Here is a 475,499-nt window from a genome sequence, read left to right on the forward strand (position 1 = left end):
GGCTGTGGCCCCTCCATGGAAATTACATACAATCCCTGGCCCACAACGACACATACACTTAATCTAGTAAGATCACCCACAAATATTGCAGGAAATTGGCATATCTGTCACAATGATTTCTTTCCTTCTCCCAGTGTCATCTCTGGAGATACCAAAGTAACTCTCCTATTTTCCCCAGCTTTACATGACTACCTTTGAGACCCCACATTGCCCCCCAGAGACTGGGCAGGATTACCCAGAAGAATGGTTCATCATACAGGGAGATGGTCTAGTGGTCTGAACAAGAGGAGGACCCCAGCAACCCTTTAGTACTAATAATGGCTCAGATATTGGCCTAGCTGCTAGGATTTAAGGGTCCCAGTTGGACTCCCAGATCTTTGGCCACTGAGATTTGAGATGGTAAAACAGATTCCATGCCATCAACGTGCATGGAACAAGGGGAACCTCAGTGTTGCCCAGGCAAGGAGCTGACAATCTAATCAGACAAACAAACCAGTTCAAGCAAACAATGAACTTTGGGGAGCTGAAGGAGGAAGCAGCACTGGTTGGTGCAGAGGGTCTTTTACATTGATACAAACACCACTTGGAGTTAACCAAAAATGGGAAGTTTGATACAAGTGTTATAGAGAGAGGAGGATGCAAGATGCACTGGGGCAGGAATGGAGTTGCTGACATAAAGGTGCACTTTGCAGGTACTCCAATGATAGTAGTGGCTGTGAGGGTAGGGCAGAGCAACAAGCATGTGTCAGTTGGAGCCAGTTCATGGGAGCTTGTTGAACCGGTATTCCATGTTGCCAACTTCTTATTGCTGTTATCACAACTCTTGTAATATTTGGTATTTTCTTAAAAGTTCTGCATCTTGTAGGCAAGTGAATGTGAGAATCCCGGATCTCATTTGGCGGGGAAAAAGTAAATATCTAACCCTCATGGTGGTAAAGAAAAGCCTGAAAATGTGACCCAAGTGCACTGTAAAGGCTCAGAAGCCAGAAGGTGAATAAAAAGAACCAACCTTAAAAATCGTGAAGGGGGGGGGCGGTTTAAAGTCAATCTTATGGCTTTTCGGGGCCTGACTCAGGATCTCTGAACACTTTACTCTTAAGGGCATTCCTGCACCAAAAAAAATTAAAATTCTGCGCACAATATTTTAAAATTCTGAAAATTTTATTTGTCAAATAAGTATGGAGGCTCCAGCATGGCACTGGGGAGCACAGGCCACTGGTTGCACAGAAGTAGGAGATCACTCTGAAGCTCCCCCTCGAGACATGGCTCAGTAGTGAGGCTGCACCCAACCCTGACACAGCGTAAGGACCGAGCCTGCCTCAAAAACACCCCAGGACCCTGCCCCTCTCTGCCAGGTGCACCTGGTGTGGGCAGGCAGACTCAGCCCAGTAGGATCCAAGTGTGGAAGGGCTTAGTGTGGGGGGATACAGGTGTGGGGCAATCTGGGTGCGAGAGGTGATCTGGATCCACAGGGGCTTGTTGGTGGGGTTCTGGGTGCAACGGTAATGGGACTCTGCAGAGGGGTCCAGGTGAAGGTAGTTGGGACTCAGCAGGGCAGGGTCTGGGAGTGGGGGGCATACAGCTTGGCAGGGAGGTCTGGGTGTAGGAGGTTCAGTGGGGAGGTCCAGATGCTGGGAGTGTGGGACTCAGTGCAGAGGGGATCCAGGTGCAGCTGGTTGGGGCTCGGTGGAATGGGGATCCAGGTGGCTCGCTGGAGTGGTCTTGGTGCAGAGGAAGTGGGGCTCATCAGGGGGGTTCTGGATGTGTGTGTGGGGGTGAGGCTTGGCAGGAGGGTCTGGATATGAGGGGGTCTGGATGCACAGGGGTTGGGTAGATGGGGGAGTAACTCCCCATACAGTGATCCCTCCCCCTGCAGCTGAGGAGTGATGGGTGGGGAGTTTGCAGAGCTTCCTGCAGCTTGGGGAGAAATCTGGGGGTGGGTCTGACCTGCCCCCAGATGCCATGCAGAGGAAGAGGAAGTCCTGTCCTCCCCAGCCCAGCCGGGACTAGCAGCTGAGCCCAGCACAGGATAGGAGCCACCAGCTGGGTCTTCCCTAGTCTCACCCCCTGCCCCACAGTGATTTACCTCTCTGCCGGCTGCCCTAGGCACCCAAAACATACTGCTGGGGAGGGTCTCATGACTGCTCTTGTGGCTTCCCTTTGCTTCCCTGTCAGAAAGCCATTTTTCTGCGAGGAAGCAAAGATATCCGCAGGGGACATGAATTCTGCGCATGCACAGTGGTGCAGAACTCCCCCAGGAGTAACACTTGGGGTAGACAATACTGAGTACTTTTCCCCGGAGGGCTGCCATGTTGTGGGCCAGAATGAGCTGTCATTTTTTTAAAAGATTTAAATTCTCCAGCCCTTATAATTGCAAACGAAACCTTCAAAATGTGAAATGAATGTAAACCAATACAGTGATTGCTGCCCAAATCTGAAGGCAGCCTGAAGAAACAGCTCAGAGAGGCATGATATGACATGTTATCACAATTGATGTTAACACTGAAGCCTAATGGCAACTATGTAAATGTTAACAGTCTTAACTATTCTCTGGTTGATCAAAGCACGTAGGAAAGAAGCAGGGCTCCCATATTATCAAAATCTGCACAATGTACTATGAATGGTATTTCATTTTGATGTCATGAGCATAGAGCTTGCGCTATCAGCAAAGATTGGGAAAGTATCATCACTTTTCCCCCACCTCCATCTGACCCCTGCTAACAAGAGATGATAACAGAATTGTAAGTAAGAATTGTTGGGAGAACCTTGCAGAGGAGAGCAAGAAGTTGATGTTGCTGTAGAAGAGGAAATGAAGCCAGTGGAGGGATTTGAAGAGGGGAAAGAGGTAGTTAGAGCATCAGACTAAGTAGACTATTTTCTCAGCAGCATTTTGGATAGACTGAAAGCTGGGGGAGCAGAGAGAAAGAGAAGCAAAAGAAAAGGAGGTTACAATAGTCAAAGCAAGAGATGATCAGGTCCTGGATATGATCTGGGGCAGTGAGAACGAAAGGGGGCTGGAATTTGGAGACGTTGTAGGAGAAAGACAGGAGAGACACGGCGACACTGCTGATTGCTTTGCCGAAGCTTGTTTAGGATCTGGGGCACAATCCCCAGGACCTTAGGAAGGGGTCATTTCAGGGAGGATCCTTTCTGAAGATGTGGCCATTTCCTTCCCAGGCTGATAAATACAGATTCATCAGTTGCCCTTTGTGGAAGAAGCATTCTAAGCAATAGCAATGAGGCCACGATTGTAATGGGAAGCCAGGTGACTTGCCCATAATCTCACCATAGTCACACAGAGCAGTTTTATGGGCATAGACTGGCCACAAATAAATTGAGGCTGGAAATTAGAAGGAAATTTTGAACTATCAGAGGAGTGAGATTCTGGAATAACCTCCCAATCGGAGTTGTGGGGGCAACAGAGTACTTTTAAGATGGGGCTTGATAAATTTGTGAACAGGATCATGAGAAAGTTTACCTGCAAAAGCAGAGGGCTGGACTTGATGACCTAGGAGGCCACTTCCAGTCCTATGTTCTGCACACACAGACAAAACAAAATTAAAACAGCCAAGTTACTGATGTCTCTGAATAAGCCAAGGAGCACAATCAGCACCGTCTCTTACATGTGTGCCAACTGACACGAAGGGCAGTGTTCAGGACAATCCTAGTGGAAAACCACCATGACAGTTGACACTAATTAGCCCCCTCGGTGGAAGGCTCAGCAGAGAGAGAGAACACTGCCTGAATGGGGTCTGGAGAATTAATTCCCATCTCTCCCCTAGCGGTGGTCCCTCCAGGCTAAGACAGAAGCTCAAAGGGGCAGTTTCTTTTGCCACAGAGGAGCTGGAACTAGAGGTGCTGCAGCACCCCCTGGCTTGAAGTGGTTTCCCATCATATATAGGATTTACCGCTTGGTTCAATGGCTCTCAGCACCCACACTATACAAATTGTTCCAGTGCCCTGCCACTACTCCTGCTATAGCAGAAACAGAACACCAGCCTCCAACACTGCTACTTTGGCACCTTTAACCAGCACTACTACTTCGTTTTAATTAAAAAGCAAACACTTTTTCTTCGGCAACAGCTTATCTCTACCAAGTCCCCAGCTTAGAAAGATATGAATTTGCAGGGGGGTTGGAAGTGGGAGATGGGGAGAGCTCAAGGGTAGAGAATATTTGAAACCCAGAGATGACACATGCTCATGCAATTGCCAGCAGTGAGGTCGCAGGAGGAGTTTCACATGGCACTGGTCTCACCTGCTTACAAATCAGCCTGTCCCTTGCAGCTATTCCACTGTCAGAGGAGTTCCTTGCTGCCACGGCACTGGGGGTGCTGTCAGCACACAGAGGATCTGCAGGGGATTTTTAAAATCAAAAACCAAAAAGCTTATTGCTTGTTCAAATCTTTAGTGAGCCTTCAAGCATGTCAAACCACCAAGGGAACCATCAAAGAGGTCAGTGCACTCCGCAGGCTTCCACGGCCTTTGTGCCTACTGTGATGTCACCCAACCCCCTTGGCTTCATTTCTATTGTCTTAGAGCTCAGCCCTGCTGTAAAATCCTCTCCGGTCTCTGCAGTGTATCAACCGCGGCAGGGCAGAGGTTCTGGGTGAGAGTAGATCCCTCATAGACACTAGTTTATACCATAGTTAGGCAAGGGGAATTTCCAGTCAGTCTCACTGGCCTGTATCAGGCAGGCAGATGGACACTGCACAGCAGGCATGTTTTGTGCTTCAGACAAAAGTAATCTAATAGTAATCCATTCCTTTAGACTAACAATAATATTTTCAGCCCCTTCAACCCAAGCATCTCAAATTGCTTTATAAACACTAACAATCCCTCTTGTGAAGATTCATCCATGTTTACCAGAACGGGAAACTGAGGCACAAAAGTGATTTGCTCATAGTCACACAGTAAAAACTATGGAAGAACTAGGAATAACCCCAGTAAATCCTGACTTCCAGTCCTGTGCTGAGATCACCAAACCATCCTTTCTCCCCATTGCGGGCCTGGATCTGGCTGGCCTAGGGACTGACTCCACTTTGCCCATTATGCTGTGATACTTTTAGTTTTCATCTTCGTTGTGGCACCTTCCAAGTAATTTAAACAATCCCCCTCCAGACTATTTCTCGTTTCAAATTCAACATCTGCAGGTTCTCATGAATAATGCAGTTCTGATCAAACTTCTCCAGGCTCTCAGCTCACCTTAGTGCTGGATTCCTGGGCTAGGTTCACCCCCTTTCTTCCCCCCAGCTCCCTGGTCTCTCTGTTATAGCTGAACACTGTGACAGCTTCCCTCCCTTTCCCCCACATCCTCAGGTGGTGAGAGAGCGTATGAAATGTTCCTAGACTCATCCCTGCTCCCCCCTCAGGCCCCTATGTGGCACGGCTCAGTAGTAAGTCCAATCACAAATCCAGTTGCATAACAAGAAGGGAAAGAGATGTAGCGGGGAATAATCTTGCATGTAAATGGTAAAGGCAACAGCTGCAGTGTTCTCTGCCTGCCATCGTGCCTGTGGGGAGACACAGGGCAGCGATGATGACATTGAAGATTTGAGCCACAGCAGGAGATTAAAATCAGAGCAAAAAAGAAAAGTGTCTGTAGACGTTCTTTTGCTGCTGAATATCCAGGGATTCTTCCTATGTCTCACAGGGCTCCAATGAGAAGAGAAGTTTATATAAACAAACAGCTGAGAACAATCCAAGGATGACAGCACATGACCCAGCCAGAGACTCCAAAGGGGACTGTGTGTAAAGCTGTTAGTTTCTTCAGGCACTGGGAAGGCAGCTGTCTGTCAAGTTCAGTATTATCTCTAGACTCCAGACACACAGCAAACCTTAGCTACATCATTATTCACCTCATACCTCAGTCCTATGCGCTATCACAGTTATAATCAATGATCTCTGCCCCTACTATCAGAGCATGGCCTTTGAGAAAGTAACTACAACCACCACTTTTTAAGCTTCCCCACCTAGAATCAGAAGCAATCCCAACTCCCTGGGATTCCAGCTGCTTACATTAGAGCTCAATTTGGCACTTCATTTCTTTCATCACCCACTGGCCCATCCCAATTATTTCTCACTCAGCAAAAGCTTAAGGAAAATTTTCTTTTCTCATGCACTTCCCAAAGGAGCCTCCTCAGTAGTTTCCCTTCTATCTTTTACCCATTTCAGAAGCACTGATCCAACCTTTCTTTGAAATGCTCATATAAATGCTTTTTCTAATCCAAGTTCTGTCTCTATCCTCATCCTTTCTTCTTATTGCTGCCAAGGCATCTCCCTCAATCACCCAACATACTTCAATTGCATTTAAGGAGACTGGCTTTGCTCCACCTATCAAACAGATCTTATGTGTCTGACAGCATCCATTCCTCTACTGTAGAGCTATGTCAATATGGCATCCCCTTTGCTTCAGTGATAGGCTATTTGTTTTCTGAATTCAACCTTGATTATTACTTCTAGGAACAGGATTGCCCCTTCACTGTACGGGTGCTTTTTCACTTTGCCTGGTTCAGCCACCGCAGTTCCTGGCTCCAACAAGAACTACATACTGCTACTTCATGGGAAGAGACGTCCCCAGACTCTAGAAACAAAAGACAGAAGAGTTCAATACATATTTATGTTCTGCTTTTGGAAAGAAGCAGGATGATGCACTCTTATCACAGGAGTATGATGAAGTACAGTTCATTAGTAACTAAGAAAAATATTAAACAGCATCTGCGAGGGATAAACATTTCTAAATTAGCAGGCCCAGATAACTTGCACCCAAGAGTCCTAGAAGAGTTGGCTGAGGAGATCTTTGTTCACCTTACATTAATTTTTAATAAATCTTGGCATACTGGGGAAATTCCAGAGGATTGGAAGAGTGTCAATGTGCTAATATTCAAAAAGAGCAAACAGGATGACCTGGGTAGTTATAGGCTGGTTGGCCTGATATCAGTCCTGCACAAAACAATGGAATAGTTGATATGAGATTCAATTAATAAAGAATTAAAAGGATCAGAATATAATTAATGCTCGCCAACGTGGTTTATGGAAAATAGTGTGACAGATATGGCAATTTCCTGGACAAATCTTACTGAATTATTTTAAGTATCTTAGGAATTTATTGTTTTAAAAATGTATAATTGTGGCTTTGTAAATAACTTCTTTAAGGGAGAAACAGGACTAAAGTAAATCCTGGGAAGTGTTAAGAGCTTCAACAGACTCTTTTAAAACAAAGGGCCAAACAAGATTGAACTTTTAGTTGAATGCATTTTCTAAGAAATACTTGGAAGGAGAGGAATTCAAATTACCCACCTCCAGACGCATCCTTTTGAAGCTATGCCTCGACGAGAGCAAACACCAAAACTGGATAAAAGAGTAACTCGGATTCATGGCTATGCTTGTTCTGAGCCAAAGTAGCTATGAACTTGTAGCTACAAGAAAAAAAAAATCCCTTTGAGGGATTTGAAGGTCTGTTCACCTGCCAGAACCCTTGTTGGAGTTTGGGTGACCTCTGGTAAGCTTGTTAGCAAGTGTGTTTATTGTTTTGAATATTTTCTCTGTAGTGCTTTCATCTTAAGAATAAATGTGCTTGCTCAGAAAGCACTGTATGGTAACTGAACTGTGGCAATTATGCTGTTTATAGTCTGAAGAGAAAAGCAAAACAGGCCTGCTGAGGCAGTTGGATTTACTGGGGATTTCATAGTGTAGTGTTAAGGAAAAGTTAGCACATGTGACTCCATTTTGGTTTGGGGCCCACCATTGTTTAAATGCCAGCACATCATACACCAGGAGGAGTAATCCTTAGATACTGAATCCCTGTGAAAATCCTCCTCCTTGTCTCCAGCCTGCCTTGATTCCCAGTATCTGGTTTTTGTCAGTCTCTAACTCCCTGTCTCTTGGCCTTGATGTGAGGCCTCCCATCCTGATAATAAAAGTTACTGATGCATGGCTTTAGGACCATGCTGTGTAATTAACATACTGGTATAGCATGAGGAATGCACCAAGCAGGGATAGGTGGTAGATAAGAAAAGGGTTTGTTTATTGGCTAAGGTTTCCGATGCACGAGGGCAACATGCTTTGCTAAAAGGTATATAACCTTTGTATAATTTGCATTCAGGGTCCCCTCCTGGCTAGCAGGGGGGCACCACGCTCGAGCGTAATAAACTTAGTGTCTTTTGGGAACTCTGCAGTTGTGGACTTTATTTCTGTGCCTCAGCCTAGATTCAAACTGTGCGTGACCTATCAGGTGTAATTCGTAGCACTTGTGTGCGTGTCCTACCAGGTGTAATTCGTAACAGTAGGCAGGGAACTGTGTAGTCAGATCACGAGAGAGAGAGAGAGAGAGAGAGAGAGAGATGCATGGGAGGAGACTCAAAGAGCTTGGCTTGTTTAGCCTAACCAAAAGAAGGCTGAGGTGAGATATGATTGCTCTCTATAAATACATCAGAATGATAAATACCTGGGAAGGAAAGGAGTTATTTAAGTTAAGCACCAATATGTACACAAGAACAAACGGATATAAACTGTCCATCAACAAGTTTAGCCTTGAAATTAGAAGAAGGTTTCTTACCACCAGAGGAGTGAAATTCTGGAACAGCCTTCCAAGGGAAGCAGTGGGGGCAAAAAACCTAACTGGCTTCAAGACTGAGCTTGATAAATTTATGGAGGGGATGGTATGATGAGACTGCCTACAATGGCATTTAGCCTATCTGCAACTGCTAGCAGCAAATATCTCCAACTGTTGGAGATGGGACATTACCCAGGGAGGGCTCTGAGTTACTATGGAGAATTATTTCCCAGGTGTCTGTCTGGTGGATCTTGCCCACATGCTCAGGGTCTAACTGATCGCCATATTTGGGGTCAGGAAGGAATTTTCCTCTGGGTCAGATTGGCAAAGACCCTGGGGGTTTTCGCCTTCCTCTGCAACATGGGGCACAGATCACTTGCAGTTTTAAACTAGTGTAAATGGTGGATTCTCTGTAACTTGAAGTCTTTAAACCATGATTTGAGGACTTCAGTAATTTAGCCAGAGGTTGGGGTCTATTACAGGAGCGGATGGGTGAGGATCTGTGTCGTGCAATGTGCAGGAAGTCAAACTAGATGGTCCCTTCTGACCTTTAAGTCTGTCTCCGCCCAAGAGAGGTGACGTTTGGGGAGCCAGAAGCCTAAGAATGGATGCCCTTGATGGACCACAAGGGGGAAATACAGGTTCAGTTGCCATGAACTGTGATGCATAGGTTTTTTCAAACAAACCTGATTTCATTTTTTTGATATGATCACAAATTTGATTGATAAAGATAACTACATAGATGTAATAAACTTATACTTTTGTAAGGCTTTTGATTTAGTACCAGGCTATATTCTGATGAAAAAATTACCACTACATAAAATCAATAAGATTAAATGGATTAAGAACTGACAGATCTTGTTAAGTAATTGTCAATGGGCGCGGAGGTTTCAGTGGGGTTCTAGGCCTGATGCAATTCAATATTTTTATCAATGATCTGTAAGTAAATATAAAATCAGTGCTGATAAACTTCGTGAATGACATCAAAATTGATGGAGTGGTAAATAATGAGGAGGACAGGGCAGTCATTTAGAGGGATCTGGATATCTTGGTAGACTGGACCCACTCAAACAAAATGTGTTTGAATACAGCCAAAGGTAAAGTCACACATCTAGGAATAAAGAATGCAGGGTGTACCTACAGAATGGGGGAAATGTATTCTGAAAAGCAGTGACTCTGAAAAGGACTTAGGGGGTCATAGTAGACAGACAACTGTTGCTATTGCTGTGGCAAAAAGGGCAACATGATCCTTGGATGTATAACAAGGGAGTTGTCAGCAATCCCTTGGAGTTCAAGGATGATTGTCTTCCCACAAAAAGGGAGTAGTGTGTGTAGGAGCAGGGAGGTGATTTTATTTTTGTATATGGCTGTAAGAGACTGGGGCCTGTCTACAGTGCCCTCTTTCAGCTGGACCCTGGCTTGCTCTTGCTGAGCCAGCGCCCTCCCTGGGGGAATTGTGCCTGGAACCTTTCCACAGAGTCCAGGGAATGTAGTTTCCATCAGGGTCAGTTGTTGTGGTTTTCATTTTTCTTTCAAAGTCTCCTCAGCAAACAAGATCAAAACTTCCCCAAGTTGGTCTCTCACCCCCCATAAATTCCTGGTTTACCTCAGAGCCTTTTTATAATAGGACTTCCCACAGTCTCTCTTCTGTCCATTTTTGTTTCTGCGAGTAGTTCCTTCCAGAGTAGCTCCATCTTCTGGCAGGTATTGGAGCGCCCCCTCTCCATTTCCTGCTCCTTCTTTTATGAAAATCAGCCAGTTAAGCTGCAGGTCTTCTCCCAGGTGCATTGGGCAGGGCTAATCAGCCAGCCAGCTGCTGACCTCTGACCTCAGTCGAATGGTATCCCTTACCTTCACAATGGCATTGGTGACACCAATACTGGAATACTGCATACAGTTCTGGTGTCCACATTTTTCAACATCCTTTTAAAAATGTGAAGAGGGTGCAAAAAAGAGCCACACATACACAAAATGATTTGAGAGCTGGACAAAATGCCTTACAGCGAGAAACATCTGTTTTGCTTATCAAAAAGACGACGGAGAGGTGACTTGATGACAGTGTATATGTACCTTTCATGGGGAGGAAATACTAGGTACTACAGAGCTCTTTAATCTAGCATGGAAAAGCAAAACAGGAACCAAGGGCTAGAAGCTGAAGTCAGGCAAATTCAAACTGGAAATAAGGCACACATTTTCAATAGTGAGGTTGATTAACCGTGGAACAAACTACCCAGGGAAGTGGTGGATTTTCCATCTCTTGAGGTCTTCAAATCAAGATGTCACTCTTGATTATATGCTTTAGCCAAACACAAGTTACTGGGTTCAATACAGGGATAACTGGCTGAAATGTAATGGCCTGTGCTATACAGGAGATCAGAGTAGATGATCTAATGATGCCTTCTGGCCTTAAAAATGTATATGAATCCACCACTTCTATCTCCCTCCTCACCCCCCAAAATGCAGGCATCATCTCTGTCCTCCACTCAAATTTCATATACCTACTTACTGCCAAAATAGCAGCTGTTTGACTTGTCCAACTATTTTTTGCCTCCCACATTTCACAAGCCTGTAAACCTCCCTCTTGCCCCTCCCCATATTGCCAACATCAGTCACCCTCTGAAGGAAATCCTCCAACGTTATTATTCTTAGTATTACTGGAGTCCATTGTACTAAGTACTGTAGAGATGCCTCCTCTTTCTCTCATTCTCACAACTCTAATTCCCCAAATCTTCCCGACTTCAGCCATTTATCTCATTTGTATCCAGGAAACACATCAGCCACTTCCAACCGCTAAAGCCTTTGGTCCTCTCTTAAGCTTTGGAATCCCTTAATAAATCTCCTTCCTAGTCTTCGATATTATACCACATATAAAAAGAATACAGTGAACCTGAGCCTCACATTCAGTTTAGAAATAAGAATGATTAAAATATTCTTTATCTGGCCCACCCAATTCCTAAAGCTCAGTCATTTGAATGCACAGTCCGAAAGAAAAATTAGATCAGGCTAGATATTTCAATATGAAACCATTAAGAATTTCTCTTTTCATTACACTCAAACTTTGCCAGACATCGGTATTGCTATAATGGATCACATCAGGCCAGTATTGGATCCTCCAGAGAAAGGTGTAAGAACACTGCAGTAGGCAGATGTGGGATAATCCACACCCCATATTACATCTAGATCTAATCTCCAGTAGTTAGCCATTGGCTTAAACCTGAGTCTATGAGTTTGGCGCTCATGAAAATGAGAATTCAACACAGACCCAGGGCTACAAAAGGCTGTTTGACTTGTACAACTGTTTGGACTAGGGGCTAGGCTAGGCAAACTTCTTCCACACAGATCTGCTATTGCACTTCAGGCCGGCCAGGTAACACAGGACAGCTACAGCAGGCTCTTCATGTCTGGAAGACCTTTTGTATTCTACTTTTAAACATTTTACATGTTGATCTACATCTATCTATCTGCAGGTGTGCGCACACACACACTTTATATATGTTAGTTTGCTTTTTACATTTCCCTCTTCTCTCTGTTACCCAGCAAAAAGTTCCCCAACTCTTTCTGGAGGTTGGCTACTCGTATACACAAAAACTAACAGTCCCTGATCTTAGTAAATTCCAGAGAGACATCCAGTTTATCCTTCAGGTACACTACTGCTGTTTTGTTCTATCACAGAGGTGGGCAAACTTTTTGGCCCGAGGGCCACTTCGGGGTTGCAAAACTGTATGGAGGGCCAGGTAGGGAAGGCTGTGCCTCCCCAAACAGCCTGGCCCCCCGCCCCCTATCCACACCCTCCCACTTCCCGCCCCCAACTGTCCCCCTCAGAACCCCCGACCCATCCAACCCCCTCGCTCCTTGTCCCCTAACCGCCCCCCCGCCCCGGAACCCCACTGGCAGCGTGGTGAGCTGAGGCTGCGGGGGAGGGGGACAGCAGGGGAGGGGCCAGGGGCTAGCCTCCCCGGCCAGGAGCTCAGGGGCCAGGCAGGACGGTCCCGCAGGCCAGATGTGGCCCGTGGGCCGTAGTTTGCCCACCTCTGTTCTATCATGTCAGTTGGAAGTCCACTCTACCTGGTCACTAGTCCCTTTGTAAAATAAGCTCTCCTTCAATTTCTCTTACACGTGTTCTCTCTGCTTACCCCACAATTCCTAGTTGTGGTCTATTGCACACCCTCAACTAGATCCTCAAGTTTGGTTTTAATATAACACTTGATACACTAAATCACTGAAACAACCACCAACACCCACTCAATTAAGGAATTGGGTTAACAGAAAAGTCACATGATAGATTTACCTTTAGGTGCTATAGGAACACTAACATTTTGATACATCTGCCTCTCCCATACTATTTATTGACTTGTTACTACATGCTGTCCCCTTTATTAGGAGCTTTCTTCAAGTAAAATGATGCAGCTTGGATACCTCTTTAAACATGCAGTAACTTGCACTTTATGAAGTGATAGCACAACATTCATGGACATCTGTAATGTACTACTGATGTAAGCTTTTAAATCTTTTTACTACTACTACTACATGTGAGACAGGCATTATGCTGCTATTCCAGTCTTGGAGGCTCCAGTCCTGATCTGCATCTCCTGCTACTGTAGTCTAGGGCTGTAAGGTCCACCAGGTCTCAAACTCAGGCCCACAGAGCTGCCAGACAGTAGATACCTCCATGCTGCCACCCAGCAGCAGATATGACCAGCCTCCACTCCACAACCCATGACTCGCTGTGGACACACCATGGAAAGTCCTGCCTCAAGGGCTCTGACAGGCAGCAGCCTCATGGCTCTTGATTATATAAACCCAAGTGGCATTCCAGGAAGCATCCATGCAACAGCATGGATCTCCAGGAGCTGCTATGACCATTTCTGCTCCTTGCTTTTGAACTTCTGGCTTTGACCTCGCCTCAGTTTGATTCTTACTTACCTCCTCACCCAAACCCTGAACCCTGACTTGGACTCCAATCATCGGTATCGATCCTGACCTGGAACTTGACTATGAACTCCTCCACTTCGCTCTGCCTCAGGTTTGACCCTATTCTAACCCTTTGCCCTGACTGCCCATGTCAGGATCCTGACATGGGCCTGTCCCATAGCAGGGGCCTGCATTTATAATGAATTTTGTATTGGTTTTTGTAATGTGGACCAATACCCACTAGGAACAAGGTTTAATCATTGGGCATATCTGACTCCCTGCTTGCACAGATCATGTGCCTGAACTTTGCCCAGCTGAGGGACTCATAGGTAACCAATCAGGAGTCTGAAGGCTACACCAAATTGGCATAACAAAGCATATTACACATATTACAACTGGTCTCATCTTTTATATGAAGGTATGGTCTGTGAAGACTACCAGTGTTAGCAAGCAATGCTTCATCTTCATCCAAATGGCGCTTCTTCACTTCCATGGGCACTGTACTTACACATATTCACCATTTAGACTGAGGTGAAGAAATGCCTGCGGGACTTGTAGCCCTTCTGTATTAAAATTGAGGGTGGCCTTAGGTTGTACTGCAGAACACATAGAATCATAGAATATCAGGGTTGGAAGGGACCTCAGGAGGTCATCTACTCCAACCCCCTGCTCAAAGCAGGACCAATCCCCAATTTTTTCCTCAGATCCCTAAATAGCCCCCTCAAGGATTGAACTCACAACCCTGGGTTTAGCAGGCCAATGCTCAAACCACTGAGCTATCCCTCCCCCCAGCATGGCACCACTGAAACTGATCTAGCCCCTATTTTGTAAAACTCATTTAAACTTCATGCCACAGCTTTATATCTGTGTAAAGGGGGGACATAAAAATACAAAAGTGAAAAGAACAAGACGTTTGAAAGAAGGAGTTATTTATTACAAAACCAAAGTCCAAATTCTACCTCTGATTTTCTGTGAATTCCTTTACAAAATCCATTTTTAGTTCAAGGGAAGTTCTCTCCCATCCTTTTACACTGCATTTAGTATACCACGCTGCTTTGCAATTGAAGAGAATTAGGAGCCAGCAGTCAAATAATACATGTATAGAGACATACACAAAAACAACCAAAATACATTAATATTAGCAGCATTAGTAAAGTTAATAATGCGGAAGGATAGGGTCACAAAAGAAGCCCATCATCACTTTACCTCCAAACTTCTATTCAGTTCTGGGTATATTTTCCAGGATAGAGCCTAGATCTCTCCCTTAATATGACAGGGTAAACCTGCCTGCCTAACTTTTAGGAGTCTACATAAATAAAATAGCAATGGCGCCTTCAGTACTAATATCCCCCCTTAGCTCCCTCCCAAATAGTATGTGCAACAGTCAGTAGCCCTTGACCCCCAAACACAGAGTATGAAGTGTATTTCAGAAAGTAACACAGGGACAGCCATATGGCTTGGCTTACTGCCATGGAGACAGATCCAGTTCGGTCCTGGTTTCTTGCTTTTCAAGGCTGCTTAAAGGGGCTGGGCATGCTGCGGACATAGCATCATCTCCTATCTTTCCCCCCTCAAGGAGAAAGCACCTTATGATGCTCTAACACTCCTCAGCTCCCTCCCCACCATGACATACACCTGACCAGTTAGGAAGGGTCATTTGCTCTGAAGGGGGAAGTCCCATCCAGGTGCCCCAGCTGATGATACAGGGCAACCATGGAAGGATGCTCAGGGTCCAGCAGGAACATAAGAGAAAAGAAGGGGTATTCTAGTGGTGCATAGCACACAGCTCATGTACCCACTGCTGGTTATTGCTTCCAGAGACCAAGTCACATGGGCATGACCCTTGGAAGGGAAGCCACCAGGTCTGCCAACATTTGAGAGTTATGAATAGGAACATTTTGGAAGAAAATACAGGCACACCTTTCAGCTCCACTGAAAAACACTGGATGAGACCCCCAGAGGCACAAACAAGAGGGACAGTCGGCAGGAGTCCCACCCTTTGAACTCTCTCTGCTGATGCAGTTAAAGAAGTCAGTTATTATAGCTTTCTATTACAAGGCCTTTGCCATGAGTGCATTTGCCAGGCATTCTGTTCCTTGAGGACATGGCAGCTCAGCCCAACTCTAGTCCAGGCTCTTCTGGAAACTGGATGCACATCCAAAGAGCTCAGTTATTAGTGGACCAGCCTAGAAAGGAGTACAGGACTCTGGGAGGGGGGAAGGGCAGAAGGGGATATAAAAAGCTGGATCATATTAATTTGTTCTGAGCGTCAGTAAAACAAACCATTCAATGAAAACTTCAAAAGAAATTATCTGCAGATAAGACTGATGCTGGCTTTCCCGCTAGCGGATCTGGGGATAGGTGCATCACATAGTGATGGTGAACTGCAGACATGTTTATTTGTGAGTCTTCCATGGCTGCCCCAGCAAAGGCACTTTCAGGACCACAACTCTGTCCCAGAGACATACGCTCCTAGCTCTGTGGAATTAATTCAGTCATTGCTACTGGAATGGGCATGCATGCCCCTGCAGTGATTGCCAACAGAACCTCCGTTCAGGTGAATGGAATGCCTAAAATAAGTTGGATATGCTGAACTCAAGCCCTTCTTTGTATCCTCCAAAGATTGGAGAAGTGAAAACAGTTTTACAGTATAAATCTGAGGAAAGAGCAGGAATGGGAATTTTGAAGCCTGCAGATGTTTACATTTTGGCTCCACAGATTGAGTTTGATGACCTCCCCAACAATAATGGATGGCTGCCTGGGAAACCTCATAGGGAGCAGCTGCTCCAGACAGCAGCATCTTCTGGCCTGTGAAAGCACCGCTAGCTGTTTCCACATGACTGGGGAAGGGGACAAATGACTTGTCCTCAAGATGAACCAGCACTCATTCCACAGTCAGGAATGCCAGACTGAACTGAACTAGTGTTTATCAAGACCTAGAACCCAAGCAGAAAGTCTACAGATGATCTTGTGGAGACCTCTGACTAAACAGAGGCAATGTAAAGCGATAGCTCCCTCCTCAAGACAAGGGTCAGTTTCACTGCACCCACTGCTTCAAACCTGCACAGCTCTGGAAAGTGTGTCCTAGCTTAAATGCTGCTGCAGTGCCGGTAGAAGCAGCACAAATTAATAGATTTTGTAGGTCTCACAAACACACTGTTGTTTTGTTCTCGGTAATGGCCTGGTGAATTTTTCAAGAAACAGATATTTGGGGTCAGATCCTCAGCTGGGGTAAGACAGCATAGTTCTGCTGAAGACAAGGGAACAACATCAATTTGCACCAGCTGAGGACTTGGCTCTTAGAATTCAGAGGATGAACCCCCCTCAGGCTGTACCCATTTTAAAAAGCTAGCTATTAATGTCCGAGTGCAGTCCTTTTAATACCCTAACTCAAGAGTCTGGTCATGGGCTGTTCATTATTGTGGGACAACTAGATTTTTTTTTTTGGTGCGTCCCCACATGCGGACAGTGGGATACACAGGGGCCAAGAAGTGGGTTAGCTCTTCTGCCAGTCAGAAACTTCCAGTGAGAGGCATCCAAACTCCCAGCACCAAAGACAAGCAGCCTCTTGTTTGTACTGAAACTGAAGTTGACCTGGGCACAAAAAGCTGGAAGGGAGAGTGAGTCAGGTAGTGTTTTCAGCTAGCCAACTCAAGCTCCCCACAAATCTGAAGCGGACCTATTAGTGCAGAAGAGGAGACAGGAACAATGACCAAGGAGAGGCCCAGCTTTCTCATGTTACTCCTGAAGTTCTTACTGCTCCACTTCCTCAGCAATAGAGGTTGTTAAATCAACATTTTGACTTAGCTAAAAGGTCCTATGATAGCAAAGATGTGTGAACCACCTTTGGGACCATCCTACATAGGTACCTACTGATTTCTTACTTCTCAGTAGCAAGGGGCTGGTTTGCTGCCGTTCATGTCTATATCACTACTGGGTCTTCAGTGTTTGGGGGTATTTTGCACCTCAATCCACCCCTTACATGAGCCCCTGGCACTTCCTCCCATTGGCAGTGGGACTTCTGCAGGAAAAATCTACTCTCATGACATCACAGTATTAAGCTGATGTTCTTACTGGCAACAGAAGATACCCAATAACATTATTAAAAATAAGGCAGTGTAATGCCTGCCTGTCATATTACCACCTGTTTATAATCCGTTGCTGTTTTTCCACTTTTCAAACTAAACAGGATTTGGTGATGTTTTCAATCCTCTCCCTCATCCTTCTTTCCTACATATCGTCTGTGAGCAGCCTTGACTAAGCCAGGGGGGAGCACTTCCTACCACAGTAAATAGAAAAAGATCATCAAACCCAGCAGTTAATTACAGTAATGACCCCCCACCACGGACTGTCAGCAGGGGATTAACTCAAAATCTTTAGCATCAAAAGCAAAGGCCAAAACCACTTGAGCTAGTACCAGTAGTAGGCTCCTATCTTATATGTGGACTGGCCTCTGGAGGCGGATATGACATACTGAGCCAGCATGTTACAATAGCAAGCAGCTGCCTAACTGAACATTCCTACATTTCCCCTATTAAAGTGACAGCAGGTCTGAACTGAGCCTCAGCCCAGCATACAGCACAGCCATCCAGCCTGGTCTGGGGATGTTAGCACAATCTCTATACCAACAGCCTTTCATGTTCCAGATAACCCATTAGAATCCACGGAGAGTGGAGAGGGAGTATAGCAGAACTCATCTATAAACTCAGACACACTCACCTGTTACTGATACTCACCCAATACATATTCAGGAGCAGGACTGAGAGGCAAAGCAGGGAATCTGAAATGAAGGGCTTGATCTCCTTGATACATATGAAAAATTGCCTCGCAAACCTTGCTCCCTCAAAGGACACACACAGCTGGGACTCAAGACAGTTTGTTTTGGATGCTACAGGGCAGTAGTAGTGAACTGAGGGGAAAGAAGTGGAACAAAAGGAACAAAGGAATAGATACCTCATTAAAAAGCTTCCCCACACCTGTTCAAGGACCAGGTCCCTTCCCATCCACCCCCACTGCCTGTGAAAGGATGGATTCAGCATAAGAGAGCTCTCTTCACCAGACAAGCAAAGAGTTTTTGTTCTGGTTTCTCTCCCTCCCTCCACTCCCCGCTTCTCATTTGCCTGGCAGTTTATCATAGTAACAAGAAGCGCAGTTTCCTGTTAGAAAAAAACTGCCTTCAGCAGAGGAATATTAGTGGTTAAATACCCCAGAACTAGCAGCAGGCTTTGCAGAGTCCAGTGACCGCTAAGCCTTAGCATCCTCACACAAAGCAGTTATTGGCAGTAGAACTGCTGGTATCAAAGGATGAATGACAGCTGTCAACAAGGGTTCCCTATCAGTGCATCCCCAAAGAGGCTGGCCCTTACATCAAAGAACCCAAGACAAGCAATAAAAGAAACCTGCTGCTCCCACTGCAATTATCTTTGGAGCGTCTTAGCATCTTCTAACAGAATTGCAAGACTGATGAACTGGAACTGTCTGGCTCTGAGCTGTCATGAGGTTTGCCAGTTAGCTACACAGTGATTATTATAAGTGGTTACAGGTGGCCTGAAAGCAAGGGGATATGCAAGTATAAACAATCTCCACTTCTTCTGTTTGCAAAGGGCCTGGGAGACAGGCAAGGCACGATGGCTTATGGAGGTTTGAAGCCACTGAGAGACTTTCAGTTCGGCCAGGTATTAGAAACACAGCATCAGATCAGTGAAATGCAAATGGCTAGGACAGGGCGGTCCCCAGACATTCTCCAAAATATATATAAAACATCACCAATAAAAGTTATTAAATATGAAAAGATCCTTAATGTCTCAGGACACTGTGCTTTCTACAGTCAGTTCTTTCCTGCAATCAAGTGATTTTCATATGAGCAGAGACAAAAAGACAGACGTGTGCAACTTCACCCTCCAACAGATATAAACACATACATCCTCCAAATCACACCAGTGTGGCAAAGCATGACTGTAAAGAATTCTAAGACACATTGCTCGGAGGACCCAAGTCTTCTTTCTGAGCAGTAGCTGGCCTCAGAAATGGAATCTACTGGACCTATAGCTGGAGTCTTACTCAGAGGGTCTTTCTTCTGGTCACCCTCTGCCAAGACTCAGACTGTGCAAATCGGTGATGAGACAATGGGCTGCTATGGGGAGCAGATTCCCCAGAGTTCTCCAGAGTGGTGCTTCACAGCCATTTGCCTCAAAGTGCCCATGAATCAGTTTAACACTTCATTGTTCTTGTGTTTCTTATTCCCTTGTTCAGGCTCCTGCCGGCTCTAGAACTCCCACGATTCCAGCCACCTGAGCCCTGCCATTGGGCTGTTGGGATCTGAAGCCATAGGTCCCACCATCCCATAGGACAGAGGATGGAAGAGGTAGAAGCTGTGGAGAGGATCAACACACCTGTCAAGGTCTGATTAACCGCTCAGTACCAAGGTCACAGAAACAGCTGAGTCATGTGGATGACCTATGGGAGTTTCCATTTGGGCTGCTCTAGATTCCATTTGGGGCCCACTCCCTCCTGCTCAACAACATTAATACAGCCAGGTTCATGGCCTTATCATGGGTGGGATGGGATTGGGAAGCCTATAAACATGTTTAATCAATACATTTTTAAAGTATAGCATAGACTGATGATGGTCTGGCACCATGTGGGGTGGGGATCAGAGTCTGTATCTGCTGAGCGGTGGGGAAAAAGGAAGCCAGTCCAGCTGACAGCATTTGTACCAACTGAGCTCCGGGGTTAAACAAAGAGACTCCCTGTAATGAAAAGGTTTCTGCAAACTCATTACCAGGAGATAGACAAAAGCTGTCAAAGCTGAATCTGGTTCATATGAAGGGTTCAGGGCTGAGTTTGTTGCTATCCGAGAGTTTAGCAGAGGACAAAAAGGGGAAAGGAGCTGGGTGAGTGAAAAGTTAAAACCAACACGTGTCAAGGAGCCAACGCTTCCACTGATACAACCGATGTTGTTTTACATACAGAAGCAGCTCAGCTTCTGGCTCTCTCTCACCTGTACACAATGAGCAGCATCAGTGCCAGTGTCCCATATGTATACACCCTCCTCCCCACGGAGCAGGACAGGCGCCCAGCACAGAACTTCAGCAATGTGTCCCATGTAATTCCTAGGAGAAGAAAATAAAATTAATAACTAGAGGCACCATGCTGGAAGCCAGGAGACAGATGCAGGCTATATTTGATACACTCAGTCATAAACGAATGCTGATAAAGCTCTATATGAACAAAGGATCAATTCTGTTTTTAAAGTCTGATCTCTTATTGACCCTTAGCAGAAGAAATGAAGCTTTCTATCTCTAGAAATTTGGTTTTCCCAACATTCCCACTGGAATAAAATACTTTAGATTAGTCCTGACAGCTAGAGGTATCAGACCGCAAAATTACATAATTCCAATTACCATCTTGCTTCTTCTGCCCCCTCTATTTCAAGTGCAACATGATTTTAGTAGCTGAAGGCTCATGTACTACCAGGGTCAGAGATTAATGCTTTATACCATTTGAGAACAGGGACTTCCAGTTTACAGAGCCATAAAGCTTTATTTCTTAGTGGTCTGAAGACAGAGACTGCTAAAAATCATGTTGGAATTGAAATGGATTATTTTAATGTATCATTTGTATTACAGTAGTGTCTAGAGGTCCCAGCTGAGATCAAGGCCCCATTACAAAGCACTATACAAAAACACAGTAAGAGCCAGTCCAAATCCTGAAGAACTCTAACCAGACAAGATACAGAAAGGGACCTAACAGAGTCAAGGGGAGGTAAAATGACTCACCCAAGTCACATAGCAAGAAAGTGGCAAAGCATGGAAAAGAAGCCAGGTCTCCTAAATCCCGGTTCAATACCCTATCCGTTAGCACCGCAGCCTCTCGGAGGTCAAATCAAGATGGTAATCCAAATGACACAATTGTATAGGGTTCGATGTCTTAAGCAGCTAGGGTTAAAAACACTTTTGAACCAGTATACATGTCCAAGCACTAGCCCTGAACCAGAGATCCGAAAGAAAAAACTTGATTTCTTAGTTATGTCACTTTAAAAATACCCCTTCCAACTGAGCTCCCCTACTATTCCCCTCTACCTTCAGGGTCTCTGCTTTGCAGTATTTACCTGTCAACATGCTAGAGAAAAGCATGGCGGGAAAATAATGATGAAAGTAGAGGACTCTGCCCATCATGAAGAAAGGGAGGTAATGGAGGAGCCAGCCCAGCATGATCTTCCCTCCACTATGTAGCAAGACTTCGGAGAGCTCTGAAACACAAACACACACTTCAGTAGATGAAACTTCACAACCCTGGCTACCCTTTCAAACCTCAGCACCAAGGAGGCTGAGTATGAATAGCAGTAAGACTGGTAGGAACAGGTTTAGCAGGTCTACGTTCCAAGTGTAGGCCTGGGATCTCATCAAACCCAGCACCCCTCCCCATATTAAACCAGCCTTGGATGAAACTCAGGGAGATCAGCACTAAAATTGACAAAAAAGAATGATTTGCTGCAGATAAAGCATCCCCACCTCTGGAATGTCCCTAACAAGAGTGTTAACCACCACGGTTGTAAAGTAGAGACATCCGGGCGCTGGGAAGTTTTAGGGAGGATACAGAGAGAGACTTAACAAATGGTATAAGATAAGTTTTGATCAGTAAATTTATGCTGACCACCTGCACAAACAGAGAAGGTCACAAATAAGTTACAATTTGGACATGAAAGATAAAATGTAAAAAACGCAGGCAGGAAGGAGGACACATATGTGCCAGTGTGTAATTGGTTACAATTTTTGTTACTTGGGGGTGTGGGATAATGTGATAGGAAATAGCTAGTTTTACCTATATAATGTACGTGAAAATCGATACTCTTTGGGAATCAACTATGGACTGCAGTACAACAAGAAACTGCAAGACATTGTACCCTCTGCATGACTGTGACATGCAGAGACATCGCTGGCAACCCCCAGACAAGTGGATCCTGACTGGCCATCGGGTAAAATTTGTCTATATATCTGGAGTGGTGAGCATAATAGATTTGCTTGGTATGTGTATTCTCTGTGTGTTGCTAATAAATAGATGTTTAGAGCACAGCAGGGTAAGGCTCTTTCACTGGGAAAAGGTCCTGCAGACTCGTAGAGCTCTTGGCCCTGTGGGTAAAGGCAGGTACTTAACCTGACCAGGTTTCTCCCTCAGCCGCATGGGTAAGAGTAGGTTACTTATGCCCCGAACCCTTGGAAGGGAAAGGGTGGGAGTGCCTAAATTGACTGGGTGACACCTTGAGCCCTCAGGAGGGTACAGGCAGGGTGCCCCAGATTGTGCAGGTAACACAAGGTTACCCACAATATCCCACCTGTATTATTCATGCAGAAAATGTATCACACAGAAATACCTACCAATAGAGTCTTCCTCAATGAATAAAGAAAAGGAGTACTTGTGGCACCTTAGAAACTAACCAATTTATTTGAGCATAAGCTTTCGTGAGCTACAGCTCACTTCATCGGATGCATACTGGGATTTGATTTCTAGGATTCTCTCTGGAGTAGCTTGACAGCCATCCCTGATCCTCACTGTCAGCCCTTTCCCTGGAAAGGAATGTGGTCTAGTATTTAGAACCAGGGGAACAGGGCAGGAGACCTGGATCCTATTTCCAGCTCAGTCAATAACTCACTGTAGGTATGTCTACACTGCGATAAAAAATGTGAAGTACCAAGTCTCTGAGCCCGGGCCAGCTGACTTGGGCTTGCAGGGCTCAGGCTGCAGGACTAAAAATTGTAATGTAGACATTTGGGCTCAGGCTGGATCTTGGGCTCTGAGACCCACCCCACTCACAGGGTGTCAGAGCCTGGGCTCCAGTACTTTTAAATTGCAATTTTTTAACCCCTGAACTGATCTATGCCAGCCACAGCCATGCCACGGGTCTTTCATCACAGTGCAGATGTAACCTCAGTGACCTTAGCTAAAATCACTTCACCTTTCTGTACCTCATTTCCTACCCAATTATCTGTAAAATTGGGTAAACACTGATCTATGTCAGAGGGATGTTGTGAGACTGGATTCCTTAGGGTTTGTGAAGTGCTTTGTAACCTGTGGATGGAAGAGGCTAAGGAAGGAGAAAGGGCTGTTAATATCCTCCTCCTAGTACCCTCTCTCTGTCAGCTCCCTAATGGGCACTAGCTAGCATTTCTCCTTTCAACACAGATGTGTAATATTAATACAGCACATATCACACAGCCATGAACCAGAGAGTGATCCAATTGATCCATCCCTCTTGGGGCCAATGTAGGATTGCTCCCTACAGGATTTTCGCTAGAGCATTGTCCAGTCCAGTTTTACATGACTCGAGGAATGGGGCTTCCTGCATTTTTCCTGGGAAGACTGTTCCATAGTTTTGTATCTCTCAGTGTCAGGATGATTTTCCTGATATTTAGCCTAAATTTACCTGGTTTTTAATTTCATCCCACTCCTCTTAGTTACAACCCCTTGGACTAATATGAACAATTCTTAAAAACAGACTTTAAATCAAGGCTGATGTTTTTCTAAAAGATATGCTTGAATTCAACTGAAATGTGTTGGGCTAGATGAGATATCCGAGTTAAATCTATACCCTGTGTTATGCAGGAGGTCAGAAAAGATTTTCATAATGGCCCTTTACAGCCTGAAAAAACTGTTAATTCCTCTCCCCTTCCCTGGCATTTACATCCTTCCAGGTATAAGATTTAGCATTTCTATAGCATTATACATTTTAAATAGTTGTACTCATTGCTGTCATGTTCCTCTTGAACACATTTTGTTCAACTTCTGTGTGGTCTGATGTTCCACAGCAGAGAGAGAATGAGCTTTCATAGAATCATAGAATCATAGAATATCAGGGTTGGAAGGGACCCCAGAAGGTCATCTAGTCCAACCCCCTGCTCAAAGCAGGACCAAGTCCCAGTTAAATCATCCCAGCCAGGGCTTTGTCAAGCCTGACCTTAAAAACCTCTAAGGAAGGAGATTCTACCACCTCCCTAGGTAACGCATTCCAGTGTTTCACCACCCTCTTAGTGAAAAAGTTTTTCCTAATATCCAATCTAAACCTCCCCCATTGCAACTTGAGACCATTACTCCTCGTTCTGTCATCTGCTACCATTGAGAACAGTCTAGAGCCATCCTCTTTGGAACCCCCTTTCAGGTAGTTGAAAGCAGCTATCAAATCCCCCCTCAGTCTTCTCTTCTGCAGACTAAACAATCCCAGCTCCCTCAGCCTCTCCTCATAAGTCATGTGCTCTAGACCCCTAATCATTTTTGTTGCCCTTCGCTGGACTCTTTCCAATTTATCCACATCCTTCTTGTAGTGTGGAGCCCAAAACTGGACACAGTACTCCAGATGAGGCCTCACCAGTGTCGAATAGAGGGGAACGATCACGTCCCTCGATCTGCTCGCTATGCCCCTACTTATACATCCCAAAATGCCATTGGCCTTCTTGGCAACAAGGGCACACTGCTGACTCATATCCAGCTTCTCGTCTACTGTCACCCCTAGGTCCTTTTCCGCAGAACTGCTGCCTAGCCATTCGGTCCCTAGTCTGTAGCGGTGCATTGGATTCTTCCATCCTAAGTGCAGGACCCTGCACTTATCCTTATTGAACCTCATCAGATTTCTTTTGGCCCAATCCTCCAATTTGTCTAGGTCCTTCTGTATCCTATCCCTCCCCTCCAGCGTATCTACCACTCCTCCCAGTTTAGTATCATCCGCAAATTTGCTGAGAGTGCAATCCACACCATCCTCCAGATCATTTATGAAGATATTGAACAAAACGGGCCCCAGGACCGACCCCTGGGGCACTCCACTTGACACCGGCTGCCAACTAGACATGGAGCCATTGATCACTACCCGTTGAGCCCGACAATCTAGCCAGCTTTCTACCCACCTTATAGTGCATTCATCCAGCCCATACTTCCTTAACTTCCTGCAACAGGAAACCAGGATGACAAACTATCACAACAGTGAAGCCTACAAATGCAGTAGGGTAGGAGAGCTGGACTTACCTTTGAGTTCAGCTGTCAGCTGAACTCCCCTCTTCATGGCCACAACAGCGCAAGTTACCATTAGGAGGTACAATCCAATAGTGACCAGATTCAGCCACCAGACCACCTGTGTGGGAAAGAGCACAGGAGGAGATGGAAGTAGCAGAGAGTGCATAAGACATGATGGAAAGCTAACTGTAACCACAGAAGAGAAGGGGAAGAAAGCAGCTAGAGAAGAGGAAGGGCAGGGAGCCACTGTCTCTGGGAAAGCCAGGAGAAAACTAAATATTTGCTAAAGGCAGAAGTCACTTGTTTTGCAAAAATCCCCCACTTACCGGGTTCCCCAGCAAATAAACTCGATAATCTGTTTCGTTGACTCCAGAGAAACGCAGGCCCTGAGGAGGGACAGGGACAGGGTATCAGAGGAAATTAAAATGGGTTTGTGTCTACTGAGCCCACATCAACCTTCAAACTCACTGAGGCTCCCACAGAGAGTCAGCAGTGAGAAAGGTGAGAAGTTCCATCTCGTGCCAACAAAAGGGTTATTTCAACAGCGGCTGAAGTGTAGTCCATGCATTTTAATAAAGAGATGCAGTCCCACAGCTCTGCAGTTTGCCCTCTGCCATACCCCTATCAAAAGCACTTACAATCACACAGGAAGGTGGATTTGTTAGCATACCTGGTAGTTGATGGGCCAGTGCCAAGGCTTGGATGTGACTTCATTCTCCTTTGGTTTGAGACCACTGTTTCCCTATAGGAGGTTGAGAAGAAAATTACAGTCAATAGGCAGTTGTGCTGCAAGTCCTGCATGGCAGCTCTCTGTCTAGGAAGGGCTTCTGAGGCATAGGAAGAATAATCCTGTTTCTGATATGTTCAAATGTGTGCATAAGCAAACGCCCTAGGAAGGTTAAGCCTTTTCAGGAGCACCTAGATTTGAACGTCAGGCTTTGCTACTCCTCCTACAAGCCCATTACTTTGCAGGAGATGAGCTCCTGAAAATCCCCACAACTATTTCACTTTATTGCAAGTCACATCCCTTTGCAATTACAAAGGCCTTACTCTGTTCTCTCATTACACCAGCATGCAGTGATGGAAAAAAATTTCCTGGGGACTGCTTCATACACCAGTAAGATACAGAGATGCCAGGCTGACCCACAAATCAGAATCAGAGACCAAGCTTAGGTCCCCATTCCACATACACTGCTTTGTATCTGGGAGTATTATCTGTATTATCTCCCCTTAATTGCACCAATTGTACACACACTGCAAAGACAACAACTCTGCTCTAAGGCTGTTAAACAACAAGAAGTAAGCCCACCATCTTCAGAGCACAGGTAAAGTATATTGGTTTGAATCTGAGACCTTCCCACTAAAATCCAGATATAAACCCAGCATTAGGCTCTATATCATCTAGAGAGAGAAGGGGCTGAGGAAGGAGCTTTACAGTAACTGCCAGCACTAAACCTGGCCCAAGATTTACATGAAGCAGTGACCTGTGAAGCAGCTAACACCTGACAGTAAATAAAGGATTAGATTTGGAGTCTGCATCCTCTAAAAGTATGCAAGCAACTTTCCATGCCTGATTATTTGTACCAGCAAAATGGCTAGCTGGTTATCTAATGCCCTAATCTGCATGCACACATCCAAGTGTACAGAACCTCAGAAATGAAAACCTGGACATGGAATATAAGAGGCCGTGATCTGAAAATTTGGTCCAAAGCATTGAATCGGTTTTCAAACAATTCTCCTTTCACAGTTTCTATAAAAAAGTACACACAGAAAGCTACAGTAAGAATAGTACACAGTCAAGCACGCAAAATTTAGGCAATGCCAGAATTAAGGTTGCCTATGCAACCTTAATTCAGCCCTCTTATGCATATGCATTACAATAATGTCTTTAATTACATGATCCCATATTTTTTTCACAGGACTTCTGTCACTGAGGCTGGCCACTAGGGGGAGTGGAGTCACACATTTTGCCAGTGGGTTCACAGCTATTGCTGGCAGCAGAGGAATGCTGAGACTCAGAAATCCTGGGTTCCAATGCAGGGTCTGAGGGGAGTGGAATCTAGTGATTAAGGACCATTCTGTACCTGCTCCTGCCAAGCCTAACCCCTTCTGCCTCTGGCCCCTCCTGTCTGTCCTCATCCCTGGCTCTCCACTGCCTTCCTTGACCCATTCCATTCCCCCTGCTCCGCCTCCCCTCAGTTCCGTGTCTCATTACCTCACCCCACAGTTCACAGTTGCTCATCCCAGTTCCTACCATCCCATTGCTGTTCATCCCAGTCTTCCTGCTACTCTCTGAACCCCTGTCTCAGTCTCTCTCCCCACAAACCCCCACAGGTCTGGATCCTCACCCATCTGCAGATCAGTCAGGTTATTTTCTCCTCCCTGTTGCCTGGGTCAGCTGGGCACCAGCACATGAGAAAGAGTCTACCTCCTCTCAGTACTGATACCTAGTGCCACAGCAGCCCCTGGCAACCCGGAGGAGCAACTGCATGGAAAGTCCTGCTCAGGCCCTACCCCCCCATGATGTGATTTTCATGGGGACAGCAACAGACATATCCTGGACACCAGGACAACAAACCCCCTACTAAATTTCAAGTCACTGCTCCAAATGATGGAGACAATATTTGCCTCTCAATTAACTGGCTTTAAGGGGGTTTTTTTGTTGTGTTTTTTGCAAAATGGGGAAAAAAATATTTTTTTTCCCCTCGAACTTCTGAGAAATGGCTGAATTACTTTTGCTGAAATCTTTCAGTAAAATTCAACCTAAGGCAGGCAGCTGGCATGGAAAATTTCAGCCAAAACAGTTAAAGTTTGCCAACTGAAAAAAGTCTTATAATAGAAAGTGTCACTTAACTATAGGAGTTTTTCCCTCTGCCACCTGATACTTTGTGTACATAGATTTGTGCATGAACATATACACATGTGCTCCCCCAGTGAATGTTGGTCATCCTCAATGCCTTTTGCTAGATGGAGTGTCAATCAAAGAGCATGATCTTGTCACCCTCTAGAAGCTGCATCCTAGAGCAGGGGTGGGCAAACTTTCTGGCCCAAGGCCCACATCAGGATGTGAAACTGTATGGAGGGCCGGGTAGGGAAGGCTGTGCCTCCCCAAACAGCCTGGCCCCCGCCCCCTAGCCGCCCCCTCCCACTTCCCGCCCCCTGACTGCCCCCCTCTGAACCCCCGACACATCCAACGCCCCCCCGCTCCTTGTCCCCTGACCGCCCCCTCCCGGCACCCCCAGCCCCAAACCGTGCCCCCGAGGACCTCACCCCCTATCCAACCCCCCCCCCCGCTCCCGTCACCTGACAGGACCCCCAGGATCCCATCCAACCCCCCCTGCTCCATCTCCGAACTGCCCCGACCCCTATCCACACCCCCGCCCTGTGACAGGCCCCCTGGGACTCCCACGCCCTAGCCAACACCCCCGTTCCCCGTCCCCTGACCTACCCCCCCCCCCCCCAGAACCTCCGTCCCGTCCAACCACCCCCTGCTCCCTGTCCCCTGATTGCCCCCCGGGACGCCCTGCCCCTTATCCACCCCCCCGCCGCCCCCTTACCATGCTGCTCAAAGCGGCAGGAGTTCGCAGCCCCGTGGCTCGGACGGAGCCAGCCACGCTGCCCAAGCAGCAGCATAACTGCGGAGGAGGGGGGACAGCAGGGGAAGGCCTGGGGGCTAGCCTCCCCAGCCAGGAGCTCAAGGGCCGGGCAGGACAGTCCTGCAGGACGGATGTGGCCCGTGGGCCGTAGTTTGCCCACCTCTGTCCTAGAGGATACCTATAGCTTAAAATTACTACACAAATGTGAATGTTTCCCAGGTTACTACGAAGACCAAGTATTCTCTAGTTTTTTCTTCCCCAATTCTCTATTGCTGAGAACATGTGTGGAAGAAGCCAGATCTTAGTTATTTAAGAACTCAGCTACTCCTATAGGTTTTCCTTCACTCTGAAATAAGAGTCCTCATTTCAAGACAAGAAAATTATTTCCATGGAAACAGTTATGTTGATATTTCCCTATCTAAAACAATATTATAACTGGTTGCCATGGAAATTATTAGTATTAATAATGTTACTGAGCATTCCTAGAGCCCCTTTCATTTCAAAAGAGCTTTGCAAATACCACATTAGCCTCAGAGTCTTTTGTAAGGTCAGTATCATCCCCATTTTACAGATGGAGAAACTAAGGCACAGAAAGGAGAATAAACAAGGTCATACAAAACAGTCTCAGATGAGAAGACTACAAGAGCAGTCAAACTGAAGAAAAACAAATCTGCTTTTTTGCAAACATCCTCGGTGACAAAGAATGAGGGAAGAGGAAAGCAGAAAACAGAACATGGATGAGATTTTTTAAACAGTGGGTTTTTGTCTTTTTAAATTTTTCCATCAGATGTTCAAGTATCTCCAAGTGTTTATCCACTTACTTTTATGGCCTCCATAACTGCACTGAGTGCCTCACAAGCATTAATGAGCTTATCTTTACAATTGTCCCATGAGGTAGAGAAGTATTAATATCCCTGTCTTACAGAAGGGAACATAAGGCACAGAGAGATTAAATGACTTGCCCAAGGTCACACAAAGTGTATGGAACAGCCAGAAACCGAATCTAGATCTTCCAAGTACCATTTTAGAACTTCAACCATAAGGACATCCTTCTTCTCTAAGTATAAATCCTTGTAACATATGCCAATATATATATTCTGTCCTATCTTGACGGCTGCTATTCCCTGGACATCACAATACAGAATATTTCTTTTTAGCTCAAGAGTTAAAAAAACAAACATACACATGACAATCTAGAAATAAAGCGACCCTACCCGGATCATAACCATATGGGACTCCAGCAGAATCTCTGGGAAGGAGGGTTTCAGAACATCCAGACTGATATTGGGCACTATGGAAAAGAAAACAAGTGAATTAGAAGCCTGTACATGCTACCTTCCTTTAATACATACACACACGATAAACTCTCTCCTCCTGTATCAAATCTGTGAGTAACCTTCTTCTGGTACCTCCTTGGTTCTCACTGCATTTCATTCATATTCTAAACACAGCCTCTTGCAGTCAAGAAAGTATCCCCAAGTGAATTTCACAACTGATCTACTCATTGATTTCCCACTGTACTTTCAGAAGCGCGAGAAACAGATAAAACTCCCTGAAATAAACAGTCTTTGTGTTTAAGCAGAAATAAGAGCCTCACTGTTCATAGACTATTCTTTATCCACAGATCAGCCATGAATGGGAAAATGCAAAATGCATGACAAAGTAGAAGACTCCGGACCAAATGAACAGCTCAGAATTTATTTCTCTTGGGTTGAATATAGTACTTCTGAAAGGCTGCAAAATGTTAGCAGGTTTTAACGAGGCCAGAATCCAGCAAGTTGTGTGATAAAAATCAGGACGTTGAGTAACGCGCAAACCAAGCAGGCAGTGAATAAGGCTGTGACACAGGAGTCTAACTTTTGGATTGTGCTGGAGGGGCTGTGTGTCACAACTGGCATTCTCAACTCTATTCTTACCCCATGTCACAATTCTAGCAACCTCATTATTGGAATGTGCCTGGAAAAAAGAATGAGGCAAGTGTGGAATAGGGCAGTGAAGATCCTACACTTCTGAAAAATCATCTAAAAATTTCTACTGTACACTTGCATTCAGAATAGTTCCTTCAATTAAAAAGCTGGTAAGGGGGGGCTCAAAATAAGTCTCATAGTGAAACATCAGTTACAACTTTAACTATCAAGTTGTGACCAGCTCTTCTATAATACTTCACACTTCTGCAGCTCCTGAGGATCTCCAAGTGGTTTATAAACATCATATCTCTCAATCCCACCATCCCCCCATTTTACAATACAGAAACTGAGGCAGAATGACTGGCCCAAGATCATGCAATAGGTCAGTACCAGAGCTGGGAACAGAACCCAGGGATCCCAAACATTGAGTGCCTTGCTCTGACCTCCTGATAACCTCACTCTCTCCCCTTGAAACAAACAAGCCAACCTGCATATTGTCCAAGAGATTTCATCACTTACGCTTGGGATTGATGTGATCTTCAACATTCCAAAGGGCATTGGGAGTCTCCTTCACATATGGAGTGCAGGTGACTTCCACCTGTTCCCAGCCCCTGAGGAACAGCAGGACAGTCAGTCACCTACCTCCCGAAGGAGAGCCACTATTTACAATTCACAAAAAGAAAAGGAGTACTTGTGGCACCTTAAAGACTAACAAATATATCTGAGCATAAGCTTTCGCATTCAAATTGACATTCCTCCCCCAAGTTTAGCTACCAATTAGCACCAATTGCAGCATCCAACCTAACAGATTCATTTCTGTGTACCCAGAAGTCCTGCCTTATCAGAGTATAAACAGAAACTGGACTGGATTTGAGGCTTGTCTAAGGTCATAAGACTGCTGTATATATGAAGATCAACACTTCCATGTTGGGGTTCCTCAAATTAGGTACCGAAATCCATATTTAGGTACATAAATATGTGGCTTGATTTTCAGAGGAGCTGAGTATGTGGAGCTCCCATCAACTTCAAGTCAACTTTTAGATTCTCCCCAGGAAAAGCAGTCACCATTACCTTAAAAGTCACTTCATACCTAGAGCAACTCCATTACAGAAACAAAGGAATGGCCATAGTGGATGAGACCAATCGTTCATTTAGTCAATTATACTGTCTCCAAAATGGCCAGTACTAGAGGCTCAGAAAGAAAAATACAACACCCTTAAGTGGGAAACTACAGAACAACCTCCATATAGGTAGGGTGACCATATTTCCCTATGCTGAATACGGGACACCTGGTAAAATTACTTGTATTCAAGCAAGTTCAACAGCAATAAATCGTATAGCTGTTCAAATTAACATCAAGTTGACCGAGCCCGTTAAAAAGAAATACTGCGTAGTTGGATTCTTTTTATTTACCTTCTTATCTTTAAGGCTTTAGGATGACACACACACCCCTACCCCCACACACACATAGGGAGGGGTAACACACATACACTGCCCTCCAGGCTTGACTGGGCCCCCAGGACAGACCCGCCTCTCCTGGTACCTGGCACTGTGTCTTCCCGAGGCAACACGTGGGAGGGCATGCAGGATCACATGCGCCCCCTCCCCAGATTTCTGCCAGGGTTCACACCAGAATGTGGCCAGCAGCAGTCTTTCAGCACTGTGCAGGAGGAAAGGGACGGCAGCTGCTTCCAGCCACAGGGGAGGAAGAAACGGGGAAGGGGTGACCTGGCCTGTGTCTTTGCAGAGCTCATCTCTTCCCCCACCCCTACTGCTCCCGTGTGGCTGGAACCAGCTTGTCCCTTCCTGCCCACACAGTGTCAAAAGGCAGCTAACACCTCCAGGCTGCTGCTGGCAACCGACATAACCCAGCCACCTCCTGTCCCCTGGCTACAGTGCAGGCAGGAAGGGGTTAAGCCCTAAGGATACATTGTGCATCAGGGCCCAGGGAACCTGACTGCAGGGACTTCAGTGAATATGGCTAGAGAGGTGGCTCAGCAGACGAGGGTGCCTAGGGGGTGGAGCAGCCCCACGTTCTCTGGGAGCAGGACCCGAGGTTGGGGGGCAGGCAAAGAGGGTGCTACGCCCCTGCCCTGGGGGCTGCTGTGGAGCCTGCAGGGTCGGGGCATGAACAGGCTGAAAATCACTTCCTCCCCCAACTCCAGAGCTTAGCTGAGGGGAGGAGAGGCTGCCCTGTGCCAGTGCTGTGCGGGACTTTGGCACATGCAGGGCTTGGCTCCTCCTGGCCAGTGCCCCAAGGCCAGAGGATCTTGGGCTTTCCAGGGGTGCCGGCCAAGCTAGAGTCAGTGTGGGAAAGGAAGGAGTCTGCTGGCCAGGCTGTTGATAAGCTGAGCACTCCAACCAGGGGCTGGGAGAGATATTGAAGAGCGGCGGGGCAGGGGAGGGGAAAAATCAGGGAGAGGACAGCAGAGGGGAAGCACGTAAAGGGCCAGTGGGTGAGCAGCGGAGGTGACATGTAACCGGCTGCCTGCCCACACTCACCAACCACCGCAGCTCGCAGCACACAGCCAGCACCAGCCAGAAACGGGATGGGGAGTGGGGCCCTGCTGGCCAAGAGCAGGCATGCAGCAGGGGCTGCGCTGAAGGACCAGCATGGGGAGCAGCCAGCCCTGCACGTTGCATCTCTGCCCTGCCACCAGCCTTGCACACCCACCCTCATCATCGGCCCCTTGACCCTCCCACCACTCGCCGCTGGTGAGCAAGCGGCTGGCAAGCAGGGATCCGGCCAGCAGCAGGACCCACCAGGACTGATGGCGGGGAGGCAGAAAATATATGACAATTTGCCCGTTTTAAGAAAAAGTTGGGACACCTGTAGGAGGGCTTAAATACTAGACTGTCCCTTTAAAAACGCGACATCTGGTCACCCTACCTCTAGGAGAAGTTTCTTCCTATCCTCACTCTGTTAGCAGGTGGCTTAATTCCTGAAGCATGAGCTTTACATCCCTTGCAATTTAAAAAAAATCATAACTTAATTGCTGATGTTCTCATAATCCGTACAAATGTCTAATCTTTTTGCTATACAGTTGGCTTTAATGTTGTCTTAATGTTGTATTTTTACTATGCAGTTGCAGTTGGCTTTAATGTTGTGACAATCAGCTCCACAGGCTAAGTTTGTGTTGTGTAAAAAAATATTTCCTTTTTATTTGAACACTGATGCCAGAGGCAATCAGTCCATTCTGAGACAATGAGTTCAAACTCTGAGATCCTTTTTTTAAATCAGCCTTATTCCACGTTACCTCCCAGGAGACTGGGCCTACAAGAACAGTCTTGATAACTGTAATGCCTCAGGCTACTCAATCACTGACCATCAGTGAGAGCACTATCAGCGTGCATAGGCTTTTACAGAGATCTGGAACAAATGAAAAACTTTCCTCTTCCAGAGCCACTTGTTGCATCTGCTCTCATACTCCAGATCTGTGCTCACACATAGGAGAGAAGGGTGTGGGACACTATTGTGGTCCAGGTCTTCCCATTAAAAAATGAACAGGAACCAATATAAATATAACAGCAAGGGACTGTATGGTTCAGAGGATTGTGGAATGGGATATGGAGCCTTTAACCTCTAGGTCACTGGTAGCTCCTACATCTAAATGAGCTGGTGACGTAAGAGTCGCAGTTTCCAACCGTCTATGTTGCAACCATCCTCAGCACAACTGTCTCCCATGCTCACAATTTTTTTGCAAAGGCCAAGGATTGACTTGCTTATGGAAAATGATCTCATCACTCACGCCTAACGCAAGCCCCCCTTGAACAGGACTGAAGCACACCCCCATGCTGATATCTGGGATGGACCTCTTGGTAAAGGACTTTATTCTCTAGAAGTGCCATTTGCTAGCCCCTTCACTGTAGTGGATTTTATAACCCTCATCCAAGATTTCACTCTGATTTTCTACCTTTCAGATGCCCTTTTCGTTTTAAGAAGAGAAGGAAAAATATAAAGATGTGTATTCCCTGGTCCAAATTAAAAACTGCCACTGAACAAGGGGATCTGGTGTCAATTGTGTAAGAAAAGGAACATCAGCTGCTAGCATGAGACTGTTGGCAGGAAGAATCACAAGCTAGGCTCAGAGATTATTTACCATTTTGGCAGCGTCTTCCCAGAGGACCCAAGTATGCATCCTGTGGCCAGATGGGTCAGTCGGATCTGACTCCGTAGGACTTTAATGCGTTTCCCAGCCTTCCTGCCCACAACCTCAATCCGCCAAAAATCGTTGGCATCTCCTGTTCCATTCTACCGTTCAAACACACCACCAAAAAAAACCAAAAGCACATGTCACTGGAGAACAAGACACAGAAAACAGGAGCTTCTGAAACTTTACAGTGTTGACAAAACTGAGTGGATCAGACCCAGCTTAGCCTCCTGAGTGTTAACAATAAGGATTCCCCAGCAGGAAGAGAATTTTATAGACACCAGCAATGCATGATGTATCCATGCTTACTATCTACCTATGTATTTTCCTCACCAATCCCAAAATTCTTTGCTTCAACTTCATATGTGGCTCTCAAGATACGAAGTTACATTTTAAAAGGATTTTAAACTGGATGGTTTGGGTGGGTAGCATAGTGCGTTTATTGAGTAGTCTCTTGCCTCTGGGCATTTAAAACTCAAAGCAGATTTCACTTACAAACGTCAGAGCACTGCTCAGTTTACACCCTAGAAGCCATCTGTCTATACCACAAGGCTATGTACAGAAAATAATTGTCAGTGCAGCTTTAAAGTTAGAATTTAAAGAGTCTGGTGCTGCCAAAGCTAGGGTTGTGGTGATAATTTAAAGCTATTTCTTTGTTTGTGCACATTTTGGAAAGATCTTAATTATGTCCTATTCTAATTCTTAATTCTTACACACTGACATACATCATGTATTAACCTGTGTAATGAGCTCCAACTTCCATTATAACCTCCCGTGTACTTTAGAATCATAGAACATCAGGGTTGGAAGGGACCTCAGGAGGTCATCTAGTCCAACCCCCTGCTCAAGCAGGACCGATCCCCAACTAAATCATCCCAGCCAGGGCTTTGTCAAGCCTGACCTTAAAAACTTCTAAGGAAGGAGATTCCACCACCTCCCTAGGTAACGCATTCCAGTGTTTCACCACCCTCCTAGTGAAAAAGTTTTTCCTAATATCCAACCTAAATCTCCCCCACTGCAACTTGAGACCACTACTCCTTGTTCTGTCATCTGCTACGACTGAGAACAGTCTAGAGCCATCCTCTTTGGAACCCCCTTTCAGGTAGTTGAAAGCAGCTATCAAATCCCCCCTCATTCTTCTCTTCCGCAGACTAAACATCCCCAGTTCCCTCAGCCTCTCCTCATAACTCATGTGTTCCAGTCCCCTAATCATTTTTCCACATTCTTCTTGTAGTGTGGGGCCCAAAACTGTACACAGTACTCCAGATGAGGCCTCACCAGTGTCGAATAGAGGGGAACGATCACGTCCCTCGATCTGCTGGCAATGCCCCTACTTATACATCCCAAAATGCCATTGGCCTTCTTGGCATTTCATGTATTGTAAGTATTCTCATGCATAAGAAACTGGCTAAGAGACAAAAAACTAAAAGTAGGAGTAAATCTTTTGTCTTGGGATGAACCTCCCTCAAGCAGAAGGAAGTATTATTCTTACTATTCACTTACTATTCCGTATCCAGTGACCTGAAAGTGCTTCCTTGTCATGGGAGCCTCATGCTGGTGACTGTGAAGATTTCTAGAAGTCCTGAAATTAAATTACAAGTAAAACACAGTTTTCAATTTTACATTGAGATTGGTTTGTGTGAAGAGCTTTCATTTTGGTCACCAACAAAGATTTATTTATACAGATTCCACAGCACTTTACAGGCATTACAAATTTATTTCTGAACCATATATACAGGAATCACTTCACAGGCCACATTCAAGCACCTCTGGAAGTGTTCAAAAGTGTACTGACCATACACACTACAGTTTAGGACATAGAAATGAATAGTTCAAATGATACTGGGAGGCAGAATTTTAAGAAGAATACAATTACCCAGGGCATTAGGGCTAACATCCCTGTTCTTGCAAAACATGCCATGAGGTCTTGACCACTCTTGATAGTTAGTTTTATTTTCCATGCAAAAGACTGCACCCTCTAGCAGCACAAAATCTCCTAGCACCATGCTGAACCATTAGGCTAGGACTCAACAGAAAAAGTATCACTTGCTGCATCATTTGTGCAGCACCTAGCTTTTTCTCGGTTCTTCCATCCCAAGTCCAGCCCTCCTCTGCATGTGAGAGTTGACAAGATCCAGTGTTGCCAACTCGTGGTTTTATCACAACTCTCATATATTTGGTGTTTTTCTTAAAGCCCCAGCTGCTGGAATCATGTTATTATTTAAGAATCTCAGCTTTCCCTTACAAAAAGTAAGTTTCTAGCTCTCATGGTTGCAGAGAAAAGTTTGAAAACATGGACCCTCAACAAGGTTCAAAAGCCAAAAGGCAAAAAAAAGCACCCAACATTTACTATTTTTTAAATCTCATGATTTTGGGGGGTCTGATTAAGGCTTTTTGAATGCTTGGGGACGGCAATACTGAAGGTCACAGAGTAATATAGCACAATTTGCAGGTCAATAGAAGTCCTGTATATGTAAATAAATGAATGCATAGAGAGGACAAACTTCTTTGTTGTGCAGTGAAAGGAGGGGAAATGCAGATTTAAAACCAGCACACCAGGGTTCCCTGCCATTCATTGAAGAGGGAGACCTCAAGACAAGCCTGCATATCATTTTAAACAGTTTCACGGCTGTAGTCTCAGTGTCTGACTGGAACTTCAGCAGGGACATGCCAGGTACGCAAGGCAATAATGAGGGTACTTTTTGCCCCATATTCCTGGTATGTTAGGCAAAAGTTAAGTACTTATCTTGCTTGACAAACTGGAAGGGCGGGAAAGGTCTGGGCACAAACAATAGAATTAATGGTCTGAAATTCCTGTCTTGCTGTGGAATAGCCCTTAACTTTGCATACCATGCAGCTGGACAGATTGCTCAGGAGCTACAGATGGTTCTCTCAAAAAGAAAAATACTTCATTGTGATGAAGCTGTTTAGAGGTCTCTCATCTCAAGAAAAGACAGTGGCTCAGAGATCGCATTCAAAATATGGGACAGTACAGAGGGAAACTCCACAAACCCCATGCTGGGAATAGAGATATGGAGAAAAGTCTACAGCAGAGGCTCTCAGCCAGGGGTCCAGGGCTCCCTGGGGGGCTGCAAGCAGGTTTCAGGGGGTCCTCCAAAATAAACCAGAGAGCAAGGCCAGCGTTAGACTCGCTGGGGCCCAGGACAGAAAGCTAAAGCCCAAGCCCCGCTGTGCGGGGCTGAAGCCGAAGCCTAAGCCCCACAGTGCAGGGCTGAAGCCGAAGCCCGAGGAACTTAGCTTTGCGGGACCCCTGTGGCTTAGGACCCCCGGGCAACTTCCCTGACTGTTACCCCCTAATGCCATCCCTGGCTTTTAATCTACTGGATATGCAGAAAAACAGTTGTTGTGGCACAGGTGGGCCAGGGAGTTTTTATAGCATGTTGCAGGGGAGGGTGTTTCACAAAGAAAAAGGTTGAGAACCCCTGGTCTATAGCACCAAAGAACTTGTTGAAGGTCTGTGCTAGCCTAATTCTAGTCATTGGCATGTCAGATCTCACACCACCATCCCCATTTACCAATCCTATGGGAAATGCTAATTCTGTTCAACTCCCAGAAAACATGGATTGGGAGATACAACCTCTTATATTTTTCTATGATTTCTTAAACACCTTACTCTTTGTGCTCCAGCCGGATAACATCTCCATGCCTCACAAACTCCACAGAATGGGAAGGATCTAAATGATCTGCTGGCAGAAAAACAGATAATAGCACCAGGTTTAGAAAAGGTATCCATACACTTAGAGACGGTTTCAGAATGCTGATCCCAAGCCAAACAGAGGATGCTCTTAGCAAACTCATTTCATTGGACCACAGACGTGGTGCAACCCCTAGAATCAGTCTAAGGACCAGTCTCAACTGTTATCCCTGGAACCATATAATGGCAGCTTCCAGACAGCAGATACAGCCCTAAAATAAAGAGATTGGCTGCCCCTGGGTACACCAGAAAGGCTGAGAGAACAACACTCAACGTTCAGCACATATATACTTTAAATATATACCAAGGGTTGTTTTTTTTAGCAGCAGCCAATCAACTTTAATCTTCTTAAGCACTGCTAGTGCAGGAAGGAAACCCTAGATACCAAGCGTGCTTCACATATAGTTTCTGTGTTCTAAGATGTGGTCTGCATAGACAACAGGTTCCCAACGTGCAATATTCCATTTTTACCAAAGCAGCCTTCTACTCAAATCAATAGAATATTGCATGCTGGGATCCGCAGGCTCTGTGGGTCACACATATGAATTAAAGAAAATGGTAACTGCAATCTGCCCCATTCTATACCTATAAATTGCAGTCCTTGGTCATCTGGCACATTACTAATGCAGCCATCAGTCGAGCAAAGTTAGGACATCTCACCTGTATAGTCTAGGAGGAATATGAAGATGTGATTGATAATCTCCCTCACCCCCCAAAATCCTTTACTATTTGGGAAGAGATCCCAAGAATATAGTAGTAAAAAACCAGAAGTATCAGTTAGACAGTCCACTTTGCTAGAGTTCTGTTTACCTGTGTTGGAATCATGTTTCTTTATAACCCACAGGTTATTCAAGTCCTTGTGTAAATAGGCAGTGACCTGGAAACACAATAATAAACCATTTCATTTCACCAACAAGCCAGGATCTAGCCAAAGTCCAAGATCCATCCATCAGCAGGGCAAAAATACCAAGTGCATCCAGTGCTGATACAATAAAATTAAATACAGGATAACTTTGTGATGTTGTCCCTGAATTAGAAAGTCCTGGCTATTGGACATTGCTTAACCCAGACACATCCCTCACTTGTTTAATGGAGTTATGTGTTACCAATGTGTGTCATGTCACCTGTAGCTGCAACATCTCTGTCTGCCTTTCCCCTACTGCTCTGCAAGTGCTGTGCATCCCTGGTAATAACTTCTAAATGATATCATAGAAGCATAAAAATGTAGGACTGGAAGGGACCTCAAGAAGTCATCAAGCCCAGCAGCCTGCGCTGAGGCAGGACCACGTAAACCTAGACCATCCCCGACAGGTGTCCTTGCCATCCCTGACAGGTGGCCAACTTGTTCTTTAAAACCTCCAATGATGGGGATTCCACAACCTCCTTTGGAAGCCTATTCCAGTGCTTAACTACCTTTACAGTTAGAAAGTTTTTCCTAATATCTAACTTAAATTTCCCTTGTTGCAGATGAAGGTAGGACAAGAAGTAATGGTCTTAATGACCTATCTATATGGTTCTCTCTTTTCTCTCAGTCCTAGTTCAGAGGCTCTTTCCACAACAAGATCTTCTGTTCTGCAAACACAAACTTCCTGATATTCCTCAGCTGATATCAGAAATCCTGGGCCTGACATCTTGATCACTTCCACAGCAACAAACTGCAAATATCACCAAAGGATGGTTAGAATCGCTGATTGGGAATAAGCAACAGGTGCAGACATTGAGATCCTATTTCTAAAGTAATTGTTCTGAGTGAGAGAGAATGGAGGAAAATGAAGCAAATAGCTGTCTATCCTCAACATCTTTCATTTGAGGATCTCAAAGCACTTTACAGACACTAATGCATGCATTGCAAAGCACATCTTCTTAGGAAATCTGCTGAGGAAGCAGATTTTGCTGGGGTGATGCTTAAAGAAAGTCAGAATTTGCAATATTTTTGTGCTGCCTCATTCACTAGTACTATATGTTATGGGGTTGCTGATTCTTTCTTTGGTTTATTATAATTTTAATTATTTATCAGAGGTGTCCACAGAGTTCAGACTGGTGCCTCTTACTACTTTTAGTTTATAAATATAAAGAAATATAAATCTAATCTAATGAACAAACCCTCACAAACTCCCCAGTCATTTTCATCATTATCCTCAAAACAGAGATAAGGAAATTGAGACACAAGAGGAGGAAGTTACTTTCCAAGATCACAGAGGAGGTCAGTGGCAGAGCTGGGAACAGAAAGCAGAAGTCCTGACTTCCATTCCTCTGCTCTTACTCTTAACAATGCCCCCTTCAAGATCAAGAAGTGAATTTGCTTTAAACATAAAGATTTTCACTCTTTTCCATGAGGTGGCAGCTGCTCTCTCTTTTCATGTTGTTTTGGCATGCAAGAAAACCTCCTTATTTTAATGCATCCTTAGTATCGCAGGCCACCCATCCTGGTGTAAGAGTGGTATGAATTCAGGCACCTGTACTGCTAAGATTTCCAAACAAGGGCAAAGCTCAGCACCCTATCCCCACCCCCTCATGTGGTGCTCAGAGGCCAGCATAGAATATAAGTACTTATGTGGTCTCTATCACCATGATGTCTCAATGCTCAGAGCAGTAGGTCTTTAGGAATGTCATGCTAAATCTCAAGAGGGGAACTGTAAAGAGTTGCACCTTCCCAAGCAGAGTGATAAAAGACCATGACAGCGGGAAAGAGCAGCTGCTTTTATTAGAGGATATAAACCTTCAGGAAGCTCCAAAGTCAGCAGAGCGTGCTGGCTGCAGTGAGAGATAGTGGTAGAGTGATGCACTGACCTGCTGCTGACGAGCCCCCACGCCTTCAGGGTACAGGTGCCAGTGCGAATGAAGGTACCCCCCTGCCATCCGAAGGTTCTTCATTGTGATCACAGAACCATAGGCCAGGTCTGAAAGGGGAGACAACAGGTCTTAAGGAGCTCTCCTGTAAAACGTCATCTCACAGTCAAGCTATAGTGCGGTGACTCAAGGTACAAACGCCTCTCTTTCTTTTGAGGCGAGCCTATTTTCCTTCTCATGCATAATTATAGTCAGCTCACTATCCCCTTACCCACCATCATCCACCACAATCTACTAAAAAGACAAAACTAGACTGAGGCACAACATTTGCATTTCAAAAAAAAGTGGAAGAGAGGGAGGATTTTCCAAACCTAACACAAATAAAGTGTTGTTTTTATTTTTAAAAAATTAAATCACAACAATTAGAGTATTTGGGTTTGTTTGTTTTTCTTCTTTACAGGGACATGGTCAATAAGAGAACCAGTCAATTTAAAAAAAAAAAGTTTTAATAGCTTCTGCAGTGACCTTCTGATAATTTTTGTGGCTCTAGATCCATATCTTACCATTTTTAAAAATGTTCTCTCACTTGTTGAGAAGGCCTCAAACAATAAAAGAGGAGAAACTGACTGACTATGCTGGAGTCACAGTGAAATTGAGTATATACATACTGCTGTCAAATATACAAAGTAACACTGAGAAAACAGAAAAGGAAATTTTCTTTCTAATCTTTAATTTCCATGAATCTTTGATATAACTCTTATTACAAGAGTAGGCAAAAAAATAAGAAATAAAGAAATAAATAAAATGCAGGCAATAGTTTAAATCCTTAGCGTCACTTACAGCCGCTCTGTGCCCATCAACAATACAAAGGGGCAGTAAGGCAATTAACCAGCTACCAGGCAGCATCAAATTCGCTTAGTGGCTCTTCACCACCTTCCCTTATATTCTCTAGTACAGGAGGCCTGGCTGAGAAAAAGAGGGTATGGCCAGAACACCACTGCAGTCTGGTGATCTTCAACTGCCAGATCAACCTTTTGGAGCAGTGGACAGTTGAGCAAAAGTTAAAGCATTCTTAAAGCTGCTCTAAATTGCTCTGGGGACTCAATGGCCCCTAGCTGGCTTCAGGATCCGGAAACCACAAAAGAGGCATACAGCCATCTTTGTCCCCTAAGCCCAGTCCGGCACTGAACACAGCACAACTGGACCAGAGGATCTGGCACTAAGTATGAGTTTTAAGTTGATGGAGTCTCTTTAATGTATGCCTTTCCCTTGCAGGGATGGAAATCCAAGCACATTACATTGTCTTAATAACTACAAAAAAGGTAAAACCGACAAGTCAAAAGTCTTATTTCACTGTCCCTGGCAGAGTGAAGGACAAAAAGTAAAGCAAAAACAGACATGGCAAAAAATAGACTCAAGCTTTAGCATTATTTCAGTTTTGTAATGGCACGTGTTATTGAAAACACACAGAAGAAAGTATTAATAGGGCACTGCAGCCTGGCACGCACAAACGCATCCTCAGCATGCATGTTACAGCACTCAGGCTTTTTAATATTGGGGTCTGTAATTGCAGGTCATATGCTTGCTCCTAGTCATGTGCCTTACAGGAAATCACATATAAAGGTTTCGTGCCTCTTGGAGGGGGGCAAGCAGGAGAGACTTAGGAGTAGGGAAGGATCCTGAAGGGGGCTTTCCCAAGTATCCAAGGTCTACTAAAGAGGAAGGATGTGTCCTCCCCATTCCCAGCTGTAAAAAGTGGTCCCTATGTGATCCAAAGAGCGCCTCAATGCCAACTAGCAGGGGGCCCACCAAACTGTAACTCATATGAGGCCTGACACACTCACTACCCCCAAAACACTGTTGTCATAATATTACTCCTGGGGGAATTCTGCACTAAAAATAAATAAAAATTCTGTGTGCAATATTTTAAAATGCTGCAAATTTTATTTGTCAATAAATAACTGTGGACGCTCCAGCACTGCAGTGTGGAGCACAGGTCACTGGCTGCACGGAGGTGAGAGATCACCCTGCAGCCCCCCTTCCCTCCCCGTGACAGGGACTCAGCGGTGAGGCTGCACCTGACCCTGATATAGCACAAGTGGTGGGCCTGTTCCAGAAATACCCCAGGGCCCTGACCCTCCGTGCCAGGCACACCAGGTGTGGGCAGGCAGGCTCAGCCCAGAAGGATCCTAGCGTGGAGAGGCTTAGTGTGATGGGGTCCAGGTACTGGGTGAGAGGATTCTATGGGTATGTCTACACTACAGAATAAGGTCGAATTTATAGAAGTCGTTTTTTTAGAAATCGGTTTTATATATTCGAGTGTGTGTGTCCCCACAGAAAATGCTCTAACTGCATTAAGTGCATTAACTCGGCGGAGTGCTTCCACAGTACCGAGGCTAGAGTCGACTTCCAGAGCGTTGCACTGTGGATAGCTATCCCACAGTTCCCGCAGTCTCCGCTGCCCATTGGAATTCTGGGTTGAGATCCCAATGCCTGATGGGGCTAAAACATTGTCGCAGGTGGTTCTGGATACATATCGTCAGGCCCCCCTTCCCTCCCTCCCTCCGTGAAAGCAAGGGCAGACAATCGTTTCGCGCCTTTTTTCCTGAGTTACCTGTGCAGACGCCATACCATGGCAAGCATGGAGCCCACTCAGGTAACCGTCACCGTATGTCTCCTGGGTGCTGGCAGACGCAGTACGGCATTGCTACACAGTAGCAGCAACCCATTGCCTTCTGGCAGCAGACGGTACAATACGACTGGTAGCCGTCCTCGTCGTGTCCGAGGTGCTCCTGGCCACGTCGGCTGGGAGGGCCTGGGCAGACATGGGCGCAGGGACTAAATTTGGAGTGACTTGACCAGGTCATTCTCTTTAGTCCTGCAGTCAGTCCTATTGAACCGTCTTATGGTGAGCAGGCAGGCAATACGGATTGCTAGCAGTCGTACTGTACCATCTTCTGCCGGGCAGGCAAGAGATGAGGATGGCTAGCAGTCGTACTGTACCATCTTGTGCCGAGCAGCCATGAGATGTGGATGGCATGCAGTCCTTCTGCACCGTCTGCTGCCAGCCAAAGATGTAAAAGATAGATGGAGTGGATCAAAACAAGAAATAGACCAGATTTGTTTTGTACTCATTTGCTTCCCCCCCTCCCCTGTCCAGGGGACTCATTCCTCAAGTCACACTGCAGTCACTCACAGAGAAGGTGCAGCGAGGTAAATCTAGCCATGTCTCCTTGTTCCAATAAGAACAATAACTTAGGTGCACCATTTCTTATTGGAACCCTCCGTGAAGTCCTACCTGAAATACTCCTTGATGTAAAGCCACCCCCTTTGTTGATTTTAGCTCCCTGAAGCCAACCCTGTAAGCCGTGTTGTCAGTCACCCCTCCCTGCGTCAGAGCAACGGCAAACAATTGTGCATCTGAGTTGAGAGTGCTGTCCAGAGCGGTCAAAATGGAGCACTCTGGGATAGCTCCCGGAGGCCAATACTGTCGAATTGTGTCCACAGTACCCCAAATTCGAGCCGGCAAGGCCGATTTAAGCGCTAATCCACTTGTCAGGGGTGGAGTAAGGAAATCGAATTTAAGAGCCCTTTAAGTCGAAATAAAGGGCTTCATCGTGTGGACGGGTGCAGGTTTACATCGATTTAATGCTGCTAAATTCGACCTAAAGTCCTAGTGTAGACCAGGGCTATGTGGGACAATCTGGGTGCGGGAGGCTCAATGGGGGATCTGGATGCACTGGGGCTCTCTGGGAGGTTCCGGGTGCAGGGGCAAAGGGACTCTGCAGAGGGCTCCAGGTGAAGGTGGTTGGGGGTCAGCGGGGGAGGAGGGAGGGTTGGGTGCTCAGCTGTAGGGGTCTGGGTACTAGGGGAGTGGGGCATGGTGGGATGGGGGTCCAGGAGCAGCTGGTTGGGATTCAGTAGGATAGAGGTCCAGGTGCAGGGGGATTGGGGCTCATTGGGGTGGGGGTTCGATGGGCCTGCTTAACGGGAGCGCCCACCTGCTGCTGCTGCAGCCGCCAAGGGGATGCTGCATGCCAGGCACCCGCTTTCCCCTCACTTTCCCCATCCCATCCCCCTTTCCCACTGCCTCTTCCCCATTCCCTCCCTCTTCCTTCCCGCACTGTCCTCTGCCCCATCCCCCTCCCCTCACTCCCACATTCCCCTTCCTTTCCCACTGTCTCTTCTCCCAAGCCCAGCACACATAGAAGGTGAGGACAACCGGCATTAGGACCCAGGAGATGGTGTCCAGCTGCAAAGTCAGCAAGCCAGAGGGGCACCCTCTCTCACCTAGACAGCTCTGCTTCCATAGAAATTGGGGAATCAAGGGGGGGAGGGGAGCAATGGCACCACACCTATGTTTGTTTGGAGGACAATGTCCCTCTGCCCCTCCAAACTATGCCCAAGGGCATCCCCAACCCTGCCCCCTATACAATGATTTATCTCTCCGCCAGCTCTTTTAGGCGCTGGAAATGACTCACCTGCACTTCTGGGAAGGGGCATGTCACTGCTCTTGCAGTTTCCCTTTGCTTCCCTGTCATTTTCTGCGGGAAGCAAAGAAATCTGCGGGGGACATGAATTCTGCACATGCACAATGGCGCAGAATTCACCCAGAAGTAATATGTGTCTAAGAAGTGTCATGTAAGGTATCACAAGTAAACCGGTGAAATGCTGGTCATGAATATCATTGCACGATGCATGTATGGGTTGTGTACAAAGAATTAGGTATGTGTGCCAGAAACATACTCTTAAAATGTATTTTGGGGGCAGTGCATAAATCAAGCCTGCCCTAGACAAAGGAATATGGATTCTCCTGTCTGACTGGCTTGATTACAGGAGAAGACAATGGAAGTACATTTACATATAAGGTAAACAAAGCAACCAAGCTAACAAGCAGGGGAAGAAAGAGCTTTGTAAGCACACGCGGATAGAGTCTGCACCCCCAGCAAATCTTCCTGGGCTGGACTATGGGCACATGACAGTATGTACCAAGCCTTTGTGGTTCCCTGCAGGAGCCCCCTTGGCCTACTACACTGCACCCTAGGAAAGGAGCAGTGAAGGTAGGTCCCCCAGGCATGCCTAGAGAGGCTGTATGGAAGCAGCCAATCTGAGACCAGCAGGCTCAGATAAAATGAGCTTCAGAACCTAAGCAGATCAGCTCCTGGCTCAGACCAAAGGGGCAAGAAAGGGTGCTCCCCTCTGTCCAAAGGAGCTCAGCTGGCTGCATTTGCTTAAGATGGGAAAGAGAAGGGCTGAGAACTTTAACCCTGAGGTAAGAGGTTTTTTTTAAATGAAATTAAATTTTAAATTAGAGGGGCCAGGTAGGAAGAGGCCCAGGGAAGTAGCAGCAATGAATTGAAATAAGCAGTACATGGCTGCTGTTTATAGGGTCCCTGGGTTGGAAGCTGGAGTAGTGGGCAGGCCATGGTTCCCCCACGGACAAAGTGGTGTAAACCCCGAGAAGAGGACAAGGCTTGTTTGGAAGCCCAAGCGAAGGGCTGAATTTAAAGGACAGAGAACTGAGGTTGAAGACACTGGTGAGAGCAGATAGACAGTCTTGGTTGGATTTTTGTTACCTAGAAGGGGTTAATTAGGATTGTGTGACCTGGCCAGAGAGCCAAGCTACTGGAGACCTGCCAAGCAAGGTTGACAGCCCACAGGGGGTGCCAGGAGTGGGAAAAGGTCTGCAGTACTGCACCTAGTAGCAGGAAGCACTCAACAGATGAGTGCCCCCTGCTACAGGGTAATATAAGGGAACAAAAAAGACATTTTAGTTATAAATCACTTAAACTAAAAAGGCCAGAGCTCTTGGAATCTATGAAAGTTGGATCCTTCATCCATGTGGGCTGAAGTCCCTGGGAACTGATTATAGGTGAGAAATTGCCTGAGACCAAGACTGTAATCTGTTAAACTTTAGGCACTAGAAAGTGTGTTTTATTTTGTTTTGTTTGTAACTATACCGGTCTCTTTTTCTCTTGCTTAGTATTACCTAAATCTCTATTCTTTATTATTACATTTATTCTTGTTCTATAACAAAGCCATCTCAGTTATGCATATTAAAGTGAAGTGTGACTCATCAGTTAACCCAACAGGCTGATGAGTACACGGTCTCTTTGGAGGCACTGAACTTCATTTCTGTGAATATCACAGCAAGAGAGACTGGACACTGCAGGGAGACATCTGGGGAACTCGTGAAGAGGGATTAATTGATTGTCACTTGCAAGGCAAGATTTAGACTGGCAGAGCCTCGAAGCGTCTGCTGGTGATGCAGATAAACAGGTATGGCAGGGAGCTGACACACAGCCTAATCTCTAACAAAGCTCACTCTTGCTGGTGAATCTGCTGACCAGCTAACAACTTCTTTTGGTTTTTTAAAGACATAGTTATGTGCCAGGGTTAGTCTAAGAAATTTACTTCCCCAAGGAACTGGACACTTACGCTCTGGAACGGAGACATTGTGAAGATTGTTCCCAATCAGTCGGGACTGAAAGGCAGAGCTGAAAAAACCATCCCCGGGCCCACTAGGAGAGAGCAAAGAATGTACAGACCATGAGACTGTGGAAACAAGTATGCAGAACTGAAATATGCATTACCAAATCATTTTAAAGAAGGAAACAGATAAGACAATTAGCCTGCCTCAGAACGCCGGCAAAAGAGAACTTCAGCTCCTGTAGGTGTCTACCTCTCACAATGGGCTCTGACAAATACACTCTCACAGGCGATTTTCAACAGCTTCAAGGTTTTGAGAGGGTTTCTATGGCCATCAAAAGTTAATCCTTTTAATTCTGTATGAAGAACAGGAAGTTTTCTTTGAAAGTACCACATTCCTCGAATCATGGTCTCACCTTGGGCAAGTCACATCCCCTCTATTGCTCCTATAGACCCACTCCTGCTGTGATACTTGTGGTGAGACTACCTGACTTATACCCACGTCTGAGGAGTAAACAGAATTCATAGATCTTACTGATTTTTAAATAGCTATTACCATCATATGGCCAATCACCACCTTGACAACCTTACTAATCTGTCGCACCCATTCTCAATGCACAGAATCAATCTTTTCTTTGGAGACACCTACCATATTATGAGTAGAGCTGGTCAGAACATTTCTGGTGAAATGAAATTTCACCAAAATAAGCTATTTCATCAAAACCTGTGTGTTTTGTGGAGACGTACCAGTTTCCGCAAATTTTTTTTGTCAGGGAGGTTTTTGGATCCAGAACCTGGGTGCGTGGGGGTGGAGAATACTTTGATTAGAGTACTAGAGAACTACGTTTGAAGTCCCTTTTTGGACGTGATTTGGCATGATCTGGGATGAAAAATCTGCCCTGAATCAGGCAGAGCAGGGACTTGAACCTGGGTCTCCTACATCCCAAGCCAGGACCCTAAACACCAGGCTATAGAGCAGGAGTGGCCAAACCATGGCTCGTGAGCTGCACGCAGCTCTTTTACAATTAAAGTGTGGCTTGCGAAGCTCCCTATACTCTCCCCCCCTCCCACCCCATTCTTCGCCTACCAGACTTGGGGCGGGAGGAGCTCAGGGCTTCTGCCCAGCAGGGAGGAGAGGCTCAGGGTTTCAGCAAGAGCAGGGTTGAAGCCTCAAGCCCCAGCAGGAAGCCCCAGCAGGCACCTCCAGCAGGGCTGGAACCCCAAGACTCCTCTTCCTGCAGGGCTGAAGCCCTGAGCCCTGGCAGGCATGTCCCGGCTCTTGAGCGTCTGAAGATTGTCGTATGCAGCTTGGCAGCTCAGTAAGTTTGGCCACCCCTGCTATAGAGCGAGACTGGCTTCTCAAACCACACAACTTCTGTTCGTGTGAAAACATTTGAAATGTTTTGTTTTTCATTCAATGCAGAATGAAAACAAATTTCAAAACCTTGAAAGTAGCCACCACGAAACAGAAAAGTTATCTTCCAGTCAGCTCTCATTGTGGGTACTACTGAAACCAATTGAACAAATAAGAGGAAAACAAAGGCATCTGAGCCCTGTATCACAATCTGATTAGGGCCAGAATGGAAGGAGGGTGATTAAGATACTAGGCTGGGACTCAGAGGAGGGTTCTAATCCCACCTCCCGCGCTGACTTGCTGCGTGACCTTAAGTCAGTCAGTTCCCCTCACTTTCCCCATCTGTATAAAGGGGATAATTATGCCAAATAATGCAGAGGAGAGGGAGCTGTGCGACTTAATTAACATCTGCAAAACATTTTAAGATACTTAGACGGAAGGAGCCAGAGTTACTATTACAGTCTCCACTTAAATAGCTACTAAGTCTCTGTACAAATAAATATATTAAGCTGATTAATTACATCTATTTAGATCTACTTACACTGGGCAGGGAACCATGTTTAAGCACAGTTTCTGAACTCTGTGCCGGCTGAACCAACTACTACTAACATGATTTGGCTGGCTAGCGTGCACAGAGCCATCCTTGTAAGAACTATGTTTGGGCAGGAATCTAGGCTAAGATATGTCTTGTAAATGTGCTTCTGATTCTGAAACTTTAAAATTACTAAAGGCAGAATAAACAGTGACTCTCAATTCAAAGGTAAGGGGAGGTGATTTTCTTCTGTGCTGAGGGAGAAAGTAAGGAGGAAAGCTTGAGAAATACCTTTTATTTAACACTGCAAAGTGAACAGCAAACTGAGCTGTATAGAGTGCGAGTGGCAGCAGGATGAGGCAGAATACACGAGCCATCAAGTGTTTCCCCAGTGTGACCTGCAGACAGAATCCAAATCAAACAGAGCAGCAGCAGAAACCCTTTTGATTGCGACTGCCAGGAGTGCCCCTGGGAGACTATTCATACAAACCACCATGGCACACAAGACCAACTAGTTCCTTAGCAAGCTGCATGACTTCTCCAAAAAGGCTGAGGGAAAGGTGGAAGCCAAGCCACACTCTCCCAATGTGCTTCCCGAAGAGTTGGCCTCATTTGAAAATAAGGGAAAAAATAGTTTTTGTTTTGAGAAATACTCAGCACCCACTTCTGCAACTGAAGCCAATGGGAGCTGCCCAAGATCAACACCTTTGAAAGTCAGGCCCCTATTGCTTATATAATTTATTGGGGTAGCACAGGACTTGAAAATAAATGAAGCGTGGGAAGAAGTTTGTGGAGTAGGAACTGTGGCTATGGGGCGAAGGGAGAAAATTAAAGCATGGGGGAGGACCAATTTATCAGAGTCTTGGGGGAAATCCTGAGGCTTTCTCAGATGTGGGTCTAAAAATGGCTTCTTGATTACCCAAATTTGCTAAGAATTTGGATTTATAGAGGTTAAGGCTGCCGAAATCAGGTTTAATCGGTGTCTATCTATTTCATCTATCTTAGGTTTTTGTAAGTACTTATCACTTAGCTATTAAGATAAGCAACTCCCATCTCCTAACACCAAGGCAAATTATTTTTAAACTAATAGGGAAAACACTGACTATGTTTTGTTGTGGTCCAGATCCTGCACCCACTGAAGTCAATGGAGTATTACTCCTGGGGGAACTCTGCACCACTGTGCAAAGCAGAATTTGTGCAGAATTAATGTTCTGTACAGAATTTCATGTTTCCCCTGCAGAACTGGGGCTGGAGAGCGGCTGGCCACTCAAGGGCTGCTGTCTCTGCAGAGCCCAGCTCTCCAGCTCACAGTTAGTGGAGCACCCAGCCCGGCAGAGATGGAAGCTCTGTATGCTCTGGAGGCCCAGCTTGATCCTCATCAACCCAGGGACAGAAGAGGACCCAGGAGACCGAGCTCTGGCAAAGAGTGAGGAAGGACAGGGCCGCACCACGTCATCTGGCAGGACAGTAAAGAAGCTGGGGGGGAGTAAAGGCTCTGGGGTGATAGGGTGTCTGGGATGGGAGTACCCTATAGCTAGGCTCTAAGGGGACGGGGGGTGCGGGTGTCTGGGCTGGGGGGGGTACCCCACAGCTGAAGTCTGGGGATTAGGGAGTGCAGGTGTCTGGGCTCCAGGTTGCCCCATGGCTGGAGTCTGGTGGGAAGGGAGTGTGGGTGTCTGGGGGTGCCCCATGGCTGGACTCAGAGGGGAGCAGGGTACCGCTGTCTGGGCTCTAGGAGGATGCCCACAGTGTCTCCTCCAGCACCCCCCAACTGGAACTGGGTTGTCGTAGGTGTTTGTTTAACTCTCTAAAAAAAGATTCCCCCAGGAGTAAAGTGTCTGTATTGTTGACATACTTGTTCCCGGGTATTTTGAAATAAATTACCCAAACAATTGAAACTGGAATGATTATATTGTGTTATTTTGACAAATCAAATATTCAGAATTTTGCAGAATTTTAAAATATTGTGTGCAGAATTATTAATTTTTTGGTGCAGAATTCTCCCAGGAGTAGAAGATGCAGTTGGCTCAGTACTTCTGAAAACATCCAGCCCAAAGCATCAGTTGAGCACCCAAAAATCACTGCCACTTTTGAAAATTTTGGCTTAAATTACATAACCAAAGCCACAGTGTCGATCAATGTCTGAGCTGGGATTAAAATTCAGGAATCTAGTCCCCAATCCCATGCTCAGATCAGCACAAAACACTTCTCTTTTTGTTACAGTAACTATTTTTACTATTCTCAATACAAATACAAATAAAAAGAAGAAAAATATGATATCACTAAAGAGCACTGAACAAAACAGAGCAGTAGGCCAAGATGAGGTGCAGGTTCTAGAAATCAATTTTTTTTCCAAATAAATGACATGTAAACAAACCAAACTAGTTCCATAGGCAATATGGAGAAAAGTTATTCATGCTTTTAGGCTTTTACGTTACTAGTTCTTTTTCAGAGTAACTGACGAAGGGTTGTCAAATAGTTAATTATTCAGCAAGTCTCTCTCTTCTGGAGTTCGTAAATTTCTTTATATATTTTAACACTCAGGGGTTCTCTTTTGCTGCCAACAGCACAAATGAAATCACTTTGCAGCTGTCTGTGGCAGAAACCTTAGAGATGATGGATTTGTTCCATTTCAGATACAATTAACTAACTCTATTCTCAAGAAATGCTTCTCTGGAGCTGGAATGCTGCATCATTGCAGCTCATATTGATTCGCATTACTCAGGGAACACAAACCACAAGGCAGGGAGGAAAAAAACAATGTTTATGAAATATGAAAAGGACACCAGTAAGTGGAAGAAATATAATTTTCAACCTTCAAAATAGGCTGGGACAAAAGAAGAATTTAACACTTTTTTTTTTTTTAAAGATTGAATAGTCTCTCTCTCTACTGGCTGCAAGATCTTAAATGGGATATTGAAGACATCTCTGAGGTAACAAACATCAGATTTCACAGCCCCCAAATAATTTTTTTTAAGCCAGAGCACCCAACCTTTCCTCTTTCAACAACTGCATTGGCAAGTTACCCAGAGCCTAAGAGCTGCTGCGCTGCATTTGTGAAAATGGACAAGGGTACAGCTACCTTCATCTTCAACACAACAGTGTACCCTGTAGAGACTGCAAGTCACATAGTATACACTACAAGTAAGTCACTGGATCCCAGTGAAGCTTTACATACCCTCGCAGTTTGTGCAGGCTGTATCCTTGTATTGCAAATTAAGACAGCATCAACTTCCTCCATCGCATGCATATTAGGTGCAGCAAATGAGGAACATCTAGTGCAGGCGTAGCCAATAGGCAGACCAGGGGCCAAATCTGGACCGCCAGATGCTTTTGAACGGAACTTGACATCTTTTTTTTAAACTTATCATTATTGTTATTATTTTTTATTATTATTTTCTCTGGAGTCTGGACCTTGACCATACTTTGACCAAGAAATATGAACCTTAACAAAAAATAATTGACTACCCCAATCTAGCAGGAAGCACTTCTCTTTAGAAGGCCACACTGTAGAATTCCAGATGATAGCTAACTATGGTCTATTGTCTCGCCATCCTTGATATGCATTTAATCTACAATGAAACCTAATGCACACAACCCAAAAGGCAAGAGATCTCTCCAATGAACAATGGCGACCCCTTCAGTGTGCTTTGGGTGCATTATATCCTGCTGACATGTTTTTCTAAAAAACACAGGAGACGACAGGTTTTTCATTATACCTCTCAATTCCAGTCACCATCTGGCTCCAATATCTATCAGCTGTCTTCTGCAGACAAACTGATAGTAAGCTGTTTTCATGGATATCAAAAGCAGGGAAGTTAACAAGGGGGAAAACACTAAATATAAAGAAAAATTCTGGACACTCACCAGTGACAGGCTGAGGTCCCCCAGCAACTCCCAAAGATCATAAACTGTGTTCAGTCCAACCAAGAGGACAACAAAGAGGCCAACAAACTTCACCCCTATCGCTCCAGCAAGGTTGACCCCAGTCAGACTCAGCCAGAACCACCAGGGGGCAGAAAACGGCCTACACAACAGACAGAGCAGTTTAACGATGGCTACAAGCGCAAGCAGCACCAATTGAAACAAACAGGAAATCATCTGCTCAGAGCAGGCGCTGGGCAACTGCAAAACCTGTTAACACTGCTTCCTGTTCTATTTCTCAGGGGTCTTTCACTGGAAGTGGGGAAATAAAATTGACATATTTTTCATTAATTTTGGAAAGGTGCAAGAGCGCCCTTGTTTTGATGTTTGTAAAGGGCCTCTATTGAAACCTGGCCAACCCTATATCTCTTCAGGAGGGCTTCAGGAGGGGAATAGAACCACAGCCTACAAGCTGACCTAATGGGTTTGGAGACAGTCCATATACAAGAAGCCAGGATCTGAGAGGAGTGCTACAACTCTTGCTCCATGTCATGGCAAGGATGGAAGAGTCAAAGGGCTGTGACATGGGAGGGGAACAGATATTGGCTATGCTCCTCCTTGTGTCTTCCATAGGGCTATATCAGAAAACTACTGGTGTAGACTATCTTCCTATCCACAGCACAAGTGGTAACTACAGCAAAAGAAATAAGACTAAAACCAAACAATAGGGAAAAGATGAGTGGAGGTGAGTGGAAGTCTATTAGCCCCTCTCCCACTGACTCACTACATCTGGGTATCCACATTTTGCTCAATCAAAAGTCACATCAGCACTAGCCAGAAGCCAGAGGGCCACTCCTAATTTATATTAAATGGAGCTGTTTGCTGCTGCCCCAATCTTGAACAAAGAGACAACCAATGAAAACTACAGATCATAGCACAGAATACTGCATCTTGAGCTGATCAGATGGAGCACAGTACACTAGGAGTTTGTAGTTTACAGGTTACATGCTCCGTGTTGTAAATGAGGATGGCTGCAGGCAGCATTGCATGACTTTAGATGGGCCACACTAGCCATGTCTGCTGTAATCAGTCACACTGAGACTTGCACAGTCAATTCTACAGCACATTTCACACAATGTTACAGACCACAAATGGGTAAAGCTTACTTAGTTATCACATCATCGGATTTTGGTTCCATTGTGGGGAAGATGCCCTATGTGGCTCCACCTTACATAAACTCTTCAGGATCCCCAAACGCTCTGTAAGCAGGATCATGCTTCTTGGACATGCATAGAGTAACTAGCCTGGAGCACATTCCTGCTTCATTCAGAAATCTCATGTAAACACTTTCAAAATGATAGGATACCAACCCTTGAAGCCCAACAAATTACACTATTTTATAAATATTCATGGGCTCATCGTTATGAAAAAGTAGCGCTCCCCTGGCCTGGAAACAAAGGAATTGGGCCCTAGAAATTGGGGCAAGAGGACATATAAAAGTCTTACCATTAAGGGCAAAGCGGATGGTAAAATGGTACTATTCTACTGCTCTGACCACATCATGCCCTCCACTGGCTTCCTTTGTTGTCACAGGAAGTTCAAGTTTCTTGTCTTTACCTTCAAGGCTCTTGCATAGTTCCATACCATTAATATCTCGGTGAATGCTTCCTCTCACACTAGCTTTCATACCCTATTCTCTACTCAATCCTCTCTCCCAAGTACTTCCTATGTCTCTCCCAGCCCTAACCCCTTTCCACACAGCCATGCGAAGAAGAGGATCGTGTTGCCAGGAGGGCTTCATCTCCCTCAATCGTGGACTGCTGTTCTGAGAAGAACTGCTGAGAAGAAATTCGGTCCACCTGTCAAGGAAGGGGAAGAGTATCTTTGGATACAGACTGGCAAATCTAGTGAGGTGGGCTTTAAACTAGGTTCAACAGGGACAGGATATAAAAGTCTACAAGTAAGTCCAGAATATAGAGACCTGGGAGAAGGGTCAGAATCTGGAAGAAACATGGGAAGTCATAGCAGGGACAAAGGAGAGAAAAGAGGGACAAAATAGAGGGGAAATATAATGAACATCTTAGATGTCTGTATACTAATGCAAGGTATGGAGAATGAACAGGAAAACCTAGAAGTACTAAGGAATAATCAATTACAACAGAATTGGCATCACAGAGACTTGGTAGGAAAATTCATATGACTGGAATAATAGTATAGAAGGGTACTGCTTGCTCAGGATAGGCAGGGGGAAAAGGGAGATGTTGCCTTGTATATCAAAGATGTATACACATGCACTGAGCTTGAGATAGAAGTGGGATGCAGACCTGTTGGAAGTCTCTGAATAAGGATAAAAGGGTAAAAAACAACAGTGATGTCATGGTAGGGGGTCTACTATAGACCACCTCTCCAGTAAGAAGAGATGGATGAGGCTTGTTTTAAACAACTAACAAAATCATCCAAAGCATAGGACTTGGTGGTGATGTGAGACTTCAATTATACAGAAATCTGCTGGGAAAATAATACAGTAGGACACAGATTATCCAACAAGTTCTTGAAATGCATTGGAGACAACTTTTTATTACATAAGGTGGAGAAAGCAACTAGGAAAGAGGCTGCTCTAGATTTGATTCTGACAAACAGAGAATCTGAGAAGGTAGAAGGCAGCTTGTATGAAAGTGATCATGAAATGACAGAGTTCGTGATTCTAAGGAATGGTAGGAGGGGAAATAGCAGAATAAAGACAATGGACTTCAAGAAGGCAGATTTAAGCAAACTGAGATAGTTACATACTATAGGAAGCAAGTCTAAGGGGAAAAAAGATTTCAGTAGAGTTGGCAGTCTTTTAAAGAGACACTATTAAGGGCACAAGAGCAAACTATCCCAATGTGTAGGAAAAATGGGAAATATGATAAGAGACCACCTTGCCTTACCCAGGAGATCTTCAACAACCTAAAACTCAAAAAAGAATCATACAAAAAGTGGAAACTAGGTCAGATTACAAAAGATGAATAAAAAAAAACAACACAAGAATGCAGGGACAAAATTAGAAAGGCCAAGGCACAAAATGAGGTTAAACTAGCTAGGGAGAGAAAGGGCAGCAAGAAAACATTTTACAAATACATTAGAAGCAAGAGGAAAACCAAGGACAGCATAAGCCCTTTACTCAATGAGGAGGGAAAGACTAATAGAAAACACAGCTATGGCTGAAGTGTTAAATGCCCTTTTTGTTTCAGTTTTCATCAGTTTAGCAGTGATCAGATGACTAACACAGTGAACATCAGGGTAAACAGGGTAGGATCTGAGGCTAATATAGGGAAAGAACAAGTTAAGAATTACTTAGACAAGTTAGATGTCTTCAAGTTGTCAGGGCATGGTGAAATGCATCCTAGAATGCTTAAAGAATGGGCTGAAGAGATCTGTCAGCCTTTGGCAATTATCTTTGAGAACACGTGAAGGATGGGAGAGATCCCAGAGGACTGGAAAAGGGCAAATATAGTACCTATTTATAAAAAGGGAAATAAGGATAACCTAGGGATTTATAGACCAGTCATCTTAACTTCAGTACTGGAAAGATAATGGAACACATAATCAATCAGTTTGTAAGCACTTAGAAGGTAAGGCAATAATTAACAGTCAGCATGGATCTGCTGAGAACAAATCCTGACAAATCACCTAACATCCTTCTTCAACAGGATAACAAACATTGTGGATGGGGGGGATGTAGTACTTGCAATATATCTTGACTTTAGTAAGTTTTCTGATACTGTCTCACATGACCTTCTCATAAGCAAACTAGGAAAATATAGCCTAGACCATTCTACTATAAGATGGATGAACAACTGGTTGGAAAACCATATCCAGAGTAGTTATCAAATGGGTAACAGTCAAGCTCACTGGGAATATCAAGTGGGGATCCGCAGGGATCGGTCCTGGATCTGGTTCGATTCAATAACTTCATAAATGATTTGGATAATGGCATAGAGAGCACACTGATAAAATCTGACAATGATACTCAGCCGGGAGAGGTTGCAAGTGCTTTGAAGGAAAGGATTAGAATTCAAAATGATTTTGACAAATTGGAGAAATGTTCTGAAAGAAATAGGATGAAATTCAGGAAGGCCAAATGCAAAGTATTACACGCAGGAAGTAATAACTGCACAAATACAAAATGGGAAATGACTGCCTAGGAAGCAGTACTGCAAAAAACATTCTGGGTGGGGTATAGTGGATCACAAACTAAATATGAGTCAACAATGCAATACTGTTGTAAAAAAAGCGAACATCATTCTTGGATGTATTAGCAGGAGTGTGGTAAGCAAGACACTAGAAGTAATTCTTCCATTCTATGCAGCACTCACAAGGCCCTCATCTGGGCACAACACTTCAGGAAAGATGTGGACAAACCGGAAAAAGTCCAGAGGAGAGCAATAAAAACAATAAAAGATTTAGAAAACATGACCCATGAGGAAAGATTAAAAAAATTTGGTTTGTTTAGCCTGGAGAAGAGAAGACGGGGGGACATGATAACAATCTTCAAGTACATAAAGAATGTCATAAGGAGGGTGATAAAGTATTCTCCTTATTCACCAAGAACAGGACAAAAAGTAATGGACAAAAAGTATAGTTTAAATAGCAGCAAGGGAGATTTAGGTTGGACTTCAGGAAAAAATTCTTAATTGTAAAGGTAGTTAAGCACTGGAACAAATTGCCTAGGGAGGTTATAGATTCTCCATCATTGGAGGTGTGTAAGAACAGGTTAGACAAACACCTGTCAGGGATGGTCAATATTACTTAGTCCTGTATCAGTGAAGGCGATTGGACTAGATGACCTATCAAGGTCCCTCCCCATCCTACACATCTATGACTCTCAGAAAGCCCCCATGTTCACAATAGTCTCTTCCTGCTTCTTCCAGGAGTCAAATGCCCTCCCTCTTCTCCTTCCATCCCCCCCAAACCTTCTAGAGTAGCCTCCTCTTAGTTACCACCCAGTCCCACTATCATATTGTCTCCCTGTACATGCATGAAGGCTCATATACCTATGGCATAATAAAAAGTTATCACCATCTTACCTATCTGCACAGGAGTTATACTTGACCATACTCAGCACAGCTCCCATAAGAAAGAACATCAGAATGGGATCAAGCAGGATGTACTGGGACAGAGTAATGCAGCCTGTATCTGGAAAATAAGACACACTATACTAAGAGCTGTCTCAGTTTCAAAGCAATCCTACAGCAGTGTCTGTAGTAAGCCAGTTTCCTCACATCTTAGTCAAGAGACAGCATGGGCAACGTTGGGACTAGAAACAGGTCAGCATGTCTCAACTCTTACCGTAGTAAGAAACTTTGAAATGTTATTTTCAGATGGCACAACAGCACAGCTCTGAATTGCCATGCAGCAAACACAGATTACGTTCTCAGTTCCTCATTCTTTGAACAAATGGGAGCTGGGAATGACACAGTAAGCAGTCATTTTCTCACTAAGTCAGCAGTGAACTCATGCACCAGCATGGTGCCAGGAGATGCTGTGGCATTGAAAAGGCTATTTTTCAGATTATACAAAAAAAAAAAAAAAAAAAAGAAAGAAAAGAAAAGAAAAAGCAGCAGCTTTGACTAGGGGACATTAAAAACCCTGTGATGCTTTTTGAGAGTCTGTGTGTTTAATGGCCCATCCCTAACTCAAGTAATTCTATTCTGCCTATCTAAACCCTTCTCTATAATTTTCAATTACACACAGAACCTTTATCAATTTACTACCCTGAAGTCTTATTTAGCATTGCTGTGCACTATTAAACAGCTGCTATATCCCATACCAGAGGTGGCTGTATTTCAGTAGTGGGCAAAATTATCTCTATCTACACATCTTTCATGCGGTTTTTAAAATTCTTGCATTTACATGTATTTTAATAGCATAGCAATGAGTACCACAAAAATACCTATAAACTAAATCAGATTATAAAATGCTTTGGGAGCCTTATGAATAAAAAGCACTATACAGACTGCAATTATTCAGCTCTCAGAAGGGAGGCAGTGTCTATCCTTTCTCATCAGTGACTTCTTCTTTGGCAGGTAATGAGACCAGAGAGAAAAATCTCTGCACAGTTAATCTGCCCTGAGGCTGGCCTCCATTACTGACCCTCCTTCATCCACATGCCAAACAGATAAGATTTCCCATGAGGATGCTAGAAATGCTTACCAAAAATCAGGATGGAGGCTGCAAGTAATGCTGCAGACAGTGACTTGGACAGCTCCAGCACTGTGAGGTAGGAGAAGGGAACTAGGCACGAGCCTAGAAATGCACAGAACTGCAGGAAAAGAATGGAAACAGAGGAGTATGACAATCTCTTCACAAGATGAATGTGTATACAGATCCCACATACCCTCCTTCCTTCCATCCTCAAACACATTCTAACAATGGATGCTCCTGCAAGTAACTACAACTGGCTGGTGGTGCCCAAGTCTGTCTCACTGAGGATCCTCAGGCAGAGGCCAAACTAATGAAAACTTAGTTTGAAGAATTTCAGTTGTTTATGCAGCATGTCTACACATGTATGTAACAAGGATTTGTTTCTTTTTTCTTTCCAGACCATATAATTGTCAAATTGGACCACATAATTGTTTTTTTCCAGACCATATAAGTCATTTCCAGAAACATCTTTCAATTAGCTTCATCAAACCGCCTTAACATCACCTTAACATCCAACAGGTTATTTCAGAGGCCTGCTTGCCATAAAAGACAGAGCCACACAAAGAAGAATGTTAGTGTCTGCTCCAGTTTCAAAAATCCCAGTACCAGCTCATCTGGGTGGATGAGGTAGGGATGAAAGAATTTAGTATATGTCATAAAAATCCAGCCTCTTCAAAATCTGAAGGGAAGTAACAGCCTATACTGAAGGAGCCAAGGAGAGGAAGGGAAACACCCATCTTCTCCAGAGGATAGTTCTGCTTTCCTTCATTGATTTGTGAGTGGATGGTTAAGCACTGGCTTGTGCATTCTTACCCCTCTCATTCCTATGTAGTTATGATGCTCATATCTGTCCCCTGGCTTTTGGAAAGGAAATGTGCCATCATATCCACTCAGGTACCCAGCAAGTCCTATCAGCATCTGGGGAGGAAAAGGGGCAAACTGGTCAGGGAAACAATCTCACAGTCAGTGGAATCCACTCCAGCTGCAGGAAAGATGCTCACAGCATCCCACATCCAACCATCAAAAATATCCAGTTACTACTGAGACACTTTGTCAAACATGAAAAAGGAGTTTGCGTACAAGGTTCATACTGCAACTATACAAACAGATCTGCTGGATTTGTAAAATTCACTCACCTCCTTACCACTGGCAAGTGGGAAACTCTCCCAGGTGAGTATGGGGACATAAGCCAACAAATTTCTAAGATTTAATTTAAAAAAAAAAAGTGTAGTACTTATGGCAGCAGAGAAAACCCTCCAAATAGGACCCAAATGTAGCCACAGAAGCAAAATTTTCCTGAACTTGCAGACAACTCCAGGGACTTTGTTGCTGCTGGTAGCTTTATCAAGTTGCAATAGAGTGAAATTAACAAGATGCTGGTCCCTTTCACTGAAGCTATTCAGCAGCCTGCAGGAAAAAAGTGAAACTGACAAGAATCGCATTTTCAGAAAGGACCCAAATGTTGGTAGAGCTGCATCTTATCTGGCTATAGTCCATCCCGATTATGTGCATTGCTGTCATGGGCACCACTGAGGACTCCCTGAAATGTGTTATTGCCTTTAATAAAGTGTTTGACTACAGTGCAGTAACAAACCTATTCTCTTATACCAGATACCCACACAGTTGCAATCCTCCTCAACCAACACAAAAGTTTCTTCTTAAGGGACATTTTATAAACAAGGTGATAGACTTGGATATGTTCAACTGGTTTAGAGATCTGATTGCCTCAGAATCTGCTGTTTTCAAATGTTATTTTGAGAAAACAGTATTGTTCACTGGTTTACAGAACACTTAGTTCACATTCCTGCTAGCATGAACTGCTTAGCCCCCTGGATCTATAACTTCCCACAAAGAGGCCCCTTCATTTCCCCTAGAAGAACTTATGCATGTTTTATGATCAACCATTCTCTCCTTTTCAGCCAGACCTTTTCAACATTCAGCATTAATCACACTCTTTACTTTCCCATATTTTGAGTATTTTCCATGGAAAAGAAAAGACAGAGTGCGGCCTCAAAAGGGGGCCACATGTCATAGCCTCCCAGCTCATTGACAAATAGATGACAACAGTAGCGAGGAAGGGGCATCCAGAAAACTCTGGTGCTCATCCCACACTTTGACCAGAAGAATGGACTAGGCTTTAGTTGGACTATTCCAATGACCAGGGGGATTCCACTGGCTCCTAAAATGTACGTAAGAACTGATGAGAGCTGTTCACCTTCCCCAGAGGTGGGTGGACGTCAAAGAAGAAGGTCCGGTTAATGTAGTAACTTCCCATCTTCCCAAAATGAGTTTCATCCCAACTAAAAAAAGAAAAGATAGATGTACTCAGGAGCTGGAAATAATCAAACATCCATAGAGGTCTATTTTGCTAATGACTAGCTTTTGCCACTTTTAGACTGGACAAGTGCATAATATTCTACGTGGGGTTACATGTTAAATCCATTAGGAAGCTGGAGCTAATGGAAAATGGGTTAGCCTCCTTATTCATCAGGATATCTCTCCATGAATAAACCAGTGCTCCAGAACCTACACTGGCTGCCTTTTGGCTGCCAAGTCCAATTTAAAGGTGTTAGTTTTGTCCCCTAAGCCCTAATGGCCTGGGAGCTGCTTACCTAAGATACACCTCTCTCCCTGTACCATACTGAGGGTTAAATTGGAGCCTGCTCAGTATATAATAGAGAACATTTTTGGCAGGGCACTCACCACATAGACTCTTGACATTGAAATTCTACCCCATCCCCCTTCTGAAATAGTCCAAATCAGTTGCCCTTCCTGGCATACTAAAAAAAATAAAATAAAAAAATATATATACTCATAAAACTGGGTGACTGGGCAACAAAACGGCAGATGAAATTCAATGTTGATAAATGCAAAGTAATGCACATTTGAAAACATAATTCCCACTATACAAATAAAATGATGGGGTCAAAATTAGCTGTTACCATTCAAGAAAGAGATCTTGGAGTCGTGGATAGTTCTCTGAAAAAATCCACTCACTGTGCAGTGGCAGTCAAAAAAGCAAACAGAATGTTGGGAATCAGTAAGAAAGGGATAATAAGACAGAAACTATCATATTGTCTCTATATAAATCCATGGTATGCTCACATCTTGAATACTGTGTGCAGATGTGGTCGCCCCATCTCAAAAAAGATATATTAGAATTGGAAAAGGGCAACAAAAAAAGGGGAGGGGTGGCGCAACAAAAATTATAAGGGGTATGGAACTGCTTCCATATGAGGAGAGATTAATAAGACTGGGACTTTTCAGCTTGGAGAAGAGATGACTAAAGGGGGATATGACAGAGGTCTATAAAATCATGATGGGTGTGGAGAAAGTAAATAAGGAAGTGTTATTTATTCCTTCTCATAACACATGATCTAGGGGTCAGCAAATGAAATTAATAGACAGCAGGTTTAAAACAAACAAAAAAGGAAGTATTTTTCACACAACGCACAGTTGACCTGTGGAACTCCTTGCGAGAGGATGTTGTGAAAGCCAAGACTATAACGGTTCAAAAAAGAACTAAATAAATTCATGGAGGATAGGTCCATCAATGGCTATTGCCAGGATGGGCAGAGATGGCCCTAGTTTGTTTTCCAGAAGCTGGGAATAGGCGACAAGAGATGGATCACTTGATGATTACCTGTTCTGTTCATTCCCTCTGGGGCACGTCGCATTGGCCATTGTTGGAAAACAGGATACTGGGCTAGCTGAACCTATGACAATTCTTATGTAAAGCCTGTAAGAGCAGGCATATGGGGAGGGATGAGGTGACTGGGAACAGTAATTTTGAAGGGAAATGGGAAGGGTGAGAAATTTTGATTTATAATATATTTGTTGACTAGTGATTAGCATATGCATGAAAATGTGCTGCCTCAGTTTCTCCATCTGTAAAATGGGGATAATGATCCCCATTTGTAATGTGCTTTAAGATCTACTGATTAAAAGCACTATATAAGAGCTAGGTATTATAAATTTTAGTTTTTATTAATAGGAAAAGTATCTAGAGTCCAAGAGAGTTATTCTTTTATGTTTTTGTCTTTACATCAAAATAATAAACTATCTAAACAGTTAATCACCAGGAACATGGCCTAGCTTCATGTTCATACAGCACTTTGGCCTTGTCTACACTAGCGCAATTTACCGTGTTATGTAATATTTATTCCCCGTCGACTGAAGTGCACTTGGCATCCACACTCACAAGTGCTTCAGTCAGTCTCCACAGGGACTAAACAGAATGATGGAGAATGGCTCTTTCCAGACAATTATTCCAGAGCCAGTGTGGACAGGAGAGCCTTCAAAAGCCTCCCACTATAGGAGATGGTAGGAGCCTCCTTTCCCAGCTCCTCACTACAGCTGCCTCATTCACCAAGCTTACTATAATTTGCTGGCTAAATTTCCTCTCTGCCACGCCCCCCTTGTCTTGACCCCTTCAGCTATACCCCCCACACCAGCATCCCCAGGGCCGGATTTCCAATTAGGCACAGAAGACACGTGCCTAGGGGGGCTGGCATTCCAGGAGCACCTAAAAGTAAAGAGTGGGTTAAACGTTTATTTGTTTTACGGAAAACACAAAGTTCATCTGTAGGCTGAGGGAGTGCTGAAGATGCAGCGCCTAGGGACATTTAAGGTGTAAATCCGACCCTGAGCATCCCGAACCTGGAAGTGTCCCTGCTGCCCATAACCTCCACGTTATCCCTCCCCACCCCCCCGGGCTCACATCCTCAGTCAGCGAAGCAATGGGGCTTGACCATCTGCCAGCTGCGGGATGTTGAACCGCTACGTGACGACTGTCAGCGGGGCGAGCTGGGCCCCTTATATGCCCTGTCCCACTCCAAGGGTCCAACCAGCCACGGGCAGGCGCCTGTCGCTGCCCGCGGATCGCTGCCGTGCTTAGGCGCAATGGGGGCGGTAGAGAAAGCAGCCCCAGCCCCAGCCGGGCCGCGAGCGCCTCACCAAACCCCCATTGCCACGTGGCTAGCGCCAGCGAAACCCAGCACTCGGACCCTCCCGCAAAGAAGCCCCGCCCCCTCCCCCGCGGCCTGACCGCCAGCCCCACCCCCGTTGCCATAGCGTCGCGGCCCCTCACCAGACGTGCGGCGGCTCCGACAGGCGGTGGAAGCGGGAGGCGAAGCTGAGGAGGGTGACGAAGGCCAGCGGGGCCCAGACCCCGACTGGAGCTTCCAGGGGAGCCCAGGCCCGCGGAGGGGGAGAGGGACGGCTCGGCTCGCCCGCCGGCCTGCGGGGTCGCCGCTGCCGGAGCCCCCCGCAGCGCGGGCCCGACTCGGGCTGGCAGCACCCCGCCGCCAGCGTCATCCGCGCCCCGACACGAGGGAGGCGCCGGCGGCCGCGCACAGCATCAAGGGAAAGGGAGTCCGGGCCGCAGGGCATGGCGGGAAGCGGAGTTTGGTTCCCTCGCCGGGCATGGTGGGAGATGTAGTTCCTGGCGCCGGAGGCCGAAGCGTCACCGCGGCTCAGGTGGCAGGTTCAAGCGAGAGCCGGGTCGGAAATGCCACACAGCGGGCCCTGCGCAGCGTGAAAGGAAACGGCGGGGACCCGTCACCTCCCCGCGCGCCCAGCCGGCACCCCGAGATTGCCCTGCCCGATCCCCCCGTTCACCGACAGACACCTCTAGGCATCCCAAGACTGCCCTACGTGCCCACCTCCCCCATTCACTGACAGACCCCCACAGACATCCCATGACTGCCCTGCCCACCCTCCCATTCAGACACCCCGAGACTGCCCTGCCTGCCTCCCCTTCACTGACAGACATCCCGTGACTGCCCTGCCCAGCCCTCCCCATTCACTGTCTCTAAGGTGCCACAAGTACTCCTTTTCTTTTTGCGAATACAGACTAACACGGCTGTTACTATGAAACCTGATAGACACCCTGTGACTGAACTGCCCTCCCCCCCCATTCAAAAATAGACAAACCATGACTGCCCTGCCTCTCCACTTCCCATTCACTGACAGACCCCCAGACACCCCAACACTGCCCTGCCCCCTTCACTGACAGACACCCTGTGACGGCCACTCCCCATTCACTGACAGAACCCCACAGACACCCCGTGACTGCCCTGCCTGCCAGTCACCCCCACATTCACTGACAGACTCCCACATCCAGTGACTGCCCATCAGTGACTCCCCCCCACACCCATTAACTGACAGACTCCCCCACACACACCCAATGACTGCCCTGCCCCTCACCGCGCATACCCACTGCCCCCATTTGCTGACAGACCACCCAATGACTCCCCTGACCACCCACTGTGCACACCCACTGCCTCCCATTCACTGACAGACCACACATACACACACACAGTGACTGCGCTGTCTACAAACAGCCACAGCTCATGTACATCATGCCCACACCTACTGCCCGCCCCCATTCACTGACAGACCCCACCCACCACACACATCTCGTGTGCACACAGTGTGCGCACATCCATTGCCCATCCCCATTCACTGACAGACACACCCAGTGACTGCCCTGTCACTGCTCACACACACATCTGCTGGGCACACACAGCACTTGCAATATTTGTCATGCCTATACAATGGTGCTTAATTGATCAGATTCACTTTTATTGCTAGCCAGGTTCACTTTCTTGGTTCTTTACCTGTATGCTGCACTCTCTGCATTGCAATTACTTTGGGGGGGGGATGTTTAAATTCAAATTCTTCACTGAAATTTTAGAAAATAATATTAAAACATTTCAGTTAATATGAGGATTTAAAAAATCTTTTCCTCCTTACAAAAATCTAAACTTTGGGCATAAACTAGCCAATCAAGATGCTTTAAGACCTGGAAAAGCAGCTAGAACTACTACTCCCAGAATCCCAGCAACTGGCAGCATGGCTGGGGCCTCATGTGAATGAGACTGGCAGCAGTAACAGACCTATAGAGAGCACGTGAAGGAGGCTGTGTCAGCCAGTGCAATGTTAGCATCTGTGTGACTTCTGTTCATTCAGAGGCGGAGAGACAGAACAGAGCGAGACAGAACAGAGCGGTGCTGAAAGTGCAAGATGAGTGCTGCCTTAGTGAAGGTATTTACTGCTACAGGGCCCAGAGACAGAAAGCAGAATTGGGGCTTTTTCTTTCACTCTGGCTGCACAAAGAGAAGCTCTTACTTCTCCTACAGATAATGCAGCTTCAGCTGGAGGATCTTAAGGTTAATTCAGAAGCATCTGAAGTGCAGACTGTGCTTTTTCAAATAGGGATATAGCTACCCTCAACCCCACATGTTTTATGGAAGATGGGTTGAAATTGTGGCCCCTTGATCAGATGTAAGTAATCCGGGGATTCAGTTTAAACCCTGAGTCCTGCAATATCCCACACAAAGGCAGACCCCTATGCCTGTACAGAGCCACACTGACTGCACTTGGGCTTTGCCCAGGTAGAACAACTTGAAGGATCGAGACCTAAGTTAGTATCTGGTGCCTCCACATAGACATCTCCAGGAAAGAAATAAACTGCTTAGTATAAGGACAGCTGCAGAACGCAGAAAATTTTGTAAGTGATCAGATCGGCTTTCAACATCTAACAAGAGGCATCCCCCCAGATGGCATGTGTGTTTGTGGGGAGGGCAAGGAATTTGGATCAGAGTTTAAACAGCATGTGCAGCAAATGAAATAGAACCATCATAAATTACGATATATGGTATATTTGGTATATTTTCTTCTCCCACAACCTATAGTAGTGGAACCCTCTGCACATGTATTGGGTGGTTAAGAGCGGAGTGATTTTGGGTTATGATCTGATAAATGATAATTAACAAAACACAGGTGGAGAGTTTCAGATGGTTTCTAACCCTTGGGCATACCTCACAGGACCACTTTTTCCGTCTCTAGTCCTATGTTATCCATTGTTGTCTGGGCTGCTGTCTTGAGGCAGGTAATGCACACAGGGCTGTTATAATGTTGCGCTCAGAATCAACAGATGGCCAGGATGCAAAGAGCCTGGTTGGGCTGATACAGCCTGAGACATATAGGTATCAGTGAGAGCCTGGGAAGAAGTGACACTTGGAGGGAAACAGGGTTACAGGGACACGCTGCCCATGGTGCTCCATGTTGAGCCAAGAAGTTCCCACTGAGCCTCAAGAAGTATTGCTGCATAATTGAACCTATATGCTGTGTGGGCTGTATGCCCCTATTAAAGATGTAAGCTACTGCAATATGATCCATTTTAAGCCATGTAGGATGTAGCCTTCAACTGCCCCCAGCTGTCAATGTGATCCTCAGCTGAGCAAAGTTTGGGGGGAAGAGTCAGGTTATTAGCCAGTGAAATGAGCTCCGAGGTATACGTGTCACCAGGAACACTCCTTCCAGCTGATGCTCTCTAAGCACTTTAAAGCCATCAGTGCATTAAGCCTCACAGCCTCCTAGTTAAGTAAGAGTTCTCATCCCCCATTTCACACATAGAGGTTATGTCCTGGGTCATGTACTGCAACACCACAAGCAGAGCCAAGCATAGAACACAGGAGTCCTGACTCCGTCAGCTGCTCTGTTCTTTATCCATACTACTCCCAACCTCCTCACTAAAGAATGAGATGTGAATAGAAACAACAGTCAATGGTTCTTCTCAGTGAAGGAGTTTAGGACTCTTCGTGAGGAGAGAATAATATGATTGGGACTTTTCAGCTTGGAAAAGAGATGACTAAGGGGGGATATGATAGAGGTCTATAAAATCATGACTGGTGTGGAGAAAGTAAATAAGGAAGAACTAGGGACAAATGAAATTAATAGGGAGCAGATTTAAAATAAGCAAGAGGAAGTATTTCTTCACATAATTCACAGTCAACCTGTGGAACTCTTTGCCAGAGGATGTTGTGAAGGCCAAGACTGTAACAGGGTTCAAAAAAGAACTAGATACATTCATGGAGGATAGGTCCATCAATGGCTATTAGTCAGGATGGACAGGGATGGTGTCCCTAGCCTCTGTTTGCCAGAAGCTGGGGATGGATCAGTGGATAATTACCTGTTTTGTTTATTACCTCTGGGGCACCTAGCATTGGCTACTGTTGGAAGACAGGATACTGGGCTAGATGGACTTTTGGTTTGACCCAGTATGGCCGTTCTAATGTTCTTAGGGTCATGAATCTTCTTTGGAATCTGATCGCACTTCTGCACACCCAGCATGTGACTGGGAGGACTTACTGCCCCGGATCTTCTCTTCACCGCCCCTTTTTGGGCCTTTTCACATCTCTGGAAGGCAGTGTTAACTTGAGCTGCCACTGGCTCAAGTGCCAAAGGGTCCCAAGTTGTAAAGTAAATGTGATGCTTTCCCCTCATCCCCAGGGGCCTTGAAACTAAAGAGCAAGGTCATCAGCATGACACAATTTACATGCACGACACTCAGTTAGCAAATGATCAGGCATACTGCAGAAACAGAGAGAGAGAGAGAGCAAGCAGGAAAATGACAGGTTTCAGAGTAACAGCCGTGTTAGTCTGTATTCGTAAAAAGAAAAGGAGTACTTGTGGCACCTTAGAGACTAACCAGTTTATTTGAGCATGAGCTTTCATGAGCTACAGCTCACTTCATCGGATGCCACAAGTACTCCTTTTCTTTTTAAGCAGGAAAATGTCTTCCTTGACTGGGAGGTTACAGCCAGGGAACAGAGAAGCAAAGGGAAGATATTGCCAACTCCAAGTGTTCAAAAATTCTGAGCAGGATCCCAAAGAAAGATGAACAAAATTAATACATTTTGGATGCTTTTTCTTTGCCTTCTGGTTTTTGATTCCTTAGAGTTTGTGGTTTCCAGTTTTGATCTGCAATCGTGACAGCTAGAAAGTTACTATTTTTTTAAATGAAAGCTGAGATTTTCACATAATCTTATGACTCCAGGAGCTGAGGCTTTGTGAAAATCACCAAACAGCATGAATGTCACAGGAAAATCCCAAGAGCTGGCAACATTGCAGCATTCCTTCCTTCCCTGCCCTCCTACCAGCCATTCCTCTGGTGAACTTTGGCTGGGATAATTCAGTCAAACATTTACATTCTGTAAACAGTTTAAATTAATCTAATATTTAGCTGTGAAAATGATTTAGTGCTTAGATACAGGACTGGAACTCAGGACTCCTGGATTTTAGTTCTGGTTCTTCCATTGTCACACGAGTCAATGGACAAATCACTTTCTCTCTCTGGTAGTGTTCCCTTCTGTAAAATGGGGATATCATGACACTGCATTTTTTGGGGGGGGGAAAGAAGGGGTGGCATGTGAGAGTTAATTTATTAACATTTTTGAAGTGCTTTGGGGTCCTCCAAAGGCAGGAGCTAGAAGTTTGTTATTCGTTAATAAGAAATACAAACAAACCGTGTGTACAGAGGAGGAACCTTTGTTACATGTTATACACAGTGTATTCCCAGTTTTACACAAAGACAGTCCCTGCTTGGAGGAGCTGGCATCTTTGTGATAACAGAAACTCTGTTTTTAGAACCTGCTCTCCTTTTATTATCCCACCGAGTTGTATTTCTGCACTGGCAGCTTCCAGCAACCCAAAAGTCTCTCTAAATATTTTATCCATCGTGACAAAAGTCAGATATCACAGTGATGGGCTCAATATAGCAACCTAAAGAGAATTATAGGTGTGGCTAGTACAGGGTATTTACTCACAACAGAACTGAATCCTGCCAGCTTCTGTTGCTGAAACTTCTGAACACAGGAAGCTATTAAGAATTTGGATTCTGGCACTTTTCTCATTGGCTGTAGGGACTGAGCCTTCCCCCACACCAGCTGAGTGAAAAGAAAAGGCAGGGTCATGTGGCTTTCACTCTTTGGAGTGAACTGCACACACAGACCATGGATTCCTCTGGAAAGGTGAGATCCAACGGGTTTAAAGCAGCTGTGGGAGCTTCCTTGGTTCCATAGTTAAACTGGAGATTAGCTTCCCTGCACTCAGTACTTGCTTGGATGAGTAACTTCTGTTCCATATTGGAAACATGCATGTCGGTGAATGGCTCAAAGGGCTGGCTCATGCCACTGAGGTTTCAAATGGAGCTTCTCATTGTACACAAAAGGGAATTTTACTTTAAAAATCAATGTCATGATAAAGAAGCCCACATCTGAAAGTGACAAAGATGTTTTGAAGGGCCCAAACTCACCTGACTTGTAATGTTGAAATGTAATGTTGAAATGCATCAAACTTGGTCAAATTTTCAAAGGGGCAGAGGAAAAATGCTTCCCTCTAGCTGAGAAACTGCTACCATTACCATCATGTAATCCACTCTCCTCTCTCTCCCCTCAGCCAGTTCTTTATAGTTATTTCCGAAGTTCCTGCTCCTGGAGAGTGAGAATTGGTAAGATCTGGTGTTTACTACTTCTTTGCTCTGGCACTGTCAACACACCACCTTTCTTGAACACTAATTCCCTTCACTAACCAAACTAATCAGTGACCCACTGAGTGAGAGAGAGAGAGATCAGCAGACGTGCAACTGAAAAGACAGTGACGGTTTCCTCCACTTCTCCAGCGGGAGGAGAGAGCAAACACCAGAATCAATTTGCATTTGGCGAAGGGGAAGGCTAGTAGGGGATCAAGAGAATAACCATTTCATGTACCCAGTTGAAACTCCAGTGACCATGGACAGACAAGATACTTACTGGAGCTGAAGGAATATTGGTGTGTGTTTGTTACAAACTTTTAACCATCTGCCCACCTTTAGTAGTATAAGGGGGGATCTCTGCTGTCCTTTCTTCTCAGCTCTGGACTCTCAGTAGTGGGCTCTGGATGGCTCCCCCTGCCCTCAATAGTTCCTTTTTTATTTTCAGACACTCTCTGGAGCTAGTTAGAGGGACATATTTCCTTCATAAAGCTAATGTAATCCAGATACCCACATCTCCCACATTCTTTAAAGAGGCCTCGTGTTCTGTGCTTGCAGTGATACCGCCTCAAAGTGTGTGATCTTATCTGATCCTGCAAGTTAAGCAGGGTGGGGCCTGCTCATCACTTGGATGGGGACAAGTTAAAACAAGGTTTTGCCAGAAGTTACATGGGTGACACAGGGCAGTCTCCCTTGTGAGCTACCACTGACCCTACACCCCAAGGTACTGTAATGCAGGGCATAATGGGGGTTATTCAATAGGATGTTAGTACTGACCTCTGTGCCCCAGCAAAGTACTAGGGGGCACTGCATGACAGAGCCACTGTCTTACATAGCAGCTCTAAAACAACCAATCTGAAGGGAAAGGGGTTTCTTGTTTTGTTTTTAAATACTCTTCAATTGAGATTTTAAAACTTTATGAGCCCATTTTCCTTGGAACCTAGCTTTTTAGCTCTCTCTGCCTCTCAATCTATATGTTGTGTTCCCTCTAGCACTGGCTCTGAAGGGAATCGCCTATGATCAGGAACCAGTGAACCTCCTGAAGGATGGAGGACAGCAGGTAAGAGGGCAGCTACAGTCAGCCTCTCCCTAAGCTGGCACACAGGCTAAGCCTAGGCATCACTAGAAATTTGGCAGCCCAGGATTATCAGAGGGCAAAGGAAATGGGATATATGTTGCCTGCTGTAAAAAGAGCTGTCCAATAGCTCACTTCAGACTTTTTTCCATAGCTAACTGTAGCCTCTGACCTCTTCAGCATCCCCAACTCCCTTAAGTATAGGCTGAGATCAAGAAAATGTCCTGAAACTCACATGTATCAGGCCATAGAGTTGTCTCTCCATGGGAAGGGGCATTAGCACTATTGCTTGGGGGACTTAAAACTAGAACTGGACAGCATGCTAGGGAAGCTCACCGTCCTGCCTTAGCTTCCAGGAGGGAGGACGAGAGAGAGAGAGATTGCATGAGACCTAATAGTTTCCTTCCGTCTCTAATGTCTCTGACTGACATTATCCAGGAGGCTGCAGGGAGGCTCTCTGCCTTCAATCGGCATGGGGGAACCAAGCTCATCAAGTGCTGCGATTTCCAAGTATAGTCCTGGGTTGTGGATGGGTGGCACCAGAAAATGGAGGCATTTGTCCCAGAGATGCCTGAACCACACTGTAGGGAGTGACTGCCTGGAGCACAGGTAGCCCTGTAGCACCACTGAGGCAGAAATCTGCATATGACAACATGGCCAAGCCAAGAATAAGGATAGTGCAATTGCACTGCTGCGGGGGATCAGGGATGGATCTTGCCTTGTCACTTGGGTCAGTGGATAATGTGGGGGTAATGCACCTGGAGTGACCCCTAGGCCCCAACAGGAGTGCCTCCTGGTGCCCAAAGGAGAGTCATAATGTACCAGGACCATTAGGCCTGAAGCAAAGGAAGGAGCCAAGGAGAAAACATAGTGGAGAAGCCTCAGGGTTTCAGCAGTATCAGAGAGAGCAAGACTGCAAATCCATTTGCAAGCAGGGGAATTGGGAGACAGGGTAGCTCCCACCAAACAGTCGGACATGGAGAGATAATATACAGAGCTGTGAGACCCTTGAGGCTTTCCCTTTCAGAGAGGAATACTTGGCTCTTCTTGGCTACAGTATCGTAATCCCAGTGTCTTCTCTCCAGTTTTCTACTGAATTCCAGGTAGTAAATCCAATGCAGCAGGTCCCAGCCTTGAAAATCGATGGCATCACCTTGTCTCAGTCGGTGAGTAGCCCAGCCAGCTCTGCCCATTAATCATTTACTGTGTCCTGCTGCCCAGAGGGAGGACTTTGCCCCCACAGAGTGCCTGGTCTCTGGGTTAGAGAGCACAGAGTATCATTCTGTGATGAGGAAAATGGTCCCGGCTGGGAAGCGTATACCAACCAGCGCCTGCAGGGAGACTGCCAGGGGAAGTTGTCTTCCTCTTCAGATGAGAGATTACTCTGTATCAGGCACAAAGGCACCTGATATTAGTGATCACAGCTCAGCTGCTGTCTCAGAATCCCACCTTTTACTGGGTAATTTGTCTTTCCGTAGCTTCTGCCAGGGAGAGAGATCACTTGTGAGATGAGCCAGGAGGGCTCCAGGTTCCTCAGGGAGTTTTTCCACATCACAAAAGCACACTATTTGGCATGGTGGTAACCTCTGATCAGAAGAGGCCAGACCTCAGACAGGAAATCTGTCTTTAACTCCTGCTCCTTTGCTATGCAATGGGGCTGGCCTCTCCTCCCCAGCCCTCCAGTATCTTACCCATGTCTCCTTGCAGCTGGCCATAATTCAGTACCTGGAAGAGACCCGGCCTAACCCCAGGCTGCTGCCTCAAGATCTGAAGAAGAGAGCCCAAGCCCGCATGATTTCGGATCACATTGTTTCTGGCATTCAGCCCCTGCAGGTACTGTCCTGTCACAAACAGGCGGATGGGACTTCCAGATTGGGTTTGCAGCTGTCTGTGACTCTCAAAGATTGTGACAGTATCATTCTGTTGAAACTGTTGATGGGAAATAGAGTGGCAGATCTCACACAGACATTGGCATAGGATCGAATCCAGGCTCAGCATGGTTAGCAGCATCTACCTGTTTTGCTGATTGAAAACAGCAAGGCACGTCCTGCAAAGACCACATGCTCTGACCCTGAGAAACGTCCATGGTTCCCAGGGCTTCTATTCAAGAAGAGCTGAATTTACAAGCAGCGCAGCAGGTTCCAGTTGCAGGGGTTAATGCCTCTTGGCAGGGGGCAGAGAGAGCTCCAGGCAAAGAAGTGTGATGTTTTGTAAGAAGGGCAATTCTGAGAAAGAACTGGGATGTGTGGGCCTGTGATTCAGAGACTGAAACCTCGAGTGACCCAAAGGGCTGAGTTTGGGACTGGGGATTAGGGACTGACACCGTATAAGTCCAGCTGACCCTGTTTTGTGTATGGCCTGTGGCACGGTTCAGCCTGCTGGATCAAGCTAATTTGGGGACTCTTTGGCCTCCTCAGAACCTGAGTTTCCTGAAACAAGTGGGAGGGGAGAAGAAGCTGGAATGGGCTCAAGGCTCTATCGCACGTGGTTTCCAAGGTACGTCTGCATTGAATTAATCAGCACATCTGCAAATAGCACAAAGCACTTGATGAGCAGTCTGTTGGGCGATCTGGTCCAAAGTCCTGCTTTCTACTGCACAGGAACAGAACAATAAACCATCTAGTCTGGTATCATCTGCTGCCATGCTGGAGCAGACCAAGGGCCCATCTAACCCAGAATCTCACATCCGGCAGTGGTTAAATATCTGATGCTCCAGAGGAAGCTCAGTGCTGCATCTGGAAGCAGGGAGGAGGGGATTCCTTCCTGACTCCTGTAGCAGTCCGCTCACACCTTGACACACAAGGACTGACAACACTTAACCTTTTATCCCAGCTGTCACAGCAGATGCCTTTTACATTTATATAAACCAGAGATCAGCAAGTCCCCTAGCGAGCTGGGCCGTTTTGTTTACCAACCGTGTCCGCAGCTCCCACTGGTTGCAATTCGCCGCTCCAGGCCAATGTGGGCTGTGGGAAGTGGTGGCCAACACATCCCTCGGCCCGCACCACTTCCCACAGCCCCCATTGGCCTGCAGTTGCGAACTGCAACCAGTGGGAGCTGCAATCAGCTGAACCTGCGGACGTGGCAGGTAAACCGGCCCGGCCCACCAGGGGGCTTACCCTGGCAGGCCGCATGCCAAAGTTTGCCGATCCTTGATATAAACTGTACGACCCTTTACTTTAAATGGTACTAAGCTTGTTGCCTCAATATCCATGGCAGAGTGTCCCACGGGTTAATTCTAGTAGGCATAAAATACCATTTCTATTTCCTCTTCAATAGGTTGCGTTTAATTTCACTGTGGGCCTCCTTGTCCCAGTGCCCTGGGATAGGGCTATAGGAGTCTGACTGGCCCTCCCTGCTTCACTCAGTTTATACCCCTGTATCCTGAACCTTCCTGTTCTTCTTCTTTCCAGTTCTGCTCTTTAGTCTCTGTGTGGGGAAGCCCCTCTCCCTGCCACTAACAGCGGAGGCAAGGGGCAGAGGGGAAGAATAGGAAGCCTATTTTGTCCTTTTGAAACCATCTTGGGTCCAAAATGGCTGAGTCCAAAGCACCCTCCTTCCTCAGCTCCAGTGAGAGTCTCCTTCCCTGTAAGTGCTGCCCTGGGTTGCTTTCTTCTAGCCCAACTCGGGGTACTTTGGTGCACAACACTCAATCCAAAAGGCTGCTGGCAATCTAGCTCTTCAGCACACCCCTTTAAGCTGCTGAAAGTGGGAGTTGCTGATTCCTGACCCAGTGTACTGTCTCTTTCTGCAGCTCTGGAGCAGATCCTGCAGCACACAGCTGGGCGCTATTGCATTGGGGATGAGGTAAGGAGATCAGACAGAGCACAGCTTGCAGAAGGCAAGGACAGCCTAGCATTTATCTGGGACTGGGTTAAAACATCTCCCACACAGTGGTGGAGGTCAAAGGCTTTGGGCATAGAGGCTGTGGAGTCCCAGCACAACCACACCCTGTGCTTGAGGTATATGCAGACAGAGCATTCCCTAGGCCTCATCATAGAAAGCAGGGCTGCATGCATCCTACTCAACCCCTTGCCTGCTCTCCTTCCCGAGCTCCTCCTCCTTTGGGGAGTAGCCATGTCATTGCATTTCACACAGGAGGAGGACAGCTCTCCATTTCCCAGCTCTGTGGGGATGGCAAAAAACCATGGGCTATAAGAGACATTTGCTTGGCCCTGTCCATATGCTATCTATCTGATTAGATAAGATAATGGGAATTGGCTGGAGATTGGGGAATAGGATACAGTGTCTTTCATCTCATGGGCCTCGGATCCAAACTAGTCTATCAATAGAAACACAGCTGTTTTCATTCACCAGCAGGTTAATGGCCCCCTGCATGAAATGACTTGTTGACACCTCAGTCCTGTCACTGGTGGGTAGGCATCTGCAGCACAAACCAGCCAACTCAGTGGCCATCTTGCTAAAGTCTAAGGACTAAAATCCCTTTGAGGTGGCCACACCTGGTCCAAGCAGTGGCTGTGGTGATGCCCATTGACACAGGACTCAGTCTCCAGCCCTGCCACGTCAGCACCAAGTTATCACTAACATTTTAAAGAAAACCAAACAGCCTAACCAGTACAGCTCATTTTGCTACCATTTCCAGCCAGAGCAGAAAGTATGAGAGACTTCAGCTGGCTGCCCAATCCCTTAGCTTAACGTCCTAGTCCTGCAGTTGCTTCACCCCACTAACCCATGGGAGGAAGCTTGGTTTGGTAGCTAAGGCACTGGACTGGGACCTGATAAGTCTTCAGCTACGTTAAGGGCATAATAAAGAAGCTGTTCTTAATGTCCACTGAAGGTAGGATGAGAAGTAATGGGCTTAAACTGCAGCAAGGGAGATTTAGGTTAGATATAAGGGGAAAATTTCAAACTATAAGGGTAGTTAAGCTCTGGAATAGGCTTCCAAGGGAGGCTGGGGAATCCCCATCACTGGAGTTTTTAAGAACAGGCTAGACAAACACCTGTTAGGGATAGTTAAGTTCACTTGTTCCTGCCTCAGTACAGGGGGATGGACTTGATGACCCCTCGACTCCGTTCTAGTCCTATATTTCTATGAAGAAATCTGGGTAAATTCCTTGCTCTGCCACAGTGTCATTAAATGACCCTGGGCAAATCACTACTCTCTCTATGCCTCAGTTCTCCATCTCTAAAATGGAAATAGTAGTACTTTTCCCCCCACTCTTTGTCTGTCCTACTTAGTTTGTAAGCTCTATAGTGCAGGGACTGTCTGTTAAACTGTGTGTGTACACATACAGACAAGCACAATGGGTCCTTGGTCTTGGTTGGTTCCTCTTGGAGCTATTGCAATGCAAATAATAAGTGAGGTTCACTTATCACGCATCCAACTCTCCATCCCCAACTGGCTGTCTCCTCCCTCTTTGGAGGGGCACCTGGATTTGTTTGCACAGTGGCAGAGTTGCTCTAGGAATCTCATGGTGCAGGGCTGAACTAATGAATTGGTCCCCATGGTGCATAATCATGCAGCTCTCCTGGGGCCAATGGTAAGCAGCTGCAAGTGATTCCCAGGGTTCCATTCTGCATTGTTCCCATGCCCAGCAACTGAGCCAGCTTGCAGAGAGAGAGACCTTCTGTGCAGCCCTGGAGCTCCCAATTCGACCCTTTTGTGCTGCATGGAAGCTGGTAAAAGAATAATTGCCCTCCCTCCAATGTGGAAGGAGCAAACAAGCTTAGTTTCAACATGGCAACACCCATCCCAGTAGAAAGTGGGCTGAGAGCCTACAAGCCCCCAAAAGGCATCAGAAAGTAACAATTTATGGTCACTACTGTTCCAGATAGCCCTGGGGCAGCTGCCCTAGAGGTGAAATGCTTTGTATCCCACCCCCACCCCCGAGCCAGTCAGGCCCCTCCTCTTTCATTTTGTGTAACACCTGGTGCCAGTGGAAAGTAAACACTGAACATTAACATGTACAATCATTTTCATCTGTCAGCAGGTCACCTCTCCTGCACTGGCATGGATTGGGTTTGGGGTAGCTGTAGTTTGCAATTGAAACAACCACCCACTGTTGATTTCAGGCCCTGAAAGGAGCTGGACTGGGAGGCAGCCTCCTGCTCTTCATAGGGCCCACTCTAGCATCAGAACTGTACAGAACAGGGTGAGTGCTGAGAAGGGCCTTTTGGGAAAAAAACGGGCCTGCCAAGCTGTAGCTCCAGCCAGTGCACTAAAGGGCAGTAGGGTGGGTTTTGAATTGCTTTGACCAGTTTTCTTTGCTCCATTGCAGGTTTCCATAGCTGACTTGTGCTTGGTCCCTCAGGTTTACAATGCTGAGAGGTAAATGACGGCTGGTCAGCTCCATTAGACCCCATTTCTTGCACCAGAGGCCCAGTTGATGGCCAAGCCTGACCTCTCTCCTGTTGATGCTCAGGCCAATTGGGATAGCGCTCCCCACCCCTCAGCTTACATCGCCATCAGGGTATTCTTCTCACCATGATTTTTTCATTTCCTAACCCCTGTATCTTTTGAGGGCTCACAAAAATGAGGAGCTGGGATTTCTTCTTAAGACAACCCAGAGCAAGACTGGCAGCTGCCCTCACATGAGCTTAGACAGGCCAGATTCTGTGTCCCTACCTATGCAGAAAGCATAGGAAACACAGCCTCTTAGGGCTAGTAGAAGCCCTTATTGAAAGGGCCTCTTGCAGCCAGAACTGCAGTGTTGCACACTGTAGGAGAGAGAAGATACTTGGATACCATAATGACTGGCAACCTTATTTAAAAAAAAAAAAAAGGGGGGGGGCGGGGGGAAGAGGCTGTAACACCAGTGGGGGCATCCACTCTAGAAAAAAAAGGTATGTTTCTTGCCACATGCTAGCCAACACAATGTAACACACAGGAGGTAAAATCCTAGTGAAGACAAGACTGCTTTCACACATTAGCAGGCCAAGGTAGATCCTAGGGATGAGCTTAGCTAACACATGATCAGAACACACCTTTTTTCCTGGTGCAGACTAGGCCCCACTCTGCCAGATGATTCTCCCCTGCTTGACTTTTCTGGAGCTGTGTGCTGATCATGTTGCCCTGGGTCCGTGGAGCAGGGATTCTGTAGAACTCCCCCTTAGTGCTTGCTGCTGGACTGTCTAGCTGGGAGTATCTGACTGCATCTCTCTTCCCTTTGTAGATTTAAAGTGGACCTGGCTCCATACCCCACGATAACCAGAATCAATAAAGCCCTTCTGGAGCTAGAGGCATTCCAAGTGAGCCACCCATGCCGGCAGCCCGATACCCCCGCAGGGCTGCGAGCCTAAGGCCTTCCTACAAGCGGGCTCTGTTCCTCTCTAAAGCATGAGGGCAGGGGTGGCAGAGAAATGGATCACACCCTGCTGGAAAAGGAAAGCCACACTCAAGTGCCCAGCAGGCACCCATAGCACTGATGCATCCTTGCCAGCTGCATAGGAGAAAGAGAGCGAGCACCACTGCCCCTTTACTCTGAAAGTAGCTATGCGTGGCCCATTGCAGACCTGAGTACGGTAGGGAAAGATGATGCTTACCCCAATCAATGTTTAACTACCTTCAGTCTCACCATGCAGCAGATTAAAGGAGAAACATCAATAGCTATCTTGAGCGCTGCATTTGTGTGGCTTTGGACCCAGGAATGGGCTTGCTGAAGATATCTTAACTCTTTTATTGTGGAGGGTGAGGGCAATACCCTTTAACAGGAAATGTTCATAGCAAGATTGAGTTGTACCTATGGGACAAGGCCAGCTTGAGGATGCCTCACTTTCACCAGCCATGGAAGAATATCAAAGAACCACTCAGCGCATAGAGTAAAACTAGGCCATTAACACACTAGGCCTGATTGTCCTAGCACCACACCACAATTACAGTAACCCCATTGACTTCAGTAAATACCAATTTACATGGGTGTAAGTGCAAGGAAGATCAGGCCCGCCCTCTCGTCCTGCAAACATAATGAGCGCTAGACCCAAACCCTGGGTCTCTCTGCTCTTGAAGGGAACAACTGACAGCTACACTACACCATGCCTGCCATGCCAGCATGAAGGAGATTAGTTGTCCCAGGCTTCTGGGTGATCTATATGTCTTCCCTTCACCAAGCAGCAACCTGGGAGAACTAGTCTCCCTCACTGCTGGCATAGCAGCCAGCTCTCCCCTTAGCCAAAGATGACAACGTTCTCTTCCCCATCCCCAGATGGCATGCCACTTACACCCAGACATCACACAGCATCAGACACTTTTCAGCCACTTGTAGAAAGCCAGTCACTCACTTTCTAGCAATACTGTCCCCCTTCCTTCCCAAGGGGAGATTTCTGGGTGGTAAATTCTCATTCATTCCAAGCCAGAAGAACCCCATTCCTGGATGGCAGAGAGGAACTGCCAAGTTGCAGCTGAGATCGAGCCAGCTTTGGTGGGTGACTCACATCCCCACTTTACAACCCTCTCTTCAGAGGCTGCAGCAACCCCCTCTTCTCACCCAGCTAAGAGTGAATATATGGGGTCACCTTCATTTCTATGCCAATAGCCATCTGCCCAACAGAAGTTGGGATTTGGGGCAGAGAAGAGAAGTGATATACGGCAAGAGAGGAAAGCAAGAGACTAGTTCTGCCCAAGGCCTTGGAGAAAATTCCTTTAACAAGGACACTGCAGATTTAGTTCAGGCTTCACATAGTAATTAGGTGTCAAAGCATAGGCACCAAGCAAGTGTGAGGCTGGAGATTTGTGCCGTCCTCAGGCTGCATGTCGATGGGCCCGCAGATTTCAGGGATACATTCCAAATGTGGGGCAGATTTCACCTACATGCAGAGAGACTTTGTTCACCTCTTTGCTTTGATTCATTTATTGCCACCCGCTGTCTATCCATGTGTCTCTATTTACCATGACAGAACCCTGCTGTCCTGGGCTGGGTCTCCTCTAGGTCCAGCTGGATTTTGCTTGTGCTATTGTAGAAGGTCCCAGCGCAGTCTGAGCCACCAAAAACCAGCACAGTGCACAGGCTGCACTTGCCCTGGCTCTCCTTGTCCACATCTGTCAGGTGAGCAGCTGTGAGATTGAGCAGCGTGTGGCCAGCCCGGGGCACCAAGGAGAGGTGACTGTGTGTCACTGTGCTCCATGCAAAAGTGTCTGCAACAGAAAGGAACGATCGCTGCTGGCAAACCTATCCTCTGCACCAGGGATGAAACAAACAGACAGATGGACACAAGGCTGCCAGAAATACCAGCAAGTGCCTTGTCACCGCAGCACAGCAGCCACCTTCAGCAATTCTTTGTCAGTCAGCAGCTCTGAGGAGGGGATGGGGAGTTACTCACCAAGGTGAAAGGTGAATACATCCTGCAGGGCTCCCTTGGCATTGCAGCCCCCACTGATCAGGACCTTCTGGTCAGACACTGGCATTGCAGCATGGAAGCTAGAATCAGAGCAAAGCATAACAATAACCAGAGCAAAACATGCAGGGGACCCACCTTCCCCACCCTCCCTCCTCTCTTCCCCCAGACACCACCTAGGGGGACTCTATTTACCTAGGAGAGGAAGCCTGGGATAGTGGTTCATGCCACAGATGGGAGTCAGGACTCCAGAGTTCTAGTCCCAGGTCTGCCCCTGAACTGTTGCATAACCCTGGGCAACTCACTTCCCTGTCTGTGCCTCAGATGCTGACTCACCTCTGCAGGTGCCGAGAGGCTTAATGTGTGTCTGAGAAGCACCAGAGAACCTCAAAAGGTGCTAATGAAGGGCAGGGGGTTTTATGTTTGCAAGTACCCAAGGGCCTCCCTTCAGGAACCGAGCATTCTCCTTATAAGGGTTTCTCCCTTCCTTTGGCTCTGCTGCTGCCCAAGCACCAAGGAGGATGAGTTGTGCTGGGTGATAGCCCTGCAAGTATGCAGGAAGCACAGTTCCAGCCACAAAGCAAGATGCGGGGGAGGGGAGGGGAGGGGAGGGGGGAGAAGAGGCCTCTTGATCCTGCAACAGGATTTTACCAGCGCGAAGAAGGCTGTCCTGAAAGACATGGGACCGGCACATACTCCATGTAACCTGAAGCACGGGAAAAAGCAGGAGACACTTGAAATGCATGGCAATCCTAGCAGCTCTGCCCAGCCCCACTGCAAGACAAACACCTCTGTGCTGACTGTGGGGAGCATAGGGTTTGCTGCATCAAATCAGAGCAGCAACTGGTTTAATCTGCTATCCAGCTTCTTGCAATCACCAGTACCTAATGTTTCTTACCCCGTCTTGGGCCAAGCCATCTCCTACCCACCCAATCAGGGCCTTCCCTACATCCACAGCTTCCCATCCCCCTTACTCTAGTCCAGACACCTCAGAGCCATGCTGTCCTCCTCCCATATCATATAAGGGCCCTCATTCACCCACTGTCCCCAATCTTGTTTCCTAAGGCAAGCAGCCCTTGGATTCGCAACCCAACTGCCAAGTATAGTCTGACAGGAAGGCAATGTCCCATTCTCACCCAGATCCAGGATGTGCACATCATTCAGATACAAAGGGGTCCTCTGACCCCCAAAGATCACGAGCTTGTTCCTCAGCAAAGTGGCTGAATGGCTGGGGAGAGAGGGGGGTGAGTGAGCAAGGCAGCCTCGGGAACCTCTTGGAATTGAGGGTTCAGTCTCTTTTCACAAAAGCAGGCTTCCAGGAGAGCCATTAACTTGGCTACACTCTTGTGGGCTGGGGCAGCTTGAGTTTACACATGGCCATTCCCCACTTCTGTGCTCCCCACAGCCATGAGAGCCTAATACCAGAGCACCACCTGCTGGTGCACAACCCATCAACATGGGACAGTCCCCCAGGAAAGGGCGGGGAGCTGCTTCGCATGGGACATTTAAAACTAGAACTGGACCAGCCCTGGGGATGTGACTGTGGGGGACAATCATGCCCTGCCCTCCAGGTGTGGCGATTAACTAGATGGGACCTCCTGGTGCTTCCCTCCCTCTGTCTTTGAGGGCTGAAATGAAGGTCTCACCCGAGCCGAGGTAAGGGCTTCTCTCCCTCCACAATGGGCTGGTACCAAATCTTGTACTCAGGGTTGAAGACATAGAGTGAGTTGCTGCAGGCCCTGGACTCCAGGGATGCCATCTTGGGGAAAGTCCCTCCAAAGATAAAAAGCTCCTTGCGGTAGATGGTGGCGCTGTGGTAGGCCAGTGTCGGCACCTTCCCCCTGGCCTGAGGAAGAAAGTTCCCAGTCATGTTTCATGTGTGAAAATGAAGTACACAGGTTGTCATGGGTCAGCTCCCTGCTGGTCATGGGCATAGTGAGTCCTGGTGCCACTCTACCTGCTCCATGACCAGAACTCTAAGATGCAGGTGGACAATATCTGCTCAGTTTATGTCCCACCTTTTTCTGACCTGAACGGGGCATCACCCCACTGATCCCAATTGCTTCTGAACACAAACAGGAAGAGGAGGTCATTCTGGAAACATTTCTGCCCCAATCACTGCTAATCCCACCCATGCCATTCTCTCTCAGCCCTTTGGCTTTCCTTGTGCTTTAGTGCTGCCCAGAAAGGGAAGGGAGGAAGGTGCATGGGGTCACCAGCTGGAAAAGTTTCTCTACAGGAAACAAAGGGGGAAGGGAAAAAGCATAAGATGAGGGCCTCTGAACCAAGAAAGCCAGCTCATTATCTTGGTGCCCAGACCAGGTTTTCACTAGCCCCCCACAAATGGGGGACCATTTCCCCTGCAATTTGTGCGCTGTTCTCCCATGTAGCTTGGCTCAGATACAACATCCAGTGTCAATCCATTCTGCCTTCAGCCTCACTCACGCTGGATGCACTATCTGGTTTCCAGGGAGCTTCAAGCTTTTTAACCTAGTTTTCCTGGCTGGGTCTGACTTGGCTCACCCCAAGGGACAAAGCAAGGTGGGGGATTAGAACCCAGAACAGCCCACTTCCCCTTTGCCCTTTTGAAGGCTCCCATCAATGACCCTAACCACATCCCTTCCACTGACCATGAAATGGGAACCAACACACAGTGCCTGACAGTGGGCCTGGGGCCAAAGAGCGAGCACAAGAGCAAGGACATGGGCACGTTGCTCTTGGGTTCCCAGCTGGTCCCCCAACAGAAACACACTTCTCCCCCCCACCATGCTTTGTCTCTTTCCTGCAGAAGGTCCGCTACTCACAGCCACGAGAAGCCACTTCCAGGTGGCTGTGTCCAGGATGTAGATGGTGCTGTAGGGCTTGCCCTCCTTCATGCCCCCAAAGACATAGATCCGTTTGGTGTCCAGGTCGTAGGTGGCGGTGTGACCACGTGAGCAGGGCGGCACAGAATCCAGTGGTGGCAGATCCACGGGGAACCAGAAATCATTGTCTGTCGGAGTAACGCCATTTTAGTGAGGGGGCAGAGACCCTCCCTTCACTCCCCACACCTCAAAAGCCCTATCAGCCTTTTGGTCAGGACCCTGCTCACTTCACTCCCCCCCCCCTTGACTCAGTGCCAGAGGGAAGGGCTTACAGCACTGTTTCTGGGCTTGGAGGTGGAGGGCGTGGGGGCAGCATATAGCTGGGGAATAGCAGGGCAGAAAAGAAGATCAGTGTGTGTGTGGAAAGCGGCAGGACCCTGGATTCACCCCACAAACCCCTCAGACACTGCAAAGTGTGCCTCAGCTTCTGCTCCTTGAAAGCCACCCATCTCCCTGTCCCTGCTTCCACTGACACTCCCAGTCCTAACAGCCAACAGCAGGAGCAGTTCACACATGCAGGACTGCAGGTTCAGGCTGCGGCCCATGGCACTGAGCTCAGCACTGGGTGGCACCAATGGATGGCCCCCAGCCTCAGCAGCATGCAGCCTTCTGCTGAGTGGAGGGACGAAGAGGGGGAAATGGCGCTATCAGAAAGGAGCAGGGAGGAGGAAAGTCAGCAAAGAACATGTAACAACAATAAAACAGAGAACAAGGAGGAAGATGAGCAAGAGAGAAAATGGAGAAATAGCTGCCCATGTCAGGATGAGCTGAGGTGCCAAGGGGACACCCTCCCACACTCTCATCCCAGTGGAGGGAGCCAGAGGCTTTCAGCCTATCCATGCAGAATAATGCAGCCCTCCCTGTGCAGGGTTCCACACAGAATGGCATTGGCATGGGTGGAATGCTTCATCAGCCTGGATCAGAGCAGACCAAATCCACTCAGCTCCTGCTTCTCCTAGAGATGCCTTCCGCCCTTAGGGACCCCTGCCTTCTCCTGCCCAGCCCCAAACTTCTCACCAATCTCTAGTTTCCAGAGAGCATCCTTGCAAGGCTGTTGATTGGCTCCCTCTCCACCAATCAAAATGGCTGTTTCTGAGTCACTGAGGCACATGGCGTGACACCATCGTGGGCTTGGACAGACTGGAGAAGGAGAGATCAAACCGAACTGTGTCACTGGACCAGATAAGGGGGCCTCAGGGTCTCATCGCTTCCAGGGAGAAAGCAAAGTGAGGAGGCAGGGGCCTGGACTCTCATGGGAGGGTGGTAGCCTGAGGCCCTGAACCCCCAAGGACAGATGGCAGGGCAAGAAGCACTACACACCTACACCCAAGTGGTCTAGAGGCCAGGACCCTTTGGGCATGGGGATTTTCTTGTTAGCTTTAGGGAGTAATCATGGGGTTTCCCCTCCACATTCTCAGTAACACAGGAGCCAGCAGTGGGGAGTCTGGCTAGCTGCAGGATCATGCTCCCTGCACTTCATGACAAGCAGGTGGGGGGCATTTTGATCCCTTTGAGCAGCCATGCCAGAAAGGATCCTCAGCTGTGGACAGGCCCAGTTCTTTTCTCCTACATTTAAGAGTATTGGGAGAGTCTGGTGACTAGGGGACTGCCAGCTCCTAGGGCATGTGGGGGGTGAGAGGCCAGGGTTCCCTCCAGCTAGTTCTTTAGGATAGCTCCTTTCCCTGTTCCATTTCCTTCTCCTTTCCCTTCCAAGGTTCCTCCCTCATCAACAGGCCCCCATACTAACTGATGGGGAAGCTGGAAAAAGTTTGGTCAGTCTATGTATCATTTTACCCACCCGCCCCCACTTAGTGAAACCCACCAAGCACACAGTGGGGCAGCTCAGATTTCAGGGAGGCCGCAATGGGCATTGGAGATTCTTCCTATCCCTCTCACAATGCCCGGGGTGTATAATTCGGGGCGACCCCATGAGGGCAGGCAGAGTACGCATAGCCTGCTCACAGTTCCGGATGCTTAGGGATTTAAGGGAACAAGCATGAATGTTCACTCTAAGGCCTACGACATTAAACAAATGATATCCCCAAGTGGCTTAGAAGCCGCCCAGAGTCTGAGCACCAGGTTCTCACCTTGCAGTTCCTTCACCTCCAAGTCTGCAGAGAGAAAACACAGACAGGTGATGGTCCCCTGAAAGCAGCAGCGGGGAGTCACCTCCCTGGAGGGGCTCAATCCTGTGATATGGTGCAAGTGCCTCTTCCCCCTACCCTGGCACACAGCCATGGAAACAACACTTCTGAACATGGAGATCCATGGGAGTGGATATGGTGCCTCTCACAGTTAGCACACTGTTCCAATCCAGCCACATATCAGGGTGACAGGCTGACTCACAGGGAGTGAAGAGTCACCACCAGCTCATTTCACCTGCCTGCGCAAACCTCAAGGTTCAGGGGCTTGGGTCTCAAACAGCATAGGAGAGTAGGTGAGGTCAGTGCTGGTGAAAGGTGCAAGAGAGCGAGCCCTGGAGAGAGAGGGCATCTGTATCCCCAGAACAGGTACAAGTAAAGCAGGGCTCCTCTCTGCCACTGTGCTTCACCCACTTCCTGGGGGGAACCCTCTATGGTGAGACAGGAGCTCAGGCTCCATGACTCTGTCTCTGCTCAAACTGCCAACAAGGGGAACCATTGTGACAGTGCTTTGGGGATGGGGATACTTGTTTCACAAGGAATGGGACCAAGACCCAACAACTCATTTCATACAATGAATAGCCTTCAAAGGCTTACAGCTTTTGGTCACAAGCTGGGGCTGAATTGGAACCAATGCTCTTAAGGAGAAAGGTTCTGTTTCTAATTCCCCGGTCCCTGTGAGCCAGCCAACTCCCAGCAGACTGTTACATACAAAAGAAGCTCAATGCAAGAACATTTTTAAAAATACTCTTCTGGCACGCTCTGCATTTGGCATCAATTAATGACGTGTCCGATACGGACTAAGAGATATAGTACTGGTAAGGGGTCCTGGACTAGAGCTCACGAGACCGGAGATCTCAGCTCAGCTCTGTCACTGATCTACTGTATAACAGTGGGTAATGCTCTCTGTGCCTCAGTTTCCTCAGCTATAAATGGGGAGAATTACATTTATCTTCATTTGAAAGTGCTTTGACACCTACAGATGAAGAACTAAGTGATACTATTACATGGTGCAGTGCAGTGCAGTGACATCAGGATACTCCAGCTTCCATTTCTGACCAAATAGGCTTAGGTGGCACACTCAAGCCATTTGTTCAAGGACAGAACTGGAAAGAGATTCTCAGGGTTCTGAGAGGAACACAGGGGACCCTCTTGGCTGGGGTTAGGAACTAACTGGGCAACTGTCCCCAGAGGCAGCACACACAGGTCTGGGAGTCAAGCAGGCAAGATCCAGAATAGATACCCTAATGTCTGCATCTCACTCCGCATTTACGGAATCAGAGTTACCTTCAGCATCCTGCTCCCCTTCACATGCCCTGGGCTCAAACAAGACTTTCCTAGGCTTCTTTAGCTGGATAGGTCTAGGCTTGCAGATTTTCCTCCTGGCCTCCTTGGGTGCCTTCTGGCCAGTGGGTGACTCTGGGGCAAAGGGCATCAACAGGTTTTTTGGCGGTGGAGATAAATCCTTACTTCTGGTCCTTTGTGCTCTGGCAGTTGCCTCCAAACTCTGACGTTTAACCTGTCCAACAGAAGTCACAGCAGAATCAGCTGCCTGAGGCTTCTGGGAGAAAAAGTAAGCCCGTTCTATATCTCACTTGGCTCTTTAGATCAGCCTCATCCATGGCTGCAGATGACAAAAGGACAGGTGAGCCAGAACCCCCATAGTTGGCCCACTACTGTGGTGGAGGTTAATTTTAGAGAGGGAACCAAGCTGATCTAGCCACCAGCTGTTCCTCCTGCTGCATGCCCAGCCAGCAGCGCTGGAGAGAGATTCTTCGGATTGCCAACTGAAGAGTGGCACAGCAAGAACGGGGGCATTATTGGAAGGTGGGAGAGCGGCACAGTGACAAGCTGAAGCATTTACCTGTCGACACCAGGTGCATTTGACTCAAGTGAGGAACATTACAATTCATTGATCTTTCTAGCACAGACCAGACCTTAGCTTCACTAACCTGTTCAGCCAGGGCCCGGCTAGGAGAGTGATGCCAATGGCTTCACCTGCAAATACAGTTCACTGGCTCCGAGTGGCTATGAGCAAGGGAGAGGGTGGGAAGGAACAGTTGAGATGTCCAACGTGCACATACCTCAGTGGTATCGTCCAAGACCTGGATGGGGGACATGGTATCTTCCGGGAGGACTGGTGACTGGGTGGGCTCCGGTGCCAGAAACGGGCGAGTGGGGGTGCTGTTGTAGATGCCCTTGAGCAGCTAAGGGACAGACAGGGACCGCAGAGAAGCATAAGAACAACATTCTCATCCTGCCCCCATGTTTCACACACACCAGGGGCCTAGTCTCACTCACTCACAGAGTGAGTGAAAAGCTAAATTACAAGAGAGATCAACTGCAGGCCAGAAGCCCTGGTGTCCAGCTCTTAAAGATTCCTAGGCCAGAAGGGCCCACTGTGATCACCTAGTCTGACCTCCGGTATAACACAGGCCATAAAACTTCCCCAAAATAATTCCCAGAGCAGATCTTTTAGAATAAACATCCAATCTTCATAATAAAATGGTCAGTGATGGAGAATCCACCATGACCCTTGGTAAACTGTTCCAATGTTAATTACCCTGATTGTCAAAAATGTACACCTTATTTCTGGTCTGAATTTGTCTAACTTCAATTTCCAGCCATTGGATTGTAGGATACCTTTCTCCGCTAGATTGAAAAGCCCATTATTAAATGTTTGTTCCCAAAGTAGATACTTATAGCCTGTAATCAAGTTACTCCCTTAACCTTCTCTTTGTTAAGCTAAATAGATTGAGTTCCTTGAGTCTATCACTATAATGTACGTTTTTTAATCCTTTACCCATTCTCATGGCGGAACCTTCTCCAACGTATCACCATCCTGCTTGAATTGTGGACAGCAGAGCTGGACACAGTATTTCAGCAGTGGCTGCACTAGTGCCAAATACAGAGATAAAATAATCTCTTCTCCTTGCTGAGATTCCCTCATTTATGCATCCCAGGATTGCACTGGTTCTTTTGGACATAGCATCACACTGGGAGCTCATGTTCAGCTGATTATCCACCATGACCCCCAAAATCTTTTCCAGAATCACTGCTTCCCAAACTAGAGTCTCCCATCTTGTAAGTATGGCCTGTGTTCTTTGTTGCTAGATGTATACATTTCCATTTAGCTGTATTAAAACAGTGTTTGCTTGCACCCAATTTCCCAAATAATCCAGATTGCTTTGAAACAGTGACCTGTCCTCTTCATTATTTACCACTTCCCCAGTTTTTGTGTCATCTGCAAACTATCAGTGCTGATTTTATGTTTTCTTCTAGGTCATTGATAACAATGTTAAATAACATAGAACCAAGCACTGAGTCCTGTGGGACCCCGCTGGAAATACACCTGCTAGACGATGACTCCCAATTTACAATCACATTTTGAGACCTAGCAGTTAGCCAGTTTTTGGAACTTGGACTGGTGGTGATGAAGGCGTTTCTCACCCCAGAGGTATTTATCGTAGTGGATGCTCATGCACGTGGACTGCTTCTTTGCTTCTCTTTCTTGCCCATGGGGCTAGGCAATTGTCTAGGGGGAACGGTCACAGAGCTATTGCTGGGAATTAAGTAGAGCACCCAGTGCTGTGATAGCTACAAACAATGTAACAGCCCCAAGGAAGTGAAACAAGGCAGGAATCCTCAGTACCTGGAACCGATACAGGTACTGGCTCTGAAAGGTTGCAAATATGAACATGCCAGGTCCCTAGGTCACCATCCCCAACCTTGACAGCCATGCCATAGGCCTCAGAATCTGCAGGACTATGAGTGGAAAGCTACATGGATGCTCTGATGGACACACAGATAAAGAGCATGAACTCAGACAATGGATTGGAGCCTTATTCAGGAGTGCTACAATCAGGAACTTTCCAGCCTCTCATCAATAATAATACCTAGCTTTACAAAGCTTTTCATCCATAGACCTCAAAGTGCTTTACAAAGGAGGTCAATAGCAAGAAGGAGAGGATCTATCTCAGGGGCACTTGATCCAGTGATTTCAACACATGGGCAACCAACTGCCTGGATACCAAGAACTGGGGGCAGAATGGAATTGAAACTTCCTTTACCTACTAGTATCTGTGGCATTTAAAAGTCAAAGGTGCACTGGCAGACCTGTGCATAGAACATAGGTCTGGAACAGCAGGGCTTTGGGTCAGGCATGAGGTGCATTAGCAGATTTGTGGGAAGAGACCAAGCACCGGAATGGCAGTGGGTGTTGCTGGCCATAACCAGCACCCACAATAGGAAGAGCAGGATATGTAGGGAACTGCTTTCTTACCTGCCCATTGACAGTCAGGAGAAGTTTAACAGGGTTGCCACAATCCTTCTGTTTCAACGAAGCCATCAGAACATCCACCCTCCAGTCACCTTCCCATACAAGGGACCTGTGCAAGGACCATGGAATCTCAACTCACAATGGACTCTGCCCACGGGAGACATCCTGCTCCTCTACCAGTGCTAATGTTCCCTAGAATTCAGTGCCCCCAGCCCGCTAAGCACTCAGCCCTGGCAGGGAGCTTTCCCCCCACCTTCTGTTCCTTCCAGATCCCTTGGCTGTAAAGGAAGGGTCCCAGTGTCAGGGAGAGGCTCAGGGACACAAAAGGGACATGGAAGACAGGACACTCTTGAGGCAATAAGGAATAATGGAAGTTTTGAGAAGGAAAAAAAAAAAAATCATATGGCGGCGAATGAACCAGCGAGCCATTCGGATTCTTTTTCACCCTCGTAACACTATGGGGGCAAAGGGCTGACCTGGGGGGAATTGGCATGCCAATATGGGGGGGAAAAAGGTGAGCTGGGGAGCCCTTCCAAATTCTCTCCCACCCATCTTAAGTTCCTAACTTGAGTTCTATTGGATGGTCAGAAAAACCTATGCAGTTCTATTGTACAGGCCTTTTCCATAGGAGCCCACACACTTCTTATGTTCAGTTTGGGGCGTGTTTTTGACAATCACCATGCTCTCCGGCCCACAATCTGGCCCTATCTGCCAGAGAGGGTTGATCACAGCAGACAAAAGAATTGGTTACAATTTTTGAGAGGGGAAAGATGGCCAAAAAATAAAAACTTGTCAGGTCCTCCCTGCCTAAGTGTCAGCTCTGCCGGCAAAAATGTTCAACCCTCTCTGTGGTAGCACAGAGCTGGGTGCTTTCTGCTGGCAGCAGCCATGCTACATCTGTACTCCCCACTGCTACAACAGTTGCTGTAAAGGGAGCTTCGTGCCTGTATCTCCCATGGGTCCTGTACCATGTCAGACCCGTTCACCCCAAAGCTGGCCACCACAAGGGAGAAGAGGGGACCAAGCAGCTGCGGCACTGACAGACTGAGTGTGCTACAGCGCAGTTTCCCACTGCGGCTGGCCTGCTAGTGCTCAGCCCTAGCCCAGAGTTTTGAGACCTGGAGCCCTATTCCCACTACTCCCCATATAAGTTAGCAGGGACACACTCCCTCCACATCCTCTATTCCCTTGTTAGCTGAGGAAGACCTGCCCCCCATACCAAACGAAACATCGGCCAGTAGTTAGCTCAGATTTACCTCAAATAAGAAAGAGGACCTAGTCCCCAGCCATCCACCGGCAGGGATCCACTCCCCACGTGACAAAGCACCTCTCAGCCAGGGACCACAGGGTCCCACCTCTCACTTCCATCACCGGTACAAGGAACAATCACAACAACCTCCTGGAAGGGCTGGGATGGGGTAGCATGGGTTGACAGAGGGATGGGGTGGAAGGGCTGACAGAGTTGGGAGGTGATGGGAAGAGACTGATATTATATACCCAGGAAATCTCACTTCTGTCAGCCCCCGATGTGGAGCATTTTTAAGGAGCCCCCTGTTAAACCATTGGCAGCATATCAGTGCCTATCCAAGCCCCAACATTTACCTCACATCAGACCCCAATTTGCCAATACTTTGTGGCTTGACATCTGGATTCACCAGCACCTCCACAGTGATGCTTGTGTTTTGGGAATAACAATTCCAGTCACCCAAGCCAAAGACTACAAGTTGTTTTGGCAACGGCAGAGGCAGCTGAATCTGGTAACACATCTGGCTGGATTTGCTTGAAGAGACGACAAAAAAAAAAAAAAAAAAAAAAAAAAAAAGTGTAGCAGAAATACAGGAAGCCCAAATGTAAACAAGGAGAGGCCTAGGCAGATGTCCATGTGAGGAGAGACTGAAAGGATTAAGACTATTTAGTTTAGAGAGGAGATGAATAAATGGGGATGTGATTAACCTACAGAAAATAATAAATGGGCTAAAGAGGGCAAATCAGATGCTTCTATTACCCTTTCTCATCATAATATAAGAGAAAAGGGGTATTCAATCAATTTAAAAATGGATGGGCAGCTGGTGTACACAGACTACTGCCGATCATGCTGATCGGTATCATTTCACTGGGTCCTTGTACTCCCCTGTCTACATCCAGCTGTTGTCTCGTCTTACGCCATGTCTACACTACCATTTATGTTGGCAAAATTTATGTCGCTCAGTGGTATGAAGTAAGGCTACCATACCACCGTCCGGCCAACAGCCACCACTCTCCGGTTACCCAGCTCTGAATGTGTGCAGGAAGGTTTTTTTCCCTAAAGCTTTCCCCCCACCCCCCATCCAGAATACATTCCACACACCCCAGTTTGAGAACCTCTGGTGTAAGGCTATGTCTACATTAGATACCTTATAGTGACACAGCTGTACCGATGCAGCTGCACTGCTGTAGGATCTCTCATGTAGCAGCTCTATGCTGATGGGAGAGAGCTCTCCCGTTAATTAAACCACCCCTGCGAGCGCCGAAAGCTCTGGTGGTGGGAGAAGCTCTCCCAGCAACACAGCGCTGTGCACACTAGCGCTTATGCTGGAGTAATTTACGTCGCTGGGGGGGGGGTGGAATATTCACACCCCTGGGCGTCATAAGTGGTAGTGTAGACATAGCTTTACTGTTCTGTGTTTGTACAGCACCTTGCACAGTGGTGTATACAAATAAACAACAATAACAACTAAATTAAATTGAAAGGCAACACATTTCAAACTGATTAAATATGTACAAGTTCCTTAGAGAAGGGACCACGCTGGGTCCCTAATCCTGACTAGGACCTCTGGACACGGCAGCCGCACAAATAAACGGTGGCCCTCAGTACCAGATCACTGACATACCTGTCACCTGCAAGGGCCCCACAACCCAGGGAGACAGCAGGTCTCTAATCAGACACACCAAAGTATTACAGCGCCAGCTGCGCTGGGCTGAGTGCAGCCCAGCAATGGGCGTAGGAAGTCCTGCGTCAAAGGCCGGGTACTAGGGAGCTGCGTTTAGTTTACACCCCGTTGCTTGACACAGCCTCGAGCTAAGGGCTGGCGGGGCCGGGGGCGTCGGTCCAGCGGGCTTCACGCGCCGGGGCCGCAGGTAAGGACTCGGGGGCAGCGGCACAGCCGCGGGATGGCTCTAGCAGTAGCGTCGCTCGCAGGCGAAGCGGGGAATTGCCGGAGCTGGGGGCCCTGACCTGTGCGGGCTGGACGCCCGCGGAGCCCAGGCCGGGATCCCCCCGCTCCGCGCAGGCCGAGCCTCCGGGAAAGCCCCAGGCCCACGTGGAACTCGAGAGAGCCAGAGATGGGGCCGGGCCTACAATAGTGACCCGTTCAGCTCGTCCCCGGGTCTCACCTGCTGAGCTGCCGGGGCGGCTCCTGGAGCGACCAGAGCACGTAGAAGTGGAGGCTGGTGCTTGGAGCCGGAGCCACACTCCGGGGCGCCTCGGCCGGTGCAGCCCACTGCCCAAGGCCCCCGGGAGCCCAGCTCCATCGGCGGTGCGGGGACCGCCTGCTGCCTGAAGCCGAGAGGCTGGGGCTGGAAAGCAGCATGGCCAGCGGAGCAGGTAGAGGAAGCTGGGGCTTTATACTCAGCTCGGAGAGGAAGGGGCACAGGAGAGCCCCACCTGGCGGCCCCCGATACTGGAGCTGACAGGAACCGGGGGTACCCCCATAACTGGGTGGGGGTGGGGAACAAATCCCTTCACCCAGGCCTTGTTTTTTTCCTCTCTTCCTATATTCATTCTTGTAGATGGGCCTGACCCCAATCCGCCCCCCCTCCACAGCTCCCCAAACATAACCCCACCCACCACTCCCCAGCTGTGAAGAGGGCACACCAGTTGGTCCTGTCATTAGGCTGGACGTCAGCCATCAAACCCAGTTGAGCCCACACCCCTGTGCAAAGTGGTCCTGGCAGTGACAGAGATGGCAGCAAGCAAGTCCAGCCCCAGTTGCAGCAGAGATTGGCCAGTTCCCACTGGTGATTAGAGCACTGCAGAAGTCAGTGCTTTTTAGATCTGGGGGCTTAGTGCACAGCAGGATCTAGTTCTAGCAGGGCTTGAGCCCTTTGTCTGTGAGCTGGGTTGGAGGGGTACCAGAAGAGGATTATGGCTGACACCCAGTCAAAGGTAGCAGGTTTCCAAGTGTAGACCACAGTTTTACCCGTGCAATGCATGTGGCTCCTGGGGCAAAGACAAGTCAGAACAACAGAGGACCTTAGCAGTAAAATCAGCAGAAGCCAATAAACTAAGAGCCTGAGTTCAGACAAATATTCAGACTAATGAAAGAGAGAAGGATCCTCACAGCCCAGCACAAGGTGTTCCAGATCCATCACTTTCCAGGCAGAAGAGAGAGAGAGAATGTGAGAATGACTCTAGTTCAGTGGTTAGGGCACCCATCTCCTCCTCCAGCTGTTGTGTGTAGAGCAAGGGAGCTGCTGAACTCATTCCTACAAGAAACACCTAAGCTGTCTGAATCCAGGCAGCTCCATTGGTTGATTGCTAAACAGAGCTAGGTACCTAATTCTGAGAGGGAACAAGTTTAGGACACATGCATTGGGTTGGCATCTCCCATTGGCTAGTTTAGGCAGATTCTCACTTAGTATGCTGGCTTTTGTGGCTTGCATTCTTAGGCACCCTTCTCTCCCCATTCATTGTATAGGGAGCATTAGTGCTTAATTCAGACTTTGAATCACAGTATTGTTCCAATGATTTTCTAAAAGCTGGTGCTGTGATGCTCAGCATTGCAATGGCTATGTCCCTTCCTGGCTCCCACTCTGTGTGTCCAAGAGTTATGGTCAGGAAAGTGTTTGTGGTACAGTCAGTGTAAGAGAGCCACACAGCTGAGCAATTAACTCGTGGTAAATTTCACACCTACTTCTGTTAAAAAGTTGTCCACAAGCTGGTTTTCCTCCTCTACTATTTCAAATTATTAAAGAACAGGGACAGAATTATGAGGGTGCAGATAGGTCACTGTAGATGTTCAGTGGGTAGTCTGGCCCAGAGCACATGGCCTTTTTTCTCTTCCATGACTGGATAAGCACAACTCTTAGAGTTGGTTTCCAGCGCGAATAAATTCAGAGTGTGCTTTGTACAAATATCTTTTAAATTTACCACTACCCTGTATACTTTTGCCCATCCATTCATTCACAACAATACTCAGAGCAAACAGAAAGGTAAAAATACAAACTGGAACCAAGTGGACATTGTGAAAGAAGCCCTCACATTTGCACTAGTCACTCCACTCTGAACTCCCTAAAAGCACCCAATGCTGCATAAATGGTGAAGGGTACATAAGGTCACAGACAGGTAGTGTAGGTGTGTTTGTGCTTTTATTTTATCTAGCAGCTTTTCTTTACAAACAGCCTGCTCCTTGGGGATATTTAAATACAGTCTTCAGATTGGCCTAGTGCATCTCCTTACACCCCCCTACCTACAGAGGTAGGGGAGGAAAACATGGTTTCTGGGCAATTTAATCAGTCTCTCGCAGTCGGCAAACAACACTCTCTCCCTCCAACAATTCTCAAGGTGATGAAATGGAGACTGTCCATTAGCCCTCTCCTCTCCTGCTAGGGGTTACAGTACAGATACTATAACCCGGGGGGGGGGGGGGGGGGGGGGGGAGAGAGGAGAGGAGGCAGCTCTGCCTGCTCTAACTTGTGGAACAGGGGGTTTGATTAATTTTTTAAAAGCCTCTGTACTCCTGCCCTCTGACTCCAGCTCTGCAAGCATCCTCTGCTGCTAAAAATCACATTCATTTGAAGGGCAAGAAAATTCCAACAAGGCGTTGACACCATCTGGACAAAAATATGTTGCCTCTAGCCTTGCTCCACCACCTATATTAGGCTTTGTAGATATTTTGATTCCCCAGCATCACATATAAACCAGCTTTATTTGCAACTCAAGGAACAGAGTGTTATGCTGGACCAAACGTAGGCAAGAGTCTCCACGTTGCATGGTTTTGGCAAGCCGCTTACCAGTCTGTTGGAGATCAGAGGAATGGAGTCATGCTGGAGAGGGAACTATATTGCAATCTCCATTGTATTAAGGGGGGGGGGGGGGAGAACTACTAAACTTAAGCACAAGGGTTCAGAGTCTAATTCACCCATACTCCTTCAAAGTTGAGGAATATCCTGCCTGCACCAGGTTGTAAGAAGTCACTGTCAAAGGAGGAAAGACACCTGACTACAAGACCTCTCACAGCAACATCTTAAAACAGAACGATGAACTTCTTAAAGAAGCATCTGACCAGTGCCCAATGCCAGAGGAGCTCCAGCATTGGGAGCTTCCCAATAGCAGCTGGCATAAGAAGGGGCACTAAGACAAGTAAGGAGAACATGCCTAGTTGCCAACTGCTGAAGTCCAGCACTGCTGCAAAGTTCACTGTGAATATTCCTCTCTGCTTTGCAATTCAAAAACAAGTTCAGCTCAGATTTTTTTGTTGAAAGCCTGAAGTCTGAGTTTTAGCTCTGAAGCACCCACTCACCTTAACAGAAGACAAAAGTCATGGTTGCATAGTGAAAAGTTTATTTAAAGAGTTTGGAACTCAAACAATACATGTCACAAAACAGCCACACCATACTGAAGATGAACACGCTAACTCAGCTGTAGAAGGAAATGCAAGCACACTAGAAATAGACTTTCTTTGGGCCATAGAGCAAAACATTCAGTGCCACATTTTGGTAAAGTATCCTTTTGATGTTTAAAAACAATCCCTTGGAAGGACAAAGAGCAGCAGTTTGGTGCAAAGAACTTGACTCAGTTTGAAACTACAGTACATTAAAAAACATTTCACATCACACAGATGAGGACTGACAAAAAGACCACAGATCAAGAAAATAAACCTTTAAGGTGTGTCCAGATACAAGACATTCCCCATTGAAAGGCTACTGAGGGGCATGTTGCAGAGGTGGGGACTGGCCTTTCCATCTTGTAGACTGCTGTCATGAGGGTACCTTAGAGGCCTCTGGGAGGCTGCCTTCAACCACTGAAAGTTTTCAAAAGTAACTAAAATTCAAAGTGGTCACTTGGCGATGCCTCTATAGCTCCTGGCATGATGGCTGGCATCTAACATCTCAGTCTGTATCACAAAATATCAGGGTTGGAAGGGACCTCAGGAGATCATCTAGTCCAACCCCCTGCTCAAAGCAGAACCAATCCCCGTTTTTTGCCCCAGATCAACTTAACAGCCCCCTCAAGGATTGAACTCACAACCCTGGGTTTAGCAGGCCAATGCTCAAACCACTGGTCTCACTTTTACCCATCATCCATTCTAGCCAGTCACAAATCAGATTCTTATTCCATATGAATTACAGAGTCTTAAACTGTCAGACAGGAGAGGAGTACACATTTCTTCAGCTGACACTTCCAAGAGTCACAGGTAAATAGGAGACCGGAATATATGGAATTGTCATACTGGATCAGACCTTCTCACATGGTATCCTGTCTCCAGCAGCAGCCCACACCAGATACTTCAGAGGAAGGTGCAAGAAACGCCATAGTTGGTAAACAAGGGGATAGTCTGTCCCTTCAGGCAGTCTCCTCGCAACTCCTGATAGTAACAGATTGATTTGAGCCCTGAAGCGTGTGGTGTTTGACCTCTTCTAGAACTTCATTTTAATTTAGTATTTACTGCAATAACCCTGGACATTCTTGTAATCCATAAGTGTCCCATCACTCTTTGAATCTTGCTAAATTCTTGTCAAGGAGGCGAATTCTGAATTTACCATGGTACAATTTCAATGACTGTCCCTATTTGATCTGCATGCCGTCTTAATATGGATATGCCTAGCAATGCACTGTCCATTACAGCATGTAGCCATGGTTCTACCAAATATGGGAAAGGAGAACAAGTCATCTAAAATTTAGAGATTTTTGCAGCTTTGATACTACATCTAGTTCCACAGTACACAGCAGCATATAACAACTCCAACTCTGGATTCATACACTCCACTAGAGTGTGGCCACAAGATCTGCTACTTTTGTGTTCGGTTAGCATTGTCACAAGTCCTTCTCATTGTAACTGCCTTGGCATCCACCCATCTACAACTCCCTCAAGAAAAAATAGCACTTAAGCATTCCACTATGCATGCTCAGTAGTAACAAAGACACCTTTTGAAGGCAATGGCCCTGTGGTGCCAGAGAGCTCAGGCTTTCAGTTGTAATCCTCACCTCCTTGGTGAGAAGGTCTCAGTTAAAGCAGTTTTAATTTGCCAGGAACAGACTGACATATATTGCATGTAGTTGCAATCTTTGGGGACCATATTGTTTTAAGTTTCTGTATCACTGTGGGCCAGGGATTGTACGAAACTTCAGGTGGGAGGGTCATCACAGCCCCCTGAGGAACGAAAAATAGTGGGGGTGATTAAGATGAATCACTTAGGTTGTAAACACCTGTAGAAAGATACCACCCCCAAGAAGGCTTGCACACTTACTGGTTCAAACTAGGAGACAAACAGACAAAGAAAGTGCTTTTGATATAAAACAGCTAGGTTTAAACTGACTCAGGCCTCCTTTCTGATCCTGCAAACAGACAGGATCTTATATCTGAGGGAAGCCCCAATCCTTGCAGAAGGTTGGAAAGACTTTCGCCTAATAGCACCCCCTTTGACTGATCAGGGTAACCTCTGATAAGCTTTTAGCATGTGTATAGGAATTTATTGTTTTTAATAGGTTTTCTCTGTAATGCTTTTACCTTAATAAAGGTGCTTGCTTAGAAAGAGCTGTGTGATAACTTGTAACTGCTGGCAATACACTGTTCAGAGCCCTCAGAGAGAAAGCAACACACAGCCACTGGCTGTTAGGTAGACTGGTTTGGGGGGATACCACAGTGTAAGGCAAGGACATGTGCAGCTTTAAAACCCCCAGTGAAAAGGGAGTGGGACAAAGGTCCTTGCCCAGAGACAAGTGACAGCTGGAGACCTGATTGGGCCCTCCTGGAGCAGACCACAGTGGGATGTGTGGATACAGGTGCAGTTACTCTGAAACTATGACAGACTATAGGGGATCACCAGCCTAACTTCCAGGTGTGCTATTTGGAAGGTAGGTAGAGAAGTGAGGGGGAGGAAACCCTTGCAATTAAGGGTCTGAGGAAAGTAAATGATAAAGTCTATGGCTCTGGTTTCACTCCCTCTTGTTTCAAGGCACCACATGATAAATGCTTAGGGAGTGGCTTTTGGGGGGGAGGAGAGGAGAAAAAGAAGAAAAAAATTAAACTGGGATGCAAGTGAACTAGAATAGAGATCTCTCCCAAAACCCCACCCTGCAAGGATATCTAATGAGCTCCTTCCGGCTCCAGAGTCACCAAGGCACAGCCACTGGACATGTAACATGGCTCCCCACTTATCTCCTACCCAAGTCCAGCCACGATTTGTTTCTGTACACAAAACACAGTTTGTTTCTTTCAGTCACAAAAGCCACACACAGGAGGAAGACACACACTGTTTGCCACATATAAAAATTTTTTCTCTGGTGAGGTTTTAGTTTTTTTTCTAGTCACAAACTATAGGAGAGGAAAACACACAAAAGCATCACTCCATGGAAACAAGTTAGGAACTTTCCTTGAAGTGAACATTTTTAGGTTACTAATGTCCTTGCAAAACTAGAATCTATTTCAGAATTCACTTTTCATCTCAGACTCAGGAGTCAGAGTTCCCAGTGTTTGCAGTTAGAATGGAGGTCTCCCCAGCACTGCTTCAGCTACAGGTACCAGGGCTGGATACAAGCCTAGTAGGTATTGTGGGCAGAGGTACCAAGGAAGCTGTAGCTTAACGAGGAGTGAGACAAGGAGAGGAAATTATTCCTTTGATCTGACTGGGACTTAAGATGCCATACACTAAATGGAAATAACTGCTGAAAACCACTGGCTATACAGCATCCTTTCCTTGCTAACTGAATATGCCTTCTGCTAGAGACTTGATTAAAGTATCTTAACAAGACTAAAGGCTGAGTTACTGACTTGACTAAGAACAATTAGGAACAACTGCAAACCATTCATAAGAACATAAGAATGGCCATACTGGATCAGACCAAAGGTCCATCCAGCCCAGTATCCTGTCTACTGACAGTGGCCAATGCCAGGTGCCCCAGAGGGAGTGAACCTAACAGGTAATGATCAAGTGATCTCTCTCCTGCCATCCATCTCCACCCTCTGACAAACAGAAGCTAGGGACACCATTCCTTACCCATCCTGGCTAATAGCCATTAACGGACTTAACTGGATACATTCATGGAGGTTCTCTTTTAAACTCTGTTATAGTCCTAGCCTTCACAACCTCCTCAGGCAAGGAGTTCCACAGGTTGACTGTGCCCTGAGTGAAGAAGAACTTTCTTTTGTTTGTTTTAAGCCTACTGCCCATTAATTTCATTGGTGGCCCCTAGTTCTTATATTATGGGAACAAGTAAATAACATTTCCTTATTCACTTTCTCCACACCACTCATGATTTTATATACCTCTATCATATCCCCCCTTAGTCTCCTCTTTTCCAAGCTGAAAAGTCCTAACCTCTTTAATCTCTCCTCATACAGGACCCGTTCCAAACCCCTAATCATTTTAGTTGCCTTTTTCTGAACCTTTTCTAATGCCAGTATATCTTTTTTGAGATGAGGGGACCACATCTGTATGCAGTATTCAAGATGTGGGCATACCATGGATTTATATAAGGGCAATAGGAATAATTAAAAAAGGGATAGAGAATATCTTAACATCTCATTTGCTTTTTTGACTGCCGTTGCACACAGTGTGGACATCATTCCAAAGATAAGTGGTTCTCAGTCAGTCACCCATATATTTTCATTCAGTACCTGGGTGACAAGGTCACCAATATGTTCACATTTCTTTGGTCTTTCGTTTCCAAGTTAAGTGTGACTTATTCTGGAAGCTGTGAAGCTTTCATTATTGTAGATTAAATATTCTCCACTTACAGCTGTTTAGTACTTATGGGAAATACAAGCTACTCTAGTGAAATATCAACAATGAAGGAAGATGTGTCAAGGCCCTTTTACTCCAGTCAGCAGCAAACATGGCTATAGACACAATGAGGTAATAAGACTGGCACATATACCAGCGTGGGACTGCACATCATATACAAGGACCATTTGTCTTTAATCAAGGAGTCAAGAAAGGGGCAAATCTGATGAAGTGGACTGAGCCTCAGAAGAAAGATCTGTGTCTATTTCAGAGGGGCAGGACTGAACACTGGGATTCCCATCTACTGTACAGTCCACCTTAGCTAAGGACTATTTGGAGCAGCTGCCAATTACCTAGAAAGGAACCAGTCTCTGATTGGCTAAAGGGGAACAATTTATCCTGGAGACAGTTCTAGAACACCGGCCCTGAGTAGAACTCTCCACATGAGAATCCATGACATCAGCAGTCTCTAGAATAGCTGGTATATATATACACAGGTCAAGCGTGTCTTCCTTATTTACTAAGTCCTATTTCAGACAGCGGCTGGTGGCCTAGACAGTGCATACCTCTCCTCTTCCAGATGCATGCAGGACCCTCCAAAATATGTAGCAAGAGGCCAAATGCATAGCAGTCACTGATGCATTACACAGCAGGGTGGGGGAACACGGAGATTTACAGTCAGAAGCAGAATATTTAAGGGGTGGGGCAGGGCCCTGCTCCACATCTGGTGTTTAGGAAGTTGAGAGCCAAAGTAAAAAAGAGGGGTTCCTTGATCAGGCTCTGGGGGAGAGGTTGTGGAAGGAAGCAACTGGAGAGGGAGGTACCTGCCCTGGCACTTCAAGAGGGCTTGGGGAGGAAGCAGGCATCCATGCCCAGGCTGTTAGGGGGTCAGGGAGAAAGGAGCCCATGCCCAGGCTGCTTAGAGGGGAAGGGAGGGCCCCACCCTTAAAAAAATCCTGCTTCTCTTCTTCCTTGCAGGGCCCCTCCACTGATGCTACCTGGAATTAGGCAGCTACTTTACCTTCCAGCTCCTCTTGGGCTGGGCCACTCCGCTCTTCACTCCCCTCTCCCTTCCTGGGAAGAGAAAAAGAGCTGCAGCTGCTCCCTCCTTGTTTCTGTGCCCCTTAAAGGAGGAGCAGCCCTGCTCCTCATCCCTTACTTTTTAGAACAGCAGTTGTGCTCCCTGCCTCCTTCCTCTCCTGAAAAACAAAAACACATGTTGGTGCCTGAGCCTATGCTGCCTTGTCCTCCCCACCCACTACCGCAGAAGCAGCAGACTGGCATGGGCTGCTCAATGGTACACCTCCCTCTGCTCTTACCTCCCTGACCTACCTATTGCTCCTGAGTGCTTAAGTAGGCAGAGCAGATAAAAAAAAGGGCCTATATCAAGAGGTATGGAATCACCAGGGAATTATTGGGCTTCTTAGGAGAGTGAAGTCTTTGGCTTTATACACCCCCACACTAACCCCATCTGCAGCGAGGGCTAGATCTGCACAGAAGGGCAATATCTGGAGGGTGTCAGACTGGAACTTCACCAGAATCATCATGCACAAAGTCACTCAGTAACTCCAAACAGAGGCACCTCAGAGCAAATTCAGCAGCTACCTTGAAGGGAAATGGTTCTTGAATAAAATCAAATAAATACTCATTTTGAATCTTGAAGAGTTACAAATAAATACCCTTTAAAACCCATCTGTTGACAGATTAATGTGATCCTTGCTTATTCCTGGCAAGGGCTGAGCAGAGGCTGACCACTATTGCCACTACTAACCCCTGAGGTGGGCCAGGAGCTGCATTCCTCAATGCGTTAGTGAGTCCCTGAAGTTATTCCTAACTAACTCCAGGTGGGTATATAAGGGAAAGGCTGATCCCATATTTTTCAGATTCAAAGTGTGTTGACCTGGGACGTTAACAGTTTTACATTAACACAAGAGGCCGCAGCTCAATTTTCCCCACAGGTAAGAGAAACTTTTGTTGGTGACAGGAATTTTACACATCCCCACAGTCAGGATGATCTGTATCCACCTCCCGATCCACACCTGCTTTCTCTTTTCTATGGAGATCTTCCTACTGATTACCTCTGCAAAGATCCAAAATAAAGGTTTCACATGATTGGGTCTGGCACTTGTGACATGACTACACCACCATGAATGGGGTCAGATGATGCAGGCTGCAACTCAGGTAGTTGGAGGGATGAATCCCCACACAGAGATTAATGGAGGTTTGGCTAGTGTGTAAAGTACAGCAATGCAGACAGGATGCAGCTGGAGAGTGGCTGTGGTACAGGTGGCTTTGCCTGCTAGCAGAGCATGGTTGGCAATTACCCACTGGTGATCCATTTAAATAAAAGGGTATTTCAGCTTCAGTTCATACAAGTGCAATAGAAAGAAACTGCTGCCATCTGAATCTACCCTCTGACAATTTACTGGCTGTAATGAAAAGTCCCAGCCTGATGACTTCACAGAGCAAGCTTCCTGAAATTTAGAGCGAGAGGAGTTGCCTTTGGATAACTGAGCAGCCACAGCTACCCTTTACTGTGAGTAAGCTGGGAGGGAATGGGGGAAAACCTGTTCTTATCCACAGGAGAGCAGAGAGCCAGGCCTCTCACTCAGCCATAGGGCAGTGCCAGTTAGGGGGTGCCAGACCTGGATGGCAGCCTATTTTGCTCAGTGTTACCTGCCTGCTGTCCCCACTCCCTCCCCTCCTTCAGCTGGTGTAATAGACATGAAAGAAGAGAGTCTTGTTGCGTAGGAGGGAGTAGGAGTTGTCAAATTTGAGCAGGTAGATGCCCTCGCCCGGGTAGTCATGGCTGCCTGCCTGCACATCCCGGTGACTGTCCCTTCGGTACACGGGCATGATCTCCCGATAACGGTTTCGTAGAGAGCTTTTAGAGCCCCTCTCCACATCTCCAACTGGGGTGAGTCCTGAGTGGGAGAGAGGAGACAAGCAGAATCAGACAAACCAACAGGGGGAAATGATCAATAAGGCATGGTTACAGGACAGGGACGTGAGATCTAGCTAACGAAGACTGGCTGAGATACCCACCCTGTCCAATGCACAACCCAAAGTCTCTCCACATAGGAGACCTGCTTTGAGAGGGGGCACTCTTTGGGACTGATACACTGGGGAATAGTTTGAATTCTCCTCACCACTTCCCTCCTTTTCCTCTTCACCCAGTAGACACCTTTAAACAGCAGGGTCTCCTCAAGGTGGCCCAATGCCAGAGAGAAATTGATTGTGGGTAGAGGAATGCAATGGAGAGTTTCACCTCTGGCCTTGGTGGTCTCTCAGTCTTCCCTTCTACTTCTCCGAGAGGAATTCTTCTCAGTGGGGCTTAATTTCAGTCATCACTGGTCCGGAGATGGGACCTGCATTGGTCCTGAGACTCCCTAAACCTTCTAGGCTACGGATACTCCAAGTACATGGGCAGCATGCCCTCTGGGTGCAATCAACAAGAGCTACTGATAAGCAATTGCATCGGCATCGCAATCTGTTAGGCTGATGATCAAAGAGTTAAGTCAGAGTCTCATACTGTACTCTGATCCTGTTACAAGTTAGAAACTGATCATGCAACAGAAAACAGAGTGGGAGCAAGTGTTCAATGTTCAATATGCAAGGATATGCGGTGTTATTGGTGGAGCATACACCTGGGATCGGGAAGAAGAGCAGCCATTAGGAAGGGTCTTCTCATCGTGACCTAGCTTGGAACTCCAAAAAGGTTGCAGTCAGCATGTAGGCTGACTAGCCAAAGTGGTGAGGAATTACAGTACGTGATTTGGAGGTACTTGGGTACCATGGTGATGAACACAATATTAATTTATCTTGTAAAGTTTTGCACTGACCTTCAATCTCATCTTCTTCCTCTTCATCTTCCTCATCACTTGATTCGCTGACCTGCACAGTAATGGCAGTACTGGTGACAGGAGTCCAGTCAAAGTAGACCCCAAAGCCAATGTCATAATCATCCGTAGCAAACTCCCAGCAAACACGCTTCCCATCTGGGTGTGTTGGCACCCGGACTGTCACTACTTCACCCCGTTTCACCACCAACTGAGTATTCTTCTCCTTTCCCATTTTGGCTTTAAATTCCCTTATCTTGCAAGTGGTCCAAGTGGAGGGTGGAGCCAGAGGAGGAGGCTGAGCTGAAAAATACAAGACAAGCCACTCATCACTGGTCAGAAGGCAACCAGAGAGAGTTCTGCTAACAAGATGGCTATTCTGGACAAAGCTCTTGAACTCCAATCTTTACCTTCCATCTCCTCTCAAGGCGAGGACAAGTGCCTTCCATTAGCACTGCCCTCAGAACTGGACATACTACTCTCTCGGTTTTCCCTTCCAACCTTCTTCCCTCCCTCCAGAACTTGCAAAGCCATTCCTGTGAATTATCTGATTATCTAGAGACAGAGTCAGACTGCGAAAGTTAGGTACAGGCCTAACTGAAAATTCCATCCCATCAAGTGCATTGCACAATACCCCAACACCTCAGCTCCACTTATGGCTTAACTCTGCTGCTTCCACACAGACACCCAATAGTAGCAGGCAGAGTTACTGGGCAGCACAGCATTATGACATAGCCTAAGTAACCAGATAGAAACCAACTAGCATCATGCATGCATGCAGAAACTGCCTCCTCAGCTGATCCAAAGCCTATGTAATTCAATCCAACATTCATAAGAATGGAGAAGTGGAAGGGGCTCCCATGGCTTATTCTTCACACCCAGATGCATAACTTCATGACTCATGCGGCTTATCTATGAGCCCTCCGAATTTCCCATTGATTTAGCTCCACCAGTGGAAGTGCCAATGTAGATAAGGTACTGGTGTTTTCCCCACTATGTACAGACTTGCTCTGAACAGGGTTATAAACGATGACACCTCACTGACACTAAAAGTTCTACCCTTGCTACCACGGAGGGGAAATTCTAAGAAAAACTCTGTAGACCACCCTGAAGGAGTAACTCCACATGCATCCAAATGCCAACCATGGAGCACACCACACATTATCCTCCCTCACTAGTCTGGTCTTTTTTAAACAGATGAGGCTAGGTCAGGGGGATACTATCTTGGGCTTATGATGGCAAGAGACATCTTGAGTTCTGAAAGGGCAGCAGAGAGAAAAGATAACAGCAGCAGTCCTGATCCTATCACCAGTCCCCTTTCTAGTTCAAAGGTTTCCACAAACATCCAAGTATCCCCTAAACACCTTGGATAGTCAGCCATTGCACAATTTATTTTAGATCTATTCTCTTTCAAGCTAGGATCTATTACCAATCTCACAGGTCATTTGTCTGTAGCCCTTCCTCCTGCTCAGTCTTCATGAGCGGAGGGGAGAGAGAGAGGGAGAAGGAGAGACCACGCGAGAACGAACACAGTATCTTGCAGTAACATGCCCTCCTCTGCTCTGTCTGTTCCTAGTTTTCTCTATGGCCTATTTGATAGCTCACCCACCAATTCACCTGCCCCGACACACAGCAGGATCCAGTCTATTCTAAATGCAAACATGGGATTCCCATTAAATGCTGTATTGAGTAACACTCAGGCATTGACAGGAGAAAGGACCTCACTAAGTTCCTTGCTCTCAGCTTCTTATTCACAGATCTTCTCACCCGTCTGTGAGCTAAGATTTATAAAGGGGAGGAGGGTTTGTTTTTAAACCGCTTTATTTAGGGCTTGTCTTCACTACCAGGGTAGGTAGACCTAAGTTACGCTACTCCAGCTATGTGAATAAAATAGCTGGAGTCAATGTAGTTTAGGCTGACTTACCGCGGTGTCTTCACTGCACCGCGCCAACAGTACCTTACTCTTCTCGGGGAGCTGGAGTACCAGGGTCAGAGAGTGCTCTGTCAATTTAGTGGGTCTTCACTAGACCCACTAAATCAATCCCTGCTGCATCGATTGCAGCAGCATAGATCCTAGCGAAGACCAACCCTTAGAAATGTTTCAGCAGATGCACACTCTAAAGCAGAGGTGGGCAAACTTTCTGGCCTGAGGGCCACACATTGGGTTTCTGAAATTGTATGGAGGGCTGGTTAGGGGAGGCTGTGCCTCCCCAAACAGCCAGGTGTGACCCGGCCCCCCGCCCCCTATCCGACCCCTCCTGTTTCTCACCCCAACAGCCCCCCCAGGACTCCTGCCCCATCCAACCCCCCTTGTTCCCTGTCCCCTGACAGCCCCCCCAGAACCCCTGCCCCATCCACTCCTCCCTATCCCCTGACTGCCCCCAAACCCCCCCACCCCTGACTGCCACCACCCCAAACCCCCTCTGCTCCCTGCCCCCTTACCGCGCTGCCTGGAGCACCGGTGGCTGGAGGCGCTACAGCCATACCGCCCAGAGCACCAGGACAGACAGCCATGCCGCCCAGCTGGAGCCAGCCACGCCACCGCACAGCACAGAGCACTGGGTCAGGCCACGGCTCTGCAGCTGTGCGGCCTGGCAAGAGCTCACAGCCCTGCTGCCCAGAGCATTGCGCCAGAGGCACAGTGAGCAGAGTCTGTGTGGGAGGGGGAACAGCAGGGGAAGGGCTGGGGGCTAGATCCCAGGCCAGGAGCTCAGGGGCCGGGCAGGAGGGTCCCACAGACCGGAAGTGGCCTGTGGACCATATAGTCTGCCCACCTCGGCTCTAAAGAGATGGGTAGTTGAGGAGGGGGTATAAGATGGTCCCACATGGGAGGTTAGGTACTCAATGGCAATGAGTGCAGAGCTCTGGAGAAGGAAAATAATATTAAGTGATGTGACATGTCCAAAAGCTACTTAAAGCAGTGACTTGTCCAGGGCCACCGAGCAAATCAATGGCAAAATCGCCCAGGAGTCCTGAATAGGAGTCCCCTACTCTAGCCACCAGACCACTCCCAGTGATACAGAGCTGGTAACGTCTAGTAGACTGCCTATGCCCACCCTATTGAAGGAGAGCATCCACAGTTCCAATCCTGCTGCCAGATGAGATCTGTGTGTACAGGCCTCATTCCTATCCAAAGGAAATATTACCATCGCAGTCCTCACCTTTTCTCTGCTCACCAAGGAGGTCTGCAGTCTCCAGCTCTGCAGAGAGGACATCCACTGCACCTGTGTGTTCTGACTGTATCATGACTATATCCCCTGGTCCTTGTGGGGCACGGTACTTGGTCATCCGCACTACGGCCTCCTGTGCAGGGCACATAAGCAAGTTCCTCAGTGGCTCTGGGGGCCTCCAGTTGGATTTTAAATGGTTTGTCAGGGATCGAGGGAGAAGAAGGAGCCATATTCATGAATTCACATCAATTTCCCATTGGGTTTCTGCTATAAGTATAAAATATTTACTAAGTAATTGGCTGGCTCAGAGGACAGTTTCTGTGCATGGTCTTCTCTGCCTCCAAAATTGTGAAACTCTTGAGTCAAATGCTGCACTGTGCTAGCGACCTCTGGTCTCCCAAGGAAGCATCATCTCCACAGACAGATAAGTCTAGCTATTTGCACTTCCTCAAAGTTTGGGGGCTATCATTGCTTTATTTGGTAAAAGATTTCAGATCTACCCAGATGCCCTCTCAAGTGCTGAAGCTGCTCCAGTTCTAGGAACCAGCCTCTTCAGTTTTCCCTGTACTTAGACTGCAATCACAATTAAACAGATGCCTACTATGAACTTGTTAAAACTGTTGCCCAGATTAACACAGTGCTGCCAATTCCCCCTTCTCACATAGGCAGATACAGAGCTTACAGACCAAGAGTATTATTACACAATGTCTCTCCAAAGCTGTATTTGAAATTACCAGGAGCTGTTTGTTCCCTGAAAGAACTAAAACACTGCTTCTTCATCACCACCACCCCCAAAAAAATTGACTATATTAGTTTATTTAAAATTCACAGGAACTTCCTGAAGCCCTACACAAAAGCCAGTAGCCAAGAACAGTCTTGAAGCCTTAGGAATGGTGGAAACTGAAAGGGAGCAAAGACCGGTCCAATACACTGTGGGCAAGAGACACATTCTGAGTTTTAAAGGTTAGATTATCACTCTTAACTCCCTCATTGTGCAGAAACAGCCGTAACTAAATGCTCAGAGCCCCAGTTCCCCATGTACAGGCTCAGCAGCAGATGGGAAAAGCACTGCAGCATCTTGGTCTCTCCTTTCAGAAATAAAAGTGGCAAGTCACCTACCTCCCTGGGGGGCTGGATCTGGTCAGCCAGCTTCTCTCCTTGTCCAACCACTTCCTGGTCCTCTGATGTACCATCACTTTTTCTAGAATCGTCTGCAGCATGCACATTCACAGGTGATCCAATCTGCGGCCTCTCAGAGAAAGATAGCACATCAATTCAAGATGCTTGAAGAACATGAGACACTGAGCCAGGTGGGCCAAGGACAGGTGATGAACCACCCCACTCAGGGGCTGGAATGCAAATAAACTAAGGGAACTAGGCTTCCTAGAGCCAGCATTCACTGCATTAAAACAAGAAGCTCTCTCTCAACCAAGGTCCACTCTCAGCCCCAGACAGCTGTCCTCTTTAGCTCATCCAAGCCAGAGTGAGCAACTTTCCCGAGCTCACTCCCCATTTATAGTCCCTTAGGTAGCAGTAATTCACTCCAACTGAGCCCAGGCACACTCCTTTCATAGAAGGGCTACTTCGCTAACATTGCACTGACGGCAGGGATCAGTGGTAGCATCTCAGAGAGAAGTAACTCTCTCCCTGCTAGGCACTGGATGGCCTCTATATACCCCTCACACAGGCCATCTATATCAGAGACAAGACTTCAAACAGATCACGTTTTGAGAACACCGTAACTCTGCTACTGATAATCAACAAGTGTTAATATGGTTGCATCCCTGCTCCTCCTGTACAGAATGCTGAATCTGGCAAGCCATAAGCCATGCCAAGGTAACAAACTAACAATCACAAATGCAGGATTAGGACCTCTCCACAAGAGGAGATAATGGGAGGAGGGAGGGAGATCTTTTAGTCAAACCTAGAAAGCTGCAACAGCAGCAAGAGAAACAAAACAGCAAAGCAATAGCCTCCTGCATGCATATTGCCTATTCATCCCTACATCCTGAAATTCCCCTCTAAATTACTATGTCATCGCAGCACCCCTGCCCATCCCTGAAAAAAGTCAATTATGCCAACTGAGATTAAATAATCCTAGCTACTAATCCAGGATGGGGTCAAAGAACCACCCTTAATCTTAGGCACTAAATGTAGCTTTCATGAAAAGAAACTTCAAGTCTAGTAGGAATAGAAACAGTCTCTTTTAAAAGACATAAAACCTTTGCCTGCAGCAATGGAAATCCAAAGCCAGCCACCTTGGTTTACCATATGAGAAACAGATCAGCACCAGGCTAGCTCCATGTAAAGCACCAACGGTAGAAAGCAAGTGAAGTTTTCAGTTTTAGGAATATGAAGTGCTTTGACTAATGCTGGGACAGATTGTTCCAAGCTACGTTGGAAGTGTCTAATAAAAACAGAATAGTCCAGATGCTTTCTGTACTGTTTCTGTAAATAAAGAGAAGGCTGGAAAAGACAGACATGACTGTCCTTTCCGAAGCTGAACTCCCTTGAGGATGCGACCTTGGACCCTAAAACAGAAAGAACCAAAAACTAACTAAATTCTCTTAATCTCATTTTTGTTGGTAGAAAGGGAATGTCTCACCACCAGTTTCTACTAAAAGAGTGGTTCACATGAGCCGATTGTCAGGATACAGAGATAACCCTACTAGGTTGCCGAGCAAAAAAGTTTAAAAAAGGGACCCTTTAAATATATTTTTGTTACAAAACATAACTATTTATAGCCATGCTTCTGGAAGCCTGAATCAGAAATCTTCCACTATGTTTTCTTTTCAAAAGAACAGGTGGGTGGCACAGACCTAGCTGGAGTTCAATCTCATTCTAGCACACACGAATGCTACATAACCTGGTAGGTGGGTCCAACAGGTCAGGTTCAGTGTTCCCCACAAGGCTAAGCCCTGGCTGGGATGATTTAGTTGGGGATTGGTCCTGCTTTGAGCAGGGGGTTGGACTAGATGACCTCCTGAGGTCCCTTCCAACCCTGATATTCTATGATTCTAAGGTGCTGGGGCTGACTTTGAATTTTTTGAAAAAAACAGCACTGAAGGCTTTGGATTTTGTGGAGAGGGTGAAAAGAGTTGCAGAAAATTTGTAATCAGATTTAAGAGAAGAAAGTAAGTCAGCTCCCCCTTCAAGCCTCTTTCATATTGCCCACTACCCTCTTCCCTTAAAAAAAACAAACAAAAAAAAAAACACACCACACACTCCTCAGACCTTAAACAGATTTATCAGGAAACATTCACATGGGTTTAAAACATAGGTTGGCATTTTACTTAATGCCCAACTAGTTTCTCTGAAGAAAATTAAATTCCATAATTACCTAGAATATACGATAAAATCAGATTAAAGCAAAAGTCTGTTTGGAGCCAACTGGGCTGCTGTACAGTCTCTCTGGATGAAACTGTAATTATGAAGGCAGCAGGAATCTCAGTCTCTCCTGTGCTGCAGATTTCATTAGCAAAGCCAGGATTACTTCAAATTGTGTTTTTTGTGAGGGATTTTTAAAACGGAGGACACTAATAACTGGTGAGACCCAAATTTTGATCTATTTAACTCATCTGTTTCTGAGAGCTTTTTATGAGTGTGTTGGGGGGGGTAGGGGAGAGTGTTATTTTTGGAGGGAGGAAAGGGAAGGTTAAAACAAAACCTGCAACGGTTTTAGAGAAAAGCTGAATGTGTGCAACTCTAATGTTCACAAGCACCCCAACAAAAGCCAGGATGCATGCACCCAAATGCTCACCAGCAATCCTTCAATAATAAACCAAACAACTGATATTCAGAGTATAAAATGTACTGAAAAAGCAGCAGCAAAAAAGTAGGTTTCCAATCCAGCTTCCCTGGGGATTAGATACAGAGAGAATATTTTTTAATTAAAAATATCCTTCAGCCAGAGCTCAGACAATTTCCTGTTGGAAGTTAGTTAGCTCTGTGATCCAAAAAGCCTGAGGTGAGTCATGGGTTACATTTTACAAGCATTTTATAAGCATTAAATTACAAGCATTTTACAAGCATTACATTTTATAAGCATTAAAATAACCCAAAGTCAAGAGGAATAGCTCTTCCAATATAGTCTACAGTGTACGGAACCTGAAAACAGAAAGTTGAAGTCTCCGATGCCCTGGAGAGGAACAGCTGCCAGACACCACTGATAGAGAAGAGGTGGGGGAGAGACCGATTATCCTTCATTTCCCTGACGTTGAGGAACATTTAATGTGGGTCATCACACAAAGATCTTTTCCTACCTGCACTGTGAGGCCTCGGACTCTGATGAGGTGACTGTCTGGGATGCAGATGCTGGTTTGGGTGTTGAATCTTCATCCTCTAGCAATGGGTGGAAGATGGAGAGAAGATTAAACAGCTTTTAACCTTTGAGAATGTGCAGGCAATAAAGCAAAACTCTAGTTATCCAGAGTCACCAAGGTCATGCAGCCTTGGTGCTTAAAGCTGGGCCTGGCAACCTTCTGTATTATATGTTGTCCCTCCCCCGCAGAGAGAAAGGGTTTTTAATGCTTTCAGTGGCCCTAAGTGGAAGGGAAAAGATAACACAGTTTCTGACACAAGACATAGGGATCAATCAAAACAAGCTTCTGTTCAGATGTAGGCTCTAGGTTTGCCCCTAGTCTCCAGAACAAGCTCTGTCCCCACATGACTCCAGTGCATGCTCTACAGCAGAGGTGGGAAAACAACGTCACGTGGGCCGCATTCAGCCCGTGGGACCGTCCTGCTCGGCCCTTGAGCTTCTGGCCAGGGAGGCTAGCCCCCGGCCCCTCCCCTGCTGTCCTCCCTTCCCTGCAGCCTCAGCTCGCCATGCTGCCAGCACTCTGGGCGGTGGGGCTGCAAGCTCCTGCCGGGCAGCACAGCTGCGTGGCTGGCTCCAGCCAGGCAGCGCAGCTGCCAGTCCTGCTGATCTGAGCGGCATGGTAAGGGGGCAGGGAGTCCCAGGGGGCAGCAAGGGCCAGGGAGTGGTTGGATAGGCACGGGAGTCCTGGGGGGCCTGTCAGGGGGCAGAGATGTGGATACGTCAGGGCAGTCAGGGGACAGGGAGCGGGGGGGGTTGAACAGGGGGTGGGGTCCCAGGGGGGGCAGTCAGGGGACAAGGAGCAGGGAGGGTTGGATGGGTCAGGGGTTCTGACAGGGGCAGTCAGGGGTCAGGCTGTTGGGGAGGCACATCCTTCCCTACCTGGCCCTCCATACAGTTTCGGAACCCTGATGTGGCCCTCAGGCCAAAAAGTTTGCCCACCCCTGCTCTACAGTCTTGCTGTCTGCTTCCATTACCCATAGAAGATAGTTAATTGGGCATGGACAGGCTCCCAATTACACAGATTTTTAAAGTTCCACATTACAGTAGGAATTCTCTTTTACTTGGTTTTCATAGAGGGAATTTGGTGCTGGTGAAAGACAGCAGATTAATAGCCCCATACATTAAAGGCCTCTGATCCACAGAACAGGAACAGTTCAAGCAGCATACCCCATCGCCAGCGTTCTGCAACCTGACCTATAGGGACTGGTTTTAAAGATGAGAAACTCTAGGCAGAAGAGAGGGATGGGCTTTAGACAAGAACGAACAAGGGGACTAATTAGTACCAGGGTAGTGAGGTATTTGTTTTGTTGCTTTAAAGAAAAGCATTTTTCCACCAAGAAATGAATTGAAACCCGCTGTCCCAAGCGTATATTTTGTTTGGGTATAGGATCCAAATAAATATTCATCTTTATGCTCATTAATGATCTGTTCTCTGATCATTTAGAAAAAAAAGCAAGATGTTAAGAACCTTTTATTGGAAGGTACACTCATTAAAGTATATTATATTTGAGACATGAATAAGCCCCAAAATCTGAGGAGTGGTAGGACTTGTGTAACAGGGAGAAGTAATTCTGTTCACTCCAACTTTATAAATAGAGCAATAGACAAGGCTGATTTTTGAACTTATTGCTCATGCGTTCCTATTCTGGCCCCCTAAGAGTCTCCAAGGGAGAGTACCTAAAACAGTCTTTCTAGGCATTGTAGTTCCTTTTAACAGCCTAGATCTCAGTCGCTACAGAATACAGCAGGAAACAATACTTCATGCCCCTCCCCCTGAAACAGATTAGAGGGAACCTAGCAGATCTTTTATATCTGTCATTCTCATGATTCAACAACTGTTGAAGTTACTGCACAGCTAGAACTTCTCTTCTACCTGGTAACCAACATGAGAACATTTTACTGCCAAATGCTGGAGAAAATATGGCCTGAAAAAGTAACAACTAGCAAGACTGCATGTCATATGACTCAATTTGGCAGTGATGGACAAGTTAAATCAGGCAAGCTCCATGCTCCTGATTCTGGTTGTGGGGAGAAATTTTTCATCTGGTGATCTGACACGGAATTACAAAATGCTTCACACAGTTATGCTCTAAAGAGCTAAGGAAGCTTTTAAAGGGGACGTTAAAGGAGAAGTAAACAAGGGAGAGTGCTAGATTGGGGAGACTAGGGAAGAGAACATGCCTGAAGTTCTGGAGAACTAGAGGGAGGTCATAAATATTACTGGGTTTAGATACTGTAGCAAACACCTTATGCAGAAATGCCTATAACAAAATAAAGAGAGACAAGGATGAGGTAATATAATTTTATTGGACCCACTTCTTGTGTTGAAAGAAACAAGTTTTTGAGCTTACACAGTGCTCTTCTAAAGGTCTGAAGAAGAGCTCTGTGTAAGCGCAAAAGCTTGTCTCTTTCCCCAATAGAAGTCAGTCCAATAAAAGATAAGACCTCACCCACCTTGTCTCTCTCATATCCTGGGACCAACATGGCTAAAACACCATTGCATAACACAAAATAAAGAAGTTGAGACCAAGACAGCAGATAGGAAGGTGGCGGTGGGAAGAGAATGTTCCTCCTACACATACAGTAATAAGCCACCCACTCGACAGAGTCAGCGAGAAAACAAATATCCCAAGGTTTGCTCTCAAGGATGCCATAGACATTCTCTACATGTGCTTCAAAGGAGAAATAAATTCTAGACTCACAGGCCCTTCAAACTGAGGCCCAGCATCCTATCCTCTTGAGGTGACACATGGGATGTGGTCACCAGCTAACACCCAACTCCACAGTTGCTTATGTATGACAATGGCAGGTGCCTTTGATTTCACATCAGGTATTAAACATTTTGCATGTCTACAGTGAATTTTAGAGGATACCACTGTGCCAATCAAACATTTAATAAATCTCATAAACCCTGGGGGAAAGGTCAGGATTACTAGCCACATTTTTGAGATGAAAAAAGTGAGGCAAAGAGGGGAACTGGCTTACTCAAGGTTATGCAGTAAATCAGTGGCAAAAATGTAATTAGAACCCAGGAATCTCAAGTCTTAACCCTACACTAAACAGTGCCGCTTTTTAAAAAAAACAAACAAACTTAATTGGTTCCCTATAACGAGCTGTATTGCTGTGTTAGTCTAAAGATTGTAGTGGAATCTTTACTGGTGCCTGGAGACCAAAGTGCTAGGAACTTAAGCAAATCAAAGTTATTATTATCTCCTTTACATGAGGCAATGCTTACACCATAGTACATTTCTCTAAATATAAAGCAGCTGGTACACTAGGGAACAGAGAAACAACCCAGTACCCTTAGGGATAGAGGCTGTTGGAAACCAACTACTCAAAAACAACTGTATCAATCAAGAGGCAAGTTGGACTTGGTCTATTCTTAACAGTTATGTCGGTATTGGTACATCAGTGAGGGGTGTGGAAAAACCCCCAACACGTATGCCAACAAAAACCCCAGTATAGTTTCAGCTATGATGGAAAAAAGCTTCTATGGAGATAGACAATGTGGTTCGGGGAGATGTGTTCCTACACTGACAGAAAGGCTTCTTCCATAGGCTGTGTCTGCACTAGTGGACCATGTCAGCATAGGATCTGTAGTGTAGACATATCCTAGGGGGCTGTGCTGACATAGCTATACCATCACAGGCTAGGCTACACAGTGTAGACTTACCCTTAGACCTCAGAAGAGGTCAGCAGCAGCTTTCTTAACGTCTTCCCAAGACCTCAGCCAAATCGGCTCTCAAGATGGGTACTGAAAACAGTGTGCTATGCTAGGAGGCTGGAAGTAGCAGCCGCAGAAAGCTCCGATTTTGCAGCAATAGCTTAACTGGAGTAAAAGCAGACTATCTTGTTACTGGCTGTAACTCTCCTAAGTCCCCTTGGGAAGCTCCCACTCCCAGCCCACTCTCCCTATTGCTGCTCCTTGTGGTGTACCAGGCACTGTACTCCCTCGGCTGCCTGGCAAGGTCCCCCCTAGGCGAGGGGGAGAGCAGGCGAGATGGAGGGAGGGAAGGAACCCCGTCAAGCCGCGGTGCTCTCGCGGGGAGGCGCCGCCACACCCCGCGCACACGAGTCCCAGCTGCACAGCGAAGGCTACGCACACAGCTCAGCTGCTGTCCCCCAGCCGCGGCCTGCAGCCCTGCCCCACAGCAGCTCCTCCAGCCCCCGAGCGCGGCGGCCAGCACACCCGAGGGACCGGAGCGGGAAGAGCCCGCGCCGCGGGGTCCGTGGGCGGGTCACGCGTCCCGGAGCCCCCCCGCCCCCGGTACCTGGAGTCTCAGACGGTGAGCGGCGGCCCTGCGCGTCCCCCTCTGACACGGAGCAGCCGCGGCCCCTCGGCTCCCCAGCCGCGGGGGGCTCGAAGGAGGAGCCGGCGGCAGCCACCAGCACCTCCGACATGGGCAGCCGACGGGCGAGGACGAGGCGGCGGAAAGATCCGAAGCTGTCAGCAGCGGGCAGAGGCGGAAACGGCGGGAAGAGCCGAGCCTGGGGCGGAAAGAGCCGAGGGCTGACCGCCTGGCGCCTATCGCCCGCCCCCCGGCCTGGGCCTTCCCTCGGGCAGTTCCGCGGCGCGAGGGCAGCGGCGGGAGCGGGCTGCTCGGCACGGCGGCGCTTCGCTCACACAGGGGGGCTGGGCCCGGCGCGGGAGGAAATAGCTGCCTGACGCCCGGAAGTGGCGGTCTCCGTGGAGACTGTTCCGACGCGTTGCTATGGCTCCATGGCGGGGCGTAGCCGCCCAGGATGGAGCAGGTCCCGGAGGAGGAGGGGTCCGGGGGGCCAGGGCCTGAGCCCGGATCCGAGCCCGAAGAGTCCGAGTCCCAGCCTGGCCCGGCCTGCCTCGCCTGGAGCTCCGTGGAGGTGGCTGAGTGGGTTCGGCAGCTGGGCTTCCCCCAGTACGAGGTGAGGGGCAGGGGCAAGGAGGGCGGGGCCGTGAGCTAGGTGAGGGGGGCGCTGCGCGGCCAGCTGCAGGCTCGGAGCGGGGCGAGCTCGGACTGTTACTAACCCCGCTCGCGGTGCCATCGCTGAGCTCCCTCTAGGCCCGAGCTGGAGAGCAATTCCCGCTTCCCTTGCTCCGCCTTGCGGCCTGGCAGCGCCCCTGAACCTGGCATCAAGAGCACCCAGGATCTCTGCGTTCTTGGAAAACTCAGGGCAAGTTTCTAGCCCTGGTGGTGGCGGAGAAGAGCTAGGAAGAGTGAGGCCAGCGTCCCCCAAAGGCTCAGAAACCAGAAGGGGGGAAAGCCCTTATTTTTAAAGATCTCATTGCTTTTAAGCCAGTCTCCTGATTGGGCAGCGGGGCGCTGACTAATGTTGGTTTTTGAATGCTTGGGGTTGGCAGTACTGCTCACTGCTGTATAGTGTTTCCATCTGATTTTCCTGCCAGGAGTGCTTTACAACTAACTGCATCACTGGCCGCACACTCATCCATGTTAACTGCTCAAACCTGCCACAGATGGGCATAACAGACTTTGACCACATGAAGGTGAGTGCCACACACAGAGTTGCCTTCCTCCATCAGGAGTGTTTATGATTTCCCATCCCATCTCCTACATGTTCATGTTTGTTCTCTGACTACATCAAGTAAGATGTAACACTGCTCCGTCTCTGTTAATGATAATAGCAGGATCTAAACACTCATGCTCAATAGGACAACTAGAACCTGCCCAAGTCCTGATGCTTGGATGGATGTTGTACACAGAATGCAAAAATATTTTCCTCCGAACGATGGGGCACACTGTTCTGGCTGCAGTAAGAATCTTCCTGAAGCTTCATGTAAAACTCAAGATGAACCCTGACCCCAAATCTTTTATGAAGTTCAGAAAAGTTGTATTTTAAAATAAAATTATTTCCATGCCTTTATGCCCATCTGGTTTCCATATAGGACCTGAGGCAGAAGGGCCACAAAGGAGAAAGAAAGCCTGCTGTGGCAGTGCTTCCTGTGTGTGCACAAGTAGGAAACAACAGAAATCTTGCCCAAACACTTGTTTGTTTGACAATTACAACCCAGCTTTGGAGACACAGTGATTCTTGACTGCGTTACACTGGTTTTGTGTGGTGTAATTTTTCTGAAGTCAATGGAAGCTCACTAGTGTAAAAGTGATGTAAGAATGGAGAAGCAGGGTCAGGAAGTTTGGATCTGCACCTGCATTTCTGGGTGCTCAGTCCAACCTCTCCAGTATTTTGCCCACCTTTGTCCTACCACTTAATGAAGAGATGTGTATATAGGGGGGAAATGGTCTACAAAATCCTAATTTTTAAAATCAACAAACTAGTCTTCACTAATTAAAACTGTACAAAAATCCCCATCTAAAGGATCCCAAAATCAGCTAATAAGGAAGGACTTTTTACTTGCTACATTGGGGATGGACAGAGGCCTCACCTTCTTATGCAGCCTCACAGGAAATGTTCCATGGTTCAAGGTTCCATGTTCCCTCCCAAATGGTCAGAGCCTTTCTACAGGGTTCTGAGCTTATATGGAGGATGTTGGCACAGCCCAACGCTAGGAATGTGTACTGATAATACTCAAAAGAGAACTTTGAGAGCTTTGAATGAAAGGCATCAGAGAACTGCAAATTGATGTTAAAGATTTTTGCCCTCCCTAATGAGATACTCTTTGTGACAAATACTACAGAAGAATATTCAAACACTGCTGTATTAATGTTATATGTATCTTTATGGGCTTGCTAGTGATTGTAATCCTGGCTAAATGGGTCAGACAAGGAATGCTTCCTGCAGGAACTAAACTCTCTGGCCGGGGAGGGGGTGAAATTAATTCAACTCCACAATACTGGAACAAGTCTTTTGAAGTTTCACACTCTCCTCGCCATGCCCTCCTCCCCACAATAACAGATTGGTTTGACCTGGTTCAAAAGGCCTAAAACAACAAAGGACTTGAAACTGTATAAAATATAAACTCTGGCCCAAAGAGAGGGTCACTCACATGCTATCCAAGAATTGACAGGCATGTTGACTATGTCCAAGAGAGACAGGCCCTGCTGTGAACCTGAAGTGGAAGTGGAAGGTGGGTGACCACCTGCTAAGCCAGGCATACATATAAGCTGTTTGTTGTTGACTTTTTCTGAAACACTTTTTTTCTGAATAAATGGTACATTGTTTTATGAAAGCTGGCTGGTCACTGAATAACCCTGTCATTGCTCCTGAGAGAGCAGAACTGCAGGTGCTGAACTGAAGTAAGACCGACTGAGATGATCATAATGAAGTGCAGGAGTCTGCAGCCTAAGACCCCGTCTGGAGGGAGCAAATCATGGGATTTCACCCCAGGAAAGGTGATTCCTAGAGACCTAAGACTGATGCGGAGCGCCTCTGAGGAGGCCACAAGGGGTTCAGATGTACAGTTAAATCAGAAACTCTGATACTACTATCCCCATTTCACAGCTTTGAAACAGGGTTGTGAGAGAGGAAAGAAGTTGCCCAGAGTCATGTTGCAAGTCTGAGGTATCCTGTCTCTATCTTGTGCTTTAACCATCAGGCTCTTCTTTCCTCACTTTCAGTCCATGGCTGAGAAACTAATATTGACTTAAATAATAACATTCAAGTGCTCCAGCAGGGGAAATGCAGTAAAAAGCTAACCTGGTAAAACGTTAGCTATAATTGAATGTGACTATGTTTTCTGTATGCCCAACCAAAATACATTGCCTAAGCCAGCAGAGCCCTTAACAGAATAAGGGGAAGTTTTTCTAAGACACACATAGAATCATACAAGTGGAAGGGACCTCAAGTGGTTATCTAGTAGTCCAGTCCCCTGCACTCATGGCAGGATTAAGTATTATCTAGACCATCCCTACACCCAGAACCGGACACACTGCTCCAGTTGAGGCCTAATCAGTGTGGAGTAGGGCAGAAGAATTACTTCTTGTGGCTTTCTTATAACACTCCTGCTAATGCAGCCCAGAATGATGTTTGCTTTTTTTGCAACAGTGTTACACTGTTGACTCATATTTAGCTTGTGATCCACTATGACCCCCAGATCCCTTTCGGCAGTACTCCTTCCTAGGCAGTAATTTCTGATTTCGTATGTGTGCAACTGATTGTTCCTTCCTCAGTGGAGTACTTTGCATTTGTCCTTATTGAATTTCATCCTATTTATTTCAGACCATTGCTCCAGTTTGTCAAGATCATTTTGAATTTTAATCCTGTCCCCTAAAGTACTTGCAACCCCTCCCAGCTTGGTATAATCCACAAACTTTATAAGTGTAACCTCTATGCCGTTATGTAAATCATTGATGAAGATATTGAATAGAACTGGACCCATAACTGACCCTTGCAGGACCCCACTTTACATGCCCCTCTAGCTTGACTTGTGATTCACTGATAACTACTCTCTGGGAATGGTTTTCCAACCAGTTATGCACCCACCTTACTGTATCTCCATCTAGGTTGTATTTCCCTAGTTTGTTTATGAGAAGGTCATGCGAGCCAGTAACAAAAGCCTTACTAAAGTCAAGAGATACCACATCTACCGCTTCCCTCTATTCACAAGGCTTGTTACCCTGTCAAAGAAAGCTATTAGGTTAGTTTGACACGATTTGTTCTTGGCAAATCCATGCTAACTATCATTAACACCTTATTATCTTCTCAGTGTTTGCAACTTGATTGCTAAGTCACCCTATTCCCATTACTTATATAAAGCTGAGTCCCTAGCTCTCTTCCTTTTCAGGGGTTTTAACTGAGGTTTTTACATAATCAAGTGAACAGAAAACAGGACAGCGAGCCTGGATCTTGTGAGTTCTGGCTCTGCCACTGACTCTGTGTAACCTTGAACAAGTTCCTTAACCCAGATTTTTCAAAAGTGGGTATTTAAACATAGACATTCAATTCCATATTGTTAGGCACATAAGTGATCTGAGTGCCACATGTGCTTATTGTGAGCTGCAGCTGTTTAAATCATTCAGCACCTCTGAAAATCACATAACTGATTTAGATGCCTAACTTTAAACACCTGAGTTGGAAAATTTGGGCTACAACCTCCCTTTACATCAGTTACCCACCTGAAAAATCCTTTCCCAATCTCGTAGCGAGGCTGTGGAGGTTGTTTGAAAAGGACTTTAAATCCACTAGGCATACTTATTCTTTGACTGCATGTGTATGTTGCCTTCTTTGTCACATAAAGAGCTGGCTGGCTGCATCCTCGTGAGCTAGAGGGTACTGAACTTCAAATGAGCCACAGGCTGCTTTTGCGGAGCCATAACAATTTTGTTTCAAATCTTCATTATTTATGGTTGCCTCCATCACAGGGCACGACCTGGAAATTCAAAGAGTTTGCAGCTCACAAGCAACAAGAGATAAAATCTTTATGCACCGTGGCAGGAATTTGAACATTGTGTTCTTTACGCTGTAAAGCACCAAGCATTTGGGCCAATCTTAACTCTTGACTGGCTAAACAGTTCTAACCCTTTAGTTAGAATGTACAGTCAGAGCAAAATGAACTTGGGGTAATATTTTTAAAAGCACCTATGTGAGTTAGGAACTTATGTCCCATAGCTTGTGAGTGGAATTTAGGCATTTTTGAGAACCCCACCCTTAGCCATTATCTTCCTGGTTTCCTTTGTTATTACTGAAGGCACACAGATTCAGCTCTTAGCTATACTGTTACAAATTGAAAAGACTCCACTGACTACAAAGGAGTGATGCTGAGAGCAGAATTAGAGATGAGAGCAGAATCTGGCCCATGGGCGTTTTTCCAATGAGAGTCGTCTCTGAACCCAATGCAATTTCTGATTGATGCTGCAATGAGGCCATAATCCTATATATATATATATGACACTCAGGCACCAGAGCAAGCCTGTATATAATTGTAACCAAAACCCAGCTACTTGCTAGAAGTGATTACGAAGGCTCCAGTTGAGCAGTATGACCTTACAGTTTACAAGGAGTGGAATGTCAGTGGAGAAGTCCTGGTGTAGAGATTGTATGAGGGCTGGGAGTTTCTCTGGGTTGCTGCTGGTTTTGTTCTAGTTGTATAGTTATTTTAAATCATATGAAAGGCACCCAGAGTAGCAGGTAGAAGACCCTAATAGCCTCCCACTTGAAACTGCACTATGGGATGTGGTTTAGCAAATAGTAAAACTGATTAGAAACACAAAGGTGAATTGATCAAGGTTTTAAAAGACAAGATTTATATTCTGAAAAGTGACTATATTAAAAATTATAGTCAGGCTTCTTCCACTGATGGCTTCAGGCCAAGCTATCTCAGATTACAAGTCAGAAAATGATTTTTCTAGTGAGCAGTGCCACTGCTGATCCAACTGGGCCTTTCTGCCTCTTATAGTCTCATCAGTAATAAAAATTCTACAAACACAATTTAGCAGACAATGTTGATGATGCTGTAGTAGGCAGAGAAGAAAGAATCTCGCTCACTCACCCATAGCTGTGTTTGCTCTGCAAGTGCTAATAGGAGTCAAAAAAACAAAACAAATCCGTTTGAGGTAATAAAGGTAGCAGCTGTGACTCCCAACACACAGTAATTCCCTGGACAAATCAGAATGTGCTGTTTTTACATGATCTTTTTTCTAATCATAACTGCACATTGGACTCATCTTGCCAGATCACGCTCTAGCTCCTACGTTATGGAAAGGAAAACATTCTGAAAGGAGAAACTGCAGGAGTTCTTTTCTGTGCAGCTCTACACTACAGAGCTCTATCGATGTAGCCACCACACTAAGAATAGGCTCCCTTATGTTTCCTCTTGCATTTCAGGAGATTTCATGGCATGTGCGAGAGCTGCTGGGGATTGAGGAGCCTCTCTGGAGCAGAAGCATTGCCCTCCCATACAGGGACAACGTGGGCTTGTTTTTAGAGCACAAAGCCCCAACTGGTGCAAAAGCTGATGCCCTCACCTTCTCTCAGTTTGTCCAAGAAGCAGGATTAGAGCCATATGCTACAATTTCACAGCAGTCTGGGCTTTTTACAAAGGTGGAAGCAGACGCCCTCACCTTCTTTGTTCAAGAAGCTACAATTCCATCCTCTCCGGATTAAAGAAAGGTGCATCGATACTCTGATTTGTTTAGTGCTGACAGTATGCTCAGCCATGTACAGTTCCTCCCTTGAACACGTTTGCCATTTAAACTTCTATTCCTAAAGACACCCCTATGGGATATTGCCAAGCACCGAATTCCTTAGTGCAGTTACATTATCCTATACTGAAAGGTTCCCTTTCTCCCCATTGCAGGAGCTCTTTGTGGCTCAGTCATGTCTGAACTGCTGCTACTTCACATGTTATCACCAAGACCAGAGATCAATCTTAATCACCTTTCATTGACACCCGCTTTCCTCGAACCCAGGTGATAGATTATAAGGTTTTTCCCCAAACTCTAGTCTTTGCCCTTACAGATCCAGCTGACCTCGTTCACTACTCCACACACAGAAATAAGTTTAAAGAGTTAAGTGATGTATGTAATAATTGCCTTATGATATAGTGCCTTATGTTGTAAAGGATCTCAGGGTGCTTTACAAACTATATAATGCAGAAAGAAAAGGAGTACTTGTGGCACCTTAGAGACTAACAAATTTATTTGAGCATAAGCTTTCGTGATGCATCCGATGAAGTGAGCTGTAGCTCACGAAAGCTTATGCTCAAATAAATTTGTTAGTCTCTAAGGTGCCACAAGTACTCCTTTTCTTTTTGCGAATACAGACTAACACGGCTGCTACTCTGAAACCTATATAATGCAGAAATCCCTTTCCTCATCACAGAAATAGTTACTTTTGAGATAGAATAGATATTTTTATTAATTGAACAACAGGTTAGATTAGGACAGGAAGTGTAGAACAACATTTTATCCAACTGAAACTGAAGAAAGAATTTAAAGAGGAAGCACTGAATTGCCCTAGATGGAATTTGGCCAAGACTCCATGGCTAAGACCCTTGTTCTTGAGAGAAGAATCATGCAATCTTTTACATGGTTAGGGTTTTGGTTTTACATCTCATCCTACACTTTTAGGTCTCATCAGCATTTTCAGCAGCAAGGCATCTCCTGGCACTATGATTAAGTGGTGGTTCAATCCTGACTGAAAGGCAACAATACTTCCTACCGAATCATCACTACCATTTTCTGCAGCAGCAGCAGGGATTTCCTTGATCCCCAGTCCAAATACCAAACAGGCACAATCCTCTTTAGTGTGTGAGATCTTGTTAGTTCAAAACCCAATGTGGTGGGACTGCAGCCACTGTAAGGCTGCTCTCCTGCTTACCTGTCAAAAATGCTACAGAAAACAAATGTGTCCAACAGTTTGAATTGAGGTCTTAGGACAAAATGCCATTTTAATAAGTGAGCTTGGATTGAAATAAAGCAGTTCTCTGGCAGAGTGCTAACTTGCCAGGCAAGCAGGTTTAATAGAAAACCAAAACAAACTCTTGGAAATAAATAAAAACATGCACTGATTAGCGGAATCTGCAGTGTTACTCTAAACATTTAAAAGAGCAAGCAGCGCAAATTCCCACTTTTTCCCCACCTCACTCTGGGACAGATAGTCATCACTGTTAGGTTCCAGGACTGTTCAGTAACAGCCATGCTTGTTGGCTCACTGTGTCCAGTACTTTGTTGAACGGTGACCCTTTCCAGAGAGAGAACTCAGAGCTAACACATGTAAAAGTCAGAGACCCCAAAGATTTTAGCGGTAGCCAACTCACATTCTGTGAGGATGTTACCAAGTGGTCACAAGTTAGGAGAGATTGCAGATGCATACAAGTTGGGAAGCTTGCCTGTACTTGAGAATTATGAATCAGGAACGCTATTCACTTTCACTGTTTAATTTGCCCACTACTTTGCAGTTTGCTTGTGCTGTGGGTGATAGTCAGGTAAAGGTTTACATGCCATTCCAGCTTTATCCTTTCCACTGCAGGATAAAGTCCTCACTGTACATTCCTCCACCACACATAACCATATGGATCCTGCAATGGGAACTGGTAGGAAAAGGGTCTTAATCTCTGTCACAGTTCTCTTCAGAATTAAACCTTAGCAAAGCAGTTCCATCCCAGGAAGTTTGGAATCACACTGTGGTTATACTGTATGAAGCTTCAGAATCAGTGTTAGGAACATCCCCTGGGTCTTCTGTCCAAGTCACATCAATAGCAGTTGTGGGTGGACATTGACTCATGACCCAGCACCATACGGGGATCTGCTGTGGCAGGAAGAGAAGAAATTCTGCTGGCCATCCCTCCACTCTTTGCAAGCAAAACTCCAAAGGAGGTACAGTAAAACAAAGTAAGATGGTTCTGGAGAAGCACACTCCTTGCTAGAAGCTGACTGAAGGGAGACTCCTTCATTTGTACAGTTGTCAGGTCAAACCAGGGGAAGGTGCTGGGAAGAGAAAACAGGGTGTATTATTTATGGGCAACAGCTATCGGTTCCATACCTGTGATTTAACAAGATGGCTTTCTTTGGTCTTAAGTCCCCTGTCTTAGCCCATTGAGAAAGCTATGTGATTCAGAACCTTGAGTTCTTTGGACAAAGCCAGAACCACCCACAATGAGCAAAACTCACTCTGGTATTAATGGGATGATCTTGAACAAACTGGACTTAATGGGCCTACTGCACCCAGTAGTATACCCATAAACAAACACATCCATCAGACCAGCCCCAAAGCAAGAGTGTCGGTGCCTTGCCATTGGATCTTCTTCCACTATCCATAAGAACCGTCCGCTTCAGGATGATCCTCCAGCTATCTCTATACATGTTTGTACTATGCCCATCACACTGCACTACAACTAATCAAACAACTAATCAAACAATAATGCAGAAAACAGAATTAGTGGGGAGGGATGGTTCAAGAATTGGTAATGAGTTCTCTAGTACTCAGTTCAAATCAAGCCTTCATTGGGTAGTGACCAAAAGCATTATCACATGTGACCCAGGGATCTCTTGGTGCCCAGTGACAGAGGGTACAGGGGGAACACACAAGGTTTTACACGGGTTCCTTGGAGTGGATGACTGCATAATATGCCAGAAGGGTTCACCGAAGGGTGGCATATGAGGTCTCTACCACGAGCCGGTAGCCCACTGGGCAACATAATCATTGTGAAATGTATGTACAGATAATATTTAAGGAGTTATGTATCTATACTGAAAATTATGTTCTTCAGGTTTGGGAGTTAAGGCAGGTTCCCAGGTGGTGAGAAACCTCTGACATGTTCCTTCCAGGCAGGAGATAATAAATGTTTATCTCTCTGTCTGGCCACACTGAGCCAGCTGCCGCATGAGAGAGAGAGAGAGAGAAAAAAAAAACCTATAGGAAAAAAACAATGAGCAAGAGGGTGTCCTGTTTGTGAATGAAGACAAAGCATCAGACTGGTATATCTTGTGGGGGCAAAGAGACACACAGGTTTCTTCACGTAGAAGGCAAGCTAACAGTGTTTTTGTCTTATGAAAAGGGTGGGGGCGGGGCGGGGTATCACAGCCAGCCTGGCTGTAAAGCACTGTGAGAAGGATTTTGGGGTAAGCAACATTCTACAAGACATGAGAATATCTTGCTAATTATCTCTAGGCTCTAGAATCCATGTTATAATTTTATTTTATATGTAATCATTTGTTTTCAATATTTCTACTTGCTATTACTCGAATCTCTATGTTTTGTTAAATAAAGTGAGATTTGTTTATAATGAAATCAAGTATAAGTGGTGTGTGTTAAGCAGACGCATGATCTAAGGTGGAACTGATAAGCTGTTTCTTTGGAAGCAGCCAATCTGTGAATACTGTAAGTGTGGAACAGGGGCTGGATACTCCAGGGAAACACTCGGAGGGCTCGAGGGCTAGAGCGTGCCAATCACTAACCTGCAGAGTGACAGTGGGGTCTGCAAGGCCTAGAGGGAAGTATTTGTGTTGCCCATGGAGTAGGAGGACTGGCCTATGGCTTCCTCACACTGACTAAGAGCAGGTAGTAAAGAGGTGCCTCAGAACTGTGGGTACCACTGGGAAATGGCACACCATCCAACTGCTGTTCAGTGCCCTGTATGAAATGTGCTGGGATCTCAGATTGGTTCTTAATGGACAGATCTTCGGACTTATGGCTTCTGACACCAGATGTTAGATAAGTGATGTAGCCACTCTATCATGGCAACATGATCTGGAGACATCAAGCAGATCCATCCACCATCAAGATGATAAAGAGGGCTGCCCGTAACCAGATGGTCCCCTGTTTGTTCTGGACAGGTGACCACATAAGAAAAATCACCCGACAAATTAGCCCCATTTTTGGCAGTCTCTGCAGAGAGATCAAGCACTGAGTGGGCCCTGGAGACTGAACTTCCCCTCTTCCTCCTAGCACTTGTCCCTCAAAGGCACATTGGGAATGGGAAGGAAACTAGCTTTGCCATTGCACTGGCTCTGGGAGGATAAAAAACAGTTCTCAGACTCTGGGACTGTTCATTTAGCAACTTCCACCAACACTAAATTTAACTTAAATGTTTTAAACAAAAAAACAAAACAGGTGCAAATCTGGTGGGAGCAGGCCAGAAGCGCCACAAGATTAAAGCCATCCAAGGTGGCAGCGGTAAAGCTTTCTGGTATAGCATTGTCTGAGGATTACAAAGCACTTTACAAATAAATAAAGCCTCACACCCTCCTCCCCCCATGAACTAGGTGAGGATTAACCTCATTTTACAGATGGGAAACTGAGACAGAGAAAGGAAGTGACATCCCAAGGTCATACAGGAAGTCTGTGACAGACTGAAAAAATGGACCTAAGTCTCCTGACACCCCATTCTCTTCTCTAACTCCGAGTCTGGCTGCTTGAAAAGGATAAAGGAACATTGTTCATCATTTTCATCCAAAACCCAACAATAAATGTATGGTGGCACTGGCGGGCTGTAGACATGAGGGACCACACAGGGAGGGACAATATTCTCCAGACTGCTAGTCAAGGTGGTGGTTCTTTAACAAGAAGAGGGGGAAACATTAAAACCAAAAGTTTTGCTGAGGATTGGGAATGAAACAGGAAAAGGAGTGGGAGTGCAAGGCCAGCAGCAGGAGCTACTAGACAGAACAGAAATTATGTACCTATCTTGGGGGATCTTAGGAATTACAGACAAATGAACCACACTTCAGTACCAGGTAAACTGGTTTAAATGACAGTCAAAAAGAGATCTATAAAAGACCTAGATTAACATGATATGTTAGGACTAACCAGCACAACTTCTGTAACGAAAAATCATGCCTTTCTAAAGTTCTTTGAATGTATCAACAAAACAATAGATATGGAGGAATCAGGGAACCAGGGCTTTGGAGCGGAGCCCGGAGCTGGAGCGCGGAGCAGCTCTGGAGCAGCGGAGCTGCAGGTTTTTGCCTGGAGCTGGAGTGGAGCTCCAAAGCCCTACAGCTAACAATTCATTTGAGCTTCCAAAACCCTTCAATGACGTTGCTGTAAATTAGAATCCTAGGGTAAAATTCGGTCATAGATCAGAGAGTGGGGAAGAGACCAGAAACAGAGTACTAATATATGATCAATTTTCACCGTGCAAAAAATAGGGTGCCCCAAAGTTTCCATGCTAGAGCCAGTGCTTAGTAGATTTATCAGTGATCTATAAGAGGAACAAACAGCAAGCTGGCAACATTTGCAAATGGCATGAAATTATTTTGGTTAGTCAACATTAGAAATGACAGTCAGTAATTTCAGGGGGACCTTGCAAAACTAAGTGAACAGTAATATCATGACAGAGGAAATCCAGTGTTGACAAATGCAAGATAATGCACATGGGAAAGAGTAATATGAACTACTCAAAGTCGCTGGGTTCTAAATTACCTGTAACCACTTAGGAAAAACATTTCTGCTCTGAATGAATGCAGTGGCCAGAGAGCAAACAATGTTAGTTTGCATAAATAATGGAATGGAAAATAACGTTGACAATATTTAATGCCAGGTTTATAATGACACTGCACAAATCAATGATACGTCCTCACCCAGAATACTCTGTTCAGTTCTGGTCTCCCCATCTCAAGCAGAAAATATAGAAGAAATAGAAGGGGTTTCAAAGATAAGCAATGAAAGACTGAAAATCTTGGAAAGATTTCTGTGTAAAGAGAGATTGATAATATGGGGACTGTCTAGTTTAGCCACAAGAGCAATGAGAAGGGACATGATAGAGGTATATAAAATATTGAACCATCCAGAGATGGTGAATCATGTCCTCTCACATAAGAGCAAAATGACATTTGATGAAATTGAAAGGCCACAAATTTCAAATCAATAAAATAATTTTTTTTATATGTTGCATACTTAACCTGTAGGCTCACTGCCACAAGATAGCATTGATGCCAAGAGGGTCATAGGATTCAAAACAGGATTGGACATTTAGATGGCTAAGAACAGCCACAGTTACACATTACATGTTTTTTCCCCTCTCTCTCTTTAATTTAATTTATTTAAAGGAAGGGATATAAGCCTGCCTGCTTCAGAGCAGAACCCAAGCACTGAATGAGAGGTTAGAAAGAAACTTTCCCTATGGACAGATTAGTCTCAATTTTTTACTATGAGTTTTCTTGAACCTTCTCTCAGGCATTTGGTATTAGCCACTGTCAAAGACAGGATAGTGGACTAGAAGGCCCACCAGTCTGGGTCGTCCAGTATGGACATTTCTGTGTTCTGTTGTTTCACACCAAGTTGTACAACTGGAATATCCTACATATCCTCACTGAGTAAATTCTTATCTCTAAAAACTGGAGTAGAGGGGCTCAGAGTGAGATACTGAAGTATTCAGTGGATGGATTTCAGGCTGCTTAACAACTACCAGTATATTGGACTTTGGGTTGTCCATCCCTTATCACACACGGTAACATTTTCAAAAGCGCTGAAGTCCCATTTTCAAAAATGACTTAGGAACTTGGAAGCCAAGTCTCATTAAAATCAATGAGACTTTGGCGCTTTTGAAAATTGACCCAGCACTCACTGGTACATGACACGAAGTCAGGAGGGTGTGTACCATATTCTTCCTCTGTAATAGGAAGACTCCTAGCTTTCAAATCCTGGGATGTGGCCAAAGTTCAGGGAGGATGGCCAAGTAGAAACATCTGAAGTTTGGCACTTTACTTACTCCTCTTGAGTCAGGGAGGAGACAAAAGTTTGGTTGACAAAGTTCCCACACACAAACCGTGGGCAGGAGGTCTTCTGCTCTGCACAGATGGGGCAGTGCTCGGGGAAACATATGTCATTCAGTAACTTCAGTGTGCGCTGGTGGGGCAGGCGCCGCCACATGCAGCTGTTCAGGGCTGCATAGAAAATGGCCTCCAACCACTTGCCAGTCACAGCAATTCTCTCTGCACAACAATCAGAGAACAAACCTTGTCAGTTATCACTACACATACTGACGTGAAGGAAACAGTAGAGATTTTTTTTTTTAATGTCTCGTCCTCTCTTGTTCCCTATCAAGAAGGGTCAACATGGCAACAACGCACAATGTGCTTATTTACAGGCCAGGGAGGAGAGGCTCAAATCCAGTAAGTAATAATAATATACTAGCTTATACCCATCTAGCATGTAAAGCACGTTGAGCTGAAATAAGCTGTGTATAAAGGTACCACTCACCCACCGCAGCTGTCCCTGTGGTGGAAAACGACAGCTAACAGTTTAGGACAGGAAGTTAAGAGGAATACCATATCCAGGTGAAACCATGGAAGAGATGGGAGAATCTAGGGGTGGCAAGGCAATTCCCAAGTTGGAATTTAGTCAGGGTTGACACCAAAATACTGACTTGGTCTTGATCTACACTCCGTCAGAAGGCCTCCTAGCTCCTGTTCATGGCTTTCCCATCTGAGAGTGCCAAGGCTCCTGCTCGCTCACCAAAGGAAACGATGGCTCTCGGAAGAGTCAGAAAAGAGTTCCAGAGGCATATACATGGAGAGAGGTCTTCTCTACAGTAATTGTCCTGACTGTAACAGTGGGGCACTGAAGCACTTGCAAACTCTAACAAAATCAGACAAGTCAGAGATGGAAAAGATTTTTGGGGGTCACTTACTCCATCCTCCTGCCCATACAGGATTGGCCCCCACTAGATATTAATTCTGTGTTTTGTCCAGTCTAGTTTTATCTAGCCAGTGACAGCCCTGCCAGCATTTTTATTAGGAGGTTTTTCTTCCATATTCTGCATTTCCAAACCATTATTCTCATTCAGTGCTGCTCAGGTGAGATAGAAACTGAGTAGCTATTGCTCTATACCCAGCCCTGTTCATGAATCTTGCTGGGGCTAGGACAGGCTTAGAATAGTGTGAATGTCAAGCAAAGACATTGTTTCTAATTCCACAGGAAAACACCTGCAAAGTGAGGAGAAATACATTCACCTTTGGGACCACAGGGACAGGTAGCCTGTATAACAATAGGGTCTTGGAGTGCAGCTGTGATTGTCCCATTTGTCCCCCACATGTTCCTTAAGTTTCTGCTAGTGCACTGGTATTGTGGCCTCAGGATGGCACTGTAGGAAAGGAGCTGCTTCAACCTGAAAGCAAAGTCATTCAAATAACTCAGAGAGGTATCCAGTGCCCAGAGAGTGGCACACCAAAGGAGAATAAAAGTACATTTCTATAATACCATTTATTCCAAACTCTGTTTACAGCATCACTGAAATGCTGCCACCTCTGGGGTGCAAAGAAAGCAAACACTGGACAACATGAGGGGATAAGAGTAAATGTTATAGCCAGACACAAGGCAAAACTCTGCTCTTACAGTAAGTTCCAGGGATGGTCAATGCCCACACAGCAGACGGAACTTTAAATGTTTAAGATCCTGTCTGAAAGAACCACATGCAGTAAAGTGCAGGGCACCAAATACACTAGTCAGAGGAGGCTGAGTCAATGCTGCTAGGATTCTAATCTGAGCATGTTAGAGCTGAGACATTTCACAGAACAGCTGGGACTTTAGCAGTTTTGTTTTGTTTTGTTTTGTTTTTTTGAAGGAAGGGAAGGAGTGAGTCTGTGCTACATCCTGGTCCAATATTGATAGAACTTCCACCGACTAGGATTTGGCCCTTAATCCCTCCCTACTTTGATAAAGTAACTTCTATATCCTGCAGAATAACAGAAGCCCAAGAGAAGGACGGGGTGGCTCTGGAGGCCAGTAATAGGACATTAGCTTTTCACTGCTAGGGTCCTGGTTTAAATCCAGCCCACCTCAGTAGTTACTGAAGGGTGTTTATTCCCATGAAATGGCTGTTCAGTAGCCTGCGTAAAATGAGATTGCAGGTCTCAGCACTGTTCCTAGTAGATATCTACAGCACAAAGGGCCTTGTTACATTTGTCCCCTTGTTAGCCTCTCAGCAGAGCAGCCAAGAACTGAATGGGCCACAGAGACTGAACCTCTCCCAATATCGCCACCCCAAACATTCAAAAATCCTAGGTCAGCCCCCGCAAATAATGAAGTTAACTTAAAAATCATGAATTTGTTTTATATAATACTTCACACTGCCTACGTTTTATTTCTGGCCTCCTGGGTTTTGAGCCCTTAGCGTGCACTCAGGCCATGTTTCAAGCTTTTCTCCTCAACCATGAGAGCTAGAAACTTACGTTTTTAAAAAATAAACACTGAAATTCTCATGTATTCATGTGATTCCCGAGACTGGGGCTTTAAGAAAACCACCAGTTATTGTGAGACTTGTGATAAAATCATGAGAGCTGGCAACACTGCTGCCACCATGCCAGGTCAGGCACGTTGGCAGTGCTGGCACTGTACTTGCCTGATGTGTGGACAAATCAGGGGATTTAGTCTGCTGGGCTATCACACCAGCACTGGTGCAATCAATACTACCTGGGCAGCGGGACAGCAGTGACCAGACTGTACACGATGCAGGGTTCCCGGAGTGCAGAATGAATTCCTGAGCAGATTTGCTGTAGATGAGATGGGAGGCAACAAAGAAACACAATGTCTGCCCAGGCCACAAGCTGGCCATTGTCATAAAAACATTCGACTCCCAGCTGCTGGAACTCTGCTAGGGAAGACAAACAGAAAAGGCAATCATCACCCCAGCTCCAAGAGGCCAGGAGCAGCAGCCAGATAGTCTGCAACATCCACACTTGTGTAGGGTCATCGTGGTGTTTGCTCTCAGGCACACCTTGGTAAGGTGTGAGAAGCATGCGTTACCTCATCTCATAATGGGTTAATCCAGGTCCTCTCACCAGGTGGCCCTTAAGAGCTTTATTGGCAGCTACCCATTATCATTATTGATGCACAGCCCATGGTAGCCAGGTAACAGAGAAATGAGCCTCTCTGCTGGGAATAAATAGTCAGAAAATGTGGTTGTCTGGCACCATGTCATGAATATTGATTAAAACTTTAACTGAAGCAGCCAACCCTCAGGATCTGGGTGATTTTCAAGACCTATAAAAAGCCATTTAATAACTCCCCCTCCCTCTCTGCCCCTTGAGAGGATTTTATTGTTGTAAGCGTCTCCCTATAGGAAAGTTATCCTCTGTTCATCTTGGTTTATGTAACAGCTTCATGTGGCATTGGACATTTTGCATGCAATTACGATCTATAACGTAGCACAAGCACCAATCCACCCCTTTTCACTTTGTATTTTTAACATTTTGGAGTAAAGAGAGAAAGAAGCATCTTGTGCTACTGACCCTACAGTGATAGGCCAAGGAGAGTCCATGGCAGTAACGGCTTTTCAGATCAATGTGGATATTGATTTGGAGAGGTATTTAATCCATCAAGTGAATATTTAATGTGTAGGCATTGGTGTTGCAGCCACTGAGCAATGATGTGAAAAATTGCCAGGGAGAATTTAGAATAGGGCAGCAAAACCAGTGAAGAGGCTGATGGGACTGAGTCATGAGGAAAGATTAAAGGAGAAAAATATATCACTTTTCCAAATGATGGCTAACGTGGGGGATACAATAACTCTCTATAAATATTTGAAGGCTGTAAGTCCCAAGGAGGAGATGACTTGTTTAGGGTGCTCTAAGGAGGTATGATTGGAATAATGGAGTGAAATTAAAAAAAGGAAGGAAAATATAGAATTATCAATATTTCCTAATGCTGAAATCTAACAGCCTGTGGAATAGACTTTGAAAGGAAAAGGGTAAAAACTCCATTGATTGGGTCTAGGGCTGGTCAAGACGTGTACATCACAATGGTTTTTGATGGAAAATTGGATTGTCAGATAAACAAAAGTTTTCCACAAAAAGTGTCTGCTTTCTGCTGAAAATGTTGAGCTTTCATTTTTTGACAAAGTCAAAAGTTTTCTGTGGAAAAAAAATTCGGACCAACTCGAGTTGGGACACTGAAAGTGAGACAGCCAAAGCAGGAGAAAACACACTATGAGTCTTGCAGTGGCAGGGGTGCTTGGATTAGATATGCTAGGTCTTTACCCATTTGAATTCCCATGATTCACTAGCTCTTACACAAAGTCTCTGGCCTCCTGGTGGAGATGTGGATATTCTGAGACGAAATGCCACTCAGCTCCAGTAGTGCCCTGGCCAGCTGCTTCCCAATGTGGCCTCCACCAATAATTCCAACCTTCAGGCCTTCACTGCCCATAGATTCCTTGGAGGAAATCAGTGAAACCTTCCCCCTCTCTTTCTGCCTGAGAAATGACACACAGAGCTGACATCACTCCACCAGAAACTACAATGTATCCATTACCCTGAAACTAGGCCCTACACTGTTCTCCTTAGGAAGGAGCCACTGACCAGATTTTCCTGAAAGGAGAGAAGACTTGTCCCATATTTTAAAGAGTCAGTGCTATGTTTTCATTCTCATTTCTAAAACATAAAAGCTAGCAGCAGCCAGCCCAAGCTCCAGCTACGACTTTCCAAGATCTAAAATTCACAATGATCAACATCTATAGTCGCCTTAGATCCGCTGCTAGGTACCCACATCACCATAATCCAATCCTGCCCCACTTCTTAATCATGCCATATAACAAAAACCCCATCCATCCCTTACCATGTCCTCTCTTCAAATACCCATGAAGAAAAGGGGAGTTTTGCAGCATGGACAGAAAGGTAACAGATTTCTAGTACGAATGGAAGTGGATTCCAGACCTGAGAGGCCCTCAAAGACACCCTGCCAGTTCCTTCTCTTCTTTATCAAGGGGCTACAACTCAAGTCCTGGTGACCACAATTGCAGTAATATGGCATGGGGAGAGGGGTGCCCCTTAGGTAATATGAGCACAAACCATTTAAGGCTCTAAAGGGCAAAACCAACACCTTGAATTCCATATAACAAAAACCCCATCCATCCCTTACCATGTCCTCTCTTCAAATACCCATGAAGAAAAGGGGAGTTTTGCAGCATGGACAGAAAGGTAACAGATTTCTAGTACGAATGGAAGTGGATTCCAGACCTGAGAGGCCCTCAAAGACACCCTGCCAGTTCCTTCTCTTCTTTATCAAGGGGCTACAACTCAAGTCCTGGTGACCACAATTGCAGTAATATGGCATGGGGAGAGGGGTGCCCCTTAGGTAATATGAGCACAAACCATTTAAGGCTCTAAAGGGCAAAACCAACACCTTGAATTCCACCCACTAGCCCACTGGCAGCTAATGCAGCTCACAGAGCACGGGAGCTATTATTCCCAGCGCAAAACTCCCCATAACATTCTGAATTAACCGCAGCTTCTGAATGGTCTCATGGTGTAGCTCCAAGTGATCTAATCCTGAGATGATAGAGACACAGATGGACTTAATAAGATCCACATCCCAAAGGAATGGTCACACTCACCTTACCCAGCACAGATGGGGAAACTCACAGGCTCAGGGGACTGGGAATGAGATAGGGAGTCTCCCACCTCCAGGGCACCCAGACAGATAGTAACCAATACACATCATTGCATGCTGAGGACTGTTCCATGACCTACGTTGAATCAGTCGGGGGCCTTGTTCTAGTGAGAAGGGCATCCACATCATAAAATATACCACCACATCTGGCACTAACTGGCTTCTTGTTGACAATCTTAGCCAAAGACCAAATGGGTCACTGAGGCTGAACTCTTCTCTCACTCCTCTGATTTCCACCAGGGGAGAACTGAGGTCTGTTGGTAAGGGGAAGTTTGCCAGTAGCTGCCCTTTTTCTCGGGATAAATAGAGGCCTTCAGTCTCCAAGCCTGTCAAGCCAGCTCCTTTCTTCAATATTGAGAAACATCAAAGGAAAGGATGCCTATTTCAGCCTTACCTGAGGGCATGGAGCAGCTTGCAGAAGAAGACAGCATGGGCACATGCATTCACTATCAGCCCCTTGCAGCGGCTTCTCAAACACAGCAAGGGCTGTTTGCGTTCTTCCACCGCACGCTCAGACTGAAAGGACTTCAAATTCACCATGATATCTGACATTGTGGCCCTGCATGAGAACCTTCAGCAATGAGCAGCAGTTAGAAGAGTGGCCCAGCATCCATCAGTTTGGCATTGCAGCCAATCCCCAGCTCCTCCCACAGAGCAGGGGTAGCCAGTATACACCTAGTTCTACTTCAACAACATGACAAACATTACCAGTAGTAAGGAGGAGCAGAAAGATCTCAGCATGTGATGCAGCAGAGCCTCTGAGATCGAACATTGCATGCTGGGATTATTGTTTCCATGGAGCTGCAATCTAATTCATTCTATGAAGCGTAGCTGTGGCTGGCAACAACTGACAAGTTGCCGACACAGCACTTGGAAGGGCGCAGTATGGGCTGCTCTGCTCCTGAGCTACAGGTAAGATGAAAACTAGAGCCAAGGTGAGCAACTCCAGTTTCCAAGTATTATGTTTTTCATTCATCACCAGTCTGAGTTTTGTCAGCATTGTGTGCCCCACCTTCCTCTCCTCCCTCCCCCCAAGCCTCTCAGGGAATGTGCGTCTCTCTTCCTTCCTTCTGTATCCCTCCCCTCAGCATGAGAAGCTGAACAGCTTCTAGGTCTCAGAATAGAGCCTGGTATTTTCGTTGCTTGGGGTCAGAGCCTCACCAGAGCCACCCGTGGTTTCCACAGGAATAGCATGCAGTCTCACTGCAGAGCACATCATAGTGCAAACACAGGACACTAAGCTTGGGCCCTCTGGTTGTTCCCAATTTTAGACAAAGTTCTGAGCACCCTTGACTTCAAGTGAAATGAAAGTGCTCAGCATCTTCCAGGTTCGGACCCACATTGGGAAGTCACCATTTCAGTTAATTTGACAACAGTGGGGCTTCTTTAGACACTGGGTAAACAGCTTCTTCAAGCCAGGCAACAGTCAGGCCTGTTTCAGTGAAGTGGATAGCTTATTGCACCATTTGGCCTAACCCAAGGCTGACCCGCTCTTCTCATCAAGAAGGGCTGGAGTCAGTCATCGCTTGAGCGGCCAGTATGGGGGGCTGCTGAGCAACATAAGGCACTTCCTCCTCTCCTCCCAAGGGCTGGGAACGGTTAACTGTGACCACCTGAAACTGATCTCGAAAACAGCCCTGACTAAACAAAGATAATATAGCAGGGAAAGGGTGTTCCTAAGGCTTTCTCCAGCACTTCCTATTCAGTGCCCAGTTACCCAGTGAGTAAAGGAGGCTGAATATGGCCAAAGATGCCCTCTGTCCGCAGCAGGCCTGTAGCGCCAAGCCAGACCCCAAGACTCTCTAGTTATAAGCAAACCGCTTTGTTTATAACATCACAAAAAGACAAAGAGCCTGATCCTGCAGCCATTACTCCCCCAAGTAGCTCTATTGACTCCAGTGGTGTGAGTAAGGAACACTCAGGTGGAGGTGGCCTGCCTGAAGATCTAACACACACAAACCCCCTGCAGTTTCTACTGTCTGAATTTTGTACCTAGTCCTGCCCCAGCTGAAGTGCTGATGACAAAACCCCCTTCGTCAAGCAGTATAATGCTCCTTGCTTGAGAAAAAAACCTCAGCAGCCTCCTGGATCTCCCACCTGGTGAGACCTTTTACCCATTGCCTCCCTGCTGGACTCCTTTTCCACAGGCTTCAGGTTCTCAACAGCAGGTCACCTCCTATTCTGGAATCCAGGCAACTCAATCCAAACAAGTGAAGTTGTCATGGCAATTGCTTAGTTACCAAATGTCCTGGTGAGAACCTTGCTGTTTGCGTAAAAGCCACCAGAGCCCAGTCCTTTGTTCTTGAGCTAGGAGATTGTGCTCAGCTTCCTGGCTGAGAGCTAAGGAAATTCATCTGCCTCTAGGTTGTTGGTTGCTACTTGTTAATGTCCTGGTGACTACATTTCCCATGGTCTTCTCAGATTCCCCATTGATATAGGGCAGCGGTTCTCAACTGGAGCTCCACAGCTGTGTGCTAAAGGCTGCCCAGCCTGGGCAGCAGGGTCCAGGTTCCCAGCTGCCTGGCCACCCAGCCCCGCAGGGTCAGGTTCCAGGGTTGGGGCTGCCCACCCGGCCCCGGAGGGTCAGGGGTCCGGGGCTGCCAGCCAGCCCCGGGCCCCATTCCTGGTCCCACTCTGTGGAGGGGTCTTGGGTGGGAGGCACTGGGCATACGAGTCTGGGGCAGTTCAAGGGGGGGCATGCTGTGGTTCTCAACCTGCGGCCCAAGCAAGACACACTGTGGGCCGCATATGCAGCCCACAATGATAAACAGGTTGAGAATCACTGAGATAGGGTCAGCCTGGGCCTGTCCCTTTTAACGGCCCATCCTGGCTCAGACAGCTAGGCAACATTCATACCTATGTCTCTTAGGGTATGTCTGCACTTATGCTACCCCGGCGCACTATAGACACTATCTATGCCAACAGGAGGCGTTCTGGTATCAGCACAGTTAACCCACCTCCCTGAGAGGTGGCAGCTAGGCCCTAGTCTACACTACCTAACTCCTAGGGTAGACATAGCTACCGTCTCTCAGGGTGGGGAAGGCTGTCCCATCGGTGTAGGTAGCATCTTCACGAAGCGGTGTAGGGCGCAGCGCTGTAAATGTAGACAAGCCCTAGATCAACAAAGAATTCTTCCATCAATCTAGCGCTGTCTATGTTGGGGGTTAGGTTGGTATGGGTACGTCTCTCAGGGGTGTGACTTTTTCACTCCCCTGACCAACGTAGCTACGGCAATGTCAGTTCCTAGTGTAGACCAACCCTTTGCCTGCTCTGAGAGCAAACAGTTCTTTTCCACCCACTAGGTAACAATGCAGCACATAGAGGAAACAGACCTACATAGGCGTCAGAAAAATATTCCCAAAAATTCCCACTTCATCATACACTCAATGTAGGGTTGTTACAGCGGATCAGGGAGACTGGCATGTGGCCGCTGTTAGCTCCAACAGATAAATAACCACCATTTTTGTGTGGCATTTGCAAGGCTGTGTGCTCCACAGCATCACTCGCTGTTAGATGTGCCCCCGCTGAGAACAGCAAGGATGTGAGATGCCAAGGTTGCCACCCTGGATAAGCTTCTCCTTCAAGGCAAAACCAGTCACGTTTCTTGTGGCCCTGGGATACTCGGAGGTGCATCTCATGTGCCCACTTCTCAAAAGATGGGGCAACCTCTCATGATCAGGACACAGGGGGACAGTAAAGCACTAGGGAAGGAAGTAAATAGGAGCCACAAGGAGAGGCAGACACGCAGCTTTATTTACGGAACAGAAAGTGAGGTCTGACACCACAAAACTGGCAGGGAACCCCAGGGGAGAGTCACATTTTTAAGGGATGTAACAAAAACTTTCCCATTGTAAAGGCCAGGGAGAAGAGACTGTTCCAAGGGGCTCTGTGGGGCCAGCATCTTCAGCACTTGCTGGGAGGGAATTTCACCTCATTCTCTAACCAACCCAATGAGGGAGTGGATGAGCTCCAGGCAGAACTCCCAGCTTCCCTTTGGGTGAAGGGGCAGGTCTTGAGATGCAGGGCTTTGCAGTGGGGATATGCAATCTGCAGAAGTTTGGCTGAAAGCTTCTTTTCTGAATCAGAGACAAACAGGAAGGTTGGAGTTTTAAGTGGCAAGAAATCTTTCCCTACCCATCATGCTCGTAGAGGCAGGGAGAACGCAGTCCAGTCTGCGGTTCCTGCGTCTTCTCTTCTGACACGGCCATCATTGCCCCAGCCTTAGCAGCTGGTATGGCAAGGGAGCGGGTCACCTCTAACCTTAGGAGAGATCTTTTGTGGGTAATTGTCTTGTTCCTCTCACCTGAATGAGCCCGGATCCTGCACAAATCTGAAGTAGCCGCTGCTTTGCCTGGCTTTACTTCCATCTGAACGCTGAAGCCATGCCCACCTCATGGCCTAGCCAGTTACAGAGCATTGACTCCAGTTCATCAGTGTCTTGTCCCACTAGCCAGATAGTGGGGTTTGCCTTATATCAGCCTGGATGCCTCTCTGTCCCAGGAGCCACTGGCACTGACTGGCAATATCAGACAAACCACACCAAGACGGGAAACAGAACTTGCTCTATTGGCACTGAGGCTGGCTCCATAGTTTCCTCTCTCAATGGCATGGCAATGGCAAATTGGGCTGCTTCTGAGGTGGGCAGACACCTCAATTCTTCCATCGGATTTGCTGAAAGAGAAGAACAACAGGACATGGCTAGTATTAGTGCTGATCGCAGCTCAGATCCCTCAGGAATATGCCCAGGGGGTATCTGCCCCACTGCACCGGAGAACACTCTCAGGGAATTCAGCCCACGCTCGAGTGATGTTGCAGCAAATGACAAGGTGGGCGGGTTTATAAACTGATGTGCCTGGAAAGCTTTGAGGTTTAAGTCAATGAAAACAGTCGGATGTTCCCCTGCAGCATGGGGAATCCAAATCCAGCAGCTCTGGGCTAGCGCCAGGGATGAGCAACAAAAAACAACTAAAGTCAGGAAGTGCAAACTGACCATGCTAGTGTCACTGCCCCAAGCTGAGTCAATTGTAGGGAGCAGACAAGCAGCAATAAAGGCAAGTGCTAAAGATCATCACCACAATATATGGATCCACACAATGCCCTAGGAGGTGGGTCAGGATTACTTGCATGGTATAGATGGAGAAGCTAAGGCATGAAGGAAAGGGACAAGGCCATGCAGCAAGCCAGGATTCTGAGTCAGACATTCCTGACTTGCAGTCCCCTGTCAGACTATGACTCACTATAAGCTTTTAATACAATTGGGCCTAATAGGAGAAGTAAAACAGAACACCAAACCCAGAGGTAAAAAACCCTTTGATCTCAGGAGGCCCCAAAACAGTCACCTAGCAGGTTGTGTCCAGAATAGACCATCAAAAAGGAGCCCAGCCCCACATTAAAGCACCACTTGTTATTGCTCGTCACATGCTAAGACTGTAAGCTCTCTGGGGCAGGGACTGTCTTTCACACCCATGACACTAGTCCTAGCACAATGCCTTGAGCCTCTTTTCGCTATCGCAAAAACAGAAATCAACTCTTCGGTGTGGGGACTCGGCACTGAGCAGTTGCTATTTCTCCCTTTCCCAGCACCAGCTCTTCTCCTCCAGAGACTCTGCACAGATCCCCTTTTCCTGTGTTTAACTGGAACCTCCACCTGGACTAGCATCTTCCCAGCAGGGAGAGAGATGAGGATGTGGGGACACAGGGCAGAAACCCCAATGCCACACACCAAACAAACCCACTCCTGTCTCTGATTAGTGTCTGCAGGAGAGAGCACCACAGGGCTAGCTCGGGGTGTATGTGGGCGAGGAGTCATTCTTTACCAAGTTGCTGAGGATACTGTCTATCTTGTCCTCTTCCGCAGAGCCCCGCTCCACCTTACACCTGTATGCCATCAGCTGGTGCCGATCCTTCAGGTCTCTGTACGTCTAGTTAAACAGCAAAACCAGAGTTAAGGGAAGCAACCTTCTTTATTGGGCAGCACCCCTCTGTTCAGTTGAGGAATAACCCTCCAATCTCCCCAAAACCTTGGCCACATGCTGATTTCCGCAAAGACTCATCGCTGTGCAGCAGGATCCATCACAGGCAGCCAGTCCTTATGGGATGCCCCAATGGAAGGTTGGGCCCTCACCTCAAACCTTTGGGAAAGGCCCCCTCCAGGAAGGAGAGGCTCAAGGAGTTGGTGCACCAACTTTTCACTCCTGATGATGGAAGCTCACGTCCTGCTATAGAGCAAATTCCAAGCCTCATGCCACTCCCACGCTGACAACTGTCTCTGAATTGTGCCATTCGGCACAATTGCATCTCTACACCAGAGGAGCTCAGGCGGGAAAAGCAGGGGGTGCTGCAGGCTGGGATTGTGAGGCCCCAGCAAAGCTCCTGGAGGTGGGGGTAGAGGGAGTGTGAGCGGGGCTCACCTGGCTTTAGCTGGTTCTGGGAGAGGCCAGGGAACACAGGGAAAGTAAATCCAGAGGTAAATGAGATGGGTACATGACAACAAGGCAAGGGAGATGTGGGAGAGCCTGCCCCCAGCCAGGTGTGTCTGTGGTGGGGGCGGGGTGGGGGGATGTAGACCTCCCGCTTTGTACAGCAGGGACTCACATCAATAACAACATCATGGCACTTATATTTCATGGCAAGGTTCAACCTTGTCTCAACGTCTTCCACGAGGCGCACGTACTCCTGCAGCACCTGGATGGGAAGGCAGGAGGCATCAGCAGAGCTCACTTCCCCCTAGCCACCCCTTCTCCCCCAAAACACCCCTGCTCCAGTCAACTAGCCTCTTACAGAAGGTCACCACACAGTCTGTCCCCCTCTGCAAGCAGAAGATAGTGCATGGATGGGACAGCCTCACAGATGAGCCTGCTTAGGAGGCTCCAGAGGTAATGAACCTAGCCCCTCCTCAAGGGCCCTGCCAACCCACGGGGCAATTCCTACGCTATCCCAACTCAAGGGAATCAGTTGAACACTTGCCCAAATGAAGCATTTAGAAACCTAATGTAGGAAAGAAGCCATTGATGGCCTGGATCATTTAGAGGGGCTTTGCCATCCACGATCTTATCCCTCAGACACCTCAGAGCCTGCTGCTGTCCATCTCCCTTAGCTGAGGTAACTACCTTCCCTGTGAAGTAAGTGTGGCCTGGCACCAGCAACTTCCACACAAAGCCAGTCTGCATGTACTGCTTTGACAGAGCCAATCCCATCCTCCCCACGGTCTTATAGCACTATGACTTAGAACATAAGAAAGGCCATACTGGGTCAGACCAAAGGTCCATCAAGCCCAGTATCCCGTCCTCTGACAGTGGCCAATGGCAGGTGCCCCAAAGGGAATGAACAGACAGGTTATCATCAAGTGATCCATGCCCTGTCACCCAATCCCAGCTTCTGGCAAACAGCTGCATCTATCTCCCTTGGGTTCTCACCCCTATGATGTTCCTTCCAGGCACATGTACGTAACTAAGGGACTCAGCTGGCCCAAACAAAGAGGAACTTCACATGGGGAAGTCCTTCACCACCCACATCTATGGAAGCCAGGCAACAACCACATGGGGTCAGTGCCCCTCTCTGGGCTGTAAGCAAATTCACTTGTTGGATCAGGAAGAAATAAACAGCCCCCCCGCCACACTGTAAGGTATAGGTAATGGCCACTGCTGGCGGCATGTTAGCAAGCTAGGTGACCTAGTGGTCTGAGTGAGTGCAACAGGATTGTAGACCGAATGGCCCAAAGGTCTGATCCAGTGTGGCAGAATAGCAGACTGGATGGTGTGTTCTGACAGGGCAGTTCCTTTGCTCACCTGCACGGGGGCACTGTTCCGCTGCAAGATCTCCACCACTCGATGGAAGCCAATGGGAGCTCTCTTCTTGGTGTAACCCAGCCAGTTCTGAAACCACAGCCCAAACTCAGCACTCATCTTTTCGAAAGGGACGTCCCATGCAAAATTCCCAGAGGGTGGGGAACTGAGGGACAGGGCTGTTAGTAGATTTCGGTGCGGGGCAGAAGAGCCGCTGGGATTGCTCCTCCTCCTCCCTACCCTCTCCATACCCTCCAGAGGGCAGTGGTAATCTGCCTCTGGCTGAGGATGCTGCTCTTTCCTGCCAGACCCTAGTTCCACGATCAGCCGCGTCCCATGTCTGGAGGCTGAGTTCACAACGCATGTGAATCCCCTGCAGCTGAGCCTCAAGGCAGCCTCCTTCTCTGGCTGAGCTGGTAGGAGCTGTACTAAGTCCGTCTCTTTAGACAGGGGAACCTGCTCTCTGAGCAACTCAATCTGAACCCCACAGCATGGATGGGCCAGGCCCAGAGCTAACAAGCAATGCTTCTCCAAATAAACCCCAGAGCGGGCCAGACAAGTCACAGTGCTGGAGCAGGACCCGTGGGATACTTCAGCCCAGAGCAGCTCAGGCCAGACAAGAGACAGACAGCTCACCGCCCTCTAACCAGATGGACATAGCCAGGAAACAGCAAGTGTTTGGACCCACCCCCCAGAAAGGTTTTGCCACTCACCTTGGTGGTGAGCAGGGCATCCACATCATGCCAGGCTCGCAGCTTGGCACGGGCAGCCAGGGCTGTCAGCACATACTGTTTGTCTGGGATCTGCAAGGCAGAGACACTGAATGCTGAGGATGAGAGCACAGAGTGGGGTGAGGGAGCAGGCAGCACCAACTGCTCAGCAGGAACCAAGCCAGCTGCTGGGAGGGGAGGGATAGTGCGATCCAAGCCTGAGCCCGGCAGCACAGTAGTACATGTAGAGTCACACAAAGGAACTGCAACTCCTACTGAGGCAGGGTTAACACGGCTCAGGCCCCCAGCATGGCCCACCCCATTCCACACTTACTCCAGGGAGAGTGCCATGCTGCTGGAAGGTACGGAGGGGGCTCCCAACAGGGCTGGTGCAGCAGGCTGAGGCTGGCAATGGACTGGCAGTGAGGAGCGCCCGTTTTCCCCTTCCAAGCCATAAGAAGCAAGATAGGACCACCCGTAGGCCGAACACCAAAGCCAGCTAAGGGTGAGGGGAGCTCACCCCAGTTAAGGGAACAGCCTCACAGAGCTTGGGGTTCAAATCCAGGGGCAAGGGTTCCTGTAACCTGGATCCCAGCGGCTCCTCACACCCCAAGTTCCCCACAGAACTTCCCGCAGGCTCTTGCAGCCAAGCTTCCTCCCTTGTCCCCCAGGAGGGTCCGGCTTCCAGCCCAGCCCAAAGCAAAGGTCTCCACAGAGCTTGCCCCTTATCTAACAGCTGGATCTAATCCCACTCCCCTTCTGTCTGGGGAGAAACCCTTTCTCTGCCGAGCCGGCAACCCCTACTTCTGATAGAACTCAGCCTCTCAATTTCCTTCCTCCCAGGCACCCCAGCTCTGTTGCCTGCCTGTTTATTGATGCTGTCACAGAAACCCACCTCCCACCAAGAATGAGACACCAATCTGATTTCACTCCCTACCTTAAAGGTTTTCTTCAGGTTGGTTGGACTGCTGAATGTCCCCTGGAGAGAGATAGTAATGCTCAGCCTTTTCAGATCTTGGCTTCCCCCGCCCCTTATGGTATGTTTACACTGCAGAGGGGAGCGAGTCTCCCAGCCCAGGCAGGCAGACTCACGCTAGCAAGGCTCAAGCTAGTGCACTAAAAACAGCAACATGGATGTTCCAGCTCAGGCTTTGAAGCCTAGGGGGTCAAGTGGGCTTTGGAGCCCGAACTTCCGCCCAAGCCAGAACATCCATAGTGCTATTTTCAGTGGACTAGTTTGAGCTCAGCTAGAGTAAGTCTGTCTACCCAGGTTGGGAGACTCACTCCCAGCTGCAATGTAGACCACCCTGACAGACCCAGAACTCCTGCTTGCCAGGGCTCCGTACATTACCAAGGCTGCTAATGCTAGATTGGGAAATGGAGGTTCCAAAGGAAGCAACTCTCCCATCTCCTCCTCTGCTATCTGGGGCTGGGTCTCCCATGCCTCTAGTCTAGGGCGCTCACACACACTTCAAAGACCACTGTCCCACATTTGGGCCTGAAAAGGTTAATAACCACGTTAACCCCTTGGACACTGGATCCAGCAGCTGCCTCTGAAACAGTGCAAGGTAGCTGCTTTCCCTGAGGTGCCAACTCTTCTGTGATGGCTGCCGTACCAGGCAAAATGCCCCTCTCTAATGCCGTCCCCACACTTCTTATGGCCCCCTCAAGTGCCAGAACTCCATAAAATGTGGGGACCATTCTAGAACGTATGGGGAACTCTCTCTGGAGATTGTGTAAGGGGTGTGGGGGAGGATCTTTGTAGATGGAGGGGAATAGTTTCATCCTTTCTTTACCAGTGTGCCAACTGTATTAGCTGAGCGGTTGGCTGAGTGGCACTGGACTGGGACTCAGGAGATATGAGTTCTAGTTCTGGCTACCCACTGGTCTGCTGGTGGACATTGTGTGAGTCACTGCACCTCTCCATACCTCATTTTTCCATCTGTAAAACAGGGGTAGTGACTCTAAACTCCCTTGATCTATGGATGGGAAGTGCGAGGAAGAGCTGGGCACTATCATTATTTAGTGACCCATACCAAGGATCTCGGCACAGAATTCCAGCCCCCTGCCTACCCCGCTATTGCCCCCACCTCGGCCTCTGTGTAGTGGTAGAAGCAGGAGTAGAATAGCGTGGTCACCAGTGGCATGTTGAGGATCGAGGCCTTTCGTGGGTATTTCCGAAATATCTCAGACTGCCCAGAGGCCTCCAGATGCCGGTCGTTTGCCTAGAGAAGTAGGATGAGAGAGACTGCATGGAAACCAGGCCAGCCACACTTTGCTCATCCAGTTCACAGAGGATGAGGGTTGTCTGGTCCAGTTTCCATGGGACAGCCCTGATTTCAACAGGACCATCTGTGACATTGATAGACCAGGTGCCAGCTCTTGCCAAGGCTGTAGGTGTCAGCTGAGTGCTGACAAATTCATAGGTGGAAACCAGACCAGCTCACCTGTATGTTAGCATTGCTCAATATAGGTGTTCGATTTGTAAGGATGTGCTTAGTATTTAGACTCTATAAAATGCTTGTAAGTTGCTGCACGCATTAATCTTATTCGTAACTTCTGAACTCCATCCTATAAGGTAGTGTGTAAGTTTTGCTTTATAACTGTAAAAATGTCTACTCTGAACTTGTGAACCCAGGCAGGAGAACTGTTTCCCCCACCCATCAAGAAGGACTATCAAAACTAAGTGCACTACTGTGAAACATCACTATACAAAGACTGGGTTGATGGTCCTCTTACACCCATAAGGTGCTACATGCAAGAAAGCCCAACCCATCAACTTGAATTTTGGAAGAAGGAAATAAAAGACAGCTGATATGAAAATTCTTCAGACTCTCTGCTGTTTGGACTCTCACAGGGCTGGAGCTAGGAAACAAAAGCAGAGATCCCCAGGGTCAACCTGGGTTAATCGTAGAAGACATTCAGTGCTGACAGATTACTATATCTCTGTCACCTTTTGGAATCACAGACCAATTCATTTGTGTATATGTTGCCTGCTTTAACCTGTAAATAACTTTCATTTCTTTTTTTTAGTTAATAAATCCTTAGTTAGTTTATTGTCAGATTGGCTACAAGCGTTGCCTTTTGTGTGAGATCTGGCGTCAGTGACTAATCTCTTGGGACTGGGAGCAATCTGAATCTTTTGTGATCTTTGATGTAAGGGACCATTTATCATTTCATGCAGCTTGCCTGGGTGGCAAGATAGACTGGAGTGTCCAAGGAGACTGTCTGTAACTCCATGTAAGACTGTTACATTGCTGCAGGAGTTCACATTTGTTACTGGGTGAGTGAAATCTCATTACAGAACATAAAACCAGTGTCTCCCCTGAGGCTGGGATTCACGGTTGTGAGCCACCGGACAGTGTGACACTATCTTAATGTGCTGCACAGCTCTGAAGCGAATGCCCTGCATGTAACCATCAGCACATGATGATATCCGACTCTCAGTGGGACAGCTTGGTGCAGTTGCCTATCAGCAAAGCTTGGATATGGAGTCACATTAGATCCAAGAGGTCACAAGCTAGTCAGCTACAGCATCTAGAAACTTCTTATTCCTCCCAGATAGGGAACCTTGGCATTAGAACAGGCCGGTCTGCGCCAGGGGCAGATGGAGAGCTCTGAGACACACTCCCTCTATGGCCAAAGGAGGCCCTTACCTCAATGATGATCTGTCTCTCCAGGAGCGTATAATGGTCTTGAACATGAACGGCATCTTCAGATGAAAATGGTAACCTAGCGGGCAGCAAAGAGATGAGGACAGCCACTATCAGCATCTCTTCCCAGCACACAAGGCCTGGAGGGGCTCTCTCTTCCCTATTTTACCTTACCTGTGTATTCCCGGGGGATGAACTCCCCATGTTCTTGCTCCCTATATTCATGATGACTCAGAATGGCATCCCTCTTTGGCCTCACCCACCCAAATGCTCTGGGAGTGGCAGTGAGTTCTCAAGCTTTCAGCTTCCCAGATCACTGCCTGCTCTCTCTGATGGAGGCCATCTACAAAGAGAGCCCAATCAGAGGGGGAAATCTTCGGGACTTCAAGGAGCGGTAGGTGAGAGAAGGAAGCTCAGAACAGTGCTAGTGATACCCACCAGAGACTAACATTTCACCTTGGCACCCCAGGTCTCATCCCCACCCACGGGGTAAGAGATCAGAAACTCCCCAAGGTGTCTCTGCCCTCTGGTCAGCAGAAGATATTTTGGAGTACTGATCACCACAGGCTGTTCATAATCACTATGTTGTTCCTCAAACCCCCGCTCAGTGATGAAAGAGAGACCACTGTCCCTTTAATCCTATGCATCACAAAACTCTATTGCAGGGGTAGTCAATAGGAGGACCAAGGGCCAAAACCGGACCACCAGACGCTTTTGAATGACCCAAAAAATTTTATTTACTTTTTTTAATTATTTAATTTTCTCTGGAGTCTGGACCTTGACTATACCTTGACCAAGAAATCTGGACCTTGACAAAAAGTAGACTACCATTCTTCTACTGGTTCCAGCAGGCTGCACTTCTTATTCCACCCTCCAGGAGGCACTCACACCCCACCAGTCCCCCACCTTCCCTGCTCACCTGATGCAGCCTTTAAGAAATTCTCTTCGTTTCTCTGCATCCTGGATGCTCAAGTGCTCCCGGTACCGAGAAAGCTGGAGGGGGCAGAAAGAAAACAGGAGCTGTTCAAAAGGGAATGGGCTCAGGAGATCTTGAATGTCACCTTCCAACAAAAGATGAACTGAAGCCCTGCCCACTGACTACACCATGCCTAAAGGCTAGCCACTCCCAGTCCCCAGGCTCTTGTCACAACAGCGTCCTTTGTTGGAGGGTGGGATGTCCGAGGGGTCTCTGAGGGGTCTCCCCCACCTTGTAAAAGCTATACAGGAGAAGTTCCTGTCACGGTTGGGAATACTCACGGCAACCTCCTCGGTCCTGTCCAGGAACCTGCAAAGGGAAACAAAGCATTAGCCCTGCTCAGCACCCTCCACTCTGGGTCCAACCACAGGCAGTGTGCTAAGCCCAGCCTTGATGCTGGGTGGGGAGCCTCACCTGAGCAGGTCCAGGAGCAGCGTCTGCTCCCCTGTCTCTTTCAGGAAATGGATTAGATGGCGCAGGGCCACCTGTCGCACCTCCAGCTCTTGGAACAGGATTTCTAAGTGGGGATTAACAGACAGCATGTCAGCACTGAGGAGCCATGAGAAGGTGTGAGCTGGCCAGCGTGGGCTGTTTCAGTATGGAGGGTGCTGCTAACTTCTGGAAGAAAACTAAAGGATTCTGCAAACCCACCTCTCCAGAACTTAGTCCAACCTCTAGTGACCAGGGGTTAGGAAAGGAACCCAATTCCACCTGTTTAATGGCCGAGCACTCTGTGGTGCATGGTCATATCCCACACAGGTTCATTCTCATTCATCCCCACCCCAACCTCTGCCATCTCCTAACAGAGTTCCAGGTGCTCACACAGTCTCTCTGGGTCTTCACAGCCAGCACCAACCCTGTCCCATTATGCTCACTGGATCCAAGGTGCATCTCTCTCAAGGAGACACCTGGCTCAGTTAAGAAGCACCTAAAAAGAGTGATCCCAGCCCTTTTCTCCCTTTAACTTGCAGCAGGTGAGAGAATCTGGCCACGCTCCCCTTAACTGAGAAACATTATCCTGCACAAACGCCACTGGCCCTAGACACTTCCCAGCCACATTTACCTCTCTTCAGCGTCCTCTTCAAGAATATTAGGATCTGCAAGCAGAAGAGACATCCCTCAGATGAGCAGATGAACCCCCACTAGCATCTGGATAGGCAGAGACATCAGGGGAGGCCCACTCATCCACAGACATCTCAGCTCCAGCCTTCAAGCAAGGCTTGATCAGTGTTTTGTATTGAGCAATGCTAGTGTCTTCCGTACTGCATAGGCCAAACACAGGCCTGGGGGAGCTTGTGAGCTGACACACACTGGTTTGGGGAGAAGGTCTGCTGGCTTTTCTATAGCTTAGATAAGAGAGGCTTCAATACTTAAACTATGGCATTTCCGTCACGTCCCTCCTGAAGGACCCTAAAGAGCTTTCCTAGCAGCATACTTACAGGGACCACCTCACCCACCTCGCTGGAGTAGGAGGGATCACACCACCCAGCACATGGCTCATTTGCTGCACAATGCTCTAAGGCTAAGAGTCTGGGACAAACCTCTCCCCTTATGAGCAGCTCCCTGGAATATTCAGTGCAATGTGCAGCAGATGGGACCTAAACTTTCCACATCTCACCCCAAAGTCCTTAACACAGGCAGTGACAGGGAACCTGATCCATCGGGCACAGGAAGTGGAAAAGAAGCTGATTGCTGGGGATTCCAACCAGAGGTTCCAGAGAAGCACGTGATTTTCAACCAAAGACTGAGAACATGGAGTTTCCCAGACCTCAGACTTGGCCCTTTTTGGTAACACACAGATTTTAATTCAAAGCACCAGCAGCATTCAGGGGCTAAACAGCTGTGCAGATACACGGACCCCTTATGAAACCATCCTCGCCACCACCAACCCAACCCTATACTGCAGAGGAGGACTCACAGCTGTAATGACATTCCCATCATGCACCGCGACAGCTTCATCCAGGAGCACCAGCTTCTCCTGCAGGGAACGGAACCTCTCCAGTGAGCAAATCTGGGACATCATTGGAGACAAGGAAACACTGCATCAGTCAGGTGCCTGGAATCCAACCAAGATACAGGGATCTAACCCTCTCTCTAATCTTGAATGATTCAGCAACATGAATCACTCCTCTTCAGAACATTTCTCATTCCTTCTGAGCCCAGGGCTGTGAGAGAGTCTCCCACTGAAGGGGTTTTGCAGGATCAGGCTCTCTAACTATACAGCCTGGGGGCAGCATGGTGCCTGCGCTGCTCCCCAAAACACCCTGCAAACCACCAGAACTCATCAGAGCAGAAGGGCCCTGGTATCTGGGTTCCTCTGAAGCTGATCAGCAGACTGGAACTGGAAGACTCTGCCTCTTCCTTGGCTCCCTTTAGCCCAGAGCTGATCTTCCCCCACCACTCCTTAGCCTTGGAGCTACCCTTTCCCACAGTGGAGATGGAAGCAAAGCCCTTCACCAACTGCTAAGAAGGGAAAGTTACAACCTTAGCGAAGGGGTAGCAGCAGTCGAGTGGTTACTTCTGCACACATCACCTTCTCCTCCACAGGACTCATCTGCTCACCGCCAGCCCTGAGCAGCTGGGACCAAGGTCCCAACTCCACTGCACCAAGGACGACTCCCATTTTCCCTGCTCCCTACCTCTGATTGCCACCAACTATGAAGAGAGCCAGAGCCCTGAAGTTGACCCCACGGGTCGTTTGTCATAACGCCAGCTCCAGAAGGGTCAGCGGCACTGCAGATGACCTCATGCCATGGGAGAAGCCTCCAGGGTCTAACAGAGACAAAGGCTCTAGCAGTGGCCCAATGATTGCCACCTGTCACTATTCCGGACTCTAGCAGTATCTCAGTGCTTCCTTTCTGCTTTTGCTCCTTCTATTTGGCAAAACCATAGGTGGGCACAGAGCTTTGGACAGTTGTGCCCACTATGGCCATGCAACCAATTAACGGAGCTGCCCAGTTCCCCTGCCCAGTCCCACAATACAGAGATGGAAGCAGGAGGCAGCCTGGGAGCACCAATGTGACACACTATATCTTGGGGGAGTGCCCTGTAACCCCCATATTCCTAATTTATATATAATTGTGATACTGCATACAAAGCATGCCATGTGAGGTATCAGGGGAAACATTACGATCTGCCAAAAGCCATTGTTCTATCTAAATATGTATACCTCAGGGGAGCGCCCTGTAACCCCCATACCTAAATATGTATACCTTGGGGGAGTATCCTGTAACCCCCATATTCCTCATTTATATATAATTGTGATATTGCATATAAAGTAAAAATTATCATCAATGCGTATGAAATTATAAGAATTGTGTTGTATAGTTTTCACTAAAATATGCCATGTGTTTGAGAAGCTCCCAGATAATAGCTCTCCAGAGACAATGACAAGGGAGGTAACCAACACCTGGATGAGTGCTGAACAGACATCACCAGCCACTGTCTAGCAGAGGAGTTACAATTCAATGACTCACTCACAGGAGACACACCAGAGTACTGCTTCACCTTGTGACTCAGTAATGCCCACCAGACATGCCTGGACTTGTGTTCTCCAAGCACATGGACAAAGGGTATAAAACAGAACACAGTGGCCCCAGGCTTGGCCTTTTCTCCTTTCCCCACCTATGCTGCAAGCAACAAGGACACTCAGAAGACTGAAGACTCCAACAGAGGAGACTGGCCCAGGTTTCAAGGGTGAAACCTGTGTACTATGAACTGCAAGATAGAATGGGGTGAGAAAAACTGCTTAGTCTAGATGTTGCCCAATAATAGGGTTGAGAGTTTAGACTGTGTGCTTGTATTTTATTTTATTTTGGTAACTAACTCTGACTTTTTGCCTATCATTTATAATCTATCTTTTGTAGTCAATAAACTTGCTTTACTGTTTATCTTTACCAGTGAGTTTGCCTGAAGCATTTGGTGAATCTGCTTAGGTTTACAAAGGCTGGTGTATATCCATTTTCCATTGATGAAGTGGTGAATCAATTAATAAACTTGCAGTGCTCGTCTTGAGCAGTGCAAGACGGTATAGTCCTGACGTACAAGGCTGGGAGCTTGAGGGGATTGGCCTGGTGCCTTTCTCTGTGTGATTCATGAGTAGCTCTGGGAACATTCATGCAATCTAGCTGGGTGTAGGGTAGCACATGCAGTTGTGATGATAGTGCCTGGACGGGTTTTCTGCTCATCACTAGCAAAGCAGAGAGAGAGCCCAGGCTGGAGAGTTAAGGGGGCACAGCGGTCCCATGGTCCCAGGCTGCACCTCGGGAATCCCGTAACAACCAAGGCTCCCCTCTTGCAAGCAAATGGAAAAGGAATATCCTTACCTTGCCCCTCTGCATTCGTCTGACTGTATCCTTGGGACTCCAGTCGCTGCTGTAATCCTGCAACAGAAGACATAAGCTCATCAACTTCCCGAGATGCTGAGGGGCCAAGCTATCCCAGTGTTTGCTGTGCAGCTCCTCCCACTCAAAGCTGGGACTGATGAAATAACTTGTCACACAGTTCACAGCAGCTAGAAGGGTTTCCCAGTAGGCTTTGCAACTAACAAGAGTAGTAAAGTTCTGATGTGACTGAACTGGCCTGGGGAAGGAGGTTCCAGAATCTTGTCACTTTCCTGGAACCTTTGTTGGGGGGAGTCAGGTTGATCTGGTCACTGGCTGGTACCACTGGTGCCAGCGCAATCCAAGAGACTCTGAAGTTCAGTACCCAGAATGCCATCAGGCTACTATTTACGTGCAAACTTTTACTGCTGGTTGAAAGGGGCCAATCACACCTGCAGAGACAGAAGTCTCTTGTTTATCCACACGATAGCTACAGCCCAGGTACTGTGCGGGAAAGCTTGCTCTCGCACTACCCTGACTCGCCTGACCCCTAACCTCATAGAGCTCCCTCAAAAGCCCACCGCAGGGTTCAGTCTCAGTGGCCCATTCAGTCCTTAACTCCTCTGCTGAAACTACCTAGGAGGGTGACAGCTGGAGTGGTTTTGGGGATGAGGACACATTCCCACAGAGCCTCAGGTGGCAATGACTTTTGCTCAGCCCCACCTACAGCAGACTGGATAGAGCCAGAGGCCGAAAGGAGAACAGGGTGTCTATTTATTGCCTTGGACAAAGACTATCACTGCATCCACATGGGAGGTGCATCTTAGAATGGGCTCCCACGCCAGGAACCTTAAACCCCAAATGTTTCCCCCCCACACAATTTGAGAGACGGTGAATTGGCAGGGAAAGGATTCAGTTACATCTTCCCATTCCCATTCTCCCCTCAGGCAGGCTTCTTCAGGTGAGCCTTCCCTGGCAGCACAGGGAACCCAAAGCCAACAGCCTCGGGCTAGTGCCTGGGGACGGGCAAAGGAAAGGGACTCAAATGAGGAGGTGAAAGGGACAGGGCTAGTGTCACTGCCCCATCCTGAATAAGAGGCAGGGAGTGAACAATGGGCAGCAGTGCGGAAAAGTACATGGGATTTTAAAATTCACTGATGTCTCATCAAATCATACAGGCCAGAGAAGGAAGTGCCTTTTAGGTTCCACCCCGCCCCTCCCTCTAAGATGCCAATGCAGGACTGGGCCCTGATGTATGGTTCTAGGGCCTTGCACAGTCTATGGTAAATGTCCCAAGAATCAGAGCTTCCACTGAGACAGCTCCTCTGCCTGATCCAGATCACTGTCCAGAAGTTGGTCCTGGAAGTCAGAAGAAACTATCCCTACCTTCATTTCATCCCATAGCTATTATTTCCCCCTTTATTATGCTAGATTATTCCTCCTCCACCTACTTAATGACCTCTGTGGGGGGCAGTGACAGAGAAGGAAAGGACACTTTCCATACAAAAAGAACAGGAGTACTTGTGGCCCCTCAGAGACTAACAAATGTATTTGAGCATAAGCTTTCATGGGTTACAGCCCACTTCATCGGATGCATAGAATGGAACATATAGTAAGAAGATATATATACACACACACATACAGAGAACATGAAAAGGTGGAAGTAGCCATACCAACTGTAAGAGGCTAATTAATTAAGATGAGCTATTATCAGCAGGAGAAAAAAACTTTTGTAGTGATAATCAGGATGGCCCATTTAGACAGTTGACAAGAAGGTGTGAGGATACTTAACTTAGGGAAATAGATTCAATTTGTGTAATGACCCAGCCACTCCCAGTCTCTATTCAAACCCACGTTAATGGTATCTAGTTTGCATATTAATTCAAGCTTAGCAGTTTCTCGTTGGAGTCTGTTTTTGAAGCTTTTCTGTTGCAAAATTGCCACCTTTAAGTCTGTTACTGAGTGGCCAGAGAGGTTGAAGTGTTCTCCTATTGGTTTTTGAATGTTATGATTCCTGATGTCAGATTTGTGTCTATTTTTTTGCATAGAGTCTGTCTGGTTTGGCCAACGTACATGGCAGAGGGGCACTGCTGGCACATGATGGCATATATAACATTGGTAGATGTGCAGGTGAACGAGCCCCTGATGCCGTGGCTAATGTGATTAGGTCCTATGATGGAGTCACTTGAATGGACAGAGTTGGCATTGGGCTTTGTTGCAAGGATAGTTAGTGGCTCTGTTGCGTGGTGTGTGGTTTCTGGAGAGTATTTGCTTCAGGTTGGGGGGCTGTCTGTAAGCTAGACTGGTCTGTCTCCCAAGATCTGTGAGGGTGAGGGATCGTTTTTCAGGATAGGTTGTAGATCTTTGATGATGCGCTGGAGAGGTTTTAGTTGGGGGCTGAAGGTGACAGCTAGTGGCGTTCTGTTATTTTCTTTGTTGGGCCTGTCCTGTAATAGGTAACTTCTGGGTACTCTTCTGGCTCTGTCAATCTGTTTCTTCACTTCAGCAGGTGGGTACTGTAATTGTAAGAACGCTTGATAGAGATCTTGTAGGTGTTTGTCTCTGTCTGAGGGGTTGGAGCAAATGTGGTTGTATTGTAGAGCTTGGCTGTAGACAATGCATCGTGTGGTGTGTCCTGGATGGAAGCTGGAGGTATGTAGGTAAGTATAGCGGTCAGTTGGTTTCCGGTATAGGTTGGTGTTTATGTGACCATTGCTTATTAGCACATTAGTGTCCACGAAATGGACCGCTTGTGTGGATTGGTCTAGGCTGAGGTTGATGGTGGGATGAAAATTGTTGAAATCATGGGGGAATTCCTCAAGGGCTTCTTTTCCAGGGGTCCAGATTATGAAGATGTCATCAATGTAGTGCAAGTAGAGTAGGGCATTAGGGGATGAGAGCTAAGGAAGCGTTGTTCTAAGTCAGCCATAAAAATGTTGGCATACTATGGGGCCATGCAGGTACCCATAGCAGTACCGCTGACTTGAAGGTATATATTGTCCCCAAATGTGAAATAGTTATGGGTGAGGACAAAGTCACAAAGGTCAGCCATCAGGTTTGCCATGGCATTATCGGGGATACTGTTCCTGATAGCTTGTAGTCCATCTTTGTGTGGAATGTTGGTGTAGAGGGCTTCTACAACCATAGTGGCCAGGATGGTGTTTATCTCAGCAGCATCCCTTAAGGAAGGGTGTGTGTAAAGAAAAGCAGCATATTCAGGAGGAGAACAGCACCACCATGGGGCAGGGAGTTATTCCTGTGTGAGGTGTCCTGAGGCTCAGAGTAGCACTCTTGATTGGGAATTAAAAGGCGGTCAGAAGGTCAGGGAAAGCGTGGGACCCTTACTGAATGGGGGAGGCAACATAGTGACAGATGATGTGGAAAAAGGTGAAGTACTCAATGCTTTTTTCGCCTCGGTCTTCACAGACAAGGTCAGCTCCCAGACTGCTGCACTGGACAACACAGTATGGGGAGGAGGTGAACAGCCCTCAGTGGTGAAAGAACAGGTTAAGGACTATTTAGAAAAGCTGGATGTGCACAAGTCCATGGGTCCAGATCTAATGCATCCAAGGGTGCTGAGGGAGTTGGCTGATGTGATTGCAGAGCCATTGGCCATTATCTTTGAAAATTCGTGGCAATTGGGGGAGGTCCCAGACGATTGGAAAAAGGCAAATATAGTGCCCATATTTTAAAAAGGGAAGAAAGAGAACCTGGTCAGCCTCACTTCAGTCCCTGGCAAAATCATGGAGCAGGTCCTCAAGGAATCCATTTTGAAGCACTTGAAGGAGAGGAAGGTGATCAGGAACAGTCAACATGGATTCACCAAGGGCAAGTCATGACTGACCAACCTGATTGCCTTCTATGATGAGATAACTGGTTCTGTGGATATGGGGAAAGCGGTGGATGTAATATATCTTGACTTTAGCAAAGCTTTTGATACGGTCTCCCACAGTATTCTTGCCAGCAAGTTAAAAAAGTATGGATTGGATGAATGGACTATAAGGTGGATAGAAAGCTGGCTAGATTGTCGGGCTCAACAGGTAGCGATCAATGGCTCAATGTCTAGTTGGTAGCCGGTATCAAGCGGAGTGCCCCAGGGGCTCGGTCCTGGGGCTAGTTTTGTTCAACATCTTTATCAATGATCTGGATGATGAGATTAATTGCACCCTCAGCAAGTTCGCAGACGACACTAAGCTGTGGGGGAGAGGTAGATAAGCTGGAGGGTAGGGATAGGGTCCAGAGTGACCTAGACAAATTGGAGGATTGGGCCAAAAGAAATCTGATGAGATTCAACAAGGACATGTGCAGAGTCCTGCACTTAGGACAGAAGAATCCCATACACTGCTACAGGCTGGGGACCGACTGGCTAACTGGCAGTTCTGCAGAAAAGGACCTGGGGATTACAGTGGACGAGAAGCTGGATATGAGTCAGCAGTTTGCCCTCGTTGCCAAGAAGTCCAACGGCATATTGGACTATATTAGTAGGAGCATTGCCAGCAGATTGAGGGAAGTGATTATTCCCCTCTATTTGGCACTAGTGAGGCCACACCTGGAGTACTGCGTCCAGTTTCGGTCCCCGAACTACAGAAGGGATGTGGACAAATTGGAGAGAGTCCAGCGGAGCGCAATGAAAATTATTAGGGGGCTGGGGCACATGACTTACGAGGTGAGGCTGAGTGAGTGAGGGGAGATTTGATAGCAGCCTTCAACTACCTGAAGGGGGGTTCCGAAGAGGATGGCGCTCTAGGCTGTTTTCAGTGGTGGCAGATGACAGAACAAGAAGCAATGGTCTTAAGTTGCAGTGGGGGAGGTCTAGGTTGGACATTAGGAAACACTATTTCACTAGGAGGGTGGTGAAGCACTGGAATAGGTTACATAGGGAGGTGGTGGAATCTCCATCCTTAGAGGTTTTTAAGGCCCGGCTAGACAAAGCCTTGGCTGGGATGATTTAGTTGGGGATTGGTCCTGCTTTGAGCAGGGGATTGGACTAGATGAGCTCCTGAGGTCTCTTCCAACCCTAATATTCTATGATTCTAGTTCCAGTCTCACAGCAGGAATAAAGCCATTGCCAATGCTGCGGCTGCACCGTTGGTGGGGAAGCGGCTTTGAGGCAAAGCATTAACAAATGTTTCCTTCTACCCATCTCTGCAGGGCTCCTCAGTAAGAAGAGGGAGAACTCCTGTGTCTCCACCAACACGCTCACTTTTAGTGGAAGAAGATGTGATGTCTGAGACTCTGCATGAGTTATTGCTGAAGGGATTCCTGCAGGTTGGAACTGTACATCTCACCTTCATGCTCCCAGTTCCTAGATTGCCCTCTGCTAGCTAAAAAGGGGACTGGTCACTCACCCCTTCCACCCCATGTGACCTTTGCAGTCCATTGCTCTAACACCGGGATAGTGAATGTGAGCCACCCACCTTGTATTCCGCCTTTGGTCTGCGCAGCTCTGGAGCATAGCTTTTAACGCCTGTGTCAGAGAGAGCTGTGAAGGGGAAGGCAACACACTGAGTAGTAGCGCATCTGAGATCCTGATTCACATCAACCTTCCTATATTTCCCCAGATCTAAGCTTCCTCCCTAGCATAGGTTCCTTTGTTAAAAGAACAGACTGAGTAGTAAACCCTGGGCCAGCCCCATGGACTGAGAGGAGCCCATATGTCCATGGACTGGGCACAGAACTGCAGTGAACCAGAATGTGAGAAAGTCTGGCTAGAGGTCCCTTGCAAACCACAGGAGGCTCTATACAGGCAGGTTATTTTCTAGCAAAGAGGCAGCATATTTAGCGATTAGACTGTGGGAATGAGTCAGGAGATACTAGTCTATTTCTGATCCTTATACTGATTTGCTGGGGGACTTTGGGCAAGTCTGTGCCTCAGTTTCCTCATCTGTAACACGGGGAAAATATAGTGACCCAACTTTCCAAAGGGCTTTGAACTCATGTGAAAATCCCCTACATAAGTGTCAAGTGTTATCCCCCTTTCCCCCACCCTGCTTAGAAAGGAATAAAAACCGCTCTCTTACCATCTGAAAGGGACTGAAAACTCCCAAATTTGTTTCTTCCTAAAAGAATCAAACAGGCAACAGTGAGAGATTTTCAACTGGCTTTCCCCAGGCAGCACCTCTCACCGAAGGAACACAGAACTACACTCCAAGTGGGCATCCCAGACTAACTCTATTAGACAGGGCCAGCCTATTGGAAACAAATGGGGGAGGGGGGGGAGGAGGGGAGTGTCGGGTCTCAGGCCATTTCCTACTGGACATCTGTCCACATCACACAACAAAACTGGCACTAACTTACCCCTTGCTGCCAGAGGGGCCAGGGCTGAGAGGGTTATGGAGCTTGAACTCCTTACCCCTGGAGGGGTCCACTACAGATCACTGAGCCACTCTGGGGGTACAGTGTTGTGAGAGGAGGGAGAAGGCACTGGCATCTGTACCTACACTGTGATTATACAGAAGTCTTCAGTCTCCAGGGCTAAGATTTCAGCACCTTTCACCAGCACTAAATCAGTTAATGTATAAGAACGGGGGCAGTCAAAAAACATGACACATGGTTAGAGGACATTCAGAGGAAATTCAGCTGTAGAATCAGACTTGTTTCCAGGCTAGAGAGACAACAGCGCTGAGCCACATGACTCTCCCTCAGCCAGCTGGACTATGTCTGGCAATGCCAAGGTGAAGTAACTAGCTCCATCCCCACATGCAACAGTAGAAGCCATCTCAGCTCCAGGAGAAGGGTATTTGCCTGCTGCCTCTGGGGCAGAAAGGACCAAGCGCAGCCCACCTGGGCCAAACACAGTCCCAAATAGCCTTTCATCTAAAGTACAGATGGGTGACTGCTGGAGACTACAGCTCCTAGCATGCCATGCTCCACCTTGGTCCAAGCAGCTTTGTTACTCGACAGCGCATAGCACGCTGGAAGATATAGTCTACGTGGCCTGCCCCTCTATACTGAAAGAGACCTCAGCCAATCCCCCAGAGATGATGCATAACATGACCCCGCTTCTCCTCCTCCCCCACGTCACCTCTGCTCTCCCCACTTTATAAAAAGCAGACGTGGTCACTGACACCTGTCAAGTGCCTGATGCAGCCTGTGGCTGGGCAGAGATGGGGCACTTCCTGGTCTGGGATATGCACAAAGTAACTGGATTCCCCTCTGGCACTCTTGTGGGAAGGTCCATCTGCCCCAGCCAAGTAGGGACTTTACCTTTGAAGAAACTGCTGATGGAGTAAGAGGAGGCTTGCTTGGGGAAGGCTGCATGGGAAGAAGAGCCCTTCTGTAGGCCTGAGTCTCTCCCTTCAGGAGCATTAGAGCTGCTGGAGGCTGTCTCTTTGATGGACCAGGAAATACCTATGAAGAGAGAACAATCCTTGTAACTCACCAAAAAAACATAAAACCAGTCTTTAATGAAAAATTCTAGAGTGGAAGACGCATGTTAACTCGTGTCCTCATCACTTTTCGTTTTGGAACATTCTGCACATTCTGCCTCTGTATTTACCTCCCTGTATCAACTGGATACAGTACTCAGCACATAGCTTCCTACACTTGAACTTGTGTAGTGCTGAAGTTTAAGCAGCTGCCCCGTTCCTCCTCAGAAATGGCTGCATTTCAGTGGTGTTGTATGGGTACAGCTTGTATAAATACTACAGATCACTTATGTGACACAGTACATTTAAATGGTGCTATATGAGGTGTGCCACATTCTCTGCTCCAAAGAGCTTACAATGGAAGATACAAAACTAGATACTGGATCCTTTGGTTTCTCTGGACTGGAAAAATGTAAGACATTCCCTTCCAGGCACTACAGCACTGAGATAACTTTGATGCCTGCAGACGACAGGCAGGTATTGTGACACACCCCAGATGGGGGCGATAACGTGCTCAGCTCTGCTCCCTGTTGCTCTAGGCACAGCAGGGAGTCTCTCTCTCTCCACACAGCTGTACCCTAGCCCCACCACACACACAAGCTTTTGAACAACTGGCATAGCAGAAGAAGAGTGAGCCAGACTGTGATAGTGGGTGGTTGGGTAAAGAGGCTGACTGGGAAGGTGAACAGGAGACACAAGCAAGAAGAGCAGCTGTGGTGCAAGACAAGAAGCGCTGGCTCCATGCAAAGGATTGCTGCAGCACGGTGGGAGCACTGCAACCCTTTGATCTCTCAGGTAATAAGAACACGGTAGGGGGATCCATGCACAACATTTAAGTTCACTGGGTTGGTCCAAACCTGAGGACATGGCTATATCTAAGCTTCTTCTTAACAGGAAACTGCTCTGACACCACCCACCCTGTAGAGCTCCCACCTCTGCCCATAGCTTGACAGGGACTGAACTGTTACTGTGGTGACCTTTAGGGTATATGGACCTAGCTTCCACACAATGCTGCCTCACACCATCCCTTTCTGTTCTCAGAAGAATGAAATCTCTTCTTTCCCAGGCATGTTGCTGGCCAGCCCTGCCAGCCCCTTTATCTAAGATGCCACAGCACCTAGCATTGTAGGTTTGGGTAGTTTTTAAATTATTACACTTTATTATTACACTTCAATGGTCTGCGCAGTGCCACAAATGTAGCCTGGTGGATGGGGGAACACAGGGAACAGATTATAATAAAGTTATCAATATTAACTAGGGTTGTGCATTTTAGTGGTCCAAAAAACTGGTCAATTGACCAATCAAATATTGGTCAAATAATGTCAAAAATGGCCAAACATTTTAAAGCACTAATTTATTAGAACAGTAACAAAACAGTCAAACTTTATGGTCTTCAACAGGTTTAGCCTTAAATAGATAATTATGCCAAATTACAAAAAACAAGTTACTTAACTGAGTAATTTTAATTCAGAAAAATGCAAAAACACAATCCAATGAAATTCTAAGAAATGAAAGAATGGGACCATGATACAATCAAAAAGGTAGGTTGCCACCCACATCAGGGCATTTTTGGTGGAAATTTGACCATAGTCAAATAATAGTCAACTGACATTATCTGATCAGTCAATTGACCGGCTTGCCATGCCTGATATTAACTATCCAAGAAGGAGACTCCCAGCATTAAGGAATCTGACAACCTCAAAATACTGTAGGATTATCCTCAGGACTCCAACAAGCAACTTTTACCTGCACTTTGATCTCTGCTATTCCCTATAACAATCCAGGAGTCATGACCCCCAAAAGGATGTGGACAGCAGCTGTCAGAGGGTCATAACCCAGCTGCCATTCAGTCTCCAACTGTCCACCTGAAATGGATTGGTTCAACTGCTTGCAACTGAAACTTGTACCTCAAGCACCTCATCAGCCCATCAATCATCATGCTGAACCTTGTAGCATCTCTGACAAAGTCCTGCAGAAACTGGCATAAAAGATTCTGGGAGAAACAGGTTTCAAGTGTGGGAGAGCGTAATAGGTTGTCAAACATACTTTTGGTGGTTCCTTCACCTAAGGTTAGTGGATGCCAGATATGGATAAAATCTATGCTGGCCTGTGCTGGATATTGGGAAAGGGAGAGTGGAACTCCCTCCACTTGTATAAATGGAAAGAGTACACTGGGGACCTCATCTCATTCTCCTTCTAATGGGCACAGGCAGATACAAGTTTACATGAAAGAATGGGAAGTGGGAGGATTAGACTCCAAGATCCCCGTATTCCTGGGGAAGGGATCTGACTTTGGAGTAAGAAAAGTAGCTGCACAGCTCAAGTCCAGACAGGAATGTTTTCATATGCTTTCCCTCCCCAACATAACTTTCAGATACCCCCGCACTTACTGCCCACTGGCTCTCCACTCCAGCTGAACTTCTCAAGGTCATCGTCATCATCTACGATGTCTCGAAGGCTGTTCACTGCCCGCTTGGACTCCTTTAGCTGTGGACAAACATAAGGCTAGCATGAAGATCATCTCTGTTCCACTCAGATAGCCTGAGGCTTTCCTGGACCCACTCCCATCCAAACAAACTTTTTGCACATGCCTTCAGTGCTTTGCACGTGCCTTTTCCAGCCCCCACACAGCTGAAAGACCAGTGGAAGATGTTCCACACTTCTGCACAAGGCAATTGGCCAACAATCAGCCCCTTTTCACCAGTATATGGAACTTGAGGACTATGAACATCTGAGCGGTCAGTTATAAATACCTCAAACTAGTGCAGGTGGGGATCACTGGAAAGGTAATTTACCCTCAATTTATTATGAGCTCTCAGATTTGCCCTACAGGCCTGATGTCAAGAGACCTTAAGGATCTCCACACAGACAATCAAAAGATAAGACAAATATTTCTTGTTTTTTTATCTCTTATTTGCCCAGCAAAACTAAGTCAGTGAAAAGAACTCATTAAAAGGTTAATTCTGAAATTTTCAATTAATTTAGTGCCAAGCACAGATGCCTGAAGCCCTCTGTTTATTCTCAGGGACTCAAGGGCGAGAGAGAATTCAGTGTCCCTGATCAAGTTTGAAGCATCTCTGCTAAAATGGCCATGAAGGGGACCAAATCTCCTACGAGTCTACTCGCACAACAACGGACAGAAATCTACTAGGAAATGAACTGAGGTCCAACAACTCCCTCAATTATTTTTAAAAAGAAAAATATACCGTATTTTTTGGTGTTTTCTACTTATTTCCCCTCCCAGAAACATTACACAGATCCTCCAAGATTTACAGAGAAAGTGAGGAAGAAGGTAGGACCCAACATTTATGCCCTTCAGACTCCCTGTTCCTTCTCATGGGTCTAGCACAGCTTCTTTCAAGCGGGGGGGAGAGAGGGGAAGCAATTTAACTGTATGCACGGGAACCCTTAAACAGCTGGATTTCTCCATTCTCCCATTTTCTGGAAGAAAGAGGTGAGTCTCTAGGGAAGGGGTAGGCAACCTGCGGCACGCGAGCTGATTTTCAGTGGCACTCACACTGTCCGGGTCCTGGGGGCTCTGCATTTTAATTTAATTTTAAACAAAGCTTCTTAAACATTTTAAAAACCTTATTTGCTTTACATACAACAATAGTTTAGTCATATATTATAAACTTATAGAAAGAGACCTTCTAAAAATGTTAAAATGTATTACTGGCACGCAAAACCTTAAATTAGTGTGAATAAACGAAGACTCGGCACACCACTTCTGAAAGGCTGCCGACCCCTTCTCTAGGGTTTTATCAACCCATGCAGCCTGAAGACTATACCTGGGAGAGCTCATCATCGTCATCATCAAATGTGAAGGCTTTACACTTGGAGCTGTGCCAGTACTCCTCCTCGTCAACTTTCATCCTGTTCATCTGGAAAAGCAGCCAAAGAGAAACACAGGTGCTAAGCGGCAGGAAAATCTCTCCAGGCTGGATCAGAACCAGCACTTCAGGGCCTAGGCCCTCAAGGGAGGGCCTTTGGGTCACCCCACTTGAGGGCTGTAGGGGACTGCAGCGCCTGACCAGGCAAAGAGGGGTGGACCCACAGGGCCGGCCAGAGGATTAGGGAATGGTGGGAAACGAGGCTGTGGCGGACCAGATCAGATCAGCCCATGGCCCGGCAGCTCAATAACCCGCCTGGCACGAGGGGACCGGCTGCGCAGATGCCGGGGCCCGGGCTCGGCCGGGCTCTCTCGGCCCTGCAAGGCCGGGGCAGCGGCACCAGCGAGCCCCCCAGGGCCGCCGCAGGGCGAGGCCCCGAGCTGCTGCGTCGTGACTGGGAGCGCCAGGGCCAAGCAGGCCCCGCCCCCCGGCTCAGAGGGACGGGGCTCGGGGCAGGGGCCGCCGCCAGGACACAGGTGCTCACCGCCCCTCCAGCCAGCCGGACTGCCCTGAGAGCGCCTCCTCCCGGGGCGGGGGGTAGCTCCGCGCAAAGCACCATGGGACGTGTAGTTTCCGCCTTCCCGTCTCATCCGCGCCGCCCTCTGGCTTCTTCCCGGGGCCTCCGTCCGCGGAGGTTTGGACTACGAGTCCCAAGAGGCCTCGCGAGGAACGGGGTGGGCGTTCACATCCCGCCACGCATCGGCGGCGGAGCTGAAATGATTCCGCCATAACTGGCGGAAGCCGCAGAGCTGTGAGGCCCGGCGGGCGCTTGGGGCGGGGGACGCTGTGTCGGTAGCGACACGGCCAGACGCGGAGGGAGGGAAACCGCTCCGCGCGCCCCGCCCGAGCCGGAACCTAGGTGTCGGGGCCCCGCCCCGGCCGGACTGTGTCGGGGGACCGGAAGGACTGCGTGCCGGCGGCGGAAGCCGGGAGGCAGCGGCCGGCGGTTCTAGTAGGTTCCATAGGCGGGCGGCGCGGAGGAGCCGGGCTCGGCGGCGGCGGCGCGTCCGGAGGCTCCGATGGCCAAGTGGGGGGAGGGCGACCCGCGCTGGATCGTGGAGCAGCGGGCGGACGCCACCAATGTCAACAACTGGCACTGGTGAGCGGCGGGCGCGGGGGCCTGGCTCCATCGGGCCAGCGAGGCCGGGCGCAGGAGGCCGCTCCGTGCTCGGCAGCGATCGCTGCCTGAGGACGAGCTGACGGGCCGGCCCGTGCCGGGAGAGGCGCAGGCGGGGGAGGCCGCTCCCGAGCGTGGGGACCCTGCCTGGGGGCAGCACCGCACCTGCCCCGCCGCGTGCACGGCACTGGCGGGCACCAGAGGCCCCCGCTCAGGGGCGCCCAGTGCCTCGTTGGGGGGCCACGACAAGGGTCGTCACTGAGCGCGGCCTGACCCGTCGGTCACGGGGCGTGAGCATCTTGCCCCGAGCCCTTTTCCTCCTGCCGCCTCCCTGATGGCGGGAGAGTCGGGTTGGGCGGCCAGGTGGGAGAAGGGAAGGGACTGGATCCCCGCAGCAGCAGGCTCAGTGAAGGGAGCCTGGGATGATGCGTGGGACAGGGCATCAGAGACCGGTCTTGATGTAGGGAGGGGAACGTGGAAAGAGATTGGGTGGGGCGCAAAAGCAAAATTTTCCAGAGTGCTCTTACACCACTTTAATCTTTACAGGACTGAACGGGATGCTTCTAATTGGTCTACAGAGAAGCTGAAAGTTCTGCTTCTGGCGGTGAGAGTGGAGAATGCGGAGGGGGCCTGTGAAGTGACAGAAGTGAGTAAACTGGATGGAGAAGCATCCATCAACAACCGCAAAGGGAAGCTGATATTTTTCTACGAGTGGAATATCAAGCTGTCATGGACAGGTAAGTCAGAGTCTCTGTTTTCTCTCAGGGCAAGGGTCTAGCACAGGGTTATGGACAGTGTTTTCCAAGGCTTTCCCAAAAGTGGGTCAGCGGGGTTTTGAGAGGAAAGTCACTTTTCTGAGAAATGCTATGAGGTTGCCCCTCTGCAGCAGTCAGAGCAAGGAAAGCTGAACCGAACAAGCCTTTTTAATCAGAGTATAATTGCTCTCTACAGGCACCTCAAAGTCGGGAGTGAAGTATAAGGGGCATGTGGAGATTCCCAACCTCTCGGATGAAAATGATGTTGATGAAGTTGAGGTAAGCACAGTTATGGCTAATACTGCTGACTGTGCCACTTCATTACCAAAGGGTCTCACAGCACTAAATATTCCCATCTTAAGTCTCTAAAGCAGCCCTATAAGGATGTAGCCCATCATTGTTCTTTGGTAGATCACCTAGGTTTATCCTCCACCTCTACCAGATAAGCAGCATATGTTTTAACTTAAAGAGATCTGGTTTTCAATGCTGATTTTTGTCAAAAGTGGAGCCATAGCAGCTATAGACAGTTGAATAGGTACGGAAATTATTGTGAACTGGTAGCACATGAGGCAACGAGTTATAACAAAGTTATTAAAGCTTCTTCATAGCTTCCTCTGGAAATGCTTTCCAGGCTGAAGCATTAGTTATAATGCTAAATCCCGTCTTAAAAAGACCATGTGAGTGCGATTTTGTTTACCAGGCCCTTGTCTGTTTTGCTTAGGTCTCCATCAGCCTTGCCAAAGATGAGCCTGACACCAACTTAGTGGTCTTGATGAAGCAAGAGGGCACGAAAAAGATCAGGAATGCAATGAGCACTTACATCAGCATGCTCAAAACAGGTACATAACCGTGAGGGAGAAACCCCCCTGCAGCTGCTAAATAGCGACTGGGGAGAGTTGCTTCCACCTCAGAGTTCTTCAGTGGGAGAAGCAGGAAGCTACAGCAATAGTTACCTTTTCATTGCTGCACTGGAATCAGATGATCCGGAGCAGGAGGCTTCTTTGAAGTCTTTGCAGTAAACTGATCTCCAAGCTTTCTAGCTTAGCTTAGTAACTGTATCCACTTGTACCTCCATTAGCCTGGGGGGATAAACAGACTGGGTGTTCCATGGCACCCTGTAAAGCTAAGCGTATCCATAACTGAGTTGAAGCCCAGCTGTTGAGAAGATTATGATGACAGTACAATTGTTCATATGTAGGTGAAGGAGGAGAGAGACTCTGAGGCAACAGTGACTGACATTACTGTGGTATGGTGGAGTCAGGCTTTCTCTTCTTTCAACTTGTCAAAGAAATATGTGGTGTCTCCTTTTCTATATATAATTGTCATTGAGTCCTCTGGGGCACTAGCTGTGTGTCACGTGTTCCTCTTTTCCAGGATACTAACAATACATAGAAACTGTATCTAGCTCTTGCTGGATTTGTGGTGAACTGACAACTTGAGATTTTTGCAGCAGTTGTTTTTATGTAAACCAATAATCTTTTTTGACCACCTGAACACACTTCTTATAAACAGAATTCAAATCTCCCTGAAATGGGTAGCCGTGCACGCTCAAGGGGTTTGTTGCACTCTTCTCCCAGTTCACATTAGGCACTCAAGTTCTGTTCAGTATAACCTTTCCAGTCATGACCTTAACCCAGGGTCAGGCTTTTCCAGCCTTGTGTGTCCTACAGCATGTTGAGCAGCTAAAACATTGACCTGATCTTTGCTAGGTTCATTGCATATTTCTGTCTTTCCAGAGTTCACCCAAGGCATGATTTTACCTACAGTAAATGGGGAACAAACAGAGCCAGCTCCGCAGCTGGCAGCTAAGGCAGAAGACCACAAGGTAAAATAAAGCATCCCATAGATGTTCTTGAAGTCCTGGAGAAAGGAGCAGCATGTTAGGTGCATCTGATGTGTGTGATAGGTCAGGCTGCCTACTTAGACTCTACAGTATCTTCAGCAATGGATGCAGTCTGTGATTGCTGGCCTGGGTATTTGAATTTGCAATGTGGCATGTTCTGTAACTCAAATCTAGTATAGTCAGTAACAAGGCTGAGTGTTAAAACTTCTTGTTACTCCATGAAGCATGGTAGCTCCTAAACAAATTTTTCCAAGATGCTTATTCCTGTCCTTTAAGTGTGTGATCAACTGCGTTTATTTGAGGGTTCTGGGAAATAAGATGTTTCTAAAGTTCTGTGTATGCACTAAGGATACAATTCAACATTGAGTTTCTTAATGTTTCCTTAGACCACTGCTAGTACTGTCACTGCAGCACCTCAGTCTAACCCCATAGGCATCAAGATTCCCACCTGTAAGATCAGTTTGAAGGACATTTTCTTAACATCTCCGGAGGAGCTCTACAGAATTTTCACTACACAGGAGGTAAATTAGCATGGTCGGGGAGGTGGGCCCAGAGGAGCTGGGAGTAGTACACTTCTGCATTAGAACAGCTTAGACTCAAGCTGCTCAGGAGTGATTTGGCAGCAGATGCCACCTCTGGGGAATAGAGATCTTCCTACCCACAAACCATTTGGTATTGACTCTCTTGCCAGCTCAGGAGTAGAGGAGGCAGTGTCCTGGCCTCCTGAAAGTAATCCTCAAGCACATGGTCTGTTTCTCTCTATGCTCGGGGGGGGGGGGGGGGGGGGGGGGGGGGGCAGGCCAGGGGTGAGGGGAATGGCATACTAAACAAGGGACTGTACTATATGGTCTAACTGTCTCTGAACAACTTTCCTAGGCTGGCTGCTGTAGATGAGTTAAACCACAGGAACTGCCAATCTACGAGTGTTCGCTCTCCCTGCATGGTTTACAAGGCTGTTAATGCCAGCCTACCTCCAGTCCTCTCTCTGCAGGAAGCAGCCCTAGCGGTGGCATTGCCTATGGCAATAAGCGTGTGGGGTCTCTGTAGGCCCCAGTACCCAGTTCTGTTTCTGGAGAATCACATTCCGCTTCCTGAGAGCCAGGCTTTAATTGGGGATCATCAGATCACATGAGAATGTCTTGGAGTAATGTAAAATGCACTTAGGAGAAACCGATAGAAAGAGCATAATGAGAGTTAGGGGGCCCTCTATAGAACTGGCATGTTCCCCATCCTGTGAGAAGCAGGTAAAAGACTTTGTTAATGGGGTGCTGGCATTACATGCCTCAGGGCTCAAATCCTGCTTTCCTGGCTCTGAGGGAGCTTTTCCTGGGTCCACATCCCCATGGAGCTCTTCAGAAATGGGCTAGAAAGCGGAGACACTGCTCCGTCCCCATCCTCAAAATGCAGACCCTAAGCTTTCAGCCAAGCGCTTGTTCCAGAGAGCCCAGTGCTCTTGTGCTGGGGTGGGAGACATTCAGCAGCAGCAGCAACTCCCCTGCCAGCAGGTTTCAGAGCAGCTGGCGCAGGTTATGAGGAGAAGGTTGTGATGCTTCCAGTCACATGAGTCCTGCAATGAGGAGAAGGTTGTGATGCTTCCAGTCACAAGGCCTGTCTCTCTACAGATGGTCCAGGCTTTCACCCATGCGCCGGCAATCATAGAGGCTGATAAAGGAGGGAAGTTCCACTTGCTAGATGGCAGTGTCAGCGGCAAGTTCATTGATCTAGTGAGTACCAGCTGGTGCAGCTGTATCTTGTTCAGAAGGAGCCTTGGTGGCCAAGTCACACCTTCCCTGCAGTCTTTTATCCCCCTGCTCTGTACCTCATCTCTAGAGCCCTGCGTGGATACAAAAATTTGGATCCACATCCGATCCGTAAAGATGGTAAACAATACAACCGCATCCACAGATGCAGATATCCATGGATTTGCAGGGCTCTACTCACCTCCTTAACTATCTTCCTGATTGAAACGCCTTCCCTTGTGACTGCCATTCTCCTACAGTCACCCTTGTTGATGAAGGTCTTCTTCATTTCTGGGAGCTGGGAGATCTGGCTTCTATTCCTGGCTCTGTGTGACTTTGGGCAAGTTTGAGTCCAAGGTCAAGTCATTCTACCTTTGTCTCTCCTCCCACTCATTGTCTGTCTGTCTTGTCTGTGTAATTTGCAAGCTCTTTGTGGCAGGGACTCTGTCTCATTATATTAGTACAGCTCCCACATAATGGGTCTCAGATCTTAGGGCCTCGTTATAGTAACACCTAATATATAAATATATAGAGCATTCAGAACTCGATCCCCATAAGGATTGTATATGGTGGGGAGAATACTTTGAATCAGTGTTACGGTAGCAATAGTGTCTCTTCTCCCCTCAGTGCTTCAGCCTAACGGGGCCCAGCGTTCGCATAACAGGATATAGGGACTCTAAGAGTCCCTCTCCCTCTAGTTTTGTTTTCTGTGAGTCTCTGAAGTGAGTCTGATGCTTTGGGTCATGCTCAGTTCTGAGCATTGTCTAACGGCTGCCTATTTATTGCTTTCTCTTTACCTAGGTCCCCGAGAAGCAGATTGTTATGAAGTGGAGATTTAAATCTTGGCCATCTGGTAGGTAGCCTGAAGAACCAGACTACAGAGTTCCAGCCCTTGTCTGTTACTGAATGAATCCTGCCATGGCTGCACATTGGCTGGTTTGACTGGGGGGGGGGGGGGTCCTCTAGGTTGCACTAATATCTGCTTGGTGATCGTAACACCCCACAGTAACCCCAGGCCTCTCCCAGTTGAGTGAGTCTGGATGCTGTGTTGCTTCCTGGGCAGATGGACGGACTGGGAACACTGCAGCAGCACCATGCTCTGCCTCAAGGCTGTCTGCTGCAACCTCTTTGGCAGTCTTGCAAGCAGAGTTGAGGGGGACACTCCCTCCTCCTGGAAGGAAAGCAAGTGTTGTACAAGACATGAGGGAAGGGGTTGTGCACCAGGGGAAGGTTTTGGGAGGGATTCTGTGCCCTCTGGTGATGGGACAGGTGTGCTGCTCTTACCAGCAGTGTTGGGTGAGGATGTGGCTGTGCTGTCCAGGGTTTGTGCCTTATTGCACGGTGCTGATGTGAAGATTTTCCTTCGGCTCTTCTAGGGCACTTTGCAACTGTTACCTTGAACTTCACTGATAAAGGCGGCGAGACAGAAGTGCGCTTGGAGGGGAAGGGCATCCCTTCCAGTGAGGAGGAGAGAACAAAGCAAGGGTGGCAGCGCTACTACTTTGAGGGCATTAAACAGACGTTTGGCTACGGTGCCCGCTTGTTTTAACATCGGCTGCCGGGGAGAGTCTCTGTCCGAAGATTCTGCTGTGTGGACTGATTGCTTCTCGTCTGTCCCTTTTTTTGGTGCCGCTGCTGAAGAGCAGGATGAGGAAGGCCACTGAGCAGCACTGCTTGTAGCCCCTTACTGCTCTGTGCATGTCTCCTGCCACAGGGAGTCAATGAGGGGTTCTCTTACATGTACATACTTTTATTGCTAAATAAACGTAACTTAAAAAAAACAAAGGGAGGTTTTTTCAATTGAGTGTGAGATCAGAGGATGTATCTGGAAAGGTGCTGCTCATGGAGATGAGCACCAGCCTCAGCACAAGTTACTTGTTTGTGCTTTAGCAAAGGGGATCAACCTCACAGCAAGTGTACAGCATTAGCTCAAGGCAGCAAGTTTCAGAGAGTCCAGTGATCCCCTCGGCCTGCTACTGGTAAACAGCAATGGACCAAATGCCAGGGAGAGAATGTTTAAAAACCCTCCTGTTTCCTCTTCAGGAAGCCCCTCCCTGCACACAGTCCCAGGCTAGTCTCACCAACTCACTAGGCTGGCCTGCTTCGTGAGAATGGACATCACTTACTGTCCAAGAAAATCAGTAACTCTCCAGCTCTTCCAAACCACAGCTAGGAAAACTTCCCCCTCAAAGAGAGGACAGGGAATGGGCATGGAGCCTAGGCCAAAGCAAACTGCTGGCTCTAGCACTGGTGGTTGGGGAGCAGTGAGGTAGGGCCTGTTCCCAAGGGGATACTATGAAGGGGCAATGCCCCAGGCTGAACCCCGCTAGTTCTAGGGGTGGGGAAGAGAGAGTACTGCCTGTGGGTTTTAACTCTGGCATCAGTCAGGAAACTGAAGGCCTCTTTTTGCCTCAGAACAGGGTGAGCTTCTCCCATATGCCATCTACTGCCAACACTACTCCCCCTCCAGTGACCTGGAGGGAACGGAGAGCCCTGCTCCATCCCTCCTGAGCTCTGGCAGAGACATAACTGCTGGCCCCATGCACAGAGTCATGCAGTATTACAGAGGAGGGTAGGAGGTGACCTTTTATCCTGTTGGAGGCTGTTTGTGCTTCTGCGTTAGTCTGTACCGTGACCTACCCCCTTTAGGTCTCCTTTCCACACTAACTAGTGTCTTCCTCTGATCATTTCTGTTAATCCCTTTGTCTTTGGCATGCAAGCACAAAATTCAAGGGGAGATTGTGCCACTGATCCCTTTGTGCAGCCTTGTCTGTCTTTTTCAAAAACAGCATGCATAAATGGGTGATTTTTGTTTTCCAGAACAGCACTGCTGATAATAAACTGCAATAGGCTGACACTAGCAGATCCCTCCAACAGTGATGGGAAAACTCACAGGCGAGAACCTGTGATGGGAGGAAAGTGATGGTGCTCCAGCAATCAGCAAGTTGATTCAGTCTGAACGTATCCTCGCTAGGGGTGTGCTAGCTATGCACCTAGCTGACCACGGGGTGGCAGCACTGGCCCCCAGTAAAGTAGGATTTGATCATAACAGCTGGATGTGGAGCACCACAAGGCAGGCTGCTCTAATCACCTGCCACTGCAGGGTTAGGAAGTGGGGGAGAAGAGAACAGCAGCTTGAGTGGAATTTTAATTGCTCTCTTCTTCACAAACCCCAGTTTGATTTGGGAATCCTGCTACTGCCATAACAGAATGGCCCATAGACAACTCCTGTGGGACAGGCAGCCCACAAGCACAAAGACCATGGAAGCACAGTGTCTTGCTCAGAGGCTGCTTAGGAGAACTAAGTTAGTGCAGAGCTGCAAAGTTTCCTGCCTGGGCACAGTCTGATTGACTGCACTCAGCAAAGCAACACAATTGTTCATTTAAAACACTGGAACATTGCCACAGCTGGAGCAGTGCAGGTGCCAGTGATGAACCCGAGGCCTGCCAAGGGATATGAAAGGAGCCTAAATCACTGAATGAATTATTGCTGTGAATGGCATCAGGTCAAATCTGCATCCTTCCATTTGCAGATGCTGTCATTCTCTGTGGGGCTTTTCCCCAGCATACTAGATCATATTAAACCTTACCACAACAAAAGAGTCAGTGTAACCCCAATGCTCAAAAACAGCCCATGGGGCAGACCCTCAGTCTGCATACAGAAAACCAAGGACATTTTTGGACAATGATTTGACATAAATCAACATGAGGGATTAAAAGGTGCCTAAGACTCTTATTTCAGCTCAGCATAGGAGGGTTGGGATATTTTAGAGATGGCTTGCCGTTAATTATGGAAAAGCCCAGTGGCCTGGCTGGTCCTGGGCCAAGTCTTACATCTTATCTTTCTATGTGGATGTTTGTTATTGCCATCCTCTGTGATACCTCCTGGGATGCAGCCCATGCTCCTTAGGGGCACAATGAAGGCCGATTGCTCTTCCTGAGGCTTGCATAGCCCTCAAGTTTATTTCCTTTCAGTGATTAAAGCCCCTCTTGGGAAGCCACAGAAGCCACCATCCCACAAAGGCCAGGGGCCTTCCCCCAAATACCCTTGAAAAATTGTAAGCTCAGTGCCCCAGTTCTGGAATGCTGTTTAGGTGGGGTGAATGCTGTCACAGTTGCTTTAAGCAATTCAGAGATGGCACATTGGAGACTAGCCTAAAGGAAAATTAAGGGGGTTTCTCCACCCTGAATTTTTTATCTTGGCAGGCTTACCCACTCCAGGTCGAGCTAGCAGGGTTTAGGATACAGCCCTCAGAACTAGCCCCAAGCATGCTCATTTAACTCCATTCAGTGCTGTACTCACCACCCTTTCAGAGCGATGAGGGACATGGTTGTTCTGCAGAGGCTAGGGGCTCTCACCTCCCCGTGGGTCTCAGTTCTGGCTCCACGGATGTAGGCTCAGGCATGTCACTCCGAGGAAGGAGAGCCTGGAGAGGCTCTAGCCATGCATTCTCCACCTTGGTAGGCAACAGCGATGCCCTTCCCTGAGGAAAACACTCCTCACCCCCAGCCCGCCACACGTACCCCAGCTTGCTGCACCTCACAGCACTAGCAGTGGGGGTAGGTGAGAGCCTAGCCCCCCTGCTGATGGATGGGGTCAGACTGCAGCCTCTGCCTGTGGGGAGTGAGAGCATGCAGCTCCCCCTGGGGCAGCTGAGTGCTAGGCTGAGGCCTGGGTTTGGGGGTGGGGGGGGGGAGGCAGGAGGGACAGCAGGTTCTTAGTGCATGGTGGGGTGGGCGAATGTCGCTCTTGGCGCCCTCCCAGACCAGTACTAGCTCTTCAAACCCAGGCTGGGTGCCCGCGGGGAGCGGCAGAAATCCACTCAGTGCAGCAGCAACTCAGCGCCCCCTCCTGGTGCGTGTGTCGGCATCTCGCCTTGCCGCACAGTGCGGGGACACACAGGCAGGCAGTTCAGCTGCTGCTGCAATGCTGGGCATGCCCACAGCGGGGACACCTGCCCAAGTGAGCAGCACCCAGCTCAGGGCCAGCCTCAGTGAGGCTGGAGCAAGCTGTGCCGGCATGAGCACTTTGGGGTAGGCTTGAGAAGCAGCTCCCACCTCCACACAACCCTATTCCCCCACATGTAACCAGTTCCTCTCAAGAGTGCCTGCATTCTAGGGATGCCTGGGCTGATGATGGGGCGGGGGGGGGGGGGGGGGCTTGAACCTCTGCGCCACACTCCAAGCTCAACTCATTCACTCCATGTGCCAAACTGGGGGATCTGAAGGACTCTCCCGCCAGGGAAATGCAGCTCAGCTGCTTGTTCCTTTCACCTGGCTCAGTGACATTTTCAAGGCTCCTGGCAAGGAAAAGGGCTTGAGCCTTTGGGGGCGGGGGGGTTCCCCAGTGGCAGCTCCTTTAGCAGAGGGCTCACTTAAGCCGCCTTCCAGCTCCTCTGGGCTCTCTGCCTGCAGTGAAGTAACAGCTGAGAATGTGGGGGGAGGGAAGAAGCCCCCAGCAGCCTGTCACTGCCGTCCCCAGGCGGCTTGTGGAAGGAAACCCATCTCCCCACGTTGGTGAAGTTTAAAGCCACGTGGTGCAGGGCGACTTGCCTGAGAATTGGCAGCTGAAGCTTTTGCAGGGCAGTGGAGGCAGCCCTGAGCTCCTGCCACTTGCCCCACTGACCGTGCTGCCTCCTATAACTCCCAGCACCTGCTGTCTCGGCCTCTCTGCCACAGAGCCTCACACATCCCTGCTGGGCTGGGCATGCCCAGGCCTGGGAACGAGGGGATGCCGTGCAGCTGCGCATGGCTCCTACACCTGGCTGCGGCAGTGCTGACATACCCAGGCTGGTCTCAGAGCAACAGCACTACAGTTAGTTCAGGGCACCGCCGTGCAGTTACTGGTGTGGGTGGGGAGAAGGTGCTTGTGCCCGTGGTTGGTGTTGGGAGTGGGGTTCCTCAAATGGCTGCAGGGGCAAGAGAAGACACGGGGTCTAGCCAGAAGGGGCCCATTGGAGCAGAAAGACCTTTATCCCTGAGGCTCCGTTCACACAGCTGTTCATCCAGATGAGCTGCAGCTGCATTTACCGCAGAGCCCGGCTACGGCTGAAGATAGGAACAAGCACCTGGCACTGGCCACTGTTGACGACAGGACACTGGGCTAGGAGGACTATTGGTCTGACCCAGCGTGCCCGTTCTTATGAGGCTGACTATGAGCCGTCAATGTGATGTGACTCTGAAAAAGGCTAATGCAAGTCTAGGATGCATGAGGTGAGGCACTTCCAGTAGAGACAGGGAAATGTTAGTACCATTATCCAGGCACTGGCGAGACCTCATCTGTAATGCTGTGTGCAGTGCTGGTCTCCCATGTTTAAGAAAAATGAATTCAAATCAGAAGAGATTCGGAGAAGGGCTACTCGCTAATACGAGGAATGGAAAACCTACCTTATGAGAAGAGACAAAGAGTTTGGCTTGTTTAGCCTAAGCTAAAGAAGGCTGAGGGGAGATATGATTGCTCTCTATAAATACATCAGAGGGATATAAATACATTCAGATGGAATACCAGGGAGGGAGAGGAGTTATTTAAATTAAGCACCAATGTGGACACAAGAACAAATGGCTATAAACTGGCCATCAACAAGTTTAGGCTCAAAATTGGGAGAAGGTTTCTAACCATCGGAGGAGTGAAGTTGTGGAACAGTCTTCCAAGGGGAGCAGTGGGGGCAAAACACCTAACTGGCTTCAAGACTGAGCTTGATAAGTTTATGGAGGGGATGGTATGACAGGACTGCTTACGATGGCATGTGGCCTATAGGCGACTGCCAACAGCAAAAATCCCCAGTGGCTGGAGATGGGACACTAGATGGAGAGGGGGTCTGAGTTACTACAGAGAATTCTTTCCCAGGTATCTGCCTGGTGGGTCTTGCTCACATGCTCAGGGTCTAACTGATCGCCATATTTGGGGTTTAGAAGGAATTTTCCTCTGGGTCAGATTGGCAGAGACCCTGGAGGGGTTTTGCCTTCCTCTGTAGCATGGGACATGTATCATTTGCAGGTTTAAACTAATGTAAATGGTGGATTCTCTGTAACTTGAAGTCTTCAAACCATGATTTGAGGACTTCAGTAACTCATCCAGAGGTTAAGGGTCTATTACAGGAGTAGGTGGGTGAGGTTCTGTGGCCTGCAATGTGCAGGAGGTCAGAATAGATTATCACAATGGTCTCTTCTGACAAAGTCTATGAGGCTGTGGTTAGCTGCCATGAGATCCTGCAAACACATTTACGTGAGGGGAAATGGAGCATCTCCGCTCTAGGTCACTGGTTTGAACCCAGCCCGGGGCGCCCATGCCTGCTGGCCCCTATGGAAAACAAGCTGGGAGGGTTCTCACACACAATCCCACTCCCATCAAAACCGCTACTCCCTGCAGCAAGGCCAGGGGCTGTATGCACGCTGGAGCCCAGGGGGTCCCTTCAGGGCAGAGCTGGGCCACACTGACAGAGCTGGGAGTGCGGCCCTCACTGTATCTGTTCCTATAGCCACTGGCTAATTTAAAACAAACATGAATTATTGCTTCTGGCCCTGCAAGTCTGAGGTGAGGCCCTGCAGCAGGAGAGGGGCAGCTGCCAGAGCTGTACCTGCCCTGGGGAGGGAGCTCGGGCTGCTCAGCCTGTCGTCAGCCGCTTCACCAGCAGCCTATTACTTAAAAAAAAAAAAAATTCCCAGCAGCTGTATCTTGCTTTGTAGCTTCACTCAGAGCCTTGAAATCCGATGCTGGTTCCCGGCCCCTGGCTGGCGTCCCTGGGCTGCTCCCGCTGGCGAGGGCTGAGCATTTTTACCTGGAGCGGAACTGCGTGGCTGAGTGCCTCTCGCTGACAGATTTGCTTTGGATGTGCCACCAGCCAACGGCTGTCCTGGCTCTGCCACTGAGCTGTGCGGGGGCCGTTGTGAGGCCGGGATTCCCGCTGCTGTGTTACAGCGCGGCGAGAAAAGAATAGCTGAAATGCTTTCAGGGGCCTGGAACAGAGCAGGGCATGGGGCCCAACCAGCCGGGCTCTCTGCACACAGTTCCAAGGGGCAGCTGTCTGCTGCTCTGTGGGGGTGGGAGGGAGAGAGAGAGTCTACTTCCTGCTGCAGCCATGGAGCTGGCAGGCCAGTGGTGCACGTTTCCCTCCAGGCACTGGGCCCAAAGCATGGCCTGCAGGCCTGTTGGGCAGGGTTACACAGCGTGACCTCTGATGACAGTCCCCCACAGCTGCAGCTCAGCTCCCTGAGGAGCCGATGGCCCTGGGGAAGTGAGAGCTTGCTGAAAGGGGGCCAGATGGATGGCAGGGCTGGGAAGAAAGGAGAGAGCGTGAGCAGAGGAGGGCAGTGAGGAACTGAATGTTGCAAGGGACAGGGTGGGGCTACACTAGGCACTCAAACCAAGTCACTGGCTCCCCATACCCCAGCATCAGCAACACTGTGCCCAACAAGCCTGCTGCTAGAAGGTCATGGATGATGTAACCCTTACATGTAAAGATCCACTGCTGGATGAGAACCCCACCACTACCATCCCCGGGGGAGTTGCCATGACCTGCCAAGTGAAAACATGGGGGTCTCTGATGGCCAAGAAGGAATTGCCCCTGAATTTGGTCTGGAACCAGCAAATTTTGGCCTAATCTCTAACCCACCCCCTCCCCCCCCAGGTGCAACACTAGGCTTAAGGAACTTGCTGATCATCTTTCACCCTTTGTCCCTTCAACGCTCGGGGGCCAGGCCTTCTGGTTCACTCAACTTTGTGCACTTGGCCACACTTTTCTGGCCTATTGTCCTTTCCCTTTTGTTGACAGAGCGTTTGGGTCATTGGGCTCCCCTAGGTTTTATTTCTTGTTTTCTTGTTCTTGGGGTGGGAGCTGTGGGAATAATTAGTGGGGTCCTGCTGCTGTAAATACACGTGTATGAAAACACACTCCTTCACTGGCCTCTTTGTTCCACTAGCCCTCCTTGGCCCCATGGCAGATTCCCACACAAAGTTTTCCTCTGAAAACTTCACTGACCCAGACCTGTAGAACTGCCCCCTGCCCACTCCCCACCCATTTTGAAGGGTGACGGAAAGAGCAAGCTGCGCTGGCATGAGCACTTTGGGGTAGGCTTGAGAAGCACATGCAAGCACATGCTGCGACCATTGTGCCCATCAAATTCTGGGCACGGCAGCCTGTGCAAATCAAGATCCTTACACATGTGAATGAATGGGCAAATCCAGCCCCAGATACGAGTGATGAGGAGCCCAGAGTGAAATGGTAAAGCGGAGATCCATGAACCCCTGGAAAGCAGGGTAAATTGGGATGGGACAAATCAACCAAGCCCTACACCTTGAGGGAGAATGGTCGTGTGGTTAAGGTAATGGACTGGAACTCAGACCTGAGTCAATTTTCTGCTCTGCCACAGCCTTGCTATGTGACTGTAGGTAAATCATTTATTTAATCTCTCTGTGCTTCCATTCTCCAGCCGTAAAATGGGGATAAGAGTACTCCCTGCCTCCCACCCTCCGTCTATCTAGACTGTACACTTCCTGGGGCAGCGGCTCTCCTACTGCACCTCGCACAAGTAGGCCCTGAACTTGGTCGGGGCCACTAGACATGACCCTAAATCATAAACAGTGTTAACTCCTGGCTGCCACACTGCAGTGAGAGTAATTTCTCTCCAAGGCTCTTTTTCTGCACAGCTGGGATCCAGCCCCCTGCTCTGGGATCCATGTACTTCATGTTGCAGGCAAACAGCAGGGCGCTCAGAACTACGCCGCATCATGTATGGACAGAGGCCGCCTGTTGCTCCTCAGGCTGGGGTCAGCTGTGGCGCCAAGCAGATGTGGAGTGGAGCCACGTGTTGGAAAACCCAATAAACCTTGACAGATGTGCAGCCAGCAAAAAGAAAGGGGGGGGGGGGGGAACAGCTGGAAATAGCTAGGCTTTGGAAACGGTCAGAACGGATGCTTATTAACAACAATAAAAAGTGTTGCGACTGCTGGAAGGCTTGGCAAATCCTCTGGCTTCACTGGGTTTCGGCTGTGGCGGCTGCATCCAGAACAGTCTTTTCAAAGGTATCAGAGTAGCAGCCGTGTTAGTCTGCATTCGCAAAAAGAAAAGGAGTACTAGTTCTAAGACTCCATTCCTCTTCTGTCCCCGGCAAAAGCATCAAAGGTAGTTTCCCAGTTAGGGGTGGAGCTCTCCATGTTCAACACCTGCTCCAAGCAACTCCCGGTAATGCTCTCAGCCCTGGTCTACACTTTGGGGTTAGGTCGAATTTAGCCGCGTTAGGTCGATTTAAAAATGACTGCGTCCACACAACCAACCCCGTTCCGTTGACACAAAGGGCTCTTAAAAACGACTTCTGTAGTTCTCCTCGGCGAGGGGCGTAGCGCTAAAATCGACCTTGCTGGGTCGAATTTTGGGTAGTGCAGATGCAAGTCGACGGTATTGGCCTCCGGGAACTATCCCAGATTGCTCCAATGTGACCACTGTGGACCGCACTTTGAACTCCGATGCACTAGCCAGGTACACAGGAAAAGCCCCGGGAACTTTTGAATTTCATTTTCTGTTTGGTCAGCGTGGCAAGCTTAGCAGCACAGGTGACCATGCAGTACCCCCAGAATCGTAGAGCATAGAAAGTTTCTAGGCTCCCCCTATCATCTCCGTCCCTGAGGTTATCACAGATTAGAAGGCAAAAAAAACGCACTCGCGATATCATTTTCTGACATGCAGTCCTCCCGCACTGATAGGGCACAGCTTTAATGCATGGAGGATTCAGTGGCAGAGGCCAGGAAAGCATTAAGTGAGCACGAAGAGCAGAGGTAGGACCGATACTGAGGCTAATGGGGGAGCAAACGGACACGATGAAGCATCAGTTGGAGCTGCAGGAAAGCCAACAAGAGCACAGACCCCCCGCTGCATCCACTGTATAACCGCCTGCCCTCCTCCCCATGTTCCATAACCTCCTCACCCAGACGCCCAAGAACGCAGCGGGGGGGAGGCTCCGGGCACCCAGCCACTCCAATCCAGAGAATGGCCCAAGCAACAGAAGGCTGTCATTCAAACAGTCTGATTTTTAGTGTGGCTACAATAAGCAATGTGGCCTTGTCCTTCCCTCCTTCCCGACCCCACCCAGGCTACCTTGTCCATTATCTCATTTTTTTAAATTAATAAAGAAAGAACGCATGGTTTCAAAACAATAGTTACTTTATTTCGAAGGGGGGAGGTTGGTTGGCTTACAGGGAATTAAAATCAACAAAGGGGGTGGGTTTGCATCAAGGAGAAACACACACACAACTGTCACACTGAAGCCTGGCCAGTCATGAAACTGGTTTTCAAAGACTCTCTGATGCACAGCGCACCTTGCTGTGCTCTTCTAATCGCCCTGGTGTCTGGCTGCTCAAAATCGGCCACCAGGCGATTTGCCTTAACCTCCCACCCCACCATAAACGTCTCCCCCTTACTCTCACAGATATTATGGAGCACACAGCAAGCAGCAATAACAATGGGAATGTTGGTTGCGCTGAGGTCTGACCAGCAGCACCAGTGAGCTTTTAAATGTCCAAAGGCACATGCTACCACCATTCTTCGCTTGCTCAGCCTATAGTTGAACTGCTCCTTACTACTGTCCAGGCTTCATGAGCCATGGGAGCAAGGGGTAGGCTGGGGTAGGTGCGATTACACGGTACTGCTGGCTGGGAGAACAGCCTGAGGCAGAAGCCTCCAACTTGCAGGAGAGCAATGTTGCAGCGGAAGTGGTGGAGCTGTACACCTTGCCCTGGACGTTGCTAGGAGCCAGGCAGGGAAGACATTCCCAGAACCCCCAGCCAAGCTACATGTCCAATGAGAACGGCTACCAGTCCTACTGCACCATCTGCTGTAGAGTTGCAGGAGAGCAGAGTTGCAGTGGAGCCGTACACCACGGACGAGGATAGCCAGCAGTCCTACTGCACCGTCTGCTGCGAAGGCACCCGGGAGGACCAGAACAGATCCCCCGAGCTCGTCGCTGGGGAGCAGGAGAGCAGAGTTGCAGCGGAAGTGGTGGAGCCGTACACCATGGACGAGGACAGCTAGCAGTCCTACTGCACCGTCTGCTGCGATGGCACCCAGGAGCTGCTGCTGTGTAGCAACGCCAGCTACTGCAGGTACTTCTGTGTGGAATACTTGGAGGTCCTGGCAGGGCAAAGTACCCCGGCCAAGGCAAAAGAGCAAGAGCCCTGGAGCTGTTACATGTGTCAACCACAGAAGTGCTACGGGGTGTTACAGCACCGACCAAACTGGAATGTACGGCTGCAAGACTTCTTCACCAGCAACAAAGGACAGGAATATGATGCACCTAAAATCTAAAAAGGCCCACACATTTCCCAGAGTCAGTACCCTTGATAACAGAACGCCAATGATTGCATTGGCTACTTGGATCACAGCAGCCCCCACAGGAGACTTGCCCACAACAGCAGCGGTGACGGTGAGCAGAGCGGGCTCCATGCTTGCCATGGTATGGTGTCTGCATGGGTAACTCAGGAAAAAAGGCGTGAAACGATTGTTTGGCGTTGCTTTCACGGACGGAGGGGCGACTGACGAAATGTACCCCAAACCACCCACGACAATGTTTTTGCCCCATCAGGCATTGGGAGCTTAACCCAGAATGCCAATGAGTGGCGGAGACTGCGGGAACTGTGGGATAGCTACCCACAGTGCACCGCTCCATAAGTTGATGCTAGCCACAGTAGTGAGGATGCACTCTGCCGACTTAATGCACTTAGTGTGGACATACGCAATTGACTGTATAAAATGTAATTCTAAAAATCGACTTCTATAAAATCAACCTAATTTGGTAGTGTAGACATACCCTCAAACACCACCAGGCTAGGTACAGTATAGAAGCATCCACAGCCATGACCTTGGAAGGTGAAGTTCAGAGATCTCACTGCTACATCATTTCCAAGCCTTCTCATAAACTGACCCTGATGGTCCCCTCTTAGGGGGGATAGTTCCTCCATAGTGGGGGCCTGGATGACCTCTCTTTCTGACAGCAGGCTGTGGCTTCCGAGATCTCGTGTACCACTTTGTTAATGGTAATGATACTGGGAGAGCATCTTTTATCCAAAGCACTTTCCAGATGGCACACAACAGTCAAGTCACCCACCTCCACCCCAGCACGTTCAGCCCCAGCCTGGGATGGCAGCAGCACGTGTCGTTCTTGTTGTTAGTTGTATTACAGCAGAGCCAGGAACAGAATCTAGGTCGTCTTACCCCCAGTCTGGTGCCCTATCTACTGGGCCACACTGACTCTGCTCACTCCATGTTCTCTACCCAGCTCTCCTAGGAGGGATGAGAAGGGGAAATGGGAGATTTCTGAGGGACACCCTCCAAAAACCAGTTCCAAAATCCAGTTTTAAAACCAGAGAGGGTATTCTCAATTAAGCCAGGATCCAGGTCAGCACAAGTGAGGCTGCAGTCTCATGCTCAGGAGCCCAAAGAGATCAAATCCCTTTACACTCCTGGGCTTTCCACCATCAAAGACCAAGCTAACAGGCTTGCCTTGTAATAACAATAAATTTTATTGGTAAGAGACGTCTGGCACTATTGCTTCTCTTTCGGTAAAGCCTCTGCTCTCAGTTCAGATACACAACACAGCTCCACAGTGCAGCCCCATCCACCAGCATTACTTTCCCATTTCTTAAGCGACTGCGACCACCACAAACAATAAATACTGTACAAGGGAACCAAACATTACCATGCTAGGGATGGACGAACCAGCTCAAATGAAAACCTGCCTTGATCCTTCCTCCCCTGCCCCTCCCAACACAAGCCTTTGAGTTTTGAAAATTCCAGTCGTATTTAGAAAGCAACTAAAGGCATCCTGGTTTCCACACCCTCTCTTCTCTCCCATTTCTGCTGGGCACAGGAGTGCCAAAAATGCCACAGGAAAGGCTGCTGTGGGCTTCCTCCAGGAGACGGTGAGCACCTGGAATTTGCAGCCTACAAGGTTCACAGCAGCATCTGAACCATGTGGTTGTGTCTCGGCTCTGAGCTATTTGAGGTTCGCCCATCCCTATCAAACACAAACAATAGAGTGAGAAGAAAGTCAGCAAATGTGTCTGGCTCCTTACAATCCGGCTGTGAACAGGGACCCAAACTATGCAGCACTCAACACCATTTCTGTTTAAAATGTAACTAACCCACTCAGCAATATACAACTTAACACAACTGAACAATATCAGTAACAACACATACATTTTAAATAAAGTGCTTTATTGCAAGTCAGAATGCAGGAGAATCCCCCTTTATGCAATTTGGTAGGAGTAAAAGAAATATATATATATTATATATATAAACAATATAATTAAGGGAGGTGGAGACAAAGAACTCTAATAATTGTGGCTCAACAATCTGTTTATTAGGATATAAAAATAAACCTTTGTCCAAACATCTGCTCTTCCTAGCGTAGCTCAATAAAGCTTCCTGGGTGGGTAAGGTGCTTGCGTGAGGAGCAGCACTGCTTCTTGCCCCTCGTATTTCTATTCTTGTCTATGTTTCCTGAAGTCCTCAACCAGGGAGGCAGAATAGCAACTCAGCATCCCAGGAGGTTTCAACAGCAATCCCTTCCTGTGAAAGTTCCCACCAGCCCCCTGATAGGAAATGTGTGTGTTACAGGAATCATTTCTGGGATTATGCAGGTTGATAAATTCAGACTAACCATGAGTAAGGATGTTATTAACATGCAACGGACCTTACTATAAGGAGGTCACTTATTCAGTGGCATCTTAGCCTAGGGAAGAAGCTGGAGAACATCCCGAAGCCCTCATCTCAGAAGGGATGTATGCGAAGACCCTGCCTAGGAGGATGTGTACCTTTTTGAAAGGTAGCAAGGTTTAAAAGGACATGTTTTTAAGAAGCAGATAGACTGTGTACTGATGCTAAAAAGATTCCTCCCATTACATTAGATCAAGAGTCCTCTGAAGTGGGCCAATGGCATTTGACGTGCAAGAGGCAATAAGAAGAGAGACTGGTGAATGACAAGGGATAATGTACTTTTCCTTTCACCAATGACTGACAGCCTCACCCGCCCATTCATCTGCTTCACACACAAATGTCTCCAAGTCTTCTTCCATGCTGCCCCTTACACATAGAATGCTGTCCCAGAACTGATCCACTGACCACTGCCCTCACCTCCTTACGACCCACTTCTGTCACAAAGTCGATAAGAGACCAGCCAACAAGCGATGGTTTAAAGGACAGGGAGAATATAGCTGGCCCTTCGTTTATCTACCGTTAATGTCTTTTTGTCTCTAGCTCTCACCCCACCTTTCATATGTCACTTGTCAGCGTAGCCTGTAAGTTCTCTGAGGCAGGTCTGGATATAGGTCTGCAGTTTGCTCATCACAATGGGGCTCCCATGCTAATTGTGGTCTGTGCATATCAAGGAACTATAATTATTAAACAATAATAATCCAATATGTGGCAGCTTGGCAAATCCACTGGTTTGTGTTTCACTAGTGACAGCGTCCCACGTGGTGACTGATGACCTGAACACAATGGTCCAGAAGTGAAAGGTTCAACGATTACAAGAAGGGTCAGAGAGAGAGAGCTGACAGACTGGGTGCTCCCTGACCCTGGAGAAAGATACTGGGACAATGAGAGAAACAATGCACAGTGATCAGCTATACAGACCTTCTGCTAATGAAGGGTTTTATCCTGACTGATCGATATTCTGCAGCAAAGTCTGATTAACCAGCTGTGCTTGTTGGAATCTTAGAGTGGCCATGATCCTATTCTTTGTCAGATTCCCTTGATTTTCTCTTTATTTCCTCTGCCAGATAAATGTTGTTTTATTCAGAATGATCTGAACTGCTGCCTGTTGGGTTAAGCTGCTGGGTGCCCAGAAATAAAGACCCCGAGGGAGGCAGCAGAAGAGACATTTGAGTCTTGGCTCTTGGTCAAAACCATGGGAATGTTGGGTGCTGGAAGCTACCATAGGCCAACATGGACCTGGGGAGAGCTGGAAAACCAGGGCAAGGCACCAAGCCATGTGAGTAGGCATTCTGGAGACACCCAAGATAACCACTAGGATGGCACCCATGCAATGGGGGTCAATGAGAGCAGCAGACTATGAGCTAAAGAAACAATTATTCTGTGCATTTCCTCCTACTTTGTATCCATTTTGCATTAGTCAAATCCCAGTTCTCCCTGGCCTGCAGTCAGCTGAGTTTGGACAAGCCAGCTCTGCCTCCTTACACTTCTGTCTTGCTGTCAGATTGCCACCATTGTAAATGACACCACTCTGGATGTAGGGCAAGTAATTACCCTGCACTCCTACTGGGTAGACTCTCTGTGACAGCTTTAGGGTCAGGAAAACAGAGTTCCTTCAATTCTCGGCAGTGGGGAATATGTTGGACGGAGAAAATAAAGTACTGAGCATTTGGAGGTCTTTCCTCCCCAGCTACTTGGGTCAGATTTGGGGATTAAACCACTTGACACGGTTCCTTTGTCATAGGAGATGAACGTCTCACCTTGTCCCTGATGTTACCTTGTCCAATTTGTGTCTGTGTATTTTTTTATAGTTTTAAGGAGGTGGGTGGCACAGCTCTTGGGACCTACCAGCGTATGGTTCACCCCACTATACTCACTCCTAGAGTAGATCCTGGGCAGGAATGGATTGAAACAGGACTCACGAGCCCTACGGCTCATGGACAGAGGGTGCCTAGGCAGAGCAGTGAGCCTGAAGCAGAGGGACAGAGCATATATGAGCCATACTTGCTGGTTCCCTAATGAGGTGGGGTTGGGCAGAAGATATCATTTGGGAAGGAGGTGACATTTCTGCCCCCCAGTGGTGAGTGGTTTATTCCCATCACCTATTTGGACCCCAAACCCCTCGTAAGATGCTGGGCCTGGGGCTCTCCCGAGGAATGACATTTGCCATTTCCCTGGGGGGCCACTAGATGTTGCTATTGCTATTACCCAGCACACCATGCACTTGTCAGCCAGCAGTGGGCAAGGCACAAGAACCTTAAGGGGATGGGTCATACCGCAGCTCCCTCAAATAATCCACAGGAACTGGCCACAGGATGGGCTTCAGCCACAAGAGAACATCCCCAGCAGCAGAGAGGTCCATGAGAGGCTTGTGGGCCCTGGTCGGCGAGTTCTTAATCGAGGTGACAGGAGGGTGAAGCATGCACCTTTGGCTGGGTCCTATGTTGCTTCTCGCCCCAGTAGGATGGGAACCTTGGATTGGAATCAATGACCATACCCCAAGAGCCTGGAAATGAAAACATGCTGAGGGCAAGGGCGGGGAGTGACTATCCAGGACACCAGCGTCTCCCACTCAGCAGCTGCTGCTCTTCCAGACATTCTCCACTCCCTATTGCTACTAGAAGAAAGGGATAAAGCTCGGGAGATGGCTGGGCAGGCAGGAACGCAGGGGAATGGACTAGTAGATAACTGGGGACAATGGGGAGAGAGGGAGAGAGGACCTGGCCCTGAAGGTGCCCAGAGAGAAACAGAGCGGATGCCAATCTGCTCTTTCTAACCAGATGCCAAGTTGCAGGGAGTGGCCTAGTTCATCACACTCGCTCTCCCCCAGCGCAGGGTGGGGCGGGGACAATGGAGATACACTGGCTAAGGCTGCAGCCTCTCCAGGGGAAAAACCCAGCAATGGTGCAAGCATCCACATGCAGGAGTCTAGCTCCCATCTCCACATGGTCTTACAGTGTCAAAACCAGTGGTCAGCCCCAGGGGCAAAAGCCCTGGTCACAGCTGGTCACCCTGGCAGGGTCTGGGCTTGCAGAGAGATCCCTCTGACTTGGGTGCTTTCTGCACATCGTTGTGAAGACACAAACAGCAGGACTGCCTCCCACACTCTGCAGAGCTGGGGAAGAGAGTGGGTGGGTACCATCTGATGGAAAGACACTCCTCAACACTGCAACGCACCAGGAGAGCTGACCTGCCAGGGAGATCCAGGTGTCTGTATAGGCTGCTGATGCGACTTCTACCAATCCCCCCATCCCATTCCCTTTGAAGTGAGGACAAGGTGTTAAACACAGATATTGGATCATTTCCTTTTCCTTCCCCTCTGGGTGGAGACCAGATCTTGTTTGTCCCTATTTGCCCCTGGCCCTGGCAGCAGGTGTACCTTATTATTCTCAATAGCTCTGTGAAGAGGGCATGTTTTCACATAGCTCCCAGCACCAGCATCACTACCCCATTCCCCAGCCACAAGAGCCAAGGGAACACCACGTGGGCCTTTCCCAGTCTTTTTCTTTCCAAGTCTGGACTGTAAGATCCAGGGGAGACCTCACCCTGTACTCCTCACGAGGAGCCCTCTCCTGGGAGGATCCATCCCCAGGTTTTAGAGGAGACCCAGGACCTGCTAAGGCAGGCGTTTATACAGTTGCCTGATCGGATGTCTCTGATAAAGCTGCTAACTCTTTGCCTTAACAGCAAGTTTTGATTGGTGTATTAAACTCCACCAGCCCAGCTGCAACACGAAGCAAACAGAAGCCAAGAATGTTTTACCATAAACCCCTGAGCTCCTTGTGAGACTGCAATTAACACTTCATAGAAAAGTAACAGGAGCTGTGCCCTTTCCCTTTATGCACCCCCACCCTCAGAGGCCGCTGCTTTCCATTGCCTCTAGCTGTCACCCGCATGGATCCTGTGCTATCCACAGAGAAGTAGCTGGAGTGAGAACAGCACCCCTGGGACCAATCAGGCAGCAAGGATCACCTGGGCCCCTTGGAAAATGGAAAGGAACTGGGATGCCACTGTGAAAAGATAGATTTAAAACCAATCCCTGTGGTTGGCACCGACAGGGAGCTTGCGTGTAAGGCCAAGCGCTCTGCCTCTCCCCCGGACTGCTTTGTTTCCAAGGGAGTGACAAGCAGGGGACGACTCCAGAGCCTCTGTGGCCTGCGGGCCCTCACTGCAGTGGAGAGAGAGACAGGCCCTCTGGTGCTCCTGGAGTGTTACGTGGTAGACCTGCCACATCCTGCTCCCCCATCACTCAGCCAAGCTCTGCTAGTACTCCTTGGCCTCCTGTAGCTGGGAGAGGTACTCCTCCTCAGTGGGGTTATCAGCGCACTGCTGCCCATTGTTGGGGGGCCGAACAGCATGGTACCGGCTCCAGTCCCCCTTGCACAGAATCCAAGGCAGCATGTCCACCTTGTAGTGCAGCTCCGGGGAGAACTCCGTGCTGATGAGGTTGGGGGCGCCAGCCCCCTTGCCCCGGGTGATGAGCTTTGTGTGCTCGTCGTAGCAGCAGTGCTGGGCGGCCAGCGTGGTGCTGTCCAAGGAGAGCATGGAGCGCAGGCAGAAGCGGGCCGTGGGCTTGTAGATGTCCAACCGCTCCTTGGGCCCACTGGCATCCCGCCAGCGGAAGTTCTTGCCCTGGCCCTCGTCCCGCAGATTCACAGCGCTGTAAACAGCCTCCAATGGGTAGGAGCAGGGGCAGCTGGGCAAATCCGTCAGCACCTTGCTCAGATACTTGGTGAGGAAGTCGCTCCTGCAGTTCAGCCACTTCTCACAGCTGTCCACATCTGGAGAAGAGAAACAAGGGCCGGGGGGAGTATAAGTAACCTCCCCACCCAGTGGGTACCTCTCTGAGGTCCAGCCACAGCCCTGGGAATGGAGTTACACCACAACAGCTGGGCTAACAATCACCATAGCCTCCATGGAGGAGCTGGTACCGGGGGAGGAGATTGCCAGCGACAACAACCCCTGTGCTTGAGGGCAACAGCTGATCAAGAGATGGGGATCAGAAAAGAATCTCTCTCCATGGGATACTGTTGCACAGCAAGGTGCTTAATGTGGGCTCTGCATAATCTCTAAGCATCCAGCACCAGCCACTGTTGGAGACAGGCTACCAGAGCAGCTGGGCCATTGATCTGTTTCAGGAAGGCACATGGCAGAGTGAAATCATCAACAGGAACATGATGCAATCATGGGTCGTGTCCACACCGCTACAGTCAGTGCAGATGGGACCTTACCCATGCCTATAATCTTTGTTAAAGCTTCACACTGTCTCAAAGTTCAACATGTCTCAGGGACTTGGGTTAGGTTCTGTCTTCACTGCATAATGGAACCAGACTGTAACCAGGCTGTGAGACCACTGTGCTGTAACTGGGCTTCCCAACATGAGTGTAGCTGTAGCATGGACAAGGGCCATAGACTCATATGACTGTGAAAGCACCTAGGTGTGTGGAGCATTAAATCTCAATCTTGCTTCAGGGTGGGACTTCCACTGGGGCATTTCTACCCTTCCCATTATGAAGCCACCCTTGAATGGAATGCCTAGCCCATGCCAGCACCCTCTATCAGAACAGCATGCCTGGCACATGCTAATGCCTAGGTCCCTACGTGGAGAGGGCTGACAACATTTCATGCCTGTGTGGATATTTCAGTGAAGTCCACCAAAACCTGGACCCCTTGGCAGAACACTCCCATCCAGGTAGCAGCATCTCCTCCTTGGGGTGCTGCACCATGAAATCCCTTAGGAGCTGCCAGGGCCCTAATGTACAGAGGAGAAATGTGCTGACCTGAGCTGAACATCTCTGTGGTGTTCTCACCCTCAAACGGCGTCTCATCAGTGGTGAAGACCATCTCCCCATCTGCTCCTTCGGAGATAAAACATACAAGCAAATAGCCAAGATGAACCTCGCAGAGGTAATGAATCCCTTTCCAGGGATGGGCCAGCGGTCCTGGCTGGGCTTGGGCATCAGACCCTTGTATTTCTGCCTGCCCCCTCCCTACCTTCATGGTGGCCTACCCCTATGCACAGAAGACCAACGGGATGGTACTGCAAAGAGGATAACACTAAGGGAGTGTAAGATCGCTGGTTGTGATGGATCCTGATGGTTGGAACCAGGGCTCACTAAACTTCCAATGAGGATTTCAGGCTTCATATGTAACAGAGTTTTGAAGGTAGGCAGCAGATCTATGATCCATGGGCTACTTACGGCTGATTATGGAATGACAAGCCACGCCCTCTCTTCATGATGGAAAGAACCAGCCATTTTTACTGGCTCAGATCAAAAAATTGAAAACTATTACCCCTTCAAGCACTAGGCAGTATCCAAACAGAGGACAAGAGAAGCTGAGAGTTTTAAGGGTTTAGGAGGCAGGCCAAGGACCACAGAGGGATTTGGCCTATGGGTTTCTTTTCTGGGGTGAGTCCCACCTAGATCCCTTCATCATGTTAGAAAGGGATAAAGTTCTCCCTGCCCTGTGGAGATGGAAAATTCCTCAAGTGACCCTCCTACCCCGAGCCGGGAATCCATACCTCCCCCCTAGCAGAAACAGGATCTTGCTGTGGGAAGGCCCCACTGGGCACATGAGTTTGAGAAATGGCCCCCTAAGGCATTAGGGGAGGCAGAGAAGTGGCTCTGTCTGGAGCATGAGGTGTACAATAGGAGGGGAGAGGCTCACCAGGGCAGCGATACAGGTCGCAGGTTCTCGACTCGGTGGCTGTGCAGGCATAGCCACAGGACCGGGTTCTTTTCTGGTTGCCGCTACCACAGGTCACGCTGCAGGGGGACCAAGAGCTCCACTCCTCTTCATCTTCATAGTCTGGGGACAGCAAGAGAAGGACAAAGCATGAAAGTCCTTGTGCAAAGCCCAGATGGGAATGAAGCCTGGAGCTGCTCTGGACTACCCTGCTGGCTTCCTTCTACCTACATCACCCTGCTCCTAGCTCCCCCAGTTCTGCCCTCCTGAGCTGGTCTCTAAAGGGGAGCTGGTTAGAGCTCAGGAGAGCACTTGAACAGATTCACAGATTTTTAAAGTTGAAGTCATCTAGTTTGATCTCCTGTATATCAGCAGCCACAGAACTTCACCCGGCTATCCCTGCACTGAGCCCAATAAGAAACATAAGAGCGGCCATACTGGGTCAGACCAAAGGTCCATCTAGCCCAGTATCCTGTCTTCCAACCGTGACCAATGCCAGGTGCCCCCGAGGGAAAGAACAGAACAGGAAATCATCCAGTGATCCACCCCCAATGCCCATTTCCAGCTTCTGGCAAACAGGGTAGGGACACCATCCCTGCCCAACCTGGCGAATAGCCATTGATGGACCTATCCTCCAGGAATTTATCTAGTTCTTTTTTGAACCCTGTTGTAATCTTGGCTTTGGCCAAGCACAATAGTTTGTGCTTGGCCACAGCATATTTTTCAGAGAGGCATCCAGTCTTGATCTGAAGATACCAAAAAATGGAGAATCCATCACTTCCCTGCGTAGTTTGTTCCAGGGGTAATCACCCCCACTGTTAAAAATGTGTTCCTTGTTTCTACATGGAATTTATCTAGTTTCAACTTCCAGTCATCAGTTCATGTGATGTCTTTCTCTGCTAGACTGAAGAGCTCTTAAGGACCTTGTATTTCCTCCTTGTGAAGAGACTTCTACCCTGTAATCAAGTCACTTCAATCTTCTTTTTGATGAGCTAACCTGATCGAGCTCTTTAATCACTCACTACAAGGCATTTTCTGCAGCCCTCAAATCACTTTTGTGACACTCTTCTACACCCTCTCCAATTTATCAATATCCTTTTTAAAAATCTGGACACCAGAACTGAATGCAGTATTGGTCTCACCAATGCTGTACACAGAAGCAAAATCACCTCCCCACTCCTACACACTGCTGCTGTTTATACAGTCCAGGGTCGCGTTAGTCCTCTTCACTGGGAGCTTGCACACTATGACCCATCAATCCACTTCAGAGTCAATCCTTTCCAGGATACAGTCCCCCATTCTGTAGGTACACCCTGCATTCCTTGATCCTAGATGTATGACTTTGAATTTGGCTGTATTAAAAGGCATTTTGTTTGAATGGGCCCAGCCGACCAGGCAATCCAGATCTCTCTGTGTAACTGCCGAGTCCTCATCATTAATTACCACTCTGCCAATCTTTGTGTCACCCGCAAAGTACATCAGCAGTGATTTTATATTTCCTTCCAGACCATTGATGAAAATGTTGAATAGCATTGCGTGTAGAACCGATCCCTGCAGAACCACTGGAAACACCTCCATTCAGTGATGATTTCCCATTGGCCCAATGTGAGAGGGTGAGAGCACATGCATATGGTAAGTACCTTGAGGAACTGCTCACAGCACAGCAGTGAGCTCTGGAGAGGCACATCTGATTCCTCTCAGTGCCCCACTTGGCTAGTTCTGGAGGGAGCTGCGTCCAGTCCTCACCACTGTGACACGGGGAGTGGGGGAGAAGTGGAAACACCAGGGGACCCTGAACCTTCCCTGAAGTGCCCCCTTCTTCCCCTTTTCTAATTGCTCAGGCTTTTTCATGGATGCCACTCCTGACAAACCCAGGTCGGGGCAGCAGCAGGTGGCTGCACCTGCCCTTGCTGGCACCCTTCTCAGGCTGTGCTTCCTGGGAACAGAATTCAGGCGTCCCGACTCCCAGTCTTAGCCACTAGACCAGTTGTTCCCAAACTTTTGTACTGGTGACCCCTTTCTCTTAGCAAGCCTCTGAGTGCGACCCCCCTTATATTTAACACCATTATAAATGCTGGAGGCAATGCAGGGTTTGGGGTGGAGGCTGACAGCTCGCGATCCCCCATGTAATAACCTCGTGTCCTCCTCAGGGGTCCCAGCCCTCAGTTTGAGAACCCCTGCACTAGACCATTCTCCTTCCCAGAGCCAGGAACAGAACCAGAGCCCTAATTCCCACCTTGGCACGCTCTCTCTCAGAGCTGAGAACAGAACCCTGGAGTCGTGGCGCCCAGTCTTCTTGCGCTAACCATTACACCAGGGTTCAAATTCATTCAGTGGGAAGGGATGCATTCCATGCTTATTGATGGTCCATGGGCTGGATATACATTTAGGACTGCACAGTCCCCTATCCACAACCACCTCCCACTGATGGTAGTGGAGGTTTGCACAGGATCAAGGTTAGAATACAGCCTTGCTGTCGTAACTCATCTTTCAGGTCATTTATTATTTGTTCACTACCTTAACGCCACATCCAGTCTTGCTCACTTCATTCCCACCCCCGCCCCATTCTGTCAGAGCCATCAGCCATAAGATAGTTAATGCTGACACCGAACAGTCATAGAGTCACAACCGTTAAGTCCAGAAGGGGCCTCTAGTCTGACCTCCTGCGCAACGCAGGCCAGAGAACCTTGCCCCCTCATTTCTGCATGGAGCCCATAACTGCTGTTTGAGCTACAGCATATCTTCTGGAAAGGCGGCCAATCTTCATTTAAAGCCTTCAAGTGCCGGAGAACCCACCACATCCCTAGGTAAGTTGTTCCAATGGCTACTTACCTGTATGATTAAAAATCTGTATCTTATTTCTAGTCTGAATATACGTACTCATTAGGCTTTAGCATTAGCAATCCAATCAGCTGGGAATTCAGTTCACACCTCTGAGTTATTTATCTAGGCTGTCTGCAGACTCAGGCAGACTTCACTGTTTTGGTTCCATTTGGAAAGTTTCCTTCGCAACCATAGGGGCTAGAAACTTCCTTTTTTTTTTTTTTTTTAAACACAAAAGCTGAGATTTATGCAAATCCATCAAGCTGCCATCTGTCTGACATCCCTGCACTGGAACAGGCTGCCCTGTGGATGCACCCAATGCCTTTAATAGGAATCCAGCCCCTCGTGGGCAGGGAGGTGGTCACTGCAGAATTCGGGGGCATCTGCTGAGGGGCAGGGGATGACTCACCATAATTATATTTTTCCTTGAAGATCCAGTTCTTCTGACTCGGCCACCTCTGGTCCCAGTCGCCTCCCACTCCGCTCAGCACTGTCTCCTCCTCTTCCTCATATTCTGCTGTATAATCTTCCTCCTCCTCCTCCTCTCTGTCCAAGCTGTCATCCTCGTCCTCCTCCTCTTCCTCAGTGGGATCTGTATACTCCCAGAAGAGGGGCCAGAAGAGGTCCTTGTGGGACAACCACTCAGAGGAGGTCAGGGACCAGTCATTGCTGGTCTCCTTCAGCAAATCCATCTCTATCTCAGCCTGGGGATCATCCACCACCTCGATGGTTACCTGGGAAGCCAGACACAAGGCAAGGCGATAAGGGAGGGACCAGCACTGAAGCCAGGGCTCCTGCCTGACTCAGTTGCCGGGGACTCCCTTAAAGGGCAACAAAGGATTTTCCTGTTGGTCCAATAGCTCCCTACTCAGGATCTAGACATTCCAACTAGTTTCCTGCTTTGGCCGGGTTGTGCTATGCTGTAGGATACAGTGCCGGGCCCTGCTAGACTCCTCCCACAGCTGATGGCGCCAATGTGTCATTAAAAAAACCTGACATCCCAGAGTCTGGAGGCAGCGAGAGGCACACTGCATAAAACAAGAACAACCCAGGAGACCAGGGGAGGTGCAGGTTTGGTAAACAGTTTGTGAAGCACACCGAGGTACCGGAGACAGGCAGGGGTCAAGCAACATAATCCTCCAGGAATAGAAACAGCCCCCGCACACTGAGAGAGGAGGCAGTTTAGTAATGGGATGGGTACTACGAAGTAAGATCTCCCTGGAGGTTAGCTAGGCCCTTGCTCTGGGAATGGAAAGTAGCAGGACCAGCATTGTGGTGATTGGGTGGGCTGAAACTCCAGCCACACTCCTAGAGAGGCCAAGATTATTTTCTGGCTTGAATCACTAGAGCAGTGAGTTTGGTGGATCTCAACCTAGTTGCAAGCAGACATTCCTCCACAGTACAAAACTCAGCCTGGCACAGCTGGTAGGAGGGACCCAGGACTCGAATAGCAGGGGTTGCTGCAAGAAACAATTGAGGTACATTGGCAGAGGTGTGTGTGGGTAGGCCAGGGCTAGACTAGCAGGGGGTGTTGCAGGTCAGTCAGGAGACATGTTTTGGGGGTGCCTAGCCCAGCCAGGCAGGGTTGGGGAAAATCTCTCCTGACTGCAGAGGGCCAGTGCATAGGCTAGAACTCTTAGAAATGCAGTGCTTGTATCCCCTTAGGAAACAGTCCATGAACCCATCCTTGCTGTAAAGGGAGGAGTTCTAAAAAAGAAGCGAGAGGGGACAGGAGTACAGAGAATCCTGACCGAGCTGATCTGGAATTTACATGCCAGCATCTCCTGTCCTAAATGGGTGTGGCTTATATGTGCCTGAGGATTATTTGCCAAAATATATGGTATCAGCCTTGCAGAGTCTAGGAAATGGGGCCCCCACACAAAAGGTTTCCAATTAGGAGATCAAACAAGGCCAGAGAGAAAACATCTGGTTAATTGACCCCACCCTGCAGTTTGCTGTGGCACTCCCCAGGCCTGGGTCCAGTTCCAGTCCCAGCTGAGGCAGCAATCAGGCCCTTTAGGGATGAAGAGGAAATGGAGATCAGAGCAATTCTGGATACTGGAGGTATTACCCCTCTGCCCAATGAAGTCCCCACAGGGCCCCCAGTCCTGCAGCACATCGAGGGAGTGTTCCTGATCAGATCCTTCCCCAGTGGATTTTGTGCCAGCTCTGTACAGGCAGGGGGAGGGTTAGGAGACTTTGTCAATAGGCTCCCCACAATACAAGGTAAACCATGGTAGTAGTTTGCTTCCCATTGCTCCTATGTGCTGGGAGTTTATTTTGGCCTCTCTTCCCCAAGACTCTGGGAAAAATGTATCACCCCAGCCCCTTATATTGCATGGTTTCAGTAAATTGGTGACTTGGATTGGGCAAACTGGGCCAGGCAACATAAGAACCGACCCAAATGGAACCTTTGTTCAGTTTCAGCCTGGAGTCAGGTCCCTTCTCTCATCCATTCCAGACCCACCCACCTCTCCACTCAGATTCCTTCCCACCCGTAAGGATGGGGAGCTATAGCAGATCTCAGTGCCTCCCTGCTGGAGCTTGGGTGTAACAGTCACTGAAAATCTGCCACTGCTTCCCCATTAGTTTGGCCTGAAATGTACAGTGAGCCCATGAGCACGAGCTTCTTAGAGCGAGGGAGTTCCTGCCAGATGTGGCGATATGCGCCAGGAAGTGCCACACCACTCCCCCCTGGCCTCTGCAAGGCACTTTACCCTAAAAACTGTTGGCGACAGAGCAAGCTGTGGTGGAATCAAGAGCACTGGCGATAATCCAGGCTGAGACCAGCTGTCTGGGATGGTGTATAGATAATGAAATCAATCCTGTCATGGTGCAGAGGAAGGGGTTTGGGGTCCCTTCTGGTCCCTCCCGCACGGCAGATGGACGGGGCCCTCGGCCCAATCAGGTCGTCCCCCGGCCGCTCAAGTGCTTCTACGCTTGCATAATCCAGCCACATTGTTTTTTTGCTCCTGCCCAAAGTGCCCTTGTCCAGCCAGTGACAGAGACTTGTGCTCCTACCTGTATGTTTGGGTTCTGGGCACTCAGGTCAACGTTGGCCAACCCTGGCAGGTTCTGTAAATCCAGCACAAAGGGTGTGCTCTCCTCCTTGATAGCGCCACCAGGCCAGAGTGGCACTGGCTGGTTCCTCGCAGCCCGCTGGGATGACCATCGGCGTTTGTGCCGGCGAGGTGCAGCCTGGCCGCTTCGCCTCAGGCTCCGAACCTTGTTGGACTGTGGCATTTCCTCTTCCTGCGTCAAACGGGTGTCAGATGAAGTGGAGACCTGGCAATGAAAGAGGCAGCAATGACAGTTCCAACCCCACTCTGACCATCTCCACAGCTACCATTCAGGACTCACTCCACTACATCCTCACACCAGGGACAGAGCAGGAGAGCAGACACCATGGAGGGGAGCAGCTGCCTGCAAATGCCAAGGAACAGGTCCCCAAAACACGCCTACTAAGAACCAGCGCAAGGCTGATCGACCCACTCTCTCCCTATTCCTCCAAGTGTGGTCTGAGATAGCAAACAGGCCATACAAGCAAAGAGCATATTGACTGCTACACTAGATCTGGCCACCAGCGTATCTATTCCACTCCCCTCACACACACCCCCGCAGCACCTAATCGGAGCAATTGCCCATCTAGTCCAATATCCTTGCCACTCTGGAGCAGAGGAATGACTCTGTATGATGTCTGGCATTTCCCTGTTTTCTGCCACATCAGAAACCAATCCAGTATTTGCACCTCTCTGCTATAACACTGTCCCATCTAATCTGGCATTTTGATTTCCCTGCCCATACCAGACCAGTTTGCTAGTCCACCTTGGTTGGTATCCTCACTTCTGACAATGTCAGAGACCAAATTCTTTGGAGGAAGGACAAAAATCTATAATTCACTTGCCTAGCTGGTCAATATTTTACATGGAGGAAAAATTCCAAACCCCCCCCCCCCACCGTGATCAGCCGCTGCAAACAATTTTCACCCTGAGGCACGAGTTTTGATAACTTCTAGCTGGAAAATGATAAATGCAAGGATTATTAATGGTCACAAAGTCACCCAGCCCAACACTCATATGTGGTGAATTAAACTGAGGTGAAACTTTCCCAAGATAACCTGGCCATGTAAAAACTATTTACTAGTATCAGAGAAAACAATTTATTTGAAGTTGGTCCAGTAAAAGATATTACCTCACTCACTTTGTCTCTAGGAACCTCTTGAACAAATCTTCTACTAAAGGTCAATCGGAAAAGAAACTGCTAAAGATGAATGGCTGCATTTTACATTGTAGGAAACAGATAATGGATGGTTAAAGCCCCCCCTGTATAGCAGACTATGAAGCAACATAACTTACTTGTAAATGGTACCCGTGACTCAAGCTGTGTGTTAACTGACCTGCTCTCACTCTGCAGACATTTGTATCTATTCTGAGGCACACTGTGTTCACCTCTTCATTCCCACTCTGGTCTGGGAGCTGCAGCAAGAAACAGCTTTGTGCCGATGCCATCTCCAAGGAAGCCTGATTCTCAAGAGGCTTCCAGATCAGGATGGGTTAAGGGTGGATTTGGAAAGAAGCAGGATTAACTCCTCCAAATTAAACCACTTGAACCAGGTTCCCCCGTCACTAACCTCTCTGATCGACACACACTGGGATTAAAGGGTGCAAGTCAAAGGGGCTGCAAGCTTCAGTGCATCAGAGAAATCGGAGATGGGAACAACCTGTCAAGCTCTCTGCACCCCAGTCCTCACTCAACCAATGCAGGCTTCCCTAAAGAAGGTTCTCCAGGGGTCTAGGATTTAACTTTCCAAACTATGTGCCTTCCACCCTGCCTGATTCCCCAGCTTAGTGCATCTCACAGGTAGCAAATATTTCCTGATGCCCAGCCTAAATTCCCCTTTGTTCCTAGCTCTCTTCCCTGGCACCACCAAACCCTCCTTCCCCTCCATGAGCCCAGACTGTAGCTGCAGGAAAACGAAGAGTGAGAAGCTCCCCTCCCCACCAGGGAGACAGAACGGCACTTTTACCTGCAATTAGGGCCAGATGGTTTGGGGAGGGACTCCCCTTCCTTTCATCCTGATCACTGGAGCACTTCAAAGAGAGCTGGAGCCAGGCCAGGTTCACATGAGCGCACATACAGCGTGTCAGCCAGGCCTGTTCCCGCACATCAAAGGCCTGCTGCCTGTCTCCCCCTCCCCCAGAGAAAGGAAGGGAGCAGCGGGGACACTGCGGGTCCCTTTGCTGTTTATCAGAGTGAAGCTGGCTGTGGCAAAGAGACTGCGACAGCTTTGTCCAGATGGGCCCCTGTGTACAGGTTTGAGGGAGGTTCTGGGTGAATATTCCACGTGTGGGGAGAGTCGCTGCTCTGTCCTGGAGGAATGATCAGGGAGGATGGATATTAGGCCCAGAACTTTGTTTGAATTGATCCAGCTCTGATCCCACTGCCCTAGACAAGCAATGGCTCCAATTTAAGACATCCATGGCCCCAGGGTTTTGTTTGGGGTCTGTCCGTCCCTCTGATTTGATATCCCATTGTGGGAAAGGCAGGACAGGGGTTTTCTATATTCGCCAGGCAGATGTGGCAACTCAGTTAACTCTCCCACAACGTCAGCTAGGGCTGTGCAGCAGCAGGGCATGGTGGGTCCTACTGCCAAGGTGGGGTTAACACTCTGAGGTTTGGGTTCAAAACATAAAGAACAATCAGTTCCAACCACTTTGGAGAACCTCAAAGCCCAGCCCATGGATTGCCTCTCTTCTCCAGCCCCCAGCCCCAGACAGCTTTCACCCGCAAAACTGTGGCCCCTGCAATGCTGCTACCCCCAGCCCCTACCAAATGCAACAAGCCAGCCCCTGGATCACCACCACCACCACCCACTCCAGGAGTTAGTTGAGAGCAGGCACCACAAGGAGATGCTGTATAGATTTCACAAGATTCACCACACACCCTTGAGCTGAAACAGCTCAGAGGAAAGGCCAAGTCCAACCAGACACAAAGTGCCATTGGTATTTCCAAGGTTCCTCCACAATGCGGCTCACTGTGGAATTCAAGCCCTTCTGTTTCTGGATCGTGACTTGCATCATGCTAAGCCATTTCGACCCTAGGCTTCCCTACTAGGTGGCTCAAGACACTGGGAATAAGTCATTACTAATCCACCACAGCGTCTGAGTGCATTTCACTCCTAGGCTGCTGACTGGTCAGTGAATGTCTTCACCCTTTGAGGGCTATTTGCTACCTGCAATATCCTAGTCCAGCTCTTAGTGAGAAAAGCATCCACATCATAAAGGTCAGCATCACAGTTAGCCCTTCTCAGCAGAGAGGCTGAGGATGAATAGGCCACAGGCCATGAACTCTTATCCTACGAGGATTCCTCCGGGGCAGGTTGAGGCACCAACAGAGGGTAATGTGACGGAAAATGAACCTGTTTCATGGATAAAGAGACCCTTGGCACTAGGTCTGTCAATAGGACATCTTTCACTAGCACTACATTTTCACCAAACTGTACATTAAACCTTGTATTACAGTAACACACAGCACCGCAAGAAAGTCACGTCAATAAAATACTGGTGATACACAGCCCTTTTATAGGGCTTTTCAACTGTAGGCCTCAAAGTGCTTAACAAAGGCACGTAGGCATCATCATCCCCACTTTACACATGTGGAAACTGAGGCACAATGCAGGGAAGTGTCCGTCACACAAGAAGTCACAGTGACAGAGCCTGGAGAAACCCAGCTCTCCTGACTCCCACTCTTCTGCCCTATCACTGGCCAACACTGCCTGGTTCAGATTTTACACCCTTACCAGCTCAGGAAATTCAGATTCTGGTTCCCACAGGGGTAACATAATTCTGCTGAAGGAGACCTGGAAAGAGCTGATGGGCTGAGAGATTGCCAGATTTAAGAAACCCCTCACCCATTTACCAAGCATAAAGTCCTCTGGAATCACTAGGGTCTAGTGGGATGGTCTATCAGATGGCCCAAATCCTACACTCCTGGGTGCACTTCAATCAGAAGCTGATGCACTGAACATGCTCACTGTTTGATTTCAAACATTCAGTAACTCTAGTTCAAAACCAGTTCCCTTTGCTATTCTACCAGCATCCCATGCCTCAATGCCAAACCACAACACACTCCTAGCATCCTTAATCTCAAATGAGGAACTAGACAGGGGCACCCCCTACTCCGTCCCTATCTTGCACACAGTGGCCATTGAGCTCCTGGCAATACCAACATGCCCAGACCCTAGTAGTTTAAGGACTGAAGTAGGCCCTCAGACATAATTTTTGAATTTGCCAGTCACTTATTAATATTCACCAAATTGCCCAGCACATCTCCCCAACAATTCAGTGATCTTCTCAAACAGTTGTGGGGGTGAGTGGGTGTCTCTTTGAAATCAAAAAAGGTTTGTATATATCAGAAGCAATCCCTACTGGCCAAGTTTCAGCACAGTATCCCATGCAAAGGCAGAGGTGACAAATAACGGTTGATAGTGTGCGGGGAGGGTGGGGGGGGGGAAGGGGGGCGGCTGATTTTGAACACTGTGAGCTGGGTAGATGACATGTCAAAAGACGAGTCCTCTAATGAAGGATTTATTGATGCCAAGGATATCATGTGAAATTTTAGCTTTCAAATGAACTAGTTGAACTGTCGTAGATCAAGAATTGGTCTCCATCCCCCATTCTTCCTGGGGATCAGGAAGAGGAATCCCTTCCCTTGAGGTTGAGATGGAACCCTTTCTATTGCTCCCCTGAGGAGAAGGGAGTTCACCTCTTGTTGTAGAATCTCCTCGTGAGAGTGGTCCCTTAAAAGGAACTGAGAAGGGTGTTTGTGAATAGGAGATACCAGAAACTCGATCAGATAACCATCATGAATAATCTCTAATACCCATTTATCTGTAGGTAAGGCCCTCCAGTGTGTCTGCAAATTTAATAAGGTGGCCTCCAAATATTAGGAGAGGGGAATGAAATGGCATCAGTAAGGGGATGTGGGTCTCAGCAGTCCCATCAAAAGAAACTCTTCGCTTGGGGGGTTAGAGTATGATGTGGTGGTGGATGTTGCAGAGGCTGGGTTCCTGGGTCTATAAAACGCTGTCTCATGCATGGTGGCTCCTGAGGACAGTGGTGGTAAAATGGCTGAAAAGGCGATCTTGCCCTATACCCCTTTGTCTCATGTTTTCTCTTAGGGGCAGGGCTGTAAAAGCCCAGAGAGCAAAGCATTGACCTTTAGTCTTTAAGGGAGCGGAGAGACTCCACTATCTTCTCATAAAAGAGGTTGATAGTATCAAAGGGCAGATTTAGGATGGTACTCCACAACTGTCTAGGGAAACCTGAGAATTGCAACCATGAGTTCTTCCTCATAACTATGGCTGTAGCCATCCCCCTAGAAACAGAATCTGCTGCTTCCAGTGTGGTTTGGGGGGGAATTTTGGCCACCAGCCTGCTTTCATCCACTAAGCCCTGGAAGCAGGCCCTATCATCCTCAGGGAGCTTGTCCTTGAATTCCAAAAAAATATTATAGTTGGTAAAATCATATTTGGCCCAAAGGACCTGGAAATTTGAGATCCTGAACAGGAGGGAGGTGGAAGAGAAGACTTTTCTTCCTAGTAGGTTGAGTCACTTATGTCCCTTATTAGAGGGAGTAGACTTTGGATGCTGTTGCTTGGACTGATCCGTAGCCACCTGCATCACCAAAGAGTTAGGCACTGGGTGAGACAAATCTCCCCCCCCCCCCCCCCCCAAGACGGAACAAAGTAGCATTTCTCAGGCCTCATTGGGGTGGGTGGACAAGAAGCAGGGATGTGCCAAACCACCTTTGCTGCGTGCACAATGGCCTCATTGATGTGGAGGGCCAGTTGGCTGGGACTGGAAGGCTGCAGAATGTCCAGTAAACTATGCTGAGGCTCCTAGACATCCTCCAGCGGAAACCGTAGGTCCACTGCCACACTGTGCATGAACCTCTGGTATTGTTTAAACTCGTCTGGTGGAGACAAAGAAGATGGAGTACCCGCCTCATCTGGTGAAAGAAAACAAGATCGCTCCCGGAACCGTTGGAACAGTCGGATCTGGCTCACCTTCCCCTTCTGAATATTCTGACAGTGCCGGTTTTGTGTAATGGGCAATGGCAAAAAGGCCTCCTGCATTGATCCCAGATGTCTCTGATAGAGCTCACAGGGTTCCCAAGATTGCCAGTAGGATGGATCAAATGACGGAGAAGAACCCCATGCCATCGGCTACCGCCTGTCCCTTGGCCAATCATCTCTGGTCAGGGGACAGAACCCTGATCACTTGGGGCTCATGCTCCCTCTGTCTGACACCACAGAGGCTCTGACTCCTCCAACAAGAAAGCCAGAAGCCTGATCTCCGGAAGAACCAATGGTACCTATGGTTGCACTTCCAGTCTGGCAGAGAGGATGGGGACTCTGCCTCGCAAGAACAGTCTCTTCCTCTGATATATCCACATCCCAGAATAGAGACAGTTGAGGTAGGAGGGGTGAATGTGGGCAGGGAAGATGTCCTCTGGGGAGCCATAGGTTTTCAGAATGCCCTGGGTTACCGGAAGAGTCCATTGGCAGAGCCATTGGAAACAGAGTTTCTCTGGTCACTGTGGCAGTCAGCTTCCTCTGGGGCCGTGTTACTTCCGGGTACCACATCGGCTCTAAAAGTAGATGGGAGTGCCAGGAGCCATTTATCCCAGGTCTTTACCATAGTCACTGATGTCCATACCCTTGCACGCCTTCTTCTCCTGTTGAAAAGATTTACTCAGACCTAAATCCTTTGTGCCCATGCATGCCAGCTCCCTCACTTTGATGGGGTCAGGAAGTGATCCTTTCTCTTCAGGAACTTGTCCTTATGTCTAGGAAAATGCCCCTTATTCTCATGTGAAGCCTTCTCTTTAGGCTTAACAGTCTTAGCCTCCATTCCCAAGCTAATGCCTGCTTGTTGAGACTGATGTACGAGGGGTTCCCCTGCCTGGATTTGAGTAGGGTTTCATTGCCTTCTCCACAAGATGTTTTCTGAGACTCATGAGCCTGGGGAGGAAAAGGGCAGCAGATACTGCACTTGCCAGAATTATGAACCTCATCCAGGCAGTAGGCAGAGTTGATATTTGTCGCTCACTGAAAAGGAGTGAGGGCAGAAAATACAGTTCTTGAATCCTGGGATTCTGGGCATAATCCCAGGGGGAAAAGGTCCCTGGGTGGATGTAACAGGGTGCAACTCAACATTGTGGCGCCTCCTGCTGGCCGCCTTGGGAATTAGCTCTATGACCTCTTCTGGTGGTGTTTCACCTGCCAACACCTCTGGTCCTGGACCCATGTCGCACCAAGGATCATGGGGTCCTCTTCAGGACACATCCCTCTGGCTGTGCCACACTCTATGTTCCCCCATTCTGGAGGAATGTACCACAGTCCGACAGCCCAGTCACTTACTCAGTGGCGAGTATGGGGGGAATTGGGGCCCACTCACTTCTCTGGGTCCTGGCCCAGGGACCCTGCAGATGGCAGCCATGTGCTGCATCCCCTCAAACCTCTCAGTCTACTTTCCTGGGCCACTTCCCTGCAGCCCCAGCACCACCTCCTCCCTTATCTCAGGGCCTCAGCATGCCAGCAGTCAGCTGGGACCTCGCTCTCACTCCCCTGATCCTGCCCTGCACTGCTCTGTCCAAATTGCTAGTGGTGTTCTTCCTGCAAGGCAGGCAGTCCTCCCTTCTCCAGCTCCAGGGAGCAACTGAACCTGCTCTGCCCTGCAGCTCTTCTTATGTGGGCCAGCCCAGCTCTGACTGGCTGCTCCTCACAGTTCCTCTCTAATTGGATGCCTCCTGAGCAGCCTCCCTAGGACTCTATTAACCCTTTTATAGGCCAGGATAGGATGGGGAAGAAAAAGGGAAAACCACTATCCAACTATGCTGTGTAGAATAGACTATGCTATAAAAATACTAAAAACTACTAAAGCTGCTCAGAACTAACTATATACAATGTCTTACAGCAATGATGCCGTAATAGCTGAGCAGAGGACACTGAAGATTCCAACTCAGATCATGTGGTGCTAAGAAGGAATTGGTCAGGCGTTGGCCTGCACCACCTTTTATGCCCTTGGTGTGGTGCACGAGGCGAGCATTTGTGGGCCAGTGGACACTGCTTACAAAAAATTCCCAGACTCAGGAACACAGTGTGCATGTGTACCCCATGTGTGGAACACCTACAGGGACCATCACTTGAAGAAGAACCTGAAGACATCAGTAAGTCAGTCCTTCCCACTGTGCCCCAGCACAAGAGACAGCAACACAAGGTGCCTCACTACCACCCAAAATAAAGTGACTTTCCACTTCAATTTATAAGTAGTTATTGGAGAGAGTTTTGAATATTGTCAATGTCTTGCGGTTTTATAAATCTGAACTAAAAAAAGTGATGACCGCAATTCTCTTTGGTGACTCTCACGCTAACTATACATGTTAAGTTGCATTCCACATAATCATTAGCAGTATATTTCCTACAGACCTGCATAGGCCTGTCTGGTATATATCAGTTACTAGTATTGTTTTTAAAAAGTTTTGGTTGTTTAATTACTTCTGATAAAGTTATTTTTGTTTGTTTAAAAAAGGTTTTGAAATTTTAAATAAAAAAAAAAAAGAAAAAACCCAAGAAGGAAACAAAAAAAACTTTATTCCTTCAGCCTACTCACTGAAGATTCTATAAACGCTTCTTTCTAGTCATTTTTCTCAAGCTCTCTCTACTGTTCTCAAGTATGTATTGCATCTAACTCACCTCTGCTGTGAACAATTAACATTTCATACAACACATGTCAAGCAACTGCAAACAAACCCATGCATGAATTATTGAAGGGGAAAAAAGAGGGGTCTTTGCTATTTTTTTAAGCAGAATACTTTTTTTTTCACCTACATGCACCTCATTAAAAAACAACTGTATGGATTTTGATCAATGTTCCAAATACGTTTCCCTTTGAACTGAAACCAAGCACGAGAAATTTTCAGCCCAAGAGGAACATTTTTTGAGAAAGTTATAAAACTGCTGAACACAGAGGTTTTAGAACCAGACTCGGTGTGATTCCTTTACAGAACAGATCCTGAACAATTCCCACTGCCCGTGAGTGGCGGAAAAGGGTGGGGTGCAATCTGTTTCACAACATTCTTAAGATTCTTAAAATACAAGAAAACCCCCAAATAACTTTAACAGCATTTTAGCCAACAAGAATAACATTTTATTCATAGATTCCAAGGCCAGAAGGGACCATTGTGGTCATCTGGTCTGACCTCCTGTATAACACAGGCCAAAGAACTTCCCCAAAATAATTCCTAGAGCATCTTTCAGAAAAACATCCAATCTTGATTGTTTTCAGAGTAACAGCCGTGTTAGTCTGTGTTCGCAAAAAGAAAAGGAGTACTTGTGGCACCTTAGAGACTAACAAATAGACAAATAAATTGGTTAGTCTCTAAGGTGCCACAAGTACTCCTAATCTTGATTGTAAAATTCCCAGCGATGGAGAATCCACCATGACCCTTGGTAAATTGTTCCAATGATTAATTAGCCTCACTGTTTAAAAAGGACGTCTTATTTCCAATCTGAATTTGTTTAGTTTCAACTTCCAGCCACCGGATCACGTTATACCTTTCTCTGTTAGACTGAAGAGCCCATTATCAAATATTTGTTCCTCATGTAGATACTTAGACTGTATTCAAGTCACCCCTTAACTTTCTCTTTGTTTAGCTAAATACAGTTATAGACTCAAGGAGCTCAAGCTATGGCATGTTTTTCTAGTCCTTTAATCATTATAAGGGCTCTTCTCTAAACCCTCTCACATTTATTAATATCCTTCTTGAATTGTGGACACCTAAACTGGACACAGCATCCCAGCAGCAGTCATACCAGTGCCAAGTACAGAAGTAAAATAACTTCTCCACTTGTTTATATTGGTCTAGTTCTTCCATCAAAAGATGTAGTGTGGTTGTGACCATTGAATTTCTCAGCAAAATACTGTCTCCCACTGAACAGAATTATTCTGTAATAGAAAAGGAATGTTTGGACTGTACAACAACTCAGATCCTACCTGTTTAATTGAGGCATTCAGGGTGTTAACAGACTATTCATTTCACCATTAGTATGGCTCCATAGAACAAAAGGAACCTGCTTCATGTTGCTATGCTGGAGCATAGCTTTGCAGGAATTTACAAAAATTAAACATATTGAGGGGCTGGAGAACAAAATAGCTGATGTCCTATCCACAAAATAGGGAGCAAAGTTGAAGCTTATGTCATGTCCAATTGCCAAAAGTCCAGCATCGGACCCACAACAGAGGTGTGACAATCAGGGTATGGCACCCTAAGGGGAGAACAGAAGGTTTAAACCCCCAAAATGAGCAGTTAAACCAAATGATTGCATATGGTATTATTGTACTATAAAAGTATATTGAGTAAGGTCTTTTATGAAAGCTTGTAATGTTCTGAACTTGATGGTCATTATGAAATATATACAGACAGTGTTTATGAATCTATGTGTTTATAGATAGAGAAACCTATGCTCATATTCTGTGGTGAAATTTTAGCTACACCTCACATCAGGGAGGTGAGCAGTCAAGTGGGAGAGGTACCTCCCAAGCTAGGTGTTTACAGGAAACCAGCTTCAGGCAACCATCTATTGTCCAGCTCAAGAAAGGTTAATGGTGGACCATTAAAGTTAATGGAAAAACATTGAGACAACTGGGCATTTCCCCACTTTGAATATCTATATTGACTGAAGAAAAAAACTGCAAAATGGAAGGGGTTTGAAGTGAAATCCATCCAGAAACTGAGGGATAGCCTCCAAGTGGAAAGCTGTCTGTGAACGCAAAATCCCCCCTCTAGCTAAGGGTGCAATGGGAAACTGTTCAAAGGCAATAGGTAATTTGTATTAGAAAAGGGATTTTGTTTAATATGGAAATGGAAAGCCTGTGGGTGCATTTTATGTTTATGATTATCTGTGCAACTTGTATGTGTTTGCTTTCCCTTACTATTTCATCTTCGACTCCAGGATTTTTCTATTAAATAAATTGTATGTTTATTTTTAGCCCAAGCAGGTCTCTGGAGTGAAAACTGTGTGGAGTGGGGCACCACAGTGGACTGATAACTGGGAACTGGTTTCACGCTCTCGGCAGTGACAAACCGGAAGGGAACAGTCCAAATGTCTGGTAATTAAGAACTCGGGGAAGATGGATTTGGGGAGACTCAGGACTGGAAGTGCTGTTGGGGTCACCCAGCAAGGAGAAAGTAGGCTGGTGAGAGCCAGGGTGAGACCTTGTGCTTGCAAGCAAGATACTGGTGTCAGGGATCTGAACTGTAGCCACTTAGCACCAATGCACCCTGAAGTTACAGGGCAGACCCCATTGACCCTCTGGGTGATCCCCAAGAGGTCACAGTGGTACCAAGTCAAATGCCTTACAAAAATCTAAGTATATTACATCAACACTATTGCCATTATCAAACTTGTGATCTCATTCAAAAAAGATATCAAGTTAGTTTGACAGGATCTACTTTCCACAAACGCATATTGATTGGCATTAATTATATTATCCTCCTTTAATTCTTTATTAACTGAGTCCCGTATCAACCACTCTATTATTTTGCCTGGGATTGATGCCACACTGACAGGACTAGAATTACCAAAATTATCCCATTTATTGGAACAACATTAGTTTTCCTCTAGTCTTCTGGACCTTCCCGAGTCCCCCATGAGTTATTGAAAATTAACTTTAGTGGTCCAGTTAGCTCATCAGCCAGTTCTTTTAAAACTCTTGGATGTATGTTATCTGGACCTGCTGATTTTAAAATGTCTAAATTCAGTAGCTGCAGTTCAAAATCCTTCTGAGATACTAATGGAATGGAAAGGGCGTTATCATCATATATTATGGCTACATCACCTGTTTTTTTCCCAAATACAGAACAGAAACATTTATTGAACACTTTTGCCTTTTCTGCATTATTATTGATAATTCTACCATTTCTATCTAATAATGGATCAATACCATTATTAGGATTCTTTTTGTTCCTATTATACTTAAAAAATCCTTCTTACTGTCTTTAATTCTACTGGCTATAGATTTCTCCTTGTGACCCTTTGCTTCCCTTGTCAATTTTCTACAATTCTTAGTTTCTGATTTACATTCATTACTATCAATATTTTATTCCTTCCTTCACTTTCCCTCTAAACTAGGTCAGTTTTTTAACCAGTACAGCCTTCTGCCTCAATTTTTGGGCATCTAGTAAATGTTCATGTAACTCACACCCACTCAGTGTAGCACTTTGTCCCCCTCTAGTGGTAGCTGGGCCACAAATAGAGGTTGATGGCCTTGCTACAGCTTTGGCTAACTGACCTGGGTCTTTAGACCAGGCTATAGACGATCATGCTTTAAGGTCCAGAGGCCCCAGGATCCATGCTGCTGCTGACCCTTTGAGGGATAAGGTGTTCCATTCATCGGAAAAGTCAGCTGTGTACCAATTTTACTTGTGACGGTCACCTGGCCATTCTCATCATCTACTTCGCAGATTGTTCAAATCTCCACTGAAATTATTATTTCTAGACACACAAAAGCATAGCAGGTATTGTGACATTTAACTCCGTATTCTTTATGAAAATATACTTATGATATGAATATGACATAACTGAGATGTACTTTATGCAAGATGGGTCTTGTAAGATATCATTGGAAAGGTTATAATTTACTGAATGTGATTATCCAATTTGTATGCCCATACCATTTCTGTATCTCAAGTTAGGAATATTGACTATGTGTCTGTATTTCAACTATGCTACTTTGGGTGACGCCCACTGCAAAACAACTTCAGGTACAACAATGGAAAAGCCAGACAGGGTTGATGACCCATCAGCGAGGACAATGGACTGTGAAAAGGCTTGACCTTCCTGCAGATGCTCCATGCTGCCACTGACTCATGGACGCTATGATAGTACAGAGTCAGGTGGTCTTGTCACCTGATACTAAACATTACCTGGGACTCCTTGTAACCGTCCACTGGAAGGGAAGGGGGGTGTCAAGTCTGGGAAACAAAGGATTCCCGCCTTATGTAAAGCCTATTTAAGGGTGGGGAGGAAGGCAAATGGGGCTCCTTCTCTCCCTGGCCTGTCTGCCCAAGAAGAAAGACTGCTAAAGCCACCTGAAGGGAAGGCGGGCAGGAGTCCAGTCTGAAAAGAAATATAACTGGAACTCTGAACCACAGAAACTTTGCAACCTGCCTAAAATAACATTTAGGGTGAGAATTTACATTTTGTAACCTGTTTCTTAAGTATATTAAGCTTAGGTGCATACTTTGTTTTATTTGCTCAGTAATCTGCTTTGTTCTGTCAGTTATCTCTTATATTCACTTAAAAAAACATATTTCTTGTTTATAATATAACTCAGTTTATGTAATTTCTAACTGGGGATGGGGACAAGAAGTTATGCATATTTCCATCTCCATTGAGGGAGGTGGCGAATTTAATAAAAGGTCTGGGTTTGTACCCCTTAAAGGGAGTGGACACCAGAGTGTTGGGGCGATTCCCTAAGGCTGAATCTTTCCAGAGCGGATCTCTGTCTCTCTGTGCAGCTGGGTGTGGCCCTGCCTGTGCGCTTGGCTGGAAGAGGCTGGGGAGCCTAGCCCAGCAAGGCCAGGTAAAGGGGACCCAGGCTGACTCAGTGGCATCCTGGCACATCAGGTGACACCCCAAAGGGCCCAAACCCGTCACAGTTATGTCATGGAAAAATGTGACAACAATGTTCCTGCCCCTTAAAGCTTGCAAATGAAATTTAATTAAACTAAATTTAATGGGCAGTTATTGCCAGAGCCGCTTTGCTACATCATTAGAATTAGCATCTTTTGAATTGTAAAGGGAGCCAGTTTAATCTGGAGTCATCAGCAAGACAATAAATACAGAGCCCATCTTTATTGTAACCGCTTTAGGGTAGGGCCCATGTGTTTGTAAAGAGGCCTGCACAATGGAGCCCCGATTCTGATTGGGGCCCTTGGGAGCTACTGTAATGTGTTTAAAAAAATAATGTTATTTTTAAAGTGATTTTTCAGAGGAGAATCTGGTATTAACCATGTAGGTGTAAATTCTCCAGCAGGCCCATGCAAACATGTGCATGCACCCAGCTTAGCTGTACAAATGCCCTGCTGCCCTGCACATCGGGGGGAGGGAGGGAGATGCGCATACCTACATTAGGTGCACACACTTTTGGACACACCACTTTGAAAATGTGGGCTCTGAAGTTTTGCTCCTGTGATTCTCTAAGAGAAACTTACAAAAGATATACAGGGGAAGGGGGGCATATTTTGTGGAAATTAAAACTATTTGCAATAGTTTTTGATATAAAACAACATAGGCAAAGAGTAAGAAGAGTTGACGGGAGCCTCAGGGATCTGATGGCAGAAGCTTCCCCATTCTAGCTATTATAAAGTCATCCAAACCCTATTATGTGGGCATGTATTGCATAGTTTCAGAGATCAGTTGTACACATATTATTTTCTCATGGTTTCTTTCCTCTGAACAGGGCAGTGTGAGCACAGGACTGGACGCCAACGCTGTGACCCTGGTCAAGTTATATCTGCTCTCCAGGCCTCAGCTGCCCTATCTATACAATGAAGTGGGGATCCTGCCTTTCTTCACAGTTACATTGTGAGGATATCGTTAAAGGTGAACTTTGAAGTAAAATTTAAAGAAATGTGTTGTATGCCCTCTAGATCTCCTCTGTGATGGATTTACTCCTGAGGGCATTCTGTACCAAAAAATTAAAAATTCTGTGCACAATATTTTAAAATTCTGCAAAGTTTATTTATCGAATAAATGTGGAGGCTCCAGAATGGCATTGGGGAGCACAGGCTACTGGCTGCACAGAGGTGGGAGATCACTGTGTAGCTCCCCCCCTCCTGGGACATGAACTCAGCGGTGAGGCTGCACCCAACCCTGACACAGCGCAAGGACTGGGCCTGCCCCAGAAACACCCCAAGGCCCTGCCATTCCATGCCAGGTGCACCCAGTGCGGGCAGGCAGACTCAGCAAGGCAGGATCCAAGTGTGGAGGGGCTTAGTGTGGGGGGATACAGGTGTGGGTTGAGAGGGTTCTGTGTGGGGCAATCTGGGTGCAGGAGGCTCAGTGAGGGATCTGGATGCATAGGGACTTGTTGGGGGGTTCTGGGTGCAATGATAATGGGACTCTGCAGGGAGGTCCAGGTGAAGGTGTTTGGGGCTCAGCGGGGCAGGGTCTGGGGAGGATAGAGCTTGCCAGAGGGGTCTGGGAGGCTCGACAGGGGGGCCAGATGCTGGGGGAGTGGGGCTTAGTGAGGTGGGGCTCCAGATGCATGTGGCTTGTTGGGGAAGTGCAGGAGGAGTGGGGCTCATTGGGGGGGTTCTGGGTATGAGGGGGTCAGGATGGACAGGGGTTGGGAGAATAAGGAAGCAGCTCTCTGTTCAGTGATCCCTCCCCCTGCAGCTGAGGAGCGATGGGTGCAAGAAGCATGGAGGGAGGGGCAGGGAGAGTTTGTAGAACTTCCTACAGTCAGGGGAGAAATCTGGGGGTGGGTCTGACACAACCCTGGATGCCGTGCAGTGGAAGAGGAAGTCTCATGCTCCCCAGCCCAGTCGGGACTAGCAGCTGAGCCTGCTGCAGGGTAGAAACCACCAGCCACGTCTTCCCAGTCCCACCTCCTGCCCCACAGTGATTTACCTCTCTGTCGGCTGCCCTGGGCACCCAAAACATACTGCTGGGGTGGGGTCACATGACCACCCTTTGCTTCCCTATCAGAAAGACATTTTTCTGCGGGGAAGCAAAGAAATCTGTGGGGAACATAAATTTTGCACATGTGCAGTGGCACAGAATTCCCCCAGGAGTAAATGGATGAAAGCACAAAGCCTCAAACTAGAAACACCAGATGATTTTTCTCCTTACAAAGAAACCATGAAGGGCACAAGCTTCTCATTTCCTCTTTGCTTTGCAGCTCACCTGCAAGGATTGCAAAATGCTCTGAGGATGAAACACATTCATTGCCAGTATTTCACCTGCTGGGTTGGCTGGGGCATGTTTCAACAGCATCCTCATAGGAACCACTGATTAATAATAATTATTCTTTGTATTGCAGTAGTGCTGAGGAGCCCCAGTCATAGACCATGATCCCATTGCGCTAGGTGCTGTATAAACACAAAACGAAAAGACAGTGCCTGCCCCAAAGAACTTACTGCCTGTAGCCTCAAATTTCATTTAAATAACAGGTCTCACAAAATTCCCAGGACCAGCTAGTTAGGAACTGAGGGACTTTGTGCTCTGATGGTTTACGCATGACACGCTTGGGACGTCAGAGCCAAGAAACAGAACATTCCTTGAGCGTGAGAAGAAATTTAATATTCCACCCCCCCTCCCCCCCGCCAGCTTTTACTGGTGGGGCCCTTAGAACAAAAGTGTACAAGGGGGTTGAAGTTGTGTGTCACATGCTAGTTTAGCTTGGTTGGGGGTACTCGGTGAGTGACTGCAGGGACGGAGCAAAGCAGCACAGGGAAGCTCTTATTCAAGATCAGTCTTTGCAGAGTAATGGCGCAGCCCAAGCACTGCTGGGAGTTAGCCTGGGGCTGGAGCTCAGTTTGAAGAGCAGGCAGCTTTAGCTCTGCTAAAACCACCATATTAACCCTGCCCCCCCGTGCGCACCTGGGATGACTTCCACCACAGAGTGCAGCCAGCACCGACCTGTTCCAGAAACAATTTGCAGTTTGCTCCCAAGTCCTCCACCTAAAGCAGTGCTCAAGAGAGTAGATGAGGCACAAGAACCCCTTTGTTTACATGAAGGACCTACATTAAGTAACACTTTTTCTGGTAATTTTTCGGTGGTGGATTCACTGTTTACAATAGAAATACCAGGATTTATTCCAGAGTCTGCCCTGTCAAAGACCTTGGCGCAAAAAACAGCCACAACTTCCCCACCATAAGGAGTGGGGCCAGCACAGCCCCCAAAGCAGGCAGCGCATGGTTCGGGTAGCTGAGGAGTATGGCGAGTCCATGCATTGTCCGAATAGCCTCCACTGGAGGAGCCTATGGAGTCCCAGACCTGGGGAGCCCCAGTACAAGTGCCTGCCCTCCCTTATGGCAAATCCCTTCATGTGTAGGTGACCAGGCTGTCAAAAGGAGGTGAATCCTTCCTCGGGGCAATGAGTGACTTGGCCAAAGTGACACAGAATCAGGATTACAGTTAAGAACAGAACTCAGGTCACTTGACTCCCCATCCCCTGCTCCAACCAGGAGCTCACCTTCCCTAAGAAGGATCACATTACACATGCAATTTATTTTTGACTAAGGACCTGAGGAAGCCCCTTTAACCTAATCCTGGAGCTCCTGTAACTCTTTCCAGAACAGATCAGTTACTCAGATACTATGCTGATGTTATAAGAGCCTGGATATAACAGACCAACAGAAGCTAACAGCAATCTACAGGATTGTGTGGCTTACTATTATCTTTTAACACTTGCAGTCCTAGGTTTATCAAGACACCCTGGATAACATGGCATCATCCTCTCCTCTTAATATAATTTCATCTGCCTTGAAATGGGAGCTACAGGTATTGGGATCAGTGGATTCATCTTATTTCACATTTATTTTCACATTCACAAAGCCTTTCATCCCAAAGTACTTCCCAAAGCCTGTACGCATAACACCTTTGACATGCAGCTGCATCTGGGATGGAGGACAACAGCCAGCACAAAGCAACACTGCACAAAATTAGGTGAGGAGAGGAATTTTGGCTATGGAGACCAAAGCCAACTCACTTCTCACACCAAATGTGCCCTGGAATCTTTAATATCCAAGAAAAGCCAGACAGGAGTGGATTTTTAAAATCTCTCTCTGAACTGATCTAGCGCTCATCAGCAAAGTCTCCAAGTGCCTCACAATCATTAGCAGGTTTTACTTTCACAACACCCAGTAAGGTAGGGAAGCATTCGTCCCATTTTAGAGATGGGAAAGTCAGGCCCAGGGTAGATCAGATGGCTTGTGCAAGGTCACATAGGAAATCTGTGGTTGAGTCAGGAACTGAACATGGATCTCCGGAGTCCAAATCCAGTGACTTACTCAACCAGCCTAGGATCCCATCCAAAAGTTTCAGTGAAGCGTTCTAATGGTGGCTTCCACCCTAGTGTGACTCCCAATAAAGATCCCTCCGCTTCCCACATACACACAGCACAAAGCAGAGCAAGGGGGGCTATTTCTTCGGCAGCTGAAGCACAAAACTGTCTCAAGAGGCTTCTTCAGAGTTACTGACCCTTTTTGTCCTGACACCGATAGGTTTTGCATAAATGTCACGGTTCAAGGGAAAATCCATTGGAAACTGGAATCTGACAAGACAGCTGGTGCCCACTGCAGGCAGCCCCACACCACAAAGAAGCAGATACTATTCTGCTGCTGTAGTTTTACTGCCCTCATGCTACTAGGACAGAACAACGCTCAGAGTATGCACCAGAGTACGCAGTACATGCTGCATGGACCCAGATCTAGATCAGAGACAGAGACAGTCGGACACACAGACAGGCAAATTCTAGTGTTTGGGCACATGTTTTCTGTTAACATAGTTGAGCTGTAATACACATAAGCTCTTAATGCATGGGACTGAGTTGCTATTAACTTGTTCCAGCTATAAAACCCATGTGCTTTAGTAACCATTAACTTGTTCCAGTTAATGATATACATTTGTTAGCTTGCACATGGTACCCCACCAATGGCTCCAGCTGTTGCTTCCGTAGCTTTTCAGCTTATGTAAAGCTGTGAAAGAAAGAAAAGAAGCCAAACAAGAGCCCTCATCCCCCACACGCCCCATCCGAATAACACTGGATAGTTCATGGCTCCCACCAAGGTGTCTGGATGGATTTTTTAGACTTGAAATCAAGGAGAGCAGATCAAAGACAAGCTCCCTGGCTCCCCTAATCTGTGGCAATGTGTTGCAATGGGAATCAGGAGGGGATGGCACACCAGGCAATAAAATGTAAGGCATGTCTATTTCCCTGCCCCGAAGGGATGGCTTTGGATGCACTGGGGGAAACCGGCAGTGGGGCCAAGCCGCAGATTCATCCCTCAGTAGCAGCAATGAGTGATGTAACCCCAGCCACCCGAGAGCTGGCAGCAAACATCACGAGCTACAAACCACAGACACTTCCCAGCGGGATCAAAACCCACAACAAGCAGAGAGCTGGGAACTCAGCTCTGGCTGGAAACCCAGCCTGCTCCTCCCCTGCTTACACACTCTGGCCTTCTGGAGCCAGGTTCGGGGGCTGCTGAGAGGATGCAGCAGGAGGTGGAGCACAAGGCCAAGGGATTAGGCTGCCCATGGAGCCATCACTCTAGTAGCTGTGGATCTGACACCTCTTGTGGGGAAACTGAAAACAAATAAAAACAGTTGCTATGTAAATTCATCATTAAGCACTTTAAATCAAAAGTGTTTCAGGAAACCGATTGCTTGAGCTGGCTCCATTCACAGCAATTACGCACCCTGGATAGGGAAGGCTCCAAGGGCACCTAGCATCTCCCTGCCTTGCACTGGGGAGTGGAACTGCCACCAGGGCACCTGATCCCTTCACCACTTGGGCCTATTTAATTCCAGTAAAATCACCCCCCGCAGCTGGATGGCTCAGCTGCACCTTCCCAGCAATGGGCACTCCCCCTCCCAGCCCCTTGACAGCTCATCCTACTCCCCTGTGGCTGGAAGCAGCTGGTCCCTTCCTGCCCACACAGTGTCAAAAGATAGCTAACACCTCCAGGCTGCTGCTGGCCACCGACACAACCCAGCCGCCTCCTGTCCCCCGGCTACAGCATGGGCAGAAAGGGGTTAAGCCCTAAGGACACATTGTGCACCAGGGCCCAGGGACCCCGGCCAGAGAGGTGGCTCATCAGGGGAGAGTGCCTAGGGGACAGAGTACCCCCTGGGCAGGAGGGTCTTGGGCTTTTCCGGGGCACTGGCCCAGCCAGAGGCAGTGAGGGAAGGAAGGAACCTGCCAGCCAGGCTGTTGGTGAGAGGAGAGCTCCGACCAGCGGCTGGTTCTCTGCACAGGGCTGGAAGCGGGACGTGCCCCAGCAGGGGGGATATGGAGGAGATATGGCTGAGGGTGGGGGGGCTGACGGTGCAAAGCAGGGAGAGGACAGCAAGAGGGGAAGCACATAAAGGGCCGATGGGTGGGCAGTAGAGGTGACATGTAACTGGCTGTCGCCTGCCCGCACTCACCAGGCACCGCAGCGTGCAGACAGCGCTGGCTGGAAACAGGCCTGGGGGGTAGGGCCCTGCTGGCAAAGAGCCAGCATGTAGTAGGGGCTGCGCTGATGGACCACCAGGGGGAGCAGCCGGCCCCGCACGCTGCAGCTTTGCCCCACCACCAGCCTTGCATCCTCACCCCCATTGTCGGCCACTGAACCCCCCCACTCACTGCTGGTGGGCTGGCGAGCAGGGATCCAGCCAGCAGCAGGACCCACCAGGACTGATGGGGAGGGGAGACAGAAAATATGGGACAATCTGCTTGTTTTTAAGAAAAAGTCAGGACACCTGCAGGAAGGCTTAAATACGGGACATCTGGTCACCCTAGGCATGCCCCCTATGCTGGGCCTTGACAGCAGACCTGTGGCTGTCATGAGCAGTGCCTGTGCCATGGGGATTCTCCCCTGGCCAAAGACAGGGCTTCTATATAGGGTTGCCAACAGTCTAATCACACAAACCCAAACACCATTTCCCCTTCCCCTGCCCCGCCCTTTCCCCAAGGCCCCTCCCCTGCTCCAAGGTCCTGCCCCACTCACTCCATCCCCCCTCCCTCGTTGCTCGCTTTCCCCCACCCTCACTCACTTTCACCGGGCTGAGGCAGAGGGTTGGGGTGCAGGAGGGGGTGCGGGCTCTGTGCGGGGGCCAAGGGGTTCAGAGTGTGGGAGAGGGTGTGGGGTACAAGCTCTGGGAGGAAGTTTGGATGCTGGAGGGATCTCAGGGCTGGGGCAGGGGGTTGGGGTGCAGGAGGGAGTGTGGGGTCTGGGAGGGGGTCTCAGGGCTGGGCAGGGGGTTAGGGCCAAGGGGTTCGGAGTGTGGGAGGGGGCTCTGGGCTGAGCCTGGGGCAGGGGGTTGGGGTGTAAGAGGGGGTGTGGGGTACAAGCTCTGGGAGGAAGATTGGGTGATGGAGGGGTCTCAGGACTTGGGCAGGGGGTTGCAGTGCAGGAGGGGGTGTGGGCTCCAGTAGGGGGGTCTCAGGGCTGGGCAGGGGATTGGGGTGCAGGAGGGGGTAAGGGGTGTGGGTTCTGGGAGGGAGTTTGGGTGCAGGAGGGGCTCTGGGGTGGGGCAGGGTGCAGGAGGGGATGTGAGGTTCAGGCACTGGGAGGGAGTTTGGGTGCAGGATGGGGCTCAGGGCTGGGATTGGAGTGCAGGAGGGGGCGAGGGATGCAGGCTCCGGCCCGGCGGTGCTTACCTCGGGTGGCTCCTGGTCGGTGGCACAGTGGGGCTAAGGCAAGCGCCCTGCCTGCATTGGTCCCGCGCACTTCAGTAGTCTCCGGGAGATAGAGCCCGATTGCGAGAGACTCCGAGCAAAACCGGTAGGGTTGGCAACCCTAGAACTTCTATAACCCCTGTATATCTGCACAGTACTGTGCAGTGGCCACAGAGGGAGAATAAACCTTCCCTCAGATTCTAGTCTATTCTGTTTAAAACACATTTAATTTGTTCATAGGCTATTCGATGACATTCTTCCCCAGTGTCTGACTGCCTCACAAAAAGGAATTCATTTATCTTCACCAGCCACTTCACAGATGGGAAGCTGAGGTTCGGGGGGGTCAAGTGACTTGCCCAAGATCCCCCAGGAAATATGTGACAGAGTCAGGAATAGAAGCCAAATCCCCTGATTCCCTAATTCCAGCTCTGCCACTACCTCCCCTGTCACCTTTCCTCTCTGAGCCTTATTGGTTAAATGGAGATAGTGATATTGAGCCACTTTGCAGAGGCTTGTGGAGAGGCTAAATTACTGTTTCCAAAGGCATAAACAACAAAAACACCACCCCTCACAGAAAGCCTTTTCTTTGATGGTTTTAACATTGGCATTTAAATTACATCCAAGGTGTGCTGGATGCTTCACAGCCCAAAGCCCTGTTTTGGAGTACCTGGCCCCATACACAGGCAAACAGCCACTTGGGAATTCCCTCTGATCCTGGGGGCTTCCCCAGGCTGGCTAGTGCTGGCAGAGCAGACCGCAGCCTCTGGTACAGGGGTTTGCCAGGAATTACAACAGGGTGTGGCTGGAATGCACTATGCTAGTCTGGGCAGCTGTATATTAGAGCAGTCCCCTAGGGGCTGCTTTAATTTATGCCAGAGACTGGAACACACAGACTCCAGGGGAGCCAGCATGCTCCTTCCATTCACCACCTCGCCCCCCTGCTGCTGGAGCCAGCTCAGGACCAGAGGACTGGGGTGTCATGAGAAACTTCAGATTTTGATTTTAGACTCTTGCGTACTGGCTCTTTTGGTACATTTTCAAACAATGTGCTGAAGTAATTTCTGTTCATAGCCAGTTTTGCAAAAACCCTTTCAAAATAGCAACACTCACATGTTAGGCCTTGTAACTCCATCTAGCCCTCAAAACGCTATTTACAGGTGTGAAGAAAACTAAGAGGAGGGGAGAGTGCAAAGGGGCATTTACAGAGAGGTCACTGGGGTGACTGATGTTGTCCATTTCCCCCATAACACCCACTGCCTTCCCACTCTGGAGGAGTTTCTCTTTATAACAGTGTAATAGTATAGGACAGGATCATCTGGGGGTTCTGGCCTGCAGTGGCCTCTCTCTCTGACATTTTGCTAGTTAGCGTATTATCATTTTCTGAATGTAGAGGAACCTAGAAAAGGAAGTGCAAGGTTCCCCAGTGCCCATCGCACACTCATGCTTGTTACCAGGAGCCCCACTCGCTGCTGCAGAGGAAGGCAAAACCCTCCCAAGAACCCCATGCAATCATCTGATGAAGAACAACTGCAAATAACATGCCCCCCACACCCTAGTTCCAGCAGTGCCGTGCATCCAGTGCCTCATTTGTGCCAGGGCTGAGCCCTGGCACTTCTAGGTTTGGCAGTTCATAGCCTCGGCACCTCTGTCATTACAAATTAAGCACTGAGTGCATCCCCACATCACAGTCCACCCAGGAATCCCCTGGGACACCCCACAATTACTCATCCTGGGAGAGACTGTTGGTTGCCTCCTCCCCTGAGGAAGGAGCCAACTTAGCTATGTAATGCAGCCACAGCCTCTCTGGGAAGAGGAAGGGTGTTGGGGGTGGGGGAGGGAGAGCAGATGTGGGCTTAAGACATCTGTACAAAATCTCATCTCACTGAAGACATTGCATAGCGCTCTGCACCTGGTGTCCTCTGGGTTATTAGCGAGGAGGCTGCCTGCGCCCTGGGAACATGCAGCTAAAAATAGAGAGGAGGATCTTAGCAACATATTAAAGGGAAACCAAGCAGGGAGAAGCTGACCTTGGGCTCCACCACAATGGGGGAGAGCTGGGTAATGACTGGACATTTGATGAAAAGGGAAAGGCAAGACTGTGGGGTAATTTAATCATGGGGGTGATCAGGAATTACTGAAATACTCCTTTCTCTCCACAGTGCAGCCTTCTGTCCCTCCCGCCCCCCCGCCCTTTCTCCCCCCACACTCACACATTTGTACAGGCTAGCTGGCTGCTCCACGAACATTTGCACTTTACTCAAAGCTCCCTGCCAGGCTTCAACACAACCAGCTAAGTGTTAAACGTCTACACTGCCTTGTCTACACCAGAGTTCTAGAACGAGTTAAACCTGTCTAGGCTAGGTGTGAACATATGACAGCTAATACATGCTAGCTATCACGTTTGAAAAATTTAGGATAGACAGGGTGTAGACTTCTGACGTATGCCATACTGGTCAACCTAAAGCAGGGATCGGCAAACTTTGGCATGTGGCCCGCCCTGGCAGGCCAGGCCGGTTTGTTTACCTGCCGCGTCTGCAGGTTCGGCCAATCACAGCTCCCACTGGCCACAGTTCGCCGCTCCAGGCCAATGGGGGCTGCGGGAAGCAGCGCGGGCCAAGGGATGTGTTGGCCACCACTTCCCACAGCTCCCATTGGCCTGGAGCGGCGAACCACAGTCAGTGGGAGCTGCGATCAGCCGAGGATGCAGCAGGTAAACTGGCAGGCCGCATGCCAAAGGTTGCCGATCCCTGACCTAAAGCCTAGGCTCCCCCTATGTAGCATATGCTAAAGCCTGGTGTATACTAGACTTTCAAATGTGTGCATTAGCATACGAATACGTGCTAAATCAGATCTTAAATCCTAGCCTGGATCAGGCCTTAGGTATGTCTACACTGCCATCAGAGGTGTGATTGTAGCTTGTGCAGCCATAACCGAGCTAGCCTTGATCTAACTAGCATGGCTAAAAATAGCAGTCAAGACCCAACAGCATGGAGCCTGGTGCAGGCTAGGAACACAAGTATGTCCCACAGTTCCAGGCAGGTCTGTACAGCCCATGCTGAGTCCATACTACCGCAACTTCACTGCTATTTTTAGCTTCCCTAGCTAGATTAACACTAGCACGGGTCCACGCTGCAATTACGCCTCTGATTGCAGTGCTGACATGCCCTTAGCTAGAATGTGTCAGCTAACACCTTGTAACCCCGGTCAAGACAAACCCACAGATCACAGCTCCCTTCCTCTTCCCAACACACACTGACTCCATCCAGCCTTTCTGTTGTCCACTTGCTGTCTCAGTGCAGGGGGAGTCCGCCAATAAGCAAGAGGAAATGTACAACATTTTGTTTACTTTGAAGCTTTATTCTTCCCCTGGAGACTAAATAAAACAACCAATAGCCCAGGAAATATTGCTTCCCTTCACACCATGAGCCACCTGGGACATGGAGGCACATAGACCACCACATCTCTGGTCTCCTAGCCCCAGAAGTCAAAAACATCCTCTCAGCTTCTCAGTAAAGCCCAGGAAGTTACTAGACACGTGGAGCAGGCAAGAACTGAAGAACGGGGAAAAAGTCACTAAAACAGGTTCTGACAGCTGGTCCTTTGAGGGTATCCTGTAATCCAGTGAGGGTTTTTTTCCCTGTGAAAATTTTCAACAAAACCCAAAAGGTTTTCATCAAAAACTGAAAAATTGTCAGTTTTTTAAAGAAAAAAGTTGGGGAAATCTTTTTTTTCCACCTTTGTTTAAAAGGCATTCCCCAACATTTTCAATTAAGAGAGAAAAGTTTGGGTGAAAATGTCTGTTGTGCCAATGAGCCACTGTTCACCAAAAAAATATTGGAGGAAAACTTCCCAACTAGCTCTAGTAACCAAACACATCCCACATGTTAAATGCAACAGCCTTATTTCACACTGCACCAACGACAACCCTGCTGTACAACCACTACCAGCCCCACATCTCAAGACCAGCCATGGAGTCTGCTCCCAGCAGGCACCGGTGCGACTTTGGCAGTACATGGGTCTCTCTCTAACTGTTTTTAGTGATAGTGAAGGATACCAGTTGACTCCACTGCAGACAGAAGACCTCTAATCCCCAGAAATAATCCAGCCTGGGCAGCAGCAGGGCAGGGTTTCCATGCTGTAACACACACACATGCCACTCTGATCTGCTTTGGAAAGCCTGTAGTTTGAGGGGAGGTCAGTCTCCATAGGCCAGCCTTTGGTGAATTATGGGGAATGCTGGCAAGATAGACACCCCTCCATTAGGAACCAAACAGAGGTATGCCCCCACCTCCAACTCATTCTACAATGGCTTTGTGCCATTGCTGACCTGGAGCTGGATTTGAACCAGCAAACTAGAAGTGCAGAGAGTCATTGCTAAAGGGTCCATAAGCACCTAGCTCATGAGAATGGCTCCTCCCTGCAGAGCAATTCATGCCGAAGCCATTCCCTATACATGTGCCTTTTACAGGCACCCCTTTAATTTCTGCAACAAAAACTCAAAAGACCTATTTGTGCCGCAAAATGGGAAGAAGCCTCCTGATCCAGTAACTTCCCTGCAGCGGGCTCCTCATTGTTTCTGCTCCTGCCTCAGCCCCAGGGCGGAAGGGTTTTCACTTTGTTGGCTAAGATAATTTGGCACTTCTCAAAAGGAAATTTGCTACAAAGGGTAAAGTACCTTCCTGTGCACAAAGAGCCCCTTTCAGAGAGGAACGATGCTTCAGTGCACGTTTTATACCCACAAATCCGACCCCGGACAAGGACAAAGCCGGAGATAAGAACGCTTAATTGCTGAAGAAATGAAAAGGTAAAAAGCACATCCGCAAGCAAAATGACTCTGCCACTGACAGCCTGCAGCAGCTGTGGGGAGCTCACTGCACACATGGCCTGCTCGGATCCTGCATCACGTGTCCTTGGGTTCTCTCCCCCTGGGTTACCATGGAAGACAGAGGAGCTGTTCCTTTGTCACCCCTGCAAGTCCCAACCTGAAGCCATCCTCCTCCGTCTGTGGCAGCGCTGTTAGCTGCTCCTGAGAGAGTCAGTAAGAGAGAGGACTGGGAATCATCAGTAGGAGCAGATGGGTTCTGAGGAAAGTAAGATTCGGTTTTTATGCAACCATCCCTGGTCACAAGAAAGAGGGAAGAACAAAGCACGTAGGGCTATTCAGAGCAAAAGTGATTCTAAAAGGAACGTTTTCCAGAAGGCACCAGCAGCTTCACTGCAGAGATGATGTTGGGGAGCCCAGTTGGGTCCCATCTGGTCCATCCTTCCAGAGATCAATGAGGGATTGTTCCTTACACTATGTTCTCCAGGGCTTGCTCCGATCCCTGTTTAAATGTTCCAAGCGATGGGGCTTCTGCTATTTCCACTTTTCCTGAAACTTGGGAAATTTTCCCTCATGCTCAGCCTATATTTTCTTTTGCTGCTTTTAATTCCTTTATACCTTGTTATACCACTTTGGAGCACCCTCAATAATCCCTTGCTCGTCAGACCTCCCAGGGAACTATAGCGAGGTGCCATTTAACGATACAAATTAGACTCTTTGAATTCATCCTCACAACTCAATCACTCCACCTATTTGCTCACAGCCTGGATTGACTAAATCACAGATTTTAATCATGATTTAAATTAGCAAGCAGGAAACCTTGATTTAAATTTTTGTTTTTAATCCTGCTTCACATGTGAACCTTTTAGTTATTTTTCTAAAGAAAAGCTATATAATAAAAATGACCCTAATATATATTTATTCAGAGTCTTAATTTTTGCTTTATTATTGCGGTAGAAAATGGTAAATGCTGCATTTCTTATTTACGAGATCATCCTTTTTTGCTCATGATTTGTGTCAAGCTGTATTTGCATGGAAATTGCAATTCAATTAAAAATGCATAAAATGGCATTTTAAAATGGTTTATTATTATCAGTTAAATAAAATAACCTTAAATGTGCTGGGTACATAGGAAAAAAAGTTGATCAAAACACATTTTGCATTTAAAACTATCTGATTTATTAAACAAAGGATGTTCTAACTGGCGTTAGGGAATTGACAGATTGTTTCTAGTCACCAGGGGCCAGATTTTCAAAAGGTATTTAGGAACCTCATGGGATTTCAATGGGAGTTAGGTGCGTAAATTCCTTAAAAACCCCATGAGGACGAGGCACCTATCAGCATCTTTAGGCATCTAAATACACCTTTGAAAATCTGGCCCGATATCCTTCAGGGTTTTAGCATCAATAGATCTCATATTCTCCCAGCTGGATTTTATTAATCGATTGGAAGAGCAAGACAAGCTTTTCTGGTTTTTCAACTCCCAGTTGGTTTCTTAACTTTGAATGAACCAGCCCAAATTAAATAAATATTCTCTCTCCCTCTGCTTGCTAAACTGAAACCAAAAGGACGAAGGCCAAAGCTTTTCTGCACAACAGAAACTAAAAGTACTTACATTGGGAAAAATGTAAAAACCAGCATTCACTCCACTGGAAACCCTGAAAATAGCACAGATGCTTACATGACATTGTCACGTACTTATAAAGCTTGAGTTGACCTCACAAGTTAACAACGTTTTCTGACTGATTCTGTATATTCTCAAAGAAGCATCACCCTTCAACTCATTGCAATTTGAGCAGGGCTCATTGATGAAGCATATTTTATTTATTTCAAAGAGTTTACTACTATTAAAGTAAGTTTATGCCTTAACATAGGTTATCAAGTTTCAGAGTAGCAGCCGTGTTAGTCTGTATCCGCAAAAAGGAGTACTTGTAAAAAGAAAAGGAGTGCTTGTGGCACCTTAGAGACTAACACATTTATTTATACTCCTTTTCTTTTTGCGAATACAGACTAACACGGCTGCTACTCTGAAAGGAGGACTTGTGGCACCTTAGAGACTAACACATTTAATTGAGCATAAGCTTTTGTGGGCTATAGCCCACTTCATCGGATGCATAGAATGGAACACATAGTAAGAAGATATATATATATACACATACAGATAAGTTGGAAGTTTCCATACAAACTGTGAGAGGCTAATTAGTTAAGATGAGCTATTATCTGCAGGAGAAAAAAACTTTTGTAGTGATAATCAGGGTGGCCCATTTAGACAGTTGACAAGGTGTGAGGATACTTAACTTAGGGAAATAGATTCAATATGTGTAATGACCCAGCCCCTCCCAGTCTCTATTCAAACCCAAGTTAATGGTATCTAGTTTGCATATTAATTCAAGCTCAGCAGTTTCTCATTGGAGTCTGTTTCTGAAGCTTTTCTGTTGCAAAATTGCCACCCTTAAATCTTTTACTGACATCAGGAATCATAACATTCAAAAACCGGTAGGAGAACACTTCAACCTCTCTGGCCACTCAGTAAAAGATTTAAGGATGGCAATTTTGCAACAGAAAAGCTTCAAAAACAGACTCCAGCAAGAAACTGCTGAGCTTGAATTAATATGCAAACTAGATACCATTAACTTGGGTTTATCCTCACGCCTTCTTGTCAACTGTCTAAATGGGCCATCCCGATCATCACTACAAAAGTTTTTTTCTCCTGCAGATAAAAGCTCATCTTAACTAATTAGCCTCTCACAGTTTGTATGGAAACTTCCAACTTATCTGTATGTATATATCTCTCTATATATCTATCTATATATATCTATCTATCTTCTTACTATATGTTCCATTCTATGCATCTGATGAAGTGGGCTGTAGCCCACGAAAGCTTATGCTCAAATGAATTTGTTAGTCTCAAATACTCCTGTTCTTTTTGCAGATACAGACTAACACGGCTGCTACGCTGAACCTGTCATTATGCAAGGCACTGAATTTAGCCGTATGGAATGGAAATCCCTCAACTTCATGAAAAAACTCGTACAGATACAGACAGACCTCATCTTCCTTTCCAAATGCAAACAGATTGACATCATACCAAAAGGACTAAAGGTTAATTGAAAATAGGTTTTTCCAAAAAGAACAACGTATTCAACTAAAAAATATCAGATTTTTTATCCACCTTGCTTGATCATTTCTGTTGTTCTTTGTACCTCTGCCCTCTCCTCCAATCTATCCACATCTCTAGGGCATTACCCAAAGTAACCAGTATTCCAGATGTGGTCACACTGGTGCCATCGAGATAGGGACTGTCAGCCCTGTGACATGAACCAACTGTGTATACAACCCAAAAATCACACTGGTATTTTTGCTACCCTGTTGCTTTACAAGCTGATAAACGCAATGTGCTATCCCCTCTCATCTGCAGAAATCTCCCAGCATTACCCGCTTTCTACATCTCTCCCCCCATATTCAGTGGGTTCCAAGAATAACGATACACATCCAATTTAATATTATTTCCTAAGTGTCAACAACCTTCTCTCTGCCGCACAAAACACAAATGAAGAAAGTCTCTGCCCCAAAGACCTTACAGTCTACAAGGCACACACAGACATGATGAGAAGCACTGATAGACCCCAAGGAAGATTGTTTCTCCATCTTGTCTCCTGCCTATGCATCTAACTCCCAAGCCCTTCTGGAAAATTTGATATAAAACTTCAGTAGAACCCAGAGTTCTCAAGCTGAGACCTGTTGTGCTAAGCACTATACAAACACATATGGAGGCATGGTCTCTGGGCATTCATGCAAACTCCCTAATTCAGAATCATTCACAAATTTGTGCTGATTTATTCCTCCCCCTTTGCTAGCTGATTAGTAATAATGGGCCTAACACAGATTTCTGGAGTTCTCCACTGGACACCGCCCTCAACTTCATACATTGCCATTTTATCATTATCCTCTGATTACAGCCTACAAGTTTGCCTTTTCAGTTAAGATTCCACAAAGTACCATATCCAGTGCTTTACTAGATACCACTGCCTTTTTGCAAGAGTTTGGGTGTTAACCACAGTCTCCCGGCTGAACAGCAGCTGAGGTAATTACATTATGCCTGCCTAGAATTCCAACTCTTGTGTTGCTGCGTGCTGTTACACAGCCCTGGTCTACACTAGGAGTGGAGGTCGAATTTAGCAGCGTTAAATCAATTTCACCCTGCACCCGTCCACACAACGAAGCCCTTTTTTTCAACTTAAAGGGCTCTTAAAATTGATTTCCTACTCCACCCCCGACAAGGGGATTAGCGCTGAAATCGGCCTTGCTGGGTCAAATTTGGGGTACTGTGGACACAATTAGATGGTATTGGCCTCCATGAGCTATCCCAGACTGCTCCATTGTGACAGCTCTGGACAGCACTCTCAACTCAGATACACTGGACAGGTAGACAAGAAAAAGCCCGCCAACTTTTGAATTTCAATTTCCTGTTTGGCCAGCGTGGCAAGCTGCAGGTGACCATGCAGAGCTCATCAGCAGAGGTGACCATGCAGAGCTCATCAGCAGAGGTGACCCTCATGGAGTCCCAGAATCGCAAAAGAGCTCCAGCATGGACCAAATGGGAGGTACGGGATCCGATTGCTGTATGGGGAGAGGAATCCGTGCTATCAGAACTACGTTCCAGTTTTCGAAATGCCAAAACCTTTGTCAAAATCTCCCAGGGCATGAAGGACAGAGGCCATAACAGGGACCCGAAGCAGTGCCGCGTGAAACTTAAGGAGCTGATTCAAGCCTACCAGAAAACCAGAGAGGCGAACGGCCGCTCCGGGTCAGAGCCCAAAACATGCCACTTCTATGATGAGCTGCATGCCATTTTAGGGGGTTCAGCCACCACTACCCCAGCCGTGTTGTTTAACTCCTTCAATGGAGATGGAGGCAACATGGAAGCAGGTTTTGGGGATGAGGAAGATGATGATGATGAGGTTGTAGATAGCTCACAGCAAGCAAGTGGAGAAACCAGTTTTCCTGACAGCCAGGAACTGTTTCTCACCCTGGACCTGGAGCCAGTACCCCACGAACCCACCCAAGGCTGCCTCCTGGACCCGCCAGGTGGAGAAGGGACCTCTGGTGAGTGTACCTTTTAAAATACTATACATGGTTTAAAAGCAAGCATGTTTAATGATTAATTTGCCCTGGCATTCGCGGCTCTCCTGGAAGTATTCCCTAAGCCTTTGCAAAAGGTTTCTGGGGAGGGCAGCCTTATTCCATCCATCATGGTAGGACACTTTACCACTCCAGACCAGTAGCACATACTTGGGAATCATTGTAGAACAAAGCATTGCAGTGTATGTTTGCTGGCGTTCAAACAACATCCATTCTTTATCTCTCTGTGTTATCCTCAGGAGAGTGATATCATTCATGGTCACCTGGTTGAAATAGGGTGCTTTTCTTAAGGGGACATTCAGAGGTGCCCGTTCCTGCTGGGCTGTTTGCCTGTGGCTGAACAGAAATGTTCCCCGCTGTTATCCACGGGGAGGGTGGAGGGGCTAGCCACATGCTGGGGGGAGGCAAAATGCGACCTTGGAACAAAAGCACATGTGCTGTGTATGTAATGTTAACAGCAAGGTTTACCATGAAAGAGTGTACCCATTGTTCTAGAAAATGTGTCTTTTTAAATACCACTGTCTCTTTTTTTTTTCTCCACCAGCTGCATGTGTTTCAAGGATCACAGGATCTTCTCCTTTCCAGAGACTAGCGAAGATCAGAAGGCGAAAAAAACGCACTCGCGATGAAATGTTCTCTGAGTTCATGCTGTCCTCCCACACTGACAGAGCACAGACGAATGTGTGGAGGCAGACAATGTCAGAGTGCAGGAAAGCACAAAATGACCGGGAGGAGAGGTGGCGGGCTGAAGAGAGGGCTGAAGCTGAAAGGTGGTGGCAGCGTGATGAGAGGAGGCAGGACTCAATGCTGAGGCTGCTGGACGATCAAACTAATATGCTCCAGCGTATGGCTGAGCTGCAGGAAAGGCAGCAGGAGCATAGACCGCCGCTTCAGCCCCTGTGTAAGCAACCGCCCTCCTCCCCAAGTTCCATAGCCTCCTCACCCAGACGCCCAAGAACGCGGTGGGGAGGCCTCCAGCCACCCAGCCACTTCACCCCAGAGGATTGCCCAAGCAACAGAAGGCTGGCATTCAATAAGTTTTAAACTTTTAAAGTGCTGTGTGGCCTTGTCCTTCCCTCCTCCACCACCCCTCCTGGGCTACCTTGGTAGTTATCCACCTATTTGTGTGATGAATGAATAAAGAATGCATGAATGTGAAGCAACAATGACTTTATTGCCTCTGCAATGCGGTGATTGAAGGGAGAAGGGGAGGGTGGTTAGCTTACAGGGAAGTAGAGTGAATCAAGGGGTGGGGGGTTTCATCAAGGAGAAACAAACAGAACTTTCACACCATAGCCTGGCCAGTCATGAAACTGGTTTTCAAAGCTTCTCTGATGTGCACCGCACCCTCCTGTGCTCTTCTAACCGCCCTGGTGTCTGGCTGTGCGTAACCAGCAGCCAGGCGATTTGCCTCAACCTCCCACCCCGCCATGAACGTCTCCCCCTTACTCTCACAGATATTGTGGAGCGCACAGCAAGCAGTAACAACAGTGGGAATATTGGTTTTGCTGAGGTCTAACCAAGTCAGTAAACTGCGCCAGCGTGCTTTTAAACGTCCAAATGCACATTCTACCATCATTCTGCACTTGCTCAGCCTGTAGTTGAACAGCTCCTGACTACTCTCCAGACTGCCTGTGTATGGCTTCATGAACCATGGCATTAAGGGGTAGGCTGGGTCCCCAAGGATAACTATAGGTATTTCAACATCCCCTATGGTTATTTTCTGGTCTGGGAATAAAGTCCCTTCCTACAGCTTTTGAAACAGACCAGAGTTCCTGAAGATACAAGTGTCATGTACCTTTCCCGGCCATCCCACGTTGATGTTGGTGAAATGTCCCTTGTGATCCACCAGAGCTTGCAGCACTGCTGAAAAGTACCCCTTGCGGTTTATGTACTCGACGGCTTGGTGCTCCGGTGCCAAGATAGGGATATGGGTTCCGTCTATGGCTCCACCACAGTTAGGGAATCCCATTGCAGCAAAGCCAACCACTATGACCAGCACATTTCCCAGGATAACTACCCTTAATATCAGCAGATCTTTGATTACGTTGGCTACTTGCATCACAGGAGCCCCCACAGTAGATTTGCCCACTCCAAATTGATTCCCGACTGACCGGTAGCTGTCTGGGATTGCAAGCTTCCACAGGGCTATCGCCACTCGCTTCTCAACTGTGAGGGCTGCTCTCATCTTGGTATTCTCGCGCCTCAGGGCAGGGGAAAGCAAGTCACAAAGTTCCATGAAAGTGCCCTTACGCATGTGAAAGTTTCGCAGCCACTGGGAATCGTCCCAGACCTGCAACACTACGCGGTCCCACCAGTCTGTGCTTGTTTCCCGGGCCCAGAATCAGCATTCCACCGCATGAGCCTGCTCCATTAGCACCATGATGCCCACATTGCCAGGGCCCGTGCTTTGAGAGAAGTCTGGGTCCATGTCCTCATCACTCTCGTCACCACGCTGACATCAGCTACTCGCCCGGTTTCGCTTTGCCAGGTTCTGGTGCTGCATATACTGCTGGATAATGCATGTGGTATTTAATGTACTCCTAATTGCCAAAGCGATCTGAGTGGGCTCCGTGCTTGCCGTGGTATGGCGTCAGCACAGAAAAAAGGCACGGAACGATTGTCTGCCGTTGCCCTGATGGAGGGAGGGGCGACTGATGACATGGCTTACAGGGTTGGCTTACAGGGAATTACAATCAACAAAGGGGGTAGCTTTGCAAGAAACTGAATGGCCCCCTCAAGGATAGAGCTCAAAACCTCAAGGATAGAACTCAAAACTGGGTTTAGCAGGCCATTGATTTCACAGAGGGAAGGAGGGAGGGAGGAGAAAATGAATACAAAACAAATCTGGTCTATTTCTTGTTTTGAGCCACTTCATCTACCTTTATACATCTTGCTGGTAGCAGACTGTGCAGTACGACCACCAACCATCGTCATGTCCTGGGTGCTCGGCAGAAGACGGTGCAGTATGACTGGCCATCGTCTTCTGCTAGATGCAGATTAAAAGACAGTGCACTGCCTGTAGGACTCAATCGCCATGAGACAAAACTTAAAAGGGAAATGACCTGGCTGAGTCACTCCCATGTTTGCCCAGGTGCCCCGACCTCATCGAGGTCGGTTAAAAGAGCACCCAGGACTACGTCAACGACAGCTACCAGTCATACTGCACTGTCTGCTGCCAAAAGGCAATAAGCTGCTGCTGTGTAGCAATGCAGTACCGAGTCTGCCAGCACCCAGGAGACATACGGTGACGGTGAGCTGAGCGGGCTCCATGCTTGCCGTGGTATGGCGTCTGCACAGGTAACTCAAGAAAATAGGCGCAAAACGATTGTCTGCCCTTGCTTTCACGGAAGGAGGGAGAGAAGGGGGGCCTGACGATATGTACCCAGAACCACCCGCGACAATGTTTTAGCTCCATCAGGCACTGGGATTTCTACCCAGAATTCAAATGGGTGGCGGAGACTGCAGGAACTGTGGGATAGCTACCCACAGTGCAATGCTCCGGAAGTAGACGGTTGCCTCGGTACTGTGGACACACTCCACCGTCTACATGCACCTAGAGCATTTGTGTGGGGACACACACAATCGACTGTATAAAAACACTTTCTACAAAACTGACTTCTATAAATTCGACCTAATTTCATAGTGTAGACATACCCACAGCCATGTTCCACCAAGAGGTGGCTGCATTTCTGTAGTGAGCAAACTGATACAGGTATATATGTTTGCAGATTTCCCAGGAAAGGCACAATATAAATGTAAGATTATTGTCTAGATATAACATTTTGAGCAATCCCCCTTCATCTACTCATTTGTAATTCAATCCAAAAAAAGTTATCAAATCCATTTGGCATGATTTAGGCCAAGATCAAACCAAGCTCTCTGGTGCTTGTGGTTCAATTATCTTCCACTGGCTTTCAGATTCACTCTCAACATTTATCCCATTATTTTACTAAGGAGTGAAGTTCAGTTGATCAGACAGAAATAGCCAGAATCACTCTTTTTAGCCTATCGGTGCCACGTTTTAATAACAACAATAAGGTACATCCCCATTTCTCTGTAACATTTCAAAAAGAGCTGCCAGTCATTCGGTAAACTCATCAGCCAACCCCTCCGACTTGCTGGGATTAAAGTCTGTCCATCAAGCTTCTTATACTGATGCCTATCACTGATGAATATCTGGGCTGCTACTACCCAGACCTACTAATTCATATACAGTCAGTTTTTCCACATCTTCCTTTTACTACCTGTGTTTTATCAGTAGCTTTGGTCACAAGGTGAATTTTTTTTCCTTATTGTCTAACCCCCTTTTCATTTTCCTGCTAAGAGACCCATTTAAAAGGCAGTTGTTTGGTTCAGCCATATGCAAGTCACTGTTTCCCCTCCTTGTTTGCGAAAGGGCCTTTTTTCTCTAGGATTGCTATAGATTTGCTCCCATTCCACTGATTTCTCCCCCACTCAGACACATAGTGGGTTTCCATGCATTTTGATCCCATGTCCTATAAGCCCACTAGTGACGGCAGTCTTGAAGCCAGAGGGGCAGAGTCAAGGTTTCCTTCCATGATCTTAGCTGTTCTAAATCCTTTGCAAGACAACACACAGGTCCTGCCCAAGAACAGGCAAAATACAGCCCCTGGCCACGCCCACCTTTTACAGAGAGCATGGGTGGAGGTAGCCTCCCACTTCAATGGGTACACTAGAGGGAGGGTATGGGGGGTGTCAGGGCTCAGGCCTGTTAGGTTGCTGCCCTCTCTGTGGGGGTAGGTGGATTCTGCCCTGCCTGAGGCTGGGGGAGCCACTCCTGGTCCCACCTCTCCTTGAGTTCCAGCCCTGCTACCAGTGGGAGCAGTATCCCTGACCCTGACCCTCCCTGTGGGCTCTGCCTGACAGGTTGCCTCAGGCCTGGTGTGATAATGCCAGCAGTAGCAACAGGTGTGATCTGGGTCCAGTCAGGGTGGACAAGTTGCTCCTCACGCTATTGATGGCAGGTGTCAAACCTGAGTGGTGCTGTGACCCTGTGTGTCAGGTTGCAACGTCACTCACTCAGATCTGTCATCATGAAGGGGCAGCCTGGGTGAAACCCGAAATCCAGGCCCTTGTGCCCACAGAAATCATTGCATATTGGTTAATCTGGGCCAGATTTCTGTGGGTGCAGTTGAACCCATGAACCCACGCTAAAGTCTACCCTGCTTGAGGGGTGCAGCATATGGAAATGCAGATGCCAGCATGTCATACTCCCTCCTATGCAAGCACAGGACATTTGGATCAAGGAGGAGCATGACATTCTGGAACCTGCAGCCGCCATGGTCTCCACCTCCAGGAGCAAGGTCGCTGCAATCTGCTGCATTTAATGCCAATGTGGTGAAACATTTGTGCTCCTGACAAGTTGCAAACCCTGCCCTGATTCAGGCTATACTTTGACTCACATCTCCTGTGGCAGATATTGTCCTTTGGAGGCAACAGACCTTCCTGCACATTGAATTATTAAACTTAGCCTCAGTCTTGAGGTGTCTGAAATCACATTCCCTGCTCCCATCCCAGGGAAGGCTGAGATCTCCGGTGATCAGACACTTTGGGGTGGTGGGGAAAGGGCTTTGCCCTTTCTGGCAAGCCAAGGAGGAAACTAAAAACCTGTGTCTCTCTCAAGTGGCTCCTGTTACCCATTATGTCATTCAGAGCTCTCAGTAGGACAAGGTGTGGACGGGCTACATGGACACATTTTGGATAAAATGTAATGTAATTACATATTACCTTGGACATGACCAACTCCAAGGGACTCCTCACAGTCTTAGCAGGAAGGGCCCTCACCTCTATACAAGGGTGTGCTGTCCCCTTCCACATACGCAGAGATGCTGGAGAAGAGCTCCCCAGGGAAGGAGGCATTGCCATATGCTGAGACTTTAAAAACCCAGCTGCAGCTGGTTAAGAAAAACCATGCACCTAGAACAAAACGGGACCCCACAGGGTCCTACCTCTCCCAGCCACTCCTGGGGCAGATAGTGGATTTTCTAGAGCTCTGTCCAGGTGACTTTGAGGGGCTTCCACCACATGTGCCTGCTCTTTAGAAGCCCTGCATGTGCCATGTTGGGGGCAGGTCATTTGACCACCCCCCAGGTTAGGCTCCTGTTCTGTTCTCCCACATCTACGCCCCCCCCCAACAATACCCAGAGAAAGAACTACCACCGGGCCCCACTTCTGCTCTCAAACAGAGCAGGGAGCAGCAGCCAGTTGCCTTACCTCCATCAGCTTGTGACTCCGCTCCCTGGGGCTGCTGGCGCGTTGTTTCCTCAGGGGAAGCCCTCTCACCACCGCCAGAAGAGTTGTCAGGAAGACGAAGCCTAGGATAAGCACAACTTTCCCTCTGATCCCAGACATCTCTTCCTCCGCCCTCCCCCTAACCCACCTCTCCACGCACAGACAAGGCAAGCAGCCAGGCACCCCCCCCACCCCGAATCCAGCCTGCTAATGTTACAAAATCAGTCCCTGAAGGAGTAGGAGAGGGAGGATCAAAAAGTGCAGATGAAAACTGCAATCCTCTTTCCAGCCTTCTGCTCCTGTATTGTTGTGTCCCCGGCAGGGCCCAGAGCCGCTCAGAGTGTGGGAGAGAGATTATTGACAGTCCCCTGAGCCCTGGCTTCCCGGGGACTCTCCTCTGGCGGGGGTTGGCCCTCTGATCTCTCTTGCAGTTTGCTGATCACGTTTGCATTTAGCTGCCCTTCCTGGGCTCCGGTGCCTGGGCCACTGATGCTGAAGGATAACTCTGAAAAGATTTGCAGGGGGAAAGAAGAAAGGAAGAACCGAGGGAGAGGGCTTCACCTCCCCCACCCCCTTTTCTAATCCTTTTTGCACTCTGATTTCTTTTCCTCCTCTTCTCTGCCCCCCCACCCCACCCCCCCCCGAGTCACTTGGGCTGGTGATTTTCCTCAGGCGGTTCCAGAGCCCGGTGCTCGTTTATCCCAAGGCAGAGGCTCCCCCCCTTTTTTTCCCCTTTAGCTGGGAAAATGCTCCTTTTGCATCAGGACAAATAAAGTCCCTCCTCGCAGATCAAAGGGGCGCAGCATCAGACGGCTCCACGCGCTCCGGCCCCCCCAGCCCCAAACTGGAGGCGGCGGCTGCTGACAATACAAAACTTTCCTCTGTTTCCCTCCAAATGTTTCCACCTCTTGGGCTCAGCCAGTCGCTTCTCTCCTCCCGGATGCTGCATGTCCCAGGCTACCTCTGCTGCAAACCTCTCCCCTCTGGTCCCTTGCCGGGCTCCCGCTTGCCTCTCACGGTGGGGTGGGCTGGGCTCGCTCCCCCGGCTTTGCAACCGAGGATGAGCCGCTCTTTGTTCTGCAAACTCTTTGATCTTCTCCCCTTCGCGAAGCTTTCCCCAGCCGGCCGAGGTTTCGCCTCCTCGAGGCTGCGCTCGCGGCAGGCTCCTTTTTGCTTCCCCTCCGTGGCAGGGGCTTCCCCTTTGCAGCTCCCTCCGTGAGGACCCTCGTCGTCAGAGCTGGGATCCCGGCGCTCTGGCTCTTCCCATTCCCGTTCCCTCCTTGCGCCAAGTGCCCCTGGCTTCCCCGACCGAGTCCCTCCAATGTAATCCCCCGGCTGCCGGCCTCTCCCCTCCGGACCCTGCGAGCGCCGCTCGGCCTTTGGCTTTGCCCCTCTCTCGGGCTTTGCAGCGCGCGTGCAAGTCCCCCCGTGGCTCGCGGCATCGGGGCTGCCTGCGCGGCTCCGCTCTCCGGCGACTCTGCAACCAGCCCCCAGCTGCTCTGACGTTGGAGAAGGAGGGTCCCCACATGCACACTGCATGAATGAATGAATGAATGGACGGAATGACGTGAATGAATCAATCCATGAATCCCAGGCCCTAGCCGGAACAGGGCAGGGCAGAGGGAGGGAGAAATCCTAGGCAAGGGTTAAAAATATGGTCAGACACAACCGAGGTCTCCAGCCCTCTGAGCTCAGCATCTTCCCCTGGCAGCTCCTAGCAGGCAGAGCTTCTATGGCAGAGCTGGGGCTGCCGCTGGACAGACTTACAACCCCAGCTCCTTTATTGGCGGGAGCTGAACTTGGCTTTTCATTCCATTGCCATGGTCCATGTGAGGGCATCCTCTCTGTGCACGACACAAGGGCATGGGAGGTGAAGATTAGCAAATCAGCCTGGCTGCAAGGAGAGATTTGAACTCATCCTCAGGACTCAGCCTATCTAAACAAGGCTTGCTTGCCAAGGTGCTTTAAGGAGTGCCACATGGATCTGTTCTAAGCAGAGATGGATGGCAGCCACACAGGGATTAAAACACCAGCAGCTACCCAAAGCCCCATCTACACCAGTGTTCCTACTATACATGTCATTGTGCCTTTTGTTATTTATATTAAGATAGTGCCAAAGAGGCCCCCAACCATGGTATAAATAACAGTGAAGGACAGTCCCTACGCAAAAAAGCAGACAGTCTAACTAAACAGACCAAGGCAGGCTGGTGGGGGCAGCAGGCAGAGAAAGGTGACAGCAGAATAGTACCAGTCTCCTGCCTCCCAGTTCAGGGCCCTGTCCATTAGCCCTCTCCTGATATTTTTTTGGGGAAAAAAGCCAATGTAGCCACCCTCTGTGATGGAAGCATGCAGGAGGGAGGCCAAGTGGTAAAGGGGGCAGATTCATAGAATATCAGGGTTGGAAGGGACCGCAGGAGGTCATCTAGTCCAAGCCCCTGTTCAAAGCAGGACCAATCCCCAACTAAATCATCCCAGACAGGGTTTTGTCAAGCTTGACCTTAAAAATATCTAAGGAAGGAGATTCCACCACCTCCCTAGGTAACGCATTCCAGTGTTTCACCACCCTCCTAGTGAAAAAGTTTTTCCTAATATCCAACCTAAACCTCCTCCACTGCAACTTGAGACCATTACTCCTTGTTCTGCAATCAGCTACCACTGAGAACAGTCTAGATCCATCCTCTTTGGAACCCCCTTTCAGGTAGTTGAAAGCAGCTATCAAATCCCCCCTCATTCTTCTCTTCTGTAGACTAAACATCCCCAGTTCCCTCAGCCTCTCCTCATAAGTCATGTGTTCCAGTCCCCTAATCATTTTTGTTGCCCTCCGCTGGACTCTTTCCAATTTTTCCACATCCTTCTTGTAGTGTGGGGCCCAAAACTGGACACAGTACTCCAGAGGAGGCCTCACCAATGTTGAATAGAGGGGAACAATCACGTCCGTCGGTCTGCTGGCAATATCTCTACTTATACATCCCAAAATGCCATTGGCCTTCTTGGCAACAAGGGCACACTGTTGACTCATATCCAGCTTCTCGTCCACTGTAACCCCTAGGTTCTTTTCTGCAGTACTGCTGCCGAGCCATTCGGTCCCTAGTCTGTAGCGGTGCATGGGATTCTTCCGTCCTAAGTGCAGGACTCTGCACTTGTCCTTGTTGAACCTCATCAGATTTTTTTTGGCCCAGTCCTCTAATTTGTCTAGGTCCCTCTGTATCCTATCCCTACCCTCCAGCGTATCTACCACTCCTCCCAGTTTAGTGTAATCTGCAAACTTGCTGAGGGTGCAATCCACACCATCCTCCAGATCATTTATGAAGGTATTGAACAAAACCGGCCCGAGGACCGACCCTTGGGGCACTCCACTTGATACTGGCTGCCAACTAGACATGGAGCCATTGATCACTACCCGTTGAGCCAGACAATCTAGCCAACTTTCTATCCACCTTATAGTCCATTCATCCAGCCCATACTTCTTTAACTTGCTGACAAGAATACTGTGGGAGACCATGTCAAAAGCTTTGCTAAAGTCAAGGAACAACACGTCAACCGCTTTCCCCTCATCCACAGAGCCAGTTATCTCATCATAGAAGGCAATTAGATTAGTCAGGCATGACTTGCCCTTGGTGAATCCATGCTGATTATTCCTGATCACTTTCCTCTCCCAAGTGCTTCAGAATTGATTCCTTGAGGACCTGCTACATGATTTTTCCAGGGACTGAGGTGAGGCTGACTGGCCTGTAGTTCCCAGGATCATCCTCCTTCCCTTTTTTAAAGATGAGCACTACATTAGCCTTTTTCCAGTCGTCCAAGACTTCCCCCGATCGCCATGAGTTTTCAAAGATAATGGCCAATGGCTCTGCAATCACATCTGCCAACTCCTTTAGCACTCTCGGATGCAGCGCATCCGGCCCCATGGACTTGTGCTCGTCCAGCTTTTCTAAATAGTCCCGAACCACTTCTTTCTCCACAGAGGGCTGGTCACCTCCTCCCCATGCTGTGCTGCCCAGTGCAGCAGTCTGGGAGCTGACCTTGTTTGTGAAGACAGAGGCAAAAAAAAGCATTGAGTACATTAGCTTTTTCCACATCCTGTCACTAGGTTGATTCAATGAAAACCTAGTAAGACATCTTTGTAACGCAAGTGTTGCAAAAGCTAGAGCTCTGAGCCCACTGAGCTACTGAGTGTACATGGTAGTGAGAGAGCCTCCCTCCACCCAGGCAGATTATTGGCAGAGTGGTTGACCATCCCTACCTGCAAGGGTCTCAGGAAGATGGATGTTCCGCAGAATTTTAAGGCAGCTGTATCTCATTTCTGGACCTAACTAATGCTGCCCCACTGCATCATCCAAGGATAGGAGACTATTCAGGGGAGGTTTTTAATTTTTAGTGTAGAAATAGCCAAGCCAGCATTAACATCATAGACTCAAGGTGTGGTATATTCAATAGTTCAGTAATTCACTGCCAATAATTCATTGATACAGCGGTGCACACATGGGTGGCACTTAAGCAGCCAGAATAAAATGTGCTCCCTGCCTGAAAGACCTTAGACCTCAGAACTCTCTTCAAAATATTGTCCTTTTCTGTTTGGATTTTCCTCTCCATCCATGTTATCTTAACCGTTTTTTCTTCCATTTGTAACTGCCCCTTTATAATCTCTTGTGCCTCAATTTCTCCAAACCCCCTCTAAAGTGCTCTCCTGGATAGAAGCTGGATCATAATGTTACCTGCACAAAATTCTGTTACTCACACACTCCAGGGGCACCCATCTTTACCCAGTTCCTAGGGCTTAAGGCGTAACGCTCTTAATTTAGGCACCCACTCTTACCCTTCCATGGGCTCAGGGCATAACCTTACACTCTGCGGGTTTGTGCGGTCTTTTACCAATGAAAGAGCCTCACATAGTAATATCCTATTTAACCTTTATTAACAGTCACCAAAACAGAATGCATATGCTAAGCGTACCATGCTCACCACTCCCAATAAAGTGGATTAACTTTTCTTGATGGCCAGTCAGATCAGGTCATCTGGGAGACTCCAGTTTCTGCACAGTGTGGTTGGCAGTGTGTTGTGGTCTAGCAGCTCTGATCATGGGGTTGTGTTCTGGAGTTGGTTCGCAAGAATTTTCTTTTGGACCCCAGTTTATATAATGAAACTTGAGTCCTGCTTAGCTGTACCTTAACCAATCATTTTACTAAAATATTACTAAACAATTTTCTAACCAATCCTAACATACTGTAAAACAATCCTTTAACCCATCCTACCCCATCACCATCGATTTACACCTAACAAAATTTGTTATGCAACAGGCAGAAACAATCAAAGAACCATACAGAGACCATACAGATAAACAATAGAGCATTGGGGACAAAACAACAGAAGTATAGATTTTACAGTCACAACTGTTGATAAGTGGTTTCTTGCCAGACAGAATGCTATCAAACCAAGTTTTCTTTAACCATCTTAAAATCTGTTCCTTTATCTGGTGATGGTGGGTGCTATTAGGACAGGATCACCTTCTTAACAGTCTGATATTACATTGTTTTAATGTAATTTAGATGGAATGTGAGGATGTGACTTTCTGTTTCTTGTCACATGGCTGCTTCTCTCCTAATATGGCTGCAGAGAAAGGCTCAGACCTTTCAGCAGGTCATGCTCACCTGCCAATGCTCTGATCCAATTAGTGGAACAGTTTGTTTTTCCAAAGAGCATCAGCTCGAGATGCATTGCCAGCTGATCCTGACCCCATTGCTACCAGGGCTTCTCCCAAGTGAGAGCCTGCATCATCATCAATAGTACCTCTCCCATACAATGTCAGTGTTGAGACTTACCATAGAGCCCCAGGAGAGAAATACATGCAGAACACCATCCAGCTCCAGTTGTGCCTGGGTCCGCCCCCGTCCCCCAATCTGTGTTCCCGTGACCTCTTCTTCCTTTCTGAAATTCGTGTCCTTGTCTCTATGGACCCTCATGCATGTGTGTGGGGCAGGGGTCTCTGGAATAACAGAGGGCCTATTGGATTGTTTAGGCCCAAACATCCAAGGACCTGACTATGGACCCACTGGGCCAGGGTGGATTAAGGTTTCCTGAGACCTCATCTGGGCCACAGCAAGTGGAGAGCCCCTCCCCAACCCCTTCCACCTGCAGCCCCACCCACACCCCCACCCCTTTCTGCCCCTTTCCCAAGGGCCCGCCCCTGTTCTACCTAGGGTCCGCCCATTCTACCACCCCCTTTCTTCCCCTCCCCCCTGCAACCCAAAGACTGGAGCAGCTCTGTCCCCGTGCCAGGGCCCCGGGGCAACAGCAGGGAGTGAAAGCTCCTCCAGTTCCAGGGCCGCAACGGGGGTCAGGGTGCTGCGGCATCCCCTGCCACTCCCCACACTTCTGCAGGGCACCAGGGTCAGGGCGCTGGGCCTTCTCCTGCCCCTCCTGGCATTTCTGCCGGAGAGCGGGTTGGGTGTGGGGGCTTGCCCTGCTGCCCCACGGCTTCTGGTGGGGACAGGGGCCACCGTGAGGGGCTTCCCCTGTCCTGCAGCTTTGCTGGGGACAGGGTTAGGGGCATGGGAGGCTTCCCCTGTCCTGCCCACCTGCCGCTGCTGCTGGGGAGCAGGTTGGGGGGAACTGGGGCTTCCCCTGCCCCGCCCGGCACTGCTGCCAAGACTCCAGGGTTCTGCTGCCCAGTGGCAGATTCTTTCCAGGGCCCCTGGGCACGAGCCCTGTTGGCTCAGGGGCTAATTCACCACTGCACTGGCCTTTATAAAGGGTGACAAACATCTGAGGAACCAGAGTCCTATCCAGCCACTCAGAGGAAAATGCAAGAATTGGGGGAAAAATAAACACTGAGAAGTATTCATTATCATAGCATATCCGAAAGGGACGTAGCATCCTTGCAGATCAAGCACAGAAATGTTTGGGTTTCCTTCGGACAACAGAAATCCATTTTCCAAATGAGAAAATGCTAACAGTAAGTCCCAATCCTGCCTCATTTGCATGCTCAAATCAGTATTCAGTCACCTATAGGCCAGTTTGAGCACCTGTGCTGGAATACCAGACCCAGGCTGTTCTCAATTTCAAAGACTTGACATCTCTGATTTACAGATGGCTGAATTTAGATCTGAAATGAGCCATGTATTTCCAGGCAGAGATGCGAGTTAAGCCCCAAAGCTGGAACAGACTAAGACCCCCTCCTGGAGGCTTCACTGGCATTAGGACAGGGACGAGACCAGAGCTATGGGGCAACTCCACAACTCCTTCTAAAGCAGAAGGCTAAAGCAGCCCATTACATCCTGCATAACACAGGCCCATAGAATTTTACCCAGCAATTCCGACAGCGAGCCCAACAGCTGGTGCTTCTTGACCCACTTACAGGGCAGAAATCTTGTCAACATTTGTAAAAAGCAAAACACACTCCCCAGGCCTTTTCCGAATTCTTTATTAGGTAGAACAGATTATATTTGAACAATTTTTTTCCAAGCAGTTGTTTTTCTCCAGTGTTTTTAACATGCATTGTTACCCTTTTTATAGTCAATGGACCATCTGCTTCTCTTCTCCCTCCCTGCCCACACAGTACCCAGCTTCATGTTCATCCTCAACAGTGTAAAAAAAAGTAAATATCTGGCACAAAATATTCTGGGGAAGCCCATTAAAAAGGTCATTTAAAATGTTTCATATCTACAAAAGATCCAATATATATGTACATTATAGCAATGCAGAGGTAAAGGAATACTGTGCAATGTAAGACTTCAAAAGCTTTGACTGGGTGGTGATTCAACCCTAGGGCTATGGAAATATGGGCCACCATTAGCTTTGGGGCAGCTAGCCTAAAGCCTCAGGCTCCATGCTAGTTATTTTGCTCTCTCGCAGACCTTTATTAGCCCCCTTCTGGAGTGACATTGAAAAACTGGAAATGCCTTTGGCTTAATACACCCTGTTAAGGGACTGCAGAAACACTGGCTGAACAGGGTGAGATTTGGCAAACAGTGGGCGCATACAGTGTCTGTATGGTTTACAACACACTTCATTTGGTCAGCGATATTTTTATCTGCATCAACCCCTGGCCCAATCCTGCTGCTCCATTGACACACATGCCTGTCTACAGGCGAAGAAATAATTAAGTTGCTAGATGCCACAACTTCCTGCATGCTAAAACCTCTCTCTCCCAGCCTCCCCCTAATCCTTCCTCTCTTCCAGCAGCCCCAGGGGCAGATCACCAAACCTTGCCAAGCAGTAGCATGGATGCAGAGCTGTAATGACTGCACTTGACTCTTGTGTACAGATGCCTCTTCTGCTTATTAAACAAACCTTGCTGATAGGCAGGGCTGAACACAAAGCAAACCCAACCCTCCCACCCCCAAGAAACAACATTCTCTATTGGTTAATTATGAGCCCAGAATATCTGCGGGTTAAGATCCATGGTATTCTTTAGAGTCAGTTTATTAATTCTTCATATAAAAAAGAATCAGTTTAAGGCCTTTTAATAGTACGCACTGTACAGTCCAGTCATCCCTCCTCCCCCACCCAACTCTTTTTTGGGACACAGACGGAACAGTAGAGCTCCAAGCTCAGTACAAAGCACATTAACATGAGATAAACCCCAAAGTACTTCCCCCAGGCAGACATTTCCCATGAGTGCAAGCCCCACACACAAAACCTTCGGACAGGAAAACAGCTTGAAAGACTGGGAACCTTTGCAGGAGTACAAGTCACCACAATTACACTGAGTTTAAAAAGTGGTTTCAAGTTAAATGGACTACACCTGACTGCTTCTCTCACCTGATGGTGGTCCACTTCAGTTCCAGCTCTAGTCCTGGGACAGCCAACGTTACACCTGACAGTCACGTTAGCGATTTACCGGTACCCTGAGGCTGAACTTATGTTAAAATGGAACAGTCTGCAGCTGCCTCACTCTTCAATACACAGGTGCAACTGATGGAGACTGTAGGTTCCAGCATTCAACGTTCTCAAAAGCTGAGCATAACTATAGTGGTTAAGATGGAGCACTGCGTTCTGCGACACGTCTCCACAGGCCGTACTGTCTGCAGAGAGAGAAAGGTGGCCACGGTAGCAGTTTAGAACTCTGCAGGACACCCTCTTATGTGTGATCAGACTCCCCATGTCTCTTCTCCCACCCTCTCCTTTGCTTCATTTGAACGATCTGTTAACTAACCTCACTAATAGACAGTAGGAGTCCTAGACTGGAAATACCTGGAGGCCAAAAAAAAAACAACCTCTCCTCTTGCCCCGTTTACGCAACAAGCCAAACACTTTTCCAAAGGGGGAAGGGAGTTAAAGGTGGCCAGCAGATGGGAGGGAGCATTTTCATTTATATGGAGCTTCAGGAGGTCTGGAGCAGGCAAGGCTCAGACCCTTCAACCCAGTGGAAGCTGCACTCCTACTTTCAGGATCACTGCTCTAAAGCATGTGGAAAAGCCTTCCATACAGCAGAGAGGAGAAAGCGATGGTAATACTAAAACCTTTTCTTTGTTCACTGTCCACTGTTGGATCAGGAAGCCAGATTTCCCTCGCATGAATGGCACTGGGCTGCATTAGTTTCACTGGAACACTTCCCGTGCCTGCTTTCAGCAGGCAGGTGCAATTATGACAGAGGGTGAGGGGTATTTCTGTTCTCTAGGTGTGTAAGAGGAAAATGCTGCAATTCCCTTCTGAAAGATTCTACCTATTCCTGATAACTGACTGCAACAGGCAATAAGGGAGGGTGCAGAAAGTGCTTTTACCCCCACAAGGAATTGGACCAGCTCACGCCTGGGAGCTCTGGATTAGAGCAAAGTGTTCTTTACCAGTAACCGCAGGGGCCCAGAGTGGGAAAAAAACCTCTCAAGTTGCTCCTCAGAAGTAAAAAGACGTGCACATCAGAGATAGAGAAATCAAACCGTGTTAAAAAAATAGCGTGCACGCTGAGACTTTGTACAAATGCTTGTCCCCTACGGTACAAACCAAATCCTGGATATTTTGATACCAAAAACATAAGCCGCCCCGTCTCTCCCACAGGAACTAAAAGAAATAGGATGGTGACTACAGATCATGAGAACTTCAGGTGCCTCCTTAACTCTAGAAAAAGATCTCCCAGTAGGGGAAGGCCAGTCCCCAGCAGGATGCAAGGACCACATCCTTCACTAGTGCACAGTGGCCTCCCTTTACTAAAGCTGAGTGTAAGACTGGAAATCCCTTTAGGTTTAATAAAACAGACATCAGCACTAGCACTGTGTGTTTTAAAGTCCTCTCCAGCTCAGGAAGTAAGCTTTCTTCTCTCTTCCTTAACTCTGTTCTCCAGAGATGCTGTCGCACGACAAGGGTCAAAATTCAGTGAAGGAACAGGACAGAGAGAAACCCCCTGCACAAGGCCAGCCTTAATTCTGTCTTGAAGCTATGCATCTCTTTATATAAAAGCAGGGAAAAAAACAGAATAATTTTCAATTAAAGCTGCTCATAAAAGTTGGCAGGGCCTGAGGTCTGCATCCTAAGCAGCCTCTCTCCTTCTCATTTCACTCTAAGAGTGTCTTTCATTTACTACTTTGGCAAGGACAAAAAGGGCATGAATTTTACTTCTCGTGAAAGCTTTGCAACTGTCCCCCCGCCTCCGGGTACACTGCCATCCCGTTTCCAAATGAAGGCAAGCATAGTCTGATGCAGCAGGGACCTGCTCTTTCATTTCTGGGGATGAAATTTTCAATGGACCTTGAAAGATTTCCCTAGCTTTTAAAACACGACTACCTGAACACAATGTGTCAAATCTTAAGCTCTTAACATGTTTTTAGAAGCAATTTATCTAGTTATCAGACTTTGGCCAAACACATCCTCCTGAAGTAACATGGGCCTCCTGAACCAGAAAAAAAAAAATCCCACTTCCCATACAGGATGCAGCACAGACCCCAGGGCGATCCAAGACTGAAATTTAATCAAGTGGTTTCACAATGTTAGCTGGACAGAGTGTGATTGAGCCAAGTCTTAGGAATGGATACAGTATTTAATATGCTGGTGTACCATGATGTAATGGCATTATCGCCACAGGTCATCCCAAACAACTGTCATAGAACCCAACTGCATATTAACTATTTTGAGACTTTTTTTTTTAAAAAACAGCAAACCTGTGTTAGAAATACTTTAAGGAGTTTAATAAAGTAATGTAATAGTATTTTTCATTACCCTCTGTCTACAAAGCCAGACTGCCTTAGCATCGAGAGACCAAATGCACAGGAAGAGGGAAAGAAATTAGGACTTACATTTTTAGAACCTAAAATAGGTTTTCTGGGAGTCAGCACCTCACAATTGTAAAGGTTCAATAGCTTGATCACATGGGGGAGGATACAAGTGCACTGTACAGCCCTGAGAAGCCGCAAAAATCCCAGGTCCCCACTGACCTACAGCCTTTATTTCTGGCTCTGGTAGCTTGTATGAAATCAGTCCTTAAAGGTATCACTTGACCAGGCCTGGCGCTTTGATCCGGAATTCTTGGGATGATCTTATCCAGGTTCCTGACACATTGAGCAGAGGGGAAAAAAAAACAGCAGCTATTTTTATGATAGGACCTTTTAAAAAGCAGCAGCTATCTGAGCTACTCATTGGTTTGGAATGTTACAAGCAGTCCTGGCTGAGAAGACTTAATGGGCAGAGTGCAGGTGAAGAGGGTCAAAGGGGCAAAATAAACTCAGATCATTCCAGGACTTTGCAGTTTATTCCATGACTGAAGAAATAAAGGAAACTATTCTATGTGTATCATGACCACATGTGAGGTGTGGACATACTGTATGGATAGATGATCAATTCCAGCAAACAAAACATCTCCAGTGGATTTGATATACTGGAAGACTTATCTGTGGCTATTTCAATTCATAATTTCAACTTACATTTTTAAAAACTTCTGATTTTATACTACTGCACTTCAAATCAACAAAAATGATTGCTTTTAGACTTGAGACAATTTGCTTCTGAGGGTTAGTTATACAGCATGGGGCAAGATGCATAAGTCTATGTCTACACTACAGACTTGACAGCAGCCCAGCTGCACCGCTCTAAGGTCTCCCGTGTAGCCGCTCTATGCCTACAGGAGAGAGCTCTCCCGTGAGTATAATTAAAACCACCCCCCACGAGCCGTGTGTTCTTTCCACACCCCTGACCGACAAAAGTGCTAGTGTAGACATAGCCTAGGTTATAAAATGGGGTTTCTATAAAACAGAAGGTGATACTGCTTTAACCCACCAGGTAGTATCTGCAGATCTGCTTGGCTTTAGTGATCAAAGAGTGCCACTTCTGTCAGTGGCACAGAATGAACGTTACAGAACTACAATCACACTTAAAAAGTTATCTTTTGCTCTGCTGCACCAGACAGATGGACTTGATCCACACTGTGCTTCCATCTGAAAATTGAGAATCTCATTCTAAAGGTCACTGCCACCTGCAAAGAGCATCATGACCAGACCAAGTTTAAGAGTGACCCCCACACCAAATTGTAGATTTTGGCTTTGCAGTCTCATTCAGTGCTTTGTTGAAGACACTAATCTTTGCAAAACCAATTTCACAAAATATACTGAGAGTCTCAGACAACCAAATCTGAACACGCTACATTGGAGTTAACTGCATGCTGTGTACTAAGATTTCTTTTGCAGAACTGCCCCAAATAAATGTAGCTGCTCATTATACCCTTCTTACCACGCAATTCCGGTTCTGATAGCAAATGGGAGCTTTCTCCAGTAGAAGAGAAAGGTTTGGGGGTTTTAGTTATAATTCTGAGTATATATATTTTTTTTATAACCTGTCAATCATCTGATCATCTTTTAACAGACCTGGACAGCTCTTAAGCTTGAGCAAAGCAAAGTTGCTTGTACATGAGGAAGTGAGCCACAATACATTCATTTTCGGAAATGGAGGCCTGACTATGCCATGAGTTAGAGCTATGAGGAAAGTAACAGTGGCAAGATCTTTCCTACTCAGAAAAGCTCCAGTCATAGCTCTCCATCACGCCCTCCCCCCGCCCCCATAATGAGACAATACTTGGCATCAAACCAGGAATCAATCTGGTAGCCAGATTGGGGGAAAAAGGGTGAAGTCCAGGGAGGTCTCTTGCTTGTGGCTGGTGGAACTAGCCAACATTTTGGAACAATGTTTCTGTCAGTGACATGTCAGCAACATGTTTATTATTTAAAAAAAGACAACTCAAGTTTTAAACGTAAGTAAATGCAAAAGGAAAAAGCTTTGGTTGATTATCCGTCTTGTTAAATAGATTAAACAAGTTATCAACAGTTTCTCTAGGAGATCTCCATTGAGCAAACTGGCCAGCCCATCACTCCCTGGCAAAGTTAGACGCCTAGTAGTGAAATTGGAAGTGCTACCACAACAGAGCCGTGCTGCAGACATGACATTTCAGCTGGCACTCCTGAGACTAGTAGTGTACGTGGGGCATCTGTGCCAACTAGGGTCACTGTGATTTCACGGTGACAAATAAATAATTAAAAAAGCAACAAGAAAAAAAAATAGAGCCAAGCATCTCTCTAGGGCCCTACCCTGAAGACACAAGAATCAAAGCTGTTTTACTATTTACAAATTGCCATTTAGAGATGATGTGGCTACTTCAGTATTGTGAAAAAAATGTCCTTTTTATGCTAAGCAGTCAGAAGTGTGTGGTTCAAGGACTGCGTGGCCTCTGTGCCACAGAGTCTCTCGTGGGAGTGCCCCAAGGCATGTGGAGGGAGTTCAGTCTTCTGTTTCTTCATACGTAGTCTCATCAAATGGCCGGTCCAAGAGAGGCACCAACCGGTGACGAGAATACTTCAGTTGCAAGAGGTCCCCAATTTCATCTAATTCCTTTAAAACCTGGGAGAGGGGAGAGACCACGACATATCAGCAGAGAGAATCAGGACATGAAACCCCTAATAGTACAGCTACCTCTGCATCTCTGACATACACTAAGTGCATAGACTACGTTGAAAGCAACCCTATAACTGAGCAAGGTTTTGCTATGCTGCCCCTTGTCACAAATTAAAGACAATACTAAGCTTCTCCCTAATCATTTTATTGTGGTTTTAGTGTAAAGCTGACAATTGACTGTCCCTAGAGTATGAAATATTATGTTTATGCACAGAACAGGTGTGAAAGACAGCAGCATGGCAAGCAAGCTTCCCCAGTACTTCCGTGGCTCACACCGTGTGCCTTAATGCAAACCCCGAAAGGGCTATCCCAAAAGGCAATTCTCAGTCTCCACATCCTCATACTGTACCTCATTACAAGGTATATCCACTCCATTTAGACCCATATACACCATAGTCACAAATACACAATTGTACTCAGTTTAGCACTGTAAACTGACATCAGATATACAAACTAAGTGGCAGAAAACTTTACACAAACACCTTACATATTTATTTAGTACTAGCACTGCACTTTCAAAAGTATAAAGTTTCTTACAGGCGCTAAGCTTATCGTCATCAGCTTGTATTGCAAGCTGTATCGTGCTGGTCTGTCACATATTTGGATCTTAGGATGAGCAGCTCACTCTCATTTTACGGAAACTTCTAACACAGGAAGCCCACTGCAATGGTGTTTCTTTTGCAATGGACACTTTACTACAAACTGGACTAAGATCATTTCACACAGGCCATCAAACAGCTATGATTTTTGGTCACCACTGACTGGAGTGAATTTTTTAGCATCACATGCAACCCTACCTTAGAGTCATCAAAATAGACCCTCCCTAAGAAGAGAATCTATTATACTGAAGACTTTCCCTCATGATTCTAGTCACTAGTGTCATGTGCACTATACAACACCACCAGGCCTTGGTCTATATTTTAAGTTGCACCAGTTTACATAAACGAGGCAAATTAGCAAAGGACAGCTTTTTCCCAGGTGACATGGACAGAATCAGGATAAGTGATGAAGACATGTTGCTGGCCAATCAAGCCAATGGTTCAAAAGACTTTGAATTAAAGGTAAAAATGTCAGTCGGGGGAGGGAGAATCAAAATCACTCTCAAATTTTAGAATTGGATGAAGATTTTTTTTTTTTTTGGTTCAAAGACTTAACATGGCATAACAATGTGCAACTCTGCAGCAAAGAATCTTTACAATACTAACTGAAACGGACAGCACCTGGGGTCTAAAGACTAAATCATCAAAGCACATCTATGTTAACTTGCTCATGCATCCAAACATGACAACCTTTGCATAGCAGACATAATGGCTCAGCGGAATAGATAATGGGTCTGCTGCTATGACAGATTGAAGCTCTCAAGTAAAAATAGATATTTACTTCAGGCTTTACATTCAATAAAATATTTTTATTTGTGCAGCATAACAGGAGTGCGTGGTTCATTAGAAGAATCTGATTCTTTATTAGCCACATGCCCCAGATCATGCCTCTGCCACTGAAAGATGGCAAAGTGGACCTCACCTTAAATATTCCTGGGAAAGCCACGCTAATCTAACAGCAAGAGTCAAGGCTGGGTGTGGAATCTTACATTAATTGGGCCATTTGGAATGCATGAATGGAGGAACTTGAACGGTTCCCAAACAAACAGCTAGGCGCTCAGGTTGTGGGCTCATCATTGGAAGGGCAAGTTCCCCCACAGATTTGCAATACTGTCTCAGATCGCACCTATGCCCTCAAAGTAACACAATGCCACCAGCTCGTGAGTAATGTAATTTTTGGCCCCAGGAAGAGCTCCTGCCTTCACATGATTTTGGGGAAGAAGTGTGTGCATGCATGCCCACCTAACTCTCACTCATGTTGCTACACTGCCTTTCAGAAGAAACATGACAAATGAGGCACTTATGTCACCCACACTAACTGGGGCTCAGTGTTACCCACTGGTGGTCAGACCACATATAGAGGTTTATGCCTCTGCTACTGCTTTCATGCTTCGAGACCTGGTGCTCGAAGGCACAGGCTCCTGCTTTTTACATCAAGAGGTCTATGCCCAATCTCCAAACAACCCAAGCTGGAGTGCTGTTACATTTGGCTATGCTCTGTAACCCCTAGACCATAATCTACTTCCAGAGCAGGAACAGAACCCAGGAATCCTGATGCCCAATGTTCCATTACTGTCTCACATACAGTTGTGTAATCCTGTATGGGCTGGTCCACAGAGAGGTCTGTGTAGAGGATCTGTAGATTCAAGCTCTGTTAGTGCCCCATGAGGCGGTGAAAAATACACAAGTATAAATATTAAGTGTATGGACACTAGAATAGTTACTGGAATTGTTTTATATTAAAAAAATATTTAGAAGTGAATTTGCATGTTGTGCTAATGTTTTACTGATGCATTCTTATTTTGATTTGGTTATTTATATTATCAAAACGCACATGAGCCCCAGTCATGGACCCCATTGTGCTAGGTGCTGTACAAACAGAACAAAAAGACAGTCCATGTCCCAAAGACCCTACAACAAAACCTAGCAGACTGAGATGGGCAAGTTAACAATGAGACAAAAATGGGAGCTATCCCTTTAAGAGCACAGCGGCAGATTTTGCTGGTGTCCTGAACAGACAACACTGCTTGTGTAAGCTCCAAAGTGATCAAAACTTGATTTAACAAACATATCTTTCCAGGAAGCAAGCCTCATCCTCCAAGATGTAATATTAGTGTTATGGGGGACTGAACACCTTAGGGCATTGGAAATGAACTACCTAGCTTTTCACCTGCAGGCCCCTATTGAACCCTGGCCAGCCCAGCAGGGACTGAAGTTGTTCCCATCTAATGGATGTTTGATGGCCCCTATATGAGAGGAGTTTGATGAGTCCAAATTCCAGATCTCATATCACAAACTCACTATCATGCTTTGCATTAGACCGATCTCTTTGGGGGAGGGACTGCCTTTCTACACGTTTTTACATTGCCTTGCACAATGGGGCCCCGATCTCAGTTGGGTCCTCTACCAAGGACTTCTGCAGCCGGAGCCAAAGTCACCTTAATGTAGTTTTGCAAGAGTAAGCAATGCTATTTGCTCATCCCCTAGTACGTATGAGACAATTAGTTCAAAAGTTAGAAGAAACTTTAAAAGACAAGGTTTTTTGGTTTAAGTCATGATTTCTGGGCCAAGCTCATGATTTCTGAACTTCTGGGGTTAGTATTATTGTACATAATGGTGCTTGAAGCTTAAGCTTGTTTATATAGATATACTCAACCGTTCCATGAGAGATCCACTAATTCCATACGTAGGATGAATATTCTAATTGTGAGATGGTCTAGTCCAAATCTCCTGTTCTTGAGAATGGTGTTAGCAGGAAGGGTTAATGTATTTCTACAAGATTTACCTTCCTGGATCAATATTTCAAGTTTTTGTTTCTTTAAACAATGGCCCCTCATGCTTGTTATATCTGGCAGCAAGAGACTATCCGCTCCAAAATTTGGGGGAATGACAAGCCTGGAAGAAGCTGGACTTCAGTATAATAGTGGGCATGTTTTACCAGAGCTTTAACGAAAGGCCCCATATGGAAACAATTTAAGGTTGAATTTCTGTTGAAAGAACTGTTAACTGTTATTCTTGAACTCAGATTTAGGATTTTATTAATTTTAAACAAAAAGAATCATGTCACTAGCAAAGACTACAAAGGAAACAGCACTGGTGAACTCTGACTTCAGGAAAGTGTAATATATTTTTCATCACTGAAAAGAAAGCACCAGCCCACAGGGATGCAGGTTAGGAGGGACTTTGCTCTAATCCAGAGCCAAATATTTTCAGGCAAGGAAATCTTATTTACATAAAACAATTACAAATTGTAACAGAGAACTGCTGCCCATTGTGTGGGTTTATTTAATAAGAAAAGGGAAGCATTACAAATATCATCATTTATAAGTAAAGCCTCCCTCCTCCAAGCTTCCAACATTAGGTGAAATTTGTTTAGGAAAGCGTCCGGATAATAGAACTGGTAGCTCCAGGCATATAAGTGTAGACTTTACCCAATTTCCCTCTCCAGCCTCAGCTCTGACAAGCCACCTGCTAGCCCTCCCCAATTCTATCACAGATTCAATATTTCTTTGGTATTTTTGCAATCAGTTAGAGAGGGATCAGATCCGGCGGCCAGTGCCTAACCTCTGATGGCTGTTTGCTACCAAACTCCCCCTCTACATCAGAAAAGACACAATAAGACTAATGGTATGTCTATACTACCCGCTGGATCAGCGGGCAGAGATCGATCCAGCGGGGGTTGATTTATCGCGTCTAATCTAGACACGATAAATTGACCCGAGCGCTCTCTCGTTGACTTCTGTACTCCAGCGCTGCGAGAGGCGCAGATAGAGTCGACGGGGGAGCGGCAACAGTCAACTCACCATAGTGAAGACGCTGCAGTGAGTAGGTCTAAGTACGTCTACTTCAGCTATGTTATTCACGTAGCTGAAGTTGCGTAACTTAGATTGATCCCCCTCAGTTTAGACCAGGCCTTAATAATTTCCTCTAAATTGAAGCACCTGGTTATTTTTGGAGAAGTTCTATATAAAGCGTTATTACTATTATTGGCTACATTAATAGTTAAAAATAAACATGAGAAAAAATAAGATTTGAAATATTCTCTGGGCAGTTGGAATGCTACTAGTGAACAGGATGGTAGAAGAAAGGTACGCTTACAACAGAGGAGCATGGTTTTGTTTTGAATGGAAAGGGTACAGTACTATTTATTCATTTATAATAGCATCATAAGCATACTTGAGAAAACAAATAGATGGACACCTCATCCCAAAGTGCTTACTCTAAATTAAGACAGCAGGAGGAGACAACAGACAGTGTAGAATTGAGAGACAGAGTAAGGGCTTGTCTACACTTGAAACGCTTCAGTACAGACACTACCTATGCTGACAGGAGATGTTCTTCTGTCGACTTACAATGGTTTTCAACTTGGTCTGCAGACTGTCTAAGATTTCTAAAGGGGTCCGCACCACCACTGGAAAATTTGTAGGGGTCCACAAATGAAAAAAGGTTGAAAATCACTGGCCTAGGTAATCCATCTCCTTGAGAGGTGGTAGATAGGTCAATGGAAGAATTCTTCTGTTGACGAGGGTTAGGTAGGCTTAACTATGATACTTCGGGATGTGGATTTTTCCACACCTTTAAGTGACGTAGCTATGCCAACGTAAGTTCCCAGTGTAGACCAGCTGTAAGGGCTTGTCTGCACTTACAGGGGATCGACTGCAGATCGCTCTCCCGTCAACACTGAGTAGTGTGGACCCCGCAGTAAGTAGATCTAAGCTACGTCAATTTGAGTTATGCTATTCACTTTACTCAAATTGCATAGCTTAGATCGAATTTCCCCTATAGTGTAGACAAGGCCTAAGAGACTGTGGTCACTTGCGTGACTTGTATGCATGTCATCCTGTTTGCCTAGTTGATTAAATAATTGTAAGGGGATGAGTCTGATCAGTGAGGCATAGTGCAGTAAATCCTTTACTGAATAAGTAACTGTGGTGAGGAAAGATGATAACTGAATCTAAGCTTGCTATAAAATTCCACATGCATTTATGTATTGTGTGTACACATACATGACTTATACCATTCTGTTTTATTGGTTTCCTAGCAAAGACAAAAACCAAACAAGTGGAATTCTCAGCTGCTGATCTAAAGGTGCTGTGGTGGTAGTGTGAGGAGGTTGGCTCTTGGTTTTTGACAACACATTGGAAACTGTCAGCTCACATGCCAACTCCTGTCTATTACACTATATAGAACTGTTACTACCTACTCGTATTTGGACACTTCTGAGACAACGCAGTTGGCTGTATTCCACTCAATACAGTTACGGGGTAAATGCTAGTGACCTAACTAAGCTGTCTAAACCGTGTGTGTTTAAATATTCTCCTGTTTTCTGACTCTACAGGACTCTAGCCACAGAGATGTGATCTCGAGTGCCTTGCCCACCAGTTCCCCTTCTCTCCCAAAGAAAATAGGAGATAGTGCTTAGGAGGAGCTCCCAAAAGAGTTTCCTGGGAAAAGAGTAACTCCAGCAGCACAGCGCCTCCTAGAGCCATTCTGAGGTACTGGGTTCAGTACAAAGGGAAAAGCATCACTTGAGTTATCACTTTATGAAGCTCCTAGAAAGCTTTAATGGAACCACACCATGAAGCAGGGAGTCTGCAGAACATGGGGAGCTATGACATGGTCTTAGACTGGGTTACATACAGTGTGCCTGTCCTTCAAAGACAACAAGCTTAAACAACTATCTGTTGAAATGAATTTAGTCACCAGAATAGGTGCAACGGAGCAGTCCTCCATCACCTGCCAATGTGCAGGTGACTGCGTTCTGAGGACATCTGAGGACAGTGTTCAATTCTTAACCTCTGAGGCTTTAGCAAGGGTGACAGTTCCAACTCCAGTTACTCTTCAGGGAATTCTGCAAATTTTATTTGTCAATAAATAAATGTGAAGGCTCCAGCATGGCAGTGGGGAGCATAGGCATGAAGGTGGGAGATCACCCTGCAGCCCCCCCCGGGAAACAGACTCAGCAGTGAGGCTGCACCAGACCCTGACACTGCACAAGGGCTGGGCCTACCCCAGAAACACCCCGAGGCCCTGCCCCTCTGTGCCAGGTACAGCCTGGCAAGCTCCAAGTGTGGAGGGATCCAGGTGTGGTGTGAGGGATTTCTGTGTCGGGCAATCTGGGTGCGGGTGGCTCAGAGTGAGTGTAAATCTGGATGCCTCACAGGGGGTGGGGGGTGTTCCAGGTGCAGGGGCAATGGGACTCTGCAGGGTGGGGTGGGGGAGGAGGAGTGTCAAGGTGAAGGTGGTTGGAGTTGGGGGGGGGGGGGGTCAGTGTGGAGTATGGGGTTTGGCAGGGGGGTCCGGGTGCTGGAGGCTCGGCAGGGGGGTCCAGGTGCTGGAAAAGTGGGGCTTAGTGGGGTGTGGATTTGGGTACAGCTAGTTGGAGCTCAGTGAGGTGGGGATCCAGGTGTGGGGGGGCTCGTTGGGATGGTGCAGGGGTCAGCGCGGGGGTCCAGGTGCAGCAGAGGTGGGGCTCCACAAGAGGCAGGAGGCCCCTGGGTGCAGGGGGGGTCCAGATGCAGGGGGTGAGGCTCAGCAGGGTTGGGGTTCGGGCAGGAGGGGCTTGGTGGGAGGATCTGGATGCATGGGGGTTGGGAGGATGTGGTAGCAGCTCCTAATACAGTGACCCCTTCCCCCACAGTTGAGGAACGATGGGGGCAGGGAACAGGGGGGGGGGGGGAGGGAGAGCTTCCTGCAGCTGAGGGAGGTTTTTGCGGAGTGGATCTGACCCAGCTTCAGCTGCTGCTTGCAGGGGAAGAGCAAGTCCTGTCCTCCCCCATCCTCATCCCATCTGGGACTAGTAGCTAAGCCTGGTGCAGGGTAGGAGCCACAGGCCGGGGTGTCCCCAGCCCTGTCCCCCTGCAGTGATTTACCTCTTCACCAGCTGCTCCAGGCACCTGAAATGATGTGCCCACACTGCTGGGGAAGGGTGCATGACCGCTCTTGAGGCTTTCGTTTCACTTCCCTGTCAGAAAATAATTTTTCTGCATGGAAACAAAGAAGAAGTCTCCTGGGGGACATGGATTCGGTGTGCGCACAGTGGTGTAGAATTCCCTCCAGGAATATCTAGTGGTATGTAATGTTCTGATGTCAATAACACTGCACTCCTGGGCTCCTGGGTCCCGATTAGCTAGTCCGTCTTTTCCAGCTCTAACTTCCAAGTCTAAGGCTAGAAGGAAATATCTCTTGCCCTTGTGTTCTTAACTATCCATAACACACAAATTACCACCTTTTAAGAGTGGAAGGGGAGTTCTCTCAAGAAAAGTGATGGACAGAGTGTTAGCTGGCTCATTTAAAAACGTACTGAGGAAAGCCCTAGAATACGTACCATAGACAAACACGTACTGTCCAGAGGGAAATCTTTTTCATCTCTAGTTTCTATGATGCTATGAATACTTGTTTGGCTTGGGTGCTGAACACAGAACCAGCTTGCAAAAACCAACAGCCAAATGCCATCTCTGTTTAGAGAAGGTACAGACATAGATGAGAGGAAGACAAGATCAGACACTTACAGTATCAAGCATCTCTTTGGTATGAGCTGCAGACACACAGAATCTGGCTCTGGATTCGATGATTGGGGTGGCAGGGAAACCCACAACCACGACACCTATGTTTCGCTTCAGCATCTCGCGCCCAAATGCACTGCAAGAGAAAGCAATGAGGAATGTTGAGAGTGATACTGAAGAAGCAGAGACAGAGCAGCAGCATAAAGGTCTCAGTACACTAAACCACACAGGCCTTTGGTGAAGCGTGCCTGACAGGCTGCAGTTCTGACTTTCCACTGCCTTCTCTGAGGTAGAATGCCTGCTCACAAAGGCTTCTTTTGTTCAGTCCAGAGGTGGTCTTCCCAGAAAGGTTTCACTGTATTAAGTTCTAACAAAGCTGAAAGATTATATTTGGCAGGAGCTGGTCTTTTAGTGGGCTGCTTCTAAATGGATTTGTAACCTAAGCTTGAAAATCTTTCTGATGGAAAACAAGGACTTACGCTCCAGAGTCTGACTATAAGAGGAATTCCCCCCTGCTGCCTATCCCTGAAGCAGAAGCCTCTGCAGTTTCAAAAAAGGATTGTTTTCACCAATGTAATGCAATTAAGGTACACTGTGGCATCTGCTCAAAAGTGCTCATAAGAACCTAGCAATTGCCATTCTTGACTAGGTAGCAGACTAGATGAACAATTGACAGTATGCCAGACAGTGGCAAGAACTAGATTCTTCAGAGGAAGGTGTAAGAATCTCCATAATGGACAGACAGGGAATACCTTCCCAGAAGGAAAATTCATTCCTAATCCTTGTCAGATAGTGGCTGTCTTATACCCCAGAGGCATGAGGGTTTATAATCCTAATGTAACTGTGAAAGTTTCCACAATCTATATAAAAAATCTAACCCTTCTTTGTACTATACTAAGCTCTTGGCCTCGACTCACAAAGAGTTTCATGGACTTATGCACTGTGTAAAATATACTTCCTTTTAAGTGGTTTCAAATTTGCTGCCCTTCAATTTCATGGAATTCCCCTTTGTTCTTGAATTAGGAGAATGGGGATGTTCCTATTTACCCATTCACCTTCTCTGTACCATTTGTTATTCTGTGTACATCTCTGATAGCCTCTTATTCATATCCTCTCTAATGTAAACATTCCCAGCACAAGGCACCAAAAAAAGTATGACCTAGACAGCTGTAAATAGAGGGACTATCCGTCTGAGACCAAAACCACTTCAGAACCTGGTACCTCCCCCATGTGGTTCTGTGACCATCACATCACGCCCAGGAGTGGCTTCCATTTCTACCAGATCTCACCTCATCTCTTAGCTGCATGTCCCCCTTAGTCCCATATCTGAATCCCAAGAGCAACACAAAACCAATTCTTGCCTACAGTTTGGAGTTTACTCCTCTCCCTTTTGCTCATAGGCCAAAAAACACCTCTAAACGTCATTCTCTCAAATGCTTCTTTCCAAGTATAAACCAAGACGAAGAGAGCTTCCTGAGCACTTGTAGAATATGGCAGTATTCTACATGCAGTAGGCACAGAGACCAGGAAAAAAAGCCAGCTTCCTAACAAGTCTGGGTCAAGTGGATGGATGGGGAATTTTCTCCACTGAACCTACCCAATTTTTGCTGGCATGTACAGCATCAAAGGCACAACCGGGGAATCTTCGTTTCCATAGATAATAAAGCCCATCTCCTTCAGCCGCCTCCTGAAATACCTGGTGTTCTCTGCCAACTGCTGCACACATTCCTTGCCTGGAAAAAAAATGAAGGAAAAACCATGAGCAAAATGACCACCATAGATCACATGTACCACATAACTGTAGTTAGTCTTGTGCCATCTCTATTATGAACATATTTGGACCAGCTTTGTATATAAAAGTGTAACTAAACTGCAAAGTTATTTAAAATTTGAACTGCAACCAGCAATTGTTTGCAGTATCTCCTTCCTCAGAGTTCCCTTTAACACGGCCAAGATTACTCTATTTTCTGGCTACACTGCTGCAGAATGGACAACAGATGACCCTTTCATGAGCTGCAAGAGTTTAAATGATTCCTTAATTCTTCCATAATAATTAGGTTTGTACTGAGATTGTCTGGAACATGGGTAATCACACGCTCCTATAAAAGATTCATGCCAGTAGACCATGGCTCACTGGCAAATCCACAACAACAAAGCAGAGTTAGTGAATTTGTGAAAGAGAATTCAGTAAAGAAACTGATCAACTGAGACAATATTGCTACCCTTTGCCAATATGCTGAAGTCAAAGTGGCACAAGATAAAAAGACAGCTATAAGGTAAGCACGCAAAACCAAAATTTAGCTTGTTTAAGGTTTTATTTTCTGAACACACCATTACAGCAGAACAAACTGAAAGTTCAACCTCTGACTTGAAATGCAGGGTTGCAGATGGACTGAGATTTGAAAATCCAAAGCCATGCTTACAGAGGAATACTTTCAAGCTTCTGTCAGATGTATCCATAACATGAGCAAGTTCAGCTCCTGAAACCTGACACAAGGCTTTTGAAGATAGCTTCAGATATTTTTTTCTCCATTCTTGCTGCACATTATGAGCATGCTGTTACATTACTCCAACTCCTATACACTGCAGTTCCATCTGCACATATCCTGGTCTCTCAAACAGACTCGTATGTGTGCCTACACATTGAAATGATCAGACCTTTTACTCCAAAGCTCCATACCCCTCCCCCCTTCCCACATATCACAAGTCTCCCACACAAAAAAATACATCAAATTTCTCTGCTACACAAATCCTTTGAAAGGATCACTGTCTTCAGAATGCCACGGTCTAAATAATACCCCATATTTTATACTGATAGTATGCAGTCTTAAGTGACTTTATGATATCTTTCTGGTTCCTTAAATGTTCTCTACCAACAATCCCAAATGAGGGTTTCAATTTAAAATTAGAATTATATTCCTAGAGACCCCTTCCAAAAAAAGTCACAGTCAGGGCAACTGCCCTCTCCCCAATAGTTAGAGCTATACCAAATTCTTGGTCCACTTTGGTCAATATCATGGTCATAGGATTTAAAAAAAAAAATAAATTTCATGATTTCAGCTATTTAAATCTGAAATTTCACAGTGTTGTAATTATAGGGGTCCTGACGCAAAAAGGAGTTGTGGGGGAGGGGGAGGTCGCAAGGTTATTGTAAGGTTATTGTAGGGGGGGTCACGGTACTGCTACCCTGAGTTCTGCGCTGCCTTGGGAGCTGGGCAGCTGGAGGGTGGCAGCTGCCGGCCAGGAGCCCAGCTCTGAAGGCAGAGCCAACGGCAGCAGCAGCGCACCAGTAAGGACGGCATGGTATGGTATTGCCACCCTTCCTTCTGCACTGCTGGTGGTGGGGTGCCGCGTTCAGAGTGGGGTGCCTGGCCAACAGCCGCCGCTCTCCAGCTCCCCAGCTCTGATGGCAGCCCAGAAGTCAGGGTGGCAATACCGCAACCCCCCTAAAATAACCTTGTGACTCCCCTGCAACTCCCTTTTGGGTCAGGACCCCCAATTTGAGAAATGCTGGTTTCTCTTGTGAGATCTGTTTAGTATCGGGTAAAAGCACACAAAAGACCAGATTTCACGGTCCGTGATGCGTTTTCGCATGGCCACGAATCTGGTAGGGGCCTACCCATAGTATACTGGTCAGACTTCTTACTAAAGATTTTCCTGCGAGAGAGTATAATAAAAGATCATGATGGCAGAGTTCTTATTGAAAGTGATATCAAATGCAGATAGAGGGATTACTGTGCCAATATGTATGCCTCAGAACCACTTACAACACAGGACAATAGGAACGAGCTGGAGCCGTCAACCCTATGAGAGGCAGTGGTGCCAGCTATTATGGAAATGAAGCCTGGGAAAGCACCATGGCTAGATAACGTACCAGCACAATTGCTGAAAGGTAATTGGTGATCATGGTATTGAACTCATGTGGAAAATTTGCTTTAATGTATGGATGACTGGAAACTGGCCAGATGACTGGACAAAAGGAATCTTTCTGCCCTTACCAAAGGAAGTTACTGTAGGCTGTTCTATTCCCTTCAGCACCATCTCCCTGATATCGCACGTGAGTGAAATGCTGCTCTACATAATTCAGGATCACAAAGTGAAGGATAGAGCCACCACCAACACAACAAGCTGGTTTCAGAGAGGGACAAGGCCTATGTAATAAAATAGCAAATATCAGTTATAACACTGAAAGATGCAGGAAGCATAACAACTCACTGATAACATGTCTCATTGACTACTCCAAAGCATTTGATACCGTCTGACATGACGGTCTCTGGAGGCTACTGGCAGACAGGTGGATTTGAAAGCATCTCATTGAAGTCATCACCAGTTGCATTGGTCAACAACAGACCATGGTACAAACAACACTGAGCAACAGCAAGTCGTTTTTCATTGGGTAGGCTGTGAGACAAGGGTGTATTTCTGTCCCCAAGCCTCTTCAATACATACAGATAATTTATTATGAGAAGCCCTGGAAGGTTTTGATAAAGTGGAAGGAGCTCAGATTTCCATTGGTGGACACTTCTTAAAACTAACCTCAGATATGCTGATACAACACTCTTGCTGCAACTGCTGATGCAATGCAACAAATGCTGGGAGTCTGTAAAAACAGCTAGCGAGGAATATGAACTATTTCTGAATGTAGGGAATATGAAATGCACATTCGTTGACACAATCAATAAAAGGATGCAAGCGGACATCACAATTAACACAATCAAGCTGTAGAGACAGTAGATGAATTTAGTTATCTGGGCTCACACACATCCAGCCAAGAAGGCTGCTTCAAAGAAATCCGAGCACTAGGGATGACTCCCACAGCCATGGCCTCCCTTATGAAACTGTGGGAAAATTGTGGCATCTTGAAATGTATGAAGGTTAGATTGGAGAAAAGCTTAAATTTCTTTTCCATAGCAACTTATGGATGTGAATCCTGGGAAACTAATGCTGCTAACAAGAAGAAAACCAAAGCATTTGAGATGTGGTGTTTGAAGACTCTTGTGTATCTCCTGGATAGAAAAGATGAATATGTTTTATAAAAATATAAAATTATTGGACAGGAGTGGACCCCTGCTCTCAGAAATCAACAAGCCCAGACTTACGTACCCTGGTTACATCAGGCACAGAGGTGGAATAACCTGAGAAAGTTATAATGGAAGGAATGGTGCTCGGTCATCATTATAGGGGACAACCAGTGCGATGGATAGATAGTGTGCGGCAGATCACTGGGAGGTTAGCTACTGAGTGTACAAAGGTAATGACAGATTGAGAAGGCTTCTGAAAATTCTGCTGTCACCAGTATTCAGATAAGAATAAATGGACTTTACAATCCTATATATTTTTCCTTTATTCACCACCATGTGTAGCAGAACAATGTGTCTATGGGGAATGTTATTTACAACAGTTATGTTATTAGTAAAAAGAACAGGAATACTTGTGGCACCTTAAGAGACTAACAAATTTATTTGATCATAAGCTTTCGTGAGCTACAGCTCACTTCATCTTCATCGGATGCATTCAGTGGAAATTCCACTGAATGCATCCGATGAAGTGAGCTGTAGCTCACGAAATTTGTTAGTCTCTAAGGTGCCACAAGTACTCCTTTTCTTTTTGTGACTACAGACTAACACGGCTGCTACTCTGAAACCTGTCATTATGTTGTTAGTAGTATTCAGAACAGCATTCTGGTAAACATTAGCACACCGCCTGCCCATGAGAATAGGGCAAAAAGGTTCAACAGAGGGACACACACTACGTTTGTTCAGGTACCAAGGTTGCCAAGCCTCCAGGATTGCCCTGGAGTCTTCAGGAATTAAAAATTAATTTTTAATGAAAGATTACATCATGTGATGAAACCTCCAGGAATACGTCCAACCAAAAATGGCAACCCTAGCATGTACCTGCCCTCTACCATATCTTGGTAGGTCCAATTTTTCCCCAACCAGCCACGACGGTGTCTTAAAGCTTACATGACAGTTCGTCCATACCAAGCCACTGGAGCCCAGAGCTTACAGTCTCCAGGTATAGCTTGGAAACATGAAGGCAAACTCTCACTCACATATGTATCTGGCTTCAACCGCTCCTTACAAGTAACCATATATACAACCAAATCTGTGCTGAGGCATTTGCTGCGTAAGGTACAGCCAGTGCATGCAGAAAATATGTCTGTATAGGCTGTCTAGACTAAACATCAGTCTATTTGACAGCAACATGTAAGGATGCCTATTTGAAATTAAAGTACTAACAATTATAGAGTATAATATATAGTTAAATTTGCCTACAGGAAGTTTCACACACTCTCACCAACAAGACGGTTGCCATGGTTTTGGAGGACAAGTTGATGTTTTAATTTGTTTCGCATGAGAAGACACCAAGGCAGTGATAAGACTGGGATAGTAAGATTTACTATGGTCTACCCTGTATAACTTACAGATCACTGTCTTTCAGAGTTCTTGGAGAAGTGATGCCATATCTTTGTCTCTACTGAGTGCAAATTTCATCTGCTGAAACAGCAAGTGTAGCAGTAGTATCCACCACATACCACATTGAGGGGGCTGACTGGCTGGGCTCTGCTTACTTTTCTAGTAAGCAGTGTTCTGTAGTAGATGGAAGAGGAGACATCCAAGGGGCGCATCTCATGCCAGGAAGAGAAAAAATTTCCGTTTGATGTGACTTGGAGTGACATGGGTTAATACCGTATGTAGTTCAAAGCCAAAAATAGGCCAAATACTCCATCCACAATTACACAATCAAAAACCAAATATAAAAATAAAGGGTGAAACATCAGTGTGTTTTACATCCCAACTCCTCCTTCAATGAAAGGCTAGCTTCAGAGTTTTTAAACTACAATCACCACCACCAGCTAAGGACAATGTCTTCACCTCCCTTCCCCAATAACATTTTTTTTCAAAACACTCTCTCCAGAATTTGCGCTGTGTAAGTGTATAACTCCCTCCACCCTTTCCCACTCATCTCCTGTAGAACAGGGACATAACTTCACACTCTGAGCCTATCATGTAATTAGCTCTCAAGTCCAATCAGATCCCCTAAACGCAGAATCTCTCTAAGCTTTCTCTAGCCTGAACACTAGTAACTTGATTTCAGTTAATGCTGACTGCACAGTAAGGTCTGAATGAGCAGATCTACAACAACAGTGGAAGATTAGTGTTCCTGACGGAGGGTGAGAGCTAAACCACATATTTCTAATACCACTGTATGCAATAAAAGTTAGGGTTCTCCAGGGACAGTTTGAAAGAGCAAATTATGGTGAACAGGAGGGCTATGCTGGGACCTTCTCAGAGAAAGCTGCAGTGGTCCCTATCCCTATATAATATCGCACAGCCACACACCTTTTGGCAAAATTTTTAGAATGTATACTAAAAAACCCCTCAAACAAATATCCACTTTCACTACTATGAATAAGAAGCAAGATAACTTATGCCCACATCACCTCTCTAATCATTGGAGGCCTCATGGGCTAAAGCTTAACCTGAAATCTCAGTCCTAATTTACAGTCCATAGCTGCTTTGCTATTTTCTTCTCTGGACTCTTTCAAGGCTCTCATGATGCTAAAAGTTAATGCTTATACTATGCTTTCAAGCTTCAAAGCATTTTATTGATACCCAGTAGTCTCTTCCCACCACTGCTGTGGAGCAATTCTTTGCCGTTTTATAGATTGGGGTGGCCAACCTGTGGCTCCGGAGCCACATGCGGCTCTTTAGAAGTTAATATGTGGCTCCTAGTATAGGTACCGACTCCGAGGCTGGAGCTACAGGTGCCTACTTTCCAATGTGCCGGGGGGGGGGGGGTGCTCACTGCTCAACCCCTGCCCCTGCCACAGGCCCTGCCCCCACTCCACCCCTTCCCCTCCCCTCCCCTGAGCCTGCCATGCCCTGGCTCCCTCCCGCCCCCAGCCTCCTGCATACCACAAAACAGCTGATTGGGAGATGCGGGGAGGTGCTGATTGGCAGGGCTGCCAATGGGAAGGAGACGCTGGGAACGGGGGAGGGGGAGCTGATGGGGGGCTGTTGACTTATTACTGTGGCTCTTTGGCTATGTACATTGGTAAATTCTGGTTCCTTCTCAGGCTCAGGTTGGCCACCCATTATAGATGAAGAAAATGGAGGAACAGTGAGGTTAAATGTCTAATCCAAGATTAGTCATCAGCCAAACAAGGATTAAAACTCTGGAGCTTCTGTTCCCCTAGTCCTTTTACATCCAAAGTTCCATGTAGTTTTTACCTCCCCCAGCATAAGATATTTGGTATCCTGGCTCTATCTTAAAATACCGCATTGCTTTCAAGGGCAATGGAGGTACACTACTGGAGTACTATGTACAAGGTTAAGAGAAAACACACCCAACTCTGGCTTTGTCAACAGTAAATGCTGGTTTAACTACATTGGCATTAGCAACATTGGGAGCACCAGTGGTTGGGCTGCCAGCTGCTACCACCATTTTAAGCATGGAGTCCTTTAACCATGCTCTGAGCAGATGTAAATTAACATAGTGCTGACGACTGGCAGCAGTCAGCACATTTCTCGGCGCTAGTGCTCCCAGTGCTGCTAACCTCAGTGAAACCAAACCAGCATAAACAACTGTACAGGCAGGGCCCTAGATCCGATGTCTACACTGCAATGTAAGCTCAGCATTCAAATTCAGGCTCAAGCCTAACTGCGCTTCTGTCTACACACAAATCGTGCTAAGCCAGGGCTCAGATCTAGGGTCCCACGAGTGGGGGGTCTGAGCCTAAGTCAAGCTGGGCCCCAAGATCCAAGTCCTATTATTTTGCAGAGTAGAGACAGCCTGGACTCATGCTCTCAGTCTACCAAAAGTATCCTACAATCCCATGGGTCGACTTTCTTTGTCCTCTGGACACTCAAGTTTTCCCACACTGCACTTGAACACAAGGCTAGGGTGCCCATGTTTTGGGTGGGTGCTAGGGAATCTGAGATATGGGTGGTGAGACTAGGGCCAACATAATGTAGTGTAGATGCTAGATCTGCAGGTTGGGACCTAGGGTTCAACAATTCCTAACCTGACGTTACAAAGGAGTGTAGATGCTCAAGCCCTAGGTTAACAAACCCAGGGCCTGCTAACTCAAATTCTACTCCCCCTGGGTTTCTGCTGCAGTGCAGACATATCCAGTGTTATCCTACTATGTACATAACAGTCAGACTTGCCTCTCTAGTCTGACCATAAGTTGTGGAGCTCAGACTTCTGTCTGTATCTGCTCAACTACAGGTCTAGGAAGATGCTGGGATGGCAGCAACTTTCCAGCAGCTGTAATTCTTGGCAAAGGTTAACTTCATTTTTCAGACAGCTCAAATCAGAGCTGCTGAGACACTGCCCTGCCAATTGTCTGCACACACAGAGGAGCTGTGTAGCAGTTATGTTAACATCCTTTAATCTGGTGAACTGGAATGCAGTGACTTTCAGGGGGCAATGTAACTGAATTCTTTAAAGGACTAGAAAAGAAAACTAGGAGCCCCTTATCAGGGCATCTGATATGAAACTACATGGGGATGGTAAATGGATTAAATTAGCTACTGACAGATCTACTTTGGGATTCAAGTCACAACCAGCTTGTCTCTTTGGTGTCCTAAAGTTAACAACTAACTCCTCTTTTGCCTCTGTTACCTTTTACAACCCATTTCACTCACAAAAAAATTCCTTCACAATTCAGTGACACTACCCCTTGATACTAACAATCTGAATATTATCATGTAGTGTAAAGTTCACATCTATCTTCAAAGGGCTAGGCAGCCAAGGTATCATATAAGTAAAGGTCACATGCCATTTAAAGGGCATGTTCCCTTTATATCCAGCCTTCAACTCTTACAGAGCTGGGGTGGTATTGGTTTTGTGGATCCGGCAGAGATAAGAAATAAGAACAAGGCTGTAAGAGAATGAAAATAAATGCATGTTTGGAAAGCTAAGATGTGCTAAGTGTGTCTAGATAGCAGTTAGATGGGAAAACACCCATGTCCTTGATTGTAACAACCTTTCATGAGCTCTGGATGACAAGGTATATCACTTTAAATCGCCACCACTCTGGTTGACAGACGCCACATGATACCTTTAGTGCAGAAGTGATACTCAAGCATGAAGTAGCACCTCTCCTACCCCAGGCTACCACCATGATAACAGCAGCTTCAGTGGCTGAGCAGTTAAGAGCCTCTCTCAAATCCATTCTTTATGGAACTGTCAGTATAAGGTGGCTTCTATCAACCCTACAGGAACATTTCAGGCCTGGGAATACCAGATAAGTGTTCTGACATTTATAAGCACTGTGGTGAGCAACCTAACTCTATACATTGTGCACCGGACCTGCTCTTGCTTTAGGCCTGCACAGCTTTGCACTTGTACTAGAGTGCTACTAGGTGCCATAGATGAAATGATGGTAGGGATGAGGGTAAGACATTTTTTGTTCCAATGCACCTCTTCCAGTAATTGATGCTTATTATTTCACTTTTAATGCTAATTTTACAAACTTCTATTTAAGCCTCAAAAGATGACTTGTACGGGGGGCAGGGGGAAGAATGGTCTTTTTACTCTATTTTTAAGACATATAAAGACACAGATGATGGCTGGATAAGAAGGATCATGTAAACAAATAGGAAGCAGCAACCTTGAAACAGTGAGCTAAACACCCCTCTGAAATCCTGAGCAGCTCAAAGCCTTCCCACGAGAATCCATTTCATATCCTGAATACACCGTCTGAAGCAGCATGAGAAATGATACATCTCTAGCACTGCTGGTACACAGTAAATCAGCCTTATTTGGTTGTCAGTTTCTCCTGGGCTGAGAAATAAGGATATGTCACAGAATAACTTTCAAGTACCCATCTACCCCTCAGAAGCTCTCATGCCTAAAGTTAAGGACAAATGAAGGATGCACAGAGATGGACAGCACTAAACAGGTGGGGAGTCTAAGATTCCACAGTGATCATGATGGGTGAATGATGGGGTTGATCAATGAAACGGGTATACAAAAGAGCTTCCATCTATTTAGCTGTCATTGTGCTTCAAAACACCAAAGCTCTTGCTTAAACTAATAGTCCAAATTTTGTGTGTAGCATTGCCAGGAGCCTAAGGCTCTGGCTACACTATAAAGATAAGATGACCTATGTTAGGTCGACTTACAGCCACCGCATTCATTACTGCAGTGGCAGATGTCCCCACTACCCTCCTTCTGTTGGTGGTGCGCGTCCTCATGAGGAGCACTTCCACCCACTGAAGAGGGGCAGTGTGGGGGAGTGAGAGCCAGGGCTCTCAGATACACGCAGCTCCCTACTGGGAGCTCAGCTACCCCCATCCCCGGCTTCTTGCTTCCACACTCCCAGCTGGAAACAGCCTTCTGGGGTTTCTCACCTCCAAAGTCCAGGTGGCTGCCATGCTCCAGGTGGGGAGCAAGGACTCCTGAGGGTAGCAGGCCTCCCAGCGGGGAGCATGGGCAGCAGCCCAAGCTGGGAGCCTAAGTGGTAGCTCGGCTTGGAAGCAGAGACTGGGCAGCAGTCCAGGAGCTGGCTTTCTCGTTAATTTCATAGCTCCACTGGAGCTGTGAAATTGAGAAGAATGACAGCCAATAGCCCATGTAAGGAACACAGTGTCTACACACACTGTGTTGCCCTAACTACACCGACATAAGCCCTATGCCTCTTGCTGAGGTAGTTTTATGTCATCACAGCAGGGGAGTTACATTGGCGGGAGGAGCATTGTAGAGTGTATACCTCTAGTTTTGTTGACAAAACTGTATAGCGTAGACAAGGCCTACGACAACCACCTCCTCCATTTGCCACAAAATGTTTTTTAAGTAAATCCTTCCAGTCCAGGATGGGCATATTGTTAGAGCAGGATGTTGATTCTAAGACTAGCACAGACAGCACTCCAGGTTCTTTTGCAACTGACAAGGGAAAAAGCAGACACTTTTCAATGAAGTCAGGAGTCTGAGTTTTACTTCTTCCCATTCTATTATAAAAAGTCGTCCCTATAAATCTAAAGAATCAGATTTTATTGCAGAAGGCTCTCTCTGCTACAAAGGGTCTCATTTGGAATGTCCCAACCAGCTGCTATAATGGCTGATGAACTAGCTCTGAGGGGGTGTTATCACACACATGACCTTTAGTTCAATCCAGACATATTTGTTTTTGCCTCCTGCACTTTCAGGGCTGTTACTGGGGAATAATCACAAATTCTGCCCTTCTAAACAATGCGACACTTCATCATCCAGGCTTCTGGAGGAATCAGAGGCATGTTGTGTTGTATACAAACAGATCATTGACAAATGCTGCACTCAGGGAGGGTGGTAAACCAACTCTAGCTGGGCAAAGGAACACGGGCACAGTTTTATTTTCATGCTACACTAGTGACCATTTCTGCCTGGATCTAAATGAAAGACTTTCTGTGCAACACAAATACCCCTAAGATCCTTTACATTTTTGGTTAATTCTTCAAAAGATTTCAAAGCAGCATTTATCTTTATTAAAATCCCTTGCACAGTACAGACAGAACTGTGTGTTGGGGTTGCAGTAGAGATCATGTGAATAAACAGATATTAGTGAAAGGGAAAACATTTTTCTATGAGGTATTTGTTAAACAAATTCCTATTTTAGCTAGGAATGATGATGAAGTTGCTCCTTACCTTGATTATCCATTAAAATGCTCCTGTCCTGGGCCTTTCCCTCATCTCTCCTCTCAATGCACCCATTTGGATGACTAACCCTGAAATTCTTAGCTCTTTTTAAAAAAAAGAGTTGTGTCATCATAACTTATGTCATTTGTGTTTTGCACTTCTGTATGAACAATGAAGCTGGACTGGTGAGTTTCACGCTCATTCCCAAGTGCTAGTTTAATATTCTTCTCTTTTTTGTTTGTTTTGGTTTTTAACACTGCCAGGGAATTTTTAAACCGTTTAAAACCTAGTGAAAATTCATAGACATGGCGACTGCTATTCATAGTAGGCAAAATCATTCCATTCACATGATCTATATCGGATACCTAAAAATACTACCTGTGTCCCTCTAAGAATAGCGGCTGCCCACCATAACTTCATAGCTGGAAGTAAGGGCATAACAACCCTACCATTAAGTTTTGAGATAGACATCGTAGTTTTAAAATTTGTTAGCAGGGATTTTTAATGGAAATCTTTGAGAAGTTGCGAAGCAGCACAATAGTCCACCTCATAAAAGGAATAGCTGCCCCTGATAGGACTCATCTAAAAATGTTGGTGCCTGTTGGTAAGAAGCCATTTTGGCTAGAAAAATCCACTGCAGCAGACTAAAGACTGTTTTTTCCTGTAACTCTGTAGAGGAAGTTGGGGAGATCAGAGCAAAGATTTAATTTAATGTTACATCGATAATGTACCTCACTCTGAGATCTGAGCATCCTGGGAATTCTCTTCAATTCACTCCGTTCTCTTTCAATCTAAAGGGTAATTCCTATTCCACACTTCGTTTCTAAGGCCAGATCTACACTACAGACTTCTGCCAGCACAGCGATGTCACTTCTGGGTGCAATCCCTGACCAATGTAGCTGTGTCAGCAAAATCTGCTAGCGTAAAGCTACCCTTTTGCCAATATAGTTTATTCTGCTTGGGGGTGGAGGGGCTGGAATAAGCTATGTTGGCTTATGTGCAGTTTTGCCAGATCACTTTGCCAGTATAATATACCCGTATAGCTATACCAGCAAAGCAACCCTAGTGTAGACATGGCTTAAGGCTTTGTCTACATGGGGAAGCTGCTTCTGTATTACTTGCAATGTTAATTTAAGCCAGTATAGTTATAATAGTATAACCTGCGAGAACACTCATTCTGGCAAGTGAGTCTTTTTTGGTTTAATTTATGTCAGACTGCCAGGTAATTCTCTGTTGCACAAGTCCTAGTCTAAAGAGGATTCCTGGCTGAGCACTTTGGCCCCACATAAGACTGCTGAAAGCACATGACGTGCAGATTTTACGGTTAAAGATATTGGTGCAAAGTAATTAGGAAAGCATGGCTGTCTAGGTCTCTCCTTTCTACTAAGCTCAAGGTGATCTGAGAGCTCCTAATGTCACCAAAAGAGTTTGGAGGACTCTTTGCAGACCATAACATTTCAAGCTATCTTTTCCAGAAGGTGGAGATAAAACGCTGCTTTTCTGTTAGTTTGGGTCAGCGTGGTTCCGTTGTCTGACTTCAACCTCCACAATGCTGCCATTAATAAAATAAAATAGGAAAAAACAGTGTGTGATGATCTGTACTTGATTTTCTAGTTACTTCAAAAGTCTATCTTTGGACATTTAGAAGTGTTCTCTTTCTATTTCAGAAACTAAACTGGCAACAAAATCTTGGTTGTATAAATCAATCTCCACAAACTTTTTCTCCAAGTCTGACTGATGCTGTAATATAGCCAAGCATGTAAGCTTTTCCACATAAAATACTGTATTTCTTTTTCTTTTCTTTTCTTTTTTTTTTTTTTTTTGCAAAGGTTTAAACCACCATTCTGTTTAATATTTCTAATATGGTATCTTTTTGGTTGGGTGTGCCTGTAAGAGAAAGTGCGCACTTTGCTCTGGAAAGAAACACCTTAAGACCTAAAAAGGGACCCCAGTATTCCTCTGCTAACAGTAAAGTCTCCACTGAACTTTTAGAGATTTGATGATCTCCTGAAGGTTTCCTACAAAACTGTCTGCAATGTTAATAGAATAATTAGTCACTTTATGGACAAGCTCTGCTAGTTTATAGCACTTAACTACTTCATCTTTCCAAAAAGATCTCACTAGCTAATTCCTTCACCTTTTAATTAGATAAAAGGATGACAGGCCAGTTTTCAGTGCCAATGTAAAGTTTCTTCATATAGGATACAGCAAATTCTCTCTTCCATGCCCCTCACCCACAGAACGGGAGCCAGCCATAACTTCTACTCTACAGTTATTCAAGGCAGTTTTAGGCTGGCTAAGACGTAGCACGTCTGAGTATGATAAGGATATCTGACTGCAAATAAAAGCTATGGTCACTAAAAATTAGACAAGATAGCTTTTATTCAAGGGCAGCTTCAAATAACTGTTAATTGAGGCTAAACTTAGTGGAAGCATTTTAATGCTCTGAAATTGAACCCTCAGGATTCAGTTTCAGAGCCACTTCTATTCAACGTAATAGGAGCCATTTTAATACAAATATAAAATTGTTAAACATAGAAAGGTCTGGAACACTGAACAGCAAAATCCCACTTTGAAAATATTGGTATGTGAGTGCTAAGTATTGTTCTATAGTATTTCCCCCCTGTTTAGAACAATATCTATTTCTAGATGAATGTTAAGTCATAAGGAGTGGGGAGAAGATTGTTATATCCATGTAAAAAGGACTCTTAAGAACATGGGCAGATAGACCAGAGAAAGAGGTGTGAGTCAAGATTTTAAATTAGTGAACATTGTGGAGATTTAGGGGAAACTGCAACCAGAAACTTACCACCTCTACAAAGACCCAGCATGGAAAGAATGATCAGTATTACCTCAGCAGCATGTCTGCTAACATAAGGAACCATCTTTTCAGTGCCACACAGCTATACAAAAGATTTCTCCCTTGTTTCAAGAAGTCAGATTCCAAAGTATTTAGCATCCCATGTTTTTTGGGATTGAGTCTTTAGAGCCAGTTACACAAGTTGGAAAGAGAGAGTGGTTACTTACTTCTTAGAGATGATGTAGCCAATGAGGATCCGAGTGTAGGTGCCCCTGCACTCATACAGGAGCACAAAGTGGCACAGGACACATCCACAGCCCCAACAGTCACTGCTAGTCAAAAAAAAAATCTGGTCTCTAAGCACAAGGATGGGGATCCATACAGACACATACTTAAAGGTAATTTTAGATGGTACGTACATTTGCCACCTCCATAGCCAGACTCAAGACAGTGGGCAAAATGGAAGAAATCCAAGAGTGGTCCACACGGATGCTGCTGCTAAAGGAATGCACACGTTTATGTGCTAATGCACAGCAGCAAGGTCATTTCTTAGAGAAATCTGTTTTGAGTTTTTCAAACTTCAACCAGTTTAAGTGATTTATATCATCTCACAAAAAAGGTTTGGGTTCATTTTAAAAGAAAAGTTCCAAGCCATTCCAACTGAGACTAGGTATATTGTAAAAGAATTAAAAGGTCCAGGCATTCTGAAGGTCTGAAACCAACATACAGTGTTAGTCTTTATTACTTATGGATTCTACGCGCTGAGGACAAGGAGACTCATTAAGCACCAAATCTGTATTCATACTTAAACAGGTCTTAATATTTAAAAGTGAACATTTTACATCCTCAATTTTAGAAGCTGCCTGTCTGCAGATTTCCATTCTGGATCTGGAGAACTGCATTTATGACAGGCCATAATATAATCTGGGATGCTATGAATACATAGGTGTGTGTATTTATAAACACACAGATTAAATGCTGCATTCCAAGAATCTCCCATCAGAAAGAATCAATTCCCATGTGCGCACACATGCTCCAAGAGGTTCTGTCAAAACAAAGGAAACCTAAAAATGTAATTTATTAGAGTTAAAACTGCTCCTTAATGTTCAACGCCAAGTTCTTTTGATTCTTCCAGCTATTTAACTGCCTCATCCAAAAAATCTACTGCTTAAGCAAATTAGTCAGGATAAGGAAGCAACTAGCTGGAATTAACAGCTTCCCGAGCTGTCTGTTTAGAACAGACCTGGAAAGTTATCTGAACATTTGTGATTTTTCATAGTAGCAGTTTGAGGCCTGCGGAAAATTTGCTGGTGATCTGTGGAGAACTGGCAAGGGCATAAGGTGCTGCTTCGTCCTCCTTGTTTCTAGTTGCTTCTACAGGCCTTCAGGAGGAGAAACCAGCATAGCTACTTCCACTCGGGGCCACTGCTACATAAGAAGTGGAAACTAGAACCATGCTCAGGAACCGGAGTCAGCAGCAGGACTAAAGCCGCCAGCCAACATCAGCAGGAGAGGAATATCCAGGGCAGAAGGGCAGCCGTAGGAACTGGGACAGTAAAGGTGGTGAGGACTAGGCACTCTCCTCACCTGCACACGACTCCATTTCTTCAGCTAGAACACAGTGCAAATCAATGTTTGATTTGTGGCTAAACTGGCTTCTAAACTTGGCTGGCTTGTATTGACTGAATCAAACTGTTATAACCATTCTTTAGCCCTGGTCTCTACTTGTTTTTAAACCTGGTTATGATGGTTTGACTCTGCCCACACTTTGCCATAACCTAAGCCACACCATGCTAGGACCCTGTTCAACCACAAGAGGAATTAACCATTTTTGAACCGCTGGTTTGGTTACAAAGCCTGGCCCTATGTTAATTTACTCTCTTTGCAGTGTACAAGATACACGTGGACAGTCCCTGCGTCAGAGCTCATAGTCCAGAAGACACACAGCAAATGACGGGGCACTGGGAAACCAAGAGGAATGTGCTCCTTACACACATGCACAAAGCGGGTTGAGAGAGCAATCGACTGAAGAGAGTGGGTGTTTGTAGGCCATTTGGAAGAAGTGTAAGCAATGATTTAATTCAGGAGGGGGACCTGGCTCACTGGCAATGCAGAGTAACTCTGAACCCTCCTGAACCCTTTTCAGCTGCAATGCCTATATCCTGCAAATAGTTTTTAAAAGCTACTAGAATTTAACAAAATCAATATTCAAAAAACTGCTCTAGGCTGAGCCCGTGGTTTCCAAGCTGAAGAATGAAGAGAGCTTTTACAGCCAAATTCATGTTATAAACCCCTTGAAAATATGGGTTTCAAACAGAACTTCTGATAGGCTCAGCGACAACAATGCTACTGGGTGCCATGATAATTAAACCACAAAAAACTAAATTAAAGTAGGATTAACCTATAGATCAATAACATTTAACTGTCTGGGTGGCTGAAAGATTTTTAGCTGCCAAAATCCAGCATTTTACTAAACTCTTACATAAGCCCATCACGCAAAAGCAAAGCTGCAAATACATAAATATAAAGCTTGGAAATTACATTTTGAAAAGCGTCTTCTTAAGTAATGGTGATATTTAGCACGTGCCATTAGTCATTAAAATGAGATTACAAATTTTGCACTTTTTGCCCAGCCTCAAAATGGCATTTGTGTTCAAACGGATATCTAACAAAGAAACATCCGAAAGTGGACACTCAGGGATAGTAAGGCAGTACGGGGAAATGTTTCCAGCTGTAATGCTCTTCACTGTTCTATCATGAAGGAGACCAGGGTTCAAGCACTTAGCTGTGTCTGTACTGAACTATTTAGGGCTGCCAATTATTGCTAACACCAGTGAAGGAGTTGTTATGGAGCTAGTAGTAGCGTATACCAGCTGATGGCATTTTTAACCACCCTGTCTAACTCTGCTCACAATAGGACTAGATAAGACCCTGGCTAAAGCACCAGTGCCCAGTCTATACAAGTGCTCCCACCAGTGGTAGTGGTAGCGGGGAAGAAAAAAGAGTCCAGTGCGGTCAAGGCTACAAACCTTCCCTCCCTCAGACAGGGAAAGGGAAAGAACTTTGCATCTCTTGTCCTGGCTATGTTACAGAACTCAACTGGTTCTATCTGGATCAGCTGTACTGAACTAGTATAAGCACAGACGATTCAATTAATCCACACGGGGACTGTGGAACTGGTTTAAACTTTTGCCCAGTGCTCCCACTAGTGCTATTCTAATCTAAATCTAAAAATTCTAAATCTAATCTAAATCAGTTGCAATGCCTGATGGATGCATGTCCCCAGTTCCTGGACGAGTTTCCAAGAAGCTGTACATTCTGGAAGATTTCACAGGGCCTTTGGTGCAACTGTGGAACAGTAGTGGGAAGACTAGTTGAACCATTTCAACAAGTCTGCATCCACACAGGGACTAAGCCATTCAGGCAGAAACTTTTAGGACAAAACAAGTATTTAGCCCCGGGAGGGTTTGAGAGAATCTACACAGAAAGGCTAACAATGCTGTTAAGCCAGTTGGAGTACTCACATGCAGAGGCAGAGTGCGTAACAAAAACATGCTAGAATAACCCACTGGTGAGCATATGCTGTATTTCCCCCGATCTACAGAGGATGAGTGTGTTACAGCCCCCCAGCAACAGAGCCTAGCTCTTTAGCTCAAGCTGTAAAGGCTGATGCATTCAGCTCTGGAGGTTTCCAGTTCATTTCATGGTATTGACTAAGATGGTGGCCATCACAAAAGAGGTTACAATGGTTCTCGTTGTAGGATATTCTCTAACACAGATGATGCCTCGATGACAGTAGCCTTTCCATACAGTTTAGTCAAGACCAAACTAAAGGTTAAATATGAATGAAAATATAATAGTAAAGCCAATTCTAGGTCATGATAATTTGTTACACTGACTATCTCAGGTTAGAAAAAAAATTCTTCCCCCCCATGCTCTTTGGAACTCAGAATTTTCTGTGGACTCAGTTCAACCCTGCTTTAAGTCAGATGTATGTAAATCTCAACAATTGGATATAATTTTAAGGAATAGAAAAGGGAAAAATAGAAACAGAAGAAATTCACACAGATAGCCATGATCCTAATACTAGAGGCATAAAAACCTATTTTGAGTATTTTGAATGAACTTGGTTGTGTTCCCCATGGACAGATTAGAAGTAAACACAATGCCATACAGAAGACAAAATTAAGAAAATTGAAGTTGCATAGTTAAGCACTCAAAAGTGAGAAATATCAGTGTTAAGGATGCACAACCTTAACTCTGCCTTGTGTGCGCACACTTCCTTACAAGACAATCTAATTATAGGATCACATTCTATTGCTCAAATACAATATACAGCAGATCCTTCTGCACAATGTAGCACTTCATAATAATTTTGTTAATTCTTAAACTCACTAATTTAATTGCCCTAATGGTCCAATCTCCACTTTTTTCCTCTAGATATTTCAATAGTTTTGTCAGCATGTATGCCATTCTAGTTCCTTTTCAGCCAGCAGCTCAGTTCTCTAAGTGCAGTTCAAGGGATGAGAGAGTTAAACAACAACCGGCAAACATAGATGGCCTACATATGCCAGTACAGTTTCACTATAACTGTCGTACACTTATTCTTTATTATGTGGTTTCCTGTGTGCTTTTCATATAAATTAATGACTTGTGGATTAGCAGACACCGCAGTCAACAATACTAGTAGAAGCTAGAGTACATTTAAGGTTGTGGAAAACATTAAGTTGATATTGCAAACTTTTTATTTTCTCTTTCTTTCTTTCTTTCAAGTCACCTTTCATTTTCCTCATTTGGCAGCAAGACTAGGTTAACTTCCTAAATGCCTAGACTCAAACTGTACCTATTTATCAGCTAGGGTACCTGTGTCCTTAATAAATGTATTGATTCCTTTCAGATCCATTTTACCTTAACTTTTAATTAAAGCATTCTAGATTGCAGGATTTACGGAGATTGTCCCCAGTCCTTCCAGAAGTATTTGCATGCTTGAACCTGAAGTATATTTATTTCTCTCAACTGCCAGAGGATAGTAAATTAACTTCAAATCTATGCTGTATGTTGGTTGGAGAGGGATATTATTGCATAAGTTAGAAAACCAGTCACCCGCCTGGAGAGTGGTTTGTTCCTTTAACTTCCAGTATATGGAGGTGCTTCCATTAAGCACGCTGCATGCATATCATTAACTGTTCAACTCAAGCAACATAACAGTAAAAAGATTCCCAATTCAATCCGATACTTTTTATAGCGAAGAGCTTGTAGAGTTAATAACCCTCTTATTTAAGGCTCCACCATCACATCAGAGGGCGCTGATAAAACAGAGAATCCTCTCTCCACCTATAGAACATAGTGTCCCCTAAAGAAGGGTAGTGCATTGGGAAAACTATCAGGTTAAAGCGGCAAAGAGTCCTGTGGCACCTTATAGACTAACAGACGTATTAGAGCATGAGCTTTCGTGGGTGAATACCCACTTTGTCATATTCACCCACGAAAGCTCATGCTCCAGTACGTCTGTTAGTCTATAAGGTGCCACAGGACTCTTTGCTGCTTTTATAGATCCAGACTAACATGGCTACCCCTCTGAAACTATCACGATAGTTTAACTACTGTGGCTTAATCATTAAAGAAGGGTGATGATCAGGACTCCTGGATTATTTTCACAACTCTTCCACTGACTTGTTGGGCACTACCTAACCTATCTGTGAAACAGATCTTACACTTACTGTGGCTACAAGGTGTATTGTGAGACTTACTGATGCTAAGCAATTGCTTATTGCTTTTCTCCCTGGCTGGTGAGAAAATGGATGGTGTTGGTTAAGGCTCACTGTACAACTCTGGGGACTGTGTAATTTATTAATTTCAGTCATTTACGTTCTTGCTGTTTGAGTTGACTGGCAGAATCGATGGGTATGTTCATTTTAGTGTATTTTTTTAAATTTTCCCCAAGGGCACCCGGAGTATTGGCAGGATGCTGTCATTACACTGTTTCAATCTAAATTAAAAATAAACAAACTCAAATTGTAAAGTACTTTGAGATGCTCAGATGAAAGATGCTATGAGTTTGCCAAGTATTACTTTTTCAGCTTTCAGAATTTCCCACTTATTTAGCTGGACAATATGTTACCCACTTTATCCTTTATCAAGGATAATCTCCCAAACAGTTATCTAAAACTGTTATTTACTGGATAAGGAAACGGAAAGCAGCCAAGTGGCCTGTATCATCACACAGTTTCTCTGCACTGTGCTCTGTCAACTGAGAGTAGAATTTCGAGGTTTAAGTTAGTTATTTTTTAGGATTGTTTGCTCATTGAAACATCTTGCACACAAGATGTGATGTGTATGGCCCAAGCTGCTGAGATGTTTTGCCCACATGAAAAGTTAAGAAACAGCTGCCAAACCCCAAAACAATATACATCCACTTCCACTGTGTGCCCTGGCAGCCAAAGAAAGAGTGAGTCAAACTTGCCTGGGGAACTGTTCTCATTATACATAAAATGATCTGCTGAATTTTAGTAACAACTCAACACAGTGTCAGAATTATTTTAACCTGTGGCCAATCCCCAGATGTACATCCAAACTGCCAACCCACAGAAATAACAAGCAGAGCCAAGCCAAGTTCAAAGTCATTTCTCTTTATACTTGAGATCTATAAACTAAATTGTATGTTATTCATACCACACTGTGCAAAAGTAACACACAGTATGGTCTCCAGTTCCAAAAACACAACTGGTGAGGACTAGGGGAAGTGAGGGAGTCTATGGTTTCATGTGAAAGTGAGTTACACACACACCCCCTTCCCCCCCGGATGGTTTGGCCAGCTAACTGAGCAGTATTTTCCTCCTTCAGTGGGTGCACCAATCCCAGATAGTCATACAAGGGGACACACTAGACTTAGTAGGGATAACTGGTCGCTTTCCAGAGTCTCACTGCTAAATAGAAAAAAATTTCCATCGGTAAAAATATGCAAGTGTCAGATGTGGAAAAATAGCTTTTGAAACCTGGAGGGAAACCCTGCACAACAAGAAGAGGCTTTAGAACAAAGTTCTGAAATCAGAAAAATCAGGAAGTGGAATTCAGCCAATACTGTAAACAAATCAGATGCTACAATCACCAGAATGCAGTTATTGAGTCTTGTGTTCAGTACAGTCTCACTCACAGGCTAGTCTACTTCAAAGACTTAGAGGCACAAAGCAACTTGAAAGCTAGCCATTTTAGAACTGAGTTACAAGTAGCTTTACATATTACACGTGCCCTCATAAGTCTCCTGCCAATTTCTGTAGTTTTACAGTCATTGTCCCTAAATTTGATATTTTTTCCTCTTCCTTCTTACTCTGAAACACACACACAAACAAGGGACAGTGAAAAACTGAGGGCACAGAGAAGTGCTGACAAGCGCACAAAGCAAACACACTGAAAAAAGAATGACTTAATCTTGTCTGGTTCTAGGAACCTGTGGTGTGTCTTATACTAACAGAGGGTGAAACATTTTCAGGCAGTTTAGGTTGAATTGCTGTAGGAGTGGGCCCTAAATTGGTAAGAACAAAATACAATAAACCCAAACAAAACACCAGCCCTTACACCTGAAATAAACAAGATTAATTGATAGCTACGTAGTGTCTTCCTGAACCATCCTTTAAGTAGATCATGGGAAATAAACCTGCGATGCAAGCTGGTTACTCGTGAATCCCATGCATCACTCCTCTTTATATGAAGATTTCATTTAGAGCTATTCCGCATAGCTGTAAAAGGAGACAAACAGCTATTACCCTGTGAACACAAGGATAGGTAACCATGTGGATATCAAAGAGAATATACAATCAGGACATAAATGCCTTTATTAGTCATCCATTGCTATCAGAAAGCTGCCACCTTGCCAGGGCTAGATGATTTATCACAACCAAATGGAGCACTGTCAATAAGGGGGCAACTATCATTCCAAGACAGAATAACTACCTTCTCCTTTGAACTGGAAACAATGTTTCCAATAAACGGCTAGAGCTGCCTCATGCAGCTTCCTATGTGTCAGGCTCCTACTGTGTAGACAGATACAGGTCCCCCAGTGCTCTCCAGAGTGAAGGAGAGCATTTGTTAAGAGATAGCCATGGTCTCTTGTAAAGGGAACAGACAATGGATGTGTGGTTTCAGGAATAAAAGTGCTGGGAATCTAGAAATCCTGACACATCCCTAATGGAGATAATTGAGACAGTTAAGAATATGAAAGTGGGGAAAGACCATGGGGCAGATGGCTTCCCTTCTGAATTCTACAGACATTTCGTTGACCATCTGTCTGGCAAGATTGTTAAAATGTTTATAAGGGCACCCTTCCCAGTACGTGAGGGAAGCCTTAACATCAATTATTCTTAAACCACAGAGATGCCCCACTATGTTCCAATTATCGGCCAATTTCACTTAATAGTGATGTCAAAATATTGACACATGTTCTGGTGAGGAGACTGGAGAAGGTTTTGGGTTCTATCATGCATGCAAATCAAGACTGGTTTATCAAAAGCCAACAGGGCAACTTATTGATTTTCTAGCAGTGAAATATGATAACCCCGTACCACAAGCCATATTAACTTTAAATGCAGAAAAGGCTTTTGATAGAGTGGGCTGGAGGTACATGTTTTATATCCTACAAAAATCTGGATTTGGACATGTATTTAAATTCCTGGATCCAACTGTTATATTCTCACCCAAATGCTCACATCACAACCAGCAATGTGACCTCAGATACTTTCAGACTCTTCTTGGACTACTAGGCAAGGGTGGCGGCTGTCCATTACTTTTTGATTTGGCTCTTGAACCCCTGGCAACAGATATATGGACTTGTGTAGATACCAGAGGCAAACAACTTCGAGTATAAATTGATGTTTAGAGTATCCATGGAGTATAAATTGATGTTTATGCAGACAAAGCCCTTTTGTATATAACCAACCAGAAGTCACTATTCCAGCCCTCCTATCACAATTTCAAGAATTCAGAGCAATATCTGGCTAGAAAATAAATTGGGAAAAATCTGAACTGTTGGAAATCTCCCGGTTGTCATGTATCAGGGATTTTTCTCAATGGAATTTCCACCGACAAACTGATACAACTAAGTAGTATCTAGGTATAAAAGTGGCAAGAAATATTAAACTACTGAAGATAAATTTAGATCCTGTATTCTCCCAAATAACTAATGATACAAATAGGTGGCATCCTCTCTCCCTGAGCCTGTGGGGAAGGTTAATACAATAAAAATGAAAAGGAGTACTTGTGGCACCTTAGAGACTAAACAGTTTATTTGAGCATGAGCTTTCGTGAGCTACAGCTCACTTCATCGGATGCATAGCATATCGTGGAAACTGCAGAAGACATTATATACACACAGAGACCATGAAACAAAACTTCCTCCCACCCCTCTCTCCTGCTGGTAACAGCTTATCTAAAGTGATCATCAAGTAGGGCCATTTCCAGCACAAATCCAGGTTCTCTCACCCTTCCCCCCCCCCCGCCCACACACACATACAAACTCACTCTCCTGCTGGTAATAGCCCATCCCTCTTTGAAACCTCTCTTTATAATGCGCATGATAATCAAGGTGGGTCATTTCCAGCACTAATCCAGGTTTTCTCACCCCCCCCCCAACACACCCCCCTCCAAAAACCACACACACAAACTCACTCTCCTGCTGGCAATAGCTCATCTTACAATGTGCACAGCAATCAAGGTGGGCCATTTCCAGCATAAATCCAAGTTTAACCAGAACGTCTTGGGGGGGGGGGGGGGGGTTTGTAGGAAAAAAACAAGGGGAGATAGGCTACCTTGCATAATGACTTAGCCACTCCCAGTCTCTATTCAGGCCCAAATTAATAGTATCCAATTTGCAAATGAATTCCAATTCAGCAGTTTCTCGCTGGAGTCTGGATTTGAAGTTTTTTTGCTTTAAGATACCTGACAATAAAAATGAATATTCTGCCTAGGGTTCCTTTATATTCTCAGCAGTCCACCTCCATATAACCCTCCATCTTATTTTAGGAAATCTAACAGTCTTTCTGTGGGGCCCTGGTCAACACCCATGATGATCCCTTAAACTCCAGCTCCTTATAGCCAAAGGGGGCTCTGGGCTCCCAGACCTACAAAGTTACTATTACGCTTTTATCACATCAGGAATATGAAATTGGTTCCAGCATATTAACATCCTTAAATCCACGTCGATGGAAACTGAACTGGTATTAATGAATCCAATTCCCCCAGGGTCTGTGCAGTTACTATTTGTCCAATGGAGAAAAATATGGTGCCTACAGTGGTTTCTGTTCAAAGATCTGGGCTATCTTAGCTAAGTACCCCCACTTTCATACTCATCTTCATGCAACAGCACCTATATGGGATAACCCACACTTGCAAACTGGGGAAAATCCCCCTATAATTTTGAAGAACTGGCTGAGCAAGAGCATCATAGGGATTTCCCAGTTAGTCAATGGTGAGGGCTTTGTCTCTTTTCTAACACTAAAGCAAAGAGCTGGGTGTCCTTACAACTAAAATATTTGATAATGTACTATATCAGTATGGTCCAGATGCCCTGGAACTGCCAGAGGCCCAAGAGCTACTGGGAAGCTTAGAAATGGTTCTTAAACTCCCCAGGCCCATGTCCAATATGTATGGTTTATTTATGAAGAGGATCTCCATTGGTTTGGATGTCTTTATGAAAGTGTGGGAAGTGGAGTTATTGCAGCCCTTACGAAAAAAACAATGGCAGAGTATAATATAAAATGTTAAACACGCTTTTCTAGATCTCAGGCTATGCCTGATACACCAAAAGATTCTATTCAAATTGGACACCACACAGGTTGTACAAGATGGGCGCCATGTCCTCTGTTGTTTGTTGGCACTGCAATAAAACAGAAACCTTGATGCATATGCTATGGGACTGTTCAACAGCCAGCAGCTATGGAAAGAGGTGGACAAAAGAGTGGAACAGTGTTTGACTTCAGCAACTAAATCTCAGCTGAAAATTATATCCTAGGTAATGTACCTACTATGCTGAGTTTAACTCTAGCGCAGAGACTTTGGTTCTTGAGAGTCATAACGATTACCCAGCATATGATTTTACAAAAATGGAGTATGCTGTGGTAACTGGAACGGTCTTGAGTTCGCAGTGAAAGAAAAAAATAGTTCAACACAGAGAGCAAATATATGGATTCAAAGAAATGTGGACCCCGTTTCTTGATACATTTGGATAAAGAATGCTGAGATTACTCAAATAATGCCAGACTTCCATTCCACCTAACCAATTACCAATTTATTGGTATTTTATTTATTCCATTCCACCTAACCACTAACCAATTTATTTGAGCATAAGCTTTCGTGAGCTACAGCTCACTTCATCGGATGCATCCGATGAAGTGAGCTGTAGCTCACGAAAGCTTATGCTCAAATAAACTGGTTAGTCTCTAAGGTGCCACAAGTACTCCTTTTCTACTTACATCTGTGTAACACTGTCAAACTGCAAGATGAGATAATACAAAATCAGACAAGTTGTAAAGTTCTATAACTGCAGAATTTTATTCGGGATCCTGTGAAAGGTGCAGTACTTGGTAACTTATATAAGCTATGTTATTTATCTTTATCTTTTCATAAAGAAATCAATAATAATAATAAATACAATTAACCACAAAAATAATACTAGGAGAATCTGTTCTTTAAAGCTGTCTCTACACTAACCTTTTTTAACGAAAAATTTCACACTGAAGGTGGTTCTAGTGTAGCAAAAGCTCCAGAAAGCTACTGGAATTTAACCACGCCATCTACATCAGTTCAGAGGAGTTCTACACGACACTGTGGTAATTCATTTTGCCTGGGTCTCAGTTACTGCATCTGGAAAATGGGAGTAATTATATTTGTTCTTAGTAGGAGTGGGTGTAAGGCTTCTCTAAGTAAGGGTTGTGAAGTGCAGGGAATTAAGGCCAGCAGGTGGAAGAGGTATGAGCAGAACTGCATGCCTCCTAGCTATGATTCCTCCTCGTGAAAGGGGCATTAGCCTGACATTCCTCTGACACATCTGGAAATGAATCTTAGCTAGGATGGAATAATTCAGGGAAGCAGAGCTTGCAGTATAGTTAAGGAAATTTTGTAAGCATGCATCGTGCAGCCAACTAGTACTTTCACTCCGAATGGTGCTAAAATCAGGGCCAATTGTACTGCACGTACTACATAGTTTTCAGAGATTCATAGCTTGGTCAAATCAAAAGCATTCAAAGGTGTTTCTCAGGAAGGGCTATTTCCAGGACAAATTTTTAACACTCAGCTCCCATTCATTTCAGAACTAAGACTGTTTACAAAAAAGGTTCCAAAATTTTGTGAAGTGGTAAACTACGCCCCATCCGGCCCACCCCGGGTCACTTTTGCTCAAGCTTTCCAACATAGCTCACCCTTGGGCAAAGATCAAGCCTGGATTTCAAGGTGAACATTTCTGAAAGTTATACATAACTGAAAACGGGGTTAGAATAGAAACACTTGTGCAGTCAACTATAGGTGGAGTAATGCACGGAATCAACTGCAACTGCTTGTTAGGGATGGCTTACCGCAGCTCACTGTGGAGTGACTCTCTACCCAGAATAAAGAGGTATAGTTTCTATGCATGGAGTATTTGACAGACATGATACTCAAGGGCAATTTAAAGCTGTACATTTAAATTAATTTGAATTAAGAGGGTGTAAGAATAAAAAAAAGTTACCTGAAAAGTATGTGATCTACTTGTAGTGTAACAGAGAAATTAAAAACTGTAATTTGTTGAGATTTGTGAATAAAATAATATTTCTGCTCGCTGTCTCCAATTTGCCTTCTCGCAATACCTCCCTGGCCACCCACACAGCAAGCCTATGAGAAGACTGTACCCTAATGAAGGAGGGCAAGAGATAAAGCAGAGGCTCTATCAATTACATTGCTCTCTAGTGCAATACACCTGCATGAACGCACGAAAGGAAAATGCACCTAGTGACAAATAAATAGTTATTTCCTTCCTGGCCTACCATTAAACGGATTACAGTATCCAGATTAGAGACCAGTGGAAGATCTGTCATGGGCATGTCCGGGTGACAAGGTAAACTAAACACTATATTGAAGCCAGCAAAGTCATAAGAGTCTATTCAGGACTGACAAACACATCCCTGATATCACTTGCCCTCGTGCAAAGAAAGCGATCCCTTGCAGAACCACGACCAGGCAATTCCAGGTAAGAACCACCAATTCTACAGTCTGCAAAATGGCACAACTGAGCCAATCTGCTATGGGCATACAACACTTCAGGTCAGAATCAAAACCTGTTGCATATACAGTGCCATCCTGTTGTTTTGAGAAAGCTATTCCTGCTCTATCTGAAGCAAGCAATAAATGATCCATTTAAACCAGAAATTCATTTCAATTTACATCATATGACTATGCTAATGACAATGTCTGGGTAACTTTACTGTAGATCTTAACATGGCTCATCCTTGTGTGCTTTCATTCAGGTTTCAAATAACCCTCAACTTTGTACAACCAATTAATTAATACCAATTAATACCAGCTCAAAAAGCGATAAAAATACAATTTGTACCCTTTTGCAATACTAGCGATTCGGTACCCAAGGTTTGGGTCTCATTAAATGGATCAAGTTAAACCGAGTTAACTAAATGAAGGCACTAACTGTATTCATTTTGCCATGCTTTATACATGGAAACTTCAAACAGTCAGAGAGGTGCACAAAATGGCTCCTTTAAAAACATGCATCATGATGTTGGAAAGCATTTCATGTAAAAACCAAATCAATGAAATTAGCCAAAATATCCCTTGAAATCCCCTTTTTGTTTAAATTACAGCTACCAATGCCGAGCAACGTGTGACCCTCCCCTATAGCAGACTGGACTATTTGTAATTTAATATGGGAACATCTCAGCTGTCATAACATCATGATGATTGCTAAAAGAATCTGGCATTCGAGACATGCCACGTATTTATCGCTAGAGATTGTGCATTGTTGCTTCCCCTTTTATGTTGAGTTCAACAGTTGATGCTCTGTTCATAAACATAATCCTCCCCACCCCCACACGTGCTCTCAAACTACATGATAGATTCTTGGCACTTCGAGACTAGCAGCTTTTTAACATTTTCTCAGATCACCTCCTTGCTCTACCAAAGGGCCATATTTCCTCACAAACCCACAGTTAAAGAGACATGGGCAACCTATTCTAGCCCGAAGTCTAATTTAGCTGAAAATGTGCAGTTTGATCGAGGGTGCCTACCATGTGCTCAAGTCCTCTAGAAAAAAAAAAATGTTTAAAGCCATTTTTTGTGGTTTGACCCAAGATATTCTGCATGTGCTGGTTCAGTTCTTCTACAGCCTTTTAAGCTGCACTTTACTACAGAAAGGGTAAGAAAAGACAGCAGTTACCACGCATGCTCCTGGATTCTCTTAATGCGAATGCACCAAGTGGTACTGACTGCTTGGCAAGTCACTACCTCTATGCCTCAGTTTCCCATTCCTACAATGGGGATACAACACAATACCTTTAGTTTCTTGGGAGACATCCCACAAACCTTCTAACAGTAAGGGGAGACAATTTGCAGACTACACGTAGGCTTTGAAGTCGACTTCGTGCAGACTGTGAAGTCTGCTGGGCTAGCTCCTCCAAGTTATTGACAGCTAACTTCCGCTAGGCCTGCCTCCTCAACAGGTTTGCTTCTGCAGTCCAGAAGCTCTGCTGGACTGATCCTTCCATCAAATCCTGGGGAATATATCTGTCAAGGTGCACAGTTCTGACTAAACACTAACCTTGAAGGTTTAATGTTTGCAAAGTACTTTGCACTTTTTTAGCAAAGAATCTGACAAAATATAGCTATTTTAGCTTCTGTAATAAAAATACTTTCAGAATGAATTAGTCTGTCATAGAACATTTTCAAGCTTCCAAGAGAGAATTACAAACAGATGGATTTAGGAAAGTTGATAGTTGTTATTCCCTTTAAAAAGCCACATCAGAATTCTCACTCAGACGAAAACAGGCTTCCAATGTGGGCCAAAAAGTGCATAATCTAAAATAAATTGGTCACATCCTTGTTCACTCTCATTGATCAACTGCTTTCAAGATACAGACTGCCAAGCGGTAGATCTAATCCTGCATAGATAACCCAAGAATTAAACAAGGGAGAACTGGGAGTACAGTAATAGATTGATGCACACTGTAGAAAAGAAGTCCATGCATCCACAAAAAGTGCCAAAACCTTGCAATCTGTTCCGAGAGGTCAGACATCAGCATTAATATGGAAGAGCATGCTGAGGACATGAGTACATTAGGCAATCCAGTCTGTATCAATAATTCCTTTTGAAGACCCAGTCCACAGTGATTTAGTTGGGGACAGGTCCTGCTTTGAGTAGGGGGGTTGGACTAGATGACCTCCTGAGGTCCCTTCCAACCCTGATATTCTATGATTCACACCATTTGTGCCACAGTACCACCTACAGTTCTCTACCTGGTCAGAGACCCACTCAACTAGATAGTATACAAAGTGACAGTCCCTGCCTGAAATGGACAAAACCATACCAGTATGGTATGTGTTCACAAATTGCTCTTTGGGTGAATGTCCATGGCCAAGCATACTCAGCCAGAAAACATGGTAGACTTTGACAACATCTCAGTTTTATTAAAGGACTGAGGCCTGGTCTAAAACACAGGAAACGACCCATTGTCACCCACATACAGCCATCATTCTCCCTCAGCTGGAATTGAAAACAATGTCCTGTCTGATGTCAGTTAAGGCTAGTCAAAAATTTCCCATCAGAACAACTGACAGAAAATTGTGTTTTCATTTAAAAAAAATTTTTCAGCTGCACCACAACCAAGGACTCCTACGATGCAATACCATCTCCCCTTTCCCAGAGGGAAGAGCACGGTGCATCATGGGAAATGTAGCCCTTCCAACCAGAGAGCTGGGCTTATGGGGAATGAGGTATCTGAACAACAACTCTCAGGAAACATCACAGTAGCGTTACCAAATTGAATGGTTTTGGTTTTTCAGCTGAGATTTCCATGATTGAATTTTTGTTGGGGGGAAAAAATTGAAGTTTTCTGAAGAAAAGACAATTTTTGTCCCACTCTCTTGCTAGTGAAGACAGGACCTAAACAGTTTTCTGCACCATTAAAGGAAGCATGATCAAGGTCTACACTAGCAGTTAAACTTTTTTCCACTATTGGTTGAGGGACCTGCAGTGGACACCCATTATCAGCAACAAATAGTTTCCTGCAACAGATGGGCCCAGAGTCTTGTATCACTCCTGAAGTACAATTTATATGAACAGTAAACCTTTTTTTAAAAAAAAGTGATTAACTGCTTAGCTGGTACTGAATATTCTTGTCATATGGCTAGAATACTACTGTACTGAACCCACGTGTCTATTTTTGCAGTAATTTGTATTGCAAAGTTGAATGTAAAAAGCCACTGGCTTGACTGGGTCATTAAACTTAAATCTACTTTTAAAGATTTAATTCTGGAACAGAGAAATTAAGTTATGTGCTGCCCATGTTCCTCTCATTGCCTATTACTTTACACTGCATTTGCAGGTAGGATTCGTAGAAGGGCACTGGCAGTATTTACTTATCAGTGAGTTGCATATTATCGCAAGTGCCTAGTCACAGAGATGGCACATTCATCAGCTCATTACACAGGAGGCTGTAAACAACTGGGTTGACAGCAAATCTCATGCTGTGCTAAGAGGAGGTGCAGAAGGAGGAAGCACTGGCCAGACTATTCTTTTAACTAGTCCTGGGTGCCTCCTGAATATATATCAGTAATAGACAAATGAAAAAGAAAAGGAGTACTTGTGGCACCTTAGAGACTAACCAATTTATTTGAGCATAAGCTTTCGTGAGCTACAGCTCACTTCATCGGATGCAAATGAAAAAGAGTTAAGCCCAGGTCTCCAAGCCTAAATGTTGCAGGTTGGTGGGGATGCGAGCAAGACAAAGGGGAAAAGCTATCTAAAATCCTGCCAAATCCATACTGAAGCTTTAATCTGTTTTGCATTAAAATGAGATACTTCAGAGACTGAAAGCTAAATAGACATCTTTAGAAAAATAAAATCTTAAATGCAGTGTTCTCTCGCAAAATGTAGATGTGATAAGCAGAGAGGAAATAATAGGAAACTGGCTCTCCTTAAGCCTTTGTATACATATAAACAGGCTGGTGTGTCTTTGTGGCTGACTTTTGCTAAAGTCACAGGGAGCAGGAACATCAGGAACACATACAAACATCACATTTCTTTATAAACCAAAGAATTTGTAGGCTTCAGCAAAACGTGTTATAAAAGGGATGTTTATAATGGGCTTGGATGGAGACAGTTCAGTAGCTTTTGTGACATAGGAGCAGTGAGTGTGAACTATATTTACCATCTGCCTTGTGCAGGCCCAATTTTCCTACACTGGAGGCCAATGTCAAAGCAAACTACTTGGATTTCAAATTGCGAAACATCAAAGCAAGGCCATGGTGCTTGCTTATATTACAAACAGATGACTGGGGAGATAAAAATCTTTTCTTCATTCTTAAATCAGACAGTACTGGGAGTAACTTATTGGTCTATTGGTTTCACCAGTAGGCATGGCTAACAAACATGGCTGTTGCTACACACATACAAAAGCTGACAGAATGGCTTCTGGCGAGAAGTATGGCAGCATCAACTGCGGCAAGATTCTTAACAATGATCAGAAATAGTTCTGGAGAGATGCTGAGAGCAGCGAGTACAAACTGACGGACAAGAAACAGGGATGAAGAAGCCTTCAGTTTGTTTTTAAAAGGAGGTGGAAAGTGGCAAATAAGGCTGTAGGGAAGGAATGGGAGTAGAATTCAAGATGCGTTTGCTCCTTGTAGCAGGAGTGAGAGCAGCTGCTGAAGACGCTGTAGAACAATAAGACTGTTGGGTTATTGTTTTGGATGAATGGGAAAAGAAGAGAATTAAAGCCAAAACACAAGATCTGGAAGCTTACACTGAAGTATCCAAACCGAGCTGCCCACAGGTTCCTGACTGGGAACAGATTCAGTGCATATTGTTTTGATATTTTTTGTACACAGATGATTTGGATCAAGATGTGAAACAAAAGCACATGAATTCACCCAGTTAAGTAATTTTGAGATGAGACAAATGGCTATTTAATTAAAGATGGTGAACTGCATAACGAGAATTTTTCTTGTAGGAAAAAGTATGTTCCCTAAAAAAGAAGGTAAACAGAGCTCGCTGTTTCTTCCTTTCCCCGAGGGAATGAACCCTATGTTCTGTTTATGCATTGCACTAACACACACAGAACTTTGCTCAAACAGATGACATCTGTTCAAAAGTGATACCGCAGGAAATGCATCCCAATAGCCTGCTTCAGACGAGAACAAGGGTATACTGGTTGAAACTATAGTAAAGAACAGAATTATCAGATACATAAATGAATATGATATATTGGGGAAGAGCCAACACTGCTTTTGTAAAGAAAAACCATGCCTCACCAATATATTAGAATTCTTTGAATGGTGTCAAACATGTGAACAAGTGTGATCCAGTTGATATAGTGTACCTGGACTTTCAGAAAGGTTTTGACAAGGTTCCTACCAAAGGCTGTTAAGCAAAGTAAGCAGTCATGGGATGAGAGGGAAGATCCTCTCATGGATCAGTAACTGCTTAAAAAACAGGAAATGACGTGTAGGAATAAACTGTCAGTTTTCACAGTAGAAAAAGGTAAATTAGCAGGGTCCCTCAAGGATCTGTACTGAGACCAGTACAGTTCAACATTCATAAATGCTCTGGAAAAAGGAGTAAACAGTGAGATGGCAAAGTTTGCAGATGATATAAAATTACTCAAGACAGTTAAGTGCAAAGCAGACTGCAAAGAGTTACAAACTGGGTGACTGGGCAACAAAATGGCAGATGAAATTCAAGGTTGATAAATGCAAATTAATGCACATTGGAAAACAATCCCAACAATATATACAAAATGATGGGGTCTAAATTAGCTGTTACCACTCAAGACAGATCTTGGAGTCATTGTGGATAGTTCTCTGAAAACATCTGCTCAATGTGCAGTGGTAATTAAAAAAGTTTACAGTATGTTAGCAACCACTAGGAAAGGGATAGATAAGACAAAATTTAATGTCGTATGCCCATACCTTGAATACCGTGTGCTGGTCTAGTCACTGATACAGTTAGCTCTGTGTTCCTGGGGAACCAGGGCGCAGTATCCAGCCTGTCTGACTCATGAAAGACCCTCCACCCACCCCCTGGCAGCCTCTGCTTGAACCAAAGCCGATTAGAGAAAAGACTTGCAGAGAGCAGTGAAGGGCGGTGGGAAACACACCTAGACCCCTCCTGACAAGGGTGACAAGATTAAGGTAACTCCAAGCCTCATCTGCATCAAAGATGGGACAGGTAGGCATCTCCATTAACATACAGAATGGAGAACAGAGATTCCAAGGCATGAACCGCACTGAACTCTGGGACCAGAAAAGCAAGGAAGCACTGCATCCTGGGGGATCTCTGCTCTAGATGTTAATGAACCTACGCCTGCACACAGCCAGCTCAGCAGTTATCAGACCAATTCTAGTAATAAATCCTTGATCGATATCCAAAATACTGAAGCAGCCTAATTGCATTGTGAGCTCCCTGGAAGGAACACCGCCCATAGCCAAGAGTGATCAGCTCCTAATGTCTAGTCTAAAGAAAACCCTTGAGTCATCAGTTTACCCATAAACAAATTTAGTGTTCTCCCTTGAACCATTGTTGTTTCTCTACAAAACCCCCTATCTATGTTCAAGTAAGCCCTCGTCTACACTAGGACTTTAGGTCGAATTTAGTAGCATTAAATCAATGTAAACCTGCACCCGTCCACACGATGAAGCCCTTTATTTCGACTTAAAGTGCTCTTAAAATCGATTTCCTTACTCCACCCCTGACAAGTGGATTAGCGCTTAAATCGGCCTTGCCGGGGCGAATTTGGGGTACTGTGGACACAATTCGACAGTATTGGCCTCCGGGAGCTATCCCAGAGTGCTCCATTGTGACCGCTCTGGACAGCACTCTCAACTCAGATGCACTGGCCAGGCAGACAGGAAAAGAACCGCGAACTTTTGAATCTCATTTCCTGTTTGGCCAGCGTGGCAAGCTGCAGGTGACCATGCAGAGCTCATCAGCAGAGGTGACCATGATGGAGTCTCAGAATCGCAAAAGAGCTCCAGCATGGACTGAACGGGAGGTACGGGATCTGATCGCTGTATGGGGAGAGGAATCCGTGCTATCAGAACTCCGTTCCAGTTTTCGAAATGCCAAAACCTTTGTCAAAATCTCCCAGGGCATGAAGGACAGAGGCCATAACTGGGACCCGAAGCAGTGCCGCGTGAAACTGAAGGAGCTGAGGCAAGCCTACCAGAAAACCAGAGAGGCGAACGGCCGCTCCGGGTCAGAGCCCCAAACATGCCGCTTCTATGATGACCTGCATGCCATTTTAGGGGGTTCAGCCACCACTACCCCAGCCGTGTTGTCTGACTCCTTCAATGGAGATGGAGGCAACATGGAAGCAGGTTTTGGGGATGAGGAAGATGATGATGATGAAGTTGTAGATAGCTCACAGCAAGCAAGCACAGAAACCGGTTTTCCCGACAGCCAGGAACTGTTTCTCACCCTGGACCTGGAGCCAGTACCCCCCGAACCCACCCAAGGCTGCCTCCTGGACCCAGCAGGCGGAGAAGGGACCTCCGGTGAGTGTACCTTTTAAAATACTATACATGGTTTAAAAGCAAGCATGTTTAATGATTAATTTGCCCTGGCATTTGCGGCTCTCCTGGATGTACTCCCAAAGCCTTTGCAGAAGGTTTCTGGGGAGGGCAGACTTATTGCGTCCTTCATGGTAGGACACTTTACCACTCCAGGCCAGTAACACGTACTCGGGAATCATTGTACAACAAAGCATTGCAGTGTATGTTTGCTGGCGTTCAAACAACATCCGTTCTTTATCTCTCTGTGTTATCCTCAGGAGAGTGAGATCTAATCCATGGTCACCTGGTTGAAATAGGGTGCTTTTCTTCAGGGGACACTCAGAGGAGCCCATTCCTGCTGGGCTGTTTGCCTGCGGCTGAACAGAAATGTTCCCCGCTGTTAGCCACAGGGAGGGGGGAGGGTTGAGGGGGTAGCCACGTGGTGGGGGGAGGCAAAATGCGACCTTGTAACGAAAGCACATGTGCTATGTATGTAATGTTAACAGCAAGGTTTACCCTGAAAGAGTGTAGCCAGTGTTTTATAAAATGTGTCTATTTAAATACCGCTGTCCCTTTTTTTTTCCTCCACCAGCTGCATGTGTTTCAATGATCACAGGATCTTCTCCTTCCCAGAGGCTAGTGAAGATTAGAAAGAAAAAAAACGCACTCGAGATGAAATGTTCTCCGAGCTCATGCTGTCCTCCCACACTGACAGAGCACAGACGAATGCGTGGAGGCAAATAATGTCAGAGTGCAGGAAAGCACAAAATGACCGGGAGGAGAGGTGGCGGGCTGAAGAGAGGGCTGAAGCTCGAATGTGGCGGCAGCGTGATGAGAGGAGGCAGGATTCAATGCTGAGGCTGCTGGAGGACCAAACCAGTATGCTCTAGTGTATGATTGAGCTGCAGCAAAGGCAGCTGGAGCACAGACTGCCACTACAGCCCCTGTGTAACCAACCGCCCTCCTCCCCAAGTTCCATAGCCTCCACACCCAGACGCCCAAGAACGCGGTGGGGGGGCCACCGGCCAACCAGCCACTCCGCCACAGAGGATTGCCCAAAAAACAGAAGGCTGGCATTCAATAAATTTTAAAGTTGTAAACTTTTAAAGTGCTGTGTGGCATTTTCCTTCCCTCCTCCACCACCCCTCCTGGGTACCTTGGTAGTCATCCCCCTATTTGTGTGATGAATGAATAAAGAATGCATGAATGTGAAGCAACAATGACTTTATTGCCTCTGCAAGCGGTGATCGAAGGAAGGAGGAGAGGGTGGTTAGCTTACAGGGAACTAGAGTGAACCAAGGGGCGGGGGGTTTCATCAAGGAGAAACAAACAGAACTTTCACACCGTAGCCTGGCCAGTCAAGAAACTGGTTTTCAAAGCCTCTCTGATGCGTACCGCGCCCTCCTGTGCTCTTCTAACCGCCCTGGTGTCTGGCTGCGCGTAACCAGCAGCCAGGCGATTTGCCTCAACCTCCCACCCCGCCATGAACGTCTCCCCCTTACTCTCACAGATATTGTGGAGCACACAGCAAGCAGTAATAACAGTGGGAATATTGGTTTCGCTGAGGTCTAAGCGAGTCAGTAAACTGCGCCAGCGCGCCTTTAAACGTCCAAATGCACATTCTATCACCATTCTGCACTTGCTCAGCCTGTAGTTGAACACCTCCTGACTACTGTCCAGGCTGCCTGTGTACGGCTTCATCAGCCATGGCATTAAGGGGTAGGCTGGGTCCCCAAGGATAACTATAGGCATTTCAACATCCCCAACAGTTATTTTCTGGTCTGGGAATAAAGTCCCTTCTTGCAGCTTTTGAAACAGACCAGAGTTCCTGAAGATGCAAGCGTCATGTACCTTTCCCGGCCATCCCACGTTGATGATGGTGAAACGTCCCTTGTGATCCACCAGAGCTTGCAGCACTATTGAAAAGTACCCCTTGCGGTTTATGTACTCGCCGGCTTGGTGCTCCGGTGCCAAGATAGGGATATGGGTTCCGTCTATGGCCCCACCACAGTTAGGGAATCCCATTGCAGCAAAGCCATCCACTATGACCTGCACATTTCCCAGGGTCACTACACTTGATATCAGCAGATCTTTGATTGCGTGGGCTACTTGCATCAGAGCAGCCCCAACAGTAGATTTGCCCACTCCAAATTGATTCCCAACTGACCGGTAGCTGTCTGGCATTGCAAGCTTCCACAGGGCTATCGCCACTCGCTTCTCAACTGTGAGGGCTGCTCTCATCTTGGTATTCATGCGCTTCAGGGCAGGGGAAAGCAAGTCACAAAGTTCCATGAAAGTGCCCTTACGCATGCGAAAGTTTTGCAGCCACTGGGAATCGTCCCAGACCTGCAACACTATGCAGTCCCACCAGTCTGTGCTTGTTTCCCGAGCCCAGAATCGGCGTTCCACAGCATGAACCTGCCCCATTAGCACCATGATGCATGCATTGGCAGGGCCCATGCTTTCAGAGAAATCTGTGTCCATGTCCTGATCACTCATGTGACCGCGCTGACGTCACCTCCTCGCCCGGTATCGCTTTGCCAGGTTCTGGTGCTGCATATACTGCTGGATAATGCGTGTGGTGTTTAATGTGCTCCTAATTGCCAAAGTGAGCTGAGCGGCCTCCATGCTTGCCTTGGTATGGCGTCCGCACAGAAAAAAGGCGCGGAATGATTGTCTGCCGTTGCTCTGACGGAGGGAGGGGCGACTGACGACATGGCTTACAGGGTTGGCTTCAGGGAGCTAAAATCAACAAAGGGGGTGGCTTTACATCAAGGAGTATTTCAGGCAGGACTTCACGGAGGGTTCCAATAAGAAATGGTGCACCTAAGTTATTGTTCTTATTGGAACAAGGAGGTTAGCCTGGCCTCTGATTGATACATGGCTAGATTTACTTCGCTGCACCTTCTCTGTGAGTGACTGCAGTGTGACCTAGAGAAATGAGTCCCCTAGATGGGGGAGGAGGCAAATGAGTACAAAACAAATCTGGTCTATTTCTTGTTTTGATCCACTCTATCTATCTTTTACATCTTTGGCTGGCAGCAGATGGTGCAGAAGGACTGCATGCCATCCACATCTCATGGCTGCTCGGCAGAAGACGGTACAATAGGACTGCTAGCAATCCATATTGCCTGCCTGCTCACCATAAGACGGTTCAATAGGACTGACTGCAGGACTAAAGAGAATGACCTGGTCAAGTCACTAAAAATTTAGTCCCTGCGCCCATGTCTGCCCAGGCGCTCCCAGCCGACGCGGCCAGGAGCACCTTGGACATGACTATGACGGCTACCAGTCGTATTGTACCGTCTGCTGCCACAAGGCAATGGGTTGCTGCTACTGTGTAGCAATGCAGTACCGCGTCTGCCAGCACCCAGGAGACATATGGTGACGGTTACCTGAGCGGGCTCCATGCTTGCGGTGGTATGGCGTCCGCACAGGTAACTCAGGAAAAAAGGCGCGAAACGATTGTCTGCCCTTGCTTTCACGGAGGGAGGGAGGGAAGGGGGGACTGACGATATGTACCCAGAACCACCCGCGACAATGTTTTAGCCCCATCAGGCATTGGGATCTCAACCCAGAATTCCAATGGGCAGCAGAGACTGCGGGAACTGTGGGATAGCTACCCACAGCGCAACGCTCCGGAAGTCGACTCTAGCCTCGGTACTGTGGAAGCACTCCGCCGAGTTAATGCACTTAATGCACTTCTGTGGGGACACACACACTCGAATATATAAAACTGATTTCTAAAAAACCGACTTCTATAAATTCGACCTTATTCCGTAGTGTAGACATACCCTAAGTGTTCTGACGCATGGATCCAACTCTGCATCAGTTCCACTGGGATTTCATCTTCTTCTGACTGATCATGCTGGGGGCTCTGCCAGTCTCCAGCACTCAGGACCCTGAGCTACCACCATCACCTGGGAACCCCGACCAGTTCAAGCTTCTTGGATTGGTGAGATCCCAGCTCTAGCTCTCTCTCTCTCTCTGTGTTTTCTTTTCTACCTCAGGCAGGTACAGTTTTCTATATCTGACTTTTGTAACCTTTAAAAATGTAACTTATGTTTGTTTACGCTCTCCTTGTGTAGTTATCACTATTACTCAATAAATAACTTATGGTTAAGCTGATTGCTTCTCTCTCTCTCTCTGAACTTTACTCTGTGTTTTTAGCTTCCCCATTTACTCTGCAGCAACACTTCTCTTACCTAAGCTAAAGATCCCTATAGTGCCCAAAAACACTGTGGGGTTTGCTCATCAAGTGGGTTACTACCAGTTCAACAGTAATGTGAAACTGGGGATAGGGACGTGCTGAACCTGTTACATACGAGGATGGTAGCTTGAAAGTGCTGCTCGACCCAGTCTGCTGAGTCATGGGGCACATAAGGGTGGCAGCCTGGAACTGCTGCTCGACCCAGTCTGCTGAGTCATGGGGCACATAAGGGTGGCAGCCTGGAACTGCTGTTCGACCAGCCTGCTCAGGATTACTCTATTCCAGTGCGGTACCTGTGGCACATAAGGGTGGCAGCTTGAAAGTGCTGCTTGGCCCAGCCTATTGAACCAGGGACATTATAAGGGGTCAGCTTGAAAGCGTTGATTGACCTGGTCCACTCAGACTTGAGGGGGTGTGGGGGGGTCTCAGAGTTCTGGAGGAACCCAGGCAGTGATGAGCTGTCAAAATCTTAACAACCGCTTCCCTCCTCAACCCATGAGGGGGTCATGGCCCCCACTCAGGATCCCTGCCCCATCCACCGCCTCCCCTGTCCCTTGACTTCCCCTAGAACCAGGCAGGAGGGTCTGGTGGGTCACCATCGTGGGTGCCCACCCCGCCCCTAAGAGCCAGAGGGACCTGCTGGGGGGCGAGGTGGGGAGTCCCAGTGTTGCTTACCTGGGGCAGCTCCCAGGAAGCATCCAGCAGGTCCCTCTGGCTCCTGGGGGGGCAGGGGGAGGGGGGGGTTGGCGGCGTAGCTAGGCGGGAGCAGCTGCTCCCCCCCACTGATCACATCAAAAGTGGTGCCTCAGGCACGGACTCCGTGGGTCCTCCGGGGCTGGAGCACCCACGGGGAAGATTTCCCGCCCCGCGCCCGGCCCCAGCTCACCTCTGCTCCACCTCCTCCCCTGAACGCACCGCCCTGCTCTGCTTCTCCGCCCCCGCCCCGCTTCCCACGAATCAGCTGTTCGCGCGGAAAGCCTGGGAGGGCTGAGAAGCAGGCGGCAGCTTCGCACTCAGGCCCAGGGAGGCGGAGATGACAACCGGTTCTAAAAGGGCTTCTAAATTTAACAACCAGTTTCAGCGAACCGGTGCGAACCGGCTCCAGCTCATCACTGAACCTAGGTCCTGCAGGATAGCTCCATTGGGAGGGGACTTGCAGAAGGGAGGAGTAGAGCTCCATATGGAAACACAAGTGACACCAGCAGTACATTGATAGAATTACAGAACCCCCTCACCCCCGAAGAGTAAGCCTAATAAATGAACATACCCCAAAGTGACGGGAAAAACTGGTAACATCACCCCATCTCAAAAAGAAATTTAAGAATAGGAAAAAGTACAGAGAAGGGCAACAAAAATTAGAGGTATGGAACAGCTGCCACACGAGGAGAGATTAAAAAGGCTGGGACTGTTCAGCTTGGAAAAGAGATGCCTGAGGGGCAATACGACAGAGGTCTATAAAATCATGAATGGTGTGGAGATAGTAAGTAAGGAAGTGCCATTTACACCCTCATATAACACACAAACCAGGAGGGTCTCAATGAAATCAATAGGTAGCAGGTTTAAAACAAACAAAGGAAGTACTTCTTCACAAAAAGCAGAGTCAACCTGTGGAACTCATTGCCAGGGGATGTTGTGAAGGCCAAAACCATAACTAGGTTAAAAAAAAAATTAGATAAGTTCAAGGAAGATAGGTTCCATCAATGTCTATTAACTGAGATGGTCAGGGATGCAACCCCATGCTTTGAGTGTCCTAAACCTCTGACTACCAGAAGCTGGGACTGGATGACAGGATGGATCACTCAATCGCCTTGTTCTGTTTGCTTCCTCTGAAGTATCTGGCATCAGCCATTGTCAGAAGACAGAATACTGTGCTAGATGGACCACTGATCCGACCCAGTATGGCCGTTCTTATGTTATCTTCTTGAAGGCAGACAACTCACAAAGAAGTCTATTAGCAACTGGATCAGAGTGGGCAGTGGGAGGAAAAAAAGGACACGAAGAACTGCTGTGCTAACTGATTTTATTTGTGGGGCAGGAGAGCTGGATTTTCTTCAAGGATACTAGGGAAACAGTGACTGTTAAGGCTAACTGTTCTGCTAGGCATATACCAATGTAAGACAATATACCTTTTAAAAGATTAAAGGATCAGGACCTGGATAAGGAATGTGTGTTTAGAAAATGGACACAGCAAAGGCCTTCAGGAGGCCACATGGCGGAAAGAATACAGAAACTCTAAAAGAATCTCTGCCAGCCATCTAAGAGCAGCTGGATGTATTGGATAAAATAACTAGCAGTGAAAAAGTTAATTTCCTGATCAACTTTTTATGCTTCAATTGCAACTGTAACACTAGGGGAAAAAAACCAAGAAAGTTAAAAGGTAAAAGACCTGATGGTTTGAAAGTATGGAACTAAGATAAATGTACATCCATCATCCTTGCAATATTACATTCTCCAACAGAAACAGACAGGGTTATTGGAATGTCTAATATTAATTACCATCTAAGACATAGTTAACAAGGAACATTGTATTTCAGTTTGAGTTATAGAAACTGTAAAAGACAACACTAGTTTTGACAAAGAACATATATACAGTAACTAACTGTTTTAAACTACATAAACAATACCCTTCAAGGTCTATGACACACAATACCTTACACTACAAAACACTACACTTGCATCATTCATAATTTTATAACAGTTGACTTTCTATACCACAACTACACAAAACATAACACGAAACAAAGTAAGGGGTCAAAGTTAAGGTTATGACTGGAATATTTAATGCTGATTTTCATACAATTATAGCTAATGCTTGTGCAAGAGAATGTATAAACAGCAAGTGTATTCACATCTTTATGTACGTTATTTCCGTATTTTTTAAGGTTAGGGTTTTGACTTTTAACTGGAATTTTTTTAATGCTTAGGTTACTTACTGTAGCAGCCTTAACTTTATTAACCAAGTTTTTTGACTGGGAATTTCCTTCATATTTCTAGAGAAGGTATAATCTGAGCATAAATTAGGCTCCTGTATGATTGGCAAGATCTCCAGACACCTGTTAATGTTGAGCTGCAGCACATAAAACCGTTTATGAGTTCAAGTTCTCCCCCTCCCTCTAGGTTCTCAGCCACGGTTTTGTCTACACTCCCTCTCAGCAGGCCCCGTCCAAGTGATGGTCCTAGTCTGCAAAAGGATGGAGCGTGGTAGCTCATCAGCTCCGGTCCTTGTGAGCTATGGAACAAGCACCAGAAACTTGATTTCAGGTGCTGATTTTAAAAAAACTTGAATGTTTAACTAAATTCAAAAATTCATATGCTTGTTTTGTTAAAATATTATATGTTTGCTATTGAATAAAAAAAATCCAGAATACCTACAGTTGTTGTTTTAGTTAAATAAAACAGATTAGACGTCTGCCTGGTGATGTTCTCTTAATACAGCATGGTAAGAAAATCCTCCAAATATTAATGATTAACCTGTTGAATTGGAGATAGTTCACCTCCCAATGACTTCATAAATATCTGCTTCAATTACCTTTGGTAAATGAAATAACCAATCATTCATTTTCTGATATAGCTGTAAAACTAATCTGAAAAGTTTTCAAAATAAATCACTTTAAAAATGCATAGTGTGTACCTTCTAAAAATGAAACTACATCTGTCTGAGTTGTGAAGAATATGTATTAAGGTTATAACAACCAACAAAAATGCACTTTTATGTAGAAATCCATGGTTAAATTGAGTATTCCTGACTAATGATTTAAATCAATTTGATTTAAATCAAATCCATCCTGCTTAAAATACCCTGATCATAAGGGATGGAGAAGCCTAGAGCGGGTGCCCTTGCGGGACCATAAAGGCGGAATACAAGTGCAGTTGCTGTGAACTGTGACACAATGCATACTGTTTGACAGCAGTCAGTGGGTTAACTCCATGTTGCTGCCTTACAAATTGCTTATATTGACACACATTCCTGAAGCAGAGGATATCGTTTGAGTGCCTTGAGGTTCAGTGGGAGAGGTACACCAGTCAGATGGTAACACAGCCTGAGTTATCCATTTTGAAATTCTTCGTTATGAGACTTGACCTTTATAACACCTGGCCATGGCTAGAAATAGACTAGCATCAGTCTGAATGGCCTAGTCCTGCCGGAGTAATAAAGTCAAGCCCTGGGTACATAATTTCTACAGCTGCAGAGGATGGCTTTGGGAAGAAAACAAACAGGATGACTGATTTAGATAAAGTGCTAGATCATCTGAGGAAGAAACTTCAGGTGAGGTTTCAGCACTGCCATGTTCCTATGGAATATCATGTAGGGAGGTTCCCTGGAGTTTGCTCACTGATCTAGATCAGTGGTTTTCAACCTTTTTTCATTTGTGGACCCCTAAAAAATTTCAAATGGAGGTGCGGACCCCTTTGGAAATCTTAGAGTCTGCAGACCTCTGGAGGTCCGCAGACCACAGGTTGAAAACCACTGATCTAGATAAAGTGATAGCCACTAGGAGGAAGTCGTTAGAGTGAAGTGACGCAAGGAGCATTCTGAAAGTCCAAAATGGAGGCTCCATGACCCTCTGGAGGATTATGAGGTTCCAGGCAGGGGTGAAAGTTTTTTTGACTGGTGTTAAGTATGCGATAGCCTTTTGAAAAACTTCACTACTAGGGTGAGAAAAGACTGAACATGACTGAAAAGACTGAACAAGCTGAGATTGCAGCAAGACTGCACATGGGACAATGTTAAAGGTTGGAACTTTTTGCTCCAGAGGGGGTTTGAGAGCAGGATCGTTGCTGGACACCATCCTCCTGCAGGGGAACAGAAGCTTGCTCTATGTCTTTCCACTGATTCCCAGGATCAAGAGAGCCATGATGATTCTCATAGTTCCAAGGCCAAGGCAGTTCTGACTGACAGACCTATTACAGATGGTCATTCAGCTGCTGATCCATTTCTCAGACACCTGGACCTGATCTCACAGATACTCCATTGAGAGCCAAAGTGTCTACACCAGACATGTGGCTGCTGGCTTGTTGTGTACCACGGACAGGGATGGCTCCTTACAGGTCCAGGAAATCCTGGTACAGAGCAGGAAGATGTGTACCATGAAAACGTATTCTACAGAGGTTCTCTATCTGGGCAGCCATGTACAGTCTGGACCGTATCCAGGCCTTGATACCACAGACTACTTACTGCACTTAAAACAGACCACATTTAATTCATCTACAGTGGGATCCACACCGGCATACTCTAAGCAGTATAAATATTTTCTTTGCGCCCACAAGGGTTCAAATAATCTTATGTACCAGTCTTTAAAAGCTGATGAGATTGAAGACATGCTAGTGTTAGGCACTGTCTCAGTCAGACCTCTGAACACTTTCTCCTGGCATATTTGACTACAGGCATTACCGTCTTGGTAGAACACCACAGGGGAGACATAGTTCAGAAACTTCTGTAATACTCAACATTATTTCTTGTGCTCAAGATCAATTCCTTACCTATAGTGCCTGGGATTGGTGGACCCCTTTGCCTCAGATTTTTCCAAAGAAATCAAGGCCTTGGCTACACTTAAAGTTGGCAGCATATGTAGGTTGCTTAGCGGTGTGAAAAAAAAATAATCACACCCCAACCAACAGATCTATGTTGACAAAAGCCCTAGTGTAGATGCTGTTATACCAGCAAGACTTAACTTGCCAGCATAATTTAGGCCTTGGTCTGCACTTAAAAATTAGATCAACCTAGCTATGTCAGGGCTGTGAAAAAGTTCACATCCTGAATGCTATAGTTAGGTTGATCTAAGCCCCACTGTAGACACAGCTAAGTCAACAGAAGAATTTTTCTGTCAACTTAGCTACCGCCTCGGAGGGGTGGATTAACTACATCAACAAAAAAACCCAATTCCATCAATTTAGGAGTGTCTACACTATCGTGCCATAGCTGCGGTGCTTGTAATGTAGACATAGCCTTATTTCTTTCGGGGAGCTGGGATAAACTATGATGGCAAAAGCACTTTTGCTTGCATAAGCTACATCCCCACTAGGAGGATTAGCCAGTATAGCTATACCACCAAACCCCTTTTAGTCAGACAGTTAGTATAACAAATAGGAATGAGTCGGTAAGGGCAAGTGAAACAGCCATAGCTGGTTTCAGAATCACTATTTTAACTTTGTGTTCTACAGGCACTGCCTTTATGTTCGTTAAAAAAAAAAAAAAAAAAAAAGTTGGCAAGGTGAGAAAACTGCTTGGTTCTGTTAATGTAGGTTTCCGGTGAGGATGGCACTGATGCACAATCTCTCATACTAAATATCACTACAGCTTTAAAAGACAGAAAAAGCAGCTGCTGTGCATGCTTAAAAAAAAGCTCTGTGCTTCCCCCAAGCACACGCACGATTAAAGGAACAGTGTTTTCTTTAAAAAAAATTCTTTACACATTCAGGTACCAGTCATGAGACATTTTCAGCTTTGTCCACACTGGGGAGTTTCACAAAGGTGTAGCTGTACCAATGTAAAGAGTGACTTGCACTAGGGTGGTTTACACTGGTGCCTGTCACTGTTTACATTAGTTTTGTCAGAACAAGTACAAAAATCTTAATGCAAAGGTTGGTATTTGGTCACCCAGATCTGGCTCTCCTTGTTTCCAGCTGCCAAGGGCAACTAGAACTACTATTCAGATTGTAAGCACTCTGAGGCCGGGAGCACCCTTTGCTGTGTGTCCACACCACTTAGGAAAGTATTTACTAGTATTGCAATAGTGCCTAATACTATTTTTGAGTGTAAACAACTGCTATAGTTGCCACAGGGATCCTGTTTGATGGAGAAAGATCATGTCCATGAGAATACTCATGCCCCACCTCCAATCGACCGATCATGCCAACCTTTATCTCCCACTTGTTAAATTGTCTCATTGTTTCCTTGTACTTCCCCATATCTCTGTAACCATCTGTTGCCTCTCTTATACTTTGATTGTAAACATTTTGGGGCAGGAACTTTCCTTTTGTTCTGCATTTGTACAGCACCTAGCACAACGGGGTCCTGGTGCACAACAGATTCCCAGCCTCTGCGATAATATAAATAAGATTAAATGAGAAGTTTGAGGCGCTCTGATCTAGTAACTCCTACTCCAGTGCTTAAGCTAAGAGCTCCCAAGTTCCACACTACCCCACCTTGGCCTAGAACCTCTCTTCTCTGCCATCTCATCTGCTAGCAGCCAGCCATTCCTGTTCAAATGCTTCACCTCACAAACCCCAAAAGAAACCAGTATAAAAAAAAAATTGGAGATAGCAAGACGTGTGCTGTTTCACAACAGGAATATTACCTCCCTCTCAATCTGAGGATTAGTGTTCTAGAAGCACTCTGTGGATAGAGTGTGCTATACACGTGCTATTTATTGAGAGAAAAAAAAAAGGATCTAGTAATTTTATTTGATCTCTAACTAAATTGATGAAGACATACAAATAAGCCATTTAAACAAAACGAGTTTAAGATTCAGATTTCCTAGCGGCTGTCCCTGTATGACAATTCAACTTTTGTAGCTATGTAGACTTAAGACAACATAGAAATAGCAGGAGTTGCTATGCTCTAGGAACAAGGCGAGTGTACACACAGGTCTCACCTGAAACCTGAAGTGGTGCATGAGAAAGTTTTTAACAGCTGCTGCACATACCACATTGTTGATTAAAAGTCCAAAAGGCAAAGAAAACATACTGGAGAGTGATGACACCCCAACCCAATAAACACAGCATCAAAGAAGAGATAACACAAAGTTCTGTCAGCATTTGTAAATAAACATTCCTCACAGGACCAAAACCAGAAAGACGCCCCTACCCAGGTTAAAACAGTTTTCCTGGAGTCTGACCGTGTGCTCCGTGGGAGGGAGGGAGGGAGATAGGGATGCAGCAGCTCGCTGGATTTAAAAGACCCCCTGCTGGAGGCACAAACACAGTGAGCGATGTTTATAGCTGTCAGTCTCCTGGGGAGAAGCAGGAAACTCTTTATGACCCCCAAAGTATTTGTTTCTCCATCAGTTCCCCAGCCATGCTTGGGATTCTCAAGGGCCACAACAAAAAATGTTTCACTTTGCTGTAATTAGTTTTGACTGGTCCCTGGGTTCCTAAGGTGATAACTTAACACCTAATTAACAAGTCTATTATTAGGGGAAATTCAAATGAGCTGAGTTTAATGCTAATTGAATGTTTTCAAATTCAGCCTGCACAAGGACTTTTTATTTCCCCTTCAACTGCAATAGCAGCCACTGCTTCCGTTTGATCTATATAGAGATTGCCCAAGTCTTGATGTTGCAGACAAGGTAGAAATAGCAGATTACAAACATGGGGCTGGAAGCCACTTACATTCAGTGCCAAGAATTGCTTTTGGGGCTGCTCCTTAGGTTGTACTTTGCATTATTACACCAGTGTGTGCACATGTAGGGTTCACCTCTGCTAAAAAAAAATTGCTCTTTTTTTTAAATTAAAGAGACAGTTATCTTGTAAAACCTAATGGAGACCAGGCACAGGGTAGTTTTATCTGCTGCATTTGGGCTGCTTACTGACAACCACTCCCTTCACTCCTGTTAGCCCTGTGAAGACACCGCTGGATTCTACTCTGCCTGCGCATCATCAGCATCAGCCAAATTCCAAATGCACGATCTATACTGCTGGCTCTTATGCAAGAGGCAGAATGGACTCAGCTGGATTCTCAGATGCCAGAGTGAATTTGTAGCATCGACAAAAAAGCCAGCTTTTGACTCAAACTGAGCCAACTGGCTCTGCAAAAGTCACAGAGGGTAAATATTTATTAATTTATTAGATTATCATCACAGATAACAAAAGAGCACCCATTCAATACGCTGGTAGCCCTTGACAATAACACACACCCTAAACCGACCCATCAAATCCCCAGATCAATTTGAAGAACCCAGACACAGCATAAACAAGAATGAATCAGTCCCACACAATCCCCAGTCCCATGAGACTATGATCCCTCCCTAGTCCCATATCATCACAGTCCATCCCTATTCAATCCCCATCTCATTGTGGCTGAGTGGGAGGATCTTTAAGGGTCCATCCTTCTGGATGGCACTACTGCTGCCGTAGTCAAGCCAGGACCCCAGAGTTAATGCGTATCCCAAATCCCTCTCCTCACCTTTAGTACAGAACTCACCATGTTATTTTCAACGCTGACCTAGTCTTTGAAAAGAAAGCATTTACTATTTCTGAGCACAGGAAAGAGCAACAGCCATCAAATCTAGAGAGGGCATCACCAAGTCAGGCAGATGCATCAGAGTTAGGAACTACTCAAGCATGCCCACTGGTAGGAAACCAAATCCTGAAGTGACCCATCTTAACCATTTTTCTTCTTGACCCTCCACTCTCACTTAACTAAGTAAAAGAAAAACATCAGCAGTTAAAGAGCAACAGTCAGAGCTTTTGCAAAGATTTAAAAAATTTAACTGTTAAAAGTTTCTGGGATTTTTTGGAGGGGCAGGGTGTGTGTCTGGGATTTCCATTTCCAGTAATATTTTGTATTTATAAATGACAAGTATTTGGGCAGACTTGCTTCATGGCCATTTAATACACAATCTCAGTTTGTAAACTAGCTCTCTTGCTAATGGAAATTCTCGCTGGTTTCCCCTATACTTTGATTCTATCACCATTCAGTTGAGATCTGTTTGTAAAGCTCTTCACTGCAGAATCACAAGATCCAGGAATCGCCTCCTCAGTCATCCAGCTTAGCATCATTACTACACAGGACCCTTCAATACACCATTACAATGAATATCTTTTTGTATCCTGTATTTGCAATTTTAAAAAGGACAGAACCTCAATTTCCTCCTGCAAAGCCTTTTCTATTTCTTAAATATCCTTGAGAAGATGTTTTCCCTTAATATCTACCTTAGACTTCTCCTCCCATAGCCTCATTTCACTGCTCTTTGCTTTGCTAGGTTCTTTAGCTGTGAATGACTGCCTAGATGGTAACCATAGTTTCAGCAGACTTGAATTTAAAAAGGCTCAGTGAATTATTTCATATATTGGAGCCTCATATTATCTGGAAAAACAAAGATTCACGCATTGTTCAGCCCCAAAGATTCTAAAAAAAAAAAATAAAAAAAAAAAAATCACAATTTGTACCAGACTTCATTGAAAGGGACCATTTCACCTTACGCAGAAAGGCAGTCTCTTCCAAGTTGTGAATTCAGACATTCTATGCTAATGACACTGAACGTTATTACTCCTCTGTTCTAGAATACTAACATTCAATGGAGACTGCAAGAGCAGTGGAAGAAGGTAGCACACACAGTTATCCTGCAGGAATCTTGCCTGGATTAGCCTCCTTACTCTTGCAAAGATGCCACCGGATGCTTAATGGCCACGGGTCCATTTTATTTCTAATCTGAAGGACACTTCTGGCAGCACAATGCCCTCTAGCACAGGCACTGGAATACTTACTGACTCAGGGTGAAGAGCATCCCTAGCACCACACTACAGCACTAGGGTCAGTAATGAAGGAAGAGCACTCCTAAAGAGTTATCCACACCATTTTCTACAGTACAGGATGAATGCATCCGATGAAGTGAGCTGTAGCTCATGAAAGCTTACGCTCAAATAAATGTGTTAGTCTCTAAGGTGCCACAAGTAGTCCTTTTCTTTTTGCGAATATAGACTAACACGGCTACTACTCTGAAACCTACAGTACCTAGGTTTTCCTTGAAGCTGCCACATCCAATTAGCGAGCATTCACAACACTTCTGAGCACCAAGATCAGACACTATCAGAGTCCACATGAAAGCTAACTGATTAACATGAGCAAACTGAGAATCCTTAATCTACATGTAAAATGTTTTTTTGGTGGGATAAAGCAGCATGCTGCAGCTGGACAATTTTTACTAGAGGAAACTATCACACAACCAACCCTCCAATCACTTTCAAAATCTCCCCCCCTGGATTTCACAACTACTTGTTCCACCCTACCTCCATTCACTCCTGTAAGGCTGGCCTCCTTCCAGCTCTCTGAAGTTAGCAATTCTTTCATTTGTGCAGCAACAACTTGTCAGCCATGCAAAGTTTGCCACCCTAGGCACATTGTCTGCTCTCCCATTCCTACCATGGTGATAAAGGATGACAAAAGTTAGAGGTTTATACCCAAAGGTTATTGCCCTGGACAAGCAGAATTTTAACTCCCCTCCCCTGTAGCCATTCAGCTGCTTCCTCTATTTCCTATCCTAAGGCTTGCCTTCTCTAGCCTCAGATCAACTCTCTCTAGAAAGCATTTTGTCATCTTACATAACCAGGATGCTCCTTAAAAATACGGGGAAGTTCATGTTTTATAGAAACTAAAGTTGAAATACAAAAATGTTTAATTTCCTTTATCTGAAGTCTTCAAAACCATGCAGAAAGACACCGTGAGACAGATGTCCCTTTTTCTTTTGGGGAGGGGCCCTCAAAGAGGGAGAAAAAGACGGGAGGATGTTGAACTGTTAAAACATGCTCACATCTGTGGCACTCGCCATTTGTGCTTCCTTCGATGGGGGACTCAACCTAGAAACCATCTCATTCCCCCTTCGCTTTTTTATAATCATAGAGCCAAACGCAACAAGAGGATGGATGGCCATACAAGCTGCAGTTAGAGGCTCTGTTCCTAGAAGATGGCATGTCCCACATATTTCAGATGTTCCCTTCTTAGCTCCTGTTACTTTTGTGGAAACATTCAAAGACTCCAAAGGAAACTCATATGATCCATTTCAAGACCACAAGACCGTCGCTTTAGTTGTAAGTAAAGTAAGTAGGAGTGGTGGACTCTCAGGCTTGCAGGATAGGGACCCAAGATGGCATTACTACAGAGAAGGACTTTGAGGAGCACCTACTAAGAGCAGCAATAGAAGTGGCAGCAGCTGCCCAAGGACAGAAACATGGTTCAGCCATCACTTAGACCAGGGATTCTCAACCTTTCTCTCTCTGAGCCCCTCCTCAGCATGCTATAAAAACTCCAGGGCTCAGCCCGGGGAGGGGGGCAGGCCCTCAGGGCAGGGGCCTTGGGCATAGGTGTAGTTTGATTTCTATTTTGGGGGTGAGAAGGGGCCAGCAGGGCTCGAGCCACCTCTGCATGGCAGGGTCCAGGGAGGGAATGCCACCTCCAACCCCTGACTCACCTCACCTGGCCACCCAGCCTGTGGGGGGTAAGGGGGGGCACTGCAACTAAATTTTATGACTCAAAGGTGGGGGGCTCAGCACAAAAAGTTTGAAAACAGCTTAGGGTGCAGGAAAGGGGGTGGCTAGGAGGGTAGCTCAGGGTGCAGGGAGGGGGGTTTTAGGGGCTGTGTGCAAGCAGTGGGGTAGCTCAGGATGTAGGGAGGGGCTGTGTGCTGGGAGGGCTCCCCTGAGGTCCCTGTTCCCAGAGGGGTCTGCCAGCCACGGAGCCGGGTCTCCCCAACCGGGTGGCTCTTACTGGCTACCTCTGCTGGTGCAAAGGTGGTTGGGAGCTGAGGAGCAGCTTCAACCCAGAGAGGGGGGAATGCTGTGGCTGCCTGCTCCATGGCACCAGCCAGAGCAGCAGCTACCCCGCTCTGGCTTCCTGCCTCTGACCTGGCCCGGGGGCAGGGAGAGGAGTTTTTTTTTGGGGGGGGCGGGGGGGGGGCACGCGGAGAAGGTGTGGAGCTGCCCCCAGGACTGCTGTGCTCTTGTGCTGCTGTTTGGCAGGGGTGGGGAAAAGAAATGCTTTCCATGTTCCTAATTCTGCCCATAGGCTCAGGGCTTCTGCCCCACACAGAGCACCAGGGCTTGGGGATTCAGCCCCACGTTTCCCTGCTTCAGCTCCACGGGGGGTGCTAGGGCTTGGGCTCGGGCTCTGGGTTTCAAGCCGCTGGGCCCCATGGCCCCCTTGAAAGGTTTCGCAGACCCCCATTTGAGAACCACTGACTTAAGACAGCCGGAATGGCCATCTTTTCTAGCCTACACCTCCAGGACAGTCACTTCCACTGACATATGATGTTTTTAAAGCCATATGGGCTGGTTTGGACAGCACCATGTGGGCACCTATTATGTATGTCAGCAGGTAATAGCCAGCACTGACAGGTTAGTTTAGACAGACAATGAGAAGGGAAAAGTAAAGCTGCTTATCTCAATCTAGGCTGCATATTCATGTGCTGTCTCCTAACTACATCTATTCGGCCTGCATCCGCCTCCTACTTGAGCTCTGCAAATAGCCATGCTGGTTTCCATGTGTATTTTATCTAGGCTGCCTGCTTACTAACATCCTGTTAGCTAGTGACAGCCTGCTGGAAAGACCTCAAAGGGAACATTTACTCCAACGGCACAATTGACCTTAGACTGTAGTAGCAACAATATATTGTGTTGCAAGTTTGGAGACCTCCCTGCCCCAGCTACCCCCGTCCCCGGCTGATGCTTCATGAAATTGAGAAATAGTTTTGTGAAGGAAATTCTGCTTCTTTCTTAGCTATCTCCTCCCATTCTATCCAGCGGGGAATAGTACATAAAAATTACAGGGTTTATGTTGCTCAGAGCCCAGAGCCAAGAACAAGGAAATCCAACTATTAGTTCCTTCTGTGGCTTTGGCAAGGCCATTGCCTGTCTCAGTTTTGCCCATCTATAAATAAATCTTAATTAGCCGCCTACAGAACGGTCAGGGAACATTCATACAGCACTATGTATTACTCGTGGTTTCAGAGATGTTCAAGAGCAACCCAGTACAGCCCTCAAGCTACCTACCTGTTTCCCTTCCACTCATGAGTGTCACTATCCCTGTAACTTACATATTTCTACCTCCCAAACGTTGAACATTATTGTCCTGTCCTTAGTCCTTGTGTTCCAGTGATAGTCAAAAACAGGACAAGAGTTCCTTAAGTTTACACTGAGCAGCAGCTCAGTCTGCACAAAGGAGTTTTAACCAGCTCTCTCCATAGGAACAGGACTGCAAAGCAGCAGGGATTTTAAAACAATATATAAAGAAATGTTGATTTACGATCTCACACTATAGAGAGATTGGCAATTGGTGCTGCACCGAAAATGAACTGAAATAGGACCATTTCAAGTACTGTAGTAATCATCACAGCAAGAATCACCCTGATGAGGTCAAATGGAAAAAACTTTTTAATAACTTAATGATATTCTTCCAGGAGAGATGAGCCTGCAGTAATCCATTTACTTGACTGTGGATGAAAAGAGAACTTCAGCTTTCCAGGCTGTCAAATACAGCACCTTCGAAGAGCACTAAAACTCACATGAAAGTCTGCCACAACGTGATGTTTCTTTGATACCACAAACCAGCTCTCAAAGGCTTAAAATCTCTCTGGCCATACAGAAAAAAGTTACTAAAAATGCCAGTGCTCCTAAAAGCCACCTTCAAAAACTGGTAACGTGTGCTCATCTTAACCACTTATGTGGAACTTCCAATTAGTTACACATTCTTCAGTCCTCACTTGCTTAAACACAGCAGATATTGGAAGTGACACAACAGAAGCAGTGCCTGAGGAGATCAGTATGAAATGTTGGCAATGATCAGCTGAAGTAGCTCTGACAGTGTCACCTTTAGGAAAGGATGCAAAACTCATCTCTTTGCCATAGTTGTATCCATCAATAACTGGCTGTGTGGTAAATGCACGTTCTTGGAGAACTAGAGAGGAAAAGGATTCTAGTGCAGGACACCAGTACTCAGGGCCTGGGCTCCAGCCCGAGCCTGAATCGTCTACCCTGATATTTTTAGCCCTGCAGCTCAAGCCCCGGGAACGCGAGTCAATTGACCCAGGCCTCCGAGACTTGGCGCTGCAGGCTTTTCTTTGCAGTGTACCCTTACACTGCACTCAGATGTGACCACAGATAGCACTGCCTGCCTCACATGCCCTGGTGATTAGCTACTTTTGCTCCTAGAGCTACCACCACAGCAACAATCAACAGCATTAATTTTACTTTAATATAATATAAACAAGTTAGATTATTCCTGATTTAAGACAAGGAGAAAGATTACCTTGAGTTGTGTCCAACATATTCTTTTACCACAGGAGTTCTGTCAAGTCAACTAGTTGGATAGCCTTAAAGTTACAGTGTCGTTGTGGCCTTGTTGGTCCCAGGATTTGAGACGGACAAGGTGGGCGCAGTAATACCTTTTATTGGACTAACTTCTGTTTGTGAAAGACAAGCTTTCAAGCTCATCTTGTCTCTTTCACCAACAGAAATTGGTCCATTAAAGATATTTTCCTCTAACGGTTACAGCACAAAATACAATTCTTCAGTGCATACTACCACCTTGTGGCCAAAAGCTCAAAACACTATGAATCCAGTATATTTGTATTAGTTTTAGAATTAAAAAACTGTGTTTGGACTGCAAATGATATGTATTCTGAGTAACACCCATCAACTGTTAAAAAAGGCTGATGCACAAGGAACATGCTATATTATAAAAAAACCTGCTAGACTAACCCTTACGTTCATTCTGAAACAAGGTTTCAATTTGGGATGATGCAAATTCTAAATACTATAGTTTAGCTGCTAAATATTTCCAGTTACTCTGAAAAACTCAACCACTACACCTTCTTCTGAGTGATCCGTTATCACAAAGAGACATACCTAGGAACAGATCGCTCAAAGTAGGGAGATGCGATGTGTTTAAATTTGCATTTTTTTTGAGAGAGAGAGAGAGAAAGAAAATTCAGTACTGTACACAACGTCAGTTTGCCTTTTAGGTAAGATTAACCTGTCCTACCTTTTGCTGGAATTACCTTGCTAGATTACTAGCAGAGCAGCATTAGAAAGTAGGGATGCTACAACTAATAGTGAATAAACCTAACTCCTGAAGCAATAAGATAGTTAACAAAAATGCATGCTAACATGTCTGGCAGCAAGCACAGTTACCAGTGCCACGGTTATAAAAAGGTTTAGTTTCCAGCAGTCACAGACCCCCATTCCAGGATTGGAAGCATTTACCAAATAGAAAAGACTTACCAAAAGTTGTGCCATCTTCACCCATAATGCACTTCATGGAGGTGAGGATTTGCTCCATAACAGGTGGTGACAGTGACGTGGCATACACTGCACTATGAGAATGCGTACGGAGGTAGTCAATCAGCTCCTGACAAAACGAACACAGGAGGCCTTCAGATACCACCCTCAGTCAGATCTTAAAGCTATAGGCTCCACTGACACCATGACCACCCTACAAATTGGTAGCATCACACGTTGCGTGGACACACACACACACTCCACAAGTCACCTAGAAAAGGCTGGGAAGCTTGTAAAAAGTTGCACATGACATTTACTAAACTAAAGTGCTAACAGCAGGGGTGAAACATGCCTGTGCACTATACTTTGTATCCCAAGGCAGGATGAGGGTCAACCAAAAAAATTCGGATAGCTCAAATGCAGATTCATTCTGCCAATGATCACAGCATTGGATTTCGCAACAAGATGTCTGGAATTACTCAAGCTGTGCACAGGTTGTGTTTCGAGAGCAATCATTCTGTCACGGGAAGATGCAAATCAATCCTCTCATTCCTGTGTGTGGTGAGTAGGCTCTGCAGATGGCTATGTATCATGTTTGATACAAATCATTGTTAAGCATGTCACTGAACAAGGCATATAAAAGGTCACAAGGGATCTCTGCTAAGTGCACTATAGATAAGGCAGCAGGTGTAATTTAAGAACGAGCAAGAACTTCAGAGAGCCACTCCCTTTCTATTACTCACTCCTACCTTCTGCACTCAAATATAGCTTTTGCTACAGGATGGAAGCAAGCCATGAGGAAGACAAGGGGCACCACTCCCTGGAATGGTTACTCATCACTCATTGTATAATAAAACTATTCCACAACCCCCAGAAATGGGAAGCACTACGGTAAAACACCACAGCACGCGGTGGGACAAATTCTGGCCTCCGCTATGAAAAAAGCAACGGGAAGGCACAACGGTAACCAGGGGCAGAAATTTCTCTCAGCATATATTACTCAAGTTCTATTAGCATGATGCTGTTTTTGTCCCCTCCTAGCACCAGAGAAATTTAGAGCAGTGGTTCTCAACCTGAGGTCCATGGACGCCTGGGAGTCTGCAGACTATGTCTGTCTAAGGGGTCTGCAAAAGGTTGTCATTACCATAGAACAGTGGTTTTCAACCTGTGGTTAGAGCTCTGCAAATCTGCAGATATCCGCTTTATAGCCATGGACCATGTCTGCGGATACAAATTTTGTATCCACGCAGGGCTCTACCTACGGTACACGGACCCTTGGGAGCGTGCACACAATGTTTAAGATTTCCAAAGGGGTCTGCACCTCCATTCTACATTTTTTAGGGAGCCACAAATGAAAAAAGGTTGAGAACCACTGCTCTAGAGCAGGGCTTCCCAAGAGGTGTTAGATGCCCCACACTGGGAGGATATCGGGCATATAGCAAAGAGAGAAAGGACAATGGAAAGAAAAAAGATGCCTGAAAGCAGATGAAATAGCATACAGTGTTGCTCCATAGAGCTTAATTAGGAGCTAGGAAACCCTTGCCTTCAGAGTTCTCACTACTAGCTTCATTAACAGGTAGCAATTAAAAAATCCCTAACTTAAAGCACTGAGTAGCTATTAGCCAAAGAATTGCACAACCTCTCCTCCCCAAGTCTCAGCAGCTTTAGCTTATCACTCCTTCTAGGGAATTAGGAGTTCTTAGGGGAATTTTTTCCTGGATTCAACTCATCCACATTGGACAGAATTCCACATAACTGAACTGTACATCAACGTTTAGTTCCCAGTGTACCAGGTGAACTCAAAAAACAAGCTAACTCTGAAGGCCTCCAGGGATGTATCCTGGTACAGAACTGGGTAGGGACCTAACTATCTGCTACCCAAAAAGTAGTTTCCACTTTTTGACCTTCAGAAGCCCAAATGAATACCTTGCTTCCTACCATGTCTCCCCACCACCTCTTTACCTTCTTGCCTCCGATGTATCCTCCAGCAGCTCCAAAGGCCTTGGTGAACGTTCCCATCATAACATCTACATCCTCAGGGTTAAGTCCAAAATACTCCACCACGCCCCGGCCAGTGAGACCCAGGGCACCTATACTGTGAGCCTCGTCCAGGTACAGATATGACTTGTACTTCTTCTTGAGGGCAATCACTTCAGGTAGGCGGACTATGGAACCCTCCATGCTGTCGAAGAAAAAACAGATCAAAACATGTTAGATTCAGCTTTAAGGGGTTTTTATAATCGGGGTTCTGTTTGGAGATTCTAAACTGGATTCCTACCCTCCTTTTCTTTACTTCCTTTTAGCAGTTACGTAATTATCATGGAAGCATTATCTACAGACCATAACCCCTCTATGGAAAGATTTCTTCTACAAGTGTTTATGTTTAAAAACAAGATTTGTTGCATTCAGTGTTCAAATTTCCTTATTCTGAAAATCAGCATCACAAGTTAAACAGATTAAGTAGGCACAAGGATAACAGAGCAACCCAATGCATTCTGTAATGCATTTCCATCTACAACAGATACTGCTTCTCTTCCTCACAAACCTCAGTGTCCTGTGCTACCACCAATTAACGTGACGTTGATTTCCTAAATGAGACCAACCAGACTGACCCATGCCTTCCAACAGCAGCTCAAGACCACCTGATCCTTAAGTCATGAGCCAGGTGCAAGGACAACTGAGCTCCAATTTATACCCCCCACACACCCTCAGAGAAGTCATGAGATCTGCACGTATTGCCATCTATTCCCATTAGCATGATCAACAACAGACTGCTAGAGAATGGAATTGGACTAGAGGGTATAAACACTGTCGAAAACCTCAGCTCCAGAGCTTAGCATGTTTGATGTAAATAATTTGTTTAGATTACTTAGCATTTGTGTTGTATTTAGGAGATGGGAAGCTTTCCATCAGTACCAGCTGTTATTACTGTAGGCCACATGGGAGGAGCTTAAAGATCAAACTAGGTCTAAAACAAATGGTCTCTCATCAAGAGCGACAGCTAAGTGGCATGCTCTTATTAACCAGCTCTACTGCTTGGTCCAGCGATGGAACCCAAACCCTGACAGCTGGATCTTGTGAAGAGTGTAGGCAAGGTAGAGAATAACTTGTACCTGTAAATTCCTTCCACCAGGATGAGGATTTTTTTCCAGGGCCTGCGGGTGCGAGGTTGCCCATGCACAATGGCATCTTTGAGCAGTTTCTCAAGGCTCTGCATGTCTGCACAGAAAAGAAAAAAAAACAGAAAAAAAAAAGGTAGTGAGATTCCACCAAGCAGCCTTTATTACTATTTCCCCATTAGCATGACATAATTAAATGCAGGAGCACTCAAATGAGGCCACAGCTACAAGTCACAGCCACCCTCTGATATGAAGAGTGGCCCACAGAGACTAATACAGTAACTCCTCACTTAACGTTGTAGTTATGTTCCTGAAAAATGTGACGCAAATCCAATTTCCCCATAAGAATTAGTGTAAATAGTGGGGGTTAGGTTCCAGAGAAATTTTTTTTTGCCAGATAAAAGTCATATACACACACACACATATATATACATACACATACACACACAGTATAAGTTTTAAACAAACAAATTAATACTGTACACAGCAATGATGATTGTGAAGCTTGGTTGAGGTGGTGGAGTCAGAGGGTGGGATATCTCCCAGGGAATGCCTTACTGCTAAATGATGAACTAGCAATTGGCTGAGCCCTCAAGGGTTAACTCGTTGTTACTGTAGCCTCACTCTCCACAAGGCAGCATGAATGGACGGAGGGGAGACAGCATGGCAGACAGAGACAGACACACACACCCTGTGTGTGAGAGAGACAGATGAGCATTTCCCCTTTAAGTAGGCTGACACCACTCTTAAGTACACTACCTTGTTAAGTTAATCAGCAAGCTGAGACCAGAGCAGCTGCTGCCAGGAAGCTCTCTCCGTCCTGAGCCCTGTCCTGTGTCCCCCCTGCTCTATGGAGATGGGGTAAACAGGGTGCAGGAGCATGGTGGAGGGGGACACCCTGACATTAGCCTCCCCCAACAATTAGGCTCCGGAGAGCAGCTCTAAGGCAGAGGGCAGTGCGGGGAGGGACAGCTGAACTTCCGGCAATTGATAGCCTGCTGGGCAGCTGCTGCACAGGGAACTTAGGGGAGCTGATGGGGGGCTGCCGGTCCACCCTGGTTCCAAGCCCCCACCAGCTAGCTGCAACAGGATGCTCTTCCTGCAAGCAGTGGACAAAGCAGGCGGCTGCCAAACGACGTTATAAAGGGAGCATTGCACAACTTTAAACGAGCATGTTCCCTAACTGATCAGTGACGTAACAACAAAACAACGTTAACCGGGACGACTTTAAGTGAGGAGTTACTGTACCTGTGGAATCTATACTCTATCATGGTCCAAGTTTAGCCACATTGCATTTGAGGACCTGCATTCTCCTGCAAGCCACATCTCATGTTAAAGGTGACTGTGGCTGTGTGGTATAGCACTGCCACATGATTTCCACTATGGGCCAGGATTTGGTCATGCCTGGTTAAGAGTACAACAGTACAGAGATTAAGCCATCAGAAAGAGACAGACTTGGAAATAAAAGGGAAGAGAGAAATGGGTTGGTAAATGGCAGGTGGAGATGAGTGAAGGCATTTGATGTTTGGGAAAAACAAGAGTAGGCTTAGTGGCTGGAACAAAGAAGCCAGAGGGGAGAGAATGAGTTCAAGGATTATGGGCCTGAGACAGACTGCTGGGGATTGGGCAAAGGAGGATAGATGAGGAAGCAAGTTCTCCCCAATGTAATTTCTGTCTTTAAATAAACTGAACAAGATGGTGAGTGAAGAAAAGACACAAGAGTTAATAAGGAAGAAAATCTGATGAGACCTGATTGGATTGGAGGTGTGGAAAGAGAAAGCGAATACACAAGGAACAAAACAGAGTAAAATGAGCAAAGGACAGTGAGTGGAGGAAGCTGGGGTAGTTACAGGCCTCTGCCCTCCAGAAACACTGCATTAGGGGAGCAGAGACCAAAGGCAAGGGGAGTGCACAGGAGGGGGCGGAATTCATACCACACCATAACAGTAAAGTGGAGGGCTGGGAGTAGCAGCAGACTCCGAGACATCAGTAGCCTGAATTGAATGACAGTGCAGATGAAATGATGCAGGGAGGAGCAAGGGAGAGATTGATGTTGAATGACAAGACCACAGTGCATCTGAGTGATGAGAAGAGCACACCACTAGCACTTGGAGATCCAGTTGATGGAATGGCTAATGTGAATAAATCACGCAGGAGTCAGTCCAAACTAAGAGCCCAAAGGAAAGAAAGGAAGACATTAGAGATGGAGTGATCAACATGGAAGTTGAAGTGACATAGAATGAAGACAGGGAGGCAGAGGAGAGAGCCAGGCATGGAAAACAAATTATGTGGAGGCTGGTGGGGAACACAGACAATCACAAAAAAGAGGAAAGTGTGTGATTTTGAAAAGTGGAGGTGGGAGGAGCTGAAAGAACCTTTTCTTTCTGGTTTCAGAGTCCAGCTACAGGAGACTGTGCCAAAGCATAGTGCCAGGCACGGGTAGGGGTACTCATTTTTAATGTTTTTGTCCATAGGATGGAAATGATTACAGAACCATGTTAGGGAATCTTATTACAGCTTAGATCCTGACCTAGGAAACTAAGCAATGACCTAAGAAACCATATGACAATCTAAACCATCTATCTAGGTTCTTACACGACATTCACCACTTTAGTATCAGACATGGATTGTAATAAGATTTTGTAAGTGTGCTGACCCATACATGTTACTAACTGAAAGGTGTGAACACCAGCAGTTCCCCTGCATATTCCAGACAGACATACACTGGCTTTACATTAGGGATGTAAATATTGTTTAAAAAGTAAACCGTTTAAACTATTACAATTATATTGTTTAACCGATTAAAGGGAGAGGGCCCGGGGGCTCCACTCCAGCCAGGCAAGGGGCCCCAGCTCCAGCCAGGTCCAGGGCTGGCGGTTAATGGTAAGACTAATGCTTACTGGTTAACCATTTACTATTTTATATCCCTACTTTACATATGAACAGCTATAAGGGGACCCAGAAATGCAACATCACAAAGTGCTACTGATTGGGGCAGAGGAGTATTGGTAGAGCTGGGAAGGGAGAGAAGAGAAAGCCTACATGACACCTGCCTCTAATGTCTAGATTTAATCAGATATCCATATTTGCATAAGCACTAAATTCACTCACCCAGTTTAAATCTCTTCCATAAAAGTGTCCTCTCAACAACCTTAAAAAAGCCTGTATTTCATGGCTAATTTGCAAAGAATAGAGCTTCCAATCCAGGGTTTTCAACACTATTAACTTCAAGGCCCCTAAGAGCCTCCAATTACTGGAAATGGGTTTCCCAGCTGGAAATTCAGATTTATTGCGACAAGAGGCAGGGTTCTCAGAAAAGAGTGACCTGTCTGAGCTACAAGAGGAAGTGCCCCCCAACAGGTACTCACTGTTGTGCTTGAAGATTCGAATAGTTGCTCCTGACAGTCTTGCTCCAAGCACTAGTGATGCATGATTCAGCTCATCACTCAGTATCAGACAGCCCTGCACAAGGGGAAAAAATGGGGCAGAAAGGCTGAATAGACTGAGATTAACAGCAGACCAGTGTGTAAGACCACTCTTATTTGCCTTTAGTCAGAGTACTCTTCAAACTGCTGTGCTTGTATTAGATGAGACAGCTGTGTCTTTAACTATCGCTAGTAATGGACATGTGTGCACATCCCAGTATCCTGCCATGAAGTCCAGATCAGTGATTCACCATATGAATCCTGTGGGGAATACATGAAAGCCATACCTTACTAGGAAGTGCTGTGTGCAATACAGGGCATCTACATACAGCTGGTCACAGTGTCAGTTTGTGAAAGCCGAGTATGTCTGAAAACAATTTAATCCATTCTCTCAGGGAAAAGATAAGATTCCCTAATATCGTTGAACTAACATCTACTAGTGACTTCGATCAGCCTTATATTAAAAGGCGGCACGGGTACTGCTATTAAGCAATTACAATGAAGTTTGTTAAAATCAGTGCTCACATAAAATGGAGAACAGGAAATGTAGTACAGGACAGGAAGTTTTCAGTGCACCCTGACTCACCATCAGGAAGTCTGCATATTTCTGACTGCACAACCCTTATGGATTTCACACCATCCCCAGCTTTCCAGCCCCAGCCTATACTTGGCTCTGTCTACACTAGGAACTTGACTAGCTGCTGCTAACGATCATCAGCAATGCGCCCATCCCCTCCAGAATCTGGTGCTCAAAACTGTAGAAAGGACAACTGTTCTCAATCATTTTTGTCAGTGTTGAAAAAATGACTATGTCCTATCTGCATTACAGCTATGCAGTTTTCAACATCAGTTCAGGGTGTCCTGTTGCTGACAGTCCATGGGGAGCAACAGATCAATTACCTCATGCTTATGGAGCCTATGAGTCCCTCTTGCTGGCTATGCTGACTAGACACTATTGGGGTAGGTTAGGTCCTATTATTGTGCTCGCAATCCCCTCACTGATGACAAAAGTAGAATGGAGACTTAAGTAGTAACTGAAGATGTCACTAAAGCTTTTGAAGAACAGAGGAAAAAAATGCTCAAGCAGTTCTTTCGTGACCAGCCCAGCTGTGGTGACTTCTATTTTAGGCTTATCAAGTGTGATGTAAATGCCTAATTACAGTGTAAATAATGAAAGACTGCTAGTCTTCCTGATTAGCTAACGGGTACCTCTGGACAGCTGGACCCCGGGCTTTGAGACCCTCCCCACTCACAGGATCTCAGAGCCAGAGTCCAGCCCAAGGCCAAACGTCTACACTGCCATTTTTAGCCTTGTGAGCCCGAATCAATTGACCCAGCTCAGATTTCATGCCAGTTTTTTGTTTTGTTTTTTTAATTGCAGTGCAAACCTAGGTCACCCAGCATCCCTCAATGTGCCCTTCCAATTTATATTTACATGGCCTTCATCACCATAATAGCTGAGTATCATCTAATTATGTTTTAAAAAACCCAATCAATCTGCAGATTGAGAAAGAAAATAAAAGTCTTGGACCTTGACATTTTAGCATTTGTGTTCCTTCAGAAGATCCAGAAATGCTGGTTAACCTCACTCAGCACCTCTGAGGCTCCTTCTAGAGAGATATTGATGGTACATTAAATAAATTTATTTTGGATCTATATTGATGAAATAAATACTCGTCTGTTACACTGTACTCATGGAGGATTTCAGTTACCTACAATAGATATCTGGAGTAATGCACAACCAGAATCAAGTATACACAAAAGACGAGCCTATGCCACACAGAAGACAACTTTAGGATCCAGGAAGTTTTCAGAGAAACCTGGATCAACATCATTTCACTGAGGGACAGGAAGTAGTGAAAAACCATGAGGGAAAGTTGTCCCTGGCTACTTAAATCAGCCATAGTAAAGACTGTGGGATTCACACAACATGGCATTTCAAAGATATTAGATTTTGAGCACTTAATACTTCTACATAAGATGCAATTGGAAGAAGTATTAATATCTACCAGTGTGGAAAACAGCTGGTCAATTCCAAGAACAAACATTTTTTAAGGCTAAAGAGACCACGTATCTTCCAAAACAAAATGCGAAGAGCATGAAGTAGTTGCTTCACCAGGGACATGCTCCAGAGTCTTAGAAGAGGAGACAGGACACAATCACACAATAACAGAGGGTCAGGTGAGACTTGTAGAGGAAAGATAAGGACATCCAAAAAAGCAGAATTATCTAATCTTTGGGGACTTTATAATTATGGGGACTTTATAATTATTAGGCAAAATGAAAAAGAAAGCAGTCTTATTACTAAAAGGAATAAAAATAGGTGAAAATTACTAGTTTCTCTAATACCTACAATTGACAAAAGGAAGACTAACCCTATTAACTTTAATCTTCAAACTATATCAGATGCAATCGATGCAAAATGTTTAACTTAAATAAGAATGTTTTAAAAAATTCTAAATTTCCATTGCTGCATCAGAAATATGCATTCTCTGGTCAGCAAGTGAAATTATCCTTGCAGCTGACACTAGCTTTTTTTGAATTTTCATTCCCTCCCCATAGTCCCTACAAGCTCTTGAACTTTTCTCCCAAACCTGCTACTGTTTCTAGCAGCTATTCCATTGTTATTGTTATTAATGATATATAACAGGGGTCTAGAATGCCTGGAGAAAACAACATGAACACTTCAATTTTTGATGGACTATCCCAAATCTGGTCATTTTAATTTCTATTACTGCATTGAGTTGAAACTCCTTCTGAAGACCCTTCTTCATCATACACCCTAGAAATCACCTTATAGCACAGAAGTAAAACAATTAAGATCCTTGGATGAGAATAACTGTAAATGGTAAATAACTTAATTTTTATAAAGTATTTGATAATCTGTCACAAAATCTTACTCATTACTTCAGATAGTTTTAAATAGAAAAACAAGGCATCTTGAGAAAATAAACCAGGAAACCTAGGACTTGAAAGACTTTACCATGGTAAATGTTCACACACAGGGATAGAAAGTTATGGCAGCAGCTAAGCCAGCAGTATCTGGAAAATTTAAGCAATCATTCAACATAAGTGCTAGTTTCTATAGTTGTGGAAATAACTTTACAATACAAACACACAGTGATCCTCTTCAATCTGCAGACAGCTACTGCAACCCTGGATGCTGCTCAGAGCTACCCAGGTGTCAATACAGTGAAAGTGAGCAAAGCTTTCATTTTCACTGATGCCCACAAGATTCTGAATAGCTTCAGTGAAACTGCCCAGAATATTGTCAATTTCACTTCTGCTGCTTAGGAAAATTGTAAGCAGTGTCAGAGGCAGGCACTGAAGGTATTTAAGAAAAGGACTACACACAGAAAAAGGCAGGAGATGAGATGAAGCAACAGAAATTTGAGAGGTTCAAACACCATAGGAGGAATTCAGAAGGGTCCAAGGGGGAATAATTAGGAATAACAGGATGAAATTAAAAATGGGAATATTTAAATTGTACCAAGAAAAAATCCTGATAGATGTGTACGGCTGTAGAATTATCTCCCAAGGGAAGGAGAAGCCCCATTAGATTATATTTAAACCTGAACAGGAGACAGCAATAGACATACTTTGTACTATACCAACAGAGGGAGATGGATTAAATGGAGTTTAACAGGTCTTCTCCATCTCTCAGGGCATGTCTACACTTACCTTCGGAGCGATTGATCCAGCCGGGGTCGATTTATCGCATCTAGTGAAGACGCAATAAATCGACTGCCGAGCGCTCTCCCATCAACTCCGGTACTCCACCCGAGTGAGAAGCGTAGGCGGAGTCGACGGGGGAGCTTCAGCAGTCAACCTACCACAGTGAAGACACCGCGGTAAGTAGCTCTATGTATGTCGACTTCAGCTACTCTATTTTCATAGCTGAAGTTGCGTAATTTAAACCGATTTAGCTCGCCCCCCCAGCGTAGACCAGGCCTTAATCTCCTGTGATTAGGTAACACCATTTAGAGATGCAAGAGATTCAGGCTGAGTTCTGTGCTGTCAGGCAGCTGACCTATTATTTTGCAGACCTGGATGATCATTGTATTCATTAATGCAGAACTATTTAGTGAACAAAATGTTTGTTCTTTTATGTGTTTATTACATCAAAGGAAATTTTTCTTCCCTAGTAACTACTATCTGTATGAGAGATTACAGGTTTCCAAGTTTATGACTGGGATGCCCAACTTGGCTCAATTTTATGCCAGTTAGAAGTGGCATTCAGCTGATTCAGTCTCCCAGCAAGCTGTCAGAACAGTCTGTAATTGGGCAGTTTATGGAAGTAATCACCATCTTTAATATCAAGGTGTGGCCTGCAGAAACTAGAAGTCCCACGGGGTTGTGCTCTCTCCCAACTCGAGCCATTCTAGAGCATTATAGGTCCAAGCACACACTGTCCCCAAAAGACCCTTGGGTTGAGATACAGTATTGATGACATATCAGGACCTGTTTCTGCAAAGAACATTTGCAGTGACTTCTTTGAAAAAAGAGTGAACAACCCCTAAAGAGTCCATAAGCAGAAACTTCATGCCTCACACCCTGTTACCCATTCTCTCTGAAGCCATACCTTGCCAACTAAAGCAGGAATGTTCATTGAGTTGGTTGAAAACCCCATCCCATAAGTCATTGCAGCCTCCACACCCAGGAATCTGGCCACTAGTTTTTCCAGCTCCTCATGCTTGTCCAGATTTCCTGCACGTAAAATAGCAAAAGATAAGTCAAAAGTAGACCAAATGAACCTGGGGCCAAATCTGTGCCACAAGAGGTTTTTCAACAGCTAGAATATTTTTTTTTTGGTATGATCCAGAAAAGGGAGGGGGAGGGGGGGATGAGGGGAAGGATCGGTGGAAAATCTGAGAACATATCAATGAAGACTGTTGTGGCTGTGTAAACTAAGCATGCCAGAACAGAAAAGAACACAGAATTCATCTTCACTCTATAGTTGTGATTTCTTCACTGTTTCATCTGAGGTTCAAAAGCTGGAACCATACAATGTTTTGTAGAGACTAATGAACAGATGATGATTTACGTACATACTTTGAAAACACCTGCCCCCCACCCAAACTTACCCATTTCCTGCCTAGTGCTGCATACCCCAGCTCCATACTGTGTCAGTACTTTAGCTGCTGCTTCTTTGCAAATTCCAGTGTTCTGAGCAAATCCAAGATAGTTGTAGGAACCCATGTTAATAACGTCTTTTATCACTCTCCCTGTGTACCTGTATTTCAATAACATCACATGTTAAGACACTGACAATCAAACCCAAGATCCAGCTACACAAGAATACACTAGCTACCATTAGCTTGCTAGGAAATGCATGGAACTAGGAGAGACCAACAGCCAGTGGCCAGAAAGTTTACATGGATATGGCCCTCATTTTCAAAACTAAAATTAGCTGAACAAGGATGCTCTTTCATTGCTGGGGTCTCTAATTCAAGCTAGATGTGTTAAAGGTATATAAACCATTTTTTACAAATATCTGATTTCTCATCTTTTTTATGCTTATATATTTTAAAAAATTAAATGAAGGCTAGAAGCCAGTAGATGTTCTTTGGAATACTGTCTTAAATTTTTAAAAGAATGCTGAAGGTTTTTCGAACCATTTGTTAGCTATCTCCTTTCTTCAGCCTCCCACTCCCAAATTTCGAGCCTTTTCTTTCCATTTTAAAAATGAATTTTTTAGACCAATTGGGTTGGCACTACCCCCAACAGGATATCCCCCCAGCACACAAAGGAAATGCATCTGGAAGTCAGCACTGGTGTGTTGCAATACGGGGCAAGAACAAACTGTAGTGGAAAAGAGTTGCATTAAATATAATACTCTTGAAAGCCAAGGACAGAAATCAAGTTACACTGTGTGTTGGGCTGTACAGGTTTCTTACATACAACCTCTGTCAGGGTACCTCAGACTTGATCTGTATAAACCCTTGCTATTCCACTTCTGGTTTCCACCCCACAGCTCTGCCAGTTTATTTCAGTCTTGACCCAGAGCACTCCTGCTAAACTCAGCATTAGACAATCATGTGGTGTTTGTGTGAAATGTACTGTTGTGATAATCGAGCCCACAAATTTACCCTAATTGCATGCTCAGCTGTGAGAAATGAGTGAAAGTTAATGGAATGTCACAATATCCTGTAACAAATGTTGATGGGAAAAGATACAAAAGCAAGACAAGGACTGAATTAGTATAAAGAGGCCAACTAATATAATTCAAGGAATGTGTTAAGATCATGCCTGGTTAAACAAAAACAGCGTGGGATCAGAAATCAGTGAACCAAAATTGGCATGTAGGAAGTTTTGTCTAATTGATGGATAAAATAATGAAATCACCACTCATCACTCCTTTTTGGGGTTCTTAAGAGACTTTGGGGAAGAAGAAAAACCTTTTATCATCACTGAAGGAGTAGTGGAAGGATTGTTGCTGTAACACTAGACTTTGATACTCCAGTGGAAGCACAGGACCATTATCGCTAAACCAGCAAGGACCATAACTTGATAAATGTGAGATCCTGCTGTATTCCCCTCCCTCATGTGCTTCTTTCTGTCCCTTATATCTTCCTCCTGCTCTCTCCCTCCCAGCTTTTCATGTGATCCTGAAGCCAACCATATTACATGGCACCAGCACAATGGAATGAGACAGTCCATCCAGCTCTGTTCGGCCTGAGAAGGACCAGTGAAGGAGAGGGACCTGCCCAGACCAACCAGATGATATCCATGGTGAGCTTGAGTCCAGAACAGCTGTCGTGGCCCACCTGTCAGCCTAAAGCATCCATCCACAACTAACCAGCCACCCTGTATCCTGAGATCATCAACAAAAGCTGCGTTTCCCCCCATCTTTACTATCCTTTCTATATCGGTCTTGTCTAAAGCAGGAAAGTGACTCATTCCCAACTCAGAACTGAACAACAGAACTCACCCTTTACTTCACCACCAAAAATGGTTTGGCTAAATAAAAAGATTAACTAATATTCAGTGTTTCCAAAAAAGGACTTCGATTACCCAAAACAAAGTTAACTTATCAATTTCAGTTTCAATGCTCTCTGCCTCATTTTGAGTCTTTTCCTTTTGTGTGTTTCAGTCAAACTACTAACCTTTTGCATGAATTTTATAGTATACTACTTGCCATGGTTCTAGGCAGGCGGAGGTCTCTGAATACCAAACCCCAAACCTTGTTTAAAACTATTTAATGTTGGACAGTGACTGGGTTAACACCTTTGGCTTACATATTCAATCTCAATTAACACAACAGTACACTCCAGGAGCCAGAATACCAAACTCTCACTTGAATTCTAATCCATGTCAGAACAAAGTCACCAGAAGTGAGACAGGCTAAACAGCATACACAGTAAATACCCTCAAAGGTTCTGGCCTGATTTTACCACTGGCTTCCCACTACTACGTGAACCCTTCCATACAATGATATAAAAACACTTCTAATCACTGTGTTTAGAGATGTGTAATCGTTTACACTTGGTGTAAGTCATAACCCCAGTGAAGAGGAATTAGCATCTCAAACTCTGAAGTTCCTTGGTTCAAATTTGTGGCACTTCTAAGAACAATCAGAATGGCCATACTGGGTCAGACCAATGATTCATCTAGCCCAGTATCTTGTCTTCGACAGTGGCCAGTGCCAGGTGCTTCAGAGGGAATGAACAGAACAGGGCAATTAGGGAGTGATCCATCATCTGTCCTCCAGTCCCAGCATCTAGTAATCACAGGTTTAAAAAGTCTCAGGGCCCATTATGGGATTGCATCCCTGACCATCTTGGCTAATGGCCATTGATGGATCTATCCTCCAGGAACTTATCGGATACTTTTTTGAACCCAGTTATAGTTTTGGCCTTCCCCTAGCAACAAGTTCCACTGGTTGATTGTGAGTGGTGGGAAGTAGTACTTACTTATGTTTGTTTTAAATCTGCTGCCTATTAATTTCATTAGGTGACCCCCTGATTCTTGTGTTATGTGAATGGGTAAATAGCACTTTCTTATTCACTTTCTCCACAACAGTCATGATTTTTTAGACAGCTACCATATTTCTCTTCCCCCATCCCCACACCTCTTTTCCAAGCTGAACAGTCCCGGTCTTAATCTCCCCTCATATGGAAGCTATTCTATACCTTAATTTTTGCTGCTCTTCTCTCTACTTGTTCCAATTTAAATATGTTTTTTTCGAAATGGGGAGACCAGAACTGCATGCAGTATTCATGGTATGGGTGTACTATGGGTTTATCTAGGGGCATTATGATATTTTCTGTCATAGTATCTATCCATTTCCTAATAGTTCCTAACATTCTGGTAGCTTTTTTAGACTGCTACTGCACATCGAGCAGATGTTTTCGGTGCACTATTCACAATGACTCCACAATCTTTTTCTTGCATAACAGCTAATTTAGACCCCCATCATTTTTGTGTATAGTTGGGATTTGTTTTCCATTGTGCATTACTCTGCATTTATCAACATTGAGTTTCATCTGCCATTTTGTTGTCCAGTCACCCTGTTTTGAGAGACAGACTCTTCAGTCTGCTTTGGACTTTACTATCCTGAGTAATTTTGTATTGTCTGCCACCTGACTGTTTACCCATTTTCCAGATCATTTACGACTATGTTGAACAGCGCTGGTCCCAGTACAGACCCCTTGGGGAACCTGCTAATTTACCTTTCTCCACTGTGAAAAAAGACAGTTGATTCCTACCCTTTGTTTCCTATGTTTTAACCAATAACTGATCCAGGAGAAGACCTTCCCTCTTATCCACTAGTCTGTGCAGGACCTGCTGCTCCTTCAAAGACAGTTTCATAGCCCACAGGCATTCTCCACTCAAGACTAGTTGTTGGGAATCTTTCCCCAAGCTTTAACTCACACAAATGTCCAATTGTAGTCCTGGGAAAGTCTCTCCATCATGTCCACTTTGGCCCCAGGTACACTGCAGATTGGTCTGTTCCAGCTGTCTCGAATGCGCATGTAAAGGTTCCTTGTGTAGAAGTTTTCAAAGTCCTGATACAATGGGACAAAGTCCTGCAAAAGATACATTAAGGGCATTCAAACAAGAGAAAAGATCATATGCCTAGTCTGTTGTGATACAAGGAGAGCCAGTTTTCTGCATCAGTTTGGGATGCACTTTTAAGTGCACTCAAGAAAAATGCAATATATGATCACACTGAACACTTTTCAGCCACTGATTTTAAAGAACTTCACTGAGGTGTCATTCCCTACATACATCTCTGCTGAGAAGCTGAGGCACAGGGAAAGCTGCTTGCCGAACTCCACATAGCAGCAGAACCAGAACCAGAACCTAAACTTCCCAATTCCTAGGGCATTCCATTATCCACATTATCCATATTTCAATCCCAGGAGATGAGTAAAATTTCCTCAGTTGTTTACATCCCATTGTAGAGAAGAGATAGAGAAGGGGTGGCCCCCGCTGGGGCCTACTTTCCCAACTCCTCCTCTCCCAGTGCAGCAGTTCCTGTTCACTGTGTGTTCAGCTGCAACTGAGAGCAAGGAATTCTTCTGTATGAAGGTACCCTTTTTACAGTTCATTTTCAGAAAAACAACATACTTTAATGCAATTAATACAGCAGCATTAGCATTACTGTGGAAATTAATTTCTAAATTTCCCAAACTTGTGTTCAGAATCCCAATTGTAAAGCTGAATTCTGACAAACTCTTCTCTATAGTTTGCATTATCACTTATATCCCACAAAGTTTGTTTGCACAAATGTTTCCTGAACTCCAGCTTCCTTTCCAACATATCTCTCAGGAAAACCAAATGTATGTCTTGAATGGATAACAAGGAAGAACTTCAAGCTTACTGACAACACTGACTCATCTGAGCACAGGGTAACGTACTCCCTTGGCCCACTTTGAAAGCTTGAAAGGATAACAAAATTTCTTTATTTACTGTTCAATTAAAAGGAAGTTTGACATCAGAAGAGCAGTGAGACTATGTAGAATTCACTATTCACCTGATGTAGTGGTGCAAGAAAAGCATCTTTCATTAAAAGTGACCTACACAGGAGGAAAAGCTGGAGTTTATGATAGAGGAAGACAGACAGGAAGAAAATCCATGCAAGCTGTTTTTCATATTAGAAATTCAGGACTTGTCTGGCCTGTTTTATTGAGGAGCTCATATGAAAGAGTGAAGAATTAATGTTTTGACATTAAGTCTAAGTAGAACCTCAGAGTTACGAATACCAGAGTTACAAATGGACCACTCAACCACACACCTCATTTGGAACTGGAAGTCTGCAATCAGGAGGGTTGTGAGGTCAATCCTGGAGGGGGCCATTTAGGGATCTGGGGCAAAAATTGGGGATTGGTCCTGCTTTGAGCAGGGGGTTGGACTAGATGACCTCCTGAGGTCCTTCCAATCCTGATATTCTATGATTCTATGATCAGGCAGTAGCAGAGACCAAAAAGAGCAAATACAGTGTACTACTGTGTTAAATGTAAACTACTAAAAATATAGGAAAAGTTTAAAAAAAAGATTTCACAAGGTAAGGAAACTGTTTCGGTGCTTGTTTCATTTAAATTAATATGGTTAAAAGCACCATTTTTCTTCTGCATAGTAAAGTTTGAAAGATGTATTAAGTCAATGTTTAGTTGTAAACTTTTGAAAGAACCACCATAATGTTTAGTTCAGAGTTCTGAACATTTCAGAATTACAAACAACCTCCATTCCCGAGCTGTTCATAACTCTGAGGTTCCACTGTACCATGGAAGTAAATCTTGATTGAGAGGAAAGTAATATTTATTCATACTTCTTTCAAAGCTTTTAATTAGATTCCGACAGACCAAATAACTCCAACTCATGTTACACATCTGGAAGAAAAACGTTTTTGTTAAAGATTTAACCCCTTCTCCTTCAGTTAGCATGGTACCTCATCCACTGCTCTGGATCCTCCAAGGAAAACCACAAACAAAAAGAGGAAAGACTAGCATTGTACAGCTGTGGCTTAGAGCCCTGACATGAGCAGCATGCTTACAGCACAACAGCACCCAGGGCTACAGAGCAGGCAGGCAGTGACTGAATGCCCTGCAGATCTGGGGGAAACCCAAAGCGTCACAACGAGATGCAACAGTCCTGATATTTCTAAAAAAGAGCATGTAGAATTGTTTTTTTAAAAGCCCTTCTTAGCCACCTTCACATAGCAGAGCAGAAAAAAAAAAAAAAAAAAAAAACCAAACCTATTTATTCCTCCACAGGTAATTTAAATTACAGAAGGGTAAACCAAATCCAGTCACAGAATGGACCTCCCAGGTAGACCAGGGATCTCAGATGTGTCCTTTCCTACCTAAGGAGAATTAAAGTTTTTAGAACCTCAAGGGGAAGTGAGTTTTACAGATAACAATATCCTGGACAAACCTTATGGAATTAAGCTTAATTCAGGAAGGTTTAACTTAAGTATTTTGGGAGTAGTTTATGTACTATCTATAGAGGTTCTTTAGGAGGAAGACATGATTAATACAATCTCATCACATTTAGGACAGGGATGGGCAAACTGCGGCCCACCAGCTGATTTAATCCGGCCCTCGAGCTCCTGCTGGGGAGCGGGGTCTGGGGCTTGCCCCTCTCCCACTCTCCAGCCAGGGAGCGGGGTCAGGGGCCGCTCTGCGCGGCTCCTGGAAGCAGCAGCATGTCCCCCTCACCAGCTCCTGAGCACAGGGGAAGCCAGGGTGCTCCACACGCTCTCGCGCCCCAAGCGCCACCCCTGCAGCTCCCATTGGCCAGGAACTACAGGGAGGAACCTGGCTGTGCCTCCGCATAGGAGCCAGAGGGGGGACATGCCGCTACTTCTGGGAGCTGCTGGATATAAGCGCCACCTGAAGCCTGCACCCCTGAGCCCCTCCCGCACCCCAACACCCTGCTCCAGCCCTGATCCCACTCTCGCCCTCCAAAGCCCTCGATCCCAGCCCAGAGCACCCTCCTGCACCCCAAACCCCTCATCCCCAGCCCCATCCCAGAGCCTGCACCCCAGCCAGAGCCCTCACCCCCTCCCACGGTGCCCCAACCCCCTGCCCCAGCCGGAGCCCCCTCCCACACTCCAAACCCCTCAGTTCCAGCCTAGAGCACCCACCTACACCCCAAGCCCCTCATCCCCAGCCCCACCCCAGAGCCCACACCTCTAGCTGGAGACCTCACCCCCCCTCCCACACCCCAACCCCCTGCCTGGAGACCCCTCCCACACCCCAACCCCCTGCCTGGAGACCCCTCCCACAGCCTCACTGCCTCATTTCTGGCCCCACCCCAGAGCCTGCACCTCCAGCCAGAGCCCGCACCCCCTCCTGCACCCCAACTTTGTGAGCATTCATGGCCCTCCATACAATTCCATACCCAGATGTGGCCCTTGAGACAAAAAGTATGCCCACTGCTGGTTTAGGAACTTCAAAGGACTTTTTGGGACAATACGTGTGGAGTGGATTTCCTAGCAAATACTTGGGGGTGTAAGGAATGCAAATGACCTACTTCAAATGAGGGCTGTCGATTAATCACAGTTAACTCATGTGATTGACTCAAAAAAATTTAATCACAAATAATCACAGTTTTAATCGCACTGTAACAATAGAAAACCAACTGAAATGTATTATATATTTTGAATGTAGAAAAACATTTTCATATATATTGTATTGTGTTTAACTGAAATCAAAGTGTATAGATTACAAATATTTGTACTGTAAAAATGATAAAGAAATAGTATTTTTCAATTCACCTCATACGAGTACTGTAGTGCAATCTGTTTATCATGAAAGTTGAACTTACAAAAGTAGAATTATGTAAAAAAACACACCTGCATTCAAAAATAAAACAATGTAAAACTTTAGAGCCTGCAAACCCACTCAGTCCTACTTCTTGTTCAGCCAATTGCTCAGACAAACAAGTTTGTTTACATTTGCAGGAGATAATGCTGCCCACTTCTTGTTCACAGCATCACCAGAAAGTGAGAACAGGCATTCTCATGGCACTATTGTAGCTGGCATCGCAAGATATGTACATGCCAGATGCACTAAAGATTCCTATGTCCCTTCATGCTTCAACCACCATTCCAGGGCACATGCATCCATGCTGATGATGGGTTCTGCTCAAGAACAATCCAAAGCAGAGTGGACCAATGCATGTTCATTTTCATTATCTGAGGCAGATGCCACCAGCAGAAGGTTGATTTTCTCTTTTGGTGGTTCGGGTTCTGTAGTTTCCACATCAGTGTTTTGCTCTTTTAAGACTTCTGAAAGCATGCTCCACACCTCGTCCTGCTTAGATTTTGGATGGTACTTCAGATTCTTTAACCTTGGATCGAGTGCTGTAGCTATCTTTAGAAATCTCAGATTGGTACCTTCTTTGTGTTTTGTGAAATCTGCAGTGAAAATGTTCTTAAAATGAACATGTGCTGGGTCATCATTTGAGATTGCTATAACATGAAATATGTGGCAGAATGCGGGTTAAACAGAGATGGGGACATACAATTCTCCCACAAGGAGTTCAGTCACAAGTTTAATTAATGCATTATTTTTTAAACGAGTGCTATCAGCATGCCCTCTGGAATGGTGGCCAAAGCATGAAGGGGCATACAAATGTTTAGCATATCTGGACTTAAATACCTTGCAATGCTGACTACAACAGTGCCATACCAATGCCTGTTCTCACTTTCCAGTGACATTGTAAATTGTAAACTTGTTTGTCTGAGCCATTGGCTCTAAAATTTTACATTGTTTTATTTCTGAATGCAGGTTTCTGGGTTTTTTTTTTTTTTTTTTTTTTTTTTAACATAATTCTACTTTTGTAAATATAACTTTCATGATAAACAGATTGCACTACAGTACTTGTATGAGGTGAATTGAAAAGTACTATGTCTTGTTTTTTACAGTGCAAATATTTGTAATCAAAAATAAATATAAAGTGAGCAATGTACACTTTGTATTCTGCATTGTAATTTAAGTCAATATATTTGAAAACTTAGAAAACACACCATTTTTTAAAATATTTGTGTATTTTATTATTGTTATTAATCGCACGATTCATTTTTTTAATTGCTTGACAGCCCTCCTTCAAATCCATCCTTTTGAAGCTGCACTTCGAGAAGAGATCCATTGTCTAGTGGATAACCTATACAAGGTCTCTTCAAAAAGGCAGACTGGATAAATGAGTGACTCAGAGTCATGGGTTTTTCCTTGTTCAGAACAAAGGGTGTGATGAACTTGAAACCACAGTAAAAGCCCTGGTAGAGTCTGAAGGCTGCCCCTTCCAGAGCCTATTTTGCAGCTGGAGTGATCTCTGGTAAGCTTATTAGCATGCATGGAAGTTCTTTTATTATTTTAAAACTATTCCTCTGCATTGCTTTGACTTTAAGAATGAAATATGTTTGCCTAGAAAGAACGGTGTGGTAGCTTGTAACTGTAGCAATTACAGGCAGTGTACTTGTCTTAGAGTAGAGAAGCAAAGCATGTCTCCTTAGGTGGACTTATTTTGCTGGAAATAAGGCAGAGAACACAGGGAACTAGTGTGACGTTGCACTCTATATGATTTTACGAAAATATGCTAATAAGTGTGAATATAATGTAACTGGAATATGCTTCCTACAAAAGGTCTCTTGTAACATATCATTACAAAGCTTATAATCTACAGAGTGTGGTCATTCTATTTGTATAAATGGATCACTCTTGTATCTGAAACTAGAAATATGAAATATAAATCTGAGGGCCTATTGTAATTATGCAAAGTCTGGATCATTAATGTGGTTTGGAATCTTGATACCTCCCATTAACCAGGACAATTGACTGTAGATGGCTTTGTTTACTCGTAAGCTTCCTGTGTACTAGCAAGTGGGTAATGAAGTCTTACAGTGACATGTGATCATGTCACCTGAACTGGAATCGATCTTTAACCTGATGCTTTTCCATTTAGAAGGAGGGGTGGGAACCCAGAGGGGACAAAGGATTCCTGCCTTTTGCAAAAGCTATATAAGGGGATGGAACAGAACAAAGGGGGCTGCAGTCATGAGAAATCCCCTAGCTACTACCTAAGCTGGAACAAGGGCTGTACCAGGGGAAAGATTGTGCCCAGACTAGGAAGGTGTCCGGTCTGTGATAGTAGCTTACTGAAACATCTCTGAGGGTGAGATTTTAATCTGTATTCAGTTTTCTTACTATACTAGGCTCAGACTTGCCCTCAGATGTTGTGAAGGGCACAGAAGCAGAAAGACACACAGGAGCATTAAAAATATAGGAGAAATTTTTTTTTTTTTTTTAGTTTTAGGTTCCATAGGAACTGAAGTTACTTCACTTATCAAACTCCCATAGCAACTTCATAAGAATATAGCTCCCAGATAAAGTAAAAAACTCAGAGTCAGAACAAACCCTTGGTCTGGTTTACATGGGAAAGTTATACCAGTAAGAAGTAGTGTATGAATTTAAACTGTTAGACCAGCGTAACTTCCCGTGAGGACATCTATATTTCAGTATCAGAGTGCCTTTTTCCACGTTAGTTTATGTTGCTTTGAAAATAGTTTAAGCTAAGCCAAAAAAGCCACTCTTCTTCTGGAATAAATGTCTCCACCTGGGGAGTTGTACTGGTTTATCCATAGTAATTTAACTAGACAGATATAATAGTACTGGAAAAATCTCTTGTGTGGACAAGCCCTTTGACTAACCTGAACAAAAATCTTTTCAGCCTGGTAAAGGCCTCAGCCAGGGCAAAACTCAATCTTTCAAAGCTGAAACAGGCTGTTTAGACTCCTGGTCAGAGTCTACTAGGAGAGGGGCTAGTGAGCCCTGTCAACCTGACTCAAAATGGAGTCTCCCAACTAACAACAAACATTGCCACCTTCCTCACCTCTAGGAGAACTCTTATCTCCAGTACAGCTCCCCCAGGGTAAACCTATTAGCTCAGAGGGAAGAACAGACCAACCCTGCAGACATACCCTGCAGCTGGTTTTTATCACCACCCTTTCTTTGGCGCTTAAAAGAAATTAATACCAATTACCTATCTAGCTTTGCACCAACCACCACCATAGGTCTTCCGATTCCCAGGGACAGAGTAGTCAGCCACATACAGGTCACTTTTAGATGGGAGTAACATTCAATCCTACTTATCAAGTACAATATGGGTTTTCCAGATTTAACTTACACAGTTACTGGGAAGGTTTGCTGTAAGCTCCAAAGGTATGTGCTACTGCATGTTAGACATGGACAGGCTTCCTTCAAGCTGATAAAGGCTACCAAAAATTCTCAACAGTTTAAATGCCCTAGAACAAGCTGCTAATTGTCCTCAGAGGATGTGTTTCATAACAGCAGTTACCAGGGAAATGTCAGTTGGATATATTTTAAAGGAAGCTAGAAACAAAATTTACAAGGCTTCCTCCATTTGTGAGCTGTATATAAGCAGCAGTGAGAGGATATCAGGCTTATCTGGAGTGTTATTAATTTCCCCTGCAATAAGTCCAAGGATACTGTAGGCAAGCCAAAGGATACTGTCAAACTAAAAAACAGGTTTGAAAATCCAAATTAATCTAGTCACTTTCTGGTTCTGTGCACTACCACAAAGCTGAAATGTTAGGTGGCAGAGGACATAGTTTAATCCCCAAAGAAAATTATTTTTTTCCAGGTGAAAAGTTAATATTTCTATTAGCACTCATTTATTTTTTCAAAACTATTACATTTTGGATCTAATTGCAGACCATGCCCCTATAAACTACAATGAACTAGGAAATACAACCATATTACATAGCCACTTTGAAGTAAACCCATGATTTCCAGTACAAGTTTGTTCAATCTTCCATTAAATGGCCACCTGCACTAAGCAATCTTCTTTTGCTCACCCCTTGGGTGGTTGTTTAAGACAGGGTTTATTGTATAAAGCATTGCAAACATTATGACTAATAACTACATATAATAAACTCATTGCACGCTGGTCACCTAGACAGCAGGATCTTCCAAACACTTATCCCCCTATGTTGTGCTGTTCATCTCCCAAGTAACTTACAAACATTAACAAAGTATTACTTCAGAAATCTAAATGCAATGCTTTGTTTAACCTGCCAGTCTCTTGTATCTGCATGAGGAGAATAAAAAGATTCTCATTTCCATACAGTTAGATGCAACAAGGCTGGGAGAGACTATTTTAGGCCAACAGCCTCTATCAAGCACTTATACTTACTTGCATAATGATACAAGTTTCAATTATAAAATAAGAGTCACTTCTTCTCTACGCAAGGAAGTCCATTCTTTACCACTGTGAGTCAACTGGGCAAGTAATCAGGACCCTGAAAGATTAAATACTTGAAACTTCTTAAAGGGACACTGCTTCAAAATGGTGTTCAATAACTATCTTAACCCACAAGGTGAAACTGGTTTCTACATCAGGTTCATTACAGCTTGCTCTCCCAAACTTCTAGGCAGATTGAGGGAGCCTGATGCACAGCCTAGCATAGGGGTAGGCAAACTTTTTGGGCTGAGGGCCACATCTGGGTGGGAAAATTATATGCAGGGCCGGGGCAGGGGTGTGGGAGGGAGTGCGGGGTGTGGGAGGGGGTGCGGTGTGCAGGAATGGGCTCAGGGCAAGGGAATGGGGCAGAGGAAGGGTGTGGGGTATATAAGGAGGCTCAGGGCAGGGAGTTGGGGTGCAGAGGGGGTGTGGGGTGCATAAGGGGGCTCAGGGCAGGGAGTTGGGTGCAGGAGGGGTTCGGACTCCAGCCCGGTGCCGCTTACCTAAAGTGGCTCCGGGATGGCAGCGGCCCACACCGGGGCCAGGGCAGGCTCCCTGCATGCCTGACCTGACCCCACACCGCGCCACTCTGGGAAGCGGCCGGAACTATGTCCCTGCAGAGCCCCGGGGGGTGGGGGGGGGGGGCGCGGGCAGGCACAGGGCTCCATGTGCTGCCCTTTCCACTCCTCCAGGTACCTCCCCCGAGGCTACCATTGTCTGCGGTTCCCCGTTCCCGGCTAATGGGAACTGCGGGGGGGCGGTGCCTGGAAGCAAGGGCAACACACAGAGCCCTCTGACCCCCACTGGGGTCCCAAGGACATGGTGCCGGCCACTTCTGATGCAGCGCCTCCGGCACCATGGGGGGCAATCCCCCGGGCTGGATCCAAAGCCCTGAGGGGCTGGATCTAGCCCGCGGGCCGTAGTTTGCCCTTCCCTGGTCTAGTACTTGCAGCTCACAACTTGTTCCAGAAGTTACGTGCACTCAACTAAGTTCACCTTACAGTACGAGCAGCTACTCCAACCTAGGTATGAATGTGAGGAAGTGTACCAGGTCAGCATTTCATCAACACTGGTAACATTTTTTAAAGGGAGTTTCCATTTTTATAGTGTATTGCACCACATGCCCTGATCCTCCCTTCACAACCAACCATAAATGGATTCCTCAAAAAAAAAAAAAAAAAAAAAAAAAAAAAAAAAAGCCCGAATCTCTCACCAAACTCACCCACAAAGATGTCATGAACAGTATAAAAGTGGATAGAAAAGGGGCATATCTTATCTGCAACTCATGACCCAACCCAAGATCCATATCCACCATATTGAGGAATGGCTCCCAAGGCCATCCTCCACATACACGCTCCCAAAGGGCTTCAAGTCACCAGTTATCTCCCAAAACAAATGCATTTCAGGGAAACATTAAGAATTTAGGCTGAAGGACAACTCTCAGGACAGAAATTCTAAATATACATTATGTCTGAAGTAAGGGAATCCTAATTCAGTATCTCTTTAGTTCAGGGGTGGGCAAATTACGGCCCACAGGACCATCCTGCCCGGCCCCTGAGCTCCTGGCCAGGGAGGCTAGTCCCCGGCCCCTCCCCCGCAGCAACGCTGCTGTGTGGGCAAGCCACCCATCTCCCAGGCTTTCGAGCAAGCCTGTCCTGCCACTCTGAGTGGCATGGTAAGGGGAAGGGGGCGGGGGGGTTGGATAAGGGGCAGGGAACCAGGGGGGGTTGGATAGGGGGTGGGATTGGACAGGTGGTGGGGTCCTGGGGGGCAGTTAGGGACAGGGGTGGGATGGATAGGGTGTGGGGTCCCAGGGGGGTGGTTAGGGCGGGAGGGGGGTCAGTCAGGGGGCGGGAAGTGGGAGGGGGCAGAGGCCAGGCTGTTTGGGGAGGCACAGCCTTCCCTACCTGGCCCTCCATACTGTTTCGCAACCCTGATGTGGCCCTCGGGCCAAAAGAGTTTGCCCACTCCCCCTTTAGTTATAGATATTCAGGATAATCCCCCTGTATTGTGCACTAGCATTCACTGAGTAACCAACCTCAATGCTGTAACCCCAGTCCTTCCCATCTCAGCTCCTATCTACAGATTGAGTATCCCCTTTAGTCATGCCTGAAACTGCATTCCACATTCTGCAGGACAGCAACCATATTTCATGTGCACTAGCAGTTGCATACACTTTTAATAACTTAATAAAGTACATTTAAACTGGGGCGTGGGGGGTGCGGGGGGAGAGAAAGAAAAGAGAGAGAGTTTTATTCATCCTTCCTGGCAGGAAGCATACTGAGTTTATGTAATGATACTACACAGAAAAGCATCTTAAACCCCACTGTTGCACAGAACAAAGGAGCTTGTAGCAGCCCCCATTTTAACAGAGATGAGACACAGGGAGACTACAGAACCCAGCATGCAATGAAGCACATTGATGAGAACATCCAGTGAAGAATACAGAGTGTGATTCATGACCAATAAATCCTCTATACTGAAGGTTAGAGCAGCTATGGGCCACGTTTGCCCATGTACTTTAGCTACCCTACTCTAATCCTCACTTGATGAAAATAAATCACACTGAACACTAACTTAAAAGCAATATTTGACCCCCTAATTCTAGAGCCTTTTATTGGAATAAAAATTATTTCCTCAGTAGTTTGACAGTTATTCCTATGCTTTCTCCCTATATTGCCTTTTGTTTACTACAGACACAAATACAGGGCCAGATCCTCAGTGGCATAAATCAGTGCTCTATCTTCAATCTCAGAGGAACTGGATATTTCTGTTAACGTGGTGGACAATGAAACAGTCACCAGTGTGGACACTAAAATGGTCATCAGTGGGCCCCAGAGTTAACACCTCATTGAGATTATGAGGTAATTAATTAGCACCTCGGTGCTATTGTTTCAAGCTGTTTACAGATTACTCCAACCAGCTGTGCAAAGGCTATATTGGCAGGTTCTTTCTGCACCCATTTGGGCTAGAAATAGAAACATTTTAAATTGGTACTACAGGCTGACATGCCACTGCACACCAGCTCAAATCCCACCCCTGCCTGTCCAGCAACTACCTTCTGTTCCTCTCTCTCTGATGCATGATGACACTTCTCGATCTTCCAGTGCCGCAGAAAGTCTCGCAGATACCCAAAGAGGGTGAGGACACCGTAGCCCACATACGTCAGCACAGCAACCAGCATTGGTGTTTCCTCAAAAACTTCATTAAAGGGTCTTTTATATAATCCTCCATTGTGGGCAATGTGATGAATCTAGGATAGAAGGTTAAAACTGGAATTAGAAGTTACTAGAATGGAAAAAAAAAAATCTGTTTTCAGAGAGCGCTGCTAAATTAGAGATGTCCAGCGGTATTGGGGCAAGATTTTTACTCAGTTCAAAGAACCAAGCATTTTCAGCCTGGGTCAAGCATTAATGACAACCATTCTTGATAAAGGACACTATCCCCAACTATTAGCCTCAGCTTCATCTTCTCTCTTGCTTCCAGCATGTCCAAAGTTTTCACTGCCAAGTTTTGTGCAACTCAGTGTGACATTTTATACAAGTTATGTAAATTAGCAAATTAAATTTTTGCCTATAACCATCAACGTCATCTCAGATGTGTGGATTTAGTCCCAGTTGAAAGGGTGACTGCCAGATTGAAAACCCTGGTGAACGACATCTATCTATATATAGGGCAGCACCAGGGCAAGCTTCCCACACACACTGTCCTGCCAGCATAGTTCAGCCTTGATGAGGGTGAGGGAGGAGAAAGACGACTTCTGCTGGTTAAAGGGATGGTGCTAGTTCAGTCCTTACGACTCAAATAATTCTTTGACAAATCTGCTCATTAGTACAAATAATGGTGGTGAACTTGTGATGTCAGAGCTGGAACCAAGACTCAAACTCATCCCAATGTAGGAATCAGCCAACATCCATATTAGGTGAGAACAGCTTTCAGTCCCTACTGAACAGGACTGGGTTCAAACTGGTGACCTACAGGTAAAAGGCTCTGTAGCTCACTTGCAATACTTTAAGGCACCTGTCCCTCAGTAAGTCTACTTAGGAGGTCTTTCGCATATAAAAAACCTGTGTTAGACTTACAGTTGCAAAAGCAAGCATATAAAAAAACCACACACACACACACACGGAAATGCCAGCACTGATGTTACCCATGCTATCTTAATTTGGCTCCTTTCTGGGTATACAGTCTTTAATTACAAACTATTTCTCCCCACATGACCACGAGCAGAGTTTAAACTCTGGGCCTTTAGATATACAGCACAGACTTCTTCCGCTTGAACTGGAGTAGTAACCAATTGAAGGAATAGGCTATTACCCTCTACATGAGCCAGCCCCTCGAGGGAGGCCAGAGACACTTTTACCAATATGTTGTACAACTACTTATGAGACAAGATGGGGATGTCAGCTATCAGGATTCCTAGGTTTTACTCCAGGCTCTGGGAGCAGAGTTGTCTAGTGGTTAGAGCAGTGGTTACAGACCTAGTCAAGCATAAACATTTGGCATATTTGTTCCGAAAGCCATTGTGATGAGGTGGATGAGACTTGGGTCTGCCAAACTAGAGACCAAGATTCTATTCCCAGATCTGCCAAAACGACCTTGTGCAATGTTTCCCATTTTAAAATGGGCAAACAAAACTGGCCCCCAGGTTAGGGATACGAGGCCCTGGCCAGCAGTATGGTTGTGAACAGCACAGAAACTCCACCAGTCAGTAGAAGAGACAAAACCAGAACCCATAATTTCCTGTGTCCCCAGCCAGTGCTCCGCCTTCTAGGAGAAAGAGTATTTGGAATGCAATACTCTTTTGGCACAAGATTTTTACCCGATCTATAGGCAGGAAGACACAGGACACTTGGCAGAACTGCAAAACTCTGGTGCCAGTACAGATCTTCCTCTTTCTCCAAGACCACATCTGGCTTCCCATCCTATACCATGGAAGTAAGGGCTTTTGGCTAGAGCATAGGAATGGGAGTCAGGACACCATGGTTCTATTCCCAGCTCTGCCATTGATTTGCTGTGTTTCCCTAGCAAGACACTTCCTCTGTGTCTGTTTCCCAATCTGCACAGTGGGGATAACGCAGAGCTACCCCCCCAAGAAGAGCTTTGAGATTTAATTCTGTAAAGCACTTTAAGATTCTTGGATGAGGATGGTATAAAAAGGGTAAAGGACCATGTCACATCCACTTCAAGAAGTGAGGGCTTCTTATCTTCACTTTAAAAGCACCCACATCTGAGCTCTTTTTACAACACCCCAGCCACGTATCCCTGTATTGTACCCTAAATTTTCAATTTCTGCTTCGTTTTTTCACCCACTCCAGACCCCATTCTCCTTCCAGCCACTTTTAAAGACTCACTTGACCGAAGAGCTCAGCAAACCCCGTTTGTTTGATACAAGCCTTCCCGGTCTAGGTCAGGAAATGCAAGAAACGAAACTGAACTCTAGTTTCACTGTCCCCATACTAGGTGACCTGCAATGCATCAACAGCATAAATGCTGAAAGATGAATTTTGTAACACACAGAACTATTGATTCCCTGTCTTGGAAACCTCTAACTCAGGGGTGGGCAAACTTTTTGGCCCGAGGGCCACATGCAGGTTGTGAAACTTTATGGAGGGCCGGGTAGGGAAGGCTGTGCCTCCCCAAACAGCCTGGACCCTGCCCCCTATCCACCCCCTCCCACTTCCCGCCCCCTGACTGCCCCCCTCAGAACCACCGACCCATCCAACCTCCCCTGCTCCTTGTCCCCTAACTGCCCCCAGGACCTCACCCCCTATCCAACCGCCGCCCCCGGCCCCTTGACTGCCCTGACCCCTATCCACATCCCTGCCCCTAACTGCCCCCCGGGACCCCACCCCCTATCGAACCCCCCTGACCACCACCCCCCCGACCCTCCGCCCCATCCAACCACCCCCTGCTCCCTGTCCCCTGACTGCCCCCTGGAACCCCCTGCCCCTTATCCAACCCAACCCCCCACCCCCTTCCCACACCGCTCAGAGCGGCAGCTCGCAGCCACGCTACCACCTGGCCTGGCAGGAGCGGTGGGCCAGAGCACTGGCATTGCGCCGCGCTGAGGCTGCGGGGGAGGGGGGACAACGAGGGAGGAGCTGGGGGCTAGCCTCCCTGGCCAGGAGCTCAGGCCAGGCAAGAGGGTCCCGCGGACCAGATATGACCCGTGGGTCATAGTTTGCCCACCTCTGCTCTAACTGGATCATAAATATTATGCTTCCCCACAAGTACGTATCCCCCTAGCACCGAAATGTTTGACAAAGGCTGACCAAGAGACTCCATCTCGTCATGAAAAACTAAAACTTAGCTATAGTGATCCACTGATTCATGCTCTCCAGGGCTGATTACTGCAATGCACAATGCCTGCAAATAAGACTGGACTGAACAAACAAGCTTCAGCTGGTACAAATCAGAGCAGGCAACCTGCTCAGCAACATGGGATGTTGTGAGCACAGTACTGAATTTTAACTACTACACTGATCCCGGAAAGAATTTTGGACTAAGTCTAACATCCAGGTCTTGATCTTCAAAGCCAATAGACCAGTCAGAAAGTAGAAAGCCTGGGCCACCACACCTAACTTGACATCAGTACTCCAAAGAGTCAAGGAAAGATACTTGCGAGTGTGGAAGATAGAGCCTTCTCAAGGGGCTGGGCCCAGAATCATGGCACAGGATAAAAAGGACCACAAACCTTATTGCTTTCCAGACAAACTAAGATCCATCTCTTTGCCATAGCTTCCACACCACCACCTCCTTCTCTGCATTGGGAAAGGGACAGTACTAGTAAGAACATCCAGGTTTAGGCTACATATTGGAATATAAATTCTGAAAAAGTGCTTAGATCCTAGTGTGATACGACAGATGTCTCTGGGTATATGTGGGAGTAGCTGGGAGACTAGCAAGAAGGTGGGATGCAGGAGAGACATTTGCTACCAGTAAGTGCCTGTATTCACAGTAACACCACCTTGACAACATGGCCAATACAAGGACACTGAAGGAGTGGAGAAAGTGGCTGAAATCTCTCTGGAGCCTCCAGCCAAGTATGAGGCATGTATTTTTGGACAGATATTTGATAGTTGCCAATAGCGGAAATACAGCTACAACCCTCAGACAAGAAGTGAATCCCAGGCACACCCACCCATCAAGAAAGGGTTGCGGCGAGTAGGACCCATTGGGGGAAAAAAGCACAATAGGCAGACTTCTACTGACATGTCCCCACTGTTGTCTAAAGACAAACATGTAGGTCAGGAAATCTGAAATGTACCGTTGTCCAACGTTTAGTAAGACAGGACAGAAAATACATATGCATGCCTATAATGTACATACTTAACTATTTAATGGCTGATGCCTCTGTCAGCCACAGTCGCAGAAGGATCAATGTAACAACTTCATACTGAAGTCCCAAGAGTGAGTCTATCACAAATGAGCCTTTAATCTCAGTCTTTGCCAGCTGAGGCAGCAGTAACTTGGGAAAGAAATGAAAGGCTAGACCCAACAAGTATGAGAACAAAATTCTGGCCAGTGGCAAAGGTTTTATCTGTTTGGGGAAAAAAATCTCGACATCAAATTTTAAATAAAAGTATCACATCAACAAGGCTGCAATAATCACAATCTGTAAAACTTTAAAGAGGCCTGTTCTTTCTGACAACTGCCATATTGGAACAAGAACCAGAGAAATCACAGTACCATTGTCTGTACTTCCAGAACACAGAAGTTTCATTTAGGAATGCAGTGGGTGGATCATCTTTGGGGATATTTGCATCAGTTGGAGACCCACCCAAGCCAAGAGCACACCTTGGAAGTTTATACAGTACTGTGCTTATATGTCAGTTTAGGGGGAAAAATTTTTCCCCCCTCAACATTAGCACGTTTGAACGTTGTAAGACTAGAAAGAGACTGATTAAAAACATCGCTTAGACATTTCAACAAGCATATGATGAATGCATGTAAATAAATACAATTTAAAATTGCCCTTAGAAAGGAAGTTTGTGGTCTAAGTTTAGATACAAAGCATTCATGGGGAAAAAAGGGGTGTCTGCATCTGCACAGCCAACCTCCAAATAAAAATGTGTGTCTTCAGCTCTAAGCCAACTGCACATGAGCAGCAAATTCCTTTTGAGAGCCCAAGAGAGAAAGGCTGGCGTGTGGTTGAGAGGCCTAATTTGCCATACGGAAATCAATGAGTGTTGCTACTGACTTTAGAGTGAGTAGGACTGGGACCTGATAGGTTGAAACCATAGGTCCTATACACAATGCAAGGAAAATCATGGTTTTGCAATCAGGATATACTCATCTGGTCCCATTATACACGGCTGTGTGGTATCCATTCAGGAAAACTGTGCCACTCCAGTTTGTGTCTACTTCCTTCACTTCACCTAGTCATGTCTGTGTCAGTGCATTCAGGGGAAAGTGTGACCTACTAACGCTGCCCAGAGGAGCACCACTACTCTGGGAAGTCCTACTGTGCAGAGAGCTGGGAGGAGAGATGACCAGCCAACTTGATTACAAAACCACAGTTGGGGTCCTATCAACACTGCAAAAATAAAAGCATTACAAGCTGTTTGCTGGAAGGCAATTACATGCTGGCCTACACTGCGAGCAAGTGTGGAACATTAGAAACGACAATAACCACCTCATGGTGTACAGACAAGCCACATTTAGAGCCAATAATTTCACTCGCTAGTTACAAACAACTGGAAGTTAGGTCCTGCTTACACCACAAATACAGGGAGCCTAGTTACAACTTTGTTGTCCCCTAACCTGGTTCCAAACACAACTCCAGTTTGCAGGACAGTTGGGAGCAGTCTGGACCTTTACAAAACATGGTTAAAGTCCTAGTCCATACCACAAGGTCACCAGACTCCCTGACGTGGTTGCATTTGTAGTGTAGGTTGCATACATGTAGCCTGAGGTTCTCACAATATTGCTGAACACAATCTTAGTGTTTTAAAGAACAGTTTCTCTTTCAAATAATGTCAGGTTTTACTTGCGAATTTATAATGCTTTAAAAAAAAAAAAAAACCAGTCAGCTGCTAGCAGGACTAAGACCTCAGAGATCTACATAGGCAGAAAGTTAATTCCTCCTAACTTGAGATGCTCAAATCCTTCCTGCCCCTCACTTATACCCCAGACCCTGCCCCATCTGCAATTATTTTCAGTTACTCCCTAAGACTGTAGGGATCTTGTATGGTTTGTATGAGAGATTCTTAACCAAAAACAAATGGTCTCTGTTCTTAACAACTCCACTCCAGCCCCCATTCATTCAAGCCTAACACCAACCTAACAGGCCCCTCAGCAGCCTCCAGCTAATCTCCTGGTCTTCAGTGCAGCTCCTTGCAATTCTTGGTATTTAGTGACTTCCTGGAAAACTCCCCTTCACTGCAGTGTTCATTAAGTTAACAAAAATGCAATCCATGAAACCAACATTAACAATAACTTCACTGGTTTGTTACATTCCTCCCAACTTTCATAGAATCATAGAATATCAGGGTTGGAAGGGACCTCAGGAGGTCATCTAGTCCAACCCCCTGCTCAAAGCAGGACCAATCCCCAATTAAATCATCTTTCCTCCCTCTGAGTTTGTACTCAGTCTCTGGGAAGGGTCACTGTCTTTACAGGACCATATTTTGACACTAAATTACCACATGTAGTTAAAATAAACACATTCTTCCAGACGCATTTGTTTAACAACAATGTGCTCAATGCTGTACAGTAACAAACAAAGGCTGCCCGTGCCCTGAAGAGCTTTCAGCCTAGAAGAGAGACAGAAGAGGGGCTGCACAGGGAAATCTAGAAGTTGGGATAATTTAGAGTAGGGGTTCTGAAACTGGGGGTTGGGACCCCATAGGGGGTCGCAAGCTGTCAGCCTCCACCCCAAACCCCACTTTGCCTCCAGAATTTATAATGGTGTTAAATATATTAAAAATTGGTTTTAATTTATAAGGAGGGGGTCGCACTCAGAGACTTGCTATGTGAAAGGGGTCACCAGTACAATGTTTGTGAACTACTGACTTAGCTGGTTTTCTTAATTATAAGATCACTTCTTCAGGGCATTGTGAAAGAAATGGAATATATAAGGATTTGAATGAGATACTAATACTCATCTTGGATAGGAAGGTCTTTCCTTGAACAGGGCAGCATGGAAGATGGGCAAGAGCTTAATCTGAGAAAGAAATGGCAGGATTTGGGTACAGCTGATACGCAAAGGAAGGGCAGGGAGAAGTCAAACAATCCCAGACTGACTGGGATGACATTGGTGTCAACGGCCATGGAGAAGTGAAGAGAAGAGGCTTTAGTTTAGGAGGCAACAAGCTGTGACTGAACCAGATAAAACTGGAGACGTCAGTGAGACATAAAGGAGGAAGCATCAGAAACAGGCTGAAACTGGACCAAAGGGAACAGGACAGAAATAGAGAAGAACATTTGAGAGGCATCAGCAGAGAAATTACTCTTGGATCTGTACGAGGATAAGCCCTGCCAAGTATGAAGTACAGAAGGAGAAGAGGAAGGAACTAAGAACTGAATCATGTGGGACCACCAAAGAAAGCAAGAGGTGCTGAAGGAGCAGTTTGAAGTAGGTGACAATGCCACTAAATGCAAGGAGGTTGCACAGGATGTTGAGGAGAGAGTGGTCCACAATATCAGAAGCCTCAGAGAGATTGTAGATCATGAGAGTGGAATACAGACTCGGCAAGGGGGGACTTTCAGGACTTTAGCAACAGCAGATTCAGTGGAATAGAGAACCTAGAAGGCAGACTGGAGTGGATCCAGGATGGAATTGAGGAGAACCACCCGAAGCACCAGTTTTAAGCTCTTTGAGCAAGAGGTGTGGAAGAAGAGGGGAACAGATGGTGACTGGTGACACAAGCAGCCAGTTTTTGGAAAGGTTTAAATGGTGTGCGGAAAACTACTGCATGCTAGTATTTGGAGGGGAAGAGGCCAAATGACAGGAGAAGGCAATGGAGGTCAGTGGCCAGGAGTATTTGGAGCCAAGATGTCACACAGAGGGGTTGGAAGAGGAGTTTATCGGAGATTTATATAGAGGTTTTTGAGGACACAAAAGATGTAGAACAATTCAGCATTGAACCTAATCTTGTTGCAGGGCTGGGCTTTCCCTTCCGCTGCTCTGAAAGCAATGCACAATAAAGGGCTGCAGTTATACTAACTACTGCTGCCCAAGACATATCATGCAATCACTTTTTGCATTAAAGAGATGGTTTCACTCCTTTCTGTTGGCAGGAATAGGAACAGGCTGAAAATGGCAGATTCTATTTAAATGCCTCCATCCACAGGATCATTTCTGCTGGAACAGTCTCTTTCCTGGAATCTTATTAAAATGTATTAGCTTCTCACTACCACACATACTGCAGAGATTTCGCTAAGAGCCTGGCAATTTTCTTTTTAGCTGCATGATGTGAAGGGTTTCTGCATTCAAAATATTTTTTTTTATAGACAGAAGAGCTCCTGGCATGCAGAACTCAGAGGAGTGCATTGGGGAGGAGGCACTCCAGGTCTATAAGGCAATCACTTGCTAAAAAGCCAGCCAAGTGAGCCAGCTCCAAGAGGGATTGCAATATTAAATGGCAATTCTCACTGAGCAGCACCCCAAAGCCAATACCTCCTGCAATATTTTGTGTTTACTTCATCAGTCAACTCCATCCCTAACTCCTACAGCTATCTAGTCAGTGAGACTTCAAATACGAAAAGCATTTAATAAAAAAAACACCCCCCCCCAAAAACAAAAAACCCACTATATTTGCCACCAAAATGTTTTCCCCCCATTGCACAAACCCAAACTGAACCATGTCCAAGCCTGCCTGCATAGAGTTGTACTGATATAACTGAAGGTGTTATTTTTATACCAATTCAGTGATGTCTCTACCATTGTGTGGACACTCACATCTGTTTAAAACTTGTCTTAGTCTACACAGTTAAGTTTACAGAAACCAGCTAAAAACACTTTTTCAGCAATAAAACTGTACTCTAGGCTTACCAATTTAATTATGTTTTTTTTAAAAACAAAAATTTTTTTTTAAATTAAATTGGCACAAACTTTGTCAAGACACTTGTCTTCAAATAAGCAATTGCCCCCTGCAAGAGAGCTGGTCTTTTTTGCAAGGAAGTCATGCTTTGTGAGGAGTGCCCACACACTAAGCAATAACTATCTCAATGAGACTTCTTGAAAGATAGCTTGTCAATTAAAATAGCACGTTCAAAGGACACTGTAGCCTGCAATATGTCAAACCAACCTTCTCCAACTTGTCTTAGTTTGCATATGTTTTTTGATTCAGTATCAAAATGTCACAATCTGACAAGAGCTAGAAAGGAATTGTTCTAATAATCCATGTGCCATGTACACATCAGACTATAATGCACGTGCTATGAACTTCTGACACCCTGCCAAAGATACTCTGTAAGGGCCAGACCCTAAAGTCCTTATCTGGGCAAAAGTCCACTGAAGTCAATGGGATTTCTAGCTATGTAAGGAATGAGCTAATCCCAATGCCCACTTTATGCAACACGATTTTTTTTTAAATTTTCCAGCTGTATTTGCATTTTGCACCTCTACACAAATTTGAAAAAGTGTGATTGTGTCTTCAAAGCCTTCTTTACAGATCATTGGGTTGTAGAAAGGCTGTTTTTATAATCAATTTGTTTTTAATTACTACATCTTAGACTTAGGTTTTTATCTCAAATAAGTCTGCTTTACACAGCTGCTGTGGTTAACTTGGTACACTGAAAAAGATTTCCACTGCCAGCTTTACTGTTCAATTTTCATGAAGATGTGGCTCCCAAAGAAGCATTTCTCAGCAAACTCCTCTTAGGAGATGTCTCTGCAGAAACAAAATCAGCATACTCATGTCTGAAACAGCAACTAAGTGAAAGCTTTCCTGAACAAACACCCGCCCCACAGAACACACCACACAGCAGCAAGACTTGCAGGCAAATTTTTAAAATGCTGACACCAACATTCAGAAATACTGCTCTGCCCCATTTCAACAGCTGTATATATTAGAGCTGTCAAGCGATTAAAAAAATTAAATGTGATTAATTGAGCGATTAAAAAAATCACCATTTATCACGCTGTTAAACAATAATAAAATACCATTTATTTAAATATTTTGGATGTTTTCTACATTTTCAAATATATTGATTTCAATTACAACACAGAATACAAACTGTACAGTGCTCACCTGATATTTTTGATTACAAGTATTTGCACTGTAAAAAACAAAACACAGTATTTTTCAATTCACCTCATACAAGTACCGTAATGCAATCTCTTTATCACGAATGTTGAACTTACAAATGTAGAATTATGTATTAAATAACTGCATTCAAAAATTAAACGTAAAATTTTAGAGCCTGCAAGCCCACTCATTCCTACTTCTTGTTCAGCCAATCGCTCAGACGAACAAGTTTGTTTACATTTGTAGAAGATAATGCTGCCTGCTTCTTGTTTAGTCACCTAAAAATGAGAAAAGGCATTCTCATGGCACTGATGTAGCCAGCATTGCAAGGTATTTACGTGCCAGATGTGCTAAAGATTTATATGTCCCTTCATGCTTCAATCACCATTCTAGGGGACATACATCCATGCTGATGATTGATTCTGCTTGATAACAATCCAAAGGAGTGCGCACTGACACATGCTCATTTTCTTTATCAGAATCCGATGCCACCACCAGAAGGTTGATTTTCTCTTTTGGTGGTTTGGGTTCAGTAGTTTCCGCATCAGTGTTTTGCTCTTTTAAGACTTCTGAAAGCATGCTCCACATCTCCTCTCTCTCAGATTTTGGAAGGCACTTCAGATTCTTAAACCTTGGGTCGAGCGCTGTAGCTATCTTTAGTAATCTCATATTCGTACCTTCTTTGTGTTTTGTCAAATCTGCAGTGAAAGCGTTCTTAAAATGAACAACATGTGCTGGGTCATCGCCCGAGACTGCTATAACATGAAATATATGGCAGATTGCAGGTAAAACAGAGCTGGCGACATACAATTCTTCCCCAAGGAGTTCAGTCACAAATTTAATTAACGTTTTTGGTTTTTTTTGTTTGTTTGTTTGTTTTTTAAAAAACAAGCATCAGCATGGAAACATGTCCTCTGGAATGGTGGCTGAAGCAGGAAGGGGAATATGAATGTTTAGCGTATCTGGCACGTAAATACCTTGCAATGCCGGCTACAAAAGTGCCATGCAAATGCCTGTTCTCACTTTCTGGTGACATTGTAAATAAGAAGAGAGTAGTATTATCTCTCATAAATGTTAAACTTCTCTGTCTTAACGATTGGCTGAACAAGAAGTAGGACTGAGTGGACTTCTAGGTTCTGAAGTTTTACATTGTTTTGTTTGGGAGTGCAGTTATGTAACAAAAAAAATCTACATTTGTAAGTTGCACATTCACAACAAAGAGACTGCACTACAATGAGGTGAATTGAAAAATACCATTTCTTTTGTTTACAATAATCAAAAATAATATATACTTTGATTTTAATTACAACATATATGAAAATGTAGAAAAAACATCCGATATTTCAATTGGTGTTCTATTGTTTAATCATGATTATTTTTTTGAGTTAATCGCATGAGTTAACTGTGATTAATCGACAGCCCATATATATGACTTAACAGGTCAAACTCCTTAGAGACAAAAGCAAGCTCCATGGTCCATGCACAGCTTTCCCCACAACTATGCACTCTCTTGCTAAGGGAATAAATGATGAGTTCTGCTTTGCTAGGAATATATGTAATAAAAACTGTCTGGAGATTGCTGCTGTGGAATCTCTAAAGCCCCTCCTGTTAACCTCAGCCAGAACTATGGACAGATCACCAACATTTGAGAAGTGACTAAAGATCTTAGGTGCCCAATTTGGGACTCTTCTGAAAAATCAGGTAGCTCAGGCTGGTTACCTAAATCATTAGTCATCTCTAAAAATCTTGGTCTGTGTGTACTATTAAGATTAATTACCCTTTAAAGCTAAAAAAGCTTTTGGCAACACTTGATTCAACTATTTTTAGCATAGTAAAAACAAGAGAATACAACAACAGTGTCAAACACATGCTTAGTGGTGGAACAGTCTGTGACAAAGTGGGAATTTTCTTAATGTTTTACATGAATACTGTGCACGCCTCGGTTTCCCCAGTATTGCACAAGTATCTAGGTGGTGGAACAAGGGTGTGTGATCATTGCTGAGACCCCTAGAAGGCAGGTGGGAGTGCCTCTCGCTGCCTGTGACCAGACAATAGCCCAAGGGCGGGCAACCTTTTTGGCCTGAGGGCTGCATCGGGTTTCTGAAATTGTATGGAGGGCCAGTTAGGGGAGGCTGTGCCTCCCCAAACACCCAGGAATGGCCCGGCCCCCGCCCCCATCTGACCCCGCCCCGCTTCTCACCCCCTGCCAGCCCCCCAGGGACCCCTACCCCATCCACATCCCCTGCCCTGCTCTTGGTCCCCTGACCACCCCCAGACCCCCTGCCCTTAACTGCCCCCCTCCTTCCTGACTGCCCTCCCCGGGACCCCTGCCCCATCCAACCACCTCTTCTCCCTGACCGCCCCCAGACTCCCTGCCCCAACTGCCCCCCACCGCCCTATTCAACCCCCCCCCTCCTTCCTGACTGCCACCCTGGGACCCCTACCCCCATTCAACCCCTGTTCCCCACCCTCTGACCTCCCCGACCCCATCCATGCCCCTGACCACCCCCTGCATTCCCCTGCCCTCTATCCAACCCTGCCCCATGCTCCCTGCCCCCTTACCGTGCTGCCTGGAGCACCAGTGGCTGACAGCTGCGCAGCACAGAGCACTGGGTCAGGCCGGGCTCCGCAGCTCCGCCGCCAAAGTGTTACGCCGCACGGCGGCGTGGCTGCGGGGGAGGGGGGACAGCAGGCGAGGGGCCGGGGGCTAGCCTCCCGGGCCAGGAGCTCAGGGGCCGGCCAGGATGGTCCCATGGGCCAGACGTGGCCCGCGGGCCATAGTTTGCCCACTTCTGCAATAGCCAGACACTCTGTATCCTGGCAACTGATGGCTGGGGCCCTTTGCAAGAGCCAGCAGGCTAAAACTGAGTTGAAAAGGGAGGCGTAGGCTAGGTGACCTGTTTGCCCAGGAAAGAGACCAAGGACAGAGCAGGGGAACTGGGCGTGACAAACGGTGGGCCGCTGGAAGCTAGTCAGTCTCCTGGTTTGGGACTTGGGAGAAGGGGGAATCCAGAGCCCTAGGCTCTCCCCCTCCCAAGATGGACTTTGCTGAATGTTTCTACTTCCTATGCTAACAAGAACTGTTCTATGCTGTGTTCCAGACAACTAATAAACCCTTCTGCTTTACAACGTTGGCTGAGAGTCACTGCTGACTGTGAAGAAGCGGGTGCTACCCCCTCTTTTGACAGAAATGCTATAGTATCTTTAATGACCTGAAGTTATCTGAACCTTTTTTTATATTGTACCCTCTCCTATAACTATTCCTTAGTACTACTCAAAGGGAAGAGCATGCCCTATGAATTAGTAACACCACTTCTTGCAGAATCTTGCACTTTCCTTAGAGGCCCCAAATCCATATTCTGACCAGACCCAGCTTTGATTAGCTTTTAAGATCACTCCTTAATATATCATCAAAAACATGGCAACAGGGGCAGGTCTAAAGCACAAGGCTGTACGCACCCACTCTGAGTTGCAGCATTACTGAAAATATTTGTTCACAAGAGTTTCTTCACTGAAGTGAGATTATTATCAAATTCCAACAAATTACCATGGAAGGTTGAGTAAAGGCATCTTGGCCTATTAAAATGTCCTGTCATTGCCATCCAATTCTTCTCACATTTTGGGCAACAGTAGGGCGACTGTGAATAGGTTCCCAGAGCAGCACTAGCTTCTTTTTTTTACCATTTAGAGAAGGGGCAGGCAACCTGCGGCACGCGAGCTGATTTTCAGTGGCACTCACACTGCCCGGGGCTCCTCATTTTAATTTAATTTTAAATGAAGCTTCTTAAACATTTTAAAAACCTTATTTACTTTACAGACAACAATAGTTTAGTTATATATTATAGATTTATAGAAAGAGACCTTCTAAAAACGTTAAAATGTATTACTGATATGCGAAACCTTAAATTAGAGTGAATAAATGAAGACTCGGCACACCACTTCTCAAAGGTTGCTGACCCGATTTAGAGAAAAGTACAGTGACAATGAACAAACTGCAAAGGCAAAATATGCTCCAGTTTAGGCCATTTTGCCATTGGAAAGGCAATTTCCCATACGAACTCTAGACCTGGGAACATCCCCCTTGATCCCCTATGCAAAACCACCCTCCCTCTCTCCTAACACTTCCTCCAAAACCCACTTTTACCAATCCCTCCAACAGCAACCCATGCTCACATCAGATATCTGAAAGAAAAAAAAGGGGGGGGGGCAGCAGTGTGATGCACAACTCACAGACACTCCTCCACTTTCCCTTGGTGGTGACCATCTGCCCACCTGTTGTGCCACATGCATACTTCAGAACAAACTCCTTTAGTTCTGAAAAATGCAGGCCTTTATTTTCTCTAACACTATGATGCTATACTCAGGTACTAAATAGAATAATCTACAATAAGCATGAATGAGATCAGATCCTCCGTACACACTCCCTTAGCTCTATTACAATAAGAAATATTCCCCTTTTTAATTCATTCATTCTTCTTCCACCCATCAGAATTCCTTAACTGCAATATGGTCCTTCAACTCATTTTCAGAAACACGCCTCTCCTGAGATCTACACACACACAACTAGGGATCTATGAGGAGATTTAACTTAAAAGGGACACACAAACCTGAACACAGAACTTGGCAGGGAAGCGAAGGATGAGAGGAACTGTTATTCAGATAGTGCTAGATGTGAATAAAAAGGCTTTTCTACCTTCCAAGACCCTATTTAAGATTGTTACTTCTCTAGCAACTCCTTATGCCCTCATTAATGCCCAAGGCGGTATGAGGTTTGCTCCTGCCCATCCGTTGTGAGCAGTGATGGAATCCACTGTTGCGAGGGGAAAATGGGGAGTTCAGTCCTTGAGGGGAGGAAGTGATTTTTAAGTAGTTTGTTTTAAGATGAACACTTCCACCTCCCACCTTTAACTCACCCTGGAGTAACACCAAAAAGAGTCTATGCTGTCTTTCTTTAAACTGTCACTCCCTCCCACTTGGAAGGAAATTGGGAGGATAATTTGAGCTCATCTGTTTGGCCGCAAGGATCACCCCCTCTCTGTACCCTAAGGAAAACCTTCACCCTAACAATTAACCAATCGCACATACAGATATAATTCCCTGGGCTCCCCACCTCCTGCAAGTGGGGACCTGCATCTTTATTCAATGATGCTGGAAAGAGTGCTGAAGGGAGTCCCTGTCTACAACAGCATACAGGCTTGAGACAAGCCCTTTCACAAGACTCTACCGGAACCATGCCCGCTTTTCAAGCATTCATCAAGTTGCCAGTGATTACAAAACTTCTGCCTGCCCTTCAGCACTCTGTGGGTTTCTCTGGGCTTTGCCAGTGTGAATACGCTGAGGTAAGCTAGGTCCCACTCCTGCATTCCTTGATTTCTCTAGTCATTGTGCTATTGATTACTCTCTTGCAAAAGGGAAGCAGGGTAGTTTACATTTTTCAACTTTCATCTGCTTTTTGCTCTTTCCATGTTAAGTAGCCCACTACACTTTTAATTCACTTCCTTCTGAAGTGCATCATCAGTACAGTAGAACTCCATTTATCTGAGTCTCCATTATCCATCTTAACTGAACCAAGTGCCGCCCCCGGGGCTGACAGCCCAAGCCCCGCCCATTCTCCTGACTACCCAATTTTTTGATACTCCCCCAATCCTAATCAGATCAGATAAACGGGATCCACTGTGCTTAGAACTCCCACAAGGCTTTTCATCGGTAGATTTCAAAGTGCTATCCATGGATAAGTAAGCATTACCACTCCCACTTTAAAGACAGTGAATCCAAAGCTCAGAGAGGTGAAGGCCAACACTTGCAAATATGAGTGCCCAAACCTAAACACCTTAATCCATATTCAGACACTTTAAAGTTCCTTGATTTTCAGAGCTACTGAGCACCCACAGCTGCAACTGAAGTGAATGCAAGCTGTAGGTTCTCAGCACCTCAGAAAAATCAGCCCCTTTATTGAGGTGCCTAAATGGGGATGTTTCTGTACCTAACTTTCAAGCATTCAAGTTTTAAGTTAGTTACTTGCCCAAAAATCAAGAGAGAAGATGGGAACAGAAGGCAAGTTTCCCCAATTCCAAAACCCGTGGGGCTCACTGTATTACGACAGCTGCCCAGAAACTTTGCCATGTCCCCTTAACATTCTCTGCCAATACTACTATGTTTGGCTTTTGATTCCTGTCACATTGCACTCCCAGTCAGTATGCACCAGTGATGCTAATTCATCCAAACCAGAGGATCAAATTCGGTGATGAATCCTGGCCACTGCCACCTGAGGCATGTTGCGCTTATGCTAAGAAGAGAAGCCCTGCAACATCAGTCTCCTTTCCCTTCTATAAGTAGCCATGCCCAACACAGCCAAACAGCCTGGGGACTCACAAACAAGTCCAGGATTTACAACACACAATGTGATTGCAGGAAGATAATGTCTTGAGAATTCAATAAGTTATTAAATAAGGTCAATGTAAGGGCAGTATTTATCTTAAATTTCATGCTTCACCTTTCATTTTGCTATGCACACTGCACAGAGTTACACAGCATAAAATCCCAGAGCAAAAAGGTTCTTCCCTCTTCTGTTCTTTCAAGGCATAGGAGTGGGATTGTGTAGGACCTTTCCTTTCCTTAACAACAATGATGCGCTCATTGAGGGAAGCTTTATTGAATAGGGAGTTGTGGAGAGTGGCAGACCATCATGCTTGGTCTCAGTCTGATCTTCATGGAAAGGAGTTTTACTGTCAGGGTTCTACTGCCTAGAATGCCACTTTAAGTTTCTGATAGAAATAACCTGGGCCTGTCAAGTTGCATCTTTCCTGTGGAGTATAGCCATTTTGAAGGATTGAAAGTAAAGGGGTCTCTGACCTAGCTAGTTCCCAGTCCATTAAGTGCCTTGTATTTTAGGACAAAGATTTTGAATTTTGTTTTGAAGCAAATGGAGTTCTCAAAGAACAGCTGTAACACACTTGCATTGTGAATTGTTAATGAAGCAAGATGCCAAATGCTGTATCAGCTTAAGTCTTTTTAGTAGGAGTTGTGTCCATCTGCAGTCATAGCGAATTACAACAGGATAACCAGAAGGGGATGAAAGGATGAATCATTGTACAAATTGCTACAATTCCCTTACCACAAAACGAAAGCTTTTTCTTGAAAATAAAAATAAAATTCACCGCTGCTTCATTTCTCTTTTTTAAAGATTTTTTAGTAGCAAAAGCACAATATACTAGGAGGTTTAAACTTCAAGCTTCATCACCAACTCAATTAAAAGCCTAGGAAAAAAGTAATGGTTTGAGATTCAGCTAAATCCCAGTGGTTTCAGAAATTTACAGCCTTACAAAATACTACTAGCCCAGCCAACCACACAGGGCAGGAGAGTTTTGCTTTTTTTTGAGGGGTGGGGTGGAAGGTGATTAAGATCTATGGGGCTTTTTCCAGTCATGGTAAACAGTAAGCACGCAGATTTTGTGTTTAGGTTGGCAAGTTTTGCAAGGCAGCACTAAACTGATTTTTTAAAAAAAACACAGAGCACCACTGAATAAGTCAAGTATTCCAACTATAATTACCCAGCCACCTAATTATTTCATTCCAACCTGTAATAATTTCAGTGGTCACCATGCATAAACTGATTATACCAAGTAACTGAACATTTTTCCTGTCTCAACATAGTATCCAGTGATGGCAAACACCAAAAGGAATCACAGGGCCTTATTGTTCAGCTGCTATGCTTCTTTGTGTCTTGCTATTAACAGATGTCTAGAGTCACCCTTACACAACGAAAGCTATGCAATTCTGATATTGCATTGAGATTCTTTACGGATTAAAACATTTTGGAAATGAAAATCTGAAATTTTTACTTCCTCCAGCACAGTCAATTTCCGGGTATGCCTTGGCCAGCAGCTTCTGCTGTAATCTATTTAACTGAACTAAAAGTGAAATGTCTCTCCCTGCCCAATCACACTAACTTCAGGCCATGAATTCCCTTCCAAATGCACTAGCCAAAAATATAACCTGTCCCATCACCAACAAGCCTTTGAAAAAAATGTCAAAAAGTGAAGTGACTGAATTGGATTAATAAGCATCATAAACATTAGTAGTCAGTCATTTTAACTTCACATGATATCTACTATTTGTACTGAGGTACCATCTACAGGCCACAAGACATCAGAGATGGGGTGCTACTAAAACACAATTTATAATCTAAAGGACAAAAAAAAAAAAAACCAGGTAAGGGAAGTATGGGACAAGAAAGCTACATTTAGGCAAAATGCCCGCCATCATCATGATAATTGTCATGTTACCTCCACATTCCTTCCCTCCCCTCACACACATTAACTACATTTTCCTTTTAATTCACCCAAACATACACATTCGTAGCCAGTACTGAAAATTTTGGTTACATTTTATCCTCTAGCAAACCTCTATACACAAACCGTGCTTCAGTTTCTACAGCTGGCACACCACAAAGAGAAACTGAACTATTTTTAGCCATTTTATCTAGTTTGTCCTATCATCTACTTTTTATTCTGAGCGAGAGAAGGCACAATAATCACAAGCCTACTCCACCAATAATACACTTTAAATCAGCAACTTCAGTTAGCTAAGGTGCTCTTTATTTTCTGCTTTAAATTGTTGCATATTGTTCATTGTTAAATAATTACTGTGTCGTCCTCCCCACCCTCCCAGATACAGCTGTATTTTGGGCAATGAAGTAGTTGCCATGTGTATAGCTGAACAAGAGTTTTAGGATAAAAGATGCTGAATACTTTCCTATCCTAAAGTAATCACAGTTCTCATCCTGGTTGCTACCTGTCAATGTAACATCCACCAATTTCCTTCACTAAATATATTACTGTGAAGTACATTACCGTGAAGTACATTACCTTCCTTCCTTACCAGACAGGGTTGCCAGCTGTCTGATTTTCTTCTAGAACGCCCGGAAGAAAAAGGGACCCTAGCAGCTCAGGCCATTAAAAGTCCAGATGGCAGCAGAGCAAGACTAAGGCAGGCTCCCTGCCTTGACTCTTCGTGGCTCCCGGAAGAAGCAGCATGTCCCCCCTCCAGCGCCTAAGCGTAGGGGCAGCAAGGGGGCTCCGTGCGCTGCCCCCGCCTCAAGCGCCAGCTCCCATTGGCCGGGAACCATGGCCAGTGGAAGCTGCAAGGTTGGTGCCTGCAGACGGGGCAGCATGTAGAGCTGCCTGGCTGTGCCTCCACGTAGGAGCCAGAGGGAGGACATGCTGTTGCTTCTAGGAGCCACGCAGAGCCAAACTCCTCATCCTTGGCCCTACCCCAGAGCCCACACGCCATGCCCCAACCACTGCCCCAGCCCGGAGCACCTTCCTACACCGCAGAGCCTGCATCCCCAGCCAGAGCCTTCACCCCACCACACATCAACCCTCTGTCTCATCCCAAGCCCCTCATCCCCAGCCCCATCCCAACCCCCTGAGCCAGCCCAGTGAAAGTGAGTGAGTGAGCGGGGGCGGGGCCTGGGCCTCAAAGAAGGGGAGGGGTAAAGGTGTTCAGTTTTGTGCGAGTATAAAGTTGGCAACCCTATTACCAGATGGCGAAAAGTATCAGATCTGTTACACAAAGCACCCTGGTCTATCCTCTCATTTCTTCAACGTAGACAACAGCAATCTCAAACTGGCTGGGGAAAAAAAAAACAGCTCTCCTTTTATTCTTATCATATATTAGTCCAATTCTCTGTCTACTTATCCTGTCACATTAAGCATCAAAACTCCAAGCACAGTTATATACTAGTTTGAAGTTTTCACTAAAGTTAAAAGTTCCCAAAAATTGAAAATCTCATTCCAATCAAATACTGAGTATGTAGTTTGTTTTAAGACTGCCAAAAGGCCCTGCATAGAGGGCACCCCACAGAAACACTGATTTTACTGAATAACCCAGGCTAAGTGGGTGGTACGGGCTATGTAGCACTTTTAGGTCCCATCTTAGGTCCTTATAATTAAGCAAGCAGACAGCACAGGAAATATATTAAGGGATACACAGCTTTTCCTTTCCATCTCACTGATCTAAAGCCAGACTAGGTAAATAAGAAGCAGGAGCTGGCCAAACAGCTGAACAGTTATATGTGATATTTACTAGTTCTGATTTTTCTGTTTTAATTAATAAGATACATCCAATTCCACATCCAGACACCTAAACACAGGAAGAACAGGTTGGTTTTACTGTACACCTGAAAGATCAACAAATTCCAGCTCTGACAGATCAATGCAGAAGTACATTCCAGAATCTAGGGCCATTCACTGAGAATATCCATCCAAACCCAATACTTTGATCTGCAGACTTCGCTCCAGAGTTCAACTGTCACTGCAGCATACAGCAATAGAAGCATCACACTAATAGCCAAGACCCAAGTCATCAGACCTTACAGATCAAAGTCAGTGCCTTGAATAGCGCCCTGAAGCAAGTACAGATGACCAAAAAAATGGTGTAATATGTTCTTTCAGCTGTCAGCTTGCCAACCTGCCTGTATGCTGCACCACACTAATAGCCAAGACCCAAGTCATCAGACCTTAGAGATCAAAGTCAGTGCCTTGAATAGCCCCCTGAAGCAAGTACAGATGACCAAAAAAATGGTGTAATATGTTCTTTCAGCTGTCAGCTTGCCAACCTGCCTGTATGCTGCACTACTGGAAAATTTTGAGTGATTTTCAACTGTAGTTCCTTGCAAAGTGTACTGCATTAACCCAGTCTGAAGGTCACAAAAGCAGAGTAGTAAGGTCTAGAAGACCTGAGAGAAACAGCCACAATCATCTAGCCAGAGACAGATGGAAAGATACACTTTTAAATGCTAATGCCATCAAAGATGCCAGAAGCAAATGGGGATTTAAAAACAAACAAACAAACAAACAAAAAAAACCCACGCACCTATTCTCCCAAAACAGAAACCCCTAGGACACAAAGTAGACAGACTTCAGTAACAAGGACAGAAATCATCCTCAGTGCACCCCAAAAAATCTTCCCACACCACATCACCTTAGACACATCCAGTTAAGCTTCTTTTAACTAAATTTCAGAGTAGCAGCCGTGTTAGTCTGTATCCGCAAAAAGAAAAGGAGTACTTATGGCACCTTAGAGACTAACAAATTTATTTGAGCATAAGCTTTTGTGAGCTACAGCCCATGCATCCGATGAAGTGAGCTGTAGCTCACGAAAGCTTATGCTCAAATAAATTTGTTAGTCTCTAAGGTGCCACAAGTACTTTTCTTTTAACTAAATTTAACTACATCCTTGTAGGGAAAAAATACCAAAGAAACCCACCACTCTAGCATTTAACTTCAAAAAGGGAAACTATACAAAAACGAGGCTGCTAATTAAACAGACATTAAAAGGAACAGTCACAAGAGCGAAATACTTGCAAGCTGAACGGAAACTTTTTAAAAACCACCATAATAGAGGCTCAAACTATACATACACTTCAAATTAAAAAAACCAGCAAGAGGACCAAAATAATGCCACCATGGCTAAACAGAGTAGAAGAGACGGTTAGAGACAAAAAACATATCTTTTAAAAACGGGAAGTCAAATCCTACTGAAGAAAACAGAAACGAACATAAATTGTGACAAGTGTATAAGTATAATTAGGCAGACCAAAAAATAATTTGAAGATCAACTCGCAAAAGAATATATATATTTTTTTTATGTACACCAAAGCAGGAAGCATGCCAAACAATCAGTGGGGTCACTGGACAATCAAAGTGCTAAAGGCACACTCAAGGAAGACAAGGCCATTGGGGAGAAGCTAAATGAATTCTTTGCATCGCTCTTCACTGCAGAGGAAGATTCTCACTTGTGAGCCTTTATTTTTAGACGACAAATCTGAGGAACTGTCCCACACTGAGATCTAAATAGAGGAGGTTTGGGGGAAGATTGATAAATTAACATTAATAAGTCACCAGGACCAGATGGCATTCACCCAAGAGCCCTGAAGGAACTCAAATATGAAACAGAATAACTAACTGGTATGTAACCTATCGCCTAAATCAGCCTCAGTACCAGATGACTGGAGAGTAGATAATGTAATGCTGATTTTTAAAAAGGCTCCAGAGGCAATCCTGGCAATTGCAGGCCAGTAAACCTAACTTCAGTACCAGGCAAGTTGGTTGAAACTAGAGTAAAGCACAAAATTATCAGACACATAGATGAACATGATATGTTGGGGAAAGAGTCAACAGGGTTTTTAAAAAAGAGAAATCAGACCGCACCAATCCATCAGAATTCTTTGAGGGGGTCAACAAACATGGACACAGGTGATCTAGTGGATACAGTGTACCTGGATTTTCAGAAAGCCTTTGACAAGATCCCCCACCAAACACTCCTAAGCAAAACAGGCAGTCATGGGATGAGAGTATCTTCCCTCTTATGGATTGGTAACTAATTAAAAGATAGGAAACAAAGCTCAGAAATAAACGGTCAGTTTTCACATTGGAGAGATGTAGATAGCAAGGTCCCTCAAGGATTTGTACTGGGACCAGTGAGGTTCAACAGATTCATAAATGAGCAAGAAACAGGAGTAAAAAGTGAGATGGCAAAGTTTGCAGATGATACAAAATTACTCCAAAGCAGACTGTGAAGAGTTACAAAGGGATCTCACAACTGGGTGACTGGGCAAGAAAATGGCAGATGAAATTCAGTGTTGATTAATGCAAAGTAATGTCTACTGAAAAGCATAATCCCAACTATACATACAAAATTATGTGGTACAGTATAAATTAGCTGTAACCACTCAAGAAAAATCTTGGAATCATCATGGATAGTTCTGTGAAAACATCTGCTCAATGTGCATCAGCGGTCAAAAAAAAGCTAACAAAGTGTTAGGAATTATTACGAAAGGGATAGAAACTAAGACAAAATATAATGCCACTATATAAATCCATAGTACATGCACACCTTGAATATTGCGTGCAATTCTGGTCCCACCATCTGAAAAAATATATATTTGAATTTGGAAAAGTACAGAGAAGGGAAACAAAAGTGATTAGGGACTGTTCAGCTTAGAAAAGACAACTAAAGGAGGGTATGACAGAGGTCTATAAAATCAAGAATGGTGTGGAGAAAGTGAGTAAGGAAGTGTAACACATAAGCTAGGGATCACCCAATTAAATTAATAAGCAGCAGTTTTAAAACAAAGAAAAGGAAGTACTTCTTCACACAAAGCACAGTCAACTTCCATAACTCATTGCCAGGGGATGGTGTGAAGGCCAAAAGTACACCTGGGTTCAAAAAAAGAATTAGGTAAATTCCTAGAGAATAGTCCCCACGATGGCTTTTAGCCAAGATGGTCAGGGACACAACCCCATGAAGGACTCTGGCTGTCCTTAAACCTCTGACTGCCTGAAGCTGGGACTGGAGGGCAGGGGTGGATCACCTGGTAATGGCCCTGTTTTGTTGATTCCCTTTGAAGCACCTGCCACTGGCCACCCTGTTAGGTCAGGACACTGGGCTAGATGGACCATTGGTCTGACCAGGTGGGTCGTTCTGAGGCTCTGCCAGCTCTCTCCTCCCCAGCCAGCCCTAGGAAAGCAGATACCCTGCAGCTCACCTAGCTCCCGCTGTCAGGGCTGGGCAGCCTCACGCACATGGCCAACGTGAGCGTGACGGGAGAACCAGGTGGCTCCCCGGAGCCGCAGTGAGGACCCGTGCGGCCCTCCCCGCCCCGGAGCCTAGGAGACTGGCAGCCCCGCCGCTCGTACCAGGGCCCGCGGGGCACCCAGCGCCTCCGGCCACGTCCCATCTGCGCCTCCACACCTGGCCCCGGAATCACCGCAAGGCCGACTCCCGCTCAGGGCAAGGAGCAGGGCTGCCCTGCCGCCCCGCGGGGTCCCCACGGAGCCAGGCGGCCAGCCACCGCCCGGCGGGTCCGAGCGGCAGCGCTCGCTGTGGAGCCCGCGGGCGGCCAAGCCGGGAGGGGCGCGTCCCGTTTGCCTGATTACGGCACAGGGAGCCCCAAGCCGGGCCAGGCTCCGCGCCGCACGCTGGCCCCTGGCCACCCCAGGCAGGGACCGGTCCCAGCTCCACGCCTCCCCTCGGGCGACCAAGCTAAGACCCCCGCGCCCGCCGTGGAGCCCCGGCCCGGCAGCCCCTCCGCGCCCGGCTTCCCCGGCCCCACACCTGGGTCTCGGCCTCGAGCAGGCCCCGCACGTATCCGTTCCGCAGCGCCCCATGTCCCATCAGGCTGCAGCCGTTGGCGCGGGAGTGGGAGTCCGGTTCCCCAAGGCCCTGCTCCGGCCGCTCCATCCTGCCGCCTTCGTCCGGCCGCTTGAGGTCCCCCACCACCCCCCCTGGCCGCGGAAGCCCAGCCCGACCTGCCTGCCAATCACACGTGTTCGCGTCACCCGAGGGCGGGGCCCGCGCTCAAATACATCTGCGCTTGCGTGAGACAAGGGTCCGAGGGAGAGGGGGCGTGGCCAAAGGGAGCACGGCCCAACGACAAGACCGTGTAAGTAAGGTGGGGGGCGGGAAGCAGGGAAGAGGGGCGGGGCCATCGAAAGGCCATATCCTATCACAGGGCAAAAAAATCCAGGCCAGGAGAGGCCCAGGGGACGAGCTGACCAATTTCCCGGCATAGAACCACAGAGGGCGAAGGGAAGAGCATGAGCTATCCAATCGCAGGACAGAGCCTCGGGGGGTGGGCGGGATCTAAAGGTAGGCCCTGGCCAATGACAGGATAGACGAGCCGGTCTGGGGATGGGCTCTAGCCAGTGACGGGATGGGTGGGTTCGATGAAGGAGAGTCCCGTAGAGCCCTGTGTAGGGCTGTGCCTGGACCTCTGGTCTGTCCCTGTTTGCGGCCCCTCATGGCCGGCCCCTGTGTGACTCCACCGCTGGCTCCTATGTGAGCTTGATGGAGAAATTACTGGGTAAAATTCTCTGGCCTGTGTTGGGCAGGAGTCAGAGTAAGATGAGCCTAATGGTCCTTTCTGACCTTAAAAGCTTTGAATTCTTTAGGGGGGCTGGGGCTTATTCTGCAGGAGGTATAACTCAGCCCCCACCCAGCTGGAGGAAAGACCCAGTGTTTGAGAACCCCTGCAAGCAGCAACCCAGCAGAAATTAAGTCAGTGGGAATTAAAATTGTACATAAAGTTATGCATGTGCTTAAATTCTTTGCTGAATTGGTGCCCATATCAGGCATGGATGATAACTTGTTGAAACCTGGCTGTAGATGTGTTTGAAAACAGTTTCAAACTTGGTTACAAGCTCTAGCATAAACAAGACCTTGTAGCTGAAGGTAGGAGATACATACATACATACATATATATATATATATATATATATATATATATATATATATATATATGGCAAATTAAAGAATACAGAAATATGGTATCTATTCTGGGAATAAATCTAATCATCCAATTAGAAGTTGGGTCACCAAGCCTCACATAGGAATTACTCCATAGAAAAGGTGATATGCAAAAAGTCAGCATTTGTGATCACCCTTTACTGCTTGATGCATAATGAAAACATGGAAAGGGGTGTCCAAAGTTTGGGAAGTGTCTTTTGGGGGTTTTTTGTTTGATTTTACATTAGGGTTTGACTTTTGAGTTTTTGCTGGAGGACACACTGGAGAATGCGTGGGAAAAGGATGTCTTACCAGGCTAAAATCTGAGCTGTAACTTTCATGTCCTTCGTTGAGAGGGGAAGGGACATGCTATTTAAAAATGTTTAGGTCAGATTCTGCTCTCAGTCACAGTGGTGTAAATCTAGAGTAACTCCATGGAAGGCAATCAAGTTATTCCAAGTTTACACAAAGGAATTGAGATCAGAATCTATCTCCTTGGTATTTTCTTTAAGTTGTTAGTGTTGTAGCCAGTGGTTACTCTGCCTTAGTTTCCCTTCTTGGACTCATGACTCCACATCATAATCCAAAAGTTAATTAAAACACTGCCCTTTTGGGGCCCACTTTATTTAGTCCTTTCACACATTGGCCCTTCAACCTTCACAAAGCTGGGTCATTGTTCAATCTCTCTCTCTTTTTAATCCGGAGTTTGGCCCTCCAGTTCCCAACCCCAGGTCAGTATCTCTCTCTTAAGTAGAGAGTCCCCAGCCTTCCTTCCCACAGCTAGGTCACAGTTCCTTTACTTTGCAGGCCCTTCCAATATAATAAGGCTGATTAGGTCACCTGACCCACTAGTCACCTAACCTTCATTTTCTCCACTGGGGAGGTGACTGACGCTTGTCATAGTTGGACTGAGGCACATCTCTCCTAAAAAGGCACCATACTGTGACATTAATAATAATTAATTTAATTCATGTATTTATTTGCAATACCATAGTGCCTAGAAGCCCCACTCATGGACCAGGCCCCTTTGTCATAGGTGTTGTACAAATACAGAACAAAAGTTTAATTCAAACTCCTGACAAACAATTGGGGTGTGGGGGGGACTCCCTCTGTGAAAGAGCCAACATTTTCAGCCCTCCAAGGTGGACTGGGAAAGCTACAGATCTAGTTTTAGTCTATTTGTGATGTTGCGATCCCATGCCATTTCTCCAGCGTGTATCCTAAGCAGATAGGGAACTGGGGCCTTTAGACTAGATATTTCTGGGTCAGACACCTTTTGCTGTAAAAAACAGCATTAGGGTCCTTGAAACAGTTTACGTTAGCCTAGTAATGTTGTCCCAGCTGCTTCAAAGTGGCTGCATTGTGAAGAGGATGGGTAGGCATTTACCAATGTATGATCAGCAAAATGGCATGAAATAAATGTAGTTAGCTTAAACATTGTCTTTGTCTCTGTGATTGTCACTCTTCTCTTTGCAGGGTGGAGCCTTCCGTGAACCATTACATTAGGGTGCCACCATGGAATTCTTCAATCACCCACCCCCTCCCTGATGTTTATAGTTACAAACTATATGTTCTGTGCATTAAATAAAACTTGCAGGGATTGCAAGTGTGACTTCTCCATACCCCCTAACTATAAAGCATCCCCATTGCCCTATACTCTGTTTGATTTGGGAGGGGTGTTTAGTAATGGTTGGTATAACTGCAGGCTCATGAGCAGCTAAAAATCCTTGCTGTGTGGAGCCCAGCTTGCTGTTGAGCTCCCTCCCAAACCCTGACTGTCTACCGCTAAAGCCTGTACGAAGCAGCCTGGGAAAAGCTCTGACTGCACCTAGTTTCTATATGCAGCGAGAATGTGCCTTAGGCTAAGGTGGGGTGGATTGTTGTGGCTCACCTCCCTCCCTTTACCTGGGCAGAAAGCCAAACAAGAAGATCGGTGATACAGCAAGGAAGAAGATCACAGCCACAAATTTGCTCAGCAACTGGCACCCACCTGGAGGCTTTGTTTGGATAAAGACCTGGAAAGTTGCTCAGAATGCAGGGAGGGGAGAGAATACAGCCCCCTTCTCAGCCACTCTCCAGCGAGGGAGAGTCCAACCAACAGCAGAGAAGCTAAAAAGGAAATGAATGGGAAGTTGAATGAGGAAGAAAGTGAGGAGTGTGTGTGACACCCATGAGCCAGAGTCAGCCGACATGGGCCATCCATAGGTGTTTCATTTCACTGAAGTGGTGACAGACTCTTGAGTGAGACAGTGTGTGGGAGACAGAGTCTCTGTGTGTACCTGTACTCTGCCTAGAGAAGCATTACAAGATATAGCTCTGTGGGCTGTCCACGCTATAATGAGAAAACCACTAAATAGGTACAAACCTGTCATGAAACTACTACTAAAACTATTTGACAGCATAAACCTACCCATTCCACTCTATGGGAGTAAAGACAGGTTTCAGAGTAACAGCCGTGTTAGTCTGTATTCGTAAAAAGAAAAGGAGTACTTGTGGCACCTTAGAGACTAAGGTGCCACAAGTACTCCTTTTCTTTTTATGGGAGTAAAGTCAGGTGTTACTTCCTCAGCCTACTGTATCAGTGATGACAAATCCCTACATCTTAGTTTGCAAACAGCTACAACAGGATACAAGAAATGGAAACAGGAAACAACAGCTGTAGAGCAGAACTAAGGCACTTCACCCTTGTGAAAGTAGAATGAATTATATTGAAATTATAATTCATTAAAGAAATGCTGCTTGAAGGGTTTGTTGAAATATAGTTGTCAGGAAGAGAAACATTAAGGAGTGTGAGACAATGGGTCCTCCAACTAATTAACTTAGAGCTCCTACTGAGTCTGGTAAACGTTAGTATGCAAATAAGATATGTATGTATATTTGTCAGTTTCTGCTTCCTTTTGTCTCTTATGTTAAATTGGCTTTCGCTTATCTGTTTAAATAAGTTAGCTTGAGCTTTTGCTGGAGGCTCACATATCTGGGTGCATTGGCAAAGCGCTTTGCTAATAAACAGAGTGGTCTGACAAATTTTGTGAGTCTTGAATCTGACTTTGACACCCTCTTCATCAACATGCATAAAAGAATACTAGACTTCCAGGGACATTTCAGCCTAAGTAGCATATGCCCACCTCGTTCACTGCAAAACTTTAGAGGAGCAAAATTAATCCAAAACAAAACCCAGTGCTATCGAGCACCCCTTCCAGGCCACAGCAGTACTAACCTCCTGATCGATGGAGCAAACAATTTCACCCCAAACTGAATGATGGTCAGGACACTAGACCCACACCTAGAAAACCAATATGAGTCATCAGGAAGAACAGACCATAAGTAACAAGCTAGACTGCTACAGATCTCTGTGCAGAACTGTCATTCCAGCAGATATCTCAGCACAGTGATTTATGCAAAATTAAGGCAGACTTTTCTCAACTACAGACTCGGGGACCACAAAGTAGAGATATAAAATTGGGAGACAAAGCATAGAGCAATGGAGAACCAATTGTGCATCCAAAGGGACAGAGGAGAAATTGTAGCAGACAGACACTTTGTTTCAGTGTCCAAAATACACGGGGCTGTGAGAAAGATATGTCCTCAGATTATAAAGATTGACCAAGGAGGATGAGGAAAAGAAACCTTTTTGATGGGAAAAAGGAGAGAGATGGTAGAGATGGCATTGTGCTATGTATGGAAACAGAATGAAACCTCAAAGACACTCTGAATCCCCCAGGGCAAATTGCATGATCTACCTCTGACAGATACCTGAGAATCTGCCTCTTCCTTAGATTTTGGCAACACTTCCATAGCTTGTTATACTACTAAGAATTAGAGAGAGCATGCATCAGAGAGTGAGTGCTGGCCCCAGCCATCCCCTATGGAGTAAAAACAAAACAAGGGAAAAGATGCTGCAATTTCAAGAAAGTATAAACTGCACTCTCACATCCCATCAAATCCACCTGAATCTACCAGGTGAGCAACAATGTGTGGGAGTGATGGTTTCAGTGAGGATAGTAATGCAAATACTACTATGATGGGCGCGTGCTGGAGGAGGTAGATACACCTTGTTAAACAATACCCAGATTCTTTCCTGGTGGTTTAGGAGTAAACTTTGTAACAGAAGAGAGCTGCGTTTCTGCTCCTCATGGGACAACTCTCCACCCCAGACAGGAAAGGGTTAAAGAGCTCCTCTGGGCACAATCAGCCTCAACCCAGTGTGTCTGTAAGCTTGTTAAGTTTAGAGATGGGTGGGTCCTTAAAAGGGAAGATGAGGCTCCCTACTTAGCATAGGATGGCACTTTGAAGAGATAGGATTGCTATTCAGAACTCCCTGGTCTCAGGGGTTGCTGACTCGGAAAGTGACAAGAGAGGGCTTTTTTTTTTGCTGTTGTTTCTTTGGTTTCCTGCTTTTTGTTGGTTATAGAAGCAGACTTTGTTTTGATGACTTTAACTGGTCCCCCACAAGGGGGTGAATGCCTTGAACAGCACTGCTGGAGGGGTGTGCCCTGGATTCTCAAACTGGAGGGGTATGGCTTAGGACACTGCTTCAGAGCAGACCCTCCACTTTCTCTACCGTTTTTCTCTACAGTGAGCACTCCAGGCCTCTGCCAGACTCCAAGCTGGTTTTATTTCACTTGGTCTGTGAAAAACATTATGCTGAAAATAACTACGAGGCTATAAAGACACTGATCTCTGACCCCAATTTTCATCTCTTCACTTGCAATGAAGCCCTGTCTGTCTCTGGGTAGGTGCATATTCAATTTTAATGGCTCTTGGTAGGCAAAACCTTTTGGAGCCAGGACTTGTGAACACAATGCACTGTTCACCTTTTCTGCATGCCCCTCAAAAAAAAAAAAATCAGCTAGGCTCCCCCAGAAGACTTATGTGGGGGGTAGGGTTGTGATTAGAGGAACAGGGAGCCTAGGTGGTACAGTGGGTGCTGACGTGTGTTTATGTACTTGTCTTATGGCATGTTTTGCAGTGTTTCTCAGTGACTGGTCCATGGACCTGTGCTGGTCCCAGAGATCTCTTAACACACTTTACAAAGGCAGCAAGCCAGTCTCTGGTATCAAAAGGCGAGAAATGCTGTGTTAGAGCAGTGGTTCTCAATGAGGGGTACACAGACCTCCTGGGGCTATGTCAACTCATCTAGAGCAGCAGTTCTCAACCAGGGTGTCACAACCCCCAGGGGGTCACAGGACAGGTTTCGGGGGTTGCAAGTGCAAGGCTGGCATTAAGGCATGGCAAGCAGGGCAATTGCGAGGAAGCCTCGTGAAGCTAAGTTACATGCTTCAGCCCTGGGAGGTAGGGCTCTCACTTCAGACTCCTGAAAGGGGTATAGTAGTCAGGAAAGGTTGAAAACCACAGTGTTCGAGGACACGGGTGTTTTTTGGGGCCTGATCTATGCTGCAGTGTCCCCTCCTAGGCAGCAGCATTGCCTAACCCATAGCATCTGTTCTCCCAGAAGTGTTTTGAAGCATACACAGGAGGCCAGGATCATGCACGAAACCCTCTTCTTCAGGCTGGTTTTATTAACTCAAATTAAAAACAGTTTGTTCCCAATCCCCTTTTATAGGGATAAACTCAGTCCTTTCCCAGGCTCTCTGCTTGGGCAAATTTGACCTCTGTTCCCTGAAGTCTTCATAAAGCCTCCTCTGTTGGGTCTTAAATTAAGATGAGGTACAGCTGTCTCAGCCCATAGTTCCAGATCAATTTTCATAAGGCTTACCAGCCTGCTTCCTTCATCCAGCAGGACCACACAAGATTCCTTAAGTCCTTTCTCCAGAACTTCCTCCCCGCCACCAGAAGTTATCTTGCTCTTATGGGTTTCTCACAACACATTTTTTGGTGGCCTCAAAGTACAGCTACCAACTCTTGCTGCTCTGACAATTTTTCCTAAGATACTTCGCTCTAGGAAAAACAAATACATATGCACATATACACATCCAAGCGCTAACCTTGTTCCTGCCTTCTGTGGCCCTTCAGTGAGAGCCTATCTTGGAAGGTGGGTTGGGAACCCACTAGCCACCTGCGGAGTCCTAACTCCCTGTGCCCTGGCTAGGTGGGAACAGGGGAGCACCCCAGCTACTACATGCCACAGCCACCTCCACTGACAAGATCTGCCTCTGGCACTGCGCACACAAGCCACATATGGCTCCAGAGCCCCCAAGGAGGCTACAGATTAATTGCAATAGCCCTAAACACACCTCCCTTCCCCTGGAGAGTGACTGCAGACTACTTCCCTGCAGTCTCCACTCTGCTAGCAGATCCCTAGCTATATAGAAGCCCCACCTTCTCTTACACAGGTGAGCTTCCCCTAATTAGGGCTTTCCTCTCAGCCTTAATTTTCCTAACTTCCAACCCAATAGGTTAATTGGCCCTTCTGGCCTACATTAACCCCTTCAGAGTGAGTGTGAGGAACACACCCCATCCCACCTACATTTAAAACTTTTGCTGAGAAACCTATACTAGTATAGTTTGTTAGGGGGCTTATTCCTTCACCCACTTACTTCCCTGGTCCTTCTCGCATGAACAGAGAACAACAATACCCGAAGTCCAAAGGTGCAAACAATTCAATGTGTATTGGGGTGAACTTCTAGTAAGCATGATTCCAGTTTCCTTCCTTAGTGTCCCCCTTCCCAGCTCTGACACCAGAACCTTACACCTGTGTTCCTGTTCCTATTCCTGTCTTTAGCCAAACATGATTCCAATTTCCCCACCCCCATTCCCTGTTCCCATTTCCCCTCCACCCACTTCCTGATTGACTGCAGACTATATAGTAAAATTTGAGTTCTGCTTAGCTATACCTTAACCAATCATTTTCCTGAAATTTAACTAACCAATCCTAACATATTGTAACATGATTATATAACCAATTATATCCCACCACCTTAATTAGTTTACACCCAGCAAAATTAATTATACAGCAGACAGGAACAATCACAGAACCAGACAGAGATTATACAGACAAACAATAGCAAAGTGGGAACTATAATGACAAAACAATACAGAAGTGAGGATTTCATATCCCAGCTATTGATAAATGAGTTCTTGCCAGACAGGATGCTATGAAACTAAGTTTCCTTTTACATTTTCTAGTGTGACAGGGTCAGGACAGATGGCTATAGGAGAGTAATCTTATTGGGATCCAGGAAGAGGGCGGGCAAAGCCCGTCCACTGCTAAAGGATTCCCCCCCCAGCCTAAGAGGAGGGTCCACAGGACCTGGAAAACCAAATAATTACGGGGGACAACTAATCAACAACAGGGACAGGAGTGCGGTCAAAGGGTCAAACGAAGGGAACCAGACGGGGACACCGAGCAGAGAACCCCGGACAGCGCCCCACTGCTCCTCGAAGGCGTGAAGGGAGTCAGTGGACGCCACCCAGAGGAACTCTGCCCTGAGGCATGAACGGACGGAGGATCGGAAATAGGCCCCACAGTCACAGGAGACTCCATCAGCCAACCTCCTCACCCTGGTTTTATAGATGGTCACTTTAGCCAGGGCCAGGAGGAGGTTGACCAGGAGGTCCCGTGACTTAGTGGGGCCACAGACAGGGAGTGCATAGATAAGGAGGTGAGGGGAAAAGTGCAACCAAAATCTTAACAAAATATTCGTGAGGAGCTGGAACAGGGGCTGCAGCCTGGTACACTCCAGGTAGACGTGGTACACTCCTCATGCCGCATACTCCTGGTACGCTCCTCACGCCGCAAAAGGGGCAGGTGTCCGGGATTGGAGCGAACCACCCCAAGTACATGCCCATGCTCACGGCCCCGTGAAGGAGCCGCCAACTGATATCCCCAGCGGGCCTCAGGACCAAGGTGGAATATAGGCTGGCCCACGGGGGCTCTGCACCCTCTAGAGGTGGCAGAAGGTCCCACCACCTTGTGTCGGGGTGGGACACGAGGGTGAGGACGTGAAGAGTGTGGAGCACGAGCATGTATAGATGTTTCCTTGGCACGGTCTGGAAACGGACCAGCTGCAGTGCATGTAGCCGGCTCACGGTGAAGGAGCGGGGGGGGGCCCGATGAAAAGGTCAGGAGGGCCTGGCGTGGAGGGTGGGCGGGGCACGCCCTCCCTTAGGACCCGGTTGAGGTAAACCCGAGCAGTGGGCAGCAAAGCGGCCCTCACCTCCTGAAGTACGTGCAGGGGAGTACGAAGTCTGGAGAGCCCCATGCGCTGAGCGAGCATCAGGGGATCCAGCCAGTCTCCCCGGTCGTAGTCCAGGAGGTCTCCGACTCTGGTGACTTCTGCCAGGACCAACCTCTGGCGCACCGAGGGGGACTCTGCCACCTGCACACGGAGCTGGGGGTTGTGTAGCAGAGGCTCCGCGAGGAGATCTGCCACCACGGAGGCCGGAACGGACCTGGTCGCTGTGAACAGTTTCCAGGTCCGGAGGAGGTCCTGGTAGAAGACCGGCAGCCCGGAGAGGTCTGGCGGAAGACCTCTCGGATAGAGATAAAGGAGCTGCCGGTCGTATCGGAGACCTCGGAAACGGCGCATGAAGGCGTGCGCCAGTACACTCCACACCGGACTACCTGCACCATAACGGAGCCTCTGCAGGGCCTGGAGGCGGAAGACATGGACCTGAGTGTGCAGACATTTCAGGCCCTGCCCTCCCTCCTCCAGGGGTAGATGGAGAAGCCCTGCAGAGACCCAGTGCAGTCCTGACCAGAGGAACTCCAGAATCAATGTCTGGAGGTTGGCCAGGAAACTCGGGGCCAGGACCAGGGTGTTGAGCTGGTACCAGAGCATGGACAGGACTAGTTGATTAAGCTCCAGTGCCCTCCCTCGAACGGAGAGGCACCGGAGTAGTCCTGTTCATTTCCGGAGCTGCTCTATCACCCCGCTCTCTAAACCGTGCGAGTTCTCCGGTGGAGACGGATGCGTAGCAGAAAGGTAAACGCTGAGATAGAGCAGCGGATCCGTGCTCCACCGGATGGCCTGAAGCGCGGGTGGGAAGGAGCTTGCCTGCCACCAGTCCCCAACCACCAGGTCAGAGCTCTTGACCCAGTTGACCCAGGTGGAGGAGGCTGCCGAATAGATGGCCTGGCAAGCCTCCACTTACGCCAAGTCGCTCGGGTCCTGGACCACAAGGACAAGGAGCACGTCATTAACGTACGCCGACAGGACCAGCCGCAGCTCCGGCTCCCGCAGCACCAACCCTGTCAACCTCCTTCGGAGGACACAGAGGAAGGGCTCTATCGCCAGACCGTACAGCTGGCCCGAGAGGGGGCACCACTCTCGTACTCCTCGCCCGAAGCTGACCAGTTTGGTCAGGGTCCAGTTGAGCCTGACGAGACACTTTGCGGAGGTGTACAGTGCCCGGAGAAAACCCACAAACTGGGGTCCAAAGCCAAACGCTTGCAGAGTGCTCAGGAGATACCCGTGATCCACCCTGTCGAATACCTTCTCCTGATCCAAGGAAAGGAGGGCAAACGACAGACCATCCCTACACCTGAGTTCCAAAAGGTCCTGGACCAGATATAGGTTGTCAAAAATGCTGCGGCCCTGGACGGTGTAGGTCTGGTCTGGGTGGACCACGTCCACCAGCACGGACCCTAGCTGCAGCAAGATTGCTTTTGCCACGACTTTGCAGTCCGTGCTGAGGAGCGAGACGGGATGCCAATATTGTAAATCATGGAGGTCCCCCTTCTTCGGCAATAAGGCGAGCACGGCTCACCTGCATGAAAGAGGGAGGACCCCGCTCTGCAAAGACTTGGCCCAGACGGTGACTAGGTCTGGGCCGAGGACGTCCCAGAACACGCGGTAGAACTCCACAGTCAGCCCGTCCATGCCCGGAGATTTATTGGTGGGCATGGGACGGAGGGCTTCCGAGAACTCGGCCAGAGTGAGAGGCAACTCTAGCCGGTCTTGGTCGCCCACGCTGACTGTAGGGAGCTCCTCCCAGAGCACTCTGCAAGCGTTAGGATCAGTCGGATCCGGGGAGAAAAGGCTTGCGTAGAAGGCTCCACCCTCCCGCACATCTCCACCAGATCCGTGAGGGGGGTGCTGTCTTCTGCCAGAAGGCAGTGACGTGTTTCTTGGCCCCCCTCCTTTTTTCCAGGGCATAGAAGAAGCGGGAGCTGCGATCCATCTCCCGAAGAAGGCGGATGTGGGATCGAACAAAGGCACCCCGGGCCCAGAGCTCCTCCCGCTTCTTCTGGCACGCTCCACAGAGGGGCGGATTCTCGGAGCTGGTGGACAGACACCTCTCCAGCTCTAAGACCTCCCGTTCCGACTGCTCTATCGCCACATCCCTCCGTTGGCTGGCGCCCCGGGTGGAGTCACGGCAAAAGAGCCAGGCGCGCACCTTCCCCAGGTCCCACCACCGCCGCGCCGAGGGAAAGGCATGCTGCTGCCCTCGCCAGGCCAGCCAGAACTCCCGGAAGGATGTCACGAAGCCCACATCCTCCAATAGGCTGTTGTTAAAATGCCAATAGGCCGGCCCCAGCCTCTCCATGCAGAGGGAGGCCGTCACAGTGGCTAAATGATGGTCAGAAAATGGGGCCGGCCGGATGCTGGAGGAATGGGCTCGTGAAAAGTGGAAACGTGATAAATAAATGTGGTCCAACCAGGTGTGGCGCGATCGATGGGCCTCCACCCAGACAAAGGTGAACGTGGAAATGTCATCTGGGTGGTGGTCGCGTCAGACGTGCACCAGGGAGTAGTGTTCGACTATCTCCTGGAGGACGTCCACTGCGGCCGGGCACTGCTCGGTCCCCGAGCGGTCCCGCTCCTCGAGGGTGGTGTTAAAGTCCCCACCCAGGACCAGGGACTCATGAGGATCCAAGGAGCCGAGGAAAGTGGACGCCTGTTGATAGAATTGCAGCCGCTCCGGGCCCGATGTCAGGGCATAGACGTTAACGAGGTTGACCACGAGCCCCTCCATACGGACCCGGAGGTGCAGCAGGCGGCCCGGCACAGCCTCAGCAACCCCCAGCACCTCAGGCCGTAGGTTGGGGGAGAACAGGGTCGCCACTCCAGCCGTACGAACTGTGAGATGGCTAAAGTAGACCCTGTCCCCCCAATCCAGCCGCCAGCTGTCTTCAGCGGTCGGATCCGTATGGGTCTCCTGCAGGAAAAACACAGAGTGCCCCCCTCCCGAAGGAAGGAGAGCACCTGGGACCTGCGGAGACCCATCCTACAGCCCCGGGTGTTCAATGTTGCGATGGTGAGAAGTGCCATGAGCAGGGCTGTGGGGGGATCCTCGCCGGCAGGGACACTCACGGCTCCCGACGGGCTGCGCAATAGTCCGTGACCTATCCCGTAAGTGAGTAAGGAGTCATGGAAGATGCGGACCCGCCAGTAGGCCGCGGCGCCTTGCTTCCCGGTCCTTTTACTCTCCCCCATGAGGGCCCTCACAGCCCGGAGGATTTGATGAAAGTCCCCCCATCGCTGGAGAGCAAGCTGTACCTTGTTGCAGGAGCCACGGACATCTTCTAAAATCTCCCACAACTCCTCTTGCAGCGCATGGGGGGGGTGGGTTACGGTCTCCTGCTTATCCCGACAGGGCCCTTGGTACAGCCCCGTGGCCCACCGAGATGGGCAGAGAGGGTGCGGACCCCCGACGGGGCGTCTGATGGGCTGGCGCCACTAGGCCCGCCTCGAACCCTGGGGCAGTAGGGGGCGGCGGAGGGAGGATAGCAGCCCCTAGTGGGTCAGGACAGGGAAACACAAAGGCCGCTCCCTGGGGGTCATCTATTGGAAAAGGGAAGGAGACAGCCCCAGGGGTGGCAATAACATCACGGGAGGTGGACGGGATAGGGACAGGGGCAGAGACGAGATTCTGGGCTTCAGAGGCCAAGTAGCTGGATGGTGGCACCTCCCGCTTAGGCTCAAGGGTTAAGGGGGTGGGGAGGGGGCTCTCAGTGATGCCGGGCGCAGGCTCTATGGTGGGTTTGGCAGCCACGGCATCAGGAGGTGGACTATATGGAGGGGAGATCGCTTTCTGCCACCTCGGGGTTCTCCTCTCTGGCACCCGACGTGACGGTTGCCTCAGGGCTCATAGAGGCTTCAGATGGTACCAGGGCAGAAGGGGCTCCCTCAGGGGCCTCGGAGGGGAGGGACTCCCGTGGAGGGGAGATCCTACCTTCCAATGCTATTGTGTCTTCCCCTCCCGACACTGGCGGATGGATCTCACTTGTGGGCATAGCGGAAGGCTCAGTATCAGTGCCTCCCTTCCTGGTCTTCCGGGAGGCCTCCACATCGGATGGGTGCAGCAGAGCTCGAGCCTTCCGCTTGCCTCGCTTCCCCTGGACTAGAGTCCAGCCCTCCATAGCATCATCTGGGGGCTGGTTAGCAGGGGTCGTGTCAGGGGGCAGAGGCGATGGCTCAGGGACTCGGGGGGGTAACGGTGGGGCAGCACGAGGGAGGGAGGATTCCCCCTGGGGTGGGCCCTCTTCCATGCCTGGCGGCGTCCCTGCCGCACCCTCCTCCACAGGCCCCGCCAGATTGCAAGCAGCAGGGGCGGGGCTCTCCCCTTCGTCTGGGCATAGTGGGGGAGGTGCCCCTTGGGCCTGAGTGGGAGCAGTGGTGGACTGGGAAGGAAGAGGGGTGGCTTCAGGGGCTGGGCAGCTAGGGGCGCAGGCGATGACGGGGCCAGTGCCCTGCCGGGGGTCGCGGATGCCCCTCCTTGCCGGCCCAAGGGGCAGTCCACCCGGACGTGCCCCATCGCCCAGCAGAGATAGCACCGGGCCTCCCCCGTAGAGTAATGCACCCAGTAATGGGTCCCCTGGTAGGGGACCAGGAAGGACCCCTCGAGCGCCTCTCCGTCACACGCCGCCGGCAGCAGTTGAAGCTGCACTTGCCGGCGGAACGAGAGGAAGTGACGGAGGGCGGGGTCTTTGCAGCCCAACAGGGGAGGGCTCACAACAGAAATGGGCTTCCCCAGGGTGGAGAGGGCGGGTAATAGGGCGGCATTGGGAAGGAAGGGAGGGACGGAGGTCAGGACCAGGCGGACACCCAGGTCCTCTAGCGGCTCCAGGGGGACGAACACCCTCCCCACTGCCAGGCCCTTTTCCACCGCCTCCTGGGCGGCGGCCTCCAATGCTAAGAAGAAGACGACCTTGCCATACATTTTGGACGCCGCCACAATGGCCGTGGGCCCCACCACCCTCGCCAATGCCCGCACGTAGGTCTCCACGTGGGGCAAGGCAGGCACCAGGAGGCAACAGACGCCGTGCTTCCTGGTCATGGTGGGAAAGGGGCCCCGGCCGCTATAGATGGTAGCGGAGGCGGTGGGTCGGAGAGATGATGTAGCAGCAGGCAGGGGGGCTGCCACCACCTGGATGTACGCCCTGGGGGCTGGGGAAGGGACACCCGCAGAGCTGGTGGAGGGAACAGCGGGGAGGGACGCCACGGCCAGTGGTGGGGCCGCGGCAGTGGGGGCAGCCCCTGCCATGGAGGGCCTGGTCTTTTTAGCGGGGCTCTTCCCCTTCTTCTTACCCTGGCCCTTCCCGCTGGCTGGGGGGGGCTCCCCCCGAATCTGAGGGGGCGAGGGACACGGCAGCAGCGGAAGTCACCGCGGGTTTGGTGGCAGGTGGTTCGGCAGCGGCGGTAGAGGCTTGGGGGGGTGACGGAGGGGCAGGCGGGGGAGGGGTAGCTGGGGCTGCTGGAGGGGCCCCACCCGTCTCATCCCCCACCATCGTGAGCAGGGAGGGAAGGGGAGACACCAAAAGAAGGAGGGGAAAGGGGAAGCAGGTCGACCACTCCTCCCCGCTAGGCTGCGGGCAGGGGAGGAGGGTGCCAAAAGGGGTGGGCTGGACGCGGGGACAAAACAGGGGTTAGGGGTCAGTCGCCGACACAGGGTGGAATTCCAGCTCCTCTAGCTGCCCTAGGGGTGGGGGGGGGGATACAACAACATTGGGGGTGCAGTGAAGAGGGTTGAAACTAAAATGGGGAGTGGCACAAGTGCATGGGAGGGGGCATGGATGCACGGAGCAAGGGGCTAAGCGGGCTGGAGTTAGGGCAGGGAAACCAAGGGGCTAGCTTCAGAGGCTGGGGCAGGGCAAACAAACAAAGGCTGTAGAAGGAAATGGGTGGGGCAGGCAAACAAACTGAAGCTAGTAAGGGAGGGCTGGGGCAAAAGGGGGGGCAAAAGCTGCAAAGGGCAAATGGGGCAGGTAACAAGGGGCAAAGCTGTGAGGTGGGCAGTCCGGAGGCGGGGCACGTGCGCCCACGGGCGCTTGCACAAAGTCAATTTGGGCTGCTGCTGCTTCTGGCCCAAATGGTGGAATCAGGGCGTGGCAAGCCAAGCAAGCAGCTGAGTCCAGAGGCAGGAGCTGAGGCAGATGGTAAACAGCCAGTGCGGGGAGTGGAGGGGGCAGCGGTGGTGGTAGTGGTGGGGGTTGGGGGGGACACAGATGGATCGGGGGCAGCTCCACGCCATACCCCCTGTGTCCTTACAAGCACAGTCAAGACCCCCACCACAAGAGCACAGTTCAAAAGTTACTCAGTCTTAAGGCCCCCTCCACGGTGGTCTGCAAAGTCTCTCGGTGCTCCCCCACTGGTAGATGGTCCTCTTCTTCTTCTCCTCTTTGGGGCTTCAGCAGCTCCAGTCAGCAGACTCTGCAGCAGCAGCTCCTGGAACGCCAGGTGGTGGTCCAGGCAGGCAGAAAGGACCCCTTTCAGGTGGTGGTGTCCCCAGCAGCTGGGGCTGGGGTCCCTCACTCCCCCCCTTTGGGGAGCAGGCTAGCAGGCCCCCCCTCCCAAGGGGCTGCAGTTGGAGCAGCAGCAGCACCCAAGGGTGGGGGGGGTCCAGCAGCCGGCCAGCAACCAGGTAGTAGCAGCAGAGAAGGGGGGAATTGTATATGGCCCAGCCAAGGGAGCAGCTGGAGCAGCAACAGCAGCACCAGCAGGGAGAGTCCAGGGCATAGGAGGAGCAGCAGCCCTCTTCCTCCTTCTCCTTCTCCCTCCAGGCCAGAGGGCTACAGGAGAGCGACTGAAGTGAAAGCTATGAGTCCCAGGTTAAGCAGGTCCCTTTTCCTTGAATAAGGTAACGGGCAATTCCAGAACAATCAGGAACCTTCTGGAGACAATTAAGACAGAGAGGCTTATTGGCTACAGGTGTTCTAATCAAGAAGCTGCTAGAATCAATTAAGGCAGGCTAATCAGGGCATCTGGGTTTAAAAAGGAGCTCACTTCAGTTTGTGGTGTGCGTGTGAGAAGCTGGGAGCAAGAGGCACTAGGAGTTGAGAGTGAGAATGCGGACTGTTGGAGGACTGAGGTGTACAAGCATTATCAGACACCAGGAGGAAGGTCCTGTGGTGAGGATAAAGAAGGTGTTGGGAGGAGGCCATGGGGAAGTAGCCCAGGGAATTGTAGCTGTTGCACAGCTGTTCCAGAAGGCACTCTAGACAGCTGCATTCCACAGGGCCCTGGGCTGGAACCTGGAGTAGAGGGTGTGCCTGGGTTCCCCCAAATCCCCCCAACTCCTGGTTAGACACAGGAGGAGTTGACCTGGACTGTGGGTTCAGAAAAATGGCCAAGCTGAGGGCTGCCGTGAAACTCCAAGGCAAGCAAATCTGCCAATAAGCGCAAGACCCACTAAGATGAAGCCCGAACTTTGTCACGCTAGGCACTTCCCTTTCTCTGGAGGTGATAGGAATACAATCCTATCCTAATAATGCCTAGCAGCCCAATTGCACCTTATTTCAATGTGACTAGTTTGGAATGTGATGAGGTGACTGGTTGCTTCCCAGCTTATGGCTGCCTCTGGTGCTTAGCCAAAGGCCTTAGCCTAAGAACAGGGCCTCAGACTGTCGCAGTAAGAGAAGGACCTTACACTGGCAGACAGTGATTTTTGGTTCTTTCTTTTATACCTCTAACTAGCCAAGTGATAAGAATACCCCTAAATTCTTAGAGTATAGGCCTTTACAGACAGGCCTGAATATCTATATCCTAACATAGCTATACTGGCAAAACCCTCCTAGCAAAGACAGAGTTTATACTGGCAAAATCACTTTTATGTCAGCATAACTGCATCTACAACGGGGCTTTAGCCAGTATGGAAATGTTGCAAAAAATCTGTCCCCTCCTCCCCAACCCAAATGATGTTGCTATATAGGTAAAAGTTTCTAGGGTAGACCTGATCTAACTTCATTAAAGTCTGCTTTGATCTCCTGTGACAGAAGGCACTGGAAACTTGCAGAAGGTTCTTCATGTGCTCAGTTCACACATCAGAAGATGTTTTTTCTTATTGCTGGTGCCACCAACTTCCACTGGGAGTGAAGAGTCCAGCCGTGTCCTTTCTGCCTTTGTCAGTGTTGTTTGTGATACATGAGACAGCACAATCCCCCGCTTACTCGCCAGTTCCTGCATGATTAATGGGAGTAAAACCTCCTGGGTGTCAGCAAAACTCACAGGTGTGACTCAGAAGCATGTGAGGGAAGGGAGGGGCTATTTTATAGTCACTTTGCCAACTCTACCTGCTCTGTAAGGCCATTACCAAATGGCACTCACCTCCCTACATGCCATAGCTCCTCCACCTCTTGTGTACACAACTCTTGGAGTTGGGGAGAGTCATTGTCCCTCTTTTGGGGGTCTTATGTATTTTCATGGCCTGTGTCCCTAAACAGGGCCCTTGTTTAGCCTCTGTGGGCCTCCATAGTCCACAAAAGTCTCTCTGTTATTAAGACAGGCATTATGTAGCTCTTTTCAGCATGGAGAGCCCTGGGACTGTAGTGTGTCTCTTGGCATGCAGGGAAACAATGGGTAACCTTCAGCATGCTGGGAAAGGCACCTGGAAGTGGCTAACCTCTTGACATTCATTTCCATGCCCTACCTTCGGGGAAATAAATTCAGACTCTTCATCCAGCCCATTGAGTTCAATGGCTGCCAAATTAATTGCTGTCGATAAGGAGAACTATCAGAGGCTGGCAGGATTATCAGCTGCCATGCAACTTCCAGTTTAATTAGACATTCTGGCAGGGAGCTTAATCTGCTTTTTGGATCTCATTTGCATAACAAACTAAGGTGACAACATGCACTAGCCAGCACAGTGACTTCTGGGGTGGGAGCTGGGGGTGGGGGGCATCCTGTTTTCTGCATGGAGGGACATGATGTGCATAGCCCTGATATTTAAACAATTTGCTTGGGTATCCCTTCTTTTTCATGCAACTCCTCAAGCCACTAGAGACATGTGACACATGGGGGCCTTGCATTCTACAGAGAACAGGTGCCCAGAAATGGAACATACAGTAGCATCTTAGTAGCCCGAGTACCTGGGAAGTTAAAGCATCTGGCTGGGGGAAAGGAGGATGCAAGCTGAAGCATTTTCACTCTTGTGGCCACAGAGTAAAAAAAACCAAACACACTGAATTGTCCATTCCTGTATGGTGAAAGACACGGGGTAAGTACTGGGTTTGTTACTGGTGGAGACTGTGAGTTCCAGGGAGGGTGCCAGTCTCTCTTATGGAGAAACAGACTGACAGAGCCAGAAGAGTACCCAGAAGTCACCTACTACAGGACAGACCCAACAAAGAAAATAACAGAATATCACTAGCCATCACCTTCAGCCCCCAACTAAAACCTCTCCAACGCATCATCAAGGATCTACAACCTATCCTGAAGGATGACCCATCACTCTCACAGATCTTGGGAAACAGGCCAGTCCTTGCTTACGGACAACCCCCCTACCTGAAGCAAATAGTCACCAGCAACCACACAACAAAAACACTAACCCAGGAACCTATCCTTGCAACAAAGCCCGTTGCCAACTGTGTCCACATATCTATTCAGGGGACACCATCATAGGGCCTAATCACATCAGCCACACTGTCAGAGGCTCATTCACCTGCACATCTACCAATGTGATATATGCCATCATGTGCCAGCAATGCCCCTCTGCCATGTACATTGGTTAAACCAGACAGTCAGGTTAAACCAGACGTAAAAGAATAAATGGACACAAATCAGACGTCAAAAATCATAACATTCAAAAACCAGTCGGAGAACACTTGAATCTCTCTGGTCACTCGATTACAGACCTAAAAGTCGCAATTCTTCAACAAAAAAACTTCAGAAACAGACTCCAACGAGAGACTGCTGAATTGGAATTAATTTGCAAACTGGACACCATTACATTAGGCTTGAATAAAGACTGGGAGTGGATGTGTCATTACACAAAATAAAACTATTTCCCCATGTTTATTTTTCCCCCCTACTGTTCCTCACACGTTCTTGTCAACTGCTGGAAATGGCCCACCTTGATTATCACTACAAAAGGTGTTTTTTTTTTGTCTCCTGCTGGTAATAGCTCACCTTACCTGATCACTCTTGTTACAGTGTGTATGGTAACACCCATTGTTTCATGGTCTCTGTGTATATAAAATCTCCCCACTGTATTTTCCACTGAATGCATCCGATGAAGTGAGCTGTAGCTCACGAAAGCTTATGCTCAAATAAATTTGTTAGTCTCTAAGGTGCCACAAGTACTCCTTTTCTTTCTCTTATGGAAACTGTTGCGTGGATTTCACTCAGCAAACCAACACTTGATTCTAACATTTTGGTTCATTCCATTTCTGGGTAAGATTATAGTAAGACCACTCTGACTACGTAGTTGCATCAGAGCTCCTTGCTCATCTGCATACAGACCTGGGTATGAGACAGAAGCGGTACTGACAGCAATGGCAGATGATTTCCTCTTGATAATGGATGAAGATCAAGCATGCATGCTGATATTGCTTCATCAATCAGCAGCCCTTTATGATATCATTGACCATGAGGACCAGCTGGCAAAAGGAGGAGATGGTACAGATCCTGGGTGGCTCCATTCTTGCCTTGTGGAGCAATCACAGAGAAAGCTGTGGGGTAATTGATCCTCCTCCTAAAGGGCACTGTCTTGTGGCATTCTGCAGGGTTCCATTTTGTTTCTAGTCCTGTTCAACACATCTATGAGGCTACTAGGAGAGTTAGCGAAGAGGCATGACTTAAGGGGCTTTCAATATGCTAATTATACCCATTGTTATGTCACCTTCTCATCCAATCCAGCCAGTGGTGTTGAACACCAAGCCTAATATTTGGGCAAGACTGGGGCATGGATGAGAACTAGCTATCTGAAGCTCAATCCAGATAAGAGTGAGTTGAGGCTGGTAAAATGGGAGAAGCACCTAGAAGATATGGCAAGCCTGATATCTTTCCCTGTGATTGAGGAGGTTTGCCCGCTATTTATTACTTGGTGTCACAATGTGGGAATGCTGTTTGATTCCCATCTGATTTTGGACGATCACATCACAGCATTGTCCAGGAATACTTTCATCATTTGTGCCAAGCCAGATTGTGACCATGTCTCTCTGCTACTGACCTTGCTACTGTGATCCCTGCCTTTGTCACCCCGAGACTGAATGGGCACTCTTCATGGGGCTATGCGTTATATCTATTGAGAAATTTAAACAGATATTGAATATGGCAGCCCTCTTTTTAAGTGGTGCCTTTTTATGGCAGTATACCGGTGCCTAGTGATCTGTACTGGCAGCTGGTTGGTTTCTGGGTGGAGTTGAAGGTGTTGGTTTGACCCTAAAGCCCTAAATAGTTTGAGACCTTCCTACTTGAGACTGCCTGTGTCCCCAGGCTGCAGATGGGATTATAATTTCTCAACTGGGTGTGTGCTGGTTAATAGAATATGGACACTTTCACTTCTAGATCACCAGTTCCCAGCCAGCCATAGATCTGGGAAGGGACCTGGTTCAGAGGTATCTGGGAATGGGATACTGAGACTTTCATCTCTAGGACACGAGCTCCAATATTGTCCCAGGTTGGGGGCACTGGATGGATCAAGGAACCACTAGGAGAAAAGATTCCTTGATTCGGTTCCTGACATTGATACCTTAAACACTACTTAATTAAAAACAGGTTAGCTAACATGTTTTACACCTCCATCCCATCTCTTTTTCTACTTTAGATATTTCTAGAAAAGGGCAAGGGGCTATCATGTTCTCAGTCACTAAGAGGATGGGGGCCATTAAAAATTTTAAATAGTGAGAATAGACTACTGGGTATTTCTCCTTTAGGTTTTCAGTTCAAAGCTAGCCCAGGTCAGTAGTGGCTTATTACCATTTGGTAGTTGCCTGGTGTCTCTGCTCTGTGAAAGGTGTTTGGTGGATCTCAGGTCACTTCTAATGATCAGATAACCACATTTGGTCCATTTGTCAGAAAGACCAATGGGCTATGGGACTGAACTCTCTCATCCCTAGCAGAAGGTGTCCACCCAGGTCAGGACTGAGGCACATGGGCAAAGACTACTGTGACATAAGAGATGAAGAATATGATACTTCATCATCTCATGTAATTTGTGGATTCAGACTATGGAAAGTTGGCCTCTGTCTCATGAAATGCTCACTGGAGGAGATAAACATAGAAACTCCTTGACTTTCTTTTCATTTACAGTAGGGTAAATCAGGAGTAACTCAACTGCAGTAATTGGTGTAAAACTGGTGGAAGTAAAAGGAGAATCAGGATTTTTATCCTCTCAGCCACACATAGGCCCTGCAAAAGATGTGGCCTAGAGCCACCGAAAGAACTAGGTACACATAGCTTGGCTAAAAGACAACTAATGCCCACTTAATACATTTTCAAACAAGCACCTTTATGCTTTCTCTCATGCTGCCTGTGACACATGGCTAGAAAGGGTAAAACATCTTGCAGAATAAATAACCCTTAAAAGACATGTGGGGAGATAATGTTTGTGTTTTTGTGTATTTACGTATGTATGAGTAGGGTCTACAATGTTATAAACAGTCCCTGTCTATGCTGTATTCTGATAATTCAGAGGTCAAAAGAACATATTATCATTTAAATGAATTGTAAACACGGGATAGCTCTGTATTCATCTCTCTTTGAAATGTATAGCAAATAATCTGTGAATGGTGGAGGAACAAGCAAATTGCCTTATGTTAATTCTATAGCTAAGTACCGGTGATGAACCTCCTTCAAAGTCATGCTAATTACCTTTTGAACTCCCAACTTGTCAAAAGACATGAAATTGTATAAAAGATCCTTGGGTCTTGATTCTGTCATCTCAGATCTACTTAGGCTTCATCAGGGGAAGTTTGAAGTCACAAGACTGAGGTCCCAGTTATGCTGGTACACTTTGATTATGATATTTGGACATTTGACAATAACCTATGAACTATTTCTGAAAGAACTCTTTACAACGACAAAGCTCACCATCTGTGCTATGAATCTGAACCTCATTGAATTGAACTCATGTCTGTATGTATATTGATCTTCTAACCATACTCTCTGTTGTTTTTTAATAAATTTTAGTTTAGTAAATAAGAATTGGCTGTAGCGTGTATTTGGGTATGATCTGAAACATTCATTAACCTGGGAGGTAATGTGTCCAATCCTTTGGGATTGGTAGAACCTTTTCTTTTACATGTTGAAATAAGATTTATAGACATTTTCATCATATTTGACGTGGATACCTGGATGAAGGCCTGAGGCTGGATCACTTTAAGGGAACTGTGTTGTTTGGACTTCTGAGTAACCAGCAAGGTAATAAAGAAGCTGTTTTATGCTGGCTTGGTAAATCTAAATAGCGGAATATCCACCAGCTTTATGGGATGGTCTGCCCCATTCTTTGCCGTTCACCCTAAATTAGTGATCATAGCTGGCCCGCATTGGGACCCTGGTCACACTTGGGAGAAGCTCCCTGTAAATGCCCACAAAACTAACTCATTATCCGCCTCCAAGTCCCTCCTTAAAACTCTCCTTTGCAGTGATGTTTACAAATAACGTGACAACTGTTAGGCACATGGTGTGCTGAGACCACAGTCTATCATGCTGACCATTATTGTCTTCTTACACTCCCCACATCAATCTGTCTTTACCAGGGCCGGTGTAACCACTAGGTGAACTAGGCAGCCGCCTGGGGAGCCAAAAAGTGGTGCCCCCAATTTTTTTTTACACTATTGCTGGAAAACGAATGAATAAAGAAAAGAGAAACATCGTTGAACTTGCATTTTAACTTGTTCTCTCGTACATTACAGCTATAGCCTAGGCCAGCTCTGCGTTGCGGGCACAAGCGTACTGCTTCACTACGGTACAAAGTGGCAGTGACCTCGTTTTTCTCGTCGCGCACAGCCATTACCCATTCTGACAGGCTGCTTATAATGCTAAGTTTACCAGTTTTTGGAGGTTGTCGACTGAGGCTAATTATTTTTGTTGAGTTGTTGCAGATCTAAGACTGGCAATTGCTGCTGCATCATTTCTCTAATACTTTGTGTCAATTATGTGTGTATGTTAAGTATTTGAGTGTATATGTTTATCATGTACGAATATGCGTGTGAAGGTTGTTGAAATTTGTCATATTGATGTTGTCAGTTGTTGTATGATGGAGTATCCGCCATTCTAATTTTATAAATTTTATTAATAACAATAATTGGATATTCTAAAGGTAGAATAAAATGTAGTAGATTTTGATATATAGGGGGGCGCAAGGTGGAAGTTTTGCCTAGGGCGCAAAATATCTTTGCACCAGCCCTGAATCCATCTTCTACTTAGATTGTACACTCTTTGGGCAGGGACACTCTTTCTGTTCTGTGTTCATATATGCCACTGTCAGGATGCTGGTCTCAAGCGCGGTCTCAAGCGCAGTCTCAAACCCAGGCCCACTAGGTTTTCAGGAAGCAGCCTCACCTGTTGCACCACATATGCAGTAGAGCACTAGGAAATTAATGGATGTGGATGGGCCTGCAGCTTCCAGGGTTCCACAAACTGTTTCCTGATTGGCCACATGCTCTTGCCCCTTATTGGCTGGTGGCTATACATATAAATTTTCTGTTGCCTTTCTGGCCTTGTCTGAGAAACATGCCACTGCCTGATAGTTTCTACTTGGACCTGCTTGACCCGGCTTAGCTGCCTTGCTGTACTTGGGTTGGATCTCCTAGCCCTGGTCTACACTAGGAGTTGAGGTCGAATTTAGCAGCGTTAAATCAATTTAACCCTGCACCCGTCCACACGACAAAGCCCTTTTTTTCGACTTAAAGGGCTCTTAAAATCGATTTCCTTACTCCACCCCTGACAAGGGGATTAGAGCTGAAATTGGCCTTGCTGGGTCAAATTTTTGGGGTACTGTGGACGCAATTAGACGGTATTGGCCTCCGGGAGCTATCCCAGAGTGCTCCATTGTGACCGCTCTGGACAGCACTCTCAATTCAGATGCACTGGCCAGGTAGACAGGAAAAGGCCCGCGAACTTTTGAATTTCAATTTCCTGTTTGGCCAGCGTGGCAAGCTGCAGGTGACCATGCAGAGCTCATCAGCAGAGGTGACCATGATGGAGTCCCAAAATCGCAAAAGAGCTCCAGCATGAACCAAACGGGAGGTACGGGATCTGATCGCTGGATCGGGAAAGGAATCCATGCTATCAGAACTATGTTCCAGTTTTTGAAATGCCAAAACATTTGTCAAAATCTCCCAGGGCATGAAGGACAGAGGCCATAACAGGGACCTGAAGCAGTGCCACATGAAACTTAAGGAGCTGAGGCAGGCCTACCAGAAAACCAGAGAGGCGAACGGCCGCTCCGGGTCAGAGCCCAAAACATGCCGCTTCTATGATGAGCTGCATGCCATTTTAGGGGGTTCAGCCACCACTACCCCAGCCGTGTTGTTTGACTCCTTCAATGGAGATGGAGGCAACACAGAAGCAGGTTTTGGGGATGAGGAAAATAGCTCACAGCAAGCAAGCGGAGAAACCGGTTTTCCCGACAGCCAGAAACTGTTTCTCACCCTGGACCTGGAGCCAGTACCCCACGAACCCACCCAAGGCTGCCTCCTGGACCCGCCAGGTGGAGAAGGGACCTCTGGTGAGTGTACCTTTTAAAAATACTATACATGGTTTAAAAGCAAGCATGTTTAATGATTAATTTGCCCTGGCATTCGCGGCTCTCCTGGATATACTCCCAAAGCCATTGCAAAAGGTTTCTGGGGAGGGCAGCCTTATTCCATCCACCATGGTAGGACACTTTACCACTCGAGGCCAGTAGCACGTACTCGGGAATCATTGTAGAACAAAGCATTGCAGTGTATGTTTGCTGGCGTTCAAACAACATCCATTCTTTATCTCTCTGTGTTATCCTCAGGAGAGTGATATGATTCATGGTCACCTGGTTGAAAATAGGGTGCTTTTCTTAAGGGGACATTCAGAGGTGCCCGTTCCTGCTGGGCTGTTTGCCTGTGGCTGAACAGAAATGTTCCCCGCTGTTAGCCACGGGGAGGGTGGAGGGGCTAGCCACACGCTGTGGGGAAGCAAAATGCGACCTTGGAACGAAAGCACATGTGCTATGTATGTAATGTTAACAGCAAGGTTTACTGTGAAAGAGTGTACCCATTGTTCTGTAAAATGTGTCTTTTTAAATACCACTGTCCCTTTTTTTTCTCCACCAGCTGCATGTGTTTCAAGGATCACAGGATCTTCTCCTTCCCAGAGGCTAGCGAAGATCAGAAGGTGAAAAAAATGCGATGAAATGTTCTCTGAGCTCATGCTGTCCTCCCACACAGACAGAGCACAGACGAATGTGTGGAGGCAGACAATGTCAGAGTGCAGGAAAGCGCAAAATGACCGGGAGGAGAGGTGGCGGGCTGAAGAGAGGGCTGAAGCTGAAAGGTGGCGGCAGCATGATGAGAAGAGGCAGGATTCAATGCTGAGGCTGCTGGAGGATCAAACTAATATGCTCCAGCGTATGGTTGAGCTGCAGGAAAGGCAGCAGGAGCACAGACCGCCGCTACAGCCCCTGTGTAACCAACCGCGCTCCTCCCCAAGTTCCATAGCCTCCTCACCTAGATGCCCAAGAACGCGGTGGGGGGGCCTCCAGCCACTCCACCCCAGAGGATTGCCCAAGCAACAGAAGGCTGACATTCAATAAGTTTTAAACTTTTTAAATGCTGTGTGGCCTTGTCCTTCCCTCCTTCACCACCCCTCCTGTGCTTCTGTCCTCCACTTCCCCTCCTGGGCTACCTTGGTACTTATCCCCCTATTTGTGTGATGAATTAATAAGGAATGCATGAATGTGAAGCAACAATGACTTTATTGCCTCCGCAATGCGGTGATCGAAGGGAGGAGGAGAGGGTGGTTAGCTTACAGGGAAGTAGAGTGAACCAAGGGGTGGAGGGTTTCATCAAGGAGAAACAAACAGAACTTTCACACCGTAGCCTGACCAGTCATGAAACTGGTTTTCAAAGCTTCTCTGATGCGCACCGCGCCCTCTTGTGCTCTTCTAACCACCCTGGTGTCTGGCTGTGCGTAACCAGCAGCCAGGCGATTTGCCTCAACCTCCCACCCTGCCATGAACATCTCCCCCTTACTCTCACAGATATTGTGGAGCACACAGCAAGCAGTAATAACAGTGGAAATATTGGTTTTGCTGAGGGCTAACCGAGTCAGTTAACTGCACCAGCGTGCTTTTAAACGTCTAAATGCACATTCTACCATCATTCTGCACTTGCTCAGCCTGTAGTTGAACAGCTCCTGACTACTGTCCAGACTGCCTGTGTATGGCTTCATGAGCCATGGCATTAAGGGGTAGGCTGGGTCCCCAAGGATAACTATAGGCATTTCAACATCCCCAACGGTTATTTTCTGGTCTGGGAATAAAGTCCCTTCCTGCAGCTTTTGAAACAGACCAGAGTTCCTGAAGATGCGAGCGTCATGTACCTTTCCCGGCCATCCCACGTTGATGTTGGTGAAACATCCCTTGTGATCCACCAGTGCTTACAGCACTATTGAAAAGTACCCCTTGCGGTTTATGGTGCTCGCCGGCTTGGTGCTCCGGTGCCGAGATAGGGATATGGGTTCCATCTATGGCCCCACCACAGTTAGGGAATCCCATTGCAGCAAAGCCATCCACTATGACCTGCACATTTCCCAGGGTCACTACCCTTGATATCAGCAGATCTTTGATTGCGTTGGCTACTTGCATCACAGGAGCCCCGACAGTAGATTTGCCCACTCCAAATTGATTCCCGACTGACCAGTAGCTGTCTGGCGTTGCAAGCTTCCACAGGGCTATTGCCACTCGCTTCTCAACTGTGAGGGCTGCTCTTATCTTGGTATTCTTGTGCCTCAGGGCAGGGGAAAGCAAGTCACAAAGTTCCATGAAAGTGCCCTTACACACGCGAAAGTTTTACAGCCACTGGGAATCGTCCCAGACCTGCAACACTATGCAGTCCCACCAGTCTGTGCTTGTTTCCCGGGCCCAGAATCGGCATTCCACTGCATGAGCCTGCCCCATTAGCACCATGATGCCCACATTGCCAGGGCCCGTGCTTTGAGAGAAGTCTGTGTCCATGTCCTCATCACTCTCGTCACCGTGCTGACATCAGCTACTCGCCCGATTTCGCTTTGCCAGTTTCTGGTGCTGCATATACTGCTGGATAATGCGTGTGGTGTTTAATGTGCTCCTAATTGCCAAAGTGATCTGAGCGGGCTCCATGCTTGCCGTGGTACGGCGTCTGCACAGAAAAAAAGCGCGGAACGATTGTCTGCCGTTGCCCAGATGGAGGGAGGGGCGACTGATGACATGGCTTACAGGGTTGGCTTACAGGGAATTAAAATCAACAAAGGGGGTGGCTTTGCAAGAAACTGAATGGCCCCCTCAAGGATAGAACTCAAAACCTCAAAGATGGAACTCAAAACTGGGTTCAGCAGGCTGTTGATTTCATGGAGGGAGGGAGGGAGGGAGGAGAAAATGAATACAAAACAAATCTGGTCTATTTCTTGTTTTGAGCCACTTCATCTATCTTTATACATCTTGCTGGCAGGAGACTGTGCAGTACGACTGCTAGCCAATGTCATAAAATCATAGAATATCAGGGTTGGAAGGGACCTCAGGAGGTCATCTAGTCCAACCCCCTGCTCAAAGCAGGACCAATCCCCAATCAAATCATCCCAGCCAGGGCTTTGTCAAGCCTGACCTTAAAAACTTCCAAGGAAGGAGATTCTACCACCTCCCTAGGTAACGCATTCCAGTGTTTCACCACCCTCCTAGTGAAAAAGTTTTTCCTAATATCCAACCTAAACCTCCCCCACTGCAACTTGAGACCATTATTCCTTGTCCTGTCCTCTTCTACCACTGAGAATAATCCAGAACCATCCTCTCTGGAACCACCTCTCAGGTAGTTGAAAGCAGCTATCAAATCCCCCCTCATTCTTCTCTTCCGCAGACTAAACAATCCCAGTTCCCTCAGCCTCTCCTCATAAGTCATGTGTTCCAGTCCCCTAATCATTTTTGTTGCCCTTCATTGGACTCTCTCCAATTTATCCACGTCCTTCTTGTAGTGTGGGGCCCAAAACTGGACACAGTACTCCAGATGAGGCCTCACCAATGTCGAATAGAGGGGAACGATCACGTCCCTCGATCTGCTCGCTATGCCCCTACTTATACATCCCAAAATGCCATTGGCCTTCTTGGCAACAAGGGCACACTGCTGACTCATATCCAGCTTCTCGTTCACTGTAACCCCTAGGTCCTTTTCCGCAGAACTGCTGCCTAGCCATTCGGTCCCTAGTCTGTAGCTGTGCATTGGGTTCTTCCGTCCTAAGTGCAGGACCCTGAACTTATCCTTATTGAACCTCATCAGGTTTCTTTTGGCCCAATCCTCCAATTTGTCTAGGTCCCTCTGTATCCTATCCCTGCCCTCCAGCGTATCTACCACTCCTCCCAGTTTAGTATCATCCGCAAATTTGCTGAGAGTGCAATCCACACCATCCTCCAGATCATTTATGAAGATATTGAACAAAACCGGCCCCAGGACCGACCCCTGGGGCACTCCGCTAGATACTGGCTGCCAACTAGACATGAAGCCATTGATCACTACCCGTTGAGCCCGACAATCTAGCCAACTTTCTACCCACCTTATAGTGCATTCATCCAGCCCATACTTCTTTAACTTGCTGACAAGAATACTGTGGGAGACCATGTCAAAAGCTTTGCTAAAGTCAAGAAACAATACATCCACTGCTTTCCCTTCATCCACAGAATCAGTAATCTCATCATAGAAGGCTATTAGATTAGTCAGGCATGACCTACCCTTGGTGAATCCATGCTGACTGTTCCTGATCACTTTTCTCTCGTGTAAGTGCTTCAGGATTGATTCCTTGAGGACCTGCTCCATGATTTTTCCGGGGACTGAGGTGAGGCTGACTGGCCTGTAGTTCCCAGGATCCTCCTTCTTCCCTTTTTTAAAGATTGGCACTACATTAGCCTTTTTCCAGTCATCCGGGACTTCCCCCGCTCGCCACGAGTTTTCAAAGATAATGGCCAATGGCTCTGCAATCACATTCGCCAATTCCTTTAGCGCTCTCGGATGCAACTTGTCCGGCCCCATGGACTTGTGCACGTCCAGCTTTTCTAAATAGTCCCTAACCACCTCTTTCTCCACAGAGGGCTGGCCATCTACTCCCCATGTTGCGATGCCCAGCACAGCAGTCTGGAAGCTGTCCTTGTTAGTGAAGACAGAGGCAAAAAAAAGCATTGAGCACATTAGCTTTTTCCATATCCTCTGTCACTAGATTGCCTCCCTCATTCAGTAAGGGGCCCACACTTTCCTTGGCTTTCTTCTTGTTGTCAACATACCTGAAGAAACCCTTCTTGTTACTCTTGACATCTCTTGCTAGCTGCAGCTCCAGGTGCGATTTGGCCCTCCTGATTTCATTCCTACATGCCCGAGCAATAATTTTATACTCTTCCCTGATCATATGTCCAACCTTCCACTTCTTGTAAGCTTCTTTTTTATGTTTAAGATCTGCTAGGATTTCACCGTTAAGCCAAGCTGGTCGCCTGCCATATTTACTATCCTTTCGACTCATCGGGATGGTTTGTCCCTGTAACCTCAACAGGGATTCCTTGAAATACAGCCAGCTCTCCTGGACTCCTTTCCCCTTCATGTTAGTCCCCCAGGGGATCCTACCCATCCGCTCCCTGAGGGAGTCGAAGTCTGCTTTCCTGAAGTCCAGGGTCCGTATCCTGCTGCTAACCTTTCTTCCCTGTGTCAGGATCCTGAACTCAACCAACTCATGGTCACTGCCTCCCAGATTCCCGTCCACTTTTGCTTCCCCCACTAATTCTTCCCTGTTTGTGAGCAGCAGGTCAAGAAAAGCTCCCCCCCCAGTTGGCTCATCTAGCACTTGCACCAGGAAATTGTCCCCTATGCTTTCCAAAAACTTCCTGGATTGTCTATGCACCGCTGTATTGCTCTCCCAGCAAATATCAGGAAAATTAAAGTCACCCATGAGAACCAGGGCGTGTGATCTAGTAGCTTCCGCGAGTTGCCGGAAGAAAGCCTCATCCACCTCATCCCCCTGGTCCGGTGGTCTATAGCAGACTCCCACCACTATATCACTCTTGTTGCTCACACTTCTAAACTTAATCCATAGACACTCAGGTTTTTCTGCAGTTTTGTATCGGAGCTCTGAGCAGTCATACTGCTCCCTTACATATAGTGCTACTCCACCACCTTTTCTGCCCTGCCTGTCCTTCCTGAACAGTTTATAACCATCCATGACAGTACTCCAGTCATGTGAGTTATCCCACCAAGTCTCTGTTATTCCAATCACGTCATAATTCCTTGACATCACCAGGACCTCCAGTTCTCCCTGCTTGTTTCCAAGGGTTTGTGCATTCGTATATAAGCACTTGAGATAACCTGCTGATCGCCCCTCATTCTCAGTATGAGGCAGGAGCCCGCCCCTCACAGATGTTCTTGCCTGTGTTTCCTCCCAGTATCCCGCCTTCCCACTTACCTCAGGGCTTTGGTCTCCTTCCCTCGGTGAACCTAGTTTAAAGCCCTCCTCACTAGGTTAGCCAGCCTGCTCGCAAAGATGCTCTTCCCTCTCTTCGTAAGATGGAGCCCGTCTCTGCCCAGCACTCCTCCTTCATGGAACACCATCCCATGGTCAAAGAATCCAAAGCCTTCTCTCCGACACCACCTGGGTGCTCGGCAGAAGACGGTGCAGTATGACTACTGGCTATCATCTTCTGCTAGCTGCAGATTAAAAGACAGTGCACTGCCGGTAGGACTCAATTGCCATGAGACGAAACAAGAGAAATGACCTGGCTGAGTCACTCCCATGTTTGCCCAGGCGCCTGGTTAAAAGAGCACCCAGGACTACGTCGACGACGGCCACCAGCCATACTGCACTGTCTGCTGCCAAAAGGCAATAAACTGCTGCTGTGTAGCAATGCAGTACCACGTCTGCCAGCACCCAGGAGACATACGGTGATGGTGAGCTTAGCGGGCTCCATGCTTGCCGTGGTATGGCGTCTGCACAGGTAACTCAAGAAAAAAGGCGCAAAATGATTGTCTGCCCTTGCTTTCACGGATGGAGGGAGGGAACGGGGACCTAACGATATGTACCCAGAACCACCCGCAACAATGTTTTAGCCCCATCGGGCACTGGGATTTCTACCCAGAATTCAAATGGGCAGCGGAGACTGCGGGAACTGTGGGATAGCTACCCACAGTGCAACGCTCCGGAAGTCGACGGTTGCCTTGGTACTGTGGACACACTCCTCCGACTACCTGCACTTAGAGCATTTGTGTGGGGACACACACAATCGACTGTATAAAAACGCTTTCTCCAACACCAACTTCTATAAATTCGACCTGATTTCGTAGTGCAGACATACCCCTAGTGACTGGACCCCTTATGTGAATTTTGACCACTGATCTGGACTGTCCTTTGACCTGTTTGACTCCTTGGAATTACAGCTTTCACAATGGGCTCCTGATCAATGACTGGGGCTCCTAGGAACTACGGCAATACAAATAATAATTAAAAATAAGATGCATGTCTGCAATCATTGAGGAAGGGAGAGGAATTTTTCTAGGTGGTTCATTGAAATGTAACCAGCAATCATAGGATGGCCATAGACTGGATGTTAAATGCTTTCCAGGGTTGTGAGGCACCTTGCCACCACCCCACCCTTAGTGTGACAAAATCTTTGTCTGTGCCTGCTGCGGTTCAGCTCTCTCAAACCACCAGTCTCTGGCAACACAAGAACTGTCTTCAGGCCTCTGAAGGCCTCACTCTCTGTTTAGGTTAGCAGTATGGTGCACACCAACTCCCAAGTCCTCCAAGCATCCCTCTGGAGTGCTCAGCCCCTGCTCCTCTGAATGCTCACAAGCTCCTTGATCAGAGACTAACAAATTTATTTGAGCATAAGCTTTTGTGAACTACAGCTCACTTCATTGGATGAAGTGAGCTGTAGCTCACGAAAGCTTATGCTCAAATAAATTTGTTAGTCTCTAAGGTGCCACAAGTACTCCTTTTTTTTTGTGGATACAGACTAACACGGCTGCTACTCTGAAACCTGTCCTTGATCAGAGGTGCTCAAACTGGGGGGTGCGGAATGTAGTTGTGAGGGGGGCGGGGCATGAAAAGATTTGAGGGAAAAAAAACTTACAGCACACATTCAGAGCTGGGCAGCCAGAGAGCAGTGGAGAAGTAAAGGTGGAATGGTACCCTTACTTCTGTGCTGCTGCTCACCGCGGCACTGCCTTCAGAGCTGAATGCCTAGCCAGCACCCACTGCTCTCCACTCTGCCTTCAGAGCTGGGTGGCTGGAGAGCGGCCGTTCCCTGCCAGGCACCTACTCTCTCTCTCTCTCTCTCTCTCTCTGTGTGTGAGAGAGAAGGGGGGCATGATCTAATAAGTTTGAGAACCACTGTCCTTGATCCACTATTCCCAAAATAATAGTATACAGCAGCTTGTGAAGATTTCTATTTAACCTGCTGCACTTATAGTGAAAACAGATTCAAGTGATAGCAAGTAAAAATACTGGAAACATAATATGCTTTCTAGAGCCTAAGTTTAATTAACAAGGTACTTCCTATCTCCTGTAAGATAGCTTGACCCAAGTCCTTTTTGCAGCTTTTTCACCCAGTTTGGCTGAAATCTCATAAGATCAAGCCTAGTGGTGGCTTGTTTTCACAGATTGAAGGAATGAGAGTATACCTCTGTAGCCCTTAGTTATACCCCTAAAAGTTTATTGTCCTTACCTGTAAACAGAGCTCTCTCCTGCTGGTTCACTGCTTCCTGTAAATTTCCCCTCTTCGAAGATTTCAAAATTAGCAGTCAGCTCAGATTCTAAATGGATGCCCATTGTGAACCACACAATTTACTTGTAAACAGACAGATAGATAAACATTTCTTGCCTGAAAGAAAACCTGCTTTTCACCTTTCTGGTAACCAGTGCCTACTCACAGACCTGAAGAACATGATTTCGGTATATATACATAATTCCTTATTCACCATCTGTACATATGTTTTGCAACGATTATGAAGACCAGTGCGACAGCATTCGTTAGACAACCTACATGACATTCTTTTGGTGAACCTAGGGGATCTGTGTGCCCCTGTGTACTCCTGTGCCCTCTGCTGATTGCCATCCAGAGGTTCCTGGGTCATAGGACGTCCTTGGAACAAGATCCATTAGAATGTGAAATAGTCTCCTAAGAAAGATGATAGATCCCCCAGTCACCTAACTCATTTCAAGCAGAAAAGGACAAAGTGTATTTTGAACTATAGTACAGAGAACAAAGGCAGGCTCATGCTACCACATTTGGGTCTGGGTCTGTGTGACCAAGCAGGATTGCTCTGGATAACTATCACTGTAACAGAAACCTCACTACAGGGAAACGTACAATACTAGAAAAATTCTTACCAGCTACAGAAAAAGAAACCATAAACCAGAGGCGGAAAACGAGAGGATCAAAACATAATGCAAATCTGAAAAAGAGCAAATGCATAATCATTGTAACTGAGCTGCACAGAGACTTTCTCCAACAATGTGTGAGATATAAGGAAGTGCAAAGAAGAGTTTTTATCAAGTCATCAGAAACAAAGATTTTCCACTCAGAATCAGTGAGTAAAAAATCATACCAAAGAGTTGGGGAAAGGACAGAGGTGTCAGAGACAGCATCCTGCTATAGAATAATCTGCCACCAGGCCAGGAATAGACACATGGGATCAGACCCCAGACACAGTGTGCAGCCCCATGCTGGGCAGATCATACTCAACTCTGACAGATACAGGAGGAGTCTGCAACCTATACACTTGGGCAACACTCATGAAGCTTTTCTTGCCTCCTAAGCATTACTAAACTGAACTAAATGGTATGGCTCACTCCTTGCATGCAATAGGAAGTGACACATATATCCAAGTGCAGGAGAAGGACCTTTGTGTCTGGAATGTTTGGGACCCTCCTGTGGAAAACGTATTAATATTCTCCTGAAATCCATAGCCTAAACAAAGGCTCTTGCCTACTGAAACCAGCAAGATGTCTGGCTGCAGTACCAGGACTGGTCACAAGAGGACGGTATGTGCTCATCAATATGCTTTCCTGCAGGTGGCAGCAGCCCTGAGGAGCTCACAGATCAAGTCTGTGTGATCCAGAGTCATTAGTGATAGTAACACAACAGCACACATGCTACATCAGGGCAGGGTCCTTGATTCTCTGCTACTTGGAACTGGCCATGGCCATGTACATGTACCACAGTCAGGCATACAGGGGAGGGGAGGAGAGAGACTGCCACTTTTGGGAGCAGTAGAGGCAAGGATTAAGAATCCAAATTGCCACATTTAGGATCACCTGGGGGGATGGATACTGTCACATTCACAACCACTAAGAGAATCAAACTGCCTCTTGCAGAAGCACTAGGAAGGGTGGAGAAAACAGAAACTGCCACATTCAGGAGTTGGGTGCAATAGAAACTACCACAACCAGAAGCAATGAGGAAACAGAAACTGATATTCAAGCTTTGCAGGTGTGCAGTGACAAAATTGCCATATTCAGGAACACTATGTGGAGAACAGAAATAGCAGCGGAAGAAAAGAAGCTATCCTTTTCAGCTGCATACTTGAGAGTGAAGGACTGCCACAATAGGAATTCATTCTGTCTCTCTGTCTCTCTCACACATCCCCATCCAGGGCAATTGGAATGGTGGTTATGGATGGGCTGAGGGTAGTGGCATAAGGGTTGAGCTGGTGGGGACCGTATTGTATAAATGATTCTCAGAAAGGAAAAATCTCTGCTCCTTTGTGACACAGAGTTTTTTTAATCCAATTAAATAAGATGATTTGGCTCTTTTAAGCCTTTCCCTACTAAAATCGCTTCTGTGTCTGAGCTGGATTCACGTTGATCCTGGCAGTGAGACAAGTTGAGCTCACTCCTCTTTGACTCAACTGGCTCTGAGGTGACAGACTGGAACTTTGTTTCCCCCCGCACTTTGCTAGTATTGGGAACCCCAGTTCAAAAGCTTGTTTTGACCATTCAGTGATCACTGGTGTGTGTGGGGAGGGGATGTGTGGGGAGACCCAGATGATGCTCTGCCATGGTGTCAGATGTAGCATGGCTGTCACTCACAAGGAGCCCATGCTGACATTCTCAGGGTGATGAGAAAAGCGCTAGATTATAAAGACTAGAGAGAGACTATAAAGTCAGAAAGCTAGTGAGCACAGAATAACTCCTGGGGTAACAAACCAGCTTTCCACTCACCCATCCTCATAAATGTTCTGGTGCAGTGAGTGTAAGATGGCAGCACTGATCGCAAATTTCCAGGGAAGCAAAGGTGGGGGAGGCTAAGATAGCGTCACTGCCTCCCCCAGTTGTGGCTCCCTATAAAAGCTCCACCACTTCTTCCACCAGCTCTCCCTGTCCTGCTCTCAGGCAGTGATCACCTGTATGTGCATGATCAAACTGCTACTTGCAGCTTGCGAGCCACAGCTGAAAACACACCTTACTTTGTTCAGGGTCAGAGCAGGGGGATATTAATTAGAGAGGGGGGTATTTTGAGTGTGGGGGGAGGGAGATGGCTGAGGGAACATTTATGGGGGAGGACTGAGAGGGGCTTAGAGTAAACTCACAGCCAGCGAATTAAAGGAAGTTTACTGGCTGAGCCAGCTGTTAGAGATGACAGCAGTGTTTTATGGGACACATCACCACTGTCACAACCGATTCTGCCTGCAATAAATGGGACTCAGTCTTCACTTAGCCCTAGAACACCCACAGGTAAGTGCCACCATCATCATCAGAGAAGCCTCTCCTGACAATGTACCGAAGCAGTTTCATGTGTGACATGAAGGTGCATGGCAGCTGATTGAGGGGGATCCCTACCCTGCTGAATTTCTCAAGTGTAGCCAAGACCCTTGTCTTTACTGAGATTTGTGGAAGTCTCCTATCATCACACTAGGTCCAATGCAGCTCCACCAGTGGGACCTGTAGCATAGGGAGGGCTCAGATGTTCTCATCCTTCGGTCATCTAGTCTTGCTCTGAGCTGGCCTACTTGATGCAGTGGTAAAAGCACCTCAGCCCTCCCTGCACTGTGGCACCCACTGGTGGGGCTACACCGGAGCTGGTGTGATGGTGGGAGAGTGTAAATTAAAACTCAGCAGAGCCAGCCATTATAAGCAGATGGCTGTTTGGCAGCTTATGTAAAAAGCAATTGTTGGTCTTGGTCTATTTCTTAGTGGGCAAACGCTTGGTCTGGTGCTTAGCTTAGAGGTCAGGCAGTTAGAACTCATGGGTTCTAGTATCAGCCTTGTCACAGACTCACTGTGTGATCTTGGACAAGTCCCTTCCCTGCCTCAGTTTCCCCCGCTGTCCTAGCAGGATCATGGCACTGACTATTCTTCTCAAGGGGTTGTAAGGGTTAATCTGGTGGTGCATGTATGGTCCTTTGCAGAGAAACGTGACTGATATTCTTCCCCATAGCCATCACCAAGCAAATGAGAATGGCAGGGGTCCACCGGGTCACAGCTGCTGCACAAACTGCCCATGAAAGGATAGGCTCTGCTAATCAACACAGTGTAAGATGAACATGCTGCAGGAAGAGCCAAAGAAATGGGCTTATGTGCAGTACTGCTTTTCCTTCCAGGGTCTTGCTTGTGAGGGACATAGGCATAATGAAGGCCAGCAAGATGGAGCTGGGTTTGTTCCAATCTTGGCTCCATGCCCCATTGTCAGAGAGAGATGGATCAAGGAACAGACAAAATTGGGATGTGGACTCAGTGTGGGGGGCTGTGTATCTGTGAAAGACAGAGAGAAAATGTATGTCTCACATGGGTTTGTGTTGGGGTACATGTACTTGGTATGTGTGTGTGCTGGGAACATGTGTGATTGCACATCTCTTAATTTAGATACTTATATAGGCCCCATCACCTTAAGGTCCAAGCATCTGTGTTGAAACATCCTGTTGGAGGCATGTAGTGTGCATTGCTTGTGCGACGGAGATCCATGTATGTGTTGCAGATGTGTGCTGTAAGAATGGTGTGGGGGTGTTAGGAATGTGTATAGCATGTTGGGGAAGCCTATGTGTTGTGAATGTGTATTGTGTGCACATTGTATGTTGTGTGTTGCATGTGTTGTACCTGCGGAGTGTTTTGTGCACAGTGTGTGTTGTGCATTGTGTTGTGTGTGGCATGCTGTATACATTGGACATGGGGCATATGTGCTGGAAATGGCTGTATGTAACAAAACAAGAGGATATTTTGTGGTTAAATGAGGCGAATCATCACCATGGTAACTGTGCTCTCCTCTCCAGATGCCAGGCTGCTAAAGGATGTTTGTGTGGCTGAAAGCCCCAAACTCACCTCACATCTTCAAAGGGGCCTGCAGTCTCCAGGCTGCATGCTGTACTCCAGGCCGTGTGGGGGATGGGGACTCCCCACAATCCATGTTCTTAGTGGGAGTGGGGCACTGTGGTCTCCAGGGTAGGGTCCACATGGTGTGTTCTCTGGACCTGGAAGTCCCATGATGTACTGTATGGGGTGGAGGGCCAGCTCTCTCAGGGTATGTCTACACTGCAGTTAGACACCCGTGGCTGGCCCATGCCAGATAGGGTTGCCAACTTTCGAATCGCACAAAACCGAACACCCTAGCCCTGCCCCTTCCCCAAGGCCCTGCCCCCACTCACTACATTTCTACTCCCTTGGTGGCTTGCTCTCCCTCACCTTCACTGGGCTGGGGCAGGGGGTTGGGGTGCGGGAGGGGGGCAAAGGCTCTGAATGGGGGTGCAGGCTCCAGGGCGGGGCCAGAAATGACGGGTTCAGGAGGGGGCTCCGGAATGGGGCCATGGGTTGGACTGCATGGGGGGGGTGAGAGCTCCAGCTGGGTGTGCAGGCTCTGGGGTGGGGCCGGGGATGAGAGGGTTGGGGTACAGGAGGGGGCTCTGGGCTTGGGCAGGGGCTCAGGGTTGGGGTGTGTGGGCTTACCTTGGGCAGCTCCGGTCAGTGGCGCAGCAGGGCTAAGGCAGGCTCCCTGCATGTCCTGACTCCGTTCTGTGGCCTGGAAGTGGCCAGTAGGTCCAATTCCTAGGCGGCAGGGGCCAGGAGGCTCTGCACACTGCTCTCACCTGCAAACACCACCCCCCCCAGCTCCCATTGGCCGCAGTTCCTGGCCAACGGAAGTGTGGAGCCAGTGCTCAGGGCGGGGGCAACGCGCGAAGCTCCATGGTCCTCCCCCCAGGAGTCAGACCTGCTGGCCACTGCCGGGGTGCAGCACAGTGTCAGGACAAGTAGGGACTAGCTGCCTTAGACATGCAGCACTGCCAACTGGACTTTTAACAGCCCCGTCGGCAGTACTGACCAGAGCTGCCAGGGTCCCTTTTCAACCGGGCGTTCCAGTCGAAAACTGGATGCTTGGCAACCCTAATGCCAGATAACTCAGGCTCACGGGGCTTGGGCTTAGGAGCTGTTCAACTGCAGTGCAGAGTTCAGGCTCGGGCTGGAGCCCAAGCTCTGGAACCTTCCAACCTCATGGGATCCTAGAGCCCGGGCTGCAGCCCAGGTGTGTAAACCACAATTAAATAGTCCCTACATCCAAGTCAGCTGGCATAGGCCAGCCAGGTTTTTAATTGCAGTGCAGACATACCCTCAGAGGTTGCACTTTCTTGGGGCAAACGTGGTCATGTTGTGCTCTCCAAAGAGCACTTACTCCATTGCACTCTCCACTCACATCCTGCACTCAAGAATCCATGCTCAAAGGCCAGAAAGAATAATGAGCTAAGCAACTGACATCCTGGTCCCACAGCAGTGCTGTCTTATGAGGCCAAGGTGTCACTGTAGACTATGATGATCTAGCTACTGCCTAGTCTCAAGTCCCTGCCTCTGTGCTAGGACAGGGTTGGACCCACTGTTGAGCATGGTTAGAGGGGAAGACTCAGTGGTCCTACTTTCCACCTGACCTGCCCATTTCAGCATCTTTTTCTGGGGCCACATTCTTTCTTGATTTACTAGGGGTGTTTTTAAAAGGTGCCCTGAGGACCTGCCTCCTTCTCCCAATTTCCTACTCCCAGAGCAAGCTTCATCACAGCCTACTGGTAGGCTTGTGGCAATAAAAGAGAAGCACCTAGCCCAGTGGTTCTCCAACTTTTGTACTGGTGACCCCTTTCACACAGCAAGCCTCTGAGTGTGACCCCCCTTATAAATTAAAAAATAGTTTTTATATATTTAACACCATTATAAATGCTGGATGCAAAGCGGAGTTTGAAGTGGAGGCTGGCAGCTCGCAACCCCCCATGTAATAACCTCGTCACCCCCTGAGGAGTCCCAACCTCCAGCTTGAGAACCCCTGACCTAGCCATTTCAGAGTGCTGAGTCACCATGTTCAATCTCTCTGTCAGAGAAGTGGTAAAACCAGAGAGACTTATTGTGGTCATTAAAGAGCCCGTGGTACCATTTTTGTATGAGAGTCAGGGTGCTGACCCCAATTCGCTACCGAAAATCTTCCTGTTGAATTAATATAGATTATTTTCACAAGCATGCTGGACACTTTACAGGACAAAGGAAACCAAGTTCTATTTTCTTAAGGAGCAAGTTGAAAAAGATGGTGGCTTGGGGATTTTCCTTTGCTTCCTGACTAAACAATGTGACATTACTACACAGCTGTTAAACAATTTCCCCATTCCACCCCACAGGTGGCTGCATTTCAGGGGTGGTGCAGTGGTCCCTTCATACAGTAGCTTCACTAAATCACATTGGCATGGAGACCTGTTGTAAATAATTTTTTTTTTAAAAAAAAAGAGACTTTATTAATAGCCTTTATTAATTTATTTTGGCAACTATAATTGAAATGATTTACAATGATGCTCAGGAACATACCAGAACATAAACTAGAGCATCTCCTAACTAAATCTCCTAACAATAATGAAGTCTTAGTAACAAGAGACCTCACTCTGCTACTTAATAATTGCTGAGCAGTGGCCTGGACACTAGATCTCAGCTAGATGAATCCACTGGACAATGTTTTTCACTCTCCTCCTTGCTGCTTTTATGGTACATAGCAGAAAAAATTTTTGGAGATAACTTGGACTTTGCTAAGGATTTATATATTTAATGTCTCAACATTTGTGAATTTGTCCAGTTTACTCCAAATGTGGCAAAAAACCCTCTCTCATGCCCTAAACCACCTGAACCTATTTTAAGTCTAAGAACATAAGAACGGCCATACTGGGTCAGACCAGAGGCCCATCTAACCCAGGATCCTGTCTTCTGACAGTGGCCAATGCCAGATGTTTCTGAGGGAATGAACAGAGCAGATAATCAACAAATGATCCATCCCCTGTTGCCCATTCCCAGCTTCTGGCAAACAGAGGCTAGGGACACCATCCCTGCCCATCCTGGCTAATAGCCATTAATGGACCTATCCTCTATGAATTTATCTAGTTCTTTTTTGAACCCTGTTATAGTCCTAGCCTTCACAACATTCTCTGGCAAAGAGTTCTACAAGTTGACTGTGCGTTGTGTGAAGAAATACTTCCTTTTGTTTGTTTTAAACCTGCTGCCTATTAATTTCATTTGGTGACCCCCACTTCTTGTGGTATGAGGTGTAAATAACACTTCCTTATTTACTTTCTCCACACCAGTCATGATTTTATAGACCTCTATCATATCCCCCCTTAGTCGTCTCTTTTCCAAGCTGAAAAGTCCCAGTCTTATTAACCTCTCCTCATATGGAAGCTGTTCCATACCCCTAATGATTTTTTATTTCTAATATTTCTTGTATGAATTTCAGGAAAACGGGGTAAAATGGAAACCTAGTTGCTACTTTAACTATGAAGCAGTACCTGATAATACTAAAGCTGTCCCAATTTCTATCCCACCATTGTAGCACATCCCCTCATCCTGCACCACAGCTGAGGCCTTGGGTTCTTGGGGGCGTCAGAGAGGTTATGCCTGCACCCCTGGCAGGTTATGCCTGCGGGCCTCCTTTCTCTTGGGCCCTTTTTACATTACACAGTTTTGTCAGCAAAAGGCAGCTTTTGTCAACAAAACAGTGGAGGTGTACACACGACAATGCTCCTCCCACCAACAAAACTCTCCTGCTTTGCTTACAAAATAAAACCATCTTGACGAGAGGCATAGAGCTTTTTGTGGCAAAGTTAGATGGACAAAGTGTCAGTGCTGACCAGTGGTCACCAACCGGTCAACTGTGATCGACTGGTCGATCCTCAAGGATCTTGCAGTCAATCATGATCTCCGGTGGTGCAGCATGGCTGCCGCTAAGGCAGACTCCCTACCACAGCCTGACGCCCCTCCTGGAAGCAGCCAGCGCGGCCCCGCGGGTGGGAAGGCAGCGGTCTCCCTCTGTGCACTGCTCCTGCCTGCAAGCATCGCCCCCGCAGCTCCCATTGGCCGGGAGAGCTGCGGGGGCAGTGCTTGTAGAGAGGGGCAGCGCACAAAGCTACATGCCCCTAACCCTCCCCAAGGGCTGCAGTGGCGCACTGGCCCCTCCTGGGAGTGGTGTGGGGCCGGGGGAGGCTGCCTTAGCCTTGCTGCGCCCGCCATTGACCGGGAGCTGCCAGCGGTAAGTGCTGCGCCGCTGGAGACTGCACCCTAATCCTCAGCCCCCTCTGGAAGCCAGTACCCCATACCCCCTCCTGCACCCTGAACCCCCTCCTGCACCCCAACCCCCAGCCCTGAGCTCCCTCCCGGAGCCAGCACCCCATGCCCCCTCCTATACCCCAAGCCCCAGCCCTGAGCCAGCACCTTGTACCCCCTCCTGCACCCCAACACTCTGCCCCAACCTGGAGCCCCCTCCTGCACCCAATCTCCCTCCTACAGCTTGCACCCCTCACCCCTCCTGCACCCCAAACCCCTGCCCCAGGCTCAGCCCAGAGCCCCCTCCCACACTGCAAACCCCTCGGCCCCAGCCCAGAGCCCGCACCCCCTCCCAAACCCCAACTCCCTACTCCAGCCCGGTGAAAGTGAGTGAGAGTGGGGGACAGCGAGTGACGGGGGGGGGGGAATGGAGTGAGCGGGGCAGAGCTGTGGGAAATGGGGCGGTGCTCAGGGAAGGGTATTTCCTGGGTTGCCCTTAGATTCAAAAAGTGATTTTGGGTAAAAGGTTAGAGACCAGTGGTGTAGACACTGTGTTTGTTAGGTCACCGTAACTGGCTTCCAGGAGGTATCCCACAACTAGGGTGACCAGATGTCCCGTTTTTTATAGGGACAGTCCCGTTTTTTGGGACTTTTTCTTATATAGGCACCTATTACCCCCCCCCACCCCCGTCCCGTTTTTTCACAGTTGATAACCGGCTCCTGGCAGCAAACGCACTCCTGCAGGGGAGGGGGTAGATCTCCTTGGTCTGTGGGGAGACGAGGCTGTGGGAGAACGTGGACGAAATTATGGAATCAAAACATTAACGTGGAATCCTGCTCTCCCCAGCACTAGGACCACAGTGGCAGGCAGACTGGGTGGGCTGCTGCTGGGGGCAGGGAAAAAGACCTGTGCTGTGCTGTGCTGTGCAGAGCCAGGGAGTGAGGTGGGGGCTCAGCTGATGTTGGGGTGTCCCCCTCCACCCACTGGTATACCAGTCTCCACTGAGCTGGGTGGGGGGACAGCGGGATACCAGCTGTCTGTGCACCAGCTTCTGCCTCAGGATTGGTTGCTTCCTGCTACTGTCTGAACTTAAAGAGATAGCATGCCAACACACACACTTCCCCAACACATACACTCACACTCTCTCTCTCTCTCTCTCTCACACACACACACACACACACTTCCTGTCACACACTTCTCCCCTCCCCCCCTTCCGTGGGCTTTTTGTGTTAATGTTCAGCAATGTCAATTTGGTCATATTACTGAGCGCTACTTTAAAAAGTGATTTAAAATGTGTTACTTTTCGGCTACACAGAGCAATCATTACAATGTTCATAGCACGGTGCAAACAAACAATGCCAGGCTCAGCACACTACAGCAACATATATTACTGTGGATCAGTGTTAATATGCTTCTTCCCCTGAACAGCCCCCATGTTGGGCTCCTCTTATAGCCTTGTGTTCATAACTCACAGCACAATACTGAACAGCAGTGCAGGATCCATGCTTTCCAACAGAGATGGCTGGGTTCCAGGTTAAGAGGGTAGTTGAAAAGCAGCTGGCAATCTAGTGGGATGCCCATAGAATGATGGGATTGAGAAACCGTCATCATGTGACACTGTATCTGCTCCCATGTAGCATTGCAAACCCTTTCCAAAGTACCCTGTGGCCAGTTGCACAATGGGATAGCTACCCACAATGCACTGCTCTGTGTTGAAGCAAGAGCTGCTATTGTGGATGCGCTCCACCGACACAAGGAGCATCATGTGGACATGCACCAGCAGTTTAATTACGGTGGTGGCTGTATGTCGGCATAACTTGTGTTGACAAAATTCTGTAGTATAGACAAGGTCTTAATCTGTCCCTCATCTTCTCTACCTAAGCCCTACTACTAGTACAGAGCTGACTGGTCGTCTCAGACAGCAGTACAGTCCATAATCCAACACTTAACGTAACTGAATGCTGTGTAAACCTGGAGACCTCTGTAATCAGAGCCTACACCCTCACCACATACACAACTTTGGTTCCAGCTCTGACTCAAATGAATGCTGTAGGATCAGACCATAGCACTCAGGGAGAGAATGTGCGTTGGTACAATCTCAGCATGATTTTCCATAATGTTGAAGAAGACAGACAGGTCTTGGGGAATCACATCTGCTGCTGCTGCCTTTGCCCCACTTCCTCCTCCTCAGGACCCAAGACAGAGAAAGGCAAGAAGAAAGAAGCACACTGAGCCTTTGTTTCTCTTCTGAGGGGTATAAGCATGAGAGAAACTGGAAAGCCAGAGACTCCATCAGTGTAACACCCAGGGAGGAGGAGAAGCTGCTAGTACAGCAAAGGCTGTAGCAGTTTGACTTGGTACAGTACTACTGGTCTGATGAGCATCAGACAGTACCTTATCTATAGCTGCATTTGATATACACCATGACACATCACAGCCTGTTGTGAGTGCTGTGTTCTGCTACTAGTAGAAAAAGATGGGCGAAAGTAGTCCTCTCCCTGCTAGCAAGGACCTGTGCTGCAGGAGACAGAGGCTTTCTTGGGATTCACCAAGGGGTCTCACTATAGTAGGGTGCATAGCAGCATCTTAGCTGCTGATAGGGATGGGGCTGCAGAGAAATTAGAAACCTGAAAGCACTGACTACAGCACCATGCTTGGAAGCTGGGGAAAGAGTAATAAATACTGAGGAAGGAAAGTGAACCCAGATCAAAGAAGCATTAGCACCTTTTACAAACTGCTAGCCCCACAGGAGCCAGAAGAGATACAGAGGTAACGTCATTCCCAGCTTCATGACTCCATGGAGCAAGATCAATGTCAAGAATAGAAGATTCTTGGATGGGAGAAGACAGCACTGCTCGTATTGCCATCGGGATAGAGCCTGCAGCAAGCCCAACTCTTCCTGGCCTGTGGAGTGAGCGAGCAGGCCACAGAACAGGAATTGGGTCTATTGCAGCATTCACCCAGGGCATAAGGTTGCCACAAGTTATTTACTTGCTGTGGCAGGGCCATCATGACCTCCCATCACCATCATCCCCCTTTTATGAAGTCAGGTCTGTGATGGCCATAAGTGAGTTAAGACAAACTCAAATTGATCACAGATCAACACAGCTGACCTGGAATTTTCTCAGACTCTTCAGGTGCTGGGCAGATGCTACTTGGGTCAGACTAAAGGGCAACTTTAGTCTTGTAGAAATTCCAGATAGACAACCAGAAGGCAGGGCCTATTTATGGCCAAGGGTGCTGAAAAGGGATCAGAGAAACCCACACCTAAGACTGCTCTCAACCACAGGAGCAGGGTAAGTCAGAGCTTGATTAGAATTTTCAATCATAGAAATGATGGGTCCCAGAACACAGAAACTGGAGATGAAAAGACTGATTAGCACTAAAATAATCCATTCCTATGACAATGAAGGGTTATTCCCTCTTGTCTATTCTGTTGGGCTTTGAGCAATGGGGCTTCCACCCCTTTCTTTGGTGGAACTTTTCCACAGTCTGATCCATTCTCACCAATGTCACCATTAGTGTTTCCTGATATTCAGCCCAAGATTTATTCAGGTGCAGCCCCTGATTCCTAGTTCCGTATCTTTGAGATCTGCCCAAATGCATGAACTCTGATGAGTCTATTCAAGCTTAAATCTTCCTCTCAAAAGTAAACGCGCAAATACCACCACCAAACAACCCTTCCCCAGGACTGATTATCTGTAAAGAAGCAGCACGACATGAAAGATGAGTCTTCCTTCTAAGGTCTGCGCTCTGCTGCAGATCCTCCACCATTTAAAAATCAATAGCCATCTCCGATTCTCCCCCTTCAGCTCATCTCTGCCTCATTATAGTTCTAATCTGCCACAGCAAAATTGCACTCCCCATTTTCCCCCACCTTAATCAATGGGGCTTTCCATTAAGGAGAAAAAAAAAGTTTATCTCAGCCACTAGAACAGAAAATGGACAGAAATGATTGGTGTGATGATCAGCTCTGGAAAGCCACGGCCTTTATTGATTCTCTGTCCAGGGCAGCAACCCTCCAGCCTTCTATAGTAAATGCAGTTTGGGAAGGAGTTACAGGTTCTTTTTAGATAAATTTAAATGCTCGTATAAGGTGCTGACTTGACAGTACTTGTGAATGAAGTCTCCGTGGAGAAGCAGCGTGTCTACTGGTTAGAGCACATGACTGGGAGTCAGGAGATCTGAGTTCAATTTAAAGTTCTGGACAATGGTTCTTTATGCCTCACTTCACCTGTGTCTCATTTTTCCTATTGGTAGCAAGGGGATAATGATATTGAGCCACTTTTGTGATGTACTTCGAGATTCCCTGCCTGAAAGACATCTCGGACAAGCCTTATGACCTATTACATAGGAACATGTACCTCATGGGCAGCAGGTGTGAGAACTTCCCTGTGCTATCCCATCAGCAGTGCTCAGTCCTGATCTCTAGGAATCAGCTTGAGGGAGGGGGGAACTCAGTCTCCACAGCCCATTCAACACAGGTGCCAATGAAGCTGATGGAGTTGAGCATGTGAATACTTACTCAGCGGGAACAAGACTGAAGCCAAACTCATTTCACAGGTGGGAGGATATTTAACATCAGCAACAGAAGAAAAGGCTGGAGTCCGGCTAAGGGGATACGTTGGTGATATCAGTCAACGGTAGTGAATCGGCTTTGAGAAGCAAAAAGAGATTGGGAACGTCTGCATTTGCTGTGACCTGCTCAGAGACAAGGCAATGCCTCTTTATTTGGAAGAAAGGAAAAGCTACTGCAAACATTAAACATTCTCCTTCTCCTCACAAGCAGTGGAGGCAGCAGCTGCTACTTCCAATGTCTCTCTGTGCACAGGCCCTGGATTTCAATGGGAATCTCAAATCCGGCTCCCTGCCAACCTGCAAATGCTTTTATTATCTCAGGAAGATAAGAATTTAGCTGATTAACCTGTTCAGAGTGGTGTGCACACATTCAAATCCTCTTGGGGCAGGATGTACCTTTAAAATAGTAGGAAAGAGGATGTGGGAGAGAGCTTGCTTATACTAAACTAACCCATGATGCTCCAGAAGTTCCTCTTCCCCCACTGGGACCCCAGGAGCAATGCAGCTCTGAGTAGACTTGCTGCTGGGAGGCCCAGGCCAAGTCTGCATTAAAGGTGCAAGGGAGATTCTGTGTTTGGTTTTATTATGGTATACTGTATATAGGGGAACAGAAGGGTTTTCAAAAAATTTCTGCCTAGGAAAATCCTAGGACCTACCACACCAGATCAGACAAATGGTCTCTCTAGTCAAGTGTCCTGTCTCTGACAATAGCCAGTACCAGATCTATCAGAGGAAGGCGCAAGAAAATACCATGAATATATGACAGTACCTGCCCAAAGGAAAATTTCACTTAATCCCTATTAGTTAGTGGTTGGTTTGTACCCTGAAACAGAAAGGTCTATAGCCCTTCTAATAATGTTTGACATTATCTAATGTAACTGTTGCTGTTCTCATTATCTGTATAAGTTTCTGATCATATTTTGAATCCTACTGAATTCAGCATCAAGAATATCATGGGGCAGTGAGTTTCACAGATTAAATTGCCATTATGTTAAAATCATTTTCTGTCATGGGCTTTAAATTTATTGCCTTTTACTGAATGTCTCATTGTTTACGTATTATGAGAAAGCAAAAATACAAGCATCTGGTTTACCTTCTCTAGCCCATTCATTATTTTCAGGACTCCTATCATGACCCCTTCTGATTTGCTTCTCTCTAAACCAGGGCTCTCAAACTCAAATGACCATGAGGGGGCCACATGAGGACTAGTACATTGGCCCGAGGGCCGCACCACTGACCCTCCCCTCACTATCCCAGCCCCGCCCCCACTCCACCCCTTCCATGATGCCCCATCCCTGCCCTGCCTCTTCCCACCCCTTCCCTGCCCCCATTCAAACCCCTTCCCTGAAATCCTCACTCCAACTCCACCCTCTCCCTGCTCCCAGGGGGTGCAGAAGGGGTGCAGGGTGCATCGGGGGCTCAGGGCAGGGGGTTGGGGTGCAGGAGGTGTGCAGGATGTGGCAGGGGGCTGGAGTGCAGGAGGGGTATGGGGTGCGGCAGGGGGCTCAGGGCAGGGGGTTGGAGTGCAGGACGGGTATGGGGTGCGGCTGGGGGCTCAGGGCAGGGGGTTGGAGTGCAGGACGGGTTTGGGGGGCTGGGTCCAGCCCAGCGCACACCGGGGGCAGGGCAGACTCCCTTCTCGCCTGCTTTGCCCCCGCGCTGCTTTGGGAAGCGGCCAGGACCTGGCAGGGGATGCGAAGGGGGGGGGGGGAACAGAGGTCTGTGTGTTGCGCTGGCCGCTCCTCCAGGTACCTCCCCTGAAGTGCCCATTGACCGGGAACAGGGAACTGCAGCCAATGGGCGTTCCCGGCCAATGGGAACTTCAGGGGAGGTACCTGGAGGAGCGGCCAGGTCAACACACAGACCCCGGTACGCCCCCTCCCACAGGTCCCGGTTGCTTCCCGGAGCGGTGCCGGGGCAGGGCGGGCAGGCAGGCAGGCAGGGAGCCTGTCCTGTCCCCAGTGCATGCCTGGCCGGAGCCGCTCTAGGTAAATGCTGGGGAGGCCGCGGGGAGCTGGCAGGCCGCAGAAAATAACCCCACAGGCGGCCCGCATTGAGACCCCTGCATTAGGGCTTTGTCCTATCTAGTTTTCAATGTTTGCCGAGCAGATGGACTTTTGCTGCTCTCCTTGCAGACTTCTTGGATTTACACCTATGCTGGGGATGTTTAAAAATAGAATGTCTCCCCTTCCACCCAGAGGAGACAAGGGTTATCATCTGCATCTTGAGCCTATCGACCTGGGCGTAGTCCCTTAAAAAGATCAGTGGTAACACTCACCTTCTAAACTTGGACAGAGCTGATTTTAGACACTTTTCCAGTTGCTAATGAGCATATTATGACTGGAATGCTCAAGACTGAAGCAAAGATCTGGATTAATGCAGATCAAAGCAAGTAGTGAATTCATTATGAATTCTCAGCCCTCAATGAACTCTAACTTAGCCCTTTACAAAACAGAGCAAGAATTTTGCCCTTTAGATGCTGCTAATGTGCTCTCTGATATTTTCTGGGGCTTATTCAAATGCCAGACCTTTAGTTTTCATGCAGCCACACTAGGGCATTTATTCATGACAGCCTCTGCTCCCCCAAGACTTACGTATGAGGAAAATGTTAAGTCCATAAGGACTAAGACATTTGGGGAGCATTTTTGGTGCAGCACCACAAAGGTCAGAGATAGAAAAGCTCCATCTAATCCCCTTATCCATCCATTTGCAGGAGCCCACCAATATTATGTATTGGTATTGTGCAAGGCACTGTCCACACACAAAGAAAGACAGTCCCTGGTCTGAAGAGTTTGTTCTGTAATTAATAAATACATCAGACGTCATTCCCCAACAGGAAGAGATACCAAATCCATGCTGGAGTTGAACTTAGCCAAGAGGCACTGAAGGTAGCACCTCTCTCACGCAGCCCAACAAAAAAACCAAGCATATAATCCAAGTGGCCCTGAAGCCCTATGCAGGGTTCCTTTTACATAGCTGGTGGATAGCACGGTTAGCACATCCAAGAGAACCCTGAAGGAAACAGCAAGAGGGATGCAGCAGCATTAACAATACAGAAAAATAACTAAATGGAAGAAAAGAAAAAAAACTCTCCAAGAGAGATAGAAATCTTTAATTTAAAAACAGAGTAAGTGTATTCATGGGGAAAGCATGACAAAATACCCCTGGGATAGAGCGTTGCCCTCAAACAATTAAAATTGCATTAAAAAGCAGATAGGAAGGTCTGAGTCCTAAAGAAGATGGGCACAGAAGCCAGTGTTTTCCTTATTTTGTTTAAATACAATTACCTTTTGGCAATAGCGATAGTCACTGATTAATTTCTTTTTTTGGTACTTAATTTACAACTTCATTGTTCCTGCTTGTAAGCCATTCTCCTCATGCTGCTCCTTAAAGGAGCCAAGCAGGGACTGCAGAGACTACATTCTGCAGACAACTAGAGGGATCGATTCTGACAGAATAGGGTCTAGAGCTCAGCCACACAGGGACATGGGGAGGAGGCCTGAACAGAAATCATTAGGTATTCCACGGAAGGCTGGCCCTAATTATTGTGCTCTAAAATCTGAGGTATTTAAAAGAGCCCAGTCCTACTCATGAGATGAGTCTCTGCTGCAGGTTGTGGGGTGTAAACAGAGAGCCAGAGGGCAGGACTCCAGCTAATACAGCAAGCCTTCTGCAGAGCATGTTTAGGGTAGCCTCTGGTTTCTGAGAGCTGAGTCAGTATGAGCTGCAGATGTGGCCTCATATTAAAAGCACAGTAAGCAGATGCTCATTCAGACACATGTTGCCATTCAAACTTGTGCATGATCAGCAGTGCACTTCAACTGGGCTTTGTAAATCAAATAATTTACTTTAACATAAGAGCAACCACACCCTTCCCTTTGCTAGCACCTTCTAACCAAGAATCTCAAAGAGCTTTAGCAAGCTTTAATGAATTGAGCCTCGAAATCCCTGTGATGGGGGTATTTTACAGATGGGGAAACTAAGGTACAGAGAGGAAGTTATTTGCCCAACGTCACACAGCAATTTCATGACAAAGCTGGAAACAGAAGCGAGTCCCACCCCTATGCTTTGGCTACATGAGCATCCTTCCTCCGCTTCACAGACCCTCCCCTTTCCCCACCACCACCATTTTAGCACTAAAGATCACAACTATTCTGCTGGAGTCCCCTATTCCCTCCACAATTGGATGGGGCTCCATATGGTCACCTGAACCATCTGCCCCACCTGGGAGGTTACTGGCCCAGTCCAAGCCAAAGGCCCAAGAGTGGTCTCCAGATCTCAGCTGTCTGTATTGAGTTTGTGCCGCTTGACTTCACTATCCTCCTGGTGGTAACAGCCTTCAGAGGTTGCATCCCATTCTTTCTCTCTCCTGGACTCATCTGGAAAGCTCTGACCCACAGGCAGCACCTGTCTGATGGTCATGTTAATGCGGGAAGTCTGCAAATACTTGGTACAGATCTGCCAGTCCTCTTCAGAGCAGTGCTCAATGACTGAGCGGTCAGGAAAGTCTGAGGGGAATGCCTGCTCTAGGCATGAGGGCAAAGCTGTCCCCTCAGGGTTGGGGAGGACCCGTGGGACAGCATGGTACAGCAGGCGGCTGAAGCCAGACATTACCATGATGTCCCCACTGTGCATGAACATGGCTGTCGGGGCTTCATCACGCTTCAGGCCCCCCAACAAAAATATGGAGGATTGTCCAAAACTGGGAAGCATGAGAGGTTGCGGGTGGGGGCGAAAGGAGAGAGAGAAAATACACACAGAAGGGAAATCTCAGTTAGTGAAATAATAATTATGTGCAGAAACAGGAGGATTTTAATCAGCTAAATTCCTCTTTATATGCCAGATGGACCCTCTGTTACAACTTTAAGTTTAGTGCACATAAAACAGACTAACTGTGCACTGGTTTAAGCTGGGCAGGAGCTCTGCTGATGGATTTCATTCCTGCCCTTCAGCACTCGCCTGCCATTCAGCTATTCCAGTCTTGGGTCTCCAACTCTGCTGACGTGCCCCTCAATCCTGAGGAGCAGCATCCGCTGTAATTCAAAGCCTGTGCCCTTTTCATGCACAGCTCTGCTTATGCACTTCACTCCTGACCTACAGCATCCCTGCTCTTCAAGTCTCTGGAGGTGAAAGGTTACGAACAGACAATTTGGCACTAAGTTTCATGGGTCTCCCGTAACCTTAAGTCAGTTTACAAAAACATGCATTCAGCAGAAGATAAATGGATGTGCTGCCCCTCCACAATACACAAGCCCTTCCCCCGGCTCACCTGAATGATAAGAGAGGCTGAGAATGGTCCAGCTCAGACTCATCCACGTGAATTCCCAGCGAAGAATCGAAATGATAGTAGTTCAGGATCCCTGCCTCAGCTTGGAAGCCCTGGAAGCCACATGCAGCAGCCACTTGCTCTGACAAAAAGGCAAGGTCTGAGGGGAAAGGAGTGTAGTGATCTGCTGAGTACTTCTGGAAAAGGGAGGGCATAGAGAAGAGAAATGCTCAGGAAAAACAGAACCCAAAAGCAGTAAAATCAATTTTAAAAAACATTTAGTGAGAACTCAGGGGCTTGTTTTACAGTTTATTGCATGCTAGTGCCAGGTTGACAGCTGGAGAGTGACATCTTATATTACTCCAGAATGGTCACACACGGGCAGCAGCAAGGCAAACGTCCCTCACACCCTGCTCTGGATGAACACCCTTGGAGGGAATGAAATAAATTCAGGCGCAGTAGCCCATTCAATTCTGGGTCTGTGCTGAGACTGCCACAAGACGCACATGCTAATTAGTGCCATGTGATATGGTGATTTGGGTGGTAGACTTGAGGCCACTAGGAACTGCACTGAGACACTCAACATTTTACATGGGCTACTGAGCAGCTGTCAGAGAAGACCTACTTAGTCATTACTTCAGGTTGGGAACCTAGAGGTGAAAGGCTCTGTGTATCCCATCACCAAAGCCCAGAGCCAACTAGCTCTGCCTCCTCTTTGAACAAAAAAATATCAAACAGAGAACTGCAACCCCACCATTTCCACTTTTCTGTTCCTCACTGAATATCTCCGACAGGGGAGACCGGGAGGGAGCAGACGCATTTTCATTAAGGCTGTTCAGTAATAGGCTCACTCTGTACAGATAAGGCTGCAGGTAATTTGGCTAAGAGTGTCTGCAGCGCGCTGATAGACTGTGCTCTTGCTCTGCTCTGCATTCCTCTCCCAGCCTCCCTCAGATTGAGAGTCTGATTAGAAAGGCCATTTTTGTCTCCGAGATCTTCAATAACCGCATGAGTCCTGCTGGCTGGCGAGGCTTTGCTATTGCTTCAGGCTTGAAGTTCACAGCCACCCCAGCAACAATCTCCTCTACCCCTCACCAAGAGGAAATGTCTTTTTACAGCTAGTCTACACTAATCGCGCTATATCGGCACAGCGTGAAGATGCTCTATGTCGACAGGAGAGAGCTCTCCCATTGGGACAATTACTTCACCTCTGCAGGAGGCAGAAGCTATGTCGGTGGGAGAGCGTCTTCCCGCACCGACATAGCGCTGGTGTGGACACTGCTTAGGTCACTAACTTGCGTCGCTCAGGGGTGGCTTTTTCACACCCCTAAGTGATGTAAGTTATATCGACTTAAACTGTAGTGTAGACCTGCCCTCAGAAGTAGTTTCCACCTTCACATACCCAAGATCAGGAGATATGTCCAATTACCAAGTTACACTGTTTCAAAGGCCACTTCCTTTCAGTGAGGAAGAGATACTCTGAACAGAGGCTCAGGCCTGCAGGCCAGATGTGCCCCACTGCACTACCTCCCAAAGGAAATGACACATGGCTTCACACATCTGCCATTAAATCCCCAACACAAGCATAGGATTTACACTCCCATGAAGTCAAGCTTTGGCTCAAGGCCCTCCTTGAGAAAGAGCCTTGTGGGAACATACAGATTTCACTGCCATTGCATTCTGGGATGTCCTTCTCCCCTCCCTTTCTAACAGAACTGCACCCTCCATTCAGAGCATGCAGGAAAAAGGAGAGACAAAAGAGTGATTCCCTTCAAATACCTTGGTATCCCAGTTATAATGGTAACCTACAGTCACCCAGCGTAGCTTCTCCAGTAAACTTCTGGGCTCCCGTTTGCTGGAACCTTTGCTCCTAAAAGACAAAATTAAAGAGACAATAGAAAGGAAATTTATTTCCTTCCTTGACATTCTCTGACATTGCTGCATGTAGAAATGGGAGACATTCATCCGTAAAACAGCAAATTAAACACCTCACAGTGGATCTTTCACTTACAGTACCCAAATCTTTTCCTTGGCGCAGTTGCTGTGAAAGTTCAGTTTATGACATTTGTACAAAATGTAGGGGCCTGGAACAAACTGCCATCACTTCACTTTCGATATAGGAGCTACTGGAGTTATCATGGGATCAACAGAGGTGATCAGTGGACTGAAGGAGTAGCTTTAAAAGGTATGGAAAAACTAAATAAGTACAGCTTGGCTAAACTACAGCTAATGTGGGGAGGGAACATGTCAGCCTATGGACATCTGAAGGGTGTAAACAAAAAAAGAGGAGGAAGAATTATGTAGGGCAACACATGGGGTATAACTTGAAAAAAGGGATGAAATTCAGAAAGAGAATATTTAGTCTGAACTAGAGGACAGTGAGTTAGATGGGTCAGGCTGTGTAACAGTCACCAAAGAGAAGGGATAGATTCTCTGTTGCTTGGTGCATTTACAAAAAGAGTTGATGACAGACTGTGACCAGAAGACGTCATGGAAGGAGTAATGCTGCACTGGCTGTGAGATATATGCCGGATGAACTAACAAGTCTGCTCCATCTTGTAATATCTATGATTCGAGAATACTGCTGACAACCATCCAGACTGGCATGCAGGACAAAAAGAGAGTTCTCCAAGTATTTCTAAGGAAGACAGTCTGTGAATGGAAATGTCACCATCTTGTGACACAACAACTGTCTGCTGAAGTGACAGCCCTAATGCAGATAGAGCCACTGGCCTGAGCTAGCAGAGTAGTATTCTTCCACGGCTGAGAACGGATGGAGGGATAGGGAGGGGAATAGCCTCTTGGAATGTTCTCTTGCGCTAGGAGATGGTGGGATGCCTGTAGGGATTCACAAGAGGGCAGAGCTATAAGAAGTCACATGACAGCATGTCAGTGGCAAATATGGAGGGGGCTGCATGCAGATGAAACACCTCCCAGTCATTTATCCCAGCATCTGCAGCTCCTCTTTCATTATTTTATTACTGTTTGCTCTGCTGTGAAAGAGGATCTGTATCCAAGCATTTTGATAAATAATAGCGCCAGGCAGGTTGGCTTTCAGTTATAAGGCTTGTTAACCCAATTATACACCTTCTCTCTTAGCAAACAAGAAGCATGCTGTTTCTGCTGCCTCTGCCAAGTCTGACCCAAACTTCAGTGTTTGGCTGTTGCCTTTCCACTTTTTCTGCCCTCTAAACGACGGGTCTGTAGATAGGAGCACAGCTTCTAGCCTGCACCATGGACAGGTCTTTAAAGGCCAACTTCCACAGCTCCCGTTCCAGTTTCCTTCTTCAACGTACAATACTGGGAACTGCAGTTACTGTAATGCAGCAATACAGTAACTTTCAAATATCTGCTGGACTGAGTAACCAGTGGAGCCTAGAGGCACATGGCACTGCACTTCAAGGGAGAAGCTACGACTCCCGCGCACTTCAAGGAGAACTTAACATGTGCAATTAAAAAACAATTCTACTAGAACCTCCATTTTCAATGTTTTTCTTCACCTGTTTTTTCTTACAATGCTAGAGGTGTTTCTGTGACACCAGGATCTTCACTTCTTACATGTTCAACAGCCTATTTGCCCAGAGGCCTTAATACTTTGTGTGTAATTTCACAAGTGGTTGCTGTGGAGAGGAAGGTGATGTTTCATACTTTTGGAAATGATAAATTACTAGGACTGGAATAGCCAGGGGTGCTGCAGGTACTGAGGGGTATCAGTAGAGCAGAGCTGCATGTGTGGAAGGGGAACAAAATTGAAATAGCAGGGAGCCTACAGGTTAAAACTGAAATGCATTAGCAGAACTATGCGGGGTGCCCAGTTAATTAATAGCAGGGAGAACCGCAGAGCATGCATGAGATGCATCAAAGCACAGCTCTGGGAGAGGGAGGAGCTCAGGACTGGAAAAGGAGAGGGCTGTGGGTCAGGAATGAGATGCACTGGCAAAGATATGCAAGGATGCATGAACAGAACCTGCTTGGAATAAGTAGGGCTCTAATTCTTCTCTTTCAATAGCACTAAATTCACTCGTATTTTAAAAGCCTGACTGTTGCATGTGCTAAAAGGCTTTTGATGGTTCTTCTGGGGAGGCAATGGAGTTTCAAGGTTTTTGGTTTATTTACTCTTATATAATGTATTATGCTCCAAAGCCCAAGTCTTCCTGCTGGCATCAGCTTCCTCCTCAATCCCCTGGTGGCAATTGCCACTATAACTTGAACTCCCTCAGAAAGATGGCGGAGGAATGCACTAAGCCCTCTGGAACTGCTAGCAGTTCCCAATATTTAGGAGGACACCCAACTTCCCCTCTGCCAGTGATGAGTGCTTGACAGGGGCCTTCAGGGAGTGGGAACTCCAAGATTTCTCTAGAGCATGGAGTTCCTGCATCCACAGCTATCTTAAAAGTGTGCCCAACCTTAAAGGTGGGTCCTTCCTTAATCCAGCAACTCTCTCTGCACCCCAAAAAGCCCTTGCCTCAAGAAGACAGATGAGCTGGCTGGGTCACTCGCTCTCCCCTAGTGAAAGTGCCCATGCATCAGTTTGCTTGCTCGTTCTCTCAAGTGAGTGCTTACTAAAAGTTCCCTCAGGCATCACACTCTTGCAGCACTGCTTTCAGCTGAATCAGCATCAGCATTACAATACAACATTTCTAGACTACAGTACCTTCCTCCTACTGAACCCCAGGAGAAAAGAGAAGCAATTTCTCAAGGCAGTTTTGAAGGAATGAGGGGGAAAGCATTTTGCTTTCATAATGGGGCTACAGTGGCTCTCCACCTCTTCAATACAGCAGGGCATTTTTGCTCTCTTGATAAAATGTTAAGAGCATCTTCTGGAAGGGAGAGGGAATGGACAGGTTTGCAGGCAAGGAGGAACACAAAAGGAAACCGGTTACAGGAAGTGTCTCCTGGTTATGGAACCTTTGGAATCAAAACAAGATTAGAAGGTGAGACACAAGACTGGCTGGCTCAAGCGGTTCTAGGAATGGGCTGTGGAGCCTTTCACCTACAGGACACTCACTGCCAGGTTGGAAGTGTGAGGCGGGTTGCCTGGCAGGCTCAGAGAGTTTGGAAAGAGGCTTTTCGCCTCTAGAGCACTGGCTCCAATCTAAGGCTTAGAGGGACCTCACAATCCCTGCTGCCTGGGCTCACTGTGGTACAGCCCCTGATCTCTAGGATGAGAATGGAGAGAGGCAACGGTTATCCTACTTACACGCTTGTCACTGTCTAATGGATTCATAGCAACTGGAGGGTCCTGTTCCCTGGGCTGGAAGAAGGAGGCTTAGCAAAGGTGCACACCAAGCAGTGCGAAGACCTAACTTGAATTTAAGATGTTCAAGTCCATAATACCGTGTGAAACCCTTCTTCTTGTGCAATATTCTGCCAGTTCCATCCCCTGCAAATATACTAGACTCAGACTTCAAGGCCAGAAGGAACAATCATGATCATCTAATCTGACCTCCTGCACATTGCAGGCCACAGAACGTTGCCCACCCACTCCTGTAATGGACTTCTAACTCTGGCTGAGTTACTGAAGTCCTCAAATCACAATTAAGACTTCACGTTACAGAGAATCCACTATTTACTCTAGTTTAAACCTGCAAATGACCCAGGCCCCATGCTGCAGAGGAAGGGAAAAAACCCCAGGGTCTCTGCCAATCTGACCTGGGGGAAAATTCCACTAGCTAGGTGCCAAATCCTTCTGGTTTTATTTGGTAATCTGAGGTTATTCGGACAGTCAGGACTCACCTCAGGTGCTCCTGGCTCTGCCCCCACAGATCAATGGTCTCCTCAGCAGCCATGTGCATGTCCAGATTGCGCACATTGGGTTTTTGGGGGTACAACTTGAGACACTGCTTCACCCAGTGTCGCTGGCAGCCCGGAAGAAAGGGGTTTGAGATGAAAATAAACCCTGTCCATGCAGTCGGAAAGAAAAAAGAAAGAATACAGTTAGGTGTCCATCCATTTTTCTAAACCCTTAGCGTTGGAGGGACACTGAGAAACTCTCTTATGTGCTCCAGCACTGACTCTATGCATGGGTGGATGAAGTCTGTTACCAAAGTACCAGAGAGACAAACTAATCCCATACCCAGTGGGTTTATTCTGCCCAAAGTAAAGGACTGTAGGCACTAAGGCTGCTGGCAGTGGAGACAATGATTAGCTTTGGTGTGAGGAAAAAGCAATGACAGGAGAAGAAACAGTGTTCCAGTCTAACCACTAATTACAGGTGGCTGGAGTGGGCAGGTAAATATTCCTCACAGCCTCCTTTTCTCTGGGCTGAATAAGATTTAGTTCTTGGAATGTTCCCTCATAATTCAGCCCTGAAACCAGAGAAGGGGTCCCTCCCATGTCAGGGTTGAGGCAAACTGGTGGGTGCAAAGTGCACAGGGGACGCTTTCCCTGCCACCAGTCCACGTTATATCTGTCATGTGGATCTAGAATCTCTCCAGGACTATCAATATGGTAAAGAAAGCAAAAGAAGTTTCCAGGATTTGTTCAGCTGGGTTCTTTTGAACTCTGACGACATATAAGGTTAAACAGAGACAAAATCAGAAACAGATGAAGACAAGCAGCAAGGCTAAAAGTCTCAGTGGGATAGAAACTTACATTGAAGCTTTATGAAAGAGGTAATAAAGGCACAGAAAAAACCTCCTGCCAGCACATCTTATAGGCCTTTCAACAGTAAATTAACTATCTTAGAAAAAGTGCTCTCAAGTTATTAGTATACTATTTCTCATTCCACTCAATCCCCCACACCCTCCAGATCATGGGGCTGCCTTCTGACAGCTTTGGTTACAAGACATTCCCTCACCAGAAGTATTAATTTTATTCTGCTGGCGTCTGTATGGAACAGAATAATAATAATACTGCTTTGCCCTTTGATAGATTTATACCTGGTGTTCTCAAAGCGCTCTACAACATACATGAATTACACTTCATTAGATGGGGATTATCCTAGGTCACACAGCAAAACTTGGAATAGAATCCACACGTCACGGGGGCTGGTCCTTTCAGGGGACTAGTCTACCTGTGACAGGCATGGCTAGAGAATGAGCAGGACCAGTTGCCACATGCTGAGGGCAAGGAACTGAAGGGCCAGTCTGTATTTCACTCTGGTTTCATGGCCTGCTGACGACATTAGTTGGTGGTATCTCCATGGAGCCATGAACCTACGCATGTATTTGGTGCAGTTCACGGAATCTGCCAACGCCTGTCCCTTCTGAAGTGAGAGCCTGGTGCACATCTACACAGACTGTGTCAAGTTGCAGCCCCTCTTCTGGCTCCTCCAAAACCTCTTACTGAGGTTCTGGCTGCACTTTTTCCCACATCTCCTCACACCCCATCCATAGCCCTACAAAGTCACAAGACCTCCTCATCAACATCTGTATGGTGCTGGCTAAGATGGCCACCATCAAACTAGGAGAAGGAAGCTAGATATGGGGGAGGAAGGGTGGAGGAGCATGCTCTGCAACTGTGAGGCCTATTTCCAGACCCTTGTTAAATCGCAGCCCTGAGCAGAATTCCTATGGGAAGTGTACACTAACTCCTTAGACACCTTTGAAGAACAGTAGTCGCTGTTGGGGGGGGGGGGGGGGGGAGGTCCCTGTTCAGTGTCCCCTTTTGGTTCCCTGATTTTACACCTTTGACCCTCCTGTTCCTGTTTTGTCATTTGGTTCCTGGGGCAATCTCAATTTCAAAAATGGTGGGCTGGCTCCAGAGCAGAGAAATCAGTAAGCCTGGAATTCTAGTTTTCAAGAACAGTAACTGTAGTTACATTCAAAGTGGCTTACAGAGCATACGTCACAGGTGACATACACCCAACAGAAATACGAGAAGAAGCCTTTAGTTACTGGGATCTGCAGTCTCTTAGTCTCCATTTAACTCCTGGAAAAGTCTGTCTCCCGAAATTCCACTGACAGCTTCAACTGGAGATGGGATTTCCTTTCTCTTACTCTGCTCAGCTGTTCTGCACTGTTGCTGTGCATGGTTGAACATTAGTGACATTTCATCCCAGAGGTGACTGCATTTCAGTGATGGGTGAAATTATTCCTGTAGCATTTGAAATTTGAGATGGAAGGTACTATGGAAATGCAAGATTATCGTCACAGGGTACGTCAACGGATTTCCAGTCTCAAGATGGAAGGTGGAGGTGGAACAGCTCAAAAAACTCAGTTTATTCTTCTGTTTCCCTCTTCATGCATACCAACCTTCAAAGCTCTAAATCAGTTCCTCTTCCTCCTGCACTTGGGCTACAACTTCTATCATACACAGACAAACCTATATCAATTCTTCAGCCAGGGCACTAAGGCCACAGAGTACAGGGTGGGGAGAACAAGAGAGGGAGACAACTAAATCAGAGGTGGCAAGGCCATGTTTTGTCTTGAAGTCAGATGCACTTACCTGGGTAGCCATCCAGGCCATAGGCTTTCCACTGGCTAACTGGCCGCAATCCTGCTCTGTAGGCATCTTGATCCCTGACTGAAGAAATGCTTAGGTCAGAGCTGACCACCTGGCAGGAGAGAAGCAAAAGTCAGGCAACTGAACAAGGCAAAGATTTGACACCCCTTCAAATATAGACAGATGGAGTTTATCTGATTTATATTCAACTAAGTTAAAATAGGAGCATGGGAGTCTTTCCTGCTATGTGTGTAAGTCAGGAAGGAGTTCTACTGCACTATGTGGGGCTATGCTGTAGTGTATCAGTGTCTCAGTGACTCTAGTGATAGGAATGCTCCCAGAGAACTATTCCCTTAGTGAACTTGCAGGAGCACAATCAAATTGTTAAACTAGCATGAGTATATGACAAATCAAACAGAAGCTAGAGCCTCTATCATACATCATAGGTCAGAAAGGAAACCCCTCATTCTTAAAGAAGTAGGGGCAGCAGGGAAAAATTACATGTGGCCAGAAAGAATGCTACTGTATTCACCTATTCACAGGTTGCAACCTCATGCTGGTGGTGACACATTCATCAAGATGCACTAGATAGTAATGTGTAGCACTTATATAACACTTCCCACCTTCAGAGCACTTTCCACCTTCAGAGCACTTTCCAAACATTTGTCACTCATCACAATCCCTTTGGAGGTAGGCAAGTATTATCTGTATTCTACAGAAAGGGAAACTAAGATATATGAAACGTCTTGGCCAAAGCTACACAGTGAGTCAGAGCCAGAACCGGTAGTAGAATTGTTCCCTATCCTGTGCTCAGACCACACATTTCTTTTTTTCTTGTATCAGAACCAGCAGCTACAGGGTTAAGTGTTATTCTTTGCACCTAATTTGGATTGTTTCACTGATCATGTTCTCTCTCAGCCTAGGTCTACACTACCCCAGCACCCCATCAGTGTTCTGGGGATCGATGCACTGGGGTTGATTGGCACCCCATCAACATTCCGGGGATCGATGCACTGGGGTTGATTTAGTGGGTCTACTGAAGACCCGCCAAATCGACTGCAGATCGCTCTCCAGTCGACCCAGGTACTCTACCCCGAAAGAGAAGTGCAAGGTAAGTCGACAGGAGAATGTCTCCCATTGACCCAGTGTAGTGTGGACCCTGCGGTAAGTCGACCTAAGCTACATCAACTCCAACTACGTTATTCACGGAGCTGGAGTTGTGTAGCTTAGGTCGACTTACAGCGGTAGCGTAGACATAGCCTTAGTTCAACGACTCGGACTCCACAAGGAATGCGGTATAAATGCCTAGGCAGAGCTTCAGTCTCACTGCACACTCAAAGCTGACAGGGCTTCAGTTTACAGTCTTCTGAATCAAAAAACAAATATCTATAGATAGATAAACATTTTGTTTTAGTGACATCTTAAATTCTATAGAAAACAGCTAGATCTGAGTGAAATGTGTCAGGGGACACTAAATACTTGGTATTTAGGAGTTTCCTGAACCTAACCACTTTTACTGGTTTGCTCATCTCTCAATAAAAAGGAACTTTATTACTGCAAACCATGAACAGTCATTAGCTCAGAGACTCCTGTCCGTGGAATGTGCCTGAGAAGGTTCTTTCCTCAGCCAGGGATGTCACCACAAACTTCCCAGCTCCTGCCTCTAAAAGCTGCTAATACACCAGCTGCGGCCCTTTCTTCAGAATAATGGAAATTGCTCCTGTGCCCAAAGATCTACATGCATTGAATCAGGTAAATAAACCTCAGAGCAAGACAGCTTGGAGACATCTCACATCATCAGAGAACTCAGCTGCTTGAAGAAGTTTATTGGAGAACAAAAGGTATAATATCTGGCCCAGTCTGTCTGGCCTTACACTCACTCCTCACTGAAGAGGAGATCCAACACATTTTTAGCCCATGGGGGAAAAAAAATACATCCATTGCCAAATATCAAGTAACCTGCGATGGTGGTAGGGACAGAACAGAGACACAGAAATGGATCAGACACCGTTGATGCTTTCAGTACTTAGAAGTGCTTAAAATTTCCCAAAGGGACAGCGGCAAAGTTCCCTCTAAGCCGTGCTTCTGCCTATTAAGCCTCACAGAGGGGCTCAGGGCTGCGGCAGGGAGAGCTGCCCCTCCCTGCCAGCCCCAGCGTGGACCTTCTGCAGCGGGGAGAGGCGCCCCTCCTCACCAGCCCCAGCGTGGACCTGCTGCAGCGGGGAGAGGTGCACACCCCCCCACACCATCCCCCCCGGGAGCTTCCGGAGAGAGGTGCCTCTACCCCGGCCCCGAACTGCTGCTGTAAGAGAGGGCTGTGGGGAGTACTCTCTCCCCGCCGCAGCCCCGGAGCAGCCTGCACCCCAAACCCCTCATCCCTGTGCCCCAACTCTCTGCCCCAGTCCTGAGCTCCTTCATTCACCCCAGATCCCTCATCCCCAGCCCCCACACCCCAACCCTCTGCCTCAGCCCTGAGCCCCCTCCCACACTCCAAACCTCCATATTGGTGCACATAACAAATTCATTCCGCACATGAAGGTAAAAAATTAGAGGGAACACTGAAGTCCTGGAGAACACATATTGTGTTGATAAGCGGGAGTCTCAGCACGTGCCCCCCCCCCCCACCAAAAGGAAAAGATGTTAATGAAACCCTTGTTCATTAAACAGTTAAGTGTGTTCCAGGGTCCTGTGTCAAGTTATCAGTAGCTTACTCCTGTTGCAACAACCATCATTACAAATCTTTTAAAATTAATGACACAGAAAAATGAAAACCAGCCAAAGCAGAAGAAATGTAAGGTTTTCATGTTAATAATATCCCTTAGTTCCTTTAGTTGTATCATTTTCTATAGGGAAAACCCCTTTTTAACAACAGTCTTTTAGATCAGTGGTTTTCAAACTTTTTTTCTGGTGACCCAGTTTAAGAAAATTGTTGATGCCCACGACCCAACGGAGCTGGGGATGAGGGGTTTGGGGTTAGGACGGGCTCAGGGCTGGGGTAGAGGGTTGGAGTGCAGGGGTGAGGGCTAGGGGTGGGGCTGGGGATGAGGGTTTGGGGTACAGGACAGAGCTCCAGGTTTGGGGGGTGCTCAGTGCTGGGGCAGGGGATTGGGGTGTGGGCTTATCTTGGGCGGCTCCCAGTCAGCGGGGGTGCTAAGACATGCTTCCTTCCTGTCCTGGCACTGTGGACCGCGCTGCACCCTGGAAGCAGCCAGCAGCAGGCCTGGCTCCTAGGTGGAAGAATGCAAGCAGCTCCATGTGGCTCTCACCTGCAGGCACCGCCCCCCCCACCCCCCATCTCCCAGTGGCTGGTTCCCAGCCAACGGGAGTGCACAGCTGGTGCTTTGGGCAGCCCTGTGGCCCCCCTGCCTAGGAGCCGGACCTGCTGCTGGCTGCTTCCAGGGCGCAGCGCAGTGTCAGAACAGGTAGGGACTAGCCTGCTTTACCCGGGCAGCATCGCCAACGGGACTTTTAATGGCCCAGTCGGCGGTGCTAACCAGAGCCGCTGTGATCCAGTGCCTTACATTCTGTGACCCAGTACTGTGTCGCAACCTGCAGTTTGAAAACCACTGTTTTAGATGGTATTATCTGTCATTTTTGAGGGGAGGAAAGAGAAAAGAATACCACAAACAGAAAATGCAGATTCTGTCTGTGGTGTGACTTACAGCCTCACTGCAGGAAAAACACAGGCTCAGCACATGATCTTATCACCCAATCAAGATCTGTCAAACTTGTATCAGGAGTGGGTTGTTGAAGGCATTGCTTTTAGATGCTGTTCTGGTCATAGGCTCACAGCGCTGTTGCAAGGCATAGAGTTGTCTTGGCAGCTAAGCAAGACTCGCTGTTAGACAGCAGGCAAAGAGAGAAATAGGAAAGAGAATACGGTAGGGATGGAGTGTGGGGGCGGAAATGAAACCTGAGAAAAGGGATTAGAGCAAGAACCCAAATCTCTTTTACTCCTGAGGGAATTCTGAGCCACTGCACATGTGCAGAATTCATGTCCCCCGCAGATTTCTTTGCTTCCCCACAGAAAAATGACTTTCTGACAGGGAAGAAAAGGGAAGCCACAAGAGCGGTCATGGGACCCTCCCCAGCAGTATGTTTTGGGTGCCCAGGGCAGCCAGCAGAGAGGTAAATCACTCTGGGGCAGGAAGCAAGACTGGGGAGGACCCGGCTGGTGTCTCCTCCCTGTGCTGGGCTCAGCTGCTAGTCCTGGCTGGGCTGGGCAAGACGGGACTTCCTCCTCCCCTGCATGGCATCTGGGGCTGGGTCAGACCCACCCCCAGATTTCTCCCCAGGCTGCAGGAAGCTCTGCAAACTCCCCCCTCCACCTCACTTTCTGCACCCATCAGTGCTCAGCTGCAGTGGGAGGGATCCATGTACAGGAAGCTGCTCCCCCATCCACCCAACCCCCGTGCATCCAGAACCCCTCATACCCAGACCCTCCTGCCGAGCCTCACCCCCCACACATCTGGAGTACCCTGATGAGTCACCTGAACCCAGATCCCCATGCCACTGAGCTCCACTCCTCCAGCATTTGGAACCCCACTGAGCCCCCGACACCCAGACTCCCTTGCCAAGCTCTATCCCCCCCCACACTGAGCCCCAACCATCTCCTCCCCACACCTGAGCCCCTTCACCTGGTCCCCCTGCAGAGTCTCATTACCGATGCACCCAGAACCCCCCCAAAAGCCCCTATGCATCCAGATGCCCCCTGAGCCACCTGCACCCAGAGTGCCCCACACAGAACTCTCTCAACCCACATCAAATCCCTCCACACTTGGATCCTGCCTGCCCACGCCTGGTGCACCTGGCATGGAGGAAAAAGGCACTGGGGTGTTTCTGGGGCAGGCTCGGTCCCTGCGCTGTGTCAGGGTTGGGTGCAGCCTCACTGCTGAGTCCATGCCCCGGGGTGGGGAGCTGCACAGTGATCTCCCACCACCGTGCAGCCAGTAGCTGTGCTCCCCAATGCCATGCTGGAGCCTCCACATTTATTTGACAAATAAAATTTGCAGAATTTTAAAATATTGTGCGCAGAATTTTTAATTTTTTGGTGCAGAATGCCCTCAGGAGAAAGCATGGACCATTGCCTAAAAAGAACTGCTAGGCTGAAAACCACTTATGTTTTTAAAGTCTGCTATCTTGAAAAATCCCAGGCTTATGAGCATATGATGTATGTGGAATCTCAGTTTCTTTTAAAGGCATAGTGCATTTGTTTCTAGCCCTGATGGATTTTGAGATATCACACATTAAAACCACCAGGGCTGCCTTGGCCTAGCAGTGCTTTTGGACACATTTGTTTCTACAGATGGCAGCTTGTAAGATAATGGACCTTAAAAAAAAAAAATCACATCAGTCTAACTAATAGCTTGGTTTTGTCCATACAATAATACAGTAATTAAGATGTAATGGCCACTCTACAAGAACTACTAGAGCTAGAAACCACAATGTTTTATAGTACGTGACAGACTGGAATCAGAGTTTTCAAATGGTATAAAGTATTAGGGTTCAAAAGGGAGCTAGATAGGTTCATCAATGGCTATTAGCCAGGATGGGCAGGAATGGTGTCCCTAGCCTCTATTTGCCAGAAGATGGGATTGGGTGACATGGCATGGATCACTTGATGATAACCTGTCCGTTCATTCCCTTTGGGGCACCTGCCATTGGCCACTGTCAGATGACAGGATACTGGGCTTGATGGACCTTTGGTCTGACCCAGTATGGCCATCCTTATATTCTTATTAATCTCTAACTAGCAGGTCATGCAATCTTAGAACTTCATATTGGACATTATGTTGGGGGAAGAGAGCAATAAAAATGATGTGATTTTATGACCATTTGTCTTACAGACTACTAGGTATAGAAACACTTTGAAAGGACTTCTGTATAGACATTACACACAAACACAAACCATATTAAGAGTATTATTAAGGTTGCATAAGCAAGCTCTCAAAAGTTAGGAGATGCCAGAATGAAGGTTGCCTGTGCAACCTTAATTTGATCCTTCGGTGTAAATGCATTACAAAACTGTCTTTAATTACCTAATCACACACTATTTTTTCCACAGGACCCCGCCTCATTCAGTGCACAGTACAGACCTCTTCTAGGGGTGAATCAGGGTAGTGCAAGTGGAAGAGGCTGTTGTCTGCAGTGCCCCGACCTCATTTATTGCAGGAATTGGAAGGAGTGCATTATCTGAAGTACTGGAGATTGGTGGCTGTAGGCCTGCCCAAAACTAAAGGCCCTCCCCCTCAATTAAGAGGGAGGAACCACTGGATTCAAGCATCACTTGATTATAGGGCATAACAAATGAAAAAACAGGAGCAAGGGTCAGGTCAGAGGTAAAGAAGCAAGGATCCTGAGGGGAACTTCCAACAGAGCCCACTGCTCCTCAAAGGCATCTAAGAAGTCAGTGGACACTGTCCAGAGGAACTGTGCCTAGAGACATGACTGGATGAGGGAACAGAAATAGGCCCTGCAGTTGTGGAGTAACCTCCCCCTTCGCATCGAGCTTCCTTCTCCTGGTATGGTGGATGGCCCAGGCAATTTTAAATCTGGCATTTTCTAACTTAAATTGCTTGACTATGCAACCTAAATAACATTTTTAATGTAGTCTTTTTAAAGTGTAATTTCCTAGTTTTTTTTTTTTTTTTTTTTTTAGGAAAAAGATAAAATATAAAATAAGTAAAACTGCAACACTCCCCACATCATGACTCATTAGTAAAGCTTGAACCTTCAACACATACTTCTAACACTTAAACCAGTGGTTCTCAAACTTTTGTACTGGTCCCCTTTCACATAGCAAGCCTCTGAGTGCGATTCCCCTTATAAATTAAAAAAACACTTTTTTGTATATTTAACACCATTATAAATGCTGGAGGCAAAACAGGGTTTGGGGTGGAGGCTGATAGCTCACGACCCCCATGTAATAACCTCGTGACCCCCTGAGGGGTGCTGACACCGTTTGAGAACCCCTGACTTAAACAGAATTAATTACATTAGTTGGCAGCAGAAGACTGCTATCCAAGAAGGGTGGATGGGCTGCTGGTGCCACATGCTGGGTCTGAGAGCCCAATCTGGCTTTCTCGCTTGGTCCCCGCAGAGACAGATAGATTTTGTTCCCCATGTTATGTCCCCAAAGCAAGGCAGGGATAGCTGGGGCTTTGTGGTAGGTCTAAAGAACAGTCAGGGGGTGTCATTGTGGGACTCCCTTCTCCTTCCCACCCAGGAAGTTGGGGGAAGCAGAACCGCCACCAAAAAGGGGATAAGTTGCTGGGGTAATGTATCTCCTCTCAGGAGGGGCATTGTGGGAAGTAGAGCGTGAAGCTGGGCTCTTTGACCCCTGAAAGCTACTCCAGCAGCTCCTGTTCCCAGAAAAATGCATGCTGCTTTAGCCAATGTGTGAGCCTGGCCTTAAAAATATTCATGTTCAGATGTTTTGGCATTCTGCCAACATTCTCCTGTGCAGTGAAAGTCACAGTGATTAAATAGTGGTTTTTTAACAGTTTATATCTGAAACTTCAACAGAATTCCATGGAGAAAAGAAAAGTCACTTCTGTAGCCTGAGGGTTTCATTCCTGCTGAATTTCAAAGGACTACAGCAGGGGTAGTCAATTATTTTTTGTCAAGGTCCAAATTTCTTGGTCAAGGTATAGTCAAGGTCCAGACTCCAGAGAAAGTAATAAAAAAAACAAATGATGATAATAAAAAAATAGCTTTCAGGGTCTGTTCAAAAGTGGCTGGCAGTCTGGATTTGGCCCATGGTCCGCCTATTAACTATTCCTGGATGACATCAATCATAGAACTGGAAGAGACCTTGAGAGGTCATTTAGTTCAGTCCCCCGCACTCAAGGCAGGACTAAGTATTATCTAGACCAGGGGTCCTCAAACTGGGGGTCGGGACCCCTCAGGGGGTCGCAAGGTTATTACATGGGGGGTCACGAGCTGTCAGCATCCACCTCAAACCCTGCTTTGCCTCCTGCATTTATAATGGGGTTAAATATATTTAAAAGTGTTTTTAATTTACAAGGGTGGGTGGGGTTGCACTCAGAGGCTTGCTATGTGAAAGGGGTCACCAGTTGGGGTCACCAGTACAAAAGTTTGAGAACCACTGATCTAGACCACCCCTGACAGGCATTTGTCCAACCTGCTGTTAAAAATCCTCAATGATGGAGATTCCACAAACTCCCTAGGCAATTTATTCCAGTGCTTAACCACTCTGACCGTTAGGAAGTTTTTCCTAATGTCCAACCTAAACCGCCCTTTCTGCAATTTAAGCCCATTGCTGCTTGTCCTATTCTCAGAAGTTAAGAACAATTTTTCTCCCTCCTCTGTATAACAACCTTCTATATACTTGAAAACTGTTATCATGTCCCCTCTCAGTCTTCTCTTCTCCAGACTGAACAAACCCAATTTTTTCAATCTTCCCTCATAGCTCTTGTTTTCTAGACCTTTAATCATCTTTGTTGCTCTTCTCTGGACTCTCTCCAATTTGTCCACATCTTTCCTGAAATGTGGCGCCCAGAACTGGACACAATACCCCAGTTGTGGCCTAATCAGCATGGAGTAGAGCGGAAGAATTACTTCTCGTGTCTTGCTTACAATACTCCTGCTAATACATCCCAGAATGATGTTTGCCTTTTTTGCAACAACATTACACTGTCGACTCATATTTAGCTTGTGATCCACTATGACCCCCAGATCCCTTTCCACAGTACTCCTTCTTAGGCAGTCATTTCCCATTTTGTATGTGTGAAACTGATTGTTCCTTCCTCGCAATCACAGACATGAGGGTCGCTATCTTAAAGCAAAAAAACTTCAAATCCAGACTCCAGCGAGAAACTGCTGAATTGGAATTCATTTGCAAATTGGATACTATTAATTTGGGCTTGAATAGAGACTGGGAGTGGCTAAGTCATTATGCAAGGTAGCCTGTCTCCCCTTGTTTTTTTCCTGCAAAACCCCCCCCAAGACGTTCTGGTTAAACTTGGATTATTGCTGTGCACATTGTAAGATGAGCTGTTGCCAGCAGGAGAATGAGTTTGTGTGTGTGGTTTTTGGAAAAAAAAAGGGGGGGGGTGTGGGGGGGGGTGAGAAAACCTGGATTAGTGCTGGAGGTGACCCACCTTGATTATCATGCGCATTATAAAGAGGGGTTTCAAAGGGGGATGGGCTGTTGCCAGCAGGAGAGTGAGTTTGTATGTGTGGGGGGGGGGGGGGGGAGAAGGGTGAGAAAACCTGGATTTGTGCTGGAAATGGCTCTACTTGAGGATCACTTTAGATAAGCTGTTGCCAGCGGGGGAGTGAGGTGGGAGGAAGTTTTGTTTCATGGTCTCTGTGTGTATATAACGTCTTCTGCAGTTTCCACGATATGCTATGCATCCGATGAAGTGAGCTGTAGCTCACGAAAGCTCATGCTCAAATAAACTGGTTAGTCTCTAAGGTGCCACAAGTACTCCTTTTCTTTTTACGAATACAGACTAACACGGCTGTTACTCTGATTCCTAAGTAGAGTACTTTGCATTTGTCCTTATTGAATTCCATCCTATTTACTTCAGATCACTTCTCCAGTTTGTGCAGATCATTTTGAATTTTAACCCTATCCTCCAAAGCAGATATTAGAGATAAAGGTGTTAGAGCTTCTAAAAAAAGGGTTGCAAAAATCTTTTATAGTAGAAAGCGTTAGGCAACCTAAATTTGGAGGTCATTACTAGCTCATCCTACGATCAGGATGTGCTCTTCACAATGTTATGGGAGGACCACTAAACTTGTCCAGGTTTGTGGACAAAAATTGTTGATCCTGGGTCATATGCAGCATGTTTCTCTTACATAGTTGAAAAGGACTATGTGTTATTTTAGAGAGAGTGCTTATTTGCCTCTTCTGTTTATTACTCCCCTGAAGTTGTCATCCTCTATTCTTAACGTGTTTCTCTACATCAGCTAATTGTGCTACCACAGATAGAAGATGCTGGGTTTAGGGAGGAAATAAGCAGCAGATAGATTGGCTCTTAAGGAAACAGCTTCCTTTCTGCAATAGTCTTAATAATACACAATTAAAAAAAAAACCCAAGAGGAATATGATCATATTAAGAGATTATGTATAGCTAGTATGGTGCTTTAGAAATGCAGAGAGATTAATAGGTAATGGAAAAGGATTTCTAGCTGGGTGCATTTCAAAGTTTTCCATGAGGTTCCAGCCCACCACACTGAAAACAACTCCTATGTGAAGAACACACATCCATAAATCTGCTGTTGCAGATGGGAAAAATGCTAGTCACAGATATTGTGATCAACTACTGCCGGTAAAAGATTGTATGAACCTGAGGAGCCAGTGTTGGCTTGTTTGCATTGGGGCAGCCGCTTTAACAGTATCATTGTTTGTACTGTAAATAGTCAAGACAAGTATTTCCAGCAAGGCAAATAGAAATATTAACATACACATAAAAAGGAAAGGAGGAAACTTTAGCCCTTCGGAGTACGCTTTAAACAACCTGATGGGCTCTTCTAAAAGGTTTTCATGCAACCTCTAGAAATGCCAATTCTCAGAATGTAGTGCAAGTCACATGGCGATTTCCCCAGCTCCTGGAGTCAGGCCCTCACACGAGAATTTCCGCCTTCCTCGAGCACACACGTTTCTAGCTCGCGTGCGTGCAGCAGGGAAAAGTCTGACAAAGCGGTGAAGGCTCACAAACCAGGAAACCAAGACAAAGCCCCAGCGTTTTTAGCACCTCACGGTTTTGAGCCCATCTCATGATTTGAGGGGAACCAAACTGACGATTTCCTTACAGCTGGGGGTGGGCAGCGCAGTGAATAGCCCAGGGCCGAGTTGACGCTCCTGTTCCTCCCAGGGCACTTAGTGCCCGCGTAGGAGGCTTGCGGCGCCAGTCGGTCTGAGGAACTGGGGGGGGAGGGACGGGGGACTTGAGGGCGAAAGCGGCGGCCGGTGCCCGGGAGCGGACCCCGGGATCCCCCCCAACTCCCCGCAGTTACCTGGTCCCCCGGGGCGGAGAAATCAATTACAGCCCGTAAGTCGGGCCCGCCCCGCAGGTCCCGCCGCCGGTAGAAACGGAAGAGCCGGCGGAAGGCGTCTTCCCTACCCTCCCGCGCCAGGGCTGCGGCCGCCGCCATCTTGGCAATGACAACCTCTCATACCCCGCTCCCGCGGGAGCACAAGCCGACGGACGGCTCGCATCTGATTGGCTGAGCGGGAAGAGGTCAGAGGTCAGAATTCGCTCTTCTCCTTCCAAGATGGCGGCGACGCGCGCCTACCCTCGGCGAGTGTTTGAGCTCTTCGTTTCCCACATCCACTGGACTCTGGCCACGAGTGAGTCCGGGTGGCGGGGCGCCTTCCCCCCCCCGTGCCGAGCTCCCCGGACGGGTCCAGGTCTCCAGTCACCGGGCGGTGTGAGGAGCGGGCCCGATCGGGCCGCGGAGCCCCCTGTCCGCCCCGCAGAGGGGAGCAAGAGCCGGTCCCCGCCCGGCAGCAGCTGGCTCCTGTCCGGGACTCCAGCGGGGCGGCCGGCTTCATTGCACAGCTCCCCCGCCCCGCCATTGTCTGCTCCAGCAGAGAGGCCAAGCTCGTGGGTAGAGCGGGACGTGTATGGCGGGGCAGCTTGCGCTGCCCCTGAGGGGTGGGTGTGTGAAGGAGGGATGGGCACGTCTCACGGTAGGGCCTTAGGCACAGGCCCATTGTTTACAAAAAAATTTTCTCGGGGTTGTTGGATGTCGTGGACTTCGTTGTGACTGTACGTTTTTCTCCCACAGGGGAACTCAGAAACTATTTTGCTCAATTTGGGACTGTAAGAAAATGCATGTTGCCATTTGTGAGTATCTGCCTTTCTTTAGCTAATTGCCCCTTTATCCAAAACAAATTAACGCTGCTATTCATGTTATTTATCATATAATCAACAGGAGCTGGAAAGTACCTATTAGTTCATATTGTCCAACTTTCCCCACTAACTTGGGGTTGTTCCCTATGAACAAATGCTTAGTTAGTTTAGTCCCCAGTGAAACTTCCACTACTCCTCTTGAGAATTTTTTCCATGGCTTTGTTGATATCACTGTTAAGAAGCCTTTTCTTGTATTCTGATCAAATTTTCCTTAATTCCATCTCATTATATTTCCTTGGGCCACCCTAAATAACTCATATACCTTTTGGCGGTTCCTGCTTTCAGATTGTTATAAACAGTTATAGTTAATATTTGGACAACACTTCAGAATGTTAGAAGTGGGAGTCTGGACTTTTGGTTACTATTATGTGTGCCTACTGATGTACTTAGTGAGCTTGGCCACATAACCTTTTGGAGCCTTACTACCCATCTGCAAAGTGGGCATTATAATGTCCTATATTCATTGAACTCCTATGTTGCAAGATGTTATACAAGTGCAAAGTTATTAGGTGCCTTAGTTGGTGTTGCTTAACTGGACATACGGTATTTGACTTTTTGTGTTAAATAAGCTGAAAAGTGATTTTTTGCTGCTTCACAGTAGCCCCTTGGTAGGCAATGAAGGAGCCAAATGGGGTGGCTGTAAAAAAAAGAAAGAAAGTCCTTTATTCCACTTTAGCTGGGAAGATGGTTGTGGATGTTTCAGAAATATGGGAAGACACCCATTTTTAGGAAAAATGGCAGCTGGCTGATGCATGGTAGTTCATATAAACAATGCTTCTGCTTCCTCACTTCTGTCAATTGTCTTATGTCAAAATATTCTGACTAAATGGTGGTGAATAAATTCCATTCTGAAGATATAGCAGATGCATCTTTGCCATTCCTCTAATTCTCTAGGAGTTCAAAAAATATTTCTCTAAAGCTGTCTTAACGGGTAGGACACTGATTTCCAGTCCAGTTGTTCAAAAATAAATATTTTGACATGATAAAAGTATCTTTTCCCCTCACTGATAACCCCAATGTTAGTGAGCTACAGCTAGAAAACAAAACAAGCAATCCCCCTAAATTTCTAGTTGTGAACTGATCATTTTACCTAAGACTAGATTCAATAAGAAGTGGAGACCACTTGGGATGTGGGTGAAATTATTTGGGAATGCAGGGAATCATCTTATTTCTGAAAATAAAATTGATGTCTTTATCACCACTCTCTACGGGACACTACAAATGTCACACTGTGACAAGGCTGATTCAGCATAAGTTGGAAGTAGTGCTGCCGGTCATGATTGAAATTCAGTGGCAGAACTAGCTGTAGCTCAGGCCTGAGGTACTTTGGCAGATGTGGCTATTGTAGCTAGCTTTCCTCTTCGTGGATAGCAATGCATTCTTAAAAGTGGCAAGCCCATTAAAAGGAATTTAGGAAGTCATGGATTTTTTTTCCTATGCATCTTGCTTGTCTTACTATTGCAATCAGCTTTTCTAGTATCTTAGACTACTGCTATAATCTTGTTCCCTCATTTTCCAAGGCTCAGGCTTGTGATTTAGATCAACCCCCATTTAAATGCTGCCACTTGTGGTAGACAATAGGTAATGCCTTCAGTCTTGAACAAATAACCACACCGTGCTATCCAGCCTTTCAAACTGATGTTAAAAAGACAATGTTGGCTGCTGGACTCAGGTTGTGGAAGGGGAGGGGAGCAGCATCCAGTTAAATTCAAGTTCACAAGGCAATTGGGCTCAAGTGTTCTGGAAAGGGTATGATGGGCTCCTGAAAGAAAGTATTTAATTTTCTCTAGTGAACTAAGGATCTTTATCATGAAAAACTTTGTACGAGGGTGCTGTAACAATGTCAGTGTAGTACTTTGTCAGTCTATTGAGCTACATTTTATTTTGTATTTGGTGGCTAGGATAAAGAAACAGGATTTCATAAAGGCTTTTGCTGGGTTGGATTCTCTTCAGAAGAAGGCCTTCACAATGCATTACAGAAGGAATCCCACATCCTAGAAGGAGTCAAGGTAACAGCTTGTTTTAAATGAACGCTTTATTTTATAAAAGAAACTGAACTCTTACCTCCTTTTGAGTAGGCCAGGGGTGCTGAGGAGCATTCTGTGTGCCTCTCCTAACACAAGTTGGATGAACCACCTAAACACTTCAATAGAAGTAATGTAAAATTGACAGCTGTAACACTCCCCAACCTATAACTACTGAGAACTTTCTCTGAAGTTATCCCAAACCTCTTTTCCAGATAGTGTGACCAAGTAGACTCTGCAGTGTCTCTTGAAAGTCAAATTTCCCTCATATTGGACTAAAAGGAAGAAAACAAATTCAAGAGGAGAGGGCTGTCCAAGACAGCCTTGAATTCAACCCACAGCTATATAAACTTAGGGACAGTCTATATCAGTGGCCCCAAACTTTTGAGGGTTGCGGCCCCCTTACTCTGTCTGTGCGTGGTTGAGAGCCGGGCCGCACTTCAGTGGGGGTGGGGGAAGAGAGATGTGGATGGGGAAGAGGGGCGGAGGCTGGGGCCATAGGTGGGGGTGGATCTGGGAGGAGCTGAGCTACAGCCAGGCTGCAGTGGGAGCTGGCAGCTGGGCCTGTGGCCAGGCATGGCTCTGCTCCTGGCTTCACCCCAGCCTCAGGCCTGGGCTGGGAACAGGGCCGGGCTGGGGTCAGGCATTCGGCTGGGAGCCCTGTCTCTGTCTAACGTTCCTCAGTTTGGGGACCTTTGGTGTGTATGAACATATCACTTGAAGTCAAGTAATGAGGTAAATAGGAACAGAATGCAAGACCTGAACTGTAAAGGGATTTAAACTTACAACCAACATCTTAAATTGCAGTGGAGATTACATGGGAGTCAGTGTAGGCTGTAGAGCAAAGGTGTCATTCATATAACCACAACTAAAAAGGCAGCTGCATTCTGCATTTCCAAGAGTTTGAGTGGCCTTAAAGGATATATATATACACTGTAATTAAACACCTGCAGCTGCCCTATGCCAGCTGACTTTGGGCATGCAGGGGTTGGGCTACATAACTGTTTAACAGCTGTGTAGATGCTTGGACTGGAGTTCAGGCTCTGGGATAGTTTTCCCTGGCAGGGTCCTAGAACCCAAGCTCCAGTACAAGCGTTTGCAGTTAAACAGCTGTGTAGCCAGACCCCAGGTCAGCTGGCATAGGCCAGCTGCAGGTGTTTAAATGCAATGTAGACATAGCTGAAGTAGTCTCATGTAAAGCATATTGCATGCATTCATACTGAAGGTCAAAGATCTAGATGACACTCCACATCAATCAAGGACTTTCTAGCCAAGTACAGAAGGGCTAGAAGGTGGTGGTTTGGGCCACTAAGGCTAGCTGGAAATCCAGCACCACATGAGGATTCAGTAGAAGCCTTAGGTTTTGTATCAAAGGGTAGGCATACTCCCTTACCTGAATTGTTCATTTCTTGTGCAATTCAGTATATCACCTCTTATGTCCACATTGAATGTATTGGCTCAGTGCCCCAAAACTTGTGTGGATAAATGCTAGAGTCAGACAACCGAGTTGTCCAGGTTTGATGCAACAACTTTAGAGCAAAGTGTCAGAAAAGTGATGGCAGTAGAGCCCAACAATTTGCTGTCTCCTCTACTGGCCTCAGTCACAGGACTAACAAGACATTGGCCCCTTCAGTCAGTAATTGCTCCAAACTACTCCATCCTTTCATGGGGACTCATTTCCTTACAGAACTAGACCTTCTGTCAGTATTGTCTGGACCCTTTCCCTACTATGACCATGGATGGTTGGGTAATTTATTTTTAAAAAAATCCCAATGAGAGGTGTAGTGTTTAAGTATGAGATCTTAAATGCATAGCTTGGAAAGTCCAAAACCCTCCACCAAGCTTCGGCTGATTGCTTTCACCTGTAATAACTACCCTTACTAAAATAATAGAACTAATAAAATATCTAGAGGCTAGAACAATAAGCAGCCTAGATCTAAGGAACCAGTCAATGCAAATTATTTTAGTCTGAACTTTTTACCTGCTTTTACAACTGATTAAAAGATAGGAGTTCTTATAAATTAAATATGCATTTGATAGTATTTTCATTGTTTCCCACAGTTGGTTTCAGTAACAGAGTTAAAAACATTAACCTGTACTACCTCGTTTTAACTCACTGAATTTCAAGTTGGTTTCCCTTTAGTGACAATTTTAGTTGACAAACACGATTTTTAGAATATTGCAAAAAATTAAGGAAAAGGGAAGTGGTAGAAGAATGTAGACTTGGAGGAGTAATTACACTTAGTTGTGGGGAGAGGACGTCAGGGATTTACCGGGTTCAAATCTTTGCATCTTCATTAAAGAACAAGAAGAGTCCAGACAACAGGATAATAAACTTGGTAAAAGGGAGGTTTCAGAGTAACACCTGTGTTAGTCTGTATTCGCAAAAAGAAAAGGAGTACTTGTGGCACCTTAGAGACTAACCAACTTATCTGAGCATAAGCTTTCGTGAGCTACAGCTCACTTCATCGGATGCATCCGATGAAGTGAGCTGTAGCTCACGGAAGCTTATGCTCAGATAAATTGGTTAGTCTCTAAGGTGCCACAAGTACTCCTTTTCTTTTTGGTAAAAGGGAGTTTGCTTTTCCCTTCACTGATATTGCTAAGTAGTTCAAAAGGTTAATCTGTAGGAAATGCTGAGTTGTCTCATGTAAAAGCTAGTTATGAAGAGATGTCAAGCTTTTTCCTCCCTGTAGAAGCAATTTATCCCATTTAATCCTAGACAGTTACTTTCCACTAGTTTTATGTGTGGTTCTGGGGAAGCTATTAAGATTTTTCTCCTGCAGGGCAGCAGCTATTTCTAACTTTCTTGTTGGGAGTCTAGTATCTATACTTATGGCTCCTGAAAGTGCAAGTGTGGTGGAATAAAAAAATACCTTTTGAGAGCATCTGTCCCAGAGCGAGATCAGTGTGGATGGAGGATATGAAGTCAGTTGTCTCCTGTTGAAGTTGAATAGAAGTTTCAATTGTGGTTTAAATAGCTGCTTTCATTATTTCAGCTCCAGGTTCGACGGCAGAAACCCAGAAGTTTTCGAAGTCAATATGCAAATGAAGGAGTAGCTGACATGAGTTAGCAGCAGCAGGAGACTTTATTTCACTAACATGTAAAGAAAGTCTAAAATAAACATTACTGAGGGAAGTGTGAGTGTCTTTGACTTTAAAACAGAATCCAGCTGTTTCCCTCTGCTGCGGCTGTATTGTTTATATTTGAGCTGAGAGGGGATCAGTGAATCGTAAGAACTCTATCCTACAAGCTCCCCCAAATTCCATTTATTACAGCATAAGCAGGGGGTTAGCTATATACACAAGGAAAACTATCATATTAAGTAAAAGCCTTGCTAGTTTAAAAACAAAAAACTAAAGCTCCAGGCAAGGGTATCTTACCCTGAGATGCTGGGACAGAGTTCTTGTGAGTGCTGATAGGGCACAGGGGAATAGCATAGCTAAAGCCCTGAATTAAGATAATATGCCCCTGAATGGTCCAAAACAATCTTCCCCCTCCCCTGTTCTCCATGGGTGGTTGTCCTGGTTAAAACTTAGAAGAACCATTATGCACATCTGTTTACACTGCACAGAACTGCTAAATTGCTTCATATATGACCATCTACTGTACACTCCTGCTGATAGATTAAAAATGTCATGAGCATGGAGTCCCAGTTTATAGTCCATTCTTGGTACTCAATTAGGCCTGTCCATTCACTCCTTCCTCCTCTTCTTGCCCTCATGCTCATGTTCTTTAGGGCGGCTACTATCCGAGGGCCTCTTAGAACCACCGTGCTGTTTGGCTTCCTCCAAGAACTTGTCCAGACCAAAGGGATCTTCCTCAAACTGAACGGGTCCCTCTCTGCCCCTCTGTCTTCGGTCTGAGCCAGAAAATTCCTTATCAGGAACGAACCTGCAGCAGAAGAAAGATGATGTTCAGTCCAGATTGTTCTAAATGGCATAGGAAGAGATTGAGTTTCTCCTGTTTTCTTACCTGTTAGTCTTTATTCGAGCCTCTAAGTCATCACCATACATGTCTTTGTCCACATTTTTACTAGGTCTGTAGATGTTCTGGGCCATGTCTTTACCGCTTCTCCAAGGCTGGTCGTAGACATTGTAAATTTCATCCTCTCCTCCAGCAAAGCCACTATCCATACCCTGAAAAGGAGAAGAGAATGGATAATGCATGAGGTACTAATCCAAGTAGGATACGTGAGTTTTCAAAAGCTCAGTGAGGAAACATTAAGCTGATGAATTACAGGGAGGTACAATATACAATGTCTACTGATCATGAACTCGGTGCTACAAACATCTGTTGTGCAACGGACATTTCTATCCTCCCAGCAAGAAACAGGAAAGAGCACCTGCATTTTAATATACAAGGATTATTTCAACCTGCCCTGCAAAGAAGCTGTTTAACATACCACACCAGTTTTAAACTGGGACTAAAGCAAGTGAAAATACTTTTAATGTTGTAATAAAAGTAACAGCAAGCTTAAAAAAATAAGATACCCAGGAGTCCTAGAACTGAAGTAAAGAGGAAAAGCCTGCTTTTTCAGCTTTTTTGCACATTCCTTTTCCTACAGAGTCAATTTTCCTTCTTCCTATGGGTCTTTCACAAGAAGTGAGAATAGAAAAAACGATTGTAAAGTCACTTGGCAGGAGGACAAAGGGGCACATGGAATTCTTTCAATTAACTAGACTTCACTGATAGTGTTGATTTCAAAGTCCAGTTGGGACACGGTTAAATAAAACTTACTGCAAGTGACAATCATTTGAGAAGTATTTTCAATATGAGCAGTAAAACATGGAGTTGCAGTCTGCCAATTTCAAGTTACTATTAACTTCCTGTTCTGAATCTGTCTTTACCATATGCCTCCTTCTCTCAGTAGCACATTTCCCTTATTTCTTTATGCATTCAGTGAAAATGAAGTTCCTTCATTCACCTGACAGAGGGCCATCATCCATTTAAGTATTTAGAGAGTATCCAATCTCTTTAATATCTCAGCACTAAATGAAAGGGAATCAGAACAGCTGGCTGAAGTGGCTCCTGCTCTGTCTTGCAACATGTCTGTCTGCCTTCAGAGCTTTCCTCTGTACATCCAGCAGAAAGGGGTCACTAATTCTCTACACTGGACTGTCCCTACAAAGGGATGAGTTGGCCCAGCATTCACCTTTTAGAAATCAATCACGAGTGTGAAGGGGTCTCATTTCTTTACCTTGCTCTGGTTGAAAAGCCTCTGGTCATACTGGACCTCATTGGATGTCCGAGGGTTGGGAACACCCAGGGCAATAACTTCGCTGATATCTCTGTTCTCATTTCTCTGCAGCTTTGACCTGAGTTAAAAATGTAACAAATTTAACACTGTTCATTTGGAAGATAATCAAAATTATTAAAGTTAAGATTAAAAACCATGACCTGCTGCTGGAGCAATGACTAAGACAGTTTCCATCAGAAGCTGGATTTTAACCCCAAAACTTCCCTTTTTAGGCTGAAGATTAACTTGTGGTCTCTTGGCACAGGAGACACTTTGGGGAAGTCATGTTTTAGTTGGGGGGAAGGCCTTTGAGTTTGCTTTTCCACTGTTCAACATCACATCAAACCGGTTGGGGTTTAGAAACCTCTATATCTGTTTTCAATCAGAACCAGTACAGAGGACAGTCTTGGGTAGTTAATTTCAGAGCTAATCACTACAAAAATTTCAAAGTGCAAGCTCTGTGAAGTCTTTGGGAGCTTAAAAGTTGGTCTGGGCAAACACACAGGCTTAGCCTGAAGAGTTTAAACTTATTAAATTCAAGCAAAATGGTTCAGTTAACTGGAACCACATATCAGGAGTGAAATTCTGGCCCTACTGAAGTCAACAGCAAGTTTCCAATTGACCTTGGGTCAGAATTTCATCCCAACTGAGACTTTACATGGTTCCCAGGCTCTATATCACTAAAACTTTGCTTCACAACTAAATTCCTCAGCATGCATGCAGAATTTATAAATGCCTTCAGAAAAATAGTTCTGGGTCAGGGTATATACATAAGTTTGAGAGCTCTCTGAGTTAAATAGCTTCTGATCAAGAAAACTAGATTCCAGTGGCTAAGTGCCATACTAGCTACTACAAATCTTTCACTACTTGCAAGTATGTCTACACTACAACTAAAAGCCCACAGCTGGTCCATCCCAGCTGACTCAGGCTCCCAGGGCTGCAGCCTGAGCACTCGGATCCTCCCACATCTCAGGGTTCTAGAGCCCGGACGCCAGCTCAAGACTAGATGTCGACACTGCAATTAAATAGCCCCTGAGCCCAAATCAGCTGGTACAGGCCAAATGCGGGTTTTTAGTGTTAGTTTCCAGGATGTGCACGTTGATCTTAAGGAACTGAGTTTCCATGAAGTTACAAGCTTTGCAGACATTTTGTGGGACTTGTGTTATCTAAACATCTGCTCCAGGAACTTACACACACTACTGGCAATACCGATAAAGCTTTTAAAATCCTGTAACAAAGTGAGGGAAGAATCCCAGTAAAGACCTCACACAAACACACGTCACCCAAACTTGGCTCATGGGTAGAAACTTCTTTACTGTTGTTTCCACTGCCTGGGAAGGGAGTTGCATGAATACAGCAATTAGATAAGCTGCTCTTCGTGACTCACCTTTTGTCAGGGGCTGCTCTGGAAAGATTCCTGTCATGTTGTCTCTCTTTGCGCCGGTCATGTCTGATTTCGTCCCTCTCTCTAGCTTCTCCATCCTCTGTACAGACACATTTAAGATTGTTGATAACAAGACGGCTACTTTTTATTTGATAGAGTTAAACCAGTGATCACTGAAGTAACTGAAGTCAGTGTTGAGTTACAGAAAATGAAGGGCTCTACCACTTTTTAAATCAGATGTTTAACAGAAAGTGAAAAAGCAGATTTAAAAAGATCCCTTTCTAATGACATTGAAAACATTTCTCTAACACCTGGGCTTGATAAGATAGATGGAGGATGCAGTCTGTCTGAACCACGTTTTCTTGGCTTTCAGGGATTCTTTTCTCTCTGCAACGCCTGGGGATTAACACTTGGCAAATCCCATGGAAGTTAAAGGGTGTCATAGGTCCCCAATGTGCTACAGAAGAGTTATGCTTTGAAGTGTTACTAAAATTAGGTTTTAGAATCAAAGAACAAATCCTGTTATGCATGCACTTCCAGCTGTAGGGAAGAGTATCCAACAACTGAGTGGATTTATCACCAGACAGTATGTCTGCTCTTTGTAGCTGGTACCTGGATCTTTGACATAACATTTCAATCTAGAGCATACAGCTGTTCCAGTACTTGGGATTCAGTTTAGTAACTAAAAGGTCTAGTGTGCAGTGTGTTTAAAATAAGCCCAGTTACAGGACTGCAAAAAAAAACAAACCAAAAAAACAAAAACCTGTCTGACATCCTCTAAGACTTAAAAAAGCTCATTTATGATTTGTAATGTCAGATTTGTTCTTGGCCTGTGACTGTCTTGTTGTGGGTTGGCATAAATATGTAACTCAGTTATAGTCCTGTGAAAAGACTCAGAATGGAAATCTCAGCACACTCTTGACAATAGAAGTGAATTAGTTTGTTTTCTCCACCGCCCCAATCTCTCACTGCCCCATCCCCTCCTTTAAGTCAAGGGTTCCCTCTACAAATCCATAAAAGCTGCTCCTTGTTGTGGTCAGAGTGCATCTCTACCTTTCTGAAGAACCTTCTCTGCAACATTCACTGACATGGGAGCTTGGGGCTCAAAATCAAACTGCACTCCCACTAACTAGCTGAGTTGACTCAAGGTCACTCAAGACATGAGAAACATTTGCTCTGCTTAGCAATTACAGTTTGGGTTTAGTTAACATAGGCTCTCATATTCTTTCAACTAGTTTAAAGGGTTCGAACTAACATGAAAACAACTTTAATATCCTGACAAGATTTCTTGCGGGGAAGGAGAGGAGGGATGTACCTTTCTCAGCATGGGTTTTGATCCCAGCTCGCCTCTCTCGGGCTTTCTGGGCCATTTCTCTGAGCTTTTCCTCATGCTTTTCCTTTTCTTTCTGTGCCATCTTTCTCTCCACCTGGGCACGCATCTCCACAGCCTCACGAGCCTGCATGAGATTAAAAACACTTGTTAATACACTGGTGAGACACGGGATGCAAGGAGAGCAACAGCTATGAAGCTGCCCACTAAACAGCCTTTTTTTCCAATAGGAATCAGATTGTAAACATGAAACAAAACCAGGTAGCCATATAGCCTAGCATCTAAGACTAAGAAAAGAGCCACAAGCTCCCTGGAGACCAGTCCATGCTGACCTGTTGATTCAAATATCTTGATGATACAACTTATATGTCTCATGTCAGCCCAAGAGGAAGATGGAGTAGAAAGCTACAACTTCACTCAGTTGATTTTTCCCAAGGAAATAAAAATACACAGAAGAAAATAATTAAACCAACCATAACAACACTGAGATTAAACAACAGCCTGACCTTTCTGTCAGCAATGTAGAGAGCCTCAGCCAGCTTGGCAAAGTTTTCATTAATATGAACAGTCTGCAGTCCTCTGCCATCTGCAGCCAGACGCTTGTCTAATGGAATGGTGTAACCCTCGAGTGAAAACAGACAGACACTTCATCACCAGAAAGAAATGTGGAATACTGAACAAGGAAATCAAAATCTTTACCCGTTGTTAATATGCTTCAGTGGACTTGCATTTCATGCATTTGCATAATTATGCTGGAGAATATAAGTCTCATCTCCAGTCTCCTTTTTTCCACAAGGATCATCTATTTTTTCAACTACCATCTTTACTGGGATGAGAGTGATCATCCGCAATTGATACATTTCAGCTCTTGACTTTGTGTTAAAAACTTGGGACACGCTGTTTCTGGTGGTAGCCAGTTTTAAAATCTGTGTTTAAAAGCGGATTTCTCTGAATTGTTTTTAATACATATAAAACATTAGTCACCAGGACTCTGTGTCCCCAGGAGACAAGGCTCCCAGTGAGGCTGGGAGATAGGGTCTGCCTCCACCTCAAAAATGCAAGTCTATGAATATTGCAGGTATTTTGGGAGATATTTAAGACAGGCTTCTATGAAGTTTTTGCTTAACTGGGGTTTAAGCAGTTTTAACCTAAAACTGGAGCCTCTAAATCACTGTCAAGCACAGTTAAACAGTTGCATTTGGGTAGGAAAAAGTACCACGGCATGTTGCTTTTCCTGCCTCCTTCATTTGGAATTTCTGCGCAGCAGCAACTTTGAGAGAATGGTCAGAATTGTCACTGAAATTTTATTAGTATCTCCTGCAAACACTGATCTCCTGACAGAAGTAGTGGGACCCTCTATAGTTCCTGCTGAGTGGCACAACACATACATCCCCTGCCGGGGAATAATTTAGTCAAATTGGAGATGGAAAATTCACTAGTTTTGGAAGGCATAATTGAGAACTATCTGGAGAGTCTGAGTGAGTGTAAAGAAATACACTCTGTCCTCTGATGCCACTTTCCCCTTTTATCAGTTTAATTGACTTTCACAGAGAACCCAGAGGTTTGGTTTCAAATTCCATACTGCAATATTATGGGGATTTTATTAAATACCATTTCTTCTCTCAACACATATAATCTCTTCTATGAATTAATACATTCCCCATCAACTCTGTGCTCCTGTCATTTTGACACTCTTAGTAAATAGGAAAGAGAAAAACCGAGCTCTACAACTGTTCTCCATTCTGAAAGCAGCCAGTTTACGGAGCTCTAGAGGTTTAAAGTCAGTATTATTCAGGCTCCAGATCATTCACAGAAGTCTCCCAGCAGGATGCAATATTAAAGGCTGAGTTTATGACAACTTAATTACCTTTGCATTTTTCCAGTTTGAAATGCATGGAGGAATTTTCCACTCTTGTTGCTCTTTCACGGTCATCTGAATTGAGAGAATGGACAAGGGATGGGGGTTGGGGGGATAAGAGAAAAGACTTTTTTAGATTTATACCAGTAAGGAAAATTCTCCACTTCTCTCTCAAAAAGACAGCTAGGGAAGTGTTGGGACAATTCAGAAAGCAAAGGTTCTTTGTAAAGAAATAGCAAGATGCCAAGTCACTGTTCCATGATGAGCTATAGCCAACATCCTGGAATCCATGATTGGACAAGAGTGTCCCTTGGGAAGGAGCAGAGAAGTCACTGAGCCCTACAAAAGATGGCAACCATCAACACAACACCCAAAGTTGTATCCTGCTCTCTTCCTCTCTGGACTGGCTATCCAAAGGAAGGGTGGTAAAAGACTACACCAGTTGAGCCAACCATGCTACAACTAAGAGAGAAGAGACCAACCCTCTTCCTCACATGCGAATGTGCTTAAATTACATGTCATCATCATCAAAGACACCAGTTAATATCAGTTTAGATCCAAACTAAGACCAAATCATATGAGCTAAAGGTTTTTGGAAGGTGTGAAAATCCTTCTCTAAAGCAATTTGAGGATGCTCAAATCGCTCCAATGCTCACTAGTTTGCGTGTGGATGTATGCGTGTCTCTCTTTATGAATTACAAACTGTCCTTCAAAGTGGACGCTAAACCTCTAAGTGAGTTACTGAAACAGTAAAAGATATCTGGGTTAAACCAATATTGTTCTAAAGCTCTTATAAGTCTGGGATTTTATAAATCATTCTGTGCCTGTGCCAGACTGCCAGAAAGATGCAGGCATTGTGTTAAAGTGGGGAGGGGAATATATTAAACAAACCAAGCTTAAGAAAAATTTTCGAACAGTGATGGTTAATGGGAGAAAAAGCCAAAAAGGATGCTATGGGAAATTATTTTAAGAGCTATATTTCCCTAAAACCGAGACAGGCAATAGCCCTTGCCTCTTAGCAGACACTGAATTAAACTGTTCAAGTCAAAATGCATGATACCTTGCAAAGGGGGAACTCCAGGTGACCTGACTGGAGGGCTGAGTCAAGAATTTTTTTTTTTTTTTTTTTTGGGGGGGGGGGGGGGGGAATAGCTTAGTGGTTTGTGCATTGGCCTGCTAAAGCCAGGGTTGTGAGTTCAATCCTTGAGGGGGCCATTTAGGGATCTGGGGCAAAAATTGGGGATTGGTCCTGCTTTGAGCAGGGGGTTGGACTACATAACCTCCTGAGGTCCCTTCCAACCGTGATATTCTATGATAAGGAATGTCTCCCCTTAACCTTCCTATAAAAATTTAAGATGACTGTTTTCCATAACTTGCTCATAATTAAATTACTAAATGTAGTAATTGACTAGTCAGATAAATTGAACCATTGACTTGTACCCTCAATTTGACCATTGTATTATACCTTTATAAAAACTATAAGTTAGCTGGTGACATTTCACTTGAATTTATTTGTTACTGCTTGCTTAATCTTTTAATAAATTTATAAGAGATGAATTGAACTGGTTTATTTCTCAAAACTTCAGCACAGATTAAGTAACCTGCATATGAAAAAGGTAATATCATTAATCACTCCTGAGCCCATATTCTATTTTAATTACTTAAAATAACGCCCTGTTATTCCTACACACTGCAAGAAACAAACACAGGCTGATCAAAGAGGAGTATGGATATGCTAAATCTAGAGCCTCACCCAACCCTCCAAGCTGCAGAGAGTCACAGCAATGTGAGCCTTTGTAAAACAAGTGGGGAGTTTAAATCAACCTCTGTGAAGGTATATAGGAAAATATACCTTCAACACTGCCCAGACACAGAATTTTACATTTCACACTAAATTACTCACCTAGCAACACACCTTAAGGCAGAGGAAAGGAGAAAAAGCACCACAGGTAGCAGCTAGATATCAACAGAGTGGGGTTTGAGAACACATGCTAGAAGCCAGACCAGAAAATAGCAGCTACATTCAATACCTTTCTGCTGGGGGAGTGCATTACAGGAGCAGGAGGAGAAGGTGGCCCACGAGGAATTTTCTTGTTAATCCTGAAGGATAAAGGATAATGTGATCAGTAGGCAGTAAGGAAATGTGCTTATCAAAATCCTCTACTTGCTATGAAAAATTCCAGGTACTCACTTGAATCTTGGAGGTTCCATGGGGTCCTTCTGCATCTCCACCATTCGAATAACCCTCTGTTTTGCTCCAGAGTTGAAGGCCACACCCTGCTGAGATGGTGTGTATCTGAAGAAAGCAGTTGAGATACATTCAGTTCTCTACACACTGCCAGCCTCATCCTTCCTCATTTAACTGCTCTGCATTTCAGTTTTGTTCACACCAATTTTTTAAAATGCTCTTCAACACCAGAATGCACAGATGTAACTAGATATTCATTTAGCATTTGAACTGCCCCTTTTCAGGCTATAGTGTTATAGTGTCCTGTTTCTGCAACAGGACAGAGTGTAACATTTAAGTTACAAACTAGAAGGATGAGAAGAGTCTTATCTAGTCAGATGCCATAGTACATGCTCATAGACATTGTTGGACTACTCACTGGCTGTGGCCCAAAAAAGTCCTTAATATACTTGCAGAAGTATGCTCTGAAGTGACCCAAACCCTGGTTTGGAAGTTTCTTATGGCTGCAGCTGAGATTCCTTCTAAATAAAGACTATTCTTCTAGTTCAGAATTGCTTTAGAGTTGGTCACACTATGTAAAGGGAGAGCCTGGTTATAAAGACCTTATTTTGAATGGAAACACACACATCATGGTCAGTTTCCCTAGCACACTGTGCCCTCTGTAATGCGACTAATATTACATTCCATTAAAAAGCAATCACCTCTTCAAATGTTTTAACTTCTGGTGTGAAGACAATCAACATGGTTCAAACTAACTCGTCATTAATAACGAAGTCTACATTTCTTGAATTAGTTTCATACTGCAGCCTCCTGCAAAGGAGTAAGCTTAAAAAAAAGAGGAGCCTCCTCCTAAAAATCAAGGCATGCTCTCACTAACCAATTCTACACAAAAGGGTTATATACTCTAACTCGGTCCATACCGGATGTACTGAGCTGGAGCTAGTTTGTCGGCTGCTCGGACTGGCATGGCTGCTGCAACTTTCTGGGAGACCGATTTCTCCAGGGCTGCTCTTGTTTTTTCAGTTAGCTGTAATCAGGAAAATAATGTTGAGTGCCATAACAAAGATGCAAAAAATAGAATGCAGCTCTAACAGCTATGTGCATCAATGCATACAGTACCTCTTTCACTGCTTCCTCATCAGGTCTTTGCAGGTCGGGGTCATCCACATTCATAACCTCTTTAGGTACCAGATCTGTATATTTGCTGTAAATTACCTGAAACACATTATAATTGATCAGTGCTGTGAAACAGGAATAGATAGAAATGCACCATTCCTCAAGGAGATATTTCAGAAGATAGATTATCCTTTGATAGTATTTAGCATTTATATAGCAATCATTCAGCTTCCAGGTGCACCACAGTAATCAGGATTTCTCAAAAAACAAATAAAATAGGGAAGTAGTATCACCCCCATTTTACAGATGGAAAAACTTGAGGCAAAGAAGTGACTTGCCCTAAGTCACATAACAAACTGCCATTAGAGCTGGGATTAGAATTAATGAATTCATGGCTCCCAATCCCATGCTCTGACCATCCATTTCCTTTTTTTGGGATCCCTCAGCAAAGCTAGAAAACCCCGATTTATATATAAATTTTCACAAACAAGGGAAACTCAACTCAAACGGCTATCCTGCTTTTATACCTTACACCATCATCTTCCCTACCTCCTTGAAATTGTTAAATATTTGACAGATTTCATGTTTTTCCCAGCATGAATAATTCAGTCCTCCCACACACAATTATTAAATCTTAAGCCCCAGTAAGAATAATATAGGGAAGGAGTGTTACTGAAAGGTTCATACAGGGAAAAAAACAAAACAAAACAAAAAACATTGCACCTAGAATTAGGATTTTACATCTGCCTCAATAAGTAATATCAGAAAATCCTGGCTCAAAGGGTTAAAATCTCTCAATAGCTATTCTTGCAAGTAGAAAGATGGAATAAACTGCTCCTAATAGCGTATGCCTAACTATAAAACTGACCTGTAGCCTCAGTGCTAAATAAGCAGTAAATGGCTCGTGTGTGCTACTTATCCACATCTCCAAAATTAATAATCCCTTAAATGAGCAACACTATTCCAGCATCTCACAAAGCCAAGTGAAGGACATCTGAAGAACAGTATTCCTCTTTGGTAATTAACTATAAAACCCAAGAGCCCCACTGCATGAAGAACCAAGCACATTGAAGGAGCTCAGAATATTCTCAGAGACAAGAGAAAGCTACAGGAGTTATCTCAAAATTACAATATACCTCTGTCAGGTGACTGGAGCACAAATGAGCTTTGTGAACTAAATCCACAACTCACTACCCACTAAACAGACATTCTACTTGTGTGCAAAGTGACAGCAAAGTGGATGCAACGGGGAGATTAGTTTGACATTAGTGGCGATAAACAATATTCCCACCTCCTTCAAAAACAAAAAAAAGTACAAGTATCTTATAAATTTTAATTGGACCGCTTTTTTGATTATGAGGATGAAGGAAAGTCAGGTAAGAGATTCATTGCTATTGGGCTTTAGCATTTCCATTTTGAAATTACTCCAATGTGGAGTGATCAGTCAGAAATCAACTTATTGGTCCCACTGAAAGATTCCTTCTGCAGGTTGGGGCAGTCTTAACAGGCAGAGACTAAATGTTTATGTGCTATGGTGCTATCGGAAGAGACTGCTCTCTGATCTTCCTATATCTGAAAGCACTTCACCTATCAGTAGAATCTGATCACACATGCTTAGGCTTGTCTACACTTACATTTTATAGCGCTCTAACTTGCTGGCTCAGGGTGTGAAAAATCACCCCCCCCGGAGCGGAGCAAGTCTGAGCGTTTTAAAGCGCTAGTGTAGACAGGCTCTGAGCTAATCCCCTCGTAGAGGTGGATTACCAGGAGCACTGGAAGAGCTCTCTCCCAGCGCTCATGCCCAACCACACTCGCACTTCAAAGCCCTGTCGCGGGAGCGTTCCCACGACAGCGTTTTGAAGTTTCCAGTATAGCCATGCCCTTAGAATCCCATAAGACCAGGCTTATATGGAGAACTTTCTTGCCTGAAACTTGTCACATTGCAACTGTTTAAATATTTTTTCAACAATATGTTTGATTCTGTATATTCAAAGTGGCTCTATACAGAACTTTATCAACTACATATGTAAAGTAAGGATCACTTGCCTGCCACTGAAATGCAGCCATCTACAGGATGGAATGTGGTAACCCCAACACTACAAAACAGATTTTTCCATTTTGTTCTGTGACATAAGTGACTAACTTCAAAAATCTTCCCTGTATCTCAACTGGAGAAGGCACCATCTATTTATCCAAATTGGTATTATGGTCACTCCACAAAGACCCAGGATTAACCCCACTTCTCAAGAAAAGCTCTATCAAAAGAGGTGGATACTACTCTGATATGAGTAATGAACTATTTCACAAATTATTAGGTCTATTCTACTCATGTTTTCATACCATAGCCATCACTGCGATATCTGAGTTCTTTTATCAACATGACTAGTATTGCTGACAAGTGGTTCTCTCTCTCTCTCCCCCCCACCCCCGCCCCCACTCCCTCAGGAGACAACTATACGTGGCTTTATTTTAAATGTATGTTGTGTTATGTGTTTCCATTAGTGAAAGCAAGAATTAAGAAGAGTGTCTTCTACTTCAAATGGAAGATGGTGAGGTTTGCGGTTGTTCTTACATCACATGGGAGTTTGTTCCAGTGTTGGCCCACCCCTCAAAAAAGCTCCATCTCCTGCAGACTAACTTTATCCTTGCAGTAGACAGTTCCACTGTGTCCAAGGAGTGCAGTTGCCAAATGCGGTCCTTGTCCTGGAGTTTTAAGTATCCTAGGCCCTGATCGTTAAGTGTCGTAAAGAAAAAGACCAAGACCTTGAATGTGATGCAATATTCTAGGGAGCCAGTTTAGTAAGCAGAAGATGGGCTTGCTATGCTCATAGTCGCCAATGTTGAGGAGACGCATCACTGCACTTTATACTAGTGGTAGTTTCTTGAGGTCTGACAGTTTGAGCTACAATAGTGCAATCTACTTGGGCATTAATCAGGAAATAAAATCCAGGCTATGTCATCATCTGCCAAGACAGTCTCCTAGCCAGCTGAAGAATGCAGAGGAGTTACTCACAGATGCTGCTGTGTGGGAATTTAGCATCAAAGAGGTATGCAGGAACACTCTTGAGCTACAGAATTTGACCAGTTCAGGTCCGCTAAGGGAGACTGCAGCATGGTTGCAAACTTCTCAAAATACTTTCTTCTCTATATCAGCATGACCTTCTTTTTGAGGTAGAACTTCAACCAACTGTTCTTCATCTATGAGCTAATTTTTGTCAAGCGCTGGGCTAACTTAGAATCATAGAATACCAGGGTTGGAAGAGACCTCAGGAGGTCATTTAGTCCAACCCCCTGCTCAAAGCAGGACCAATCCCCAGTTTTTGCCCCAGATCCCTAAATGGCCCCCTCAAGGATTGAACTCACAACCCTGGGTTTAGCAGGCTAATGCTTTCAAACCACTGAGCTATCCCTCCCCCCCTCCTTAGCAACAGTGGTGTGGTTATATGTTGTGACGGATAGACAGAGCCATCTCATTTGCTCCCTTGCTACAAGGCACGCAGAAGAGAAGCATGCAAGTTCTGTAAAAATAGCCTTTGAGAAGCAATGTCAGTGAAAGGCAGCTAAGTAGTATCACCTCCAACTCCACATACTATCACCAGCTCCTCCACGCAGAGTCACTCTACTGGAAAGAGGCTAATTCTGCCATGGTAAGGGTGGACTTTGGGGACAGCTGCCCTATAATGCAAGTTCCCCTAATATGGAAGGAAAACATTAGCCTCAACAAAACACGTAAAATCAGTGATGTTCCAAGAAGCATTAATTTATGCTGTGTGCCATCTGAATTCCATCACAAGCCACATGGGCAGAGTTAGTATTGGAATAAGCTCTGGCAATACAGGAGCCAGGTGTGCTATTATGGATATCTGGTTTAGGATCCACAAAGTCAGGTCTGGATTTATCTGTAGATGCCTGGCTAGTATCGATTTATCAGGCTGCTTCTGCCATCCTCAAGAAGCAGAGGTGATGTATCAGATCTTCAAGTACCCACAAGCCTAGAGTTTTTCCATGGAAGTTCCTTGTACTCGGTATTTTTATATGGAAAGGAAACATAAGAGGCAAATAGCGGAAGTGATGGAAGTTGCTGGTAAGCCACCTAGATACAAGGGTTGTAGTGATAAACCTGTTTGGCGGCAGCAGTCTCCTTTACAGAAAGGCCAACTATTTAATTCAAATTTGAGACAATTCATAGGCTGTAGAGAAAGCAAAATAACCTATGTTCCTAGCCCAGACAAATAAGGAGCTCACGAAGCGATCCCAGTTAGATCCAGAACACCTGGTGGGCCAATTTATAAATATCTGTTCTTCTTCAGCCATAGGTACTGAGATCTGAAGAATATCTGAATTTTATGTATAGTCCAGGCTATTAAAGATTCTATAGTCAATCTCATTCATAGTGTATAATCACAAAAGTTAGATCTGTAAAATCCACTTGAGGTCACCCAATTCACAGCAGACCAATGAAGAATCATTCCACATACCATACTTGCTAATGCTCTCTCATCTCCTTTAAAACATCTAGCAATGAGGCTTGTCACTTCCATAGTGGACTATTCCATGATGTTCATTTTCCTGAGACAGAATCTAAGTTTTCCTTTTCTTTATTTCACCTCTTAGTCCTAGTTATGTTCCACTATACCACCATAAATAATTCCTCTCTTCCCTAAGTGTTTACATTCAAATATCTGTAGGTGGAGTCAGCATGGTCCAGGATTCAGAGCACAGGACTGGGATCCAGGAATTTCTGCATTCTAATCCTGGCTCGGCCACTAACACACTGCCTAGCCTCTGGCAAGTTACTTACCCAATCTCTAGCTCCATATACTCATTTTTTAGCTAGGAACAACACTTACCTTCCTCGCTGGAGGCTACGTGGATAAAGTTAAAGTTGGCACAAATCTTTGAAGATTTAAAATGTTTAGTATTTTCCCTTTGCCCCCATTAGTCACTGCTTAGCCATGCTACACATTGTTGTATTATAAATCTCTAGCCCTATTAGTAGCTACGTTCCAATTCTTGTGGCATCCCAATGGAAGTCTTGTTCACAACTCAGCATACTGCCATTGCCATTATGTACTTTTATTCCTTCGAATCACTTTCAGTCCACATGAGAGTTCAGAGCAAAACTGATTTTAGCCCATGTTTCAAATATGCTGTAGTAGTGTGATGTCATGAAGATACACAATACATGGCATTTATTCAACATACATAATTGATTGGGTTTTCAATTTATTTAAATGATTGTAACAGTTTGTCTGAGGCATCACACTTTGACAGTTGCATAATAAACTTCAGATAAGTGTAAGAGTAAAAAAAAAAAAATCAAAAAAATCTACTTTGAGTTTTTAAAAAGTTAATGATTTTTAACCTTCCTAGTGTTCTGATTAAGGAAATTTTCACCCCTGAAAGACTGAGTCACTGTCACATTCATTGGGCACTTGATACTTTTAGAAAACTACACCCCTTCCCCATCTACCTTGGGGTTTTGAACAGCACTCATCCCTGTAACAAGTAAGTGCTCCTCCTAGTGCTCAAATTTTCATAGGGAGCTCCATCAATCCAGGAAGAATCTTGAGTTCCTGAACAATTATCCAGATCAACATCTCAATGATTCTAAATTAAAAAGCCCCCTGTGTTCAGTTCTTTCTTTTCAGATTTCCTTTAGGTTACTCTAGAGAGGGATGAGTAATAGTTACCATGGCAAGGAAATGGTCAAACATCTGGTCTAGTCAAACCTCACTAATTCTCCTATTCCCACACCTGTTTAAGGAAAATAAAAGTTTTGATGTAGTCTATGATCCAATCCACCCTCTCTGAAATATGGGCTCCTGACAGTGAGCTTGGGAGTTTGCATAAATGGTCTTCTAAATGTCAATTGGGACACCACAATACCCAATTTAGCCATTTCCTTTTAGGAATCACTACTACAGATACAGAAGCCAAATCTGTCCCCATTGAAGTCAATGGTAGTTTTGTCACTGACTTCAGTGGGAGCAGGTCTGGGCCCAGAAAGTCTTACAGTATGGCAATTTTAAGTCAGCAACACTGCCAACCCCATATTGCAATGCAATGGAAGTTGCAATAACAAAATAAAACTGGTTAAAACATGAAGACTATTAAAAAAAAAAAGTCAATGTTACTGTGACACTGGATTACCAGATGCCAATTCATGCCAAGGCCCCAAGCCTCACTGAACATTTACAAATGCATAGCTGGAAACCACTCTTGGTTACTTGTGCATTAGCAAAATAAATATTAGATGTTAAGTTGTGTTTAGTGTTTTATAAAATGCTTGAAGCATGCTGCATGTATTGTTCTCAAGCAACTATACCCCATGTTATAAAGTGATAGCAAGCATTTGCATTCTAAACCTCTATGTAACTCAACAAACCAGGAAAAAGACTTGTGCAATACATTTGTTGTACGTGTTGATGGTCTCTAACAAGATGTTAAATCCTGTTCATTAAAGGCAAATGAGCTATTGTATAATATCAAGGATCAAAGACTTTGTTAAGTGCATTCCTCCTCCTCTTCCCCCCTCCCCTCATGACAAAGGGACTTCTGTGGGAACTCTGGCTATCAGCTTGATTTCTAAGGGAAGAATATATAAAAATGCCTCACAAGGAAAAATGATCATCTCTTTGCGGTTTGAACTCTCACAGGGCCAGAGACTCCAAAATGAAGCAAGAGATCCACCAGGGTTATCCCTGGGTTTTCCTTGAAAGATATTTTGAATTGAAAGATCACTACAACTCTGTCACTCTTAGGATTTAGATTGCAACTCATTTGTGTTATATGCTTGCTTGCTTTAACCTGTAAATAACTTACTTCTTTTTCCAAGTTAATAAACCTTTAGTTAGTTTATTACAGAATTGACTACAGGCATTGTCGTTGGTGAGAGATATAGAATACAAATTGACCTCGGGTAAGTGACTGGTCTCAACCTGAATATTCTGTGATTTTGATATAAGTGACCATTTATCACTAAGTCCAGCTTGCCTGGGTAGCAAAATAGACTGGAGAGCCTAAGGAGACTGTCTGTGACTCACAGAAAGACTATATAGTGTTGCGGGAGTTCAGATTTGTTACTGGGCTGGTGAAATCTAATTACAGAACATTCCACCAGTTTGGGGTGTCTGTCCTATTTTTGACAATCTGGCCTGAGGTAGGTACTCATGGTCACGAGTCATTCCAGATAGCATGACAGTTACAATAAAAGCACATAAGGGTCCATTTTTCTGGAAGTTGTGTTTGTGCTATTTTACTGCCTGCCTTTCATAGCCAGAAAGAGAACCCCTAATTTGATCCTGAATTACAGAAGTCTGACTGAAGGCTGCCTCTGACAAGCCGACCCTCATGCCTTGGTTTCTTTAGAACGCCCCAAGATGGCCATCAAACTCCAGTAGAATACTAGCCATCAATAGACAACATTTGAGTAGGCACTTTCACCCACATTATCTAACCTCTGTAAGATCACAAAATTATCATCACAGTTACAAAATAGAAAGACTCAAGTAGCTCTGGGCCACCATATCCTCCCAATCGTGCCACTCACAGTTGACTGATATTACCTCACCTCCTAAACTTTTAACAAAACATGTCAATGCTTAAAGGCGACCATCTAGATTTCTAATGTCAAAATGGTGACAGTTGGTTAGAACAAATATGTTTAACGCAATTTGTTTAAGGCTGCCAAACACATGCACTCCTATTGTAAGAGTGTATTACCTTGTCCTTTGACTGTCCCTGTCGAGCGATAGCGTCGTATTTTATTTTTCCTTCTGCATCCACTTGAACGGCCAAAGCATTGGACATTTTCTTCTTTCGGCCCATATCCAAAGGGTACTGGGCCACATGGATTTCTGGGAAAGCACCTCCATCTCCAAAATCCTGCACAGAAAGGAAAGAGAAGTGAGCAATAAATGAAACATGTGGCATGAAACAAAGCACGAGATTTGCCAGTATTTTTCAGCAAGGAATGGGAGCAGGGAGTGCTTTGGTTCCAGCACAATGGCCTTGTTCCCACAGTGCAACAACCAGACTGTACCACAGTATATCCTTTCAGTGGGCAGCAGAATTCAGAATTCTTAAAATAGAAGAGAGATGCATTCATTTTCCTTCGGGCAATGTCCAGAATTATTTGCTGCACCAAACAAGGGCTCCTATCCCAGACTGGAATATGTCAGGCACTACCGCAATGCCGATAATAATCACAGAATTAGATTCATACATAAATCAAGGCGGTTGAACTTTAAGTATTTTACTATTACAATAAAGCAACTGCAAACTACTAATGTTACAAGAGTGACAGTTTTCTGCTGCTAAGCTATATTTGGTATTTGTCACTTTCCACAGCACAATTAGCAGCGGACTAGCAGCTAATTTTGTTGCTTTAATGATGAAACATTCTTTTCACAAAACCTGTAGCTCACACATTCAAAATGGTAGGTATGCTAGACTCCAACACACTGGCACTTGGGTAGGAATTCCAGGCCCCTGTGCTTCAAGAGTGCTTACCTGCCCTTTCACTCAGTATTTAATGAGCTGAAGGAGATAGGCCTCTCAAACCAGGCCATTCTGAATCCATAACAGTTGAGATACATCTAGGATTAGTGCTCCATGCATTCTAAGAACAATCTGAGATGATTTACCAAGGCTCTTTCAAGTGTCACATTTAAAGACCCCAGTTACAGAATTAAATAGTCTTCATACCCTAACCAGACCAAAAGATAGTCACTGGTCAGTAAACCCAAATGAGATTCCTTTTCATAGTACTCTTGGTATCTAAGAGACTGATTTTTAAACTTCATTTTTATTCTCTGGACCAAGATCATGCTTGGAACAGTTTACTGCTGTTAAAGACATTTGTACTGATCTATCAACTGGACAGATACTTGTAACAGTCCTTCCCACATACTTATCAATTCATGTACAGCTGGTGTTTGGAAGTGAGGCTGGATGCTATTTGAAAGCCATGACACCCAATTTTAAAAAAACATTATGTACTGATTTCTAGCTTTAGCAGTTTGAGGCAGTGACTACTAAAATATTAATTTTGCTAATTAAAATGCAGAAGAATTAATGAAAATGTGGAAATTTTAAGATCTGATATCTCATCAGACATTAAAACTAAAAAAGAATGTTGTATATTAGTGGAAAGCGGCAATTGCTGTATAAGATATCCTTTTCTAGTCCTGATGTTTTGCAAGGTATTAACACTTCAGTAGAGTCACTGGTCCCTTGTCCCAGAAGTGTTGTTGTTGTTAACACTGGTTTAGGACTAACCACACCAAGTCTCAGACCTCATGCCAAATGTCATTTTAAATCACTGCAAGGAATTTCTGGGTCAAAATACAAAGTGTCTTGGTGCAATTTCTCAAAAACCCCTGTTCACACTCCCAACTTGTCAGCATTTGCAGTTGAAATGAGATTAACCAAGTTCAGGGTCAAGACAAAGAACAAGCATCATTATCTCAGGTTGTTTTTAGCAGTTATATATTTAACACTGAATGTTTGACAAATGCCAATGCTTTACAGGAGAGTAAGATAATCTGTTACTTATGAAAACATTGTAACCATGAGTTTGTTCTCCAATGCAACTCTTTTTAGCTGTCTAACTGTAATCATGCATGGAGAACTTTAATCTGAACTGTGTATTTAACAAATCAGGAAAATGAAAATAGGCATGTGTTCAGAAGGCCATGATCTCAAGGGCTGCTTGCTTTCACTTTACAATATTATCCACAGGGAAGGTAATGTACAATATAGCTAGAAAGTTTCTATGGTAAGTAGTAATACTGTAAAACAAAACAAACCCAGAATATTTCCACTGGGACTGGTGGACATAACCAGTCAATTTCTCATATGGTGGGGTGCTACACAATTTTCTGTGCTATATTCAAGTGCTCAGATTTAATCTACCCTTTTTAAAATAAAAAATATATATAAAAAAAATGAGAGCTATTACCAGAGTGTGAATTCATATATTTACCTCTAGCATTCGTGGTATCCATCCTTTCCGATAACCGTACGGGGGAGGTTCCCTGCGTGATGACACCAGTGCAGTCTGTCTTGACCTCTGAGATCTTGCCCTTTCTTCTAATTCTAGCTGGTCCTGAGACAGCTGAGTTGGGGCTGGTAAAAAACTGCACAAACAAAAAGAGAAGGATGTTAACTTTGACAGCCTCACCCACTCAACACAACTGAGATCAAATGCAATATTTGAGTCTGTTGTGAGAGTATTCCAAGGGACTGTTAATCTTTGCCACTGATTTGTGTTGGATCTGAAATAATTTATAACATTTAACAGTTGAGTGCAGGACTTTTCAACTGGGCCACAGCTACTACGGAGTTGAAATATTGAAGGTGGCACTCTTTCTCCACCTCTCTAGACTTGACATAATTAATTAATACATATTTCCAACCCCTGTTTGAACGAAAGCACAGCAGGAGCCATGTCTGCCTTTTCTTTAGCAACAGAGTAGTAGAAATCTTACAGAACATAACACAGATCTTTCCATGTAAGTATGTTTTTGACCATTCTGTCGAAGTGAATAAGAAAAGATCCTCCAGTTCTTAATGACTCCCTTACGTAAATGGCCACAAATAGACACGATATACCTCATTCTCACTAAGATTTGGACAAAGTACCCAAGCTATACAAGATGTTTCCTTTCTCCGGGGATGTGGACACTTTCTCCAGAGCACCTCTTGTTCCCATTGGCTAAGAACAAAGGACTCAGCTAAAATGCCGAACTTTTAGCTTCCCACATTTCAGTTCATTCTGCACCCCCATCTGAGTACCACGCTGCCTGTCTTTACATGTCCTTAAGGAAACGTCTGGCTGCCAAAAGGTTTATATGTCAGAGTAAACACAAAAAGAGATATGCCTTAAGCTAGACAGAGAAATGACACTGATCTTTCAACTTCTCTCAGTGGACTGCCCTAGGACCTAGATGGAGCTGTGCACACTATGGGATCTATCATCCCAGCTCATATCCCGAGCGTTACGTGCAACCCCAGTGCACAGGGATGTCCCGGACGCCGCTGCATCAGACCCCAGACTCCCTGTGCCCCGTCTCCACGCAAGAGTGGCTGTGTACCCCCCTGGAGAAGCCATCGCACCCGAGGGATCCGCTGTCCCCACACGGGGGGGGGGGTGTGTGAGGAGGGGAAATTAACCCTTTCAGCTCCAGAGAGCTCGCTGCACACCCTGGAGGAACGTTCCCGTCCCTGACTCCCTGTACGGGCCACCAGTTGTACAGCCCCGAAGGGTGGCCGGCGACCTCCCCCCCCGGGGTGCACGCTGCCTCCCGCAGCGCCTCCTACCCTCCCCCAGCCCTCAGCCGAGGGCCGAGCCGGGACGCAGGCCGGTGGGCGGTGGGCGGTGTCCGGTCCCCACGCCCGACCCGTCTCTCCGGCCCTGTCCCCGTGGCGGCAGGGCCCGCGGCTCGGCGTTCGGGAAAGGCCCCGGCTCGGTGCGGCCTACGCGCCGCCAGCGCAGTTTGTCCCACGGCGGGGACGGGAGCCACCTCGCACGCGGGACAGGGCCCTCCAGACCCGGACCCTGCGGGGGTGTAAGGGCACTGGACCGTGAGCAGGGCGGAGGGAATCCGACCCCAAGCGGAGACCAGCCCCACCAACCTGGTGAGCGCCATCTTCCTCTTCTCGCTCGGATCGGGCCTCAGGGGCCCTGGCCAGCAGCCACACGAAGGGAGATCACAAGTGCGCAAGCGCGGACATCAAAAGTATCTGGGAGTTGTAGTCTCGCTCTCTCTCTCATCTTTTCTCAGCGGGAAGGTCACATGCTACAGTACGCAGGCGTATGACCGAAATGTCTCATGGGAGTTGTAGTCTTCCTCACAAGCCTGCCTCTAGACTAGATGACGCAATACATGTTTCTAATGCACATGTGCATGTTGAACGATTGTGGGAGTTGTAGTCTCCCTCTTCTCCAGGCCATCGTGCCTTGCGGAGCTGGGAGGTGTCTGTTCGAAAGGAGTCTGATCACTGATTAGGGAACTGACCTCTCCCCTTTTATGCTGATGCTCATAGGTGCTGAAGCTGCTATGGGAATTGCTGCCTTTTCATGCTTGCAGACCCTGTGCAAACACACTTACCTAGCACAGTTGTGGGGTTTTAACTTGGGATGTCTGACCCTACTGGACAAACACTAGACTTTTCTTCCATGCCTGGGGGTGAAGCTGCATGCCCATACTGAGTCACCACATAGTGATCTTGCATCAGGATGTGGTGCATTGTGTTGTACTCTGATGACACAACACTGGTGTCATGATGCAATATTGTTAAATTGCAGCTAACCATTACAACGTCAAAAAGAGTCAGTATGATGAAGAAAAACAACAGTTCCCGGACCCACCCTTGGATATTTCTGGCATTTCCAAACCCCTGCTGCCAGGAGAATGTCACAAATCCAATAAAATCTGGATAATCCCAGGAAAATTGCTTAAGGTGGCAATTCTGAAGGAAGGGAGCTCAATAAAATATTTGCATCTTTTCTCAGACATGCCTTCCACAAAGATGGCTGCTGAGCCCAGCAAGTTAACACTCTAATTCTCTATCAGCAGGATAAATTGTTCTAGGGAGAGACAGAAAAATATAATACAAGTGTGACTGCAATCAAACTTCTACTAATTCTGGTATATAGTACCTAGGAACCATAGGTTGCTGCATTAGAAATAGGTAGGTAGCTTGATTAAGATGATGATGAAAAGTGGTATAAAGTGGTAAATATTATAAGCATTATTATGAAACTCTCACAGGTAAAATGTCCTTAACTAGATTTAAAGAAAGTAAGTCATATATTACATTAAGTGTGAGCTACTGGGCTGAATTTGTGTGGTGGTCATGTGTTCAAATACCACCAAAGTAGGTTTTTTAAATTAAAAAAAAAAAGAAGCCAAAGAAAATGATATTGGGAAAAAAATTCTCCAGCGAGTTCTGCCAGCCTGTGAAATGTGGACTGGACTAAATGGAACTCATCATGGAATGGGGCATTATGTAATGTGAGTAGGGGTAGCAGACTCTGACTTTATATAAAATAAAAATAAGAAATTGAATGTATTAATTGTTATTATGCTAGTGCCTAGAGATCAACAGAGAATTGTACAAACACAGAGTTGTAGGCAGTCCTGCCCTGAAGAGTTTACAATATAACAGACAAAACAAATACAGAGTAGGGGAAAGGGATAGAAATTATCAGAAATTAACAAACGTAGGGTTCTTCCCAATGCTCCTGTGACAAGTGGTTTGCAGCTTCTGAATAGATAGACAAATGGATTAGGAAAACAGATAAGAGAACTGCAACCCAAATTTAGCTTCTAAACTTTCACTGGATGGTGCATTTGTGGGGTGAGGGGAAGGATAGGGCAGTCCTGAAGTCCTTACTCTGGCAAAATTCTGTTGGCTTCAGTGGGACCTTTGCCTCAGGCTCGAGCTCTCTTAGCAGAATTACAATTCACCAGATACATGTATTTGACAGGTCTTCTCTCCTTCTCCATCACGGGCACTTCAGCCAAAAACACAAAACTTTTACACATATAGTTTATCAAGAGTTAACAGGAAATCATCTTCTCAGTCCTCATCTGTCTCTTCTCCCCTCCCTACTTCCTTCAGTCCTCTAGCAACAAGCATATCTTTGTCTGTTCATATAATATTGCCACTGCAGGTTCAAAAACCTTCTCCTCTGTAGCTCCCGCCATTTGAAACAGGCAGCTTCTTGTGTCTCTCTGCCTCTCCAAACCCTCTTACACAACTCAGCTGAAAAAACTACTTTTTCTCCCTTGCTTCTGGCTCTCATTCTCTCCCTCTGTTTTGATATATTATTTAATGATGTATGGTAAGTAGATTATGCAACTTTGTCAAGTGTTTTGAGATACAGTTTTTATGAAAGCTGTTGCTAAAAATTGTTGTGTAAAATTGTACCTGAGCAATCTGCCTCAACTTGAATACACGCTCCACTGGTTTCCTGGCTCTCCCTGCTTATTCCTTTTGCAGCTGTGGCCTGGGCTACACTAACAAATTAGGTCGACACCCCGAGTGACATAGTTAAGCCATCCTAACCCTCAGTATAGACAGTGTTAGGTCGATGGAAGAATTTTTCTGTTGACCTAGCTACCAACTTACGGGGAGGTGAATTACCATCCTCTGCCAACAGGAGAACCACTCCTGTCAGTGTAGGTAGTGTCTACATTGACACACTACAGAGGTGCAGTAGCATTTCAAGTGTAGAGAAGCCCTGATCAATCTTTCCTCTTTGCAGACAATAACCCACTTTTGTTAGTAGGTGTTTATTATAGCTTTCTGGGTATAAGCAGCAACCCAGTTCATTTGAATCCTTTTTTGCTTTCTCCCCGAACTTACATCTCGTTGCAGTTTAATTGTGAGGTGTGAGTTTGGCTAATTTAGTGTTTGTGAAACTAAATGGTTATTTACACTGGTGTTGCATGCTTGAAGTCAATAACGATTCAAGATTCTCAAATAACAGGCTCAAATGGAATTATTTAATGAAAGACTAACAATCAGAGATTAGCAGAGCACTATACAGAAAGAAAGCATACTTTATCACCTCCTGTAGGTAGTGAAGAGAAGGCAGTTTGGTCCCTTCCTTAGTACCTGGTGGAATGCTGAGAGTGTTCATTCCCAGCCTAACTTTCCAACCCTTTTCCTTTTATAGGGGGTGAGACAAAGGAAACTCCTTTTTGGAGGGAAAATTGTTTTCCCATGATTAATTTCACTATGTGGTCTGATTTGACATTTTAGTTTTTCCTAATTACTTATGGAATTTCTTGGAATCTTTAGGTTACATGATTGATAAGCTAAAAGGAATTCTAATTCGGTCATTATGATTGACAGCTGTGGCAACTGGCAGTTTTTACTGAGTTAAAAACATCTTTCAATAGATCCTTATTTCACCCATTACAGAAAACTTCTGCAATAATAAGTACCTCTTATCAATCATAGAATGTAATTAAATCATAGGCACCCCTTACCAATTACCCAGTCTTTTTTGTACCATATTTCTATTCGGGCTGTCAAGTGATTAAAAAAATTAATCACGATTAATTGTGCTGTTAATAATAGACTACCAATTATTTAAATATTTTTGGATGTTTTTCTACATTTTCAAATATATTGATTTCAGTTACAACACAGAATACAAAGTGTACAGTGCTCACTTTATATTTATATTTTATTACAAATATTTGCACTGTAAAAAACAAAAGAAATAGTGTTTTTCAATTCACCCAGTACAAGTACTGTAGTCCAAACTCTTTATCATGAAAGTTGAACTTACAAATGTAGAATTATGTACAAAAAAATAACTGCATTCAAAAATAAAACAATGTAAACTTTAGAGCCTACAAGTCTACTCTTCAGCCAATCACTCACACAAACAAGTTTGGTTACAATTTGTGGGAGATGCTGCTGCCCATTTCTTGTTTACAATGGCACCTGAAAGTGAGAACAGGCGTTTATATGGCACTGTTGTAGCCTGTGTTGCAAGATATTTATGTGCCAAATGTGCTAAAGATTCACATATCCCTTCATGCTTCAACCACCATTCCAGAGGACATGCATCCATGCTGGTGATGGGTTCTGCTCGAAAATGATCCAAGCAGAGTGGACTGACACATGTTCATTTTCATCATTGGAGTCAGATGCCACCAGCAGAAGGTTGATTTTCTTTTTTGATGGTTCGGGTTCTGTAGTTTCTGCATCAGAGTGTTGCTCTTTTAAGACTTCTGAAAGCATGCTCCACACCTCATCACTCTCAGAGTTTGGACGGCACTTCAGATTCTTAAATCTTGGGTCGAGCGCTGTTCTGTTTTTAGAAATCTCACATTGGTACCTTCTTTGCATTTTTTCAAATCTGCTGTGAAAGTGTTCTTAAAACAAACATGTGCTGGGTCATCATCCGAGACTGCTATAACATGAAATATGTGGTGTAATGAAGGTAAAACAGAACAGGAGGACATACAATTCTCCCCCAAGGAGTTCAGTCACAAATTTAATTAACACATTATTTTTTTAACGAATATCATAGAATCATAGAAGATTAGGGTTGGAAGAGAGATCATCTAGTCCAACCCCCTGCTCAAAGCAGAACCAATCCCCATCTAAATCATCCCAGCCAGGGCTTTGTCAAGCCAGGCCTTAAAAACATCTAAGGATGGAGATTTCACCACCTCCCTAGGTAACCCATTCCAGTGCTTCACCACTCTCCTAGTGAAATAGTTTTTCCTAATATCCAACCTAGACCTCCCCCACTGCAACTTAAGACCATTGCTCCTTGTTCTGTCATCTGCCACCACTGAGATTATCAGCATGGAAGCATGTCCTCTGGAATGGTGGCTGAAGCATGAAGGGGCATATGAATGTTTAGTATATCTGGCACGTAAATACCTTGCCGTGCTGGCTACAAAAGTACCATGCAAACGCCTGTTCTCACTTTCAGGTGACATTGTAAATAAGAAGCAGGCAGCAGTATCGCCCGTAAATGTAAACAAACTTGTTTGTCTTAGCGATTGGCTGAACAAGAAGTAGGACTGAGTGGATTTGTAGGCTGTAAAGTTTTACATTGTTTTGTTTTTGAGTTAAGTTATGTAACAAAAAAAATCTACATTTGTAAATTACACTTTCACAATAAAGAGATTGCACTACAGTACTTGTATGAGGTGAATTGAAAAATACTATTTCTTTTATCATTTTACAGTGCAAATATTTGTAATAAAAATAATAATTTAAAGTGAGCACAGTACACTTTGTATTCTGTGTTGTAATAGAAATCAATATATTTGAAAATGTAGAAAAACATCCAAAATATTTAATACATTTCTATTGATATTCTATTGTTTAACTGTGTGATTAATCACTTAATTGGGGCTTCTCCCCACACCAAGTCCTACCACATAGTTCAAGCCAGACCTGCTGCCTTTCCTGTTATTTCAGTCCTGAGCTCCCCAGGACATTCTGATTTTTAAAATCAGCACAATATCAATAAAGTAAACATGAGATGGATTAAGAACTGACTAACTGAAAGATTTCAGATAGTAGTTGTTAAAGGGCAGCCTTCATCAAATGTGGGTATTTTTACTGGGGTCCCGCAGGGATCAGTTCTACGCCTGATGCAAGTCAACATTTTAATCAATGATCTGGAAGTAAATGTAAAATCACTGCTGATAAAATTTTTAGATGACAGAAAGATTGTTAGAGTGTTAAATACTGAGGAGGACAGGGCAGTGATACAGAATGATCTAGCTCACATGTTAAACTGGACCCATTTAAACAAAAGAGACTTTACTACAGCCAGATGCAAAGTTATACATCTAGGAACAAGGAATGCAGGCTATACCTACAGAATGGGGGAAAGCAGCAACTCTGAAAATAATGTAGGGCATCATAGCGGACAAGCAGCTCAACATGAGCTCCCGTGCAAAGCTGTGGTAAAAAGGAATAATGTGGTTCTTGGATGTATAAGCGGGAATAGTGAGTAGGAAGGGGGGTGATTTTACCTCTGTATATGGCATTAGTGAGACCGATCCTGAAATACTGTGTATTGTTCTGGTGACCACATTTTAAAAAGGATATTAAAAAATTGAAGAGGGTGCAAAAAAGAGCCAAAAAATCATTTGAAGGCTGGAAAAAACACCTCACAGTGAGAGACTTAAAGAGCTCAATCTGTTCAGTTTACCAGAAGGAAGATTGAGAGGTGACTTTACTACAGTATATAAGTAACCCTCAACGGGAGAAAATAGCAGGTTCTAAAGGGCTCTTTAATCTACCAGTTAAATGCATAATATTAACCAACAGCTGGAAGCTGAAGACAGACAAATTCAAATTAGAAATTAGGCACACGATTTTAACTGTGAGGGTGGCTAATCATTGGAACAGACCACAAACAGAAGTGGTAGTTTCCGCATCTCGTGATGTTTTCAAATACAGACTGGATGCTGTGCTGGAAGGTATGCTTTAGTCAGACATGAGTTATAAGTTTTCCCTTGCAAATTGAAACATATGTAAACTTACCTCCATCAAGATAAAAGGTGGAATCCACAGTGTCACCTTGCCCATGACCTGATTTTTTTTACATAATGGAATAGCAGCACCACAAGCTTCACCTATACTCCAAAGTGACCCTCTCTAGGCTGTTCGATTTCTGTAGACTGTCCCTGGCTGCTTTGTCATGGCTGCCAAAAAAGGACAATCAGTACCAATTATTCTGGTGGTTTCTGTGGTAGAGACACCAGAACAGGATTGCTATACACCTATTCCTTGGTAGACAACTTTCTGACTCACAAAATAGTTGTATGGAGTCCTTTGGGGTAGATCAGAGCTGTTAAATTACAGATACCCTTGGTCTCTCTACTTCAGTACTCTTCACATCTGGCAAATGCAGAATGTGAGTGTCTCATTAAATATCTTGTAACAAATGAAGATTACCACATAATGCAATGTAATAAGTTATTGCTGATATCAGATATCTGTATTCTTAGCAGTCACTCTGCTAAGTAGCATAAAAATGATGAAAATAAATTACAATTCTCAGGTCAGCGGATAAATTATTTCACGGATAAACTGCCAAACAGAAAAAATTAAAAAGAAAAGTCTTATCTCAGGCAGAAAGGTTCAGCCACATTGGCAACCCTTGTGCTTTACATTTTTCCAAAGGTTACAGGCAGCATTCAAAAGAAATAATTACATCTGGGGAAAAATAGGGTCACAGGACCCATTAGTGCTTTTGTCAAAGTCTCTAATTCTTTGAGCTGCATATGTATTATCTGGGATGATTGAAAGGGATGCTGGTTTAATTTCTGTAATTTGTTACACTTTGGAGGAAAGTGAAATAATTCAGGAAAGCAATAATAATCTCGTACATTTCTATAGTGCCTTCCAGGACTCCAGAGTGGTTTGCAAAGTAGATGCTGGTACCATTTTGTCCACTGCTGATATGAAGCCTCCTCAAAAGTGAAACACGATGGCTTAGCAACAGCATGGAACAGCTCGAACAGGAAGTGAAGGAGAATCCCGTAACCAATTGAAACTGTCAGGAATTTATGGAGGTGGAACATAATTACCCAAGCTGGAATTTAGCCAGGACACAGGGTCAAACTCTTTGACTGTTATGAAAAGTGCCAGAGGCTATTCAAAGACCACAAGATTGGTTTTACATCTCATCGAAAACATAGCAACTCAAGGAACACAGCAGCTCTAAGGCCACACTCAGGTATTGGGTCACTACTAACTCAATGGGAAGATTAGCTCCGACTGAATTACCAAATGCAGCAGGTAGGTTTTCTTTGGAGGTACCCCCTCCAGTACTGATGTAGTCTAGCCCTAGTAGTGACAAGATCCCAGTGGAGATGGGATGGCTGCCATTACACAGACAGCTATGTGCTTTCCATTAGCTGTGTAAAGATGACACATTTGAGTCCTTTATTTAAAGTTGGACCTGATGAACCTAATGTCTCCTTTTGTGTCTTTGCCCCACAATTTGCATGAGTTTGACCCAGTGAAAGCCCTCTGAAGGCATGTTAACCTGTACTATGGAACAATATCCAGATGGTGTTGTTCCGTGTTACCCATCTTGGTGTGCCCATTCATCAGCCTTACAGCCATGCAATGCTATAATATTATAGATGTTGTAATATATTTTTATCTGGTGACCTGAATTAATAGAACCTGAAAATATTTCTGAAACAGGTTTCTAGTAACCCTGGGCTCGAGGGGCCAGATTGTTAGCTGGTGTCAATTGGCATAGCTCCACTGACTTCAACAGAGCTACAAACATTTACACCAGCAGAGGATCTGGCTCAATATTTACCTCACTAGCCACCCAAAGCAGATCATGACAGATCACAGACATTAGGAAGGGCCGACTGGATCATCCAACCCTTCCCACTGCGCTATTTGCAAAGCCATCATCTACCCCAGAATGCTCTCTGGTTAGAGCTCAGACTATTCCACTAGGACCCAAGGTCACAGGATCACGTGTTCTGTGAGTTCCTTTTGATCTCTCCTCTCCCTGTACTCCAGGGAGGCTGGCACCAGAGAGACTTTTCAGATTTCCTTAGATATCTCTTTAATCAAAAGGAATTTATGAGAGAGAGAGAAAAGTGGATGAGGCTGATTCATTGCAGGGAAGGCCAAAATGCCCTGCCATCTTCTCTTCAAACAATCTGACTGAACTCTTCCCACGGTGGCTCTGGGGCAGCAAGCTGTGAGCACTGTGGGTGTGTTTCAATGTCTCAGACTTGTTGCTTTATTCACATAAGGGATGCATATTTACCAAAAATCAAAGGAAATGTTTTTTCCTATTTCTTGGCCATTTGGGATACTCTGAGATTTATTTTATTCACTAGTTGAAAGGAAAATGGAATCAAAGATAGCATCTTTATTCTATGCCAAGCTCTTTCTTGTGTACCCCAGCGTAGGCTCACACAAAAGAGCTCTGACCACTCTAACTAGGTGCTTATTCTAAATATAGAATGGTTTAGCTTTGGTTACATAATTGCCTAGCGCACTTGGGCACATGACATTATGCTACAAAAGTCTTGTTCTTTCTCCCCCACAGCCCCAGCTTCAGGCTGTTTAACTGAGTGCTGTAAGAACAGGATTATTTTGAAGCAATATCACCTAGTTTCTGCAGGGAAGACCAATAGAAATCAGATGCTGACATGCGCAACCCCTTTTGATAGGAACAGTGCCAAGGCTACTGATCTAATGATTAGAGCTAAAGATTGGTAGTCAGGGCTGCTACTGTTTAGCATCTTGTTTAGCAGCAGAGAGTTGTGACTGGAGGGTGACTGAGGGTAGGGAGTTGCCTTCTAGCTGAGCACTAGGCTGATAGCATCAATGATTTTCCAGTTGTCACTCCCAAAATCTGTTCCTGATCAATGATCTGGAATGAGCTCAGTTGAGGTCATGATCTTGCTTGCACTAAACCCAATGGCAAAACTCTCAGTGACTCTAAAAGCAGCAGGAGCAGACCTTTAGCTCGTATTGGCTAGATTGTCTCCTACTGTGACCCTGACTAATTATTTTACATTTGGTCTGCACTAATTTCCCTCCTATTTTCACAGTTACCTACATGATCCAAATCTCTCTTCTCATTGTTTGCTCTGTGTCCCATATTAACACCACTTGTGGGGCTCACCTTTGTCAACATTGTTATAAATATAATGGAGAGGCTAACAATATGCTGGGATGCTTCACTCACTCCCCTTTCAGCTCAGAAACTGCCCTCTGTACTTACACCAACCAGAGCAATCAACCTTAACTTTGCCATTCCCGACTGTGATGTTTAATTTCTCAGGGGCAATGTTCCACCATTAATCCTCACTGCACTCTTGTCTTTATTTGAGAGTGTGTGTATGTGTGTGTGGAGGGTAGGCGTGTCAGACATGGACAGTGAGAAAGAAATTGGGACGGAGTGTAGCAGAAGTCCAAGATATAGTTTTGATCATATTTTGAACATTAAGGAAAATTAACAATATATTGTCTGTTGTCCACCAGGGATCCCAAGAGGAAGGTTTTCTGGGTCACCTGCTTGACCGTTGCCCACAGAAGCTTAGAGAAAATGACATTCATCCTGAGAATAATATATCTAGGAAAGAAGATGGCCAGCAGGAATCTTACTTTGGTACAGGAGTTGAATTGGGCTAGTTTGCTTCAGTGTGGTTTTTTGGGAGGCTGAGACTTTGTACTTCAGAATCCAAGATTTCATCTAAGAAAAAGTTTCTACTTCTTTTAGCTGCAAAAGAAACCTTGAAAATATGAACAGAGTGCAGCCAATGTAGTGATGTTTGCCTGAATCTGCACACAGCCTGAAACAATATCTCTGAGAGATGTGGACTGTATTATTCTCTTTTGTCTCATTCTGCTTTTTTACATCCTTGCTTAGCTATCATTGATTTGTCACCCCCACCCCCTTTGTTTTTGGTAGGATCAGTTCTAAATTCTGTCTCCTCAACTTTATCTTGAATTCTTTTATTTCCCACTACGGATTACACAGCTGCTATTGAAGTCCATCTTATCTTCATTAGAGGGATGCTGGTTGGAAAATGGAATTGATTGTCACTGTTTTCCAATGAAAAAATATTTTATTGGAGAATGATATCTATTAAATGTTTCAGTGGGTGGTTATCTAAAAAGGTATTTATACCATAGAATCTGAATGCCTTACAGTAATTATGCTAACTCATCAAGATTTTAACATTCTCTTCTTTGGTTCTCTGTTCCCAAGCATGTATTTAGGCTTTTTTGTTTTTCTGTTTATCATCATCATCATCATCATCATTCTGGGAAGGCTTTGGTGAAGAGCTTAGTTTTACATTTACTCTTCAATATGGTAAGATTTGTCATCATTCTTATTTCTCACAATAAGGAAATTGCTAGCTGAAGGCCAGCTGCAGAGAAAGCTGCAGTGATGCTTCCCATCACTCCTGAAAATCTTTCCCTTGTTGTTAACAGTTTTATTGTTACTGATGAGCACAGTTTTCTCCTGGCAGAATTCTTTGCCACTGTGCATGCGCAGAATTCATGTCCCCAACATATTTTTTCTGTCTGCAGAATATAGGCTCTGGTGGAGAGGCACTGCAATTACACCTTTCGTCCACGAGGGGCTGCTGTGGCATCAGAAGAGAAGGCAGCCAGCTGGCAGAAAGGGAGGGGGAAGAGACTGTGCTCCTCACAGTGGGGCCAGGTGAGGAGGCATGGGATGGATAGAGCGGGGCACACAGGGCTGCTGGGGGGTCATAGAGTAGGGTTCAGAAGGGCTAGTGGGTAGCACAGACTTGGGCACGGTCTCAGGTGCTAGTGGGGTGGCAGCATTGAGCTGGGGCTGAATGGGAGTGGGACTGCAGGGCTGCATGGGGACAGGGGTAGATGTGCCTGACTAAATGGGAGAAGCTAGGTGTCAGCCAGGGTCTGCATGAGG

The 475,499-nt window shown here is 46.3% G+C and overlaps 13 protein-coding genes and 1 long non-coding RNA gene across 36 annotated transcripts; 5 read left to right on the forward strand and 9 right to left on the reverse strand.

Moving 5' to 3' along the window:
* Positions 1-14,374: 14,374 nt before the first annotated feature.
* POMT2 (protein O-mannosyltransferase 2) lies at positions 14,375-65,377 on the reverse strand. 4 transcript variants are annotated; one of them, XM_037900743.2, is made up of 21 exons: positions 65,076-65,377; positions 62,202-62,286; positions 60,800-60,904; positions 59,996-60,104; positions 58,870-58,978; positions 53,804-53,963; positions 50,228-50,334; positions 48,060-48,142; positions 41,622-41,731; positions 39,642-39,708; positions 38,751-38,820; positions 36,620-36,698; positions 35,066-35,217; positions 31,485-31,576; positions 30,273-30,349; positions 26,133-26,204; positions 25,789-25,848; positions 25,475-25,580; positions 21,573-21,713; positions 20,463-20,574; positions 14,375-19,833 (listed from the first exon to the last, which is right to left on the reverse strand). In XM_037900743.2, the coding sequence occupies exons 1-21, from the start codon at positions 65,375-65,377 to the stop codon at positions 19,728-19,730; spliced, it is 2,304 nt and encodes a 767-aa protein (XP_037756671.2). In that variant the 3' UTR covers positions 14,375-19,727. The 4 variants fall into 4 exon arrangements, with proteins under 4 accessions (XP_037756671.2, XP_043404477.1, XP_043404478.1 ...); XM_043548542.1 differs by having other exon boundaries at positions 38,751-38,823; XM_043548543.1 differs by lacking the exon at positions 65,076-65,377 and adding an exon at positions 62,690-62,767 and having other exon boundaries at positions 38,751-38,823.
* GSTZ1 (glutathione S-transferase zeta 1) lies at positions 65,334-80,932 on the forward strand. Of its 3 annotated transcripts, none has more exons than XM_037900744.2 (10): positions 65,334-65,464; positions 66,959-67,033; positions 71,231-71,282; positions 72,296-72,363; positions 73,464-73,544; positions 74,086-74,211; positions 74,796-74,874; positions 76,133-76,185; positions 78,618-78,667; positions 79,512-80,871. In XM_037900744.2, the coding sequence occupies exons 2-10, from the start codon at positions 67,013-67,015 to the stop codon at positions 79,636-79,638; spliced, it is 657 nt and encodes a 218-aa protein (XP_037756672.1). In that variant the 5' UTR covers positions 65,334-65,464; positions 66,959-67,012; the 3' UTR covers positions 79,639-80,871. The 3 variants fall into 3 exon arrangements, with proteins under 3 accessions (XP_037756672.1, XP_043404481.1, XP_037756673.1); XM_043548546.1 differs by lacking the exon at positions 65,334-65,464 and adding an exon at positions 78,412-78,491 and having other exon boundaries at positions 65,778-67,033; positions 79,512-79,611; XM_037900745.2 differs by lacking the exons at positions 65,334-65,464; positions 66,959-67,033 and adding an exon at positions 70,698-70,803 and having other exon boundaries at positions 79,512-80,932.
* A 30-nt stretch (positions 80,933-80,962) lies between these two features.
* LOC102943738 lies at positions 80,963-94,683 on the reverse strand. The gene is made up of 13 exons (XM_037900747.2): positions 94,326-94,683; positions 92,556-92,732; positions 90,957-91,062; positions 88,759-88,881; positions 87,962-88,193; positions 86,621-86,644; positions 85,551-85,673; positions 84,474-84,661; positions 83,316-83,515; positions 82,806-82,897; positions 82,321-82,375; positions 81,655-81,752; positions 80,963-81,469 (listed from the first exon to the last, which is right to left on the reverse strand). The coding sequence occupies exons 1-13, from the start codon at positions 94,520-94,522 to the stop codon at positions 81,216-81,218; spliced, it is 1,869 nt and encodes a 622-aa protein (XP_037756675.2). The 5' UTR covers positions 94,523-94,683; the 3' UTR covers positions 80,963-81,215.
* A 2,794-nt stretch (positions 94,684-97,477) lies between these two features.
* TMED8 (transmembrane p24 trafficking protein family member 8) lies at positions 97,478-117,610 on the reverse strand. Of its 9 annotated transcripts, XR_006291966.1 has the most exons (8): positions 117,478-117,610; positions 113,148-113,226; positions 110,005-110,134; positions 108,877-109,018; positions 105,719-106,018; positions 104,553-104,800; positions 102,898-103,075; positions 97,478-99,304 (listed from the first exon to the last, which is right to left on the reverse strand). XR_006291966.1 is itself a non-coding variant. In XM_037900749.2 (7 exons), exons 1-6 carry the CDS (start codon positions 117,605-117,607, stop codon positions 104,583-104,585), a joined length of 999 nt encoding a protein of 332 aa, XP_037756677.1. In that variant the 5' UTR covers positions 117,608-117,610; the 3' UTR covers positions 97,478-103,075; positions 104,557-104,582. The 9 variants fall into 9 exon arrangements, 6 of the variants coding, with proteins under 6 accessions (XP_037756677.1, XP_037756679.1, XP_037756678.1 ...); XM_037900749.2 differs by having other exon boundaries at positions 97,478-103,075; positions 104,557-104,800; XM_037900751.2 differs by lacking the exon at positions 102,898-103,075.
* Positions 117,611-117,772: 162 nt separating this feature from the next.
* SAMD15 (sterile alpha motif domain containing 15) lies at positions 117,773-127,430 on the forward strand. Of its 4 annotated transcripts, XR_006291970.1 has the most exons (4): positions 117,773-118,108; positions 118,590-118,688; positions 120,376-120,492; positions 123,923-127,430. XR_006291970.1 is itself a non-coding variant. In XM_037900754.2 (3 exons), exons 1-3 carry the CDS (start codon positions 117,950-117,952, stop codon positions 124,199-124,201), a joined length of 537 nt encoding a protein of 178 aa, XP_037756682.1. In that variant the 5' UTR covers positions 117,773-117,949; the 3' UTR covers positions 124,202-127,430. The 4 variants fall into 4 exon arrangements, 2 of the variants coding, with proteins under 2 accessions (XP_037756682.1, XP_043406160.1); XM_037900754.2 differs by lacking the exon at positions 120,376-120,492; XR_006291969.1 differs by lacking the exon at positions 117,773-118,108 and having other exon boundaries at positions 118,115-118,688.
* NOXRED1 (NADP dependent oxidoreductase domain containing 1) lies at positions 126,319-137,915 on the reverse strand. Its single transcript, XM_043550223.1, is given in 8 exon segments — positions 126,319-126,377; positions 126,380-126,525; positions 131,250-131,472; positions 132,493-132,647; positions 133,952-134,132; positions 135,550-135,731; positions 137,085-137,220; positions 137,322-137,915. Coding segments are annotated over 8 exon segments (1,131 nt in total). The 5' UTR covers positions 137,371-137,915.
* A 2,743-nt stretch (positions 137,916-140,658) lies between these two features.
* VIPAS39 (VPS33B interacting protein, apical-basolateral polarity regulator, spe-39 homolog) lies at positions 140,659-166,327 on the reverse strand. 4 transcript variants are annotated; one of them, XM_043550222.1, is made up of 20 exons: positions 166,186-166,327; positions 165,528-165,620; positions 164,130-164,226; positions 161,579-161,722; positions 160,393-160,431; positions 159,790-159,854; positions 154,376-154,432; positions 151,969-152,061; positions 151,114-151,147; positions 150,465-150,567; positions 150,332-150,359; positions 149,994-150,067; positions 149,078-149,153; positions 147,512-147,646; positions 146,359-146,400; positions 145,425-145,514; positions 144,715-144,801; positions 143,522-143,611; positions 142,744-142,848; positions 140,659-141,598 (listed from the first exon to the last, which is right to left on the reverse strand). In XM_043550222.1, the coding sequence occupies exons 1-20, from the start codon at positions 166,186-166,188 to the stop codon at positions 141,578-141,580; spliced, it is 1,476 nt and encodes a 491-aa protein (XP_043406157.1). In that variant the 5' UTR covers positions 166,189-166,327; the 3' UTR covers positions 140,659-141,577. The 4 variants fall into 4 exon arrangements, with proteins under 4 accessions (XP_043406157.1, XP_007068882.2, XP_037756683.1 ...); XM_007068820.4 differs by having other exon boundaries at positions 166,114-166,245; XM_037900755.2 differs by lacking the exon at positions 166,186-166,327 and adding an exon at positions 165,771-166,056.
* Positions 166,328-166,444: 117 nt separating this feature from the next.
* AHSA1 (activator of HSP90 ATPase activity 1) lies at positions 166,445-172,684 on the forward strand. Of its 2 annotated transcripts, XM_037900757.2 has the most exons (9): positions 166,552-166,728; positions 167,293-167,483; positions 167,698-167,780; positions 168,223-168,340; positions 169,238-169,326; positions 169,731-169,865; positions 170,967-171,068; positions 171,885-171,936; positions 172,460-172,684. In XM_037900757.2, exons 1-9 carry the CDS (start codon positions 166,649-166,651, stop codon positions 172,630-172,632), a joined length of 1,023 nt encoding a protein of 340 aa, XP_037756685.1. In that variant the 5' UTR covers positions 166,552-166,648; the 3' UTR covers positions 172,633-172,684. The 2 variants fall into 2 exon arrangements, with proteins under 2 accessions (XP_037756686.1, XP_037756685.1); XM_037900758.2 differs by lacking the exon at positions 167,698-167,780 and having other exon boundaries at positions 166,445-166,581.
* An 11,890-nt stretch (positions 172,685-184,574) lies between these two features.
* Positions 184,575-237,452, reverse strand: ISM2 (isthmin 2). 3 transcript variants are annotated; one of them, XR_006291685.1, is made up of 7 exons: positions 235,956-237,443; positions 198,317-198,580; positions 195,705-196,029; positions 192,455-192,595; positions 191,566-191,643; positions 188,062-190,566; positions 184,575-186,648 (listed from the first exon to the last, which is right to left on the reverse strand). XR_006291685.1 is itself a non-coding variant. In XM_007068821.3 (6 exons), exons 1-6 carry the CDS (start codon positions 236,091-236,093, stop codon positions 190,049-190,051), a joined length of 1,464 nt encoding a protein of 487 aa, XP_007068883.1. In that variant the 5' UTR covers positions 236,094-237,452; the 3' UTR covers positions 184,575-190,048. The 3 variants fall into 3 exon arrangements, 2 of the variants coding, with proteins under 2 accessions (XP_007068883.1, XP_043405092.1); XM_007068821.3 differs by having other exon boundaries at positions 184,575-190,566; positions 235,956-237,452; XM_043549157.1 differs by having other exon boundaries at positions 184,575-190,566; positions 191,566-191,637.
* A 9,601-nt stretch (positions 237,453-247,053) lies between these two features.
* Positions 247,054-365,457, reverse strand: SPTLC2 (serine palmitoyltransferase long chain base subunit 2). Its single transcript, XM_037900759.2, has 12 exons — positions 365,319-365,457; positions 341,063-341,257; positions 329,668-329,822; positions 325,878-326,026; positions 325,376-325,500; positions 320,737-320,830; positions 317,363-317,468; positions 316,212-316,431; positions 314,253-314,379; positions 259,544-259,679; positions 257,953-258,082; positions 247,054-249,788 (listed from the first exon to the last, which is right to left on the reverse strand). The coding sequence occupies exons 1-12, from the start codon at positions 365,442-365,444 to the stop codon at positions 249,669-249,671; spliced, it is 1,683 nt and encodes a 560-aa protein (XP_037756687.1). The 5' UTR covers positions 365,445-365,457; the 3' UTR covers positions 247,054-249,668.
* Positions 365,458-365,527: 70 nt separating this feature from the next.
* On the forward strand, positions 365,528-369,509 carry LOC119566448. Its single transcript, XR_005225570.2, has 3 exons — positions 365,528-365,646; positions 367,965-368,926; positions 369,043-369,509. It is a non-coding gene; the product is annotated as an uncharacterized LOC119566448 (long non-coding RNA).
* A 45,451-nt stretch (positions 369,510-414,960) lies between these two features.
* On the reverse strand, positions 414,961-436,644 carry ALKBH1 (alkB homolog 1, histone H2A dioxygenase). Its single transcript, XM_037900761.2, has 6 exons — positions 436,507-436,644; positions 425,524-425,632; positions 422,872-423,034; positions 418,915-419,005; positions 417,139-417,332; positions 414,961-416,571 (listed from the first exon to the last, which is right to left on the reverse strand). The coding sequence occupies exons 1-6, from the start codon at positions 436,642-436,644 to the stop codon at positions 416,148-416,150; spliced, it is 1,119 nt and encodes a 372-aa protein (XP_037756689.1). The 3' UTR covers positions 414,961-416,147.
* A 33-nt stretch (positions 436,645-436,677) lies between these two features.
* LOC102940253 (SRA stem-loop interacting RNA binding protein) lies at positions 436,678-442,568 on the forward strand. Its single transcript, XM_037900763.2, has 4 exons — positions 436,678-436,840; positions 437,281-437,339; positions 439,307-439,414; positions 442,429-442,568. The coding sequence occupies exons 1-4, from the start codon at positions 436,765-436,767 to the stop codon at positions 442,501-442,503; spliced, it is 318 nt and encodes a 105-aa protein (XP_037756691.1). The 5' UTR covers positions 436,678-436,764; the 3' UTR covers positions 442,504-442,568.
* Positions 442,500-464,359, reverse strand: SNW1 (SNW domain containing 1). The gene is made up of 14 exons (XM_007067418.4): positions 464,186-464,359; positions 462,534-462,687; positions 460,271-460,432; positions 452,549-452,644; positions 452,350-452,456; positions 451,433-451,537; positions 451,272-451,341; positions 449,251-449,316; positions 447,890-448,006; positions 447,369-447,510; positions 446,057-446,153; positions 444,631-444,748; positions 443,406-443,569; positions 442,500-443,324 (listed from the first exon to the last, which is right to left on the reverse strand). Exons 1-14 carry the CDS (start codon positions 464,197-464,199, stop codon positions 443,126-443,128), a joined length of 1,611 nt encoding a protein of 536 aa, XP_007067480.3. The 5' UTR covers positions 464,200-464,359; the 3' UTR covers positions 442,500-443,125.
* Between the last annotated feature and the right edge of the window lie 11,140 nt (positions 464,360-475,499).

Source organism: Chelonia mydas, chromosome 6 (genome assembly GCF_015237465.2).
Source record: "Chelonia mydas isolate rCheMyd1 chromosome 6, rCheMyd1.pri.v2, whole genome shotgun sequence".
In the NCBI taxonomy this organism is placed as follows: Eukaryota; Metazoa; Chordata; order Testudines; family Cheloniidae; genus Chelonia; species Chelonia mydas.

What these genes read in the sequence shown, in the direction of transcription:
- SPTLC2 (XM_037900759.2), bottom strand. Translation starts at nt 365,444, where the DNA reads ATGGAGCGGCCGGAGCAGGGCCTTGGGGAACCGGACTCCCACTCCCGC. An exon ending in TGCTCGAGGCCGAGACCCAG is followed by an intron (nt 341,258 to 365,318) that starts GTGTGGGGCCGG and finishes CTTCTATCCTAG; the next exon opens with ATTCATCACATTGCCCACAA. An exon ending in CAGAGAGAGAGGAACAGAAG is followed by an intron (nt 329,823 to 341,062) that starts GTAGTTGCTGGA and finishes TATCTTTTGCAG; the next exon opens with GACTTTGTCCCATTGTATCA.
- AHSA1 (XM_037900757.2), top strand. Translation starts at nt 166,649, where the DNA reads ATGGCCAAGTGGGGGGAGGGCGACCCGCGCTGGATCGTGGAGCAGCGG. An exon ending in CATCAGCATGCTCAAAACAG is followed by an intron (nt 168,341 to 169,237) that starts GTACATAACCGT and finishes CTGTCTTTCCAG; the next exon opens with AGTTCACCCAAGGCATGATT. An exon ending in GCGGCAAGTTCATTGATCTA is followed by an intron (nt 171,069 to 171,884) that starts GTGAGTACCAGC and finishes CTCTTTACCTAG; the next exon opens with GTCCCCGAGAAGCAGATTGT.
- VIPAS39 (XM_007068820.4), bottom strand. Translation starts at nt 166,188, where the DNA reads ATGGTGCTTTGCGCGGAGCTACCCCCCGCCCCGGGAGGAGGCGCTCTC. An exon ending in ACGATGATGAGCTCTCCCAG is followed by an intron (nt 164,227 to 165,527) that starts GTATAGTCTTCA and finishes GTTTGTCCACAG; the next exon opens with CTAAAGGAGTCCAAGCGGGC. An exon ending in GGAACAGTGCCCCCGTGCAG is followed by an intron (nt 143,612 to 144,714) that starts GTGAGCAAAGGA and finishes CTTCCCATCCAG; the next exon opens with GTGCTGCAGGAGTACGTGCG.
- SAMD15 (XM_037900754.2), top strand. Translation starts at nt 117,950, where the DNA reads ATGGAGCAGGTCCCGGAGGAGGAGGGGTCCGGGGGGCCAGGGCCTGAG. An exon ending in TGGGCTTCCCCCAGTACGAG is followed by an intron (nt 118,109 to 118,589) that starts GTGAGGGGCAGG and finishes TTTTCCTGCCAG; the next exon opens with GAGTGCTTTACAACTAACTG. An exon ending in CAGACTTTGACCACATGAAG is followed by an intron (nt 118,689 to 123,922) that starts GTGAGTGCCACA and finishes CTTGCATTTCAG; the next exon opens with GAGATTTCATGGCATGTGCG.
- TMED8 (XM_037900749.2), bottom strand. Translation starts at nt 117,607, where the DNA reads ATGTCGGAGGTGCTGGTGGCTGCCGCCGGCTCCTCCTTCGAGCCCCCC. An exon ending in TCCGAGGCCTCACAGTGCAG is followed by an intron (nt 110,135 to 113,147) that starts GTAGGAAAAGAT and finishes TTTCTCTGAGAG; the next exon opens with GCCGCAGATTGGATCACCTG. An exon ending in CCTTGGTGAGCAGAGAAAAG is followed by an intron (nt 106,019 to 108,876) that starts GTGAGGACTGCG and finishes TGTATTTTTCAG; the next exon opens with CTCAGCCTCCTCCTCTGGCT.
- GSTZ1 (XM_037900744.2), top strand. Translation starts at nt 67,013, where the DNA reads ATGAGTGCTGCCTTAGTGAAG. An exon ending in TATCGCACGTGGTTTCCAAG is followed by an intron (nt 74,875 to 76,132) that starts GTACGTCTGCAT and finishes CTCTTTCTGCAG; the next exon opens with CTCTGGAGCAGATCCTGCAG. An exon ending in GCTATTGCATTGGGGATGAG is followed by an intron (nt 76,186 to 78,617) that starts GTAAGGAGATCA and finishes GCTCCATTGCAG; the next exon opens with GTTTCCATAGCTGACTTGTG.
- LOC102940253 (XM_037900763.2), top strand. Translation starts at nt 436,765, where the DNA reads ATGGCGGCGACGCGCGCCTACCCTCGGCGAGTGTTTGAGCTCTTCGTT. An exon ending in CCACTGGACTCTGGCCACGA is followed by an intron (nt 436,841 to 437,280) that starts GTGAGTCCGGGT and finishes TTTCTCCCACAG; the next exon opens with GGGAACTCAGAAACTATTTT. An exon ending in ACATCCTAGAAGGAGTCAAG is followed by an intron (nt 439,415 to 442,428) that starts GTAACAGCTTGT and finishes TCATTATTTCAG; the next exon opens with CTCCAGGTTCGACGGCAGAA.
- ALKBH1 (XM_037900761.2), bottom strand. Translation starts at nt 436,644, where the DNA reads ATGGCGGCGGCCGCAGCCCTGGCGCGGGAGGGTAGGGAAGACGCCTTC. An exon ending in ATTATAACTGGGATACCAAG is followed by an intron (nt 417,333 to 418,914) that starts GTATTTGAAGGG and finishes TCCCTTTTCCAG; the next exon opens with AAGTACTCAGCAGATCACTA. An exon ending in CAGCCTCTCTTATCATTCAG is followed by an intron (nt 416,572 to 417,138) that starts GTGAGCCGGGGG and finishes CATGCTTCCCAG; the next exon opens with TTTTGGACAATCCTCCATAT.
- SNW1 (XM_007067418.4), bottom strand. An exon ending in GGCTTTTCAACCAGAGCAAG is followed by an intron (nt 443,570 to 444,630) that starts GTAAAGAAATGA and finishes TCTCCTTTTCAG; the next exon opens with GGTATGGATAGTGGCTTTGC. An exon ending in GCTCGAATAAAGACTAACAG is followed by an intron (nt 443,325 to 443,405) that starts GTAAGAAAACAG and finishes CTTCTGCTGCAG; the next exon opens with GTTCGTTCCTGATAAGGAAT.
- LOC102943738 (XM_037900747.2), bottom strand. Translation starts at nt 94,522, where the DNA reads ATGCTGCTTTCCAGCCCCAGCCTCTCGGCTTCAGGCAGCAGGCGGTCC. An exon ending in AGGGGAGCAGGATGCTGAAG is followed by an intron (nt 86,645 to 87,961) that starts GTAACTCTGATT and finishes TTCTCTCTGCAG; the next exon opens with ACTTGGAGGTGAAGGAACTG. An exon ending in GGACAGCCTTCTTCGCGCTG is followed by an intron (nt 81,753 to 82,320) that starts GTAAAATCCTGT and finishes CTCTGATTCTAG; the next exon opens with CTTCCATGCTGCAATGCCAG.
- POMT2 (XM_043548542.1), bottom strand. Translation starts at nt 65,377, where the DNA reads ATGCCCTGCGGCCCGGACTCCCTTTCCCTTGATGCTGTGCGCGGCCGC. An exon ending in CAATGTCTCCGTTCCAGAGC is followed by an intron (nt 41,732 to 48,059) that starts GTAAGTGTCCAG and finishes CTCCCCTTTCAG; the next exon opens with ACCTGGCCTATGGTTCTGTG. An exon ending in GGGAAGACGCTGCCAAAATG is followed by an intron (nt 31,577 to 35,065) that starts GTAAATAATCTC and finishes GCTGTTCCTCAG; the next exon opens with GGGCTGGGAACAGGTGGAAG.
- ISM2 (XM_007068821.3), bottom strand. Translation starts at nt 236,093, where the DNA reads ATGTCTGGGATCAGAGGGAAAGTTGTGCTTATCCTAGGCTTCGTCTTC. An exon ending in CCCAGAACCCAAACATACAG is followed by an intron (nt 196,030 to 198,316) that starts GTAGGAGCACAA and finishes CTGGCTTCCCAG; the next exon opens with GTAACCATCGAGGTGGTGGA. An exon ending in CGACCTGTATCGCTGCCCTG is followed by an intron (nt 191,644 to 192,454) that starts GTGAGCCTCTCC and finishes TTATCTCCGAAG; the next exon opens with GAGCAGATGGGGAGATGGTC.